Below are 434,926 nucleotides of genomic sequence, written 5' to 3' on the forward strand. Positions count from 1 at the left end.
AACAGGACAATGCTCGTCCACACATGGCACGTTCCCCCATGGTGTGGAATAGGCTCGGACGCCAACTCCGTCCCATTGCCAGTATCTAGGATATCAAGGATCAGTTAACAACAGTTGTGGATCAGTTTGTATCACGAGAGAATATGACGTCTTTATGACACCCTTCCCGACCGGATCAGTGCATACGTCCAGTGCAGAGTGGGGTGCAACGTCGTAGTGGTAAATTGGCTCATACTGCCAATCTTTGTAAATTTGACTGGATATTGTAATCACTGATGTTACATTACATAAACTCTCAATATGAGAAGTTTCATTTCGCTTCCTCCTCCCCTTCTGGGTGCTTTACTTCTTTATCAAGCTGTGTAATTGTGAAACAAAGCATAGTACTATAGATATAGAGATGCTTAATGAAATGCGTATGACTGCCAGGAGGGGTATACGTGAAACCTTTAATGATTAACGTACTAGAAACTTATCGAAGAAGCTTTCACAAGCCCCAAAGAAGTTCTGGACGTACGTAAAGGCCATCAGTGGCACTAAATTTAGTGTCCATTCAGTGATGGATGACACATGATCCGAAACTGAGGGCAGTAAAGCAGGAACAGAAATCCTGAACTCCTGTTTCAAATGTTTCTTTAAGAAGACAGTTACAAAAGTAGGCCTACTGCTTCAGTTTAATACTTGCACAACTACAGAAATGATCGATACAGAAATTGGTAGCAGTGGCTTTCAGAAACATCTGAAATCGTTAAATTAAATAAGACTCCCGATGGAATCCCTGTCAAAATCTATATATAATTTACTGAGCTCAAAGCTGATGAGGTGTCTCGGACACATCGAGCTCTTTCGTGTCAACCACATGGATTCAGAAATCTTTGCTCGAGTGAATTGCAACTCGCCTGACCCAGAAAGCCATATATCAGAGAAATTGGTTGGAGGCAGTGTTTCTTGACTTTCGAAAAGCTTTTGTCTCAGCACCACACGAACGATTATTAACGAGAACATGATTATACGGGCTGTCAAACAAAATTTGTGACTGGATTGAGGATTTATTGGAAGGGAGGACGCAACATGTCTGTGGATGGAGAATCGTCGACGGAAGTAAACCTAACGTGAGGCGTGACCCAGGGACTCGTACTGGTACCCTTGCTGTTCACCTTGTGTATTAATGATTTGTGAGATAACAGTAACCTCAGACTTTTGCAGATGATACTATCTTAAAAAAAATCAGCAGAAACTCCCAGGTAGATCTTAATAAGACTTAAATGTGGTGCTAAGACTGAGAACTTGGTTTAAATCTACAGAAATATGAATTCGTGCACTTATAAATAGCCAAAGTAGTCAAACGTCGTGGTTCGATAAGTTACAGAACGAGTCGCAGGAAAAGACGTACCTCTTGCCAATTAGCTTACCAGAACCTTTTACTTATTCACACATCCAGTGCAGGCGGATCTGCTACTCTTTCATTCAGTGGTGCCGGCCGAAGTGGCCGTGCGGTTAAAGGCGCTGCAGTCTGGAACCGCAAGACCGCTACGGTCGCAGGTTCGAATCCTGCCTCGGGCATGGATGTTTGTGATGTCCTTAGGTTAGTTAGGTTTAACTAGTTCTAAGTTCTAGGGGACTAATGACCTTAGCAGTTGAGTCCCATAGTGCTCAGAGCCATTTGAGCCATTCAGTGGCGATAATTCCCTGTACTTAAGAGTGCAGCTGCAAGTTACTTGTAGAACCTGACTCAGCTCCAAGACTCTGCTGTGTGTTACGATCTCCGTTGTGTTTCAGCACAAATGCTACTGAGAACTGCATCATTCAACAACGCAGTGCGCACAGTAGTCCTTCATTTTCTACTATGAAGTAAAGTTTAATAACAGAGATTAGTTGTTTGATTCGGTGTATAACATTTCTATCCCTGAGTCGTGAACAAATATCAGGGTGTTAAGTTTCTTCCGCTACCTGCAGTCTTCATATATACTAAAAATACTGGTTCAAATGGCTCTGAGCACTATGGGACTTAACATCTGAGGTCATCAGTCCCCTAGAACTTAGAACTACTTAAACCTAACTAACCTAAGGACATGACACACATCCATGCCCGAGGCAGGATTCGAACCTGCGACCGTAGCAGTCGCGCGGTTACGGACTAAAAATACTGGAGGAGAGCTTCTGCAACAGAACTCTACTACAGTAGTTCTTCACTAATTATCCTCCTAATATTGAAATTTGTTTCGCATAACATTTCTACTGCAAACATAGCTTTAGTCTACGTCTGTAATGCAGTAGGCCAGCTGTACCGGTAGATGCACCTGGCGTGTCATGCATTCAAGTGGGAATTTAAAGGCGTTTGGCAGCTTTTCGTAGTTCCTAATATGTGGCACGACGTCAGTGGCTATTTACAATGGCTTGCTGTTATGCTTCATAATCGTCAGAGCGTTGTTTTATTATTACAGATGACATACTTTTCTGATAATTTTCCTATGAACACATGATACATCACTTTTATATTTTGTTTTGTTTATTCATGCATTTATTTTTCTTGGTAACATTGGGTCTCTAACCAGGAACCCTTCCCATGTACTACTAACATGAAATATTACACTAATGTTCATTAAAACGTATAATAGTTGTAACGAGAAAATTAGTAAAGCGAGCTAATTATTTTAAGAGAGAAGAACACAAAAATAGGAGAGGAGGAATAAGTGAGAGGAAGAAATACAATTTTTTTAAATTAACACACCGCCGTTTGACTGTATTGTTGTTTATTTCATACGACCCAGGTTTCGGACCGAGCGAGGTAGCGCAGTGGTTAGCACACTGGACTCGCAATTGGGAGGACGACGGTTCAGTCCCGCGCCCGGCCATCCTGATTTAGGTTTTCCGTGATTTCCCTAAATCGCTCCAGGCAAGTGCTGGGATGATTCCTTTGAAAGGGCACGGCCGACTTCCTTCCCTAATCTGATGAGACCGATGACCTCGCTGTTTGGTCTCTTCCCCAATACAACCCAAAAACCCAACCCAGGTTTCGGTCTTTTATGCAATTTTCAACTGACTGAGTTTATGGCATAAAAGCCTGAAACCTGGGTCGTAATTAAATAAACAAAAATACATTGAAATGGCGGTGTGTTCATTTAAAATTATTGTGTGACTGTTGCTCAGCAACATCAAAAACTGTTTAAAAACAATTTTCTTCCCAGATAGATTGTGAAGTACGTCTTTTCTGCCATTAGTGTGGTGATAGCAACAAGTGCTACAGCTTGTACATAAATGTATAATCGTGATGAAACATATCGCACCCCGGCAAGAAAAGTAACACAAATGAAAATCGTGAAGTGCCTCAACGTGCACGAAAAATACAATGGAATTTACTGCCAACAACACCTACACGACATTCAAAGGAAGCTTATGCTATTTCAATATACGCTGTATAAAATTTTGTAAGTCATGATATCTCAAGTACTGCATTTTTCGGTTTTCACTGTTCGTGCTGTGGTGCGATATGTAAACTTAGGGTAAGATATTTCGAGGATCCAATAGCATTTGTGACGAAGCTATTAACACACTAGCGTTTGTAAGAAAAATCGGATTGAGGAGATGAGTGCAACGTTATGCACTGAGGTGGCAAAAGTCATGGCATACCAAGCGCGAACAACTGTGGCCCGGTGACATCGCGAATTGTCATTTGTAAAAATTTCATCGTCTGTGAATAGCTGAAAATGATCTCCAAGTAGCCGAACATAACCATTTTCAGTCAATGATCGGTTCAGTTGGACCAGAGGACCCAGTCCGTTCCATCTAAACACAGCCCATACCATTATGGAGCCGCCACCAGCTTCCACAGTGCCTTGTTGACAACTTGCGTTCATGGCTTAGTGTGGCCTGCGCCACACTCGAACGCTACCATCAGCTCTTACCAACTGAAATCGGTACTCATCTTACCAGGCCACAGTTTTCCAGTCGTCTGGGGTCTAACTGATATGATCAAGAGCCCAGGAGAGGCCCTTGCAGGCGATGTTATGTTAGCAAAGGCACTCGCGTCGGTCTTCTGCTGCCATAATGCCTTAGCAAAATGTTCAAATGTGTGTGAAATCTTATGGGACTTAACTGCTAAGGTCACCAGTCCCTAACCTTACACACTGCTTAACCTGAATTATCCTAAGGACAAACACACACACACATGCCCGAAGGAGGACTCGAACCTCCACCGGGACCAGCCGCACAGTCCATGACTGCAGTGCCTGAGACCGCTCGGCTAATCCCGCGCGGCAATCCATTAACGCCTCATTTCGCCGCACTATCGTAACACATACGTTCGTCGTACGTCCCACATTGATTTCTGCAGCTATTTCACGCAGTGTTGCTTGTCTCTTAGCACTGACAACTCTACGTAAACGCCGCTGTTCTCGGTCGTTAAGTAATGGCCGGCGGCTACATGATGAGAGGTAATGCCTGAGACTTGGGATTCCCTTCACACTCTTGACACTGTGGATCTCGGAATAATGAATTCCTTATCGATGTCCGAAACGGAATGTCCCATGCGTCTAGCTCCAACTAGTGTTCCGCGTTCAGAGTCTGTTAAGTCCCCTCGTGCATCCGTATAATCACGTCTGTAAACATTCCACGTGAATCACCTGAGTGCAAATGACAGCTCCGCCAACGCACTGCTCTTTTATACCTAGTGTTCGCGATATTATACTACAGCCGTACATACACTAAATGATCACAAGTATCCGGACACCTGGCCGAAAATGACTTACAAGTTCGTGGCGCCCTCCATCGGTAATGCTGGAATTCAGTATGGTGTTGGCCGACCCTTAGCCTTGATGACAGCTTCCACTCTTGCAGGCACACGTTCAATCAGGTGCTGGAAGGTTTGTTGGGGAATGGCAGCTCATTCTGCACTGAGTGCTGCACTGTGGAGAGGTATCGATGTCGGTCGGTGAGGCCTGGCACGAAATCGGCGTTCCAAAACATACCAAAGGTGTTCTACAGTATTCAGGTCAGGACTCTGTGAAGGCCACTCAATTACAGGGATGTTATTGTCGTGTAACCACTCCGCCACAGGCCCGTGCGTTATGAACCTATGCTCGATCGTGCTGAAAGATGCAGTCGCCACCCCCGAATTGCTCTTCAACAGTGGAAAGCAAGAAAGTGCTTAAAACATCAATGTAGGTCTGTGCTGTGATAGTGCCACGCAGAACAACAAGGGGTGCAAGCCTCCTCCATGAAAATCACGACCACACCATAACACCACCGCCTCCGAATTTTACTGTTGGCACTACACACGCTGGCTGATGACGCTCACCGGGCATCCGTCATATCCACACCCTGCCATCGGATCGCCACATTGTGTACCGTGATTCGTCACTCCACATCACATTTTTCACTGTTCAATCGTCCAATGTTCACGCTCCTTACACCAGGAGAAGCGTCGTTTGGCATTTACCGGTGCGATGTGTGGCTTACGAGCAGCCGACCATGAAATCCAAGTTTTTTCACCTCCCACCTAACTCTCATAGTACTTGCAGCGTATCCTGATTCAGTTTGGAATTCCTGTGCGATGGTCTGAATAGCTGTCTGCATATTACACATTACGACCCTCTTCAACTGTCGGCGGGCTCTGTCAGTCAACAGACGAGGTCGGCCTGTACGCTTTTGTGCTGTACGTGCCCTTTCACGTTCCCACTTGACTATCACATCGGAAACAGTGGACCTAGGGATGTTTAGGAGTGTGGAAATCTCGCGTACAGGCGTATGACACAAGTGACACCCAATCAGCTTAGCACGTTCGAAGTCCGTGAGTTCCGCGGAGCGCCCCATTCTGCTCTCTCACGATGTCTAATGACTACTAAGGTTGTTGATATGGAGTACCTGGCAGTAGGTGGCAGCACAATGCACCTAATATGAAAAAACGTATGTTTTTGGGGGTGTCCGAATACTTTTGATCACATAGTGTAGCATGCGCATATTGCTATTACATGACTTTCGTCATGTCAGTGTACACAAGTTTGTAATTCTTTTATGGCTATGGCATTATTCCTAACTTAATATTGTTTGACATAAAAAGCTATTTGACTTACTAAGGATTTTGCAGACGACGTGGGCATCGCTTTGGAGGAGCATACACAACCTCCTGCACCCGAAGCAGGCATCATAGCCCTAGACCAATGAACAGGCATCGCTTTGGTTCAGTCCTTTATTAGTGAATTAAAATGTCGATTTAATCATCTTTCGATTACTGCGTGAGGTGGCGCTATGACTACGTCTGTGTTCAAATCCCCACACAACCAGCTTTATTTAGTTTTTCTATCTCTAACTGAGATAGTGTTATGTCTATATTCACCTCGATGCCGATGTCCGCACTGACCAGTTGCAGCTGTAGCGGCGCATCGAAAGCTAAGTACTAATTAATTGTGTGTGTATAGTGGTTTTATTTAGGAACTTTAGTAGTCTTCAACCGGTGTTCTTGGTGTTTTCTGGTGAAATAATTTCAGATGAACCTTTTGGGAACTGTTTTTAGTTTCGTTACTGTGTCATTAGACGTTTGATTCTCTTTCTGTGTTAGTCTTTTGTTATATTCTAATTTTTTGTTGATTAATACTGTTAATAATAGTAGTTACTTCCCTTGTAGAGTAAGTCTGTGATTATTGTAGTCAGGTTTTTAACATCTTCTTATTATAGTAGCGGAACTTAGATAAGTGTTTTTCTTGTTTCAATAAGAGTAAAATTTTACCATGAGTGAGAAGTGTGGGCTTTGCCGTAGGTTCGTTAGTAGTGGATTGCGGTGTGAGACTTGTTCGAAGTATTTTCACTGGGGGGAATGCAGTGGGGAAACCAGTGGGCATTCTGGTGAGATCCTCTCCTGGAACTGCAGGTTATGTAGCAAGAGTAAGTTGGTAGAGGAGCAGGAGCGTAAGATCTGTGCCCTTCAGATGCAGTTGAAAAACGCACAGGAGGAGCTAGATAGGATGAGGAGGGAGAAGGGGGTTGGGGAATGGGAGCTGGCTGTTGGCAAGAGATCTGCTAGGAGAAGAAGATTTTCAGATAGTTTTACTATTGGTGTTTGCAATAGATGTGATCAACTGTCAGAGTCTAGCGGAGAGGAATCTCTAGTAGCTGTAGACGTAAGAAGTATGCAGCAGACCTCAGCACTTACGATGGCTAGGACAGTTGCAAAGTCGAAGAGGAAGAAGAAGGTTCTGCTGTTAGGTAGTTCTCATGGCAGAGGTGTAGGCCAGCAGTTGGAGGAAGTGTTGGGGAGTGAGTACCAGGTCACCAGCATTGTGAAGCCTAATGCAGGATTGGCTCAGGTGACTGTTAACATAGGGGGGGTTATGTAGGGATTTTACTAAAGAGGATCAGGTAGTGATTGTGGGTCTGGCTGGTAATAGTATTGATAGGGATGGGGAGTATGACATAGATGGTGACCTGGAAAAGATAGCCACTCAGACTGGCAACACGAATGTGCATTTCGTCGAACTGTTTCAGCGTCACGATCGGCCTCATCTTAATACAGCCATCAGGCGTAATAACATGAGACTTGGGGGTGCGCTGATGACAGAAAGCATGAGTCACATTTCAGTGGTGTCGGTGGAGTCTATCAGCAGGACGGGTTTCACTAGACATGGCCTGCACCTCAACAGGTATGGGAAGGGGAGGTTGGCAAAGCTTATAGGTGACAGCATAGGTGGGGTTGGCGGGATCACTCATGGGAAAATTCCTGCAGTAGTGGGTGTTAGAGCTGCACCTTTTCTAGATTGAAGTCAGCTGATAGGTATTCCTGCTTAAGGGAAGTCTCTCTAACAAAGAAACCACTTTTGACAAAGCTTAGGTATCCGAGTAATGAGGGAATTAGTATATTTCATGAAAATATACAGGGTATTAGAGATAAAGTTAGTGAACTGCTTATAGATGTTGACTCTAAAATTATCGGTATATCTCAAAATGGCTCTGAGCACTATGGGACTTAACTACTGTGGTCATAAGTCCCCTAGAACTTAGAACTACTTAAACCTAACTAACCTTAGGACATCACACACATCCATGCCTGAGGCAGGATTCGAACCTGCGACCGTGGCAGTCGCGCGGTTCCGAACTGCGCGCCTAGAACCGCTAGACCACGGCTCGGTATATCTGAACACTTCTTAAATAAGGAGATCGTTCAGAGGCTTCCTTTACCAGGATACAGGTTGGCTGGCAGCTTTTCTAGGAGCTCTTTGCGGTGTGGGGGAGTAGCCATGTATGTGAAAAACGGCATCCCATTTGAGTCAATTGATGTTTCAAAGTACTGCACTGATAAGGTGTTTGAATGTTGTGCAGGTGTGGTTAAGTTTAGTGGAGCTAAACTTCTAACTGCTGTTATTTATAGATCCCCAGACTCCGATTTCACAACATTTTTGCTGAAGCTAGAGGAGGTTCTTGGTTCACTTTATAGGAAATACAAAAAGCTAGTTATATGTGGTGACTTCAACATTAATTGTTTAAGTGATTGTGCAAGGAAAAGGATGCTGGTAGACCTCCTTAATTCATATAATCTTATGCAAACCGTATTCTTTCCAACGAGAGTGCAAGGGAACAGTAGAACAACCATAGGCAACATTTTTGTTCATTCCTCATTACTAGAAGGGCATTCTGTCAGCAAAAAGGTGAATGGCCTTTCAGATCATGATGCACAAATTTTAACTTTAAAAGGTTTTTGTGCTGCAACACGTGTTAAATATAGTCATCAGCTGTTCAGGAAAGCTGATCCAGTTGCTGTAGAGACCTTTGTAAACCTTATAAAGGAACAAGAGTGGCAAGATGTTTATAGCGCTGATACAGTAGACGGTAAATATAATGCTTTTCTCAAGACTTTTCTCATGCTCTTTGAAAGTTGCTTTCCGTTAGAACGTTTAAAACAGGGTACTAGCACAAACAGGCAGCCTGGGTGGCTGACTATAGGGATAAGAATATCTTGTAGAACAAAGTGGCAATTATATGAAAACGTTAGAAACAGGCAAAATCTAAATGCAGCAGCCCATTACAAACAGTATTGTAAGGTGCTTAAAAATGTTATTAGGAAGGCAAAAAGTATGTGGTATGCAGATAGAATAGCTAAGTCTCAGGATAAAATTAAAACCATATGGTCAGTCGTAAAGGAAGTGGCTGGGGTGCAGAGACAGGTCGAGGATATAGAATCAGTGCGTAGTGGGAATGTCCGTGTTACTGATAAGTCGCGTGTATGTACAGTATTTAATAATCACTTTCTGAATATAGCAGGTGAACTAAATAGAAACCTAGTCCCAACAGGGAATCACATAGCGCTCTTAGAAAAAAGTGTTCCGAGACTGTTACCTGAAATGCTCCTCCATGATACTGACAAGAGGGAGATTGAGTTAATAATTAAATCACTAAAGACCAAGAACTCTCATGGATATGACGGGGTATCTAGCAGAATACTGAAGTATTGTTCCATGTATGTTAGCCCAGTACTTAGCCATATCTGTAACTTTTCCTTTAGGAGTGGTCGGTTTCCTGACCGATTAAAGTACTCGGTAGTGAAGCCACTTTATAAAATGGGAGACAGGGATAATGTTGACAATTTTAGACCTATTTCTATGCCATCGGTGCTTGCTAAAGTTATCGAGAAGGTTGTATATACAAGGTTACTGGAGCATTTAAATTCACATAATTTGCTGTCGAATGTACAGTTTGGTTTTAGAAATGGTTTAACAACTGAAAATGCTATATTCTATTTTCTCTGTGAGGTTTTGGACGGATTGAATAAAAGGTTGCGAACGCTAGGTGTTTTCTTTGATTTAACGAAGGCTTTTGACTGTGTTGACCACGAAATATTACTGCAGAAGTTGGACCATTATGGAGTAAGGGGAGTAGCTTACAATTGGTTCGCCTCTTACTTTAAGAACAGAAAACAGAAGGTAATTCTCCGCAATATTGAGAGTGGTAGTGATGTTCAGTCCCAATGGGGCACTGTTAAGTGGGGCGTTCCGCAAGGGTCGGTGCTGGGGCCACTGCTGTTTCTTATTTATATAAATGATATGCCTTCTAGTATTACAGGTGATTCAAAAATATTTCTGTTTTCTGATGACACCAGCTTGGTAGTGAAGGATCTTCTGTGTAATATTGAAACAGTATCAAATAATGTAGTTCATAAAATAAGTTCGTGGCTTGTGGAAAATAATTTGATGCTAAATCACAGCAAGACTCAGTTTTTACAGTTTCTAACTCACAATTCAACAAGAACCGATATTTTGATCAGACAGAATGGGCATATTATAAGCGAGACGGAACAGTTCAAGTTCCTAGGCGTTCGGATAGATAGCAAGCTGTTGTGGAAAGCCCACGTTCAGGATCTTGTTCAGAAACTAAATGCTGCTTTATTTACCATTAGAACAGTATCTGAAATAAGTGACAGTTCAACACGAAAAGTAGTCTACTTCGCATATTTTCATACACTAATGTCGTATGGTGTTATTTTTTGGGGTAATTCTTCTGATTCAAAAAGGGTATTTTTGGCTCAAAAACGGGCTGTTCGAGCTATATGTGATGTAAGTTCGAGAACCTCTTGTCGACCCCTATTCAATAGTCTGGGAATTCTGATATTGCCCTCACAGTATATATTTTCTTTAATGTCGTTTGTTGTTAGCAATATTAGCCTATTCCCAAGAGTTAGCAGCTTTCACTCAGTTAATACTAGGCAGAAATCAAATTTGCATGTGGAATGCATTTCCTTGACTCTTGTGCAGAAAGAAGTGCAGTATTCTGCTGCATCCATTTTCAATAAGCTACCACAAGAACTCAAAAATCTTAGCAGTAGCCCAAACTCTTTTAAGTCTAAGCTGAAGAGTTTCCTCATGGCTCACTCCTTCTATTCTGTCGAGGAGCTCCTGGAAGAGCTTGTTGACTTTCTTTATATAAACTTAAGACTTATCGCCTGAATATGTTTTGTATATTTCATTTTATCTGTTTCTACTATCGTGTTATAATTCCATGTATTGACTCGTTCCATGACCATGGAGACTTCTTCTTAATTTGGTCCCACAGAACAATAAATAAATAAATAAACAAAAGAGGGACGTGAAACTGATATCTCTCTGTGTTCTTATTTTTCTTATTATTTCTCTAAAGCGCTTTTGATATGCTGCAACCGAGGATAAAGTACAAAAAAGTTAAATACTCGAATTCCATGATTCATACCTTCTTCGATGCGCGGCAACGTTTATGTTTACAGAATATATACATTAAGTCATAGGAATAGGATTCCCCGACTTCCTTGATTGCACAGGCAAAAGCACTGGTGCGCAACTTCCGTAATTAATCAGTAATGAGGGCGGCTATTGGACAGCACGCGCGACCAATCAGAGAGGGCGGCGGTTGTTATGGTGACAGGGCGGCCGCCAGTGTCACTCGGCGCTTCGCCTTAGACGCCAACAGGTACGCTACGAGGGCGCACGTCGCTGTTAGCCGGCTTGTGTTTCAGAACGCTCCAGGCATATTTCTGTGCTCCAGGGCCATTCGCAGCTCTTTCTTTGAATTGCTTGTACGGGTAAGTGACAGTTAATTTCTGTTATAAATGTCTATGTTTAAATCGTACTGGTTCAGTATTTGTCGGCACTAAAATACGTCATACATGGAATGATGAGAAGTGTTCGACGGAGGCAGTCTGACAGTTGTTTTTGAATCTGTAGGATTCTGGAGTCTGTACTGTTGTAGCAAGGCTATTTCTCTTTTTGACCATTCTTTGGGTTAATTATTGTTTGTGACTATGAGCGCTTTCCCTGAAGTTTTTGTACAGTAGGTACTTGTTCAGTCTTGTCTGCTTTGTTACAGATTATTGCCTTTAGCCATTAATATTTTTTCTCCTATAATGCGTTTCTCAATGAGAACTGCTTTGATGTGACTGCCTTTTTTAAGGAAATTAAATGTATTTGGCTGTTGTTGAAGTAGCTCTATATTATAGACGGGGCAAAAACAAGTTTCTTCAGTTGTGTTAAATTTTGTGGCAGCACTTTCTTCTATATTAACGACTACTGAAGTGTTTCGTTATTGCAATTAACTAACGTCAAAAAATAAAAATAAGTTGCCCAGTATTGACATTATATATTCCTATTCATTTCGCTCCATCTGTAATGCATTAGAGATAATGTACGTTGCAGTTACATTGTTAAACACTACCTCAACCTTACGTTTCTTTTTTGCGCCTGACTAAAACTGTCTTTGACGGTTTAAATTTCATCTGGCATTATGAATGGAGTTATCCACGTCTAAGTTGATGCACGGGACTTTTCTGCTCTCTCTTTCCTTCCCTTCCTACGTAACCATCCTTTCATTAAAAGAAGTATTGCAACAATGCAAGTATTTCTTCGAGTATATAGCTATGTTACAGCAGTCATATTGAGAATAAGCGACAACGGTGCTCCGTTTTAAGCTCTTAATGTATTATGCTAACTGATTATACCGGAAACCACCAATGTAAGAATGTTGCATTGCCCAGAATGCACCAGTTAATATCTTTCGATATACCGTTGTACGACTGCGTTCTAAAACTGAAAACGATTGTTAACCGAGGGTATTAATTCGCAGTGTCGATATTATTGTTGTTGCACAACCTATGGAAGTCGGAAGAACACGGCGATTCATTTCTAGAAGCGTGCAGTTAAAGCAAGAAGAGTTCTGTATTAAATTAGAGTTCTTCAGTTTCTCCTTCGTTATTTTCTCACAAAGAAAGAAAGAACTATGGTTCTTTGTGAGCAAACGACGTTCGTGCAAGGTCCTCCTGAAAGTATAATTTTTGCTCCTAAAGGGAAATTCTACGAAAGGGAATAAATTCTCACGGGCTGAAAGCATTGTTTACGCAGCGTTGTATTATTTGACTAAATGACTCTAGAACCAGTCGTAGATACCCCTATAATTGATAATGTATATGTCTGCTTATTTGATTCATTTAGGACTCTTAGTCAAATAAGAGAACATTTCACTGGCACCTTTTTTTTTCCTTGTGGTTGTTTCGTTTTTTGCCGCTTATTGTTACGTGTAGCCAACGAGACCACGCCACTGGTATGTTCTGGAATGGGGCCACATTCTGTGTTGTGGACTCCCCTGAAAAGACTATCTACATATTAAATCACCTTTTTCTCTTATACTGTTATAGTATAACGTTGACTGGATGCTGTAAGATAAATAAGACGGTTTAAGTACGTACTGCGCTTCGTTTGCTCCTAGAGACATTGACTTCTTTATTATTTGTGCAAGGATGGCAATTGTGATTGATTTATGCTTTTCCATTTTACACACAGGGTGAGGTACCTATCGCTTTTACCTCAGATGTCTTTTGATGCCAGTGAGATACTGAAAATCTACTTTCACTTTAAAGAATAGTCACAGGGTAGCCTATTCGTAAAGAGACCCCAGCGTGTTTTCTCAACATTATTAACCACCGATACTTAGACTTCGACACCTCATTTTTCAAATGAAATTATACTATTGTTTGGTTGCTCAACGTTAATGCTCATTGAGACAAATTCGAACATAGTACTATTTTGAACATATGACAGTGAATTACAGAATATATATGCAGTTAAAATTTGCATTTTCCTCAGTTTTTGTGCTTTTCCTACATTGCATTCTACACAGAAGCTTTACAATACTAACAGTTGTCACTTCTACCAGCCTTTAGAAACTTGACGTATCAGTTAAAATTATTAGTTTACGCACAATGTACGACTTGTCTGCTGTCTCTGTGTTTACTATTATGGCTAATGTATTGTTTGGCTTGAATTATTGTTAAGTATATTCTCTTTAATTGCTTCATATTCTACTATTGTGTAATTGCCTTCTTCTGCAACGATGCAAAAAATATAACCTTAAATTAAACGAAAATACTATCTACGTTTAACGTATGCTTTGCCTTGCCGCGAAAACAGCACCTTTGTACACATCGCATTTAGTGACGGTACCATCTCAAATAACTTGTGACGCTTTCGTGTGTTGATGAACGTTGCTGTTCTTCATGATATAGTACCGATGTGCTAATTATCACAAGAAAAGAAGTATGTTAGCTCTCCCTAGAGACGAATACCGGGCTAGGTCCTTAGAAAAGGACACGTCTCTTCGAATTTTTGTTGCGTCTCCAATGACCTCATCGTCAACGGGCTGTTAAATCCTAATCTTCCTGCTTTCCTTCATTTCACGGAAGTTCAAATCACTCAGAGTAACAATAACTATGGAGCGACCGGTGTTCGCAGCAGCAGGGTGAACGTCGATAATGCGATTTATGTATACCAGGTTGTGAAGAATTGCTTCTGTCACGTATAATTTCATAAAAATATCAGTGAAATTTTACTGACTGGATAATGAAAATTTATACAGGTGAAAGTAGTGTAGATTATTGATAGCCTCGATAAAGCGTTAGATCTCTAATAAAAAGTGTAAAATTACCTCAGTTTAAAAGTATTCGACGTAAAACTAATTGAAAAACTTGATTTAGGTTACCAGAATAAAGAAGAATGGAAGGAATTCAAAATTTATTCTGTTGCTATGAGCTACCAAGAAACACAGAGATCTTCACTATTACAAATCATTCAGTACGATAATCGGTGAACATAAATGGAAAATTCACTGTTTGTGAATTTCACTTTCATTTCAACTAGCTGTTAAAAAAAGAAACTGTAGTATTTTATGTAACTGTATCCAGTATATGAATAGTAACACTTAGCCATTTTGCGAAAGAAAATGCAAAGGAGTGAGGACGATCGAAAGAAAGTATTGTCTGAGTGATAAAATTATTCTAAATCATATGACCGTTCGGAAGTTTTGAGTATGTTCATTGTACTGCAAGACGGATTTTCAGGTCTAGTGACACAATTAATTACGTTCTTTTAGAAACACAGCTTTCCCATCCCCATGCGGGATTTTTTCCGGAGGAAAGATAAGGTCTTGGCAGTATGGAAATTATGTTGCGTCGATCGATACGAGTGTTTATTTGCCTTGGAATTTTCATTCTGTGATCCAAGTACTGCAGGGTGGTTATCTCGAACGGCCTATCTCCCGCGCATGCGAGGGGAGATAGCAGCGCCAACGTAGCTACTTCTGTTCATTGTGTTCTCTTTGCTAGTTGGGAAATAATTTGGCAGTATGCATTACTACAGTCATGTTTTGCATTAGATTTAGACTCAAAGTTCCACATGGACCTCCTCGTGGGAAAAGAAACTGACAACCACACTTGTAGACACATCCATAATCCCCATATCTCCCTATAAAATCGACGCCGGTAACTGATATGTTAGTTCTTTCAAAAGATTTCGGAACATTTATGCGCCGCATCTTATCTCAGTTAAGCAACGCTCATTATTAATGATGGGAGGTTAAAATCATATAACAGAAATATAATAAATGAATTCACCAATGCCATTCTTACATATGATTCCTTAGCTGAGCAAGAAATTTGTGTTACTTATCGAACGAAACGCACAACCTGTCTCTTGCCCTGTGAAACGAAAGCCCAGATGATGATGGCAAAGACTGGCTTACGATTTCATTGTGGCAAGTATTTATCTTCTGTGTACAGAATCTCGAAGTATCCTGTTCGGTATAGTTTTCTCATGGTTATTACTATTAAATAAATACCTCTTGATGGACAGTTGCACAATGCTTTAGGTATTATCTATTGTCTGCAATTTACTTTAAAAGAATGTTCCTCTTAAACTCATCATTGCCGGTTGAATTTCGCTACCACAATGTATTCCCTAGTATATCACGTTCCCCTGGAATTTGTATGTTATAAACAGTGGTGGCGGCTCTGTAAGAGCACAGGAACCCGTGAACACTCTAACTTTCGACACGTTGCGGATTTTTTTTTTTTTTTATGTTGCTAAACGTAACACAGATGCTGCAATCTGAAAGATATGGCACTTAAATATACCGCGCTACTGCTCCTCTAGACTCCGTGAAACTTGGCATCAGGGTCGCTAGCACACCTCCAGTTGTGCACGTTTTAAGGAGCTTTTGCACATGCACAACTGGCGTGACGTAATTGCCTTACGGGCAAAATACGAGGGTAAGTCAATTATTATCCACAAAGTAGTTATAAAATTTTATTCTAATCGAATAGGAAACTTACAAGAACATCATTTTTCGACACAGTCTCCTTGCGTTTCAACGTATTTGGTACGTTGTTGTACAAGCTTCCTGATGCCCTCATAAAAGAAGGGTCTCTGTTGAGCTGTGAGCCAGGAATACACCGCTTCTTTCCCTGCTTCGTCCGAGGCAAATCTACGGCCCCTTAATGCCTGTTTGAGTGGACCAAACAAGTGATAGTCAGAAGAGGCAAGATTGGGAGAATGTGGAGGATGATTCAGTACTTCAGATTTGAGTTTCTGGAGCGTTTCAGCAGTGTGGGCAGAAGTGTGCGGACGGGGACTGTCATGCAACAACACAACACCTTTTGAAAGCAATCCTCCGCGTTTGCTTCGAATTGCAGGCTTTTAGCCTGGCAGTAAGCATCTCACTGTAACGTACGCTGTTTGTTGTTGTGCCCCTTTCCCCATAATGTTCCAGTACTGGACCTTGTGGGTCCAAAATAAATAAATAAATAAATAAATAAAAATAAAAAAAATTAAAAAAAACAGTAAGCATCAGTTTCCTGCGGACAGTTGGGTCTTGAACTTTTTCTTGCACGGCGATATGGATATTTCCATTTCATACTCTGCCGTTTACTTTCCGGCTCGTAATGATGGATCCATGTTTCGTCACCAGTAATGATCCTGTCTAAAAAGTTGTCCCCTTTGTTACCACAGCGATCCAAATGTTTGTTACAGATGTCCAAACACTTTTTTTTATGCAACCGTGTGGGTTGTTTTGGGATCCATCTTGCTCAAACTTTATGAAACCCAAGTCTGTTGTGGATGATTTCGTAGGCAGAACCGTGACGAATTTGCAGACGATGTGTCACTTCGTCAATAGTTAATCGTCTGTCTAAGAGAATCATTTCACGTGAACGCTCAATGGTTTTTTCATTTGTGGCGGTAAACGGTCGTCCATTTCGTTCATCGTGCGTAACACTTGTGTGACCATTTCGGAATTTTTCAATCCATTCGTAGACACTCCGTTGTGGCAAAACACTGGTCCCGTACTGTACCGAAAGTCTTCGATGAATTTATGCCCCTGATACGCCTTCCGACAGCGGAGCAGCCATGATTAACAGCACGGTAGCGATAACGAAACTAACCTAGAAAATTGCAAAGATATAACAACAAATAAACAAAGCATGCATCATCAACGTAAAACGACAGTACTACCAAAATAAACAAAAATGTAACTAAATTGCGGATAATAATTGACTTACCCTCGTACATACGGATTTGATGAACAACGTGCATGGGTCCCGACGTGCACAGCTAGCTCTTGCTACTCAACTAGAAGGTTACGTCAGTGCCACCAAGTGGTAGCATACTGTGGCAGACTTTTATCCCCGTTCGCTCGGATATAAACCCTGCTAGGTGATAGCACGCTGCTCAGATACGCTAATTCACACACTATATATTAAAATTAGATCGGACTTAAGTATATGTTTAAGTTGTACTGATAGTAAACCTACTTTGCGGGTATCTGAATCAGTTATAGAATATTAAATTATGAATTTTATTGTGCAGCAATCTATTTGAGGCGCTGAGAATCATAAGGTCCCAAAGCACATCACCGTCGACTGTGAGACTGTAGCATTCATTCATGCTTCTGAAATGTGTTGATCTTATGGTGAGTCAGGTTTATCTGTACTGTAGGCCCACATTATATATTTATGAAAATTCACGAAAATCTGTATAACTAGTTTCTCTGATATTCACTTAAATGTTGGATCGACGGCAGTGTGCTTTAGGACCTTTATGGATCTCAGCACCTCATTTCTATTCTAGTCAAGTGACGATGTTGATAGACATTACTACTTGAGTTAAATCATTTCCACAAACCGCACTTCATGTTTGGAGTTGGTTATTTACTGTGCGAGAATCGGCTTTCGTGTGCAGTGTGAAGTTGAACTATATTGAATCTATTTTAAATGCCAACAGAAAAGTAAAGCTGTGAGGTAGGGTCGTGAGTTGTGCTTGGGTTGCTCAGTTGGTAGAGCACTTCCTCACGAAAGGCAAAGGTCCCGAGTTCGAGTCTCGGTCCAACACACAGCTTTAATCTGCCAGGAAGTTTCATATCAGTGCACAATCCGTTACAGAGTGAAAATCTCATTCAGGGAACAAAGAAGTAAATTACCAGGAAAAGTTAGCCGCAAAGGAACTAGGGCCTCCGAGAACAGATCCTTTGATTGACAGAGTGACGAAATCAAATACTCGTGACTACAAGCGAACATTTAACAAGGAGGTGTACAGTTAGCACAAGCTGTTATGTGGATTCAGCGTAAGAATATCTGATTTTCAGTCCGAAAATAAATTCGACAGTTGAAACATCTGTTAGGGATTTTGTACATTTGTCCAAAAAATAGGAAAGCACAAAAACTCACAGTTCCACAAAAATGTGAAATGGAGGGTTGCGAAAGCTTACACATTATTTCGTTATTGCCCTAACCTGTACTTAATTATGGATAAAACAACAAAAGTCTACAAAAACGATTCTTTCTTTTGCCAGCTAAGTTATGCGTATTATTATTATTATTATTATTATTATTATTATTACTGTTGTTATCACACCCCCCCACCCCCACCCACCCCATGAACCATAGACCTTGCCGTTGGTGGGGAGGCTTGCGTGCCTCAGCGATACAGATAGCCGAACCGTAGGTGCAACCACAATGGAGGGGTATCTGTTGAGAGGCCAGACAAACGTATGGTTCCTGAAGAGGGGCAGCAGCCTTTTCAGTAGTTGCAGGGGCAACAGCCTGGATGATTGACTGATCTGGCCTTGTAACACTAACCAAAACGGCCTTGCCGTGTTGGTACTGCGAACGGCTGAAAGCAAGGGGAAACTACGGCCGTAATTTTTCCCGAGGGCGTGCAGCTTTAGTGTATGGATAAATGATGATGGCGTCCTCTTGGGTAAAATATTCCGGAGGTAAAGTAGTCCCCCATTCGGATCTTCGGGCGGGTACTACTCAAGAGTTCGTCGTTATCAGGAGTAAGAAAACTGGCGTTCTACGGATCGGAGCGTGGAATGTCAGATCCCTTAATCGGGCAGGTAGATTAGAAAATTTAAAAAGGGAAATGGATAGGTTAAAGTTAGATATAGTGGGAATTAGCGAAGTTCGGTGGCAGGAGGAACAAGACTTTTGGTCAGGTGAATACAGGATTATAAAAACATGGACGATAAATAGTTTGGACAAGAAGAGAATAGAAGCTTTCGAAATGTGGTGCTACAGAAGAATACTGAAGATTAGATGGTTAGATCACACAACTAATGTGGAGGTATTGAATAGGATTGGGGAGAAGAGGAGTTTGTGGCACAACTTGACTAGAAGAAGGGATCGGTTGGTAGGATACGTTCTGAGGCATCAAGGGATCACCAATTTAGTATTAGAGGGCAGCGTGGATGGTAAAAATCGTAGAGGGAGACCAAGAGGTGAATACACTAAGCAGATACAGAAGGATGTAGACTGCAGTACGTACTGGGAGATGAAGAAGCTTGCACAGGATAGAGTAGCATGGAGAGGTGCATCAAACCAGTCTCAGAACTGAAGACGACAACAACAACAACTGTCGTTATTATTATTGGCAGTGCCCGTAGTTGTATAAATTTGTTCATAAGCATAATTGTTATACAGCAGATGCTATTAATTTCACACACTCAAATTTATGTGAATTTAAAAATTTCTGAACACCCAGGATGTATACTCAGGAGCCGCCACTGGTTGTAAACAACTTTTTCGTTATAGTATCACATGAATATGCCTAAGGGTAATTAGTCTACGTTCTGAGTGCTAAATCGTGCTTCATATTTTGTGGTATTGGTGCTAAATTAGATGTTCTTAATGGCGTTATACCATGTAATAGTCCCATGTTAATGTTAACTATAGCCCAGAGCAAGTCTTCACATCACGTATTTTGTGGATTCCCTTCTCCATGGCAGCCAGCAGAGCCCACAACGTGCATTACTCCAGAAACACATAATTAATCGTGAATACGAGAGATAGAGAGGGGGGGGGGGAGGAGTGGAGGACGGGGGGATGGGAGGCAGAGGTGAAAGGAGAGGAAATAATAACAAATAATTTTGCGTGAATTTGTATCCTAATATAGTGGATGAGCTCAAAAATACGTTACATATTAGAATCCAGAATTTTTTAAAAATTCGTTTGTGCGAAGATAATACGAAATTAAAGGAAACCTGGACAGAAGTTTGCGAGTTTATTTGTGTTAACAACTCCACTTAAGAGGACGATTTCTTTTCTGTCATGAAAATTTTTAGATCCTGTTTCTGTTGAGTCCGTCCCGATAGCTGAGTGGTCAGCGCGGCGGAATTTCACGCCAAGGGGCCCGGGTTCGATTCCCGGCTGGGTCGGAGATTTTCTCTGCTCAGGGACTGGGTGTTGTGTTCTCCTCATTCTCATTTCATGATCATCAATGGAAGGCAACGGGAAACAACCACTGGAATCACTTCCCTAGACGCTCATGCGGTGGACCTCTCTGACGAGGCTTCATCCATGACACGACCTGCCGTAAGGCAGAACACAAAGTTAGTGTGTGTTGAATCCATCATGGACGCAAAAGAACTCTACATACACTGGTACAGTTAAGATGACTTCAAACATGATGTAATCCGTCAGTTTGATAGTGCCACTTTAAAAAAAAGTTCTGAAGCAGACCTGAGGACGTTCATAACAATTGAGATACTTTGTAACTGGCAGTTGAGAATGTCTCAAAAGTTAATGGAAGCAAATCACAGTGAAATTTTATGAACTGGACGACAAATGCCATATGTACTCTACGTAAAAATAACACATACTAATAAATAAAATAAAAAATGCGTGTTCGTCAGCGAGAAGAGTGGCTAAGAACTATATCATAGTGCCTGTTGGGGCCAGGCTCTTTGTTTGCATGAAATAATTCAAAAGATGCCCGGGAAATGATAAGTGCGGTGGCAGGACAGAACGCCGAGTTTATTTCCGGCTCCCCGGCGTGCGCGCCACACCACTCGGTTCGGCCGAATGCCAGGAAGCTGCAGTCAGGGGAAAATCTTCGCACTGGAGCTTGGCGGTTCGATAATGCCTTGGCATCAAGCCCGGTCGTTGTCTAGGGAGGTCACTTTTCGCGGAGAGCCACTGTTGTAGATATTCTATGAATGTTTATGCTTAACAGTAAAACTATCTGTGCTATCCGTTTTCCTTGAAACACACCCTCCGTGATATTCACTGTGCAGCATCGCCAATAAACTTCTGCTTCATTTTAGTGGAACCCTACAGTCATGTCGATTCTACTCGTAGTTTTGTCATACGGAACAAGGAGATAACATTTAAAAGCTGAGGTAATTGACGAAAAATATGAAAATAACTAGCTCCACCCCGCGATCTTATCCGCAGTTAAACAATTATTTGTAAGAAAAATGACAGGATATGTATTTATTCCAGTCTTCCATTAGTTCATCTCCTACTTCCCCCTCTCTCTGTCGATCTTTTCTTGCCCTCTCTCCCTGTCCATCTCCTCCCACCCCCCCTATTCACTGTCGACCTCCTCCTCCTCTCACTGTTCATCTCCTCTCTCTCTCTCTCTCTATGTTATCACTCCACCTCCAGTAGGGAGTTTGTTCTTCTTACCCCGCGAAGTATTTCTTTCCAGATCTTAACTAATACGTCTACCAGATTGGACTGAAATCGTTCCAGGGGCTTAGAATCAGCTATTTACCCGTAGCTTTGCCCGCGCACACACATGTCAAATACATTTCACATAAGTTTAACATATTATGACGTCGTATCGTCTGTACTATGTGTCGCACAATGGTACAACTTTTCAGGTACATCCAGTGATACATTTGGCTACTATCTGCGAAATGTGTTTTGAATAGAGCTAGCAGTAAAGAAGCAATAAATTTAAACGTCGTTTATGTTGCCGCAGTTTTTCAGGTGTCTCAGTGATTGTGACATCATATCTCTTGAACTATGTGTCGTGTAGTGACATATTTTTGTAGGTACATTCAGCCACGTATGCGGATACTGTCAGCGAAATGTATAGCAAATATAGTTAGTAGCAAAGAAGTAATAAATTTAAAAGGCATACATGCTGCGACAGTTTTTATCAGCTCTGTGTTTATGACGTCATATCTCCTGAGCTATGAATCGTACAATGATATAATTTCGCTGGTACATACAGTGATATACACTGATAAGCCAGAACATTATGACCACTGCCACCGCGACGGTGGACGCCGCCTGGTAGCGTTGCGGGCACGTGACGCGGTAACAAATGGTTCAAATGGCTCTGAGCACTATGGGACTCAACATCTGAGGTCATCAGTCCCCTAGATCTTAGAACTACTTAAACCTAACTAACCTAAGGACAACACACACATCCATGCCCGAGGCAGGATTCGAACCTGCGACCGTAGCGGTCGCACCGTTCCAGACTGAAGCGCCTAGAACCGCTCGGCCACTCCGACCGGCGACGCTGTAACGAAATTATGTAAGCGGAGCCGACACGGACGGGTGATCACCCTACCGAAGATATGAGCTGCAAATGTGGAAAACCGTTGAGATAAGCGACTTTGACAAAGGGAAGTTTATTATTATGCAGAGCCTATAAACGAGTATCTCGAAAACGGCGAAGCTAATCGTATGTTTACGTGCTATTGTCGTGAGCATCTAAGGAAAGAGGTAGGACAGTGAAACTACCACTAGGCGCCAAACTGTTGGACGTCCACGGTTCCTCACAGAACGTGGTGTTCGGAGGCTTGTCTACTCTTTAAAGTAAGATAGGTGGTGATCTGTGGCATCAATGCCGAAAGAACACAATACTGGTGCACGCACAAGTGTTCTGGGGCACACCATTGTAGAACACAGAGCTCTGCAACAGACCACCCCTACTTCTTCACTTGTTGACCCAACGACATCAAATGGCTCTGAGCACTATGGGACTCAACTGCTGAGGTCATTAGTCCCCTAGAACTTAGAACTAGTTAAACCTAACTAACCTAAGGACATCACAAACATCCATGCCCGAGGCAGGATTCGAACCTGCGACCGTAGCGGTCTTGCGGTTCCAGACTGCAGCGCCTTTAACCGCACGGCCACTTCGCCAACGACATCGTCAATTACAATTACAATGGGCACGGGACCATCGGCATTCGATCGTCGATCAAAGGAAACATGTCGGCTCTTCGGGTGAGTCACATTTTTGCTACAATAGATCGATGGTCGTCTCCACAAACGCCGTCATCGAGGTGAACGGCAGCTCGACATGTGCAGCGCGCCTCGGACGCAAGCTGGTGGTAGCTGTATTATGCTATGGTAGGCAAACGACATGCATCCCTTCAGGCTTGATGTCTGCCCCGACGGCGATGTCATCTTTGAGCTGTATAATTGTCCATGTGTCGGAGCCAGAAGCGTGCTACAGCGGTTTGAGGAGCATTGTAGTGAACTCACGTTGATGTCTCGGTGACCAAATTCGCCTGATGTATATCCCACGAAACCTATATGGGGTCATTATCTGGCGCCGTCATCGCAAATCAGCGGCCCGTTATTTACGCGAATTGCATGACCTATGCGTAGACATCTAATGCCACAAACCTACCAACAAACTGTCGGATCCCTGATACATAGAAACAGTGATGTATTTCGATCCAAAGTTGGACAAACAAGCTATTAAGCAGGTGGTCATAATGTCTCGGCTCATCGGTGTAAGTGAATACTGTCTGCAAAATACATTGCGAATACAGTTAGAAGTATAGAAGTGCGGCGGTTTTACTGCATGAACAGCAAACAAGTTGTTAACGGTAAACTTATTTTTCTTTCATAATTTTGCATGATTTGTGAGCGAGAAAAGTTTCATAAAAGTGTAAAGTCCGTTGCAAGTCACTAAGTGCTCTCATTCTCAAACACTGGATAAATAAAGTCTGGGCATTCGCGCGTCGTGAGCTACGCTTATTTACACCCCCACCCCGATCCCTTTGATAGGTAGCGTACATATTAATTCAGGGTATAAGGTATCTCCATTCCAAATTTCATCTAAATCCGTCGAGTGGCTTAAGGTTGAAGGAGTAACAAATATACCATTTCATACACATACATACACACAAACACACACATAAACTTACAAACTTTCGAATTTATAAAATAGAGGGCTATTCTTTTATTCAGGTCCGATCTGTCGCGAAATGGAAACCAAGGTGAAAATCAAAAATGTTTCATTTGCAACAGTTAGCTACACCTTCCAGCCACTTTTCTGCATAGTCGCCGCTCCGACGGCATTAGTCGTATCGTTGTACCAATTTCCCAATAACCTCGTCATAGAAGGCAGCCGCCTGTCCTTTCCGCTAATTCTCTGCGCTGCTCTGCAGCTTATTGTGTGTGTCAAAATGTCATAGCCTGCGGTTCATGTCAGGAGAGACGAAACTCAGAGGGAACCAAATTCGGGCTGCAGGGTGGGCGATCAAACACTTCCCATCGAAATCTCTGCAGGAGCGTCTTCATTGGCCTTACAGAGTGAGGCCGAGAAATGCCATGAAGCAAGACATGACAAATGCCTTATGTGGAATGCATAAAATCAGGCATAATCTCATACTTTGCGGGAGACATTATTTTCTAGGCATCTTTAAATGCTCACTGTGATGTCAAAACCGAAAAGAGCGACGTGAAGCGATCGACGAGCATACTAGAGACCGTGACCAACACATCTGTGCAAAGCTTCATCGGAGTTTCACCGTGGTTTCCATCTCGCGGCCCATAGGATCTTAATAAACAAGTTGCCCTCGTATGTAATACTAGGAAACGTATTACCGTGTGCCCTGGCAGGTAAACTATTCCATTATTTTGCTCAGTTTTTGGATGAGTTGAGCTGACCGTCATCGTCTAGTGTGTGAACCATGATTTTAGACGTGCTCACTACCTGGACTGTGAAGTTGAGGAGTCCAGACAGTGATCACATCTAAGATTACAGCATATACTCAAAACTTTAAAATGCTTTTATTAGCTCATTGTTACAGTTATTGTTATATTTACAGTCTGTATTAAGGAAACTGAGTTAGGTAAGAAGATTGCAGATTTACTTATAACAGCAATACATAAATAAATACTCGTAGCACTCGGCGAAGACAGTTAGTCCATTTTTCAAAGTATATCGCTGAAAAATCGCATCGTCCACTGAGCTGGACGTACTTACGCTACAGGTTACTACAATTGCAACAAATGGAAAGATAAAAAATAACGACATTTTACTTATTGTGCGCTCATATGGAAGTAAGGTATATACATGATTAAAGTTGCAGGTGATTTGGAGGCATACAGAGTGAGAAATTTAGTACCCAGGAGAGCTGTCAGCTCTGGCAGCAACAATGGCAAAGTTAAGTTGGGTATCGAGTCGAACTGAGCTTGGATGACAGATACAGATACGTCATTACATGCTCCTCTACCTCGATACCGGAGTTTATCAGTCATATTGGCTGGCGACTGTTGACGTTTCAGTGTGCAAGATCCCCTGCTGAAGTATCTCAATCTAGCTAGCGAGTCCGTGGAAGATGGCATAAGAGGCGTACAGTATGACTGACCTGCTTTTCCTTCCTAGATTTGCAGAGATTACGAGAATCCGACCTTCAATTATCTTACTGAGTCTTCACCTATTCGCCTTCGAAGCCCTCGTGATTAACGTCCCTCGCATAAGCTGTAGCAGCGCCATCGAACTCTCTAGAAAGAGGAGTTCTACAGCCTGCAATTTTAAGTGACGATGCGGGTAGTTACATTACTTGAAATACACCTATGGATGACATTATGACGTTTTTATTTGCAGAAAAGCCTTGAACTGATAGTAATGAAACAATATATAATTTATTAACTCAAAAACTAGCACTTGTCGAGAGCGTGATCTTACAAGATTTGCTCGGAAGACGACTTGCGAGTATGGCGCGCAGTCGAGATCTCGTACTTAACCATGTTATTTTAAACTGCGGGCAACCGCATCCAAATTTCCACATTTTGAATGAAATGATCCGCACTGGCTGTAGAATACTTTTTATTAAGAGTGACGACTGCTTGTGGCACGATCACTTGAGGATGCGTTTTCAATTGACCCGAAACTGGTCGTCACTTTTAATAAAAACTATTCTACAGTCAGTGCGCATCATTTCATTCAAAATCTGGTACTTAACAATCGTGAAACATCGTAGCTGTTCGTACAATTTCGTTAACTTAAAAATTAATTTGTTTATTCAAATGACTAATTTCTTGCTTAGTAATATTGGTGTAAGAAAGTACTTATGAGCGGTAGGCTTCTCCTAATACCTATAGTAGAAAAAATGGCTTTTATTAGTAAATATTTACTAAAAAAATCACTTTTTTCGCTCCAGAATGGCTAGGGTTTCCCTACGTAAAGTGCTCTGATATACCTGTCTTTCTTACGGCCAGCAACTGCCCCTCACCCCACCATCTACTGGAAGCGCCATATGGTCCTGCGGTTATTCAGCAAGCGTGAGAACTGAAATCGTACGCCCTGCAATTGCGTTCTGCAGTACTACTTGGCTTCACTGAATGTTACTGCTATATGCAGACACGACATAAATGCAATTTTGGAAAATAAGATGTAGTCCAAAAATGAGGGATACCTTACAAGTGCCTCGGTAAACCATGACCAGATGTTTACAATGGGTGAGAGATCTGCAGAACATGATGGCCAAGGCAACAGGTCAGAATGCCACAGGCACCCTACGGTCTTGTATTAGCTTCATGGAGAAAACTGCCATGGAGACCTCCTGGATATGGTACTCTTATGGGACTTAGCACTTCAGAAAGATAACGCCTGCTATTCAAGTTACCGGCAATACGAACCAGAATCGTGCGCTATCAATACCACGCCGCACCAATCCACGTCTAGAAGTTGGCAGCAATCCATGTGACTGCACCGCCAATCTGCAGCCGGTTCCGAGACAAACCCTCCTGTGCCCAGGTGGCTAGCGCCGCCACGGAGACGACTCAAAGAACGCCGCACCGACCTCTTCAGTCTAGTCTGTCAGTTCAGCTCTGTCGGTCTAGTCTAAGCGTTGTCTCTCAGCCTCTGTTGCTAATGTGGATATCAGACTCGTCCTAGCTCAAGGACTTGTATTATATATTGATCTGGACTTGCATTGGGAAACCAAGTGTGCATTTTATTATTTTGCTCCCTATATTAGAATCCACCAGCGGGGTGGCCAAATAGTTTGTGCACTCAATGGCAATCCATACCATCACGCCATGTGCTGGGCTTTAAGACGATGACGAATGCTGTCTGGCAACGTTTGTTATCCTTAGAGTCTGCACACATGGATCGTGATGTACGCAGAACTAGGACTATAGTGCCCAGCGTAGTTGTTGGCGCTTCACTGACAACACTGTCCACTCCAGTCGACATCGCGCTGTCTGTGTAGAGACTGGTTTTTCTGCAAAACAGCTAATTTCCTGGCTTAAAGTAAATGTTGTAGCTGAAAAATGCTGCATGGAAGAGCAAACAGTATTTCTATCCTATCGGACATTAATCGGGTGGGGCCGTTGAGATCTTGCATATCGTCGGTTACAGTTCTCCTACCGAGCGAGGTGGCGCAGTGGTTAGACACTGGACTCGCATTCGGGAGGACGACGGTTCAATCCCGCGTCCGGCCATCCTGATTTAGGTTTTCCGTGATTTCCCTAAATCGCTCCAGGAAAATGCCGGGATGGTTCCTTTCAAAGGGCACGGCCGACTTCCTTCCCCGTCCTTCCCTAATCCGATGTGACCAATGACCTCGCTGTCTGGTCTCCTTCCCCAAATAACCCAACCCCAACAGTTCTCCTCATCCTATTGTTTCCATTTTCGCTTCACAGTCGTGTGATCCTGACCAATGAGAGTAACAATATCGCAGAACAATAAAATACAATCTCTAGTGAGCATTATCCAGCCATCGTAGAATTCTGACACGAACTGATAAACGCTTCTCCTTCTTACACGAGACATAACACAATCTTGTGACAAGGAACTGCTTTCAAGTGCCATTTCTAAATTAGAAGTCCGCTGCATAATCTTTTGTTGTAGGTGGGAATAACGTCATCTACATTCCGTATACTTGGTACCATAGTGCTGAAATGTCAATCATTTGCATATACAAGTAAGTAGTGCACTTCATGCTGCCTTAATGGTCCTGCAATTTTAAAGACTTGCAGTAGAAATTTCTGTATGTAAATAAGGCTCAAGGTGGATCGTGGTGCGTGTATGTTGTCGATGCAGTGACTCGGTCAGCTAATCTGCTGCTACATGAACTTTCCCCCAAGTACAGCTTCTGAGGCATACACGTAGTCCTATATTTTTGTGTCTCAGAGATCAGCATTAATATTTTTGTCACACTTAGTAATACAGAACTTACCGTTTGAGAGTGGCCTGACGCCGAAACCAATAATGGAAAAATAATAAAAAGTATCACTGCTACAATGGAATCACGATTTTGTCTATAAGATTTTAATATCAGAACGTTCATCCTCTGTGAAAATGGGTAAACATCCAGGATGCCGCAAAGCTGCAGTCATGAGGCAATCATATCATAATGCACAGACTGTAAAAGAAAACAAACTCATTAACTGTATGATTGTGTGTTCTGATACATGTGTTAATGTGTTGGATGCACAACAGGGGTCATTTATAAACGGCAACCCATCATTCTTTCAAGAATATTTTTGAAAATTTGTTTACTTTATTTCATGTTCTTTGTAATCCCTCAACATATAGTGGACGTTCTTCAGAAGGAAAGTAGTTTGTTGGAAATCAAATTAATTATTTTATTTTATGAATTTTGCTCTCCTACTTGTATAAAGGAAGACAGTGATCTATTAAATCTCATAGCGAACCAGGTGCCTTTCTAATAGTTTATTTACATCTTACGAGAATGACGTGTTAAAGCAGTTAGATTACTGATAACACTTATCAGTTTGGCACAACTGTACTCTTTATTGAGAAGTCAGAAGCACTGTGAAAGCTACATCCAAGTACTAACTTGAAGGAAAGAGCATTCCCTAATGCCAAACACTTTAGATGGACATACTGTAAATTTTGTACCATAAACAAAATAAATACGTAAAATAATACTATTTCTTACATAGAGTGTAATTATATACCGTACTATCTGTGAAGACAGAAGATCATCTGAAGTCAGGAGAAGTGTTCAAAACTTTAAATCAACTATTACTGAAAGGCTTGAAGATGAAGCTCTCTTTGACCAAGAAAAAACAGAAATCCAGAGACTGATGGTCTTAACGATAATGAACCCACATCTTCTAGTATCACAGTTGATACAAGCAGTGAAGAGTTAGATTATACAGACTACAGAATTGCTGATTTCCTTTTTGGTCATGATGCAGCTCAATAAAGCAAATCAGTGCCATCAATGAGTAGGATACGAGTACACAGTATCATGAAAATTCCACCTTGTCCAGTACAAGGGAATGTAACTAAACAGAAAGGAAAATCCACTCAAAATGATGGTTTCCTTGACCTCAGGACTTTTATAATCATTATTGTCGTCCAAAAGACACTTTAACAGTTGTATGTTGTGTGCCCAAAAAGAACAAATGTGTGATGTTACTAAGTCTCTGCAAAACAGCAACACTATACATGAAAGACGTAAAAACAACATTATTGTATAATGAATGCACATCAACCTGGAAGAGACAGTCAAAAAGATTGTACTTCGTCTTATGGACAAAAGTATTGGATGTAGTAGCAAAAAATATCTTATTTTTGCAGTATCATCCCACCAGAAGGAAGGTATATCTAATAAAAACAGAACTTTTCTCATAGTGAGAGGAGATTCAAAACGCCATGCCTACAATACAAAGTTCTACAAGCCACTGCACATTGTGGAATTAGTAGCCAGCTGACCAAGATCGCTGCAACTGGAAGATCACCAAAAGGAAGATGCTTCATGTGCCCACATTTACAAGACATGAAAGCAGTGAATTATTTTGCAAATGCACAAAAAATATATAAAAATATATAAAAATAACATTATTTGTGAACAGTGTTACTTTTAATGAGCAAATATTCTGGTGTGTATAAGTGAAATTTACCATTAGTTGTTCAACTCTAGAAAATTATAACATAATTTGTAATACTGTGTTTCATATTACATTAAAATAAAAGTCACAATGTCATAATAAAAACTTTCTTTTACATTCTGTATCACCAGACATTCAATATTTTCTTTAATACCGACATTTAGTACTTATTTTAAGGTAGAGAAGTTAACAGACCCCTCTCACACATTTTGCTAGTCTAGCCACTCACACATTCATTGGTTAACATATTTCACTTGTAGGGAACACAGCTTTAACATAGCAGAGACATTAAATTTATTATGAGCATACTCTGGACACTAAAACGGCATGGTAGTCATCTAGGGTTCTTGATATGGTGTCAGGAAAGTTTTCTTGCCTTACCTATTTCGTACCGAGTGAGGTGGCACAGTGGTTAGCATACTGGACTCGCATGCAAGTAGGTCGACATTTCAAATTCCTGTTCAACATTCTATGTCAAATTTTACCTGGTTCCACTAGATCACTTACACCAAATGCAAGCATGGTTCCTGTGAAAAGGGCGTGACTGAATTCTTTCCCCATATTTGGCCCAATACAAGTTTGTACTCCATTTCTAAGCATCTAGTTGTCGACAGGAAGTTAAACCCCAACCTCTTCATACTATGAAGTCTCTGTCCATAAGTCTTCATGAGGTACACAGAAGGAAAATGTATGTTCCACCTCAAGTTCGAAAATGAAGAGCCTTTATACGATTGCAAGCTGATGTTTTAGATAGACGTTTTTGACTTAAATCAATCAGTCCAATAAAAATAGGTCCATAATTCACCTGAAAACAACGATCACATTTTGAAAATCGTATTTTAATGCAAAATCAACATTTATTTATATAATTAATGATGAAATATATCTAATTAATGATAATGGTAAATGAAATATATTTTTATTCATTATAAATGAACTGAATGGCATAAATAGATCATATCGAATATCAGATGAAATTAATAAGATCATCCACAACATTTTTTGAAAATCATCAATAAACAGTCAGTATATAAAACTTCCTGGCAGATTAAAACTGTGTGCCCGACCGAGACTCGAACTCGGGACCTTTGCCTTTCGCAGGCAAGTGCTTTACAGTCAGTATATAATCCATAATGAAAATATAGAATGTAAATCTTAAAACTTGATGACAAATTTATGTTCATTTAATATCATAATTTTGTTTTTAGTGATTATACAACACAATTCAAAATCACTACAAAATGTTTTACTACAACCCTTTTCATTTTAGTGATTACATGTTTCACTCATTGCAATACCAACATCACTATAAATCGAGTTTAACAGTTCATTATCATAATTAAAAATATTATTAGGTTTTATTACTGTAAAATATTTTGTAATGACGCATTATACAAATATCAGATTAATTTTTTCAGTTATATATATAAACATAATATCATTTTCAGCCATTTTGTATATTATCTCACTACTTGGATGATAATGATTAATTAAATATACACAACTAATGATACTGATTAATTAAATATATGCAACAAATGATCATGATTAATTAAATTTATAGACTAATGATAATGAAAAATGAAATCATACAACTAATGATGATGTTATCTACAGTAAACTATAATTTCCTAGTGGTAATGTATTTCATCCATAATTTATTATGTGCCTTTCATCATCATGTGTACTCAATGCTATTTTATTTAGTTTTACTGTACATATTTCATGTTTATAGTTTCTAATTAAATTCATTGATCTAAGTACACTGAAGTGTCAAAGAACTTGGTATAGGCATGTGTAGTTAAATACAGAGATATGTAACAGGCAGAATACAGTGCTGTAGTCAGCAACGCCTATATAAGGCAAGAAGTGTCTGGCGCAATTGATAAACCAGTTACAGCTGCGATAATAGCAGGTTATCAAGATTTAAGTGAGTTTGAACATGGTGTTATAGTCCATGCAGAAGCGATAGGACACATCATCTCTGAGGTAGCGACGAAGTAGGGATTTTCCCATACAACCATTTCATGAGTGTACTGTGAATATCAGGAATCTGGTAAAACATCAAATCTCCGGCATTGCTGCGACTTGAAAAAGATCCTGCAAGAACAGTACGACTGAAGAGAATCATTCAACGTTACTAAAGTGCAACCATTCCACAAATTGCTGCAGATTTCAGTACTGGGCAATGAACGAGTGTCAGTGTGCAAAGCATTCAAAGAAACATCAGCGATATGGGCTTTTTGAGCTGAAGGCCCACTCGTGTACCCTTGATGACTGCACAACATAGAACTTTAAACTTCACCTGGGCCCATCAACATCGACATTGGACTGTTGATGCCTGGAAACATATTGCCTGGTCAGACGAGTCTCATTTCAAATTGTGTCAAGCAGATGGACATGTAAGGGTATGGAGACAACCTCATAAATCCATGAACTATGCATGTCAGCAGTGGACTATTCAACCTGGTGGAGGCTCTGTAATGGTTTGGGGCGTGTGCAGTTGGAATTATATGGGATCCCTGATATGTGTAGATATGACTCTGATAGGTGACACATACATAAGCATCCTGTCTGACCACCTGTGTACATTCATGTACACTGTTCATTCCGACGGACTTGCATGATCCCAGCAGGACCATGCGACACCCCACATGTCCAGAATTGCTACTGAGTGGCTCCAGTAATACTGTTATTAGTTTAAACTTTTCTGATGGCTACCAAACTCCCTGACATGCACATTATTGAGCACACTTGGGATGCCTTGCAACATACTGTTCAGAAGAGATCTCCACCCCCTCGTACTCTTAAGGATTTATGGACAGTTCTGCCATATTCACGGTGTCAATTCCCTCTGGCACTACTTCAGACATTAGCTGAGTCCATGCCACTTCATGTTGTGGCAATTCTGTTAGCTTGTGGGGGCCCTACACGACATTAGGCAGGTGTACCAGTTTCTTTGGCTCTTCAGTGTTATTCACTATTGTTAAATCAGGATGACTTATAGTCAATAAAGGTAAAACTATTTTTCGCTACCACTTTTTTATCAAGTTTGGATTTTTTACATTCGTCATTTCCAACACTATGTGCATACATTTTAACTCTTAGTTCAAGGAATTTTGTCTTTATTTTTCCTTTGCACACATCTTTCATTTTTCCTAACACTTTTTTTTATTAACTTCTGGTGTATCATACACATTCTTAGCTGGATAGTAATATGTATTAAATTCATCAAGCATATTCTTCATATCTACATATATACACTACTGGCCATTAAAATTGCTACACCAAGAAGAAATGCAGATGACAAACAGGTATTCATTCGACAAATATATTATACTAGAACTGACCTGTGATTACATTTTCACGCAATTTGAGAGCATAGATCCTGAGAAATCAGTACCCAGAACAACCACCTCTGGCCATTATAACGGCCTTGATACACCTGTGACATTGAATGAAACAGAGCTTGGATGGTGTGTACAGGTACAGCTGCCCATGCGGCTTCAACACTATACCACAGTTGATCAAGAGTAGTGACTGGCATATTGTGATGAGCCAGTTGCATGGCTACCATTGACCGGATGTTTTCAATTGGTGAGAAATCTGGAGAATGTGCTGGCCAGGGCAGCAGTCGAACGTTTTCTGTATCCAGAAAGGCCCGTACAGGACCTGCAACATGCAGTCCTGCTGAAATGTAGGGTTTCACAGGGATCAATTGAAGGGTAGAGCTACAGGTAGTAACACATCTGAAATGTAACGTCCACTGTTCAAAGTGCCGTCAACGCAAACAAGAGGTGACCGAGACGTGTAACGAATGGCACCCCATACCATCACACTGGGTCATACGCCAGTATGGCAATGACGAATCCATGCTTTCAATGCACGTTAACCATCATGTCGCCAAACACGGATGTGTCCATCATGATGCTGTAAACAGAACCTGGATTCATCCGAAAAAATGACGTTTTCCCATACGTACACACAGGTTCGTCATTGAGTACATCATCGCAGGTGCTCCTGTATGTGATGCAGCATCAAGGGTAACCGCAGCCATGGTCTCCGAGCTGATAGTCCACGCTGCTGCAAACGTCGTCGAACTGTTCGTGCAGATGGTTGTTGTCTTGCAAGCGTCCCCATCTGCTGACTCAATGTTGATCAAGACGTGGATGCACGATCCGTTACAGCCATGGGGATAAGATGCCTGTCATCTCGACTGCTAGTGATACGAGGCCATTGGGATCCATCATGGCGTTCCATATTACCATCCTGAACCCACTGATTCCATATTCTGCTAACAGTCATTGGATCGCGACCAACGCGAGCAGTAATGTCGTGATATGATGAACCGCAATAGTGATAGGCTACAATCCAACCTTTATCACAGTCGGAAACGTGATGGTACGCATTTCTCCTCCTTACATGAGGCATCATAACAACGTTTCGCCAGGCAACGCCGGTAAACTGCTGTTTGTGTATGACAAATCGATTGGAAACTTTCCTCATGTCAGCACGTAGTAGGTGTTGCCATCGGCGCTAGCCTTGCGTGAATTCTTTGAAACGCTAATCATTTGCATATCACAACATCTTCTTCCTGTTGGTTAAATTTCACGTCTGCAGCACGTCATCTTTGTGGTGTAGGAATTTTAATGGCCATTAGTGTACCATTACAAGTTACATTGTATATGTAACTATCTGTATGCTGATAACACTGATCAGTATTTGTGTCATATTTACTTGTCTTTACATTATAATTGAAATTATACGCTAATTCCTTTGCTATGTCTAATATACACATACCACCAGTTTTATTCATATGAACTGCTACTAAATTTTCATTAATATTGTCGTATGTTAGCTGGCTTAGCTATTACTTTACCACACTTTTTATCACCTGATACAATCTTCACATTGACATAATTTATATATTTTTCACTGTTTTACCACTTACAATACAATTCTTTAGATTATAGAAATATTTTTCAAATGCATTATTGCTTTCATTCTCATTTCTGTATTTTTATCTATATATGTTGTTGTAACCAATTGGGTTGATTAAATTTTAATATTACATGTATTTAGGTATATTTAATCCTAATTTTATTCGTTGTTTAGAATTTCTTTAATGTTGCACATATTTATGTATATTATTTAATGTAGTTAATAGTTTATTTTTATTTTTTGGTGCCAGTGATAGTCCTTATGATTAACATGTATTTCTTTTGTATATTCCATATCAAGTTAAGACAGGTATCCAACATCTCAATTATACACAATTTTCATTACATCAGTATCTAAATAATACCCACCATAGAGTAAAATTGACTCATATCCCAACCATAGATATTTTTTTATCTAAAAACATCCAGTAGTTTGGTTCCTTATTTGGATTGTAATCCTACAAACATTAATTATTTGCTTCTACATATCTCTTAAAACATTGTGCTGTGCCACATCTCATTCCTTTTTCTACCATAATATCGTATAATGTAATTGTGTAATAATTCAAGTGGTAATTTTGTCATTTGTAACATTGCATCCCATGCTATTCCAGGTGCAGTATAATACCAAGCTGGATCAATATTATATGATTTGAAACATGTAGCTTTGAAATATTTCATATACATCTGCTGATAGTAACACATCACCTTTCAGATATAAATCATGATATTCACCAGTATCTTTTACACCTGACGCATTCCATATTAATTTTTCATGTTCATAGTTATCTTAACCAATATCACATTCATTCAGTTTGCTATAGAATTCTTTTTTAGATGCTAGGTGTGTATCATCAAATCGTTGCAATCACCCATATAATCATAAAGGTTATACACCTTTTCTAATAACGAGATCCATATTATAATCTATAAAGAATTGTTTAATATTAATCATTTGTTCTTTTGATATTTTTGATAATAATTTCTCTAATAATGATGGCATGAGTATAAATGAATCGATAAACCTCATTTTAACCTATTTGTATACCAAACCTTATATATTTTTATTCATTATTTTGAATCAAATCTACTTGCTTTTCATCATAACCAAGTTCCTCCAAAAACAAAACTTAATCATATATAATTTACAGTTGGGTAGTCATGATAATGCACCTTTGTATCATTTGGTGTATATGGTGATTCACATAGTGAATACTGTTTACATTTGGAATGGACTGGTTATTGTTCACATGTTAATATTTTCATCGTTACAGTTAGTGGGTATATAGTTCCAATTTCTTCTGCTACTTTTTTCATACATTCATGAAAGTTTTTAGCTGCAACTGTGTGTCTAAATATCACTGAATCTCTGCAACACTCATGAATATATTTTACGTAGTAACATTTAGTTCATGTTTTTGATATTTCATCATATATGATTAATCTGGATTTGAAGTAGTTGCATCCATTTTCAAAAGCAAACTTTCAAAATCAGCATAAATAAAAAATGGAGTGTTTGTGAAGCCTGTATTTTCACCGTTATTAGGTGTTGTAATTTTAAGTGCTTCTTTTTTTAACAGTCTTCTTTGTGAATATTCAGATTTTTTTCTGAAGTAAACTGTCATGTACACAGTTTACATGAGTATATGTTTTGTTTTTTGAAACTGAAATAAACGAGACCAGTTTTTAATCCAACAACAGTGTGATTTATTACCATATTTTATGGAGAGCAGATGTATGTGAATTTTCGTTTCACATTTTGTAATTGTTAATGGATATATTACATATATCTCATCATAAGCAAATACATTAATCAATACATCTATCTAACATTCAATATAGGAATACCACTAATTTTAACTTGGTACTCTATATGATGAGTTTGCTTTCTATTTATTCTGTATGTTTTTCATGATTACTATTTCCATTAGGATTTTTATTTGTAGGTACAATTTGATATAATGCAAACACTATTTAGCAAATAAAACATGTTTCATCATTATTTTTAATATTGCATTTATATTTCTTTCTTGGACTGGTAGTTCTATATATGATGAAGCACAAATTTATGAATAGTTGTGAATACCTAGTTGTAATGCTAGTGTTCTATCCAACAACAATCCTGATTTGCTATCTTGAAAATGTGGCATATGTTTCAAAATATGTTGTTTTCATTAGTAGCCGAATTTAGCCATATCCTTTTTGTTCCATATCGCATAGTTGGATGATGAAAATCCAAACACTTATCATTTTGAAATCACAGTATATTTTCAAATTTACCAGCAGTCCATTGTGTATTTTAAAATTTGGTTTAATTAACCCATATAACATAGATTTAGTAGATATCACTGTGTATTGTGGCTCTTTAATTTCGAAATTATTTTCATTGCTATACATTACAAGTCTATATAGAATTTTTATTTGTAGGTACAACTGGATATAAAGCCAATACTATTGAGCAAATAAAACATATTTCATCATTATTTTTAATATTGCATTTATATTTCTGATTTGGACTGGTATCTGGTATATGATGAAACACAAAGTGGTGATTATTTATGAATACCTAGTTGTAACCTTTAAAATTTAGGTTTTTAGATACAATTATGAGTTCAATTAATATTGGAATAGGATTGTAATTTAATACGTGATTTATTAATTAAATTTTATTTATTTTAGTAAAATTATGTTTATTCTGTGTTATTTTAGCAGCTTGTCTAAATTGATTAATGTTAGACTTCTCAGATTTGTGGGTTCCATATAAATAGGACGAAAACTATTAAGAATTTTTTTATCTGTTATTGAATAATTAGTTACAGATATGTCTTTTATTGATCTGTATACTCTTAATAATTTTGATGATATTACAACTCAATATAAATCATGTGATGTCTCCTTTATGGATATAACTGTTATTAAGAATATTTAGTAGATGTGATTTTACAAACAGAAACAGATGTATCATGCATATAGGTAATATTTAAAAGCTGTAACTTCACATTTAAATATGATTATATGTATCTATTTAACAGCTGTAATTTAACAAGTAGATACAATTAGATGAGTAGTTGTCATTCCACAATCAGATGTATCTTTTTCTGTGGATGATATTTGAGAGCATTTATGAACAACTATATATAATCACATGTACATTTTCATATATATATAATTATTAAGAATTGTAAGTAGTTTTCATTTTACAATTAGATGTAAGCTTTTATATAATATTTACAGCTGTAATTAACAAATAGATTCAATCAGATGTATCCTTTTTATGGATAAAAAGTTTTTAGTAGATTTTATTTCACTATCAGATGCATCTTTTTCTAGAGATATTATTAATAGCATTAATTAACAAGTAGACAGTATCAGATGAGTAATTTTATTTCATAATGAAATAAAACCAGAAGTATCTTTATATTCATATAAGAACTCAATTATTTTCGTAGCTAGATACAGACGAATCTTTTGATAGATAGAATAGTTATTAAGAATTTTTAGAATCTTTGAGATTATTATGAAATAATGTTGTGACATGTCAGTTGACCATACGCTAACTACATATCTACAACATTCATACATAAATTTTCATAAAATTTTATGAGTATCATAATATCCTTAGTATAATAAAATGCACATGATTTATATAATTACTGATATTTACCAAAATGAAATTCATCAACTCTATTTAAATATTAATGAAACCCAATCATCTCATTCAATAGCTTTACCACATTTTTCTACATATGTTCAATGTGAGATGATCTTTCATCAAATACATCTGCTTTATTATGTAAAATATGTCTAATACTGAAATGATTCAATGATTTTTGTTTATTGTGGTAGAATTTCTAACGTATCAGATTTATCTATAATTTACATTTATATCAGATAAAATAATTTTAAGATCATTATTCAGCTCTAGAAATGTTTCACAGCCCAATTTGTTACTAATGATATCTGTATTTGTAATCTGATACACATTGCCTATTTCAGTATCATACAATCTTTCCAATGGTGTATTTTTGTTCACACTATTAAAGTTATCTACTAAATCCCTTTGCTTAACAGTAAAATGTTCAAGCTTTTGAACTGTATTTTTTAGTAGAATTATGAGATCTGGTATTAATGCAAATGATTTAATACACTCTGTTCCTAATAGTGATAAATACGTTGCACTACCCCCTCATTACCTTTTTTAAATACATTTTGCACAAAAGTGTACGATCCTCGAAAAAATACAACATCCATTAATGAACGTTAATACCAAATTTATACCTGCTGGAAATCCTGAAAATTCCCTACTTATGTTACCACATCCTTTATAATTATAATTACTATCATCCATTTCAGCATCTGCTACTTCTAATGCCTTCTTCATTTCCAACTTTATAATGCCATTTCATATTTTTCTTAATCCATTTATGCACATTTGCACTATAATTACCCGTTGAACCTTTCACACTGCATCTAAGCACATGCACGAAATTTGATTATCATACTACATCTTATAATTTATTCCGAGATTATATGATAACTGAAACAGCATTAATGTCCCTGTAAATGCATTGTGTATTTGCATTAACTGGTATATTCAAATAACCAAAGTCTTTCAAATATTTCATTACCTCAAACTCATCACCTGCAACTATAACTTCCCAAATAACAGTAATAGCTGTATCTTCATTTACATACAATAAAATATTTTTATATACATGATATTATAAACACAATGAACACAAATAATCTTGTATTTAACATTGAGGGTGTGTATGTTATTTTGGATAACAATAATCAACCACAGTCTAAACCTAAAGATGTGGCTGAAATATTAGAATATAAAGATACTGACAATGTTGTACAAAAACATGTAGATAATGATAAAATAAGCCAAGTTTACTTTCAACCCCATTTTGCAACTATAGCTTAAAACAACAAGAAAATGCTGTATTCGTAAATGAATCTGGCTTATATTCATGAATTCTGTCTTCTAAAAAAAGATGAGGCAAATCATTTTTAAAGCTGGATAACTGGAGAAGTGCTGCAATCAATTAATTTTAAGATAATAAGAATATATTACTATAATTATTTTTATGTATAGATAGAGTAAATTATAAATACCCTTAACAACAGACTATCAAACAGTGATAGCAAGTGTTTGTTAGTATTGATTTAAGGAATTATCCATGGTTTAAAGATAAAGATCCAGCTGAATTTTTAAAGTATAAAGAAATTGATGAGGGATATAAACATATTGAAGAAGATGACAAAAATATATTAGAAAATTCATACTACTCCAATTTGGAATTATTAAAAGGAAACGGGAAATCATCTATATTTATTTACAAATCTAGGCTATATTCTCTTGTTTAATCATGTAAGAAAAATGAAGTTAAATAGTTTAAAAATTCAGTACCAGTGATGTGTTGCCATCAATTAGAATATATCGTGAACATAAACTTCAACAAACTGTAGATGAGTTAGATAATGAACTAAACGATAAAGATAAAAAATGTTTCCAGCTGAAAATATTATATTGAAGGATGTAGAAATGATATCAGATCACATTATATATGTTGCTAAATCTAGAAAAAATTATTTTCAAGTTGGTGGGTGTAATAATTAAACTGCATCTTCAAAGTAGATTTTCAACATGTAATAGTGGTACACCAGATGATGATAAATTATTTAATATTTTTATTCAAGAGTGTTATCTTTATAAAATAAATGATAGTATAGTTGAGTAGTAGATAGGTGTAAATAGAATGGATGAAATTAAAATATCACCACTCACTTTAATGATACATCATATTATATCAGACTGTTTTTGTAAGGATACAAATAAATATACTGATATAATAAATATCATAGACCTACAGTTTATGAAGTCAAACCTTACTACCATTTAATTTGATTCCTATTTTTATTGAACTAGAAATTGTACTTCAGTTAAAGACTGGAAATAATATACATAACAAAAACAGGTGTATTAGATCAATCAACTAAAATGAAACTAGCTGCATTATTTGTAAAATATATGATGAATATCCTAATGAAGATAATGCCAACAGAAAATTGGCTAAACAGTTAATTGAATCAAAAGGACATAACTTCACAGCAAAGAAAAAGATATGGAATGAATAAATGAATGTCATAAAAAATAAGTACAGATATGTTTTCAGAACTTGATATTGAAGACATTGCAATATATGGACTATAAAATATTTTCGGAAATTAGTCCATTTTTTGTGGTATTCATATACAATGCATATTTTAAAACCATTCAGTTCAAATAGATAATTTGCAGTCACATTAGTTATCTGACTTATGAATATAGACACATCATCATCACCAGCATAACTAATGGATAGAGATACTGAAATGTCAACTTTATAATTTATTTTATATAATAACATCATCTTTAGTTACCCACTATTACATGAATCATAAAGCCCTAACCACTTTACATATAATTTGTCTTCTTTGTTTAAATAATTGCTGCCAAGTAGATCACATGCTAATTTATTAAATAATGTGTGTATTATACCTTTTTTATATTTTTCACTTTTCCAAAATATATATGGTAAATCATTCTGAGATCTAATTCAACAAGGTATACCCTTTGGATTGTTCTAATGAGGTAAGTAAATGTATTTTAACATTTTAGTTTTACAATTTTTCCATTGTGATAATTTTTATTACCAGCAATCTCTCACTATGAATAATCATTAACCTATCTATTAATGGCCTAACATCATTCAACCATACCCATTCAAATGATTTTTCGGTATAGTTTTTGATAAATGCTTCAGCTTTCTTCTCAACTTCTGATGAAGAATCTGTAGTTGGTCTTAATTTTGGTAAACGAACATCAACAATTTCTTTTTCTCAAATTATTGTATTTAATATCCCTACTTGATTTATTCTATTTGGTTTTTAGCAGTGTATAATGATCCCAAGTTCTATATTATATCTGCAAAATTTGAAAAATCACTAGATTTAAATTTTTTTGTATTGAAATCATTCATAGTAATATATTTTTCAGTTAAAAAATTCCTCAATCTCTTTGTTCCTGCATGTTCTTTTTCACCAATAATTAATTTATCTCCATCAAATTTAACTTAAAAATTTTCATAATACTTAAACATACTGACAGGTCTTTTCCAAAAACTGTACCTTCACTATTGTGCATATAATTTAACATTCTTTCAGTTATATATTCTTTAAAATTTTTTACTTTTTGTCTCTTCTTCATATTTATTCAGTACAACCTATATCTGTGATTCACTTAATTTATAACCTGTACTACTGTTGCTACACAACATTTTTAACCCAAAATGTCACATCAAACATATCTTGTATTGTGATAGCGAAACAATAATAATTCCTGTTGGTCAATACACATTAAAATGTTTAGAAAATTTTAATCACACAAAAAGCCTAATATTTACATTAAAGTAGATGAAAGTTTAAATGAACTGAGAGTGATGTTGAGTTGTATATCGATTCAGTTAACAAATTATTGAAGCTAATAAAAAACTATTGCTAATGATATTCCTAAAATTATTCCATTTGAATTAATTAATATTAGTTTTAAATAAGGTCTTGGAATTTATATAAAGCATACTGATCATTTTCACTGCAAAACAAATATTATTGTGTCATTTAAGCATAATGTAGAATTGTGTGCAACAGTGATTTATGAACCAAATCATCCTTTATTTGTTCCAATTGATGAGAAAATTCAGGATTTAGCAATAACTATAGCTAATGAATAAGATAATCTAATTGTTTTCAACAGTGCAACTGTAACAGCTATTTAAGAAATGAAATAATGATTGTTCCCTATTAAATTACCAAAATTTAAACCATCAGTCTCATTCTTTTTGTGTGAATGGAAAGATTAAAAATAATGTCAATCTTCTTAACAAGGATACGGAAATTATCTTTCATATTGGTGATGAATATGATGACCAACATAAAATTGAAAATACAAGAAAGCTAATTGATAATGATGTAGCAAAACGATTTGTCGTTATAACAATAAAAAAAGGGAAGTAATATTTTATACAGAATTGAGCATCAGTTAATTTGATCATCAGGTATGTTACATTTGACTTCATCTCTTGTTGATAGAATAAGCATGGAAGGGTATATAGTTAGCAATGGCAAAATAAAAAGCAAGCAAAATGAAATAATTTATGCATTTGACATATGGTCGATTTTATAAAAATGGCACATGAGTAGGTTGTATTACTGTGTATTTCGCAGAGTCCTAGTACAAATGACTGTATTTAATGATTAGCAGATCATAATGATGGGGGCATTGAAGGAAAAGATACTCTTCAAAAAGAAGTTAAAATTGTTGTAGAAAATATGGAAATTCGAATACTAGTTATTAAATGTGTACCTGATTATGAACTTGAACTATGAGGAAAAAGTTGAAAAATTCTAAAATACTGATATCATTCTATGACTTACAAACTACGGAGATTGCTGGATTAAGTAATCAGATAAAGTTTTGAAATATATATCACAAATAACTATAACACCAAATTTTGAAATATAAATCCCAAATACTATAATGCTAGCGAATACTATATGCCTTATTTTATACTTGTTGTATTTCAAACTAATCATAATAATAGCCAATTGATAGATGCATTATTGAACTTTGCACATTATATTTGAAAAAAGGGAAGAAATATAATATAATATTTAGAGACACAGATAATTATTTGAAAGTTTCTGGTGCATTACATGATTTTAAATGTGTTAGTCAGTTGGAATGGGAGATGCTGGTATAAATCTATATAGTTATATAACAAATTATCCAGTCTATGTTATTAATGTGACATGCATAAAAATATAAGTTACATAAAAACCTATGAAATTGTGTGATACGTTTAATGATAACATAGTAAATGATACACTATGCTACCTAATTAAATATGGTAACAAAAATCTCATGTATGGTGCACAGCATAGAACACTAAGTGAAAAGTTTTCATTCTGATCCATTCAGGATAGCTAATGTTATTTCATCATATGTTGCTGGTACTGTACCAACTCTAAAATGAGAATCCATATATTCATCCAATTCCTTATGATTTGAAACATTTCAAATGGATTCATCTGTAAAATATGCTCAATAAATTAAAATTATGATGTGTGCTATGTATTTTATTTAGAAATCAATCTTGAACAATACAGCAGTCCTTCCAATAAAATATTTATATGGTAAAGCCTTCCTTTTATATCACTTGTTAAATATATAAACAACTCTTCAGTACAGTAAATTCCATTTGGTTTAAATGTAACCATATGCACTTCCTCATTATCTGCTTAATAGAAAGTCATTAAATGCTTATGAAAATATTAAGATTACACCACACTACTTAGTACAATTATTACAAACATTTGGTTGATTATATTCAGGCTTTTTCAGACTGCATCATTGAATGTGTAATATGTATAACTTCTGAAAAAAGTTAGTCCTACACTAACAGCATGTTTATATCTATTTCTGAAATGATTTAAGAAGCAGAAAGTAATAGAAATAGAACTATATTTTCCCACTTTTGGAGTGATTAGTGATTTTATTGAATTACATATTGGTGAACAGGTCTTTTTGCATAGATACAGTTAATACGTAGAATTGTTCAAAATCGTTTTGTACTTGTCTGAAAAATTAACAAAATAAAATTTACCCTTTGCCCCTGCTAGGTAGGCAACCAAACCCACAATCATGTATTCAAGGTAGAATTTTTAGGGGTGGTATTACTATCCAAAAATGCAATCACAATTCGATTATCTACAAAAATAAAAAAAATTATAACAAAAAAAAGTTTCATGCACCTTATGTCAGGCAACCAAACTTACACATGTAACTAGTGAGATCATTGACTGAGACAAAGTGAGCTAAAGTGGTGCCATCTATGAGTAACAGTATGAATCTACGTGTGTTACTACCATCTGGTAGCTAACTAGCTAATGAACGTAAACTGCATTTTCAGTTTTCACTTAATATATATAGTTTTCAACATTTATATGTGACATGTTTCCTGTGATGAAGTATGAAAACATGTTTCCATATATTTTCTTTTTACACCTTCTAAGCATAACATACACTGCATATTTGAAACAACCATATTATAAAATCTTTTTGCATGCACATCATATGGTTTGTTGGGGAGCCATTTCACATCCCCCACACAGTCCCAATCTCTCCTTCTGCAATTTCCATATTTTTTTAGCCTTGAAGGAAGAAATTCATGGTCGCTGATTTGCTTTGGACGAAAAGGTGCGTGGCTGTTACAATTATGGTTCCTCAGGCAACTACAAACATTTTTCCTTGAGCTGGTCTCACAGTTGGATAAATGTGTTAACTGTAATACCAGTTTCTTCTAAAATAATGAACAGTTTACTTACTTTTTGTTACACCTGTCACGTTTCCATTTGCTGACCCTTATATTTGCAAACGCTGTGCGCACTGACGTGGTATTTATGTATGCGTTTTGTAATGGAGACCCTGCCATTGCTTATAAAAATATAGTAGACGATTTCCTGAATGCAAAGTACTGGATTCCAGGGTCTTTACTCAAGGTTGCAGTAAAATTCAGGAGTGACGTGCAACCTGCAGCAGTCATTTTTTATCTCAACAGGCAAATGAACAAAGTGTCTACGATGTAGCAGACTTTATTCAGTTGGTCGAACGTAGTTGTTCAGTTAGCACATGCAGAATTTCTGCTTGTATTGGTGTTCCACATAATGGAATATGGCAGGCAATACTTATACATGATGGATGCAGCACCTTGGAGTAGGAGATGAAGGTAGACAATTGGAATTTTGCTGTTTCCTAGTTACAAATTGCCTAGTAATTCCACTGATACTGTTTACCAATGAAGCCACTTTCCCATTAGACCAGTGGTCGTCAAACAGCGGTCCACGTGCTGCACGTGGCCCAAATCAAGTATTCATGCATCCCACTGTTCTCATCCGTGTTTTATAATAATATGCATCAAGCAATCAACAGCCGAATTCCAAAACGTAAATTAAGGTTAAAGTTAAGGTGTGTTAAAGTGGCCAAGGTGGGAAAAATGGTCATTGCGTATTTTTTGCCTTGAACAGCGCTGCTGTCTGTCCAGATGTGGTTAGAGTAGTTCGAATGCGTATCGCCGTGTTGACAGTGAGATTGACGGAGGAAGCTTTTTCTGTTAATTTTTAGTTTTGTTTGCGAGTCGTCTGATGCAAAACAAGTCATTTATAGCATACTTGTTACCTCATTTCTGTGGAAAACAATACTTTCTTACATTATCACTCTTCAAACAACGTCATTTGGCTTACAGATGTAGCTCCTTGTTATTTATTATAGTCTAATAGTTTCTTCTGTGTTTCACTAATGTCGACATTGCTTCCAATCTCGAAAAGTGACCAAACCACTCGTCGGGAAAAGTGGCTAAGTTGCACATTCTAATAAGAGTTAGTTACTTCCTAAAAATATGCATAATAGACTGACTTCTAAACCCTTTTATATTCAAAGCTGTCATCCGCCCTTCATGACAGATTTGAATTAATTATTTAATACCATTTCTGTTCTATTATATTTGGCTGTACAGCCACTCGATCTTCTTTTGGATAGTTGCATGTAAAGATCCCTAGCAAAGGTAGCTGGAAATGAGAAAAACAAACATGGGATACTGCTGCAATGGCATTGGTCACAGCACACGTTTAGGTATGGAAAACTGGTCATTACGTAAGGCTTCAGAAAAATATTTTCTTTTCTATTGCACTTAAAATGTTTGGTGTGATACATTATAACACGTAAATGCAAAGTGTGTAAGCGGTAGTCCCGTGTCTATAACCATGCATTGGTGAAAATTACATTTCTATTTGGGCGACCACTTTACTCCCCCATTCCTATGCAGCCCGAAGTCTCGTCCTACAATGTCAACGTCGCTCTTAAGCAAAACCGTTTGACGGCCACTCCGATCTATAGACGCAATTAGTAACACTCGTAACTCACATCAGTGGTCCAACAAATGCCTTAGAGGAGAAAGAATTTCAGGAACGCTTCACTGTAAATATGTGATGTGCTATGATAATCAGTCAGGTGACTGAGTCTGTTGTGTTACCACTTTGTCTAATAGACCCCTTTATCCATAATTTCATGGGAGGGGCTACAAGAATGGCCATTTTTAGAATAGAGAAATCCCTCCATACACCAGATAAAGATATGCTCAGATTTCAGAGTGTGAAGAATTCAATCTCAATTAAAGAGAGTAGCATATGTCATCAAAGTTCAATAAAGAGAAAGAATTTGTTAATATAATATTAATTAACTGCAGGGTGTTTGCGGAAAGAACCTGGAACTACCTTCACTTATAAACGTAATAACGCCCACATAGTACTCGAGACAAACCTAATTGAAACCAGATGTTAATAGCAATTAAATTGTTAATTCCCACTGGAATGTGTATCACAAACATAAGGCCTCACTGCGTGTTTATAGCCGTAAAAAATACGATAATATCTAGTGAGGTTAGTACAGATTCCGATTGCGAAAAGATTTGGTTGGAGATAAGTATTAAAGATTCATCAACGATGGACGTAGGATGCTTTTATAGTTCCCGTGCCTCAGGAGCAGTAGTGACGAAACAAATGAGGGGAAACTTGGAAAATATTTCGTGTAAATTTACTGTTCATGTTATTGTGTTAAGTGGAGATTTCATATTACCAACTATAGAGTGGCAGTCTTAAGGCGGGTAGATGGAACAGGCAAGCATGCGAAGGTTTCCTAAACGCCTCATTCGAAAATTACTTTGAGCAGCTAAACAGAGAACAGATATGTGAAGGCTTCATATTAGATATCCTGGTCACTAACAGTCTAGAACTTTTTGTCCCATTGTTGTACAAGGAGTCAGTGACAGTATAGTCGTTACAGCATCATTGAATATAATTCTAAATAGGAATGTAAAGAACGGTAGGAAGATATTTCAACACAGTTAGAGTGACGAGAAACAGATTTCAGAGTGCCTGACTAAAAATTTCATCTACAGCGCTTATTATCTTATGCATAAATAGACAAAGTTCAAGAGTATTTTAAAATTCCCTGTAGACAGTTATGTGCTGAGAAAAGTTGTGAGGTATAGGAAAGACCCGCCATGGTTCAACAGCCACGTTAGAAAGCTGCTACGAAAGCAAAAGGCCTCGCTGCAAATTTAAACGTAGCTAAACCTTCAGATACAAACGAAAACTGAACTAAGCAAAAAATAACACCAAGAGAGCTATGCCTTAAGCGTTCAAGGAATTTGAAAGTAAAATCCAAAGAAGTTTTCCTCTTATATTAAGTCAGTAGAGAGATCAAAGCCACGTATCCAGGAAATAATTTTTACCCGTTGCTCCAGTGAGGTAAGCAACCAAACTTGCATCCTAGTTTTGCGGGTAGCATTTCTTCCGGAGTGGTAGTGGTACCAAAAAATTCAGTCAGAACTAAATTATCATTCAAAATAAGAAATTTACAACAAAAATGAATTTCATGCTGCTAAAACTAGGCAACCCAACTCACATGTCTAACTCGTGGAATCTTTGAGTGAGACAATGTGAGCTAAAGTGACGCCATCTATAAAAAGTAGTATGAATCAACATGTGTTAGAGCCATCTGGTAGCTACGTAGCTAATGAAACTGAAACTATATTTCCAGTTTTCACCAAATGTATATAGTTTTCAACATTTATAGGTAATGTGTTTCCTGTGATGAAGTATGAAAACATATTACCATGTTTTTTTTAATTATTTTTAGTATTAAATTTTCTCAGACCATCTGTGTTTTCCATAACTAAGTTTATATACAGGATGATAATAATTAAAGTTAAACTTCCAAAACGCTGTAGAAATAATACTACTGGTCAGAATGACGTCAAATTGCAACAGAATATTACGGAGCAGGGGGAATCGTATGGGAGCAGAAAAAAATTGTGTGAAAATTGGTGAATAGATGGCGCTGTATGTTTCAGAATACGTAAATGAAAATGCCCATCATGCACACGACCCATTTAGGTTGATATAAACACGCTGGGTACACGGATTTTCCTTCTTCCACGTCTGCGACGTTCGCCATGACTGTCTCAATGCAGGATCGCTCTCTCTTTGTAAAGCTGTATTACAAGAACGGTGACTGTGCACACGTCACTCTGCAGAAGTTCCGGACACTGAAGGGTTTGAAAAAAGGTTTTGGTCCGATGACTGACGTGGGTCTGGAGAAAATGATTCGAAAATTTGAAAAGATGGGTTCTTTTGGTGTGCAACCTTGTAGAGGGAGGGTACGAATTGATTCGACGTCAGTGAAAGCAGTGGCCACAGCAATGCAGGAGGAGACGAGTGGGGTTGTGCAAACGTGTAGTGCACGGAGAGTTGCCCGAGCATTGGACATACCCGTGAGCATGGTGCGTAAAATCGTACGAAACATCCTTCTTTGCTATCCATCCCAAATCACCCTTGTGCACGAGGTGCTCTATGTTGACCTGCCAGAAAGAGAGACCTTTAATTTAGAATTTCTTGCTCGCATGGAAGTGCCCGACTTGAGAGAAAATCCAAAGAAGTTTTCCTCTTAAGATAAGAGTCAGTAGACCCGTTGCCCCTGTGAGGTAGGCAACCAAAGCTACATTCTGGACTTGCAGGTAGTATTTCTTCAGGGGTAGTAGTGATATAAAATAATTCAATTACAACTCAATTCTCTCTCAAAATAAGAAAGCTACAACAAAAATGAATTTCATGCAGCTAAGACTATGCAACCCAACTTACACATGTTGATTCATAGTACTTTGTATAGATGGCACCACTTTAGGTCACAATGCGGCAAATGTGCCTCAACTTGACGACCACTGGTCTGGAGGGAAAGGGGCTTCATCAGTAAATAGCATCAATGGAATTACTCCAATCGTCTATCTTCATTTCCTTCTCTAAGGTGTTGAATCCATTACATATAGGTAATGGCCGCCAAATTCTATTATGTGGAACACCAATACATGCAGAAATTCTGCGTGTGCTCTATGAACGACTACGTTCGAACGACTGAAAAATGTCTGCTACTTCATACACACACTGTTCATTTGGCTGTTGAGATAAAACTTGGCAGTTTCCACATTCCACAGGGCATTCGTGGACGTTGATTTGCTTCGAATGAAGAGGTGCGTGGCTGTGTACAATCATAGTTCCACAGGCAACCGTAAACATTTTTCCTTGAAGCATTGACCGTCTTGTCTCACAGTGAGATAAATGTATTAACAGTAATAGCGGCTGCTTTTAAAATAATGAAGAGTTTACTTACTTTTTTTACGTCTGTCATATTTACATTTGACTGCTCCTAATATTTACAAACGCTGGGCACAGTGACATGGTATTTCTGCACGCGTTTTGTAATGGAAACGCTGCTGTTGCTTCTGAGGAATATGGTAGACGATTTCCTAAATGAATAGTACCAGATTCGAGAGTCTTCACTCGAGCTTGCAGTAAAATGCACGAGAGAAGTGCAAATTACAGCAGTCATGTTTTATTTCAACAGGCAAATGCACAGTTGTGTGTATGATGCAGCAGACATTATTCAGTTGGTCGAATGCAGTCGTTCAGAGAGCACACGCAGAATTTTTGCACGTATTGGTGTTCCACATAGTAGAATATGGAGGCCATTACCTATACATGGTTGATTCAACACGTTAGAGAAAGAGATGAAGATAGACGATTGGAATATTTCTGTTAAAAAATTAAAAATCGCCTAGTAATTCCAGTGATACTGTTTACTGATGAAGCTCCTTTCCCTCTAGAGCAGTGGTCGTCAAATTGAGGCCAATGTGCCGCATGTGGCCCGAATCAAGTATTCATGCGTCCAGCGGTTCTCAGTCGTTTTTCATAATAATATGCATCAAGCAACAGGCAGCCGAATACACAAATGTTAACTAAGGTTCAGATCTTCTTAAGAATATAATTTTCTTGCGTGAAGAAACCTAGGAAATGGTGCCAGGAAGTAAAAAAAAAAAAACAAGCATGGGATACTGTTGCAATGGCAGTGGCCACAGCACCCGATTAGGAAAGGAGAAACAGTCACTAAGTAAGCCTTCAGAATGTGAATGTTGGTCCATTATTTTCTATTGTTTTTCAATTAAATATATTTGGTGTGGTACCTTGTAACATGTATATTCAAAATGCGTAAGTGGTAAGCTTCTATCAGTATCCAAGGTTTGGTGTGATGGTATTCTTTTTAGCGACCGCTTGACTCGGACAACTGCTCTAGACGTAATCAGTAACACACGTAACTCACATCGGTGGTCCAACGATTGTCTTTGAGGAGGCAACATTTCAGTAAAGGTTCTTTGTTGACTGAACTTGTTCTGTTACCACACCGTCTGATAGAACCCGTTGTCTATATTTCTTGAAATTAACTTGCTGCGATTTTGGATATAAGATGCTTCTATAGATCCCGAGTCACAGGAGCAAGCAGTAGTGACGCAAAATACGAGCGGAAACTTGGAAAATACTTCGAGTAAATTTGCTGGTTATGGTACACTATTAGAAAGAGATTTCAAACTACCAGCTATGTACTGGAAGCCTCAAGTGATGAAAGCGGGTAATAAGAACAGACAAGCGTGTGAAAGTTTTCTAAACGCATAATCCGAAAATTACTTTAAGCAGCTGAACAGAGAACGGACTCGTGAAGGCTACTTCTTACATCTCCTGGTTTCGAATAAGCTTGAACTTTTCGACTCAGGGTTGAACAAGGAGTCAGTGACAGTGAGTTCGTTACATCATCACTGAATACGGTACCAAATAGGAATATAAAAAAAGGTAGGAAAATATTACTACTAAGCAATAGCGATAAGAAACAGATTTCAGAGTATATGACCGGTAAACATGGAAATTTCATCTCCGGCACTTACAATTCCAAGAGTATTTTACAATACGCTGAAGGTAATTATGTGCTGAGCGAAGTGGTGAGGTATGCGAAAGACACGCCGTGGTTCGACAGTCATTTTAGACAGCCATAAGAAAAGCAAGGAGCTTCGCTGCAAACTTATATTTAGCTAAACACTCGCATACAAGCAATAACTGAACAAAGCCGAAAACAGCCCAAGGAGAGTCATGCGTGAAGCGTTCAAGGAATTCGAAAGTAAATTTCTATCTAGTGATTTGACACAAAATCGAAAGAAGTTTTCCTCTTATCTGCAATCAGTAAATGCATCGAAGCCATGTATCCAGCCAATAAATTTTACCCATTATCCCTGTGAGGTAGGGTAGCATTTTGGAGGGGTACTAATGGTATCGAGAAATTCAACCACAAATAAATTATCTTTCAAAATAAGAAAGCTACAACAAAAATGAATCTAATGCAGCTAAATCCAGACACCCTAACTTACGTGTCTACCTTGTGAAATCTTTGATTCAGTCAATGAGAGCTAAAGTGATGCCATCTATGAGCAGTAGTTTGAATCTACATGTGTTACTGCCATCTTGTAGCTAACTAGGTAATGAAACCGAAACTATACTTCCAGTTTTCTCTTAACGTACATAGCTTTCAATATTTATTAATAACGTGTCTCTTGTGATGGAATTATGAAAAACATGTTTCCATATATTTTCTTTTATTATTTATACTATTATAGCATATTCTCAAATGTTCTCAAACCAACTTTGTTTCTCATAATTAACTATATATACAACGTGCCAGAATACCCTTCATTGTGACATCTGCTGTGTAAGCGAAACTCGTTTGGTAATGTCTTGCTCAGATCTTACCAAACCGGTTTTGCATACACAGCAGATATCACGTTGGAGACCCGTTATATAACCCCGTACAGTCCCAATCCATATCTAACGCAGTTTCCACATTTTTTGAGTCTCGAGGGAAGACATTCATGGCTGTTTATTTGCATCAGATGAAGAGGTGCGTGACTGTGTACAATCATGATTCCTCAGACAATTGCAAATATTTTTCCTTGAAGCACTGACAGTCTTGTCACACTGTGGGATAAATGTATTAACAGTAATACCGGTTTCTTTTAAAAATTATGTATAGGCTACTTTTTTTTTACAAGTGTCACATTTCCTTTTAACCGCCAGGTGGGGTAGCCGTGTGGTTTGAGGCGCCTTGTCACGGTCTGTGGGTCTCGCCCTGTCAGAGGTTCGTGTCCTCCCTCGGGCATAGGTGTGTGTGGTGTCCATAGCGTAAGTTGGTTTAAGTTAGATTTAGTAGTGTGTAGGCTTATGGACCGATGACCTCAGCAGTTTGGTCCCATAAGACCTTACCCCAAAATTTCCAATTTTTTTTCCGTGTGACTGACACTAATATATACAACTGCTGAGCATGCCGACATGGTATTTCTGTATGAGTTTTCTAATGGAAACGCTGCTGTTGTGTATACAGAGTACAGTACACGGTTTCCTAAAAGCAGAATACTGGATTCCAGAATATTTACTGCTCTAGACATAATCAGTAACACTCATACGTCACATCGGTGGTCCAACAAATGCTTTTGATGAAGCTGAATTTCATGAATGTTTCTCTGTAAAGATGTGATGTGGTATGATAGACAAACAGTTGTCTGATCTTGTTCTGTTAGCACAGCATCTGATAGAGCACATTATCTAGATTTTTTTGAAAACTAACTTGCTGCAATATTGGAAAGTGTTTCCTGGGGTACAAGCATGGACACCCTAAGAATAGAGAAGTCCCTCCGCACGCCTGATAAACATACTTTCTGATTTCAGAGTGTGCAAAATACTATTCCCATTAATTAAAGAGAACAGCTTTCGACATGGAAGACCAGAAAAGAGAGAGAAATTGTTAATATAATATTAATTCACTGCTGGGTGTTTGTGGAAAGGTCCTGGAAGTAGCCACGCTAATATACATAGTAATGCCGACTTATTACTCGGGTCAAAACTGAGTGAAGCCAAATGTCAATAGCAGTTACATTGTTAATTCCGACTGGAATGTGTACCGCAAAGATAAGTTGAGCGCCGGTGATTAGGAAGCATAATTATAGCCGTATAAAATACGATAATATCTAGTGAGCTTAGTATAGATTCCGAACGTGAATTAATTTGGGTGGAAATAAGTGCTAAAGATTCATCAATTATGGACATAGGATACTTTTATAGATCCCGTGCCTCAGGAGCAGTAGTGACGCAAAATACGAGGGGAAACTTGGAAAATACTTCGAGTAAATTTGCTGGTTATGGTACACTATTAGAAAGAGATTTCAACCTACCAGCTATATACTGGAAGCCTCAAGTGATGAAAGCGGGTAATAAGAACAGACAAGCGTGTGAAAGTTTTCTAAACGCATAATCCGAAAATTACTTTGAGCAGCTGAACAGAGAACGGACTCGTGAAGGCTACTTCTTACATCTCCTGGTTTCGAATAAGCTTGAACTTTTCGACTCAGGGTTGAACAAGGAGTCAGTGACAGTGAGTTCGTTACATCATCACTGAATATGGTACCAAATAGGAATATAAAGAAAGGTAGGGAGATATTACTACTTAGCAAGAGCGACCAGAAACAGATATCAGAGTACCAGACTGGTAAACAGGAAATTTCATCTCCAGCTCTTTCAATGTTGAGCATCAATGAACAAATTTCAAGAGTATTTTACAATACGCTATAGACAGTTGTATGCTGAACGAAGTGGTGAGGTATGTGAGAACACACCGTGGTTCGACAGTCATGTTAGATAGCCACTAGAAGAGCAAGGAGCTTTGCTGCAAACTTATACTTTGCTTAAGCCTCACATACAAGCAGTAACTTAACGAAGCCGAAAACAGCTCAAGAAGAGCCATGCGTGAAGATTGAAGGAATTCCACACGAAATCGAAAGAAGTTTTCCTCTTATCTTGTTTCAGTAAATGTATCGAAGCCATGTATCCAACCAATAAATTTTACCCTTTGCCCCTTTGAGGTGGGGCAGCATTTTGTAGAGGTACTAATGCTACCCAAAAATTCAACCACATTTCAATTATCTTTCAAAATAAAGTTACAACAGAAATTAATTACATGCAGCTAAAACCAGGCACCCCAACTTACATTTCTAAGTTGTGATATCTTTGACTGGGACAACGTAAGCTAAAGTGATGCCATCTATGAACAGTAGTTTGAATCTACATGTGTTACTGCCATCTTGTAGCTAAATAGCTAATAAAACCGAAACTATACTTTCAGTTTTCTCTTAACGTACATAGCATTCAACATTTATTAGTAACATGTCTCTTGTGATGGAATTATGAAAAACATGTTTCCATATTTTTTCTTTTATTATTTATACTATTATAGCATACTCTCAAACAAACTTTGTTTCTCATAATTAACGATATATACAACGTGATAGAAGGCTCTTCATTGTGACATCTGCTGTGTATGTGAAACTCGTTTGGTAATGTCCTGCTCAGATCTTACCAAACCGGTTTTGCCTACCCAGCAGATCTCACGTTGGAGACCCGTTACACAATCCCCATACAGTCCCAATCTGTATCTATTCAGTTTCCACATTTAGAGAGTCCGTCGAGAAGACATTCATGGCTGTTTATTTGCTTCAGATGAAGAGGTGCGTAGCTGTGTACAATCATGGTTCCTCAGACATTTGCCAATACACTCCTGGAAATTGAAATAAGAACACCGTGAATTCATTGTCCCAGGAAGGGGAAACTTTATTGACACATTCCTGGGGTCAGATACATCACATGATCACACTGACAGAACCACAGGCACATAGACACAGGCAACAGAGCATGCACAATGTCAGCACTAGTACAGTGTATATCCACCTTTCGCAGCAATGCAGGCTGCTATTCTCCCATGGAGACGATCGTAGAGATGCTGGATGTAGTCCTGTGGAACGGCTTGCCATGCCATTTCCACCTGGCGCCTCAGTTGGACCAGCGTTCGTGCTGGACGTGCAGACCGCGTGAGACGACGCTTCATCCAGTCCCAAACATGCTCAATGGGGGACAGATCCGGAGATCTTGCTGGCCAGGGTAGTTGACTTACACCTTCTAGAGCACGTTGGGTGGCACGGGATACATGCGGACGTGCATTGTCCTGTTGGAACAGCAAGTTCCCTTGCCGGTCTAGGAATGGTAGAACGATGGGTTCGATGACGGTTTGGATGTACCGTGCACTATTCAGTGTCCCCTCGACGATCACCAGCGGTGTACGGCCAGTGTAGGAGATCGCTCCCCACACCATGATGCCGGGTGTTGGCCCTGTGTGCCTCGGTCGTATGCAGTCCTGATTGTGGCGCTCACCTGCACGGCGCCAAACACGCATACGACCATCATTGGCACCAAGGCAGAAGCGACTCTCATCGCTGAAGACGACACGTCTCCATTCGTCCCTCCATTCACGCCTGTCGCGACACCACTGGAGGCGGGCTGCACGATGTTGGGGCGTGAGCGGAAGACGGCCTAACGGTGTGCGGGACCGTAGCCCAGCTTCATGGAGACGGTTGCGAATGGTCCTCGCCGATACCCCAGGAGCAACAGTGTCCCTAATTTGCTGGGAAGTGGCGGTGCGGTCCCCTACGGCACTGCGTAGGATCCTACGGTCTTGGCGTGCATCCGTGCGTCGCTGCGGTCCGGTCCCAGGTCGACGGGCACGTGCACCTTCCGCCGACCACTGGCGACAACATCGATGTACTGTGGAGACCTCACGCCCCACGTGTTGAGCAATCCGGCGGTACGTCCACCCGGCCTCCCGCATGCCCACTATACGCCCTCGCTCAAAGTCCGTCAACTGCACATACGGTTCACGTCCACGCAGTCGCGGCATGCTACCAGTGTTAAAGACTGCGATGGAGCTCCGTATGCCACGGCAAACTGGCTGACACTGACGGCGGCGGTGCACAAATGCTGCGCAGCTAGCGCCATTCGACGGCCAACACCGCGGTTCCTGGTGTGTCCGCTGTGCCGTGCGTGTGATCATTGCTTGTACAGCCCTCTCGCAGTGTCCGGAGCAAGTATGGTGGGTCTGACACACCGGTGTCAATGTGTTCTTTTTTCCATTTCCAGGAGTGCATTTTTCCTTGAAGCACTGACAGTCTTGTCGCAGTGTGGGACAAATGTATAAGCAGTCATACCGGATAGTTTTAAAACAACGAACAGTTTACTTTTTTAAAAGTCTCACATTTCCATTTCATTGCCCCTTATATTTACAAATACTGAGCATGTGCAAATGGTATTTCTGTAGGTGTTCTGTAATGGAAACTCTGCTGTTGAAAAAATATAAAGAAAATAGTACACGGTTTTCTAAAAGCAGGATACTGGATTCCAGAGTCTTTACTCAAGCTTGCAGTAAAATGCAGGAGTGAAGTGCATCCCACAGCAGTCATGCTTTACCTCAACGGGCAAACGAACAGAGCGTGTATGATGCAGAATACGCTATTCAGTTGGTCAAATGTAGTCTTTCAGCGAACACACGCAAATTTTCTGCACATATTAGTGTTCCACATAATAGAATATGGCAGTCATTACCTGTAAGTGATGGATTTAAGACCTTAGAGAGGGAGATGAAGGTAGACCATCGGATGTTTGCTCTTTCCTAATTACAATTCGCCTAGTTTTTCCATTGATACTGCTTACTGATGAAGCCTCTTTCCATCAAGACCAGTGGCCGTTAAGCTGTGGCTCATGTGCCACATTTGGCCTGAATCAAGTATTCATGCAATTAGGGGTTCTCAGTGGTTTTTTGTAATAATATACCTCAAGCAACTAACAGTCCAATGCAAAAACGTTAACTAAGGTTTTGATCTTCACATGAATATGTGCTTCATTTTATTTCAGATTGATGAATTTGGCCAAGCTAATAAAGTCTGCCGCTTAAGTCAGGGGTGGGGTGGTATATAGTGCAGCCTCTGCAGGGTAAATAGAAGTGAAAGGGATAATATTTCATTGTTTTTCTACCAATGCTGGGAACTCACATGCGTAACTAGCACTGATCAGCTGATGTGGTATTAATGTCAAGCGAAAGTAGCATGGATTCGTAAATGCGCATATACGTAGAAATGTTCATCTTCAAATGTGGTACATGTTTGTAGCATGTAATATGCAGGGAAATGAAGGCTTTTGTAGTACAGTGGAATGAGTGAAAGAAAAATTATATCCAAAAGATTTAGGCCGGCCGTTGTGGACGAGCGGTTCTAGGCACTTCTGTCCAGAACCGCGCTGCTGCTACGGTCGCAGGCTCTAATCTTGCCTCGGGCATGGATGAGTGTGATGACCTTAGGTTAGTTAGGTTTAAGTAGTTCTAAGTCTCGGGGACTGATGACTTCAAATGTTAAGTCCCATAGTGCTTAGAGCCGTTAGAACCATTTTTAAACCAAAAGCTTTAGTAAACGTTTGTGATTGTGCCTCATATTGCAATTACTGTTATTAACTAATATAACATATTAATTTATTTAGGTTACCAATTAATAGTGAGACCGATAGAGGAAAGTGTGGTAAAGTGGGCAGGATGGCAAAAGTGTTCATTATATATTTTTTGCTCTGAAGAAGGCTGCTGCCTGCCGAGAGTAGACTACCTCGAATATATGTCACCGTGTTGTCAATGAGACTGACTGAGAAAGTTTGTTACGTAGTTTTTTTGGTTTTGTTTTTGAGTCATCTGATGTGAGACATTTCATTTATACTTTTCCTGTTACGTCGATTGTATGGAAAACAATAATTTCTTTTAATATAAATGTTTAAACATCTGCTGGCCTAACGATATAGTTCCTTATATTTATTTCAGTTTGATAGTTTCTTTCATGTATCACTAATGTCGACAGGGCTTCCGATCAAGAAATGTGGCCACACTACTCGTCGTGAAAAGTGGCTAATGAGCATATCCCAAATAGGGATAGTTATTTCCAAGAAACATGCATAATAAAATAAATAAAACTGACTTGCAAACGCTTTTGTATACAACGCTATCATCCACCCTTTGTGCCAGGTTTCAATTAATTGGGTTATATTATTTAAAATCGGTTCTCTTCTGTCATATTTGTGCTGAAGCTGCTTCATATTCATTTTATAATGGGGCGTGAAGACCCCTAGGAAATGGTACAGGAAGTGAGAAAAAGAATCATGGGATACTTTTGCGGTGGCACTGGCCACAGTACGCAATTAGGTACGGAAAAATGGTCACTATATAAGCCTTCAGAAAAGTGAATGTGGGTCCAATATTTTCAATCTTTTTCATTTAAAAATATTTGATGTAAGACCTTGTAAGATGTACATTCAAAATGTGTCAGTGGCAAGCTTCTATCAATGTCCATGGCTTGGTGAGAACTTAATTTCCCTTTGTGTGACCATTTAACTCCGAGCACTGCTCTAGACGTAATCAGTAACACTCATACGTCACATCGGTGGTGCCTTAGAGGAGTATGAATGTCATGAACGCTTTTCTGTTATATGTGATGTGGTATGACAGACAAACAATTGTCTGAGCTTGTTCTGTTACCACTCCGTCTGATAGAGCTCATTATCTAGATTTCTAGAAAACTAATTTGCTGCAATATTGTAAAGAATTTGCTGGGGTACAAGAATGGACACCATTAGAGTAGAGAAGTCCCTCCTCACGCCCGCTATAGATAAATTCTGATATCAGAAGGTGAAAAATACTATTCCCATTAATTAAAGAGAACAGCATTCGACACGGAAGACCAGGAAATAGAAAGAAATTGTTAATATAATATTAATTAACTGCAGGGTGTTTGTGGAAACGTCCTGGAACTAGCCACGCTAATAAACATAGTAATTCTGACTGGAATGTATATCACAAAGATAAGTTGAACGCCGGTGATTAGGAAGCATATTTATAGCCGTAAAAATACGATAATATCTAGTGAGGTTGGTACAGATTCCGAATATGAAATAATTTGGGAGTAAATAAGTGCTAAATATTCATCAATGATGGACATAGGATACTTTTATAAATCCCGTGCTTCAGGAGCAGTAGTGACGCAAAATACGAGGGGAAACTTGGAAAATACTTCGAGCAACTTTGCTGGTCATGATACGGTATTAAATAGAGATTTCAACTTACCAGCTATATACTGGAAGCCTCAAGTGATGAAGGCGGGTTATAGGAACAGACAAGCGTGTGAAAGTTTTCTAAACGCATAATCCGCAATTACTTTGTGCAACTGAACAGAGAACCTACTCGTGAAGGCTACTTCTTACATCTCCTGGTTACCAACAAGCTCGATCTTTACGACTCAGGTAGCGTTGAACAAGGGGTGAATGACAGTAAGTTCGTTACATCATCACTGAATATAGTTCTAAATAGGAATATAAATATAGGCAGGCAGATGATATTAGTTAGCAAGAGCGACAAGGAACAGATTTCAGAGTACTTGACTGGTAAACATGGAAATTTCATCTCCAGCACTTAACAATGTTGAGCATCAATGTACAAATTCCAAGAGTATTTTACAATACGCTGTAGACATTTGTGTGTTGAACTGAGTGGTGAGGTATGCGAGAGACACGGCGTGGTTCGACAGTCGTGTTAGACAGCCACTAGAAAAGCAAGGAGCTTCGTTGCAAACTTGTACTTAGCTAAACTCTCACATACACCCAATAACTGAACGAAGACGAAAACAGCTCAAGGAGAGCCATGCGTGAAGCGTTCAAATAATTCGAAAGTAAATTTCTATCTAGCGATTCGACACGACATCGAAAGAAGTTTTCCTTTCATCTTAAATCAGTAAAAGTATCGAAGCCATGTATCCAACTAATAAATTTTACCCTCTGCCTCTGCGAGGTAGGGCAACATTTTGTAGAGGTACTAATGGTACCTGCCGGCCGGTGTGGCCGTGCGGTTAAAGGCGCTTCAGTCTGGAACCGCGTGACCGCTGCGGTCGCAGGTTCGAATCCTGCCTCGGGCATGGGTGTCTGTGATGTCCTTAGGTTAGTTAGGTTTAATTAGTTCTAAGTTCTAGGCGACTGATGACCTCAGAAGTTAAGTCGCATAGTGCTCAGAGCCATTTGAACTAATGGTACCCAAAAATTCAGCCACAATTCAATTATCTTTCAAAAAAAAAAGTTACAGTAGAAATTAATTTCATGCAGCCAAAACCAGGCACCCCAACTCACTTTTCTAACATGTGAAATCTTTGACTGAGACAACGTAAGCTAAAGTGATGCCACCTATGAACAGTAGCATGAATCTACATGTGTTACTGCCATCTTGTAGCTAACTAGCTAATGAGACTGATACTATATTTTCAGTTTTCTCTTAACGTACATAGCATTCAACATCTATTAGTAACGTGTCTCTTGTGCTGGAATTATGAAAAACATGTTTCCATATATTTTCTTTTATTATTTATACTATTAAGGCATATTCTTAAATGTTCTCAAACCAACTTTGTTCGTCATAACTAAGGGTATATACAACGTGATAGAAGGCTCTTCATTGTGACATCTGCTGTGTATGAGAAATCGTTTGGTAATGTGTAGCTCACATCTTATCAAGCCAGTTTTGCATACGCAGCAGATCTCACGTTGGAGACCCGTTACGCATCCCCCATACAGTCCCAATCCATCTGTATGCAGTTTCCACATTTAGAGTGTCCGTCGGGAAGACATTCATGGCTGTTTATTTGCTTCAGATGAAGAGGTGCGTAGCTGTGTACAATCATGGTTCCTCAGACAACTGCAAATATTTTTCATAATATGCTTCAAGCAACTAACAGCCGAATGCAAAAACCTTAACGATGGTTTTGGTCTTCAAAAGAAGATGTTTTTCATTTTATTTGACATTGATGAATTCGGCCGAGTTAATAAAGTCTGCCGCTTACGTCAGGGGTGGGATTGTATGTAGCGCGGCGACTCCAAGGTACGTAGAAGTGAGAGGGATAATGTTTCTCTGTTTGTCTTTCAATGCTTGAAACTCACATGCGTGCGAAATCATCACTGATCTGCTGATGTAAACGAAAGGAACAGGGTTTCATAAATTCGTATTACAGAAATGTTCATCTTCAAATGTGGTACATGTTTGTAGCACGTAATATGCAGTGAAATGAAGGCTTTTGTAATACAGTGCAATGAGTAAAACATAAATTATATTCAAAAGATGTAGTAAACATTTGTGATTGTGTCTCATATTACAGTCACTCTTATGAAGTAATATAACATATTAATTTATTTAGGTTACCAATTAAGAGTAATACCGATAGTGGAAGATGTGGTGAAGTAGCCAGGATGGGAAAAGTAGCGATCGCCCTGAACAGCGCTCTAGTTTGCCGAGAGATGTTTAGACTACCTCGAATATATGTCGCCGTGCTGTTAGTGAGACTGACTGGGTAAAACGTTTTCCTTTGTGCCTTAGTTTTTTTTTGTCATCTGACGTAAGAAAAGTCATTTATACTTTTACTGTTACGTCACTTGTATGAAAAATAGTAATTTCTTATAATATCAATGTTTAAACATCTGTTGGCCTAAAAATGTAGTTCCTTGTATTTCTTTCAGCTTGATAGTTTCCTCCATGTGTCCCCAATGTCGACAGGGCTCCCGATCGGGAAAAGTGGCCACCGTACACGTCGTGAAAAGTGGCTGATGAGCATATCCCAAGTAGGGATAGTTACTTCCAAGAAACACGCATAATAAAAAAGATACAACTGACTTGTAAACCCTTTTGTATACAACGCTATCATCCACCTTTTGTGCCAGGTTTTAATTAATTGGACTATATTATTTAAAATCGTTTCTCTTCTGTCATATTTGGCGCTGCCGCTGCTTCATATTATTTTTATAATGGGGCGTTAAGACCCCTGGGAAATGGTGCCAGGAAGTGAGAAAAAGAATCATGGGATACTTTTTGCGATGGCACTGGCCACAGTACGCAGTTAGGTACGGAAAAATGGTCACTATATAAGCCTTCAGAAAAGTGAATGTGGGTCCAATATTTTCGTTCTTTTTCATTTAAAAATATTTTATGTGAGACCTTGTAAGATGTACATTCAAAATGTGTCAGTGGCAAGCTTCTATCAATGTCCATGGCTTGGTGAGAACTTAATTTCCCTTTGTGTGACCATTTAACTCCGAGCACTGCTCTAGACGTAATCAGTAACACTCATACGTCACATCGGTGGTGCCTTAGAGGAGCCTGAATGTCATGAACGCTTTTCTGTTAGATGTGATGTCGTATGACAGACAAACAGTTGTCTGAGCTTGTTCTGTTACCACTCCGTCTGATAGAGCTCATTATCTAGATTTCTAGAAAACTAACTTGCTGCAATATTGTAAAGAATTTGCTGGGGTACAAGAATGGACACCATTAGAGTAGAGAAGTCCCTCCCCACGCGCGCCATAGATAAATTCTGATTTCGGAGTGTGAAATATACTATTCCCATCAATTAAAGAGAGTAGCATTTGTCATCCTAGATCAGGAAAGAGAAATGAATTGTTAGTATAATATTAATTAACTGCAGAGCGTCGGTGGATAGGTCCTGGAACTAGCCTCGCTTATAAACCTAGCAATGCTCACTTAGTACTTGGGACAAACATGGCTGAAGCCAGATGTTAATTGTAAATATCGTCTTGAATATACAGGTTGTTACAAAAAGGTACGGCCAAACTTTCAGGAAACATTCCTCACACACAAAGAAAGAAAATATGTTATGTGGACATGTGTCTGGAAACGCTTACTTTCCATGTTAGAGCTCATTTTATTACTTCTCTTCAAATCACATTAATCATGGAATGGAAACACACAGCAACAGAACGTACCAGCGTGACTTCAAACACTTTGTTACAGGAAATGTTCAAAATGTCCTCCGTTAGCGAGGATACATGCATCCACCCTCCGTCGAATGGAATCCCTGATGCAGCCCTGCAGAATGGCGTATTGTATCACAGCCGTCCACAATACGAGCACGAAGAGTCTCTACATTTGGTACCAGTGTTGTGTAGACAAGAGCTTTCAAATGCCCCCATAAATGAAAGTCAAGAATGTTGAGGTCAGGAGAGCGTGGAGGCCATGGAATTGGTCCGCCTCTACCAATCCATCGGTCACCGAATCTGTTGTTGAGAAGCGTACGATCACTTCGACTGAAATGTGCAGGAGCTCCATCGTGCATGAACCACATGTTGTGTCGTACTTGTAAAGGCACATGTTCTAGCAGCACAGGTAGAGTATTCCGTATGAAATCATGATAACGTGCTCCATTGAGCATACGTGGAAGAACATGGGGCCCAATCAAGACATCACCAACAATGCCTGCCCAAATGTTCACAGAAAATCTGTGTTGATTACGTGATTGCACAATTGCGTGCGGATTCTCATCAGCCCATGCATGCTGATTGTGAAAATTTACAATTTGATCACATTGGAATGAAGCCTCATCCGTAAAGAGAACATTTGCACTGAAATGAGGATTGACACATTGTTGGATGAACCATTTGCAGAAGTGTACCCGTGGAGGCCAATCAGCTGCTGATAGTGCCTGCACACGCTGTACATGGTACGGAAACAACTGGTTCCCCCGTAGCACTCTCCATACAGTGATGTGGTCAACGTCACCTTGTACAGCAGCAACTTCTCTGATGCTGACATTGGGGTTCTCGTCAACTGCACGAAGAATTGCCTCGTCCATTGCAGGTGTCTTCGTCGATCTAGGTCTTCCCCAGTCGCGAGTCATAGGCTGGAATGTTCCGTGCTCCCTAAGACGCCGATCAATTGCTTCGAACGCCTTCCTGTCGGGACACCTTCGTTCTGGAAATCTGTCTCGATACAAACGTACCGCGCCACGGCTATTGCCCCGTGTTAATCCATACATCAAATGGGCATCTGCCAACTCCGCATTTGTAAACATTGCACTGACTGCAAAACCACGTTCGTGATGAACACTAACCTGTTGATGCTACGTACTGATGTGCTTGATGCTAGTACTGTAGAGCAATGAGTCGCATGTCAACACAAGCACCGAAGTCAACATTACCTTCCTTCAATTGGGCCAACTGGCGTTGAATCGAGGAAGTACAATACGTACTGACGAAACTAAAATGAGCTCTAACATGGAAATTAAGCGTTTCCGGACACATGTCCACATAACATCTTTTCTTTATTTGTGTGTGAGGAATGTTTCCTGGAAGTTTGGCCGTACCTTTTTGTAACACCCTGTATATTGCAAAGGTAAGTCTAACGCCGTTGGCGAAATCGTGTTTATAGCCGTAAAAGTATGATAATATCTAGTGAGGTTAGTACAGATTCCGAACGCTAAATAATTTGGGTGGAGGTAAGTGTTTAAGATTCATCAATGATGGACTTAGGATGCTTTTATAGAACGTCTGCCTCATAAGCTGTAGTGGCGGAACATATGAGGGGAAAATTGGAAAATATTTCGCGTAAATTTGCTGGTCATGTAGCAGTGTTAGGTGGAGATTTCAACTTACCACCTATATACTGTGAGGCTCAAGTGATTAAGGCGGGTTGTGGGAACAGGCAAGCGTTTGAATGTTTTGTAAACCCCTTATCCGAAAATTACTTTGAGCATCTAAACAGAGAACCGACTCGTGTAGACTAGATGTTAGATCTCCTGGTCACCAACAATGTCGATCTTTCGACTCAGTGTTGAACAAGGCTCGGTGACAGTACCATCGTTACATCATCACTGAATACGGTTCTAAAAAGGAATATGAAGAAAGATAGGAACACATATCTAATTAGCAAGAGCGACAAGAAACAGGTTTGAGTACCTGATCGGTAAACATGGAAATTTCATCTCCAGCACTGACAATGTTGAGCCTCAGTGAACAACGTTCAAGAGTACTTTACAACACGCTGTAGACGATTGTGTGCCGAACAAAGTTGTGAGGTATGCGAAAGACACGCCTTGGTTCGACAGCCACATTAGAATGCCGCTACAGAAGCAGAGAACTTCGTTGCAACTTTAAACGTAGCTAATGCCTCACATACAAACGAAGACTCAGTGAAGACAAAAGTAGCTCAAGGTGAGCCATGCGTGAAGCGTTCAAGGAATTTAAAAGTAAACTTCTATTTACCGACTTGACAGAAAATTCAAAGAAGTTTTCCTTTTATCTAAAATAGTAAACAGATCAAGCCACGCAACCAGACACTTTCTGACCATAATGACATCGAGACTGAGGATAACACAGAAAAGGCCGAAATACTAAATGTCTTTTTCCAAACCTGTGTCACTGAGAAAGATCGTACTGTAGTTTCTCCTTCAAATAGTCACACGAACGTCAAAATGACACATATCGTAATAAGTGATCATTGGATAGAAGAGCAACTAAAGTCGCTCAACAGAGGAAAGGCCAATGGTCTTGGCGGGATACCAGTACGATTCTACACAGAATATGCGAAAGAGCTTGCTCCTCTTCTGGTCGCAGTGTACCGTTGGTCGCTAGAGTGGCAAGTGTTCCTAGTGATTGGAAAAAATGAGCAGGTTTTATCTTTAAGATGGGTTTTCGAATAGACACACTTAACTATATCTTTGACTTTGTGTGTTGCAGAATTTTTGAACATGTTTTACGCTCTCGTATTGTAACACTTCTGGAAATCGAAAATCTCCTCTGAAGGAATCGAAATGGATTCCGAAAATAAGGATCGTATGTAACACACCTCTCTCTGTTCGTCCACGAGTCCCAGAAAGCAGTAGATATTGGCGCTCAGGATGCATCCGCGTTCTTTGTCTTCCGGAAGGCGTTCCATACAGTTTCGAACTGCCGCCTAATGTACGAAATATGAGCGTACGGAATATCAGACAAGCTGTGTGACTGGATTATGGAGTTTTTAGTCGGCTGAACACAGCAACGGAGAGAAATCTTTAGCTGTAAAAGTAACATTTTACGTACCCCAGGGGTGTGTTATAGGACCATTATTTTTCACAATATACATAAATGACCAAGTGAATAATGTCGGAAGTTCCAAGAGGCTTTTAGCTGATGATGCTGTTGTATATAAATAAGTCGCAGCGCTAGAAAACTGTAACAAAATGGAGAAATACGTACAGAGGATTGTCGCTTGGTGTAGTATAAATAGTTGGTTCTTAACAGAAACAAATGTAAATGATACGGTCGTTCAATATGTAATGCCCCACATTTTTTAAAAGAGCTGTTAATATACATAGACAAACGTCCTTGTTGGTGCTTCACGTTGGATGTTTGTTCTGTGCGCCGGTGAAGTTTCGAACCGTTCTGGCAGGTGGCAGAGCCGTAGTACAGCGTTAAAATGGCGTCTACATACGATTCACGTTACAAGGAGCGTGCTGTTATTTAATTCTGGTGTTCAGAAAAATAAATCGTGGTGAACATCCATAAACGTTTGTGCGCAGTGTATGGCGATGCTGCAGTTGATAGGAGTACAGTTGGGCGATGGGTAAAGAAAGTTAACAGTCTCAGGAAATGCAGAAACAGAGCTCCATGGTCAGCCACGCTCGGGACGTCCTGTCACAGCCTCCAGATATGCTGAATCGTGGGGATGTCATTATTCGTGCCGACCGGCGCATCACAACTCGACAATTGGCTCTACAGTCCTCGGTCAGCATTGGAAGCGCATCTGCAATCATCGAGAACTCTGATATTCAAAGAGATGCTCACGATGGGTTCCACGCATGCTCACAGCAGACCACAAGATTCAAAGAAAGACCATTTCATCTGAGTTGTTGGAGCGTTTTGAGACCGACCGAGAGGCGTTTCTGTCACGGGTCGTTACAGCTGACGAAAGCTGGGTGCACCACTTTGCGCCAGAAAGAAAAAGGCAGTCCATGGTGCGACATCATCATCATTCACCACAAAAGAAATTCGAGACTAACCCCTCTGCCAGAAAAGTCATGGTGACAGTCTTCTGGGCTTGTGAATGCGTCATTCTCGCGGATATGATACCAAGAGGGTCAACCAACAATTCAGAGGCATACGTGAAGACTCTGAATAAACTTAAGAACCGTTTCCGACGTTTTCGATCGGACAGGAATCCAGCAGAAATCTTGCTCCAACACGATGATGCACGCCCACACACATGTCTGAGAACCCGGAAACACATCGCCAAATTGGGGTGGACATCATTGCCTCATCCACCCTACAGTCCAGACCTGTCACCTTCGGATTTCCATCTCTTTGGGGCGCTTAAAGATTCCCTACGGAGAACACACTTTGAAGATGACGAGAGTGTCAGTCATGCAGTGAAAACATGGCTACGCCTACAGGACAAAAGCTTTTACCAGCAGGGAATACATGATCTTCCACAACGTAGGCTTACGGCCATAGAACGTGACGGAGACTACGTAAAAAAAAACAGGACATGGACAAGAGATATTGATGCATATTGTCACCAAATTCTGACTCTTAACAATAAATATGTTCTGAGAAAAATGTGGGGCATTACTTATTGAACGACCCTCGTATTTCGCACAAATCAGCAGGATTCATTCTTGTATGATTACATTACTGCAGAACAATCACTGGAAGCTGGTTCAAATGGTTCAAATGGCTCTGAGCACTATGGGACTCAACTGCTGTGGTCATCAGTCCCCTAGAACTTAGAACTACTTAAACCTAACTAACCTAAGGACATCACACACATCCATGCCCGAGGCAGGATTCGAACCTGCGACCGTAGCAGTCGCACAGTTCCGGACTGCGCGCCTAGAACCACGAGACCACCGCGGCCGGCTCACTGGAAGCAGTCACATCCTTAAAATATGTATGAGTATGCGTACCACGAAATTTAAAACGGAACGATCGCATAAAAAACGTAGTAAGGCAGATGACAGACTTAGGCTAACTTCAAGAACCCTCAGGAAATGTAGTTGACTCACAAAGGAAGTAGCATACAAAAACCTCGTTCGACCAGTAGTTGAATATTTGCTCGTCAGTCTGAGATCCAACCCTGATATTATTGATAGAGAAAAAGGAGAAGATTCAAAAATGAGCATCGCTTTCTTTACAGGCTCTTTCTTTACAGGCTCATTCAGTAAGCTTGGAAATGTCACTGAGATGCTCAGCCAGTTGCAGAGGCAAACGCTGCAAGAGAGGCGTTCTGCGTCAGGGTGTGGTTTACTGTTGAAATTCCGAGAACTTGTGTTTTTAGAAGAGTCAGTCAGTGTAGTGTTTCCTCCTACGATTGTTTCGTGTAAAGACGATGGAAGTAAAACTAGAGAGATTCGAGCTCGCATGGGAGCTTACCAACAATCGTTCTTCTAGCGAAACATTCGCGATTGGAAAAGTAAAAGGGGGACTTCAGAACGGTACACGAACTACCCTCAGTCACACTCCGTAAGGTGGCTTGAGTATACGTGTATACATGCAGATGTAGATTACGTTCTTCCAGCGCCACGGGCCCCTGCACATTGTTGTCAGGTGTGACACATCGCCTAAACCTAACATTCTCTGGAAGATGAATCGGCGGAAATGGTCACGTTACTTCGCTACCCGTGACCCGGACTTTATCCTTTCAGATTGTTGTCTGTGGGGAGGCTGAAACGCAAATTCTACAAAGAAAAAGCAAACACAGGAGACGAACTGATCGTTCGGATAATACATATTGCTCCTTCGGTAAAAGAACGCCGAGACGACCTCGGAAGAGGTCTTGTCTAGAGTATTCGAAAGTGTATCGAAGTTGGAGGTGGAATACATGAAAATAAACTTTCAAAGTAATCGATTGGCGATGCTTAACATCTTCTGCCAGGATTCATTTGGGTTACATTCTAACAGCTGTGTCTCTATAACCAATGAAACTGGGGTACCAATTATATGGATGTTTTATTCGATTTAGTCTATCCTACCGCCTCATAAAATATTCACTATCCATTCTGAAATTCTGTATATTCTTCGGTATGTTAACACAGGTTTAATCAGTGTCTTATTTCTCAAGCACTGCTAGCAAAGATTTTGAATCTGAGCCAAAAACTTTCAGTTTATGAGACCCAGTCAATGTGGTGATACATAACATACGCACTGCTCCGTTCAATAATTTTGTTCACCACCTGTAAATGTGCTACGTGGCTGCTGAAAGTTTTCTTGCAAATGCTGTACATTACGTACAGGCCGCTGATAGCTGTATTTTTCCTTTTACGTATACCGTATTCTTTCTAGTGAAATAGAATAATTCAGGATCTGTTAATGTTGTGGGGATCAGGCTTCATCCGCTAACGTTGCGAAAGTAATGTTACAAGTTCCGTTTTTATTTCTATACCTCCAGCTTCTACCGTAACTATTGAAACACCATTGTTTCTAGGGGCCTTCACTTCCTTCACAAGGGGACTGATGACCATAGATGTTAAGTCCCATAGTGCTCAGAGCCATTTGAACTTCCTTCACATCTAAAGTGTGCATTGTGTAACTTATATGGCATCGCTTCCGGAATAGCCTGACCAGACGCCGAATAGGCTAATCAAATGTCCGTCCGCAGCTCATGGTCGTGCGGTAGCGTTCTCGTTTCCCACGCCCGGGTTCCCGGGTTCGATTCCCGGCGGGGTCAGGGATTTTTTCTGCCTCTTGATGACTGGGTGTTGTGTGCTGTCCTTAGGTTAGTTAGGTTTAAGTAGTTCTAAGTTCTAGGGGACTGATGACCATAGATGTTAAGTCCCATAGTGCTCAGAGCCATTTTTGATCAGATGTCCCGGTTTTTCCGGGAAAGTCCCAGTCTTCACATAAATGTCCTGATGTCCCGAAGGAATCATTCCCGGTTTTTAATCGAGAAACAAAATACATTCAATAATATTTTACATTTAATTAAATATTTGTGAAAAACAAGTTTCCTAGAAGTAATACGCTACAGAAATATATATTTTCACCGCATGTGGTTTAACTCACTTTATGCCTAAAGAAATAAGAAGAGATATATTGGAAAAAATCATGTATTACCAACCCTCGCCTCTAATTTGCCGACCTTCCACTTTATGACTCTCGAGACAAGAAAAAACAAAACTAAGGGACGTATAAAGGAGCATCCATTAACTTAAACCATTTCTCTTAACAGAACTGCAGCCATATGAAATTTAATTTTATGAAGAATGTGAGGGATGCCGCGCGTGGTAGTAGTGCTTACTGAATATTGTTTGTCATGTATGCACACTTGCTCTAACAGTTTGAAATCTTAAACTTTAATACGAAATGTATAATCTGTATTTGATAACTGATTAGTAATATTACATAGTACAATTTGTTAATCCCAAAATACTAAGTAAATAGTGAGTGACTAAGCACTGCAGAAAATATGTCCAAGCTACTACAATAAAAAAGTGTATATCAGCCTCTTTTATTTCTGAAGAAAACTTTATTTATGTATAATGTATTACATTTTCCTTTCCCATTCGCAAAATGAAGATGTATTCTTGCTATGGGCTCTTTAGCTGATGCATAGTCATACGCCTGTTGTCGATTTTAAAATATCAGGATAACCGACAAGAAAACTGAGCGTGAGTGCAGTAATGAAGTTAGATATAAAGTACAAATACACGGGTCCCGGTTTTTTCTCTCTGAAATCTGGTCAGCTTATTCCGGAGTACCATTATCTTCAACATGAATGATCTGGATTTGCCATTTATTTCATGAATTACAAAAACATTAAAAGAAATTTTGGAATTCTTGTACAGTTGTCTCTATTTTGTCAGTTACTTTGCAGGCTGACGTTTTAAGAGATGAAATGTGGAGTGTACCGAACATGAATTTCTGTTTTATCTCCTTCATATTGCATGATGCAAAATGTGGGGTAGCTACACATGTTACGAATGACTTGGACAATTCAGTCAGATTTCCACCATCATGTTCATCATATTTCTTTTCAGACTCTGTACAAACCCAGAGCATTGTCCAGTTGTACACATTGTTCCGAGACGCCGCTGGAATTTCAAAAAAGCTGATTGGGAGACACGTGTAAGATAATATGAGATGAATTAAACATGTTTCAAAGAACTATGGGAAGTTGTGTGGCTTAATTAAAGCGAAGTCCAAGAGAAACGTTCCATGAGGAGTCCGAAAAGATTTTATACGAGGATTGAATGTAGAGCAGAACAGACTGGCTACTGAATTTATGGAAAAGAGCTCACATGTAACAGCTTCGGGTCTCTTGAAATCGTTGAATCATGCCAGCAAAGATAAATTGGAGAAAACTGCCGAGAGCATGAATTTCAGTCATTCTAGCAGGGAAGGAAGGTCTCTCATTCTTATACTAGTCTCTATGTAAAACCAACGAGGAAGTGTGCAACAATTCAGCGAAAGGATCAAAACTTAACTGCGTAAGACGAAAAGTACAGCTCAGAGACATTATTTGTATTCTCAACCACTTACATCTTCAGAAGTGCTGATCTCCGAACTGGAACGACTACAGGCTTCGATGGGATATTCCCAGAGCTATTCAAATGCTGGGGTTCTGCTACTAAACGCTGGCGTGCTTCCTTTTCCAGATGCATATCAGAATGAAATATACTACCACCAGTCCTCAAGAAGACTAAAATTGTAAAAGTGACGAAAGATTCTGACCATCTGCAAAGTTATAGGCGAATTGCATTGCCCTGTCGTATACAAATTACTCGTAAAGTTGTTCCCTAAACAGAATAGCTTCGACAACTGAAATGCTAACCCTATCTGAACAAGATGGATTCCGCCCCAGTCATGACTACAGTGACTAAGATCTCTTCTTAATCACGGTTTTGCAAAACTTGCTTTGAGAATAAAGAAAAATTTTGCTGTCTCCCTATATCTAACCGGACCATATGACGCAGTGTGAGCAGAGGGATTTCTACTGAGAGTAAACAAGGTATTTCCCGGCATAAAGATCTCCTTATTGGACAATATACTGAAAACCCGTCTGTTCCAAGATTACTTATAACACATGCAGCGTAGTTCCACAAACTGAAGAACGGGCTGTCTCGCGGTTGAGCTCTCTCCCCTACACTGTACAGTCTCTGTAGCTACGACCTGTCAGAAATACTGTGTCTCGCAGATTTACGTACACAGAAGATATCTGTTTAATGACACAATGAATCAGTTTCTTAGAGGTAGAAGAAATAGTGACGGAAAACCTGAGCCAATTATATTATTTAAGGAGCTGGAAAATAAAACATAACTTGCTGAAGACAGATGTTGCAGCATTCCATCTGAGTAACAAATATGCAAACTAATGCCACAGGTGTAGAGCTGCAATTATTTATTGCAAAAGCTGACTAGAACTTGTAGGAGAGGTAAAGTAAACACTTTGACAACAACAGTACTGGCATTAGTCTTAGTGACTTGCAGTGTTACGCAACATCAGTCCACCTCACGTAACACGACAGCAAGCTCTTGCTGAGTTTTTTCCGAGAATACAGAAAAATCGGCATTTTTCCATAGATGATATAATTTAGCAAGTTTCTCCAGCCCGAGTGAAAACTCGCTTTCAATCCTGTGAGTGCCTAGAAATCTAAGAAGTCATCTTCACCCCAGCAAGCCTCTTGGTGAATCGGAAAAGCCAACCATAAAAATCCAGGGCTTTAGTTTTCCTAACAACACCTGGCTCGAACTGAATCGAATCACATGAGGGTCAGAGCGAACAGCTGCTACTCTCTGCAGCTGGGGGTGGTGATACTCGTCAGGCTGTGCCTCCGGAAGACTACAGACGCTATTACACGTCGTTCAGGACTTGGCAAAAGTTAATTAGATTGGCTCTAAAGCTACCGAGTAATATGATAACATGGATTCAAATTCAAATGGCTCTGAGCACTATAGGACTCAACATCTGAGGTCATCAGTCCCCTAGAACTACTTAAACCTAACTAACCTAAGGACATCACACACATCCATGCCCGAGGCAGGATTCGAACCAGCAACCGTAACGGTCGCGCGTTTCCAGACCGAAGCGCCTAGAACCGCTCGGCCACACCGGCCGGCTGAAAACATGGACATTCATCTTTGATTCCCCTGTTGTTTATTTAACCGTTTGTTTATAATATATTTGTTTATAATTGTTGATAATTGTCCAAGAGCGTCTATGCTAAATAAACTGCATCTTCCCACATCCTCTCGAAGACATTTCCGCATAGTTTTGTTTAATTCAGCATGTTCTATCGTATTCCTGGTATCATTTGCTTGAAAATGTCGCCTTCTATTTAATTGTTGCCTCCTTGCATTCAAAATTTTCATTTTCTTTTGGACTCTTCATACCTGCAACGTCTTTTGGTGTTTGCATAAGTACGTTTTTAAGCAATGCCCTTTTGGTCTACCTCTGCATAGCCCTCATATTCTAAGTTTCTGAAATTGTTACTTAATATGATCTGGGATACCTCATTATTCTTAAATATATTTACATAATCTATATTTATGGTTTCCCGTACAATGAATCTGTTACCTTCTGTGTTCAACCTGGACCTTAGTAGCTCATAAACGGCTTAAATATAGCCTCGGAACGGCATAAGTGTAGTCAACAAAAAAAGGGACTAGGAGTCCGTGTGACAGATAAATTAATTTGTTCAAAAATTGTATTTGCATAATGATTCTTCGCCAATCGTCTTCCTTAGTTACTCTCCCAGGTTACTGCAATTTCTTCGATGTGAGGTCAATAATGCTATTACCTCCTTATCACTGCTGTGCTAGATTTCGTCAAAACAATTGTAATATGCCTCTACGAACGGAAATTCTATCGTGTATCCAGTTTTACTCATTTATCTTATATTTTTCATATTGAAAATGTTATAGTTACCCTTAAAAGTAGTATGCATACCCTATCTTTGGTAGACTCGCTGCTACTCACTGCAGTCTATCAACTGATGTCGCTGAAAATTAGTAAGACGTCTTTTTTGCGTCATCTTCATCGCGCCAATGTAATTTGTCAATGGACAATGTACAAAAATAGTGACGGAAAACCTGAGCCAATTATATTATTTAAGGAGCTGGAAAATAAAACATAACTTGCTGAAGACAGATGTTGCAGCATTCCATCTGAGTAACAAATATGCAAACTAATGCCACAGGTGTAGAGCTGCAATTATTTATTGCAAAAGCTGACTAGAACTTGTAGGAGAGGTAAAGTAAACACTTTGACAACAACAGTACTGGCATTAGTCTTAGTGACTTGCAGTGTTACGCAACATCAGTCCACCTCACGTAACACGACAGCAAGCTCTTGCTGAGTTTTTTCCGAGAATACAGAAAAATCGGCATTTTTCCATAGATGATATAATTTAGCAAGTTTCTCCAGCCCGAGTGAAGTGAAGCAAAGAAAAAACAATGGACAATGTAATTTCGTCTGGCCTGCACTTTTTAATAGTTAGTGACTACCGTCACTACGTAGCGAAACTTCCTTCACTGCAAAATACAAACGTGTGTCGCAGATCGGATCTAACTGGAGGCATTACCTGAAATAGATGGTGTATTTCAGAACGCAGATATTTCAATTAGTTTTTATATCATACGCAAATAATTACTCTTCACGATAAATAAAACTCTTGCAGCAATTCACATCGCTCATCAGATTAACCATTCGCTGAGCTACTTGAAACTCTACTTCTACTGAAAACGTGTAAATACACCGCTTTTGCCAGCTTCGAAGGAAGATTCAACATCAAAGAAAATTACAAATGTAGCGTCTGTAGAATATAATAATACAGAATAAATTTAATGAATTCTGGACAAAGGACATTTGGTATCACTTTTTTAGTCAGTGACTTATGATTAATACTCGTCTATCTTTATCGAAGAGTTGTCCTTTGCTATTAAATGAAAAAAAGCACACTTTAAGGTCTATTTCCCGACAAAGCATCAGACATTTAAAGCAGTATCTAATTGCAATTTATGATTATTTTACGACTTATTTCCTGACATTTTATGACAATGCCAGCAACCATGTAGGCATCAATGTGTTACTTCGGCAGTACGCCCTCGGTCAGACCACTTTCCCAGCGAAAATCTGTTTCCCTTCGTTAGAACTGCTACATTTCCTGGAAGTGATTAAAAACCAATCGGCGGAGCGCATCGATTCATTTCAGGCTAAGCGCCCTACCGTTTCTGCAGAAACGTCGAGCAAGAGTTCCCCTTCCACTGAAAACAGAATTCGGTACCATCTATTACAGTACGGACTCGCATTTTATCCAGCAGTATTAACACAGAGATCGTAAGTTATGTATATACACTCCATAATTGATGGTCGGTGAGTCTATGGACAATGTAATTTCGTCTGGCCTGCACTTTGACTGAAGACATTTTACGTCGAATCATTCTATTTCTGTTATTTTTATCCGTATGCAGTTAAGAGTGTTATCCACCAATGAAGATATTAGTCTAATAAAAATAGAAGAAACGACGGCACACGCGCATACCACTACAGAAAACTTCAACTTGAAAAACGACACATGTTTCTTTTTGGATTTGCAAAGAACAGTTTGTTATCGAAGATTTGTTCGAGGACAGTTTTGATACTCACTTAGAGGCTTTATAAAAAATTATGCAGTGATTTTGAAAGCAAACACTGATGGCTTGTATAGTGGGATATGTGCTTTATATACGAAAACATATGTCCACACACTGCACGGGCTAATATGAACCAAAGCAGTTCTTCGGATGGCAGATTTGGAACATTCACCCTTCAATTCGTGTGTTGGACAAAGTCTTTAGTCAACAAAACCAACTCATTTGTCCCTGATACGCATTTTATTTTGTTTATTTCTTTGCTCACTACTAGTTTCTAAGTCACAGCCCTATTCCCAAGAGCTCATTTTCGTCTAGATCACTCAAAGTATAGGTAAGAAAGAAATTAAAAATGAAAAAAGTCGCTGAGGACCTGGTATTTTCAGGGAGAATTGTTTATCAGCTACGAACCTACACACAAAATAATGGAGAAGATCATGATGAAGCTAGCTGAGTTCCTCGTTGTAGCGGAAACTGACTTGGTCGTGTAACAAGGTACAGCCACGCCCAGAGTGACGCATATTATTGAAAAATCACTGGAGGTATGTACAGTGATCAGACACAACGTTCCCGTGGACGTGTGCGACGATTTTCTTTTAACGTCGAGGCGAAGAAACGAGTGGAATGGCTGACCAAATGAGACGAACTAACGTGTTAGTAAAATTTTGAAGTTGGGAGAATCGACAGGGTGCGAATCACAAATTACGGAATGGGAGACGCAGTGCATAGACTAGTGGAATTTCAATAGCTACCTGAGCAAAGAAAAGGCGAACTACTTATAGTAAGAATTCTGTTGGCGACATGCATACACGCACTGTTAGCTGAATTGGTTCGGGTGTAGTGCAGAACGTGCTTACACGCAGCCGGACAAATGCTGGGGCCGGCCGGAGCTACCCACGTTCTATGATAGTAAGGAAAAATATAAAAGTTCAGATGCAGGAAATGCCTGAAGGAGAAATTAAAGAATCATCTACATCCCCTCCTATTTTTGCAATTCACAATTAAATGGCTGGCAGAGGGTTCATAGAACCACCTTCAAGTTATTTCTCCACCGTTCCACTCTCGAAGAGCACTCGGGAAAAAAGAACCCCTAAATCTTTCCATGTGAACTCTGATTTCTCTTATTTTGTTATAATAATCGTTCCTCCCTATGTAGGTGGGGGACAACAAAATATTTTTACAATCTGAGGAGAATGTTGGTGATTGAAATTTCATGAGAAGATCCAGTCGCAACGTCAAACGCCTTTGTTTTAACAATTGCCACCCCAATTCTTGTATCATATCTGTGGCACTCACTGCTCTATACCGTGATAATACAAAACTAGCTGCACTCCTCTGAACTTTTTCGAAGTCCTCCGTCGATTCTATATGATGCAGATCCCACGCTGCACAGTAATACTCCAGAAGAGGGAGGATAATCTTAACGTAAACAGTCTCTTTAGTAGACCTGTTGGATTTTCCAAGTGTTCTGTCGGTAAATCGCAGTCTTTGGTTTATTTTCCCCACAACATTATCTATGTGATCGTTGCAATGTAAGTTATTCGTAATTGTAAATCCCTAAGTATTTAGGTGAATTTACAGCCTTTAGATTTATGTGTTTTATTCTGTAACCGAAATTTTATGTACCCATGTGGATAACTTCACACATTCCGTTATTTAAAACAAGTTGACACTTTTTGCACCATACAGATAACTTGTCTAAATCGTTCAGCAATTTGTTTTAATCATCTATTATTTTATATCTGCAAAGAATCTAAGAGGGCAGCTCAGAGTTTCTCCTAAATTGCTTATTTAGATCAGGAACAGCAGAGGGTCTATAACACTTCCTTGGAGAACGCCAGATATATATTCAATTTTTTTTCGATGACTTTCCGTCAGTTACTAAGAGCTGTGACCTCTCTTACAGCTGGCCGGTGTGACCGAGCGGTTCTAGGCACTTCAGTCTGGAACCGCGCGACCGCTACGGTCGCAGGTTCGAGTCCTGCCTAGGGCATGTATGTGTGTGATGTCCTTAGGTTAGTTAGGTTTAAGTAGTTCTACGTTCTAGGGGACTGATGGCCTGAGATGTTAAGTCCCACAGTGCTCAGAGCCATTTGAACCATTTTGAACCTCTCTTACAGGAAATCACGAATCCTGTCGCACAACTGAGACGATATTCCATAGGCACGCCATTTGATTAGGGGTCCCTTGTGAGGGACGGTGCCTTAAGCCTTTTGGAATTGTAAAAATATGGTACCGATTTGACATCCCCTGTCAATAGCACTCATTACTTCGTGAGAAAAAAGTGCTAGTTGTGTTTTCGAAGCACGATATTATCTGAAACCGTGCTGACTATGTGTCAACAGATCATTTTCCTTCAGGTAATTCATGAAATTTGAACACAGTGTATGTTGCAAAATCCTACTGAAAAGCGACGTTGACGACGTGGGTCTGTAATTCAACGTGTAATTGCTCCTATTTTTTTCTTGGGTATTGGTGTGACTTGCGCAATTCTCCAGTTTTTAAGTACAGATCTTTCGACGAACGAGCGTTTCTACATATTCGCTAAATGTGCAGCTATTGTATCACCATACTCTGAAAGGAACCTAACCTAATATACAATCTGGATCCGAGGTCTTGCCTTTATTAAGTGATATAACCTGCTTCGCTACACCGATACCTACTTCTAAGTTACTTGTATTGCCAGTTCTTGATTCGAATTCAGGGATATATACATTGTTTTCTTTGGTGAACGAGTTTCGGAAAACTGTGTTTACTGACTCTGCTTTAGTGGCACTGTTATCCGTAACATCACCATTGTTATCACGCAGTAAATGTATTGATTGTAGCTTTCCGCTGTTGTATTTTGTATTCGACTATAAATCTTTGGATTTTCTGCCCGATTTAGAGGCATAGTTTCGCTGTAGAAACTATTAAAAGCATTTCGCATTGAAGTTCGCGCTAAACCATATCACAATTTATATTTTGTCCTTTTAGTTAGGAAAATAATCTATTTCCTACGGATGTGAATTGTTGATTTTGTAACGCTACCTGTATCCATTACGCAAGTAAAGGATTTTTATCTGTTTCTGCAAACTCATACTTACACTCATAATTCAACGGAATTACAGGCACCTACCTGATGTCGTGGCACGTACTCCTCGATACATGGCAATCGTTGGGGTGACGTGCAGATGCCTGACCGTTCAACCATCAGCCAGAAATCACGAGAATTAGTTTAAGCTGGATCTAAGGATTACACAACTCGCTCGATGGCGTTCCGGACTTCTTTAATAGTACTGAGGTCAGGTGACTTGCAGAGGGACTGGGGGTGTCGTCAAACTATCACACTCATGTCCATGGAGTGTTACCCATTTCTCTCTCTTTATTTCTCTCTCTGCCTCTCTCTTTCCTAGCCGTTATTCCGTCGCACAAGGACCACCGTTTTCATGATTTCACAAATTTATTTTATTTTTTAACTTTGAGTTCAATGCCCTTCCTGCCTCACATTTGTCAGTTAATCTAAAGGAGTGAAATCTTGGGCACCATGTGCTTCTGAATCATGTAGACTTTATTCTGCATGTTAACGTATTTTAACTGTTTGTGCATTGTACACACATCAAAAAAGTTTTGCATCACCTCCGTTCCTAGAGTTCCGAAGCCTGTACAGAAAATTGGAATAGAGATCAACATCAACATCATTTCCGCCATTTTATTGCTAATGAAAACCACACATTGCATATTGTACAACCATACAGCGAAATCTTCAGAGGTGGTGGTCCAGATTGCTGTACACACCGGTACCTCTAATATCTAGTAGCACGTCCTCTTGCACTGACGCATGCCTGTGTTCGTCGTGGCATACTATCCACAAGTTCATCAAGGCACTGTTGGTCCAGATTGTTCCAGTCCTCAACGGCGATTCGGAGTGGGTCCCTCAGAGTGGTTGGTGGGTCACGTCGTCCATGAACAGCCCTTCCCAATCTATCCCAGGCATGTTCGATAGGGTTCATGTCTGGAGAACATGCTGGCCACTCTAGTCGAGAGATGTCGTTATCCTGAAGGAAGTCATTCACAAGATGTGCACGATGGGGGCGCGAATTGTCGTCCATGGAAACGAATGCCTCGCCAATATGCTGCCGATATGGTTGCGCTATCGGTCGGAGGATGGCATTCACGTATCGTACAGCCGTAACGGCGCTTTCCATGACTACCAGAGGCGTACGTCAGCCCCACATAATGCCACCCCAAAACAGCAGGGAACCTCCACCTTGCTGCACTCGCTGGACAGTGTGTCTAATGCGTTCAGCCTGACCGGGTTGCCTCCGAACACGTCTCCGACTATTGTCTGGTTCAAGGCATATGCGACACTCATCAGTGAAGAGAACGTGATGCCAATCCTGAGCGGTCCATTCGGCAGTTGTTGGGCCCATCTGTACCACGCTGCATGGTGTCGAGGTTCCAAAGATGGACCTCGCCATGGACGCCGGGAGTGAAGTTGCTCATCATGCAGCTTAGTGCGCACAGTTTGAGTCGTAACACGACGTCCTGTGGCTGCACCAAAATCATTATTCAACATGGTGACGCTGTCAGGGTTCCTCCGAGCCATAATCCGTAGGTAGCGGTCATCCATTGCAGTAGTAACCCTTGGGCGGCCTGAGCGAGGCATGTAATAAACAGTTCCTGTCTCTCTGTATCTCCTCTATGTCCGAACAACCTCTTTGGTTCGCTCCGAGACGCCTGGACACTTCCCTTGTTGAGAGCCTTTCCTGGCATAAAGCACCAATGCGGACGCGATCGAACCGCGGTATTGACCGTCTAGCCATGGTCGACTACAGACAACACGAGCCGTGTACCTCCTTCGTGGTGGAATGACTGGAACTGATCGGCTGTCGGACCCCCTCCGTCTAATAGGCGATACTCATGCGTGGTTGTTAATATCTTTGGGCGGGTTTAGTGACATCTCTGAACGGTCAAAGGGGCTGTGTCTGTGATACAATATCCACACTCAACGTCTACCTTCAGGAGTTCTGGGAACTGGAGTGATGCAAAACTTTTTTTGATGTGTGTATTTTCTGAGGCTAAGACTGGGGACGAGCCCAGAACTTGTCTAAACGAGCTTGGAAAATCACCCAAAAACCACACTCAGGCTAACTTGCGTACCGGCCTGACTTTCGGTAATTCACCACGTGGATTCGATCTGTTGCTAGCTTACTTTCCTGTTTGAAAAACCATGTTTCATCGCATGTAGATATCCCTCGTACTGTAATATATCCAACACTTGCGTTAACAGTGCCCAGTTAGTAAGCTGGATGCATCATCTCATATAGTGTTTTATACTTGTGCCCTGCTATCACTGTGTACCAACATGGCGAGCGTCCAATAGGGGTACCCCTGCGCCCATGCCAAAATATGTGGCATGTGACCTATGTTGCACATGCGTGAAGTGCTGAATTCTATATTCTATAGCGATGTTGTGTTTCTGGACAGCACAGATACTTAACGTTTGTTGCATTTAAGCACTGAGTAAAGTATGTTGTACTGCACTGTGGTCAACATATCTGCTGTTTCTTATTCAAAGTAATGGGCAGTATTCTTTGTCATCAGCACAATGCCAGGTAACGCTGGCGACAGCGGATTTTCCCAAATCGAAGTACTCGCAGTACACCCTTAACATAGAGGCACATGGAACACCTAGAGATTACATTTCCTAAGAATTATAGTGTTCCATTCGTCATGTGCTAAAGTGTTTCCACTATAAAGCTCTTTGATATTACACGTCTTGCCAATACTGTGCTCGACTGTTACGCCATATTTATCTTACTGTGCGTTTAGATTATAGTTGGAAAAATAAATCAGTAGGGGATTTGTGGGTGTACAGGGTGTGAAATTGAGTACGCAGAACTACCACCCGTGGGAGCAACGATGACTCTAACCCGGCTGGATACTGAATCGAACTAAGTTTGGATGACAGTTACCGGTACGTTATCAGCTCTATTTTTAGTCGCTGGCGAATGGTGGCACGCCAGTCTCTCAACAAACCATGACCAGATGTTTCCAATGGGTGACAGATGTAGAGAAGGTGCTGACCGTAGATCAGAACACCACGGAAAGCGTGCGGTCGTACGATAACTTGTTGAAAAATAACATTATAGAAACCTCGAAGTTAGGACACAGCTACTGCCTTTAATACGTCAGTAATGCAACTGCCGCTTTCATGAATGGGAATCAGAGATTATCTTGTTGTGTTCCCAATGGCGCCAGGTGCTTTGCTAGCATGATAGTAACTAATGCAAGCTGGCAATGTTCCTTCTTCTTGGAGCCTCCACATACAGCGATGTCGATCATGGTACTGTATGCAGAACTGAAACTCGTCTGAAAAGACGAAATGGTGCTACTCGTGTGTCCGTTATTGTCGTCTGGCCCACGGTTGTCAGTGTGTCACTCTCTGCTGCCACATCAAAGGAAACTGCAGCAATTGTCGCCATGCTGACAGTTCGCGGTTTTGCAGACGTCGTGGCACGGCTGGTGTGGATAATTATCTTGTTAAAAACATACCCACTTCCTGATTCGAGATAGGTTATGTGGCTGTAGGATCCTTCACGATCGAACGAACAATATGGCTCTCCTCTCAAGCACTAGGGTATCAGGGCCACTGAGATGCTGCATACAGTTGAGTTGACTCTCCTGAGCCTATTGATTCCATATTCAGAAGACAGTTGTGGCATCCTGACTAGCTAGGGCACCAGTGCCACAGAACAATAAACCCCAGTCTCGATAAGACACGATTCGGCCACCTTCGGATTCCAGTGAGTGTTAAGAGATGTTCTCTTTCTTACATGAGGCATAACATGATTTTCTCACAAATAGACAAGATTGAAATGCAATTTTCTAACAAGAAACCCACTACCTAATCTTCCCTTATACACTGAAATCCAAAGAGACTGGTACACCTGCCTAATATCGTGTAGGGCCCTCGCGATCACGTGGAAGTGCTGCAACACGACGTGGCATGGACTCGGCTAATGTCTGAAGTAGTAGTGAAGGGAACTGACACTATGAATCCTGCAGGGCTGTCCATAACTCCATAAGAGTACGAGGGCGTGGAGATCTCTTCTGAACAGCTCGTTGCAAGGCATCCCAGATATCCACAATAATGTTCACGCCTGGGCAGTTTGGTGGCCAGCAGAAGTGCTTAAATTGAGAAGAGTGTTCCTGGACACTCTGTAGCAATTCTAGGCGTGTGGGGTGTCGCATAGTCCTGCTCGAATTGCCCAAGTCCGTCGGAATGTACAATGGACATGAATGAATGCAGATGATCAGACAGGATGCTTACATAAGTATCACCTGTCGTATCTAGACGTATCAGGGGTCTCATATCACTCCAACTGCACACGCCCCACACCATTACACAGCCTCCAAAAGCTTGAACAGTCCCTTGCTGACATGCAGGGTCCATGGATTCATGAGGTTGTCTCCATACCCGTACACGCCCATCCGCTCGATACAATTTCGAATGAAACTCGTCCGACCAGGCAACATGTTTCCAGTCATCAACAGTTCAATGTGGCTGTTGACGGGCCCAGGTGAAGCGTAAAGCTTTGTGTCGTGCATTCATCAAGGGTATACGAGTGGGTCTTCGGTTCCGAAAGCCCATATCGATGACGTTTCTTTGAATGGCTCACACACTGACACTTGTTGATAGCCCAGCAATGAAATCTGCAGCAATTTGCAGAATGATTGTGAACGATTCTCTTCAGTCGTCGTTTGTCCCGTTCTTGCAGGATCTTTTTCCGGCCGCAGCAGTGTCGGAGATTTGCAATTTTACCGGATTCCTGATATTCGCGGTACACTCGTGAAATGGTCGTACGGGAAAATCACTACCTTGTTCCATCAATCGTGCGCCGCCTATAACACCAGGTTCAAAATCACTTAAATCTTGATAACCAGCCATTGTAGCAGCAGTTACAAATCTAATAACTACGCCATACATTTTTTGTCTTATTATCTCCGACCGCAGTACCATCTTCTGGCTGTTTTCATGTCTCTGTATTTGAATACGCATGCCAATACCAGTTTCTTTGGCGCTTCAGTGTATACAGAATTAGCAGACACTACTACAGCGTTCGTTGTGCTGTTGCACTGAAATGGTTATCATGTGTACACCCAAATATACGCCACAATTCATATTAATTTGACTAATTTTGTATGATATCTTCATGGTGTTGCACTTTTAATGGTCAGCATTTTATTAAAATGTTTCAGCTCCCCGTGAGACCCACGTTCCCAACTTAATGTCCTCACACTACATTCATAGTGCCCCTGCCCATTACACTCATTACAGACAATCTTACCGAGTCCCGTAACAGTTCGGGAAATACGAGTGCATCCGCACAGAAGGAGAAGGTCAATGGCCGATTAGTCTTAACTATATGAAGATGGTATCTGTTCTTTCGGACATGTCCGAAAGAACAGATACCATCGGCGACCATGCAGCGCTCTAGAATGAAATGATAATTAAATCGGAATAAGTCCCTGCAGTCGCACTATCCTCTGTGCCCTTGGTGGCTCAGATGGATAGAGCGTCTGCCGCGTAAGCAGGAGATCCCGGGTTCGAGCCCCAGTCGGAGCACACATTTTCAACTGTCCCCACTGATGTATATCAACGCCTATCGGCAGCGTAGGGTCTTGATTGAATCATCATTTCATTCTAGAGCTCTGCATGATCACCGATGGTATCTGTTCTTTCGAACATGTCCGAAAGAACAGATACCATCTTCATATACCATCAAGTACTGGTCTGCCTTCCACTGCCTTAGTGGCAGCCACTCCACCCCACATTATTCCCTTCTTCACGACGACCACCACTTCCCTGACAACCTCAGTAAGCTAGCCTTTTTGCTGTCCACCTCTCTTAGGTCTTCTCCATTGCCAAAAATCCTCACTTTGATTACTCCCTCTACCCCACAGTCCTTGAATGCTCCAATACATCTGTCCCGCCATTCGCCTCCAGTTTCCAGTACTTGGATCAGTTATCCCCTTAGACATAAACACTTCCATTACTGCACACACCATCAAACTCATACTCAACTTCAAACGCAACACCATCCCAGGTCACGACAGGGTCACCTACTGCCATTTTGAGGAATCCCCCCCCCTCCCCTCCTTCCTGACTGTCCTTGCTACCCTGTGTAATGTCCTCCTCTCCACCATCTTTTACCCTGATCTGTGGAAGACTCCCCACATCCTGCTGTTCCCTAAACCCAACAAACCCCCCTCTGACACCTCCCTATCTTCCCATCTGCCTCACCTCCATATTCAGTAAGGTCTTCGAGTCCATCCTCTACCACCATATTCATCACCAGCTTAACCAGCAACATCTCCTTCGACTTACCCAGTGTGGCTTCTGGCCCTCCTTCTCAACCTTACCAATCTTATTTCCCTTAAACTTAACTCTCATCACTCTGCTATCTTTGTTTCCCTCGATCTCCAGAATACCTATGACCTCATCTGGCATCCTGGGCTCCTCTTTAAACTCCAGATCTACACTCTTCCCATCAATTTCGTCCATCTCGCTGCTTCCTTCCTCTCCTGTTGTCCCTCCTATGTCACTATCCACAATACCAACTCCCATACTTTCTATCCCACTGCTGGTGTGCCCCAAGGCTCTGTCCTTTCCCCTCTCCTCTATCTCCTGTATACTGCAGATATGCCCAGAACCTCCCCTGCCTGTTCACCACCTCCAATTTGGTGATAACACCACATTCCTGGCCCTTTAACCTACCCTTCAAGGTCCCAACATACCCGTCAAACCCATCTTGACCAGTTCACCTCCTGGTGCAACCAATGGCTCCTTCACATCAATCCTTCCAAGACACAGGCAATCATCATAGGTCATACCATCTGCTCATTCTGGCTCCATAATTTTTAACTCACCATTTATGGTGGTCATATCTACCTCACTCCTACCCTGAAATAACTTGGTCTCACCCTTGACTGTCACCTCACCTGGACTCCTCGTCTCTCTATGATAAAACGCAAAGCCCAAAATAGACTCTGCCTCCTGAAATTCCTGTCCAGCCAGGCATGGGGACTGCATCCTTCCACCATCCTTCACACCTGCAAATCCTTGATCCATCCCATACTTTGTTATGCCAGCGTCACCTGGATTTCTGCACCACCCAGATTCTATAAAGCCCTCCAAATCCTTGAACATCATGCACTCTGACTCTCCTTCTGTATCTGTCTCCCATCCTCGACATAGATGATCTATGACCTCATCCCCTTTCCACATCTTCTCCTTTTCTTCAAACATCATCTGCACCCTATACGTCATCTGCAGACTCGATCCCCCCCACCCTCTCGTATCTTCTATCCTCTCTACCCCCACCCCATTGTTGCACCTTTACCATGGTGTCCTGCCCTCTCTTAACACCCTCCACCTCCATGCCCAATGCAACTTCCAGCACCCACCACTCCCGGATGATGAGCTTTGCCCTGACATCTACCCCTCCTACCAACTCTAACCCCACCTTTCCCCTCCTCAGCATTCCCTCTCCCCTCCTCTTCACTTCCCCTGAGCGGTTTTTTCCTCCCTCCTCCACCCCCTCCATTTCCAGTGCACCCCTTGTGCATCTCTGCACTCCCTCCTGATTTTTCCCTCTCCATCCCCCACCCCATCTATCTTCTGCTCCTTGGTGCACCTCCGAGCCCCATGTTTTTCCTCCCACCCTCTCCAGCCCCCTCTCTCTCTGCCCCCTCCTGTGCCCTGTTTTTCCTCCTCTCAGGCCTCCCTTCCCCTGGCAGGTCCCTCCTGGCAGTTTTTGCTCTTAGTCATATATGCTCCGTCTAGTGCAGCGGTTTTAAAGTGTCGTCGTTCTGGTGTGTTAAGAATATGGCCAGCCTTTTGCTTGTGTGTGTGTGACTTCAGTGTTTTACATACTACGCAAATCGCCAACTGTGTTTTTTTTTTTTTTTAATTTTATGTGGACTGTTTTTAAAGTGTCTCACAATGAACGTCTCCGAGTACGTGTACATTTTAACCCCCGCTGTCCCCCCTTATTTTTTCCTTATGCCCTCCTTTATCGTCTTTTACATATATCGTTTTCATCTTTCTATCAAATTTATCACTCAGCTAAAGAGCGGCGAATTGTGCTGCTACCAGCCCTCCCCTGCCCGTATGGGACAGGGGAATGAAATCACAATTTAAAAAAAAAAAAAACGTTGGAATTTTACTCGAATTTGACGAGGCAAGTGAACTGAGAAATTTTTATGCAAGGACTATGCAGAGCAAAACTTCGTAACCAGCTTGATGGGTATATTACTTCTCTTCTGTAACTTATGTTTCTACCAACGGAAACTCCCCATCGCACCCCCCTCAGATTTAGTGGTAAAATGCCTCGGTGGTTAGCCTGTCAAAAACTGAACACAAATCAAGCACGAAAACAGGAAGAAGGTGTACTGAACTGTGAAAAACGAAGCAAAATAGAAACAGTGGACGATCCCAGCTCTAGATATGCAACATCGAGCGCATTGCAAGAACCACGACGATGTGATTGTGTGTTCAGGTTGCTGGACTGCAAAGCGGGAGATCCGTGTTCAAATCTCCCTAGCGCGCCACTTTTTTCACAAAATTATGAACATTCCGTCCGTTACTGACGTGTCTGTTCTCCTTCTGTAGTCTTGATAGTTGCCATACTATACATTGGTTATAGAATATGTGTTGCGTGGTAAGAATATATTACCGTCACAAGCAAATGTCATGAATAGTGAGAGCAGACGAGATGCAGTATAGACCTCTCACAGAAATGAAAACAACAAATAAGCGGGTGTGAACTATGTTACAACAAAGCAATTCAACAGTCAAAACTTCCTAAACGGAAACCAGAATCATATGTGGCACATGTCTAGGACAAGTAGGAAGTACGTAGTTCTGGAGGTCCCATCCTTACACCTCGCTGTTGCAAACGGACGAAACATAACGACACAGACGCAAATTTGAATACAGCGAACAGACACGTCAATGACCGGTCGGACAGTTCATAATTTTGTGGAAAAACAAATATGAGGCACGTGACCTGGAAGTTTGAACACAGATCTCCCCCTTCGCAGGCAAACACGGTGACCACGTTACCACGACGCCGTCGCTGTTAAAATGCCCTTGATGTTGCACATCTTGAGCTTGGACCATTTACTGTTTCTATTTTGATTCTTTTTTTCACACTTCAGCAAACTTTCTTTCCATTTCCATTCTTGATCTGTGTTCAGTTTTTGACGGGGCTATCCATTGGGCCATATTACCACTATATCTGTGGTGCGGGGGGGCAGGGGGGGGGGGAGGTGCGATGGAGAGTTTCTCTTATGAGGAACGTTGTGAAGCAGTTATCACATTACTTAAATCGGTGGGAAAATGGCTGTAACTTAATATCAAAACTTTAAAGCCATTTGCAGATTTTTGAAACTAATGCAGCTAAAAAAGTTTACGACTTTTAATGTAAAATATTTTGAGAAAGAATAAAACGGAAGATGATGAGCAGCTTCCTCTTAGAAATATTGTGCAGTTTAGGCAATACCATCCAATCCTACGATCCCAAATATTTCTCACTCTCGAAATGTTTCAATGCGAATTCCGATTTCTCTGCCCATTTCTCCCCATGTAGGTGTGAGTCAAATAAATATTTTCGCCTTCGGAGGAGAAAACTGAAGATTGAAATTTCGTGCCTCACCACAGCGAAAAACGCATTTGTTTGAATGATAGCCACTCCCAATCCCTTATCATATCCGTGACTCTCTCTCTGTCGTGACATCAGAGAAGTAGCTGCCCTTCTTTGAACTTTTCCGATGTCCTCTTTGAATACTATCTGGTAAGAATACCCTCCCACGGAAATAATACTTCAGAAGATGACACGGAAATAATACTTCAGAAGATGACACGGAAATAGTACTTCAGAAGATGACACGAAAGCTTAATTAAACTAGGCAATCTGTACTGTGGATTTGTTGCACGTTCTGAGTGTTCTGCCAACAAAACATATACTTTGTTTCGCCTTACCCGCAAAATTTTCGATGTGATGGTTCTAATTTAAGATGTTCGTAATTGTAATCCCTAGGTATTTAGATGAAATTTAAATTTGTGTGACTTATTGCGAAATCGATTTTTTGAGTATTCGTATGAAGGACAATAGTCTTTTTGTTGTTCTCATTTTTGGCACCGTACAGAGATCTTGTCTAAATCATTTTGTAATTTGTTTCGATCATCTGTTAACTAGGCGGTAAACGATAGTGTCATCTGGAGACAATCTAAGGGGGTGGCAGTTCAGATTGTCTTCTAAATGATTAATATAAATTAAGAAAAGCAGAGGGCCTATAACGCTTCGATGGAGAATCTTACAGTTATAATTTCAGTTTCACTAAATGACTTTTCGTCAGTTACTACTAACTGTAACATTTCTGTCAGCAGATCACCAATCCAGTTGCACGATTGAGATGATACTCCTTAGGCAGGTAATTTGTTTAGGAGATAATTCAGTAACTTCGTAAGATACATCTGATATGAGGTTCTGAACAGACAAGACGGGCCTCTGACGCAACTACTTATGTTTGAGTATGATCCAGAGTGGTCGAAACAGCTCATGTAAATAAAAATGTGCAGCTGAGACTCAACGATAAAAGATAATTTTTTAAATCTCAACACAGTTGCTGATCCTCTCGATACGAATATGTCGGCTATGGTAAAAGTACTAACATCCTAGACAATACATCTGTACTGAAGCTATTTGTTGATGTGTTCCTTTATAACTCAAAAAACACAGACCTCACATACTCGTTCCATTTCTTATAGCTTCGCGGCGTTTCACCCAGATATCTAAACGACTTGAATATGTCAAGCAGGACAATACTAACGCTGTATCCGGATATAACAGGTTTGTTTTTCCTACTCATTCGCATTAATTTATATTTTTTTCTACATTTAGAGCAAGCTCCCATTCATCACACCAACTAGAAATTTTGCCTTACAGCATCATCAGCAAACAATCGAAGATTGCTACCAACACTGTCCGCCAAATTTTTATGTATATAGAGAACAACAGCGATCCTATCACACTTCCCTGGGCACTCCTGACGATACCCTTATCTCTGATGAACACTCCCCGTCGAGGACAACATATTGGGTTCTATAACTTAGGAAGAGAACGAGCCACTCACGTATCTGTGAACTTATTCCATATACTCGAACCTCCGTTTACAGCCTGCGACGGGGCACTGTAAAACGCCTTACAGGAATCTAGAAATATGGAATGTGCTTGTTGCCCTTCAGACCTAGTTCGCAGTATCTCATGTGAGAAAAGGGCAAGCTGCGTTTCGCACGAACGACGCTTTCTAAAACCATGCTGATTTGTCGAAGTAAGCTTCTTGGTCTCAACAAAATTCATTATATTCGAACTCAGAATATCTTCAAGGATTCTGCAGCAAACTGATGTTACCGTTATTGATCTGTAGTTTTGCGGGACCGTTTTTTTACCCTTTCTTATATGCAGGAGTCATCTGCGCTATTTTTCCAGTCGCTTGGGAATTTGCGCTATCCGGGGGATTCGCCATAAATGCAAGCTAGGCAAAGTGTACTCTTTGTAAAACCGGGCTGGGATTCCATCCGGACCTTGTGACTTATTTTATTTCAACTCTTTCAGTTGTTTCTCTACACCAGGCATCCTTATTACTATGTCGTATACACAGGAGTCTGTTCGATAGTCAAACGCCGGTATGTTTGTACTATTATCCTGCTTGAACGATGTCTTCAACGCAAAATTTAAAACTTCGACTTTCGTTTTGCTTTCTTCAATTCCTTGCACATACGACGGCTTAAATGTTTAATATAGTCTATATTCAATTGGTGAGAAGTCTTCTGTTGAAGAATGTTCAGTAGAAGACATGGTTTCACTCACTTCTTCTCGCTGCACGGAGCATCGCATTATCTTGGAAAAAAAAAGAAAACGTTCTTTTAACTAACGTAGTCCATTAAACTTGTAATTTTTACGCATGTCATTGAACTGGGAACATTATTTCGCAATATTCATTGTTTTATAAGCGTTTCAGAGAGAAGGAATGTTATATCTCTCAATCAGGTAGCGAGGTTAGAAAATTTAAAAAGGGATATGGCTAGGTTAAAATCAGATATAGCGGGGATTAGTGAAGTTTGGTAGCAGGGCGAACACGACATCTGGACGGGTGAGTGCTGGGTTATAAATACGCAGTCAAATAGGGGTGATGCAGGAGTAGCTCTAATAATGAATAAGAAAAGAGAAATATTGGTAAACTGCTAAGAGCAGCATAATGAACTTATTACCGTAGCCAAGGTAGACACGAAGCCAACACTCACCAAGGTAGTAAAAGTTCATATGTCAGCTGGATCCGCAGAAGAGATTAAATAAATTATTCAAATAGTTGATGGAGAGGAAAATTTAATTGTGATGGGGGACTGGAATTCGAAAACAGAAAACGGGAGAGATGGCAAAATGATAGGAGGGTATGGACTAGAGGAAATGAATTAAGAAGGAAGTCGCCTGGTTGAATTTTGGAGTTCGCTAACAACTGGTTTAAGAATCATGAAAGAAGTCTGTATACGTGGAAGAAACCTGGAGACACCAAAAGGTTTCAGATTGATTATTTAATTGCAAGATAGAGATTTCGGAAGCAGATTTTAAACTGTAAGACATTGTCAGGGTCAAATGTGGACACTGAACACTATTTATTTGTTATGGACTATAGATTAAAACTGTAGAAATCGCAAGAAGATAGAAAACTAAGCAGATGGGACCTAGATAAGTTGAAAAAACGAAAGGTTGATGAGAGTTTCAGAAGGAGTAGTAGGCAACGATTGGACAGAACAGGCTGGGTAGCTTTGAGTGATGAAATATTGAAGACAGCAGAAGATCACGTAAAAAACAGAGCCTAGTACAAATATTTGGACATAGTAGAAGGTGTTGGATTCCATTGATGAAAGCTGAAAATATAAAAATGCATCAAATGAAGCAGGAGAAAGAGAATACAAAAATCTAAAAATTGGGATTGAGAAGAAATGCAAAGTGGCTAAGCAGGAATAGCTAGAGGATAAATGTAAGGATATAGAAGCAAATATATACTGCCTATAGGCGTTTGGAGAAAAGAAAAGCTGCTGTATGCATATAAAGAGCTCAGACGGAAAACCAGTACTAGGGAAAGAAGGGAAAGATGCAACGTGGAAGAAATACATAGAAGGGCTATACAAGGGAAATGTGCTTGAAGCCAGTAATGCAGAAAGGGAAGAGGACATAGATGAAGATGACATGGGAAATTTGATACTGCGAGACGAATTTGACATAACACTGAAAGACCTAACTCGAAACAATGCCCCTGAAGTAGACGACATTCCCACAGAAGTACTGATAGTCTTGGGTAAGCCACCCATGACATAACTACTCCACTTAGTGTGCAAGATTTATGAAAGAGGAGAAATACCATCAGACTTCAAGAAGAATGTAATAATCCTAAAAAAGAAGGTACTGATAGGTGCGATTATTACCGAACCATCAGTTTAATAATTCATGGTTGCAAAACACTAACGCGATTTTTTTATAGAAGAATTTAAAGGCTGTAGGAGTCGACCTCGGTTAAGATCAATTTGTATTCTGCAGAATTGTAGGAACACGTGAGGTAATGCTGACTGTATGACTTATCTTAGAAGATAGGTTAAGGAAAGGCAAACCTACATTTACAGCTTTTGCAGATGTGGAGGAAGCTTTTGATAATGTCGGCTGATTAGATTCTTTGAAATTCTGAAGATAGCAGGAGTGAAATACAGGGAGTGAAAGGTTATGTACAACTTGTAAACAAACCAGACGACAATTATAAGAGTCGATGCGCATGGAAGGGAAGCAGTGGTTGAGGGAGTGAAACAGTGTTGAAGCTTATCCCCGGTGGCATTCAAGTCAGTACATTGAGTAAGCAGTAAAGGAGATCAAAGAAAAAATTTGAAGAACGGAGAACAAATGAAAAGTTTGACGTTTGCCGATGACATTGTAATTCTGTCAGAGACAGCAAAGGACTTGGTAGAGCAGTTGAACGGAAAGGACATTAACTTAAAAGGAGGGTTCAAGATGAACTTCAACAAAAACAAAGCAAGAGTAATGGAATGTAGTCGAATTAAATCAGGCGATGCTGAGGGAGTCAGATTAGGATATTTGAAGTAGCAGATGAGTTTTGCTATTTGAGCAATATAATTACTAATGAGGGACGAAGCAGAGAGAATATAAATTACAGACTGGAAATGACAAGAAATGTGTTTCTGAAGAACAGAAATTTGTTAACATCAAATAAAGATTCAAGTGTTAGGACGTTGTCTCGAAGGTATTTGTCCGGAGTGTGGCTTTATTTGGAAGTGAAACGTGGACAATAAAAATTTTGGCAAGAAGCTAAAGGAAGCTTTTGAAATGTGGTGGTACAGAGAAATGCTGAAGATCAGATGGGTATATCATGTAACCAATCAGAAGGTACTGAATAGAACTTAGTTAGTTACATGTGCCATAGATCATTTGAACGATTCTTTTAACTAAATGAAGTGGAATGACTCAGTTTACAGGATATGTGCACATGATTAGCGTTAACATTAATGAACACATTATTTTTTTTAGTCTTACTCATGAAACTACACTTAAAAGCTTTTTTAAACTGGCTATCAGTTTTTAAATAGAAATTCGTCAATGAAATAGAAGACCTTGTCCAGGAGAAGTGATTTTAAGTTTGATTTAAAACTTACTTAACTACCTGTCAGGCATTTAGAGATTTTCTATTATTATTGGGAAAAATGATCAAAAATTTTTGTTGCTGCATACTAAACTTCTTTCTGAGCCACTGACAGCTTTAATAATGGGTAATAAATGTTCTTTTCAAATTATGGTGGATTATTTATGACGAATTTCATTAGCAAATATATGCGCTGTGACGGCACAGTTAAAATTCCTAGTTCCTGAAGAGGTACATAAATGACGTCTGTGGGTGAGCACCATATATTATTCTTACTGCTCATTTTTGTTTAATCGACACTTTCTTTCTGGGTGGTGAGTTAACCCAGAAAATAACTCCACAAGGCATTACTGGGTGGAAATATGCAATATACTGAAGAAGGTTGATTCGTCTGTTTCCAAGATAAACAATTATACGAAGAGCAAAAGTAGCTGAATTTAATTGTTTGAAAAGCTCTGTAGTATACTTCTTCCACTTCAAGTTTTCTTTAATATGTACACCCAAAATTTGGAGCATTCTACGCTATTTAGTGACTCCTCCTCACGTGCTACATCAAATGTTGAAATGACTGATGTGTTTTTTCCAAAATGTAGTGACAGTCCATTTTCTGAGAATCACTTTATAATTGTATGGAAAATATCATTTACCATCTCTTCCGTTGCCTTCTCCCTAATGGGATTTATTATAACACTAATATCTTCTGCAAAACGAAGCAATTCTGTTTATTGAATATTAAGTGGGAGGTCATTCACATATAAAAGGAATAGGAGTGCACACAAAATTGAATCCCGTGGGACTCACACTATGGTTTTTGAATTGGGGAGAAAAGAAATTTGTGGCATAACTTGACCAAAAAAAAAAAAAAAAATTGGTTTCTAGGGCACAGTCTGAGACATCAAGGGATCACCTTTTAGTATTGGAGGGAACTGGGAGAAGGGGTGGGGGGCGGGAATTGTAGAGGGAGACCAAGAGATGAATACAGTAAGCAGGCTCAATAGGACGTAGGTTGCAGTAGCTATTCGGAGATGAAAGAGGAAGAGGCTTGCACTGGATACAGTAACGCGGAGAGCGGCGTCAAGTCATTCTTCGGACTGAAGAACACAACAACAACAACGCAACAGAAAGAATATAGCAGCTTATCGCTTAACATGTAATATTCACTCTCTGGAAGAGATGCGTACAGCGTAAATGGGCCCTCACCAGAACACGGACATTGTACGTAGAAGCGATGATTATGTTACGTTATCTATTTTTCACCGTAAGTAATTGAAAATCGGAACGTTTATATCTCGGAAATACAGACGAAAGCACACTTTTTGCCAGCGTGACACGTGATATTCAGATGACGAAAGCAGGTAGTTGCATTTAGAGCTTCATCATTATTCCAAAATCTGGTAATTTGGTGGAGAACACGGTAATAATGCCATTGCTGTATCTTGTGGCATATGTCTCCTATAATGTTCTATGTTCCTATCTGTTGGTGTTTCACAATGAATGTCGCTTGTTTCAGTTCTAGAGCTCGTACCTTTTATTACGAAACATTGCATGGTTCGTTCATTCACTACGATAGTTTAAAACGCCCCTCGCAGTTATTAGTCTCGTCTACTGCGTCTTAATCATGCTTTAGGGGAAACTGAGCGGAAATATACTGTAGCACAAAGACTATACAAACGCTGTCGGACGTCAATAACTTTACAGACACGTTTGTGAGATGTTACCCATGGTACACTCTGCGCAGATTAATATCAACAAACGTTTTAATGGGTATCCCGTATCAGTACTCACACGCACTAATCGCCAAGTGCATAGCCCTGTTCTTGTGCGCTTTTATCGATTGCAGGGCTTTATATAAAGACGCGGGGGTTGAACGAACGGTCAGTCTAGCCGAGGTGTTACTGGCATGACGGGAGGCAGCAGCTCGCAATGTTCAGGAAAAAATGGAAGGTTACCTCTCACAGTAAGTGCTTGTGTTGTCGACAACAGTAGTGTTGCATGGCTCTTCGCTTTGGTGGTGTGACTAGCTCTGTATCAGTTTGGAGCTACCACGTATGAATTCTGCTGTTTATTGTTGTGCTGCATATCTAACAGAAATTAAACAATACCCAGTGCCCACGAGAACAGCTTACGTCGATAAACTTGATACGTTGCCGTCCATCGTTTCATTGCTAGGGAAATTGACTATCGAGACGACGTCCACCTGACAAACATGAACGATAGAATTTAATTAATGAAATGTTAGTTACATCAAGCAAAACACCTTTGTGCTGTTTCATGCAAATTTATTCTCATGCATATCAAGATCTAGAATTAGATTCCGGGTGAAAGTACAGCAAAAATTGAATTTATTAGCGTTTTACCGTCATCGCAGGTTAATCTGATTGCATTCTCAAAAATTATCCATCGCTGCTAGAGAAATATTATTTTATTTCTAGAAGTTCTGTCTTATTGTCACCTGTACACACTTCAACATTTTCACTGTAGCGTCATAAACAGCACTTTTTATGGTACAGCGTTCACTGTTGAAAGCTGTCACTGGATGAGACGGATAAATACCGTTAAAATAACGTGGCAACTGTGGTTATCATTTTGTAGCTGTTTTTTTATGCAGATAGTAACAGTAAGAACTGTGTTGAAAAGTAAGAATACACATAGTAGCAGCAAAATGAGTTTATTTTTCTTTTTTGTTGTCTGTATATAAGCATGTAAACAGATGGATATGCGCACGTGCTCGAGACGTATTTTTATAAGTTTAGTGTATACATGATGTTCCGAAATTCCCGTTACAAACCTTTAGGATTTGTAGAGGGGAGTGAGTACATAACATTTTGAATAGGAACTCACGTCCAGAAACGTACCGTTTCCGCTCTACGACGGCTTCATTTCAGATGTTTAACTAATCCACGTGCGCTTGAGGGATGAAATGAGGGAATGACACAATACAATTATTACATAACAATTCGAAAGGAAACACAATGAAACACTCATTTATCACTTAAGCACACTTGTTTGCATTAACACTTAAACACTGTCTGTTTACATTATTCCAAAACAGAAAAGAATCAAGCATACTTTACGTACAGAACGTAATGTTTAAGTGTTAATGCAAACAATTGTGCCTCAGTGATAAATGGATGTTTCGTTATGTTTTCTTTCGAATTGTTATCTAAAAATTTTACTGCGTCACGCCTAATTCAGTTCCTCAAGCAGAAGCGGATGAGTTAAACATTTGAATTGAAACCGACGTAGAACAGAAACGGTACGTTTCTGGACGTGTTCCTATCAAGATATTATGCACTCACTCCCCTCGACGAGTCCTAGAAATTTGTAACGGGGATTTCCGAACACCCTGTATGTACGTGTGTGTGTGTGTGTGTGTGTGTGTGTGTGTGTGTGTGTGAGAGAGAGAGAGAGAGAGAGAGAGAGAGAGAGAGAGAGAGAGAGAGAGTGGGTGGACAGAGGCATATACTCTCGTTTCTTGCATTAGTAACACCTGACATATCTGCTGTAGCTTCAGGTAAGGCTTTCATTTTCCCAATACTAACTGTTACATACTGTTGTGTTACGCATTTAGGTAAAGAGTGACGTTTCTCCAAAGATTTTTTCCAGTTCCTATGGATATGATTTCACCTCACTCAGGATAAATTCGCTTCCATTACTTCGACGGCTGATTTATTTTGGAATTAATGTCGGCTGTGGAACCGCTCCGAATGGTAGTTTTCTTAATTTGATGCCACCTGCATTTCATTTATCGCATGGATACGAGCAACTAATGCTAAAAATGTAAATAGATTCCTCATTCTCTAATCGCTTGTTTTATGTCTTAGGCCTCTGTGTATCGCCGCTCCTTCTACTACAAAACCCACCAAGCGAGCTGGTGCGCTGGTTGAGACATTGGATTGGCGTGGTGGAGAGCGGGACTCAAATCCCCTTCAAGCCATCCAGTGCTTCCACAAATCGCTTGAGACAAATGCCAGGATGATACTCTTGAAAAGAAGACGATCGATTTCCTTCGCCGTCCTTGTGCATACCGAGCATGAACCCCATCTCTAATTATGTCGTTGTCAACGGGATGTTAAATCTTTTTATGATATATCCTCTGACTGACATCAAATTAAACATTTCTGTTCCATTGTTGTGTGTGGTTTGGTGGCTGTGCGTGTAAGGCAAACCACATTTCCTAAGATCTGGGGTTCGAGTCCTGTTTGGTCTTAGAATTCTTTTTCTGGTGACGTTTTAACAATGATTTGTGTGTGTTAAAAAAATCGAGTTGCATAATGGCTGGATGATGCAGTTTTCAGATCACTGGAAGGCAAGGACACACAATCTTCAATAGAACCATCTGCAGTAAAGCACTGTCGAGTACCGCGACCGTTCTGAGTGATGATAGCTTTCACTTCCTTTCTCGACGTAACTAAGCCACGATAGTTTTCACTTCCTTTCTCGACGTAACTAAGCCACGGAACTAAGACTTGCTAATACCGCGTCTCGATTTCGTGTCTCCGTTCGGCTATTAATTTCTAGTTCTATTCGACTATCTCGGAACCAAGTCCAAGGGCAGGTTGCTTGTCTAACGGCTTCCAGGGCCAGAAAAAAACTTGGTTTGTATACTTCGCGTAATTATTGACCGAATTTAAAAATTTAAAATGTTGTCACAATCTACTCATTAACAGGTGTAAACTTACGTAAAACGTTTAAAGCAATTAGACAAGTATTAAAGTAAAAAACGGTATGGTATGTTTGTCTTGAGGCAGCGTAAGTGGCCGTGCGGAAATACTAAGATTATACTCATTTAGTATTTGAGAATGAGAACACTTAGCGGCTTCCATAGAACTTTACACTTAATTCCACTTCCTTACGAAACTTTTTATCCCTGACACCCCCCACAAAATCATGAAAGGAAAAAAGTTTATCGCTAACTACATTTTTACTGTTCATGCAGTCAAACTTCAGCTCCAGGCATGACGTTTTAATTTATTACTTCTTTGCTTCAGAATCTATTCGCAACACATTTTGCAGGCAGTATCGACATAAGACTGTTACTTGCAAAATTATGTCATTGCTCGAGACATTGTTCAGGAGACCAAACGTTATAAACATTCAGATGCATGAAACACGTGCTTTGGCTTAAAATGGAGCGGAGAATACCCAGGCTATATACATCAAGTGGTTTATAGTGAGACAACTTAGCAACTTCCAATAAATTGTAAGTATAATTTTAAATCTTTTCTATAGATTTTTTCGCTTACGTACTTAATGTCAAATATTTAACACATTAACTACACTCCTGGAAATGGAAAAAAGAACACATTGACACCGGTGTGTCAGACCCACCATACTTGCTCCGGACACTGCGAGAGGGCTGTACAAGCAATGATCACACGCACGGCACAGCGGACACACCAGGAACCGCGGTGTTGGCCGTCGAATGGCGCTAGCTGCGCAGCATTTGTGCACCGCCGCCGTCAGTGTCAGCCAGTTTGCCGTGGCATACGGAGCTCCATCGCAGTCTTTAACACTGGTAGCATGCCGCGACAGCGTGGACGTGAACCGTATGTGCAGTTGACGGACTTTGAGCGAGGGCGTATAGTGGGCATGCGGGAGGCCGGGTGGACGTACCGCCGAATTGCTCAACACATGGGGCGTGAGGTCTCCACAGTACATCGATGTTGTCGCCAGTGGTCGGCGGAAGGTGCACGTGCCCGTCGACCTGGGACCGGACCACAGCGACGCACGGATGCACGCCAAGACCGTAGGATCCTACGCAGTGCCGTAGGGGACCGCACCGCCACTTCCCAGCAAATTAGGGACACTGTTGCTCCTGGGGTATCGGCGAGGACCATTCGCAACCGTCTCCATGAAGCTGGGCTACGGTCCCGCACATCGTTAGGCCGTCTTCCGATCACGCCCCAACATCGTGCAGCCCGCCTCCAGTGGTGTCGCGACAGGCGTGAATGGAGGGACGAATGGAGACGTGTCGTCTTCAGCGATGAGAGTCGCTTCTGCCTTGGTGCCAATGATGGTCGTATGCGTGTTTGGCGCCGTGCAGGTGAGCGCCACAATCAGGACTGCATACGACCGAGGCACACAGGGCCAGCACCCGGCATCATGGTGTGGGGAGCGATCTCCTACACTGGCCGTACACCACTGGTGATCGTCGAGGGGACACTGAATAGTGCACGGTAGATCCAAACCGTCATCGAACCCATCGTTCTACCATTCCTAGACCGGCAAGGGAACGTACTGTTCCAACAGGACAATGCACGTCCGCATGTATCCCGTGCCACCCAACGTGCTCTAGAAGGTGTAAGTCAACTACCCTGGCCAGCAAGATCTCCGGATCTGTCCCCCATTGAGCATGTTTGGGATTGGATGAAGCGTCGTCTCACGTGGTCTGCACGTCCAGCACGAACGCTGGTCCAACTGAGGCGCCAGGTGGAAATGGCATGGCAAGCCGTTCCACAGGACTACATCCAGCATCTCTACGATCGTCTCCATGGGAGAATAGCAGCCTGCATTGCTGCGAAAGGTGGATATACACTGTACTAGTGCCGACATTGTGCATGCTCTGTTGCCTGTGTCGATGTGCCTGTGGTTCTGTCAGTGTGATCATGTGATGTATCTGACCCCAGGAATGTGTCAATAAAGTTTCCCCTTCCTGGGACAATGAATTCACGGTGTTCTTATTTCAATTTCCAGGAGTGTAATTTGCAAAGTAATCAGACGTTTGAAGCTGTTTTGTACATGGGAGTCCGATACTTTTAGAATCGCGGGTTTACCGGTTGTAATGACAGTTGATTAGGATTTTTCAGAAAATTCTGAACGCATATGATAGCACTTTACACGAGTTATAGCGAAAGCGCAGTGTATGGACGTCTCGGAGCGTATCATTTAGACAGCCCCCACTCCAAGATTTTTTGTTTTTTAGCTATAAGAATCGTTATACGTATATGACAGTGTCTTACAATCAGAGAGCAAAAATACTCCCAGTTACAAGTCAGGACGATGTGTTCCGCTTGTCCATGTTAAACAAACGCGAAGCTATAATGACCTGAAAAACTGATATTTGTTTTTGACAAAATATTCTTCTGTAGCCCTTAATGTTATTTGGCACTTGATAATCTGAAACTGTATTAAAAAATGTGACCATGCGCTAAACATCTCACTTATTCTTCGAAAACTATCATTAAATTGTTACGAAATGCCGAATACACCTCTAGGACATTATATTGTCAATATCTGCAACCATTCTTCCTCAGCTGCTATTTAAAATCTTTTTTCTCTTGAAGATAAGAATTACTGCTTCTCGTCGTTTGCAAATGAAGTTTTTAATTATTTTTAACCAAACATGTTCCACGTTATTGTATTAAATGTCTTCAGTGGTCTACAAAGACCGTTGACTGAATACGCCTAAGCTCGTCAAATGAAAAATATTTGGTTAAAAACTATTCTAAAAATTAGTTGCAAAGGAGGAGTTATAATTGTTATTTTCTACAAGATAAACAGCACTTTTAGAACCATTTTATTTCGGCCACCTCGTGTTTACTAGACAGATCTATAACCCATTTACTACATATGAGCTGACTTTTTTATGTGGACTTTTAGTTGGACGATATAATTTGGCTTTACTCTCGTGATTTCACCGTAGCACGGTCGTTGAACTCCCAATGTCTACACTCACTTTCGCACTCTGCAAGCAACGGGCGATCGATAGCTGCGCCACTGCCCCTAGCACGCTCCACCTTTTTCGAACTGCTCTAAGAGTCTAGAAGGCGAAGATAGGCGTTTTAAGTTCCATACTCTCTGCACGATCACAACAATTATCTCCTTTCACCGTTGTGCCACTGTGCCATAGAACATATGTCATTCTGAATGGAGAGAAGTCCTCAGACGTAAAAGTATCACTGGAGTATTATAAGGCCATTCCTTTTTACAATATACATAAATGACCTGGTAGATAAAGTCGGAGGTTCCATGAGCTTTTGCAGACAATGCTGCTGTATACAAAGAAGTCGCGACTCTATAAAATTGTAGTGAAATGCAAGAAGACCCACAGAAGATCAACGATTCGTGCAGGGAGTGGCAATTGACTTTCAACATAAACAAATATAACGTATTGCGAATACATAGACAGAAACACCCTTTAATGTACGATTACAAGATTTCAGAAGTGACTGGAAGTAGTCGCATCCTTAAAATATGTATGAGTATGCGTACGAAGCGATTTGAACTAGAACGAACATATAAAAATAATCGCGAGTAAGGCATGTGGCAGACATATTCATTGGTAGGATCATAAGGAAATGTAGTTCATCGACAAAGGAAGTAGCTTACAAAACATTCGTTCGACCAATCCTTGAATATTGCTTATCAGCATGGGATCCGTATCAGATGGAACTAATGGGATAGAGAAGAGCAGCACGTTTCGTAACAGATTCATTTAGTAAACGCGAAAGCGTCACTGAGATACTCAGCCAACTCCAGTGGCAGACGCTGCAGGAGAGGCATTCTTCATCTAAGTTAAGGCCAACTGTTAAAGTAACGAGAATGTACATTCCTCGAAGAGTCAACCAATATATTGATTCCTCCTACGCATGTCTCGTGAAAAGACCATTAAGATAAAATTACAGAGATTCGAGCTCACACGGAGGGTTAGTAGTAATCGCTCTTGCCCCGAACCATACGCGAGTGGAACAGAAAAGACGGAAATGACAGTGTGCACAAAGTACCCTCCGCCAGGCCCCGTAAGGTGGCTTGTGAAGTACGGATGTAGATGTAGATGTGACGCACTGTTTGTACCAATTGTCTCCCATGATCAGCATTTCTTTATAAGCGTAAATGTATCAGATTTTAAAAAAAAATTAGATGTTAAAATCGAACTGTTCATTTTATTATACGTAAAGCTGTAAATACGATGCGCTTTCCAAATAATCTTAGCCTGATTACTATCTTTATTTACTTTTATCGTACACATGAAAGTGTGTTGTGTAACTAACAGATATTAAAGGACAACAGGAAAATAAATCAATAAATGTCCATGTGAGCAACGGTGACAGCACGTAGCACATTTAGTCGATATTAAATTTCAGTCTCATGTATTAGCCTATCTAATGAGAGAGGTCAAACGGGATATGTTTCGTTTCAGAGGGCTCGTTTTCGAACGTAGATCCCTGGAATCTCGCAAAAACAATTGTTGAGCATTTCCGTGACACTCTCACGGTGACTAAACGAAGGGTGCAGTTCTTCTTTTGTTTTGTGTCATCTATTAATACAACTTAGTAAGGGTACGAGACTGTCCAACTACTCAAGAATTGATCGATCGAGTATTTCACATGCGGTCTCTTTAGGTCGTGAATTATAGTTCCTAGGGATTCTTCAAATAAAACTAAGTCTGACAACTGCCATCACCCCTTGCCAGATTGCACATGTGTTCGTTCTACTTTACATCGCTTCGCACGTATACTCCTGTATATTTCACGGTGGTTAATTATTCCAGTAACTAGACAAAGGAGATTACATATTTTTGGCTAGTTATTCTCTTAATCTCACATTTGTGTTATGAGATAGATAATACGAGAGTAGCTGTAAATAACGGCAAAATATAGTGACGAAGTATTTTCGCGGAACAAAATTACATTTATAGATAAAGTAATTTGTTAAACTCGCCAAACAAACTCACAATGACATCATTTCGTAGCAGATGGCGAGCTATACAGTAATGCGAAGAAGGTTCTATAGAACTTAACTTTCTAGAAAGTAGGGTAATAATCACAACTGACATAAACTGAAGAGTGGTAATGTTATACATTCTAAGTGCAAAATCTCACAACTCACACTCATCAGGAGAATCAATAAACACTGTATCTCTTTTTGTACATAACTTATCTCTATCCAAAAATAATAGAGATGGTATTCTGATTCCACGGAATTACGCTCCTGACCTCATCAGTGGAAAAATAATGAGACAAATTAGAAAATAAATTACGTATTAATAATGTTCTAGGTGTCACACCAGAGAACTTATAATACAAGTACAGAAATATAGCAGTAATGTTTTAACTATCAGAACTGAAGTCAACAAAGACCGTGTCTGATACCGTTCAAATTTTTACAGGAGACAAGTAAAATTAAGGTAAGCAAAAAATCTTTTAGTATTGACTTCTTTTTCTTATAGAATACCATTTGTGGGACCGGATGCAAAGTTTACCGTAGAACTCCCCCTACTCTTGAGGTACATATGGTAACATCTGCAATAGGTCTTTCTGTTTTGCAGCATAAACATGGGTGGTCTTTCAGATGAAGTACGAGATGGCATACATCAACCATGGCACTCCCTTCTCTTTTGGATACATGGATATTTTTTCATTCTGGATGAGTGTGAGATACTTCGATAATACTACTTTTTGCTTTTTATGCTATTTCTGAAACCCAAATTATCTCCTTTCATTGTAAAGATGTTTTATTGATACAAACAAAAGCTTACATGCACACTGCTTAACACACAAAGTGCGCATCAATTAAACGGAGGAGACCTCGACAAATGACACTTGTAACTCCTGAGGGAAGCATTGCTTGGCAGAAAGACCATGCACCATGTAGTAATGAATCTTTGAAACATTTTCTCTATGATTTGACAGTTGGAACAGATATAGGGACATTCAACAGAGTACCGAGAATACAGCTTCACTGAAAATACGTTTTGTGAAGAAAATAGCATGAAGGACGTTTGACATTTCCACTCTTGAGTTGTTTTTAGGCCTAATTTCGTTGCAATAATTATTACTTAAAATATGTTTGCATTTTAAAGACATGAATAAAAATTCTCACTGATGATGGCCCAAACGATACTAAAACATGTTCGAGCAGTGAGAAGAACAGTTGTTTGTATACTAGGAGGCTTGAATTCCCGTTATTCAAATGGCTCTGAGCACTATGGGACTTAACATCTATGGTCATCAGTCCCCTAGAACTTAGAACTACTTAAACCTAACTAACCTAAGGACATCACACACATCCATGCCCGAGGCAGGATTCGAACCTGCGACCGTAGCGGTCACGTGGTTCCAGACTGAAGCGCCTAGAACCGCACGGCCACACCGGCCGGCGAATTCCCGTTATTGATACATATTTTTGTTAGGAAGTCTTCATTCTCGTAACATACGTGCTCGGTTATTCTGTATTAATGTATTTTACTAGCTAGAGATTGTGAAAAAATTTATAGAAGATTTTTGGACGTCAAGGAGCGTGGCATCAACCTGAGATCACTGTTTACTGTCTTCTGGATCTCAAGAACGAATGCAAAAAGTTGCGTATCACACGATCGGATCTTGCCAGAAAAATGACCATACACAAGCACAAAATACGTCCCATCACCCTACCATACATGGACGTCAGTGAGATAGGCCCATAAACCTGAAAATCATCTTAGAGATTTGAATACTCTGCTCCTTTGCCCAGTCACATGGCATGAAACCCGGAGTCGTTGCAGTGACTTATGATACACTGTTGCAGGAAGTGGGACTATATCTCCCGCATAGTTGACGTACACTATCTGAGTACTTGATGTCATGCTCCTTGACGTCAAAAAATCTTCTACAATTTTTTTCACAATCTCTAGCTAGTAGAATACATTAACACAGAATAACCGAGCACGTATGTTACGAGAATGAAGACTTCCTATCAAAAATATACATCAATCACGGGAATTTAAGCCTTCTAGTATGCAAACAACTGTTCTTTTTAATGCTCGAACATGTTTCAGTATCTTTCTGCCATCATCAGAGGGCATTTTTATTCAGGTCTGTAAAATGAAAAGTGTTTTAAGTAATAATTATTGCAATGAAATTAGGCCTAAAAACAATTGAGGAGTGGAAACGTGAAACGTCCATTATGCAATTTTTTTCACAAAACACATTTTCATTGCAGTATCCGAACACTCCAAGTAATGCAGACATGACCACTAGATGTCACGAGAGGTGGACCTGTAAGTCTAAAAAGCAGTCAGGGGTCATTTGTTGTCAGCAGAGAAGCAGCAACACCAGAATGGATCGGTCATTATTGTTTCACTTTACTTTGGACACTTCTGTTAATCAATATCACGTGAAGGCAAAATATTGTTGCGGTTCGACGAGAATCACTACGGTAATTTGTTCGTCGTACATCTTACTCCTGCTGCGACGTCAATGTGAAGATAGGAGGTATAATGTCGTGAAAGAAAATTCACGTATTATCGAGACTAAGGACGTACAGGGGGTCTGGGTGTAAGTGGAGACACATTCCAATAGTGCGTGAACGTTTCCAGCAGAGCACATAGACGAATACCAACGGTCAAGTGGAACTATCAATATCAGCGTTGAATAAAATTAAACGGAAGGCAACTGCCCATCCAGTCCAGATAATGACTGCTGTAAGAGACTTGGAGGTATTAGTTTAAGATACAAAGAAGAGCAATCACAGAGGAGACTAATGACACCCTGTTACTGTACTCATCTGCTGAGGCTATAGCAACAAAGTGTCAAGAGTTTAAAGCGCTCCTAAAAGGCATTGATCTTACACAAAACTAGATATCGAAATGAGACTAAAACTTGAAATCGATATCAGTGAGGTTTTGTGGTTATCCCTAAGCGTTTATCGAAAGGATGTGCTATTGGGAAATACAGGTAGTGTAGGGGAAAGAAGGTAAGATGGCGAAGTTGGGAAAAGTGGCCACTCTTTATCTGATGTCTTCAACTGTGCTGCTTCCTGCCGAGAAATGGCCAAACTAGGTGTAATCGACACCATTATTGTCGTCAGTGACGTTGACAAAGGTAGCTTGCTCCGTTGTCTCTCTGTGAAAACGTTTAGGTTTTCCGATCGTTTGATGAAAGTAAGTCACTCATATTACTTTACTTGTTTCTTTTTTATGTAGAGCAATAGGTTTTTGCGTTATCGCGGCTCACTCAACGTCTTTTGACTTCCAAATGTAAGTCACTGTCGTTTCCTTTTGTTGTATTGTTTCTCGTGTGAACCGCTGATACAGACATGGCGTCTGATCGGAAAAACTGGCCACGCTACACGTGTCGTCAGTGACGTTGACAAAGGTAGCTTGCTCCGTTGTCTCTCTGTGAAAACGTTTAGGTTTTCCGATCGTTTGATGAAAGTAAGTCACTCATATTACTTTACTTGTTTCTTTTTTATGTAGAGCAATAGGTTTTTGCGTTATCGCGGCTCACTCAACGTCTTTTGACTTCCAAATGTAAGTCACTGTCGTTTCCTTTTGTTGTATTGTTTCTCGTGTGAACCGCTGATACAGACATGGCGTCTGATCGGAAAAACTGGCCACGCTACACGTCGGGAAAAGTGCCCAAGATGGCCACTTTTCCCGACGATTGGCCACCATTCGCGACAGTTCATCTTCAATGTGTTTATCCCAGTGAGAATTAGATAATTCCATATTTTGTGCCTCGTATAACAATTGAAATTAAAGCATTACAAATCGTTTTACATACAAAAGTAATATCTGTTAGTCTGCACTTCCGAAAGGGTTTGTAAGACAATTTCTCAAGCATGAGATCGAAAAGTAGTAGTATGAAATTTTTATATAATTTGGGATCGTCTTCTTCTTCCATATAATTTATGTGATGTCCTCGTTTCTTCTCTTTCCTCTTTCTAACAAACAATCTTGTCATCACTAATTCTGTAACTATTCCTGCCATTGTCAAAAATTATTCTCCGCTTAACTTCACTAACCCTCCCAGAATCACCGGTTTAGTTACCCTCGTTTATTCCCCGGTTAGGCATTATTATGTATTTGTACAGCGCGTTTTCCGCGCACTTAACGAGAACTGAACTCAGCGGCTGCTGAGCGGGAACTGTATAACTGGCCCTTAGTAGTGTAGCGATTTGGCAAAAATTTTCTGTCAAAATTTCATTTTCTTGGATACGCCGAGAAGATAATATGTAATCTTACTTATTTTTTATTTCTGTTAGCCGTTTATTCCCACTCTAGCAGTCTGAATCCATGGATTTCACTAATAATTGTAACAACGCTGATCATTCGCACACCCAATCAACCACATGAACAAACAGCGATTGGCATCCACCCATTCGGGTTTATTCGGCTCAGCTGGTATAGGCCCGTCCCCTTTTGTCTGTGGGAAAGTTTTTTGTTTCTAGATGCGACGGGAATTCTCCTGGCAGAGACAGCACGTACATTATGCACACATTCAAAAATCAACTTATGAAGAAATCAGCTTAGAATGTGTTCAAAAGTGTTCAAAAACCAACAGGGATGCGTTTCAAAATCATATGAATAATCGACAGACCAACGTGCGCTGGATGCTAGGCGCTTTGTGAAATTCTTCAGTAATATGAATTTTATGGCGCCCCCTGAATTTGCTGCCCGGGGCAGGTACCCCGGTGCTCCCCCCCCCCCCCCCCGCCCCCGCCCCCCTGTTGGCATTAGCATTCAGTATTGCGGTTGCGGTGCCATGGTAGACGAAATGTGGGTGTCGAAGATCATTGTCCCTTCGGGATCTCGCACTCAAGCGGCTCCTTGTCAGTGTTTATGGCGTGGTATCTCCTGAACTATGTGTCGCAAAGTGATATAATTTTGCAGGTACATTCAGTTGTATATGCGGATACCGTCTGCAAAACATGTCGCAAATACAGTTAGTGATTAAGAAGTAATAAATTAAAACGTCATGGCTGATGCAGCAGCTTTATTACATGAATGGCGAAAATGTAGTTAGGGATAAACTTTTCCCTTTCTCGAATTTTTGGGGGGGAGTGTCAACAATAAAAAGTCTTCTGAAGGTTTTTAATTACGTGTAAAGTTTATTGCGAGTCACTAAGTGCTTTCATTCTCAAATATTGGACGAATATAGTCCGATTCATTGAGCTGCTCATCAGTCGTTGTTGTGAGAGCGCTGCTTTCCCATACAGGAGAGTAACATTCACCAGCAAAATTCACAAGAGCGAGTGCACCGGAGCGTAGATTATTGGCGTCTGCAGCCCAAATGCTTTCGGCAATCTTGAGCCAAGTTTCTTAGATGAGATCCGAAGTGGTTTCTAGATGTATTGGATTGTAGTTGTCCATTGCTTTTGTAACGGTCTCCAATATATCAAAAGTGTGTCTGTTAATGTGCTTGTCGAATTTTCGGTTCAAATGGTTCAAATGGCTCTGAGCACTATGGGACTTAACTGCTGTGGCCATCAGTCCCCTACAGCTTAGAACTACTTAAACCTAACTAACCTAAGGACATCACACAGCTTAGAACTACTTAAACCTAACTAACCTAAGGACATCACACACATCCATGCCCGAGGCAGGATTCGAACCTGCGACCGTAGCGATCACGCGGCTCCAGACTGTAGCGCCTAGAACCGCACGGCCAATCCGGCCGGCTCGTATTTTCGGTTTTGACTGATAAGGTTGTTGGCACGTGTTGCAGGGATGTGGAACCGTCCGCAGTCAGCCAACTCCCGCCAAGAGGCGGACATGGTGAACAAGGCGCGGCGACAGTTGTCGGCCGCAAAGGACCCCGTGGACAAGCTGCGCCTACTCTGCCTCTCCAGGGGTACCACGGGAATCCTCGGCCTCGGCAGGTACAGCGCTGTGGCCTCTTGCTCTTCTCTTTCGTGTGCCGTCCTTTCCATATTTTACTCATTCCTCACTTTTCCATCATCGTCTTCGTTTTACGTCCATCATATTGGCTTTCTCTTAATAGACAATCACCGTCTGGGCCACAACTTTTTATTTACTGACAGTCTGTTACAATCTACGCTGCAGATCATCTTCAGGTCTAGGTTGGAACAAAAAGGTAATAACAATAATTGTATTACAGAAGTGTGATATTACGAACACTTGTCTCTGGATAGTAGAAACAACAACAGAACATGAACTGACATACATCTGGCGCCGCAAAGCATAATTTGTCAACGTTGTGCGAAACTTACATAAAAAACAAGCATGTGGTGGGAAAAAATTTCGTACAGTCACGTGACATGTGCGACAGTCATAGTTGTAAAACTTTTTCTCCATATATAACTAAATTTTAAAAAATTAATAAATATTCAGACGTTTAGGACAGTTAATGTAGTACATTTCAGCGTGAATGACGCCTTACACAGTAATAGATTACAAGCAAACGTTATAATCATACTGACAAGAAACTGTGCATCGTACATTTTCGTTCTTCTACACATATTATGAGAAGCCAGTGCAAAGTTATCGAATTTGTCTGAGGCTTTTAAGATATTGTTTTCGTTTTAATGAATACGAATAAAAATACACTGAGGGCTCTTACTGTAAGGTAAAAATGGGAGAGATAAAAAGAAGACTAGTTACAAAATAACTGCGTTAATGTAGTGAATTTCAGCGCGAATGATGCGTTACACGGTAAGATAAAAAACAAGTGTTACAGACATAGTGACAGCACGCTGCGTATCGTAAATTTTTATAATTGTTTACATATTTTAAAAGACAGTGCAAAATCACCGAACATACCTAAAACTTTTCGAATTCGCCTTCTTTTTAATGAATAAGAATAGAAGTAAACTGAGGAGTCTTTCTGTAAACTAAAAAAGGGGGAAGAAATTGGAGATTAGTTTCGAAATAATCACAGAAAAAATGACCCTAGTTACGAAATAACCATTGCTACTTTTAGCAAACAATTAATACAAATTACCAAAGGTGTTAAATCATAATAGTTTGAGAATAGGCCATTATGTAGACGTTAGCAACACAACAGCACTCTACTTTTCAAACTGCTTATCCAGTTCCTTCTTTTGTTTGAGTACGAGGGGTATCATAAAATTTTAATAATCAACTCAAAAAAATAAAGATAGGTAATTAATTTTTTGCTCGTTTGGAAGTACACATCCCCAGTCGTGACACACACTGAAATTCCAGCGGGAAGTGTACTGTAAAATGATTCGATTGACGAGAAGCAGAACACGAGCTGACCAATTATATTCGTGGCCACAGCAATATAAAACTGCACAACAGCAGGAAAGAGATCGTCCTAGTGAAGCAATTCTCAACTAGAGGTCAGAATAGAGACTTCGATGCGAACCTTGACGAGGCACACTTCGCAGCAGCTTGCAGGTCGCTCAAGATTTCCTTCCCGAGCGTCGCTACCGATAACACCACGAGAAGTGCATGCTTGAACATAAATGCAAAAAAATGTTCAAATGTGTGAATTCCTAAGGGACCAAACTGCTTAGGTCATCGGTCCCTAGACTTACACACTACTTAAACTAACTTATGCTGAGAACAACACACAAACCCATGCCCGAGGGAGGACTCGAACCTCCTGAGGGAGGGGCCGCGCAGCCCATGACATGACGCCTCAAACCGCGCGGCCACTCCTCGCGGCGAACATAAATGTAGATGTTAGCCAAGTGTACAGGTTGTGCTCTCGTATTTGACCACGAGCTGCACCTGTGCATTATTCCAAACACGTTACAAGCGACAGTGTGGTAACAGTGTTTTGTTTAGTTGTGAATGCACTATGTTGGAGTTAAGCGAATTCGAACGTGGTCAGATTGTTGGTTCTCGTTTGATGGATTCTTACGTAACCAAGTTAGCCGAAGTGTTTGCTATTTCAAGGGCCACCGTACCGAAGATTTATACCGCATAGAGACTAAGCAGAAAAACATCATCCGCTAAGTCACAAAGCGAATGAAAATGTGTCTTGAGTGAGGGTGACAGATGGCCATTGAAGAGATTTTTGACGAAAAATAAGCTGACGACAGCTGCAAAAATCACTGCAGAATTGAACGTCGCCTTCGTGAACCCTGTCAGCACCAAAACAACACGAAGAGAGCTCCATAAACAGGAATTGCATGGCGAGCTGGAATTCCAAAACCACTCATCAGTGATGCGATTGCTTGTAACAGGAAAACGTGGTGCCGAAACCAGAAAACTTGGACTATAGAGCAATGGAAGAAAGTCATTTGGTCGGATGAGTTTTGTTTCACCCTGTTTCCAACTTCTGGCCGGGTTTAGGCCCCAAGAGTGAAACATCGCGGGGGTTCGGTGATGATTTGGGCAGCCATATTGTTGTATTCCAAGGGCCCATGGGTACTCTGCAAGGTCGCGTTACTGCCAAGGCTTATGTGACCATTATAGCTGATCAAGTCTATATCATGGTACAATGATTATTCCCTAATGGCGATGCCGTGTTCCAAGGAGACAGGGCCCCTATTCAAACATTGCACATCGTCCAGGACTGGCTTTGTGACAGCGAGAGTAAATTATCACATCTCCCCTAGCCAGTAGATCCCAATATTATTCAGCCATTGTGGTCTGCTTTGTAGAGAAGGGTACCTGGTCGCTACCCACCTCCATCATCGTTACCTGAACTTTCCACTATTTCCCAGGAAAAATGGTATAAGATTATATATGAAGATTGTATCTGTTCTTTCGGACATACCATCAGATACCATCTTCGTATATATATATATATATATAAACAGTGCCCGAACTCTTAAGGGAATCGGCAGTAAAGCCGCAAGTAATGAGTATGATGGGCAGAGGCACTATGAATATAGTGCGGGACAATAAGTTACGAATGTGGGTCTCACGGGAGGCATGCCAGAGATAAGTCCCTGCAGTCGCCTCTATAATAAACAAACTGAGTGGAAAGATCAACAAACGAACTTGAACGGATGTCATGTGACGTCCGCAACGACCAAAGACAATGATCAAACGAAAAACAATAAAAAAAAAAATTATAAAAAATGGATTGAGCATCTGCCACGTAAGCAGGAGATCCCGGGTTCGAGCGCCGGTCGGGGCACACATTTTCAACTGTCCCCGTTGACTTACATCAACGCCTGTATGCAGCTAAGGATATTCGTTTCATTGGTATAAGATTCCCTCGAAAACCACACAGGACACGTATTTATCCATTCTGAGGCGACTGAAAGCAGTATTGAATACCAACGGTTTTCCTGCACCATATTAGGCGTGGTAGTGTGTTGTGTTTTTCGTGTTTCCCATATTTTTATTCACCCCTGTGGCTCTGGCCGCATTTTCTTTCACTGCCAACAACTAACCCGCGCAACGTGAGTTGCGCCCCGTCGTCGACAGACCATCATCGCCTGGTAAGGACATGTGCTTAAATGCTTCCCGACATAGTCCGCCTGAAAATATTCCGTTTGTCTCTGAATAATAATAAATAAAATCATTGGTTTTGGTCGTGAGATAGGGCAGGTAGTCGTAAAATTTTAATTATCACCTCAAAAATAAAATTATTTAAATAATTTTTTGTTTGCGTACAGGTAAATGTTCGAATGTGTGTGAATTCCTAAGGGACCAAACTGGTGAGGTCATTGGTCCCTAGACTTACACACTACTTAAACTAACTTATGCTAAGAATAACTCACACACACAAACACAAATGCCCGAGGGAGGACTCGAACCTCCAACTGGAGGTCAATCCGCGCGGCTGCAGGTAAATGTCCGCAGTCCTTGTACACAGTGAAATCCCAGCAGCACAGTACTGTAGCACTCCGCTAGAAGATCCGCAACAAAATAGCGAAACGCATTTGTGAAGTGGACACAGCTGTAACATTTCCGCTTCTGTCGAAACCGAATTGTCACTCTATATCCCACTTTATCAATTGGCTGCACCATTTATTTTTGGCTCCTCTATCGACATGCTACTACACAATGGCGCGGAGACTTCAGTGTGTACCAGGACTGCAGACAGGTAGGTTATATGGGGCTGTTCGCGCCAGGGATCTTCAGCTGCGAAGCCTAGCGCATCTGGCCGCGTCACTGGCGTCGTCGTAGTTCCAAACCCCCGTTAGTACCTTCCAGAGTCTCCTGCACGTCTCGCAGCGGTTCGCACTGCAAGAGGTGGTTATTCAGGTTTTTGACAGGTAGTGACATTAATTGACTGGACAATGCAACTAACCACCAGAGCAGTTTCCTCGCTGCTCATCGAATTCTGGACCGAAGCTAAGAATCGGTGCTATCACCGAGAAAATAGTGACTAGGACCAGTCTGTGTAATTCCGAAGCACTGAGATCGAGCTGGCGAGGTGCGCCGCTACCAGTGTGCACTGACGTAGATGCAAAAAGAGATCTAATCATTTCGTCGACGTCGAGAACATTAGAAGCGCAGCATTAACAAAACTGGACAAATCTGAGCAAGTAGTTGGATAAGCCCTTGTGGAAAGGACTGCTACAGGATGCGCCTGAAGTGATTAAGGGAAACCACTAAAAGCTCAAATGAAGATGGAAGAAACGCAGCTTCAAAATAAAGCCCTCAGTCATACAAGTTCTGCTCTCTATAGACCTCAGAAAGAATATGGGAGGCCGTTATGAGTTAAATATGTTAGATATAAGGAGCACACCTAAATATTAGGAAGTTAAAAATGAAACACTGCTTATAATAGGATTTTTTTTCTGTATCTTGTACGAATTTTGAATTTTGTTCCATTTTTGTCTCTGAGAATGGGCGTATATATATGACGAATTTTATGTAACATAACACAAATTTGAGGGCAGTTGTTAAAAAAAATGGTTCAAGTCTTGATGACAGCTTCCACTCTCGCAGGCATACGTTCAATCTGGCTGGCTAACTAACCTAAGGAAATCACACACATCCATGCCCGAGGCAGGATTCGAACCTGCGGCCGTAGCAGCAGTGCGGTTCCGGGCCGAAGCGCTTAGAACCGCTCGGCCACAGCGGCCGCCACGTCGTTGTCAACATCTGTTAATGTGCGTCTATGAAATTCAATTTTGTATTAGATTACAAAATTGGTTTTTGAAACCAACTATTCGCCACATTTTTCGTTTTCCGTGTTAGATGCAACTCTGTTGACGTTGATGGCTGCCACTGCGGCGTTAACTTCAAGTGTAAAGAAAAAGTCCATACTGAGGCTACAAAACTGCGTGGTGCGCTAGTAGGCTACTCAGTTGATTTCTTGTTCACTTGCAGGTTCGTGTATCTATGAATCTCCCATTTACTCTGATTTGCAGCACAGTTTAGAAATATCCAGATAACGTCATTCTTAAATGGATTGTATATTCAACAAATCAACAGTATCGTTTATCCTGATTTCAGACTACTGTTTTCACTCATATTGCTCTATGAGCATTCCATAACGTCGTATCGTACGTCTACATCTGTCATAAAAGTTGCATATTGTCGTCAATATATTCCGACAATGTTGTCTGACAACATTGCGGGCACAAGTACTGCAGTCACATGTATTAAAACATTACCGGCCACTATCACCAGGCACAGTTTGGGGGAATACATTTCAGGGTCAGATGCGTTTATAAGGGGCCACTGCTACAAAATGGACGATCGCGAGCTAGTGGAAGTCAGTGCAGCTACAACTGCTTTTACATCACACTAGGAATCGAGTTAGAAAGACTAAGAGACATAGGGATTTGTGGATGCGTTGTTTTTTAAGTAAGCAGAATGCTTCGGAGAATTTAACTACTGAATTGATCCTGGATTCACACCTGTTCCAGAATTTTACCAGGATGTATAAACACAGTTTCTAATATCTTGTACAAGCAATTTGTCCGAGAACTGCTATAATGATACCTATATGAGAGAGCGAATACCAGTTACAACCCGTTTGTCGATCACCTTTTGCTTTTTAGCTACACAAGATCAATGTACCTCTTTAAAGTTCATTATTTACCAGTATGCCTCATGGTACCAGGCCGTCCGGAGTGGCCGTGCGGTTCTAGGCGCTGCAGTCTGAAGCCGAGCGACCGCTACAGTCGCAGGTTCGAATCCTGTCTCGGGCGTGGATGTGTGTGATGTCCTTGGGTTGGTTGGGTTTAATTAGTTCCAAGTTCTAGGCGACTGATGACCTCAGAAGTTAAGTCGCATAGTGCTCAGAGCCATTTGAACCAGCCATGGTACCAAAAATATGCAATGCTTTTGTAAAAGGATTGGAAGATTTCACTAAAGCAAGTTTGAAATAAGAATAGAATATTCATTCTATTTTATTGTTTACTACGCATCATGGTTTACTACGCACCATGGTTTACACTATCAGCTCCTGTTTCAGGTACATCTCGAGATATTATGAAACTTGGGGCATCAAATGCATGTCAAATGGATGAAAAGCCATGCGCTTCCATTCTTGCTATGTAACTTATCTGGCATAGGTTCGACGGCTTAGGAATTTTTTGTGTGCTTCATCAAGCGTGATTCCCAGCCAACGGCTTGCCAACTGTGTGTTGAATGCGATCTTTGCATACATTACTTTCTGCGTCCCATAGCTCTGGTCATAGATAGATCACATTCATAAAATACATAATTCTCTCCTTTGTTCTCCATTCTGTATGTAACAACGCACGACAGCGACCGAATTAAAAAACATGTGGTATGCGTAACAGCACGTGACAGTACAGGTCTGACGAGGTGCATAGATCGTCTCCGGTGGGAGTGAGTTATTGTTTCATACTAACTAAATACTTCATAGTTGTACTTTTAAATACAGTCGTGGTCTCGATAGCATATAACAAAGTTAAAGGATTTAGGGGGCACCTTTTCATTCACATACTGATTTTCCTTCCTGGCCCCAGACACAGCCAAGCGTTCACAATATACGTCAGGCAAGGCAACTAGCATGACGTCAGTACTTCGTTGCGGGCCAGTATTTTACGTGGGCCCCAGGCCATATTTTACGCCCACAAACGTTCGAACAGAACCAAACGATACTCCAGAATGAGATTTTCACTCTGCAGCGGAGAGTGCGCTGATATGAATCTTCCTGGCAGATTAAAACTGTGTGCCCGACCGAGACTCGAACTCGGGACCTTTGCCTTTCGCGAGCAAGTGCTCTACCATCTGAACTACCGAAGCACGACTCACGCCCGGTCTCACAGCTTTACTTCTGCCAGTATCTCGTCTCCTACCTTCCAAACTTTACAGAAGCTCTCCTGCGAACCTTGCAGAACTAGCACTCCTGAAAGAAAGGATAATGCGGAGACATGGCTTAGCCACAGCCTGAGTTCTGCAAGGTTCGCAGGAGAGCTTCTGTAAAGTTTGGAAGGTAGGAGACGAGATACTGGCAGAAGTAAAGCTGTGAGACCGGGCGTCAGTCGTGCTTCGGTAGCTCAGATGGTAGATCACTTGCCCGCGAAAGGCAAAGGTCCCGAGTTCGAGTCTCGGTCGGGCACACAGTTTTAATCTGCCAGGAAGTCTCAAAACGATACTGTTTCCACTCAGACCGATGACCACAGGGCTTCTGGTGAAAGAAGTAGGAAACAAAGTTGAGAGCGAGAGGAAAGCGTTTACAGACAAGCGCATAGAGAAATCTTGCCATGCAACACGAAATATTCTCCACGCTTGGTGGACAACACCAACAACCAATCGAGAAATTTTCTATAACAGTCTGCAACATCAGCGGTATTTCCAGCCATACCGCTGAATCGCTGTCTGTTGCAGCAAAGTTGACGCGAGGCTACAGCAGCCAAATATTGTTATACAAATGACTCATCTCAACCCACCTTTACATTTTAAAACACGGCGATCGTACACATAGAAGTGGTAGCACTGTTTCCAATCGTTGGAAGTCCAGTTTTCTGCAGTGTCCCGCTTTCTCTAGTCCCCTGTGACGCCATTCTGGAAAATGTGCTTACTGTCTTCAGCGTTGTGGCCATCCAGTTACCACTTCTCTCGCCTCATATAAAAATGTAAGTCAAGTATTCAAAAGTAAAATGGTAATAGGTATTGTCTGATTAATGCACCAATTCAGAGAGTCACTGTACACACATTTAATGTCATATTACTCTGCGCATAGTTTGCTGTCATGAATGAATTCGTCAACTAGATATGGAATAAGTTTTCTAAACTAATGCATTCAAACTCTCCCTCGTACCGTGCCAGTTAGGGATAATGCAGACTCAAATGTTGTTGAAACTTCCTGGCTGATTAAAACTGTGTGCCGGACCGAGACTCGAACTCGGGACTTTTGCCATTGTGTCAAATGTTGTTGTTGCGGTCTTCAGTCCGAAGACTAGTTTGATGCAGCTCTCCATGCTATTGTATCTTGTGCAAGCCTCTTCATCTCCGAGTAAATACGGCAACCTACATCCCTCTGAATCTGCTTACTGTATTCATCTCTTGGTCTCCCTCTACGATTCTTACACCACACGCTTCCCTCCAGTTTTGTGTTGACTGTAGCAGAGGACACATGGCAGCCCCTAGTGGCTTGCACCTCTGTTGCACTTTATTTTAATTCCGACTGTCTGACGCTGTCAGGTATGACGCAGCTTTCATATTTTTTGGTACGTTATGCTGTAACATTTAGTTTCAATTTTGTCCGAAGAAGGTGTCCCTTGTGACAGCGAAACCTAGGTCACAAATTAATTGTGTTCGCGACTGAGGGCTGTGTTTTTCAAAATATTATATTATACAGCAGTCCCTGATTGACAGCCATGTTAAAAACCTTTACATTTTTGGTGATTGGCCGGCCGGAGTGGCCGAGCGGTTAAAGGCGCTACAGTCTGGAACCGCACGACCACTACGGTCGCAGGTTCGAATCCTGCCTCGGGCATGGATGTGTGTGATGTCCTTAGGTTAGTTAGGTTTAAGTAGTTCTAAGTTCTAGGGGACTTATGACCACAGCAGTTGAGTCCCATAGTGCTCAGAGCCATTTGAACCATTTTTTTTTTTTTTTTTTTTTTTTTTTTTTTTGTGATCCCCTGATGTCTCAGAATGTATCCTACCAACCGATCCCTTCTTTTGGTCAGGTTGTACCACAAATTTCTCTTCTCCATAATTCTATTCAATACCTCGTCATTAGTTATGATATTTTTCTTTCCGCGATCCAGTTTAGATGAAATAAAGCCTATGCGATACCACAAGCTACGTTCACGTTACCTGTGAAAACCCCACGAAAATTTGCGTAGTAGTTTTGCAGATTCGGGTGTTCAAACAGACAGACACAACAGTTTTGCAGTTTTATCAAATCATGAAACTTCTTTTTTTGTGTTTGCCAGCTAGTATCTCACTGAATTTAATTTAAATAGAATAATATTTAATATATAATAGCAAAGACTGAGAAATATTTAACATTGCTTGTGCTTGTGCTAATCTGGGACATGCGCTGTGCTGTTACCAGGGTCGGTATTATACGGTAGTTTTCTGTTGTAGTGCTCGTGTGCAAACAGTTCTGTTCACTGTTAACTGACTGACGGACCTCGTAGTAGCTTGTATCGGCCTCCTGCATTACCGAGTGGCGTGTAAGAAGTAGAAATCCAGCGATGCACCGAATGCTGAATAGCGATCCTTAGTGAAGTTTTTCTTCTGACACTGAGAAATTTATAGCTTCGCTACACTCTCTCTCTACTTCAAGCTCCTGAATCTTCTAAAAGTACACATGAGGGCATTTGTGATACATATGTTCCTTTCTTTGAGTGAAATTTGGAGGCACACTCTCTGTCTCTCCTCGGTCAGAGGCGCAACTTTTCCCCATGATTTTTTCGGCCTGGACAGCAAGCAGTCTGCGTGACGGAGCGAGTTGAGGGGGAGGCGTCGTGCCTATTACTTACGCCAGGAATTCTCATCTACATGTAAACAAAGAATAGGCCACAGGAAATAAGACTGGGGACCCTGAAAGCTGTGGCGTTCCTGCAGAGCCCATGTATCTGTGTCCACTGTATCTTCAAAATGTACAATTCGAGTCCACATATGTTCTAATAAAACGAAGAAGAATGTCCTATTTATTTAAAAGTCATACGTATGCGTGGAACATCATTGCTACTTCCAAGTCATACGGCGTTTATATCCTCAAAATTTTGTGGCGGGAAACCAAGTAACTTAATTTTCCCGAAAATCCTGTCTTTTTCGATACTTGCCACTACAAATACTGAACACTATAGGGGTTTTTACACAAATCAGTCATCTGTGAAATCGTAATTCATAAATTATTAACATAGTGTTTAGAATTCATTAACTAAGTTCTTAAAGGCTCATTAATTAAAGGTTTCTTACGCTAACTTGGTAGCTATAAATTTTTCACGGAACAGGAAAATGCCACGCTGGGTTCACTCATATTAGTGTTGTCTAAGAAATGATTTTATGTTCAATAATTTTCCACTCGACATTGCCAGTTATCGGGTTATTTCATGCTTTTGGAAGTCTATCCAGCAAGGTGGACAAAAAGAAAATCACAGTTAAAACAAATGCTTCACTTTATTACTGTCATGACTGCCTTCCGGGACTGCTCCCAGAGTAAAGACAACGAGCAGCATATGCCTTGTCCACTTGAAGCATGCGCTGCTTGTGTCACAGAGTGTATAGCAAGTAGATGCCCACCGAAGACAACAAATGTAAAATTCCCACACACTCTGGAATTCTAAGGTTAATCCTAAATGTTAAATTTTGTGCGGTACTTCTTAATGAAATACAGTTATTACGATCTAGAAAAACAGGGGACAATTATCCTTAACGTGTGACACATGATACAACCACGCTCATAATGCCTACGAGCTCATAACTTCCAGTGTAGACAACTGATAAGCGCAACTAGTATCTTTTAGATCTTCAGAGTCTCCAGAAATGCGACCTGGTGGAAGTTAAAGATACTATTGTAGCGCTATAAGTTGAAAGGTGCTCATTACAGTAATCGGAATTTCGTCAGTGAAAGTTTTAAGCCGTTGATTTTCTTTTACGTGATTTCATAAATGAATTAATATTTAACTCGTGTTGGCATTTACCAAGAACTAAAAGTTTGATGAAACTGGGAAGACACTGGAATCTTAAGAAGTGCCTTCCAAACTTGGATTCCTACATATTGAGTCATGAAAACTGAATAATAAGCTAATTACTTTAACCAAAAAGCCCTCTCGCATGATCATAGTAACAGACTAAATTGCTGCTCGTTGTGTTCAGCGACCAATAACAGACAGGTGGCATATAAAAGAACGAATATTTCTGTATTTTCTCTTTACAAATGTATCAAAACTGATGAAAGAATGTTCCACGTTGTAATGTTACAGGAGTACCACAGTAGTTGCATGCCAAAACACTAGCGACGGGCGTCACAAAGAACAGTTTCGTCCTAACAGCAGATAGTCACGCGATCCAGTGTCAAGGGGCGTGAGTTGAGTATCGGTCTCCCCCTTCATGAATCACGCACACTTAGTTTGTCAACGCTGAGCGGCATTGAGATACTTGCTACTAACCTAGGGGAAAACGTCGTTGCTAAAATTCTTCCCTAATATACGTTAATCAGAGAGCTCAGAGTGGAAACGCATCGCGAATGGTAACGGAGTTAATACATTCGGCAATGTCTCGGCAAAGACGAGTTTGTACAAGGTAAGCCAAGCGCAGGCGACTCACGAAATATGAGACGTGACATTTCATTTCAAACTTGGTAGCATGTCACCACCTGCTGGTTTATAACTCTTCGTGTTAGGCCGTGAGCCATTTCGTGTGTTGCTAAGAGATATAGCGCGTCGCGCAGGTCGATATTTGTGTGTATCGCTTCCTGCTGGCCTGACTCATCCACGACACCTGTCTCACAGCGTGCTTCATTTCGCACACATTTTCCATCGTCTCTGCTTCCTGAAAGCTTAAGCTTCTCCTCTAGAAACTATCGCACGTTAACCGTAGAGTTAGTTCCGAGCAAGTAAACCGGGTCCATTTGCAAAGAAGAGTTGTCAGGTCTATTGAAATAAAAACCGACATGAAAAAACTACTGAAGTGAAAGCGAGCAAGAAAGTATGTTTGTATTTACAAATTTTTAACTTTTCCTGTTTCCAGCAACGCAGGTGGTTTCAAAAAAATAGCTCCAAGCACTACGGGACTTAACATCTGAGGTCATCAGTCCCCTAGACTTAGAACTACTTAAACCTAACTAACCTAAGGACAACACACACATCTATGACCGAGGCAGGATTCGAAACTGCGATTGTAGCAGCAGCGCGGTTCCGAGCTGAAGCGCCCAGAACTGCTCGGCCACAGCGGCCGGCTCGCAGGTGCTTTCTTAAGTCGGGATAAACTACTATTAAGCCGGAAGAGAAATTTCGCGTGATTTCTGGAAGGATGGAATAACGTGTTGGGCGTTAGTTCGTACAGACGTAGCACACACATACATATTACTTCATACATACGTTAGTACATACATGATTTAAAACAGATAACCCAAACATATCCAGGTTGATAAAATATATCGAGGTACTGGTTTTGCTAAATTACAGTGCAGAATGTGGCGAATTTTCTGACATATGCATGTAATTCTTAACGGTTATAGCGGCCGAATTATTACTCCGACTTTTTTGTAATGGAGCTAAATTCACGGTCCAGTAACATTAATGTGACCGCCACCCTCTGTTCGATGTCGACGTGTAGTAACCACTCGCAGAGAGCTGGTGGCAACATCAGCAGTGGGGGTATATAAAGCGTGCCGGGGGCACACGGAAAACAGTGCAGTTGTTGTCGTAAGGAGAAAACGGAGCGATGTAGTATGATCATTGTCCTTCAGATCAAGGTTGGAACCATTTCCGAAACAGCTAAGTTCGTAAACGGTTCGTGTGCCACCGTGGTTAAAGTATGCTGTGTATGGCAAAATGGCGCTATCGAAAAACGGCGCCAAGGCAACTATGGTGCATCACGGGCCACAGATGACACGGATGAACAACGACTTCGGAGATGCATGCGGGCGAACAGACATTCAACTGTTCAGCAACTGAGTGCCCAGGTGAACCAAGGGGCTATTGACAGTGTCCCCTCAACGACCGTTCAGCGACCGTTGCTGATTGCTGGGCTCGGTAGCAGGCGCCTGGTTCATGTACCCATGATGACTGCTGTTCATAGGCGACGAATGCTGGAATTCTCAAGACAATACCGCAAAGCAACGTCCAGTGAGTGGTGACAGGTGGCCTTTCCAGATGAATCACGTCTTATGCTCAGTCTAAAAGATGGCCGTTGGTGCGCACGGCGTGAAATCTCTGAAAGTAAACACCCTGCAACAATCGTCGGCAGGGACCACGCTGGAGAAGGGAGCGTTATGGTCTATGGTCTCGGTTATCTCATTATTCTGGATGGCACAATAGATCAACACAAGTATGCATCTATCCTCGGGGACCATGTCCGCTCCTACATACAGCTCGTTTTTCTTCGGCACGATGGCATCTAGTAGCAGGACAACACAACGTGTCACACAGCTCTTAGGGTAGGTGCGTGGTTCGGAGAATACGTGGATGAGTTTGCCGTATTCCCCTGGTCACCAGACTCCCCAAATTTAAATTCAAACGAGAATTTGTGGGGCCACCTCGTTGGGGGACTTCGCGTCATGGATCCTCAATCGAGAAACTTAGCCCAGCTGGCCACGGCACTGGAGTCGGCACGGCTCCACATCCCTGTCGGTGCTTTGCAGAACCTCGCTGACTCTCTCCCTGCACGCATAGGAGCGGTCCGCGCTACAAAATGTGATTATTCAGGCTTCTGACAGGTGGTCACTTTCATGTCATTCGACAGCGAACCTTAGCTGCGGAGTTTCGAGGAATCTTCCAAGAAACTTCAGCGACATTACAATTTTAAAAATTGATCAAACAGGGACAAGATAACACCGCCGCAAGCCACTGTCCTGCCGCCAGGAGAAAAGATAGCACAAACGTATTTCCTACTATACCACGTGAAAACAAGCACGTGAGTCCGGTCATGTGTTTATTATTATGACTGATATAACAAGTTCTTGTATCGCTGACCTTGAGCACTGTAATGTACAGGGTGACGACAGAAATAAGGGAAAACCACAAACACAACACATTACCATGTCTAATACGGTGTAGGAAAACCGTTGGTAATTAAAACAGCTTCTTTTAATCTCGGAATGGATAAATACAGGTCCTGTATCGTCCTCAGAGGAGATTTACACAATTTTCCCAGCAAAAATAGTGGCAAGTTCAAGTAACGATGATGTAGGAGGATAGCGATCACGCGCCCTTCGCTTCAAGACAGGTCGAATAAGTTCAATAATACTGAGATCTGGAGACTTTGGTGGCCGGGGGAGATGAGGCAATCCATCCTCCTTCTCACAAAACCAGTACTGCGTGAACAGGGGCTCTGTGGTCTCGGAACACAGCATCACCACTGGGGAAGAAACATTGTACCAGGGGATGGACCCGATCAGCCAAAGTGGTCACATAATCCTCGGCAGTAATGAGACTTTGGAGAGTATCCATAGGTCCCGTGGAAAAGCACGATACGGCTGCCTAAATCGTCTCCGAACCCCAACCATGTTTCACTTTTGGGACGGAAACTTGGCCAGAAGTTGAAAACACTGTGAAATAAGATCCATCCGACCAAATGACTTTCTTCCGTAACTACGTGGTCCAGGCTTCATGGCTTCAGCACCATGTTTACCTGTTACGGATATTTGCTTCATTAACGAGTGGTTTTGGAATTCCAGCTCGCCCTGTAATTCTCTGCTTACGTAACTCCCTTCATGTTGTTTTGGTTCAAAATGGTTCAAATGGCCCTGAGCACTATGGGACTTAACATCTAAGGTCACCAGTCCCCTAGAACATAGAACTACTTAAACCTAACTAACCTAAGGACATCACACACATCCATGCCCGAGGCAGGATTCGAACCTGCGACCGTAGCGGTCGCGCGGTTCCAGACTGAAGCTGGCAGTGTTCACGGCTGCGAGATTCACTTCTGCAGTGACTCTTTCAGCTGTCTCCCACTAATTTTTCGTTACAATCCTCTTCAATGGCCGTTTGTGATGATCATTCAGCACACATTTTCGTCCGAGTTGTGGCTTAGCGGATGATGTTTTTTCTGCTTTCTCTGTATGCGGTATAAATCTTCGATACAGTGGTTCTTGAACATCAAAAATTTCGGCAAGCTTGGTTACGCAACCACAAATTTGACAATGCTAGAAATCACTTAGATCTGATACAATGCAGTCACAACAATACAGAACACTGAACAGTGACACAACTAAAAAATGCAATACTTGAGAAAAATGCACTTAAGGAATTGTATAAAACTTACGTTTAAATAGTATAAGCTTCCTTTAAATTTCAAGTAAATTTCAAGTAAGTATTTTTGACAGTTTATTCCATTATATTCTATACAACAGTAATATGGACATTTAGTTCTTTGAGTTTTCACTTTTCTTGCTTTTCTAAAAATTATTTTGGTTTTGTTATGACCCCTCATGACTTTTTTCACTTTTTCACAACATACATACTTTCTGTAATATAGGACGGCGTTCGAACCTCCATCAGGCAAAGCTAGTCCTCACGTTAAAATAAAAAATGAAAGAAAGTTGAAAGTGTTTCATTAGAAAAATACGAAAGAAAAATTATAATTTATGAAGATTAATACAATTTAACAACTAACATCAGTTAGGTACAATTTAAAGAACTGATCTTATGAAAACATACAATCATAAATTGGTCTATATAACGCAGAAATACTTTTCGCCGAGTAAAGGGATACAATATGAATCTTCTTTATGGCAGAAATTTCCATTTTTTTCTTGTCCGCTGCAACGCACGAATTTTCGTAACATCTACAACACCTGTAATCGTCAAAAACGTGTCTGTTCCTTCTGACATGCATGCATGTCTCAAGAACATTGTAATGTAAGATACAGAATACAGACACTGTATAAAGCAGACAGCATAATAATCAAGGACATTAAAAATTACATTCATTTTTCTTATACGTGAAAGTGTCACAAATCAGAATGCGCCGCTGTTCTTGAACGACCCGTGAACCCTGTCTGTAGCAACGCGACACTATTCATGCCGTGGCGAATCGTGCAGTAGCGTACAACAAAACTGACACCACTGCCCTGAAGTGGGCAAATTGCGAGATAGAGGTGTGAAGTTTGTCGTGCACGCTGAGGCACTTCACACGTATTTTTCAGTGACATAAACTAAAAATTTCCATGATGATGATGATGACGAGGTCCCATACTCCGAGGAGCGTAGGGGACGATGCGGGAGACCCGCACCGCTGTACTAGGCAAGGTCCTAGCGGAGGTGGTTTGCCATTGCCTTATTTTTTTACTGGGGTGCCAGTTGCAACATATTGAGGACATTCTACAGCACAGGCCTGGTTATTCTGTATTTCACGTTTTTGGCAGCCAAAAAAAAAAAAAAAAAAAAAAAGGTGCAAATGGTTCTGAGCACTATGGGACTTAACATCTATGGTCATCAGTCCCCTAGAACTTAGAACTATTTAAACCTAACCAACCTAAGGACATCACACAAGCCCCAGTCATCACAAGGCAGAGAAAATCCCTGACCCCGCCGGGAATCGAACCCGGGAACCCGGGCGCGGGAAGCGAGAACGCTACCGCACGACCACGAGCTGCGGACTTTTGGCAACCGTCGGTGTTTCCTTGATTATCTCTCATTTTAATTTTTCCCAGCGGTAAAAGTCTAAAGCGTCAAATCTGGGAAAAGTGCAGGCCATTTTGAGTTTTCCGAACGTTCTGTTAAGAGGAAAGTCCACAGAGTGATCAGAAAAGGGTGTTGCAGTGTATATTGTGCTGAGAGGTAATTGTTAAGAAAAAATTCTATTCGTTGCGCCGTTTCCGACTAAATTAGCTTTGAAGTTAGCCAATCAGACCGTTGCGCTCCCAAATTCAAGCACCTCGCTAGAGACGGTGTCGCCGAACATTTATTTCGTTTGGTTTTCTAAAACCGAATAAGCGAGCGATACAAAAATAGAACAAGGAACGGTAGTAAGGAACGAACCCGAGGCAAGAGCCGAGCAGTTTCGTGAGCTATTGTCTACGCTTTGAGATCAACTGAACTAATAATGAATCTGGCGGGCTCCTTGAGTTTGCGCGCGAAACGGCCTGATTGGCTAATTTTAGTGCTAATTAACTTGTAAACGGCTCAAAGTAACGAAATTTTTTCTTGACAATTATTTCTCAGCAAAATCTAACCTGAAACACCCTTACAAGCGTTTCAGACTGTTTCTGACCACCCTTTATCGTTAGCTGCGCGGAACGTCCCGAACATCTGGCATATTCGTACCATATGGACTACTTTATCACTGCAACCGATTTTGAAAGTCGTTGCCATGAAGCTATTGATGGAGCGAAATGTGGAAAGGACGACATCCGACTGGAATGTAGTGATGGCACATCACTTCTTTGGCTGATCTCACTCGAACATTGGCCGCCGCTGGTAGCTGAGTGGTCTGCGCGACGGAATGTCGTGCCTAACGGCCCGGGTTCGATTCCCGGCTGGGTCAGAGATTTTCTCCGCTCAGGGACTGGGTATTGTGCTGCCCTTATCATCATCATTTCATCCCCATCGACACGCAAGTCGCTGAAGTGGCGTCAGCTCGAAAGACTTGCACCAGGCGAACGGTCTACCCGACGGGAGGCCCTAGCCACACGGCACATCCTTAACTTGAACATTCAAGGTGCCTTGAAGTGACAGTAATTGTGTGTGACTACTACAAAAATGTTAGTTGCGTTTCTCTCATCAGTTACTGTTCTGTTTCACTGGTGTATTTTATTCTTCAAGCTTCCAGTTTCCTACATTCTTTTGTAAGGTTCGCAAAGGCGGGTCGTGAGGGCTTTATACAGTAAGGGTATCTATCAGCTTACAACAACAACGCTGCCCAATCTCTCAACATGCGCTATTAACGAAAACTATATCCAGTTTTTCGACTGACGTGTACAATGAGGAAGGCTGAATAGCTTCTTGAGCAGGTTGTCTCACTACTACAATAGCGGAGTAAAGACTGATGAGCTTCAAGCTCACAGGCAAAGCCACAACTCCGTACATGAGATGCGTGTTTACTAACATTTAGTACACCAGTGCAGATGTCTTTTGCGACCTCTTCTCCAGAAGGCAGGACAGTGGATTGCGACGCTGTTACCTTATTACTCTTTGATCAAATTCTTCACATGCTATGTCTTTGAAGTCCTCTTCGCAGGCTATTTCCGATGCCACATAATCTGGTATCTGCGAACGGTAAAAATTAATTGCATTCGTCAGAAAATTCACCAAATTGTCCGCTATAACTTAGCTAAAATTGCATGTTTATTTATTTACTTGTACTGGATATATCTGGGAGTGATCTATCTTAGCTTCCTTATCCTGTATAATAAACGTTACAGTGAGGCGTGCTAATGTTACACTCGGCGAAACAAGCAATAAATAAATGTTCCAGTTTCAGTAACCATTACTCAGTCTGTGTTTATTTAAGTAGAGGCTGCTTTCTCTTGCCCCCGGAAAAAAGTGTGCCCACTAAAAGTATTTCAGAATATTCAGTTTTACGTTGGTGTAATCATATAGATTAAGATCACATTTGCCTACGGAGGGCAAACTTTGGAATATACGTGGATGCACACATGAAACAAAAATATAAAACTGTGTCATCAATATGGCCAATGACTGCGGAAAAGGTTAATGGTTTATAGAGAAATCCAGGCAAATCATGAACAAACATCAGTACAGTCATATAGGTGGATGTCCACCAGGTTGGGGATTTTATCTGCCCAGGGACTGGGTGTTTGTGTTGTTCTCATCATTTCACCATCATTTGTGGCAGTGGCTAGAGGAGACTGTGAAAAAATTGGACTGTGTAACAAGTGGGACTTTTTATGGGCGCTGATGACCGCGAAGTTCAGCACCCCACAAACCAGACATCATCATCGAGGTGGATGATGGGTACAAATAGCTGGCTGTGAAAGTTAGATCTGAAAACGAAACTCTGATGCAAATTTACTGACTCAACGCTTCCCTCGTCTCAATGGCTGCAAACGACGGCCCGTACTTACCACTCTTAAGATGTATGAGGGCAGAGGACGGCTGAAAATTTTAAGTTCAGCATGACCTCTGTTCTCTCCTCCAAGACAGAGACATCTTACTCTGCAGCTCTGTGATCCAGCGTACTGGCTCAAGCCCTGGAACAAGTGTCGTCTGTGGTGGCCTAAGGAGAAGTGTCTTCTCTTCGATCTCCCTGAAGTAAGTGTCTTCTAACTCTTCTCAACAATACTTAGCTCGTTCTGTCAGCTTCAGAGTCTTGGAGGCCAATTGCGCCAGACCTTGCGACATCTGACCGATGTTAATTAATTAAATAAGCTTAATAGATTCCTACTATTGCAGATTTTGTCATGGTTAACCAGTAAGGTATATTTCTTTGGTGACATGGGGAACAATATAGAAGGTCTCTCCCAGTACATGACCGATTTTCAGTCCAAGAACTGTCCCATATACATGCACGGGAACTGACACCTACTACTGAAATAATTTATATGAACCAACCATAGATCCCGTTACTAAAATTTGAACAAACATTCCAGGTGCCTCTGCTGGGCTTAATAGCTGGTCCCATGCTTTGTAACTCATGTTTTCTCCTGTATTTCCAGTTTCTATCTTAGCTAAAAAGGATTCGGATTCCTTTCACTTCTTGCACAATGCAGTTTTATGGCACACTGCCCACCCTCACTCCAAGGTCCTGCTGGTCTGGGGTAGTAGACTGGCCTCCTCTGCTTTATACCTGCACGGTGATCGGTTTCCAGCAAAGAAACAACTTCATGACCATCCCGTTTCCCTAAGTGAAACTTCCCTTTCGCAATCCCGCTAAAAGCCCCAATGCTACCGTAATTATAACACCTCTCACCATACCAAGAGGAAATATATATATAGAAATAAAGAAATGCAATCATTGACAATGGTGAATACTGCTTACAGTCATGCACCATTGGTGATTTGACTTGATAGGCTATTAGGATCTACATAATAAATTATAAAACAGGTTACGGGATAGTTTGAGAATAAACTGTCATGTAAAGCACACACACACACACACAGTATAATGTACCACCACTGAAAATACTGTACTATCTCATAATTTAAATTTCGTCTACAAAATATTTCCAATCTGTCTCATCATTATAACATATTACACAGGCAATGAAAGGAAAAAAATATGTAGGTATAAAGTTTATTATAAATTTTTTTTCGCAGTGAACTTCTATACTTTATACTGTCACACGCACTGGAAACATACGACTTGAATGCACATACTGCTTTATCTTCAACGCTTTTTGGACTATCATCTATTGCAAACAGTTGGTTGTTATAATCTGAGTAAATATTTCAGGTATTTCCATCAGATAGCCAAATTTTGACTGTTGTATCTGTCTTAATGAAATCTATATGGCAATGAATTGCATTTAGAGGGAAAACTGTATACAGCGTGAATAACATATCGTTAATGTAACAGTCAGCCAGTTTAGCATACTGGAACAGGAACATTTCAGTGTAAAACACGCATTCATTCATATCGTACACTTAAAGTATTCAGAATGTGTAAAGCACTTTGTCTTAAGCAAGTGTATTATCTTTGCATTCACTTCTAAAAAAATATTTAAACCACCAATGTCTTTATATATGAGAACTAAACTCTTTTCCAAATTAAACAAGGAGCCACTGAAGTCCCCTTATACAGTTCTAATATTTGTATTTCATAGAATCATTGCGTGCTACTCTGAATAGATGCAACTTGTTTTTCTACTAGCAAGTTTTCTATCTTTTTGTTGACACAGCATCATATTCCGGGTTTCCCATATTTACAAGAACATGATCAAAGCTTCAAAATACCTGCACAATCAAGGAAAATCAACCTCTACAACAGGGAACAGATCAGCGTATCTTGCATCTTTGAGTACAACTTTTGCATCAAAAAATTACACCCTTAAGGCATGTGTAATAATCCTGGACACCACACATCTTAAGACACAACACCACTAGTCAACAGTTGCTCACCTCTCCTGCAATACTATAGGTACCCTAGCTGAGCGCGTTTATTTGTATGCGACACTCTGCAGACGTAATACTGACGCTGCAATTCTGCATATATTTTCAATTACTCTGCAGAATCGAATATGATCTGTCACACAAGATCCTAATCGTGCAATATTTATGTGAACTGTTTATACACTTTTTACCGACATCTCTCAACACGTTGAATGTTCCCAAACGCAACTATAATTCGTCGTATAATTCAAGAAATAATCTCTATTTCGCAAAGCCAACACCTCTAAAAATTCTACCTAGTTTACACGAGCATTCGCAGGTGATATGCCAGTGTTCACTACCATTCGTTTGTACACGCATTTACACTGGAGGAAATGGAAGAGAATACGAGCATAGTTTATGAACACTGCATTGTTGTTTTCTCACGTAAATAACTTGCGGACAGAATACAATACACTGATCAAGCAGAACATTATGACCACCCACCTAATAGCTGGTATGTCTACCTTTGGCACGGATAACAGCGGCGCGCAAGGTGGCATGGAAGCAATGAAGTCTTGGTAGGTCGCTGGAGAGAGCTGGCACCACATCTGCACACCCAAGTCATCTAATTCCCGTCAATTCTGGGGAGGGGGACGATGAGCTCTGACGTCACGTTCAATCACATCCCAAATGTATTCGATCGGGTTCAGATCTGGCGAGTTGGGAGACCAGCACATAAATTGGAACTCCCCACGGTGATCTTCTAACCGCCCCATCACATTTCGGGCCTTGTGACATGGTGCATTATCTTGCTGAAAAATACCATTGCCGTCGGGAAATGTGATCGTCGTGAAGGAGTGTACGTGGTCTGCAACCAATGTACGATACTTCTTGCTCATTATAGTGCCTTGCACAAGCTACAGTGGACCCATGGATGCCCATCTGAATGTTCCCCAGAGCATTACGGAGCCGCCGTCAACTTGTCTCTCCGTCCCCCAGTACAAGTGTCAGGGAACTGTTCCCCTGGAAGACGACAGATTCAGGCCCTCCCATCGGCATGATGAAGACGTTATCGGGATACATATGACCATGCACCTATCTACCACTGCGCCAACGTTCAGTGTCGATGGTCACGTGCCCAACCCAGCGACGTCTGGACGTGGTTTCACTTTGGTTTAGCCACGTGTTGAAGACACTCACCACAGCACTCGTCGAACACCCGACAAGTCGTGCAGTTTCCGAAATGCTCGTGCCGAGCCCCTGGGCCATCACAACTGTCTTCGGCCAAACTCAGACAGATCGCGCGCCTTCCCCTTCTACACACGGACAGGACGCTCGCTGGGAATACATGCACCTTGCGTCTGTCTGGCTAGCAGTCATCCCTCGCCAGGGGACGCTGCTATCGCCTGGACGAGTTAATATTGATAGTGGGTCGATGGTCATAATGTTCTGTTTGACAAGTGTAATTACTTTTTAGCAAAAGTAAGCAAAATGGAGTAGGGAAAGAAGAATTTAGGTGATTCAACAAAAAACAGCCAATCTAGATCGCAAATTGTGTTAACCGGTTCGACTGGAAAGAAGTCGCATTGTAAACTCATACGAAGTTTATCATTTTCCATTAACGTAAGATCAGATGGCTCCAAGCCCTATGGGACTTAACATCTGAGGTCATCAGTCCCCTAGACTTAGAACTACTTAAACCTAACTAACCTAAGGACATCACACACCCCCATGCCTGTGGCACGATTCGAACCTGCGAAAGTAGCAGCAGCGCGGCTCAGGACTGAAGCGCCTAGAGTCGCTCGGCCACAGCGGCCGGCTATTTACATAATAGTTACTTGTGAGGAATAACGAATATTTGGTTACTCACATGTACATTGGTGGGACAGTTACGATTGTATTTAGTCTAAGGCAATGGTTTGAAAATGGACGTAATGGTCCAAGACTAGACACCACAAAGGAATGACTTATCGCAAGTCTGACGAATATTGGAAGAAAATAAAAAAGCGGAATTTTTTAGCACTTTGCTACACACGTAGAATCTTTGGTTGGAAGCATCAGGATTTTGCTATGATGTCACACAGTCTAGTAATATGGCGCTGGTTCAGCAGGGAGTTTACCTATATATGTATGGTATTTCTTACAAATACAATATCTTTGGCTGTAATACTTATAGAATTTGCTATGTTGTCATCAATATGACGTGATATTATTTGTACCAGTGTGTTCGTTTCTAAAACACACACTGTGACGTCACACACACTAGTAATGAAATGGTGGCTCAGTAATGATAAATAAATATGGTCATGTTGTATTTTGAATAACTGAGTGCATCAGGACGTCAGCCTGACGTTGGAAGCAGTGGAATGGACACACGTAAGTGGATATAATTTTGGAAAAATATGGAAAAAATACACAAATTGTGGAAAATACGGCATAAATACGAAAATTGGAGAAATATACATAAAATTGGAGAGTGATAAGGGTACTTACATATCTGCCTAATTTTGGTACCTCGAATGATGGTTCAAGTGGTTCTGAGCACTATGGGACTTAACATCTATGGTCATCAGTCCCCTAGAACTTAGAACTACTTAAACCTAACTAACCTAAGGACATCACACAACACCCAGTCATCACGAGGCAGAGAAAATCCCTAACCCCGCCGGGAATCGAACCCGGGAACACGGGCGTCGGAAGCGAGAACGCTACCGCACGACCACGAGCTGCGGACGAAGGTCATGGTTAAAGCAGGCTCAGACATGGTAATCGGATGTCTCTATAGGCCCCCTGGCTCAGCAGCTGTTGTGGCAGAGCACCTGAAGGATAATTTGGATAATATTTCGAGTAGATTTCCCCACCATGTTATAGTTCTGGGTGGAGATTTTAATTTGCCAGATATAGTCTGGGAGACTCAAACGTTCATAACGGGTGGAAGGGACAAAGAATCCAGTGAAATTTTTTTAAGTGCTTTATCTGAAAACTACCTTGAGCAGTTAAACAGAGAACCGACTCGTGGCGATAACATATTAGACCTTCTGGTGACAAACAGACCCGAACTATTTGAAACAGTTAACACACAACAGGGAATCAGCGATCATAAAGCGGTTACTGCATCGATGATTTCAGCCGTAAATACAAATATTAAAAAAGGTAGGAAGATTTTTCTGTTTAGCAAAAGTGACAAAAAGCAGATTACAGAGTACCTGACGGCTCAACACAAAAGTTTTGTCTCAAGTACAGATAGTGTTGAGGATCAGTGGACAAAGTTCAAAACCATCGTACAATATGCGTTAGATGAGTATGTGCCAAGCAAGATCGTAAGAGATGGAAAAGAGCCACCGTGGTACAATAACCGAGTTAGGAAACTGCTGCGGAAGCAAAGGGAACTTCACAGCAAACATAAACATAGGCAAAGCCTTGCAAACAAACAAAAATTCCGCGAAGCGAAATGTAGTGCGAGGAGGGCTATGCGAGAGGCGTTCAATGAATTCGAAAGTAAAGTTCTATGTACTGACTTGGCAGAAAATCCTAAGAAATTTTGGTCTGATGTCAAAGCGGTAGGTGGATCAAAACAAAATGTCCAGACACTATGTGACCAAAATGGTACTGAAACAGAGGATGACAGACTAAAGGCCGAAATACTATATGTCTTTTTCCAAAGCTGTTTCACAGAGGAAGACTGCACTGTAGTTCCTTCTCTAGATTGTCGCACAGATGTCAAAATGGTAGATATTGAAATAGACGACAGAGGGATAGAGAAACAATTAAAATCGCTCAAAAGAGGAAAGGCCGCTGGACCTGATGGGATACCAGTTCGATTTTACACAGAGTACGCGAAGGAACTTGCCCCCCTTCTTGCAGCGGTGTACCGTAGGTCTCTAGAAGAGCGTAGCGTTCCAAGGGATTGGAAAAGGGCACAGGTCATCTCCGTTTTCAAGAAGGGACGTCGAACAGATGTGCAGAACTACAGACCTATATCTCTAACGTCGAGCAGTTTTAGAATTTTGGAACACGTATTATGTTCGAGTATAATGACTTTTCTGGAGACTAGAAATCTACTCTGTAGGAATCAGCATGGGTTTAGAAAAAGACGGTCGTGTGAAACCCAGCTCGCGCTATTCGTCCACGAGACTCAGAGAGCCATAGACACGGGTTCCCAGGTAGATGCCGTGTTTCTTGACTTCCGCAAGGCGTTCGATACAGTTCCCCACAGTCGTTTAATGAACAAAGTAAGAGCATATGGACTATCAGACCTATTGTGTGATTGGATTGAAGAGTTCCTAGGTAACAGAACGCAGCATGTCATTCTCAATGGAGAGAAGTCATCCGAAGTAAGAGTGATTTCAGGTGTGCCGCAGGGGAGAGTCATAGGGCCGTTGCTATTCACAATATACATAAATGACCTTGTGGATGACATCGGAAGTTCACTGAGGCTTTTTGCAGATGATGCTGTGGTGTATCGAGAGGTTGTAACAATGGAAATTTGTACTGAAATGCAGGATGATCTGCAGCGAATTGACTCATGGTGCAGGGAATGGCAATTGAATCTCAATCTAGACAAGTGTAATGTGCTGCGAATACATAGAAAGAGAGTTCCCTTATCATTTAGCTACAAAATAGCAGGTCAGCAACTGGAAGCAGTTAATTCCATAAATTATCTGGGAGTACGCATTAGGAGTGATTTAAAATGGAATGGTCATATAATGTTGATCGTCGGTAAAGCAGATGCCAGACAGATTCATTGGAAGAATTCTAATGAAATGCAATCCGAAAACAAAGGAAGTAGGTTACAGTACGCTTGTTCGCCCACTGCTTGAATACTGCTCAACCATATAGGGTTGATAGAAGAGAGAGAGAAGATCCAACGGAGAGCAGCGCGCTTCGTTACAGGATCATTTAGTAATCGCGAAAGCGTTACGGAGATGATAGATAAACTCCAGTGGAAGACTCTGCAGGAGAGACGCTCAGTAGCTCGGTACGGGCTTTTGTTAAAGTTTCGAGAACATACCTTCACCGAAGAGTCAAGCAGTATATTGCTCCCTCCTACGTATATCTCGCGAAGAGACCGTGAGGATAAAATCAGAGAGATTAGAGCCCACACAGAAGCATACCGACAATCCTTCTTTCCACGAACAATACGAGACTGGAATAGAAGGGAGAACCGACAGAGGTACTCAGGGTACCCTCCGCCACACACAGTCGGGTGGCTTGTGGAGTGTGGATGTGGATGGATGGATGAACCTCTGCGCTCTGTGATGTGGAACGAAGGTACACGCATGGGTCTGTGGCTTCTGTATGAAGGTGACTATGGATGGTATGACTGTGTTTTTTGTTGTTTTTGGTGTTGTCTAGTATCGATCAGGCATGTGATTTGTTGCACTGTGTCCCATATATCTGATTTTACAAACCATGATAGTCGACGGTGGCCATTGCCATCAACACAGACAATGAGGGGTATTCGCCATGGAGGTCATGACACCGCACGCCCTCTCAAAAAAGAGAAAGCAATAGCACTTTACTAAGTGCTGATGTAAAAACATTGTTATGTGTACATTAAAATATTTTATATATATTACTTTTTATTACTAAAATCTTAGGCATCTGTGGCACGTTATATATGATTGTAACAGTAATTCTCATTTAGGAGAGTGGAAGGGAGGGGGAAGAGAAGCGGTAAAAGACTGTTATCGTCCCGAGATCCGAACCTTGGACCCTCAGTTACGGTCAACACTTTGTTACACACGGCATTTGACAGTGGCGGCGGCGCTTTTACACGGATTGAGACACTCACAGCACACTTGACACGTTGGCACGTGAAAAGCACGGTGCCTGCACGACATCAAAGATCAAATGCTCTGTTTCCGTGGGTCTTACACATTTTGCGCCCACCTGTGAAGCCGACGATCCGTGAAAGCTACTACGACATCCTTGCCACGGGACACACCGAAATGCTCAATTTGTTGTGACGACAGAAACGCTCTCTCTCCAACACAGTAGCTAGCTACTGTTCAATTACGTATGAGTGTATGCTATACTAATAACTACTAAAAGAGCTTTATTCACTAAGTAACATGTATGTAGTATAATTTTACAGGACATCAAGCTGTTTTTCGAGTCTAAATCCATCCCAAACATGAATGGCGAACTGTAGATTTTGTATGTCTTCTCTCTTATATGCTATCTGATACGTCCTTGTGGACTGGATTATTAGTCGTAGGATATGAAATGTTTAAATGTTTCCACGGTATCGCTTATCTTTTTCGGATGTGTGCTATCGGAAATTTTTTGTTTGATTACTCCTTTAACGCTGCATTGCATCCTGTGAGTCGTTGTTGCTTCTCGACGCTGATTTTCTTCACTGCTGCTATATCATTCACCATCACTTCCAACATTTTGTCCCCTCCTTCACTTGCTTGCATGATATGGAGGTGAAGTACCTTTCGAGTTCTCTCTGTGACTCATTGTATGATATTATTTTTACAAAGGTCTCGCAAAACTTTCTTTGATGTAATCTGTGAATTCCTCAATATCGGCAAGATTTAAGAGTTTAGGACTATGTAATCTGTGTAATTTAGATTAGATGTATCACGGGCAAAGATTGAGAAGATTGTGGACGATGCCTTTACACTGTGCCTTTAGTGCTTGGGAGTAGGTTAGAGACTGCACAGTCTGTTTGTGTAATGTCTCAGTCAGTTTATTATTTTGCAGCTTTACATATTTGCCAGCATAATTTATTACTGGTGACCAATGAGATTGCAGCTTCTCTCCATTTCATCAATGCGCTAACAACAGATGGAGGCACACGAGAAATACGCCTGTAACATGTTCCTAAACGGTCCACTGAGTCGTAAGGACCGACAGCACAGCTAACACTGTCAGCAAAATGTCGATGTATAACTGTCTGTTAGTCTTCTGCAGTAGGTTGACGGAGGAGATAGAGAAGATCCTAGATTTGGTAACCGTGATAGCGTTACGGAGATGTTTAACAAACTCAAGTGGCAGACTCTGCAAGAGAGGCGCTCTGCATCGCGGTGTAGCTTGCTCGCCAGGTTTCGAGAGGGTGCGTTTCTGGATGAGGTATCGATTATATTGCTTCCCCCTACTTATACCTCCAGAGGAGATCACGAATGTAAAATTAGAGAGATTAGAGCGCGCACGGAGGCTTTCAGACAGTCGTTCTTCCCGCGAACCATACGCGACTGGAGCAGGAAAGGTAGGTAATGACTGGCACGTAAAGTGCCCTCCGCCACACACCGTTGGGTGGCTTGCGGAGTATAAATGTAGATGTAGATGTAGGTTCCACTTCAAACAGTGCTTGTATGGAATTCTCACTTCACTTTTACAACCTTCTTGAGAGACGAGCTTTTATCTGTGAAAAACATATTTTTCTAATCGACGACTGTGCCAAGCCACCTGGCTTAATCTTGTGGAACTACCTCCAGTATCAGGAGAGTATTCTGAGCGATAGATAACCTGACTTTCAGTAATGCCTGTTGTCTTATTAACAGTAACGTGGTATCCTTCAGCGAAACAAGTAGGACGACTTCTGTCCCGCGCTGTACACACACTACAGCGAGAAATGAGAACTTTAGAGTAAGGAAGAAGAATGTAATTGGTAGAGAAAACGAAAAATGAAAATATATATTACCTTCTAGACTCATGAAGCCAACAGTAAACAAAAAAAAATCCAGCTGGAACAAATTAATGAGCTGTATGCTAGTATGAAACGCAAACAGATAATTATCCAGATTTTAAAGTTGGATACAAATAATATTTGTTTCTCCATCACCATGCGAATCATTTATTTTTACCCAAACGCGTTCCGGCAAAGTGTTGTGATTTTTATTGTTTTTACTTTTTGTGAAAATTTCTCCTGAACGTATTTGCGTGAAAACAAATAACGATGCTTCTCGTCAGCTAGACTCTACGAATCGAGTAGGTTTTTGTGTATACTTCTGTTGAATGAATAAATAAGCCTTAAATGATGTCTCCTGTAAAACATGAGATCTAACTTTTTACAGCTTTCAGCAGCTGTTGATGGCTGCTCATTCAGTTCACAAACCCAATTAAGTGGTTTGCACATAAAAATTCACTTTCTACTCGTTAGCACCTGAGGGAGATTACGAATAGGCGGAATCTCATCTGACTGATTCAAATAGGCCTTTAAAACCAGTTTTACTTTTGTTTTTATTGTTATTCCGTGGCCAAAACAGACGTAGCATGTGCATTTTGAAACCACTAGAGGTTAAGTACATCTTTGCTTATTCATTCGAATTTTTTTACCTGGCGAGGAAGATAATACCTACTATAAAATGTATTACATAATGTTCTAATTATCAGTGCCATTATTACACCAACGGTCTTCCTTCCCTCCAAAGGATGGTTTCCCTAAACCGTTTAAAGCAAATGCGGGGACTGCTCCTTTGAAAAGGAGAGAGCCGGTTTTCTTCCCCATCCTTGCCCAGTCCAAGATTGTGACACATCTCCGATAACCTCGTCGTCGACGATACGTTAAACCCCAGCCTTCACTCCTTCCTTCCATGTGAAGTACGCCGCTGTACGGTCCTACCCTCACTGCTGGTATGCATTTCGCTTGATCGATTTTAGGGAACAGCATCATCTAGTTTGTCCAGTTGTTTCCTCGATTTTTATCCTTTCCGTCATCCGAGGATGTTATCGAAGAATTATTTGGAAAGCACAGTAGACACATCCTTTCACATTTCCTCGTAATATCAATTCGAATGTTACGTTTCATTGTAGACTTATCTTTGCCAGAGTAATCTACTTGAAGTAATTAAGAAATATGGGCAATAACATTATTCTGTTAAGTTTTATTTATGTCTCTTCATCAGCGCCTCCTTGTACCTTCTTATTATCATTATGTTACCAATGTTTTATTAGGCTAATTTTTTCATTAATACTTTGAACTCTCCTAAACATAAGTCCAGACCGAAATGCTGAAAAGCATAATAAATTCATTAATATTTTATGAAAGGTTTCATCGGTGGAATGATAACTAGAAAGGGAATGCTATGTTAGGGTATGTGGATGCGGGAGTTACTTAGATGTGCAGCCAATGAAGGAATCAGCGTGATATTCACCTGGTGTGATTCAAGAGAAGCATGGAAAATTTCATACAGAGTTCCTAGAGTGTGTCTTTGACGCAGCACTGTCCAGTTAAGAGCTCAGCATTTTACCGATATGTCTTTTAACAATAAATGGTTTTTCATTAAAAAGACAAATTGGAGCAGATAGTGTACGGTGGTCTTCAAATAAAGCTACACAAGTAACGAAAAACTGCCATCTCAAAATATATCTGTAAGATTGGCACATTTTTGTAATAACAATGAAATAAAATGAAAAAGAAAAAGTCGATGAAGGAGTCCCACACTAACAAGTAATACATATCGAGACAAACATCACTAGCTATACAGCTGCTAACATCACTCGCACGTAGGCCCTGAACGTTTACCGCACGACGAATCAAGCATGGTAACGATTTTTCGATAGCTTGACACAGGAACTACGACGTACACGCTGCTCAATAGCAACAGACGACTCTATCGCTGTGCTAGGAAGGACGCGCCAAGCGAGCAACCAGCACCTTATTTGTATAACCTCATGAAGCGAGTGTATTTTTGAGATGCTTTATCCAATGTATGAGTATAGTCAAGGAGTGAAAATAATTATTTCAGTTTGGAAGCTTGCTGGTCCTCATTTTGGAAATTATTCCAGGTTTTTCATCGAATTAGTCTACCATAAATTTCTACATCAGCTCAACGACAAACGCGTTGCAAGGGAGGCGGCATACTTGAGGATTTGAGAGACGACTTTCTTCTGAGTAGTCTGGTGGGTCTTTCTGAACAGATGGTTCAAATGGCTCTGAGCATTATGGGATTTAACTTCTGGGGTCATCAGTCCCCTAGAACTTAGAACTACTTAAACCTAACTAACCTAAGGACATCACACACATCCATGACCGAGGCAGGATTCGAACCTGCGACCGTAGCGGTCTCGCGGTTCCAGACTGTAGCGCCTAGAACCGCTCGGCCACTCCGGCCGGCTTTCTGAACAGACACTGTTGTTTTCTAGCAAACAAAAATGGATACTTACAACATACTGTTAACGTTGGAAACATTCCATATCTTACCATAAATTAAGTTTTAGGAATGAACTACATCACTGAATTACTGTAATATTTTCTATTGACAAACAGCTTATCAGCATTTTATGGAGTTATTAATGTGTTACCTTATAGTTAGTACTATTAGAATCTATCAAACAGAAGTGAAGAAGTGGTTAACTGGCGGCGAGCTTGAATATTACATTTGGTTGTTGGGTGTGGTCGAATTGAAAGTGGTGTGCGCTTGCCTTCCGTCGATCAATAAGCCAGCTTAGCGGGCTACTTAAGAGAGCCCAGAGTTTACTATGCCGTCCTAACAATGGCGCAACCTAACGAATAAGACCTTTGATTTTCTTGTATATTGTGAGAATAAATTCCTCCGTATTGACGCCTTCAACAATTGTGTTCAAATCACAGACTAGCAGTTTACAGTGTTTGATTTCCGTCTATTCCGTTAAAATATATGCTTTAGCATAACGCTTTTACATAAAAAGTTTATGATTAACATTATTTCGTTAAATCTTTTAACCAGTTCGGTATGTATTTTTTTACCGGCTTTCCTATGCTACAGTATTACATCGTGATTCTTCGTGATTTCAATTAAATTACACTCTAAAAAAATGAAAAATACGCACCATGAAGGAATTACCCGAATGGGATGGAAATCCGTAGATGTGATATACACATACAGAGAAAAATATGATTACAATTTCAGAAAAATTGGATGATTTATTCAAGAGAAAGAGCCTCACAAATTGAGCAAGTCAGTAACGCGTTGGTCCACCTCTGGCTCTTACGCAAGCAGTTATTTGGCTGGGCATTGATTTATAGAGTTGTTGGATGCCCTCCTGAGGCATATTGTGCCAGGGTCTGTCCAATTGGCAAATTAGATCATCAAATTCCCGCTGCCAGGCACTTTATTGTGAATGTCAGAGTAATCACGTAGATGTAGATGTAGATGATGGGAGGGCCCTGTCCATAATGCTCCAGACGTTCACAGTTGGGGAGAGATCCGCTCGCCAAGGCACAGTTTGACAAGCACAAAGGCAAGCAGTAGAAACTCTAGCCGTGTACAGAGGACATTGTCTTGCTGGAATGTAAGCTCAGGCTGGCTTGCCATGAAGGGAAAAAAAAGTCTGGTTGATATCCCTCTGCTGCCTGGGACGTTTCCAGGTACATCTTCGTCCTGGAATCAGGATCTTGGCTGGCGTACAATTGTCTTCACTCATGAGTCCCACTTCTAAATGAGCCCCAACGACCAAGGAAGACGTATCTGGAGACGCCCCAGACCAACCTAACTATCGCCCGCCATACGGACTGATAAACAGGAGTGATGATCTGGTGTGCCATTTCATTTCATAGCAGAACCCCTTTGGTTGTCATCCGTGGCACCCTTGCAACATTGCGGTCGACAATCTTCTACGACCCGTTTGGTTGCCCTCCATTGATAGTCATCCTGGGCTTACATTTCAGCAAAATAATGCCCGCCCGTACACAGGTAGAGTTTCTGCTGTTTGACATAGTGGTTGCCAAAACCTAGCTTGGCCAACTAGAATGTTTGGAGCATTATGGGCAGGGCCCTCCAACCAGCTCGTGAATTTGACAATTAACTTGTCAATTTGACAGAAGCTGGCACGATATCCCTCAGGTAGATATTTAATAACTCTATAAATTAATGTCCAGTCGAATAACTGCTTGCATAAGAGCCAGAGTTGAACCAACGTGTTATTGACTTGATCAATTTGTGAAGCTGGTTCTCTCGAAAAAACCATCCAATTTTTCTGAAACTGTAATAATTTGTTTGTCTTTACATATGTATCACATCTACCGATTTCCGTTCCCATTCGGATAATTCACTCGTGATTCGTCCTCGTCTTTTATTAGAGTGTGGTTTACACTGTTAACTACTCCTTTGGATAGTTCGTGGGATGTACTGAAACACTAAATTCAGGCTCCTGGATGTTTATTGAAATGGGAGGAAGTGAGAAAACTTTCCTTACAATCGCACATCGACACTTTTCGCTCTAGGAATGTGAATTGTCTCACGGATAGTTGTGTTGTGTAGATGAATGTGAAGAGAAGCAAGTTCGCTGTCGGTGGCACAAGTGGAAGGGTGAAATCCGGTGCCGGCACTTCATTTACTTCTTCGAGTTCTACCAATGGTACTAACAGAGATTAACACCCATCCACCGGACGGATCCAGTTTACAGGGTCACACATGCTAACTCCATGAGGGATTGCAGATAGGTTTGAGGAAGAACATTGACACGCAATCTGGTAATAAATAATTGTACTTCACCACTCCTATTCCCCCTTCTGCTCACATTACGGCCGTGAGAGATTTCTTCTGACGCTAAGATTAGAGCTGGTTACGTCATGGTCGAACGCCACAGCATTATTCTTTGGTAGCAGCCTCGGCTGCGCAGGGGGTTATGATTTAATTGAGGAATTCTTTTTAGTTAGAATTATAAAACTGCATAAATGGAAGAATAGTGAAACTAAGAGAAAAACGAATATACACCTTATTATAGTCAAACTAGTGGCCTTCGTATTACGCCAGCATCATTCTGGCCATTAGCGGAAAATCGTAAGGAATCGGGCCAGATCTGAGATGTCAAAACATAAGAGGAAACTGTGGTGTCACCGCCAGACACCACACTTGCTAGGTGGTAGCTTTAAATCGGCCGCGGTCCATTAGTACATGTCGGACCCGCGTGTCGCCACTGTGTGATCGCAGACCGAGCGCCACCACAAGGCAGGTCTCGAGAGACTGACTAGCACTCGCCCCAGTTGTACGGACGACTTTGCTAGCGACTACACTGACGAAGCCTCGCTCCTTTGCCGAGCAGATAGTTAGAATAGCCTTCAGCTAAGTCAATGGCTACGACCTAGCAAGGCGCCATTAGTAACATTGCATGTATCTAAAGAGTCTCACTTGTATCGCCACAATCTCCAGATGTACCAAAGGGATGGATTAAAGTTAAGTATTCCAGAAGCTACGTACTTTTCTTTATAGCATTCATTACGTATCCTGTTTCAGACCTCACGCACCCTGCTTTGGCTTAGCGCGTGCCTTTCGGCTTCCTCTCATTGTGTCTAGGCTGTCTTGTCTAGACACAACAGAAACAATGCCAAAGAAACTTTGAAGGAACCGCCTCTATATCGTCTGAGGCCCAAGTAATACACAGCAGTTATTCCTGCTTCGTATGTAGGCTACTTCGTCCGCTTCCGTAACTGAGGCTTCAGCGCGGTTGACTGCCATCAGGGAGACTCGGGTTCGATTCTCGGTATTGCCAGGGAATTTTCCTTGGTGAGAGGACTGGTAAGGGGTGTATTCAGCGCCGAGAGCCCAGCTGAGGAAGTGCTCGACCGATTAGTAGCGGTTCCAAGGTCAAGAAACCCGACAATGATCGTGAGAGCGGGGATTCGAGCAAATGCCCCTCCATACGGCACCCAGTAACGCCATATGCGGGGGATGACAAGGCTATCGATCGGTGCAGGGCCAGAACGCGGAATTTTACTTTTACCTTCATCTGGACTACTTCGGTGGCTCGTAGGAATGAACAATTAAGACATGAGTAACACTAACTCTGTTAAATACGAGGAGTAAAAATGCAATAAGTAATGAACACATTTCTGTTTTTGGCCAGTTTCCGTTGGAAAAATGTGGAATTTGTTATAGGACATCGTGGAATACCCTCTCCTCTCCCTCCCTCCCCCCCCCCCAATCCTTGAAGCATGGACCTTGTCGTTGGTGGGGAGGCTTGCATGTCTCAGCGATACAGATAGCCGTACCGTAGGTGCAACCACAATGGACGTGTCTCTCTCTGTTAAGAGGCCAGACAAACGTGTGGTTCCTGATGAGGGGCAGCAGCCTTTTAGACAGTTGCAGGGGCAACAGTCTGAATGATTGATTGATCTGGCCTTGGAACATTAACTAAAACGGCCTTGCTGTCCTGGTACTGAAAACGGCTGAAAGCAAGGGGAAACTACAGATGCAGTTTCTCCTGAGGGCAAGCAGCTTTACTGTATGGTTAACTAACGATGGCGTCCTCTTGGATAAAACATTCCGGAGATAAAGTAGTCCCCCATTCGGATCTCCGAGCGGGGACTGCTCAGGAGGACGTCGTTATCAGGAGAAACAAAACTGGCGTTCTACGGATCAGAGCGTGGAATGTCAGATCCCTTAATCGGGCAGGTTGTTTAGAAAATTTAAAAATGGAAAAGGATAGGTTAAAGTTAGATATAGTGCGAATTAGTGAAGGTCGGTGATAGGAGGAACACGACTTCTGGCCAGGTGAATATAGGGTTATAAAATCAGATAGGGCTAATGCGGGAATAGGTTTAATATTGAATAAAAAATAGGAGCGCAGGTAAGCTACTATGAACAGCATAGTGAACACATTACTGTAGCCAAGATAGACACGAAGCCCACACATACCACAGTAGATAGCGGAACAAACACTGGTAGCAGTTACTTCTGAAAAATATCTGGAGTATGCGTGCGGAACGATTTGAAGTGGAATGATCATATAAAATTAATTATTGGTAAGGTGGGTGCCAGGATGAGATTCATTGGGAGAGTCCTTAGAAAATGTAGTCCATCAACAAAGGAGGTGGCTTACAAAACACTCGTTCGACCTATACTTGAGTATTGCTAATCAGTGTGGGATCCGTACCAGGTCTGGTTGATAGAGGAGACAGAGAAGATCCAAAGCAGAGCGGCGCGTTTAGTCACAGGGCTATTAGGTAAGCGTGATAACGTTACGGAGATGTTTAGCAAACTCAAGTGGCAGACTCTGCAACAGAGGCGCTCTGCATCGCGGTGTAGCTTGCTCGCCAGGTTTCGAGAGGGTGCGTTTCTGGATGAAGTATCGAGTATATTGCTTAACCCTACTTATACCTCCCGAGGAAATCACGAATGTAAAATTAGAGATTCGAGCGCGCACGGAGGCTTTCCGGCAGTCGTTCTCCCCGCGAACCATACGCGACTGGAACAGGAAAGGGAGGTGATGACAGTGGCACGTAAAGTGCCCTCCGCCACACACCGTTTGGTGGCTTGCGGACTATAAATGTAGATGTAGTACAAGTTTATACGCTAACTAGTTCCGCAGATGATGAAGAGACTGAAGAAATGTATGATGCGATAAAAGGAATTATTCAGATAGTGAATGGAGACGAAAATTTAATAGTCATGGGGGACTGGAATTCGATAGTAAGGAAAGGAAGAGAAGGAAAAGTAGTAGGTGAATATGGAATGGGGGTAAGGAATGAAAGAGGAAGCCACTTGGTAGAATTTTGTACAGAGTATAACTTAATCATAACTAACACCTGGTTTAAGAATCATGAAAGAAGGCTGTATACGTGGAAGAGTCCTGGAGACACTGGAAGGTTTCAAATAGATTATATGATGGTAAGACAGAGATTTAGGATCCAGGTTTTAAGTTGTAAGACATTTCCAGGGGCAGATGTGGACTCTGACTACCATTTATTGTTTATGAACTGTAGATTAAAACTGAAGAAACTGCAAAAAGGTGAGAATTTAAGGAGATGGGGCCTGGGTAAACTGATAGAATCAGAGGTTGTAGAGAGTTTCAGAGACAGCATTAGGGAACGATTGACAAGAACGGGGGAAAGAAATACAGTAGAAGAAGAATGGTTACTTTGCGAGATGAAATATTGAAGGCAGCAGAGGGTCAAGTAGGTAAAAGACAAGGGCTAGTAGAAATCCTTGGGTAACAGAAGAGATACTGAATTTAATTGATGAAAGGAGAAAATATAAACATGCAGTAAATGAAGCAGGCGATAAGGAATACAAACGTCTCAGAAATGAGATGACAGGAAATTCAAAATGGCTAAGCAGAAATGGCTACAGGACAAATGTAAGAATGTGCAGGCATATTTCACTAGTGTTAAGACAGATAATACCTGCGAGAAAATTAAAGAGACTTGTATGAATATCAAGAGATCAGATGGAAACCCAGTTCTAAGCAAAGAAGGGAAAGCAGAAAGGTGGAAGGAGTACACTGAGTGTCTATACAATGCTGATGCACTTGAGGGCAATATTATGGAAATGGAAGAGGACCTAGATTAAGATAAATGGGAGATATGATAGTGCGTGAAGAATAATATAGAACACTGAAGCACCTAAGTCGAAACAAGGCCTCGGGAGTAGACAACATTCCATGAGAACTACTGATAGCCCTGGGAGAGCCAGCCATCACAAAACTCTGCCATCTGGTGACCAAGATGTATTAGACAGACGAAATATCCTCAGACTTCAAGAAGAATGTAATAATTCCAATCCCAAAGAAAGCGGGTGTTGACAGGTGTGAAAATTACCGGACTATCAATTTGATAAATCAGTGCCCTCAAAATACTAACACGAATTCCTTACAGACGAATGGAAAAACTGGTTGAAGCCGGCCTTGGGGAAGATCAGTTTGGATTCCGTAAAAATGTCGGAACACGCAAGGCAATACTGACCCTACGACTTTTCTTACAAGATAGATTAAGGAAAGGCAAACCTACATTTCTAGCATTTGTAGACTTAGAGAAAGCTTTTGACAATTTCGACTGGAATACCCTCTTTCAAATTCTGAAGGTGGCAGGGATCAAATACAGGGAGCGAAAGGCTATTTACAATTTGTACAAATACCAGATGGCAGTTATAAGAGTTGAGGGGCATGAAAGGGAAGCAGTGGTTGGGATGCCAGACTAACAATTAACAAAGCGAGGAAGCTAATGCATAAACTTGCAGACTACGCCTACCGACAATGAGGACATATTAAACAGCGCCCTTTGAGTCAATAACTTGTTTTTCGGCTAGTGCTTGGGTACATCGATTATGCTAAGGTAGGCATAAAACCATTGTGAGGCGCGGCCAAAAGAGTATTCTACTCAGAACCTCGGGAACTTTCAGCACGACCTCGATTGAGGCACTGTGTGTAGTATTGGGTATACCCTATAGGTATTACAATTCGCCACAGAGCAGCGGCCTACTGAGTGAAGAGGGGAAGACGCGACAAAGTAAGAGAAATAACTGGACAAGACATAACCGACAAACGGAAATTAAACAAGTGGAGAATTGATACGTGGCAGACAGAATAGGACACAACTGATAAGGGAAGAGTCTACTCTTTCTTCCCCAATAACCGAGAGCGGATGAAGTTGAAGTACATAAATCCAACACGTGGCATGGGGCACATTCTCACGGGCCACGGCCTGCATCCTTTGCATCTCCACAGGTTTGGCCGAAAACAGACTCACGCTTCTCCCTGTGATGAGAATGGCACACCTGAACATATAGTTCTCATCTGTGGAAGCAGTACGTGGATGATGGAGAGATTATTAATGCAACAACACGTTGGCTCCGGCGTCGACCAGTAGCGTGGTATCATACGGGCATAGAGCCCCTCCAGTAAGATGGCGTAAGGCCATTGCATTGAACGAAGATTAAGTTGACAAATAGATTGTAGCCAAAAGAGTGGGAAACTGAACGGTACATTCGAATCCTTAAAAAACCAACCTGCTTTCAGAAAAAAGTATTGCATTACTTCTTGAACGCCCCTCGAAGCATCAGAACACGAACCCTGTAAGAGAGCTGCAGATGCAGACGCTGACGAAAGATGTTTGAGTGTGAAGGAATCAAGATCATTTGAGGCGGAGCACATAATAGGACTCAATCAGGCCAGAAAAGACAATTTTCAGGAAATACTCAACCATTCAATTTAATTAATTTAGGAAAATCATAGAAAACTTAAATTATGTTCGCCAGGTAGAATTTCACGTCTCTAACAGGCAGGTCTGGGAGTATCTCAGAATTCTGATTACGATTACTCAAGAACGTTTCCAATGTTAATCGTAGCTCTTTGGGTTTATACATTCTTTTATTCTCACCCTCATTACGTCAGTCATGATACACCACTTACAGTCCATCCTCAGTGTTCGACATCTGCATGAAATTTAGTTCTTTCGCATGTAAACGTGTGACTCACAACACAACGACAGTGACGGAAATTACACAGAAAAGACGGCTGCGGGAAGCGCTCTACTCGCTGTCTGACTCCAAGCAGTCCACGCCCATAATTCGGTGTTCTCGGTAAGCTTGGCCAAGGTGTCACGCAAAGCCAACGTGCGCGTTGCGTGCATGTCACTTACACGCTCCTGTGACTGTTGAATCTAGTGGATTAATGTAGCTCTACAGTTACCATCCTCGGACAACTTTCTATAAGGAAAATGAACTAGAAAAATCCCGTAAATCGTTACAGTGTTAGGCACTTAAGACAGGCCATCCCAAAATTTATCGAGAAGGAGTGAATATGGCGAGATGCGGCTTTCACTAAGGTATAGTGGACAACGTGGCGAATTTTCCGACGTATGCAAGTAAGTTATAATGTTTATAGCTATCGAATTATAACACCGAATTTGTATTTTTATGCAACTGTATTCTCCTTATGTGACATCGCAAAGAGCATGCGAAAAGGACTTCAACAACAAATTATTTGTGGAACTTGAACAAATATTAAGAAGTTACCAGCACCGTAAAATACTGCCCCGCCGTCAGGAAAAGTGGCAGTCTGCCCTACTGTACCAAATATAAGCCAATGTGTAACTCAAGTACGGTTCTCGTCTTTACCCCTGCGTCTGAAGACCAGCAGTCTGTGCTCTGTTGTTATAGCGATGAGATAACTTGCTCGAAGCTATTAAAACTTTCATAATGTGTACGACATTCTAAAAAGTGGAAATCGTGTTCGTTTATGGTGTATGTGTTCAAACAATTGGAGCAGTGGTGCATTTGTATGCAGAAAGGTCTCCTGATCGTGCCAAGCTGTCACTATCAGCCTTCCCAAACATTATAAAAAAATTCAGTAAACTGGAAGTGAGAAGAACAAAATACGGCATTGTAAAAGAACAGTAAATGCAACCAAAACTTTAGCTCACAACCCGTATGTTGCTAAGAGGCACCTTGAATGTGCAGTTGGGATCAGCTGAAAGAATGTTCTACGAATACTAATATTCCAGCTCATTTCATACTTTCCGCATTTCGCACCATTAAAATCTACAAGGCAATGACATTCTAGATCGGTTATAGTTTACCAGATGATGTCTACGAAAACGACAAAGTGATGCGGCGTTTCTATGCGAGAGTATGCTTCCGATTACCAGCCATGGGAATAGTGTATCTATAGTAGAATTACCATACGTCCGAGATAGTTCGGACAGTCCAGGTTTTTCAGTGCTGTGCGGTTAATGGCTGTGATTGTAAAAATGTCCAGCTTTTGAGAATTTCATGAATGGTGACGACTTTTTTGATTTTAACTTTAGACCTGTGTGTCGTACATTCTCTTACAGCCGTACCTCTCTCAGCCGACTTTGGAGCAACCGCTGACACCTATGATAATTTGTGGCCACCGATTCCGCCACAAGTTTTCACTTAGTCATTTCGTAACATAACAGGAGCAATGTGTTTATGTTATTTTCGTGCGTGAAGTAACTCGTCTAAAAGTTTTTGATCTTTTCATATCTAGTCACTTTTGGTCTCATCGTGTAGAAATGGGCAAAAGCAAGTGCGTGTTTAATGTTAACCTGCAACAGGAGCGCAAATTTTGAAATTGTGTAACGACAGTGGTAATGAAATGTTTACTGCACACTGGGTACTGGAGAATTTTATGTTGCACATAAAGGAAAAGGTGATAATTACTAAAGACTACGTGAAAACAGCTAAACATAGGAGTGCTATTAACGCTACTGCTTCACCAAACATAAGAGAATTTATTAAATCCAAAGATGCGAGCAACAACGATCTGAAGTGTGCTGCAATTTTTAAGGTGGCGAAAGACTGATATTTCAAGTTGCGATATTTCTATAATGGCTGAATTTGGGAGCATTCGCCTTGCTCCAGTTTTCTCAACAACCAGGAGCATGTTAAAATTAACTTCCGTGTTGTGAATTTCAAAAATATGGTAAACCTAATCCATGGGGTCTCCACCACATAGTTCAAGTTTCCATCACTAGTCGCCACTGCTGTCGCAGCACTGCACTCGTTGGCAGTGGTAGGAAATTCAAAACTTCAAGATGGCTGCAGGCTCTCTCCGCCCCCCCCCCCCCCCCCCCCGCTCAGTCACCTTATTCAACTGACAAGCCGTGCCCTTCTTCCGATTCTCAGAACTGGGGCGGTATCGTGGAACAGGATGATTTCTTCCGGCATCATTCCTGGTCGTTTTGAGTTTATGGCGTATCGCAGTTTCCGCAAAATGTCTTCACAGTACTGCCCATTGATTGTGGTTCCACGCTCGAGAAACTCGACGAGCAGAGGGTCCGTGCAGTCGAAGAAGAATGTCATCATGACCTGACCAGAACTCATGTGAACTGCTTTTGCCGGCTGGGGTAGCCGAGCGGTTCTAGGGGCTACAGTCTGGAACCGCGCGGTCGCAATGGTCGCAGGCTCGAATCCTGCCTCGGGCATGGATGTGTGTCATGTCCTTAGGTTAGTTAGGTTTAAGTAGTTCTAAGTTCTAGGGGACTGATGACCTCACCAGTTAAATCCCATAGTGCTCAGAGCCATTTGAACCGTTTTGAACAGCTTTCGATTTCTTTAGCAGGAGACATGTGGGAGTTTACACTGTTAGCTTTGCCATTTTCCCTCGGGCTGTCGGACGGAATTATCCTGTTGCCCGATAACGCCCGGCCCCACACTGCCAGTAGGAAAAAAGGCTATTCTTTAGCTATACGAAAGCCATTTGTGGATGTCGGTTTCAGTTGGACGAGAAACGGCAAGAATGTGTGCGCTTATGGATCCGTCAGCGACCGACCATAGTCTACTAAACAGGAATTGATCGTCCCGTCTCCCACTGTGATAAACGTCTTAACGCGTGCGGCGATTACTTTTGAATGGAACCATACAACGGTCCCGTTGTGGCAAGTTTTCAGTTTTCATTTGATTGACCCTTGAAAAACCTAACAGTACAGTCACCATTACCAGTATTTTATAAAATACTAGCGAACCCAGAAATGCTTCGCAATTGCTAAATATGTGTGGGAAGTGCACATATGTCCTAATCTCCTTCTCTCTCCTGTCTCCGTCCATCTCCTTCTCCATCTCTACGTCCAATCTCCACCCCGCCCCCTCCCCTCCCCTCTCTATCCCGTGTCCTTGAAAGTTGTGGTAACGTCTTATGGGAGGTCATCTGTCCCCAAGCTTACACACTATTTAATCCAACTTAAACTAACTTACGCTAAGGACGACACACACACCCATGCCCGAGCGAGGATTCGAACCTCCGACGGGCCGATAAGCCATAGATACAACTTACCTGTTTTCTGTTAAAACCGACTGGAAGAAAGAAAACAAAACAGCTTGAAATTATACAGGATGGTGCATTGATCGTGACCGGGCCAAATATCTCACGAAATAAGCGTCAAACGAAAAAACTACAAAGAACGAAACTTGTCTAGCTTGAAGGGGGAAATCAGATGGCGCTATGGTTGGCCCGCTAGATGTCGCTGCCATAGGTCAAACGGATGTCAACTGCGTTAACAGGAACCTCCATTTCTTATTACATATTCGTGTAGTACGTAAAGAAATATGAATGTTTTAGTTGGACCGCTTTTTTCGCTTTGTGATAGATGGCGCTATAATAGTCACAAACATATGGCTCACAATTTTAGACAAACAGTTGGTAACAGGTAGGTTTTTTAAATTAAAATACAGAACGTAGGTACGTTTGAACATTTTATTTCGGTTGTTCCAATGTGAAACATGTACCTTTGTGAACTTATCATTTCTGAGAACTCATGCTGTTACAGCGTGATTACCTGTAAATACCACATTAATGCAATAAATGCTCAAAATGATGTCCGTCAACCTCATTGCATTTGGCAATACGTGTAACGACATTCCTCTCAACAGCGAGTAGTTCACCTTCCGTAATGTTCGCACATGCACTGACAATGCTCTGATGCATGTTGTCAGGCGTTGTCGGTGGATCACGACAGCAAATATTCTTCAACTTTCCCCACAGAAAGAAATCCGGGGACGTCAGATCCGGTGAACGTGCGGGCCATGGTATGGTGCTTCGACGGCCAATCCACCTGTCACGAAATATGCTATTCAGTACCGCTTCAACCACACTCGAGCTATGTGCCGGACATCCATCATGTTGGAAGTACATCGCCATTCTGTCATGCAGTGAAATATCTTGTAGTAACATCAGCAGAACATTACGTAGGAAATCAGCATACATTGCACCATTTAGATTGCCATCGATAAAATGGGGGCCAATTACCCTTCCTCCCATAATGCCGCACCATATATTAACCCACCAAGGTTGCTGATGTTCCACTTGTCGCAGCCATCGTGGATTTTCCCGTTGCCCAATAGTGCATATTATGCTGGTTTACGTTACCGTTGTTGGTTAATGACGCTTCGTCGCTAAATAGAAAGCGTGCAAAAAATCTGTCATAGTCTCGTTATTTCTCTTGTGCCCAGTGGCAGAACTGTACACGACGTTCAAAGTCGTCGCTATGCAATTCCTGGTGCATAGAAATATGGCACGGGTGCAATCGATGTTGATGTAGCGTTCTCAACATCGACGTTTTTGAGATTCCCGATTCTCGCGCAATTTGTCTGCTACTGATGTGCGGATTAGCCGCGACAGCAGCTAAAACACCTACTTGGGCACCATCATTTGCTGCAGGTCGTGGTTGACGTTTCACATGTGGCTGGACTCTTCCTGTTTCCTTAAATAACGTAACTATCCGGCGAACGGTCCGGAAACTTGGATGAAGTCGTCCAGGATACCGAGCAGCATACATAGCACACGGCCGTTGGGCATTTTGATCACAATAGCCATACACCAAAATGATATCGACGTTTTCAGGAATTGGGAAACGGTCCATTTTAACACGCGTAATGTATCACGATGCAAATACCGTCCGCACTGGCGGAATGTTACGTGATACCATGTACTTATACGTTTGTGACGATTACAGCGCCATTTGTCACAAAGCGAAAAAAGTGGTGCAACTAAAACATATTTATTTCTTATGTACTACACGAATATGTAATAAAAATGTGGGTTCCTATTTTAAAAAACGCAGTTGATATATGTTTGACCTATGGCAGCGCCATCTAGCGGGCCAACCATAGCGCCATCTGGTTTCCCCCTTCAAGCTAGACGAGTTTCGTTCTTTGTAGTGTTTTCGTTTGATGCTTATTTCGTGAGATATTTGACCTGGTCACTATCAGTGGATCACCCTGTATATAAGGAGGAAGAATACAAATGGGAGAAACAATTTGTCTAAAAGCTTAAATGCCCTCCAGTCGTAGAGAACGAAAAGAAATCGCAAGTCATGCACTTTCACGGGACAGCATAATACAGCATTTTCTTTCTCTAGTCGGTTTTAACGGAAAACCTGTACATTGCTGGTTAAAAAAAAACATGTAGCCTTTGTCCGTCTAAATGTTTATTAGAGAGATATCTAAAAATTTGAAGTAAATCAGTCAAGAACTTTTAGGTATTTTTGCTAAAACTTTTTCCTGGGATTTTTGCTAACAAAGTTTACTCTTTTATAATATACATAGGGTGTCTCTCCTAAGAGATGTCAGGCGCATTTCCTCTGAAGTTTCAGCAGACACTTATTTTTTTTTTTTTGCAACGTGTAGCTGGAGTCAGTCCAAATAAATATTACCCATCACGTTCTTGATGCGACGCCCAGCGTCGATAGAAAGTGTCGGTTTGTTTCCCGTCACGAACAAAATTATTTGTCAGTGGAATTACAGGTATCCATCTCACGGAGCGGTCCGAAATTAGTCTAGTGCGATATTCCTTTTATCGCTGTTCATTAACAGGGACAGTGAAGCGCAAAGAATAACCAGTACTCCAGCAGCACTGACTGCTAACGTCATGCAGAAGCGCTTCGGGAGAACTGATTATTCTTACTGTTAATACATATCGATAAAACGAATAACCCAGTAGACTCTCTGGGACCGCTCTATCGAATGGGTACGCGAAATTTCACTGTAAAAATCATTTTGTTTGTAATGGGAAACAAACCGACGCTCTCAGTTGATGCTGGGCGTCGTACTAAACACGTGATTAGCAGAATTTGTTTGGGCTGATTCCAGCTACAAGCTGCAGAAACAAAACTGCAAATATCTTTCGAAACTCCAGAGAAAACGTGCCTGACTACTTATAGGAGGGGCACCCGGTATATATTTATTTATACCACATGAAAAAAATATGGAGGTTCTATCTATCCGAACGATCATCATAGTACCGTGTAAAAATTTGAATTAAATCTGTCGAGATTTTTGGTAACAACATTAAACAACCACTTGTTTGTATGTAGTAGTATAGACTACGATTAAGAATGCAGGTCTGTAGATTTTTGCTATTCGAACCTGTAAATGAAGGTAATGCTGTTTCTTTCAGTCATTTTTGCCTGCGTTCGGGAAGTCATCTTTTACGTTTTATCCTTTTTGCAGTGAAGTGCCCTTTCCTTTGTCTTCCGTTACTCAGTTTCCTGTGGTTTGTTGACAGCAGGTGTGGTCAGCATTTGAATGTGCGCCTTTACCTGATCAGGCCACGAACCCAACACCGGTGGGGAGGCACTCATGCGAGCAAGTGAAGACTATTCTGTATTAATCGTAGCTTATTATTTCTAGAATTCCATGCCAATCCGGGGCTTTTAGTTTTCATGCTACTTTATTCTCTGAAATTCATCTGTCGCATTTTTATTTGAAATATGTGAACGCTTCTACCAAATGTGTTCTTTTTGGGGGGGGGGGGAGAGGGAGTTATGGCCCCCGTGAAACACTCCCCCTCACATACACGCGTACACACACACACACACACACACACACACACACACACACACACACACACACACCAGCGCACAGTTTCTAACACTACAGCATTGCGGCAGCGATTAGCAAGAACGCTGAAAAATCGTCATATGTTACTGATACATTAATTCCTTTTCCTATCTTACTGGTGGGTTTTTCCATCCCAGAATTACTATCTTCCCCTTACACTGTTAAGAGCTTCTTTGAGAGTGACGGTTATTGTGAGTGCCTTCACTCTTTTTTTCTTTTCTGTGAGTCAGTCCACCTGTTATTAGGAATTATTAGGAATTGCTTCAATTTATGCGCTGTTTTTCTACCAGTTTACGGTTCTGTTTTTAATTTATGGTTTGACACAGCAGTTCTGTATGAGTATGGTCGTCTTTGAAATGGCACCTCCCAGCATAGGCGGTCGAAGCACGGAAAGAAATTCATCTGAATCGGTAAATCGGTTTACATATAACTACAAGGCGATCAGCACTAAAGTACAAGGGCATCAAAAATCACCTGAGACCTCTAATGGGCCTTGCCGGGAACATGGAGTATAGGCCAGTTGCACATCTTAGTACGTACACTGAAGCGCCAAACAAATTGGTATATGCATGCGTATTCAAGTGGTGGTAATCGTTTCTCCGCCGTAAAATAGGCATAACAAGACCTCCTTATCAACAGCCAACCTTTAAGTGCAAATGGTTCAAATGGCTCTGAGCACTATGCGACTCAACTTCTGAGGTCATTAGTCGCCTAGAACTTAGAACTAATTAAACCTAACTAACCTAAGGACATCACACACATCCATTCCCGAGGCAGGATTCGAACCTGCGACCGTAGCGGTCGCTCGGCTCCAGACTGTAGCGCCCAGAACCGCACGGCCACTCCGGCCGGCCCAACCTTTAAGTACCATTTCTGAATGAGAAATCCTCTGCATGATATTTCCTTGTACACAGAGTGTAGATTGTGTTATACATTGCAGTGCCAAAGAAACTGGTGTAGGCATGAGTATTCAAATACAGAGATAGTAAACAGGCAGAATAACGGCGCTGCGGTCTGCAATACCTATATAAGACAACAATTGTCTAGCGCAGTTACTGCTGCTACAATGGCAGGTTATCAAGATTTAAGTGAGTTTGAACGTGGTGTTATAGTCGGCGCACGAGCGATGGGACACAGCATCTCCGAGGTAGCGGTGAAGTGGGGATTTTCCCGTACGACCATTTCAGGTATGTACTGTGAATATCACCAATCCAGTAAACATCAAATCTCCGACATCGCTGCGGCCGGAAAACGATCCTGCAGGAACGGGACCAACGACGACTCAAAAGAATCCTTCAACGTGACAGAAGTGCATATTGCTGAAGTTTTCAATGCTGTTCCATCAACAAGTTCCAGCGTGCGAACCATTCAAAGAAACATCGTCGATATGGGCTTTCAGAGCCGAAGGCCCACTCGTGTAACCTTGATGACTGCGCGACACAAAGCGTTACACCTCGCCTGGGCCCGTCAACATCGACATTGGACTGTTGATGACTGCAAACATTTGCCTGGTCATACGAGTCTCGTTTCAAATCGTATCGAGCACATGGACGTGTACGGGTATGAAGACAACCTCATGAATCCATAGACCCTGCATGTCAGCAGGGCACTGTTCAAGCTAGTGGAGACTCTGTAATGGTGTGGGGCGTGTGCAACTGGAGTGATATGAGACGCCTGATACGTCTAGATACGACTCAGATAGGTGCCACGTACGTAAGCATCCTGTCTCATCACCTGCATCCATTCATGTACATTGTGCATTCCGACGGACTTGGGGGCAATTCCAGCAGGACAATGGGACACCCTACACATCCAGAATTGCTACAGAGTGGCTCTAGGAACACTCTTCTGAGTTTAAACACTTCCACTGGCGACCAAACTCCGCAGACATGAACATTATTGAGCGTATCTGGTATGCCTTGCAATATGCTGTTCAGAAGAGACCTCCACCCCCCCCCCCCGCGACCCCCCACCCCCCGTACTCTTACGGATTTATGGACAGGCCTGCAGGATTCAGGGTGTCAATTCCCTCCAGCACTACTTGAGACAATAGTCGAGTCCATGCCACGTCGTGCTGCTGCACTTCTGCGTGCTCGCGGGGGCCCTACATAGTTTTAGGCAGGTGTGCCAGTTTCTTTTTCTCCTCAGCAGGGAAGAGCCGCTGAAGTGTCGGAACATAGATGCTGTTGATGACCTCCTGAATGCTGTTTCCAGCTCAGCAATGGTTTTGGGGTTATTGCTGTGCACTTTGTCTTTAATATAGCCCCACAGAAAGGAGTCGCATGTGTACAGATCCGGATAATATGCCGGCCAATCAAGGCTCATGCCAGTGGCCTCTGGGTACGCCAGAGTCAGAATGCTGTCCCCAAAGCGCTCCTCCGGGGCATCAATCATTATCCTGCTTGGATGGGGTCGAGCTCCGTCTTGTATGAACCACATCTTGACGAAATCAGGGTCACTTAGGATAATGGGGATGAAATCATCTTCCAAAATCTTCAGTTACCGCTCAGTAGTCACCGTGCCATCAAGGAATATGACGTCGATTATCCTTGACTAGACATTGCACACCACACGGTCACCTGTTGATAGTGATGAGACTTCTCGATCGCGAAATGCGGATTCTCAGTCCCCCAAATGCGCCAATTTTGCTTGTCGATGAACCCATTCAAATGAAAGGGGACTTCGTCGCTAAACTAAAGCATACTATTTCCCATCATGCCCCGCTGCCAACCGTGCAGTTTGAACGTCCTAACGCAAACCGTTCAGAAGTTACGACGATTTTATTTCATATAGTTCAATAACTGTCACCCTGTACCTATAATATTTATATACGTGCAGAATAATAGAAATAAAAGAAAATACTAATATAATGCGTTACACAGAATATATCTATATTATTGACGGAACAGGTCTATGCGTACTAACTTTCTGTTTACACTCTTTGGGTTTTGTACTAAAGACTAAGCATCTAACAGTCCAAATAGAAACTAATGCGTGAATGCTGCAGGAACAAACGTTAAATTATGCATTCCATTCAACAGCATCTGCTGAGTGAAATGATAATAATTCTTACATTGGTAATCAACTTGGTATTGTGATAACAATGTCCACTACTGAGGAACAAACAGTAAATGTTATACGTTGTAGTGATTCTGATGAGTTGAGGCAATGATATTCAATACGGGGTCTAATTGACGGTTTTTGTCTAAGATTCTATCTCCTTCTTGAAGAGGTGCTTGTCAGGTAACCTTTTTTCTTCAGTAAGTGCAAAGTTGGTACAATTTTTTTTCTACATCTTTTTGAGATAGGTCTGTTACATATCTCCACCAACTTGGTGAATGGTAAGCATTTCTTGAGAACAACTAAAAAACGAAGTTCATCAAAAATGTGTTACCTGATGTAACTGTGGGCGTCTCAAGAGATGAAAATTTTTACCATCATATTGAAAGACAGTAATAAACATGAAGTGAAACTATGTCTACCTGGCTCTTGTAGGTGTTCGCACTCGAGTTGTGTGCAATTCATTTTAATTGATTACTATTTTCTTGCAGATATTCTCGGAGGTATAACTGAATTTTGAGCTGAGAAGCAGTTACATCACCAATTTAAAAATAAAGTAACAGTTGTATGCATGATATTCATTTATTATTGTGACGAGTTTATGGTTGTTATTGTTGTGTATCGACTATGTTAATATCTGGAGAGGAAGTTGCTAACTGCTACTGTAAAAAAAGCGCAGATGGATATGTATGAATAAGGACCGTCTGCAATGTTTCGACAGCGCACAGTTGGCGATTTGTTGTTTTTCTCAGACGCCCAGTGCGTGATTTCTAATTTAAATTATTACCGACAGTCTGTCAAACGTAATAACGCGATTAAATTATTCATAGCAATGGATCACTTTCTGCGTAAAAATCTGCACCCGATAGCAGCGGCTACAGCAGAAGCTCACTTTAAATTAATACTAAAATCAATCAGTATATCATTGATATTCTCCAAGGCCAGTTCACTAGATATATATGAGAAGAAATAATATGTTGTCTGTCTCTTCTTGGAACACACCCTCTCGGAATTTTAACAGTAAAATTCTCCGTGATTCACGTCAACTCTCCTATGGCGTGTGCCAATGAATTTTGAGGAGTATTTCCGTGCCGCTCTTGCGCTCACTCAACGAACCAATGACAAAATGCGTCGCTTCTCTATATCCCCTACTAATCCTCCCATGCACACGGGCGAAACTCAAGAATCAATCGAACAAATGTCTTGTAAGATATCTCTTTTGCGGGTGAATTACGCTTCCCTAGGATACTTGCAGTGGATCTATCTTGTATCTGACTTTCTCACAACTCGTTTTATATGGTCGTTTCATTCAAAAACATTTGATGGTTGATATTGTTCTCAGTGATTAATAGCTAATAATGTAATCAAACAGTTATCAGTCTTTTAGTCAGTTTAGGGACATTTATTTGCGTTAAGGGTCACTTAACCAACGAGCATCCAGCGTTCCCCATCAGATCATCTACGGGCTATTGAACATTAAAATTACTGTTCAGTTGCATGCAGTCTTATAATTCTTACACTGTTCAATAGCTGGGTTCCTGGAACCGCTGTCAAATGATTAGTACATTCTTAATGAACTTTCTGTTATTAGAGCACCACAAATCCACAACGTCCACTCCAGGTATAACACCCGTCAGAATCTGTCCTGGTCGAGACTAAGTCCATTACACAATAAGTCACTTTCCAGAAGCTAACACTGTCCAGAACTAAGTCCGTTACCGACGTCTGTGAGCGGACGTGGCTGCAGCGGCTGCTGTACCCGTGAACTGTAGACAGCTGATTCCAGACTGCCGCTAACTCGCTGGGGCGAGAGTTGAATACCCGCGCGGATTGATACTGGGAGATTGCATGACTGGCTGTGGCCGCTGAGTGATAGCATGCACCCAGTCATTGGTTTCTCAGACAGAGTCATGTCATCCCTCTGCCTGATTGGTAACGTGACAGAGACGCTTAAAGTATTGCGGCCTCTGTGGAACACAAACAAAATACTAACGACTCTGGCTTCGCTTTGATGTTGGATGAAGCCACATGCCGCCCGTGACACGAGCGGAGAACGCAGCAAGGCTTGTGGCGTAGGACACAACAATTACAACACCATGAAGGTGACTAGCAACAAACGCCAAATTGGCATAAAGTGTATTAATCCTCATAAGGTGTTCACGACTATTTTGACTCACAAGGATTTTTGATGGTCTATAATTTTGAAAATATTTATTTTTTAATAAACTGCATTCATCGACTTTGTTTGTCCCTTAGTAAGTACATTCTGACAAAAAAAAGAACATTTTAGAGCTTTAATTTGGCATCACCAGAAATAGTACTTCTCAAGCTGTTTGGGTCTCTTTAGACGCTGCGTATTTTAACCTTCCTTATTACAGCAAATTCTGACAATATTCAATTTGGTAAGAATGGAAGGTGTATGGATGAGCAGTAAGGTGTGTATAAAGAAGAGGATTCATCGTTGTTTTGAACAATGGAATGTTAGTCATTGTTTTTCCCTGTAACCAAATCAGTTTGTAAAGTGATTCACTTCTACCCAGATCATTAGGTTTCTACCTTTACAATTCACATAAATTGTAAGTATATTTCTTCACGATAATAGATTCTTTGCAAGATAATGACATAACAGCCATACTGATGAACATTTCTGATAGTGATAAAGTAGTTTCGGAGAAAGATGATCACGTTTCGGAATGCAGCTCTTCATCTTCACTAAAAAGCGCAGATAATACACCAGAAGAGCAAATGGTAAGCAGTGCTATTATGATGTCAAAGGATAAATCATTTGAATGGAAGACAGAACCCCTACATCACCTATGCGGTTCTAGGCGCTTAAGTCTGGAACCGTGCGACCGCTACGGTCGCAGATTCGAATCCTGCCTCGGGCATAAATGTGTGTGATGTCCTTAGGTTAGTTAGGTTTAAGTAGTTCTAAGTTCTAGGGACTGATGACCTCAGATGTTAAGTCCCATATTGCTCAGAGCCATTTTTGAACCCTACAACAACTCGTACGGCATGCAGCAGGTAATACAATACGTGATCAAAAGTATCCGAACACTTCCAAAAATATACGTTTTTCATGTTAGGTGCATTGTGCTGCCACCTACTGCTAGGTACTCCATATCAACGACCTCAGTAGTCTTTAGACATCGTGAGAGAGCAGATTGGGGCGCTCCGTGGAACTCACGGACTTCGAACGTGGTCAGGTGGTGGGGTGTCAGTTGTGTCATACGTCTGTACGCGAGGTTTTCACACTCCTAAACATCCCTAGGTCCACTGTTTCCTATGTGATAGTCAAGTTGGAACGTGAAGGGGCACGTAAGCACAAAAGCGTACAGGCTGACCTCGTCTGTTGACCGACAGAGGCCGATGACAGTTGAAGAGGCGTAATGTGTAATAGGCAGACATCTATCCAGACCATCATACGAAATTCCAAACTGCGTCAGGATCCACAGCAAGTACTACGACAGTTAGGCTGGAGGTGAGAAAACTTGCAACTACACCAATTTTTTTCCCTATTCCTAGGACTAAAGCTGATGAAAAGAAATATCACAAAGATTGCAACTGTGCGAAAAAACAAGCCTTTTATCCCACCAAAACTATTCCAGACGAGGGGGATTCCTAATTACACATCAACATTTGTTTTCACAAAAGAGAAAACACTTCTATCATACACTCTGTACCACCATGCAAAAGTCAATGACTGCACCAAGAAGAGACCTCAAATTATTTTAGACTACAGCGCTACGAAGCGTGTTGTAGACACCCTTGACAAGACAGTGGTGGATTATACAGTAAAGAGGAAGACAAAAAGATAGCCTAGTGTTGTGGTCTCAGATATTATCTACATATCCGCATATAACTCTTACGTGCTATGCATTGCAACTTATCTCCAATGGAAAGCAAACACACTACAGCAAAGAATAGTATTCCTACAAACACTTACCGAGAAGCTAACTGATGGGTATATAAAGAGACGAGGACATCTTCCAAAGGGAAATGCTGCAAGAGAAGCTGTAGATAAAAGAACGTCGTTTGAATCTACACCCTCAACATCATAAGAAAACGATCCTAGGGGTAAGAAGAGAGGCAGATGTCACCTATGTGGAAAAATTGATAACAAAAGTTCTGTTATATAAGGCGTCAGTATTTTACAGACCTTACATGATCTCGGTTCATAATAACAGTACAATACAGTATGAGATCCTTGGAAAACTATATTATCAGCAAAAAGCAATTGCAGTAATCTCATGTACCGAAAACTAACAAAACAAAATCTACCAATATAAGGACAGGGGCATGCATAAATGTGAAACGCATTTTGGAGACGAACCGAGCACATGGTTAATGGGATTGGAAAACCCCCACAGAATGGTTCGCACGCTGACACTTTTTGATGGCCCAGCACTGAAATCTGCAGCAATTTACGGAAGGGTTGCACTTCTGTCACGTTGAACGATTCTCTTCAGTCGTCGTTGGTCCCGTTCTTGCAGGATCTTTTTCCAGCCGGAGATACGATGTTTTACCGGATTCCTGCCTGATATTCACGGTACACTCGTGAAATGGTCGTATGAGAAAATCTCCGCTTCATCGCCACCTCGGAGATGCTTTGTCCCATCGCTCGTGCGCCGACTATAACACCACGTTCAAACTCACTTAAATCTTGATAACCTGCCTTTGTAGCACCAGTAACCGATCTAACAACTGCGTCAGACACTTGTTGTCTTATATAGGCGTTGTGGACCGCAGCGCCGTCTTCTGCCTGTTTACATATCTCCGTATTTGAATACTCATGCCTATAATAGTTTCTTTGGCTAGTTTCTTTGGCGCTTCAGTGTATAACACAATCTACATTCTGTGTACAAGGAAATATAATGCAGAGGATTTCTCATTCAGAAATGGCACTTAAAGGTTGGCTGTTGATAAGAATGTCATGTTATGCCCCTTCCATGGTGGAGAAACGACTACCACATCTACCGAAGTTCTACAACCTCATGATCGTGGCCTATTGAGACTGCTGGACTTGTTCATGGTTTCCACGACTGTCATGCGAACACTCAGCGCAAAGTAGAACCCTGAAAGGTCGAATAGGGAAAAAAATTGGTGTAGTTGCAAATTTTTGTGTAGTAGCAGGATGGGATACTATGAACAACATACTAAAAATACCTACAGGTGGCGTGTAAGCGTAGGGGTAATGGTGGAGGTGGGGGGCTTCTGAAGGACAGTTATTTACGTTTCTCTTGAATAACTCGAAAACCGCCGCTTCAAGTGAAAATATTTTCCAGTACAAAATTGAACTACATTAAATTTCTTTCACGAAAGATCTTATTCGTTTTTCTCTAGAACTAACAGTTTTCGCGTTCCAGGAGATGAAAAAATTGCATATTATTAAAAATAATGTTTTAATGGTATATAATTCATATTTGTTGTTAAATGAAGTGGGTTAACAACAAATATTGTTTGTGTGTAACATGTCTAAGTGCAGTAGGGCCGTATTAAGAGATACATTGCGTTCTGGGGACGTAAGAGGGTTGAGGGGGAGGGAAGAGGAGGGTAGAGGCGTGAGGGAAGGTAGAGTGCGGATTTGTGGTCGTGCTCATTCCTCTTTCATATGTCTGCAAACTGAATAGCAAGTAGAGGATTCGCCACTCTACCTGCCACATTACGCCACAAGAAGCAACTAAATGGTTTTCACAAAGTTATACTGATTCGCGATTTCTTGATTTATGAATCACTCGCGAGGCAGTGCGCAGACATGTCCCGTGGCTGCTTGTTCTCCACGAAGGGCGTTAAAACTACACAGAATACAGATATGAGGTACCAATAATACTAAAACAAGAAACGCCTCTGGACTTATTCCACGTAAATCTCTGCACACTGTTCTACACTGCCAGTGAGAAAATTGAGTTTTGGTCATATTTTACGGCAGCTATAGTGTTCTTCTGGGAAAGAGAGCTTGCCCCACCATGAATAACTTCGTTATTCAGTTTACAGACTATACCTCCCCAAAAATTCCTGTCCAGTTCTCTTAGACAAAATAATTGTACTGAACACGTCTTTATATAGTGTAGTTATTTTCAGTTCATTGGATGTTTATTTACAGTTGTTTAGGGAACTATTATGAAAAATGGTCAGCAGTTGGAGCTGTCAACTGTCTACCACAATGAAGAACTGTCCCAAGTGTAACATGCTGTCAGTATGTGTTCGACAATGCCGATTCATTATCTCCACTATCAATGGCTGGAATAAGTTTCACAGCACTAACGGTATGAAATACATCACCCCAGCCGCAGCTGTCCCAACGTCTGAAGAGGCCCAGAGCCTTGCATTGTCTAGGCAACACAAGTAGATCATCTTCGTGTTATGGAACTTCCGATATTTCAATCAGTGCATTACAGGAGATTACTGTACTTGATCAGTCCAATTCCATCAGACATATTAACACCAACCTTGGAAGGTATACTGTGGATGCGTGGTAAGTGGCTCCAGTCAGTGCAGCCTACTCTAAAAATGCCAACAATTCATGAATTGAAAAGATTTATACAGTCTACCAGTAATAAAATGAATGGTGAGAGAAGTGCAGTAAATTTCTGGTCATTTATTTATTTGCCGCCAATTGACTACAGTTACACGTAGGCTTTATAGTGCGCTGTAAACGATAGAAGGAAGCAAGGTGTCACATTTACCAGTCTCATTCTTTTCGCACCAGCACTACATAGGTCATTGACAACATCACACTTACAAATTATACACTTCTCAGTCATAGTTTATAGGAACGTATTTTACATAGACGATCTCTTAAAAACTGAAATAACACCACTATATAAACACGTGCTCAACGAAGTTATTTTGTCTACTGACGTAAGAGACCTGATAGGAATTGCTGGGGAGGTATAGTCTGTCTGTAATCTGAAAAACGAGCAGCGTTCGTGGTGGTGGAAGTTGTCTTTCCCGTCAGAACGCTATAGCTGCAGAACATGACGACTAAGAATCAATTTCTTCTCTAGCAGTGTAGAACAGTGTACAGAGATTTACATACATTCTGTTCACATGCGTTCGTGCTTTAGTACTCACTTCGTGGAAAATAAACACCGCTGGGCGTGTCTGCGAACTCCGTCGCCAATGACTCATAAGGCAGGCTGCGAGAAGTCGGCAGCTGTGGAGAGTCGGCATTACTTAGTGAAGCATCCTATAACGGCTTCTCGTGTAGATAGAGTTGGTGAATCACCTGCTCGATCTCCACCTTGCAACAGATCTATGAACGTCGAAAGTGGATGACTACATACCTGCGACCTGCCTTTCCTCGTGCTCCCCTCTCCACCAGACCCATTACAGCCTTTGAACAATATTTAATCCTTAATACGGCTCTACTGCACTTAGTCGTCGCATACAAATTAAATATTTGTTCTTTCTCCACTTCATTTAACAGTAAACATTAATTTTATACCATTAAAACACTATTTTAATAAGTTGCGATTTTTCCATCGCCTGCAAAACAGAAAGTATTATGCCTAGAGGAAAAATTAATAGGAAGTTTTACGTAAGAAATTTAGTGTATTTCAATTTTGTACTGGGAAACAGTTTCGTTAGAAACCGCAGTTTTCAAGTGATTCAAGAAAAACATAAAAAGTTTCCTTTAAACGCCCCTCACCCCAACCGCCTTCCTCCTACACGCACACTCCACCGGAAGGGGATTTTTAGTTGTTGTTCATGGCACTCCTTCCTACCACTACACAAAAATTTGCGACTACACGAATTTTTCCCTTAATTTTCCTTCCTTGACAGGACTGCTAAACGGCCCCAGGCGGCTGCAACACTTGAGGACAGACACGAGTCAGGAAACGGGCTTATTTGCAGCAAGACCAACATCCACACAGACAGCGCGACGTCGTCCGGAGCATTACAGAATGTCAGTACGCAATCACTGTTGCGACTTCCCTTGACTCGGCAGCAGAGAGAGAAATAGGCCCTGGTTCTGCAGACAGAGTCACGACAGACACATTCATGTGTGAAGGTCCCAAGGAGAACGAATATTACCAGATTACTTTCGTCATCATCATACGGGTCAGCAGAAGGCGTGATGGTTTGGTACGTGTAGACAATACGATCACCTCTGGTTCAAGCAGTCTGCAATTTGGTGTCTGAATATGACAAGAAGGAAACTTGTTCAGACGTTGCCACAGAAAGACGCCTTGACCTGGCAGATAACCCGAGAAGACTTCATCAGCGAGATTCACCAAGAAAGTCTAAATTCGCATGTGTAAGGGTCTACGGGTTGCACGCAGCTGTGCGGTACGTTAACACGCGCTTGCCAGCCGACTTGTCTGGAATGCTGACAATTTGCTTGGTCAGTAGACGCGCGTCCGGCCGTACAGCGACGGGGAGTACGCGACTGGCCGCCGTCCGCAGCGCGCAGTATTAACTAGCGCAGCCTCGGGCGCGAATATGTCTCTTTTATTAGTTCACCATGGAGCCTTTCGATACGACCGTAATTAGCCGGTGTTAGGATGTCAGACACAGTGATGATGGGTGCGCGTAGCGTGCGTGTTTTATAATCCGCCTTTGTTAATAAAACTGTTTAAACTTACTTCTCGTGATCGCGTAAGGCCGTACCTCAAGGACCCACCGCTTACAAATCCTGACAAAATATTCGTGTAATCATCATCCGGGGCAACAACACAAAAAACCCTTGTAGAAGTGGTGTCAGCATGGGGATAATTATGGAAAATCTACAATCCTGAAGAGGCGCAGTACAATGTGAACTTCGAGCAGCAGCAGCATGAACATCTTCCGACTACGCGGGGACATCCAACGCTGGAATTCAGGTTGGTCTACTCCAGTTTGGCTAGAATACGAAAGGCAGTGATGGATTTTTATTTTACATTTGAGTAACTCATTGGTGTTAAATTAGACAAAATGTCGCAATCCGGTCAGAATAACGTTGTCGATCTACAAACTGTTATTAATGAACTGCAAGAAGAGATTCGGCAGTTAAAAGCAGAAAGAAGCCAGCGTAACATTCCGAGAGACTTCTCAGATAATCGTTCATACAGTACAGGTACAATTACAACAAAGAATTTTTCATTATTGCCATCAGTACCAGAGTTTAGCGGGAAACCCGAAGAATACGTGAAAGTGTTTTTTCGTAAACTTGAAGGTGTCGCCCTGTTAGGATCATGGACAGATTCCGATAAGCTAGTGGTTGCCAAATTAAGAATTCAGGGAGCAGCACGAGATTTCAATAGCGCGGAGCCTACTTGCGTGAAAACAGAATATTACAACGAGTTTAGAACGATTGTTGTTCAGAGATTTAAACGTAAAAATGCGATCAGATTTTACAGAGAGCAGCTTTACGGTTTGCAAATGCGACGAGACGAATCTATCGAGCAGTTTGCCGACAGAATTCGAAACATCAAAGCTCAAACGTACGAGTTAGTTGAAGATGAAAATGAAAATCGCATTCAGTTGTTCGAAGCCGACCAGAGAGCCTTGGACACATTCATTCATGGGTTGCACGGAGAGGAAGTAAGCAAAGCTGTTGGATTGGCGCGATGTAAAACGTTTCAGGAAGGACTAGAATCTGTTGTTGGTTTCGTTGAAGCACTAAGACGACCGAATGAGATGCAGAAACAAGAACGCAGAGTTCTCAACACAATAGTACAATGCTACAGATGCAATAAGCTGGGTCACAAGCGTACGGATTGTAAAGAGAATTGTATCTGCTATCGTTGCGGGATGCAGGGTCATGTTTCGAGAGATTGTCGCAACAAGAAGAAAGGTAATGCGAACAACAGACAATCTGCCAGATCTTTAAACGAGTACGCGTACGTACGGGCCACAACTCCGTCTGCCCCTTGCCAGAGACAGTGATTCCTGTTAGTTCCAACGAAAATCAGCCCGAAAATGACTTCGTGATAGTTACTGTATATCGTGGGAGAAACAACAAACTACTTTTTGACATAGGAGCACAGACCTCATTAGTGTGATGTTGCGTAGATAAACGGGATAAATTGAAACCGCCGCTATTAAAAGTGCGAGGATTGAACGGAGGAAAGCTACGTAACTATGGAGAAGTTGATGTAGAATTAATTCTTGGCCAAGGCCAAGATGAAAATGAAAATAAAGAAAAATACACAGCAAGGGTGCAAGTAGTTTCAAATAACGAAATGCGTTACGACGCTGTACTTAGATTTGATTTCTTGTTCGCTAACGAGGCAGACATATTTGTCGCAGAAAGAAAGATCAGACTAAGCCGTAGTAATTACAACCTAGGAAATCGTTCTTCAGATCGTTCTCAAAGGAGCAGCAACACTGACGTCATGGGAATGGACCGCCCAATCGATGCATCAGTTCAAACCGTCTGAGTCGGTGTTCAAATTGATCAGCCTCAGCAAATTCCCATCGGAGCAGGAACGACAATCTATGTTGAAGTTAAGTCACCCCGATGCAAGGAAAGAACTTTGTTATTAATTGAGCGATCCGAGAAAAGTGAGTTATTGGATACAGTGCATTGTTATGTTGCTAGAAGTGCAGGTGTCGCTACAATGGTGAGACACAATGTCACAAAAGTCCTGGTTACAATAACGAATATGAGCAATGAGGATGTTGTTTTGCCACGAGGAACGAAAGTCTTCTTGATGCAATAATTTACCAACAGCCGTATGTATTATAGAAATTTATTTTATTTTATGAACTTCTATGTGCTACCAGTTTCGGCATTACATTGATGCCATCTTCAGGCCCCACTCGTCATAGTCGTAAAATCGCTATACACGGAAGGAGCCATATAACTGGATCCGTGAATGAAGTCGTCCTGCAACAGCTCCTGGTGGCCAGGCGACACAGACTCAGTGTAAGTAAAAGTGACGTAATCCAGATTCCAGATGAGGTAACAAATGGTGCAGTTATAAACACAGATTTTTGTAACAGTACCGCAATATTACAAAGAGGATACAAAGTTAATAATGAACTGAAGCGCAAGATTTGGAAGAAGACAGAACATTTGACAGTTGGTGAACAGAAGATTTTAGCGCCTGTTTACTTGGAGTATGCAGATTTATTCCGAGAACGTGCAAATTTACCAGTCACTCATTTAGTTCAGGATCGTATTCATATAGGGAATGCAGCCCCAATCACACAGAAACCTTAACGAATACCATTCAGTAAAAGAGAGTTGGTAGAAGACGTGGTTAAAGAACAATTAGAAGCCAGAATTATAAAACCAAGAGATTCTTCAGGCCCACCGCAGTGTTCGCCTGTTGTGAATGTAAAGAAGAAATCAACTTCTGGAGAACCACAGTTCCGTTTTTGTGTTGATTACCGATCTGTGAACGCTGTGACCACTCCCGACATTTATCCCTTACCAAATCTAGTGGAAACCTTGGATTACTTGGGAAGATGTCGAATGTTTTCAGTATGTGATTTAACAAGTGGTTATCACCAGTTAACAGTGCATCAAGATGATCAAGGAAAAACTTCATTTGTAACACCAACAGGAGTATACAAGTATCTTCGTATGCCATTTGGACTTCGTAATGCTCCAGCTACATTTCAACGCCTGATGGATTCAGTTTTACGAGGGCTCACCCAATCACAAGCACTTGTTTACCTTGATGATGTAATAATTTTTGTGGAAAACATGAAACAACAAACTGAGAGACTACAAGCTGTTTTTGAGCGTATAAGAAGCGCAAACCTGTCTTTATCAATGCCGCACTTAAATGGTTATTGAGCTTAAAGGATCCACGTTCCAGATTAACAAGATGGGCATCAAGACTGAGTGAGTGCCAATTTAAGACCTGGTAAACAACATGTGAATGCTGATGCAATGAGTCGAAAACTCAATGTTTGTGTTACAATGAGTCGAGAAAAAGAGTTAAAGGAAGTTCAGGAAGAAGATCCACAATGCAAATAATGGGAAAATGATCAAAGTTTTGTTGAAATAGATGGATTATTGTACAAAATCACTAGTAAAGGAAACCGCCTAGTTATTCCAGAAAGCATAAAAGAGCAAATCATGAGAGAGCAACACGAGTCTTTATTATCAGGACATTGCGGTTAAAAAGCAACAAACATTAAAATAGCTCAAATGTTTTGGCGGCCGAGCCGCAAATCTGACGTTTTCGAGTTTGTTTCGCAGTGTGATTCCTGTAACAGACATAATAATGTAGGAAAAAGTAGAGCAGCATTGCAAGAACTGCCAGAAACAAGTGAACCATTTGAACGAGTAGGACTAGATGTCGTAGGGCCGTTGCCTAAGACTGAAAATGGAAACAAATACATATTGACAATGTTAGATCATTTCTCCAGATACCTTCTCATGATACCAATACCTAATCAGAGCGCTGATACTATAGCTAAAGTTTTTGTAAAAGAATGGATTCTTAAGTTTAGATCACCATTAAGTATAATTAGTAATCAAGGAACGAATTTTACGAGTGAATTACTTAAACAGACTTGTAAGCTCATGCAAATAACTCAGTTAAGGACTACACCGGCACACCCTGAAGGGAATGGAAAAGACGAGGGAGTCCATAGAACAATTGTTAAAATGGTTAGCCATTATGTGAGCAGTAAACACGACAATTGGTATTTCTGTTTACCGTGCTTGGTAAGTTGTTACAATGCCAAAATGCACAGCTCAACTGGCCTAAGTCCATACGAGATCGTCTACGGAAAAAGAATGCATTCACCCTTGGACTTTGCACGATCGACTGCCGAAATCAGCAATGAACACGTAAGGGATCTAGCACGCAAGCTAAAGGAAGCATGGAGGGGAGTGAAAGAGCGGAATCATCAATCCTTTCTTCAGCAAGCAAGGCAACACGACCGCCAAGCAGCAGTGCCACAGTATCGAGTTGGAGACTTTGTGTATCAGAGAAACGTTGTGTTAAAGAAGAGTCAAGTCAAAAAGTTTAAGAAGTTTTGGAGGTGTTTTCGCCAGTCACTCTTAAGCTCCAACTGCCCTTTCGTTCGATTGTCGCTCATGTCAATCGTGTAAAGTCATTTCTGGGTAGATTTCTTGTAGTATCGCAAGACGACTTGGACCGACCGAGAGGTAGACCTGCTGTTCTTAAACCCAGGAAGCGAGAATCGCGAGGTCGCAGTCCAGACTTCAAGGCCAAAGCGTCGCCACGTTCCAAGCGATCCTGTTCCAGACACCCCTACAATCTTCGTAAACGTGTGTAATGTGTGAGAGCGCAATGTGTGTGTTTATTTCAGCCATGTGCTTATGTGAATGTGTTGTGAAAATTTAGTATTGAAGCTATTGCACGTGTGCACAAGTGAAACTAAACCTTTTATTCCATAGGTTACCACAAGAAACTCATTTATTTTACGTTCATTGTTAACTGTAGTATTCAGAACTAATTAACCATGTTCATTTTTATTCTAATGCTTGCTATGATAGCGTATTCTACTAATGCTGTACTAATAGTACCACAGAGTACAGCTGTTTTGTTGGAACCACTATCAGACATGGTAGTTTCAACAAGTAATACAAAACTTGTCCTCAAGTACAATCTGAGTGAAATCCAGGAACAGTTCAATTCTGTAAAGAAGCAAATTGACCTAATTCGTTCTGTTAAGAGTAATGATACAATTTTTGAAATGGGTACATCTTGGTATAGTAACTAGATCACAGCCAAAATGCAGGTAGAGTCTACATTTGCTAATTATGAACAAGAGATTTACTGTTTTTTTAAAGCTTTTGCCACACTTTAATTAGCCATAAACGGCCTGGTTTGATTTTGGAGGGAGTAACCTTCGTACTGTATTTGGTACTTTAACTAGTCGAGATCTACTGGAAGTTAAAGGCAATATATTAGCTCTTGAACAACAACCCATACAGATTCAACTAACCTCTCTAATGAAATAATCGTATTAAAGAATATGCAAAGAACCATTACTAACCACACAGTTTCCATTGAACATATTGTAAAGCAATTTATTTCACATTTCCACGTAATTCGTAATGAAACGAACGCAAATATCCAAGAACTATTCCAAGGATTAAATGCTGTGAGTGCACACTTAGATTTAAACACTCTTTAGTTAAGGATTACTGATAATTTATCAAATGATAGAATTGATTCCCTTAACTTAAGAACAGCCTTAGAAAGTTGTTCAAATGATTGTTTGAGCAGTGTACTACTACATCCAGAACAGTTTTACAGATCTTACTATCAACTGAACGAAAGCTAGATTCAACATATACTATGATTTACCCTGTTAACTCTTACAATTTATATGCTTATTATAAGTTAACCACCACACACTCCTTAATGAGATGAATTAACCGTTATTGTTTCTATTCCCATTGCTAGATAAAAGCATAATTTTGAAATGTATAAGATTTATAATTACCCTGTGAAATGGAGACAGGCAGGTATTCATGTAAAGTATGTATTGAATGATTATCTACTGATCAGCAAGGATCGAAGATATTTTGTGTCCCTAAATGAAAATGATTTGCACATGTGTAAACGTAGTCGTAAGTTAATTTGCCCTGAATCGGCAGCATTCTTAGACAGTAGAGTGTACAGTTGTGAGAAAGAATTGTTTATGAATCAAATCCCTAGAGATGATTGCCCTGGAATTTTAACGCATCTTTATCATACATTTCTTAAACGATGTTCTGAAGGTATAATTTTCTCATTTAACTTCACCCTTGATGTCACATTTACATGTAAAAACTATGATACACCTGATCTACCCTTTACACTAAAATTGAACAATAGTGGATTAATCTTGAATGCCACACATTGTGATTTATCATGTGAACTATTTGACATGCCTAGTGCGTTGCCGACTACATTTCATGCAACTGGACATTTGCCATTAACTAGAATGTTATCTGTTTATTACAATGATTCATACATACTAACATACGGAAAGCATTCCTTATCAAGTTTTTCTGAAGACAATTATTTATTTAAGGACATCTATGAAAATATAATCTCTTCAAATAATGAGTTAAATTTCATTGAAGCAGCAAACAGAATTAATTCCTTCGATTCATCCAGTAATGTTAATGCATACTTGATTGTCAGTATTGTGTTTTTATTGCTTTTATTAATTTGTCTTTTGTCAACAGCATCCGTCATGCATGAAATTGTCATCTTGAAGGCACGCTTCTCTGTACCGAACGTTACTGCGTCTGCAAGTGAAATACATGTTGCAATGCCTTCTGATGCCACAAAGGCGAAATAGATTCATATCGCCCAGGAGGTCGTTTTGAGCCACCTGTGGTTGCTCTTTTCCTCTGGGGAGAGTGATGTAAGGGTCTACGGGTTGTACGCAGCTGTGCGGTACGTTAAAACGAGCTCGCCAGCCGACCTGTCTGGAATGCTGACAATTTGCTCGGTCACTAGACGCACTTCCGACCGCACAGCGACGCGGAGTAAGAGACTGGCCGCCGTCCGCAGCGCGCAGTATTAACTAGCGCAGTCACGGGCGCGAATATGTCTCTTTCTTAGCTCACCATGGAGCCCTTCGATACGAACGTAAGCCGGTGTTAGGATGTCAGACACAGTGATGATGGGTGCGCATAGCGTGAGTGTTTTACAATCCGCCTTTGTTAATAAAACTGTTTAAGCTTGCTTCTCGTGTTAGCGTATTGCCGTACCTCAAGGACCCACCGCTTACTAATCCTGACAAAATATTCGTGTAATCATCATCCGGGGCAACAACACAAAAAATCCCCTTATACATGTCGGTGCTCATCCACATATGGCACGAGTCTCTATGAACTGTATGCGTGAGGTACTCCCATGGCCAGAAAGAACCCCTGTTCGTCCCCGATGCGGAACCAGCCCTGACGTCAATTCCGTACCACTGCCGGTATCCAAAATATCAAGGACCAGTCACAACAGTTGTGGACCAGCTTGCATCATGAGACGATACAAGGCTTTATGAAACCCTTACCAAACGAATCAGTGCATGCACTCAGGCTAGAGGGGCTGCACGTCACACAGATAAGTGAAATCATGCTCCCAAGTTCTCTACAAATGTAACTCGATATTGCAGTCACCGGAATAACATCACATACCTTCTAAACCCGTGGAATTTCTTTTCGTTTCCTTCTCCCCTTGTGCGTGCTTCACTTTTTTTGAACAGTAACGATCTTATAACTTTACAACTCTCCTGTGGTGTACTCTTGAAATTACTTTTATATTTGACGATTTCACCCCTTCCTTTCTTTTTATCCCTTCATTATTTTTTCTATATTTGTAACGCGTGTCGTTTATGGTAGTCATCGAGGTGGACGGGGGTTCAAAATTTGCCGGGACGCAGGCTAGTGGGAGCAGTATTATGCTATGGGAGACATTCTCCTGCGCTTGCATGGGACCTGTCTAGTGATCGAAGACACTCTGACAGCTGCAAACCACCTGCATGCTTAATGTCTTCCCCGACAGCGACGTCATCTTTGAACAGTATAATGTCAGTGTCTCGGAGCCAGAACCATGCTACAGTGGTTTGAGGAGCATTATAGTGAACTCACTTTGACGTCTCGGCGACAAAATTGGCCTGATGTAAATCCTATGAAAGCCATAGGTGTCGCTATCGGGCGCCATCACCGCGCATCCAAAGCAGTGGCTCGTTATTTACGCGAATTACATTACCTGTGCGTAGGCATCTACTGCCACATACCTCCACAAATTACCAACAAACTGTCGGAACCCTGATACGCAGAATCTGTGATGTATTTCATTCCAGAGATGGACAAACAAGCTATTAAGCACGTGGTCATAATGTTTTGCCTCATCAGTGTACCTCTTGCAGACCGGATGGAAGAGTTTTGTCATGACTGGCTCTCCCAAGATTGTCAGCAATTCTGATGGAATGTCATCTACTCCCAGGGCCTTGTTTCGACTTGGGCCTTTCAGTGCTCCTCGAAATTCTTCTCGCAGCTTCATATCTCCCATCTCGTCTTCATCTACATCCTTTGCATTTCTATAATATTGCCTTCAAGTTCATTTCCCTCATATAGACCCTCGTACAACTTCCACCTTTCAGCTTTCCCTTCTTTGCTTCGTACTGGTTTTCCATCTGAGGTCTTGATATTCACACAACTGCTTCTCTTTTTCCCAAAGGCCTCTTTAATTTTCGTGTAGGCGGTCCTATCTTTCCCCTAGTGAAATATGCTTCGAAATCCTTACATTTGTCCTCTAGCCATTGCTGCTCAACCATTTTGCACTTCCTGTCAGTCTCATTTTTTAGACTTTGCATTCCATTTTGCCCGCTTCAGTTGCTGCAGTTTTATATTTTCTTCTTCCATAAATTAAATTCAGTATCTCCTGTGTTATCCAAGGATTTCCAATAGGCCGTGCCTTTTTACCTATTTGATCCTCTGCTACCTTCACTATTGCATCTCTTTAAGCTACCCATTCGTCTTCTACTGTATTTCTTTCCCTTGTTCTAGTCAACCGTTGCCTAATACTCCCTCTGAGACTCTCAACAACCTCTGGTTCTTTCAACTTTTCCAGGACCCATCTCCTTAATTGCCTACCTTTTTGCAATTGTTTAGCTTTAATCTACAGTTCGTAACCAATAAATTGCGGTCAGAGTCCACATCTGCCCCTGGAAATGTCTTACAATTTAAAATCTGCTTCCTAAATCTCTGTCTAACAAGTACATAATCTATCTGACGCCTTCCGGTATCTCCAGGTCTCTTCCACGTATACAACCTCCTTTCATGATTCTTAAACCAAACGTTAACGATGATTGAATTATGGTCTGTCCAAAATTCTACCAGGTGGCTTCCTCTTTCATTCCTTTCCCTCAAGTTCTACTATTTTTCCTTCTATTTCTTTCCCTGCTATCGAATTCCAGTCCACCATCACAATTAAAGTTTCATCTCCCTTAACTATCTGAATAATTTCTTTCATCTCATCATACCTTTTTTCACCCTCTTCATCATACGTGGATCTAGTTGGCTTATAAACTTGTACTACTGTAGTAGTGTGGACTCCGTGTTTATCTTGTCTACGGTAATGCGTTCACTATATTGTTCGTAGTAGCGTACCCGCATACCTTTTTTCTTATTCATTATTAAACCCACTCCTGCATTACCCCTATTTGACTTGTATTTATAACCCTGTATTCACCTGGCAAGAAGTCCTGTTCCTCCTGCCATCGAACTTCACTAATTCCCACTGTATCTAGCTTTAAAACTATCCATTTTCCCTTTTAAATTTTAGAATCTACCTGCTCGATTAAGGGATATAACATTCCACACTCCGATCCGCAGGACCCCAGTTTTGTGCCTCCTGATGACGACATCCTGCTGAGCAGTTCCCACCAAGAGATCCCAATGCGGGACTATTTTACCCAAGAGGATGCCATCATCATTGAACCATACAATAGAGCTGCATGCCCTCGGGAAAAATTACGGCTGTAGTTTCCCCTTGCTTTCAGCCGTTGACAGTAGCAGCACAGCAACGCCGTTTTGTTTGATGTTACACGGCCAGATCATTCAGTCACCCAGACTGATGCCCCTGAAGCTACTGAAGAGGTTGCTGCCGCTCTTCAGGAACCACTTGTACGTACCGTACAGCTATCTGTATCGCTGAGGCACGCAAGCCACTCGAGAATCCGCAAGATTCATGGTTCATGGGGTTGATCCAACATTATAACTTTATCACATTGGGATACCTTAAATTACCCGTCATTTTACATTGGAAAAACGGCCTATTTCCATCAACTTTCCCAATAACATCTGGTAAAGCGGTGGGATGGGTGATGAGGCAGTACTTACATCATCGAGAGGATGAAGTTGTTTCTTTTGAGCTGTTACTGGTAGTAAAGGATGTGTTGAATAGAAATAACAGTCTAATGAGTACAGAATATGGATTGAGAGTAAATCTAAAGTAATAAGGAGTAGCAAAAATGAGATTTCTTTTGAACACGTTTTCTGAAAATTGTTTTCAGCAGATAGTTCGGCAGCCCATACGCAATGGAACAATGGAAATATCTTAGACGTTGTAGCTACAAATAGGCCGGACCTTATCCACAATTTGAGTACACAAACGGGGATTAGCACTCATGATACCATTGTAGCAACTATAATTACGAAAGTTAATAAATCAGTCAAGAAGACTAGGAGAGTGTGTCTGTTAGATAGAGCAGATAAGCAGTTATTAACATCTCACTTAGGCAGTGAATTGGCATCACTTAGTTTCACTAAGATGGAGGCAGAGGAAATATGAGCAAAGTTTAAGCAGATTGTAAATCGTGGTCTGGAGAGTTACGTGCGTAGTAAGTGGAGAAAGGATGGAAAAGACCCACCATGGTTTAATAACGGAATTCAGTGGATGCTGAGGAAACAGAGGCTGTTGCAGTCTCGATTCAAAAGGGGAAGCACAAATGGCGACAAGCATGCGCTAGTAGAGATTCGTGGGTCTCTCAAAATACGCGCCATGCATACAACAGCGACCGTATTGCCTTATCAAATGATCTGGCAGAGAACAGAGAACCCGAGAAAATGCTGATACTATGTAAAAATCGCTAAGCGGATCTAAGGCTTCCATCGAGTCCCTTATTGACCAGTCTTGTCTGGCAGCCAAAGACACACAAACGAAACCCAAGTTTTAAGTTTCGCATTCAGCAAATCGTTCACTCAGGAGAACTGTACAAACATAATACCATATGACCATCAGAGAGACTCCCGTATAAGCATCCCTGGAGCAGAGAAACAATTGAAAGATACGAAAGAAAATAAGTCACCAGGTCCGGATGGAATCCCAATTCGGTTTCCCAAGGAGTACTCTACGGCATCGGCCCCTTACCTAGCTTGCATTTATCGCGAATCAAAGTCCTAAGTGACGGTAAAAAGCAGCAGGTCACTCCTGTATATAAGAAAGGTAAAACAACAGACCCGCAACATAAGGACCAATTTCCCTAACTGCGGTTTGCTGCAGAATCCATGGAAATATTCTCAGTTCGAATATAATACATTTTCTTAAGACCGAGAAGCTTACGTGCACGTATCAGCATGGTTTCGGAAAGCATCGCTCGTGCGAAACTCAGCTTGCACTTTTTTCACTTGATATGCTGCGAATTACTGCTGAAAGGCAACAGGCAGCGTCCATACCTCTAGATGTCTGGAAAGAATCTGACACGCTGCCCCATTACCTGATGTTAACGAAGGTACGAGCGTATGGAATAGGTTCACAGATATGTGATGGCTCGAAGGTTTCTTAACTAATAGAATCCAGTATGATGTCCTTGAGGGTGAGTGTTCATAGGAGACAAGGGTATTGTTAGGAGTATCCCAGGGGAGTGTGATAGGACCGCCGTTGTTCTCTATATGCATAATGATTTGGCGGACAGAGTGATCAGCAATCTGTGGTTTTTTGCTGATGATGCTGTAGTGCACAGTAAGGTGTCGAAGTTGAGTGATTGTGGGAGGATACAAGATGGCTTACACAATATTTCTAGTTGGTATGAGGAATGGCAGCTAGCTATAAGTGTAGAAAAATGTAATTTGATATGGATGAGAAATAAACCCGTAATGTTCGGATACAGCATTACTAGTGGCCTGCTTGACACAGTCACATCGTTTAAATGTCGGGGCGTAACGTTCCAAAGCAATATGAAATGGAACGAGCATGTGAGAACTGTGGTAAGGAAGGCGAATGGTCGACTTTGGCTTATTGGGAGAATTTTAGGAAAGTGTGGTTCATCTGTAAAGGAGACTACATATAAGACGCTGGAGTGACCTATTCTTGAGTACTGCTCGAGTGTCTGGGATCCGTACCAGGTCGGATGAAAGGAAGATATCGAAGCTATTTAGCGGTGAGTTGCTAGATTTGTTACCGGTAGGTTCGAACAACACCTAAGTATTACGGAGATGCTTCGTGCACTCAAATCGGAATCCCTGGTGGGAAGACGAGGTTGTTTAAGAGGAACACTGCTGAGAAAATTTAGAGAAGCGGCGTTTGAAGCTGACTGTACAACGATTCTACTGCCGCCATCACGAATTGAGCGTAAGGACCACGAAGATAAGATACGAGAAATTTGGTCTCATACAGAGGCAGGCAGAAAGTGGTTTTTCTCTCGCTCTGTTTGCGAGTGGAACGAGAAGGGAAATGACTAGTAGTGGTATAGAGTACCTCCACCAAGCACCGGCTTGCGGAGTATCTGTGTAGATGCAGATCTAGATGTTGATTAGCTATAAACTTAACATCAAAATCGGTGGCAACGAAGCAGACGAAGCTAACGAATTCTGCTACCTCGGAAGCAAAATATCATGGCCAAAAGAAGTCTGCTAGTATCAAACAAAGGCCTTAATTTGAGGAATCAATTTCTAAGATGTACGTTAGGAGCACCGAATTGTATTGTGATGATCAGGGACTGTGGGAAAACCGGAAAAGAAGAGAATCAAAGCGTTTGATATATGGGGCTATAGAAATATATTGAAAACCAGATGGACTGAAACGAAGTGGAGTGAAGATGCTGTCGGTAGAACTGGTAAAAAACAGGAATACATGAAAAATACTAACAACAGGATGGGGCAGGCTGATATGGCATGTTTTAAGATATCAGGGAATAACTTCCATGATATCAGAGGGAGCTGTATAGGGAAAAACTCTGGAGGAAGACAAGTATTGGAATACATTCAACAAATAAATCAGTCACTGTGGATGTAGGATGTAAGTGCTACTATGAGATAGGCAGTTTGGTATAAGAGAGGAATTCGTGGCGGGCCGCATTAAAAAAAAAACTTGTCACTAAATAACTAACCTTCAAAAGCACGCGTGAATAACGCTGTATGGACTTTTTTTGAATAATGCTGTCTACGACATTCTCTTACTCTAATGGTAATATTTCCCATGTGTCCGTCTGGGTACAGCACAACAAGTGGTCGCAGTCACGTGTTTTTTACATTGTTCGTTAGTACAACGCTGTAATCAGCAGCAGCGTGAGTTTCATTCCTAACATAAAACGAGTGAATAACGCGCAGAAAAAGAAACATACCACTGACTGGTAAAAAAAAACATCATTAAAATGGAAGGACTGTAGGATGCTAGTTTGTAGCACACATCAAGAAAAGGGAAGCTGGTCCCCGGAGAAATACGTCCAATATGAATGGAATAATGCTTTAGAAAAGTACTGCGATGTCGCTGTTTTCAATGCCGTAGACCGATACTGTATGACTTATATAGAATACATCCTATCCCTAAGTACAGATATGTAGGGTACTAGATTGAATGCAATCGTAGTAGAGAACTAATAAAACAGGAAACAATGAAGCGAATTTTTGTATCCCGCCTGGGAGGCGGCGCGTGGGTATGGAACAGGAACAGGAAAAGGTACTAATCTCTCGGTACTGCAAATACGGTTTAAACACCTTTACTAGTGGATAAACACATGCAAACATACTACATAACTTGCAAGGTGGTGCGAAGTTGAAGCGAAGTGTCCTGGCTGTCTGCACCTGATGAAATAGGGTGAAGCAGTCGCGGAGCTCGTAGACCTCGACAGCACCGGTTAGAGGGCGCTGTCGCCTGTGTCTCTCGTAGTGCCAACTTGAGAAACTATTCAGTGGTATCGTTGCTATCGATACCACACGAATGTTTGTAGTTGACAATGACACAAAATTAAAAGTCACATGAACTTCTCCTCCTGAATGAAAACAAAACAAATAACTTACATATGTTTGAAAATTTGGAGTAAATGTTTTTTCTTTTCTGTTTACAGGATCGAGTTTGCAATTTGAGTAACTGTTTTAACCCTATCTTTGTGTGAAGTGCGTAACCACAAGTTTTCTCACGGGAAATAATGTGTTAGCCATGTTTCGTGATGGTTTAATAAAATTATAGTAAAGAACGTACCAGCAATGGGCGCTAAAATGTTCAGTAAAGTGACATGGAATAACGTTGTATATCTAAGTTTGCACAGCGATATTCCGAAAAAAGAAACGAAAATCTTGGCAAGAAACATTCCTGGAATCCACTATTGCGTCTAATTCTACCATTTTATACTAACAGTATGTACTTTTTCATTATTTTTAGAACCCAGGCGTATTTCTCCAGTTTATTACACTACTGGCCATTAAAATTGCTACACCAAGAAGAAATGCAGATGATAAACGGGTATTCATTGGAAAAATATACTAGAACTGACATGTGATTACATTTTCACGCAATTTGGGTGCATAGATCCTGAGAAATCAGTACCCAGAACAACCACCTCTGGCCGTAATAACGGCCTTGATACGCCTGGGCATTGAGTCAAACGGAGCTTGGATGGCATGTACAGGTACAGCTGCCCATGCAGCTTCAACACGATACCACACTTCATCAAGAGTAGTGACTGGCGTATTGTGACGAGCCAGTTGCTCGGCCACCACTGACCAGACGTTTTCCATTGGAGAGAGATCTGGAGAATGTGCTAGCCAGACAGCAGTCGAACATTTTCTGTATCCAGAAAGGCCCATACAGGACCTGCAACATGCGGTCGTACATTATCCTACCGAAATACAGGGTTTCGCAGGGTTCGAATGAAGGGTAGAGCCACGGGTCATAACACATCTGAAATGTAACGTCCACTGTTCAAAGTGCCGTCAATGCGAACAAGAGGTGACCGAGACGTGTAACCAATGGCACCCCATACCATCACGCCGGGTGATACGCCAGTATGGCGATGACGAATACACGCTTCCAAAGTGCGTTCACCGCGATGTCGCCAGACACGGATGCGACCATCATGATACTGTAAACAGAACCTGGATTCATCCGAAAAAATGACGTTTTGCCATTCGTGCACACAGGTTCGTCGTTGAGTACACCATCGCAGGCGCTCCTGCTCTGTGATGCAGCGTCAAGGGTAACCGCAGCCATGGTCTCCGAGCTGATAGCCCATGTTGCTACAAACGTCGTCGAAATGTTCGTGCAGATGGTTCTTGTCTTGCAAACGTCCCCATCTGTTGACTCAGGGATCGAGACGTGGCTGCACGGCCCGTTACAGCCATGCGGATTAAGATGCCTTTCATCTCGACTGCTAGTGATACGAGGCCGTTGGGATCCATCACGGCGTTCCCTATTACCCTCCTGAACCCACCGATTCCATATTCTGCTAACAGTCATTGGATCTCGACCAACGCGAGCAACAATGTCGCGATACGGTAAACCGTAATCGCGACAGGCTACAATCCAACCTTTATCAAAGTCGGAAACGTGATGGTACGCATTTCTACTACTTACACGAGGCATCACAACAACGTTTCACCAGGCAACGCCAGTAAACTGCTGTTTATGTATGAGAAATCGGTTGGAAACCCATCCATCCTTTAGGCCTGACATGGCGCCCAGTGACCATCACCTGTTTCCTAGGTTAAAAGGAAATTTGGCCGGAAAGCGATCCAGCTCCGACGACGAGGTGAAAGAAGAGGTTAATAAATTTCTGAACAGCATGGCGGCGAGCTAGTATGACAAGGGCATACAAAAACTACCATAGCGTCTATAAAAATGCATCGACGGAAATGGTGATTATGTCGAAAAATAGCTAAATTTTCAAGCTGTAAACTGATGTAAACCATTGTAGAAATAAGCAGGTCTATGTACTTATAAAATAAATAGGAGACCTTACTTTTGGGATTACCCCCATATGTAAAAATCGCTAAGCGGCTCTAAGGATTCCATCGAGTCCCTTGTTGACCAGTCTTGTGTGGCAGCCGAAGACTGAAAAACGGAACGGAAGTTTTAAGTTTGTCGTTCAGGAAATCGTTCACGAAGGGAGTCGTACAAACATAACATCATTTGACCATCAGACAGACTCCCTGATGGTAATTCCTGGCGTAGGGAAACAATTGAAAGATACGAAAACAAAAAAGTCAGCAGGTCCGGATGGAGTCCCAGTTCGATTTTACAAAGAGTATTCTACGGTATTGGTGCTTAACTAGAAAATATTTATCACGAATCTCTGGCCCAGCGCAAAGTCCCGAGTAAAAGCGAAGGTGACTCCAGTATATAACAAATGTAAAAGAACGAACCCGCAACATTACAGAGTAATACCTCTAATTTCTGTTTGCTGCAGAATCCTTGAACATATTCTCAGTTCGAATATAATAAACTTTCTGGAGACTGAGAGGCATATGTGCACGATTCAGCATGGTTTTAGAAAACATCGCTTGTGCGAAACCGAGTTTGCTCTTTTCTCACATGATATACTGAGACTTATGGATGAAGGGCAGATTCCATATTTCTAGATTTCCGAAAAGCATCTGACACGGTGCCGCATCGCAGACTGTTAACGAAGGTACGAGCATATGGAATAGTTTCACAGATATGTGAGTGGCCCGAAGGTTTCTTAAGTAATAGAAGCCAGTATATTGTCCTCGACGGTGAGTGTTCTTCAGAGACAAAGGTATCGTCAGGAGTATCCCAGGGAAGTGTGGTAGAACCGCTGTTGTTTTATATATACATAGATGATTTAGCTGACAGGGTGGGCAGCAATCTGTGGTTGTTTGCTGATGATCCCGTGGTGTACGGTAAGGTGTGGAAGTTGAGCGACTGTAGGAAGATACAAGACGACTTAGACAAAATTTCCAGTTGGTGTGATAAATGGCAGCTAGCCCTAAATGTGGAAAAATGTAAGTTAATGCGGATTGGGGGACAGAAATGAAAGAGGAAGCCGCCTGGTAGAATTTTGCACAGAGCACAACATAATCATAACTAACACTTGGTTTAAGAATCATGAAAGAAGGTTGTATACATGGAAGAACCCTGGAGATACTAAAAGGTATCAGATAGATTATATAATGGTAAGACAGAGATTTAGGAACCAGGTTTTAAATTGTAAGACATTTCCAGGGGCAGATGTGGACTCTGACCACAATCTATTGGTTATGACCTGTAGATTAAAACTGAAGAAACTGCAAAAAGGTGGGAATTTAAGGAGATGGGACCTGGATAAACTAAAAGAACCAGAGGTTGTATAGAGATTCAGGGAGAGCATAAGGGAGCAATTGACAGGAATGGGGGAAATAAATACAGTAGAAGAAGAATGGGTAGCTTTGAGGGATGAAGTAGTGAAGGCAGCAGAGGATCAAGTAGGTAAAAAGACGAGGGCTAGTAGAAATCCTTGGGTAACAGAAGAAATATTGAATTTAATTGATGAAAGGAGAAAATATAAAAATGCAGTAAGTGAAACAGGCAAAACGGAATACAAACGTCTCAAAAATGAGATCGACAGGAAGTGCAAAATGGCTAAGCAGGGATGGCTAGAGGACAAATGTAAGGATGTAGAGGCATATCTCACTAGGGGTAAGATAGATACCGCCTACAGGAAAATTAAAGAGACCTTTGGAGATAAGAGAACGACTTGTATGAATATCAAGAGCTCAGATGGAAACCCAGTTCTAAGCAAAGAAGGGAAAGCAGAAAGGTGGAAGGAGTATATAGAGGGTCTATACAAGGGCGATGTACTTGAGGACAATATTATGGAAATGGAAGAGGATGTAGATGAAGATGGAATGGGAGATACGATACTGCGTGAAGAGTTTGACAGAGCACTGAAAGACCTGAGTCGAAACAAGGCCCCCGGACTAGACAATATTCCATTAGAACTACTGACGGCCGTGGGAGAGACAGTCCTGACAAAACTTTACCATCTGGTGAGCAAGATGTATGAAACAGGCGAAATACCCTCAGACTTCAAGAAGAATATAATAGTTCCAATCCCAAAGAAAGCAGGTGTTGACAGATGTGAAAATTACCGAACTATCAGCTTAATAAGTCACAGCTGCAAAATACTAACACGAATTCTTTACAGACGAATGGAAAAACTAGTAGAAGCCAACCTCGGGGAAGATAAGTTTGGATTCCGTAGAAACACTGGAACACGTGAGGCAATACTGACCTTACGACTTACCTTAGAAGAAAGATTAAGGAAAGGCAAACCTACGTTTCTAGCATTTGTAGACTTAGAGAATGCTTTTGACAATGTTGACTGGAATACTCTCTTTCAAATTCTAAAGGTGGCAGGGGTAAAATACAGGGAGCGAAAGGCTATTTACAATTTGTACAGAAACCAGATGGCAGTTATAAGAGTCGAGGGACATGAAAGGCAAGCAGTGGTTGGGAAGGGAGTAAGACAGGGTTGTAGCCTCTCCCCGATGTTGTTCAATCTGTATATTGAGCAAGCAGTAAAGGAAACAAAAGAAAAATTCGGAGTAGGTATTAAAATTCATGGAGAAGAAATAAAAACTTTGAGGTTCGCTGATGACATTGTAATTCTGTCAGAGACAGCAAAGGACTTGGAAGAGCAGTTGAATGGAATGGACAGTGTCTTGAAAGGAGGATATAAGATGAACATCAACAAAAGCAAAACAAGGATAATGGAATGTAGTCTAATTAAGTCGGGTGATGCTGAGGGAATTAGATTAGGAAATGAGGCACTTAAAGTAGTAAAGGAGTTTTGCTATTTGGGGAGCAAAATAACTGATGATGGTCGAAGTAGAGAGGATATAAAATGTAGGCTGGCAATGGCAAGGAAAGCGTTTCTGAAGAAGAGAAATTTGTTTACATCCAGTATTGATTTGAGTGTCAGGAAGTCATTTCTGAAAGTATTCGTATGGAGTGTAGCCATGTATGGAAGTGAAACATGGACGATAAATAGTTTGGACAAGAAGAGAATAGAAGCTTTCGAAATGTGGTGCTACAGAAGAATGCTGAAGATTAGATGGGTAGATCACATAACTAATGAGGAAGTATTGAATAGGATTGGGGAGAAGAGAAGTTTGTGGCACAACTTGACCAGAAGAAGGGATCGGTTGGTAGGACATGTTCTGAGGCATCAAGGGATCACCAATTTAGTATTGGAGGGCAGCGTGGAGGGTAAAAATCGTAGAGGGAGACCAAGAGATGAATACACTAAGCAGATTCAGAAGGATGTAGGTTGCAGTAGGTACTGGGAGATGAAAAAGCTTGCACAGGATAGAGTAGCATGGAGAGCTGCATCAAACCAGTCTCAGGACTGATGACCACAACAACAACAACAACAATGCGGATGAGAAGGAAGATCAAACCTGTAAGTATTACCAGTACACGCAGATAAAGTATTACTAGTGTCCTGCCTGACATAGTCAAATAGTTTAAATGTTGGGCATGACGCTGGAAAACGTTCTCTCTTGCTGCTACTAGCTCATTCATTTTTTCCCACCGCGGTTGTCTCTTCTCACTGTCAATATCTCTCTCTTCCTCGTTGTCATGGTTACAGATTCTGTCTCTTATTATGACTGGCTTCACCCATTTCCACTTTCCCCTCCCTTTATTCCTCTCCCAATGGCACTGTCTTATTCACTCTCTTTAAAGCACTGTTCTGTCACTGTCAACTGTGTTCCACTGCCACTGTGTCCCTCCCTTTCTCTCACACTACAATTTTCTCTTTCCCTCTTTCTGTACCACAACCTCTGTTTACTGTCTTCCAGTACTTATATTTATTACTTATCCGTCTCTTTCCCACCGCTATTGCCTCATTCTCTCTCATCGTAAAAAAGCGCAAATATGTTCGCATTCCAAAATTTTTGGGAAAATTTTTAAAAGGTGCTGAGGAAAGTAGAATTAGGCAGTTGGTACCCCACTTTTCACTCAGTCTTTTAAACAGATCTTATTCGTCATTTTTTGTGCTCCGATTGGAGCATTTCTCCGCTGGCTCCCTTCTTTTCTCTGCTACAGCACGGCATGTCACTCATATGAAAATAACTCTATGGCCAAGTAAAATTTTAGTAGTTTACTTGTGTGAAACTGAAATGACGTAAAACTCGTGTTACATCTCAAACCGGATTTTACGTGCACAAAAATTTTGCATGCGTTCCCTGTACCCTTTTGATGATAAAGGGGACGCTTTAAAGCATATTTTTCCGTGCTACGCACTTTATAAACTACTTTTTCGTCTCACACCGGATTCTGCGTGCATATTTTCGTGTTCAAGTAGGGTAACTTCCAACCTTTGTATCTCATAATCAGATAAAGATACCAAGAAAATATTCGTGGTTTTTCGAGATCAGGATCTTAGGAGTATGTCGTAAAATTTTGAGCCATTTGCTGTGGGATCTGAGGGTCGTTTCGGTGCCAAAAAATCATGTTTTTGGTGTTTCTTGATAACTAATAAAGATTTTTGAAAACTGGAAGATGGAACCCCTAGCTAAATGCCTAGAGACTATACCTTTAAAATTTCGAGAGTTAGCTGCGGTTAGTTATTTAGATATCCACTATTGACGGTCAAAAAATGGTGAAAATCGCTTTTTTCAAGTTTTCTCAGAAATCGCTCATGGTGGCTCCATAAGCTCCTTAAGGCGCACCGTAGACCACACCTAATGCAAAAAGAACCAACAGATTTGCTCCATGTGACTGAGCTGGAGAAATTGTGCAGTATTCAAACTTTGATCCAGTACTATAGGACAGAAACAGTTAGACGATCCTTCTGTTGGGTATACAGATGGTCTAGCCCAAGGGGTATCCAAAACACTTGATACTACCTTTCTATCACCAGTAGAACCCGAGGTATTAGCTCCACTGTCGCATGCGTACCGGTTTAGTAGTAGAATTGGTATATTAGCTTCGATTTGGATTTCTCTTAACTTTTCACTTGTTGAACTCTCTAAATACGTTAAGCGCTTTTCTTCTTTAGCGCTTTCCAGTACCATACAGTCAACTTGGATGGAGACTCAGGCCTAGAAACAAGAGTACTGCTATGTTTGGCCAAACCAAATACCGTTCTGTTATCTAGAATGTGGCTTTCCAACGCGTCCCTTCAGCCTTTTAGAATACCTGCTATTTTCTGCTCTTGTCTCAAATGTATTTGACAGTCTCTCTGATCTTCATTACTGAGTTATTAATTACTAAATGTTCCTCATAAAGTGTTATAGGTAAGTATGATAGTAGAAATACTTTAAGAATCTTCTTTTTGCTAAGTTCGATAGGACGTGTGAAAAACAGTGATTTTCTACCTCTAATACCCAGTGGAAGTGTACATAAAATATACATGAAGTAGAAGTATACATAAAGCCCGATGTGTCATTGAAATTTGTCGATATAAAAGATATATCCGTAGTATAACATCGATGTGCGAACTTCGATATTATTTTTGTGAAAGATAGATATTTCAGCTACACTGATATATCATTGTCCTTCTAGTTTCGAAATAGAAACACTTCACCGATCGTCTCTAACCCTGCTTAGGCCGATAATATGTCATCCCAAGAAGCTTACCCCTTCTTTAAATATTCCCAATCTCTCCCGGTAATCAAACATAGTCAGAATCTCAAACTGACAAACAATACTGAAAACTGTTTGAACGAGGGGTTTATAAGTGACCACTTCCTCTGCTTAATTTCAAGTTCTTAGGATTCCTCCGATAGATATCACCGCCACATATTCATTCCCAATTTATTTTTTTCATTGCAAGTTCAAGCACACCTTGTGTACTACTTCTATTGCACCAGAAAAAGATGACTTCTTAGTGTCTTGTTTTATTCAAAGACACTTTTTTTCTAACTATTTGTACGCTACTTGATGTGACAATAAATGCATCAGTGTAGTTTGAAACTGTTCGCAGAATATTTCGTCGCATGGATGACGACGGCAGTAAGACGCTGAACCTGGAAGAATTTACAGAGGGCATGAATGATACCGGTATGGAGCTGTCAAAAGAAGAGGTCGAAGAACTCTTCAAGCGATTCGACAGGGATGGCAACGGTAGCATCAACATGGACGAGTTCCTTATCGCCATACGGGTGAGTTCCCTCAACATCGAAGATACTTCGTACAGCTAACGAACATTTGTAGCATTTCAGCTGAAAAGTAGCCAAAATTGCTTTTATATGAGTACTAGGACGACTTCACAAGTTATTACCATTAAAACCTCCACGCTGAGGAGGCTGTGCATATGTTGAACATTGATGCAGAAAGGCGCGTTACGCGTACTAGCACACTACAGTTGCCTGTGAAAGACGAGAGCTGCGGAAAAAAAGACACAATCCATGGTGATGTTGGACCAGAGAGTAAATGGAAAGCCGATTGTGAACGTTCACGAGCCCACGTCATTTTGGCGAAGGCAAGCATTCTTACCATGAGTGAAACAAAATTTCACTTAATGGAATGATCTGAAGGCACGCTATGGTGGATGTATTAATGTAAATTTTTGAAGCATTACAGTAGGAGTCGCCCGATGGAGCGCTATATTACAGCAAATGATTCCATTCCCGGAGCTAAAAGCACAAACTCGTAATCAGAACAACATACATCGAGTGCACGATTTTCCTTGAGCCTAGAGACAGAGAGAGAGAGAGAGGGGGGGGGGGGGGGGGAGAGGGAGAGAGAGACAGACTTTTGCTTAGGACCTTTTATAAGAAGCATTGCTTTGAGGCTTGTATTTTGTTGTCGACGATCACGTTTCGGACTCGATCCTCATTGATATTGCTTTTGTTTTCACACCTTTGGCAGTAAGTTTTACTTCATCAGTGTTCATTTAATTTTGTGCGAATCATGAAACTCATAAACTGTTCTTTTACAATCTTATTATCATTTGTGAGCTATCATCACCGCTGCGTGTAATTGTGTAATAGAGTCAGCTGCGATGAGTGACATTAAGAGCTATGTTTACGTTGTTGTGGATGTTCATGAAACTGAAACAAAACCCGGTTCTAGCAAATAAGCTGCTCTCCGACGAAATGTTCGAAATGAACGAAGGCTTTAAACTCACGGTACTAACATGGGTGAAGTATCAACCCAGTTGAAATCATACTCGGCTCAGTGTAGTTCCGCTATGTTTGCCATTTAACTGAAGATACTGGTGCCAAATCTAGTGGGTAGCGGCTGCATACTGCCCCCTCTCTCCATCTGCCAGTCAAATACCTGCAAAGAAAACATTTTCTCTGTCTGATTTGAACTGATTGTCAGCCGTGTTCAGCACCTTGGCTTTATTACGATTTTGAATCGCGGTCACGTTTACGAACTTAGTACATGTAACGTTTTTCTGATTCGAATATTTTTTTACTAACTGTAATAGTAGAGGGGACGCAACAACAGCTAGCAGGGCTCATGCATTTTGAAGGAGCGTGCTTACAAGGGAACCTCCCCATCGCACCCCCCCCCCCCCCCCCCCAGATTTAGTTATAAGTTGGCACAGCGGATAGGCCTTGAAAAACTGAACACAGATCAATCGAGAAAACAGGAAGAAGTTGTGTGGAACTATGAAAAAAAAAGTAAAATATACAAACTGAGTAGTCCATGCGAAGATATGCAACATCAAGGATAATGGGACGTAAGGAGTGCCGTGGTCCCGTGGTTAGCGTGAGTAGCTGTGGAACGAGAGGTCCTTGGTTAAAGTATTCCGTCTACCGAAAATTTTACTTTCTTTATTTTCGCAAAGTTATGATCTGTCCGTTCGTTCATTGACGTCTCTGTTCAGTGTAATAAGTTTAGAGTCTGTGTTTTGCGACCGCACCGCAAAACCGTGCGATTAGTAGACGGAAAGGACGTGCCTCTCCAGTGGGAACCAAAAACATTTGATCGCAAGGTCATAGGTCAACCGATTCCTCCACAGGAAAACACGTCTGATATATTCTATACGACACTGGTGACGGCATATGCGTCACATGACAGGAATATGTTGTCGACCCACCTAACTTGTACACTTGGCAAATGGGTGAAAAGATTCTACTACCTAGCCCGATTTAGGTTTTCTTGTGGATGTGATAATCACTCCCAAAAAGGTGATGAAAACATAAGAGTTTATCACATAAACTGAAAATAAAACTTTTCACTCGAGAGAAGACTTGAATCTAGGACCTCCTGTTCCGTAGCTACTCTCGCTAACCACGGGACCACGGTACTCCTTAACTCCCATTGTCCTTGATGTTGCCTATCTTCGCATGGACTACCCAGTTTGTATATTTTCTTATTTTTTTTCATAGTTCCACACAACTTCTTCCTATTTTCTCGATTGATCTGTGTTCAGTTTTTCAAGGCCTATCCACTGTGCCAACTTATAACTAAATCTGAGGGGGGTGCGATGGGGAGGTTTCCTTGTTAGAATACTAGCTGGATTCAGCCCATTTCACTGTGTACGTAATTTCCGTGAATCATTTAAGTGATTGTGCAGTAGAGTCTGTAACCGTAAAGACCTTGTTGTCAACAGGCATAAAATATTAATCTACAGGGTCTATTGCATTATTATGAGGTACGTAGTTGCGTTACATAATTTTGTGCCGTGCTGAATTTGCAACATAGCCTTTGTTTGATACTGCGACTTTACCTTCATATTGATATTTAGGTAAATGGGCCACCCGCGGCTCTGTTCACAAACGATGGCTCAATAAAGTCGTAGGGTCGTACAATTTGCTTTCATGCCTTGCAGCCAAACACGCGGCAAATAATATGTACCTGTGATCCTGCTGTCAAATAATCCATACATTGGTTAGAATTGCAAATTATTAAATAGTCAGAAATATAAAATAAAAGAAAAATGAATAATGAATAAAAAGGTTTTATTCTAACATCTGAAATTGATGCAGACGACTCAAAGAATTATGCTGAATGATTTTTATCCAAGTAAGTAATCTCAAATGAACGGGAAGTGGTCCTGCAATTAGATCACACACAGCCCACGTATAATAATTATGAATAATAGTTCGTTCATAAATAAATAAGTCAGGATTCTCGCTCGCGCATGTCCGCTCATATTAAATGATAGTAAAATTTTGTTAAATATTGGTTAAACAATTAAGTAGTCCTGCTTGATAGAAGCGTCTTTTGAAACTCTTTTCAATGGTGGTATCAGGTAATACATGCGATTGACCTCTTATAAATAACAGTGGTTTTTAATATCGATTATAATCATCATTTAAATAAAGTTACTTCCAAAAATAATAAAATACTCATAAAATAACTACACTAGAATGACAAGGTATGAGACATACATGCAGCACTCAGTTGGTGTGTTAGTGTGGAGAATATTGGAAGACATCGGCATAATGAAAAAGATATACAAACACAACAAATCAATAAAGAAAGTAAAAACAGATGAGGAGCTTTCAGGGATGATGTTCTGGAATTTTCCATCTCTGGCCACAGAGCTTGAGCTCACCTCGAGAGACTGATCGACATCTTCGCCGTGCCGACTCGCACCCAGCCAAGGAAGCAAGTTCACGTCTCCTCAATACCACCCCTAGACGCCAGAACAGCTAGCCTAAATACGTGTAACGTTACAATATTTACATATGTTTAACATCAAGATGTACAGTAAAAGTTGGCAATATTTGAGGGACTTTATAGAGAGACCCTTCTTCCGTCACATATCTGAAACAATTCAGCCTGTTTCACTGCCAGAAACTCCCATACAAGTATTGAATATTGTCACTGATGAAATAAAAATTTGTTATCTGTGAATATCCGTTATTTATCAGATCTTGGGTAGTTTGCATGTTCTTTTAGTTAGAATAACACATTTGCCATATGTCAACTAACAAAACAGCTATAGCCATACATTCACTCAGAGCATTTAGTCTTGGTAAATATTCAGCGGACGCAAAATTGAAAAGCGATGGATAAAAACCTCCACAAACGTAAATATTATCGTCGTCTAGGTTCTGGTTGGAAATGATATTAACGTTCATGCCTGGATCGACACATCGGATGAACATCTTCGTTGACAGAGCAGTGACTGAAGCACAAATTGAGATGAATGTTGTAACAAGAGTGTCAGTAAATAACGTTGGGAATCGCGTGCTGGAAACTGTACTATACAATAGGAAAACGCTCGCCATGCCTCCTTTCACACCGAGCAGATCGATTATTATTCCTGAGAGACAATCTCCACTCCTTCCAAATTAACAATGTAAGTGTAGACGAGATGTGGCTTGAATTCAAAGAAATAATAGCGGCAGCAATTGAGAGATTTATGAGAAATAAATTAATAAACGGCGGAGCTGATCCTCCTTGGTACACAAAACGGATCAGAAACGTGCCAAATTAAAAGATCCAAGATTTGCGATCTTTTACAGAAGCTCGAAATTTAGCGTGGACTTCAATACGAGGTGCTTATAACAGTTTCCACGACGAACCTTTGTTTCGAAATATGGCAGAAAATCCAAAGAGATTTTGGTCGTATGTGAAGCAAGCTAGTAGCAAGACACAATCAATGTCTCCTCTGCGCGATAGCAATGGAGATACTATCGATGAAAGTACTGCCAAAGCAGAGTTACTAAAACAGTCGTCCGAAAATTCCTTCACCAAAGAAGACCAAGAAAATATTCCAGAATTCGACTCAAGAACATGATTAACGTAGAAGTAGATATCCTCGGAGTGGCGAAGCAACTTAAATCACTTAATAAAAGTAAGCCTTCCGCTCCAGGTTGTACAACTGTTAGGTATCTTTCAGAGTATGCTGATACAATAGCTCCATACTTAACGATCATATATAACGGTTTGCTCGAAGTAAGATCCGTACCCAAAGACTGGAAAGGTCACACCAATATTCAAGAAAGGCAGTAGGAGTAGTCCACTAAATTACAGGCCCATATCATTAACGTCGATAAGCAGCAGGATTTTGGAACATATATTGTGTTCTAACATTATGAATTACGTCGAAGAAAACGGTGTATTGACACATGGTCAGTACGGATTTAGAAAACATCGTTCTTCTGAAACACAACTAGCTCTTTGTTCGCACGAAATGTTGAGTGCTATTGACTAGGGATTCAAATTGTTTCCGTATTTCTGGATTTCCGGAAGGCTTTTGGCACTGTACCACACAAGCGGCTTGTAGTGAAATTGCGTGCTTATGGAATATCGTATCAGTTATGTGACCGGATTCATGATTTCCTGTCAGAGAGGCCACAGTTCGTAGTAATTGACGGAAAGTCGTCGAGCAAAACAGATGTGATTTCTGCATTCCCCAATATGGTGTTACAGGTCCTTTTCTGTTGCATATCTATACAAACGATTTGGTAGACAATCTGAGCAGTGGTCTTAGATTGTTTGCAGATGACGCTGTCGTTTATCGACTAATAAAGTCATCAAAAGATCAAAACAAATTGCAAAAAGATTCAGAAAAAATATCTGATTGGTGCGAAAATTGGCAATTGACCCTAAATGAAAAAAGTGTGAGGTCATCCACATGAGTGCTAAAAATAATTCGTTACATTCGGTTACACGTTAAATCAGTCAAATCTAAAGGCCGTAAATTCAACAAAATACTTACGAATTGCAATTACGAACAACTTAAATTGGAAAGAACACATAGAAATTGTTGTGGGGAAGGCTAGCCAAGGACTGCGTTTTATTTGCAAGACACTTAGAAAATGTAACAGATCTACTAAAGAAACTGCCTACACTACGCTTGTCGGTCATCTTTTAGAATACTGCTGCACGGTGTGGGATCCTTACCAGGTAGGATTGACGGATTACATAGAAAAAGTTCAAATAAGGCCAGCGCGTTTTCTGTTATCGCGAAATAGGGGAGAGAGTTTCATTGTAATGATACAGAATTTGGGGTGGACATCATTACAAGAAAGGCGTTTTTCGTCGCGGCGGAATCTCCTCAGGAAAATCCAGTCACCAAGTTTCTCCTCCGAATGCGAAAATATTTTGTTGACACCGACCTACAAAGGGAGGAAACGATCACCACGATACAATAAGGGAAATCAGAGCTCGCACGGAAAGATATAGGTGTTCGTTTATTCCTCACGCTATACGAGATTGGAATAAAAGAGAATTGTAAATGTGGTTCGATGAACCCTCTGTCAGGCACTTAAATCTGATTTGCAGAGTATCCGTTTAGATGTGGATGTAGACTGCACAACGGAAGACTCGAAGTATGAATGGCGCAAATTTGTGTTTGGCAATGAGACCAGATTCAGCCTTGGCATCAGCGATACTCGCTTTTAATAGCAATGTAAACGAGGAGACGCACAGGACAAATTCTAGACAACGTAGTGTATTAGTTTAAAACACTGTGAAAACTGCAGAACACCCGCAGAAATTCCTCGAGTACATTCATTTCCATTCCTATAACGTCAGTGGCATGTCCGCTTTCAGGATGTCAGTATCCACGTACTATCATGCCCAAAAGTAACGGAACGATAGAGAACAATGTTCTGTATCACAATCAGTCCAGGCGATAATTAAAACCACGGTAATGCAAATATCAGGAAAAGTATTATTGGAAGTGCCACAGCCTTTTGCCCGCATCTCGTGGTCGTGCGGTAGCGTTCTCGCTTCCCACGCCCGGGTTCCCGGGTTCGATTCCCGGCGGGGTCAGGGATTTTCTCTGCCTCGTGATGGCTGGGTGTCGTGTGCTGTCCTTAGGTTAGTTAGGTTTAAGTAGTTCTAAGTTCTAGGGGACTGATGACCATAGATGTTAAGTCCCATAGTGCTCAGAGCCATTTGAACCATTTGACACAGTCTTTAACGCTTCCAAACTCAAATTTATTACAATAAATAACATATAAAAAAGCAACTGTTAAGTAACCACGAAGGATCTTAAATATTCTTTCATTCACAAATGACGAAGTGTGCAAATTTTTTAAGTTTGAAACGACTTGTAAAGTTTTGTGTTGGATAGGGATTGGAAACCAGCACCTAATCAATTGTTAGCTAAGCACAATATATTGGATACAGAAATTTTTCACTAGATGCGAGATGTTTGAAACTGGAATGACGAGACGGAGAAGTTTACCCTTACCGATATTCGAACCCGGCATCTATCGCTGTTGTTTTCTAGATACGAGTAGACATTAAATATCGGTATTTTAACTGAAGCGAGATGTTCGAAAATTTGAACTGGCAATAACAGGACGAAAAGTTGTGTGCTGACTGTGGGACGCAGCCTCACACATCATCGTTGCTGACTACACACGAAGAGACGTTAACTATCGAATTCTTTTTCACTAGTAGTAGGAGTGGTAGTTTGAGCCTGAAATGATATGAAAGTTTTATGTCTGACTGGGAGTCGAAAAGGGCGCCAATCTTTACTGTTGACAATATGCGGAGACACGTTAAAAATGGTTATTACTTTTGTCTTGTACCTGGTGTGAATGCTACAGCTCGAAGTGATATGACGAAGATTTTTGTGCCAGACTAAGATTTGAACCCAAACATGCGTCTTTTGTGGAGACCTTGAGGAGGATTGGAAATAGGGAAAATAGCTAAATGACGGAACTGTACGGTCCCGAAGGGCCTAAATCCCATGAAAGAGGAGATATGAGTTAGAATCACAGTCCAACACCAATATTTTCAACATCTCAAGTACAAATAAATAAAAAATAAGTGTCCTGTTATATTACATAAAGAATGGTTCATTAATGAAATAAAACTTCTGGTGTAAGAAAGCTTGCCGATGACAGAGATTCTGCTTGCCGCAATTTCCGCCTCTGCCTTGTTATTTATTACCCAACCAGCTCCGACTTTCCTCCACTCAGTAGCCGAAGAACATACTCTTTAATGCGGACTTGGAACCATGATGCCACCCTGATTTGTTCAACTAGCATTATCAGAGTTGAAGTGGGGCTGCTTGAGCCTGTTAGAAATGGTTGTCTGAAGTGTGGTCGAACGCAGCCTTTAAACACATGGAGACAAAATCATTGCCACAGACCACCGGACTACATTCATAGCTGTCTCATGATTTTGTCGTAACGAAGGGTACTCCATATTTGATGAGAAATCTGTCTTCCTGAAGGTGATTACAGTCTGTACAAAACACTCGTTTCCTTTTTCGTCTCTATCGCCATTCACTAGCTGCCTTGTCTACCGAAACGAAGTGAGTGACGTAATGATCAGCACACTAGATTCACGTTTAGATTTTCTGTGATTTATCTAAATATCTCCACGCAAATGTCAGGATGGTTCCTTTGAAAGGGCACGACCAAGTTCCAGGTTCAACATTATCCTGCTAAATTCACTTGTTATTGCCAATAAATATTCTGCATGATTCTCATTTGAGGTATAATACTGTGTCATCAAATTTATGATTTAGTTCCAGGAAGGGCTTTCCACGCAGAATTTACAAATAGTGTCATATTTTACGGAGCAGATGATCTGTGTTATCAATTACTATGGGATTGAGAGCATACGGCACGTAGTACTGGTTTGCTAGCTTAGTGGTAACACCACCACTTTGTGGAGAGGAAAATGTGTTAGTTATCGTTGTAACCCAAATGGAGATGTAGATAAATTATTAGCTTCTGTCTCTCCACTTACCGAATTACAAGCTTCCAGTTCGGAAATAAGTAGGGAGATCTTAACTTCTCCATCTTAATTCTTCTCGCAGCTTCGATTTACTACTCCATAGACAGAAAGGTGAAAAATTTAAGGAATTGCGACATTGCACAGTTGCCAAAACTTACATTTTTCTGCTTATACCGATATTATTTTTAGTTTCTTTTTGAATAAACAATTTGATTGATTTCATGTGTGACAGTGCATAATACACTGTGTTAACTGCGTTGCCCTTTCGTTCTACTATCACAGCCAGATTTACATATTTTTATGATGGTCCAGAAATGCTTCTTGGGTAGGTCACGTACTACACGATGGCGAAAGTGCCTAATATCTTACTAATGGATGACGTATTGGGAAGGCTCGTATTACATAAACAATTTGTTTTATTACATTAGACTTTCGTCGTGAGGTTATCATGGTATGCTGTTATTCATTTTTATTAGAGCAGCGTATATTTTGTATAGCGCTTTTCGTCGGTTTATTAAGTATAACAGGAAAATGTAAAGAGAGAAATTAATGGTCAACAACGTATTCTCTCACATAAAAGTATGATGCTCGAACGTTTTTTGGATTCCACGCCTGTAGAAAACCTTCTGGTTCAGAGATAAAGATAACCTCAAAAAAAAAAGTGCGTTTTCGTCTGCAAAGATATTTTGTTGAGGTAGTTCGATAAGGAGCGAGAAAGGTAAACGTTTGATGAACAAGATTAGAAGAATAAGTGTGATAGGAATAGGTTCCCAACCGAACTCCTGCATAGGTTGTTTTGTGAAGTCAGCAGAGTGCGGAACTTAATTCTCGTACAGTAGCAGCATTTGATTCAATTTCCTTGGTCGGTTTTCTTATACTGCGACCGCAAGGCGCCTCTGTTGTTGGCAACATATGCCAACCGCAGTGGACATACGCTTTGGAATCAGTCCATAAGACAAAGTACCTTTTCTTGCCACTAGATGAATAACATTACATTTTGTATAATTACATTTGCATCTGCTTCAGATATGTTTTGGTAGGTCCAACCATTACTTTCTTTTTATGAAGTTAACACAGGGTGGTTCAAATCACCGTCTGGCCTTTCTGATTTAAGATTCCAGTTATTTATTCAGATCGAATCACGCAAATGCTGGATTGTTTCCTTCAAAAGGACATAGCCGATTTCCTTCACCGTTCTGCTGAATGCTAGCTTCTGCTTCATATATAATGATCTCATCGCCAATGTGATGTTTAACTCTAATCACCCTTCATTTTTTTTCTCACATATTGCCCACTGAATACAAGCGTCTCTCGAAAGTTAAATGGTTGCAGTTCATCACATTTACCAATAATCGGGTCGACCATAGTGGTAAACTGTAAAACCGTCCTTCATCAAAGCCCATTAGTCTTCTTGAATGTTGCAAATTATCCACGTCAAGAAGATTCTATTTGAAGCTAGAAAAAAAGTGAAATGACTGTGTGATATTGATGGCCGGGAGGCCCCGTCCGGGGATGTTTGGCCGCCACATTTAATAAGCCACGGCAAGAACAATCTCATACACACACACATATATATATGTATTACAACTTCAGTACCTATAACGAGATATGTGCAATGTTCAATGGTCACAACGTTTTTATATGGACGAAATGCAGCTTACAAAGTAAAGATTATTTCAGCTTTGCGTTTACACTGTGCCATATTTACCACAAGACCACTAAAACGTTCAGCACCACAGCAGAAATTCCCGCGTCCTAGCGTGCTGCCATTTCACTCAAATGTCCGTTATGTGATTCTATTTCAGTGAGTACAAAATGAAGTCGAAAGTATGCATTGGGTAACCGAGGCAGCTGGGAAATGGCGATGCGGACGAACAAGTAAAAGAATGTTTTAACACGTTGTAACCCAGAATTCTCATCCAGAGTGGAGCAACCTTCGTTACTAAAAAATTATCAGCCAGTTTGGTGGTCTGTTGGAATGTTTCTGGCAATGTATGATTGAGGTCTGGGTTCGATTCGTACTTCAGGCTACCATTGGACTTGCGCGAGCAAATTCTCGTCGCCTATGGCAACCCCAATTGAACAACGTAGGGTTGCATAATGGTTCCATATCCACATTAAACGTGATGCCCCTTCACTATCGACTGGAGGGGAGTCGGTGTAAGTTGGGCAATGACAGAGGCGGAAGTCGCGGCAAGTAGTAACTTTGCCACCAATAAGGTTTCTTACACCAGACCATTTAAAAAAAATGGTCATTGATGTAAGTGTAAGGATCAATACCTAAGAAGCTGAGGTTATCTTTGCCTCGTCATCATGTTTATCTATGTATTATCATCTTTGGGAATCAATAATGTAGTTGAAAATGAGCTTACAACCCGAAACCTAGGTTGTGCAATAACATTACGAGGTGCATTCAAGTTCTAAGGCCTCCGATTTTTTTTCTAATTAACTACTCACCCGAAATCTATGAAACTGGCGTTACATCTCGATGATAATCGCCCTGCAGATGTACACATTTTTCACAACGCTGACGCCATGATTCCATGGCAGCGGCGAAGGCTTCTTTAGGAGTCTGTTTTGACCACTGGAAAATCACTGAGGCAATAGCATCATGGCTGGTGAATGTGCGGCCACGGGGAGTGTCTTTCATTGTTGGAAAAAGCCAAAAGTCACTAGGAGCCAGGTCAGGTGAGTAGGGAGCATGAGGAATCACTTCAAAGTTGTTATCACGAAGAAACTGTTGCGTAACGTTAGCTCGATGTGCGGGTGCGTTGGCTTGGCGAAACAGCACACGCGCAGCCCTTCCTGGACGATTTTGTTGCAGTGCAGGAAGGAATTTGTTCTTCAAAACATTTTCGTAGGATGCACCTGTTACCGTAGTGCCCTTTGGAACGCAATGGGTAAGAATTACGTTCAAAATAGGTCAAATGGCTCTGAGCACTATGCGACTCAACATCTTAGGTCATAAGTCCCCTAGAACTTAGAACTACTTAAACATAACTAACCCAAGGACATCACACACACCCATGCCCGAGGCAGGATTCGAACCTGCGACCGTAGCAGTCCTGCGGTTCCGGACTGCAGCGCCAGAACCGCACGGCCACCGCGGCCGGCGTAAGAATTACGCCCTCGCTGTCCCAGAACATGGACAGCATCATTTTTTCAGCACTGGCGGTTACCCGAAATTTTTTTGGTGGCGGTGAATCTGTGTGCTTCCATTGAGCTGACTGGAGCTTTGTTTCTGGATTGAAAAATGGCATCCATGTCTCATCCATTGTCACAACCGATGAAAAGAAAGTCCCATTCCTGCTGTCGTTGCGCGTCAACAATGCTTGGCAACATGCCACACGGGCAGCCATGTGGTCATCCGTCAGCATTCGTGGCACCCACCTTTAAGACATTTTTCGCATTTCCAGGTCATCATGCAGGATTGTGTGCACAGAATCCACAGAAATGCCAACTCTGGAGGCGATCTGTTCAACAGTCATTCGGCGATTCCCCAAAACAATTCTCTCCACTTTCTCGATCATGTTGTCAGACCGGCTTGTGCGAGCCCGAGGTTGTTTTGGTTTGTTGTCACACGATGTTCTGCCTTCATTAAACTCTCGCACCCACGAACGCACTTTCAACACATCCATAACTCCATCACCACATGTCTCCTTCAACTGTAGATGAATTTCAATTGGTTTCATACCACGCAAATTCAGAAAACGAATGATTGCACGCTGTTCAAGTAAGGAAAACGTCGCCATTTTAAGTATTTAAAACAGTTCTCATTCTCGCCGCTGGCGGTAAAATTCCATCTGCCATACGGTGCTGCCATCTCTGGGACGTATTGACAATGAACGCCGCCTCATTTTAAAACAATGCGCATGTTTCTATCTGTTTCCAGTCTGGAGAAAAAAAATCGGAGGCCTTAGAACTTGAATGCACCTCGTAATAATAAATTGTGAAACGAGCCTAAAAACAGGGTTTGTTTAGTTAATTTACAACGTTTCACCAAGACTCCGCAGTTGATTCAATTAAAACAAATCTAGAAACTTTAGTGGGTAGTCGTTTGGATCTGCTTAACAGGATTGTATCACCAACTGAAGCTTTACGTCGATCTCCTGGAATACCTGAACTCGTCAGACAACTCATGGTGCGTTTCTGCACATTTTATTATGATCCTTTCGGTCGACGTGTTGCCTAGATCCAGTAAGGAAATAATTCTGCGGTATTACATACAACACAGTAACATAGTTGTTGTACTACTTCTTTTTGTAGGTTTTCATTGTTTGTTCCAGTTGTGCGTTTTCGGAAATGAGTATCTCGCACGGTGACGGGAGATGTCATTAGACAGGGCGAGTTCTGGAATCGTGAGTCCATACCAACTGCTGCTAGAGCCGCACACTCCGAATTTGCGATAACGCAACATCTGTAGTGAACATCAGTGAAAAAAGCAGTCCCCATTAAGAAGATCGTCATTTACACTTATTTTCATTGCTCGTTTGATGACAACTCCAGCATTTGCCACAAGGTCCTTTCACTGGAATAAATTCATCAACTGATTGGAACACTCACTTCCGAATAGACGCGATTGGTTCACCTGATGTTCGGCCAACAGATCCTGAGTCAATAAGAGATTAATTTCTGCAGGATACCTCTATTTACCGAGCGGGATGGCGCAGTGGTTAGACACTGGACTCGCATTCGGGAGGACGACGGTTCAATCCCGCGTCCGGCCATCCTGATTTAGGTTTTCCGTGATTTCCCTAAATCACTCCAGGCAAATGCCGGGATGGTTCCTCTGAAAGGGCACGGCCGACTTCCTTCCCAATCCTTCCCTAATCCGATGAGACCGATGACCACGCTGTCTGGTCTCCTTCCCCAAACCAACCAATCAACCGACCACTATTTTGCCTGAATGTTACGTGTAGGAAATTTGTCGAAAGTTTGCATCAAGACGATGATGATTTCGTCAGAGCAATTCACCGAAAACGCCTACATTCGCATACATTGTATCTCATAGGTGATTTCAGTAGTCCTTGCTCTTTCTACTAGAGCATTCTTGTTATTTCTGTTGTAACTTCCCAGGAACGGACAGTTACAATTCATCACTGGACCTCAGTTTCATTTAGTTTTCAATAAAACTGCAAAGAAAAGTACACTGATGTTAATGAAAACTGCAACACCAAGAACGCATGAAGCGACCGAAAACAAAACTGGAGAATGAGTAGACCAGTTGAGATCTACCTAATACACATTTTTGCCGAGTAAACTAGTCCCCATGAATACACATTTGAAGATTTCCAAATTAACAACTCCCAGGGATATACTTACCTTTTTGATAACGTAGTTTATTTCAGAAGTGCAGGTTCACGACGTCTTTTGATCTTTTGGTTTATTTACTGATACGTCACTACTGAATAACGAAAGAAATTTTATGTAATGTTTGATTGTTTTTTCACTTGTAGCTCCAATAAAAAACATACGAATGACATACACCAATATTGGCTTATAATTACAAGATCGCTGGCACAGTGTTGTCATCACAAAATCTTTTGAAACGAAATTATTTACCCAGCTCAAGTGTCACATTTTTTCAACCTTCCCTTGATGCTGCCAACCACATACTGATTCCTTCCATCAAGGCAGCTTATTTTGAGATGCTGGTTTGTGGCTTCACCCAACCCATACATCATAATTTCATATCTTTTAGTTTACTTGATATTTTACATAATTTTAAATTAAGCTGGAGGTACAGTTTTCTGCATGATTCTCTGCATCATAATAGAAATGGAAATTGCTAGCAGAGTGCCCATTCTGTATTCATGCAAATAACGTTCATAATACACTCTACGATAAAAAAAGTGCACCACGGAGGAGTTATCCGAATGGGACGCAAATCGGTAGAGGTGACGTACATTACAGACAAACAAATGATTAAAGTTTCAGAAAAACAGAAGATTTATTCAAGAGAAAGAGTTTCACAAACTGAGAAAGTCAATAACACGATGGTCCACCTCTAGTCCCTATGAAAGCAGTTATTCAGTTTGGCATTGATTTGCAGCTTTGTTGGATGTCCTCCTGAGGGATATCGTGCCAATTTCCGGCCAACTAGCGAATTAGATCGCCAAAATCCCGAGCTCGTTGGAGGACCATGCCAATAATGCTCCAAACGTTCTGAATTGGGGAGAGATCTGGCGAGCTAGCTGGCCAAAGTAGAGTTTGGGAAACACAAAGACAAGCAGTATAAATTCTCACCGTGAGCTGTAGGGGTGCCGCGGATGACAACCAAAGAGGTCTTGCTATGAAATGAAGTGGTACCCCAGACCATGACTCCCAGTTGTCAGGCGGTATGGCGGATGACAGTCAGGGTTGAATCTCACCACTGTCTGGGACGTCTCTAAACATGCCCCGCTGCTCATGGGGGCTTGGAATCTCATTGACTGGAGTGGAATTGTCTTCAGTGATAAGTCCTGATTCGAACTGAGCCCGATGGTCAAGAAAGACTTGTCTGGAGACGCCCCGGATAATAGTGGGATATATACGTGACTGCCACCCGCCATTTGCCCCGAAAACCTGGAGCGGTGCTCTGGGCTGCCATTTCATTTCACAGCCGGACCCCTTTGGCTGTCATCCGTGCCACCGTTACAGCGCAGTGGTATGTCGACGTTATTCTACGCCCCGTTTTGTTGCCTGTCGCGGTAAGCCAACCTGGGCCTACATTTCAACCAGATAATTGCCTCCTGAACACGGAAGGAGATTGTGCTATTTGTCCTCGTGCCTGCCAAACCCTGCCTTGGTCAGAAAAGTCGCCGAGTCGCTCCCCAATTTGTATGTTGGGAGCATTATGTGGAGGGCCCTCCAAGCATCTCGGGATTTTGACTATCTAACACGTCAGTTAGATAGAATTTACCACAATATCCCTCAGGACATCCAACAACTCTGTCAATCAGTGCCAAGCCGAATAATGCTTGCATAAGGGCCAGAGGAGCCAACACGTTATTGAATTGCTCAATTTAAGAAGCTCTTTCTCTTGAATAAATTATCCAATTTTCATTAAATTGTAATCATTTGATGTCTGTACATGTACGTCACCTCTACGATTTCGGTCCCTTTCGGATGATTTCCTCTTGACGGGTCGTTCCTTTATGTCTTAGAGTTGCCATTCATTGCACTCAGTTGACGTGAAGACAAATTGGCTAGAAACATACGAATCTAGAGTCTGATTTTGGTAAGATAATGTTTAATGAAAGTCATCTGTATACTATTATTGATGTGTCAATTAATTAATATTAATAAAATATATTCTTCATTTGAAACTAGTTGTTTGAATCTAGTCATTCCGACCTACTGCGATTGCTCAGTTGTTTCACATGGCTGTTTTCGGGAATAGTAAAAAATAACGGGACCATTTCTCTTACAACAAGCTTAGTAGGATTATCTACTGGAAGCTATCCACTACAAAACACACTCACTCTTGCGCGTAAGATGTGGTTCTCAGTTTCTATAAATGTTAACTAAAGTAGGCATAATTCTAAGAAGGAAGCCGAAAGCGAAATCTTGAACTACACCTAGACAACCTATAGAACAAATTTTAGTAAATTGATTGATATGAAGAGAGATGGATAATTTCAAGAAATTGTATGTTGTAGCCGAGCGTGTCAGTTACGCCACACCAGAACCACCTTTTACTATGCGAAAATTGAGGTTATAGGAACAAAGAGCTTTAGTCGGAAGCAATCGATCTGAATTCAAACGACTGCTTGAAGTCAATGTTTCACTATTAAAGAAAGGTGTATTCAACCAAATTATATCACAAAATGTACCGACAACAAGCAATTAAGGTTACAGAGAGTTATTGTGCACGCAGGCTCAGTGTTAGTCCATTCTTAGTTAGTTAAGGGCTGTGAATCGAAGTGGAAATGTCAAAAACAGCTTGTTTACAACATCAAAAGGTTCAAATGCATGCGGGTTAGAAGAGTGATTTGTGTATAACCTGTGAGTAGAAGAGGAGAATAGGCATCGATGAGCATACTATGTGATGCAATTAGATTACACTATTGAGATTACAGCCATCTTGTCGACTTGGCCGTAACAGGCTATAAAACTTTGTCCATAGATTTGGTTTGACGCTGGAGCACTGCAATGCCTCTCTGCGTCGACGGGTCGATGATGTCTGGGGCGGACTGCAAGCCTTTGTGTCGACCCTCGTTCTCCAGGAATCAGAAATGTCTTACTCGGCAAGGGGCACGTGAACACCATCGTTGTTGGGACGAATGACAGTAGGTAGTGTTTTCAGACTAATCCCCATGCAAGAGGAGAATAGTAGATTTTGAAATGTTGTGCTGCAGGAGAATACTAAAGATTCGATAATTAGATCGGATAATTAATGAAGAGGTACTGATTCAAATTGAGAAGAAAAGAAATTAGTGGCATAACTTGACTAAAACAAGGGATCGGTTAACAGAACACATCCTGAGCCATCGAGGGATCGTCAGTTTGATAATGGAGTGAAGCTGAGGGGGTAAAAATTATAGAGGGAGAGGGAGACCTTGCTACAATAAGCAAATTCATATGGATTTAGGTTGCAGCAGTTATTCAGAGGCCGGCCGTTGTGGCCGAGCGGTTCTAGGTGCTTCAATCTGGAACAGGGCGACCGCTACGGTCGCAGGTTCGGATCCTGCCTCGGGCATGGATGTATTTGATGCCCTTAGGTTAGTTAGGTTTCAGTAGTTCTAAGTTCTAGGGGGCTGATGACCTCAGATGTTAAGTCCCATAGTGCTCAGACCCATTTGAACCAGTTATTCAGAAATGAAGGGGCTTGCACAGGATAGATGAGTGTGGAGAGCTGAATAATGACCAGTAATAGGCTCGGTGGAAGTTAAAGACGATGACTACTGATGCTGCATACGCCTGTAGCAAGCCAGAACGGCTGGTTGTGCTGGTGGAGACACAGATGCATGACTCAGCTGCATCCTTGTTACGACGTCAAGTAGTGTTGAAGAGGTCAGCGGTAACACATATACACTATCTGATCAAAAGCATCCGGACACCTGTTAGTGGACATTAATATGGAATGTGTCCAACCATCGCCTTTATGGCGGCTTGAACATTGCTAGATGCACTTTCAATGACGCGTCTGGATGTCTGTGGAGGAGTATCAGCCCATTCGTCCTGAAGAGTCGAAACGAGACAGGGTAGCGATATTCGGTAGCTTGGGTCTGGAGCGAAGTTGACGTTCTAACTCGTCCCAAAGGCATTCAGTTGGATTCAGCCGAGTCCATTGCAGGAACATTACTAAAAAAAAAAAAAGTTTCAAATGGCTCTAAGTACTATGGGACTTAACATATGAGGTCATCAGTCCCCTAGACTTAGAACTACTTAAACCTAACTAACCTAAGGACGTCACACACATCCATGTCCAAGGCAGGATTCGAACCTGCGACCGTAGCAGCAGCGCGGTTCCAGACTGAAGCGCCTAGAACCGCTCGGCCACAGCGGCTGGCACATTATTTTCCACAGATCATTGCCTCACGAGAAAATGCATTGTAATGCTGATACAATCATCGTCTCTGAATTGTTCGACTAATGTACACAGTATAAAATGCTATAAAATGTGTTCGTATCCGACCACATTTAGTGTTTTCTTAAGCAAAATGAGACCACACCCTAACCACGAAAAAATCCCTATATTAGAACACCTCCATCTCTGTACTATACTGTTTGTACTACACAGAATGGCAGGTAACGTTCTCCAGGCATTCGCTAAACTCAAACTCTTCCATCTGATTGGTACGGGGTTTAGCGACATTCATCACTCCAAATCACTCTTTTCCAGTAATACACTGCCCACTGGTGTCGCTCTTTACATCGCCTCAAGCGTTCCTTAGCACTGACTACCGAAACGTGCAGCTTATAAGGAGCTATTTGAACACAGTACCCTATTCTTTTTTACTTCCTACACACAGTCAGTGTGCTAGCCGGCCTGCTGGTAGTTCCACAATGTTCGATAGTCCCTTTCTGTCAGTACATGAGGTCTATCTGGTCTTGGTTTCACAGTGGTCGTTCCTTCGCGTTCCCACTTCACGGGCACATCATCGACAGTCGACTTGTGCAGCTGTAGAAAGGTTGAAATGTCTGATGGATTTGTTTCTCGGCTGATATTCAACTACCAGTCCACGTTCGAAATCTACTGAGCTCTGCTGTTACTGCTTCTCTACCTACAACGCAATACTTCCCGCCTCACTTTATACTGGCGGGTCCGCCTCTCGTGGCATCTAGTGATTAGTTCCACTTTCCGTAGTAGTGTCCGGATATTTTTGATCAGATAGTGTTCGTAATGAGGTGCCAGAAAAGTGGCATAGCCTACTTCCTAGCCATGCCACGTCTAGTAGTCCATCGAGGGCATGAATCCTAGAATTATCATTGTGAATCAGGATTTCAAGCAGATATTTAAATTTTTCAGTCTTCCAAACACAGTTCTCCCGTTCTCAGTCTTTGTGATAAAGGTATTCTTTGCTAAACCAACGTACTTGGTCCTTCCGGAGGAGTTTTTTCTTCCGTATATTCACTAGCCTGTCTGCGAAAAACACGATGTCAGTTGGTAAAGGACAGATAAACAAATGTGATGACTGATGTTTTGTGTCAAACTCCTTGTTTAGGCTGTTTCTGTCAAGGTGCTTCCTGTAGCATCTGAAAGGCTGTAAACAGCCTCTTATGAGTAATGATGATAGGCAGCACAGTGGAAGTATTTTCATGCTTTGCCGTTCACGAAGCGTGTATGATTCTCCTTGATGCCACCCCACAGAAAGTTACGGGCGTGGCACATGTAAGACAGCGGCACGCGTCGTTGATAACAATGTCTGTGGTTCCGGCTGACGCGAATCATTCTTTTATTTCCGGTGGCTGGTCGAGGAGCAGAAAACTGTTGGTCGTCACTTAACGTAATTGTTCACTCACATGATGACAGCAGTTATTCCTGTCTTCTGGACCGTGGCTAAACCGATATTCTCAACTAATGAAGTCCACGATTCCTTGTAAATACAGGTTCTAAAAATCATGTTCGACACAAGAAAATTAAAGTCTCAATACAAAATGTAAGTTATTACTCGAAATACCATACCTTTCACGCCCATGACACGAAAAGTGAAAATGGAAGATTCTAATTAAGGAATTTAGCTTTCAAGGTTTCGTAGTTGGAGATGAGCATCAACCGAAATAATAATACCATAATCTTATAAGAGTCACCTTTTAGGAAAACAAACAAATCTAATTGTAACTTCAATGGAAATTCCCACACTTAAATATCAAAAGAAGGATGCAAAATTGGAGTTTAACATCCCGTCCATGATGACGTCATTTTAGATGGAACAGGGGCTCGGATAGAGTAAGGATGGGGAGAGAAAGCGTTCGTGTCCTTTTTGAGTTAACCATTCCAGTACGTTCCTTGATCGATTTACGAAAATCATGGAAAATCTTAATCATGATGATCGGACGAGAGTTTGAACCCACTTCTCGAAAATGCGTGTAGGAAGCTTTACCTCCGCACTACCCCCTCAGTTTATTAGCCTGCGTGCTCACAGGCTTCTTGAATTGCTGGCTGTATACTTTGATGTGTAACAAAGTATTTGTTAAAAGTCAGGATCACATTATAAATTTTTGACAACTGCCATTTCCGGTTTTTTTTTGCGATCTTCTTCACATCTTACACTATATCTCCGAGTATGCTGTATAAAACAATCATTGGATTAACCTATTATTGTCGCAGTGGAATATATGAACATGGTTGCCTAAAAAAAACGAATTCGGTGATTAGCGAAAGTTGGTATTGTGATCCTGGCTATTAATATATATTCTGTTAGCATAAGATTCGTCACTGTGGTCTACTACAATCAATGTATTTTTCTGTAAAATTTTTATTTTTATTGGTTATCAAAATGTACTCCTTCAGTTGGTTCTATCAGTAATTTCCAGACGCTAACATTTAGTGATTTTGCAAGCGGCGTTCAATAAGTAATGCAACTTATTTTTTCGTCCAACTTCGGTTTAAAAAAGGGCGGAATTTGTTCTGGGATATATTACCGCGTCAGCCCCTATAGTTTCATTAAGCTCCACTAGGTGGTGGCTCTGTACGTCTGTGACGGAGGTGAGTTTCAAACGGAGATCTGTTATTGAGTTTCTTTTGGCGGAAAACAAGAGCGGTGCAGATAAACATAGACGATTGCAGAATGTCTAAGGAGACTTAATAGTGAACAAAAGTACGGCGAATCGTTGGGCGAGGCGACTTTTATCATTGCATCTAGGTCGCGCAAACCTGTCCGATCTCTCGCGTGCCGACCGGCCGCATACAGATGTGACTTCTGCATTGTTGGAACGTGCGGACACTATCATTCGAGGTTATAGAGTATAGACGGATCACAGTCAAACACCTCACTGCTCGACTGGACGTCGCTGTTGGCAGCGCTGACAACCTCGTCCACCAGTTGGGCCCACAGAGGAGTGTGCCCACTGGGTTTCTCACTGCCAAACAGAAGATCATAAAGAACAACGAAGGATCATCTGTCCGTAAATGCTTTTGTTTTGCAAGGCTGATTGTGACAGCTTTTTGTCGGACATCGTCACAGGCGATGAAACATGGTTCATCACTTCGAAGAGGAAACAAAACGGCAGTCCATGGTGTGGCGCCACATCACCTGTCCTCCGATGACCAAGTTCAAAGTCGCACCATTATTTGATGTCTTCCCTTATGATGCAACGATCAACTCTCAAGTGTATTGCGCTACTCTCAGGAAATTGAAGAAACGACTTACACGTGTTCGTCGCCACAAAAAAGCAAACGAACTTCTCCTTCTCCATGACATCCCAAGCCTCACGCAAATCTTTGCCCCTGAGAGGAGCTCACAAAACTTATTTGGACTGTTCTTCCTCAGCCGCCATGCAACCCGGACCTCGTACCTTCCGACTTCCGTGTGTTGGCCCAATGGAGGATTCATTGCGCGGGAAGCAGTATGTGAATGATGTGGAGGTTATTGATGCACTAAGACGTTGGCTCTGGCATCGACCAGTAGAGTGTACCTTGCGGGCACTAGACCGTGCCAGTAAGGTGGCGTAAGGCCGTAGCATTGAACGGAAATTATGTTGAAAAATAGGGTTTTGTAGCTAAAGAGTGAGGAGTAATATAGTGTATTGGAATCCTGAATGAAACCAACCCGATTTCAGAAAAAAGTGTTGCGCTACTTATTGAACGCCACTCGTAGCTAACATCATACTAGGGATTATTCTTACAAAGTATTTACTGTTCCACTTTTCCAAAAATTCTGTGGGGTAGTTTATATCTAGGAGTACTTTGTTCTTTACAGAGTCTGTCAGTGCTTGAAACTGGTGGAAATGCCACATTCCAACTATGTAGTACTATATCATCCTTCACTGGGGTTATCCTTCCTGCCCACAATGAGGACTGGCCGATTTGGAAATCTCTGAACAGGCTGAGATCGGCCTTAATCAAAAGTTAATCTTGCAAAGTGGAGCTACACTGAGGAAAGTGACATTCATTGTAATTGTGAAGAAGGCCAGACTCAACACGCGCTACAGTTTTACCTATGTACAGCTGAGTGTATAGAAAATGTGTACAATATGTATGTTTCTGATATGAGCATAGCAAAAAAAGTGCCGTATGTGGTCGGATGATTATTAATTGGTATGCACAACTGAAGGATGAATGTAACTTTTGCCTGATACATCACTGCCAATGTCGATGAAACTTGGACCATACATAGAAAGAACTGATACAGTATAGCACAAAAGGTATATTAAAGAAATACGCGATGATACGAATAGAAAATACACTTTCTTCAGAGACAATAATCACAGGAAAGTCACCGTGATTTATGAAGGTCCCCTGGGCAGTCCTAAAAGCCGCACATAGTTCTTAATAGAGTATATGATCACCACGGACGGTATTGCATGCTCTGAAACGTGCTCCCGGGCTGGCCACAAGATGGGAAAAGATTTCGTGTTGTAGGGCGTTCAGTTCCTACACCAGCGCGGTTGACGACTGTTGGGTGGCCGTTAGTGCATGTAGACGTGGTGCAATACTTCCCCCAGTGCATTCTACACGTGCTCGACGGAAGTGAAGTGTTGGAATGGGCTGACCAGTCTATTCGCCGAACATCATCTGGTTCCAATAGCCTTTTCACCTCTGTTGTTCGACGAGGACATGCATTTTCATATCCATAAACATGAAGTCAGAGCCGAATGCACCCCTGAAAAGACGAACGTGGGGAAGGAGTATTGTTCAAAGTTTTGGAGGTCAGTACGTCCTTGCAACGTTATGCCTTCCCACGCCATAACATCTGGACTACCAAAACTACCATGTTCGGCAATGTTCGTCCGTGCATTACGTGTTTCCACCTCTCGACTTGTGAGGGTACGTCCAGTATTGTCTGTGTTACACACATTTTTAGGTTTAATAGTATGCAACTATAAAAAAAGAAGCGTGAATGTAAAACCACCCGTTCATTTTCCAAAACAGGCGCTGAAAATCGAAGAAAAGCAACTGTGATTTGCGGGTTGCTGTAGATTGGGTGGAAGTTTATATTTGCTTAGTCCACTTCTCTGTCCTAGAATCATGCAGTTAGAATAGAAAGGTGTTTGGAGATCCTGACAAATATTAAAAAAATCTAGTAAACTACGGTCGACCACATCAGCAGGTATACGCGTCGAAAATGAAGTCTCCCGCCTCGCCGATCTGACCGTCCCACAGTAGATACACGGAGATTAGGGCTTACGAAGGTCAGGGGTGGCGAAAAGATGTAATGCAACCCATTAAGTCGAGAGTCTGTAAAGGCGGCAACAATCACTGTCGAGGTCCAGGTCCGTGACGATAACATCTCCCCTTCGGATGAAATGTAACTCCGTAACTGCGGCGTGATTTCCCTAAATCACTCCAGGCAAATGCCGGGATGGTTCCTCTGAAAGGGCACGGCCGACTTCCTTCCCCATCTTCCTTAATCCGATGAGACCGATGACCACGCTGTCTGGTCTCCTTCCCCAAACCAACCAACCAACCTTAACTGCGGCGGAGTGTATAAACCAAGCGAGGGAATACATCTGATGAAAAGTGCAAAAGAAGAGTGGCAGATGGCCCAAACTTGCATAGAAAGTCACCGGCCTCTTTGTAATACAACTCTGTTGATGATCAAGGATTTGTCGCCGGAAAACACTACTTTTCTTCCAGACTATACCGGCCCAGACGGCGTAGTGATTAAGGTTGGTTGATTCTTATCCTGAAGGAACAGGGTTCAAATTTTCTTCCCCAGATTTAGGTTTTCTGTGGTTTCCTAAACCTCTTAAGGCGAATTTCTGGATAAAGCCTTCCCTATTCCTATGTAATTCTAGCTTGAACTCAGTCTCGAACGACCTTGTCGTGAAAGGGTCGTTAGTTCCTAATAATCTTTCCTATTGAAGATTATCACGGAAGATGGTCTTCATTGGCCTCATTACCATTAACATCATCATCTTTACTTATACACAGTGCTCATAAACAGTTTGAAAATCTCGTAAGAGTGTTGCACGGTAGGTTGTGCTGAAAAATAATTCTTAAGAAAAAAATTCGATACGTTACGCCGCTCCCGAGTTAATTAGAACAAAAGTTACCCAATCAGGCGGCCCGCCAAATACCATCGGTGTCATCTGCTCCCATAGCGAAGATGATAGCGCACGAGACTGCTCACCCTTTGGCTCGGGTTCGATCTTTACTAACGCGCCATGTCCAATTTTTCTATCGCTCGTTTGTTCGGTTTTAGGAAACCAAACGAAGTACACGATTGGCGACTCCGTCTCTGGCGGCCACTTGAAATTGCGCGCACAACGTCCTGATTGGCTAACTTCTATGCTAATTACCTCGGAAACGGTATCGACTTTTCTTCTTAATAATTATTTGTCAACACAGCCGACCCTGAAACACCCTTACAAGGTTTTCTAGCTATTTCTGACCATCTTGTACATACCAGTAAATGAGACCTTACATTTCGATTGCGATGAGATGACATGTACGTAACCTCTGGTGCGAGACATTGGGCTACATCTTTACCACTTAAACAAGAGAATCGTAACAGGGAACAGTTTGCATGGGATTCCGTTCCAGTTCTACCGTCTCTAGGTTCTGACTGGTTTCCTCAACTTTCTTTAGAAGTATGTTGAGAGAATTAGTTTAACAACCCACACTTAGTTGCCACAATTTTAAAACTCAACTAACTGTTCATCTATGGTTTTCTTGCTATCGGTAGGCCACTGCATGGCAAGATAAAAGATAAAGTGAGCTCCTAAATTTGAAGACGTAGGCCTACGACGGGCCGGCCTTTGTCAAAAAGCATGCCGAGGATAAGAGATGCCTACATCTAGGATTCGTTCACCCATCGTTATCCAGATCATGATTATCATCTGCTGCTATGGTAAAAAAACCTGTGCCGATGGGAAAATATCTTAAACAAGCTACGTATCAGAGCCATTAGTGAAGTAGTTGTGACAATGCTTTAGCATTTTATTTGTTAGTTTGCTGAACATTATAGACCTGTCTCCCTCTCAGAGCTATTGAACAGTTATGTCGCAGCAAAAGTGCTCAGAGTGGCTATTAGACAATGACCGTTCGATAAATTCTGTGACATACCATCGCTATATCAGGAGCATGCGAAAGAGAGCTAGACGGTTCAGCATGACTCAGTGTTTACCCTTGAGTGAACTGCAGGCTGTGGACTAAGTTGCATTTAATGCAAAATACGTCACGTGTTTCAAGTGAAGACTGACTGAACGTGTGAAATTGTCTACTGACTATCAATAAAGATTTGCGAGAAACATTACAAGAAACGTGCAGGATCATTTAAAAGAAATTATTCAAAAGTTTACCAAAGAATGTATGATAAACACATCCATTAGCATAAGCTTTCCCCGTTGAACATTCAGAACTAGGAGGCAAATATTAAAACAGAGCGCAATGATGAAGTGATTTAGATACTTGAGACGCGTTTCGGAAGAGCATGACTCAAATCCCCGTCCGGCTATTCAGATTTGTAATTTCGTAACTGAATTAAGGTGAATTCCTGTTTTGTTTCTTTGTAAAGCGCACGATTGATTTCCTCCTCCATCCTTCCGTATCCCAACTGTGCTGTTTCTTTAAACAACTCGTCGTTGACGGGACGTTAACCCCTAATCTTCCGTCCTTTACCAGTTGTTGAATATTGAAGTAAGACACTGCTTAGTCAATGTTTCGATCTCGAACGTTGTGACCCTTTTTAATGGGTTTTCGTGTTATACACTGGTGAAAAATCCTCGATTTTATTCAGAGTAATATTCCAAATGTGTATCCGTGTCATGTAAATGACTATGAAGAATGTTTATGCAATTTAATATTGTGTTGTGTTTATACTGTCATGGATACTTATGGGAATGAAGCCTGGTCTTCTTTAAGTACACCTGCTTAATACCCCTTCCGGCGGACTGATTATTATCAAAATGGGCCATTTGCTGTTGTTCTTTCTCGATAAAACACTGGGGAGATGTTTAAGATTTAACGCACGATAGTGATGCACCGCTTGAAAATCTTTACCAATCGTATATTGGTAGTGAAAATATTAATAACCTGGCAAATGAATACGGCCCATTATCCATAGTGCATTATCTCAAAATCTACCATTTCATGCGCAACGGACCATTAGTATATACATGAAACAATACATCAGTTTCGATAGTGAAAAGAAGAAAACAGAACACTAGCACGGTATTCACAGAATATATATAAGAGAACTGTATCATGAAAGGTTTACGTAACCGTGGCTATACCCGAGAGCATTCATGAAAATAAGCGGGCGTGCCGCGTGTTCAAAGTCGATACGCAGTGGGTCGAATTAAACTGGGTAACCTACAGGCACGTTCCAAGCTCTTTACTGTGCATTATTTATGACGTAATCTCCTTGCTAGGGCGCGGTGAAAATCAATGGCGTTTCACTTTCAAAAGGGGAGAGTGTCTTGGGTTGAATAATTGTTGTTGCTTTGCTGCAGAGCAATTTAATATAAGTGTTCACTAAGATCGATACGCGATCTCATTAGACGATTAACTCACGGAAAAAAATTACCAATTTCTGCAATGGTATTGTCTAGTAAGAAGTTTCTCCGTACAGAACCTGATGCAGGTCTCATTTATTATGAACACGACAGTGTTTCGCACTTCGAAAAGTTCCTTTGCATTGTGGATATAGCGCATATTATCTGCTGTGCAGCTCGAACTTCAACTGAAAAGACGTATTAAATAAGACATATTTATCCTTTGGAATGAACTAAGTTACGTTCGGCCATGTTATTGCGAGACAGTAGTGACCAAGATGTTGTTAGCTTACAAATACCCCGATGATGGACTATACTAGAGTATTGATTGGTTACAAAGAAATTTCAACAAGTCAGGATGCATAGTAAGAATGTCTTACAATTAATGCGTTTAAGATACCTTGCAACCAATAGGTGGCATGCGATGCTTGTTCAGGCTGTCCATAAAGATGCATTTCTTTTCCTCTACGTAACATGTTCATCGTAGATCAGCACCTGTGCACAGACCCGTGGTGCGGAACGCTAGAATTTAAGAACAAAGCGTAATGATTGGTTTCACTTCGTTGTAAACGGAAACATGTTTCCAGTAGAGAGTTTATTTAGTAAGAGATGTTCGAAACACCCTCTGTGGTGCGACCATTGCTGCGAATATTGTCCTGGTTAAGGCAAACATTTCGAGGAATCGCTCTTGAAAATCTGGGCATCGTAAGATACATAAATATTATGATATATGGGGTGTTACTTATTAACGTTTAAAAATCTCATAGCGACGTAGATGATTCTGAGACAATTTAATATAAGGAGACGCATGGGGCCACAAACGTCGGGAAATACGCCAAAAGTGGATGACATATGTTGAACATATGACGCCGCATCCAAAATGCTGGCGGTATTTTCGAGCGCGTTCGTGAAAGGATGATTGAGTGATACAATATTTGCATTCACGGCAACGGTAAAAATTTCAGACACCTTTTGTAAATATTATTTGTTGTAAAGGTAGAAATTTACAAAAATTATTGTCCTCGCTGTAACCAAGAAAAGCTGTTGGTATTCTGTGTCTCTCTGTTCGTATTCTGTGTTTCTTTCCTTTTCTCCCCTCTTTTTTGTTTAGAGATATTATGTTGCAGGGAGGTGGTACTCATTTATTTGTGATGCAATACGGTAGGTTATTGTTGTTCTGTATATTTCAATAAACCAGCGGATAATATGAGACTGGTAAATGCAGTAATAAATTAATATCTCAATGCAAACAGCTAATTGTCTCACGCAATGAAAAAAATATTGCCTGTTACAGACGCATCACTCGAACGCTGATCCCCACGCAGTAAGGTCGCGCGCGTAGGTGAGGAGCCACACCGACGTGAATACTTGACTTTGGTTGGGATGTTCAGATGCGACAGACCGATAGGCTCAACCACTGTATGTTCGGTGAGGTACGTCATCTGATGACGTTACATATTCAGCACTTGTCGTCTACTTCTCCGGTATTTCCCAAAATTTACGACCCCAAGTGTCTTCTGTCAAATTACTTGTCTCAACTTCATCTACGTCGCTGCTTCGGGGGTTCTTAAACGCTAATAAGAATCACCCTGTATAGGGTTGGCAGACTAAACGACGTCGGTTATTTTTGCCATAGTAATACTTTACTCGTGATTCTTTTCCCTTTGGTATTCAGTCCGAGGACTGGTCTGATAGTGCTCTGCATGCTAGTCTATTCTGTTCAAACTTCTTCATCCCTGCGTAACTACTACTACCTACATTAATTTGAACCTACTTACTGCATATGAACCTTGGTCTCCCTCTACAATTTTTACCCCCAGCACTTCCTTCCATTACCAAATTCATGATTCCTTTATGCTACAAGTTATATCCTACCATCTGATCCTTTGTTTTAGTCAAGTTGTGACATAAAGCACTCTCCAGATTTATACGGTACCTCTTTATTAGTTACCCGAGCTACTCACCTAATCTTCAGCATTCTTCTGTAGTTCCGGACACCAAAATATTCTATTCTCTTCTCGTCTGAACCGTTTGTCGTCGGCATTTCACTCCAGTACAGGGCCAGAGCCCAGACAAATAGCTCCAGAGAAGACATCTTAACGCCTAAATTTGTATTTGATATTAATAAATATTTTTCAGAAATGCTTTTCTTCTATTGCTGGTATGTTTTATGTCCTCTCTACTTCACCCATCATCAGTTAATTTGCTGCCTAAATAAAAAAAAAGCTTATCTACTAGTATTAATGTCTCATTTAAGCTAATAACCACATCATAGCTTGATTTGTTTCGAATACGTTCCATTACCTAACTTTACTTTTGTTACGATTCGTTTTATAGCCTCTTTTCAAGACACTATCCATTCAGTTCAATTGACTTTCCAAGTGCTTCTCCGTCTGTCATACAATTATAATGTCATCAAAAATGTTCAAATGTGTGTGAAATCTTGTTGGACTTAACTGCTAAGGTCATCAGTCCTTAAGCTTACACACTACTTAACCTAAATTATCCTAAGGACAAACACACACACCCATGCCCGAGGGAGGACTCGAACCAGCCGCACAGTATATTGTCATCGGCAGACCTCAAAATTACTATTTCATCCCATTGAACATTTAGTCCCTTTCCTAATTTCTCACTGGTTTTCCTTATTGCTTACTCACACCCTGAGCAACTTGAATAATATGGGGAACAGGTTACAACATGATCTCACTCCCTCGTCAACTACTGCTCCCCTTTAATTTCCTTCGGGTCTTATAAGTCGTGAAGTATAGAGGTCCATATCAAAGGTTCCTTTAAAAACTAACAACCGTAACCTTAGTCGTCAGATTAATTGTTTGAAAAACCGTACACTTCAGTGGGTTCCGATGATAGTGCCAGTGAGTAACATTGGTCATGTCACTACGCAGCCTTACATGAACATGGTATTCTCTGTGAACTTATTGGAAACTGCAGCAGTCAATAAACAATGGTTATTTATTGACACCATATGAAAGGCAGGATTGCGTGATTTCTATGAACAGGATATTTAGGTGGTGAGACATACACGGTCCAGTCACATTAAAGTGACCCCCTGTAAAAGACTGAACAACAACCTTTTTCGCCATGGACGTGTAGAGAAGGAAAGTACGGTGACGTTCTGTAAGGTACCGAAAGGGATATGGAGCCATGCCGACTCCATTGCCGTGGGCCAGGTACGTTAGGCTTCTGGACTGAGGATTGATGGCGCAAATAGCTCGATCGAGGTCGTTCCACCGGTTCTCGATTGGGTTTAAATCCTGGCGATTTGGTGGTCGGGGGGGGGGGGGGGGGGGGTACGGTAAACTCATCGTGGTGCTCTTCGAAACACGCGCCAACATTGTGAGCTGTGTGACACTTTGCATTGTCCTGCTGGTAGATGACATCCCGCCAAGGAGAATACAAACTGCATGTAGGTGTGGTTATGGTCCCCAAGGATAGAGTCATACTTGTGTTGATCCACTGTGCCTTCCAGAATGACGAGATCACCCAGGGAATGCCACGAAAACGTTCCCCACACCATAACGCTCCCTCCTCCGGCCTGGACCTTTCAGACAATCGTTGCAGGGTCGTACACGCCAACGGCCATCTGTCCGATGGGTCATAAAACGTGATTCGTCTGAAAAGGTCACCCGTCGCCATTCAGTGGACGTCCAGTTGCGGTACTGGCGTGCAAATTGCAACCTTCGTCGCCGATGAACAGCAGTCAGCATGGGTGCATGAACCAGGCTTTAGCTAGCAACGTTCGCTGAACAGAAGTTGAGGAAACAATATTGGACCCCCTTGGTTCATCTGACGGTCCATTTCTCAACAGCTGCACGTGTATTCGGCCGTACACATCTCTGCAGTTGTTGTTTACCACTGTCATTATGGCTCCTGGAGTGCCACAGTTGCCGCGGCGCTGGTTTTCGATAGCGCTATTTTGCCATACACGGTATACTTTAAACGCGGCGGCACTCGAACAGTTTATAAACTTAGCTTTTCTGAAATGCTTCCACCCTTGCCCGAAAGCCAATTATCACGCCCTGTTGGACTTCAGATAAACTGGTCCGTTTCCGCATTACGACAACCAGCTATGGTGACTATGTTGAGAAATAAATGGTTCAAATGGCTCTAGGCACTATGGGACTTAACATCTGAGGTCATCAGTCCCCTAGACTTAGAACTACTTAAACCTAAGGACATCACACACATCCATGCCTGAGACAGGATTCGAACCTGCGACCGTAGCAGCAGCGCGGTTCCGGACTGAAGCGCCTAGAATCGCTCGGCCACAGACATGAAAAATAAAGATGTAAAATATTAACAACGTTTGTTTTATTTAAAAAAACTTCAAAAGTTTTCACATAAGAAATTCGGAGGTATTACTTTTCCAGAACGCTTTCTTACACAAACTATTTATCAATTATGGTCAGCAGCACTATACGAATATTCGCTGACAATTTAGTTGCATGCAGATAAGTATCATAGGTAGACGATCGTAAGGAATTTCATAATGGCCTGGACAATATTTACACCTCGTGTAATGAATGGCAGCACTCCTAAAATTTAAAAAAATGTAACACAATGCCTATAATATTGAGAAATGAGTGTGTAACATCTTATTACAAGAGTAGTGGTGAACATCTCGAGCACATCGCATCCTGTAAGTATTGAGGGATGATCCTGTTCAAATGGTTCAAATGGCTCTGAGCACTATGGGACTGAACTTCTAAGGTCATCAGTCCCCTAGACCTCAGAACTACTTAAACCTAACTAACCTAAGGACATCACACACATCCATGCCCGAGGCAGGATTCGAACCTGCGACCGTAGCGGTCGCACGGTTCCAGACTGTAGCGCCTAGAACCGCTCAGCCAGCGATGATCCTGTGAAGATATATTTGAAATGAGACGACCACATAAAATAAGTATTAGGGAAGTCTTGGATTTGGTGGTAGAGTTCTGGGAAAGTGCGATACTTCGACAAAGTAAATCGCATACAAGACGCTACTGTGATCAGTTCTACTTTCGTTCCAGTGTTTGCATTCCTTGCCAAGTAGACATAGCAACACAGATCGGACGAATTCAGAGACGCGTTGGTCGTAACACGTCGATACAGATAGTACGAAACTGTAACAGAAGTGCGCGAGGAACTTAGAAGGGAGTGCTTGGAAGAAAGGTGTAGCATCATGTACACATTTTTATCGTCAATAAGAAAATATAAGAGAGTACATGGAGAACAAACGCAAAGTGTAATAGTTCAAGTCGCCAACGGACCCAACACTTCGTCTCGCTTCCTATACATTGGGAACAATTTGAACAGAAAGAGGTACATCAGGGAGGTTCTAGACCCGACGTAGTATCGCTCACGTCGGGAATACCACAGGCTATATTTCAATAGAACAATGCCCAGCCACACAAGGCGAGGAATGTACAAACTTTCTTCGAAGAACTACGGAAATCACTAGGTCTCTGATTTGGCCTATTTCTACAATACAGAAACTTTGTGCTAGGAATGATGTTCAAATTCAAATGGCTCTGAGCACTATGGGACTATTTCTACAATATACAAACTTTGTGTTAGGAATGTTGTTCAAATTCAAATGGCTCTGAGCACTATGGGACTTAACATCTGTAGTCATCAGTCCCCTAGAACTTAGAACTACTTAAACCTAACTAACCTAACGACATCACACACATCCATGCCCGAGGCAGGATTCGAATCTGCGACCGTAGCGGTCACGAGGTTCCAGACTGAAGCGCCTACAACCGCACGGCCACACCGGCCGGCCTAAGAATGTTGTAACAGAATGTTATTATTAATTTAGACCAAACATCCACGGTAGCAGGAAACTGCTGTAGTACATTAAAGGTCATCATTGCACGCTATGATTAGTGAGTAAATATCTGTTTTGCAGGGCAGCACTATAACAGAAATGAGGCAACACAATAAGGTATAATAAATAACATTTATTAAAACTGCGATCTGAATAATCGGCGTTGTCAGCGTATGTATTTATTCGAATCGTCTATTAACCCATCTCCTCGTTCCCCCTCTCTTTGTGCATCTCCTCCACCCCTATCCTTCGCCACTCTTTGTCCAACCCACCCTGCTTCTCTCTCTGTCCAGCTACTCCTTCCCCCTCTATCTGATCCTTCCCCTCTGTCCATTTGCTCCTTCCCCCTATAAATCCATCTCCTCCATCCCACTCTCTTTTCTCTACTTCACCTCCCCCTCTCTCTGTCCATCTTCTCCTCGCCCCTCTCACTGACCACTTCCCTCTCCCCTTCTCTTTCTCCATCTCCCCCCCCCCCCCCCAATCTTTGTCCATCATCTCCTTCCCTCTCGCTGTCTGCCCATCGCCGGTCGGTGTGGCCGAGCGGTTCTAGGCGCTACAATCTGGAACCGCGCGACCGCTACGGTCGCAGGTTCGAATTCTGCCTCGGGCATGGGTGTGTGTGATGTCCTTAGGTTAGTTAGGTTTAAGTAGTTCTAAGTTCTAGGGGACTGATGAGCTCAGAAGTTAAGTCCCATAGTGCTCAGAGCCATTTGAACCCTTTGTCTGTCCATCTCCTCCTCCCCACTCCTCTCTCTATGTTATCACGCTCACCCAAACAAAAGGCTAGCGCTTCTTAACCCCACAGTATTTCTTTCCAGATCATAACTAATGAGTGTACCAAAATTGTTGGAAATCATTCCAGGGGTTCAGGGGAAGCCTTTTACCTATGGCTTTGCCCGCATACGCACATGTCAAATATATATAACATATATTTAACATATTTCACGAGTATTTGTACACACATTTCACTTGGATCTCTAGCGCATTTCGCCGTTCAGTTTCATTTTCACGCAGCTCAATGGTTATGACGTCGTGTCTTCTGAACTGTACACTCTACAATCGTATAATTTTGCAGGTGCACCCAGTGGTATATGTGGCTATTGTCTGCTAAATGTGATGTGATAAGAGTCAGTAGTAAGAAAGTAATAAATTAAAACGTCACTCATGATGAGGCAATTTTTCACGAATTTGTGTTTATGACGTCTTATCTCCTGAACTATGTGTTGTACAAAGACATATTTTTCTAGGTATATTCAGTGACGTATGTGGATAATGCCGGCGAAAATGTGTTGTGAACGGAGATAGTAGTAAAGGTGAAATAAATTAAAAAGGCATGCATGATGCAGCAGTTTTTCATTCATCTCAGTATTCGACGTCATATCTCCTAACCTATGTGTCACATATTGATATATTTTTGTAAGTACATTCAGCGGCAGACTTGAATATTATCTGAGAAAAACGTAGCAAATAGAATTAATAGCAACGAAGTAATAAATTTTAACGTCTTGTGTTATGTCCGACTTCTTGGACACTGAGGTGTCCAGTAACAATACAGTTAATTAGAACACTCTGAATAAGTAATATTTTATCTTCGCTCGCCAGGCTGAGTTGTAGTTATGAAACTGCACACGTCGATTTGCGGTTGCGGTTCAGAACACACTAAATGAGCCACGATTACTGTGTGGCAAATTGATATAAGTTCACAATGGCCTAATTGTGGTTTCACTATAATTACTGGAAAACACAAGTTCGTCGACACTTGTCGACTATATTCTGAGAGCGTTTGCGTGGAGGTACAACTCGCAGAAGACGAAAGTCTCTTCACTCCCCGACGGTTGACACCGGCTGTGTCAGGGCGCGTAGACAGCACAACGACGCTACTCCGACAGGAACTTCCTGGAAGTGGGCAGGATCCGGCATTTATCAGAACTGCCCTCCTAGCCTCTGACGACGCTACTTGAAGGCAGAAGCGCGGCGATGGCACCTTTGAACTACGAGAGTCACGGTTTTTTCCCAGAATCTCATTGGCGCCTCGTATTACCGCTTTGCTGTACAGTATCTCTGCAGTGGTCAATACTTCTTGCGCCCCTCTCGATACTCGCATCTTACGTGATACGTCAGTTTTTCACGCACCTCAGAGATTATGGCGTCATACCTCCTGATCTATGTGTCGTACAATGATCTAATTTTGCTGGTACACACATTAGCATATGTGAATACTATTTGCAAGATGTGTGGAGAATACAGTTAGTAGTAAAGAAGTAATAAATTAAAACACCATGCTTCAAGCGGCACTTTTACTGCATAAACAGTGAAACTGAACTAAGGCATAAAACATTTACCTTTTATCAGTTTGTGGGGCTGTCTGCTAGAAAAAGTTTCGTGAAGGTTTGAAATTGTGTGTAAAGACTGTCCCAAGTTTCTAGGTACTCTCATTCAAAATACTGGATGACTAAAGTATAGGTATACTCACGTCGTTGGCTACACCGCTTTTTCATCCTAACCTCACCCCTTTGATAGGTTGTTCGTACTGCCACAGAATTCCTTCCCAGGCAATGTGTACGAAATTTAGTTGAAATCGGTGCAGTGGTTTAGAAGAAGATGTGTAACATACATGCGTACATACATACATACATATGTGTGCACATCCATTTCGTAATATTTATGGGCTGTGTAAATTGAAGGTGGATGCGGGAGAAAGGAAAGGAAAGCAAAGGAAAAGAAAGGAACTAATGATATCAGCTACGTCAGGACTTTATGCAGAATCAATTATATGAATGCGTGGTGTCTACTCTTTCGGACATGTCCGAAAGAACGACACCACGCAGAATCCGCAGCTGTGATACATTATATGTAAATTGAAGATGGAGAGGGGAAGGAAGGAAAGGGAGGGGATCACTGCTGTCAAATTCATCGAGACATTATGCGGAATCAGCGGCGACGATTGAAAATGTATACTAGGCCGGGATTTGAACCCGGGATCTCCTGCTTATACTTGATAAATTTATTCTCCTAGCTGGGCAATGGATCCACCTTCTTCAGTGCGATGTGCAAATACGTCCGACCTTCTCTGGGAATCTCAGACTAGCGAACATGCAAGAAATGGAAAGGGACCGTGGACAGGCGGCGTTCGATGGGAGTGTAGGTCGGCCGTGATGCGCGCCGAGATAGTCCGCGCAGTTGTGATAACGCTGTGTCGCGGATGGCGCAGTGATTAACGCACCTACCTAGTAAGCAGGAGATCTTGGGTTCGAATCCTGGTCCGGTACACGTTTTCACTCGTAGCCGCTGATTCGGCGTAATGTCCGGATGCAGCTGAGGGCAGTGGTCCCTTTCGTTTCTTCCCCTCTCTACCTCCACTTTACATATTATGCAGATTCAGCGATGACGAGTGAAAATGTGTGCTGGACCGGGACTCGAACCCGGGATCTCCTGCTTAGTAAGTAGTTGCGTTAACCACTGCACCGCAGGTATACAGTGTGTTGTGTCTAGACAAGACAGCCTAGACACAATGAGAGGAAGCCGAAAGGCACGCGCCTAAACTCACGCAGGCTGGCGTGAGGTCTGAAACAGGATACGTAATGAATGCTATAAAGAAAAGTACGTAGCTTCTGGAATACTTAACTTTAATCCATAATTGTAGAACATCGCTCTTGATGATACATGCTTCATAATATTAATTAGCAATTGAATACGGCGCCTTGCTAGATCGTAGCAAATGTAGCTGAAGGCTATGCTAACTATCGTCTCGGCAAATGAGAGCGTATTTGTCAGTGAACCATTGCTATGAACGTCGGCTGTACAACTGGGCGAATGCTAGTACGTCTCTCTAGACCTGCCGTGTGGTGGCGCTCGGTCTGCTATCACTGACAGTGGCGACACGCGGGTCCGACATATACTAACGGACCGCGACCGATTTAAAGGCTACCACCTAGCAAGTGTGGTGTCTGGCGGTGACACCACACAGTGTTTATCCCAAATGCATGGGCTATCCCGGTGCACTCCCCTGCTAACCCACACTCCCACCTATCTGCAGTCCCCATCTTCCACGCTCGCTAATTTTACATTCCCAATGGAGGTCGGCACACATTTTCACTCGTCACCGCTGATTACGCATAAAGTCCCGATGCAGCTGATATCATTAGTACCTTCCTTTTCTTTTTGCCATTTCACCTTCGATTTACATAACATGTACCGCAGCTGCGGATTCCGCTTGTTGTCTGTTCTTCCGGACATGGGTTAAACTATACGATCAAGAAATTTGAAGAATCAGGTGATTCGGTGTACCAAGGAGAGAGAGGCGGCACATTCCCGTGGCAGTTGTTGATGAAGTTGCTGTAGCCATAACCCACCGCGCAGCACGTGGCTGACATTTTGCAAGCAATGCTCGAGCTGTGTCAAAAAAATTTGTCTCTTCCCTGGTCAGTAGTTTAAAAGATTTGCGGTGTATTTTACACTGGTATCCCAACGATATTCAGAATGGGCATCAAGTGAAGCTCCAAGATACGCTACACCACACATTCATATAATATGTATGGATGTTACAGTGTAGTACTTTGCTACAGTTTGTTTTGTGGCACTTGATATCCGATACCCAAGACACTGAAATCTAAATAACTTTGCTGTCTGTTGCCAGTCTACGATACTGTCACTACAACTGCTAGCAGTGATGCAGACAATCTTGGTTGCCGTAGTTCCCCTTAAATAGCGACTGCTAAGTCGGAAGGTAGCCTTGCAGACAACTATATTGAGCTGGCTGCAGGAACGTAACTGAATTGTCTCAAGGTTCTTAAAAGGAGGAACAGTCTAACTGCTGGACTTGACAGTCGGAACGTCCGCAGCGCGTCGTGTTTTGTGCCTATAGGCGACAGACTTTCCATGTTTGCCAGAAGGCAGGCGGAAGCAATGTAGTTCCCGGTTGACAGCGCCCCCTTTGGCGGCTGTCCACACTCCCAGCGGACGAGTACGACGCGCAGCCAGACGTGGCACAGAAGTAGAAAATGGTCCGAAATGTTGAGCGCCATCTGGTGGCTGCTGCTGGGAACTGAGAGGCGCCACATGAGTGGTTGTGCACGAGTGATGCCGTCCTCTCGCAGTATTTGTTGTGTACCCTTAAGCCTGGTGAAAAACTTATACCAGGATCACCCCAAGGAGTTTTGAATCATCTTTCCACAGACCGAGAATTCAGTGCCTCAACCACTTCGCCATTTCGCTCAACATCTCGTCGGACTCAAGGGACGATACATGATTAACATAATCATAATAACAATTTTTGACACATTTCATTATTCTGTGCATAAGCGAAAAACTTCCTTTCCACGAAGACGTAAAACAGCCATGATTTCAGACTACAAATCATATATTGTTCAAAGAGCTCGCAGGTAACTTATTTATCCAAACTTCGACCTGTCACAGCTTCGAGTGCCGGGGATTGTGTAATAATGCACTCCTGACAGAAGTAGAACTGCATTAGAGCTCGCAGTTTGTCAATGTCGATGTTAATGTGTGTTCACACTGTTAACGTTCAAGGCTCAACTTACGAGGTAGGAACTTTGTAATCGATTGCTTTTCAGGTCACTCCGTTACCGGGTCAGATGTGTGTGATACGTTGATGTTCGTTGCCGGCTTTGCGTGAGCTTACTAATACCATATTGAAGCTCATGTAGGAGAAGCAGTTACATCTGACACAATTGTATGTCATGTCTATACCAAAGCACGACGTACAACTGATAACTTGGTCAAATGTTTATATCTACCCATTCCTTTCTGATACATCTGGCCAAATGCAAAAACCAGATCCAACATATGGCATTTCGAAAACCAGTATTTCATGTGAAGAATATAACCTGAAGCAAAATAATTCCCTGAGCCTTAAATTATCTGGAAATAATTTTAAAATAAATTGATTAAGAACTTATTATTTCTCTACGTAATTAAAGAACCAAAGCGACAACATTTCATTGTTTTATTTCACGACTTTTATCTTATGAATTTGTCTAGTAACCAAGAAAGCAGCGCTGCTGCCTGGCGGTAACTGCCCGTAAAGATCAGGGCGGTATTGTCGCTGCTGGAGTACTTGCACTTCGTTGTGTTTTACTGGCCCTGTTAATACATATCGATAAAACTAATATTGCGTTAGACTAATCTTGGACCACTCTATCGAACAGGCACGTAAAATTTGGCTTTAAGAAATCGTTTTGTTTGTAACAAGAAACAAACTGACGCTTTCATTCTACACAGGGCGTATACTGGTATACCTGCCTAATATCGTGTATGGCCCCCGCAAGCACGTGGAAGTGCTGCAACACGACGTGGTATGCACACGACTAACGTCTGGAGTAGTGCTGGAGGGAACTGACACCATGAATCCCGCAGGGTTGTCCATAAATCCGTAAGAGTACGAGGAGGTGGAGATCACTTCTGAACAGCACGTTGCAAGGCATCCCAGATATGCTCAATAATGTTTATGTCTGGGGAGTTTGGTGGCCAGCGGAAGTGTTTAAACTCAGAAGAGTGTTCCTGGAGCCACTCTGCAGCAATTCTGCACGTGTGGGGCGTCGCATTGAACTGCTGGAATTGCCCAAGTCCGTCGGGATGCACAATGGACATGAATGGATGCAGGTGATCAGACAGGATGCTTAGGTACGTGTCATCTGTCAGAGCCGCATCTAGACGTATCAGGGGTCCCATATCACTCCAACCGCACACGCCCCACACCATTACAGAGCCTCCACCAGCCTGAACAGTCCCATGCTGATTTGCAGGGTCCATGGATTCATGAGATTGTCTCCATACCCTTACACGTCCATCCGCTCGATACAATTAGAAGTGAGACTTGTCCGACCAGGCAACATGTTTCCAGACATCAACAGTCCAATGTCGTTGTTAACGGGCCCAGGCGAGGCGTAAATCTTTGTATCGTCCAGTCATCAAGGTTACACGAGTGGACCTCCGGCTCCGAAAGCCCATCGATGATGTTTCGTCGAATGGTTCGCACACTGACACTTGCTGATGGCCCAGCACTGAAATCTGCAATAATCTGCAGAAGGGTTGTACTTCTGTCATATTGAACGATTCTCTTCAGTCGTCGTTGGTCCCGTTCTTGCAGGATATTTTGCCGGCCGCAGCAGTGTCGGAGATGTGCAATTTTTCTGGATTCCTGATATTCACGGTACACTCGTGAAGTGGTTGTACGGGAAAATCTCCACTTCATCGCTACCTCGGAGATGCTGTGTCCCATCGCTCGTGCGCCGACTATAACACCACATTCAAACTCACTTAAATCTTGATACCCTGGCGTTGTAGCAGCAGTATCCGATCTAACAACTGCGCCAGACACTTGTTGTCTTATATAGGGGTTGCCGACCGCAGCGCCGTACTGTCTGTTTACGTACCTCTGTATTTGAATATGCATGCCTATACTAGTTTCTTTGGTGCTTCAGTGTATTTAAACTAATCGTGTGCTGCAGTGCGGGCTGTATACATTGCATGATGCTGAAAGATCGTAGGTCTCTTCATAAATCGTTGCGCTCGCAGAGTATGATGGAAAAAACAGGAGCTCCACTTTCTACTAACAGATGAAAATATGGCACTATAAGCAAGCAGAATGGGAGAAGTTTCGTGTTTTGACGTCAGAATGCTGTTTGCCGCTACGTAAGGCACATTGATTTCTTTTGTGAAGTAACTGTTGGTGTAAAGGGTTAAGATGGTTGAAGGATTCGTACGAACGCAACGTCTATTGAGAAGAATGACAGAGCACTACTAGTAAAGTAGTTTTATCAGAACGGCAGCAATAGCCGTGCATCATTGTTGGAATATCGCCAACAGAAACAGCTGCGAATAGGCCCATGTCAATAAATGGGTTAAACTATACGATCAAGAAATTTGAAGAATCAGGTGATTCGGTGTACCAAGGAGAGAGAGGCGGCACATTCCCGTGGCAGTTGTTGATGAAGTTGCTGTAGCCATAACCCACCGCGCAGCACGTGGCTGACATTTTGCAAGCAATGCTCGGACTGTGTCACAAGATTTGTCTCTTCCCTGGTCAGTAGTTTAAAAGATTTGCGGTGTATTTTACACTGGTATCCCTACGATATTCAGAATGGGCATCAAGTGAAGCCCCAAGATACGCTACAAAGCCGTGACGTTTCCCTTCGTTTTTTGGGACACATGGAAATGGATAACATGGTGCTGGAGAATATTCTTTGGATGGACGAGACACATTTTACTCTACACGGTGCCGTGAATGCACAAAACTGTCACATATAGGACCCTACTCAGCCACATGTTATGCAGGAACATCCAATTCACTCAGCTTATGTGACTGTGGGTGTGGTTTCACAAGCTTCTTCATTCTCGGTCTGTTTTTCTTCAAGGGATGACATCTCACAGGCCTGTTAGGTCTACAGTGACATCTGCCCATTATAAGGACCTCCTTGTGCAACATGCGATTCCAGGTTTACTAGTACGCAACTGTGTCCTCGCCATTATTTCCATGCAAGATAGGGCGACGCCAGATGTCTCATGTCAGTTGAAAGATTTGCTTCGGGAAACCTTCAGTAACGACCGCATTATCTTTAGGTAATTTCAAGATGTGTGGCCCTCCAGGTACTCTGACCCAAATCCTTGTGAATTCTGGTTGTGGGGAAATATGAACGATCGTATCTTATCAAGGATGTACCCGGACTTTTCCTGATCTGAAGGACAGCATACGATAACATGTCGCTCTGATTACTCTGAGTATGCTGCGAGCAACTGTCGACTGTATCGTCTTACGGATGCAGCGTGAAACTGGTTCGTGAGACCATATTAAACACATGCTGTAACTTGTGACCATATCCTAATAAACGTGTGTTTTATCGTTCCTCGTCTTTTCCAGTAGCCACACCACGTTCGGACTGCTTGCAGTGCCATATTTACTCCTGGTGACAGAAAGTGGAACTATTATTTTTTCAGCATACTCCACTAGCGCACTGATTAATGAACACACCTACGATGTTCGGGGTCCTGCGATGTATACAGCCCGCACTGCAGCACTCGAAACACGTCAGTTTAATTATAACCATCCGATAGATCAGTAGACGTATGCTGGACGAATACTGCAATCGTTCCCAGTTTGTCGAGCCGGACATATGTGTTAAATGTGAGTTTTTCTTAGATCCAGGAGGCTCTATAACCACACCCAGACATGCCTGGTACCAACGATCCAGCATCGCTGAATTAGATTTTGAGGCAGTACCTCACGCTAATCGAAACTTGTCTATGAGCTTGGTGTTTTTTCCTCTGTTGATAAATAACAGCTCAAAGATGAGTTGTACATTCAATGTTGTTACTGTGGTCTTCAGTCCGAAGACAGGTTTTATGCAGCTCTCCACGCACATACTCTGTGTAAGCCTCTTCTTATCTGTGTAACTCCAGCAGCCTACATCCATTTGAACCTGCTTAATGTAGTCTCCTCCTAGAAGTTAGGAAGATGGGACTGAGCATGTTTGTACGCGCCCACAATTTATTGGAATCCGCTAAACGAATTTAACACGAGTTATAAGTGCCAAAGTCCGTTGCTAGTGACGTTAAAGTGAAGTGAAAAAGTGACACAAGCAGTGAACCTAAATATCGCCCTGCTAAGTCTAAGGAAATTACTGGTAGATACCATAGAACACTAAAGCCCATTGTGTGAGTAAATCTTCATCCATCAGTGCGAGCTATGCTGCAGAGTACTACCGCTGCAGCTGAGGTACCGAGGTCAATAAAAGAACGAGCCGTTGACGGCCGCGCTATTGCCCAGAAGTAACTGGTCAGAAGAAACATGTTTATGGCTTTACTTATAATGACACACACAACGGAGTTATTGGTCCGATGAGAAATGAAACACGAGTTTCTGTAGTGCTGAATCATGTCGCGTGACATGGAATTAGAATAAGGGCGTGGTGATCAGGCGGATGCCTGTTTAAGGCCGCCTAGCTGCGTTTGTTTAGGCAATCCGAGCATTCATCGGAGATGACTCCTTTATATAAGAAAGGTAAGAGAACGAACCCGCAGAATTACAGATCAATATCCTTAACATCGGTTTGATGCAGAATTCTGGAACATATTTTGAGCTCGAATATCAAAAGCTTATCTCCAGGAATCAGCACAGGTTTAGAAACCATCGCTCAGCTTGCCCTATTCTCACATGTATACAGCGAACTGAAGACGAAGGGCAATAGGCAGAGTCCATATTTTTAGATTTCCGAGAAGCATTTGACAAGGTGCCCCGTTGCAGACCGGTACCGAAGGTGCAAGTACACGGAACAGGTACCCAGGCATGTGAGTGGCTCAAAGACTTCTGAAGTAACGGAACACAGCACGCTGTCCTGGACGGCGAGTGTTCATCACAGACAATGGTACCGTCAGGAATGCCCCACGGAAGTGTGAAAGTACCGGTGTTATTTTCTATATAGATAAATGATATGGTGGACAGGGTGAGTAGCGAGCTACGGCTGTTTGCTGAGGATGCTGTGGTGTACGGAAAGGTGTCGAATTGAATGACTGTAGGAGGATACAAGATGACCTTGACAAATTTTCTAGTCGCTCTGATGAATGGCAGCTATCTCTAAATGTAGAAAAAATGGAAGTTAATGCATCTGAGTAGTAAAGGCAAACCCGTAATATTCGGATACAGCATTATTAGTGTCCTGCTTGACAGTCATGACGGTGAAATATCTTAGCGTAACGTTGCAAAGCGATATGAAATGGAACGAACATGTGAGGACTGTGGTTGGGAAGTGACGGTCGACTTTGGTTTATTGAGAGGATTTTGAGAAAGTATGGTTCATCCGTAAAGGACACCGCATACAGTGCGACCTATTCTTCAGTACTGTTCCAGTTCCGGAGACGGCACCAGGTCGGATTAAAAGAAGACATCGAAGCAATGCAGAGGCGAGCTGCTAGATTTGTTACCCATAGGTCAGAACAACTCGCAAGTATTGCGGAGATGCTTTGTAAACTCAAATGGGAATCCCTGGAGGGAGGGCTACAATCTTCTCGCAACACATTATTAAGAAAATTCAGAGAACCGGCATTTAAAGCTGACTAGGGAACGATTCTACTATCACCAACATACATTTCGCTTAAGGACCAGAAAGATAAGATACAAAAAGTTGGAGCTCATACAGATGCATATACACTCCTGGAAATTGAAATAAGAACACCGTGAATTCATTGTCCCAGGAAGGGGAAACTTTATTGACACATTCCTGGGGTCAGATACATCACATGATCACACTGACAGAACCACAGGCACATAGACACAGGCAACAGAGCATGCACAATGTCGGCACTAGTACAGTGTATATCCACCTTTCGCAGCAATGCAGGCTGCTATTCTCCCATGGAGACGATCGTAGAGATGCTGGATGTAGTCCTGTGGAACGGCTTGCCATGCCATTTCCACCTGGCGCCTCAGTTGGACCAGCGTTCGTGCTGGACGTGCAGACCGCGTGAGACGACGCTTCATCCAGTTCCAAACATGCTCAATGGGGGACAGATCCGGAGATCTTGCTGGCCAGGGTAGTTGACTTACACCTTATAGAGCACGTTGGGTGGCACGGGATACATGCGGACGTGCATTGTCCTGTTGGAACAGCAAGTTCCCTTGCCGGTCTAGGAATGGTAGAACGATGGGTTCGATGACGGTTTGGATGTACCGTGCACTATTCAGTGTCCCCTCGACGATCACCAGTGGTGTACGGCCAGTGTAGGAGATCGCTCCCCACACCATGATGCCGGGTGTTGGCCCTGTGTGCCTCGGTCGTATGCAGTCCTGATTGTGGCGCTCACCTGCACGGCGCCAAACACGCATACGACCATCATTGGCACCAAGGCAGAAGCGACTCTCATCGCTGAAGACGACACGTCTCCATTCGTCCCTCCATTCACGCCTGTCGCGACACCACTGGAGGCGGGCTGCACGATGTTGGGGCGTGAGCGGAAGACGGCCTAACGGTGTGCGGGACCGTAGTCCAGCTTCATGGAGACGGTTGCGAATGGTCCTCGCCGATACCCCAGGAGCAACAGTGTCCCTAATTTGCTGGGAAGTGGCGGTTCGGTCCCCTACGGCACTGCGTAGGATCCTACGGTCTTGGCGTGCATCCGTGCGTCGCTGCGGTCCGGTCCCAGGTCGACGGGCACGTGCACCTTCCGCCGACCACTGGCGACAACATCGATGTACTGTGGAGACCTCACGCCCCACGTGTTGAGCAATTCGGCGGTACGTCCACCCGGCCTCCCGCATGCCCACTATACGCCCTCGCTCAAAGTCCGTCAACTGCACATACGGTTCACGTCCACGCTGTCGCGGCATGCTACCAGTGTTAAAGACTGCGATGGAGCTCCGTATGCCACGGCAAACTGGCTGACACTGACGGCGGCGGTGCACAAATGCTGCGCAGCTAGCGCCATTCGACGGCCAACACCGCGGTTCCTGGTGTGTCCGCTGTGCCGTGCGTGTGATCATTGCTTGTACAGCCCTCTCGCAGTGTCCGGAGCAAGTATGGTGGGTCTGACACACCGGTGTCAATGTGTTCTTTTTTCCATTTCCAGGAGTGTATTTTCTTCAGAATGTTTAGTTTCTACATCTACATCCATACTCCGCAAGCCACCTGATGGTGTGTGGCGGAGGGTACCCTGAGTACCTCTATCGGTTCTCCCTTCTATTCCAGTCTCATATTGTTCGTGGAAAGAAGGGTTGTCGGTATGCTTCCGTGTGGACTCTAATCTCTCTGATTTTATCCTCGTGGTATCTTCGCGAGATATACGTAGCAGGTAGCAATATACTGCTTGACTCTTCGGTGAAGGTATGTTCTCGAAACTTTAACATAAGCCTGTACCGAGCTACTGAGCGTCTCTCCTGCAGAGTTTTCCACTGGAGTTTATCATCTCCGTAACGCTTTCGCGATTACTAAATGACCCTGTTACGAAGCGCGCTGCTCTCCGTTGGATCTTCTCTATCTCTTCTATCAACACTATCTGGTACGGATCCCACACTGCTGAGCAGTATTCAAGCAGTGGGCGAACAAGCGTACTGTAACCTACTTCCTTTGTTTTCGGATTGCATTTCCTTAGGATTCTTCCAATGCATCTAAGTCTGGCATCTGCTTTACCGACCATCAACTTTATATGATCATTCCATTTTAAATCACTCCTAATGCGTACACCCAGATAATTTGTGGAATTAACTGCTGCCAGTTGCTGACAGGTCCAGTTTAGTGACAGGTAAGTTATAATATTCTTTTTAAATTTGGGTGATGTTTCAGTATTTGTCATTTCCTCACTGTGAGTGCTGTAGCACTGTAGTATGTTGTTAAACTTCTTTGTGTAACGGATTTCGTCTTAAGTTGATTGACGAAAATGTGCTTACGCATTGTACATGTTTTTTCAATATATTTTCCATAATTGTTAAGACCTATCTCGTAACATATATTATGACGTGAGCCGAGTGTGTAAAGGAGAAGGGGGGTAGTGGGGGCTAGGTGCACTCAACGACGAGGATATCAGAGCTCACATGAGCTTAAGGCAAATTAATGAATGCGTTAGTTGCTTAATATATGTAGCACCAACAGTTGGATTGCTGCTGGCCAGAGATGTCAGCCCAGTTCTTGTATCAAAATGCTTTCTTTTATAGTCAGTTTAAAGATTAATCATATGGGAAGCGTTATCGTGGCAATCGTCGACCTGTTCCATTGAGATGGAGTGGATTGAGTGAATTAGGAGAAGTATTCTGGACGCCTTTATGTTCAAGGATCAGGCCTCCTTTAGTAGTATATCTTGTGTCTAAATGACGAGCAATCAATTTTGATTTCGCAGTGGGTGTTATTTTACTGTGGCTCGGGCGCGTAAAGAATTAAGACATATGATCAAAAGTATCTGGACACCCATATGTAATGCAGAATTGACCATTAGATGTCACGAGAGGCAGACCTGCCAGTATAAAAGGAGGTGGAAAATATTATGTTGTTAACAGACAAGCGCTAAAAGCAAAAAATGGCTCTGAGCACTATGAGACTTAACTTCTAAGGTCATCAGTCCCCTAGAACTTAGAACTACTTAAACCTAACTAACCTAAGAACATCACACACATCCATGCCCGCGCTAAAAGCAGCATGCGTCGGTCAGCACAGCTTAGTGACTTACAACGTGCACTAATCATTGGATGTCACCTAAGCAACGAATCCATCAGGAGCATTGCATCCCTTCTAAAGCTTCACAAGTCGACTATGGGTGATGTGATTCTGAAGCGGAAACGCGAAGGAACAACCACAGCGAAAACAAGACCTGGCACACCTCATGTACTGAAGGACAGTGACCGTCGTGCACTGGGGAGGGTGTTTATGAAATCAGCAGAAGGAATCACTCAGTGTAGGGAATTAAAAAGAATGGGGTATAATGGTCGAGCAGCACATCGTAAGCCAAACATTTCTGTAGTCAATGCTAAGCGATGCTTGAGGTTGAGCAAATAGTTACGCAACAGGACAATGGACGACTGGCAAAGAGTGACTGAATCACACTATACGCTGTGGCAATCCGATGGAAGGGTTTGCCTTTGCCTTACGTGCAATGGAAACTTCCCGAAAACCTTGATCGGAAGTGGTGCATGGGAACTATTTTTAGTTTGATTTTGAGACAATATGTGTCAGAGAAAAAATTTAAAACCCTAGTGTATGTGAAAGTTTATTTTTTGATGTGTATACGGAGTAAAGTCCATGACATTCTCGACAAGTGCTATGTCGCTATTGACTGAAGGCGATGTGAGCAACAGTGAAGGATGCAGGAGAGATGATTCCTTTGAAGAGGATGTGGCCTCTTTCATTTCCGATCTTTCTTCACTTTGAGTCTGTGCTCTGCCTTGGTGCGTGGTTCTAAAGAGCACCAGTATGAGGTTTCGTACTCCCCTGGTCACCAAACCCCCCCCTCCCCCCTCCACTCCGAGTTTAAACCCAATCGAGAATTTTTGGACAATCTCGATCGGGCTGTTCGCGCCATGGATCTTCGTCTGTGAAACATAGTGGAGCTGGCCACAGCACTGTAGTCGGCATGGTTCCACATTCCTGTCGGTACCTTCCAGAACCTCACTGACACTCTTCCTGCTCGTCCGCGCTGCTTAATGTGGTTATTCAGGCCTTTGACACGTTCAAATGGTTCAAATGGCTCTGAGCACTATGCGACTAAACTTCTGAGGTCATCAGTCCCCTAGACTTAGAACCACTTAAACCTAACTAACCTAAGGACACCACACACATCCACGCCCGAGGCAGGATTCGAACCTGCGACCGGAGCGGTCGCGCGGTTCCAGACTGAGGCGCCTAGAACCGCTCGGCTACACCGGCCGGCTTTGACAGGTGGCCACATCATTGTAGCTAGGCCGTGTAATATGAAAACATGATGAAAATATTTTTAAAACCCCTACCGCCTACCGCCTCCCATGGAAGCTAGAATATCCATTACTGGGTGGTATGTACAAGATTGATGACCACTGGTCTACAGTAAAGCACGTGTTCAAGTGTGAGATCGTTTTCTATATGTTTGTGCATCATGTATCTGAAGCGGGACGTGAGAACCAGCCCAGTATTTACCTACGTGGATGTGGGAAGTAGCCTAAAAGCCACACGCCTAAAAACCACATTAATCTGCGGGGCGGATTCAAAAATGTTCAAATGTTTGTGAAATCCTATGGGACCAAACTGCTGAGGTCATTCGTCCCTAGACTTACACACTACTTAAAGTAACTTATGCTAAGAACAACACATGCGCACCTATGCCCGAGAGAGGACTCGAACCTCCGGCGGGAGCGGCCGCGCAATCCGTGACATTGCGCCTCAAACCGCGCGCCCACTCCGCGCGGCTGGGGCGGATTCGTTCCGGGACTTAGCGGGGTTCCTCGAATCCAATAAGCGATGTGTCAACGCTCTCTCTCTCTCTCTCTCTCTCTCTCTCTCTCTCTCTCTCTCTCTCTCTCCCCTTCTCTCTTCATTTTGTTCGTCATTTATCTGGGCGTTTAGTCTCGGCGAACGTCACATGACGCCCCTTCAAGTTCGTCGTTGAATGCTTCACTCAGTTTTTTTTTTCCTTTTTTTTTAATTACGTCGTGCGGTAGCGTTCTCGCTTCCCGCGCCCGGGTTATCGGGTTCGATTCCCGGCGGGGTCAGGGATTTTCTCTGCCTCGTGATGGCTGGGTGTTGTGTGATGTCCTTAGGTTAGTTAGGTTTAAGTAGTTCTAAGTTCTAGGGGACTTATGACCATAGATGTTAAGTCCCATAGTGCTCAGAGCCATTTGAACCATTTTTTTTTTAATTACGGACAGCAGCCAGCCCTCTGACCGAACATGCTGAGCTACTGCGCCCGCATGGGTCTGATGTCCCAGCAGTCTACTTAGTGAGCTGTGATGGCTGGTATTCGGCCGTCCGGGAGGCAAGGAACTGTGAATCGCATTTAACGCCAGGAGGACGTCTGATGCCGTCAGCCATGTAAGCCGAGAGCTGAAAGCACAGGCGCGTCATTTGCCTGTTGTCCCCGATGACTTGCTCGCAGCCGTCTTATAGCGGACGCGGCACGCCCACTGTTTTGAGGCACGGCCTGTTACGTCCGGGGCGGGCCGTCACGCCCCTCTGCCTAGATGCGCTCCGAGACCTTTATTCCCCGTTGTCGTCATAACACAAGTGCCTGCCGAGGCCCAACTACCACACGTCTCTTTCACATCAAGATGTTCGTTGCGGTCACAATAATAAGAGTGAACGATTTTAAATACAGTACTACCGTAGTTTCTTTTCTTTAATTTTCTAATCCTCTTACGACGATCCCTTACATATTCCTGTTCAAGATATCGCTCAAATACAGAGAGGAGAGGTATATAACAGTCGAATAAATGGTAATGGAATGTTATTATTCGATGTCTTGTACAATAGTAACAGCAAATTCGTGTGGCTCAATAGCCGAGTACAAATCTTTCAATTGGACACCACTTGGGTGATTTGAGTGTCCCTAATTTATCCCAGTTATCCAACCGAGAAAGGAGACCCACTGTTTAACGTAGAATCCGAACCACATGGCGTTCTTACCTGTTCCTCACATCGTTGAGGGGTGAAGGTTAGATTAAAGGCACAGTGAAAATTCCGTCGTCCGATCGGGATTTTCCGCTATTTATTTTTTATTTTTTTAGCAGACAGCCGCATTGCGGTTCAAAAAATAGCGGTAGGAATCGCGACTCTGACACGAAGGCCTCCCATACAAGCGTGCGTTAGCAAACCCTGATTTTTTTATTTTTTTACTTGGGGCCTACGTGGAAGGACAAGAACGAGGAACAGTGCCCGCCCTTATCCTAGATTGAACCCGGGACATCTGGGACTTGAGTCTAGTGCTCTGCCCTCTTTTTTACGTCCTTAACCACTTTTTCCCAATAAATTCGGAAATTCAACTAAAACCCATGCAAACACACGCGTCTCTCACCTCATCGCTCAAATGCCATATATGCAAGACAGTACGACTAAGGGTGAAAAAAATAGAGAAAATGATATATAAGTACGACTACTGAAGGAAAAAAATGAAGAAAAACTTATAGTATAAAAGAAAGAGCTTTTTTTGTTAAACTGAAATTGCAGCAACACACAGCTAAGGGACAAAACAACTGCTTCAATGCCAACCATTTTTGTTTTTGTTGCTAAACCGAAACTGCAGCAACAAATAGCTAACGGACAAAGCACGCACCTAAATGTGTTTTTCCCCTATATATAGCACATAACACAACCGACAACAGCTTGCCAAAGATATAAACGAGAAACGATGAGGGTCAGGTTCCCCAACAGGGCGCCTCGACATTTCTATCAGGTAAGGACCACACCCGCTGACCACCTTAACCAACACCGTGCCTCGTAAACGTGAAATTTAGCATATTAGCAAAATTGTCCCGATGACAGGGCAATTGCAAGGCGTCCCAGCCTACAGTAAGCATGTACTGCTGAAATGTCAAAAAGTCATCCCTAAACACACCAGCAACAACAAAATGTATAAAATGAGCAGTTAACCACATCATGGAATTAGACTACGACTTCGGAAAGGAAGAGGTATCCGACCACAGGATAATGTCAGTGTTGTATGCCGTAACAGAAGTTCTGGAGAGGAAAGTGAGATGATTCCGCTGCCAGAGCCAGTTCTCCACGTGACCGCTGCTGGTAAATCTATGTGCAAGCGTGTCCAAGGATCCACAATTACAACAGATAGCCGTGTCACGAAGTCCAATTCGGTGTAGATGTTCATTACTAGGTAATAAGTTATTAATGACTCTGTACCAAGAGGAAGCTACTTCCATCGTATGGATCGGGAGGCTGATTTTGGTCCATACAACCTTCCACTGAACACGCGATGATAACACGGAATTGGGGCAGACCACCCCGTCCCACGAATCAAGCAGGAATTGTGTCGTGACGACTTGCCACCTCAAGATGTCGTCCCCCAGATAGCTCACTGCAATATAAAATTCTCGAACGTGACGCAGTATGAAATGAATGCGACTTACGTCAACAGGCGAAGCAAGACTCATTGACCGTACGAGAGTGAAGAGCCGTGACGTGATAGTATGCAGTTGACGGGTAACAACCAGCATCATGCGTCGGACATGCAATGCAGACGCCTTGCGTGTGATATCTGAGAGCGAAAAGCCTCCTCTGTGTGCGGCTTCGTCAGAATTTCGTAACGTACTTTTAATATATGGCCAGTCCATATACGTCGGTAAGACAGTTGCCACCATTGCTACCATTTTCGGAAGGGGAAAGATCTGCGCGATATAGCATGCCCTACATGAAGTATAGGTATCCAATATTCGGACTTTCTGCAAAATGGTATGTGAGCCTCGTTCACGTTCCAGTACGGCACCCTAAATTTTATCGCTAACAGATTGCCGGTTCGCTGTCATCTTCAGTGAGCAACGATCAACGACAATCCCCCAAAGATGTATGCTGATCCACGAAACGACCCCAAGAAAGGACAGCGCCGTCGAAGCTGGGTACGTTGAGAAATTTGCATTTGTCTTCCTTTAAGAGCGCACCTGAAGTACGACAAAAACATCAATTATCACTTTTAACGAAGGGACTTCCTCACCTCGTCGAAGGAGGACCACCAGGTCATCAGCATACGCCATAACTGTGAGGTTCCTCCCTGAGAGTTTTAAAAGTTTTAAATCCAACAGCTGATCAGCAACTTGCCGCAACGACGGTTCAGGAAACAGGATAAACAAAGACATATAGAGAGCGGACTGCCTTGAGGCGCTCCCCTAAAGAAAACAAACGGCGACGGTAGCCGTTTATGGACCATCACTGACACTGCAATGTTCCTGTACATGTTAGAAAGAACGACACGTGCAGATGCGGTAAAGCCAACAATCTCCAATAGGCAATCGAGATACGCTTGACTAACGCAATCAAATGCCTTAAATAAATCCAAGAAGGCAGAAGCAAGCACAATTATAGATGTAACAGCCGACACCGAAACCACATCCCTATGTTCTGCCACCGGAATCAGAATTTTACGCCACGCGGGGTAGCCGTGCGGTATAGGGCGCCTCGTCACGGTTCGAGCGGCTCCCCGCCCCCTCCCCCCGCCGCCGTCGGAGGTTCGAGTCCTCCGTCGAGCATGGGCGTGTGTGTTGTCCTTAGCGCAAGTTAGTTTAAGTTAGACTAAGTAGTGTATCAGCCTAAGGTTCAAATGGCTCAGAGCACTATGGGACTTAATTAGCCTAAGGACCGATGACCTCAGCACTTTGGTCCCATAGGAACTTACCACAAATTTCCAAATTTTCCAGAATTTTACGGCCAGGAAGGAAACATTGATGTTTACCAACCAAACGACCAAGCAATAAGGACAATCTTCTGTTCACAGCCCGTGCGACAGTTTTATAGTCAAAATAGGGTAGCGTGAATTGACGAAAACCAGCCGCTGTTAAACGTACATTATACTCCGAAATGAGAACAGTTTTCCTCACTTTGAAGCTCGCAAGTGTAGCTCTCTTCCGCAGCATCTCGTTTGAAACGGAAGTAAAAAGTAGCACCCAAAATATGCCAAAAATGTAAATAAAATTCTTTCCAAAGGCAGTCCGGACCAGAAGATTTATGGGAGGGGGAATTAGCAGTAAAATGAAACACTTCATCTTTTTGAAAATCCGCTAAAATCTCAACATTCTGGTCAGGCGTAATCACTTCACCGAGGGTGCCAAAACTAGCATCGGAAGGGATGCCCACGGTGTCATCCGCTGCATACAGCTGTGCATTGTACTAATGTAAAGCTTGAGTCTCCGTGAGAAGTCAGCTGGTAGCCATCATGTGCAGTGAGGGAGATAATAAGAGAACGACGACGATGAGTGTGACTTCACCCTCAATCCTTCCATCTGTCACTTCTTAACCAACAGCAACTTAGCCGAACGTCAGCGATTCTCAGAGAAAAAAAAAATGTGCAAATGTGTGTAAAATCTTATGGGACTTAACTGCTAAGGTCATCAGTCCCTAAGCTTACACACTACTTAACCTAAATTATCCTAAGGACAAACACACACACCCATGCCCGAGGGAGGACTCGAAGCTCCGCCGGGACCAGCCGCACAGTCAATGACTGCAGCGCCACAGACCGCTCGGCTAATCCCGCGCGGCGATCCTCAGAGAGGCATCACGTCCTCATACACATAATTCACGAAGAAGTGCATAATGAAAATCATACGTGTTCCAAAAGCCTCTGGGCCTTGCTGCAGAATAACATATCAGTGTTTTCTGGGTTCGCGGCTTTGATCACTCAGATCATCATTCCAGTGTCCGCCCCTGGTAGCTGAGTGGTCAGCGCGACAGAATGTCACTCCTAAGGGCCCGGGTTCGATTCCCGGCTGGGTCGGAGATTTTCTTCGATCAGGGACTGGGTGTTGTGTTGTCTTAATCATCATCATTTCATCCCCATCGACGCGCAAGTTGCCGAAGTGGCGTCAAATCGAAAGACTTGCACCCGGCGAACGGTCTACGCGACGGGAGGCCCTAGTCACACGACCATTCCAGTGAGAATGGGTAACGCTGTAGCGAGCGGAGGTAAAATTCCCACTAAGGATCACTCACGGCACCAACGGACCTATCAGCGACATTGAGCATCCTCTGAGCACGACAGTATTTCATAGGTTGTCGGGAGAGGTTGATAGTCGCTGCAACAGCACAGTGATCAGTGAAAGATGCAGGAATGACGTCGACAGCAAGAATCTGAGGACACAAAACATCGTACAAATAAAACCTGTCAAATTTGGTAACAGACGCCGTTGCAAAAACCGTGATTTTCATCAACGATTCAATTCATGGAGATCACCACTAAAATTAAAATGAGGGGACTGATCAATGAGACGCAGCACACTCTTGAAGTCACCACCCAGCAGAAGGTTCTCAGGATTCTTTCGTAAAAGATAAGGCAGCTCCTCCCTGTAACACTTCGAGCGCGCCACCGTGTGACCCGTGCCAGACGGTGCATAAAGCACAACTAGGGTATGGTCAAAAAGACGAGAACCAATCCAGCGGCCAGAATCGACTATTCTCTTTTAGTGACAGAATACCTTTGCGATAAATTAGAGCAGTATCCGTCGAATCTTCAGGTGCTACCTTAAAAAAAGGTCTGAAAACAGGTAAGAGAAAAGGTTGTAAACAGTACTTCCTGCAAGAAGATAATACCTGCACTATAATCATAAATCAACAGAGGAAGAGGAGTGAGGTGTAACTCAGATTCAAAGCAACTGACATTCAAAGTAACAAGGGTGTACCCCATGCCTGAGTCATCTACCAAGGTGGGACAAAAGTAAAGCCCATCTGTGCCACATTCCGACCATCAATCCTCTCCGGAGTCCATATACGAGTTCGAGAGAGGGGGACTAGTCTCACGCCCTGCAGAATCCTTACGCCGTGATTTCTTGCACGAGACAAAATGGTTCAAATGGCTCTGAGCAATATGGGACTTAACTTCTGAGGTAATCAGTCCCCTAGAACTTAAAACTACTTAAACCTAACTAACCTAAGGACATCACACACATCCATGCCCGAGGCAGGATTCTAACCTGCGACCGTAGTGGTCGCGCGGTTCCAGACTGAAGCGCCTAGAACCGCTCTGCCACACCGGTCGGCTGCACGAGACAGCACGATACGGTTAGACACGCTGTTCACGCCGGCCGTGAAGCAAAATCACCTCAGAGCCGGTAGAGTAGGAGGATCAAGCACAAGATGTGGACCAGGAAAAGTAATCTGCTCCGCAGGGGGATCATCGGGCATGCCAGACACGGACTGAACAACAGACTCAGCAGACGACAAGACTGGAACAACCTGGGGCGACTCGTACATTACCAGATTCGACGGCGGAAGCTCCGAAGTTTGCGTAACCGAAAAGAGCCGCCAATGGCGATCGACTGGATGACATCGCTGGGGGGGGGGGGGGGGGAGGGGGACAGACATCCGATCTCTGACGTGACTCCATAAGTTGCACGCCACAGTCCGAACGAACGTCTCAATACGCAGGCCCTAGAGGCTCCACAGAAGTTCGGGTGGCTATAATGCAGTTTGTATCACCAAGAGAGACACTTGACAAGGAGGCGATAACCCGGAGGATTCCTCATCGTTTAACTGGGAAATACTGCCCACGGATAAACTGAAATCAGGCTGTAGATTGCCAGTAGACTCGACACCAGGGGGAACGAGATCTGCTGCTATCAATTTATGTCGCTGTTGAAGAGAAATTTTGAGAACAAAAATCCGCTCGGACAACTGAGTCGTTGATGACCACTAACATTAATGAGAAGCATGTCGCCACCTGTCCACTATACGTAACATGGACTCGATGACCACAAATCTGAAGATGTGATAGAATGTTCTGTTTAATGTACATCTCGAGGAAACGTTTACCACTATAGCATTGAAGGGGATGCTGATTCGATCAGCGTTGCCAGTGAATTTCCTTAACATCACCAGATTTAAGCAGCACGTCCTTAAGATATTGATCATCTACTTTAGGTGGAAGTTGAAAACACGCACATTGGCATATACAACATCAGCACCGAGAAGGAGGCAAACACTAACCGATCGGTCCCTATGGCGGAAAGAAACCTGATTATCGTGTATAAATAGCAACCTGTCTACTAAGAGGGGGTTCATTAATTTTACAAAGGAAACGTAAAGCTCAGTGTCAAAATATGCGATATAAATCTGATTATAAATAATACCAAACGTTTCAACTAACCAGTCATAAATTTCGAGGAAATTTGTCTGCACATTACTGATGGACTTGTCAAAAGCAAAACTAACAGTAGCTTTACGTAGTACCAACTTGGCCGACATGTTGACAACGAAACGGTAGAAACTGCTGCCTAAAACACACCTAAATTATCACAAAAGACGATGCAATGACATATAACCACTCACAAAAGTCACAACACATCACGTAAACAATCAGCTGCTACGACTCGAAACGCCGAGGTGAAGCGGAAGAGTAAACACGCCCTACCTGTACGGCGTTACAAGCGGAACTACGTAGACCAGCAGGCCCGACTTGTCTTGTAAAAAGAACGGACTTGGTGTGGCACTCATCATACGCAAATTTTTTCTTTCTTAATAGTTTCTTTCTTGTTTTGATTTGTACTGTTAAGTCTGAAGCTTTCTACAGTGATAATACACTCAACTCTACGCAATAAAGTGGAGGAGGAGCGTGATTAAAATCTTATTTACGTTTTCCATCTCACATTTTATTTATTTATCAGGTTCCATGGGAACACGCAAGCCAAAGCTACTTGGAAATGGAACGAGTCAGTACATTGTTTAGAGAGTTCTGACTAGAAAATTTATAAACAAATAATTAACGACTCATTAAGTACGAAAAGACAGAGTACACGAATAAATAACATGTTACAGAGAAAAGTTCTAAGTTCCTGCAAGGAACTCCTATACAGAATAGGACTGTGCACCAAGGAAACGTTTCAACTTTGTTTTTAATACTTGGACTTTATCACTTTCTTACAGTTCTGCTGGGAGCCTATTGTAAATGAAAGCTGCTTAATTGTCCATACGTACACAAAGTTCGCAAACTGACACTACAGATCAGACTGATCGTCCTTTTCAATTCTAGGATTTTCTTGGTGAGTGCACGGAGTTGCCCTAAATATAACTCATACGTGATAATAGAGTCAAAGTAAACAAGTCTTCATGTTTGACGATCCATTTACTTTCCCATCTTTCTGCGTCTCTAGCAAGCTCGACGTCAAGGGGGAAATAAACTTACCCTTTCCTTTCGTCTTCAGTAAAATATTTAGGATTTTTTTATGAGTCTTATGTTGTGTTACAAGGATACCCGAGATATGATCGTATTTCCGCAGACTACCATGATTCCATTATGCGTCTCTAATTTTTCCTACCTATAAATGTTTAAAATAGTGCTGTACTCCATATGAACCATTTTTTACGCACTTTCCCTGCGTCATCGATACCATTTGTGTATTAGGCAAATCAACTTTTACATCATTGTTTTTAAAATCAAGTGGCTCTAAGCACTATGGGACTTAACATCTGAGGTCATCAGTCCCCTAGACTTAGAACTACTTAAACCTAACTAACCTAAGGACATCACAACACATCCATGCCCGAGGCAGGATTCGAACCTGCGACCGTAGCAGCAGCGCAGTTCCTGACTAAAGCGCCTAGAACCGCTCGTCTACAGCGGCCGGCCATTGTTTTTACACAGTAGTTTCTTTGTGATACTATATTATGCGATATCGGTACTTTTAATTCTTGTTAGCGCGCTCAGTAATGCAGGTAGAAGCGATGGAGGACTAATTTAGCTGGACAACTATTGGGCAATAAATTTACCTGTGTTTCTAATGGTCCACAAAAGCAATGATGTGGAACGATTTTGGAGAACCACTAAGACCCATTATCATTTTTTCCAGGATGTTCAGTTTTCTAAATTAGGTTACATCCACAATATAGTGTGTTACCACAGCAGATCCTCACTCGGGAGGGGGGGGGGGGGGGAGGGTAGGGCAAGTGCACTCATTTTTTTCAAGTATCAGCTATATCTCCTATCGATGGACGTTGTCAAATGCCTTCCTGAAATCGACGGAACTTGTGGGTGCTACGGCATCTAAATTTCCACATTTTTATTTGTCACATTAGAAGATCTGATCCAGGCACTAATGCAGGGGCATCTGTCACACAATTTACGGTCTTTGAAACACCGTATGGCATTACTTTTCTGGTATTTATGTATTAGAGCTAGGGCCCGATATTTCTTTGTTGCGAAGCCTGACTTGTGAACAAAATAGTTTTCTCCCAGGCTTTTTCTTATTGTGTGTTTTGCACATAACTTCAACATATTTACCCCAGAAACAGATTAGCGTTCCAGTGACAACATTGTCTTTATCTGGAGCTTTATGACTTACTTTTTTCATGAAGAATCATTTCGTAGTTCACCTTCAGAGTGCATCTCTGGATGCAATAGCGTTCAAAAAATGGCTCTGAGCACTATGGGACTCAACATCTATGGTCATCAGTCCCCTAGAACTTAGAACTACTTAAACCTAACTAACCTAAGGACATCACACAACACCCAGCCATCACGAGGCAGAGAAAATCCCTGACCCCGCCGGGAATCGAACCCGGGAACCCGGGCGTGGGAAGCGAGAACGCTACCGCACGACCACGAGCTGCGGGCTGCAATAGCGTCATGGAGCTTCCGAAGTTGTCTGTTGGGTGTTACAACATTTCTCTGGCGTACGACTCAAGTTACTGCTAAGTCTGAAGATGGCTCAAATGGCTCTGAGCACTATGGGACTTAACAGCTGATGTCATCAGTCCCCTAGAACTTAGAACTACTTAAATCTAACTAACCTAAGGACATCACACACATCCATGCCCGAGGCAGGATTCGAACCCGCGACCGTAGTGGTCGCGCTGTTCCATACTGAAGCGCCTAGAACCGTTCGGCCAAACCGGCCGGCAAGTCTGAAGATTTCTCACCGTTACGATTGACATATACATCTACAATGATACCCTGCAAATCATACTTAAGTGCCTGGCACAGGGTTCATCAAACCACCCTCAAAATAATTTTCTATTATTCCACTCTCGAACAGCGTGCGGTAAAAACGAACTCCTGTATCTTTCCGTGCGAGCGCTGATTTCCCTTATTTTATCATGGTGATCGTTCCTCCCTGCGTAGGGCGGCGTCAACAAAATATTTTTGAATTCGGTGGAGAAAGCCGGTGGTTGAACTTTCGTGAGAAGATCCCGCCGCTACGAGAAACGCCTTTTTTTAATGATGTCCACCCTAAATACTGTATCATCTCAGTGACACTCTCACCAGTATTTCTCAATAATAGAAAACGTGCTGCTCTTCTTTGAACTTTCTCAGTGTGCTCCGTTAATCCTATCTGGTAAGGATCCCGCACCGTGTAGTAGTGCTCCAAAAGAGGACGGAAAAGCGAAGTGTACGCAATCTCTTTAGTAGATCTGTTGCATCTTCTAAGTGTTTTGCCAATATAACGCAGTTTTTGGTTTGCATTCCCCACAACATTTTCTGTGTGTCCTTTCCAATTTAAGTTGTTCGTAACTGAAATTGTTAGGCATTTAGCTGAATTCACGGCCTTTAGACTTGGTTGATTTATCGCGTAACCGAAGTTTAACGGATTCCTTTTAGCACTCATGCGGATGCCCTCACAGTTATCATTATTTAAGTTCCATTTCCAATTTTCGCGCGATACTGATCTCTTATCTAAATCGTTTCGCAATTGGTTTTGATTTTTGTTGACTTTACTGCACGATATATGACAGCATCATCTGCAAACAACCTAAGACGGCTATTCAGATTGTCTCCTAAATCGTTTATTAAGATGGGAAACAGCGGAGGGCCTATAACACTACCTTGGGGAACGTCAGAAACCACTTCTGTTTTACTCTGTAACCTTCCGTCAGTTACTAAGAACTGTTACCTCTCTGATAGGAAATAACGAATCCAGTCGCATAACTGGGACGATATTCCATAAGCACGCAATTTGATTACAAGCAGCTTTTGGAGTACTGTGTCAAAAGCCTTCTGGAAATCTAGAAATACGGTATCAATATGAAGTCCCTTGTCAATAGCACTCAACACTTGGTGTGATTAAAGAGAAGGAGGAGATTAGCCTTTAACGTCCCGTCGACAACGAGTTCCTTAGAGACGGAGGATAAGCTCCGATTAAGGAAGGATAGAGACGGAAAGCGCCCGTGCTCATTCGAAGGAACCATCCCGTAATTTCTCTTTAATTGATTTAGGGAAATCACGGAGCACCTAAATCAGGATGGCCGAACACTGGTTTGAACAGTCGTCCTACTGAATGCGAGTCTAGTGTGCCACAGCGCTACCCTGCTCAGTGCGAGTAAAGAGCTAGTTGTGTTTCACAAGAACGATATTTTCTAAGCCCGTGGTAACTGTGTATCAATAGACCGTTCTCTTCGAGGTGTACTGCTTGCAACTCTTCTATCCAGTCGATATATTCCATACTCTCATATTTTGTTCATTAGGCGGCAATTCGGTACTGCACCGAACGCCTCCCGGAAGTCAAGGAACACAGAATCAACTTAGAAGTCAGTTTTTACTAACCTCCACGCCTAGTGGACGAACTGAGCGATTTACGCTTCACACGACCGTTGTTTGTGGAATCCACGTTGATTCCTACAGAGGAGATTTATGGTCTCCAGAAATTTCATGAAACGCGATACTGTAATTTATTCTAAAACTCTACAACAAATTGTTGTCAACGATATAGTCCTGTATTTGCAAGCATCTGCTCGCTAGCCCTTCTTGAAAACTGTATTCACCTGCGTATTTTTGCAATTACTTAGAACGCTTTGGTCCTCCATCCACCTACAATCGAAGTCTGCTACAAAAGGTGCAGTTTCTTTCGAATACCCTATTATAGAATCGTATAGGTGTCCTCTCATATCCAGTCCTCTTTCCTCTGCTGAGAAATTTTAGCTGATTTTACTACTCCATGGTTACTTATTTTGATCTGTCTTTTTGACGTTCGTGTCTCGATTGAAAGGAGCTACCACAGTACAACACTTCTCAGTGAGACAATTTTTTAAAAAGGATTTTAGTATCTACGTCTTCTCTCTGTCATCCTCCGTTTCGAAGTCATTATGGCCACAGAGTTTCTGGACAGATGGTTTAGATGTGTGTACTGATTTAACGCAAGTCCAGTACTTAATTAGGATTTGCTGGCAGATCGGGATGTAGTATTTTATTTTTGAATTCTTGAACAATTCAAGCATGGCTCTCCTTATGCTAATTTTGGCTTCGTTCAGTGTCTTTACATTCTTCCTATAGGTGTAGCAGACAACGCATGTACAACATGGCAGGCACATATCCTTGGTTGTTGGTATGTCGGTAAACAGATAACACGGCACAGCAGTATCGCAATTTGTAAAGAAAATTTCAGTTTTCGTTGATAGTTTCTCTGAAACAATTGTTCACAGTTACTATTTACTCAAATTCGCAACTTATTTAATATCCATAATAACTAGCAGTTGCCTTTGCCATATTGCTAAGGTGTAACAATGAAGATAAAACTGTGTTAATTATCTTTGTGGTTTTGTGGTATACGTTGCTAATAGCATCTGCCTTTGTGCAGATTCCGGAGTTTCACAGTAACGTGGAATCCAGTTAATGTTTTCAACCTTTCAAAGACGAAATACAGTATAAAGAACGTGGAATGCAATCGAAATCATCTACTTCTACTCAAGACCAACATATGTGTTATTTATTAGTTAATTTCTTAGAAATTCGTCGACATTTCATAACAAATTATGGAAACATTATAAGAAACAGGAAGCAACTCATGGGATTCCGTGAATTGAGTTTGAACGATGATTGTTGTGCTAATTGAAAGCCAGAATAAAAATCAGAATATCTTCCAAGCCCGAAAAAAAAAACAAGACAGTAATAGCTTTCAGTGAGAAAAGAAAGGCTGTAAATTTTTTGATTAAACGAAGAAAGGAGAAAATGCTTAAACTTCAGCAGTGTGAAAAACGGTTTGGTTTCGTAAAATCTGAACATCAATTTTATAAATGGAAGAATGATTTACAAGAAGAACAATATATGAGCCAAAATGAAAATCACTGAAGTGTGAAATTAAAAGCATACGAAAGATTTAGAACTGCTCGTGAGAATCAGTGCATCATTACCAAGGGAGATCTACGACACTGAGTGATCTGAACTGCAGGTGAGATGAACATTATTGATGTCCAGGCTTCTTCGACCTTGTTAAACAGATTCAGAAAATTAAACGGAAAGGAAGTCGCAAAATTACGAACTTTACCTCAAGTAAACATGTAGAGGAGATGTCATTAATAGATAATACTATAGACAAATTCGTAGCTTGCGTAAAACGAAGCTCCTTGTTACCCTCTAAAATGCTGTGTACAAAAGTCAACAGTTAGCATTTCTGCAAACCCACTTTATCAGTTCTAGGAAAGAAAAGACAGTCATTTGTGCAGTCTATGAGTGCTGTGACACATTCACATACAACACTGCCAGCGGTAAGTATCAATAGATTACCTTTTCCGCAGCTTCAGCTCTGTCTTCAGCAACATCAAGACAAATTAGCACCAAAAACTTAAAGAAAATGACTCTTTACTTGCAAATGTCTTTTAATCGGCATAGCAAAATCGGGAAAAATGGGAGAGAATAATGTTTAATGTTGCATTCAAACGTTTTCTTACCATTTGCCCAAAACAATGCATTGCTTTTGTTGGACTCTTGTCCTGGACAAAGTGACACGTCTGTCATTCGAAACACGACAAAACATATATAAATCGGATTCCACCTGGAACTAATAGGGTGATTCAGCGTCTCACTAAAAATTTTTTCAACAATTTAAAGCATTTTTCAGAAAATTATCGGACAGTATAATTTCCGACAGCTCTTTGTCATTTTACATTTGTCTGTGGGATAGTATTGTTAAACTTCACTCATTTCTGCATTATTTATTTATTTAATGTATGGCATAACACATGAACAGTGACTAACAATTGTGGAATTTCCGCATTGTCACTTTGCATCATCACTTTGCATCATCACTTTTACGAATTTGATCAAGGATGCCTGGTACACAGCACAATATACAAAACAACGGGCACGACCATTTCTTACTCCGTTCCAATTCTGTCTAAATAAAACTAGTAATTACTGTGAAGTGCTGAATGCATTAATTTCTCTTTTATCAGGTGTGCATGGTGTAAGGAAAATGTTTGTTTTCGTCATCCAATAGCCACATCGGATAAACAAGCAATAAACAAGGAACTGTTTGATTATTAGCAAAGCCGGCCAGAGTGGCCGAGCGGTTCTAGGCGCTACAGTCTGGAACCGCGCGACCGCTACGGTCGCAGGTTCGAATCCTACCTCGGGCATGGATGTGTGTGATGTCCTTAGGTTAGTTAGGTTTAAGTAGTTCTAAGTTCTAGGGGACTGATGACCTCAGAAGTTAAGTCCCATATTGCTCAGAGCCATTTGATTGTTAGCAAAATATACATTATTCAAAAATTATCGTAAGAACTGTGCTAAAAGAATTGTTATAAAATATTTGTCAATAAATTAAAGTCCCGATTGATGGAAGTCGTCTGTAATATAACATCGTACACTACCTTGATTTTCTTTCCTCTGCTAGTCTCTTGTGCAACAATGACATCTCTGCAACAGTTTAGCTGTCGACATGAACTGCAAGTTATTCGAAAAATTTATGACTTGAGACACTGTTCGTTTGGTTTAAGTGCATAAAATTCATGTGTGTGCACTTTGGACTTGACGTTAAGCGGCGCTACGTTCTCTTGTCACAGCTGCGTCCGTTTATTCGCCGATTTGCGCGCTGGGCAAGAATGGCTGTACAAACAGCTGTGTAAGCAGTTCTTCATGAGGCAAAAATGAGTAACTTTAACATTTTTTTAGAAAAATACTTTCAGTGTGTCTTAGTAGCAAAAATGTTGACAGTATATTTCGTTCGGTGTATTCTCCCTGTGTGAAAAATTTCAGGCTAGGTTTCGACAGGTGGTATTGGACCATTCCCTTGTAAGATGTTACTTCATGTGTCGATTCTCTGATTAATTGCTCAAGGTAATGTTCGGATAAGGCATTTAGAACAGTTTCACACAAATCCCTGTCATTCTACTCACCCTGATCACTTGAATCTCCCATTTATAGCTGGTAAGTTGAAATTTCCCCACTAATACTATGACATCACCACGAAATTTACTCACAGCTTTCTCGAAGTTTTCCCAGAAGTGTTCCGCCACTACTGTTCTTCATGCAGGGATCTGTAGAAGAATCCGATTACCATGTTTAAGCCATCTTCAACACGTATCTCCTCCCAAATTATTTCCCATTCGGATTCAGTACTAATGGCACCAGATTATATCGTATTTTTTACGGCTGTGAACTCTCCACCGTCGGCGTGGAGCCTGTCTTTGAGATATATGTTTCTGTCTGAATTCAGAACTTCGTTGCTACTAACATTTGTTTTCAGCTAGCTCTCTGCACCTAGAAGTATGCGGCATTTCTAGCGCTTATAAGCGAGACTATTTCTGGAACCTTTCCATGGATTCTCCTACAGTCAACTAATACTGTATTAATATTCTCTTTCGCCTATCTGGTATGACGAATGCTACTATCTGTACTCATTGTGGCTGATATTCTACCCTGTCTGAAATATGAATGCAACTTGAGTCCTGTAGAGGGATTTCTCTCTCCTTAGCAAAGAAATGCGCAACACCTGTAATCTCCTACCCTAGTAACGCTTCCTGCATATAGTATACGTACATGTTAAGAGGTGTTCTAAAATTCCCCATCCGATAGTGGAGATCAAGAAATCCACATCCGAATTCGTGACAGAGTCGTCTAAGCGTCATGTTTAAGTCTTCCACGCGGCTCCAAATCGAAGTACTGTGACAGGGTCTGGGAACGATGCTGCAAAACGCGGCATCGCCTTCCACGCTTTCACTTCACAAGACTGTGGTGCTTGACTTCCTACACTGGGGAGGGCAGCAGACCGATTCGCTCTCATAAGAGCTGTGCGGACTACGGAAATTGCTTGTTAGAGTACTTGGTGTTACATATTGTTCCCATCTCGCAATTATAAAAGATGCGCGAGACAACAGGGGATTCGAAGTCTTTTTGTCTCCTAATAGGTCGCCTGTAATCCTCGGTAGTGGCAAGTCATCTCGAGGATAGACACCTACCGGACGTGTGTAAGTGAAATTTCCCCACAGTGAATCTATTACGATTGTGGAATAGTTGTATTTAGGGTAGACTCCAATATGTTCAGACTTCGTAAAGGACCATAATCTCTCTGTTATGGAGCATGTATTCTTGCACGAGGCGCTCTTACGATATACTTTAGGTGACTTTGGTCGGTCCATCAGATGACGCGATACAACGTTGCAGAACAATCATACCGTAACCGTTACTCTAGTTTAATCGACTATCACAGTAATAACGTTTGTTTTTAATTCATAAATTCCTGTTGCTTCCCCCACCGATCAATTTTGGTAATGAACACGCATTAAAATTCATTGGTCCTAAAATTGATAATATACTCGTCACAAGGTTAGTAGTCCAAAGATACCTATTTAATTTCGTTCTAAAGATACCTAGCCGACCGGGGTAGCCGAGCGGTCTGGGGCGGTCTTGTCGCGGTTCGCGCGGTTCCCCCCGACGGAGGTTCGAGTCCTCCCTCAGGCATGGTTGTGTGTGTTGTCCTTAGCGTAAGTTACTTTAAGTTACATTAAGTAGTGCGTAAGCCTAGCGACCGATGTCCTCAGCAGTTTCGTCCCATAGTTCTTACCACAAATTTCCAAATTTTTCAAAGATACCTACATGTAAATGTTAAACCTCTTTATATCACTACTACAGCGTTTAATGTCTCAATAAGAGACAATAAAAACGTAGAATATGTTTCCATTATTCCTGACGTGATCAATCCTAGCAACCGAATTCTCATGCCAAATGATGTATCACACGCACGCCCTAGTTCATACATATGTACTTCGACTGGGTTTGTGTCGTGATTCCGAGAAGACAAGACGAGCAGATGCACTTGCAAACCACTCTACAAAAGTGTGGTTACCTTCTGGACGGGGGCATAAGGAGGAAATGTTCTCCTTCATACTATCACAGCGTATTCGCGAACACCTGCACTAATTTGCCAGCGACAATAATAAATTTTCCGAGTGCAAACCAAGAAAACTCATTAATACCATCAGACCATATAACCTGTGCCGAATTTCACTGTCATCCTAACACTCTCGGGTGAGTACCACTTGCCACCTGCCCGTCTGAGTGCCACATTACGTATCATGATTCGTTAGTGCATAACACCTTCATCTACTGCTTCAGAAACTGATTTGATTGTTTATGCCAACAGAAGACATCTACCTGCTTTTTTGGGAATATTTTTGTTATGTATGAAGCGGAACTACGGGCCTCATGGAAAAAGAGTGACTCGGCTGAGTCACGCAATTTGACTCTTAGTCTGATCACGAGGTGTGGCCATTAATTGCATGCGTTGATCACGTAGGCTGACGTGAGGATCGATGCACTATACTTGATAGGATTTATCTGGAACATCTTAGGTGATTAGAAAGTTAGTGGACAGGAATACAATTAAATACTTAGCTTTAATTCAGCATCAGCGGGCCGCGAGGGATTAGCCGAGCGGTCTGAGACGCTGCAGTCATAGACTGTGCGGCTCGTCGCGGCGGAGGTTCGAGTCTTCCTTCGGGCATGGGTGTGGCTGTTTGTCCTTAGGATAATTCAGGTTAAGTAGTGTGTAAGCTTAGGGACTGATGACCTTAGCAGTTAAGTCCCATAAGATTTCACACACATTTTTTTTTAGCATCAGCGACGAACGTCGATCTTGACTTTGCACAATAATATGTACAAGTGCAGTTATAGACTGAACTGCGAATACTTCTTTACAATTCTGATTGCTTCGCATATATAGATCAATTGTCAATGCATAAACTGTATGTGGCGCCTGGCTAGGTCGTAGTTACTGACTTAGTTGAAGGCTATGCTAACTAGCGTCTCTGCAGATGAGATCTCTGAAGCTATAACGAGTGAACCATTCCTATTAAAGTCGGCTGTAGAACTGGCTAGTGCGCTAGCTTGTCTCGTAAGGCCAGTCGAGTGGCGGCGCTCGGTCTGCTAGCGTCGACAGTGGCGACTCGCGGGTCCGATGGGTACTGACGGACCGCGGCCGATTTGAAGCCTACAACCTAACAAGTGTGGTGCCTTGCAGTGACACCACAATTTTCGTCATTCTACGAGAGGCGTTCAATAAGTAATGCAACACATATTTTTCTGAAAGCAGGTTGGTGTCATTCATAATTCCAATACACCACATTATTCCCCACTCTTTTAGCTACAAAACCTTATTTTTCAACTTAATCTCCGTTCAATGAAACGGCCGTACGTCACCCTATTGGGAGGGCCTGCTTGGCTGCATGATACCACCCTACTGGTCAACATTGGAGCCAACGTCTTGCTGCATCATGTACTGCTTCCCAACGAGTGCATCCTTCATTGGGCCAAACAGTTGGAAGCCGGAAGGCACGAGATCCGGCCTGTGGAGTGGATGAGGAAGAACGGTCCAATGAAGTTTTTTGCGCTCCTCTCAGGTGCTATGCGTTGTCATGAAGAAGGAGCAATTCGTTTGCATTTTTGTAGCGACGAACATTCGGAAGTCGTTTTTTTCAATGTCCTGAGGATAGCACAATACACTTTACAGTTCATCGTTGCATCATGATGGAGGATATCAAACAGAATAACCCCTTCAGAGTCCTAGAAGACCGTCGCCATGACTTTACCGGACGAGGGTGTAACTTTGAGCTTTTCCTTCGGAGGAGAGTTGGTGAGGTGCCACTCCATGGATTGCCGCTTTGTTTCCAGATCGATGTGACGAACGCATATTTCATCTCCTGTGACGATGATCGACAAAAAAATGGCCCGATCAACCTCGTAACGCGCAAGCAATTCCACGAAGATGGTTCCTCGTTGCTCTTCGTGGTCTTCCATTAGGCGGCGAGGAACCCCGGGGGCACACACCTTTGAGTACCTCAAATGTTGGACGAAAGTGTCAGCACTACCAACAGAGACGTCCTGTTGTGCCCTCGCCCAACAACTCGGCGAGCTTTTGTCCACTGCCAGTTCTCCGCAGACATTCTGCAAGCGCCTGTGAGTATCTTTCATGCTCTGATTTTCCACCAAAAAAAACCCAATGACAGCGCTCTGCTTGGAATGCGTCTCCGATACAGACGCCATTTTGAAGACTACATATAGCGCCACAACCTATCGGAAATTCGTGAATCTATAGGGGCTGAAGCGGGAATGTTCCACGATGTCCCGCAACAAATTCCGTATTTACAACCGAAATTGATCGAAAATATGTGTTGCATTACTTATTGAACGCCCCTCGTAAGTGTGTTAAGGTTTGCAACGTACTGTTGGCCCAGTGTGGGGACAGCTATCGACCAAATGCGCGCGTCTCACGTTACGCTGAAAAGTTCGGCAGCATTCTGTCATCTCAGCATTCTCGCCAGCGTAAAAAACGCAGTGGGTATAATCCGCGAAATGTTGCAAGTGCTAAGGAAATTTCATACATAAATCACTCTTTATTCTAGAGTGTGACAGTAAATTGTGCCGCAGAAAGAACGAAGGAATCGCAATTTAACTAACTTAAGATATTTTAGCAAATAATGCCCGCTAATCTGATCACACAAGTGGCACCCCGAGGAAACTAATATCAGATGTTTTTAGCTGAATTAATATTACTGAATGCTCCGAAAACTGGGCGCTAGCGCCAAGACACAATCAATGCCTTCTCTGCGCTATAGCAATGGAAGTACTATCGATTAATATCGATGACAGTATTGCCAAAGCAGAGTTAATAAACCCAGCCTTCTGAAATTCCTTCACCAATGAAGACGAAATAAATATTCCAGAATTCGAATGAAGAACAGCTGCCAACATGAGTAATTTGTAAATAGATATCCTCGGAGTAGTGAAGCAAGTTAAATCACTTAATAAAACCAAGTCTTCCGATACAGACTTTATACCAATTATGTTCCTTTCAGAGTATGCTGATGCAATAGCTCCCTACCTAATAATCATATACAACCGCTCCATCGACGAAAGATCCGTACCCAAAGACTGGAAAGTTCCATACGTCACATCAATATTCAAGGAAGGCAATAGGAGTAATCCACTGAATTACAGGCCCATATCATTAACGTCGATATGCAACAGGATTTTGGAACATTTACTGTGTTCGAACACTATGAATTACCTCGAAGAGAACGGTCCATTGACACACAGTCAACACTGATTTAGAAATCATCGTTCTTGTGAAACACAACTAGCTCTTTACTCACACGAAGTGCTGAGTGCTATTGACAAGAGATTTCAAATTGATTCTGGCTTTCTAGATTTCCAGAAGGCTTTTGACACTGTACTTCAAGAAAGCTGCTTGTAGTCAAATTGTGTTTATACCGTCTCAATCATGCGACTGGATTCGTGATTTCCTGTCAGAGAGGTCACAATTCGCAGTAATTGATGGGAAGTCATCGAGTAAAATAGGCGTGATTTCTGTCGTTCGCCAAGGTAGTGTTATAGGCCGCTGTTGTTCCTTATCTATATCAACGATTTAGGAGACAACCTGAGTAGCCGTCTTAGGTTGTTTGCAGATGATGCTGTCATTTATCGCTTGGTAAAGTCATCAGAAGAGGAAAACCAATTGCAAAACGATTTAGAGAAGATGTCTTTATGGTGTGAAAATTCGCAGTTGGCCCTAAATAATGAAAAATGTGAAATATGTGCTAAAATAAATCCCTTAGACTTCGGTTATACGATAAATCAATCAAATCTAAAGGCGATGAATTCAGTTAAATACCTAGGTATTTCAATTACGATCAACTTAAATCGGAAAGAACGCATAGGAAATGTTGTAGGGAAGACGAACCAAAGGTTGCGTTATATTGGAAGAACATTTAGAAGACGCAACAGATTCTACTAAAGAGACTGCCTACACTACGCATGTCCGTCCTCTTTTTGGAGTACTGCTGCGCGGTGTGGAATCCTTATTAGATTGGACTAACGGAGTGCATCGAGAAAGTTCAAAGAAGAGCAGCACGTTTTGTATAATAGGGGTGAGAGTGTCACTGAGATGATACAGGATTTTGTGGTGGCCACCATTAAAACAAAGGCGTTTCTCGTTGCGGCGGGATCTTCTCACGAAATTTCAATCACCAGCTTACTCCTCCGAATTCGAAAATATACGATACGCAGGGAGAAACGATCATTATAATAAAATAAGAGAAATCAGCACTCGCACGGGAAGATATAGGTGTTCGTTTTTTCCGCACGCTATTAGAAAGTGGAATAATAGAGAATTATTGTGAAGGTGATTCGATACACCGTCTGCCAGGTACTTAAGTGTGATTTGCAGAGTATCCACGTAGATGTACACTCCTGGAAATTGAAATAAGAACACCGTGAATTCATTGTCCCAGGAAGGGGAAACTTTATTGACACATTCCTGGGGGCAGATACATCACATGATCACACTGACAGAACCACAGGCACATACACACAGGCAACAGAGCATGCACAATGTCGCCACTAGTACAGTGTATATCCACCTTTCGCAGCAATGCAGGCTGCTATTCTCCCATGGAGACGATCGTAGAGATGCTGGATGTAGTCCTGTGGAACGGCTTGCCATGCCATTTCCACCTGGCGCCTCAGTTCGACCAGCGTTCGTGCTGGACGTGCAGACCGCGTGAGACGACGCTACATCCAGTCCCAAACATGCTCAATGGGGGACAGATCCGGAGATCTTGCTGGCCAGGGTAGTTGACTTACACCTTCTAGAGCACGTTGGGTGGCACGGGATACATGCGGACGTGCATTGTCCTGTTGGAACAGCAAGTTCCCTTGCCGGTCTAGGAATGGTAGAACGATGGGTTCGATGACGGTTTGGATGTACCGTGCACTATTCAGTGTCCCCTCGACGATCACCAGTGGCGTACGGCCAGTGTAGGAGATCGCTCCCCACACCATGATGCCGGGTGTTGGCCCTGTGTGCCTCGGTCGTATGCAGTCCTGATTGTGGCGCTCACCTGCACGGCGCCAAACACGCATACGACCATCATTGGCACCAAGGCAGAAGCGACTCTCATCGCTGAAGACGACACGTCTCCATTCGTCCCTCCATTCACGCCTGTCGCGACACCACTGGAGGCGGGCTGCATGATGTTGGGGCGTGAGCGGAAGACGGCCTAACGGTGTGCGGGACCGTAGCCCAGCTTCATGGAGACGGTTGCGAATGGTCCTCGCCGATACCCCAGGAGCAACAGTGTCCCTAATTTGCTGGGAAGTGGCGGTGCGGTCCCCTACGGCACTGCGTAGGATCCTACGGTCTTGGCGTGGATCCGTGCGTCGCTGCGGTCCGGTTCCAGGTCGACGGGCACGTGCACCTTCCGCCGACCACTGGCGACAACATCGATGTACTGTGGAGACCTCACGCCCCACGTGTTGAGCAATTCGGCGGTACGTCCACCCGGCCTCCCGCATGCCCACTATAGGCCCTCGCTCAAAGTCTGTCAACTGCACATACGGTTCACGTCCACGCTGTCGCGGCATGCTACCAGTGTTAAAGAGTGCGATGGAGCTCCGTATGCCACGGCAAACTGGCTGACACTGACGGCGGCGGTGCACAAATGCTGCGCAGCTAGCGCCATTCGACGGCCAACACCGCGGTTCCTGGTGTGTCCGCTGTGCCGTGCGTGTGATCATTGCTTGTACAGCCCTCTCGCAGTGTCCGGAGCAAGTATGGTGGGTCTGACACACCGGTGTCAATGTGTTCTTTTTTCCATTTCCAGGAGTGTATATATAGACATGTGCTGTGTTTTTTTTTCAGAAATTTCTCACGCACATGTATGCGCTTCCTCATAGTCTGAAACTGTTCCCGGCGGGGTCAGGGATTTTCTCCGCCTCGTGATGGCTGGGTGTTGTGTGCTGTCCTTAGGTTAGTTAGGTTTAAGTAGTTCTAAGTTCTAGGGGACTTATGACCACAGCAGTTGAGTCCCATAGTGCTCAGAGCCATTTGAACCATTTGAATCTGAAACTGTCTACTGGTTCCTGATCTTGTATTTCGTCTTAAAACACAAGAAAATGTCATGAGGATTTAGCTCAGGTGAATAGAGCGCCTGAAGCAGAACTCCGATCTGCTCTGTTTGCAACCCGACGAGTCCCTGTTTGAGTCTATGCATTGCGCAGTGCAAAAGGAAAGAATACCTTGACTACCTTGCCTTTCGGATATTTCAGAAATGATACCTGAGGCGCACAGTTTGTTGCATATCATACAGCGGTCACTGTTTGTTGAGCAGGGAGTTTTCCAGCGTCAGCACTGACTATGCATTGGATGGGCGGTGGAACGGTGGTAAAATATCTAGTCTTCCATATGCAACAGTATTCAATGGAACAGTGATTATATGCTTTATATGATCTTACAGAAGAATGTTGTTGCTATTTATCTCCTAGTTCATGTTTACCTTTGTGGGCGGGCCGAGCAGCTAACTGTGGTGTGGTTTAGGATTAATAGTAATATAACCATTATATATTGCCTTGGCTACTAAATAGTTTGTTTTCTTAGAGTGCCGTCCAACTAATATTTTGAGTACGGATTGTCATCGGTACAGTCTTCTAGACACATTCAACAGATCGGGTTTTAATCGCAACCTATTTGATTTTTACACTAGCTGTCTCCAGATGGATGGTTGTAGCTGGTCACGATTAAAAGGTATTATGTGAGTTTATACACAAAAAGATAAAATAATTGTATATCACACTTCAGTTAATTTTCACCATATGCATCCACCCGATCTAGTTACCTCTATGTCTACAAGCCCTTAAACTGTAAACGCCCATTTTGTGAGAGGCTATAGCCTTGTAAGATACATTTTGTTTTGTGAGATACATTTTGTTTGGGTTTAAGACGATTTTCATGTAGCTGTTAGCTATTCATCTAGGCACAAATACGATCAATATTCAAAGAACAACATGAAGGATGATACCTTAAAGCCTCGTCGACGACGAGATCGTTAGATCAAAAGCTTTAAACAGATAATGATGACAGAAACCTGCTGCGTCCTTTTCAAAGGAACCGTCCCAGGATATCCCGTCATCTGCCTTCAGCGACTTTCTGAAACCAGGTATATTACACTACTAAGATAACAGCTCAATTAATCTGAAGTCTCTTGTGTTATAGAAGGTTTACTCAGTGAAAGCAGTGTACAATTTACTGTTGTCGAATAACGCACTTATTTGTGCTGAATTGAAATCTACGACGTAAATATAGCTGAAATATGTGAGGCATTCCCGCTATTTACAGCTCTCCCTTGACATGTTAATAAAAGCATTGTTATAGCAGAAACCCTTAAATGTTAAGCTTTCACCTCCAACAGGCCTCTGGGGAACAAGCGTGGAGTGTCGTCAAGATTCCATCAGAGTCTGCTTACTTAGCAGAAACACATCAAAACATTTTTTACTTCGTACTACATTGACATGGAGCCCGGCATGCTTCCGTGCAACTGTGTCACCTAGATTATGTGGCTCGATAGCCGCAACAGATCCCTCATTACATATTCATACACTACGGCGAAAGGTAGTCATGCAAACCGGACGTTACTGCCACTGTACAGGAAATACTCGTCATCTAGTTCAAGATACTGAATACAAAATTTTGTCTGTACTAAAGAAGAATTACTATCTACAGTCCGTATTATAGGAGCACAGATATTTTTTTATTTGAACTTCAGCCTGATCACACTATTTGTCCATCAAAAGTACACTAGTACCCTTCAAAAATAAGGGTATTTAGCCATCAACAATTACAAAAAATTAAATTATTTTCAAACATCGAAATGAACATATTACATTAAACAATTAAACAATATTTTTTCTCTATTATCAAAAAATCAAAAGCTTCTTCATTTCTGTACACAGATAATAAATGAAAAGCACTACATTACTTATGTTCTACAGGATTAATTTATTGAGTTAATCCGTTATCGGCTTACAAAGCTATGATCACTGCCGTCCTTTTCAAAGGAACCGTCCCAGGATATCCCGTCAAGTCTGACGATGGCCTTGTAATCCGAAAATCGGTTACCTCAGTAAAGTAATCCTATAGAACATAAGCAATATGGTGCTTTTCATTTGCTATACTATAATCTTGTTCTACCAAAAACCGACGGAAGAGTCAGTTAACATCTAAACAAGGAAGAAATCATTAAATCTTTTCTACGAAAAATATTTGCAAACCGGTTTTTAAAGGCACTACTTTTTGGGCTACAAATAATTTTATAATTAACTTTTAATAATGGTGATTGCACCTTCTGCATAGATCTGTGGTCAGATTCTGAAATTGCTAAAAACAAATCTTATCAGAATCAAAGAACTACATTATCGTTCTTTATTAGAAGACCACTTACGCTTGTAGGTAATTATACCGCAAGATTTCTTAATTCTGAGAGGAATTCTTCGCTAATGCTGGAACTTGGAACAAGAGAAGACTATCTCCAGCGTCTGAATTACTGCAATCACAGATGTCTGAATTTATTTATTTTAAACGATACAAATGAGCAGGAAATTTGCCGTGACTGAATCTCATCCGAGTAATTGTGGAGATACCTATGCTGTGTACTGACATATCATGAAACAAAGGTAGCAAGGTATGTGGAGTTGAACACGTCTATAATACTTTAGTTACGTTTGATGTTTCCCATTCTTCTTGTCACTGGCACTTTACTTCCAATTTTAATTGGTGTAAGAAGTCAACGAATGCTAACTGAATATCAAGGTGGGCTCCGCATACAGCAGCTTTCTTGGCCAACTCGTTCACTGTTTCATTGTAAAAAAGTGCCTGCATCAGGTTCTGTCCAAAGCAAATTAATATATTTATTTCTTAGAGAGCATTCCGTTTATTAGAGAGCTATGTCAACAACAAGTGTTTTCCCAAGTTCCTGCTCTCTGTGGCAATGATGATACTTCTTCAATCAGAATACAACATATTTTCGTCGTTCTGATTTAAAAGAGTAACAGAGAGCCTTCATTGTGGCCACTTCTTCTGCTGTATGAGAAGAGACTGATGATGTAAGCTTATATTGTCAGTAGTGAGACGTTCATGAACACAAGAAAGCACACCCAGTGTTACCCCCTACGCGATTTTAGAAACATTCACTTCAGTTTTCACGGAGATACGAGATGGCTACCAAGTTGAGATTTCTACCAATATCTACACTACGTTACAAGCAGAACACTGGAATGGTAGACATGCAGGGGCGGAAAGGCCATTCGTACATAGGAAGTCACCTCGATGTTATGGTACTTCTGGATTTGATTTTTGAACGTTTGAGAACTTCTGAAAAAATCTCAAGTTCGATATAATATTCTCTTATCCTAAAGCATGTGTACAATTTCACATTTCTTAATGACTCGGTGTCGTTAGCACTATTCCTTCCAGTACTTATTTATTGGCAAGCCACTGGCATCTTAACTGAAGAGGCATTTCCAGTACCTCTACAAATAGTGCATCTGTAGGACTTGACCTCATCGTCTCAAGACAAGTTGTGATATAGCAATGTTGGAATATATCTAATTTACGGATATTACTTACACTCGCATTAATAATGATAATGAGCGTATCGCATTGGTGGCCGGCAGACCCCTCGCGGTTCGCCACTACGGCGACTTGCGAGTGAATGAGGATGAAATGGTGATCAGAGACACACAACACCCACTCATCTCGAGGCAGAGAAAATCCCTGACCCCGCCGGGAATCGAACCCGGGACCCCGTGCGGAGGCGAGAACGTTACCGCAAGACCACGAGCCGCGAACTACACTCGCATTACTGCACACAGTACATCATAATAATAATGTCGTGTGGCTAGGGCCTCCCGCCGGGTAGACCGTTTGCCTGGTGCAATTCTTTCAATTTGACGCCACGTCGGCGACTTGCACGTCGATGAGGATGAAATGATGATGATTAGGACAACACAACACCCAGTCCCTGAGCGGAGATAATCTCCGACCCAATCGGGAATCGAACCCGGGCCCTGAGGATTGACATTCTGTCGCGCTGACCACTCAGCTACCGGGGGCGGACTGCACACAGTACAAACATACTGGACCCTGGTCCTAATTAGTACCCAATATATAGTCAATAAAATATTCGGCTTGGGACGCCACCAGCCTCTGATAAATGTTCTGATTATGTTCATGGCAGGGAGGTAAGCGTTAGTAGTGGACATGATGCGACGAATCCTGCTGAGCTTGGAATCGAGTTCACAGCTTGGGGTTTCGTAACTATGCGATCACTGTTCAATATTTCTGACAATCTGTCGGACAATAATACGCTGCTGTGAAGTAAAGCTGCAACACCACAATGGAATCGTCGCAGCAATAGTATTACTTTACGTCACTTACTCAGTTTGAGAACTATAGGAAAATCCATATGAAATCGGAGTCAAAGTTTGCTTACCTCGCGTATTAGAGCATCGGAAGGGATTGCCGAGTACAGAACCTTCCATCTTGCTTTCACCATAGCTATTAGGTTACAAACATCGAGCGAGTTTATTTATCATTAATTTTATTAAGATTATGATGCTGCAGAAACAGACGATTCCACAACGATTGTACACACAAACATATATACGAAGTACAAATGGCTCTGAGCACTATGGGACTTAACTTCTGAGGTCATCAGTCCCCTAGAACTTTAAAAAAAAATTCTTTATTCAGTCATTATAATTATACAATTTAACCTACTACCTAAATACATTAGTAGGTCCTATTTTTAACTATTACAATCTACATTCTGCAGCTTTATTTTCTAACACGACAGGTTAATACTATAATGCCTTCACAACTATGGAGATTATTCTACTATTATTTGCTATGCTGTTGTTTTGGTTATTAGATTGAAATTTTCTGCTACTGTTAGATTTGGATGCTACTTATAACAAGTTAGTATAACTACTCTACCTGCAGCGTCACAGGTGTGCCAGAAGATACAAACCTAATATTACTGGCCTTTCCCACTGAACTAATCCCAGTGGAAGTGCCCCTGGCACTGGGTTGGCCGATGACTTGGTCGCTGCAGTTCTATATTAATATTATTATCCCAATTCTGAACCTATAACTAATCTATATCCACTGTCATAATCGGTGCGTTGTCAAATCCGGTGATGATGTACTACCCCCCCCCCCCCCCCACCTAATATGAAAACATGGCGGGTTCCATCCGTGAGGCGGCTGGCCAAGTCCATGTCCTGAAGAAACAGGGAGGGTGTACGGAGTCTAAGTCTGGTTGTTTTTCATTGATTGTTTCTCAGGTACTCTTTGAGGACTTTGCCTGAGATTGGATCTGCTAGGTTATTCAGGACGCTAAAAGTGTCTTCTTGCCTGAGCAAATGGTGCGTGTCGTTGTTTGGTAATTGTTCCTAAATTGTTGTGCAACGTCGTCGAAGAGGGGGCACTCGTACACCACATGGTCTGGGGTGCCCTGCACTGCTCCACAGTCACACGCTGATGTTGCCCTCTTCCCGAACCGACACAAATACACTCCTGGAAATTGAAATAAGAACACCGTGAATTCATTGTCCCAGGAAGGGGAAACTTTATTGACACATTTGTGGGGTCAGATACATCACATGATCACACTGACAGAACCACAGGCACATAGACACAGGCAACAGAGCATGCACAATGTCGGCACTAGTACAGTGTATATCCACCTTTCGCAGCAATGCAGGCTGCTATTCTCCCATGGAGACGATCGTAGAGATGCTGGATGTAGTCCTGTGGAACGGCTTGCCATGCCATTTCCACCTGGCGCCTCAGTTGGACCAGCGTTCGTGCTGGACGTGCAGACCGCGTGAGACGACGCTTCATCCAGTCCCAAACATGCTCAATGGGGGACAGATCCGGAGATCTTGCTGGCCAGCGTAGTTGACTTACACCTTCTAGAGCACGTTGGGTGGCACGGGATACATGCGGACGTGCATTGTCCTGTTGGAACAGCAAGTTCCCTTGCCGGTCTAGGAATGGTAGAACGATGGGTTCGATGACGGTTTGGATGTACCGTGCACTATTCAGTGTCCCCTCGACGATCACCAGTGGTGTACGGCCAGTGTAGGAGATCGCTCCCCACACCATGATGCCGGGTGTTGGCCCTGTGTGCCTCGGTCGTATGCAGTCCTGATTGTGGCGCTCACCTGCACGGCGCCAAACACGCATACGACCATCATTGGCACCAAGGCAGAAGCGACTCTCATCGCTGAAGACGACACGTCTCCATTCGTCCCTCCATTCACGCCTGTCGCGACACCACTGGAGGCGGGCTGCACGATGTTGGGGCGTGAGCGAAAGACGGCCTAACGGTGTGCGGGACCGTAGCCCAGCTTCATGGAGACGGTTGCGAATGGTCCTCGCCGATACCCCAGGAGCAACAGTGTCCCTAATTTGCTGGGAAGTGGCAGTGTGGTCCCCTACGGCACTGCGTAGGATCCTACGGTCTTGGCGTGCATCCGTGCGTCGCTGCGGTCCGGTCCCAGGTCGACGGGCACGTGCACCTTCCGCCGACCACTGGCGACAACATCGATGTACTGTGGAGACCTCACGCCCCACGTGTTGAGCAATTCGGCGGTACGTCCACCCGGCCTCCCGCATGCCCACTATACGCCCTCGCTCAAAGTCCGTCAACTGCACATACGGTTCACGTCCACGCTGTCGCGGCATGCATCCTGTGTTAAAGACTGCGATGGAGCTCCGTATGCCGCGGCAAACTGGCTGACACTGACGGCGGCGGTGCACAAATGCTGCGCAGCTAGCGCCATTTGACGGCCAACACCGCGGTTCCTGGTGTGTCCGCTGTGCCGTGCGTGTGATCATTGCTTGTACAGCCCTGTCGCAGTGTCCGGAGCAAGTATGGTGGGTCTGACACACCGGTGTCAATGTGTTCTTTTTTCCATTTCCAGGAGTGTATGTCGGGTAGGGACCGTGCCCAGTAAGAAAGTGCAGCAAGCCTCTAGTAGGTTTGAACTACTTAAACCAAACTAACCTAAGGACATCACACACATCCATGCCCGAGGCAGGATTCGAACCTGCGACCGTAGCGGTCGCGCGGTTCCAGACTGTAGCCCCTAGAACCGCTCGGCCACCCTGGCCGGCTACAAAGTACAAAATGGTTCAAATGGCTCTGAGCACTATGGGACTTAACTGCTGAGGTCATTAGTCCCCTAGAACTTAGAACTAGTTAAACCTAACTAACCTAAGGACATCACAAACATCCATGCCCGAGGCAGCATTCGAACCTGCGACCGTAGCGGTCTCGCGGTTCCAGACTGCAGCGCCTTTAACCGCACGGCCACTTCGGCCGGCTACAAAGTACAAAATTAAATACAGCACAGATGGGAGGCTTCGGACTCTCTGCCTGTCTTTTATATGTGAATGTCCAGTTCTTCTATCTAAGTAAGTTCCATAAGGGATAACTGATTTAGCTTTTCCGTCGAACCAGAAAATACTCCCAGAGAGCATTCCTCTATTTTGTGAGCGATAGTGTTCACTACAGCATCAATAACAAGCAGGAGATTAAACCAAACCCACTCCTTCGATCATCACAGCATAGGTAGGCCGAAACCAGACAGTTTTGTTCAAGGATCACAAAAGTTGATAACGATGGAGATATGTAATTGAGACCATTCTTGTCCCAACACTTCATCAGGCATTAAAATCGTGTCAGCTAATTCTTAGTCAGATTTGCGACAGTTCACTCCCATTGCAGCACTTTCTTCTTCTTGTTGGTAGATGGGCAGAAAGCAGTTTTTCTGTATCCTGTACCATAATCTAGAAAGGTGGCACGATGTTAAGGCACTAGACTTCCGTTCGAGAGCAGCGGAGCTTCAGTCTCTTCCTAGCCATCGAGATTGAGACACTTTGAAGTTTTCCTGCATAAACTGAAATTTATTCAGGGTTTCTCGTTGAAAGACTCACTAGCGATTTTCTTCCATATTCCTGTTCAACTGAACTAGTGATCCGCGTATGACATTCTCAGCATCTGCGGAACATTGAACTCTTAACCTTCATTCATTATGTGGCAAAGGGTTTCTTGGGAACAAGAGTGCAATCGATGAGAGAATGAAGAAAATGATACGACGCGCAGCTGACGTTCTGTAAAATATTTTGGATTCTAGATCGAGTTCTGTGCAGGTGAGTTTATAGTTCATTCCTGTTTTCGATCTAAAATCATTTCTATAAGACATGGAACATGTCCAGTTACTGTTTCACACTGCTGCTGCAGTAATCATTTTTTCGAACATAGATAGCGACTAAGTGGTCAGATTGTTCTAGTAACCGTTTACCATGACGTTGCCGCATGCAAAAACCAATCATAGCAAGACACAACTGTCGACACTGTAGTTCATATGTTTTGAAATTTCACTGTAGCAGATAAATGTGCAGTCAAGGCGGTTCACGAGACTTTTCAAAATTCCGCTCGCTTGTATCGGAGCGCGACACAGTATATCGTGATTCATCACTGCGCAGCATGTCCTTCCACTGATCCACACAAAAAGAGAGGTGGCTTGGGGGTAAAAGCACTGGACTCGCGTTCGGAACGAGTGGTGCTCAAATCCCTGCCGACCATTCAGGTTTAGATTTCTCTGATTCTCTAATCTACTCTCTAATCTACTCTCTAATTTCTGTAATCTACTTAATGTGAGCACCGAAATAGTTCATTTGCAGATATCACGACCGATTGCCTTCCCCCATACCTCCCCAACCCGATCTTGTGCTCCGTTTCTAATTAACCCTCATACTCTTCAGCAGTCTTGCAGAGTCATCGGCATCCAGCTAAGTTTCCCTAAGTAACTAATACAAGTATGATTCCTTTGATAAAAATAAATTACCTTGCTGACGTAGTGACTTTATAGTTTCCATCCTTCTGGGGAGTTGCTACATCACGTCTTTATATTTAAGAATTCTGAACACCGGAGTCTTACACCTTAACATCTAATAACCTGGCGACGTGCGACGTTCCTGAGGACGCGAAATGGACAAGTTTGCCACCTCGTAGCTTTCTACTGCGACTATGGACGATATATTCAATTTGCAGATGTAAATGCTGGGGACACATTTAAGTAACTTCTTTATTCCACTGGTCAGGCAGTTTAAACCTGATAGTGGTGAAATTTAAATTAGTCTTTTGACTGGAACGACAAGGGTATCTAATGACATTTAGAAATAGTACATTATCGCCACGTGTAACATCAATTTCTGCCGCATAGAAGATCTTATTAGACGAATGATTGTGGTAATGATACTAGACAGTACATGAATGACGTCGACGATCTAAACTTCTATTGTTGTGAATAGTCTCAGAACAACCTCATACTTAAAGAAGCTATGTAAAACAGTATCACATATCTCCTTCTGCAGACTACTTGAGCCACACTTCAATAAGACAAAATTTGGCAAATTAGCACGGAATTTCAGGCAGACACACTTTCTCCCTGGTCTATCCGTTTATCACGCAGCCATGGACTTTTTTAGGGGTCAGTATCAATCAACTAGATAGCACCTCGTAAGATTAAAATTACTTCTTACTGTCCATAATTTATAGTAACACACACTTCGCGACAGAAATGAAAGATTCATTCAGGAATCGATTAACTGTGACAGACTAATGTAGCACGGTATTCAACAAGACAGGAAGTGAAATTGTGTTCGGAGGGTCTGAGACAGCATATTCTGACAGAAACTGTGACTAGAAGGAAAAATTACTTAATAATGTACGTATTTGGCACCACAGACATATTTACCATTTTTTATTTTCTCTTCCTTTGTAAGTGATCACACTTCATTTTTAAACATCCTTTCTGTTAACAACAACAATAACGATAATGATAAACACAATAAAAATGATAACATATTATGTCGAACAAGAAGCTGAAAGACGTATTGGAAAGGCCGTTAAATAATAGACGCGAAAAAGAGATACAAGCTCACCAGATATAATATTAGAGCTCACTGGCACTTCGGAGAGTTGTAAATACTATAGAACTGCTACAAAACAGTCATGTGACCCCACTGCCACTGACTTAAGTCATGTCAGTGTAAAGGTGTGGTGTGTGTCCTAATATGAGAGAGTGTTGCAAAGTAATGCCTCCTATTGTTTTTATATGAAAACTCTTAAAACTTTTTAAATATAACAAATATTATTGACATTCTACATCTTTATTCTTCAGGTCTATATATTTGCAGCCCTCAGTCGCTAGAGGACTCCGAATTGTAGCGTATAACATGCCGGTGTGTAACTTAACCATGTCGGTACGTGAGAAACAGTGTGCTGAAATTGAGTTTGAATTCAAAGAGTTCGTCCACACATGGAGCACCCTCTCCTTCAATATAACAATAACAGACCAGTCACGAGAGCGGCGACATCTGCAACAATCTGACGCTTTTGTTTCACTGTCACCGATCATCCTCCATACAGTCCCGACTTGGCCCCATCCGATTTTCGTCTGTTTCTGGAACTTGAGGAACACCCTCGAGGACTTCACTTTGATAGTGATGAAGTCGTACAAGCAGAGGTGAGGTTGTGGCTCCGTCAGCAGAGTCAAACATCCTTCAGTGACGGTATCAACAAACTGGTCTCTCCTTGGGAGAAATGTGTTGGTTGCGAGGGTGACTATGTTGAGACATAAATATCATATTTTGCTGACTTTAAGACGCTACGGACTATAAGACGGATCTAAATTTTTAAGCAATTTTTAAAGGTTTTTCCATTTTTATTATTAGATTTGCAAAGCCAGACTAAAAAAAATCTTAGTTTATAAAACCGAACTGACCTTTAAAATCGCTGAAAATTGTCATCTGAACTTTCTTCTTCTTCTTCTTATTGCTCTTCGTCGTCATCGTTGTCCTCTTCATATGTAAGATTATCTTCATTGCTATCGAGAGCGTCACTTACGCCGCACTTCTTGAAAGATTTATCAATAATGTCGTCTCTCACTCTAGAAAAAAAAAGTTCAAATGTATGTGAAATCTTATGGGACTTAACTGCTAAGGTCATCAGTCCCTAAGCTTACACACTACTTAATCTAAATTATCCTAAGGACAAACACACACACCCATGCCCGAGGGAGGACTCGAACCTCCGCCGGGATCAGCCGCACAGTCCATGACTGCAGCGCCTTAGACCGCCTTTTTTTTATTTTTCCTTTTTTTCCTTTTTTTTGTTTTTTTTCTTTTTTTCCGTTTCTCTTTTCCTTCTTTAATTTTTAGAAAGTCTCTTAATAAAATGGAACTAAAAAAACCTAAGTGCCACCGCCACTTTTCATCCTATAACAAAAAAAATCTGGTCCACTTCAGGCGTTGGCTCCTGACTAAACCTACTCGAGAGCTACCTACATACCAGGGGAAATATGGGAAATCAAGGTTAGGGCTATCCTTACAAATAAAACAAAATCTTTCGTTTTCTGAATTTTATTTTTATTTTTATTGTTTTTATTTTTATTTTTATATTTTTTAAATTTATTTTTTGTTTAGTTTTGTTGTTTAATTGTTCAGAGGCCTTCTGCGCCCCGCTGGTAATGTGTTGAGTCACGTCTTCTCGAAACTGATGTGTTCCGTTGAATTGTTCAGAAATGTTCATTGGTTCAAACAGGAAACCTTCTTCTCTCTTGGCTTAACACATTCCAACTCCGAGGCGGGTCGTGGAAAGCACTCCCAAGGAAGTTCGAGAAAAAGTTGTCTGTATTTTGGGTGACGGACAACGACATAATGACGGTCATTGAGGTATGTCCAAAAATCGAGTACAGAGTCTACAGTTTGTCCAAATATGTAGTGAATGCATGTCCGCGAATCCAATTCACAGCACTGGTCTTTGTCCGAGGAAAATAGTCACGTTCCCGAAATAATAATGAAAGGGGAGCAATTCGATCCGGAATGTCCCGCGCTAGAAAAGCCACAATACGACGAACCAAGTGACAAACCTCCGCCGCCGGTCCGCAAACAAACCGATGTTCATCATTGTCTGGCACTCCACACGTGGAACATAGAGGTGATTGGGGTGATTGGGCGAGGTGGATACGATGAAGGCGAAATTGGTTGATTTGCTTACCATTGACAGTTAGGTACCAGACAGATTGAACATTCGTGTCAAAGTAACAGGCGAACACCGCGCGCCATACATGACGCCAGTCAACCTGGGGGAACTTTTGTTCAATCGGGTTAGGTGGTCGACCTAATTGGAGGACATTGTATACTGTCTTTGTCTTGAGTAAAAGCTGTCTTGGTAAGGTGAGGCGTAGATAACTGAGATCAAGAAAGAAGTATCGTATATAATGGAACAGGGCCGGAACATCCGAGATCATCACTGTGGCTGACAGTGAGACCGGCGAATATGCCGACAGGAGGAGACCAGTATGGCTCGTTGGGCAACGTGTCCATACCGTCATCTGGGAGCTGACAAATAGGGCGCGAGCTCTATCCGGCACGTGAAACAGACCTATCCCACCTCGTTCACGGGGAAGAGTAAGGGTTTCATAGTTAACTTTGAACAACAGCCCAGAGCTGACGAAAGGTGCCATCGCTGCCAACATGCGACGTGCCAAAGTAAGCGGGAAAGGTAGAACTTGTGCTACATGGGGAACTCGGGATGTGATATATATATTTACATGTCAAGCTCGTTGGAGAATATCTAGGGTGCGAAGGCGATGGTCCATAAGACCTGCTCTGATCATTAAAAGGAGACGTCGGCAGTTGATGGTGGCTGAACGCCGGAGATCAGATGAAAAATCTGTTCCCAAACAGCGAATGGTATCAACGGTGGTGAGAGGTGTAACGCACTCCACGGGAAGTCCCGTGCCAATAAACATAACTTGTGACTTACGTACGTTTAAAGAGCTACCCGACGCCGCACCATAAGTCGCTACCCACGTCAAAACACTCTAGACCACGACTGTTTTATCCACTGACACGCATGTTTGTTTGTATGTCGTTTGAAAGCTCCCTTCGGAGGGAATTTATGTTTGGTTTCATCCATCATCCCTTCCTCTCTCATATACACTTTAAATTGTTTATTTAACGAGACATCAAGAGCCGGCCGCGGTGGCCGTGCGGTTCTGGCGCTGCAGTCCGGAACCGCGGGACTGCTACGGTCGCAGGTTCGAATCCTGCCTCGGGCATAGGTGTGTGTGATGTCCTTAGGTTAGTTAGGTTTAAGTAGTTCTAAGTTCAGGTTTAAGTAGTTCTAAGTTCTAGGGGACTTATGACCTAAGACGTTGAGTCCCATAGTGCTCAGAGCCATTTGAACTATTTTTGAGACATCAAGAGGTTGCAGTTGTGAAGTAAGTCCTCCCGTAGCTCTGCATTTCCGTGTCTCAGTTTCTCTTTCACAGGGTTTTTCAAATCACTACTTGTCTTATCTAGCACAAGAAGAGAACTCTTCGTCAATAAAGCACCGTTCAATCTCTCCCGCACTCTGTCAATCCATAATTTCATACCAGCCTCATCCATCCAACTCTTGTCATGTACGTGAACAATAACACCTGGCGGTATTTCAGAACGTTTTGGCATTCGTTTGCGCTTGAAAATGGTCATTGTATTAAGTTTAGTGCCGTCAGCACAACATGAAAGGACAACAGTGTAGTGCATTTTTTCATGTCCACTTATTTTTATAGGTGCAGTCTTAGAACCTTTCATGCCAACAGTTCTGTTACTCGGCACATAAAATGTCAGAGGAGTTTTGTCCATAATCGCTATTTGGCTTAGTTCCATACTGGTTTTCTGTCGACGTTGAATAGTAAAGCAATGGAAAGATAATATTTTTTCTTCACACTCCTGTTAAATTTTCTGAAATATTTTGGTTTTGGTCCGTATGCTAAGTCCATGACGTTTCATAGGCCTGTACCACCAACCAACTCCACCTTAAAAATGGCTCTGAGCACTATGCGACTCAACTTCTGAGGTCATCAGTCGCCTAGAACTTAGAACTAATTAAACCTAACCAACCTAAGGACATCACACACATCCATGCCCGAGGCAGGATTCGAACCTGCGACCGTAGCGGTCACGCCGTTCCAGACTGAAGCGCCTTTAACCGCACGGCCACACCGGCCGGCTCCACCCTTAAAGTCTGTTAAGTTCCACTGTAGTGCTGGCTTACGAGCGTGTATTTGAATCATTTCTGTATAATTCCAATGTCATTTTGACAGTGTCCTTGAATCCATTTCAGGCAAATGCCGGGATGGTTCCTTTGAAAGGGCACGGCCGATTTCCTTCCCCTTCCTTCCCTACCCCGAGCTTGTGCTCCGTCTCTAATGACCTCGTTGTCGACGGGACGTTAAAAAACACTAACCTAACCTAACCTTGAATCCATTTCAGTATGTCATCTTCTAGTTTTGGCCACTTTGCATTCAGTCCTCTATTTGCAGGTTTAGTCTGCCTCTTTCTTTCAGTTCTTCTTTACAAGCCTGCCAATGACGAGTGGTTTTCTTTTCCGTTGGTGCAGGGCCGAAATGCCGCTCAGCTGCTCTCCTTCCATGTTCTTCTGCATATGCTGTTACTTTCAATTTATAGCCCGCATCATGTGAACACCTTTCATTTTTTTCAATTACGAAAGTAGCTACTAACGAAAATATTGTACAGTTACCCATAGCACAAATCAATTTCAGTTCAAGTTCACTGGCACCGTATACTGTAATAACGCATCGTAGGCTAGACAGTGTTCTGAATTTGTTGATGGCGGGGCGGGAGAGAGAGAGTTTTAGCAAGCTTGTGAATCCCCTAAACCAACGTTCGTCGCGTCGGTGCACTGGCGCTGACAGTTGCATCTAATCTTGCCAGAGAGAGATAGCTTTTCAACGGCATCGACTGTATGAACATTTTTAAGACTGGAGGGAATTTTAAATCAAACACTGAACATTTTTATATTAATTTCGAGTATACGAAGCACCTTGATTTCTGAGGCAATTTTTCGTAGAAAAAGTTGCACCTTATAGTCCGTAAAATATGGTATGAAGACATGAAGAATAAAGATGTAGAATGTTAATAAAGTTTGTTTTATTTAAAAAGCTTTACGAGTTTTCACATAAAACTTCTGAGGCCTTTTTTTCAGCACGCTATCGTAGATTGTGCGGATTCAGTGCAGCAGAATGGGTTGACGTGGAGACGTGACATAACTGCAGGAAGGAGTAATTCTGTTTGACTTGACCATCGTTATATTGCGAGTAAAGTAGCCTGATTAGTTGGTTTCAACGTGCGTCCACATGGAACGGTGTACTACTCGCAGCCATCTGAGACGGCGTAAAAACAGTAGTCATAAAAAGGTCCTAATCGATAAGGACTGAAGACGAGTCTCACGCTTTGTCATTAACAATCACTTTCAAACCGGACAGGAACATCTGCTGTCAATGAACGCAGGTCTATGTCAACGTCAAGTATGCGACACTGACTTGAAAATTACTCTTTCTCATAATCTGCAAGACAGACAGATTACAATAAGTGGAATAATTCGTAACATGTCATTGCTGAGTCAAATTCCACTAGAGCTCAAACAGAACAACACGGTTTAACCAGAACGTCCACGAACCCGAGTCATCGTACGAAAATATGAAGTCATTCAATGTAGCAGTGCGACAAGAATCCATATCTACGGACCAGGACAGATTTTCATAACCCGTTAGGTAATGCCAAAATCTGCTAGACAATTTGAAGTGAAGTGGCACAGTCGATAATGGTCCCTAAATACCGGCCAAGTGCCGTAATTGGAGCGCAGTATATACGTTAGGAGCGTGCTGGCCACGGTACATTGCGAGTGCCGCCTAGCGCCGGCCGCGGTGCCTGTCAGGGATTGTATGGTCTCCATAGCGACAGCTGAGTCGGAGCTTTAGTTGCCGTTAGGCCGAGATACTTCCCATATTCAGCTGGCACAGCGGAAATTTTTCTGGTGGTGGCAGCATATGAGCCTGGACAAAGGCTCCAACTGCAGGGGTGGACCCAGATTGACATCTTGAGATGCGTTCTCGATGATGACGCTCCCTCTGTTGTCCTGTTCCATGCCACCTGCAGTAGAGGAGCATAGACCGGTGGCAGCAGCAGTGGCAGAGGTTCCACCTCCGTGTGTTCCCCATTGCCTGTTGGATAAGAATGGGAGGTCCGTATATAAAGATACTCCAGGATGAGGCCAGAGTTATACCATGGAGACAGAGACTGGGGCTGCTCCTAATGTGCAGGATTTGTTGTATTGAGGGTCATAAGTTGATTGACGTGACACTGGAGGTTCGCACAGTTGACATCTATCCCGAAGAGCATTTGACAGATGACGGCCGTGCGCTCGACGTCTCTATCGATAGTAAGCGTGATGGCATGCCATCGTCTTTCGTCACCTTTATGTGACCAACATTCCAACGATCCATTTTGAGTATCTGCAGAATGTGGAGGCAGTGCGACTGAAGTACGTCCACCGTGCAGTTTCCATTATCCAGGAGGTAGACACTGACTCCATTGCTGACATGTAAGTGATGATGGAGAGATTGATATGTGCATAATTTATTCGCTGTTTTGCTAGGTAGTTATGCAGGTCTGTCATTAGTACCTGTTGATTATAATTAAAGTGCACCTACTCGCGGCGATCCAGTGCGGGTTATAATTATCGTATGGCAGCGAAACCACGTAGGTATGTTAATGCATTAATGATGAAATGATTTACGCTGTTAATTAGTCCCAGTTTTGGCCAACAGGTGCAAATCTGTCGCTGTATAGTGTGTGTATGACAGTATGACATCCACGGTATCGTTTGACGAGCCATACCGTGAGTGAACAGTGTGGCTATCGAGAAGAGAGACTGTGCGCTGTTAGTGAAACTGTTTTATGTGAATGGCAGCAATTAAAGCATTGCATCTACATCTACATATATACTCCGCTAACCACCAAGCGCGATTTGAAAGTTGGTGGTAATAATATACGCTCTACATCCTCGGTGAAGATCGGATTTCGGAATTTAGTGAGCAGCCCCTTCTGTTTAGCGCGTTGTCTATCTGCAAGTGTGTCCCGTTTCAAACTTTCTATGAGATTTGTAACGCTCTCGCGATGGCTAAATGTACCAGTCACGAATCTTGCCGCTCTTCTTTGGACCTTCTCAATCTCTTGAATCAGACCCAACTGGTAAGAGTCCCATACAGACGAATAGTACTCCAAGACTGGACGAACTAACGTATTGTAAGCTATCTCCTTTGTTGAAGGACTGCATCGCTTCAGGATTCTACCAATAAACCGCAATCTAGAGTTCGCCTTACCCGTTACTTGTGTAATCTAATCATTTCATTTGAGATCATTTCGAATAGTCACACCCAGCTACTTGACGGAAGTTACCACTTCCAAAGACTGGGCATTTATTTTGTACTCGTACATTAATGGGGATTTTCGCCTCGTTATACGCAGTAGGTTACACTTGCTAATATTGAGAGATAACTGCCAGTCATTACACCACGCATTTATTTTCTGCAAATCCTCTTTGATTTGTTCACCACTTTCGTCTGATACTACTTTCCTGTAGAATACAGCATCATCGGCAAACAGTCTAAGGCCGCTGTCAATTCCATCAACCAGATCGTTTATGTAAATCGTAACAAGCAGAGGACCTATTACGCTGCCCTGGGGCACACCTGAAGTTACGCTTGTTTCTGTTGAAGTCACCCCGTTCAAGACGGCATACTGCTCCCTGTCTGTTAGAAAACTTTCTATCCAACCGTATATGTCATCAGATAGACCGTAAGTGCGCACTTTTTGTAGCAAGCGACAGTGCGGAACTGAGTCGAACGCCTTTCGAAAGTCGAGAAATATGGCATCAACCTGGGAGCCGGTATCTAGAGCCTGTTGTATATCATGCACAAATAGGGCCAGCTGTGTCTCGCATGACCGCTGTTTCCTAAAACCGTGCTGGTTTCTGCAGATGAGCTTCTCAGAGTCTAGAAAGGTCATTATGTCTGAACACAAAATATGTTCCACGATTCTACAACAAATCTATGTCAGTGAAATTGGCCGGTGATTATGTGCATCCGATTTTCTATCCTTTTTATAGATTGCTGTGACCTGGGCCTTCTTCCAGCCCCGTGGAACTTTCCGCTGTTCCAATGATCTCTGATAGATGATGGATAAGAATGGTGCTATATTTGTAGCACAGTCAACATAAAATCTTACGGGGATACCGTCTGGGCCAGATGCATTCCTAGTCTAAGGAACTTAACTGTTTTACAATCCCAGATATACTAAACACTATGTCAGTCATCCTTTCGTTTGTTCGATAATTGAAAGGGGGAATGGTGCTGCAGTCCTCTACCGTAAACGAGTTTTTGAAAGCTAGGTTTAGAATTTCGGCCTTCTGTTTATAATCATCAGTTACATTACCGGTACTGTCGGCAAGAGAAGGTGTTGAATTATTTGTAGCGTTCATAGATTTTACGTACGACCAAAATTTTTTGGGGTTATTTTTAGAATCTGCAGATAAAATATTGCTTTCAAATTCATTAAAAGAATCTCTCATTGTCCTTTGACAGCTGCTTTCATTTCGCATAGTTTCTGTTTGTCAGCAGGGCAGTGACTACGTTTAAAACGACTTACTTCTCTAGCACATTATGAACAATACCTTCAAATTCCGACCAAAGATGCTCAATATCTTTGTGTCCCGCGGCGAATGCTTGGAGCTGACTATGAAGATATTCATTAATGACAATTTTATTTGCTTTCCCAAACAAGAAAACTCTGACATAGAAGCCACAACAACATTATGGTCGCTAATACCTTCTCCTAGATTAACTTTCTGAAAAAGATCAGGTCTATTTGTCGCCAAGATATCTAACATGTTCCCATCTCGAGTTGGTTTTCTAACTAATTGCTCAAGGCTGTATGTTAAGAGCGCTCCTAGAATAACTTCACACGAATCTTTGCTTCTGCCCCCTGTGATAAACGTGTAATTTTCCCAGTCAATGGATGCTAGATTAAAGTCTTCACCTATAACTAATGGATAATTTGGATATTTACTTCCTATGTACTCAAGACTTTCCCTGAAACGTTCTGCGACGTTTGTTGCGGATGCTAGTGGTCTATAAAAACATCCAAATACAATGGCCAATCCTTGTCTGATTGACAGCTTTATCCAGACTATTTCACAGTCCGACCCAGTATCGACCTCAACTGCGTTTAAACAGCTTTTAACTGCAATGAACACACCGCCTCTCATACCATCAGTCCTATCCTTCCCAAACATTGTCCAATCCGAGTTCAAAATTTCACTGCTTTTTATGTCTGGTTTCAACCAACTTTCGGTATCTAATACAATATTGGCATTGCTACTGTTTGTTTCGGAGATTAACTCGGGGATCTTGCTACAGACACTTCGACATCGAGGGAGTGTCGCTGACTGAAAGGTCGATGTAGGGGTCCGATGTCTTTATATGTTTTAATGAAATGATAATGAAATTCGAAAACACAGGTGAGCTTGGTGAGGCACCTGGAAGAGGAAGGCGTCCTATCCTGTAGGAAGTTATTGAAGAGGCTGCTGTTGCTATAACTGACCATGCAGCACATGAATCGGGTAGTGCTAGTGCTCGTGCAGTGTCACGAGAATTGTCTGTCCCAGAGTCACAAGTACAGATAATATTGCGGGCTGTTTTACGCTAGTATCTGTACAAGACCCAAGCAACTGAAACGTTACGAGCCGCAGCAACGTTCTGAATTTGCTCTTCAGATTGTCACGGATCGAAGTTGATGACATGTGGCCGAGCAATACTCTGAGTGACGAGGCACATTTTACGCTACAGGATGCAGTGAATACACGGAACTACAGAATTAGGGGTTCTGTTAAGCAGCGTGTTTTGCACGAATAACCATTGCACTCGCGGTATGACTGGATTGCCAAGCACCTTTATTCTTGGTCCGTTCTTCTTTCAAGCCCAGACGCCCAGAGGGCCTCTCGGGTATACCGTGACGTCTGCACGTTATCTAAACCTCCTTGTGCAGCATGTGGAAGTGGTTAGCACACTGTGCTCGCATTCGGGAGGACAACGGTTTAAACCTGCGTCCGGCCATCCTGATTTAGGGTTTTCGTCATTTTCCTTAATCGCTTCAAGCAAATGTCATGATGGTTCCTTTCAAAGGGCACGGCCGACTTTCTTCTCATCTTTCCCTAATCCGATGGGTCCGACGACCTCGCAGTTTGGTCCCATCCCCCAAACCAACCAACCAACCAGTTGTGTCGAAACCATTGTTTTCACGCAAGATGGGGCAGCACTTCATGTCGCTGCAGTGAAAGCTGCACGCGGGACGTGACCTTTCGTTGCGGTGCATTTGCCCATGGTGTGGTGTTCCTGGTCAGATTCAGGCATGAAATACATACAGCGCTTCAGTGACTACGCCAGTACAGGGCGGTCGCTGGGAGCGTTATCAACATAAAGAAGCCAAAACACATGGATATCGGAGGGAGCCTTCCCCAAACAAGAGCGATGCCTTTTGACAAGGTGCCTATACTCAAACGTTTGGGAGTCCTGTTCTATAGCACTGTTCCCCACACGGCGGCAGACACGTACTGCCGACTACTACGCCAGACATGTACTCTGATACAGGGCAACAAATGGCGTCGAATGGACATGCTCTTACGAACACGTTATGTCAACATCTATCTTGTCTCCAAACTGAACTATTTTGCGCACGTCCTTCCCTTGACAGTTACGATGGCCAACAGATTTCAAGCAGCATATGGACATTTCGCGAGCGCCGGTCTTGTTTTTCAAGTCTGATACACCACCCTGACACTGCCGCAACGGCCGGGCGGTGTCGGTTTAATTCTAGTCTACAACCGTGCGCGATCGCTCTGTGTCAACACTATGCGTCGCGCGTGGACCTCTGCGCACGCGAATCTGGCGGGACCCTGATATCTGAAGTGGCACTACAACCAATGGTTTCACCAGCATTCACTCACCTCAGAGGGTTCTTGATTGACCTCCACTACTTAACGATCGGACCTTCCGTCGACTCGGATGTCCAGCACGAAAGACTATTATCGCCTTTACCAACAGCAAAAAACCATTAATGCGGCCGCGCACCAGCACCCCGAAGTTACCTTGAACACGGTGTGGCGTGCAGTACAAATGCCTTTTCTATCTATGGCGGTCCGTTCGTTGTGGTACGTGGTTGCGAACGGGAAATTCGCTACTCGTCAGCAGCTATGTTACATTCATCTGTCAGAGGACCCCTTGTGTGCGAGATGCTCAGTTGTTGATTCGGGCCGGCCGCGGTGGTCTAGCGGTTCTAGGCGCGCAGTCCGGAACGGCGCGACTGCTACGGTCGCAGGTACGAATCCTGCCTCGGGCATGGGTGTGTGTGATGTCCTTAGGTTAGTTAGGTTTAAGTAGTTCTAAGTTCTAGGGGACTGATGACCACAGATGTTAAGTCCCATAGTGCTCAGAGCCATTTGAACCATTTTTTTCAATCCCGTCTCCGGCCATCCTGATTTAGGTTTTCCGTGATTTCCCTAAATCGTTTCAGGCAAATGCCGGGATGGTTCCTTTGAAAGGGCACGGCCGATTTCCTTCCCAATCCTCCCCTAACCCGAGCTTGCGCTCCGTCTCTAATGACCTCGTTGTCGACGGGACGTTAAACACTAACCACCACCACCACCACCACCACCATTTTTTTGTTGATTCGGATGCGCAGTGCCTGACTTTTGACGCAACCAGCGTCTGCTGACTGCTAACGCACAGCATGCTGGCATTACTCTTGCGGTGATTGCCAGAGTCTATTTCCCCTGACGATGTATGGCGCCCCGACAACGTATATTTTCCACCAACAAGGACGAATGCTGTTAATTGGCTAAAAGGCGTGGTCCTTTATTACATATTTCGTGACACACTTGACTTTTGCTCCCTACTGATGACGGCACATGCAGCTTTTAACCGCAATCCGAAGTACAGAACTCGTTCGCTAATTATTTAGGTTCATTATTTGCGGACCCTCCTCTTCACTGGGGCGTTCCAGGTATGAGACGCTGTACCTGGAGAAGAGTCCTGGAGCATTTTGATCCCCTACGGACGGAATTGGGGGGAACCGCTACAAACAGACGAGACGACGACTCGGACGCTCGCTACGGCAGTTGTAGGATCTTTTGTTAACAGAAAAAAAATAAAAACAGATAAACCTGTTAAACCCTCTCCGTGATTCTAGAGCACGATGTGTGGGTGTGACGGTGGGATGGCCAGGCCTCGGGTGTCGAGCCCTGGCCTACACGTCGTTCTGCTCCCGCTGCGGTTCCTTAGATCTAAAAAAATGGTAAGGCGAAAGCTCGCGATAAGCGGGAAATCCGGATTCCAATCCCAGTCCGGCACAAATATCATTGTCTCGATTCCGTTACACAGCTATTCAATATCACCTCATTAGTTATGTGATCTACCCATCTAATCTTCAGCATTCTTCTGTAGCACCACATTTCGAAAGCTTCTATTCTCTTCTTGACCAAACTATTTATCGTCCATGTTTCACTTCCATACACGCTACACTCCATACAAATACTTTCAGAAACGACTTCCTGACACTTAAATCTATACTCGATGTTAACAAATTTCTCCTCTTCAGAAACGCTTTCCTTGCCATTGACAGTCTACATTTTATATCCTTTCTACTTCGACCATCATCAGTTATTTTGCTCCCCAAATAGCAAAACCCATTTACTACTTTAAGTGTCTCATTTCCTAATCTAATTCGCTCAGCATCACCCGACTTAATTCGACCACATTCCATTATCCTCGTTTTGCTTTTGTTGATGTTCATCTTATATCCTCCTTTCAAGACACTGTCCATTCCGTTCAACTGCTCTTCCAAGTCCTTTGCTGTCTCTGACAGAATTACAATGTCATCGGCGAACCTCAATGTTTTTATTTCTTCTCCATGGACTTTAATACCTACTCCGCATTTTTCTTTTGTTTCCTTCACTGCTTGCTCGATATACAGATTGAATAACATCGGGGACAGGCAATAACCCTGTCTCACTCCCTTCCCAACCACTGTTTCCCTTTCATACCCCTCGACTCTTATAACTGCCATCTGGTTTCTGTACAAATTGTACATAGCCTTTCGCTCTCTGTATTTTACCCCTGCCACCTTCAGAATTTGAAAGAGAGTATTCTAGTCAACATTGTCAAAAGCTTTCTCTAAGTCCACAAATGCTAGAAATGTAGGTTTGCCTTTCGTTAATCTATTTTCTAAGGTAAGTCGTAGGATCAGTATTGCCTCACGTGTTCCAACATTTCTGCGGAATCCAAACTGATCTTCGCCGACGTCGGCTTCTACCAGTTTTTCCATTCGTCTGTAAAGAATACGCGTCAGTATTTTGCAGCCGTGGCTTATTAAACTGATTTTTCGGTAATTTTCACATCTGTCAACACCTGCTTTCTTTGGGATTGGAATTATTATATTCTTGTTGAAGTCTGAGGGTATTTCGCCTGTCTCATACATCTTGCTCACCAGATGGTAGAGTTTTGTCAGCACTGGCTCTCCAAAGGCCGTCAGTAGTTCCAATGGAATGTTGTCTACTCCCGGGGCCTTGTTTCGACTCAGGTCTTTCAGTGCTCTGTCAAACTCTTCACGCAGTATCGTATCTCCCATTTCATCTTCTTCTACATCCTCTTCCATTTCCTTAATATTGTCCTCAAGTACATCGCCCTTGTATAGACCCTCTATATACTCCTTCCACCTTTCTGTTTTCCCTTCTTTGCTTAGAACAGGGTTTCCATCTGAGCTCTTGATATTCATACAAGTGCTCTCTTTTCTCGAAACGTCTCTTTAATTTTCCTGTAGGCAGTATCTATCTTACCCCTAGTGAGATAAGCCTCTACATCCTTACATTTGTCCTCAAGCCATCCCTGCTTAGTCATTTTGGACTTCCGTCGATCTCATTTTTGAAACGTTTGTATTCCCTTTTGCCTGCTTCATTTACTGCGTTTTTATATTTTCTCCTTTCATCAATTAAATTCAATATTTCTTCTGTTACCCAAGGATTTCTACTAGCCCTCGTCTTTTTACCTACTTGATCCTCTGCTGCCTTCACTACTTCATCCCTCAGAGCTACCCATTCTTCTTCTACTGTATTTCTTTCCCCCATTCCTGTCAATTGTTCCCTTATGCTCTCCCTGAAACTCTGTACAACCTCTGGTTTAGTCAGTTTATCTAGGTTCCATCTTCTTAAATTCCCACCTTTTTGCAGTTTCTTCAGTTTTAATCTACAGTTTATAACCAATAGATTCTGGCCAGAGTCCACGTCTGCCCCTGGAAATGTCTTACAATTTAAAACCTGGTTCCTAAATCTCTATCTTACCATTATATAATCTATCTGATACCTTCTAGTGTCTCCAGGATTCTTCCACGTATACAACCTTCTTTTATGGTTCTTGAACCAAGTGTTAGCTATAATTAAGTTATGCTCTGTGCAAAATTCTACCAGACGGCTTCCTCTTTCATTTCTCTCCCCCAATCCATATTCACCCACTATGTTTCCTTCTCTCCCTTTTCCTACTCTCGAATTCCAGCCACCCATGACTATTAAATTTTCGTCTCCCTTGACTACCTGAATGATTTCTTTTATCTCATCATACATGTCATCAATTTCTTCATCATCTGCAGAGCTAGTTGGCATATAAACTTGTACTACTGTAGTAGGCATGGGCTTCGTGTCTATCTTGGCCACAATAATGCGTTCACTATGCTGTTGGTAGTAGCTTACCCGCACTCCAATTTTTTTATTCAATATTAAACCTACTCCTGCATTACCCCTATTTGATTTTGTATTTATAACCCTGTATTCACCCGACCAAAAGTCTTGTTTCTCCTGCCACCGAACTTCACTAATTCCCACTATATCTAACTTCAACCTATCCATTTCCCTTTTTAAATTTTCTAACCTACCTGCCCGATTAAGGGATCTGACATTCCACGCTCTGATCCGTAGAACGCCAGTTTTCTTTCTCCTGATAACGACGTGCTCCTGAGTAGTCCCCGCCCGGAGATCCGAATGGGGGACTATTTTACCTCCGGAATATTTTACCCAATAGGACGCCATCATTATTTAACCATACACTAAAGCTGCATGCCCTCGGGCAAAATTACGGCTGTAGTTTCCCCTTGCTTTCAGCCGTTCGCAGTACCAGCTCAGCAAGGCCTTTTTGGTTAGTGTTGCAAGGCCAGATCAGCCAATCATCCAGACTGTTGCCCCTGCAATTACTGAAAAGGCTGCTGCTCCTCTTCAGGAACCACACGTTTGTCTGGCCTCTCAACAGATACCCCTCCGTTGTGGTTGCACCTACGGTACGGCCATCTGTATCGCTGAGGCACGCAAGCCTCCCCACCAACGGCAAGGTCCACGGTTCATGGGCGTACTGGTATCCAAAATTAAAGCAGCAAACCTCTATTTCCCCTTCCTGTGTCTAATTCACGATATAATCATACCAAGTGTCAACAGAAGTCCGCACGATCGTGTTCTGCACGGAAGATGGGATGCCGGTCAACGGACAACCACGCCAGCAATGACGTCAGGACACACATCAAACTGCGTAGTATTTCTCGGGTAGCCCCACATCCACAATCGCTGTGTACACAGTCACAGACGGTGCAGTATGGCACAGAGAAGACACCTGCCAGACTTTGCAGTGGAGAGGCGCAGGAAGAATGGTAACAGTACAGCCGCAAATAGATCTGACCCGATGGCTTAAAGTGAATCGTTCTGTTGTTTCTCGGATGTGGCGACAGTTTATAGAGACCTAAACTGTATCGCAAAGACCAGGGCACGACCGATCGCGTGTGATACCAAAAAGAGAAACCATTATTTGGCTGTAAGGGTACATCGGTACCGCCTTAATACTGCACGACAACTGGCATCTGACCTCGCAGCATCCACTGGACGTGTTGGATCGTGGCAAACGCTGTACAGAAGGCTTCGGCAGAGTGGCCTTTACTGTCGGAGACTTGCCGTATGTGTACCTCTGACGCGTCTTCAGAGAAGAGAACGTCTTGAGCAGTGTGGTCAATATGCCACCTGGACCGTCGAACAATGGCCCAATGTTCTTCTCACAGATGTGTCCCAATTTAGTCTGAAGAGTGATTCTCGAAGGATTCGCCTCTGGAGGGAACGTGGAATACAATTTCAGGACTCAAACATTGTGGAAAGCGACCGATATCGAGGAGGATCCCTAAAGGTTTGCGCAGGAACTATGCTGACCACTCGAAGGGCTCTTCATGAAATTGTACGGGTGAATCGGCAAGGTTTAACTACTGTCAGGTATCATATGCGGCTGTTGCAAGGTGCTGTGGGCCTAGACTTTGTGTTAATGGACAATAATGCTCGATCTCATAGAGCGCGGGTGGTTGATGTTTTATTGGAAACGGAAGATATAGCACGCATGGCATGACCTGCTCGCTCTTCCGATCTGAATCCCATAGACCACGCCTGGGACGCTCTGCGCACACGGGTTGCGTCACGTCAGAATCCACCATCCACGCCCCAAAACTTGCTACCAGCTCTGCAGGAAGAATGGGCGTTACTGCCTCAACATGAGATTGATGACATCATTCGCTGTCTGTCCCGTCGTTGTGGGGCCTGTGTTGCCGCCAGGTCAAACCCCATTCTGAGCACATTAATCAGTTGTGGGATGCATGTCGGATCAGTTGTGTGTGCAAATCCGTTATGTTGGAAAAAACAAAGAACATTTTTGTCTAGAATTACGCACGTTACAGTTGTTTACATTCTGTATTCTTTGCATTGTTTCTACTTTACTATCAACTGTTAATACTGTTTTATTGCAAAATAAATGCAACTTGCAAAATATCCATTCGTTGCTTTAATTTTGGGTACCAATGTATATAGCCCTCAGCCGCATTTTCTCCGGTGTTTCAGCATATATCAGGTATCTGTAATTTGTTTTTTCTAACGTGTAGCTGGAGTTAGCCCAAACAAATACTGCCTAAAACAACTCTTTCGTACGACACCTAGCGTCGATGGAAAACGCCGATTTGTTTCCAGCTAAAAACAATTTTTTAGTGAAATTTTAAGTGTCCGTTCGACAGAGCGACCCAATACTAGTCTAGTGCGATATTCTTTTTATCGATGTGTATTAACAGGAACAATAAACCACGAAGAATGAGTAGTACCCCCAACAGAGACAGCGCCGCGCTGGCCAGCGCTGACTGCTATCGCCATACGGAAGCGCGCTGCTCAGTCGCTTTGGAGTACTAATTATTTTTAATGTTTTACTGTTCCTGTTAATACATATCGATAAAAGGAATAACGCACTAGACTAATTTGGGACCGCTCTATCGGATGGGAATGTAAAATTCCACTATAAACTCATTTTGTCTGTAATGGGAAATAAAGCGACGCTTTCCGTCGTTGCTGGGACTCTTATGAAAGACGTGATGAGCAGGATTTGTTTGGGCTGTGTTAAGCTAGACGTTGCAAAAACGAAATTTCATATATCTGCCGAAACACCAGCAAAATGCGGCTGACGATCCATAAGAGACACGCCCGATATACCGGGTGATCAAAAAGTCAGTATAAATTTGAAAACTGAATAAATCACGGAACAATGTAGATAGAGAGGTACAAATTGACACACATGCTTGGAATGACATGGGGTTTTATTAGAACCAAAAAAATACAAACGTTCAAAAACTGTGCGACAGATGGCGATTCATCTGATCAGAATAGCAATAATTAGCATAACAAAGTAAGACAAAGCAAAGATGAAGTTCTTTACAGGAAATGCTCAATATGTCCACTATCATTCCTCAACAATAGCTGTAGTCGAGGAATAATGTTGTGAACAGCACTGTAAAGCATGGTTCAAATGGTTCAAATGGCTCTGAGCACTATGGGACTCAACTGCTGAGGTCATTAGTCCCCTAGAACTTAGAACTAGTTAAACCTAACTAACCTAAGGACATCACAAACATCCATGCCCGAGGCAGGATTCGAACCTGCGACCGTAGCGGTCTTGCGGTTCCAGACTGCAGCGCCTTTAACCGCACGGCCACTTCGGCCGGCTGTAAAGCATGTACGGAGTTATGGTGAGGCATTGGTGTCGGATGTTGTCTTTCAGGATCCCTAGATACACTTGCGACTTCAGGTAACCCCAAACCCAATAATCGCACGGACTGAGGTCTGAGGACCTGGGAGGCCAAGCATTACAAAAGTGGCGGCTGGGCACACGATCATCACCAAACTACGCGCGCAAGAGATCTTTCACGCGTTTAGCAATACTTTGTTCTTTTTTTTGTTCTAATAAAACCCCATGTCATTCCAAGCATGTGTGTCAATTTTTACCTCTCTATCTACATTACTCGGTGGTTTATTAACTTTTCAAATTTATACTGACTTGTTGATCACCCGGTACACTGAAGAGCCAAAGAAACCGGTACACCTGCCTAATATCATGTAGGGTCCCCCACAAGCACGCAGACGTGCCGCAACACGACGTGGCATGGACTCGACTAATGTCTGAAGTAGTGCTGGAGGGAATTGACAATATGAATCCTGCGGGACTGCCCATAAATCCGTAAGAGCACGAGGGGGTGGAGAACTCTTGTGAACAGCAAACTGTAAAGCATCGCAGATATGATTAATAATGTTCATGTCTGGGGAGTTTGGGGCCAGCGGAAGTGTTTAAACTCAGAAGAGTGTTCCTGGACCCACTCTGTAGCAATTCTGGACGTGTGGGGTGACGCATTGTCCTGCTGAAATTGCTCAAGTCCGTCGGAATGCATAATGGACATGAATGTACGCACGTGATCAGACAGAATGCTTACGTACACGTCATCTGTCAGAGTCGTGTATAATGTATCAGGGGTACCATATCACTCCACCTGCACACGCCCCACATCATTACAGAGCCTCCACCACTTTGAACAGTCCCCTGCTGACACGCAGGGTCCATGGATTCATGAGGTTTTCTCCATACCCGTGCACGTCCATCCGCTCGATACAATTTGGAACGAAACTCGTCCGACCAGGCAACTTGTTTCCAGTCATTAACAGTCCAATGTGGCTGCTGACGGGCCTAGGCGAGGCGTGGAGCTATGTGTCGTGCAGTCGTCAAGGGTATACGAGTGGGTCTTCGGCTTCGAAAGCCCATATCGATGATGTTTCGTTAAATGGTTCCCACGCTGACACTTGTTGATGACCCAGCATTGAAATCTGCAGCAATTTGCGAAAGGGTTGCACTTCTGTCACGTTGAACGATTCTCTTCCGTCGTCGTTGGTCCCGTTCTTGCAGGATCTTTTCCGGCCTCAGCGATGTCGTAGATTTGATGTTTTACCGGATTCCTGATATTCACGGTGCACTTGTGAAATGGTGGAATGGGAAAATCCCCACTTCATCACTACCTCGGAGATGCTGTCTGTGTCCCATCGCTCGTGCGCCGACTATAATACAACGTTCAAACTCAACTCTTGATAACCTGCCATTGTAGCAGTAGTAACTGATCTAACAACTGTGCCAAACACTTGTTGTATTATATAGGCGTTGTCGACCGCAGCGCCGTATTTTGCCTGTTTACATATCTCTGTATTGGAATACGCATGCCTATACCACTTTCTTTGGCGTTTCAGTGTATATCCTCACTCTTCTTAATATTTATTCGTAAACTAATAACGGGGGTTCAAAAAACTTTTGTGGAGGCAAATTATTATAACTTAATATTTTCAAATTCCTGTGGCTGATGCTCATAACGCCGTCACTGTAAATTTGCACATGTTGTATTCAATGACCTCAAATAACCACAACAGGACAATTGCTGCACATGGCGTCCAGTGGTCCAATCGAATTGTCACCTCGCTTGTTGCTCGTCGTTTCGTCAGTCAGATATCTGCTCGCTCAACAGTCAAAGCAACAAACACTGTATTTATTTCCATACTGGCACGCCTTGTGAATGTCTTTAACATCGGGTTGTATGGAAGTGTTTTTATCGCACGAAATACCGTTGCCGCTTGCCTGCTGCCTCCGCAAGTTGGAGCTTTACCAACGCAGGAATGAAGTTGAGGAGGTTTCGACGTTCTCAGAACAGACATCGATAACTGACGTAAATAATGATAGCTGCTCATGCACAGATTAACGGTGCAGTAGTTGCGTGAATTTCTGTTACATTATTGGTCGCGTGGGTGACAACATGAAACGAAATAAAATATACACTTACATAATGATACTGGATTCAGTTAATTACTCAACTCTACACTTGAATGCGCTATATTTGTTGTAATATCCACACGTAACTTATTCTGACGAAAACAAACAAAAGCGATTTATATTGCAGTAAAAATAAGTGTAGTTTGTGAACCATATACTGCAATATCTGTACATGAGTCTCTCTAATACAATAATTAAACCAAGGCTTCCAAAATTACTTTCTAACACAAGTATTACCTCAGTCCGCACTGTCCAAACATATTTCACAAATTTCTTTTAAGTGATAATGGAAAGTCCACTTACCGTACGTAACACACCACCTTCTGGTTAATTTGCCTCGTGATCCACCATATTCGTAACGTCTCTTTCCCTTTCTTTCGTGTTGTAGGCTGTTTACAATCCGTTCCATTCCAAGCAGTGTAAGTCAACGCTTCCTGCTCTCCTTAGGAATCTGTGATGCTTGACATCTCCTTTCTATTTGGGGCTTTGTAAGTTCGATGTATGAGCTAACTGATCAGGCTTCTTTCTCAAGGTTCAGTCTCTTACATCATCGTAAGAGAAAGAGAAATCTTTTTCACTCACTGATAAGTAAGTTGATTCTCGGCGATTGCCTTTTGAATTGTCCCACATTGGACGATTTTTGCCTGGATTATATCACTGTCCCCGTAAGATACAGTAAGCTTACCAAGGCTCCATTTCTGTTCCATCCATGTTACGGGCATCTCGGTCAGTGCCAACTGGTAATTATGCTAATGGCTTTGCCATCAAAGAAAAGCCATCTTCACAATTTATTTCTCGGGCTCTGTTTCTCGGTCCAGACGGATGTGTGGTTATATTGTGTGCCCGAGTACGTATGGTGGTTGAGGGATTTTGTTTCAGCCATTTTGTGGTCTTACCTGTACCTAAGAAATATCTTTAGTTTGAATCATCACTGTAAACATTCTCGTCTTCATCTTCTGACATCCTCTTCTCAAAACATGAATGGTGGCCACTGACCACTTTCTTCTTCATCTTCAGAATCATCAGAGAAGACAAGGTCCTCCCCTGCATCACTAAGTTTGTCAAACCAAGCCAACAACGTTGCTGGATCTGGAGTTTTCTCAATATTCCTCCTTTTATTTGATACAGACATTCGATTATTACTAGTAATTGTGACAGAAGATTCAAAGAGCGTGTAAAACTGAATAAAAATATAAACGCAGTGAGAAGCATATTAAACAGTATTTAGAATAAATACAATAATGTAGATATTAAACACTAAAAAATAAATAACTTACGTATCGAAACAAAAGCGGAAATGATAACGCCAATAGTAGCGTGGGTGACCAAAGTCAACCAGAGCACACAATCTAGATAAACTTATTTTTATACTTCTTGCAACAGCCACATTCCAACAACAATGGTGGAACACTGATCTTTAAAGTGGAAGTCGATGCTATACAAATTCATGTCTGTGGACAACCCGTGCGGGAGACAACACAACAAAACGAAAATGACTGGGTGGCATACGATGGCAAAATCCCAGGAGCACAAGTCTCGTGGGGGTGGGGGGCAAGTCTCTCAAAGGTTTGGATTTCCCAGGGTGCTCAGTTGGAAAATATCAGTGTGCTATTGTAAAATAATTTTTGTACCCTACTAGGTTTTGCAACATGTCCAAAGATGCCAACATTCATCAGTCATCAGCTCATAATAGAGGTCAGTGTTGCCAAATCAGCAATATTATTGTTACACCTCCACCATCATAAGGTTCCTAATGACAGTTCACTTTTAAACTGGCTGTTCTAGAAACGAATAAAAGAAAGAATGTGTGCATCGAGTGTCGTCTAATAGACTAGTCCATGTACATGGACGTGACATGGCGACAACGTTATTAGCTCAATAATGCTTACCGCTTCTCGTGTTACTTGACTGTAGCTCAGGATTGTTATTAAACGAATATTGCTTCCCTTACTTTGTTTTTTAATAATCCAGTATTCGAAACCAATGGAAATTTTACCAATTAAAACTGTTTATTTATAAACTTCAAACTTTAGCGCCATTGATAAGGCGAGTTGGATTTTTGCCTGTTTTCTTCCCCGTCTATTGGTTATCAGTTTTTTTAAAGCGATTATAGCAGGGATCAACAAACAATCGAAAAACTGGTTAATAAGATAAAGAAAACGCTTGGTTCTTCTCACCCCTATTTCTACGGATCTCTTCACTTCAACGGCAGGCAGCATCTGCCAATGACGAAGCAGAGAATTACTATTAACTATGTCATCTCTCGGATTCCCCTTGCTGTTCATAAGATCGCCGTTCTCGCCAGCAACTTTTAGATGTCAGCTACACCCAGAGCAGGGGAACTACCAGAGACTAGTTACATAGTAAGGTGTACGCTTCCATACATAGCTATACCAAGAGATGACTGCAATGCGCCTCCACTTCGTCTCGAGATCTTTGAATTTGCAACAGTGACAGCGATTTGTGTTACAAACTTTTGACAGTTGTGGGTTTGGTGTGCAAGAGTGCACTATTGATTGAAATCCTGTTAATATTATAGGGCAATGAAGAGAAAAGATAAAAAAGAGACGGTGGATTAGGGGGAAAAGGCCAGACAAGTTTATTCAGCCTCGGATTTGTTTCAACCCCAATGTACAGTGATAAAGAAAACGACAAATCCAGTAGCGCGACGCTCAAGTTGCAACAGTGATGATGGTGTTGGTTGGTGGGGCGCTCAACTGCGCTGTCATCAGCGCCTGTACTAAGTCCCAATTATTCACAGTCTAATCTGTTCGCTGCCACGAATGATGATCATGATGATGAAATGATGAGGACAACACAAGCACCCAGTCTCCGGGCAGAGAAAATCCCCAACCCGGCCGGGAATCGAACCTGGGCCCCCGTGATTCAGAGGGAGTAACGCTAGCCACTAGACCACGAGCTGCGGGCAAATTGCAACAATAAAATGAAAGTCTAAATCTCTTATATGACTGTTCATTAATTACTATTTATTACTTTGTTATTCCGTATAAATTTTCGTCTTCGAGCGCACCCGTTGCATACAACTTCCATTTTTGGCCAACAGGTAAACAGTATGACATCTTTGCAGTGTCAAATGGCAATGTGGAAGACAGAAGTCATTCAGTCGATGTCCAAGATTCCTTTTAGTTCAATGAGAACTGTGCTAAAGTTGAATAACTGAACAACGGTAAGGAGAAATCACTTTTTATTGTCTGCCAGCTACAATTTGGCCCGTGCCCCTGGTACAGTTTATCGGCAGATATCGGGAACTGCCAACGTATGCAAATTAACAGTGGCTGGCGCTGTGTTATTACCAGTGTATTGATTCATTGTACTGTGATTGGAGGCGAGTCACCGAGTGTGCAGAGCAATGATGCGCTTTCACGAAACATTGTTACTTCCACGCGTCCTTCCTGCCCTGGTAAATTATTGATATGACACGCGAAGTTGCCAGTACTGCACAGCACTGTCTCCCCGCATCGTTCCTCATCGAGCAGCCGCCGTCGCGGCCAAACAGTATAATTTGTTCACCTTTTCTTGAGGCATAGTAATGTGTTGTGTATGGAATAAAGGGGTAGGCAGCATTGCCGCCTCGGGGAATGGAATGTTGCGGGCAAGATACCACGCAGTGCTGACATTTTCAGCTCGTTCTACTCTCTGATCACTTGTTGCGATAAAAACGGCGCACAGAAGTGACATTCGGGTTCACACGTGATACATTTAGTTGTAGCAATGAATATTAGATCGTATTCAGCGGCAGTAGTGGTGAAATTGTTACAATTATTGCACCTAAACTGGAAAAAGGTGTTGAACAAAAATATCAGATACAACATTTTGTGTCAGATCTTATACTCTGAGGTAAAAATTGCTCCATGGGTAGGAATGAGTAGGTTTTAACAGTCAAACGACCTTCCCCAATTCTAGTGCGCTCTGGTTCGTCAGCTGATGCTAAAGGCAGCTTTTCGATGTCTAAAATCTTGTTGACTAATAACAGAGGATCTTTCGCGCTCGACGACCTGAGATTGACATTGAAATTCAATTCAAAGACGAGTTAAAAACGTTGCTTATAGTACTGAAGGACCTTATTGTTTGCATTTTATGTCTCTGCATACGGTATTAATTTATGATCTAATTTTCAGACTTTTAATATAATTTTCTTCATTTTACAATGCATTTCCTTAAGATTTAGGTCATTTATTAAAGTAATTTCTAGCATCTTAAGTATATATTTAAACTCTTTCAACACCAGGGCTCTAGTTACAAGTGTTCCTATAAAGATTTTGATGTTGAAACTTTAAGTGCTTTAAGTTCTACAACGAAGGACATAGAAGAGGTAGTAAAACGTGGCCCACCTAACCATACAAAATATTTTCCAGCAGATGTCAATTCGCATGCATTTCCTAAATCTCTACTTCGGTGTAAATTCCGAACAATGTATGTGTGCCTCCTGACTAGTTAATTTGGAGTGAATGTCAACAAGCATTATTTTGTTTTCCTTGTCATATTCTTTCAAGTCGGGCTGAGACAGTTCGCTCATAATTCTCTTCAAAATCGAGATGTTCATATTAATTAAAATGGAGAAAGGAATGGCCGGAACCGATAACATCAGTCTAACAATCTTCATAAGAATGTTACTTGAAACGGTAAAACTCTGAGGTTCAGTTAAAATGCTCTGGTACTATACCCAAAGAATCGAGAAACAGATTGCAAATGAAGCCTATGCTTGGAAACAGACACTAAGACGGTCACTTTATGTGGCTTTATTTTTGGTCAAAGAAGCTTGGCCTTCAGAGGTTCATCTCAGAAAATTGGAGAGCCAAATAACGGAAATATCCTTGGAATATTAGAGGTCTTAAGTCACTATAATCCGGTTCTTGCAAAACATGCTAGCAGGTCAGAGAAGGACGTGGAGCTTGAAAGGCGTATTATCTGTCTAGTTATATTCAAAATGATTTTATTTCTAGTTGTGCCCATCCTGTCGGAAGTGCCATCTTGGAGCAGAGAGAAAATGTGAAGTATTATTCAGTTATTATTGACGCAACTCCTCATTAAATCATGTTGAAAAGACAACATTCATCAAGCGTTATATTTACTTCAGCAAGAAAATTGGTAAATATGAAATACATGAACGGTTTTTGAAATTCGAAGATTTTAATCAGAAAACCGGAGTTGCTATTGCACATTTAATTCGATCAACACTTGTGAAACACTCAGTTTCTATCGGTGAGTGTTGCGGACAAGATGGACAAGATTATGATACCGGAAACGTGGATGGGGCTTATAGAGGAACCAAAACTTTTTTTCAGTGAAATCTTCTTGCAACATTTTCTTCGTGTGCCTTAAATCATGTGGAGTACATGGCAGCTGAGAGATGTCACCAAGCTCATACCTTTTTTCGGAATGATTCAATAACAGTTCAATTGCAGTCAACAACGAGGGCAATTTCTGACACAATGCGTTGCAAATACTTTATATTCCATGTCTGACACCCTTTTGTAATGATCGAGTTGATTGCAGCTCACTTGGATAGAATTGCCAGTGCTTTTGAAACTCTCAATAAGTTAAATTTGTCATCTGAAACACGTTCTGTGCATGGCACGTTTTGGATTGTGTGAGGTCTTTCAAGCGTTTAGTCATGGCATCAATTTGGCTAAAGTTGTTGGTACCAAGTGACTACAGAAGCAAATTACTACAAATTCGAAATACACTGGAGAAACTGGTACACCTGCCTAATATCGTGTGCAGAAGTGCCGCAACACGACGTGGCGTGGACTCGACTAATGTCTAAAGTAGTGCCGGAGGGAAGTGACACGATGAATCCTAAAGCGCTGTCCATAAGTCCGTAAGACTACGAGGGGGTGGAGACCTCTTCTGAATGGCACGTTGCGAGGCATCCCAGATATACTCAATAATGTTCGCGTCTCGGGAGTTTGGGGCCTGCAGAAGTGTTGAAACTCAGAAGAGTGTTCCTGGAACAACTCTGTAGCAATTCTGGACATGTGGGGTGTCGCATTGTCCTGTTGGAATTGCCCGCGTCCGTCGGAGTGCACAAAGGACATGAATGGATGGAGGTGATCAGGCAGGATGCTTACGTACGTGTCACCTCTAGATATCACCTCTAGATGACACCTCTAGATGTATCAGGGTCCCATATCACTCCAACTGGACGCATCCCACACCATTACAGAGCCTCCACGACCTTGAACAGTCCCCTGCTGACACGCAGGGTCCATGGATTGATGAGGTTGTCTCCATACCCGTACACGTCCATCCGCTCGATACAATTTGGAACGAAACTCGTCCGACCAGCAAAATGTTTCCTGCCATCAACAGTCCAATGAGGCTGTTGACGCACGCAGGCGAGGCGTAAAACTTTGTGTCGTGCAGTCGTCAAGGGTATACGAGTGGGCCTTCGACTCCGAAAGCCCATATCGATGATGTTTCGTCGAATGGTTCGCACGCTAACACTTGTTGATGGCCCAGCACTGAAATCTGCAGTAATTTGCGGAGGGATTGTACTTCTGTCACGCTGAACGGTTCTCTTCCGTCGTCGTTGATCCCGTACTTGTAGGATCTTTTCTGGCTGCTGCGATGTCGGAGATTTGTTGTTTTACCGGATTCCTGATATTCATGGCACACTCGTGAAATGGTCATTGGGAAAATCCCCACTTCATCGCTACCTCAGAGATGCTGTATCCCATGGCTCTTGCGCCGACTATAACATCACGTTCAAACTCACTTAAATCTTGATAACCTGCCATTGTAGCAGCAGTAACCGATCTAGCAACTGCACCAGACACTTGTTGTCGTATATAGGCGTTGCATGCCTATACCAGTTTCTTTGGCGCTTCAGTGTAGTATCATTGATCTGGAGGTAAGAAACATTGAGAGCTTATTAAATGACTTAAAACATCTTCGCGAAAACGGGGACACCATTTTTTATTAATTCAAAGTTGTCGCCAGTGCAATTAATATCGGGCCTGAATTTACGGAAGTGCACACTAAGAAGACGAAATACGTTCGTGATGAAACCAGGAATGTGAATTCAGACGATGCATTGAGCGTAAATTTTTGGGTCATCATAGACAGTCTAGTGTACAACTTGAAAATCCAATATGAAGCAATAAAGATTTTAGATGACACATTTGGGCTTGTATGGAAATACTCAAGATGACGGACTGTCAGTTCGCTGAGACATGGAAATTATTTCATGAATACCATGATGATGTCACAACAGATTTAGGAAAGGAGATCACACATTTGTAAACAATTCGTACTTCGAACTTCGGAGACATTACTTTGGAACCACTGGACATCTTGAATAAAATACACAGTCTAAAAATTCAATGTTATTTCCGAATCTATGTGTAGTTATGCGCATCTTTGGCACTCTTCCAGTGACTATAGCTGAAGGACAAAAATGAAATGTGTGACGAGGGCCTCCCGTCGGGTAGACCGTTCGCCTGGTGCAAGTCTTTCGATTTGACGCCACTTCGACGACTTGCGCGTCGATGGGGATGAAATGATGATGAGTAGGACAACACAACACCCAGTCTCTGAGCGGAGAAAATCTCCGACCCAGCCGGGAATCGAACCCGGGCCCTTTGGTCGCGCTGACCACTCAGCACTCTGACTTTTGTTAAAAACTGTCTATGTCAACTACGTATCAACAATGTCTCACAGATTTGGGGACCTTGGCAGTTGTATCTAATTGGACGAAACAAGTAGATGTGATTTAAACATTTGCTGAGCAAAAGGGTACCAAAGCGTCATTGGCAGTCTTATAGACAAATAGGTTATAATCTACAGTATTATCCGTTGCAGGACTTACTGCAGTTTACATGCGAGTGCGCTGCGGTCTGTTTACTGAAATGTGCGGTCACGTCATGAAACGTGTGTGGGAGAGGATGGGGGAAGACACTCCGTATTGGAGAGTTGCTGCTACCAGATATAGGTCAATGCAAAAATCAGTATAGTACTCAGCTTTATCTTTCAAAGCGAAGTGGAAGTAAAGTAAATTAATACACAAAATAAAATCAAGTGGAGCGTACATGTATTTTACAATAATTCATTATTGAGTAGCATCTGCAGCCCAATTTGTAATTTCATCAGTAATATCAGTTTTCTCTCTCGCTGTGTCGGTCTTGGTGGAGCTATCATTCAGTTCCCTACTGTGATGGTCTTCGGTTACTGATAACTCTCTTCATCACTCCTTTCCAAATCAATATTTATTATTACATTTTCAGTTTTCTATTCCATGAAAGCATCATTGCGCTGGTGGCTTTTCTCAGTATATTTCATCTTTGCACTTTCATTCGTGATTCATACAATTTTTTGTTTAAGTATTGTATTGTACTGTATGTTAACCGGGGACCTAGAAACGGAGAGGCTCCGTCCTCGCCACTGCCACAGTGGCTCTGAGCACTATGGGACTTAACATCTACGGTCATCAGTCCACTGCCACAGTGGTCCACAACCCCACGACGACTGCCGCAGTCCACTTCACCTCTCCGCCGCCCCACACCGAACCCAGGATTATTGTGCGGTTCGGTCCCCGGTGGCCCCCCCAAGAAATGTCTCACACTAGACGAGTGTAACCCCTATGTTTGCGTGGTAGAATAATGGTGGTGTACGCGTACGTGGAAAACTTGTTTGCGCAGCAGTCGCCGACATAGTGTAACTGAGGCGGAATAAGGGGAACCAGCCCGCATTGTCAGAGGCAGATGGAAAACCTCCTAAAAACCACAGACTGGCCGGTTCACCGGACCTCGACACAAATCCGCCAGGCGGATTCATGCCGGGGACCAGCTGCTCCTTCCCGCCCGCAAAGCCGTGCGTTAGACCGCTTTGTTTAAGTAGCTGCCAGGGAACACACGTGCATGCTCAGAGCTGGTTTGTGACCATTTTTTGCTTTAATATATTCCAAATGCTTTTGATTGTAATAGAACGCTGTACAATATGTACCACAATAACTATTCCTAGTTTTCGACGATAATACAGGGCGTCAAATAAAACATTTTTCTTAATAAAGCAATGTACAGGGATGCGTCGTTTTGAACTTATACTGAGATAAAGGAAACTGTATACTGTAATAAAAGTGCTGAAAAAATTTCATAGTGAAACAAGTGTGAAATTTAGAGTGCGATCTTAGCACTGGCACGTCATGCAAGTGTGCTATAGACCCGTTTTCTTTGTACGAAATTATTATAATTCAATGTAATGAAAACTGCAAATATGTATATAAATGTTATTAAATATTGTAGCTACCGTAATTTGTTGTAATTCTGAGTGAAAAGTTGTGTGGCAATCGGAAATGTGAATGCAGAAATGTGCTCGGAAAGAGATTACATATTGGAGGTAGGAAATTTAACTTTCAGTATCAGTTCTGTAATCAGCAAGCCTATTTTTCCACACTCTCGTAGAATAATTTTATGAGTTTCAATACCCGAAACTAAGTAAACAAATCTCACAGAAGCTATTCTGTGACTTATAACAACAAACTGATTTCAGTAGTTCATTGTTTCCATCGTAATAATAACAGCTGAAACAAAGCATCTAAACTCTGAGTGATGAGCATTGGCTTCTTTACAGAGGGCGAAGCATTTGCAGATACTGTATTACTGAAAAGTAACGTTGATTTTCGCGTTCTACATGACGTCAGAAAATTATGAACAGTACAAACTTTCTGCTCTGCGTCGCAACATTTCGCGCTTTCTTCAGGGTGTGTCTGCTTTCTAGATACAATACGATGACATGTTACACTCTGTATAATTTCCTCGAATGTTTACAGGCTCTGTAATACAGAATGCATCCAACAAGAAATCGAACTTTTGCTGTTAATGGTGATTCGACGATACACATGTGTATTCTACAGCATTCTCTGATTCAACCTATTGCACCACAAAAAATAGCAATTAGTTCGCTCGAATTCCGCCGGCATGATCTCGTGCAACGTGTGGTGCCATACCATAAATTGCATTTGTGGACATATGTTTACTGTTGAATAAAAAAATATGTTTATTCTACGCTAGCTTAGCGCTCGCTGCTTCGCTCGCGTAGACTGTACGTCCTGCACAGACTTTTGTTCTTCAGTAATTGAATTTTTATGTTACTCACAAGCTTCAACATCATGTAAACTTTTCCCACTAATTAAGGTCAGAGAAGCATGATCCTTTCCGACTGTACTTCTGACAAAAAAGCGAATGTAGTAGCTGGGATCGGGGGTCTTTGTTAATCCTGCCTTTTGAGTTCTTGTAATGATATCTCCATTGAAACTTTCATCCCCTAATACGAACACTGTCATCCCCTATTTCAGTCCCTTAGGGGTTACATTAAAAAAAAACACTGGAACACGTATTTTTTTTATTTATAACCGAGAATTCAAATATCAGTTTTCATAGAGGTAGCTTTAAAAATGCTTTAGTAGTATTTTAATATCGTTTATTTTTTAAAAAAAACTTTGACCCACTGTTTTACCCCCTTAGTGGTTGAATTTCCAAAAATGCTGAAACATATTTTTATTTCTGACTGAGAAATCAAATACCATTTTTCGTAATTCTGGCTTCAAAATCACCTTAATAGCCAAATATTTTCAAAAAGCCTTTCATTCCTTATTCATCCCTTAGGAGTGGAATTTCGAACAATCTCTTCTTACACGATGCCTACAGTATAAGATCCACACCCTCTCCAAATTCAGAGCTTCCATTCCAGGCAGTTTTGGCTGGGCGATGATGAGTCAGTAAATCAGTAGCCCTATTTCACCTTCTTAGGGGTTGAATTTCCAAAAATGTTTTCATTTCTAACCGAGAAGCCAAATACAAATTTTCAAAGATCTAGCCTCAAAAATGCTTTCACAGTGAAATATTTTCATGAAACGTTTCACCCACTGAGGGGTTAAATTGCAAAAAATAGTGAAATGCCTATTTTTTATTTCTGCCTGAGATGCCAACTATCAATTTTCGTAGATTTAGTTTCAAAAATGCTTTTCTTATGAAATGTTTTCACAAAACATTTCATCCCCTATTTCACTCACTTAGGAGTTGACTCTCCAAAAGCACTGAGACATGTATTTCTTTATTTGCAACCGAGACGTTAAATGCCAATTTTCATAGATGTAGTTTTGAAAATACTTTATTAGTTGTTTAATAATGATTTATTTTTTTAAAAAAGTTCATCAACTATTTCACTCCCAAAGGCGCTATATTTCCAAAAACTTTGAAACACGTGTTTCTTTTTTTCTGACAGAGAAACCAAATGCCAATTTTCGTTTCAAAAGTGCCTTAATAGCGAGATATTTTAAAAAAACCTTTCATCTCCTATTTCACCCCCTTGGTCGTGGAATTTCGAGAAAATCCATTCTTAAATGACGCCTAAAGTATAAAATCAATATCCTCTTGAAACTTCATGTTCTATCCTTAGTTCCTTAGTGATTTGGGCTTTGTGGTGATGAGTCAGTGAGTCAGTCAGTTGGGACATTGCCTTTTATATATAGAGATTTCATCCTAATGAGTATTTTTGTGTAGTTCTAATGCTCCACAATTATGTTATGTTTAAATGTTACTAGCCCGTCTTTAAAATAACAATAAAACTGGATTGCTATATTTGGAGATGAGCCCCAATCACGCATCCTGCTCCATGTCCAGTGCTGGCTCTCAGCGGCCCTGCCGTGACTTCTATCTATTGCAGAATCTTAGAAAATATGCTGATCTCAAACTTAATGAGACATCTCGAATAGAATAACCTCCACCACACCAACCAGCATGGGTCCCTAAAACATCGGTCATATGAAACCAAACTCGCACTTTTCTTACATGACGTTCTGAAAGACATTGATTAGGGTAGTTGATTAGATGCATAATTTCCTCACTTCAGAAAAGCGTTTGACTCAGGGCCACACCTACGCTTGTAAAATAAAGTATGATCGAATGTGTCGTACCGAGCGAAATTTTTGACTGGATTGAAGATTTCTTGGTAGGGGGACGCAAATTGTTACTTGGGTGGAAAGTCACCCATGGATGTAGAAGTAACTTCAAAGTGTTCCCAGGGAAGTGTGTTGGAAATTTTTTGGATATTTGTGGTAAGTTTCTATGGGACCAAACTGCTGAGGTCAACGGTCCCTAGGCTTACACACTACTTAATATAACTTGAACTAACTTACGCTAAGGACAGCACACAGACCCATGCCGAAGGGAGGACTCGAACCTCCGACGGGCCCCCGTGGCAAGGCGCTCAAGATCACGCGCCTATCCTGGGCGGCGAAGTGTGTTGGACCTTTGCTCTTGATGTTGTACGCTAATGGCCTTGCAGACAATATTACTGTCCACAGATGACGCAGTTGTCTATAATGAAGTATTGTTTGGAAGAAGCTGCACAAATATTCAGTCAATTCTTGATCTGTAAGTGCAGCAAAGACTGGCAATTTGTTTTAAATTTTTCAGAAACGTTTTGCATTTCACCAGTTGAAAAACCATTAGTATCCAGTGACTAAAATATCAGTGGGCAACAAATGGAATCAGCCAAATCAAACAAATACCCCGGTGTAATACTTTGTAGGTATATGAATTTGATTGGAATGATCACGCGGTTCACGAGGAGGAACGGGAAGTGGCATAACCGGATTTCCCAGAAACTTCGCTCAGTGGAAGATGGGTTAAAATAAGCGAACACGATTCTTGACTTATCCGTAGATACTTGACCGTAACGAGAAAACGACGGTCAAAGCTTTCGATGTACTTTATGTGCATTTTAGCGAGTAAATGGTTCACCTAAGCAGTGGCACAGTGACCAGCGTCGCGGCTTTACACTTTTTGCGCCCTGTGTTCAAAACCCGATTATTATTTTTATTTTTTTCATTTATCTTCCCATATCCGTAGAAGATTACTACACGAAAGTTTTCCAATGTATATTGAAATAACGTTGTCCTCATTCGTCTACTAATTGTATATCTGGTGAATGAATTAAAAGAAAAACAATAAATAAACAAGGAAATTGTCTGAAATTGTTTTCGGTGAAATTCCTGTTGATTTATAATCAACTGCAAGCGTCACTTTTCGGTAAAGTGATCCGTTATGCGTGGTTAGCTGCGAAATTATTGCCAACGCATGAAATCTTCAGCAATGTTAACGACGTCATACGAAGAAATGTGGCTGTGGCGAACCTGCCCTCGCACGATGCCCGTAGTGTTCGGAATTTCTGCTTCTAATGTTTCTACAATCGGTAATATCCAGTGGAATGCACGAAATCTTCCTGAAGAATAAACTCAAGAATAAAACATACGAATTAACATATGAATTGATGTAAGAATGAAATATAAGATTATGAGAATTTAAAAAGATTGTAACCTCTGAAAACACCATATACACATCATTTATGTAATAAATGTATTAGACTTGTTGTGCAATCCAGTTCTAATTTTGTAATTGATAAATCGGCCTTGTGCCCCCTAACTTGATATGAAACATTTGTGTAGTAACCTTCTACGGACATGTGTAGGTAAATGATAAAATAAATAAAATAAAAAAACAGGCCGCAATGCTAGCCGCTGCACCACCATTTCGTCTGCGCTTATCGCCCGCTTAAAGGCATCTAAATTGCTTCGAAAACTTTGACCCTCGTTTTCTCAGAAACAATCGAGTATCTACGGATAAGCCGAGACACGTGTCCGCTAATTTTGACTCCTCTTCCACTGAGCGAAGTTTCTGGGAAGCCGGGTTATGACACTTGCCGTGTTCTCCTCATCTGTCTTAGATAGCGCAGGAGGCAGATTCGATTCGTTGTAGGATACCAGGAAAATGCGGACAATTTATTAAACATTAGAATGCAGTCTGCCTCGAGAGCTGCAGGGTCAGCGCGACGGATTGCTAAATGAAGGGGCCCGAGCTCGGTCCTCGAGTGGGAGTTTTTTTTTTTTTGGGGGGGTGGGGCTCTGGGGGTTGTGTTGTCCATATTTTCGTATCGTCGTAACTGACATGAAAATCGCCTATACGGCGTCACGTGACAAGTTACAGCTTATGAACGGCCTGGCCTTAATGAATGTTCTGAATTGTCGTATCGTCTTTTCAGTGCTGAGATGGCTGTATGGGCTAGTCTCGAAAGCCAATCCTTAAATAAAATAAGAAGAATGCTAAAAAAACACTCGTGCGACCCATCTTACGTAGAATATTGCTCAAATGATTGGGACCCCCACCAAACAGAACAACAGGGAGTACTGAACGTAGAGAAATAACAGCACGAATAGACAGAAGTTTGTGTGACCCAGGAGAGCGTCAGGGAGAAGTTGAAAAACCTGAACTGACAGGAACTTGAAGAGAGAAGCACACTACCCTGTGAAAGTCTGCTCACAAGTTTCCAGAACAAGTGCAAACTGAAGATGCTGGCAATATATTACAGCCCCCTACGTATTGCCCCCGTGCTGATCGCCAAAACAATATTAGACCAAAAATAGCGCGCACTCATTCTCCCTGCGCTCCATACGTAAATGGAGCGGAAAGAAGTCCTAATACAGGAGCTGGACAAGAATGTGTACACACTGTGAGAAATGTATGCTTGAGCGTAAATGTAGATACTACCCATTCCTTTAGGTTGCGTATTTGTATTTCACCACTAACGGCACCTGTGCAATGTCCTCAATACGTTGCCAGTGCCAGTCGTGACGAGAACACTGTTCCCTGTAGTTGTGAGTGCATTACGTCGGAGCTAAGTGAATTCAAACTTTGGCAGATTGTTGGTGCTCGTACGGTGCGTGCTTCCGTAACCACGGTAGCCGAAGGTTTATACTGCACACAGGGAAAACAGAAAAACATCATCCGCTAAATCACAACGCAGACGAAAGTGTGTGTTGAGTGATCGCGACAGACGGTCATTGAAGAGGATTATGCTGCAGAACTGAATGTGCACTCGCGAACCCTGTCAGCACCAAAACAACACGAAAGGAGCTCCACAAGCAGCGAAATGCAGGGCGAGCTAGAATTCCAAAACTACTCATCAGTGATCAAAATGCTCGTAACAGAAAAATGTGGTACCGAAGCCATTAAACCTGGACTGTGGAGCAATTGAAGAATGTCTTTCGGCCGAATGAGTTTTGTTTCACACTGTTTCCATCTTCTAGCCGAAATTACGTCCCAAGAGTGAAGCGTGGCGGTTGTTCGGTGATGCTTTGGGCTGCCATATCGTGATATTTCATGGGACCCCTGTTTACTCTGCAAAGTCGCATTACTGCTTAGGATTATGTAACCATTCTGGCTGATCAGGTCCACCCCATGGTTCAATTTTTGTTTCCCAAAAATGATGCTACGTTCTAAGACGGCAGGGCCACTGTTCACACAGCTCGCATCGTCCAGGACTACTTCTGCGAGCACGAGGATGAATTGTCGCGCCTCCCCTGACCAACAGTCACCATATATCAATAATGAACCTTTGTGATCTAATTTGGAGAGAAGGGTGTGTTATCGCTATCCACCTTCATCGTCGTTACCTGAACTTGTAACTATTTTGCAGAAAGAATGGTATAAGAGTCTCTTGAAACCATACAGGACTTTTATTTATCCATTCCGAGACGACTGAGAGCTGTTTCGAATGCCAACGGGTTTCATACATCGTATTGAGCGTGGCAGTGTTTTTCGTGTTTCCATATCTTTGTCCACCCCCTGTAACTTGTAGCAGGCCGGAGTGGCCGAGCGGTTCTAGGCGCTACAGTGTGGAACCGCGCGACCGTTACGGTCGCAGGTTCGAATCCTGCCTCGGGCATGGATGTGTGTGATGTCCTTAGGTTAGTTAGGTTTATGTAGTTCTAAGTTCTAGGGGACTGATGACCTCAGAAGTTAAGTCCCATAGTGCTCAGAGTGATTTGAACCATTTTTTGTAACTTGTACAATGCTCGTAACAGGAAAACGTGGTACCTTTTCCACCCACTTCACAGCGGTCTTCCACCGCGGTTGTACATTCTCTGCTTTCGATTAAAAAGTTCGTAAAGCAGACGCTGATACCTGAGCTCAGTTTCAGACAACCAATGATATGCACATCTTCTAGTTCTACCTTCTTATGTGATGCTGGCAAAGACCTAACGTTCAAAATTGCTTTTAGTTTTTTTAAAAAGGTATACGTTTCTCGGCCATTTGACTGTCAGCTTTCTTTTCGTATTGATAAACCGTTAAGCTTTCAACACAAAGAGCAACTCAGATGAACTCTACCGATAGGACGTGATGATAGAAACAAGAAAGAACATTTTGTCAAGCAAAGGGTGCTTTATTCTGATTAACCCGTGTTATTGATTTTTCCTGTCATTAAGGCACAAGCAGCGATTTCCTGTCCATAAGTTGCATTCTTGCGTCGTAATAATATACTTACTAGTCTGACGTGATATTCTCTAAGACCGAACCAGCTGGAATAAACGTGGAATCATAATTTAAGAAATCTGCATCAAATGAAACATTCGAAATGTGGTAAGTCATATTATTGTTGTGATTTAGTAGTTATTCCACCTTGCGCCTTTAAAATGCTCTGAATGTTACGAACGATCAAGCGGTAAAGCAAAAGAGCGGTGAATGGTCTAGCTGCATTGTAACCATCAGAGTTCGCCGACCCCCAGTGGTCGATTAGCTTCGCACGTCTCCTCGGAGAACTCCACGCAACTGGTCGCGCTTTCGAATCGAGCATAAGACGCTATATAAAACTCCTTCCTTGCAAGTACACGATCGTGCGTCCGGGTGTATTAACGTAGAATTATAGTAAGAAACTTTCTCAACAGTGATACGGGACGTTTTCAAACCTCCAAAATGGAGAAAAAAAAAAGCATGTTACTGGATCATATCTGAACGATCTTAGTTTTACAGTTGTCATTAACTCTTTGCGTCTAGTTCAGCTTAACTTCACCAACTAACGGGAGAACATTATTGTTCTAGTTTCAAAGTGGGCCTGGAAAAATCAGTTATGATAAGGCTGTTACAACGTATAATCATCACATCGAAAAGTAAACAGTACGAAGTAAAACGGAGGCCGTAGAACTATCTGATGAGTAGTTGTATCTAGGGCAGTTGAAGTCAATGACCGGATAGACAGAAAAGAATTACGTGAAAATAAAATGGCCTTGAGTACTTCCGTCAAACTGAACAAGATATCCGAACGATACTTCCAACGCGTCTGAAACACTAAGTTAACAAAAAGTGCCGGCCGAAGTGGCCGTGCGGTTAAAGGCGCTGCAGTCTGGAACCGCAAGACCGCTACGGTCGCAGGTTCGAATCCTGCCTCGGGCATGGATGTTTGTGATGTCCTTAGGTTAGTTAGGTTTAACTAGTTCTAAGTTCTAGGGGACTAATGACCTCAGCAGTTGAGTCCCATAGTGCTCAGAGCCATTTGAACCATTTTAACAAAAAGTCTAAATTACCAGCTTTGACGTATGACTGCAGGACATGGGCTATGAATGGGAAAAACATTTCAACATTCAAAAGCTAAGCGTTTCTCAGCGACTAATGGAGAAATACATTACTGGCCATTAAAATTGCTATACCACGAAGATGACGTGCTACAGACGCGAAATTTAACCGACAAGAATAAGATGCAGTGATATGCAAATAATTAGCTTTTCAGAGCATTCACACAAGGTTGGCGCCGGTGGCGACACCGACAACGTGCTGACATGAGGAAAATTTCCAACCGATTTCTCATACACAAACAGCAGTTCACCGGCGTTGCCTGGTGAAACGTTGCTGTGATGCCTCGTGTAACGAGGAGAAATGCGTACCATCACGTTTCCGACTTTGATAAAGGTCGGATTGTAGCCTATCGCGATTGCGGTTTATCGAATCGCGACATTGCTGCTCGCGTTGGTCGAGATCCAATGACTGTTGGCAGAATATGAAATCGGTGGGTTCAGGGTTCAGGAGGGTAACACGGAACGCCGTGCTGAATCCCAACGGCCTCGTATCACTAACAGTCGAGATGATAGGCATCTTATCCGCATGGCTGTAACGGATCGCGCAGCCACGTCTCGATCCCTGACACAACAGATGCGGATGTTTGCAAGACAACAACCACCTGCACGAACAGTTCGACGACGTTTGCAGCAGCATGGACTATCAGCTCAGAGACCATGGCTGCGGTTACCCTTGACGCTGCATCACAGACAGGAGCACCTGCGATGGTGTAATCAACGACGAACCTGGGTGCACGAATGGCAAAACGTCATTTTTTCGGATGAACACAGGTTCTGTTTACAGCATCATGATGGTCGCATTCGTGTTTGGCGACATCGCGGTGAACGCACATTGGAAGCGTGTATTCGTCATCGCCATACTGGCGTATCATCCGGCGTGATGGTATGGGGTGCCATTGGTTACATGTCTCGGTCACCTCTTGTTCGCATTGACGGCACTTTGAACAGTGGACGTTACATTTCAGATGTGTTACGACCCGTGGCTCTACCCTTCATTCGATCCCTGCGAAACTCTACATTTCAGCAGGATAATGCACGACCGCATGTAGCTGGTCCTGTACGGGCCTGTCTGGATACAGAACATGTTCGATTGCTGCCCTAGCCAGCACATTCTCCAGATCTCTCACCAATTGGAAACGTCTGGTCAATGGTGGCCGAGCAACCGGCTCGTAACAATACGCCAGTCACTACTCTTGATGAACTGTGGTATCGTGTTGAAGCTGCATGGGCAGCTGTACCTGTACAAGCCATCCAAGCTCTGTTTGACTCAATGCCCAGGCGTATCAAGGCCGTTATAACGGCCAGAGGTGGTTGTTCTGGGTACTGATTTCTCAGGACCTATGCACCCAAATTGCGTGAAAATGAAATCACATGTCAGTTCTAGTATTATGTATTTGTCCAATGAATACCCGTTTATGATCTGCATTTCTTCTTGGTATAGCAATCTTAATGGCCAGTAGTGTATATTGTTAGAAGTACCAGGGGAGACGGGGAGAGAAATAAATTGAGGAACAAGCTGGATTGTAAGTCGTAATTATGATGTAATGAAACTGAAATGGAGCTGGACAGAACTTGAAGCGAGGCGAATTGATGATAGTTGGACCAAGGAAACGCTTTTCTGGTTTGCAAGAGACAAGAAGAAATAAGGTGGAGATCTAATGGAAGGGGAGGGGTGGGAGTGCGACGTTAAGAAATTTGAGGAGCAACATGAATGAGTATACGATATTGCAATGCCTGTGTTGTTCCCAATTACGATGCAATGTACCTTTGGACATGTATGCACGTCCAAAGGTAAATTGCATCGTAATTAGGAATAACACATGCGATTTTCAAGTAAAATATCTCTCCCATACGGGAATATACATAATGGATGAACGAGTACAGGTTGTAGACACATGGTTGACGACATTTGGAAGTTTGGGTCTGCCGTCAGTCGTGCACGGATAGCCAAATGAAACGGCGACCGCTCGCGATAAGCAGGAAATCCGGGCTGGAGTCCCGGTCCAGCATAAATTTTCATTGTCTTCATTCCATTCTACAGGTGATGGTTGTCCACACTTGAATGAGTGTAGGTGAAAAGTGTGATGCGTGCAGAATTTCAGAGGGGACCTTTATCCTCTATTGGATGTAAAATTGCAGATGATGAATTTTAATAACATAGGCTCATACATAAAGCATTTTCAAGGTGACTACAAGCTGGAAAGCCGAATGAATCCCGAATCAGCATAAGAAAAGGATATGATTAATAACAAAAAATGCTGTAACAGTGTATCACAAGGAATTGTTGCAGGACAGTTACTATTCGCAATATATACAGGTGTATCAAACATACATCGATATCGCTGCAACGCATTGTTTCGGCGCCTTAGAACACCAGACTTTGAAACGAGTGGCATCTAAGCTTCTTCGGAGTGTGTTTCGTATCGTAATTAGTTACGCACCTCACTCGTTCGGCCTATACTTGAATATTGCTCATCAGTGTGGGATCCGAAGCAGGTCGGGTTGACAGAGGAGATAGAGAAGATCCAAAGAAGAGCGGTGCGTTTCGTCTCAGGGTTATTTGGTAAGCATGATAGCGTTACGGAGACGTTTAGCAAACTCAAGTGGCAGACTCTTCAAGAAGGGCGCTCTGAATCGCGGTGTAGTTTGCTGTCCAGGTTTCGAGAGGGTGCGTTTCCGGATGAGGTATGCTTCCCCCTACTTATACCTCCCGAGGAGATCACGAATGTAAAATTAGAGAGATTCGAGCGCGCACGGAGGTTTTCCGGCAGTCGTTCCTCCCGCGAACCATACGCGAGTGGAACAGGAAAGGGATGTAATGACAGTGGCACGTAAAGTACCCTCCGCCACACACCGTTGGATGGCTTGCGGAGTATAAATGTAGATGTAGATGTAGCCACTAGTATGAAGTGGACGCACGGATTGCCCAGACCATGGGTTTGTCCTGCTCAAAATACGCTGCCTAGCAAAAAGCTAAAGCATCCAGGAAGAGAGAAGGAGCAGGCCGAAGTGGCCGTGCGGTTCTAGGTGCTGCAGTCTGGAACCGCGAACCGCTACGGTCGCAGGTTCGAATCCTGCCTCGGTCATGGATGTGTGTGACGTCCTTAGGTTAGTTAAGTTTAACTAGTTCTAAGTTCTAGGGGACTAATGTCCTCAGAAGTTGAATCCCATAATGCTCAGAGCCATTTGAACCAAGAGAGAAGGAAACAAAATGAAACGAAACCAACTGAGAAGGTATGTAATGTTATTTCAGTCATTACAATATCGAGTCAAATTTACAAAGAACTTGAAAGTATGAGCCCATTCATTAGTATGACATTGCAGCCTCTCTGCCCTGGCCGGCCGAAGTGGCCGTGCGGTTCTAGGCGCTGCAGTCTGGAACCGCGAGACCACTACGGTCGCAGGTTCGAATCCTGCCTCGGGCATGGATGTGTGTGATGTCCTTAGGTTAGTTAGGTTTAAGTAGTTCTAAGTTCTAGGGGACTAATGACCTCAGCAGTTGAGTCCCATAGTGCTCAGAGCCATTTGAAGAGCAGCCTCTCTGCCCTGGATGCATGCATGATTCGTTAGGGAAGGATGTCATAAGGCCGTTCATCCTCACCTGAGCTAAGCTGGCCCACAACTGTTGCAGCTGCTTGTTGATATCCTGGCTACTGGTTATGAGACGGAGTTGACGTCCGAGCGGGTCCCACGCGTTCTATCGAGGAGAGATTTGTTGATCTTGCTGGCCACGGGAATACGTCGACATCATGCAGACAGTTCATAGAGATAACTGCCATGTGTGGACGAGCATTGTCCTGTTGAAGGGGGTAACACATGAGAAACCAAGATGTTCATTATGTACTATTGTGCCCTCAGAGTTCTTCCCTAAATTACTACTATCCATGATCTGAAGTAATACCTGATAGCTCCACATTCTATGTCGTGCATCTCCAAAACAATGAAAAATGGGACCTCTCCCCTGGTCGGCGTCATACTTGCCAACGATGGTCATCCAAGGTAATTCAGAACCACAGTTCATCGCTGAACACAATACAACGTTATTAATCAGCAGTCCATGCTTTCTAGTCACAACACCACAACAAATGCACCTGTATATGTTGTGCTGTTAACTGCAGCTTGCGCACATGACGATAATTCCCTAGTCTGGCTGCTCCTAATCACGACTCAGGGTGTTGCAAGGACCCCATTACTTCTTCTTGCACGTCAGGCACAGATCTGAATGTGTTTCAATGTGCGTGATGCACAATACAGTAATCCGCACAAAGTTGTCTGACGTGGTCGACCAGAATCTTGGCGGTGTGTATGCTGCCCTAGCGTTCCCAGGCAGCCCAACATCGAGCCACAGTCACATCCGAATGCCCCTCGGTATTAAAGCAATGGGGATTCGGGACCAACTTTGGACGTAAATAACCTTGAAAAGAGCAAGTAGGGTAGCAATTCCATAGCTCTACTACCCATGACGTCACAGTCCCAGAGCGGTATCTATCACATGACAATCACATACCCCTTACTTATCACATGACAAACCACGATCTGTTATCTATCGCCGACTGGAGTGGCCGTGCGGTTCTAGGCGCCGCAGTCTGGAACCACGCGACCGTTACGGTCGCAGGTTCGAATCCTGCCTCGGGCATGGATGTGTGTGATGTCCTTAGGTTAGTTAGGTTTAAGTAGTTCTAAGTTCTAGGGGACTGATGACCTCAGAAGTTAAGTCCCATAGTGCACAGAGCCATTTGAACCATTTTTGTTATCTATCATGTGACAATCTATGTAGTCACGAACCAAGATGGATGTAAGCGATTCCCACACCCCTCTCCCCACTCACCCTCTCCCTCCCCACCCCACAGCAGCAACAGTTCAATATTTTACCACGAAGCAGCCAATCACAGTGCAGTATTTTAGTGGTTATTAAAATTAAACAGAACAAGCAGTTTTTAGCTGCCACGTTCAAAGATGTACAATACTCCCATATCAACAAAGTATGCAACCTTCGCCTGAAGAGCATAAAATGGCACCATGTCCAAAAAAATCACCAATTCTGTTTTCATACTTCACTATAAATGATTATGTCAAATACTATGATGCCTCATCAAAAATTTTAGCTGACATCTGTAAATTTCATTCTAAACTATACTAACGGGAAAAAATCGCAACACCAAAAATTAATTAACGTAGAGTGATGAAATTTCTGGAATACATTTCTCTAGGTAACATATTTAAGCGATAAGCATTGCAAGATTACAGGTTAATGTACGCGCAAGATGAGCCATTGCAAATGAGAAATGCTGGTACATTAATAATCGGTGTAACCGCCACAATGTTGAATGCAAGCGTGCAAACGTTCATGCATTGTGTTGTACAGGTGCTGGATGTCAATCGAGCATGTTGGATTACAACAGCGGTACATGCGCAAGCGTTATCCTTTTGGATAGCACCCACTGGAATGCTGTTCATGAATGGCAGCACAACAAATCGAATCACGAGACATAAGTACAGATTTGCAGTCGGGGTGCGTGGGATAACCACGAGAGAGCTTCTGCTGACATACGAAATTGCAAAAAATGTTCAAATGTGTGTGAAATCTTATGGGACTTAACTGCTAAGGTCATCAGTCCCTAAGCTTACACACTACTTAACCTAAATTATCCTAAGGACTAACAGACACACACCCATGCCCGAGGGAGGACTCGAACCTCCACCGGGATCAGCCGCACAGTCCATGACGCGAAATTGCACCCTAGCTCATAGCTCCAGGTGCAGGTCCAGTGGGTCTAGCACGCAGACAGGTTAACAGAACCAGCTTTCATCGGAAAACACAACAGACCTCCACCCCGCTCTCCAATGAGCTCTCGCTTGACACCACTGAAGTCGCAAATGGCGGTAGTTTGGGGTCAGTGGAATGCACGCTACTGGGCGTCTGGCTCGGAACTGTCCTTGAAGTAACCGATTTGTAACAGTTCGCTGTGTCACTGTGGTGCCAGTTGCTGCTCAAATTGCTACTGCAGATGTAGTACGATGCGCCAGAGCCACACGGCGAACACGATGGTCTTCCTTCTCGATAGTGCCACATGGCCGTCCGGAGCCCGGTCTTCTTGCGATTGTACGTTCTCTTGACAAACGCTGCCAACAATCATGTACAGAGGCTACATTCCTGTCAAGTCTTTCTGCAGTACCGCAGAAGGAACATCCAGCTTCTCGTGGCCCTATTTCAAACTCAATAAAGTCTTCAAAAATGGTTCAAATGGCTCTGAGCACTATGGGACTCAACATCTTAGGTCATAAGTCCCCTAGAACTTAGAACTACTTAAACCTAACTAACCTAAGAACATCACACACATCCATGCCCGAGGCAGGATTCGAACCTGCAACCGTAGCAGCCTCGCGGTTCCGGACTGCAGCGCCAGAACCGCACGGCCACCGCGGCCGGCAATAAAGTCTTGATAATGGCGTTTTTGTCGCCTTAAGTTCATCCTTGACTAACATAAATTCATCACGTCCAATCTCAAGGAAACTGATGCTCACGACCGTTACAGCGTGTATTTAAAAAACCTGATATGAATCCTCATAGTAGTGTCACTAGCGCTACTCTTATGCAACAGGCGCGAAATCTGGATAGACATAATCTTTCAGATGTAGAACAACGCCTATCAACATTCGTTTGTATCGCACAAGTACTCCATGGTGTTGCGATTTTTTCCCGTCTGTATGTATAGTATTCAGTGTTGAATACGAGACAGAGTATAAAACATACTCTCCAAATAGTGTATGGTTAAGAAACAACGTTCCCAGACGTAAAGTAGTTAACGAATTAGTAACACATACTTGCGGCAGATGAGTTTTACTTCAAATAGTATTCAGTAAAGCTGCAAAAGAAATCAGATCCAACAGATGGTAGCAACTGTAAATGTTCATAGTTCGACTATTGTACCATGCTTGAAGTAAGACACAACAGATCATCCGCGCCCTGGTTCGATTCCCGGCGGGGTCAGAGATTTTCTCTGCCTCGTGATGACTGGGTGTTGTGTGATGTCCTTAGGTTAGTTAGGTTTAAGTAGTTCTAAGTTCTAGGGGACTGATGACCATAGATGCTAAGTCCCATAGCGCTCAGAGCCATTTGAACATTTTGAACAACGGATCATCAAATTAAATATTTTCCACATCTAAACTGTTCTATCATGCCTGACAAGTGATACAATGTCCTTTCCAAGTCAAAAAGTCTACAAGAATACGTCAGCAAGACCAAAATTGTAGTGTTTGTGTCAAGGATCATAATATTATCTTACACACGCATACACAAATGACAAAACTGCCGCCTAAAACATGATTTTTAACTCTCGCATTCAGTGGCCCAGAGCTATTTTTATTCCCAAATACACCTAAGACAAAAAAAACATCATGGAGAGCAACAAAATGGGGAGTACAATCTCATCAATGTCTGGGACGTCTCCAGACTCATGTTTGGCCTTGTGTCCATCGGATTAGGGAAGGATGGGGAAGGAAGTCGGCCTTGCCCTTTGAAAGGAACCTTCCCGGCATTTGTCTGAAGCGACTTAGAAAGATCACAGAAAACCTAAATCAGGATGGCCGGACGCGGGTTTGAACCGTCGTCCTCTCGAATGCAAGTCCAATGTGCTACGAATGGGACCGAATGACGCTTCCTCTCTAGCTTCCAACATTTTTGGGTGTCGTAGGTAAAGACATGGACCGGCTAGCAATTACTTCGTCACTCATTATTTATTCTGTATATTGTCAATGACACTTAACAAAGAATAACAGCACTTAGCACCGCTGCTATTACACTACTACTGTTAAATCACTGAAGTTGGCAGGAACTGTAAATTAATAAAGAACAGTCACCACGAAACTTTTCGAATTCATACAAAGAATAGTATGGGCCCAAGCAGTCTCTTTCTTTCTGTAATCATACTGTAGATTAGACTTTTAAAAGGCGAATGTTGTAGGTTAATATTGCTAAATGCTTGCTAGCCATTGGGCTTTACCTCCTTATTATGAGTAAAATCTTTACTCGTGGTCACGGCTTTTTATGGTCCTAGGTGAATAATTTTCATGAGTTAAAGAATGCGGCATAAACCTCGAAGGCACAAGGCCCCTCAGACTACAAGGCCGTGGACGGTAACTCCTGTCGCCAACGCCTTACGCTGCTTCTGCGGGACTGCATCTCTATGTTCCCAAGACAGCGGTGCCTGTTTGGTCAAATGCATCGAAACAGGAGCACCGTCCCCAAAACGTGCTGTGATGTACAGTGATACTTCCATGGGACAGAGCATTACTTGAGCAATGGTTGTAACGTTAGTGGCACTAGTTTCAAATGAAGAGCTTATTTCAATAGTGGTACAAGTCCATTTTTGTTCATTCTGAGACACAGAGTCCTAAAGTTAAATGAGCGCTGAAAAATCTGCGGTTGAGATACCAGAAATATTCAAGTATATATACAAGTATATATACAAAAAAAACCTTCAAATGACAAGAGTAACATTTCAAGCATGGGCCAAAAGTTCATGACAAGTGGCCATTATTGTCTCCGCAATGATGGTACTATTGCCTCAATAGAAGCCTGAAGCAAAACACAACATTGGTGCAATATTATTGCCAAGTCAAGGGAAGGAAATCCCTTTTTGTCACTGGAATGACAAACTATGACTTCTTGTTTGTGCAAGATTTGTTGAAGTCAATCATTAACATGAAGACTGAGTTTGAAAAACATCCAATATCATGGCTAAAGACGCAATGGATTCGCTACCAAGAGAGTGCTCTATTCACACTCTTTTCCAAGGGCACCCTTTCAACGGACTTGGAATTTCACAAGCTGAACTTCAAGCTGGGATCTAAAAAAGGACGCACTGTATCTCTGACTAACATGTCTCAGGAAATTCTGTGCACATGATCACAGGCTGTCACAAACGAGAAGAATAACACGGAAGAACATTTACCCTTCATTCCATCTCCTGGTCATCACTACCGTCAGAGACTTCCGTCTTCTGACAATGCTGAAGACATTGGTCTACTGCATGTAAATTATAGTACTGCCGATGGGTAACAAAGATTATATAACATTCTGTAAATACAGGGTGGAGCAAATAAAAGTGGCCCAGAGAACAGAGTTCTATGGTATAAAGAAATACAGCAGGTAAAAGGAAACATTGTACTAACCCGAATACAGTAGATGCACCATTCATCTCGTAACACTTACGGGCCCTGGTCAGCAAGTTGCTGAAGGCGGATCGAAGCTGGACTGCTGGAATTGGTGCAGTCCCATCCGAAGTGTTCTGCTCCGATTCTAGAAAATTGCAGGAGTTGTTGCGATCCATCTTAGACTTGAGGGCTCCCCACACAAATTAATGACACACTGACATATCGGGTAACCAGGGTGGGCAACTAGGGCCACGTCCAGTCTGACCTCTGCTAACAACGCTGTCAGGTGTGAAGATTGTGTAAATGTGCTCCAAAAGGTTCGGCCAACTGTATGGGCAGTTTCTCCATCCTGTTGGAAGGAACTGCAGGTCTTTGCCTCTTCCATTAATGTTTACACAAATAGTTTCAAAATGTTGGCAATGTAACGTGCCGAAGTCTAGGCCACTTTATTTGCCACACCCTGTACTATGTTGTTGACAGCCATGTACACTGAGGTTTGAAAAGTTACAGGATAGCGATATGCACATATACAGATGGTGGCAGTATCGCGTACACAGGGTATAAAATGGCACTGCATTGGCGGAGCTGTCATTTGTACTCAGGTGATTCATGTGAAAAGGTGTCTGACGTGGTTATGGCCGCACGATGGGAGTTAACAGAATTTGTACGAGGAATCGTAGTTGGAGCTAGACGCATGGGACATTCCATTTCGGAAATCGTTACAAAATTCAATATTCCCAGATACACCGTGTGAAGAGTGTGCCGATAATACCACATTTCAGGCATTATCTCTCACCACGGACAAAGCAGGGGCCAACGGCCTTCACTTAACGACCGAGAGCAGTGAAGTTTGCGTAGAGTTGTCATTGCTACACAGTGCTACCAGACAAGCAAAACTGCGTGAAATAACCACAAAAATCAATGTGGGACGTACGATGAACGTATCCGTTAGGACAGTGCGGCAAAATTTGTTGTTGATGGGCTGTGGCAACAGACGACCGACGTGAGGGCCTATGCTAATAGCATGCCATCGCCTGCAGCGCCTCTCTTGGGCTCGTGGCCATATTGGTTGGACCCTAGACGACTGGAAAACCGTGACCTCGTCATATCAATCCCGATTTCAGTTCGTAAGAAATTCAAAATGGTTCTGAGCACTATGGGACTTAACATCTGAGGTCATCAGTCCCCTATAACTTAGAACTACTTAAACCTAACTAACCTAAGGACATTATACACATCCATGCCGGAGGCTGGATTCGAACCTGCGACCGCAGCGGTCGCGCGGGTCCAGACTGAAGCGCCTAGAACCGCTCGGCCACTCCGGCCGGCAGTTCGTAAGAGCTCATGGTAGGATTCGAGTGTGGAGCAGACTCCACGAAGCCAGGGACTCAAGTTGTCAACAAGGTCCTGTGTAAGCTGGTGGTGGCTCCATGATGGTGTGGGCCATCTTTACATGGAATGGATCGAGTCCTCTGGTTCAACTGAAACAACTGAGACCATTTGCAGTCATTCATAGTCCTGACAATGTCAAACACCGATGGAATTTTTATGAATGACAAAGCACCATGTCACCGAGCCACAGTTATTCAAAAATGGTTCAAATGGCTCTGAGCACTATGGGACTCAACTGCTGAGGTCATTAGTCCCCTACAACTTAGAACTAGTTAAACCTAACTAACCTAAGGACATCACAAACATCCATGCCCGAGGCAGGATTCGAACCTGTCACCGTAGCGGTCTTGCGGTTCCAAACTGCAGCGCCTTTAACCGCACGGCCACTTCGACCGGCCACAGTTGTTCGCGGTTGGTTTGAAGAACATTCTGGATAGTTTGAGCGAATGATTTGGCAACCCAGATCGTCGGACATTAATCACATAGAACATTTATGAGACTTAATCGAGAGGTCAATTCGTGCACAAAATCCTGCGCCGGCAATACTTTCGCAATTACGGACGGTTATAGGGGCAACATGGCTCAATATTTCTGCAGGGGACGTCTAACGACTTGTTGAGTGCAAGCTACGTCGAGTTGCTGCACTGCACTGGGCAAAAGGAAGTCCGACACGGTTGTAGGAGGATCGCATGACACTTGACACGTCAGTGTATACTTTTATAATAAATTAAATCCTTTTCGTGTTTATATCACAAGTGGCGTTACTTCATTTTGTCCCTTACGTCTGGCCTATAACTGTTTAACATTTGTTGCAGTTGTTAACTTACATTAGAAAAAAGACTGTTACGAATATGGGACAAAAGCAATGCACAAAGTACTATTGACTTTTGTAAACCATTAAATATCTCAAAACAAGAATGATGTGAGTTAGACCTCGTGGTTCTAAGGAGCTTCGTAAGTTCCTTTCTTCATCGATTCTGTGGTAAACCTCCTCGTTCCTTATCTTACCAGTCCGCCTAATTTTCACATCCTTTTTTAGCACTGCAGTTCAGACGTTTCGATTCTCTTCCAGTTTCCCCACAGTCCATGATTCACCACCATAAAACGCTGTGCTACAAACGTACGTTCTCAAAAATTTCGTTGTCAGAGGTTCCAAGGTAGCAGAATTCTGTAACCTCGTCTACTTCGTGGTGCCCAAATTGAAGATTATCGCTAATCTCATTTCTGCTACTCCCCATTCCTTTCGTATTTCTTCGGTTCACACTAAATCCATATTCTTTACTCATTAGACCAGTGGTTTTCAAATTGTTTGTGTCCATGACACCCTTGATCTGTACATATACACCCGCGGCTCCTTTCCACGAATGACATCCGACTCGAACTGTGGGATAAATAACCTTAAGTTTCAAAAAATGAATAAGAGTAGTTATTTCTTTATTAACTGTTGACAGAACACATTTCAATCAACTTTTAAAGTTACTACGTTTTACTCTTGCAACGAAGTCAGTGGGAAGGATGAGCTTGCTTCTTCATCACCATTTCTTCAAATCTCAGCACAAGATGGGAAATTGCAATGCACAACTCTTTCTCCATATTCCTTTCTCATCTATATTTCGTGTTTACTACTGCCAATGCTGAAAAATCTACCTCCCATAGTAGGATGGTGTCAAAGGTATCAAAACTCGCAGGGCCCTGCCACCTACTTGCGGATATGCCTGCTTCAGCAAGTTACAAAGGTGAAACGGTAATGAGGAAACGAACTTTTATTTCGATTTGGAGCCTAAAGAGATATCACTAAATAGCTTTTGTTTTTATTGTAAGTGTTGGTGTAATTTTTGTACTAAAAGGATCGTTGATCCAGTTATACTGATCAGCTTCTTCTGGAATGTACTTCAGAAAGTAATAACTAATGTCAGTTAAATAATCCACAAAGAAAGGCTTCAATTGATCACTCAGCTGAAAGTCATAGTCTTCTAAACCCGCATGAGGAGCCTCTTTACTCAAGGGCGTAGCCAGGGCCTCGTAAAAGTTTTGTTAAAGAGGACCTTATTAGGGTTCATGTTTCTCTATTTCTTCTGAAAACACATTTATTTGTTTCTTATTTTGTGTGCATAATTTGCTTTCGCTGGGTCTTTATACAAATAGTATTTCGTCTTTAAAACAAAGAAAGAAAAGCTTTTCTTCAAAAAGTATGACATTACTCTCAATAGTATGTACGAAATACGCAAATCGACGATTAAATATTCCTTTGTTTTGCAGTATAATAATTTCATTGTATTACCAAACAAATTATAATTCTAATATAATGTACTGCCTCTTTGCTCTCAAAACACAGTTCCGTGTTCTATAATAACGTTCACCAACACCTCCCCAAATCCTGGTTGCGGCGTACTATCGGGCGCGGCTATCCATATGGGTTGGATAAAATTTCACAAATCAATACCATTAGTGCCGTGTCACTGCAACAGACAGCCTCTGGGTTTTTTCGTGGATGTTTGCATGTTTTCACCTTATAGGAAGTAAATTCATGCATATTGCATATTTTGATTTTTTTTCCTTGATATGACATATTTTACACTTTAACCCTGCATATTAATCACTTTTTCCTGCCTGCAGTGCTTAATACACTACTGGCCATTAAAATTGCTGCACCACGAAGATGACGTGCTACAGACGCGAAATTTAACCGACAGGAAGAAGATGCTGTGATATGCAAATGATTAGCTTTTCAAAGCATTCACACAAGGTTGGCGCCGGTGGCGACACCTACAACGTGCTGACACGAGGAAAGTTTCCAACCGATTTCTCATACACAAACAGCAGTTGACCGGTGTTGTCTGGTGAAACGTTGTTGTGATGGCTCGTGTAAGGAGGAGGAATGTGTACCATCACGTTTCCGACTTTGATAAAGGTCGGATTATAGCCTATCGCGATTCCGGTTTATAGTGTCGCAACATTGCTGCTCGCGTTGGTCGAGATCCAATTACTGTTAGCAGAATATGGAATCGGTGGGTTCAGGAGAGTAATGCGGAACGCCGTGCTGGATCCCAACGGCCTCGTATCAATAGCAGTCGAGATGACAGGCATCTTATTCGCATGGCTGTAACGGATCGTGCAGCCACGTCTCGATCCCTGAGTCAACAGATGGGGACGTTTGCAAGACAACAACCATCTGCACGAACTGTTCGACGACGTTTGCAGCAGCATGGACTATCAGCTCGGAGACCATGGCTTCGGATACCCTTGACGTTGCATCACAGACAGGAGCGCCTGCGATGGTGTACTCAACGACGAACCAGGGTGCACGAATGGCAAAACGTCAGTTTTTCGGATGAATTCAGGCTCTGTTTACAGCATCATGATGGTCGCATCCGTGTTTGGCGACATCGTGGTGAACGCACATTGGAAGCGTGTATTCGTCATCGCCATACTGGCGTATCACCCGGCATGATGGTATGGGGTGCCATTGGTTACACGTCTCAGTCACCTCTTGTTCCATTGATGACACTTTGAACAGTGGACGTTACATTTCAGATGTGGCTCTACCCTTCATTCCATCCCTGCGAAATCCTACATTTCAGCAGGATAATGCACGACCGCATGTTGCAGGTCCTGTACGGGCCTTTCTGGATACAGAAAATGTTCGACTGCTGCCCTGGCCAGCACATTCTCCACATCTCTCACCAATTGAAAACGTCTGGTCAATGGTGGCCGAGCAACTGGCTCGTCACAATACGCCAGTCACTACTCTTCATGAACTGTGGTATCGTGTTGAAGCTGCATGGGCAGCTGTACCTGTACACGCCATCCAAGCTCTGTTTGGCTCAATGCCCAGGCGTATCAAGGCCGTTATTACGGCCAGAGGTGGTTGTTCTGGGTACTGATTTCTCAGGACCTATGCACCCAAATTGCGTGAAAATGTACTCACATGTCAGTTCTAGTATAATGTATTTGTCCAATGAATACCTGTTGCCAGCCGGGGTGGCCGATCGGTTCTAGGCGCTACAGTCTGGAACTGCGCGACCGCTACGATCGCAGGTTCGAATCCTGCCTCGGTCATGGATGTGTGTGATGTCCTTAGGTTAGTTAGGTTTAAGTAGTTCTAAGTTGTAGGGGACTGATGACCTCAGAAGTTAAGCCCCATAGTCCCATAGTGCTCAGAGCCATTTGAACCATTTTTGAATACCTGTTTATCATCTGCATTTCTTCTTGGTGTAGCAGTTTTAATGGCCAGTAGTTTATAACGCTGTTGTACATAATACCGCATTTTCTCAACTTTGGTCCACAAAATATCGAATTTCTATAAAGAACGATAAACTATGAAACTGATCTCGGAGTTTTCATCAAGAAGAGATATAATCTCGTTACTTAAGAGCGCTGTATTTTGGCAAGCAACTAAGAAAAAGTCATACTCTAATCTCCCTTCAACCTGTAAGGTCGTTTTACACTCTTCTTCTTTCAATCTGGATTTGAACAGCAGCGCTTCCCTTAAATTCAACTGCAAGTAAAAACTGAATTGATTAACAAAGTAACAACTGAGCTCAAGTACTGCCAGCAATAGACAGACGTTGGTTTTCGATGAATTATGGATGGGCAATAGCCGATCATGCTATCGACATATCAATAGCTTAAATGTAAAATATCTTTCAGTTACACTACACGGCAACTAGATTGCTTGTAATTTCGTGTAGGTTATTTTGTTGACGTGTCAACATGAGCTTGGACAAAAGGAGCAGGGCATTATTGGTGAAGCTCTGTTTTCAAAATAACAGTAATGCTGCAGTTGCACTTCGAGAGTATTGCCAGTTGAAAGGATTATGGAAGTATTCTCTTTCTATCCACCTGCTGTGCAGAGCATGATGAAGAAGTTCAAATCAGCTGGAGAACTGGGCGTCACTCTGGGAAGAGCTGACGAACAGTTGCATCACAGGTAGTTGTTTAAATTGCAGTTGCTGTGGTAGGCAATGCTGTGTGCAATTTCCGATCATCAGGCAGTGAATGTGCTGTGTCACAACAGTTGAACACTCTGTGATCCACTTTATGGAAGGTGCTTCAGTCCATTCTCAAATGGTGTCCATACAAGATCCATATTGTACGCCAGCTTGCACCACAGGATGCACAACGACCTGTTGACTTCGCTCTCCACTTTCTCACAAGGATTGAAGTTGACAAGGGCTGGCCCTGGACCATGCTATGGACAGACGAAGCTCATTTTCTCTGACAGGTAAAGTGAACTGTCACTGTCACTGTGTATGAAGTTCCTCCGTATGGTGAACATATCACCGTATGGTGTGACTTCACAGCTACTTTCATCATTTGCCCATTCATTTTTTAAGAGGTTGGCACTCACGGACCAAAGACATGCAGTGTGACTGGCCAGTGTTACTGCGGTATGCTTTGTCACCATGTCATACCTGCCCTACAGAAGATAGACACATTGAACTCAACAGTTTTCATGCAAGATGGGGCCCCACTGCACATCGCTTGGGAAGTTCACCTGCTTCTCCAAAACACATTTGGAAGCGATTATTTCCAAATGCTTGGCCGGCACAATCACCTGATTCTCACTCCCTGTAATTTCTGGTTATGAGGCTATCTGAAGGGCAGGATTTTCCAGGAGAACATTCATACATGTGTTAATCTGAAGTGAAGCATATCAACAGAGGTAGCCAGCATACGTATGGACATACTTCATTCTGCTGTGCAGAATGCAATCCTGCACTTTCAGACTCTTCTGGACACTGATGGGCACCATATTGAGCCCCTTTTGTAGCAGTACTGATACCGGTATGTAATAGTGTGAGGTACCATAGCAGCCCATTAAAAGTGTTTCAATTTAATTGATTCTCCATTGATAATCTTCCTCATGTCCTTGACATTAATGCTACCAAGTTTGGTTCTCATATCATAATGAGACAAATTTGATCCAAGGAGATGTATAAACGTAAATACTTTTCTTTTCTATATATTTTTTAAAAACTAATTGGTGCCTTAAAAAAATTAAAAAACCTGTATGTATGTATTGTATTGTGTTTTGGTACCTATCCTTGTATTTTTTTACACTGTCTATTACAACACTAAGTTGTTTAACGACAATAAAATTTGATTTGATTTGAATTAGTTTCTGTGTTATAAAGTCTTAAATAGGGAAAGTGTAATTATAACCACCCAGTACTTCCTACATTTTCATCTATTCTTGTCCTTAGAACTGCTCAATACAGTTGAAATACTAGTAGTATCACATTTTGTACCGTTACATACACTTACAAATTTGTACATGCTGACAGAGAAACAAAAATCTCAGTACTGCATGCAAACAAAAATCAGAAACAATGTACTACTGATGGCCTCACTGTTTAGTCCCATAACCCCCTCAGTCAGTCAATCAAATGATGTGCATTCGACAGAACTAACCTTCAAACTGATTATTATTGAATAGAAAATAATGAGTCATGTGTAACGATTTGACTGTCATCTACTACTGTGCCACAGTAACAACGCTTATGTGCTAGTCTGCTAGATATCACTACTAGCACACACATTGTTCCTTATTCAGAAAGCAAATAAACCAAATTATTACTTTTATGAAACCACCATGAGGCCCCTTCTGTTAGTTCACAACACCCCTGGCAACCGTGACACACAGTTTGAAAACTCCTGCATAAACTTCCATTCCATTCAATTTTTACTGTAAATCTTCTTCAGTTTCGCTGAGGATAATAATTTGATAAGTGATTCTTGTAACTGATATTTTTTCACCCTGAATTTTAATCATACTCTTGAACCTTTCATTAATTTCCATCATTGCCTCTGTCCAACAGCAGCAAAAGATAGCATCCCTGTCTTACACCCTTTTTATTTCAAGCACTTCGTTCTTGGTCTTCCATTCTTATTATTCCCTTTTGGTTCTTGTAAATATTGTAAACTCGCTTTTTCCCTGTAGTCTCAATCGCATATGCATTTGACACATTTATTGAATACACCTCCTCTTCCCACTCTCTGTGTCCATCTCATCCTCCCTCTGTCTGTCACCCTCTCACCTCTTCTGTTTATCTCCTCCTTTCCACTCTCTCTGTCTCTTCATCTCCTCCTACCCCTCTCTTTATCCATTTCCTTCATCCCTTCTCTCTGACCACATCTTCCTCCCCCTTCCCTCTAACTATATCCTCCTCCCCCCTCTCTTTCCATCTCTGCCTCCCCCTCTTCCTTAACCACCTCCTCACCACCTCTCTACAACTTTCACCTGCCTCATGAAAATCCCCTCCTCCCCTCTCTCTGTCCATTTCGCACACCCCATCACTATCTCCATCCCCTCCTTTAACCATCTTGACATGTCCCAATCCACACTCATTAGGATTTGCAGCCCCTGCAGTATAGTTCAATAAAGCAAGCCAATACTACTCCCACAATACACCTGTCATGCAAGGCGTGCAACACATCTGGGGCTTGAAAATCATTTACTTGCCACTGATGTACAGGCCGCCATACAAAGCAGGCCGATAAAGGAGGCCTATGCAACTCCTACTTAACATACCAATCATTTGAGGTAGCCTATATGCTAAAGGCAGGAAAAAACACACTTTGGCCCGTATCTCCCTTTTATTGGAGCTAAGAGGTTATAAACCACAGAGTGCTGATACCCGTAAGGCCTGTTGTTCCTGTGCAAATTTGGCTGAAATTGATCTGGAGGTTTGCAAGGAGATCCTGGATATTAACACCACACATTTTGCTTTATAGATATCTACATCTAAATGCATACTCCACAAGCCACTGTATGGTGTATGGTGGAAGGTACCCATTACTACTACTAGTAATTTCCTTTTCTGTTCCATTTACAACAGAGTGAGGGAAAAATGACTGTCTGTACACCTCCATATGAGCTCTAATTTCTCTCATCTTATCTTCATGAAACTTTTGCAAAATGTATTTTGGCGGCAGTAGAATCATTCTGCAGTCATCTTCAAATGCGTGTTCTATAATTTTTTTCAGTAGTGTTCCTCGAAAAGAACGTCGCCTTCCCTTCAGGGATTCCCATTGAGTTCCCAAAGCATCTCTGTAGTACTTGTGTGTTGTTTGGACCCAGCAGTAATAATTCCAGCAGCCCACCTCTGAATTGCTTTGACGTCTTTCTTTAATCTGACCTAGTGCAGGATCCAAACACTTGAGCAGTACTCAAGAATGTGTCACACTAGTGTCCTGCAAGTGGTCTCCTTCACAAATGAACCACATTTTCCCAAAATTCTCCCAATAAACCAAAGTCGACCATTCACCTTCCCTATTGCAATCCTTACATGCTCGTTTCATTTCATATCACTTTGAAATGTTACACCCACGTATCTAATTGATATACTGTGTCTTGCAGTATACTACTAATACTGTGTTCAAGCATAATGTTTGTTTTTCCTACACATCTGCATTAACTCATGCTTTTCTACATTTAGAGCTAGCTGACATTCATCACACCAATTATAAATTTAATCTAAGTCATATTGTATCCTCCTACAGTCACTCAATGATAACACACACCACACCAGCTTCAGCAAGTAGCTGCAGATTGCTACTCATTCTATCTGTGAGATCATTTATTTATATAGAAAATAACATCAATCCTTTCACACTTCCCTGGGGCACTCCTGATGATACTGTTGCCTCTGATGAACAGTAGCCATTGAGGACAAAATAATGTGTTCTGTTACTTAAGAAGTCTTTAACCCACTCACGTGCCTGGGAACCTATTCCGTATACCTATACCCTCATTAACAGTCTACAGCAGGTCCCATGTCAAATGCTTTTCAGAAATGTGAGAGTATGAAATCCACCTGTTGCCCTTCATCCATAATTTGCAGGATATCATGTGAGAGAAGAGCAAGCTGAGTTTTGCACAAGTAATGCTTTCTAAAACTGTGCTGATTCATGGACAAAAGCTTTCCCATCTCAAGGATATTTATTATATTAGAACTGAGGATATATTCAACAATTCTGCTCCAGATCAATGTTAAGGATAGTGGTCTGTAATTTTATGGGTCCGTTCTCTTACCCTTCTGATACACAGGAGTCCAGGAGTCACACACCCTTTTTTCTAGTCACTTACAACTTTGTGCCAGGTGAGAGATTTGCAATGAAGGCAAGCTAAGTAAGAGGCGAGTGCTGAAGAGTACTCTCTGTAACGCTGAAGTGGTATTCCATCTAGACCTGGTGACTTATTTCTTTTCAACTCTTTCAGTTGTTCCTCTACACCAGGATGCTTATTACTAAGTCTTCCTCAAATTTCACCATTAATTTTTTTTTCTGAATTTGCTCTTAATACCTATTAAGTTTCTTGACACTGCACCGTATGTATGACATAGACTTACTGGCTAACCACAAGTACATCATCTGCATCTGTTATCATTAGCCAGCAGTCTTGAGGTGGCATGTGGTCAGCACATCAATTCGCCAGTTATTAATGCATGTTTCATAAAGCAGAGCTGCTATTTGTTAATATGAAAATACAAATTATTCTTTTTCTGTTTAGCCTCCAATGTCAGCATCTCGCCTCAAAGTAATTGATGAGGCATTTAAGAAATTGGATCGCACTGGAGATGGTGTAATCACTTTGGAAGATCTGAAAAATGTCTACAGTGTGAGAAACAACCCCCGTTATATTAGTGGTGAGGAGACTGAGGAACAGATTCTTACAAAGTTTCTCAACAACTTTGAGACTGATGATGGTTCTCGAGATGGCAAAGTAAGTGATACAACAATTAACTTGTTAAGTAAATGCAGGAAGAATATTTAAACTTTTTGGATTTGTCACCTGAATGCATGACTGAATTGTCAATTACTCAAATATTCATGGAAGTAATATTAATTATTGATTCTGTAATATCAGTTAAAGATTATTTATCATAACAACAGAGAGAAAGAGAGAGACAGACAGAGATTGGAAGTTTTTCGGAGCTTTCACCAATAGCAGGTCTGGTATGTAATCCCACAATGTAGCATTTTGAGGCTAGGAAAGCAGTTATTGACATACAGTAATGACAATCATAGGCCCTTGAAAATCTACATAACAGCTAAAAGCAGAAAACCCAGTGAGGTGCCAAAACATGGAACATGGATTCCAAGTGATATGGAATAAGACTCTTTCAGCATACTACTTTAGGTTATGAGTTATTCAATTATTTCCAAGTAAAGTGCAAAGGGAATGCCACAATGGTTTCTTCAGATATGAATCAAGTTAGGCATTGGTAAAATTTTCATCAGCTGAACTTTACTCCCATTGTAAAGATTTTACCATTGACATGCTTTAATAACCCATTGTAAAGATTTTACCATTGACATGCTTTAATATCTGAAAAATCATCATCAATTCATTCAAAGTGCATTGACACACTCTAAATGTATAATGCTTTTTTACTAAAAAACATCAGGAATGTCCCAAGTGAACCAGTTTTTTTTTTATTCAAAGCATTTCCCTGCATAAGAAATTGATTAAATTCTGTATGTGTCTACTTCAGCACTCTGATAAAATCTAATAACAAATTGTTGAAATATTCATGGAATATACTCGTACAATTTTCCTTTTCCAATGGACAAAAAATTAAATTCTTGTGTTCACTATAGGATATGGCAGATTTTACTGCCTTGTATTTGGCAAGTAGTGTTTGGCAACTAGTGTCCCCCCTCTTGGTCTTATGCTTTGACCACATAACCCTAAATTACCTGTCACATGGTTGGAAGATCTGAAAAATGTCTACAGTGTGAGAAACAACCCACGTTATTCTTCTAATTTATGGAGTAATAACTGCAGTATTATGAAAGAGATAGTTACTACTCACCATGTAGAGGAGATTTTAAATGTCAATGAAATTTTCCATCAGCTGTGTAACTGACATGTTATTTTATTTTATTTTGACTATCAGTTTTGGCATTCCACTAAGCCATCTTCAGGCCCTATATTTGTCTCTCAAAATAAATGATACTATCATATAGTACGATATATTTCTGGATGTCATGAATTCAAACTGTTTCACAAGTGCTTTATTCGATGACTTGATAGTAACTCACTATCAAGTCTTCGAATGAAGCACTTGTGAAATGGTTTGAATTTATGACATCCAGGAAAATAAGGAACTATATAACAATATCATTTATTTTGAGAGATGCATATGGGACCTGAAGATGGCATAGAGTAATGCCAAAACTGGTAGTCAAAATAAAGTAAAATAACATCTCAGTTACATGGCTGTTGGCACATTTCAATGGTATTGACAGTTACTTGACCAGCTGATGTCCCCTGTCCATGATGGATCAACAGAGATATAGATGGTGAGTTGCAGACACACACAATGAAAAGACTGCTAGCTGCTATGGCCACACTTCAGAAGAAGACCGTTTGGCCGAAAGCTGAAATGTGTAGCAGTTACTTCATTGCGCATGTGTGCAACTCAACATCTCATCTGTGTGGTGAGTAGCAATCTATCCCTTTCATAAGACTGTTGTTATTTCATCCTGGACTTTCCATTGGAGTAATAACTACTCCATATATCAGCAATCGATAGCATAAATGGCTTGCTCATACATCACCATCCGTTTCCATTGTACTAGGGGCAGCAGCCTTTCCAGTAGTTGCAGGGGCAACAGTCTGGATGATTGACTGATCTGGCCTTGTAACACTAACCAAAACGGCCTTGCTGTGCTGGTACTGCAAACGGCTGAAAGCAAGGGGAAACTACAGCCGTAATTTTTCCCAAGGGCATGCAACTTTACTGTATGGTTAAATGATGATGGCGTCCTCTTGGGTAAAATATTCCAGAGGTAAAATAGTCCCCCATCCGGATCTCCGGGCGGGGACTACTCAAGAGGACGTCGTTATCAGGAGAAAGAAAAATGGCGTTCTACGGATCGGAGCATGTAATGTCAGATCCCTTAATCGGACAGGTAGGTTAGAAAATTTAAAAAGGAAAATAGATAGGTTAAAGTTAGATATATTGGGAATTAGTGAAGTTTGGTGGCAGGAGGAACGAGACTTTTGGTCAAGTGAATACCGGGTTATAAATACAGTATCAAATAGGGGTAATGCAGGAGTAGCTTTAATAATGAATAAAAAAAATAGGAGTGCGGGTAAGCTACTACAAACAGCATAGTGAATGCATTATTGTGGCCCAGATAGACACAAATCCCACGCCTACTACAGTAGTGCAAGTCTATATGCCCACTAGCTCTGCAGATGATGAAGAAATTCATGAAATGTACGATGAGATAAAAGAAATTATTCAGCTAGTGAAGGGAGATGAAAATTTAATAGTCATGGGTGACTGGAATTCGAGAGTAGGAAAAGGGAGAGAAAGAAACATAGTAGGTGAATATGGATTGGGGGTAGGAAATGAAAGAGGAGGCCGTCTGGTAGAATTTTGCACAGAGCATAACTTAATCATAGTTAACACTTGGTTCAAGAATCATAAAAGAAGGTTGTATACATGGAAGAATCCTGGAGATACTAGAAGGTATCAGATAGATTACATAATGGTAAGACAGATTTAGGAACCAGGTTTTAAATTTTAAGACATTTCCAGGGGCAGATGTGGACTCTGACCACAATCTATTGGTTATGATCTGTAGATTAAAACTGAAGAAACTGCAAAAAGGTGGTAATTTAAGAAGATGGGACCTGGATAAACTGACTAAACCAGAGGTTGTAGAGAGTTTCAGGGAGAGCATAAAGGAACAATTGTCACGAATGGGGGAAAGAAATACAGTAGAAGAAGAACGGGTAGCTGCGGGATGAAGTAGTGACGGCAGCAGAGGATCAAACAGGTAAAAAGACAAGAGCTAGTAGATATCCTTGGGTAACAGAAGAAATATTGAATTTAATTGATGAATGGACAAAATATAAAAATGAAGTAAATGAAGCAGGCAAAAAGGAATGCAAACGCCTCAAAAATGAGATCGACAGGGATGGCTAGAGGACAAATGTAAAGATATCGAGGAGCATATCACTAGGGGTAAAATAGATACTGCCTACAGGAAAATTAAAGAGACCTTTCGAGAAAAGAGAACCATTTGCATGAATATCAAGAGCTCAGATGGAAACCCAGTTCTAAGCAAAGAAGGGAAAGCAGAAAGGTGAAGGGAGTATGTAGAGGGTCTGTACAAGAGCAATGTTCTGGAGAACAATATTATGGAAATGGAACAGAATGTAGATGAAGATGAAATGGGAGGTATGATACTGTGCGAAGAGTTTGACAGAGCACTGAAAGACCTGACTCGAAACAAGGCCCCGGGAGTAGACAACATTCCATTAGAACTACTGACGGTCTTGGGAGAGCCAGTCCTGACAAAACTCTACCATTTGGTGAGCAAGATGTATGAGACAGGCGAAATACCCTCAGACTTCAAGAAGAATATAATAATTCCAATACCAAAGAAAGCGGGTGTTGACAGATGTGAAAATTACCAAACTATCAATTTAATAAGTCACAGCTGCAAAATACTAACGCGAATTCTTTACAGACGAATGGAAAAACTGGTAGAAGACAACCTCGGGGAAGATCAGTTTGGATTCCATAGAAATATTGGAAAATGTGAGGCAATACTGGCTCTAGGACTTATCTTAGAAGAAAGACTAAGGAAAGGCAAACCTACATTTCTAGTATTTGTAGACTTAGAGAAAGCTTTTGACAATGTTGACTGGAATACTCTCTTTCAAATTCTGAAGGTGGCAGGGGTAAAATACAGGGATCAAAAGGCGATTCACAATTTGTACAGAAATCAGATGGCAGTTATAAGAGGCAAGGGGTATGAAAGGGAAGCAGTGGTTGGGAAGGGAGTGAGATAGGGTTGTAGCCTCTGCCCGATGTTATTCAATCCATATACTGAGCAAGCAGTAAAGGAAACACAAGAAAAATTTGGAGTAGGTATTAAAATCCATGGAGAGGAAATAAAAACTTTGAGGTTCGCCAATGACATTGTAATTCTGTCAGAGACAGCAAAGGACTTGGAAGAGCAGTTGAATGGAATGGACAGTTTCTTGAAAGGAGGATATAAGATGAACATCAACAAAAGCAAAACAGGGATAATGGAATGTAGTTGAATTAAGTCGGGTGATGCTGAGGGAATTAGATTAGGAAATGAGACACTTAAAGTAATAAAGGAGTTTTGCTATTTGGGGAGCAAAATAACTGATGATGGTCGAAGTAGAGAGGATATAAAGTGAAAACTGTCAATGGCAAGGAAAGCATTTCTGAAGAAGAGAAATTTGTTAACATCGAGCCTAGATTTAAGTGTCAGGAAGCCATTTCTGAAAGTATTTGTATGGAGTGTAGCCATGTATGGAACTTAAACGTGGACGATAAACAGTTTGGACAAGAAGAGAATAGAAGCTTTTGAAATGTGGTGCTACAGAAGAATGCTGAAGATTAGATGGGTAGATCACATAACTAATGAGGAGGTATTGAATAGAATTGGGGAGAAGAGGAGTTTGTGGCACAACTTGACAAGAAGAAGGGACCAGTTGGTAGGACATGTTCTGAGGAATTAAGGGATCACCAATTTAGCATTGGAGGGCAGTGTGGAGGGTAAAAATCATAGAGGGAGACCAAGAGATGAATACACTAAACAGATTCAGAAGGATGTAGGTTGCAGTAAGTACTGGGAGATGAAGAAGCTTGCACAGGATAGAGTAACATGGAGAGCTGCATCAAACCAGTCTCAGGACTGAAGACCACAACAACAATAGTTGTACCAATGGAGAGTATGTGGAAGTGTCACCACCATGACAAACATCTCGTAACATTTGTGTGGCATCCATTACACAAATCCATGGTGCCAACACAGTGTTTTCCCACTATGCACTTTCTGCATGTTCATTTAGGCAGGAGGCCAACTGAAAAATCAAGTAACTCATGAATACATGTTAACCTTTGAGAGATGAGGTAAAACTCTCCAATCTGAGAAAAAAACAAAAAAATGACAGGCCTAGTGCCAGGAAACTAAAAAAGAAATTATAAGTAGAATGTGCCCTACAAATGACAAAAACGACAGCTGATACCCTTTGCCAATTCAAAACAAAGGCAAATGAACATTTGATTTTTCATAAGTCTATTGATCCTTTAGCTGTTTATGCATAGTCCAAGTTTTCAGTTTCTAAGAATGATGTTAAACTTTGGTTTCTGCTGTTCAGTTTTTAGACTTGTAGATTGTATTTATAATCTATTTTGTCTTTGCATCATGTAGTATAATGGCTTCCTTTAAGATTTTAAGTTTGTGCTTGACACTGAATAAAACGGAAAACAATACAGTCACTGCTGTGAAAATTTGACTTCATTATTTCGCTATATCTTTTTCTTTATGTTTCTCATAGGAAATTCATAAACTATTGCTTTATTCTTCAATTGACTGCATATTAATATGGTGGTTCACTAAACATAAATTTAATTAGTAAATAACTTTTTAATTCAATGAAAATATATGGAATATAAAAACAAACCATTTTTCTACCTAGCATGCAATATATCAGTGCATTCTCAACCTTGGCATCTTGGATTTGCTCCATTTTTAGAATGCTTCATATTTAAATACTTGCTTCTTCACAGTGGTGTTATTGCATAATTATAATATCAGCAACCTACATAATGCTTCTCTAGGGATTGCAAAGGCAACATTATTTAATTACAGCACACACTGACGCATTTAAGCAGTCATTCTTCCTGTGACCCATACATGAATGGAATGAGAGAAAGTCCTGATAACTGTTAAAATGGGATGTACCCTGTGTCATGCACTTCAGTGATTTGCAGATTACAGATGTAGATGTAGGTAAAACTTTTATTGGGTTAATTTCTTAAAAAACTAAAAACCTATTAATAATATATTTTCGGTCATATATCTGTTGCACAGTCAACATGATAGCCAGTAAGGGAAAGACTTCGAAACAGCAATGCAGCTCAAAGTAAACCTAAACACTTGTCAGCCTAAAAGTTACCATTTAAATTAATGTACAGGAATACAGCTCCATTTAAAAAATTCTCATACACGTATCTACCTGTCCACTTACTTAGTTACTAGGTGGAACCCAAATATTGTGACTATTTTCAAGTATGTTCTTCATACACAGGATGACACTCTTTTCGTCATTTGTATGGTATGTAATCGGTGTGATTTGAATTACTGTGATAAGTGGTTATGCAGAGTAGTGTTAACTCTTGGTTGTTATGGGTGGTTCTAGATATGAGAGAAAGGTGAAGAATGAAACCTGGTACTGGCATATGGCTTGTGTCTCTAAAACTTCACCAAGTTGGCAGTCAAGCTTCAAGTGCCCATTTCATGGAGCGATCATTGTACTAAAAGCTTTAAGTGCCCATTTCATGGAGTGATCATTGTACTAAGTGCCAGGCAGTACCATTTCATATGTTAATATAAAAAGTTTCAGGATGTAATCAAGTACACAGGCACACATCCAGTGATTGGAAATTATGCCACAACCTCAATCCCTTTTTTTGACAAAATAGAGACCATGAAAGATTTTAAACACCAATGAGACTCAGATAAGCTATGTCCACACCAAACAGGCCTATAAAATTGGATATAAGTAACCTGAGGTACAGAGAATTGTAAAAAAAATTGTTGATGCCTATCTCCCTATCTCAGAGAAGATCAGTTTGGATTCCATAGAAATTTAGATACATGTAAGGCAATACTGATCATAAGTCTTATCTTAGAAGATAGACTCCAGAAAGGTAAACCTACATTTATATCATTTTTAGATTTAGAGAAAGCTTTTGACATTGTTGACTCGACTACATTCTTTGAAATTTTGAAGGTAGCAGGCATAAAATACAGGGAGCAAATGTTATTTTCAACTTGTACAGAAATCAGACTGGAATTACAGGAGTCATAGGATATGAAAGGAATGCATCAGTCGAGAAAAGAGAGAGACAGGGATGTAGCCAATCTCCAATGTTATTCAGTATGTGTAGTGAGCAATCAGTAAAGGAAAGAAAGCTGGATTTCAGAAAGGGAATCAAAATTCAGGCAGAAGAAATAATATGTTTGAGGTTTGCTGATGAAGTTGTAATTTTGTCAGAGGCAGCAAAGAACTTGGAGGTGTAGAATGTGCACTGGGATTCAAACCTGGGACCTTTGCCTTTTCTGGGAAAGTGCTTTACCAACTGAATTATCCAAGTATGACTCATGACCCATCTTCATGGCTTTCTTCACCAGTACCTTATCTCCTACCTTCCAAACTTCAAAGAAGTTATCCTGCCTACATTTTGAAGCTAACACTCCTGGATGAATCGATATTGCAGAGACTTGGCATTGACACAACCTGGGGTAGTATTTCCAGAATGAATTATCACTCTGAAGTGAATATTACACTGGGCTTCAGGAGAACTGTGAAGTTTGGAAGGTAGTAGATGAGGTACTGGCAGAAATAAATAAAAAATAAAGTAAATCTGTGAGGGGAGGATAGCTTGGATAACTCAGTCAGTAGTACACTTACCAGAAGAAGTCAAATACCCAGGTTCAAGTCCCAGTCAAGCACACCATTTTAATCTGCCAGGAAGTTTCAGATTAGTGCACACTCTGCTACAGATTGAAAATTCATTCTGGAAACAATACCCCAGACTGTGGCTAAGTCATATCTCCACAATAGCCTTTCTTCCAGGAGTGCTGGACCTACAAGACATCCACGAGAACTGTGAAGTTTGGAAGGTTGGAGATGAGGTACTAGAGGAAGTAAAGCTGTGAGCATAGGTCATGAGTCCTGCTTGTCGGTGAAAGGCAAAGAACCCAGGTTCTAGACCCAGTTATGCACACAGTTTTAATCAGACAGGAAGTTTTGAAATTATGAGTGTCTTGAAATGAGATTCTAAGGTGAACATCAACAAAAGTAAAACGAGAGTACTGAAATGAAGTCAAACTAAGTTGTGTAATGCAGAGGAAATTAGATCAGTTCAAGTGGGGTGGCCAATAATATGTAAACACCAAAAACACAACATATTACCATGCCTAATACAGTGTAAAAAAACTGTTGGCATTCAAAAGAGCTACCATTCATCTTGGAATGGATAAATATAGATCCTGTATGGTTTTCAAGGGATCTTATACCATTCTTCCTGCAAAACAGTGGCAAGTTCACGTTGTGCTGATGAAGGTGGATGGTGATCACACACACTTCTCTCCAAACTAGACTACAAAGGCTCAATAATATTGAAATGTGGTGCCTTTGTTGGTCATAGGAGATATGGTAATTCATCTTGTGCTCACAAAACTAGTCCTGAATGAGGTGCTCTGTGTGGAGGGGGGCCCTGTCATCTTGGAAAACAGCATCACCATCATGGTAAAAACATTGTACCATGGTCCACCACCACAGCTGAGTGTACAGTGCACTGGCTTGTCATGAAAGGGGCCTGGATTTGATTCCTAGCTGGGTTGGAGGTTTTCTCTGCTCAGGGACTGTGTGTTTGTGCTGTCTTCATCATCATCATTTCATCCTCATCGACGCACAAGTTGCCGAAGTGGAATCACCTCAAAAGACTTGCACCAGATGACCAGGTCTACCCACCGGAAGGCCCTTGCCACATGCCATTTATTTATTGCACCATGTGATGGGCCTGATCAGTCAAAATGGTCACATAATCCTTTGCAGGACTGCAAACTTACAGAATAACTAGGGGGACCATGGAATATGATGGTATGGCTGCCCAGATCATCACAAAACCCCCATCCCATTTGATTCTTGGGACATAAATTATAAACTTGGCCAAGAGTTGGAAACAGTGTGGAACAAGACAGATTCAACAAAACAACATTCCCCCATCACTTCACAGTGCAATTTTTATAGCTCTGAGCACTATGGGACTTAACATCTCAGGTCATCAGTCTTATAGCTTTGACACCATATTTCCCCATTATGAGTATTTGCACCGCTGCTTTGCAATTCCAGCTTACCCTGCAACTCCCTGCACAGTTCCCTACTTATGCAGCTCACTTAACTTTGTTTTGTTGCTGACAGGATCTGTGAGAGTGACATCAATTTTCAGTGACTTTTGCCGCTGTCATCCTCTTATTTTTTGTCACAGTCATTTTCAATGGCCATCTGTCATGGTCACTCAACACACACTTTTGTCTGCATTGTGACTTAGCAGATGATGTCGCTCCACTTTTCTTGTTTGCAGTATAAGGCATGAATATAGTGCCTCTTGAAACACCAAACACTTTGGCTACCTTGATTATGAGAGCACCCATCATATGAGCAACAACAATATGCCTGATTTCAAATTCAGTTAGCTCCAACGTAATGCTACACAGAACACTGTTCTGACCACAACTGGCACTTGCAATGGATTGAGGACATTCCACAGTTGCTATTAATGGTCAAATACAACAGTGGAACCTGGAGGCTTGGCTAGCATCTCATTTACATTTATTTTCAAGCACACATTTCTCATAGCATTTCCATATTTTTGTGTGTCCCACATAGGTTGTAGTAGTTATTCAGAGATGAAGAGGCCTGTACAGGACAGACTAACATGAAGAGCTGCATTAAACTAGTCTTCAGATTAAAGAGCACAAAGACAGGAATGTGTTACGTAACTCTGGATATTCAGTCATTTCTAATACATATTAATCACAGTTTATATCATATATATACATCACAGGCAGTAAGTGAAATACACTAGTGATTGTGAAAATTGCAACACTTAGAAAAAATCACTCAAATGAATCCAGACACGGAAGATGTTCATAACGAAGCACTAGTAGTAAGCGATTAAGACTCAAGGCATACATGTAGGACCGCTTGGTTTGCCCAGTCTTAGAGTCAGCTTAACCTGAAGCACTAAAACAGACATGGATTTGTCTGTGCCAATACTTCAGCATCATCTGCTGTTGGCTGCACTGGTGACACAAATGTAGTTCCATTTTCTTCCATTGTCAATAAACCAGTGACACCTCAGCCTGCAATGGGAACATGAACAACATCAATGGTGTACTGAATTGGCAAATTTACTATTTTCTGTAAGTCTTAGCTCAAATTGTATTACTGTGATGACCACATTGTATGTGTTATGAACTACTATGACGACTATGGTGTGGCATCATACATTGATGAGCAGCAGGGCAGGCAAATGCCGGGCATGATGGTTGAGGGACCACTGGATCCAATCTCGTTTCCTAAATTATCGATGGTAATCCCAAATACAACTATTACATCATGGAAGATTTAGAACCTGAAGTACTGTCTGTCCATCAGGAAACTTCATGTGCTACATTTCACCAGGACAGTGTGTGGCCACACATGGTGTGGTACATCCAGGCCTTCTTCTAGGAACTAAAGTAACTTGTCCACCTCTACTGACTTAATTCAAATAATTTCTTAGGTTTTTAATGTCATTATAATTAAATTTCCAGTTTAAAAATGTTGTAAAAATTAATCACTGCTCATAATGACATCAAATTTGAACAAAATGTTATCAAAGAGTGGGAAAACATCATGGAAGCAGAAAAATATTTAACAAAAATCTTACCATTAGTTGATGCTGTAAGCAGCAGAATTTGCAAAACAAAAAGTGTATGGTACACAGCTGATTCTCACTTTGCATCTGAAACACTCGCCATGACTGTCTCAATGCAGGATCATGCACTGCTGGTAAAGCTCTTTTACAAGAAGCCAGTAGCCCTATGGAAGTTTTGGACACTCAAGTGTATGAAAAAAGGCATTGGTCCAATATTGGGTGTATGAAGAAAAAGATTCTTTGAAGATAATGTAGCATAGGGTGGAAAATAATTTATCTAATTTCAGTAGAAGATATGACCACAGCATTGCAGAAGGGGTCAAGCTGTGGTGCAGAAACATGCAGTGCTGGGAGAATTGCCCTAACTTTGGACATTGAGCATGGTGCACAAAATTCTATGAAGTGTCCTGCATTGTTATCCATACAAAATTACTCAAGTTCAGGAGTTTCCTCATGCTGACCTGCCAATAAGAAAGACATTTTCTCTAGAATTTCTTGGTCTCGTGAAAGTGGAAAATGAATTGCCATGAAAATTTCTGTGGAGAAATGAAGCTAATTTCATCTCTGAGTACAAGTCAGTACACAGAACTGCAGACTATGGGCAACAGAAAATCCACTCATTCATCAACCAGTACCACTTTATTCTGGAAAGGTAACTGTGTGGAGTGTGTTTATGGCATTGTTTATCATAGGGCCATATTTTTTCAAGGAGACGGGCCCTGTGGGTCACAGATAAACACTATGGGAGTCTTTTGCACACTATCATTCCAGCCTTTCAGTTGCCTGTATGTGTGGATAGGACCATTTTTGTGCAAGATGGCACTTCTCCACACATTGCACAACCAGTAAAGCAGCTGCCGCAGAGGCATTTTGAAAATGGCAGATGTATCAGTCATCATTTCCCTACAGACTGGGCATCCACATCATCTGATCTTAATCCACATGACTTCTGGTCATTGGTTTACCCAAAAGATGTTGTGTTCAGTGCTCTGATTATAAATATATCTGAACTGAAGACACACACTGTGCAACATATTCTGAATGTGAACCCTGAGACACTCCGATCTGTTGTGGAACATACTGTTTCTTGATTACACATTGTGGCAGAAAATAGTGCCTTGCACCAGTTTTGTCACAGATAGAACTCAATGTCATTGTTGCTTTTTATGTGGTTTATGGCCTCAGGACAGTTAAAAAACAAGTTTCCCATCTGATTTGGTACAACCTTCCCATTGTGGACAGGCCTACCTCACTAACAGTGCCACAGCTGTTGAATGTCCAACTTGTGTGATTGTGCACATTCCACAGTATGGTTGGTTTAATAAGCAAATCTCACACCATAGCTGTCATACTGCAATTCATCAGTCATTTCTAGCCAAACCCATTTATGTCATGACTCTTACGGTGGCATCCAGTCGGAAAATTTTTGTTAAAATTTTCTTGCTTCCATATTGATCCCCCCTTCTTTCATAATATTATATTCAAATTTGGCGTCATTCTGAGCAGTAGTTCTTTTTTTACAGTGTTTTGAAACTGGAACTTCAATTATATCTTCCATGTATATTGAAATAATGAAATATGCATTATCTTCCACATGTTTTAATTCACCTACAAAACACATTATTTATTGTAAAATAGGTACTATTTGATATTATCCTCAGTAAGCCAATGCAACTTTTTTATTTTTTTATTTTATTTTATTTTATTTTTTTATTCTGAAATCAAATTTGCAATTTGTCAGCTTTATAATCTCTGCTTGAAAAGTCACTACTTATATATAACACTAATATCCCAGTGTATAATGTATGAACTTACTAAATTCTCACAGTCATAGATTATTTTTAGTTCTGTAATCCTCATCTTTAATTAATTCACTTATAAGTCAGATGTGGTACAAAATTCACATCAGTCATATGTATCCTTCTTGGCGTTGCAGTTTTTATAAATTTTACTGTAAGTATAGCTCCTAAAGAGGCAGAGCACCATATTTCCTAGGAATATTTAGAAATAAACAAAACCAAAAACAGCTATCTGTAGTTACTGACTGATAATATTTTACTTTATTACCAAAGAACGGTGCTAATAGGATTAGAAACACAGTAAAATTGCTAGTATACTTCTCTCATTTGCATTACTACCATAAACTGACCAAATACATTAACAGCCAAAGAGTAACTGTCCAACCTTTATCACAGCAGGCTAAAGGATTAGTATTAACTGATTTTTCACAAGGAGAATCATTTGTTCTCAGCATACATTTAACAAAAAGACTTACCAACATGGAATTCATGTATGTGTTTTCTTGTCCATTTTAGGTAACCAAGGAAGAATTCATTAATTACTATGCAGGAATAAGTGCATCTATTGACAGTGATGCATATTTTGATTTAATGATGCGTCAGTCTTTTAAACTGTGAACTGAACAGTTAACTTCACAAGTTAAACCAATGTATGTTTATGTTATCCCACAAAGTAAGTGTGTCAAACTTTCCTCTCATCAATTTAAAGAGAACCAAATTTATTAAATTTTACACCTACTATGTTTAACAGATAAAGAGTTTTCCAATAATAAACATTGTATCTATAATAATTAAACTTCAAAATTTTCTCAACAATGTGTGATTTGTTGAGTTTACTTCATATCCTGCATTTACTGAAAGTACACAAATTTTTCTTTGTCTTATTTGAACGTTTTGGTACTTTTATGCACAAAATTGAGATACTTTGATGTTGTTGGCGGTTATGCGGTGAAAAGGAAGATGAAAAATGTTAAATAAAAGTTTTTCTGCGGCATGGTTAATAAGATGTACCTCAGGGTAGCTACAATCATTTCTCAGGTTGCCTTGCAAGTTCTAAAACAGCCATTTTTGCTGGTATTGTATCATCTCACTTCACTGCTCTACAAAAGAATAAGTTGCTAAGAAAACAGAATAAAATTTGATTCACACACATCTTCAAAATATGAGTTACTACTCAATCTGTGTGCAATGTGCCATGATTAATAGTGGATATCTTTTGTAGTAAGCTCTGTTACATATTTATCACAGTTGTTAAAGTCATCAACAATTGCTTCATTCTCTCATACTTTTGGCAAAAGTGACTATGAGCTACATCCATTCTTCAGAGTTCTCATGTTAAATATATGACAATCTGTGGTGACAGTGAAAACGCAGAATGGTGCAATAAACTGACAAATACATAAACAAGTTTAAACAGGCAGACCCTGAGTGATAATACTATCAAGTGATATGGTTACTCTTAAAGGTACATTTAATAAATCTGTGAACCAGTTATCAGGACAATGTTTATTAAAATACTGCTAATTACAGGATATTGTAATTATCATAATTTCAAGATTCTTAATCACACACAATTTTGGCATTATGTGTGGACTGAGATTTATGACACTGCCTTGCTATTTTCTATTAAATCTGGTATAGAGTTATGAATGATGATCAAGTGGAAATAAATATGATCATTGCTGTGTCTTAAGATTTTACTTTGATGGATGTGTAACTTTATATGAAACTAATGTACAGAGTTTCTGCAACTGTAGCAGTAAACCAAGAGTTACTATTTGTTGATTTCCTACTATGAGTGTTATCAAAATGTTACTTACACTAGCTTAATTAGATTAACTTTGTTGTCAGCTATTTTGTAACTGAAATTTGCAAATGAATAGAAAGGTTCTGATAATATATTAATGTCCTATTTATTGTGCTTGTTTGTTGTGCTTGTTATATATGTGTTGTAATTTATTACATGAAAATAAAAATAGTTCAGTAATAAATAGGCATGTTGATGTATGCCAGAAAAGTCAACAGTATTTATGGTCAACATTTATTCTAAAGAACCTGTCAGAAGCAGTTGTGAATCCCTTTCAATCTAGTGTCAGAGAGCTACCTCCATTTCCAACCTCTCTAACCAGTCCCTCTTTCCTCCCCGAAGAAGAAATGTCTAAGTCCTGAAAGCTAGCATTAATATTTTCCACTTTAAGTGATTGGCAGTACTACTAGGAACATCTTTTTTTGGAGGTAAGTATCGGTCAACTATCCTATCTTTCTGTGAATTTAACAGTCTGTTGGCAATATGCAATTGTATTTCAAATAATGCTGAATTACTGCACCCGCAACAGACTGATGAAAATACCACTAAATTATGAAGGTTACTGTAAATTAAGTCAAATGCTCGTTCAATGCTGTCATATTCATAAAGAGTAAAATTCAAAAAGAAAAATTATTGCTGATGCAAAAATAGGTGACTTTATTGATTTAAAAAGTAATGTACATGTTAATAACACAATGAACTGTATTATTTCAATATTGTGATGTCAATTAAGTTTGAAAATCTCAAACAACAAATAAGAAGTGTCACCTATGGGACAAAACTCTGACTGTTGCTACTGCTTTGAAATATACACTGAATTACAAATTCTTATTCACACATATTCCCTCTAGCCTTACAGGAGGATGTAGGTGGTGACATGTATTTAAAAAGGTATCAAGTCTAGAAAGAAAAGAAATTAAGAATCGTCATGCACAAACTTGGGGTAAGGAACCATTACAGAGACAAGTGAGGAGAAAGCAAATATGACTGATGTCATCTTTATGTGTGATGAACATTTGTTGCTGGGTTTTTGGAAAACTAATCTGGCAAGCAAACAATATAAACCATGATATGAAAGTACCAATTAGGTACTTCCTTAGACTGTATAATTAAAAATGTTCCTATCAGTTCAAAATTATGAGTATTGAAAGTAAGCTAATTTATTAATTGAATGCAATGTGTAGTATAATATGTTAGTGGGCAATAAAGTTTTCTGGTGACTCCTGACAGGCGTAAACACTAGTGTGACTGAAGATAGTTGTGAAAAATCATTGGAGTTAAGTACAAATGATATATCTGTTTTCCTTGCTGGAACACACGATGTAGCAAAGTACAATACAAAGGAACTCACAATTTCTCTTAAGCAAAGACTGCAGGATGTGGAAACACAAATGTGACTGTTTTTCCAGTTGCACATCACCATGATCTATGATACTAGTCCTGTGTAAATCAAGAAGTACGAAAAACAAACAAAGAGGTTCAAAATACCTGCAGCCAATTTAAGAATGCAACACTCATGGATATAAGTGAACCTGGAAGAAGATTTCACACAACTCACATCTTCCATCCCAACAGAGTGTGAAAGAAATTCATTACCTGCAAGATTTTAGAAATAGTAGGTAAAAAATTAGGTCTGAAGCATGACATCTCAGAAGCCATACCTCTCAATGACAAAAGTTATGTGTTTAATTCTACAAATAAGAACTGTGTAGTAACACAAGTGATATCTCTCAAGGCTAGAAGTGAACCATTGAGAGCTATGCCTGAAGAGATACAAAACCTTAAAATGAAAACAGACAACAATCCTGAGCAGCTTACAGAAATCTGTGAAAATGATGAGGAGCAAGAAACCAACTACAGCATTACTAATGAGGCAGCCACATGAATGGGTATCCCAGGAGCAGAAAGCACGCAGAAGTCAACAAGGCAAAAGAAGACTGTGAGCGTCTGCACAGATGAGTTTTTATGGACAGAATCTCTCCACACAAAGCTGAGATAACTGATTTAATATAAATTATCTTAGGAAATTGGCTTGTTAATTTAAAATCCTGTAGGCAAATAAAAGGCAGTGACAAGCATCTCTTCATATACCACCAGACTGTCCAGTCAGTCACAAACAAGGTTTTAAACACTGAGGTTTTGCTATATACTCGACTTCATTTTGTCAGTGTTCTGTTTCTGTCAGAACACTGGTTAAAGGTAGAACTGAATGATTCACCTTTGATTCCAGGCTACACACTTGAAAATTACTTCTGTAGAAGAAATCTCAAAAATGGGGGTACTGCTGATTTAATTAAACTAAAACTAAACTGCATGCAAACAATCCTCCGAAAGCTCAATGGTACTGACTGACTGCCATGTTATCCTCAGCCAATAGGAATCACTGGATGCAGATAAGAAGGGCCATGTTATCATCACACCGCTCTCCCAGCCATTGTAAGTTTTTGTGACTAGAGCTGCTACTTCTTAGTCAAGTTGCGCCTCAAGTGGCCTCACAAGGGTTTAATGCACCCTGCTTGCCAACATCACTCGGCAGATGGTACAGTCACTCATTCAAGTGCTAGCAAGCCTGACAGCACTTAATCTCAGTGATCTGATGGGAAACAGTGTTAGCACTGCAGCAAGGCCATTGGCTGCTTTAATTAAAAGTGGTTTGAAACACAAAACAATTGAGTCTTAGGTTCAGAAAGAGACTTCAAAGCAACAGTTGTAGAAAGCAGTGGTGCAAATGCAGTTATCATGTGTATCTATCACTTTCCAAATGGGAAATTAGAGGCATTTATCAATAACAATCAAGAATCGATAATTTTTATTCACCATTGATCATTTTACAATGAAATAGGCTTCATCATTGTAATATAAAACAGGATGTAGTAATCCATACTGGCACATAATAATATAATACACTGATGTAAATAAATTATAATATAAATATTGTTATTGTGGTCTTCAGTCCTGAGACTGGTTTGATGCAGCTCTCCATGCTACTCTATCCTGTGCAAGCTTCTTCATCTCCCAGTACTTACTGCAACCTACATCCTTCTGAATCTGCTTAGTGTATTCATCTCTTGGTCTCTCTCTATGATTTTTACCCTCCACGCTGCCCTCCAATGCTAAATTTGTGATCCCTTGATGCCTCAAAACATGTCCTACCAACCGATCCCTTCTTCTAGTCAAGTTGTGCCACAAACTTCTCTTCTCCCCAATCCTATTCAATACCTCCTCATTAGTTACGTGATCTACCCACCTTATCTTCAGCATTCTTCTGTAGCACCACATTTCAAAAGCTTCTATTCTCTTCTTGTCCAAACTAGTTATCGTCCATGTTTCACTTCCATTCATGGCTACACTCCATACAAATACTTTCAGAAACGACTTCCTGACACTTAAATCTATACTCGATGTTAACAAATTTCTCTTCTTCAGAAATGATTTCCTTGCCATTGCCAGTCTACATTTTATATCCTCTCTACTTCGACCATCATCAGTTATTTTACTCCCTAAATAGCAAAACTCCTTTACTACTTTAAGTGTCTCATTTCCTAATCTAATTCCCTCAGGATCACCCGATTTAATTAAATATTAAGCACAGCAATAATAAAATACCCTACAGAAAAATTTCTAAAAGCCACTGTCAATAATCTACTCTATAATATAGAATGGTATAAACCCTGTGCAATAATAACTAGATAGAGTATACAGGACATAATTATACAAAACATGGGAGTATAATTATGCAAAACAGAATGACAACACATAATAAGACAATAAACTACAGGAATATTTGTTAAATGCTAATATGCTACTCAGGAATTTCAAAGAATTCTTTAATATGTAACATGAGTGGTCTGATAGCCAGTTGTACCACACAATTTAAAAAATTTTTAGATCCACAAACCAAACATACATTGATAATTTGTTGAAAATTTTGAGGGGATTCACTTTGTGAGAATCTTCAGTTCTTGGTAACCTGTGAATTGGTATATCTAAATTAGCCTTAGCTCTGGTGTTGTGGATCTCCTCAACACAGATCTATGGAATGAAAAACTAATCTAATCTAATCTTCATAAATTTCCCCTCTAGCAGTAAATTCTGAAATATTGTTTTTAGTGTAGGGTACAGAAACATATACATTGAGGTGACAGATGTCATGGGATGCCTCCTAATATGATGTCAGACTTCCTTTTGCATGGTATGGTGCAGCAGCTCCATGTGTGGTGAACTCAACAAGTCATTTGAAGCCCTCTGCAGAAATATTGAGCCATGCTGTCACTACAATTGTCCATAATTGTGAAAATGTTGCTGGTGCAGGATGTTGTACATGAACTGATGTCTCAATTATGTCTGATAAATGTTTGATGGGATTCATGTTGGCTGAGCAGCAAAGTCATTTGGTCAAATTGACCAGAATGTGCTTCAAACCAATTGGAAACAACTGTGACCCGAGGATATGACATTGTTGCCTGGAAACATGAAGTCCATTAATAGCTCCAAATACTCTCCAAGTAGCTGAACATAGCCATTTACAGTCAATGATTTCAGTAGGACCAGACAACCCAGTCCATTTCAATTAAACGCAGATTACATCGTTGCGGACCCACCAGTAGCTTGTACAGTGCCTTGTTGACAACTTGGGTCCATATCTTTGTGGGATCTGCACAACACTCAAACACTAACATCACTTCTTACTAACTGAAATCAGGATTCATCTGACTAGGTCACAGTTTTCCAGTCATCTAGGGTCCAACCAATATGGTCAAACCCAGGAGTGGTGCTGCAGGTGAAATTGTGCTGTTAGCAAAGGCATTTGCATCAGTCTTCTACTGCCATAGCTTACTAACACCACATTTTGGTCCGCTGTCCTAATGGATACATTCATTGTACGACCACATTGATTCCTGTGGTTATTTCATGCAGTGTTGCCTGTCTGTTAGCAGTGATAACTCTATGTAAATACTGCTGCTCGCAGTTGGTAAGTGAAGGCTGTCAGCCACTGTGTTCTCCACCATGAGAGGCAATGCCTCAAATATGGTATTCTCAGCTCACACTTGAGACTGTGGATCTCAGAATACTGAATTCTGCAATGACTTCCAAAATGGAATGTCCCATGCATCCAGCTCCAACTATCAGTCCACATTCAGAGTTTGTTAGTTCCTGTCATGCGGTCATAATCACATTGGAAACCTTTTCACATGAACCACCTGAGTACAAATGACAGCTCTGACAATGAACTGCCCTTTCATACCTTGTGTACACCATACTATTGCCATCTGTATGTGTGCAGATTCTATCCCATAACCTTTGTCATCTCTGTGTATATATAAATTTATAATTGAGCGTATTCTGATAATGAAAAAAAGAGGACGACAATGATTCATATGACCTGTTTTACACATTATGCACAAGACTTTACTGTGTTTTTAAAACATTCTTACGTCAGTGGAGTGTCCTGTCCGCCCCGATAGCTGAGTAGTCAGTGTGACGGATTGCCATCCTACGGGCCCAGGTTCGATTCCCGGCTGGGTCAGAGATTTTCTCCGCTCAGGGACTGGGTGTTGTGTTGTCTTCATCATCATTTCATCCCCATCTGGCATGCAGGTCACCCAATGTGGTGTCAAATGTAATAAAACCTGCACCAAGGCGGCTGGACCTGTCCCGCAAGGGTTCTCCCGGCCAATGACGCCAAACACTCATTTACATTTCCAGGGGAGTGTCCTCATTTAATCAGAGCAGATAACACGTGTGACTGGAACTACCTAAAGTATGTCACCCTAAGGTAATCCAAGCTCAATAGACCCCTAAATTTCAAAATGAGGTATGACATCTGAGATATTTTTCACATACCTGATTGATATGTTCCTTCCAGCAGAGTTCTGAGTTAATGTAAATATCAAAAAGTTTTACTGACTCATTTTCTACTTCATTTGACATTCTCATCAGGTGTTGTTGGGTTTATCAGAATTACACTGGAATTTATTAGCTTCAAATCGGTCCAAGGCCATATGAATTTTTTTTTTCCCATCCAGATCTGAAATACTCTGATGTGTGGTAAGTAGTGCTGTATCATCAGCATAACATATAACTAGAGTGAGTTATGTTATTGGGCAAATCATTGAGTGCTGTAATGAAGAAGAAGAGTCTGAGAATAGATCCTTGTTGAACCCCTGTGCTGATTTCCATTCAGGAGGAATTTACATTTCTAACTGAAACAAATTGTTTGTGTTCAATAAATAAGAATATATCATAGCTAATATGCTCTGATGCACCCCCATCTTAGTAGAACATCAACAGGAAGGCAACTGAATTCTTTGTTTGGATCACATAATAGCAGTGATACCACATTTTTGTCTCCTAGAGCTCTTGAAGTTTGAACTTCAATTTCCAAAACAACTACTATTGGTTTCTCCCCTTGTAAAAACAAAACTTATTGCTACATAGAAGATCGTTTTCTTTGAAATAGCTGCTTATTTGCTTGCAGAAGTGCCTCAAACATCTTTGAAAATGTTGGTGTAATTGAAACGATTCTACAGCTTTGGAGGTGCAATTGAAACAATTCTGCAGCTTTGGAGAAGTTGTTCATTCCCTTTTTCAAAAACGAATAATTTTTCGTACTTGGCATGATTTCAGTAATATTCCAAATTCTACACATTTATTAAAAATAAAAGCTAATGGTGTACAGATGGAGTGTATTGTCTTTTTAATTAATTGGCAGTACCAATTTAGGTTCTTCAATTTTAATTTTTTGCCTCTTATACATTGTGAGGAGTAAAGGCACATGACGTGCCAGGCCCTGTCCTGCAAGTCTGATTGTAAAGTCTTCCTTATGCAAATTGATGATAATATTATTTATGCAGGCATTCTTACATGTAGCACAGTTATTTGTACAGTACAGGTCCAATAATCATAGCATATTCAGAAATTTCGTTGTGAGTTGCCCCTCTGTGTTTTTCAGTTCTATGTTAAAATCACCACAGATAGCAATTATTGACTTCTTTTTCAAGATTTTCTAAAGTATTAACTCACATTTTTCAATAAACTAATTTACATCTGCATCTGGATACCCAAACAGACTAACTACAACTATATTTTCATTCTCTAGTCTTACACAACTTAACTCCCCATCCAGTTCTGAGCAATAGGTAGATAAATCATTTCTGGAAAATTTTAGTCATTCTTTGAGAAAAATTTAAGCTCACTATTCTTTCTCTGTTTTCTATGCATCATGACTGCAACAAGATACTTTTGGGGAACAAATATATTTACTTGATCTTGTGTTAACCAGTACTCAGATACACATATAATATCAACATGCTAAATGTTGCGCAAATGTTCTAATTCTAAAAGCTTACTTCTAATCTAACATATGTAAATTTATAGAAAAGTAAGTAGCTTGTCTCTACCTGTCTTCATCTGGGAGCTGCTTGTCTCTATATTTGAAGTTGTAGGCTCAGTTAACACCTTTAATCATATGACACTCTGACAGTATGTGCTGTGATAGTCACATACCTGTTGTTCTATTTGTTGGCTTGTTTTTTTAAGTGCTTTCTCTTGTGTAACAGTCTTTCATCCCACCAAAAATCCTGGCCCCTTGGTAGTGGTTTCTTTCTTTGGGTTGACCACTGTATATCACCTATTGGCATTCCCATTCCCTGTGCTTAAGTTCTCCTTATTCTTCTTCTGGGAACTTTGTCTGATTATAAGATGTCTCCTTTTTTGCCACACTTGCTGCTGGATTATTTCCATTCAATACTCTTTTTAACTTTTGCATTGATCTCTTCGCTACAATTTTTTCCTTGAGTAATTGTACTATCTACAGATATATTATTTGATTTTAAGGATTCTGTTTTTCTTTGTGTGACAGTTGTGCCAGCAACTGCTTTCATTGGCTCTTGACTTGAAACATTACTAAATAGGATATACGTATGCAAGAAATCAGAGTTACTATGTAAGGATTTCAACACTGACTTTCTTGCAACAAGCAGGAGAAAAGAACTGAAACTTCCTGGCAGGTTAAAACAGTGTGCTGGACTGAGACTCTAACTCGGGACCTTTGCCTTTCACTGGTAAGTGCTCTAGCAGCACTTGCCCATGAAAGGCAAAGGTCCTGAGTTTGGGTCTCAGTCTGGTACACAGTTTCACTTTGCCAGGAAGTTTGATATCAGCACACACTCCACTGCAGAGTGAAAATTTCATTCAGGAGAAAAGAACTGTTGCTCAACTTGACAGATATATTCAATTTAAAACAAACAAGAACAACCCCAGCAAGAATTACAAAAGCTTCTGCACTACCCTGGAGCAAATATTTGTTAACACAACATATACTGCAAGTTGTGTAAATACAAATTTTATTGACCATGAAGCCCAAGTGGTAACCTTCTCAGGCTATTTACTACCCAGAAAAAAACATAAAAGAACTGTGACTGCAAGAAGGTTCAATACAGAGAGCATAGAAACACTTAGTCGTTTATTGTCAGGAGAAAGGTTGGAAGAAGTTTATCGGATGCATGATACCAACAAATGCGCTCATGCACAGGTGACACTCCACAATCAAACCCCTGAACAGTGGCTCTGTTTTCCCTTACCCTCATTGAATATTGAGTCAATAATAACATACAGGGTGTTTCAAAAATGACCGGTATATTTGAAACGGCAATAAAAACTAAACGAGCAGCGATAGAAATACACCGTTTGTTGCAATATGCTTGGGACAACAGTACATTTTCAGGCGGACAAACTTTCGAAATTACAGTAGTTACAATTTTCAACAACAGATGGCGCTGCAAGTGATGTGAAAGATATAGAAGACAACGCAGTCTGTGGGTGCGCCATTCTGTACGTCGTCTTTCTGCTGTAAGCGTGTGCTGTTCACAACGTGCAAGTGTGCTGTAGACAACATGGTTTATTCCTTAGAACAGAGGATTTTTCTGGTGTTGGAATTCCACCGCCTAGAACACAGTGTTGTTGCAACAAGACGAAGTTTTCAACGGAGGTTTAATGTAACCAAAGGACCGAAAAGCGATGCAATAAAGGATCTGTTTGAAAAATTTCAACGGACTGGGAATGTGACGGATGAACGTGCTGGAAAGGTAGGGTGACCGCGTACGGCAACCACAGAGGGCAACGTGCAGCTAGTGCAGCAGGTGATCCAACAGCGGCCTCGGGTTTCTGTTCGCCGTGTTGCAGCTGCGGTCCAAATGACGCCAACGTCCACGTATCGTCTCATGCGCCAGAGTTTACACCTCTATCCATACAAAATTCAAACGCGGCAACCCCTCAGCGCCGCTACCATTGCTGCACGAGAGACATTCGCTAACGATATAGTGCACAGGATTGATGACGGCGATATGCATGTGGGCAGCATTTGGTTTACTGACTAAGCTTATTTTTACCTGGACGGCTTCGTCAATAAACAGAACTGGCGCATATGGGGAACTGAAAAGCCCCATGTTGCAGTCCCATCGTCCCTGCATCCTCAAAAAGTAATAATTGCAGTATAAACCTAGATCTTATATCATTAACGGCATATTTCATAACTGTCATAATATGTCCCATTTAGTTTTCCTTCTCAACAGAAGTGTATATTGTCATCATTTGTCATACTCTACCACTATTCTTGGGTTAATTATGTAATTATGTTGGTGGTCACAGCCGTAATAAAAACTGCAAATGTAATATTGGCTTCATAGAATTGATAAATTTTATCTTCGGTTTTTCTGCCATTACAATGCAAACCACTTTCTTGGGTAATGTAGCTTCAGTTATGGAAACTTGCAATCTTGTAGCATAACAGATCATTAAATTAAAATAGAATCACTGAGTTTAAGCTGAAGATATTTGTTTAGTGTTCAGAAAAACATGGCACCAATCACAATGCAGCCCTACTATGAATGCTGTTCTTAGACAAGGGATCAGTTAGTTGTTGTCCATAGGAAAGTCAAAAATTCAGCTGAATGCAGACAACTGATTGGGAGATGCTGTGAATAGGTATATTTGATAAACTACTAAAAGTTGCTGTTTATTTATTTCTTCCAAAGGAATCATTGGCCCATTTTTCAGATCCGAAACGATTACTGCATCACGCTATCTGGACATTCTTCGTGAATTTGTGGCGGTACAAACTGCCTTAGACGACACTGCGAACACCTCGTGGTTTATGCAAGATGGTGCCTGGCCACATCACACGACCGACGTCTTTAATTTCCTGAATGAATATTTCGATGATCGTGTGATTGCTTTGGGCTATCCAAAACATACAGGAGGCGGCGTGGATTGGCCTCCCTATTCGCCAGACATGAACCCCTGTGACTTCTTTCTGTGGGGACACTTGAAAGACCAGGTGTACCGCCAGAATCCAGAAACAATTGAACAGCTGAAGCAGTACATCTCATCTGCATGTGAAGCCATTCCGCCAGACACGTTGTCAAAGGTTTTGGGTAATTTCATTCAGAGACTACACCATATTATTGCTACGCATGGTGGATATGTGGAAAATATCGTACTATAGAGTTTCCCAGACTGCAGCGCCATCTGTTGTTGAAAATTGTAACTACTGTAATTTCGAAAGTTTGTCTGCCTGAAAATGTACTGTTGTCCCAAGCATATTGCAACAAACGGTGTATTTCTATCGCTGCTCATTTAGTTTTTATTGCCGTTTCAAATATACCGGTCATTTTTGAAACACCCTGTAAATCCAGTTAACTACAAAATCCATGCATTCTGCCCATTTATTTGCATAAGCTGAATTCAACTTTTTGCTTTGTGTGATTCCACATGTATGGGTTGGCTTCTAATATTTTATTGGTCATGACATTTTTCACCCTCTATTATTGATTGTGTTCTATCTTGGGCATATTGTGAACATTTGAAAATACATGACACATCACAGGTTCCACACAATATTTGTATCACATTTTAAGTTGTAAATTACATTTGTGCTTCCTACAAATTTTGTCAAAAGTAGCCTAGTTTAGACAATTGCTCCCCACTATTTACCTCATTAAAGGTATATATCTGAGAACTTTGCAAGCTTATTAGTGGTATGCATAACTGACTTTGTAGTAAATCAACATTTATGAACTACAGTTGTATAGTCCTTACATTTGAGCAGCAATACCTCATTTGCTATCCAGCATAAGGCACATATTTTCCCCTTGACACTTGCTTCCATACCGTACACAGTTTGTTTTCTTTGTATTTAATGTCAGCTTATTTGAATAAAACCATGACTGTATGTATGAGAGCATTTTTTCTGCTGTAGTACACAATGATTCTTTTCTATCACTAATTATGATACTCGTGTCATCTGCAAATAGTAGAATTTTGGCTGAGCTGTCTGGAGCCTGTATATCATTGATATAAATTAGAAATAACAATGGGCCCAGAATGCTGTCCTGTGTAACACCTATTTCAATTTGTTTTGGTTCAGATATGAGTTTAAAATTGTGAAGATTGTTGGATGACCTCAGCTCAACAACTTGTGACCTGTTTTGCAGATAAGATTCAAACCATTTTTTGACAGTACCCCTGATGCCTATTGCTTCAAGTTTCTCTAGTAATATTACATGGTTCACAGTATCAAAGGCTTTGGATAAATCTAGATTAATTCCAACAACCTGTTTATTTGACTCCAAATTTCTTACTATTTCTGTTGTGTAGTCCAATATGGCTGTTTCTGTACAGTGCCCTGCTCGAAAGCCATGTTGACTGTTATTTATTAGTTTATGTTTTTCTAGATATTTTGTGACCCTGATTTTCATTAATTCCTCAAGTATTTTGGAGAAGGCTGGGAGGAGAGATATAGGTCAGTAATTTTCTATTTTATGTCTGTCACCATTTTCGTATAGAGGTATCACTTTAGAGATTTTAAGTTTATCCGGAAATATCCCTTCACTAAGGGACAAGTTTGCTATGTGCACTATAGGTTTGACAACACATGGAGCAATTTTCTTAATTATTGATACAGGTACATCATCCAACCCAGAGGACATTTTGGATTTCAAGCATTTAATGACTTTTAGAACTTCGTGCTCATCTGTTGGGATTGCCATCATGCTGGTATTTACCATTGGAGTCATCACTGTTGGTTGTTGCTTAAATTTACTACTTAAAGTAAGGGGAATATCTACAAAATAATTGTTTACATAGTTTGCCATGGCATCTTTTTCTATGGGAATATTTTCATTATTTTTAAGATTGATTTCCTGTTCTTTAGTTTGACCCCCAGTTTCTTTTTTTACCATTTTCCACATCATTCTGGACTTGTTACTAGCCTGCCTTATGAATCTATCATTACTTAATAATTTTGCTTTTGCTATTACTTTGCAGTAAGTCTTCTTGTATGTCCTCACATACTCAACAAACTGCTGATCATGACATGTTTTTAACTTTAAACTTAGTAATTTCATGATTTCACTTGACATTTTAATTCCGGGTGTAATCCAAGTCCCTTTGGATCCACATGATCTATAAGTCAAAAGCTTTTTTGGGAAACACATTTCAAAGTATGTCATAAAAGTGGAAGCAAATATATTGCAAGCATCATTTGTGTTTGTTTGTGCCAAGACCTCTGACCAAACTGCATTTTTTAAATTATTTTTGAACTGATTACAATTTTCAGTAGAGAAAAATCTTTGTACACCTTTTTGTTTTCCTCCTCCTTGGGAGTTGCAGTGAGATTAAAGGTTAGTGCATTATTATCTGACAATCCTATATTCACATTTGTAACTGCAACTTCATGTGTGACCACGTTTGAGAAGATGTTATCTATTAGGCTTTCACTGGAATCTGTTGTTCTGGTGGGAGCTGATATGTGGGGGAACATGTTGAAGCTTTTTAGTATGTCTAAAAACTTGTTTTTTACTGGACTCTGGACCAATAGATTAATATTAAAGTCACCACAAAGAATTATGGTAGATTTCTCATTTGAGAAAATGTTGAGCATTTCTTCCAAATTCTTAAGAAAGACTTCAGTATCTACAGATGGTGGAGGAGGAGGATATTAGTGTTTAACGTCCCGTCGACAACGAGGTCATTAGAGACGGAGCGCAGGCTCGGGTGAGGGAAGGATGGGGAAGGAAATCAGCCGTGCCCTTTCAAAGGAACCATCCCGGCATTTGCATGAAGCGATTTAGGGAAACCCCAAAAATCTAAATCAGGACGGCCGGAGACAGGATTGAACCATCGTCCTCCCGAATGCGAGGCTACAGATGGTGACCTGTAAATTGCTGCAACAATTATTTTCTTCTTTAAACTATATAACTGAATGGCTACTGCCTCAAAATCCTTTTCTATGATTAATGGTTTAGCCTCATATCTTAACTTAAATTTAAGCTTGGGATTTAGATAAATGCATACACCACCACCTTTGGCATTTTGCCTACAGTACTGACTGGCAAGTTTATATTGGCTTATGTTTATGCTGTTTAGTTCACTGTCCCTGCACTAATGGTCCATAACACATAAACAATCAATATGGTCACTATTTGCTGCTACCTCAAGTTCAAGGTACTTGTTTTTAAGACACTGAATGTTCAGACTCATAATTCTTAGCTGATTTGAACAATCCGACTGACCTGTGACTTTACACTCTGTTGATGCATTTTCTCTTACACTGTTACAAGATTTCATACCTTGTTGTAGATTCCTCTGCTTGCAAACATTTACCTGTTTCCCTGTTATGTGCTGTTGTTCACTGTTTTGCCCCAGCAAAAATCCTGGCTTCTCAAGGGTGGCTGCCTTCTTCTGGTGTGATGACTGCTCCTATTACCACTGCTGCTGTGTGCTGTTGCAGTGAATGCCAGACACATCCAAACAAGACACAGCCAGGGCAAAAGCACTACAGGCACATAGATGCAAGCTGGTGCCAGTGTCATAGAGACTCACCACTTGTGCAAGTTCCACCAGTGCCATGGGCTGTGCTGAGGATGAAGAATTCGTCTTCGCCTTGGTCAATTGCCAGCCAAGTACAACCTACCATTGACCAGACAGCAACAGACAGAATCCTACTCGGAAGATAGAAGAGCAGCTCTCATCCATTTGGTTATAGATTATTGTCCAGGGCTGACTTAGACAGGGAACATCATTTAGTGAACTCTTAGAAGTGAACAGAGAGTTGTTGTAAATTACATTTGCTATGTACTGTGAAGTTTACCTATGATTAGCCACTGAGGGCCTTTTTATGTAATTACATGCAGTGTTGCAGACTTAATCATTCAACAGACCACAAAGATAAGTAAACCTTTCTAACATATTTGTGTGACTTTGTTACTAATTTGTTGGAATGTTGTGGAACCTTCGTTCTCCTACTCTGTTACCTGGCCCTGGGGCATAGCTGTGTAATAGTGGCAGGAAGAAAAAAATGTCTTAGCAGGGTACTGCACCAGAAGCCATTTCATGAACTCACAAACTCAACCTACTGTAACAGTGGTAACTTGGCCTCCACAGCTGTGGTGATGAGGCTATTACAAAACTGGCAACAAGGTTTTACAAAAAGGTCATGTGCCAGAGGTACAAAAAGGTACCTCAAGCACTAGACTCTTCCTTGTACACTGTCTACTCTCCAGGAAGTACATGAACTATTACCACTCATTGACTTAATTTTAAGTTGCAAGTCAGTGGTACATCTAGCTGCCCTGCATAGGACAATCAGACACCAAGAACTTAACCAGAGTTTTCAATGATTCTGTGGAAAGTTATGTTAAGACTTCTAAGACTTGCACCACAATTTAGAGAACCATAGGGTACCCCTAAATGGATCACTTGTGCACTATACTTCAGACATTACTTCTTCAGTAGTTGAAAGGGTGTGGAGGTGCACAATAGAGTTCTCTAGGTTAAGTGACTCTAGGTACAGAATGCTGGACAAAATAAAAAATTGACACCAATGCGATTTTTTAGATCTAAGTCTATACCAGAAGGATAAGGTGAAGGGAAATGGAAGTTGTGTATTTTTAACAGTAGATGAAAAACTCAAATCCGCTGAGCTATAAACTGAAGCCGCAAGCAAGATTGTTAGGCCAAAAGGTATTATTTCGTGCAGGCACAAACTTGCAATTTGTTATCTCTATAGACCATCAGACTTGTCCCTAGATGTAGTTGAATACTTGGAAGAAAGCATAGGTCACACCCATATAAATGAAGGGTAGCATAAGCAAACCACAAAACCACAATTGAATACCATTGTCATCCACCTATTGCAGAATCTTTAAACATATTCTGAGTTCAGACATAATGATGTATCTCAGTGAGAATGACTCCACCATGCCAAATAGCTTGGATTGCTAACAAAAAGAAATAGTTGCTACAGTGCAAAAATAAAGTATTATGGGTATCAAACAAAATTTGTGACTGGAGTAAGGATTTCTTGGTAGGCAGTATCCAGCATGTTATCCTGGACTGAGAGTCACCAGCAGGTGTTGTAACCTCAGGCACGTCCTTCAGAAGTCTATTGAGATTTTGGCTGTCAATACTATATATTAATGACCTGCATGGTGATATTAACAGTAACAACAAATCTTTTGTGGATGAAGTTTTCATCTGTAATGGAGTACTATATGAAAAAAGCTGCACTAACAATTGGTCAGATCCTGATATGATTTGAAAGTGGTGCAAAGATTGGCAACTTGCTTCAAATATTCTGAATAGCAAAATTTAGCTCTTCACAAAATTCAGAAACACAGTAACCTATGACAATAATATCAGTGAATCACAACTAAAATCAGCCAACTCATACAAGTACCTGGGTATAACAATTTGTATAGATATGGAATGGAATGATCACATAGGCTCATAGCCAAAGCAGGTGGCAGATTTCAAATTCTTGGTATGATATAAGGAAAATGCATTCAGTCTGCAAAGAAAACTGCTTACAAAACACTTATATGTCCCATCTTAGAATACTGCTAAAGTGTGTGGAATCCATTCTAAATAAGACTAACAAGGAATATTGAATGTATTCAAAGACGGGCAACACAGATGGTAATAGGTTTGTTTGACCAATAGAACAGTGTCATATAAATCTCAAAAATGTGAACTAATGGACACTTCAAGAGAGGCACTATTTATTCCACGAAAACGTAGCTACAAAATTTCAAAAATCTGTATAAAGTGAAGATTCTATGAATATACTACAGCCCCCTTCATATCACTCACATGAGCATCATAATTACAATAATCAGTTACCTTGAGGTAAGCCAGCAATCAGCCCCAACTTCAGCTAGCACAAAGTATCTATGGCTGAATGTTTTGTCTGGCATAGCAGTAAATATTTTTTATCAACATGTGTCTAGAGTTGTGCATAAAATTCTGAGAACAATTATGGGTAACTGAAGGTCATCAGTTTCATATGACTGAAATGATTTAAGTAGCACACATCAGGAAACTTATTAGGAGACATGAAATGTTTCATTTGTAATTGGTATTTGGAGTGACACCTCATGGCAATGATGGGAGCCCATCATGAATTAATTAATAAATGTGCAACCAATGTAAATAGTGTGTGTGTGGGGGGGGGGGGGGGTCTGAAAGAGAGAGAGAGAGAGAGAGAGCAGAAGAAAGAGAGAAACTGGATATGTCTTTGAATTTGTAGTATATTATGTATCAGTGTGTGTGTGTGTGTGTGTGTGTGTGTGTGTGTGTGTGTGTGTGTGTGTGGGTGGGTGGGTGAGTGGGTGTGTCTGAAAGAGAGAGAGAGAGAGAGAGAGAGAGAGAGAGAGAGAGAGAGAAACTGGATATGTCTTTGAATTTGTAGTATATTATGTATCAGAGATTGACTGAAGGTCAATGAGGCTCCTTGCAAACTTTGTCAGGTGCTGATAATGCAGTCTCTCAAGAGTATGCAGTAGCTCTGTGTCCTTCACAGTGATCACTGAACACTACTGCTGTTCACATCCATTATATATCCTACCAGGCCTGGAAACAAAACCAAATACAAACAATGTTAAAGTATTCTGGTGGCTGTCCTATCTGTCACAGAGAGTTGCAACTCTAATCGTTTACATACCTGCCGATGGTGTGTACATGTATGAAGTTACGTTGACATCTGACAAAGTCTTTTTTTCCAACCAGTGTAGTCAGTTTTTAAGCACTAATAATAATAATAATGAGCGTATGGCATTGGTGGCCGGGAGACCCCTCACGGGGCGGTTCGGCTGCCGCTCCACAAGTTCTTTAATGCCACTACAGTTACTTGCAAGTGAATGAGGATGAAATGATGATGAAAGACACACAACACCCAGTCATCTTGAGGCACAGAAAATCCCTGACCCCGCCAGGATCGAACTCAGGACCCCGTGTGCGGGAAGCGAGAACGCTACCGCAAGACCACAAACCACAGACAGTTTTTAAGCACTGATAACCCTGCAGTTCACCAATCCTTTGAGAAAATTCTGAGTCTTTGAGAAATGGGCTATCACAGGATTCTGATGATATTCTCTTAGGAAATTACCTTTGCCTCACAGGGTGACTATTTCACAGTGAGGCTGTCTCATGTTCTCATAGATTTCCTTTAACTGCGTGGAATGGGCCACTAGTATGAAAGGTTTCTCATTTCCGTTATTCAAGAGAAAAGTTTTGAGATTACTTTCTGAGAACTCTATATATAGGCACCGCTCTTTTAGATTGTGAATCATCCCAAAATTTATAAGCAGCCCATGTGTGTCAGTACAATATACCAAACTCTCTGTCATTGAGAAAAAAAGTTGAAATATCAATCTGTTATTTGCAGAAGGTAATACTAGTGTTTGGTTGTACCAAGTCTTCAAGACAAGATCCAAGCAATTCTGCTTGTGTCTTTGAAAGATTTAGATCCCTTACAATGTCTGTGACAATGGCTATGATTGTAGCCATGTTGCAGATGGCATGTACTAAAGAGCTTCATGATGTGTTGGTTTGTCACTATCATCATCTGTTTCACCTTCCAATGTCCATTCCAATGGTGGTTTTGGAACTGGAAGAGAATCAGAATGTGGAAATGGATAAGATTCCAGATTTGGATAACAAACTGTGTGTTTTGATTTAATTGAGATTACCTTTACCTTCATTAAACAAAAGTAGCAATCTGTAACGTGGTCTCTAGGTTCCCTCCACAACTGTGGCATGGCAAATGGCATAGATGGTGGGTTCCATGGAATCAGCCTCTTAAATAGTGGGAGCAATATGAGCAACAGGTCTGTGGTGCCCAACACTGACCCTCTACATCTACATCTACACTTACACTCTGCAAGCCACCCAACGGTGTGTGGCGGAGGGCACTTTACATGCCACTGTCATTACCTCCCTTTCCTGTTCCAATCGGGTAAGGTTCGCGGGAAGAACGACTGCTGGAAAGCCTCCGTGCATGCTCGAATCTCTCTAATTTTACATTTGCGATCTCCTCCGGAGGTATAAGTAGGGGGAAGCAATATATTCGATACCTCATCTAGAAACACACCCTCTCGAAACCTGGATAGCAAGCTACACTGCGATGCAGAGCACCTCTCTTGCAGAGTCTGCCACTTGAGTTTGCTAAACATATCCGTAATGCTATCACGCTTACCAAATAACCCTGTGACAAAACGCGCCACTCTTCTTTGGATCTTCTCTCTCTCCTCTGTCAACCCGACCTGGTACGGATCCCACACTGATGAGCAATACTCAAGCATAGGTCGAATGAGTGTTTTGGAAGCCACCTCCTTTGTTGATGGACTACATTTTCTAAGGACTCTCCCAATGAATCTCAACCTGGCACCCGCCTTACCAACAATTAATTTTATATGATCATTCCACTTCAAATCATTCCGCATGCATACTCCCAGATATTTTACACAAGTAACTGCTACCAGCATTTGTTCCGCTATCATATAATCATGAAACTTCCTGACAGATTAAAACTGTGTGCCGGACCGAGACTCGAACTTGGGACCTTTGCCTTTCGCGGGCAAGGGCTCTACTGACTGAGCTACCCAAGCACAACTCCCGCCCCGTCCTCACAGCTTTAATTCCGCCAGTACCTCGTCTCCTACCTTCCAAACTTTACAGAAGTTCTCCTGCGAATCATGCAGAACTAGCACTCCTGAAAGAAAGGATATTGCGGAGACATGGCTTAGCCACAGTCTGGGGGATGTTTCTAGAATGAAATTCTAGGTCCCGAGTTCGAGTCTCGGTCTGGCACACAGTTTTAATCTGCCAGGAAGTTTCATATCAGCGCACACTTGGCTGTAGAGTGAAAATTTCATTCTAGGTCATATAATCGTACAATAAAGGATCCTTCTTTCTATGTATTCGCAATACATTACATTTGTCTATGTTAAGGGTCAGTTGCCACTCCCTGCACCAAGTGCCTATCCGCTGCAGATCTTCCTGAATTTCGCTGCAATTTTCTAATGCTGCAACTTCTCTGTATACTACAGCATCATCCACGAAAAGCCGCATGGAACTTCTGACACTATCTACTAGGTCATTTATATGTATTGTGAACTGTGGCTGTGAGATTGGGGGACAGTGACAGCTGGAGAGCCACAAAGAGAATGACTACAAGTTGGACCAAATCAGTGAGAGAGAGAATGGGCAGTTGGGAGTGGATGGGTATGAGCCTCTTACAGTGATGGACCAGGTTACAGTTAGGGGAGCTTGTGGGAAAGGTGAGTTGCATGTTAAAAGAGAGCTAATATGTTCACATGCCAATATTTTTGCGAACATTTTTAAAGGTGTTAAGGAAGTAGAATGATAAAATACAACTCATATGCTATTTTGATGATTATTCGTAAACTTGCCACTCACGCAGCAGAAAATATTTGACTAATTAACACACTTCCTAGACATTGCTGAGTATAGGAAACACATGAACACACACAAACAATATTCTTTATGTTAGTGGATGTAAACATGTCAAGAGTTGATACTGTGAAATCTATAGTGAGACAGTCGATGATTGATAGTCAACTGACTAATGCCACTGCAACTTCCCATTGCCTACCCCAACTGGCATCTCCCCACCTCTCTCTACTCCCACCACTAGGCAATAATATTTTAAAAAAACAGAATGTGATAAACACCACAACAACATAAATAACGCAGTCAAGTGCAGATAAAATTGTGTTTTCAAAAGAAAGTTTACATGATAGTGAAAATTGGTTTTCACCGTTGTCATCAGGGTACTGAATTACTTAACAGCCATATATTTTTGTTCTGTGGTAAATTTCATTGTTGTACTGTGTAATCATCTGCAGCTGACGAGCATGAATAGAACTGCTGTGATAGCTGACACTTGGTGGCATAGTAGTCACTGAAAACTCGCCTTCTCTCTCCACAGTGGAGTACAACATTTTCAGGATGTCCACAATGGAAACACAGTGGTGTGTTGCCCTATGTTCTCTGAATGTGTGTTTTACAGGGCACTGCACTGGACACAGGAACTGGTAGTGATGGATTGCCATTTCATGACTGTGACATAATTCCAAGTTGGTGGAGTGCATTCTTCATGGCACATTCAATTGGCAGCAGTGATCAGTGATAAAGATTGATACAGCACTTCTTCAACATTCTCTATTACCTCATGGTGTATCTGGTTAACATTCATGGCTGTTGCTAACTCAGTCCAACAGTTCTGGTTGCCATAAAACACTTAGTCTCTTCTCCCACCAACTAACATGTGAGGGAGGCGAGATCACGATTGTCTTCTACAACATCCATAGGGACCACATTCAGGAGGCAGTCATACTTCTTTCACCTGAATCTTTTAAACTTCCTTGATGTGCTGACATCATATGACGAATTCCTTGATTGTTGTGATATCCTTCACCAGAAGAGTTTGATAAATTTCTTCTGCAGCTCCTTCCATCAAGTGTGAGATTTTTTCAGCTTCTGTCATATTTTGATTCACAATGTCACATAGGGTTGAAACATTCTTTTTTTAGAACTGTGTCATTTCCCCATGATATTGGGCCCTGTTCTTCACTTGGTCTTCCACTAAGTGATCTTCCTGTTGACTGTCACCAAATCTTTTCCTCAATTTGGCTGGGAATCTATGCCTGGTATAGAATTTCTCTTCATTGTTCTTGAACCACTGCTGGGCTGTGCCATCCATGTAAAAGAACACATTTGCCGAACTCATCATGTCATCCCACCTGTTGTATCTGGTGACCCAGTTGAATCCCTTCAGCCATTTCATTGGGTCCTGACCTGCATCTACATCCACATCTGTCATGACCCATCAAATTGTGCATGGTGGAGGATATCATAACTACCACTAGTTATTCCCTTCCCTGCTCCACACACAAATAGAGTGATGGAGAAACGACTGTCCTTATGCCTCCATATGAGCCCTAATTACTCGTATCTTATCTTCATGGTCCATGCACACAATGTATGTTGGCAGCAGTAGGATCATTTGGCAGTCAGCTTCAAATGCTGGTTCTCTAAATTTTCTCAGATAGTGTTTCTCAAAAAGAACATTGCCTTCCCTCCAGGGATTCCCATTTCAGTTTCCAAAGCATCAGTGTAACACTTAAGTGTTGTTCAAACCTATTGGTAACAAACCCAGTCACCTGCCTCTGAATTGCTTCGAGGTCTTCCTTGAATCTGACCTGGTACAGATCCCAAACACTCAACCAATACTGAAGAACAGGTCACACCAGCATCCTGCATGCAGTCCCCTTTACAGATGAACCACGTTTTCCTAAAATTCTCCCACTAAACCAAAGTCGACCATTCGCCCGTCCTACCATAGTTCTCACATGCCCATTCCATATCACATCACTTTGTAATGTTATGCACAGATATTTAAATGAATTGACTATGTCAAGTAGAACAATAGTAATACCATATCCAAACAATCCAGATTTGTTCTTCCTACTCATACACATTAACTTACATTTTTCCACATTTAGAGCTAGCTGCCATTCGTCACACCAACTGGAAATTTTGTCTAAGGTGTCTTGTATCTACGTATAGTCAATCAACTTTGACACCTTAATGTACACCACAGCATCATCAGCAAACAAATACAGATTGCTGACCACCCTATCCACCACATCATTTATGTATATAAAGAACAACAGCAGTCCTCTCACATTTTATTGTGGCACTCCTGACAATACCCTAGTCTCTGATGAACACTCACTGCCAAGGACAACATACTCAGTTCTATTACTTAAGAAGTCTTCGAGCCACTCACATACCTGTGAATCTACTCCATTTGCTCATACATTCTTTAATAGCAATCAGTGGGGCACCATATCAAATGATTTCCAGAAATCTATAAATATGGAATCTGCCTGTTGCCCTTCATCGGTATATCATGTGAGAAAGGGGCAAGCTGATTTTCGCATGAGCAATGCTTTCTAAAATCATACTGATTCATGGACATAAGCTTCTCAGTCACAAGAAAATTTAATACATTTGAACTGAAATATGTTCAAGAATTCTGCAACAAACTGAAGTTAGGGATATTGGTCTGTAATTTTGCGGATCCGTTCTTCTACCCTTCTTATATACTAGAGTCACTTGCACTTTTTTCCAGTTGCTTGGGATTTTGTGCTGGGTGAGAGATCCTTGATAAATGCAGGCTATGTAAGGGCCCAATGCCATAAAGTACACTTCATCTGGCCTTCATAATTTATTTGCTTTCAAATCTTTCAGTTGTTTCTATACGCCAGGGTTGCTATGCATTGAAACACTACATATACTATTCCACTCATCTAGTGATAATGTTACCTCAAAGTCAACATACCACAGAATTTCAAATACCACTACTGAATAGAACTAACAATCCTGTATCAGCTTCAAACTGCTGTGTTTATAGGCACTCTTGTTCAAGCTGTAACTGACTAAACACCATTATATGTGATGACGTGATTAGCCTTTGAAAGTTATTGTGTGGCAGAGGGGGCAATATTTCGACAGCTGTTAGCATGTATTTTAGTAGGAAATTATGGTTTATTTCACTATTAATGCAGAATAATGCTGTTTCTCATCACTGAGTTGCTGCACAGTGATCTTATCTCTGCCTCATACCATGCATCAGGTGCAGAAGCTGGCACGTGCCAGCTGGCACTCAATGCATAAACATCTGGGCTAGCATTGTGGAGTATACAGCCACACACATAATTATAATCAGGTGTGTGTTTGAATATACACCACCCATGGGTATATTTATATGTATCTTAGTACAATACATCTTGGGACTATTAGCAGGTTCTAATACAAATACTTACTTTACTATGGCCACCTAACTTTATAGGAATTATGTCCAGAGTGTTTGCCATTTGACAAAACAACAGCAACGGTAGTGCTCCTCTTTCTGCACTGGCGGGGGAGGGGGGGGGGGGGACAATATGAACTGTTGAGAATGCACGATTTTTGAAGACGTGAACATTCCACAGATATGCAACATAATTCAAAAATGCAAAAGTTTAATTATAATCAACATGTATCTATGCATTTTTTTTGGATAAAACAACTTATTATGTGAATATCAGGACCATAGGGAAGAAGTTTTTTAATATTTTTCTGCATGCAACGTGAAGTGGCTGCTCATATGACATGGTGTGCACGGGCAGTGCCTCTGGCGCGAGATTCTATGGTTGCAGAAGAGTCGTACCATGGACGTCATCTTGCCGTGTTCCCAGAATCACACATTGGCAGAGTGTTAATGGAGCTCTATGCAACACTACACTTGCACAAAAAATTGCAACATGTGTGTGCTGCAAGTCCAGTGAAACTGCATAATCATGGTATAGCACAGATGGGCACAGTGCATCATCTCGGTGTGTTTGTAAAATCGTGCACTTGTAGCATGTTGGTGGATGTCAACAACACTGGTGTTGCATAATTGCAACAATTTCTTTGAGCACTAAAAAATTGTTCATAGGGTCTTCTCACCTCAGAATACAGAATTCGACTGATTCTTATTAGATGAGAGCAAAATGGAAGAAGGGTGGGAGGGAGCTCGATCCCCATTGGACGACTTTCCCCTGCCTTCCCCATCTGTCTTCCCTCACTTCCTCACTCCTGGGTGTCCTTGCCACATATCAACAGTGAACCTCAATGTGACATGCACAATTGCGTCAGCTGTAAATTCACAACCAAAGGTGATGTGAAGGTTATCTAGTTCTTTATTTGACAATGTACAGACCAGTTATAGTACAAAGTTCCCTCCGCCATGCACTGTATGGTGGCTTGATGAGTATGTATGTAGATACATATGTACAGATGTAGCTGTAGATGTAGACATGAACAATCAACATCATTCATCACTGGAGCTGAAAATCTTGAGTATAAATTGTCAAAGTTCAAGAGTATTGTACAATATGCCTAAGACAGGGATGTATCAAGCAAAGCTGGGAGGGATGGGTAATGTATTGTGGTTGGCAGGAGAGCCAACACCGTGTTACTAGAGGAAGCTGAAGGGCTCGCGTTTTAGCTCATGCAGGCTGGCGTGAGGTCTGGAACACGACAAGGAAATTAGAATTTAGAAAAAATGGACGTAGCTGGTGGAATACTTAACTTTAATCCATTAATGGTGAACGTCGCTCTTGACGGTACATTATTCACAGTATCAATAGTAACGTAATGGCGCCTTCCTAGGTCGTAGCAAATGATGTAGCTGAAGGCTATGCTAACTATCGTCTCGGCAAATGAGAGCGTATTTTGTCAGTGAACCATCGCTAGAAAAGTCGGTTGTACAACTGGGGCGAATGCTAGGAAGTCTCTCTAGACCTGCCGTGTGGCGGCGCTCGGTCTGCAATCACTGATAGTGGCGACACGCGGGTCTGACGTACACTAACGAACCGCGGCCGATTTAAAAGCTACCACCTAGCAAGTGTGGTGTCTGGCGGTGACACCACATTCCTCCCCCGCAAATTGGCGTACGGTTGTGGCATAAGGCTTCCATCCGCCGTGGGGAGGACCCCATGTTGACGTATGCGACGAGGTTGGGAGCCTAACAACAGGCGAGGCTGAGCCACCCGCACCCTGCCATTCGGACCGCGGGGAGCTAGGAAACGCCTGAAAACCTGCTCCAGGGTGCACGCCAACATGCTGTGTATGCGCCCGCAGAGAGACAGGAGGGGCCGAAGGGTCGACCTCCATCGGGCCGGGGCACCCGACGGGCGAAGACGACATATGGTCCGGAGCGGGCAAGAGTTCCATGTCGGAGGACAACTGGTCACGGGAAGTGATCGGCGGCGCGTGACCCAGGGAGGCGCCCGGTGGTTGCAGCGACACGTCCACTGCGGGCGTCGCCGGCGGGAGAACAGGCGGCGGCGGCGGCGCGTCGCCATGGGGCTAAATGGAAGGCAGCGTCGGTAACACCTGGGGCTGAGGCGAGCCAGTAGATGGGTCCCCAGGGCGCTGACAGGACGGCACCGTCGCTGAAAGCAGACGGGGAGCGGCAGATGCCGTGCGACGACAGAGGCGCAGCTGATTGAGATGCCGACGCACCTCACCAGAGGCCACCAAAACCAGATACATAGCGCGGCCGAGGCAGCGAAGAATGCGCCCTTCGAGCCAACACCGTGAACCTCGATAGTGGCGATAGTAGACAACGTCACCTGGGGCAAAAGCAGGTGTCTGCCGCTGCACAGGAACCTGATGCGGCGGATGTAGCAAAGACATCAAGGTTCGATGAGGGCGACCGTGGAGCAACCCAGCCGGCAAACGACCATCTCGGGGCTGAGAGCGATACGAGGACAAAAAGAGCAATAACGCGTCCTCCTGAGAATGCGACTCTTTCAACTTCAACATCTGTGACTTGAAAGTCCTGACCAATCGTTCAGCGGCACCGTTTGACTGTGGCGAAAACGGAGCGGACGTCAGATGTTGAATACCATTGGCCTTGCAGAATGACTGAAATTCTGCGGACATGAATTGTGGGCGATTGTCGGAAACAATAGACTGTGGAAGACCTTCAATGCAAAAGATAGCGGATAATGCTTGGATGGTGGCAGATGACGTTGTGGAAGACATCCAGACAAGAAAAGGAAAATTACTGAATGAATCTACCACAAACAACCATCGAGCATTCCAGAATGGACCAGCAAAATCGATGTGTAAGCGTTGCCAAGGGGAAGTGGCTTTTGGCCATGCAAAGAATGTCCGCGGTGGTGCTGATTGTTGTGCAGCACACACTATGCAAGAAGAGCACATATTAGTAATCGCAGCATCGATTCCGAACCAAGTACAGTGCTGACGAGCAAGTTGTTTCGTTCACACTATACCCCAATGTCGTTGGTGGAGAAGCCGTAAGACAGAGGACTGTAACGAATGTGGGACCACGACCCTGGACTGATCATTATCAGAACGCAACAGCAAAACACCACGTCGTACAAAAAGTCTCTCCTGGTGAGCAAAAAATCGGTGAACCAACGGATCCCCGATCCATGACTTTGACAAGGGCCATTGCGTAGCAACAAAACGCAGAACGGTAGCAAGGACAGGGTCGGCAGCTGTGGCTGTAGCTACACGACGAAAATCAATCGGAAACGATTCGACCACGTCATCGGTTTCTGAATCAATGAACATGCAAGTAAGTTCGGAGGAATCGAATGCTGTATCCGCAGCAACAGGCAAACAGGACAACGCATCGGCGTTTCCGTGCTTAGCAGTGGACTGATACAAGATATCGTAGCGGTACTGCGAGAGGAAAATAGACCAGCGAATGAATTTCTGCACTGTACGTGGAGGTACAGGCTTGGTCGGATTAAAAAGCGATGTCAAAGGTTTGTGGTCTGTGATGATGGTAAAGTGACGACCATACAAGAAATCATGAAACTTTGTAACACCAAATACGAGAGCCAATGCTTTTCTCGATCTGTGAATAATTTCTTTGCGCAGACGAGAGCAATTTGGACGCAAAGGCAATAGGGCGATCGTGCGATCCATCTCTGTGCGCAAGCACAGCACCGATCCCGAAATCCGATGCATCCACCATCAACAAAAGGGGCTTCTGGGGATCGAATGGCGTAAGGCAAGTATTGGAAAGCAACGCCGATTTCAATTGGCGAAAGGCGCGTTCGCATGCCGTCGTCCAGACGAAAGGAACACCTTACGGCGTAAGCAATGAAGCAGAGCTGAAATGGAAGAGGCATGCGCACATATCTGTGATAATAGTTAATTTTTCCCAGCACACTCTGTAGCTGCTTCAAATTCTGTGGCAAAGGCAAGTCTTGTATGGCACGGATGTGCTCGGGACTGGGATGTATGCCTTGGGCATTGAGTACATGTCCCAGGTAGGGCACGTCACGAGCAAAAAACACACATTTGTCCTCCCGCAAGCGAAGACCATTTTTTCGCAAGACCTGAAATAATGTTCTGAGATTGGCTAAATGTTCTTCTTCCATCTTTCTGGAGATCACAATATCGTCCAGATAGTTTGCTGCAATAGGGACCGACGCACAAACAGTTTGTAGATATTGTTGAAACAATGCAGGGGCGGATGCACACCCGAATGGCAGTCGTTTGAATCGATACAAACCAAGATGCGTGTTAACCACCAAAACGCGCTGGGATTCTTCGTCCACAGGTATTTGCCAGTACGCATCCGCTAGGTCCAACTTCGAAAAATATTTACCTGGGTACAGTTTGCCAAAAAGATCTTCTGGGCAGGGTAAAGGAAAAGTTGCAATCACTAGTTGTGGATTCACTGTTGCCTTGAAGTCCACACAAAGTCTCAACTGTCCCAAAGGTTTTGGCAAAATTACTAAGGGTGATGCCCAGAGAGAAGCCTGCACACGTTCAATTACACCTTGTGATTCCAAATCATGTAACGTTTTTGCGACCTCATCATGCAATGCGTGGGGAACATTGCGCGCTCTGAAAAATGCCGGTTGCGCATTTACTTTCAGTTCCAAATGTGCTTTATAGTTCTTAGCGCAACCGAGGCCCGGTACAAAAATGTCTGCAAATTCTTCACATAGACGAGAAACACTGTCAGAAGGCACCGTCTGGTTCACTGATAGGACCTGATTTACTATAGACAAGTTAAACAACTAAAATAAATCGAAACCAAACAAGTTCACTGCAGAAGAAGAACGAAGGACGTAAAATGACACAAGTTTTGTTTGTCCTTTGTATGTTGCAAGAAGGCTGCACTGTCCTAACACAGGGATCGCTTGACCTGAATAGCTAGTTAACCTAACAGTTCCGGCACGCAACAGAGGTGCGCCCAGCAGTTTGTAAGTGTCTTGATTGATCAGTGAAACTGCAGCCCCGGTATCGAGCTGGAATGGTATCACTTTGCCATTAATGTCCAAGTTCACAAAAAGTTTATTGCCCTGCTGACGACAAGAGCGACTGTCTCGTGAAACGTGAACTGACACTGGTACAAAATCACTTGTGACTTGACGGGAGTTCCGGCAATGTCGACGCACACTATTTGTGGGACGAACACAGTCACTGTTAGAGAGAGTGGCATTGGGCGGAGTGGAATGGACTATATGAATTTCCATGGGCGAAGTTTCGCGAGCCTGAGTATCCTTGGTTCGATTCCGATTCCGGCGTGAAGCAAAGGGCCTGGAATGATTTTGAGCTTCCGATCTGAGCTTTTTCTGGCAAACACTTTGAACATGTCCTTTTTTATTACAGTAAAAGCAAATATCTTGGCGTGACAGGCAATTCTCACGCGAATGTCTAGTAGCACACCGCGGGCATGATTTTAGCACTGCATTTGCTTGCCGGCGTGGTACACGTGGCTGAGAGCCTGGCGGCAGCGGCGCGGCCGGGCACGAGGGCTGTTTACTGTTCCGTGCAGATCGCCCGGCGGGTCGGTTAACCTGACACACGGGTGGCGAAGTTGCAAATGATTCCTGAGCAAAGTCAAGTGTGTCCTGCCGATCCAATATGTCTATCACTTGTTGAAGGGAGGGATTGACTAGTTTCAAAATCTGTTCCCTTATATGAACATCAGAAACGTTCTGTGCAATTGCATCACATACCATAGTGTCTGAATAAGGGAGTACACATTGACACTCAAAAGCACAATCCCTAGTAAGGCCTTGCAAGGTTGCAACCCACTCCCGATTAGTCTGACCTGCCGTACGTTTTGTACGAAAGAAGGTATACCATTTGGCAACTACATTGACTGATTCCTTGAAATATGCATCTAATGCAGACAAGATTTTGTCGTAGGACAGAGTTGCTACGTCGCGTCGGGGAAATAATTTGACTATCACACGGTACGTTTGTACGCCGACCGAAGACAACAAAAACGGCTGCCGCTCATTACCTTGAATTCTGTAGGCAGCGAGATGGAATCCAAATTGGCGTGACCACTCCGTCCAGCTTTCCAGTGCAGCATCAAAAGGTCGAAAAGTTGGTGCAACAGCGTGTTGTGGCTGAGTTAGCGGTGGAGCGGCGGCTGCCGCATCGTTTTGCATTGCACGTTGACCCTGGACGAGCTGTCCAAGGGCATCCAGTAAGGCCTGCGTCTGCTGATTCTGTAAGCTATAAAAGTCGGACAGTACATCTGGAGATGGTGGCGAAGCCATTACACAAGTAAATCAGAGCAGTATAGTCAAGAACGTGGTGTTGCCTCGTCGCCAATGTTGTGGTTGGCAGAAGAGCCAACACCGTGTTACTAGAGGAAGCCGAAAGACACGCGTTTTAGCTAACGCAGGCTGGCGTGAGGTCTGGAACAGGACAAGGAAATTAGAATTTAGAAAAAAAAACGGACGTAGCTGGTGGAATACTTAACTTTAATCCATTAATGGTGAACGTCGCTCTTGATGGTACATTATTCACAGTATCAATAGTAACTGGTAATGGCGCCTTGCTAGGTCGTAGCAAATGATGTAGCTGAAGGCTATGCTAACTACCGTCTCGGCAAATGAGAGTATATTTTGTCAGTGAACCATCGCTAGCAAAGTCGGTTGTACAACTGGGGCGAGTGCTAGGAAGTCTCTCTAGACCTGCCGTGTGGCGGCGCTCGGTCTGCAATCACTGATAGTGGCGACACGCGGGTCCGACATATACTAACGGACCGCGGCCGATTTAAAAGCTACAACCTAGCAAGTGTGGTGTCTGGCGGTGACACCACATAATGTCTATCATGGGTGATTGGAAACATTCAAAGATACTGTTTTCGAACAGACACACACATCTATAAGTCTGGATCACTGATCTTGGCCTGTTCTAAAATTCTGGAACATGTATCATGCTCATATACACTCCTGGAAATGGAAAAAAGAACACATTGATACCAGTGTGTCAGACCCACCATACTTGCTCCGGACACTGCGAGAGGGCTGTACAAGCAACGATCACACGCACGGCACAGCGGACACACCAGGAACCGCTGTGTTGGCCGTCGAATGGCGCTAGCTGCGCAGCATTTGTGCACCGCCGCTGTCAGTGTCAGCCAGTTTGCCGTGGCATACGGAGCTCCATGGCAGTCTTTAACACTGGTAGCATGCCGCGACAGCGTGGACGTGAACCGTATGTACAGTTTACGGACTTTGAGCGAGGGCGTATAGTGGGCATGCGGGAGGTCGGGTGGACGTACCGCCGAATTGCTCAACACGTGGGGCGTGAGGTTTCCACAGCACATCGATGTTGTCGCCAGTGGTCGGCGGACGGTGCACGTGCCCGTCGACCTGGGACCGGACCGCAGCGACGCACGGATGCACGCCAAGACCGTAGGATCCTACGCAGTGCCGTAGGGGACCGCACCGCCACTTCCCAGCAAATTAGGGACACTGTTGCTCCTGGGGTATCGGCGAGGACCATTCGCAACCGTCTCCATGAAGCTGGGCTACGGTCCCGCACACCGTTAGGCCGTCTTCCGCTCACGCCCCAACATCGTGCAGCCCGCCTCCAGTGGTGTCGCGACAGGCGTGAATGGAGCGACGAATGGAGACGTGTCGTCTTCAGCGATGAGAGTCGCTTCTGCCTTGGTGCCAATGATGGTCGTATGCGTGTTTGGCGCCGTGCAGGTGAGCGCCACAATCAGGACTGCATACGACCGAGGCACACAGGGCCAACACCCGGCATCATGGTGTGGGGAGCGATCTCCTACACTGGCCGTACACCACTGGTGATCGTCGAGGGGACACTGAATAGTGCACGGTACATCCAAACCGTCATCGAACCCATCGTTCTACCATTCCTAGACCGGCAAGGGAACTTGCTGTTCCAACAGGACAGTGCACGTCCGCATGTATCCCGTGCCACCCAACGTGCTCTAGAAGGTGTAAGTCAACTACCCTGGCCAGCAAGATCTCCGGATCTGTCCCCCATTGAGCATGTTTGGGACTGGATGAAGCGGCGTCTCACGCGGTCTGCACGTCCAGCACGAACGCTGGTCCAACTGAGGCGCCAGGTGGAAATGGCATGGCAAACCGTTCCACAAGACTACATCCAGCATCTCTGCGATCGTCTCCATGGGAGAATAGCAGCCTGCATTGCTGCGAAAGGTGGATATACACTGTACTAGTGCCGACATTGTGCATGCTCTGTTGCCTGTGTCTATGTGCCTGTGGTTCTGTCAGTGTGATCATGTGATGTATCTGACCCCAGGAATGTGTCAATAAAGTTTCCCCTTCCTGGGACAATGAATTCACGGTGTTCTTATTTCAATTTCCAGGAGTGTATTATGACCTTTCTTGTAGATGGTAAATGCCATCTGTAAGAATCAACATAGTTTCTGTTAACAATTATTGCATGAAACTACGATCGCTCTATTCGTCCATGAGACCCAAATGGCAGTATATAATTGGCACTCATGTCGATGCCATGTTGCTTGACTTCTGGAGGGTGTTTGATACAGTTCGGCACTTAAATCTGTTTCTTGTTACAGCTACCATGCAGAAACATCGCACTACCTTTCTCTACATTCCCACTGACACCTGTAGTCAGTATTACTATAACAGCCTTATGATCACTGATTCCCTGCTCCATGCTACGTCGAAAACTTCAGGCGTATTTGTAATCTGGAGATCTAAAATGTTACCCTCATGAGTCGATTCTCTGATAAACTGCTATGATCAGCATTTGGATAATGCATTTAGAACAAACTGGCACGATTCTTTGCCGCTACTACTAACCATAACCACACGTCTCCTAGTCTATAACTGGTAAGTTTGAAATCTTACCTTAATCGTTATTACCTTCACCCAAATTATTTCGTATTCAGTATCTATACTAGGAGTCACTAGAAGGATCAGGGAAAGCCTCATCACTTCTTTCTGTAAATAATATTAACAATCACTACACTCAACACCCAACAAGGATCAACACTACACTCACAATAGTTTACTTATTGTTATGTCGTACAATACTGTCACCTAGATAAGTTTGGCAACAAGCGCAAGCATTGCGGAGTGGCACAAAGTCAGCCGACTTCAACCGATCACAGCCGCGCGGGGCCAAGCAAACGTGTGTGATCAGTATACATAATCACATTATTTAGAGCTATAAAATTGCCTGCACGCATCTGGGTTATCATTACAATATACCTTCCAAAAAGAATTTAGAATCTTATTTCTAATAACATCTGGTTTGAGTAAGAGTTCTGTCTCTAGTACTTTGTGGACATTATTGCTATTAATAAGCGAGAGCGGTTCTGGTATCTTTACATGAACGTTTCTGAAGATATCTCATTGCTTTTTTTTACATTTCTTTTCTCTGATCTACGATTATGAATACTTTCGTTTGTTATTCTTGGGACTGCTATTCTTCTCTCTCTGAAATCAGAATATTTATAAGGCCTATGGAGGTGTTTCTTCACAAGTGCATGCCATACGTACTCTGTTAGCTCTGTTACCCCAGTAGCTGCTTGCTGTGTGTATTACACCCTTGACCTCTCATCCAGTAATGATGACCAAGAAATCTGCAACCAAGATCTTCACAGAATATTCCTAAATCGCTCCAGGCAAATACCAGGATGGTTCCTTTAAGAAAGGGCACAACCAGTTTCCTTCCCATCTTTTCGTAATTGAGTCTTATGCCCCATCTCTAATGACCTTACTGTCGATGAGATGTTAAGTTATAATTTTCCTCCTTTCTTTTCACAGAATGGCCTCAACCCCTGGCGAACCTGGGAACTGGACAGCACGAGGGAATCGGAAGACGCTGCAACATCAAGGAACACAGTTTTCCCATCTAGAGCCTCAATGCCAATGCAGCCCAGGGCAGCAACCTGAAGCATGTCAGCTGTGTCAAATTCCAACTGTTTCCGGACAATGGCCAATTCCCCCTGTATCCATACACAACAGGTTCAGTCCCTATCCGTCACGCAATTAGGTTCGCCTATATAACAAAGAACATAACACTAATTGAGCAATTGCTACATGCAGTCTCAGTCCTGCTGCGCTAAGTCTGGCTAACTGTCCATTACAAAGTTAGGTCACCCAAGTTTGGTGCTAATGGCGGCTGCCGCCTCGGTGGGAGAAGTGTACCAATAGAACGTTAACGACAGGTTCCCAGGAGCTGTTGAGAATACACGGTGCAACCAACTGCAGATTGGAGAGCACATTAGGATATGAGCTCTGTAGTTCAGTCATTCCAGGGGATGGTATAGAAGGTTGAGAACATGAGCCTTGCTTATGGAATTCCAACAAAGTTCATAATCTGTATGCTACATTCTTCCAGGCTTCCTCTTCGCTCCAAATCAGAGGACTGCGATCAGCTTTGGGAATGATCCTGCAAAACATTAAGTCAGGTTTCAACCTGTACATGAGGTTAGCCGTCTTCCGAATGCAACCAAGGATAGCCTCTGAACTCAGGTGGCAGTTATCATTAGTGCTGATGTGAGCCACAATTTACAGCCAAGTGGATTCAGTGTTCTCCATAACTTTTTGCAGGGCCTCCTCCACACCTCTGACAATACCCCCTGGTAAGCATACAGAGTGGTCACTAGTTTTTCTTCCTGACCTGTCTGCTGTTTCGCTAAGGGGTTCCATCACCAGCCTTACATTGAAACTCACAATCACCAGCAAATCCTCCCTCTGCAGTTGATCAGACCTTTCAGAAAGATCGATCTCAGTCCCAACAATTGGCTTAGGTATACTTTCAGCAGTAGGCAAGGCATCAAACTTGCTTTTGTGTTTGTATTTGTATTTACATACATTTTCACCTTCTGCCCAGAGATTTCCGACCCTACAGCTGTTCACTGTTCACACACAGGTGAATGGGAACCGGACAGAACGAGTGAAATGGAAGGCGCTGCAACATCAAGGTCACAGTTTTCCCATCTGGAGCCTCAATGCCAATGCAGCCCAGGTCAGCAACCTGAAGTATGTCAGCTGTGTCAAATTCCAACTGTTTCCGGACAGTGGCCAATCCCCCCTGTATCCATACACAACAGGTTCAGACCCTATCCGTCATGCAATTAGGTTCGCCTATATAACAAAGAACATAACACTAACTGAGCAATTGCTACATACAGCCTCAGTCCTGCTGCGCTAAGTCTGGCTAACTGTCACTACAAAGTTAGGTAACCCAAGTTTGGTAACGACAGGTTCCCAGGAGCTGTTGAGAATACACGGTGCAACCAATTGAAGATTGGAGTGCATATTAGGATGAATAAATCATATGAGCTCCATAGTTCAGTCATTCCAGGGGATGGTAAAGAAGGTTGAGAACACGAGCCTTGCTTATGGAATTCCAACAAAGTTCATAATCTGTATGCAACATTCTTCCAAGAATTTATCATGCCGTCGTGGTTTTCAGAGGAACAAAAGGTCTGAACCAGAGGGACTATTAAAATCCTATGGAGCAACTGCCAAATAATTCGGAATAAGGTGACTGAGCTGGAAGCAATTCTAAATAGACAAGGAGCTCATTTAGTATTATGTACAAGAAAGCTGACTTGAACCTAAAACTGGCAGCAATGATATTTTTGGAGTAAATTTAAAAGTGAATCAGAAGGACAGGTGGATCTTTCCTCGTACTACACAAGTAGGGGAGAGTGAGGCTACAAGTTCCAATTTTTAGTTAACCTCAAAATTCGTTAAGAATACTTAATTTTAGTAGACCTATTCATGCGATGCAATCAAAATTAACTTAGATATGTAAATTTGATGTTAAGACTGTTATTTGGGTCATTTGTTGTGAGATTTTTTTTTTAGTTATAAGGTTTTAATGTCTAAAGTCGTAAAATAACAACTTGCCCCAACTTGGGAAAAACTGTTAACAAGCTAGGGTAGGTTGTTACCATATGTTGTGTACATAGTTCCGCATAGTCAGCGTGTACACAACTTTCCCACTAGAGCGCGCCCCGCTAAGCACAACAGCACATGCCCAGCGCTCGTCCATCGCCGCACTACGAGATGGCGCTGTCTTAGAGATGGACCAAATTCTGCTTCTGCCGATCCGTGTATTAATATGTAATGCAGCCAATGAGATTGCTGCTAACATAGAACCTTTTCTCCTCGCGGATCACACTCGCGCAGTGATACCTGAACGCTCGAGGTATTATAACGAGTGTACAGACCTCCAATTAGTCATTCTGCATTAGTCTGCATTTGTCTATAGTCAAGTTTCAGTCTGCGCCTAATAAGATTATCATATTCCTGTACATAGCCATGAATAGAAATGTATAGACACTTTGTCAAGTATCAGAGATATGTGAGAATAAGACTAATGTACCAAGACCAAAGGAACTTCAGATTGTCAATTGTAAACAGCATCCATAATCAAGTTACGTAATATCTATGATTTTTATTATTTTAATAAATGTGTGTCAAAATTAATCAAGCTCTGTTTAAAGTTGGTCACCGTCAATCTGCTACTCTAAGTGTGCAAGTGGCATTTCTATCGTCTGACCTAACGGCAGAAGATAAACACGCCACAATAAGACCATGAGACATATTGCTGACACTCGCCTGCTGTCTGATGGTGTGTGTACCGAAGGTCTTACAGTATGCACACCACACCATATTTGTTAAAGCTATTATTTGTGGAATAAAAATCAATAAATGATTAAACCATGTCTGTTTATTTAAGTAATAATCAACAATGTCGCATGTATCATCAGATAAACATTTGTATCTTATATAACAAGTAACCATAATTTTTACTTAAACAATTATTAAACCTTTAGTAATTAACAGTTTATCAAATAAATTGTAACTACTCAGCCTTGATAATTCAGTCTTCAATCATATTGGCCTTGTCTTAGGCTGAAAATATCTATCATATTGCCATCATAGGCAGAAAACATATACACTTACAACTAATTAATCATCAGAAGATATATCACAGTCACAGTTTGGGCATAGGTAGATTAATAAGGCTTGATTCTGCCTACGTCTGGAATGGACCCAGTTCTTACATTCTTGACACTGAACCCATTCTTCACCAGAACATGAATTAGAATAACTGCCACAGCACACTAGACAATAATACTCTAAACTGTCCTCTTCACTCTCAGACCATTAACTACGCGTTTCTAAAACCTATCGTTTAACAGACTTCCCCTTCCCTTTTCCTTCTCCATTTCCTTGTGTTGTTTTACTTTACCCTTTTCCTTTATTTTTTTCATTTTTTAATTGTTGGTGTTCACTTTCCTTTTCTTGCTTTGCTCTTCTGCAAAGGTGTGTTTTACTGGAGTATAGGTTAAATAGCGGCTTTTCTCGGATGTCTCTTGTTTGTTCAATCTTTGGCGATGCCTTCAGAAAAGGACGTACTGCTTCTGGAAAGAAAGGGACTTGATCTCTAACTTGTTCTTCTATGACACCAGAAGATGCGGACAGATTAACAACCCCTGATGGCCCTGGCGCATCAACAATTTGCCTTGTATCGGTACCAATGTTTATAGTTTCAGATGTGTTAACGTCTATGCTAATAACAGTCTCTGTTACTGCTTCCGAACTATTGGTGATGATCTCATGTGAAATACCTAAAGTCACATCTGATGCATTTACTAAAGCTAAGCCGAGCTAGGTGGTGCAGTGGTTATCACACTGGACTCGCATTCGGGAGGATGACGGTTCGAACCCGCATCCCGCCATCCTGATTTAGGTTTTCTGTGATTTCCCTAAATTTCCCCAGTCAAATACCGGGATGGTTCGTTTGAAAGGGCACGGCCAATTTCCTTCCCCATCTTTCCCCAATCAGATGGGGCTGATGACCACGCTGTTTGGTCCCCTCCCCCAAATCAACCAACTAAAGCCAAAGGGCGATCTGCAACATACGATGGAGCCATAAGACCAAATGCCAGCTTTTCTGAAATGCACGAGGTAGCGCATATCTAACAATTTCTGGGATCTCATATATCAACATTGTCTTGCCAGGATTACTGCATATCCAATTTTCCTGAGCCTTTGCACAATAGCTTTTGAAAGGTGCATTTACTCCAACATCCAATGGCTGTAGGCGGTGTGTACAATAAGGCAAAAATGACAGCATTATAATGGAGTTAGATTTCGCTTTTAACACCACACTGATATCAATACGAGATTGGTGATTATCGAGCAACGACAAAATCGGATCTGCAGGTGATGGTTTAGTATGTTTGATAAAATGATACATATATTTCATGAACTCCGTAGCTGTCATCCATCCTGAACTGTTTTCTGCACCAATAGATTCTGGTGGCCCACCTTTTATAAACAAATCCTTGTAGTTAAGCCTGGGGAAAATAAACATGGGAGGGACTGCATGTGTGTGAAATCTTATGGGACTTAACTGCTAAGGTCATCAGTCCCTAAGCTTACACACTATTTAACCTAAATTATCCTAAGGACAAACACACACACCCATGCCCGAGGGAGGACTCAAACCTCCGCCGGGACCAGGGACCACAAGACCAAATTCATTTATTGCCAGTTCCACTCTAACAAATGTCCCTCGTTCAGCAGATATTATGGCTCCAACTTGCTTCATTCCCTTCTTGGCAATAACTTTCCTCGGCTTTAGCACTGTGGTAAAGCCTGTTTCATCTGAGGCTGTCATAAAACCTGGACTACGGAGCAATGGAAGAATGTCTTTTGATCGGGTGTGTCTTGTTTTAGACTGTTTCCAACTTCTGGCCGAGTTTACGTCCCAAGAGTGAAATCATGGCTTGGCTTCATTGATGATTTTGGGCAGAAACATCGTGGATTCCATGGGCGCCTGTGTACTCTACATGGTCACATTGCTTCCAAGGATTATGTGACTGTTTTGGCTGATGGTACACAATTTTTTCCCCAATGATGATGCTGTGTCCCCAAGACGGCAGAGCTCCTCTTCACATCTCGCATCGTCTAGGACTGGGTTTGTGAGCACAAGAGTGAAAATGTTGCATTTACCCTGGCCGCCAGAGCCAGATCTCGTTATTGAGCCTTTGTGGTTTAGCCTGGAGAGAAGGGTGCGTGATCGCTATCCATCTCTGTCATAGTTACCTAAACTCGACTTTTTTTGCAGGAAGAATAGTGTATGATTACCTTGAAATGCATACAGAACACGTATCCATCCATTCCCAGATTACTTGAAGCTGTTTTTAATGTCAATAGTTTTCGTACACATTATTGTGTTTTTTGTGTTTCCATATTCTTATCCATCCTCTTGTAAGGGCAGACGCTGGTTTTATTCCGTTATTCTCTTCTCACCATTGCGTGGCAGCGAGACCCTGCCGCAGTGTGTAATGTGATACTGATGCGATATTCTTATCTCATAAGTCACTCTGGAATTTTGTTATCAGTATTATACTAACATTCAACTGCAAACAAGCAGAAGGCTCACACTGACAGGAGTGTTAATACGTAGTTCTAGCGTTTCTCTCAGACACTAAGGAACGAAAACTATTGATTATAGTTGGTGTTTTCCGAACAGACACAGACACATTAACTTCTTGTAAATATTATTTATTATAAGCAGAATAATGAATCTGCAAATAGAACATCATGACTGCCTGTCTACCTTTATAAAACAAACAGTATATGCAGTTATACACTGAAGCCCCAAAGAAACTGGTATAAACATGCATATTCAAATACAGAGATATATAAACAGGCAGAATACGGCGCTGCGATCGGCAACGCCTATATGAGACAAGTGTGTAGCGCAGTTGTTAGATCGGTTACTGCTGCTACAATGGCAGGTTATCAAGACGTAAGTGAGTTTGAACGTGGTGTTCTAGTCTGCGCACGAGCGATGGGACACAGCATCTCCGAGGTAGCGGTAAAGTGGGGATTTTCCCGTACGACAATTTCAGGAATGTACCGTGAATATCATTAATCCGGTAAAAATCAAATCTCCGACATCGCTGCGGCCGGAAAAAGATCCTGCAAGAACAGGACCAACGAAGACTGAAGAGAATCGTTCAACGTGACAGAAGTGCAACCCTTCCGCAAATTGATGCAGATTTCAATGCTGGGCCATCAGCAAGTGTCAGCATTCGAACCACAGTCTAATATATACAGTCGCGACACTTACTGCTGTGAAAGTTGTTACCATGTGACAGTTCAAGTGACACTAGCGGCCAGAAAGCTCGCCTTCCTCTGACGGCAGATGCGACGTAAAAATAATGTTTGTTTTTAATTCGTTTTGTACGTAATTTACAAAATAGTTAATATATTTTTGCGTCATAAGTGTTAGGAGAACAGTGAGAGACATAAATGATCGTGAAATATAAGTAAACAGAGCACGAACTATTGAATGAATTGACATAAGCTGCAACATATTCTTGAAGAAATAATTAAGAAGTAGCATACAATCGCACTTAGTCCACCGAAAGTAAGAGAATACACACTGTATATCCCACATATGAAGTATATAGATGATCTTCCTTGTGTAAAAATGAAGCGACACATCACTTTTCATTACGTTCTGCTTTGCAGGAAGCCTGCTTCCAAAAATACAATTTCCGTCTTATTCTTTGTGGTATCAAGTTATCTCAATAAAAAGTATGACTGTTTTAAAACTTTATTATATCCCATTGATACATTTAACGAACATAAAATTAAATGAATGCGTCAGTCCTAACACTTTAACAACCCAAATGAGCCAGCTTCATTACTTTTTTATTTCTTCTCTTGCTCCTACAGACTAAGTCTTGATTCCTGAATTTAATAATGTAAAAGAGCCGCACTTTCACAAACAGTCTTATTAACAGCAGCTTGGTTTCAGCACAGCACCCAGGTGGAAAATTGGGGATGTCCATCAACATGTTCACAAAGAAAGCACCACAATTACTTATGTGAGCATATTCATCAAAAGTTGAAGTCATCTTAGTCTCACAATGAGTTAAAAATTCTTTGACATCCTATGTACAAAAAATAGGCTTCCAAAGTTGCCTTCATAACTTTTAAAATGACAATAAACTTTGTCATTTGCGTCTAAGTCTTGGCTGCCATCTACAAGTACTGTCCTACATTTATAACAGTTATGTATTGTAAGCAGTATCTTTAATACATAACCAAACACGTATCTCATGCTGTTTGCCTCTCTCAGATCTGTTTGGACTTCCACATTTGGTAGTCTGATCACTGAACTCGTGTCACCGATGTCCAACAGTGGTGAAACAAGTAATTTGGGCGCTGCTTTCATATCCACTATTGTCTGACCCCAGTTGATCCCCTCACAATTGGAGGTAGCTACATTGTGTGTGTTCATTAATTTGCTTAAAGCACAATTATTGAATGCAGCACAAAACTGTCGTGGTGATGGGTTGCTACAAAAATCACCTTTATGCCTTATCACTGAGAAAAAGTTTTCCAGTTGATCTTGATTAATTTTGCGTTTTAATAAATATAACTTGGTTCCATCCAAAACATCATCAACAAACATGTTCAAAGCGCTTATGTTACCCAGAGGTCCTGTAACACACTTAATCCTAGATGAAAAATCTTTCCCATCAACATCTAAAAATTTCCATGACTGTATCCATGGCTTCAGTGTCTTTAATATTTCCAAATGTCTTGAGGCACTTGTAATGCAGTTCATTAAGGATACAGGCCCTTTAACACTATATGCATTAAATATGTCAAAAATATCGTTTACTTTTTGGCAAAAATCTGCAGTAGCAATAGCAGATGATGATATGGTGCCACAAGTAACAAGTGTCTCAATGCCTGCTGCTCAATGACTCAACACACGAACTGCAGTGCTTACCTTCATTTTTGAAAATGCTGGCAGTTGGACAGCTCTTTTAGTGAGCTTGGGGGCCAACTTGTACTTCCTTTCACAATCACTTGAGTACAACTGACAAATGTCCTTCCATGAAGCAGTGCCAATCCCTCCTTCATCTATTGTGTGGATAGTGTTATACCTGAATAAATTATTACGTATGCTTTTTATCAAGTGTGGGGTGACATAAAAAAGTAGATCTTACTCCCTTCGTGTACTAAGCATGGATTAACTGGTGTGATACCCAGTCTGTTCCTCCACTCCACAAAATTCGAGCCTTGGTCAGCCACACATGTTTTACAACGAAACCAATCTCTGTGAGTTTTTTGACAACTTAAAAAAATATGCGCATCAGATGGGTGGCTCCTACTGGTCCTTTGGAGAAATAATATACTGATGGCTGTTTAAAATTTGAGAAGATGCTGTTAATCATTATAACTAATGCAGTATTGGCAACCACAGATGTATGTATGAAACCCATGTTTTCAAATCCAATAACACGATCCCTAGAGCTGTCATATATCAATTTTTCCATTAGTGACATCTCATCCATAGACAAATTAACAATTACTTCAGTTTCTGGTAACTGCTGCACTTTCTGCTTTAAAATATGAAATATGTTATTATTTATCCCACAATTTAATTGTATATCTTCCACATACCTTTGTAAGACATGTACTGATGGAAGGCTAAAACAGTGTGATAAAAACTGTATGCCTGAGTACTATAATACAACAAATTAAGTGCAAATAATTTAGCTTCATCTTTCCATCTCGCACCACGTTTTCCATTCAATGGTATACTGATTTGGCTTATCAATAAATGGAGAACATCTTTTTTCAAGTACTTGGAACAAATACTTTTTAAAATGAGCCTGTCCTTTTTATACTTGTGTCCTGTGATGTTGTGGTTGCAGTTTATTCTTACGATGGGCACTTTCCTTGTCAAGTAATAATTTTGTACGAAGTCTAATGATTTGCACATTTTTACATTTCACACGATTTTCCAACACGCGAATAATTTCACGTAATTTAAGCATTTCATCTTCAAAAGATGTCTGTGTTGCAGATTCCGTTGTTAGTGATTTTATATGTGTCTCTCGTTTAGTAGCACTTGTGGTAGCTGTTTCTTCCGTGTCAGGAGACAGTTTTATTCTTTTTGCAGTAACACTTTGACGTTTGTATGGCAATTTTCTCTTCATCGTCACTAGTTGTGGCTTATTCGGCATGTCAAATAACGTAGTAACTGCATTCCATACCAATGTCTTATTTTCCGCTCTCATGAACTGGTTTGATTCGAAATGTAATGCACAAAACTTCACGTTATTGTGCAAACAAAGGACATCTTTTAGCAGCAGGTCCTGTATTCTACTATTTATCAACCATTTCTTGCTCCTAAAAAAGATAAACAAATTCAGTAATTCAATACAGTTTAGAAAAAAATCGTAAATAAAGAGCGTTCTAGTGTGGTGTTTCATACCTCTCAGGGTCCTTAGGAAACCTGAAGAATGACAAATGTGGTGTCTTCTTCCTATTATTACTGCAATTGATTGCGCTACATACGCTGCCTTTCGTAAAAACCATCTTATAAATGAATATAAACGATACTGTTTACATTTACTGAATACCGTATTCAGCAGCGTAGCTTCTCCACCGCTTGGGGCGCTGTTGTCGCTGTGTATAACAAAAATCAGCGAGAGTGTCGCGACTGTATATATTAGACTGTGATTCGAACCATTCTACGAAATATCATCGATATGGACTTTCGATATGGGTCGAAGATCCACTCGTGTTCCTTTGATGACTGCACGACACTGCACTTCCCCCGGCCACCAGACTCCCCAGGCATGAACATTATTCAGCATATCTGGGATGACTTGCAACGTGCTATTCAGAAGAATCTCCACCTCCTCGTACTCTTACGGATTTATGGACAGCTCTGCAGGGTTCATTATGTCAATTCCCTTCAACACTATTTAACATATTAGTTGTTTACCATGTCGTGTTGCACCACTCCTGCGTGCTTCCGGGGGCCCTACACGATATTAGTCAGGTGTACCAATTTCTTCAGTGTAACTAATAAATTAACTACGTAATTCTTCGATCTACTGTGTGTGCAGGGAACGGCTGTGATTTGAATGATATTAAGAAAGTTTATGATGGCGCTGCGTCTGGAATTGAATGTGATGGCCAGGACCAAGCGTGTACGAGGTAAAAGGGGTAGGAGGGACGAGGGCGCAAGATGTCCCTTGCATGGAAGAACGTTCATTACTGTCCAGTCACATCAAGTGACTTGTCAAAAGTCTGAATAATTGCCTTTAGCAGCGTGGACAGCTGAGAGACGCGAAGATAGTCAATAGTTCACTGTCATCGACCACCCTCCATACAGTCCTGATTCGGCCCCATCCGATTTTCATCTGTTCCCAAAACTTTTAAGAACACCTTCGAGAATTTCACTTTGATAGTGATGAAGTGGTGTAAGCAGGAGTGAGATTGTGGCTCCGTTAATAATTTCATTCATCCACAATGATGGTATCAACGAACTGTTCTCCCATTGGAGGAATGTGTTCGTCGCCAAGGTGACTATGTTGAGAAATAAATATGCAGACATGAAGAATGAAGATGTAGAATGTTGTTAAAGTTTGTTTTATTAAAAATAGGTCTAAAAATTTTCACATAAAAAATTATGAGGCACTTTTTTTCACTATGCACTCGTACTTCAGAGCCTTGACCATTCTGCAATACAGCAATCTGTGGCGTAGTGGCGACAACGTTTGGAAAAGCACAGGTTTTTCTGAGGATACACTGCTGGTCGAAATACTTTGTCAGCTTCGACAGAAATGGTCTGGCGGCTTGAGTGCTATATTAGCGATCTTCAACACATCCTCTGGACGACTGGATATTGCCAAAAGCACCATTAATGGTTTATACTATGATAAGGTTACTGCTAGACATTTGTATCCCTTAAGGTCCGATGTCTTTCTCATCAGACATAGGATTTCTCAGCAGGACCTTTGACCTTTCTCTTTGTCTCAAGGCCAGAATTCTGTAACATTTATTTGAAGAGTAGGATGATAAATTCCAGTTGATATCCTGATACTCGAGTTCGCCAGGTGTCACTTCTGTTGATCACGTATTGTAGCCTACTAAACACCAGCTGAGAAATCACAACCAACTCTCTATAAACTGTGGGAAATTCGACAGTCGTGATCATCAGGAAATGATCTACAAAATCCACGCCATGATGAACTATCAAAGGTGGGCTGATACATTATGAGGTGGTTGGTATATGTGCTGGACGATCAGTTTATTTACTTCTCCCGCTCTAAAAAACTATCGGAGAATGTGCGGCAGAAGATATACTATTAAAATAGCTAACAAACCAATTTATTGTTAAAGTGAAACATTAAAAATTACCATTCTGCACATACAGAAATTAGTCTGATCTTTTCATTATCAGCGGGAAAATGCACCTATCGAAGTACAAAAAAGCGAATATGCTCCTGTTTAAAAGACTCTGACTTAAAGTGGGGTACCAGCTGCCGCATTCTACTTTCCACAGCACCCTTAAAAAATTTCACAAAAATTATTTCATGAGAACATATTCGCGCTCATTTTAACATGCATCTTACCTCTCACTCCCACGTGCTTCCCTAACTGTAACTTACTCACATCCACTAGTCCATCACTGTAAGTCGCTCATACCTATCCTCTTCATGTCGCTCATTCCCACTCACTCATTCAGCCCAATGTATTGTCATTATCTCTTTGTGACTGTCTACCTGTCACTGTCTCCTGTCTCAAAGCCAAAGTCTCCTTCGTTCTGTCCTACTACTACTGTCTCCTCTCACTGTTATTGTCTCCCTGTTGCTCTGTTTTACTACTACTGTCTCATTCCTTCCTTCCAAATGCTGCTGTTTCTTTTCACTGTCATCATTTCTGTCTTCCTCTTTGTCACTGTCTCTGTCTTTCATTATCACTGGCTCTCACACACTTCCACTTTCTCCTTCCCTTTATTCCTCTCCTAGTGGCACTATCCCCTTCGCTCTTTTCATAGCAGTGATCTGTCGCTGTCAACTATGTTCCACTGCCACTGTGACCCACTCTTTCTCCCACATCGCCATCGCCTCCTTCCCTCATGTTATACCACAACCACTGTCTACTATCTTCCAGTTTTTATTACGTTTCCGTCTCTTTCCCACTGCCACTATCTCCTCACTGAACATAAAAAAGCGTGAGTATTTCGCATGCCAAAATTGCTGGGAAAAAATTTAAAGATGGTGAGGAAGGTAGAAGGAGGCAGCTGGTACCCCACTTTCAGTAAGAGTCTTTTAAACAGGAGCGTACACGCCTTTTCTGTACTCCGATAGGAGCGTTTTTCCGCTGGTTCCCTTCTTTTCCCTGTTACAGTAGGGAATGTCACTCATATGAAAAGAACTTTATGGGTCGGTAAAATTTTGATAGTTGACTATTGTGAAGCTGAAATAAGGCAAAACAAATTTTACTCTTCAGACTGAATTTTACATGCAAGAAATTTTGCACGTGCTTCAGTACTACAACATGGAGTTCCCAGAATCCTTCTGATGATAATGAGGGAACTTAACAGCGCATTCCTTCATGCTACGTGGCTTTATAAACTACGTTTTCGCCTCACAACGGATTTTACGTAAGTATTTTTCGTGTACAAGTAGGATAACTTTGAACCTCTGTATCTCAGAAAAGGACAAAGATATCAAGAAACTTTTCAAGGTTGTTAGAGTTGGGGTTTATGATTATAGCGTAATGTATTGTATATGTGCATAGCTTTCTTGAAACCCGCAGGTCAGTTTTGGTATCAAAAACGATGTTTTTGGCGTGTTGCTCCCAAAACGGACAAAGATTTGTAAAAACGGGAAGATGTCACTTCTAGATAAATGCCTAGAGAATATACGTTTAAAATTTGAACTGATTTCTGTGGTTAGTTATTTAGATAACAGTAGAAAGCAGTGAATCAATGCTGAAAAGTGCATCTTTCTTATTTTCTCAGGAATTGCCCATGGACTAAATTGTGCATCCACAAGCCCCTTATGGCGCATGGTAGACCACACCTAATTCAAATCGAACCAACCAATTAGTTACATTTGCCTAAGCTGGAGGAAGTGTTTAATATTCAAAAATTGAAGCTGTACTGTAGGACAGTTATAGTAAGAAGACCCTTCTGTTATTTATACAAATCATCCGTGGTCGAGGACTATCCAAAACACTCGTCTCTACCTTTCTATCATCAACAGAATCCGTGGTATGAGCCCCGACAAAATCCCGTTATTACACATGGCGTTTTGGAACATATTGGTAGCATGCATACCGATAATCATTATGTACCACAGGATTCTGTTCATGGTGCTCTGCTTCTATTGATGTATGCTTCAATTATAAGCTAGTAAAGAATATGCTACAACGCCCTACATATCAGTCCCATAGGTACTGCAAAGGCAAGACTAGATTAATTACAGCAGTTCTACACTAGTTTCAAGAAAATAATTATAATCATGATATAAAACCATATTTCCTTACAAAAGATGAAGAATTGTAAAATAAGGCAAATCTCAATGACAAGACATCTGGTGCACAACAGTGTAGTGTCTGGAACAGAGAGTAGACGTTTTGGGAAATATCTATTACACAATGAAACAGCTAAGAGGAGATATGGCTACTCCTAGCTGTCATACCCACATAAGCAACGTGCATTTTCTTTATGAAGTGATTCAAGAACTCTATTGGCAGTCATTGCCATTCTTGAGAAAGGGCTGTTTATAGGTCTGAGAAAGTATTTTTGTTTATCCAATGGTTGAACAACTCTGTTGACAGTCTGTCCCATTATTGAGAAAGATCTCTGCATAGGGCCAGACGAGTCCTTTTCTTTGTGAAATGATTGAAGCACTCTACAGCAAACTATCCCAACCTTGAAAAGAGCTGTGCATAACTCTGGAAAATCACATTTCCTCATGAAGAATTCCATTTTTCTCTGTGCCATTCTTGAAATGGACTTGTGAATAGCTCTGGAAAAGTCATTTTTTTCATACAGTGAGTTAAGCAATCTACTGGCAAGCTATACCATTCCTCAGGAGGATCTGTGTGTAGGACTGGAAGAGCGCTTTTGTCACGAAGTGATTCGAACGCCAATGGTCGAAGTGCTCTATTGACAATCTATGCTATTCCTCAGAAAGAGCTGTGTATAGGTCTGGTCTTGTTCATGGTATCCTGTCTCTACAGTGCATCACAGATGTGCTTCATAGGAATCAGACATAGAAATACTGCTGGCCGATATACGTTTCTTCGTCAGTGAGAAATTCATCAAGCTGAGCACTCTGATGTTGAGAGGCCATTACAAAGCATGAAGAGGGTCCTCAAACAAATGCACGTCTTAAAGTAGCATATATGTGTATAAAAACTCATCTATGGACCTATGGATGCTAACAGTATCTCTTCATGCAGCAACAAAGATGTGCAGCTCTATACGTTCTGTCATCAAATTACCTTCCCTCACAAGGTAACACCATCCGAAAACTGGACTTTGTCCTCGATGCTCCTGAGAGTGTAGTGACTACCTCTTTCCCTGTAGGCGAAAGCACGACGAAAATCATTCTCCAAACTGACAAGGAATTCATTTGTAAACAGATCATTCCTCCGTTCATTCATGGCCCAAAATTAATTTTGCTGAGTCCACTACTGTTGGGTTCGTTTATGTGTGTTGTGGGCGAGGTATACGCCTCCATGTAAGTGCCCAAGAACCAGTTGCTATGAACGTCCAATACAGATGTAGACAGGGAAGTACAAAAACCCGCTGCGAATATAAGCACTTTAGATAATCGTCTTGGAGACATCGTCGGATATTGTTACTCAATGAAAGACAGATTTTAGACATATTACGTATTGATTACTCTTGGTCTATCTTGCACCGACCTATACCAAAAACATTTTTGTCTCATAACCGTCAGCTTAGCGATCAAACGTAAGTATGTTCCACATTCAATGGTGCTGGGACTACAGACTTTGTGTTTGACCATCTTTGAGGCATCTGCAGATCCTACTGTGCAATAGTGGTGAGAGGTGGCACGCAACTCTCTCACTTCAACAACACTGTCAGTCAGATTAACGTTCATATTTTAGGTCATTATCTTACTGTTCCCCAGTACTACACGTGGTACGTGTGGTTTATGACTTATTTACATGAGGAAATTATGGGCAGAATGTTCTTATAACTGTATGTGTAACGTTAGACAACTTGTACCCGAGAGGCCATAGTTGAGGCAATGGAAAACAGGGAGAAAGATGAATTGGGGCCCATAAATGCTGAGTGCAGTGACCTGGCTATGTGAGTCATTCTGGAAAGTCGCTATCAGTGGGTCTTACCTGCAGAGAGACTTCTGGCCGAAGGACACTCCTCCTTCCCGTTTAGGGTTAGACAGGAGGGCACTAGCTTGCAAAACATTTTACCTGGTCCAGGAGGCAGCCTGCTGTGAAGGTTGGGGCCAGTTGGCGGAAAGTCGGTGGAGGCAGGCATGTAAGAGAGGCTGTTCTAAACTGAACTTTTGTGCAAACGATGGGAAGGTCATAAAACTGTGCGTTCCCTTGTTAGAAGCAGGGACGATATGGACAGATTGGCTGGTGTATGTGTTTAGTGAAGGCAAGACTGTAGCTCACCCTGACTCCAGAAAGTCGCCAGGTTCTTTTAGCAAGCTGCAAAACATATATTTCACAGTCATGATTGTCTAGGAAGCTTAACAGCCTTCTTTCAGACAACGGAAATTGTCGGTCCGGAAAGCTTCGATCTCTCCATAATTGACGGACTGTGGTCCCATCTAGATACATGTTTTTTGCCAAAACATGGGCATGCTTACCGTGAGAACGACGTTTCGCTAAACTAAAATCTTATTTTATCAGACAAGAGAGATTTGGAGTCGCTGATTGGCTCCTCTCAGGATATGCAAAGTGGACGCTAGCTCCCCCCATGTAGGAACCCTGGTGCTGTGTCTGGACTGGCTATCAGGCCAACAGTCCAGTCAAAAGGAGAGATTGAATGAGTGGAGGAGAGCTCAGTTGGTTTGTGCAATGTGGGGGCGGTTTCGTTTTTGCTAATTCGGCTCCCATACAGAGGCTTCGTGGAAAATGGTTGTTAGTCTTTGCCCTATCCGTCTTCTGGTCCTCCCCTTGTGGAGAACTCCAGGTCTTCCCTAAGTGGGTGAGACTTGTGGTCGGTAGATCTCACGGAACCATAGTTTGTGGCATATTTACTCATAGTTGATTCCATTTGAGTAGAGTTGGGCCTCACAGTGGATTCATGTAAACAAAATCAGATTGTATTGTTAAAGGGATTAATTCAGGGGAGAATTTGTATAGCTTCCACAGCAATGTATGCTTTGCCAATCAAACACCATTCCTTTTGTGATTTGTGTTTGTCATTTTTGGTCTGATAGTTATAGTTATAAAAGCATTAATAAAATTTGTCATTATTTTGTAAACTTAAATACAACGCTGTTCTCATTCACACTCCCTTGACTATTCACTGTTTTTTTATTGTGGTGGTACATGGGTACACCAGAAATTTAAAGTTCAGTCTCATTAAATTAATTTCTTTGATTATTAATTTAAGTTCTGAAAGTAACCACAGGCATAGGCAACAAAAGTGGCATGAGTAAACCCACTAATTCATATACAAAAATTAAGGGTGTAGCTCAAGATTTGTAGATTATTGAGAAGACAATACTTTTCCTTGTGTAAAAATAATAACATTTAGCATCACTCAGCCATATATTTATGATTAAAGCAAGCAACAGCTTGCAGTGGCATGATATTGTTTCCAGATTACATGGTTACTTGATTTTGAAACTACTCTCTGCTCACAATTAAAGTGTATATACAGCAGAACTACTATGAGTCTAATGTACTGTCTTTTGATATTTTTCAGTCAAGTGAGTGTTCAAAGCAAAGGTTATATCTTGCATAAACAGGTAGCACATAACCACTTTGTGAGGAAACTAATTGCTAGATTTTCCTCTTTCCATTTTCTTATTTTCCTGATTATGTTTAACTTTTTGGCAGCATTGTAGGGGACTGAAAACAAGTTTATATATTGGCATATAGAGCATGCCTAAGCATAATTAAAACACAGGGATCCAATTGGTGCATGCGGTGTAGAAGAAAGATAATGATGATACACTAACAGAAGAAAATCTCAAAAACCTCTATGTATGGCCGAATAAAAGAAACTACTGAAGCAGTCGAAGATATTTGGACTGCGGAATAGGATAAATTGTGTAATTTGTTGAGGCGGTATTTTTTCAGAGATGTCTGGTAGGGTGGTGGACTTCGAAGGTGAGCCACATGTGATTATAGATCAAAATCATATGTGATTGCTATTACTGATTGGGAGGCAGTGCAGGTTAGATTAAAGCAAATGTTAGAATGCAATATTGTGGAGCAATGGAGGAATGATTACTGCAATCCGATTGTAATTGTTAAAAATAAGGATAATTCGGCCAGAATAGTTTTAAACACTCTTAAATTGAACAAGGTTGTAGTAAGAGAACTAGATTGGCCATGAAAAACAGAAGAACTCTTACAGAATTTTCGCAATATAAACTGATGTCGAGTGTTGATTTGACATCTGGCTTTTGGCAAATTTCTGTTTAAAGGGTGAAGTTACCGCTTCAGGGTGATGCCATTCGGGTTAATAATAGCTGTCGCGATTTTCATAAGAGCCCTAAAAGTCACATACTGGGAGATCGATTAACGAGCAAACTTGTCAGTGTAAACGATATTTTGACTGCCACGGAATCTTTGCGCGAACATTGCGAGTTGTTGGAGAAAGTGTCCTCGGCTTTAAGAAAGCGAGGAATAACCTTCAAACTCACTTAAGTGTGAATTTCTTGGAACAGAAATTCAGTTTTTAGGCCATAAATTCTCATCTGAAGATATTTTGCTAAACAGTGAGAAATTTAAAGCAATTTCAGAGTGCAAGAGGCCAACTACCAGAAAACAAGTAAAATCATACGTAGTGTTGTGCGGTTTCTATCGAAAATTTCTGGTTAATGGGTCGGTGAATACACCACACCTATCCAAATTATTAAAGAAAATCTCGACATGGATATCGAGCGACAAGTGTGAGAGCAAATTCTTAACCATAAAGAACAACTTGTGCAGTAGTAAAATGTTATACTACCCCGACATGACACTGCCATTCTGTCTAGCTATGGACAGTTCAGATTACGGCATCGGATGTGAGGTGTTCAATGGGAAGTTGGCAGGAGGAGATATAGAGCGCAGGAGTGTATAGTCTATTCACTGAGAGCTGGGACGAAACATAAAAAGTGTCATGTGAGCGACTACACTCGTTTCCAGAGAAAGCATTCGGTGTTCACGTGATACGTAGGGGTGTGGAAAATCCTTGGCGCACGCTTTGCAGCTAGCGGCGTTTGACTGGCTGCCGAGCTGTCACAGTGGACTGTGAGAAACCTGTAAAACAATGTACGAAATAAATTTAACAATAATGTTAAAATAATGTTAAATTGAGTTCATTCTGTCGAAGCAGATTTATTTTCATTCAGGTTGCTAAAAAAACGCTCCATTCAAACACAATTAATTGTTAATTGTAATATCAATACCAGTAATAATAATGATAAAGGTAGAAACAAGGTTCACTTTGTCGAACTTGAACTGTTTTCATTGAGGTTTATAACAAACCACTCCTGTCTCTCCTCTATAATGCAGTCTAATTTCCACATTTGAGTTTCCACTTTTTCTACGACATAGAGGACGCACTTGTTCCAATCCTCTGCAGTCACTGTTCTTACTGCTTCTTCTATCAGTACTTTTAACTTCTGGCATTTTGTATGTTTTGTTTTTCGCTGACTCGATGGCGTTTAATTCACAGTGGTACAGAGGAATTCTGAGAACAGTTTTTCCTGCATTCTTCGTCATTTCATCTATTGCGTATTCGTTGTACGCTGTTCTGTGATTTTTAACTATATCTAAAAGATCTTTCTTCAACATACCGTCTTCGAAATCGATGTTCTTAGATTTTATCCACTCTGATATTTCGTGCTTATTGGAATTCGCATTGGGAACTTTTTCTTTTCTCCGAGAATGGTACGGCGCTTTATCAAGAACAATAACTGCATTTTCCTGAAGCCGAGGAAGAACATCTTGAAACCACTTCTCGAAGGTTTCGGCGCACATTTCCTCATGATAATCTCCACTTTTCTTGGATTCGAAAGTCCACAAACATCCTTCAACGAACCCTGCTTTGCTGCCAATATGTGCGATAATCAGACGTTTCCCTTTACCTGATGGGCCCTTGCTTCCGGTGGATAATCCGGACAGAAAAGCTTGTTTTGAGGAATCTATAGCGTCATCTACCCAGACGTAACTTCGGGTATGTCCTGCGTTCACCCACGTCTCATCCAAATAGTAAATGGGTGTGCCTTCATCCCTCAACCGTTTAATGGTTCGAAGATAACGCCGCCTCCATAAAATGATGTCATCCCTGTCTATTAACATGCTATCGCGCCCACGCCAGACATATTTGAAATTCATTTCTCTCAACAACTTATAAAATGTAGTTCTCCGAAAATTGCCCAGATCTGCATCTTCGTTCACGACTGTAAGCACTTTATCAATTGTTGGCAATTCGTTACGAAAAAAAAAATCGTGTACTTTCCTTCGTATCACATTTCTATCGAAGTCATCAACACTTTCAGAAAGTTTCTGTCGTAATTTTCCTTTCTTGGGAGATTTCAAAGACTGTGTGGCCCTGTACTCACTTATCACACGATACACTGAAGAACGTCCAACACCTGTAGCTGCAGCTGTTTTCGAAACAATGTCACTCATCGACTGCTCTGGATGAAACAATTCCGTTTTATACACATTAAGCACCATGTGCTTCTCAGAAGAACTTAATGATTTCTTCTTTGCTCGCTTCTTTGGTGGACTGAGAACTGACAGGTCGACCTCGCTCGCTGAATCCGTGGATGACATAATGATGACAGCCGTATGTGATGCTAATGAAATAAGTGAATATATAAAATAAGAAAACATGCGATGCTATTGGATGCGCACATAAACAGTGAATGCTCAGCGTGACTACAAACACATATACTTACTCTAATAATCAACAACTAGTCTTTCAAGCGTCTTTACAGATGAACTTAAGATATCCTGAAATTGCCGCTGTACAACACCCACTGACGAGCTCACACCTGCAACTGAGATGGCCACACTGACTAAGTGCCGCGCCTGCGAACTGCACAATACATCGCTCATAAAGGACAAACGGTTGCACCCATCGCATTCGAACAAACTACAAAATTAAATTCAAATCTTTCTGAAACTTTTCTCGCTTACACCCCCACAAAAAAAAATTTAAAGGGGGAAAGTTTGTCGTTTACTATGTTTCGGATGATGATTTGCTGAAAGTTCTGCATCGGACGTGAGATTTTAATTTATTACTTCACTATTACTAACTCTATTGGGCAGAAAATTTGCAGACGTCATCAAAATGTAGTACTGAAGGCAACTATAAAATTATTTTGCTGTGTGACACACAGTTTAGAAGATATGGCGTGATAAATGTAGAGTAACGCGAAAAAACAACTTTTCCTGAAAGCTTAAATATTTCTCTTTTTCAGTGGCAATAAATTTTAATGTAATGTAAAAAAAGGTGTCAGAAGGTAGTTCTCGGCTCACTTTATCACGTTCAGGTGCAAAATTATAAAAAAAACACGACTTTCATTTTTTAATTTCTGACGCCCCTGGCTTGTACACCCCTCGACGGCAACGCTGTGGTCACGTGCCTTGCCGTGTTTGCAGTACGTCTCTTGTTTCGGTGAATGGAGTATAGCTTTTGTCAGCTGTGTGTTAAATAAACATAAGCACCGCTACAGCATTGCTGAAGAAAAGTTATTCGCTGTTGTGTACGGGTTCAAAATGTTTTTGCAATAGTTCAATCATAGCATAAGATATATAAAAGAAACCAACAACTGCATAGGTGACGCACTGTCACAGATGTCTGTTGAGAGAGAGGGCAGTGATGAGGAAGAAGTAAATGAAGAGTATCGACTCTTATACATGAGAGGGGTAGAAGGGAAAAGAGAGATTCGTGCTGTTTGCAAAGACCTACGACGGGCGCAAAATGACGACCCCGAACTGTAAAATATAAAAACAAATTTTAGCAGCCAAGGTTACAAAGAGCTACCCTGATACTATAAAATTCATGATGGTGTTTTATTTCGTAGGAAAGACGAGAGAACAGAGAGGTGGAGACAGTGCATTCCGGAAAAGTATGTTGAGCAGCTGATGCACTACGTTAGGGGCATTACAGGCCACAAGAAATCATTGAAGAGAATGTGCACGTAAACAGTCTAGCCAGATAGGTGCGCGCTCAGCTGGCCAGTTGTGACAAATGCCACCTGGCGAAACACTGCACTACCTTCCACCAGAGGAAAATGGAAAGATCATCCCGAGCAAAGTTGGCGAGCTATTAGCTGTAGATAATTTCGGGCCACTCCTAACTGGTCGTGGTGGTATGAAGTATATATTTGTGGCTGTTAATGCATTTTATAAGTTTATCAAATTGTGTCTGATATGGAAAGCTAATAGCAAAACTCTGATTTTCAAACTGGAAAAGAGTTCTTTACTAAAGTAATAAAACAAGAGAGTATATTGTCTGAGAACAGATCACAATTTACGTATAAAGTGGTGAATGATTTCATGGATAATCAAGGCATCAATCGGATAAAGGTAGTGTACCACCTGACAAGTAACCCACGTGAACGCTATACGCCTGTGTGGAACGTACGCAAGCAACAAACATTCTAAGAGGACTGAGTTTATCAAATCATTTGAAGGTGTATTAAACAGTGTTTCCAGTAATGCTACAACAGACTCACAATTAGGAAGCAAGCTGAAGTTCTTACTTACTGAGATCGTGGGTTTTCTACCAGGTCAACCAGTAACGGCAGCCGAAAGAGATGAGACAGTAAAGACTCATACGGAGAAGATGGAAAATGAAAGAAAAAAGCGACATTATTGCCGTTATAACACGATTAAGTGCGAGATTGGTGACCACGTCTTGGTGAAAACCAAAGAAAAATCTGGTGAAGTAGAAATAAAGAAGGTCCTCAGACTATACTATGAAGCGTTCGCGGCATTGAATGTCCACACCACTATGTGTGTAGGCTTAAATATCCTGTATAGGGAAAATTACTGGGGCTACAAAACGTGGCACAACTGCGATTATGGATCAAAAGAAGAATGTAGTATGTATGTACATATGTGTGTGTATATACAGGGTGATTTCTTCCTCCGTGTACCAACTCTGGGAATTGATCGATGAGAGGATATGGAACAAAAAAGGTCTACTGAACTTATATCCCAAAATGTATGATTTCCATGCTAGAGACCATTTATTCAATCATACTGCGGTCTAATATGCGCTGTACCATGCAGTCACAGTTACAGTTTGCATGGCTTCCTCCTAGAGGGTGGTACTGTTCCTCATACGTCATGTCCTAGCGCCCTCTGCTGCCATAGTATTTGGTAATGTTGTGTGATTCACTTCTCTTGCTGACTCACCTTGTAGTGGATGTGATGCAGCGTTGTACACAATGGTTCCGCATTCGAATCGAGAGCCGACATGGTGTTTACTTATGGAAAGGGAAATGGCAACTGGTGGTGGGCAGCAAAGTTGTATCAGGGGTCCTATCCCCGCTGACAACAACCACAACATTCAATGTTTACAACAGTGTTTCACCGATTGTCGTTTCAGGAAGCAGGAAATCATGAAGGTTGTACGTGAAGTTTCTGGACACCAGACATGGAGGAAAATGTGATTAACACTGAGGAAGGCGACCAGCGTCTCTGTCCCAGGCAGTTAGCCCACCTGTAAGGGGTAAGCCAGACGACTGTGTGGAACATTCCCCATGATAATTGTTACTACCCTTATCACTTACAGAGTGTGTGGCAGACTTTCCTCATTGGGAGTAGTGTTGTCACTGATTTCTTCAACAGGAAACCATGATTCTGGGATTTGTATCATCCATCCTATGCACACGAGGCCACCTTTATGCAGAGTGGTATCTTCAACTTTCATAAGAGGCTTCTGTGGAACAGTATGCAGAGCCCCCATAATACGGTGACAGCAAATCATACCCATCGGTGCAGCCAGAATGTGTGGGACGGGATAATTGGCGACCATATTTTGGGACCAGTCCTCCTTCCACTTCGCCTAACAGGACGGAACTATCGTGTTTCTTGTGGGTGACTTTGCCTCCCCTGCTGGAAGAAGTGCCATTGATGATTCGAAGGGTCATGTAGCTGCTACATGATGGTGCTCCTGCCCACTTCGCCGTTAATATCCGGACACTCCTTAATCGTGTCTTCCCTGGTTAATCGCTCAATGGGGGATCCAGTTGCATGGCCTGCTCATTCACTGGATCTGAACCCATGCAATTTCTGGTTGTGGCGCCATATCAAAAATATCGTGTATACAGAGTCATTCCAGATATGGAGACATTGGAGCAGCTCAGTCATACTGCCTTTGACACTGTTCGGATGCAGCCTGGCAGATGTGAACATGTGAGACAGAAAGTGCTAGGCGTGTACATGCATGCATTGAGGCAGGAAACAATTTTCAACACATGCTGTAACTGAGGCTGCATGGTACAAAAAAATGGTTCAAATGGCTCTGAGCACTATGGGACTTAACATCTATGGTCATCAGTCCCCTAGAACTTAGAACTACTTAAACCTAACTAACCTAAGGACATCACGCAACAGCTGCATGGTACAGCACGCATTAGACCGCAGTCTCTGTAACAATGTATGACAGAATAAATGGTCTCTAGAATGGAAAGCATGCATTTTCGGATGTAAGTTCATTAGCTCTTTTTTGTTCCATATCCTCTGATCGATCGATCCATAGAGTTTGTACTTGGTGGAAAAAATCACAACATATATGTAATTTTCATGAGTAGTTTATAAGAATTTTTGGGTTATATTGCTTGTTTAAAGGGTAAAATGATGAATTTAAGATGTATGTAAAATGTGTGAAGGCACAACTTAGTGCAAGGAGAGTGTCAACATTGGTTGCATAAGTCTTGGCATGCAGAGGTCGACAGAACATAATTAATTTCGTTATTTGAGAAAGAAACGAATAAACTGTACTGTAGGTAAAATTTAGGGGTAATTTCAAGGGGTTATTTAAATGTGTTACTTTTAATATTTTTGATGGACTTTTCATGTACCTTTTAATTGTTGTTCACGCAAAATCTAGTGCTTGGGGGTCATAAAACCTAATTAAAATTTTAGTTGCTTATGGGAGTAAAACATGTAGCTTTGAGGAAAGTATGAACTAAGTGGTTGGGGGTGTATTACGTGGATTAATTCTGTGATGTATGTTATTTTGGAAGGGTTTTGAATAGATTTCTGTGTAAAATTCTGGGGACAATTTAGTCGTATGTTTAAGAGAATAATTCTAGGGATAAGTCTGTCACTTTGCAAATAGGATACTGATGAATTTTGACTGCAAATATCCGCTGAGTTGAAACGAAAGTTAAATGGGTGATTTCTGCAAAGGGTAGAATTACTTTTAAAGTTTTTAATTAGATGCGATAAAATCGTAGAGAAATTATAAAATGTTGGTTGATTTATGGCATCGAACAAATTTCTTAGCATTAAAAACGTGTTTTCTAGTGGGAACGTGCACAGACTGTTTGAAATGTCGACGGTTCTGTGAAGCATCGCGGCAATCTGACAGTCGGCTCATTTCAAGTCTGGGAAACCAGCAGCACCAACGACGGACCACCACTTGGCCCGACCTGCTTCAGCAGCGAGATAGGTGGTATACAAACGCGTCAATGCTCCAGACGCAAAGAAGAAACACACAAATGTTAGAGTAACAAACCACACTTAGAGGGAGTAAAGGAATAGTTAGAAAAACTTAGCCTGTACAGAAACAGGAAGTAAGGGCTGTCCTTTTTAGGAAAAGAGCAGGTGTGTCCTTCAGCACCGACAGTGACTACGGATTGAAGCACGTTTTGGTGCAGTACCAAAGGGGTCATGAATTTCTGCTCAGGCGGCTGGACTGCAAACTGTCTAAACTCCGAATCCACAACACCGATCCTGTACTGTGTTTGTGTTAGTGAAGTACTACAAAGAAGTGCTCAAAGCAAAATGTGAATTCAAAAGAGCAAAAATTGAGTTGTCTCGAAGTTCTCCATAAATTTGTATGATTTATGTGTATTTGAGCATTGAAATAACATGCTGAAATTTTTATAATTTGTGTTATATTTAGTAAATTAATACTGATAATATGTTATGATATGTCCAAGGAAGTACATGCAGTTTCATACACCATCACAAAGATACTTACTTTATTGTTCTGACATTTAACTAGGGTATTCTATTTATTATGTTATGCATGTATTTCTTATGTTAGGTCAGTATGTAATATTTGGTGCTACTTAATGCGCCAAGTTAGGGCGCTAAAGTGCCATATTGAGTGGAGGTGTGTAACATTACGTGTACATAGGCGAATTATTCGGCCGCCTGAAATTGGTATGAGGTGATGTGAATTTGCTTGTGAGGCTGACCCCTGGCGGACAGCCCCAGGACCACCAAACCACCACAGCCACACAAGAGCCAGTGGCTGTCGCTGGCTACTCGAAGTGCAGGTACAAAGGCCTCGTCAGACATGGGGAAAATCCTGCCACAGGGATTTTGGCGCTTAAGAGGACAGACAATGCTCCAAGAAACACTAGAATGACAGACAAGCTGAAAGATCCCTTCTTACAGCTCTTCAAGAATCTATGAGTATAATAATTCACAGTCAAGTATTAAAGCAAGTCTGAATGCATATACAACCTCAGAGAAATGAGGCATGTCTAATGACAGAACAGTATTTCAATTTCCTTGAAACTACAGAAAATATTTCACAGCGAATAAATATTTTCAGTATGAACCTCTGAATTAACAACTTTTAATTTCTTCACACGATTTCAGCATACAATATCTTAGATGAGCTGTTTCATTTCTTGTTTATTAAGTTTTTATATCTTTTCATTACACTAATATTTGTGAGAAAATTGTATGCTCCACAATTACACAGCAAATGAACACAGCATGAATACCTCATATCTTGGCATATTTGTATAGTTATTTAATGAGTAGTTTACTATTTTGCCAGTAACTTTATTTGAATATTGAATGCAAATAGCATTAAAAACAAAGCTATTCCAAAACTAGTCAATCGCAATTAGATGACTCCACAGTTAGAAACAGTACCAAAAGGAACTTCTGTCAAGGAGGAATAAATTATTTGTTAATCAATATTTAATGACAAACTCTTGTCATTTATCATGAGCACACTTGTGCAAGAATGCTGACTTATTTATTTATGAACCAACTATTACTTATATTTATTGTAGATGACGTGTGACCAAATGTTTATATTGTTTCTTTTATTTACATATTGTTAGGTTGTTATTTGCCGCAAATTAGTTGCGGCGGTGCCTGAAAGCAGACATGTGCGACTCGACCCTCTGACTACACTGAGCCATTCTTTTTAAACTGAGCATAGCCCAAGTACCTAAAGTACATGTAACTGCAAGTAAGGACACAACTGGTGTGCTTCAAACGAAAATTTATTTTTACAAGCCAGAGCATAACTTAAATTATTTTTCTTTCTAGTTAGCACCATTGTTCAGAAATATGTCATAGCAGGAAACCAACTTTTCTACTCCCTCTTTTTAGAAAAGTGCTGCTAGTAAAGTCAGCTATGGGTAAACGCCGTTTTTTGCGTCGTCATCGCTCTTCCTCTAAAGCCACGGTTCGAGTTCAAGGACAAGTGGTAGTGAGAAGATGCGAGATCGGGGCTGTGTGGCGGGTGATCGGACTGTGTTCAAAACCCGTGTTACAAAACACACTTCACTGTAAATGGGCTAGGAGATTGTCTTCAACGTCTTTACCTATCGCTAACAAATTTAAACACAACACAATCTGGCTGTAAGGGCGTCTGTGTAAAGACAATGAAACAGAGATACTACCGCAAATATGTGGAACTGCGACACTATAGTGCTGTGGTGGTAGGAAAACGAAATGGTACTTACTTTCTGGGCACACCTTCAAAATGTTTTTGATGTATCCAATATAACTACAGACAGTGATAAAAATATTTCAAATAAACTGACAAATAAATAAAAATAAATGAAATAATAAGAGACAAACTTTCCAAAAAAGCATTTGTATTACTTTCATATTGCAAATCTTTGTGTGGTCAAATATGATTGCAGAAATATCACTCTCAGGACTGCCTGTATTCCACATTTACGAGTAGAACAACAATACATGCTGGGGAAGATAAGTCCTACCTTCATCTACTTTCTCTTGTATTTCTATAATATTTCCTTCAAGTTCATTTCCCTTGTATAGACCATCTATATACAAACTTTCACCTTTCAGTTTTCCCTGCTTTGTTTATCACTAATTTTCCGTTTGAGCTCTTAGTATTCATACAGTTGCTTCTCTTTTCTCCAAAGGTCTCTTTAATTTTCTTCTAGGCGGTATCTATCGTTCCCTTATTGAAATATGCTTCCAAATCCTTACATTTGTCCTCTAGCCATTCCTGTTCAGCTATTTTGAACTTCCTAAAAACTCTCGGTTTTTCGACATTTGTATTCCCTTTCGCTTGCTAAATTTGCAGCATTTTTAAATTGTCTCGTTTCATCAATTAAATTCAACATCTCCTGTGTTATCCAAGGATTTCTACTAGGCCTTGTCTTCTTACCTATTTGATCCTCTTCTGCCTTCACTACTTCATATCTTAAAGCTACCCATTCGTCTTCTACCGTATTTCTTTCCACTGTTTTAGTCAACTGTTTTCTAATGCTACCTCAGTAACTCTCAACAAACTCTGGTTCTTTGAACTTATTTGGGTCCCATATCCTTAATCTCCTACCTTTTTGCAATGTCTTCAGTTTTAATCTACAGTTCATAACTAATAATTTGTGGTTAGAGTCCACATCTGCCTCTGGAAGTGTCTTAATATTTAAAATGTGGTTCCCAATTCTCTGTCTAACAATTGTATTATCAATCTGAAACCATCTGGGGGTCTACAGGTCTCTTCCATATGTACAACCTTCTTTCATGTTTCTTAAAGCAAGTATCAGCGATGATTAAATTATGATCTGTGCAAATTCTACCATGTGGTTTCCTCTTTCATTCCTTTCGCCCAGTCCATATTCACCTATTATTTGCTCTCCCCTTCCTTTTCTTACAATAGAATTACAGTCCATCATGATTACCTTTTAAGTATCCTTTAACAATTTCAATAATTTATTTTATCTCATCATACATTTATTCAATCTTTTCATCATTTGTGGACTTAGTTGGCATATGAACTTGTACTACTGTGGTAGGTGTGGGCTTCATGTCTGTCTTGGCTATGATAATGCATTCGCTATGGTGTTTACAGTAGCTTACTCACATTCCTATTTTCTTACTCATTATTTAACCCATTCCTATATTACCCCTACATCGCTTTGTATTTGTAGCCCTGTATTCACCTGACTGGAAGTCCTGTTCCCCTGCCACCGAACTTTGTTAATTCTCACTATATCTAACTTCAACCTATCCCTTTCCCCTTTTTTTAAATTTTCTGACTTACCTGCCCAATTAAGGCATTTAATTTTTCATGCTCTGATCCGCAGAACGCCAATTTTGTTTCTCCTGATGACACCCTCCTGAGTAGTCCCCATCTGGTAGGATGTACACAAGAGGATGTCATCATCATTTAATCATACAGTTGCACTGCATACCCTCAGGAAAAACTGCAGCTGTAGTTTCTCCTTGATTTTAGCTGTTTGCAGCATCAGCACAGCAAGGCCTTTGTGGTTGATGATAAAACGCCAAACCAGTTAATCATGCAGACTGTTGCTGCTGCAACTGTCGCAAAGGCTGTTGCCCCTCTTCAGGAGCCACACATCTGTCTGTCCTCTCTACAGATATCCCTCCACTGTGATTGCATCTATGGTACAGCTATTTGCATTACTGAGGCATGCAAGCCACGCCACTGATGGCAAGGTCTGTGGCTCATGATCGGCCGGGGGGGGGGGGGGGGCAGTTGACATATCCTACATACTTTCATTCACCACATGATAATACTCTAGATTAACCACTCATTTTGGTAAAATGTCTTCACTGTATTAAAGATTAGGCTCAGTTACATACATATAACAGACATCTGTTTAACCAACTGGGAATGTATACCAATGCACACAATACGTTTATTCACAGTGAAATTTGTTGTCAACGAACCATTTACAATTTGAGTGTAATACAAATATTCAAAAATGAAATACGAGACTGAAATATGATCTGCAGTTGCCTCTAGTATATCCTCTTTGGTACATAAAGTAGATAAATGCTATGTAATCTCTTGATACTCTGTTCCAAAAAATAAAATGTTTGATAAACAGTGGAAGTCCTTTCAAATGTAGATTGAAATTGGATTTCACTAACAATTCTGTTAACACCATAGAGGTATTCATAATTGGATATATGTAATCAATTACAAATGTAAGTGACCAACATGTTTTCAATTGCCTATAGAAACGTTTCTCTAGTTCACAAGTTCCACATTACAACGTATATGGAAATATGACCTATGAAACAGGGAATTAATTAAGTAGCTGACTGCTCTCCACCTGTGCCAAGGTGGCAGTTAAAATTTGTAGACTGTGTAAATAAATGATTGGGACAGTTGGTTAGTTATTTGTATGTTCCATGAATAACACTTGCGACCTCTCACTGTGATGTGGCACTAGTCACTTTTCCAATTATAATGCACTTCGTCAGTGAAACATATGGCAACTTTCTGACCTTTTACATGATTTTATAAAGTTACATTTTTGTACTCCATGATTTGTGCTTAACTGTAATCAAATGTCTCTCTCTCTCTCTCTCTCTCTGTGTCCCTTTCTCTGATACTTCTATGGAGCCGAAGGAGTTGTCATGTATACAGGATTGCCATTTGTGTTTAAAGATAGTTTTATTGTCTATTGAATTCTTTCGTCACCGAGTTAATGATCAACAATTTTTATGGCTAATACCTCACTCATTTCTGTACTACACAAAATCTGAGTGAAGAATAATGTAAGCCTTTCTCCTTTTACCATTCTGTATACTAATGCTACAGTTGTTTTCAAACAGTGATTAGTTGTTGACAGCAAATTTCATAAGAGAGTATACATTCTGTGAGGCTGTTGAAAGACTGTTTACAAGAGCTTCTAGAGCAGACATCACACATTATCCTTATTACACACATCTGGACAACCAAATGACGCCACAAGAATGTCTTTACATTTGGTGCTCTGCAGCTTGTAGAAATTGTATATTCATCATATTAATAATTAATTGTTTGACAGAAGCTACTTGTTTGTAGTAGTTTCTTTTACTGGCATTGCCCAGCACCAGTAGTTTCTGTATTATGCAACAGACACATACTTCTTATAATAAATTACTTATGGGGTATTTAATCTTTTATATACATATGTGATTTTTCAATTCATTGTAATGTGACTTGCCTTATATGTAATGTTCTCTAGTGTAAGACAATAACAATAGTTAGAAATATTCATATAATAATACAATCGCGAGATTTATATATACAGAGAATGCAACATTCATTTCCTTATATATGACCAACATGTACACTAGAGAACCGGTTATTTCAACTATTGAAATTATCAAACATAATTTACATACATGTGGGAAAATGTGCACAATGAAAATAGAAAAATTTATTAGTTCATTAAAATAGACACACTTCCATAGCTATTTTAATTTCATCAGCCAACTATATATAAAAGTTAACAATTTATCTATGATAAATTGTCTTGCTGGTACACTAGGTAATATTTTTCTTTACAACATCAATAATTTTTTTCTTAAATCATCCAGAATGGACTAATAAAATTCGATACTTCTGCCAATATGTAGATGATACGTTAATTTTATTTGAAGGAACAGGAAATGAAATACACATCTTTCATTCACAGTAGAATAGCGTACATAAAAATATCATATTTACAAAGAACACAAACAAGGTAATAAAATAAATTTTCTAATTTCTGAAATTACAAGAAATGAACTAATGCACAAATTCCAAATCTGCCAAAAATAGCCAACCACAGACTGTATAATACATAATAATTCTAATCATCCAAAGCACACAAAAATGCAATTTTCGTACCTGTATAGAGAGACTAATAAAGTGTCCATTGACTAAAGAAAAAACAACACTTGTATTAAAGGCACTAAGAAGAATATGACGATTATAACCCCATCATAGTCGACAAAATGTATATCAGAAAACTACACACAAATGAAAACAAAACAAAAAAATACAACATTACCTTGACAACGACAAATTATACTAAATACACATAGTTTATATTGAGGAAAAATTTGTTGTAACATAGAACAGTCCTGTAAATATGTACATTCAGGTGTTTATTAGTGAAAATGCACCCTCATGCTGAAGCTGCTGTCGGCACATGGAACGAGATGGCTAACGTTGACATGGCACTCATCGAGTTTTGTGACGTCACCGCGTGCTAGAAGTCATCCCATCACGTGAAATACAAAATAACACTTGTGATATTTCGGCAACGTGTCTCTTAAAGTAGAACCAATAAGAAGCAAGTGTGCTCTCTGCATCACATACAGAATGTTCGCGCTAAGTTCAGACTTCATTTGGTTGCAACATGGCTACAGCATGGACGAAGGAGCAAATGTGTGTTTTGATCCAAGCAATGAAAGAAAAACAGTGTCTGTATAATGTAAAAGGCAGGAATTATTATAACTGTTTGCATTGTTGTATGGAAGCTCTCTCATGTGTTTTTTTCTAACCTGAAGCGTATTAGGCGTCAACTGAGCAACCCAATGGAGTGCCAAACTAAATTTTATAACATGTGTAACATGTATAATGTAGAAAGCAGAAAGAGGAAAGAAAGTATGAGAAATAGAATAGGGACAGATGATGTAAGTATTCACCGCTCATCTACTGGATTATTAATAACTTAAGTATGTACTGGTATTTGCTATTACACTGCAACCAGAAAATGAAGTGCAGCACGAATCAGAAATCGTTTCGAATAATTTTTCAGGTGTATACGCCAACTTTGTGGTATTTACACAAGCTGGAATTTCTGGACGAACACTATATACAACAAAATAGCGTGGCAACATCATTATCTTCGGCCACCCCATCAATGGAGCACAGTTACAGTTTTTAGGGTTGTACATTTACTTGAAACTGTCTTTGTCCGAGTGTTCAGTATTCTGAAAACCATTGTTAAGTGCATGGAAATATTTTACTGTTAATCCTGCCGTTATATTCAAATAGCTGACTATTTGTGATCTTTTGAAACAAATGTCTAGTGCAGAGGTTCCCAAGAGGTGGTCCATGGACCCCCAGGGGTCTGTGAGCTATGCCAGAGGCGTCTGCAAGATACTATTAGCATAGTACACTTGAAAGACCAACACACTGAGTTTTTATTTTTTCCTCTCATTTTCAGTTCATACTCTATTTTTATTTTTTAAGGAGTTTGCTATACTAAACACCCAGATTTGAAGACAAAGATTTTGAGCAATAATCAAGAATTTAACAATAACAGCGATGGGTAAATTGAAAAAGTTTTAAGCTCAATATTTGTTCAATAATGAATATATCAATGTTTTTTCTAAGTACCAAAAATAGAAAACGTATAAAAAGACTCTTAATTTGACTTTTTTATGTACTTGATACTGTGATATGACAGGTACCAATCATGCTCGATGAGGGCGTCCTTGAGAAAATTTTGCATGTACTTACATAAGACCATCATACATAATATCTAATTGAAATTTTTTGTGATTTTAGTTCAAACAAAGTGCAGTAGTGAAAATGAGAGTTTTACTTTCTCGAGAAATTTCACCTTTATATGTGAATCTGCACTTGTGTAGAAGGGAAGACTTCGTTTTTAACTTCTACTGTCTGTCTCTATTTCATTTATTAGTATGCATGGTTCTCTTTCTTTCGTGTTAGGTGATACTGTTGTTAACTGCTTGAATTCAATACTCACCAGCAGCAGGAGTGTACAGATTACTTCATAAATAATCTTAATTTGGGCTTTCTGTCTCCATATTTTTTTAAAATCCGATTTGGATGTTCTTTGGCAACATATGTAACCCATCTAAAAGCATTTTTTTTTGCAGCTGCTGTTGCAAACACTACTACTGCTACTACTACTACTATTACAAGTGTGCATTTATTGTCACATGTTTATACAAAATAATGTTTGTATACACTATCCTAACAGACAGAGCTGAATACTTTCATCTAAGTCGTTGTTTCATACGTATTTCAGAGAGATGAAAGCTCCAATGAAAACTATTCTGTGGGACCTTCCACAACCAGTGAAACACATGCAGAGGATAACGATATCGACTTTGCAGAAGAAGCTTTGTCGTTGAAATCTCTTCGCCAGCAACGGCAAGTGTAGGGCAGAATGCTGCAGCAAGAAAAAGAAAGAAAAGTGAAGCAGTTTATTTTAGTGAGCTTCAGTTGATTGCTGAAAGACTGCAATCAAACACCAATGACGATGTTGATGCATTAGGTAAATACTTAGCCATAGAAATGAAAACCATCAGAAGCCACAAAACGAGGATGCTTGTAAAACAACAAATTTTGAAACTTGTTTATGATGCAGTAATCAATCAGTAAATGTGTGAATTTCATGTGCTGTTATTTTATTCTTTCGTGGAAATACACAAAATCCATATTGCTTCCTTAGAGATCAGTGTAATAGAGAGTAAATACTGTATGTAAGAGGCACACATTACCTTTATGCACTTCTTTTCCAAATTATTAAGAATATCTTGCAGGGTTTCTGACGTGATTTTTGACAATATATTTGGCACAATTCTTCTAGGACAAGCCAGACACTGGAAAAATCTTAAAGTGGCCACCAGACTACAACAAAATAAGTATAAGCATCACATAATTACACACAAGATATTTTTGCTACCAATGAACATTTAAGTAGAAAATACTTACCTATCTTTTGGTTTTACTGACTCTCTCATAATTGTATCTTGGCAGCAAATGTCACTGTTAATTTACTCGGTAACTTTGAAAACATGTCCTCATCCATTCTGGCGAAGTTCCAAAAATACTCTGGGTCTTGAAATTTAAGTGACAAAGTAAGTTACATTAGACCAGCAATTCTATAAAACTTCGAGAAAAATGCAATTATTTAAGCAGAAGTGGAAGGTTAATAATATATTTTAACTGTATCCAACACAAGCTAAAATATCTGACAATTTGTGTTGTAGAACAACTACCGGTGGCACATATCTCAGCTCATTGTGCAGCATATGAATTGTTCCTCTACCAGTATCACGTTTCCAAATCCAGCAACATGACTATAAACTTCTGTGGGGCTTCCAACGCTGATCTTCAACAATAGCCAACAAGGCGAACACAACTGTTCAGTTGGATCTCTTTACACCTTTAACTATGTGTGCTTCGAGCGCCAAGCAGACAGCTAATGATTTGCGCACCAAATAAATCCAACAATTGCCGCTAGAGAACGCTAAGAGCGTGAAATCACCTTAAAAGAATAAAACCACACAGTCAGTGACATGACACAATGCCTATCAGCCCTACATATTGCCAAAAAAAGCAGTTAACTAAATATTTTGGAAGAAATATAAATTTTCACATATATAACTGAACATCTTTAAAAAGACAGACCGACCTAAAAGAGAAAAAAATTCTCGAAAGTTTCACTACTTTTGTTTAATGACATCACATTTCATGGTTCAGCCAACAGAGATAATACGAATTAGAAGAGGCATTATTTATATTCCATAATGTATATGAAAAATAATCTGTGTGTACAGTACTTGTCAATGACAACAGCATATATATTCGTACAAAATTCCTTATGCTGATTTTATATATATGTATATATAAGTCATTTACTCCCATTATTACATGACCATTACTGAATATTGTCATTGGCATACGCTAGAGAACATTAGTATAAGGAAAGTCACACAATGAACTGAAAGTCACATACACATAAAGCACTACTATATACAGTGATATACATTGTAACTAACATATTGTAAGAAACAAGAGTCTTTTGTGTAATACAGATGCCGCTGATGATGGGAAACACCTGAAACTAGGGTGGTAAAATAAATTACTACCAGCAAGCAGCTTCTGTCAAATAATTAATTATTTATGTGATATATTTACGAGGCTGTAAGACATTATCCCCCCCCCCTCCCCCACGAACCATGGACCTTGCCGTAGATGGGGAGGCTTTTGTGCCTCAGCAATACAGATAGCCGTACCGAAGGTGCAACCACAATGGAGGGGTATCTGTTGAGAGGCCAGACAAACGTGTGGTTCCTGAAGAGGGGCAGCAGCCTTTTCAGTAGTTGCAGGGGCGACAATCTGGATGATTAACTGATTTGACCTTGTAACACTAACCAAAGTGGCCTTGCTGTGCTGGTGCTGGTGCTGAAAGGAAGGGGAAGCTACAGCTGTAATTTTTCCTGAAGGCATGCAGCTTTACTATATGGTTAAATGATGATGGTGTCCTCTTAAGTAAAATATTCCGGAGGTAAAATAGTCCCCCATTCGGATCTCCGGGCGGGGATTATTCAAGAGGACATTGTTATCAGGAGAAAGAAAACTGGCGTTCTATGGACCAGAGTGTGGAATGTCAGATCCCTTAATTGGGCAGGTATGTTAGAAAATTTAAAAAGGAAAATGGATAGATTGAAGTTAGATATAGTGGGAATTAGTGAAGTTCGGTGGCAGGAGGAACAAGAATTTTGGTCAGGCGAATACAGGGTTATAAATACAAAATCAAATAGGGGTAATACAGGAGTAGGTTTGAAATGAATCGAAAAATAGGAGTGCGGGTAAGCTACTACAAACAACATAGTGAACACATTATTGTGGCCAAGATAAACACGAAGCCCACGCGTACTACAGTAGTGCAGAAGAAATTGAAGAAATGTATGATGACATGAAGAAATTATTCAGATAATGAAGGGAGATGAAAATTTAATAGTCATGGGTGACTGGAATTCGGTAGCAGGAAAAGGGAGAGAAGGAAACATAGTAGGTGAATATGGATTGGGGGTAAGAAATAAAAGAGGAAGCCACCTGGTAGAATTTTGCACAGAGCACAACTTAATCATAGCTAACACTTGGTTCAAGAATCATAAAAGAAGGCTGTATACATGGAAGAAGCCTGGAGATACTGACATGTTTCAGATAGACTACGTAATGGTAAGACAGAGATAGAGGAACCAGGTTTTAAGTTGTAAGACTTTTCCAGGGGCAGATGTGGACTCTGACCACAATCTATTGGTTATGAACTGTAGATTAAAACTGAAGTAACTGCAAAAAGGTAGGAATTTGAGGAGATGGGACCTGGATAAACTGAAAGAACCAGAGGTTGTAGAGAGCTTCAGGGAGAGAATTAGGGAACGATAGACAAGAATGGGGGAAAGAAATAATGTAGAAGAAGAATGGGTAGCTTTGAGAGACGAAATAGTGAAGGTAGCAGAGGATCAAGTAGGTAAAAGGACGAGGGCTAATAGAAATCCCTGCGTAACAGAAGAAATATTTAATTTAATTGATGAAAGGAGGAAATATAAAAATGCAGTAAATGAAGCAGGCAAAAAGGAATACAAACGTCTCAAAAATGAGATTGGCAGGAAGTGCAGAATGGCTAAGCAGGGATGGCTAGAGGACAAATGTAAGGATGTAGAGGCTTATCTCACTAGGGGTAAGATAGATACTACCTACAGGAAAATTAAAGAGACCTTTGGAGAAAAGAGAACCACTTGCATGAATATCAAGAGCTTGAATGGAAACCCAGTTCGAAGCAAAGAAGGGAAAGCAGAAAGGTGGAAGGAGTATATAGAGGGTCTATACAAGGGTGATGTACTTGAGGACAATATTATGGAAATGGAAGTGGATGTAGATGAAGATGAAATGGGAGATATGATACTGCATGAAGAGTTTGACAGAGCACTGAAAGACCTGACTCGAAACAAGGCCCAGGGAGTAGACAACATTCCATTAGAACTACTGACGGCCTTTGGAGAGCCAGTGCTGACAAAACTCTACCATCTGGTGAGCAAGATGTATGAGACAGGCGAAATACCCTCAGACTTCAAGAAGAATATAATAATTCCAATCCCAAAGAAAGCAGGTGTTGACAGATGTGAAAAATTACCGAACTATCAGTTTAATAAGTCATGGCTGCGTAATACTAACACGAATTCTTTACAGACTAATCGAAAAACTAGTAGAAGCCGACCTCGGGAAAGATCAGTTTGGATTCTGTAGAAATATTGGAACACATGAGGCAATACTGACCTTAAGACTTATCTTAGAAGCTAGATTAAGGAAAGGCAAACCTACATTTCTAGCATTTGTAGACTTAGAGAAAGCTTTTGACAATGCTGACTGGAATACCCTCTTTCAAATTCTGAAGGGGGCAGGGGTAAAATACAGGGAGCGAAACGCTATTTACAATTTGTACAGAAACCAGATGACGGTTATAAGAGTTGAGGGACATGAAAGGGAAGCAGTGGTTGGGAAGGGAGTGAGACAGGGTTTTAGCCTCTCCCCAGTGTTATTCAAACTGTATATTGAGCAAGCAGTGACGGAAACAAAAGAAACATTCGGAGGAGGTATTAAAATCCATGGAGAAGAAATCAAAACCTTGAGGTTCAAATGGTTCAAATGGCTCTGAGCACTATGGGACTTAACTTCTGTGGTCATAAGTCTCCTAGAACTTAGAACCACTTAAACCTAACTAACCTAAGAGCATCACACACATCCATGCCCAAAGCAGGATTCGAACCTGCGACCGTATCAGTCGCGCGGTTCCGGACTGAGTTCGTTAACCGCGAGACCACCGCGGCCGGCCCTTGAGGTTCGCCGATGACTTTGTAATTCTGTCAGAGACAGCGAAGGACTTGGAAGAGCAGTTAAACGGAATGGATAGTGTCTTGAAGGTAGGATATACGGTGAACATCAACAAAAGCAAAACGAGGATATTGGAATGTAGTCGAATTAAGTTGGGTGATGCTGAGGGAATTAGATTAATAGTTTTGCTATTTGGGGAGCAAAATAACTGATGATGGTCGAAGTAGAGAGGATATAAAATGTAGACTGGCAATGGCAAGGAAAGCGTTTCTGAAGAAGAGAAATTTGTTAACACCGAGTATAGATTTAAGTGTCAGGAAGTCGTTTCTGAAAGTATTTGTATGGAGTGTAGCCATGTATGGAAGTGAAACATGGACGATAGATAGTTTAGACAAGAAGAGAATAGAAGCTTTCGAAATGTAGTGCTACAGAAGACTGCTGAAGATTAGATGGGTAGATCACATAATTAATGAGGAGGTATTGAACAGAATTGGGGAGGAGAGAAATTTGTGGCACAACTTGATTAGAAGAAGGGACCAGTTGGTAGGACATGTTCTGAGGCAACAAGGGATCACCAATTTAGCATTGGAGGGCAGTGTGGAGGGTAAAAATCGTAGAGGGAGACCAAGAGATGAATACGCCAAGCAGGTTCAGAAGGATATAGGTTGCAGTAGGTACTGGGAGATGCAGAAGCTTGGACAGGATAGAGTAGCATGGAGAGCTGCATCAAACCAGTCTCAGGACTGAAGACCACAACAACAACAACAAGACATTATTGAAGGAAAATAAGGAAGTTAAGTCACCCATTTGAGGTTTCATCTCTAATAACTTGTATTACCCACAGCAGAAATGTTCAAGAGCTTAGATGTTTAAGAAGATCTATCTACATATACGTCTACATGGATACTCTACACATCACATTTAAGTGCCTGGCAGAGGGTTCATCGAACCACATTCACAATTCTCTATTATTCCAATCTCGTATAGTACACGGAAGGAATGAACGACTATATCTTTCCGTACAAACTCTGATTTCCCTTATTTTATCGTGGTGATGGTTACTCCCTATGTTGGTCGGTGTCAACAAAATATTTTCGCATTCAGAGGAGAAAGTTGGTGATTGGAATTTCGTGAGAAGATTCCGTCGCAACGAAAAACGCCTTTCTTATATGATTTCCAGCCCAAATCCTGTATCATTTCTGTGACACTCTCTCCCATATTTCGCAATAATACAAAACGTGCTGCCTTTCTTTGAAATTTTGCAACGTACTCAGTCAGTCGTATCTGGTAAGGATCCCACACTGTGCAGCAGTATTCTAAAAGAGGATGGACAAGTGTAGTGTAGGCAGTCTCCCTAGTAGGTCTGTTACATTTTCTAAGTGTCCTGCCAATAAAACACAGTCTATGGTTATCCTTTCGCACAACATTTTCTTTGTGTTATTTCCAATTTCAGCTGTTCATAATTGTAATTCCTAGGTATTTAGTTGAATTTACGGCTTTTATATTAGACTGATTTATCGCATAACCGAAGTTTAACGAATTCCTTTTAGTACTCATGTGGATGCCCTCACACTTTTCGTTATTTAGGATCAACTGCCACTTTTTGCACAATTCAGGTATTTTTTCTAAATCGTTTTGCAGTTTGTTTTGATCTTCTGATGACTTTGTTAGTCGATAAACGACAGTGTCATCTGCAAACAACCGAAGACGGCGGCTCAGGTTGTCTCCCAAATCGTTTATATAGATAAGGAACAGCAAAGGGCCTATAACACTACCTTGGGGAACGCCTGAAATCACTTCTGTTTTACTCGATGTCTTTCTGTCAATTGCTACGAACTTTACCCCCTCAGACAGGAAACCACAAATCGAGTCACATAACTGAGAGATATCCCATGAGAACGCAATTTCACTACAAGCCTCTTGTGTGGTATAGTGTCAAAAGACTTCCGGAAATCCAGAAATACGGAATCGATCTGAAATCCCTTGTCAATAGCATCAACACTTCATGTGAATAAAGAGCTAGTTGTCTTTCACAGTTACGAAGTTTTCTAAACCCATGTTGACTGTGTGCCAATAGACCGTTTTCTTCGAGGTAATTCATAACGTTCGAACGCAATATATGTTCTAAAATCCGCGCGGCATATCGACGTTACGATATGAGCCTGTAATATAGTGGATTAGTCCTACTACATTTCTTGAATATTGGTGTGACCTGTGTAACTTTCAAGTCTTTGGATACGGATCTTCCGTCGAGCGAATGGTTGTATATGATTGTTAAGTATGGAGCTAATGCGTAAGGATACTCCAAAAGGAACCTAATTGGTATACAGTATGGGCCAGAAGACTTACTTTATTAAGTGATTTAAGTTGCTTCACTACCCCGAGGATATTTACTTCTATGTTACTCATGTTGGCAGCTGATCTCGATTCGAATTCTGTAACATATGACTTCCAAATTCTGTAACATGTGACTTCCAGTTCATATACTTATGAACATAAACTCTTGCGATCTAAGGATATTCTGCCTCATTTGTTGTTTTACCCTCATGCACGACTTCAAATTGTATCTTTATACGTGTATTGTGTTTTATCTAAATTCAGTGACAGTCCACTTCCATAGGACCAGTTACTAATTTTGAAGAAAATTTTATTTGACTTTTCTAGTGTTGAAGATCATCCATTAGGCTTAATCATGATACTTGCAACATCAGCCAAGACAACTATTTCTGATTGATGGAACAGCAAGAGCAGATCCAAGGACCCAACATCGATCCATGTCATTCACTTATGACTATTACTCCGCATTCTGAAGATGCTGTTTTGCTGTGTACACTCCATAGGTTTCTTAATGCAACAATCTACAGCGTTTTGGTCAGATGGGTGGAAACCAGCTTTTACACTCTGAGACAAAAAAAAAGCACTATGGAAGAATCACCTGCGTGGTAGGTGTTGATATACAAATAGAAGCAAATAAATGATCCAGAAAAACTAAATGATTTATAAAGAGGAAAGAGATTCAGAAACTGAGCAAGTCAATAATGTGCTGGTTCAGCTCCGCCCCTTATGCAAATAGTTATTTTGTTTGACATTGATTGAGTTGTTCGATGTACTCCTGAGACATTTGCGCCAGATTCTGCCTAATTGTCACATTAGATCATCAAAATCCTGAGCTGGTAGGAGGGCCTTGCCCATAATGCCGCAAACGTTCTCAATCTGGGAGAGATTCGGCGATCTTGCTGGCGAAGGTAGAGTTGGGCAAGCACGTAGACGGCAGAAACTCTCGCTGTGTGTGGGTGGGCATTATCTTGCTGAAATGTGAACTCAAGATGGTTTGCCATGAACTTCAACAAAACGGATTGTAGAATATCGTCAACGTACTGCTCTTCTGTAAGTGTGCCGCAGATGACAACCAAAGGTATCCTGCTAAGAAAAAAATGGCACCCCAGACCATCGAATATTTATCTCATTGGGGCCACCAGTAAGATTGGTATCCCACTGCTAGTCAGGGCATTTCCAGATATGTGTTTGCTGGTCATCAGGGCTCAATTCGAAGTGGGATGCATCACTGAAGGCAATTCTACTCCAGTAAATGAGATTCCTGGCTGGTGATGTGTTTGGAGACGCGCCCATTGGACAGATTTTGGTACGATACCCATCAAGAGGACATCCAACAACTCTATCAATTAATGCCAAACCGAATAATCTTGCACTAGGACCAGAGGCAAACTAACGTGTTATTCGCTTCCTAAATTTGTGAAAGTCTCTCTCTTGAATACGTCATCGAATTCTTCTGAAATTGTAATCGTTGCTTGCCTGTATAATTATATACATCGCATCTACCAAATTACCTTACATTTGGATAAGTCACTCGTGGTGCATGCATTTTTTGGTTTTGTTTTAGAGTGTGTATTAACTGTAGGGGATAAACTAGGAGAATTCTGTGCACTGTATAATCAAATTATTTTGACAAATCACAAAAAATATCAGTTAGAAGTATTTTAGCATTTAAATTTTGTATCATCTGATTCAAGAATTGAAAAATGGCATGTTCTGTAGAGAGACGTTTTTAAAATCTAAAACTGAGCCTGACAGGCGTTTGTTGTGATTATTGCGTACTTAATCTATCTTTGTATCTTTGAGAAGGAGATATGCAATGAGACTGGTTAGTAATTATTAGTATCTCCCTCATATCCTCTCTTGTAAAGAGGATCTGTCTGCAGCGAGATTTTGTTTGGTTTTGAGCGAGTTAATTACATTTGAAATTTATTTCTCAGAGCACTGAGTGATCAGGATTTTTCTATTTGTATATGCCATTTGCACTATTTTTTGTATCTATCGCACATCCCTTGAACTGCCTAAATCATTCTTCTTAGCTAAAGGGTATTCAGTAGGTAACCATGGAGTTCATAACTTGCCATATGAAAGTATAAGGTCATGGAAGTTATAAGAGATGCTGGAAGTGATCCCCTTGAACTTGAAGGCACAGTTGTACACATTTCTGCACGTTCTTGATGATGTTGTGCAGAACTTCGGGAGTCATGTTCCAAATGTGACTTATCAGTGCAGCTTGGAGTTCTTGTATGGTGTGCAGATTGCCTTCATAGCCTTTTCCCTTCAATGCACCCCATAGAAAGTAATCTGTTGGAGCCAAGTAAGGTGAACGCAGAGGCCAGAGTCCTCGAGAGATGATGCCGTCACCAAAGTTGTCCATTAAAGAGTTCATCACCTTGTGGGCGGTATGTGCAGTCGACCCATTATGTTGAGACCAGACAGTCTTAATTTCATCCTCACTCAGTTCACCTAGGAAGGGCTCCAGAATGCGGTGCAGTACCGTTCTGCATTTATGGTGTCCTGAAAGAAGATAGGCCCAATGATGCAGTCACAAGTCACGGCGCACCAAATACCAAACTTTTGATCATGCAGTGGGGACACCTTGAATTCATGCGGATTCTCTGTAGCACACCCATGACTATTCTGGCTGTCCACTTAACCAGAGATGTGAAACCATGCCTCATCTGTGAAAAACGTTGTATCAAGAATCCCCTCACCATTGTACTGCAGGAAGGACAGAAACCAGCTGCAAAAGTTAACAAACGCTGGGCGATCTGTAGTGGCGTGGGAATAGGGGAAGTAAATGAGACTCATCAGTGGTTTTGTAGGATTTGTAGTAGAGATAGGAAGATACTAGAACAGGAGGGGAAACTTGCCGCCCTTCAGGCTGAGTTAGACAAGGCCAGGGGAGATCTTGACAGGTTAAGGAGGGAGAAGGGTAAAGAGAGGTGGGAAGTGGCAACTGGAGGAACAGGGCTAGAACTTTGTCTGACAGCTTTATGGTGAATGTGGAAAATAGATTTGACCTGTTGCTTCAGTTAGAAGCTGGTGACCTCAAGCAGTTGCAGGTGTAGACAGGACACAACAAACTTTCAGCAGCAAATTGAAAGGTAAGAATGTAGGGAAATCAGTAAAGAGAAAGAAAGTGTTGTTGTTAGGTAGTTCCCATGGAAGAGGTGTTGGCCAAGTTTTGCAGGATGAACTAGGATCAGAATACCAGGTCACCAATTTTTTTAAACCTAGTGCTGGTCTGGAGCAGGTGACACAGGATTTAGGATCACTTTGCAAAGATTTCACTAAGGAAGACACCGTGGTTATAGTGGGTGGGGCAGGTAACAGTATTGACAGAGATCCTGGGTACAGTATTGAGTGTGACCTGGCGAAGATTGCATCAGCATCGAAGCATACTAGTGTTGAGTTTGTATCTGTTCTTGGGGGCCATGACCGACCTCATTTGAACTCTTCTGTCAAGAGAGTTAATTTGGAGCTGGAACGGCTGCTCATGTCGGGTGCAGGTTCACACATTGGTGTTGTTCATGTTGATTCTCTCAGTAGGTGGGATTATACTAGGCATGACCTTCACCTCAACAGGAAGGGGAAGGGTAAACTGGCTGGGGAAATAGCAGGAAAGTTAAAGGGGGAGGCACTGTCATGAGTGGTACTCGTAAAATACCAGTGGTTATAGGATTCAGAAGAGACCCTTTTTTAGGGTAGGGAGGACTGAAAGAAAGCAAATTTTAATAGAGGTTAGAGCTGAGACAAACCTTCAGTTTGAGAAAGAAATCAAAAAACATATTTCCAGCTTATTACATCAGCATAAACAGCCATTGGTTAAGAATTTTCAACTGTCAGCAGATATTTTAACTCCACCCAATTTTAACTCAGTCAATGTGAAATGTCAGCTATCTTTATTGCATCAAAATATTCGAGGACTGAGAAATAAAATTAATGAATTAACTATCTGCATAGATGAATTAGAGTCTTCAAACCCAGCTGACATAATCTGCTTCTCTGAACATCATGTGACCACTGGTATAGAACTTTTAAGTGTTACAAGGTTTAGGTTAGCATCTCACTTTTGTAGATCAGAAATGGAGAAAGGAGGAGTTGTCACATTCATCAGGAACTGTCAAAAATTTAAGAACATAGACATTCATAAATTTTGCCTAGAACAGCATATGGAAGCATGTGCAACAGAATTAGAATTTCACAAAAAATCCTTCATAATATTAAGTGTATATCGAGCACCTGCAGGTAACTTTAATCTGTTTGTAAACCACCTTGAAGCTGTACTGGCCCATTTAACAACCAAAAACAAAGAAATAGTGGTTGCTGGTGATTTCAATGTAGATTTCCTTAAAGACTCTCCCAATAAGAACTTATTTGAGTTAGTAACACTATCATTCAACTTAATTCCCACTGTAAAGTTCCCCACTAGGATAGCCACTTGCTCACAAACAGCCATTGATAATATCTTTATAGAAAAGTCCAATGTACAAAATTATATTACAAATCCAATAGTCAATGGCCTCTCAGACCATTACATGCAGGGTGGAAAGTCGGGGGTGGACGTTATAAGCATGACAGAAAGGAGGTTGCTGGATTGCGGTCATGCACTTCTCTCCTTCATAGGTCTACAAAATTAAGAGAGAGCAGGCAATTCTCCATTCTCTTCACTGCACTACATCACAAAAAGCAATTATGGGGTACTGTACTGGCCCTTCCGCAGATCATCTTGTGACTCATAGGTGACTGAGTGTGCAAACATACCCAAGCTTTTTATGTTCCACAAAGTGCGACTCACACTACATGGAATATAAATACGAATTACTAATAGTACTAATGCAAGTAACACATATGGACAGAATCTACGCTAATTTCTGCACACAGTTCTACAATGCTAGAAGGAAATTGATTCTTAGTCATCATTTACAGCAGCTGTAGCGTTCTTCCAAAAAAGGCAACTTTCCCCACTATGACTGCTGCTCACTTTTCAATTTACAGGCAGACTATACCTCCAACTGTATCCTCTCCGGTTCTCTTACATGAGTAGACAAAATCACTGAGCTCACATTTATATAGTGAAGTTACTTTTAGTTTGCTGAACATTTATTTACAGTTGTTTAATTAGCTATTATGTAAGAAAGCTCAATGGCTGGAGCTGTAAATGGTGGAGGAGATAAGTGTTTAAACTTTCATCGGCAGTGATGTCATTAGAGACAGAGCACACACTCGGATTAGGGAGAGGTGGAGCAGGGAATTGACCATGTCCATTCAAAGCACCATACTGGCATTTGGCTTAAGAGATTTTAAAAATTGTGGAAGACTATGTGCAAAGATTTACATAGAATCTGTCCATATGCTCTTCTTTTGTTTGTACTGTTATTAACTCATATTCATACTCAATGCAGTATTAAGACACTTTTTGGAAAATGAACCCCCCTACACCTCGTCCAGGAGTGTCCACACACTGTGTCGCCAGTGATTCATAAGGTAAGCTGCAGAAGGGTCGGTAGAACATTGTGAACCACACTATAGTTACTTTTTGAGACGTAGTGCGGTAGACAGAATGCCTGCTGGCTCTTACTCTTGCAGACCTATGAAGGAGGGAAGTGCATGACCACAATCCAGTGACATACCTTCCCTCGTGCTTCTAACCTCCACTCCCACCTTTCTACTTTGTTACACCCCCAGAACACAATCTATCCTGTAACATGGTTCTATTGCACTAAGATGTGTCACATACATTTAATATTTGTTCTTAACTGACGTTACATAAGAATAAACATCGATGTTATTTCATTAAAACACTATTGTCAATATATGCGATTTTTCCATCTCCTGCAACACCCAAAGTATTAGCCCTACAGAATAAATGAGCTCATATCCCACCAGTCAGACATTTTAGTATGTTGTTCATGACACTCCCCAATAATATTGTACAAAAATTTGCAACTACACGAATTTTTTCCCTAGACGACATTAGTTGGTCTTTGCTGACTGGGGTAAAAGTAAAAAAAAAAACAGAAGCAGTCTAATAATGTGGTTTTCCTGAATATGTATTTTCACCTGTGTAATCTGAGAAGTTGGAAATTATGTGGAATGAAAGTTTTAAAAATTCCGCTGGCTTTCTTTGGTAGTACATGAGTAAACCCATTCAAAGAAATCACACAATGGCAACTATTTTTCGTTACAACATGATATGGTAACTATCAATTTTGAAAATATTGGTCTGGCAGTCAGTAGATTATCTACATCACACAAATTGAACAGCATAACAGGAATGGGCCAAGTTATATTTCTATCAGTTACACTTGGGTTTAAATTGAAATGCATGAGTGCCATACTACTGTTCACACATAACTCACAGGTTTTTTTATTTAAATAAAAAGTTTATCTATCTAAGTGAATGTAGTGGACATGTGACTTTTCATTCCATTTTCTTCCACACTTTTCTAGTGATGAATCCAAATAATTAACTCCTGTCACAAGTAAATGTTTGCATCAAGTAGGTTGTAGTTTCTTACTTTGTACACTAGGGGCCACTGTATTTGCGTAACATGATTCTACTGTGTTGCTTGTTCAACTTTTCTTGATGCAATTTTCACTAGCATGGCTCGGCATTCATTGACAAAATTCAGAGATTCTTGTTATGCTTGCCACTGCACTTGCCAAAAAAAAAACTTTGTTGCTGGGGAAGGGGGGCGGGGGCTGTAGGATGCTCTTGTCATCATCCCTGTATCTACACCTCTGTTCACAGAAATTAGAAGAATTAAAAAATTCTAAAAGACAAAAGCTCATATTGTGTTTATAGATTTTCAAAAGATTTGTGAAACATTGGTCTGACTCAATAAATAATGTCATAGTGATGTAAGTAATGCATAGCTAGCACTGGGTTATCTTCCAAACATACTAAAATATGCAACTGTTAAACTTATTTGCCAGAAAGGTAACAAGAAAGACTTAAATAATTATTATCCAGTTACCTTCCTTTTCCAAAAGGTTATAAAAAGTAATATACTCAAGAGCAGTCTCACATTCAAGCAGAAACAATTTACTTAGCACATCACAGTTTGTATTTCAGAAGGGCTGCTCAACTGATGATGCTATTAATACATTCACTCACCAAATTCTGCAAGTATCAAAAAATGAAATATCGCCCATTGGTATTTGTGTGATCTTTCCAACACATTTAGTTGCATTGACCATGTTACTCTCTTAGAAAAGCTTAATTTTTATAAAACTGATGGTTCTGCACACAACTGTTTTGAATCATACTCAATAAATGTTCTGCAAAACGTTGTTGTGAATAATTCAATCATTATTGTAAGGAGAGAATGTTTTAGTGACTGGGGAGAAATCACAAACGGAGTCCCAAAGGTTCAGTTTTGAGTCAACTTATATTCATTCAACTTTTCATTGATCAAGCATAACTGGTACTTCTGCAGATAATATTAGCATTATAATACCTACATTTGGAAAGAAAGCAACAGAAGGTATTTTTAACAGTTTTTCAGGAATTGTAAGTACTTCTCTGAAAATGAAATCTCCCTAAATCATAAAAGAGAACAATACGCTATAGTACAAGTAAAGATGTAGTTACGTTCGGTCACAATGAAGTTGTAAAATCACTATTATCGCGACAACTTACACATGAAATGTTATTCCCTTCGATTTCAGGTCACAATCAGAACAATTCGTACATCTGAAAACGACACAAGTTACCATAACAGCTCAAAATGCTTCCAAAAACGAGCGACAAGCCTATGCACACAAGCTTACAGCAGCAATGTTTTGGTCAGATCAAGATGGCTACCCTCGGCTTCGCAGGTGTGAGGTCACAGCATCTCGTTTTAATCTTACCTCTACACATTCCAAGACGCATTCCATTTCAACAAATTACAAGTCCTCATTGATGGAAGTCGTCTGTGAAATCAAACACTGCCATGATTTTATTTTCTCTGCTAGCCACTTTCATCAGAATTACATGTGCAACAATTGAACTATTGATATGAAGTTATTTAAAAAATGTTTGTACAGTTTAAGCCAGGTGTTCACCAGGGCAAACAAATTAAACAAGTATGAGCAAAAGTGAATTCAGTTAGGTGTACCCGGTAGGCTTCTTGCGGGTCTTTCAATTGGACGCCACTGCAGCTACTTAACGAGTCCCTAACCTTCTCCAGTTACCTAAACAGAAAATGGAGACATGCTGTTTAAAGTGGGCTCCAAACGACATTTCTTTCATGGCCACTCCAACATCTGAGAGAAGTAAATGCTCGGTTAAAAATCACAGTGAAAAAGTTGTGGTCTGTATGGGATTTGATCCTAATCTCCTGAATTACAAAGCATGTGCTTTACCACTTGACCATTTTTGTTTTAGAAAAAAAAACAGAAAAAGAATATGACCCTTAGACCTTACATGTGTACTGTAAATGCAGGCTGTAATACCTCTTGAGGTGATGCTCGACGTCAGTAATTAGCGTTCCATTTATAAATTTACCCTTAACGGTAATGTGAAGCCAGGAGAAAATGGCAGCCAACATACAAGAAACATTTAGGAACAGTGCTAAGGAGAGATGGAGATACAATTCAATGTAAAACGCACGATCTCCATGTGTTTCACTCCTCCATGCAAATTGAGACCGTTAAATTCTTCCTTCCCTGCTCCATTTTGCATACTCTGTCAAGAACAGTGCACTTGCCATGCAAAATAATCCTAACTGAAAAGTAAACTTTCGTGTTGTGGCTCTAAGAAGATAGAGTTGTATCCTGTACGACGAATATTAGCTCCAGAAACTAAAAACTAATAACACGGCATTCATAGGCAATGTTTGGTGTTCTCATTCATCATTCATTCCGTCCGGTATAAACGATTCTACCCATATACAAGCCAATGGTAGTGAGTTTTGTGCAACTGCTCATTCATACGTGTTCACTTCCATTCGCTCCATTGTAAACCAGCCTTTAGGTGCTTAAAATTGGTGTCTGTGAACTATGGATAATTCTCCTTCATGGTGCTGCGTGAGTGATTCACCGAGTTACACGCTAGGTGGGCAGGCCTGTACGAACTGTTGTTATAAGCTGTTTTTCATGCGGGAAAAATATGTACTTCAATGTTTTTTACAAAATACTTGCAGTGCCTCTTAGCAGCTAAAATTTTGGCAGTGAATTTCTTTCTTTGTCTTCTTTCTGTGTACAAAAATTCAGGGTATGTTTTGACATGTCTTATTTAACCATTCCCTTGTTAGATAAAAGAGTTTAAAAATCTTATAACTAAACTTGAATATACAAATGTCTTAATACAATTCAGTAACTATGTTAGTAACAATATATAGAAAAACCACTAAAACAACATCAGAAATACAATTTATGATGGTGCTATAGAAGACTAATATAGGAAGATAAATAATATCAATTCAACACTCAATTATGCTTCAGATGAATTTAATGGATTAAAAAATAAACAAATAATTGAATATATATTTATAAGTAGAAATGAACAGAAAACACTTAATTTTATGAATGTATTTTGCCTTAAAAAGTTGTTGTTAGCAGTGAAACCACAAAAAACTATCTTCAATGATTTTACTATTTTGTTAAGTATGTTTTATAATCTTTACTAAATAACTACTGGCAACCAATCAATAAAGATATTATATAAATCGAATTTTCTAACTGTAAAATTAATAGATAAAGTTAAAACTATTCCAGTCGCTGTGAAAATAATTTTATTTGGTGAAATATAATATTATGTACATGAATTACCTTAATCGCATTTCAGACAATCATATTTGGTATCAAAAATGTAAAAAACGTTCTGAACACATCATCAGAACAGCACAACAGCAAAAAATGGAAGACAAAGAATTGAAGGAATTTTTCTATTTGAAAAAAGTATATTTTTTATGAGATTTGTAGGTAACGGTTTATAACATAATATTCAAGTAGAAGTTATTAATGAATTAAAGAAACTCTTAGAAAAAATTGCTAACAAAGAAATATTATTTCTCTCTTTGTAGATGATTTATGGCATGCAGATTTAATAAAAATGAATTTCCTTGATTTAAAGGTATATCACAAGAAATATAATATACAAATATTTATTTTCTGTAATTGATATGTTTCAAAATATGCTTGGGCTATTCCAGTTAAATGTGAAACTACTAAAAATGTAGGGGATGCTTTCAAAAAATATTTAAAATAAGAACTTCAAAAAATTTACAAACAGATAATGGATACAGTTTTATTGTAGATTTTTGAAGATATTATGAAAAATATAGTATTAATCATTATTCTACGTTTACAGAATGAAAAGCACCTGTTGTTGAAAGGCTTAATACAAAATTAAAGGAAAAAAGGGAACAAATTTGGTCTTCAGCAAAATTGTAAATAGTTCAATGTAGTTAAAATTGTAGTTGACAACTATAACAATTCAAGACATTTGACAATATTAATTAAGCCAATACAAGTTAATGAAAATATATAGAAAGTTTTTGCTGTATAGAATAATAAGCCTAAATATAAAATAGGCAATAAAGTAAGAATAAAAAACCTTTCAGAAAGGATACACAGCTTAATTTTTGAAATTAAAAGCATTATTTATTCTGATCCAGTTACATACAAATTAAGCGAATTAAAAGGAGAAAAATTTTCCAAAATGTTTTAAAAAAGAAAGTTGATAAAATTTTTGTTAAATGGATAAGATTTGATAATTCCATAATAATTGGATACCAGAAATTATGTTATAATATAATTAATAAATTTTAATCTTTTAAATTTTGAAGATTTTAATCTTCGCAAATTTTATTGTTTATAAATGAAGAAATTAAAAGTTCTCAATTTTAATCTTTTACAATTAATCAAACATTCCTAATGAAACTGTAGAAATTTATGTACATATTGGAGGACAATGTGTTCAGTCTAATCATTTATGAGTTTTAAAATTAATCAGGTTGATGCTTCAGAATGTCCTACATATGACAGAAAATCCAATAAAACACTGATGAACAATTATGTGGCAAAGCTATTTGATTTCATAACCATAACGAAGAGATATAATATTTTGTCCAGAAAGAATATCCTTTTATTTTTTCATCATTTTTTTTAAATTTATCTTCGTGACTTTCTGATAAAATCAATATGGAATGACGTTTTCGTAATAATGGTACATTAAAAAAGTAAAGAAAATTAAGTACTTTATACTTTAGAAATATCTGAAGCATATTTTTTTAAAGATTATAAAAAAGTTTTGTGGGAACAAAATTTATCTGTAAGTTTTACTTGGCGTTCTAGTGCTACAGATTCTATTCTTAGATTGCCTGAAAAAAGTAATAATGGAGTTGTAATAGGAGATACTCTTTAAAAAGAAGGAAAATGTGTAGTTGCAAATATGGGAATGAGAGTACTATTATCAAATGTGATCTTGATAATCAACTCCAATTAGAAGAAGAAAGACTGAAAAACCCTAAAATAGCAATATATTTCTATCAGTTACAAACTATAGAGATCGCTTAGGTTAGGTAATAAAAGTAGTTTCGCATTAGGTACAACAAATTGTTATATTCAGCATAGTACAAAGTACCTTACTATATTTTTATTGTTTTCCAGACAATCTTCAATTGGTTCATTCTTCAATATTTCATAATGTTAAATTACAGTACATGTATTTTAAAAAAATGGAAGAAATGTAATTATTCCCCAAGAAATGTGGAATTCAGAACCTCCAATTAATTATTTAACAGCTTGCGATTCTTTTTGTGATTTTAAAAGAATATCACAATTAAAAGCAGATATTAATACGCATCCCTGTAATGTTATCTCAGATTATCTTATTTGTATTTTAAATGTAGTGGTGACACAAAAGGCTGCTACGAAATTATGTGCTATTTTAATGACAAAATTGTTGATGATAAATTAACTTATGTAACTTTTTACAGAAAAACAATTTAGCATACAATATATAACACAGAATATTAACTGAGAATTAAAAAAATTATCTTCAGTTTTTAGATAATTACTTCAGGAAATCTCTAAAACTATGGTATATATTTCTATATAGTCTTTTATTGTATTTGGCAAATTACAATACTCACATCATCATGGGAAAAACATATTAATATAAAGATGTAACAATGCACGATCACAATTTGTAAGATAATACATAACTTGTTTTACAGTCATGTAAGAGAGAGAATCTGACTTTTGTATTTCTTCTCAAATATCTATAATATTATCTTCATAGGTAAAAAGAAATTCATCAACATATTTTTTCATATAATCAACGTCCTCTTTATTTTTTTTACTTCTCAAATGTTCTATCATTAAAGACAGATCAAAATAATTTTTCCAAATATTAATTTTAATTTATTTGTCTCTTGGTTTATTGAAAATATTTTCGAGAAATTTAAATTCATCTCACGCCATAGTCAAATTTTTATTTTAAATCTGTAATATAAAATTTTTTTAGATTTGTTAATTTCAAAATTCTATGTTATTAAAAAAACTTTAATTTGGTTTCAGTATTTTCGTTCACTAATTTTTCTCTTCATCTCTATTGTAATAAAACCACATTTAGTATTATTCCAATATTTACTATGCATTTCTTTAAAATCTCCAGAATTTAAATCTCCACCAAAAAACTAGCGGTAAATGTGATTTGAATTTGTATCAACTTGCCTGAAAACATTTAGAAAACTTAAATTATATTTTACTAGTTGTTTTGGCAATTTAGAATGTGTTTGGACAAAATCAAAACAATCTTTTCTTTTATATTTTCCTCTAATAAAATACTCTTAATCTATATCTTGGTTTTCGAGGGTAAATTTATCGAATACTACAACTGAATTATCTTCACAATCATCTAATGTTATAACTTCATTAATATTTTCAATAAAAGTAGTAATGTAGGTATTATATTTATCTTACATTTTTTAAGTTCTGATTGTTTTGCTTGATCTGAACTTTTAGAATAAATATATTAATTCGAAGTCTCCATAAGGTAAATATTGAGACATAGGTTTTTCCACATTTATTATTCGTGACAAAATATGTTAAATAATGAGGTTCCTTTTCTGGACCGATGATTATGATAACAACACAAATACCCAGTCCCCGGGCAGAGAAAAACCCCTACCCAGCTGGTAATCGAACCCGGAACCCTGTGATCGAGAGGCAGCAACGCTATCCACTAGACCATGACCTGCACACTTTCCTGGCTCGAAGATTTCCATGACTACAGTTTTTAGTTCCAACAAGATAAATTCTTATTGTTTTAGGAGACAAATGTAGAAAGAAATGGGATAACCTGAAATAGACGTTCGGGAAGAATGTGCAAACTCCACAGTGTAAATCTGTTTCTGCCTCCAGTCATCCACTCAAGAAGTGGAGATCTGTAACTCTCATTGAATTCATCTGGGAGATAGTTCTTCTGAGTCTGATTGTTGGAAACCTTATGTGTCCTTCAGTGGAAGGAGAAGAAGGAGAAGAAACAAGGGAGAAGAAGACACCACTGGCACAGATTACAAAATCCCAGAGACTGATGTCACACAATGTAACGAGGAACAAGGCACAATGCCTTCCTGTACTGAAAATGATGATAGGTTTTCCACAACCCATTGTTTCAAGAGAAGCATAAAGAAAAAAATGAGATCTGGAAAAGCAAATAATGCAAGTGAAGAAAAAATGAGGAAACAACCGATGCCATAATTTCTTTTTAAATTAATAGTACACACATTTTGTCTGTGCTATCAAACAATGTATTTGGGATGTTCAAGATATTTACAAGAGATATAATTTTAGCAAATGAATATCTCCCATACCACATGATATGAACACTATGAAATACATATTTCTGACACATACAATGCATCAACTAAGGACACATGTACTAATGAAGCAGTCAGAATGTCTAATGAAGTGCTCTAATATGATACATTAACTACAGAAAAAACATTTGCACAGCTTTGTTCAGCTAATGTCTCAGTATTTATATTTATTTAGCAGACTGATCTCAATACGATGTGCATGTAAGAGTTACACATTTTAGAACTATTGCATGTATACTGTACATATATTTTAGATATTAAGAACCAACCCTTTCTGCAGCAGATTGCTACACATGGAAGAAATCCCATTATTTTCCCAGTAAGTAACGTTCCAACTAGTACATGACTGGCAACTAAAACAAACTTTAACACTATTAAAATATACAATAGGGATTGAATATCCCTGCTTCACACTACTTTACAGCTGGACAGTGATCAGAATGAGAGCACTGCAGTCTGACATTTATGTCTGACTGAGACTGTATGCGCAAGTTGGCTTTGTAGGTAGGACTGCAGTCAGAAAAAAATATACACAATTGTTGTAATATGTTGTGCTTAAAACCAAACTAATCCTTCCAAATATATACAGTGTTTTAATATGAAACAAGGGAGGAGGGTGGGATGATCTAAACTTTTATTACATTAGAGAACACAAGCCTAATGGTACTATAATGTATTACTAACACCCCTGTACTAAATGCCCAGAATCAATACCTTGATCATAGCTTAACTAATTCCTAAATTTAATTAATTAATTAAAGAATGTGATTCTGAGCTAAGTAACATATTAAGCTATCTGTATAACCAGTCGTTTATCAGTGGAATATTTCCTGAATGGCTGAAATCTGCTGAAGTTAAGCCACTGTTTAAGAAGGGAGATAAAGAAATAGCATCAAATTTCCGTCCAATTTCACTGTTGCCAGCATTCTTAAAAGTTTTCGAAAAAGTAACGTACAGTCGTCTTTATAACCATCTTATCTCAAATAACATACTGTCAAAGTCACAGTTTGGATTTCTAAAAGGTTCTGATATTGATTTCACTTACAGTGAAAATGTGCTTAATTCATTAGACAAAGAATTGCAGGCAACTGGTATATTTTGTGATCTGTCAAAGGCATTTGACTGTGTAAATCACAATATCCTTTTAAGTAAACTAGAATATTATAGTGTAACAGGAAATGCTGCAAAATGGTTCAAATCTTATATCTCTGGCAGGAAACAAAGGATGTTATTAGGAAAGAGACATGTATCAAGCTATCAGGCATCATCCAACTGGAAACTAATTACATGTGGGATCCCACAAGGTTCCATTTTGGGGCCCTTACTTTTTCTTGTGTATATCAATGACCTTTCATCAGTAACATTACCAGATGCCAAGTTTGTTTTGTTTGCCGATGATACAAACATTGCAATAAATAGCAAATCAAGTGTAGTCTTAGAAAGATCAGCCAATAAAATACTTGTGGACATTAATCACTGGTTCCTAGCCAATTCTTTGTCACTAAACTTTGAAAAAACACACTACATGCAGTTCAAAACTCGTAAGGGGTGTGCCAAGAGTATATGTCTAACATACGATGACAAGAAGATAGAAGTGGACAATGTTAAATTCTTGGGATTACAGCTTGATAGTAAATTCAACTGGGAGGAGCACACCACAGAACTGCTGAAGCGTCTTAACAAATCTCTGTTTGCAATGCGAATTTTGTCAGACATAGGGGATATAAAAATGAAAAAGCTGGCATACTATGCTTACTTTCATTCCATAATGTCGTATGGGATTATTTTTTGGGGTAATTCATCAAACCAAGCTAAAGTTTTCCGGGCACAAAAACGTGCAGTAAGAGTTATATGTGGTGTGAACTCAAGAACATCCTGCAGAAGCCTGTTTAGGGAACTAGGGATACTAACTACTGCCTCCCAATATATTTATTCCTTAATGAAATTTGTCATTAAAATATATCACTTTTTCAAACCAACAGCTCAATTCATGGAATCAATACTAGAAATAAGAATAATCTTCACAAGGATTTAAAGTCACTTAGTCTTGTACAAAAAGGTGTGCATTATTCAGGAACACGCATTTTCAATAACTTGCCAGCAGCCATAAAAAGCTTAACAACCAATGAAATTCAGTTTAAGAGAAGCCTAAAGGATTTATTGGTGGCCAACTCGTTCTACTCCATTGATGAATTTCTTAGTAAAACCAACTGATTTGTATATAAGTACAACATAATTTCTGCACATTTTCAGTGCAGTAATGTGTTCATTGAAAATTTGTGTGTGTGTGTGTGTGTGTGTGTGTGTGTGTGTGTGTGTGTGTGTGTGTAAGTATAATCTAACTTCTGCACCATTTCAGTGCAGTAATGTGTTCATTGTAAATAAGTACTACAATAGTTGTATTACATGTTTATTACCTTATAAATAACTAAAAAACTTTTTTATTTTAAATTCAGTGCACTAGTATTTGTAAAATGACTCTTAGTGTTCATTAAAAAATGACGATCATTCCACTTGGGACCTGTGGAATGGTACATTAGCTTATTTGTTTTAGTTGTAAATATTTGTCATGTATTGTTGTTTTTCTGACATGTTCCACATCCTGGAGGACCATCTCACTACGGATCAATTGGAATGAAAGTAAATCTAATCTAATCTAATCTAATCTAAAATCTAAAATTGTTGTCTTATGAGTGATAAGAAAAGAAATAATGCTTTTCTGAAGTAAGTAGCTTACCTAACAGTTTGGAAACTGCCATAGTTTATCAAAACTTGCTGCTATTTGAAGCCAGTCCCCCTCAGTTGTTGGAGCCTGTAAGAAAACAGAAGTGAAGTGAAAATTCTCAGGAAACAGGGACCTTTAAATACTTATCCCTTAAAGCATTACTGATTTCACACCATACGTCTGTTATCAGTTTCGACAGACTCGAAACTGAAATACGATGCGCAAATGAAAAGCTCTTGTAGGATTCGCTAGTCGCCAAAAATTGTAATTTAACTGCTAACCTAGAAAGGTACAAAATATGAGTTTTCAGCTAATATATACGTAGTTGAACAAAGAATCATATGAAAAAATATAAACACAACATTAAAGTCTTGCCTTCTGCTTGGCGAAATTGCTTCGCTCGTAACAATGTCTCTCAGGCGAATGTTCGGCTCAATGGAAGATAACAGCTTGTCGAAACAAGCTGGAGCCATTCTCACAAAATTGTTGAACTGCAATAGATCCTCCATCCTCAACTCCTTCATCAATATCCGTGATTTCCCTAAATCGCTCCAGGCAAATGCTGGGATGGTTCCTTTGAAAGGGCACGGCCGACTTCCTTTCCCATCCTTCGCTAATGCAATGAGACCCATGACCTCAATGTCTGGTCTCCTCCCCCAAAAACAACCCAACCCTTCATCAATAACGAATAGCAGTCCTTTTCCTGGTCCTTTCTTTGAAGCCAGGGCCAAACCCAGTAGCTTCTATTTTTGCTGCGTCTCTCTTCCGGCTTTTTCTTTATGATGAAAGCTGCAGCTACGGTAATAAGCGCCAAGGCGATATCTTCCTCCACCGTCCTAAGGCTCGTCTTTATGAAGTATTTAAACGCCTTTTGTAATGAGAGCATTTACACATGTGAGCGACTTACAGTTTCATATAAACTACATGAAAACAATAGAAGCATCTAGTGACCATCTACAGAAAAAATTAATGTAGTGCCCTTGCAAAAAGATGTAAAATACCTGATAGTCTCGAATGTGAACTAAAGCTGTCAATTCGCGTTCTGGAAGCTGTCAGCAAACGAGCAAAAGCGTAGAGCAGACGACTACAAACACACGCGTCGTATAAATGCTTTTTTTGGTTGAACGATCTACCGCATAGAACGCTGCAGTAGAAGACGATTTTCTTGTGAGAGCCGCGCGTCTGGTGTAAACCGGGCTTAAGAGCTAGAAGCAGTTCTTCATCTCCGATACAGTGAAACAAATCTCTTTCACTTCAAGCTGTTTGCTTTCCATATTTAGGGAGGAGCAAAACAAGAAGAAATTGTTTGGTAACCATGGACTCTAAAGCGCATCCCTATAGAGATTTGAGCACTTGTTCAATAAAAGAGATGTGTCTCACAGTAGTAAAGAGAGACAAGCGCTCATAGCTCT

At 41.4% G+C, this 434,926-nt stretch overlaps 1 protein-coding gene across 2 annotated transcripts; it reads left to right on the top strand.

The window, feature by feature from the left end:
- Positions 1-11,409: 11,409 nt before the first annotated feature.
- Positions 11,410-343,704, top strand: LOC124555633 (calcyphosin-like protein). Of its 2 annotated transcripts, none has more exons than XM_047129609.1 (5): positions 11,410-11,536; positions 109,671-109,824; positions 189,567-189,744; positions 328,988-329,200; positions 342,287-343,704. In XM_047129609.1, the coding sequence occupies exons 2-5, from the start codon at positions 109,673-109,675 to the stop codon at positions 342,386-342,388; spliced, it is 645 nt and encodes a 214-aa protein (XP_046985565.1). In that variant the 5' UTR covers positions 11,410-11,536; positions 109,671-109,672; the 3' UTR covers positions 342,389-343,704. The 2 variants fall into 2 exon arrangements, with proteins under 2 accessions (XP_046985565.1, XP_046985564.1); XM_047129608.1 differs by lacking the exon at positions 11,410-11,536 and adding an exon at positions 96,135-96,199.
- The last annotated feature ends 91,222 nt before the right edge of the window (positions 343,705-434,926 follow it).

The sequence above is a fragment of the Schistocerca americana genome, chromosome X (genome assembly GCF_021461395.2).
Source record: "Schistocerca americana isolate TAMUIC-IGC-003095 chromosome X, iqSchAmer2.1, whole genome shotgun sequence".
NCBI lineage: Eukaryota > Metazoa > Arthropoda > Insecta > Orthoptera > Acrididae > Schistocerca > Schistocerca americana.

What these genes read in the sequence shown, in the direction of transcription:
- LOC124555633 (XM_047129608.1), top strand. Translation starts at nt 96,166, where the DNA reads ATGTTCAGGAAAAAATGGAAGGTTACCTCTCACA. An exon ending in ATGGAAGGTTACCTCTCACA is followed by an intron (nt 96,200 to 109,670) that starts GTAAGTGCTTGT and finishes CACGTGTTGCAG; the next exon opens with GGATGTGGAACCGTCCGCAG. An exon ending in AGTTCCTTATCGCCATACGG is followed by an intron (nt 189,745 to 328,987) that starts GTGAGTTCCCTC and finishes TTTTCTGTTTAG; the next exon opens with CCTCCAATGTCAGCATCTCG.